Consider the following 526,308-nt stretch of genomic DNA (forward strand, 5'->3'; position numbering starts at 1 on the left):
CGATGGCGCCGGTGCGGAGGGGCCGCGAGGTGGCGCCCTGGCCGAGGACGGCGGAGAAGATGACGCCGTAGCCCGTGTCGTCGTTTGCGTTGGAGCCGATGTCGGCGGCGAGGGGCGCCTTGTCGTCGACGGGGAGGTTGGGGCAGCCGAGGACGCCGACTTTCACGTCGCCGTCGACCATGAGGGCCAGGCAGACGGCGTACTGGCCGCCGCGGAGGAAGCCCTTTGTGCCGTCAATGGGGTCAATGGCCCAGATGCGGCCGGCGGCGCCGCCCTTGCTGTTCCCTTGGTCGATGATGTCCATCATGCTCTCTGCGGAGGCGATGCCGCCGCCGAGGGAGGCTTCGGCGGCGGCGTCGTCGAGCTGGGTGGTCTTTACGAGGTCCCAGATCTGATCGCGGAGCTGGGATTCGGAGCGCAGCTGGGCGGCCTCCTCCTCGGCGACGATCTCATCGTCGGGGAAGTGGTGGCGGAGGGCGGCGATGATGAGGGCCTGGGCGCCAAAGTCGCCAATGGTGACGGGGGACTTGTCGTTCTTGTCGACGGTGCCCTTTGCCTTTTCGTGGAAGACGCGCTTGGTGAGAATGGAGGCGCGCTGGACGGCCAGCTGGGCCACCTCGAGCTCCTTTGCGTAGGATGACATGGCGGGCGGCGAGTTTTTCTTTGTTGAGGAAGACGAAGAGGAGGAGAAGAGGGTCGTGGTCGTGGTGAGAGGGAAGAAGTGGTTCGAGAGGAGGGAGAGCCGGGGAAGAGCTCGTAGAGATAGAATAGCCAGGGTCACGACGAGAACGGAGGAGATGAGGAGGAATGGCACGAAAGAAAGACGGGAGGTGGGCTCCTGTCTTGTTTTGATGTTTCCGCTTGATGGTCGGACCTTGGAGGGCATGGAACTCTGGACGTAAGATGGGAGGTCAAAGGCGGTTTGTGTGGATGCGCAATGTGGATTGTGGACAGTGGAGGAGGGGGAAAAGTTGTGTCTAAGAGGCAAAGCTCCTGAGTTCCTGGCTCACTCTATGGCTCCAGCATGTGTTTAAGATGGCGGCTGTTGCGTCATGCGATGGGCCATTGTGGACGCACAAACGAGTCAATTCGCCGGAAGACCAACTTGGAGGACTAAATGTGCCTTAGTAGGTATCCGTAGAGCTGCAGTGTCGTCCTTTTAACACCCTCCACTTATTCTTTCTGTGGATAGGGTCGGTATCTCCAACTGCTAGTGAAAAATCAGACTTGATGAAAAGATGCTCAAGTGTGGTAAGCATTTGCTTTGGACCAAGGTAGGGAGCTGCAAGTGCTCTGTCAAGGAGGGGTCGAGAATCAAGAGTCAGGACCCCTCCATCCGTGCCTGCTGCCGGTGCCGGCGCCGGTCCATGGATGCGACCGATAGCCGCAACATTGAAGTTCAGGTTGTTTTCCTTGCATTATGTAATCCAAGCTGCAGCATTTCGGGCCTCTCTAGTTTCTAGGGTACCTGGAGCGGGCTGTATTCAAATTTCTTCTAAAAGTGGCTGAATTGAGGTTCCAAGGCAAGAACCTGCCCGAAAGTCTAAGGTACAGCAGGGTCCGCCAGGGATGGTGACCCACATTAGTACCCGCTGAGCGCATCGGGAGAGCTCCAAAGAAAGGAGGACCCCGGCCTCGGATTTCGACGCTCACATTGTAAAGCTTCAATCCAAAAACTTCCCGTCGCATCGTCACCACTGCCGACACCTCAACTACCACCACCACCACATCCTCCTGCGTCATTGCTCTCTTATTCTTCGATCGGCGCCTCAAATCAACGAACAACGATCAAAACAGCCAAAATGACCACAGTCCCCCACCTCCGCTCCCTCTACCGCTCCCTCCTGCGCGAGCTCCCGCCCCGACCCGTCCTCGCCCGCGAGCGCTCGGCAATCCACAACCGCCTACGCACCAGCTTCGCCGCTGCTCCCGTCGCTGCAAAGGAAGACTCGTCCCGCGCCGCCGCCGACGCCGCAGAGGCCGAGCAGTTCGCCGCCTACCTCCGCGCCCAGCGCACCTACGTCACGCTCCTCGAGCGCTACAACCCGGGCATGAACATGGACGAGGAGGAGCGCGTGCGCTTGACGGCGCGGAGGGTCGGCATGGACCTGCCCAAGGAGTTCAGAGACCGACTGGAGAACAAATGAAGCGCTTGTTCCTACTATCGGCGATGGGGTGTGGGATCTTGTCAGAGAGCCTTTTCTGATAGAGAAGGGAGAGGTCTTCAGGATCGAGATGGATGGTTTGAAGAGATGACCGCGGTGAACGGGCCAACGGGCCGATTACGAAGCTCGGCTCTACGAAAAGATATTGAAACGGTTGTCGACTGGAAATGAGGGAGATGCGATCGAATCAGGGAAACCCTTGATGGGGGATACAAAAGCACAAGATCGCGGGACGGCACACCACGCCTCCTACCCTTGAAAGAATGAATGCCCATGTTCCCTGTATTTGTTTTAGTAATTCTGCCTTCGTTGATTGCTTGGGCGGATTGGTTTCCGGCAATCAGCGAAGGCAGGATCAAAAATCAAATACGCGGCCCATGGCCACTATTCCAAGGGTGGGAGGCGCCGTGTTTGTAAATGTCATTAACAGGCGTTGGGGTGGGAAAGTTGTTGTTGTTGTTGTTGTTGTTGTTGTACGAAAGACATTACTGTATAAAAGGGGCGCAAAGAACATCTCTCATAAAGATGGAGAGGGAACAAGATATATAAAAAAAAAAAAAAAAAACACTACGATTCACTTTGGAAATACTTTTGAAAATCCTATGCCGTTCGATATCATATCTTCGTGCCATGTCTAGCTAATTCGTGGTTCACAAAAAACTCCATACCTAGAGTTTTCTTGGAAAATATATACAAGAAGTGTGAACAAGAGTCGTCATACGCAAAGGGGTATCAACGTCTTCGTCGCCGTGAAGATATGTAAGAAAGAAAGAAAAAATCATACCCAAATCTCTGATGTCCTTCTCCCTCGTCTGTTGCAAAAGCTCATTTAGACGCTGCCGACACCGCCCTCCTCCAAGGTCTCGTCCCACCCACCCGTCTCGAGCAGATACTCCCCCAACATCTGCTTCACATTCTTGATATTCTCGCCCAGCGCACTCGTCCACTGTTCCTGCACGACGCGGACCTTTTCCTTCAAATCGTCCGTCAGCATGCGTCCCTCCCCGTCGCGAAGACGCTGCGCGCGCGCATCGCGCTCCTCGGCGGTAAACTCCCTGCCCCGCCCATCATCCATCTCGTTCTGCACGACCTTGGCTTTTGCGTGCGTGACGGCCTCCTTGACCTCGTGCAGCAGGCACAAGAGGTTCGTCTGTGACTCGATGAACTGGTACGTACTCTTCTCCGTGTGCAAGAGCAGACTGAAAAGGTACTGCAGCGGATGCCGGCGGTACGACGGGTTCTCGTCGTACTCGGCCGACGGGATCTGGATGTGAAGGGCCTCCGGGTCGGCGGGGGTGATCTTGTCGAGCAGCCTACACAGCGGCGGCGCAATGTCCCAGAATGCCGAGAGCTGCACCTCGACGCCGCGCATGACGTTGCGCTCCATGACGGCCTGGAACTCCTGCGTGCGCGCAAAGACCTCGTGCGCGAAAGCCAGCTGCCGCTTCGCGGCGTCCTCGGCAAAGAAGGCGACGGCGTTTTGGAGCTTCTCCTCGTTTCCGGCCAGGCGGTAGGGCGTGAGGACGACGTCCCGGTAACGGTTGTTGCGATCCGTGAGGACGTCAAAGATGGCGCGGTGCAGCATCTCTCGCGCCTCAAAGATCCATTTGAGGAGCGTCAGCTTCTCCAGGAGCTCGGGCTTGTCGTCACCTTCTTCCTGGGGCATGTCTGCGGCGCTGGCGACATCGTCAAAGAGGCCCCCCGCCAGCTTGTCAAAGAGGGTTGTGGCCTGGGCGATGCGGCCGGTGATGAGGTCGTTTAGGGGCATGACGACCTGGCTTTGGAACTGCTCAAACTCTGTCTTGCCCAGCTCCTTCTGCTTCTCCTTTTCGGCTGCCACCGAGTCATCTTCGATGGTCGACGCATCGGCGAATGAAATGTTTCCGGCGTTGATTTCCTGCTGTAAATTGGAGCGTAAAGCATTTCGCCTCTCAATGGATGCCTTTGCGGCTTCCTCGCGCTTCTTCGTGCTGGTGACTTGGAATCTTTCTTTTGTAGTTTCAATCTGGGAGAGGTCGCTAATCTGGCGAACGGCTACTCTAGTCTCGGTCAATTCTGGGTGGTTATTGTTGACAGCTGGATGATGACGAGGATACGGCGGCGGAAGGGTCACCAGTCGAGAGACGTCCAGGTGGGCTGGGTTTGGCGTCGTGGGCGAAGCTGAGGACCCAAGGGATTCTGACGAGTACCGGAGCGGCTGCGGTGTGACCACGGGCTCCATCTCATGCCAGCCCGTCTTTTCGGGCGGGTACTCACCCGAAGATCTCGGGTTACTGGGGCCCGCTTGCGGGCTGTCCTCCCATTGCAAGGCTTCGTGGGCTTCCTTTGGCACGCCCATGTACTTTGACTCTCTCTTGGACCTCTCGACAAATTTCCCGCCTGCGCCAGAAGAGTCTGCCTCCCACCATCTACTGGCAGGCCGACCCCGGGAGTCCCCGTCGTCGTGATTGTCACTCACACTAAGACTCAATATCGGAGAGAGCGACGGCATGTAGTTGGAAGAGTAATTTGGGTTGTTTGCCGACGGCACAATGGGCGAGCCCGGAACGTTGGCTGACGTAGGAGCGGAGCTGGACTCCCCGGGCGTCTCGCGATAGACCGAGTTCATCGATCCGCGATGGGATCGCGTAGGTTCGGATGACTGGGGCGTCCACTCAGCCTGTGAAGTTGCCGACTCCCGCCGTGTGATCATGGGGCGGAAGAGATCCCTCGTCAGATCAAAAATCTCCGAGCCCATGGCACCGATGGCAGAGGAATACCTCTCTCGCCTGATCCTGGACTCGTTGACGATGAAGTCGGCAAACATGCGAACCCGCTCGGCATCGGTGGCCGCAGTGGATTCTTGGGTAGCGAATGCCTGGAACCGCTCAATTGTTTCGCAGCAAAACTGATCTGCAGTTTGCGTGATGACAGTATGCTTTGTGGATGAGATGGATGCTGATGGAGGGCCGTCGGCGGGTGTCATTGAGCTGAATCTTGTTTGAGAGCTCGATGCCGATCGAGTCTGCGGCGGCGGTGTTGGCAGCGCCTTGGGTAAGACACTTGGCGATCCATCCATCATGGGTGTGCCCTTTGACGGATGAGGTGAAAACGGCGGTGTTGCCGCCTCAATTCGACTGCGTGACGATGACGATCCAGGTGCCCGCGGTGTAGTCGATTGTTCATCAGTCCGAGGTGTGTCGTTCGATGTCCGTCCCCCGCTTCTTGGTCCTGATCTGTTGATCGTCAACCTGCGAGAAAGTGTGTTCTCATTCGGAACAACAATGTCGTTGAGCTGGACTGGGTTGATAGTTCCATCTATCGAGTTATGCGGTCTGGTCCGGCTCTCAGCCCGGCGTTGAACGATGGTCTTGTCGTGGCGGACTGCTCTCGCCCGACTAAGACTGCCACCAGAGCTCAATGCGCCGGAATTGCTCGATTCTCCGGTCTGTGTAGAGCTCGCAGCACTAGCAGTATCGATGGTCAACTTTGGAGAGTGTCTCCGTTGCGATGAGCTCCCAGGTTCCTCGGGCTGATCAACCCAGTCCGCAGGTGTTGGAGGTACTGGTCCAAGGGCTGCGACGCCGGTTGGCGGAGGACGCCTTGTGGGCGGTGAAGCAACGGGTGTAGTCGTTCTAGGCCCGCTCTGCACGCTCTGTGACCGAGAAGACGCTGGAGGTGGGACTGGAGGTGGCGGCGGGAGGGGCATTCCTGGTTCCCATCTTGACTGAGACGCCGAACGTGAGCGAGCTGAAGTCGGTGTCTCAACTGCACTGGCGGAAGCAGCTCTTCGAGCACCGGGCGGGCCGTGTGATGAGTTCGGGTCATTGTGTTGTGGCATTGGATGTGGGATCTGGATCTGAAGAGGGGTTGGCCTTGATAATGGCATAGGCATAGGCGGCATCGGCTCCGGAGGACTTGATTCTTGGGGTTCTCTGCTCCGTCTCAGGGAATGAAAACCGAAGCGCCTTTCGCGTGAGCTTGTCCGACCTCCGGCTCCCGGTGGGGGAGGAAAAGATGTGTTTGTTGAAGGCTCTGGGGACGGCCTATGAACATTCGTGGGAGGAATCCGTGCTGCCGAAGTATTCGCCGCTGGTGAGGACTCGAAGAAACCGCTCTGTGGTCGTTGGCTTCGCGGTGGACTATACGGAGGCGGAGGTAGTGGTGATCCTATGGAGACTGGTCAGCAAAGCCGGCCAGGGCCAATGCAAGTTTTGGTCAATAGTTACCTTGCTCAGGGAACTGATGGGATTGATGGGACCTTTCGGACCCGGCAGCAGGTGAAGCTATCCATTCTTGGGGGTTATAAGGCTGTATTGCGCTTGCCGGAGTGTGAGCAGCTGAGTGTAAGTGCGATGAGGACACTGCCGACAGCGGCGTGTTGACCTGGTTGTGGTATGCACCCAAAGACTGAGTTAATAGCGGATTGAGACCCTGGCGCAACCGGGTTGGATCGCGAGGATTGTTCATTGTAAGCCAAATGGCTACCCGCTGCGCTGAGCAACTCCCGGCGACGGCAGAAACTTGAGACGGTTGGGTACTCGGAATGACACCGGAGTTGGTTCGAGGAGGTGAGGACGACTTAGACCCTCACTGGGATAAAGGAAACCTCAGCCAGCAATTTGCCGACCTCTTCGCACTTCTTCCGCTCTTTACCAGCCCATTCAGCTTGACTGATGGAAAGCCAGTCTCATGTCGAGGAACACACCGCACAACCGAGAGGACGGACAGGCAGCCGGCAGTAAGGTCGTGTCACACCTAGAAGGGGGAGGGCGCGGCTGAAGCGAAAAGGGAACAAAAGTTTGGGTGGGAGGACGCAGAAGATAAAAGAGATGGTCATGTCTAGGTCGGGTCTGCTGCAATGTGGTCAACCTCCTGCATGAGAGCTACATACATCCCACCCCACGTACAGGAGGGTACCAGGGTTGCTGGCTCGCTCTTGGCTCACGCTTGATCGCCCGCCGACAGAACTGCACCCCTGTGGCATCCCTACTCTTGGGTGGCCGAGATTCAAGACATCGGGGTGAGAAGCAGGAGGGGCATGGAAAACAGCGGGCTCTCGGGAGCACGAGGAAACGACAGGAATAGCAGCCGGGACCCGGAGCAAAAGCGCAATGGTGGATCTCAAGGCCGGGACTAAAGGCAGTTGATGCTCGGCGCTGAGTTGTTGCAACTTGCAGCAAACATAGGGACTAGCTCGTTTCCCGACTTCAGTGGAGAGCACATATGTACCTCATAGCGGGAACCGATACATGACAGGGTATTGAGCTAATTCGAAGGGGTGTCAAGGTATGGATGGGTACGAAGTACGTTCGTACATCCACGAGGGGCAGCACTTGCTTGCTTGCGGCATGGGGTTGTGAAAGCGAGCCGGACAGCAAAGTGAGGAAAGACCAGCAGCATCCCATGTGGCTGTCGCGACTGCATGACAGGTCTGCAGAGGCCGACCAAGCTAAGGTGCTACTATCCGCGTTGCTGCTGTCTCGTCTCAGGTCCGTCGCTGCAGTTCATCTCTGGCTTTCTTCTCTCTCTCTTAAGAATGATAAAATGGCGTGGTACTGCTACGACCATTGTCGGCCGGGACGGCATACTAGAAAGTAGGGAGGCATGAAGCTCAGAGTCAGGGTCGCAGTATTGAGCATTGTCGACCCGACATAGCAAGCGGACCTTATCACAGTACACCTGAGCAAGAGACAACCAACGAGAAGAGGCGAGCATGGGACATAGCATACGCAAAGCTCGTAGTGACCTGCCACGGCCCAGCAAGAGGAAGCGATGAGTGAGCATCGCGCCAGGGTCCGGTCCAAAATGGCCTGTCATTTTGATGGAGCCAAGAGAAGAGACTCGTGGAGACGTTGGTAGGCGGCCGTATCGATTGGTTGGTTTTCTGGTGGGAGGTCATTATATTCTTGGAAGCATACTTAGATCCTGGCTAGTCAAAGAGACATCTGGGGTTGTGATTGGTTGATGGCGCTGTGAAAAGAATGCGGAGGTGATTGTCGGCGCTTAAAATGCCCTTCGATTTGCTCGACAGTCTGAAAGACTTCCGTTGCTCTCCCGGCCCTACTTCCTCTCCGCGGCCGCCGCCCGCCCGACGAAGCTGGACGAGTGATTCGGTTGTTGGCTGGCAATCTTGAAGGGAAGTAGGCATTAGCGTTGAGCAAGCTTAAGTCCTAGTCAGGAGCCAGACCTCGGGGGTCTTCCTCACCGACTTATTGCTTGTTTGGAATTTTGGCCGTCTTTGGAGTTTATATCGGGTGGCTGGGCCCTGTCCTGTAATCGAACAGGGTTGAGGTACCAGATAGCTTACACGTGAATGAAGAGAACCTCCTGTGGATACGTGAAGCTGCGGGGTTGGATGCAAAGAACAGGCATGGAAGTTCTAAATATTGCTCAAGGCCCGTTTGCTGGGAACTAATATGGCCTTGCTGAGTACCCGAGAACTGGGAATCGAACTTACCGATGCCGTCGAGCATATTTTGGACTGCACGATCTTGAAAAGTGCATCGATCATTTGGTTTCTCATTACCGTGTAACGAGGCAACTTGGCAAGTATCGGCACTGCAGCAACCGGACGGTCGAGCAGGTATCATCCGTTGAGATCCCGTCCTTAGGCCTCTTCACGGTGACATCGTGTGAATGCAATGGTCAGAACGCAATCACTCAATGGCATCGCAGACTGCAGATGACCCTGCCCCAAGTAGCACGGAAATAGTAGGCCATGAGCGGACATTGGCCGCGCGGGGGCGACCACATCCGGCTTCTAGAAAATGGCCTGGAAGGCACTCAGGTCTTGCATCCGCCTGCAAGCCAGCCGTTTCATATGCCATGGTCTGATTTGAATGGAGAGCAAGTGGTGTTTGCAGTGCCGTGAGCTGGGCTTGCTTGCAGCTGTAGGTATCAAAAGCGAGACCTTATGGAATCACAGCTTTCTTTTCCCGTTCGAGGTTCCAGATGATGAAAGATGTATGTAGATGAGTCGCATTCGGATTGATGTAAAGACTTCGTGACAAATGGTTTGCCTGATGAGCCGACGTCTGCAGTCCCATGTACCGGCTCCGATATTTCTCGTCTAGTTCATCCAAGGATCTGGTACAACATGAGGAGGAAAGAAGAAAGCTGCAGTGAAGCGACGCAGTTTGCACTCTGCCCTGAAACTATAGCCAGTTGAGACAAGCAAAAAAGCAGTCGAGTAATCCGAACCGAGCATGTGGGCTCGTCTTTTTGCGGATTTGTGGTACGCAACATTGAACTGGACGAATGATGAACGTGTGCGACTGGTAAGACTGCTGAAAGAGCAGCTACGATGCCATGACAAGCACAGGCCACTCTCGGTCTACCAATTTGGTGACCTTGAACAGGCAGGTCGGGCACGAGCAAGTGGAATGGAAGGTGGGGTTCAGCCGCAACTACGGGCAAACCAATCGGCCGACGATTTACCGCCCAGCCCACCTGGCAGCGGAGAGGCCGTCAGAATTCTAGAGCTTTCTTTCAAAAGAGGTCCCGCGCTCAGATTTAATCCCATCTTCCTTTTCTTTCCATGCGCAACGCTTTCTTGGACATGACACTCCAACGCGCCAATCCGCACTGAGGTAAGGACTGACCCCAATCCCACCCCTTCTTTATCTACCCCGCGCCTTTTTCCTTTCCATCTTCTCCCAATATGATGATACACCAGCTGGCACCAGTCATAGAGTGATTTGTACTCCCTTATTGATGAAAAACGCTGCGGTCTATTGACCAACCACTGATCCGGGACAAACCGACAATTTATTTGTTTACTTCTTCAACCTACGAAACCTCGCGACGCATATACTTGTTCCTTTGCTAACCTTGCCATTGGAAATCTTTCACAGACACCCATTTCCTACCTCGCAGCCTAAATCAGAAACCGAGTCACCGCCGACAAGATGGTCCTCCACAACCCTAACAACTGGCATTGGGTCAACAAGGATGCCTCGGCCTGGGCGAGACAGTACCTTGAGGAGAGCTTGGCGAAAGTCGAGACTGCCGATAGCGGTGTCACGGCAAAGATTAGCAAGGTTGTGAGCATGGATGGCGACGTCGACGTTAGCCAGAGGAAGGGCAAGGTCATCACCATTTACGATGTTAAGCTCGTTCTAGAATACACCGGTAGGTCCATCAATGCAAGCACATGTGTTTCACATCCCGTAAAAAACTGTCGTTCAACCGACTGTCTCTGCCTGACATTGTACCATTTTTGTGAAGTCGTGTATTCTGGAGCCTCGCTAACGTAGCGCAGGCACCACTGCCGACGAGGCTGAAGTCTCCGGCACCATCACCGTTCCTGAGGTTGCCCACGACACTGAGGAGGATGAGTTTGTGGTTGGTCTCTCTCTTGTGAAATCTCTGCATCGTCAAAAGGCCACTCCGTTTTACTGAGACATTGCCTGCCTAATAGTTTGACATCGACATCTACTCCGACTCCAAGGAGAAGCAGCCTGTCAAGGACCTCGTTCGCTCCAAGCTCGTGCCGGAGCTCCGCAAGGAATTCCTCAAGCTCCCCGGAGCCTTGATCGCCGAGCACGGCAAGGACATCCAGCATGCCCCCGGATCCAACCCGTCCAGCGGCTTCTCGACCCCCAAGTACCAGGCCCAGAACACGCCGGCCAAGTCCACCACCGCCTCGACCAGCGTCAAGGGTAGCTCCGGCAAGGTCGTCAACACCATGACCCTGACCGACACCGCCGAGTTCCGCACCACGGCCGAGGAGGCCTACCAGACCTTTGTCGACCCCGCCCGCATCGCCGCCTTCACCCGCGCGCCGCCCAAGGTTTTCCAGGGTGCTATCAAGGGCGCAAAGTTTGAGCTGTTTGACGGAAACGTCACGGGCGAGTACCTCGAGCTCAGCGCCCCCAAGAAGATTGTCCAGAGCTGGCGCCTGAAGCAGTGGCCCGAGGGTCACTTCTCTAAGCTCAGCATCGAGTTTGACCAGAACGACGTCGACCACGTCACGCTGATGCGTGTCAACTGGGACGGCGTCCCTGTCGGCGAGGAGGAGGCCACGAAGCGTAACTGGCAAGAGTACTACGTCAACAGCATCAAGCGCACATTTGGGTATGTCTCCACAAGTCACATAAATCCTGCTGAGGAGATTACATTCTAACGTTCGTTGTTTCCTAGATTCGGCACCATTCTGTAAGCGCGACCACGTTTGAAGACGAGACTTTGGACACTCAGTGGCAACGTCAAGCCAAATTGTCTGCTTGAGAAGTGAAAGAACTTCCTGCAGACGACTGGCTGACATGCACAAACGGTACGGAGAGTTCTGGGGCATGCATCATTAGATCCTCAGACTGGCTTTACAAGCCCAGAGTAGCTGGGGCGTCTGAAATTCCCTTGGGTTCAGCAGCCCCAGGTACGAATTAGATGAGACACGTTGAAATGAAACAAAGACAAACGTTGAAAGAGCCTCTAAACATGCTACGTATTTTAAAATGCTATGCCTCATCCTGAGTGATGTGAATTCCATATGACACCGGACACCTCAATCACACACGTCTAAACTTGCAGTATCATTCCTTTTGGGTCGTTGCATGTTACATTAATACTACACACTACGTATACAAAACTTGTCTTACGGAAGGACGAACGCATCAGGCCTTAGGCGAATGCCTCTGTCGTCCCAGGGCCTCCACAGACGGCTGGTCTCGTTTGACGTTGAAGTCGTAATTTGACACAAAAATATCCGCCAAGTTATCCCACAGCCCCAAATCGTAAAGGTTTTCGACATCCTTCAGATTCCACACGCGCTCCCACTCGCCATCGCCAGGCCCGTGGTCCGGAGGCGGCATCCCGTCCTCGGTCCTCGTCAAGACCTGCTGCGTCTGCAGCGGCCAGCGCATCCTTTCCGGCTCGAAGCGCTTGTCCTTGACGCGGTTCGCGGGCATGCCACGCTTGAAAGCGCAGCCGTCGTCCATCTCGGCCTTCCAGTCGGACCATTTCAGCGACTCGTTGGTCGTGGTGCCGCAGTAGATGAGCCAAAAGGTGTAGCCCAATAGGCCCCAGACGAGCGGAGAGGTCATGGCCGCAAGGAGGGTGACGGCGCCCATGCCGACGTTGTCCTGCAGTGCCCAGCTCCAGATGAGGAGGTACTCTTTAATCTCCATGCCCTTTGGCGGCCACAGCGCCCATTGGGGGTAGTTTGCAGCGATCTTGTTGGAGAGGAGCGAGAAGCCGAGAAGCCCGCCGTACGAGGTCAGAACGGCGGTTGACAGGAGAAGCAGGACAAAGTAGTGCTGGTTCTTGTAGCCGACGCAGCCGTTGATGAAGATGCAGTGGTGGTCGAGTTTTGCGACGCAGCGCTTGCAGATGCTGCAGTGCTTGGAGCGGGGAGGCTTGATGAGGTTGCAGGTGCTGCATTTCTGTCCGGGGTAGAAGATTGAGTAGTCGTAAGGGTAGAGGGACATGTAGTAGGCGTGATTCTCGGCCGTGATGTAGCCTGGGTCGGCCATGACGGACAGATACAGGAACCAATAGGGGAAGAAGATTACGATGCAGCCTATGATCTTGTGCATCAGTGAAATCTGGGGCCACGCTCCCGGGAGATAGAGGTATTCCGAAACAGAGAGGATGAGCAGGAAGAAAATCTAGAATGCGTCAGTCTGGTTCAGAATTCCGTGAATCTGTAGCAAGCTTGAACACTTACGACGACAGTGGGATGTCGGTCATGCATCATGAAGTTGCCAAAGCGTATCATGGAAGTCGAAAACCTCCCTCCCGTGATGAGTTTGTCTACAGCGAGGAAGCCATTTGGAATATGGATCCACATTATTCTATGCATCGTTGCAATTGGCGTGTGTCTGCAAAGATGATGAGTTCATGTTCCTGATGGTGAGATGCCTCTGTTCTCCAGCCAGCGAACAAACATAATGACGAACCTCAGAGCCGGTAGTCGGCCAAAAAAGGCGACGAAGACGGTGAAGGAGACAGCTAGCACGAAGAGTGCCGCATTCCTGAGGGCGCCCATTATATCAAAACTAAGTGTTATGAATTCTTCCAACACATGGTCTTGAGGAAAACCGAACTTTGAGAATTCCGGCAGAGATGGCGACGTTCCACTTAGTCCTAGTTTACCAGTACTTCGGGCTGGATGTGCCGGCTGAGGCGGGTAAGGCAAACGGATGACAAGCCCACTAGGTATACGTCGCCGTGGCCGGTAGCAAGTGGAGAGGACCTGAGCCTTGAGGTGTCAGCCAACAGTAGGCACACCGTCCGCGTCAATAGACTGACTTAGCCAGCAGCAAACAAGCTGTTTAATAATTCAAGAACTTGGCGATATTTTCACAGTCATGAGCAAAATCGAGAGACCGTTCGCAGAAAATCGATAGTTTAGAGTGAGAGCATGACACTGAGGCTTACCAAAAGTATCGATGTATCGAATAAGGGAGGTCATAGCGCAATTTTGAACAGAACGTTTGCCGTTGCTATACTGTATATACTCATGTACTGCGTAAAATGCATATCTTTACGCATAGAAGCAGTTCGCACGTGAACACGCGGCATCCCTTCCATGAAAGCGCGTCTCCTTTGAGCACCTGGGTGCCTTCTACTAATACGTTAGATGCCTGCAGTGTTGGCAGTGCACTTGCGCGGGTCACGAAGACGAAGCTGCATCGCGGTCCGTGTCAACTAGAGGCAACAAGCTCATTGCAATAGACGAAGGCACTTGGTCTATTCCTGACGCCTACTCCTAACGCTCATAAAAAGGAAGGGCATTTGAGTGTGCCCTTCACACACGCCTTTCAAGGCAAAATATCGACTTGAGCAAGCGCGTGCGCCATCCCTCACTTTTGACTGGCCGCTTCATCGTACCTTCTCGGGGCATAATTGCGATTCTCGACTTGACCAAACTTCTTCAAAGCAGGCTATCTCTCTACATGTAATTGTCCGTCACGAGTTTCAATCTCAGCGACAGCAACACCTATTCCAAGGGCTGAACAAGCTTGAGTGGTTCACTCGTGCCACAAAGTCAACCTTTGAGTTTTCCCAGCTACACTTCTCATGTTCTGTTGGATATGTCCGCAGGCGGAATCACTTACGATGGAGTGCCCGGCGCCCGCGGCACTCTCTTCAAGGATCTGAAGTTCTTTGTTTCGTTTCGCGTGCCTGGCAGGGTGAAAATCCTGGACCTAATCAAGGTAGGCAATCACTTTTAGTATGCCAGGCGTTCTGGAAGCTGACTGATGCAGCAAAACGGCGGCACAATTGCGAAGTTGGAAGCCCAGGCGGATCACTACATTACCTATGATACCGGGCCTAAACCAGCTAGGTCGCTCGATTGGAAGTTTGTCAGAGATTCCGTCGACAACGGCGCGATACAAGAAACGGATAAATACGAGATGCACCAAACCCCTACAGCTTCGCGTCCTGTCGGTGGCTCTCGTTCTGCTGGCGGCTCCCGTCCTGCAGCCAAACCAGCCAATTCTGCCCTTATTAAAGGAACCCGCACACCGTTCAACGCGGCCGACGATGAGAGTCTGGCCAGGTGGGTGCTTTCTCATGCAACGAACAAAAAAAGCGGCAATGAGATCTATCAGACATTCGAGGGAATAGTGAGTTCGGTTTTCGAGGTATACCCTTCTTACTACGACTAACAGATCGTAGAACAATCGTCATACCTGGCATTCTTGGAGAGATCGATGGGTAAAGAAGCTATCTAAATTGCCTCCGGCTGAGCTTGAGAAGATGGCAGCTAATGCTCCGGATATCGTATTGCCGCCGCCACCGACAGCCGGGACTCCTTCCAAGCGATCCCAAGCTACGCGACCAGCAGTAAAGAAGGCACCTCCCCCGGCTACCCAAACAGTCTCGCAATTGCCTCCGGCGAAGGCAGAGGTGAAGGCAGCGATCAGGCCGAGCTCCGCCACCCATCAGCCAGCCGTCAAAGCGCCGTTGACTCCAGTGAAGAGAGCCAAGTTCACAGAGGCAGAGGACGACTTGTTGATACGCGAGGCGGGCAGGTTTGGCGGTACACCCGACACCAAATTTTTCAAGAAATTCTCAGAAAAGGTACGTCTGATTTTCACCGTAGTGATAATGGCTCTAGACTAAACCTGAGTAGCATTCCAGTCATTCAGAGGGTGCGTGGAAACGGCACTGGACACAGATATTGGAGCCGCGACTTCGGGAGAGCTCTAAGGAAAGCCTTGACGAGAGCGGACTCTTGCCTGAAGAATCCTCTACAGTCAACATAAAGACCCGACCGGACACAGCTCCCAGCGGCGAGCCAAGTCGGCAGATGGAACGCCCACAGGACAAGAGGCCAAACGGACCCAACAGCCAGCCCATGGAGACTTCTGAACCCAACGCCGTCTCATCTGGTGCAAGCCCCGCCAGAGATGAAATCGACGAGGCGGAACAGTCACGAGAGCCAAGAGTCGAAGAGTCCCAAGCTGTTACGAGACAGGATTTCTACGACCAACTGTGGGGCTACCGGGCCTTCCACCATATCGATACCCAAACCAATCCCGAGATCAATGATCAACCTATCGACTTGTGGCTATTATGGCAAGCTGTTGGAGACCAGTACCAGAAAGGTGCGGTCGAAACCGATTGGGCAGCAGTCGCAGATAGATTGGGCTTCCACGTTGAAAACGCTCAGTTGATACAACAATGCTTTGCAGACCACGTCGCCGGCTTCGCCGCCAGCGGTATGTTAGACGAACCTGACGTAGAATCCGAGGACGATGAGGTTTTACAGCCCGAGGATGGAGACGCCGTACCAGATGTGCCGCTGGAACCTTTACAGGTACACCAAGCGGCCACCCCCGGTGCTTCTAGAAAGAGGCAAGCAATCGTTGTCGAGACGTCTGGCTTTCCGTCGACACCAAACAGCAGGAAGAAGCGACAACGCCTAGGCCCAGACGACGAGATCCCATCGACCCCCGACGACCAGCTAGGTCTCGCAAGCTTTGGAAACCTTGGCCCTAGCCCCTCGCTCAGTGTCAAACAGTGGACGGCCAGCGAGGAGCAAATTAAGGAGGCCGCAGAGATGGACGTGGAGGAAGAAGAGCCCGAACAGGATCTAGCTGGCAAGCCCCGTCGTTTGGAGCCCGAGACACAGGACTTTGGCTTCGATGATGCATTCAACGCACCTGACAAATCGCAAGACAGTGTCGAATTCGATATTTCACCGTCGCAACAGCTTTTGGGCGAGGAAGAGTCTGTGACCCCTTTGCCCTTGTCCTTCGGGAGAAATAAAGGAAAGGTGGTCGATCGGAACCAGTCACCCACTCCTGCGCAAGTTGAAGAGTCGCCCGCCGAAGAAGGAGAAGGAGAACAGGAGGAGGAGGAAGAAGAAGGTGAGGAGGAGGAGGAGGAGGAGGAAGAAGAAGAAGAAAAGGAAGAAGCAGGTGACGCCCCGAACGATGCCACAAATCAAACCATGACCGACTCCCAAGAATCGACAGATAAGACCGTCGAGCTCCAGGACCTCATGGACCGGTTCGTCTCGTTTGGCTACCCGCGCGAAGATATCGTCCTGGCGCTGATGGCTACTTCGCTCTGCACACCGCTGGCCACAAGTCTGGTGAAGTACCTGAAGGAGCACAAGGACCTTCCCAACAATTGGCAAGGAGTATGGACGATCAACGATGACAAACGGCTGAGGCGCGTCGATGCTGCTGGCTCTGAGGGTGGCCTGGATGAGCCCAAGATCCGGAAATATTGGGATTACCTGGAGTCGAAGCACACGCGGCCCCGTATCGAGCAGAGGAGGAAGTTTCTTGCTTATTTAGATGAGACCGGCCAGGGCTCTCAATGAGCGAGCGGCCAGGATATATCTCTTCACCCGCCTACAAATGTCAGGCACGTTGATAGCGAGTAGTGTGTCACGATACCAGACTTTTTGCAATCAAAATCCTTCATCATGACCACACCTTGAGTCAAGATATCTCTGCCGTCTATATTAAATGTCCTGTGAACCGTACACTGTCGTCTTGAGAACGTTGCTTATTCCTTCACAATCGAGTACCCATAATGCCACCCTTCCTTCCTCATGTCCTCCCTCACCTTATACGCCCCTTCAGCAACATCCAACAGCCCCAAATCGACCTCGACAATCTCCATCGCCTCCTCAGCGCCCAGCTTTCCAAGCGCGCCGACAAGCGGCATCGCAACCTGACTGACGCCGCAATACCGGACCCTCGCCCCGCCCTCCTCCCGAACCTCCACCCCGCCTCCGCCCGCGGGCCCGCCCGCGTTGACGAGGACCACGGCCGCCGTGTTCTCAAACGCCCTCGTCACCATGACGTTCTCCAAGAAAACCCGCTCCGAGTCCCGGTTCACCACCTCGGTCGCGCCGTTCCCCGCCCCGTTGTCGCGCTTATACTCGTCGGCGAGCCAAAAGGCGGGACAGACAATGATCCTCGCCCCGTCGCGGATGAGCTCCCTAAACGCCTCGGGGAACGCCAGGTCCCAGCACACCAGCATGCCCGCCCTCCCCAGCGGCGTGTCAAAGGCGCCGTGCGGTTCGGGACCCTTTGTCAGGTGCGGCCTCTCGTTGTGCCACAGGTTCTTCTTCTGGTACCGCCCCAGCACGGCGCCGTCGGGCCCGATGAAATAGGCAACGTTCAAAAGGTCCAGGTCGTCTGCCCCCTCCTCGCCGTCCGGCTCCACAATGGTCCCCGGCACGATAGACACGCCTAGTTCCTTGGCCAGGGCCTGATACCGCTCAAGGTACGTCCAGGACTGCGCGCAGGCGGATACGAACTGAGGGTGGTCGGGTACCCATGATGTAAGATGGTACTCGGGCAGTACGGCGAGCGAGCAGCCCTTAGAAACGGCGGTGCGGATGTAAGTCTCTGCCTTGGCGAAGTTCTCCTCTGGCGCGACGACCTGTGATGCTCATCAGAACTCTGTCTTTTTAACCATGGGTAAGAGGCAGAAGTTCCCCCCGCCGCAGCCGCAGGGAAACCTCGTGAACCATGGCGCATGAAGAAGGAAGCGCGGGAGCTAGACTGGGCTAAGCATTTTTGATGAGGGGTAGTCCTAGACTTACTGACCTTAGGGTGCATTTGAATGAGCGCGATCTTGACCTTGTCCGCCATCGCCGCAGTCTTCGTCTCGTCTTGAGTTAATCCCGCAGCTTCAAGACGGTCGGGTGTTTGGAGACAACGGCAAACTTTGGCTAGCGGTCGGGGTCAGGCTATGAGGAAAGACAGTAATACGCCTTCATGCACTTCCCCGCAGTCAGTCTGCCTTGCACTGGGATATAGGCACACAAGATAGCAAAAGGGGAGATGAATGGATGAGAATGAACAAACTCCGGTTAAAAGTGCATAGTACCCGAATAGGCGATTTTGCTAAGTTCATATGCGAGAAATGATGTCAGAGGCAACCGTTTTCCCAGTACCAATTTCCACCGATTGCAAAGACCAAAATCCAGTAACCCATCCCGAAAAACAACAACGAAAAGCAAGAAGAAAGGTAAAAGATAGAATCACCAACGCCAGAATCAATTTCGCCCTGCCCAGATGTCATAAACGTTGTAAGTGTTTCGATGTGGAGATGTACGTCGAATGTCGCTCTTAGTTCGCGCCTCTCAAGTCGTCTTCGATCCTCGAATGTTGCGTAAATCTAGCGGCATATCTCTGGAAGTATGATTTGGGGTCGCCGTGGAAATGAAGGTCTTGTTCATGGCGCCAACAATTGGAGACATATGCCGATCAGCCTCGAGGATACCCGGCGAGAGATATTTGGCATAAGACACGACGAAGCCAGCAAGTTCGCCTATAGAGCACATAACAATCAGTATCCTTTTCCTGCAAAGTAATGTGTCATATCCATACCGAGCGCAATTAGCCCGAGGTTTCTCACGGCTGATGGTGGAAGACCGTAAGATCCCATGAGCAAAGACGCGGCTGGGCACGCCACATATGGCACCCAACTTGTCCAACCTGGTCGATGGAAAGAACCGCGAACTTCTGATGTCGACGCTGCCATATTTTCAAGTGTACCCAGCAGGTCTCCTGAAACCTGGTTCACGTGTGAAAGCTTCTCAGAGTGCGATTCGTATTTCGAAGAAATGTCGTCGGTAATGTCTAGGAGTTTTTCCAGTCCCTAGAAATATTCAGCTGCACGTTTGAGTCTTTCGGAAGACTGTCTCCACTAACCTTCTCAAGATTATCTTGCCGATCAGCTAGCTCAATTGCTCGAATATGGGATAGTTCCTATCGGATGTCAGTCCAGAAAGCATGCGGTTGGCCTTGGCTTGCTTACCAACTGGTCATGAAGGAATTTAGACGATGCTACAGCTGTTGCGAGCGCAGCCATGACCACCGCGACCTCATCGCCAGTTCGTTCTTTGAAGTCTGTCAGTGCCATCTCATGTGATGCTGCAACCTCGGCGTTGCTGCTAAGGACCGTTTTGAAGAGCACTGTCAACAGCTGCTGCAGGTTCTTGGCATCCTCGAGGCCGCCTCGCATCGCAGAATTTGATGCCTTTCCAGTCAGTTGAGTCACAGTGCTCAGGAATGACTATGGTGAGCCTACCTGTGCCATCTGCATCACGTCTTGAGAAACAAATCTGTCAAGATCTTGTAAGCTGTTTCGCAACTGGTCGATGTCTGGATTCATCTGGCGGAGCTGCTCTGTAGTCTCGGCTGCTCTCAAGTTAATTGCGTGTAGGTGGGCTTCCAGCTCTTTTTCAACTCCCTCAGAGAGTTTGGAGAGGACTTCAGTGAGACGTTGATAGAGACGAATGCTCTGTGCTACAGCAAGGTTAGAAAAGTTTTCCATGTATGTGAGATGGATGGTCACCTTTGTCATTATCTGCGCGAGCAGCTTCGCAGAATCTGAGAGCCTTATGACGGTAGCTCACCCAAGTATTCCACGCAGAGCCGGACTTGGCTAATCCCGAGAGACACGAGTCTATCTGCCGAGGTGTGACGTGAAGCTGAGCAACTTTCGAGGTCGGCAGATCAGCTAGAGAACGTTCCCTGAACGGTGCGCATCCAGACGGGATGACAAAACTGCCCCTCTCCAGATCACAGATAGCAAGACTGGCGGCATAGGAGTCCACAAAGTCACGGACTTGTCTGCCGCTGTCGGTCAGAACGGTGGCGTCGTCTTTGCCTTCCAGTAGCTGGCAATTGTTGACCAGGAGCCGGGCAGCGATTCGATGGCAGAGAGGTTCTGATTCGAGTTCTTGGAGCTCCTGCATGGCGACGGCGTAGACATTCGGCAAGCGTGATGCACCGTGAATTACAACCGATGGGTTGACCCGATACTCCTCCACAGACCTGGGGGCGTCTGCTCTCTCGACACCTCCCCAAGAGAAAGCTTCGACACCGTCGATCCATGCCCGAACCGCCAGCAATCCCAAGAGGATTGTCGGTACGCTGCACCACATTTTTTCCCCGGCGCCGCCTTGGCGCTGTTTGTCCCAGCTTGAAGTGAGTGGAGGAAAGGAAAGGACTCGGAGACGGGGACCGACAGAGTGGTGATGCAGCCAGTGGGATATTTTGAGGTGACGCCGGGACAGATGCAAGGATATGTGAGGAGGAAGGGGTGGGTGTGGAAGAAGATTGTTAGTCTCGGCCGTAAGTTGTTGGAAAAGACAAGGGAACGAAACGAGGCAACCTCCAGAATTGAGAAGGGACCTGGTGTGGGATTGAAGGTAGAAAGAGGAAGGAATGGGTACGTGGGATCTAGGATTTGGTCATCAGGAAAGTGCCTTCCTCAACCTGAGGCTTTTTGGTTTGAAAGCGGAAAGAGCCAACCACCAGTTTGTGCCTTCCCATTGACAGTGTCACCTATGAAGAGGCAAGACTATGGTTCCTTCCATTTCACCACTGTCCGTTCCTGCAGTAAGTAAGCTATCTACCTAGCTTCCTTCAGTCTCCTCCAGGAGAGATGTTCTTAAAAGATTGTTCTCGGCACAAAAAGGCCTTACAAATTTCAGTCATGGTGAGAATGTGTGGGGAGGGACGATATCATGCGTGCAATGGATGGATAGTTTGAGCTACATTAGATCCATTAGCGACCTTGGAGTGAACCTGAATTCATGCATTAAATGTCGTCTGAATACAACAATGCGCATTCTTAATGACACGACCAAAAATACTCATCTAAACGAGATGACTAGGTGAATGAGTCTGTACGAGCGAGTTGCCACCTAGGCTCAATGGTATTATACGATCGCGCAGTGGGCGACATCAAATGACTTTGGAGCAGATGTCCTGGAGAAACAATGCAAATATAAACTAGCTTATGAACAAGATCATTTGGTTCCTTCGTCATATGGAAGAAGTGGACGAACAGTGTTGAAATCTCCAGCTCTCTTCGACTTATTTAGCTGTGAGGTTGGGCAGTCAAGTCACCATTTCATAACCTCAAGTCGCCGTTAGACTTTGAGCTAACATCGAACCCGCAGCCCATGAGTAGATTTTTCCATCTTGAGTCACATCTGCTCAAGACAAGATAACCAGAGAGTGGCATACAACGGAAGGTATGGCTAGCAGTAAAACGTCGTCTCCTTAATTGGCCTGTCGAGAGAAATGCCCAGGCCAATGTGCCTTCTGAGAACATTTCTTCAAGTGTAGCCTTATCATAACCTGAGTCGTACCATGTAGTAAAACACCTATCAGACATCATCACCGATAGAGTCTATACAATAAATCATCATCCATCCGTCGTCCGAGGCGCGCGGTCTTCGATGCCACGTTCCTGACATACATCAGGGACAGTATCAAGGACGAATATAGCTCTAGAGACTAACAAGTATAGCTCATGTGTTTGACGGAAGCATACATCGGCACGCTTTGAAGTCTTTCGCCCCATTGACATCGCATTGCCTGGTGTTATCACTTGGTGCCTAAGGTAGTCAGCAACGACCCGTATACACATTGTATTCAAATCCCCCGGAAAACTAGGCACAGAGACAAGGAATTATTGCAGCTTGTAGCCCTGGAAGTCATATGCTCAAAAACTTCGAAGGCTGGAAGCTGGCTTATCCTCAGCCGACAACGAGGTCCGACATCTCGATGACTGCTCCGAACAACTGTGACCGAAAAAGACCCAGTCCGGGTGCCTACGTTCAAGACCCGAGTCCAAAGAAGCATCTTTACATGAATAACCGGCTTTCCTCTAGCGAACCTGCAGGAAGTAGTGCGTCGACCTCCCTCCACTCGGATGGATTTTCTCACTCTAGAGACTATTCGTTGCATAAGGAAGCCTGTCGTGCGCTGCCATGCATGTCTACGAATGTGCGTCTGACAAATGGTGCAAGCAAACGGCCATCCACATCAGCCCATTCGCGCAGCAGGTCGCAGTAGCGGGGTTCTTCGAGAAAACTTGAAGGGGGGAAGGGGGGTCGTCGACCGGCAAGCCACAAGCGTACCAAACATCGCGGCAACATGGACCTCCTCAGGGAAGTGTTCAAGGTTGTATCCCGAGACGCTTTCTCGCATGAAACCTGCGAGATTTGCAGAGGGACATACATACTTCCCCCTTTTCTTGCGGCTGGAAAGAAACAAAACAGAACACCGGGGTCACTTTTGACGTTTAACACCCTAAGCAGATCACATATCAAAGAGTGACAGTGCGTGATAGGGCCAGAACGGGGGGGCTTATGGTACCCCGGAGGAGTCAACAGGGATCTAGGGTCTTTAAGCATCATCAGGAGCCCAGTCCGCCCCCACCTTTTGACAACAATCTTTACTGCTCACTGCTTTGGTCCGCACATTGATCCTTTCCAGAAAGGCTCTCCTCTTCGGGGGTAAGAGAGATAGAGAGCGCGCGGTTAGTATAGGAGAGCGTCTGAGATAAAGCTCGATGTACTTACGGCCAAGGGAAGACAAAGATGCCCGTACCCTTACCCACCGCCTTTTCGTGAAACCATACCCGTAGACAATATTCGTCTGCACTCAGCCGGGTAAAGACCCCAGCAACCGACCGTTTGATAGGTAACACATTAAAGAGCCCACCAATCCCGTAGTTCTTCGCCGAAGTGACGTCGATTGCGGCCCACTGGGAACGACGGACATCGGTGGCATGCCCACAAAGAAGCTGACGAGAAGGTCCAAGTCCCGACTCCCGGTCTCCTCCCCCATCCCCCTCCCCTCCCCGTCCAAGCTGTCAAGTCACCCTGCAGAGTTCTGATATGTGATGTACCCAAGAGCTTCTGCTTTTCCCTTGCTGCCTGCATCTCGATTCGTCATTTCCAGTACCGCGGAACGCGGCAAGGCGTCCGACGGGGTCTGGACCACATGGTATTGGTTGCACATCGGAAAACGCCAAATATTCTCCTCTGCTGGGAGAGGCATATATTGACCTCCTTTTGATCTTTTTCGTCTATTTGTAGGTTGACCTTGCTGCCTTAGACCTGAGAACCAGCCTTATTGGTGTTCAGAGAAACCTACTGAACATCTCCTTCTACTCTGAACACTTTTGCTGTGTCGCTTTCTTCTCTTGATCAGACCTGCTGATTTTCAGTAGAATCTGCTGAAATCCTCCTTTCTCTCTTAACACCTTGGTTGTGTAGCTTTGTCTCCTAGTCAGAGAGTCTACTCTGCGCCCTTCCTCCGCGAATCTGATGCCTTGAAGCTCTTCCTCGAAGTGCCTTTTCCGTCTCGGCTTCCTGCTGTTATTAGACAGCCCGCGACCCCAGAGTCCGAAGCAGAGTATACGAAAAGGCAACAGATCAATCCATTCTGCTGTTATTAGACAGCCCGCAATCCCAAAGTTCGAAGCAGAATATACGAAGAGGCAAAAGAGCAATTCATCCTTATAGCCGACTCCAGAGTCACGGTATGAGGCAACAACTGTCTGAGAGAGTCAAGTCATCTCAAATACACGTCTTCTGGTTTGTATGAATGTATGAATATTTCTCTGAGCTCAAAATTACGGGCATGGAAGTGAATAGGCATTCTGACGGGCAAAAGTAGCAAGGACCATCACCCACGAGAAGCAGGAAACAAGTACCAGACCGGGGAGTCGAGAGTCAAGACCGAGGAAGATGTGCACGCTGTATGACAAGCAGTGGACCTGCGGCCATAAAGGCTTCCACAACATCGTGTATTGCAAGAACGTAGGCAAGGGCTGCAAGGGACCGAGTGCCAAACACGAGACGCTTTATGAGACCAGCGTTTGTAGTGACTGCGTCAGTCGAGCGGCTGACCCCAATCCTCAACAGCGCTGAAGAGTAAGCTCTGAGCGATTGTTGATTCAAGTCACCATTGGAACCAAGCTTGATTAGGGAGAAGAACGGTTGCATAGGGAGAGTAAATGTAGCCGATACTGGTATTTCATGGGTATTGTTGACCGTAACTAGCAACTGTTGGTAACATTCGCAACGTCATGCCAAAGTAGCTTGGCACTATGCGAAGCCTCGCTTGATCCGCCATCTAGGTAATCCTCCATCTTTTGCCCGTGTGAATTTTGCCCATCCTACGAGACTGAACATTCCCCCTTTTCTGGAATCATTACCAGCCATCCGGCTTGACACAATACCAGTTACCCTCGAAGATGTTATTCATTGAGCACCCACGGAGGCCGCCAATGGCCTGGTTCAGGCCCATGACCTCGGCTTTTGTGATGTTGTTTTTGGAGGCGATGGAGTCGCACGTCTCACCACCTGTAGCTTCGTAGAATTTGACGCATTTTGGCCACATTGGCTCGAGATGAGGGTTTGGGGTGGCGATGGGACTGGCTGGGATAGCAACGACCGAGGTTGAAACCAGGCTGAATGTGGCGATACTCGTGATAAACTTCATGGTGACCGTAAAACGAGGACGGGTTGATGACTCGGGAGGTTAGGCGAATGAGAGGATGAGTTGTGCGATTCTCTTGGAAACTATCGATAAGTTGAGAAGAGGGTATTTATACAATCCGAAAGACTGATGTCTGAGGGACGGGCACTGGTGCTCTCATTCACTATGGTGATACCAGCGACTCTGCCGCTCCTGATGCTCTTTGACCGAAGTTCGTATTGTCCAGCGCTGGCCGACAATCGAATGCAGATACGAGCATCAGAGCTTCTGCACTTGCAGCAAACTTGATTGGGGTAGCATCAAATGAACAAACTTATATGAGAGGAAACTTGTCGACTGACGACGGGACGCAAGTAGAGGTCATGGGGAACGCAAGGGAGGAAAAGCAATTAAAAGATATATTCATAGAGGTTCTAGATGTCTTTGCGCATTGTTGACTCAATGGCGCCAACGGCATTTGGGGCATCTTGTCTCGACCGTTCCACGTGCGTGCCGCCGCCACAAACGGTCCTACCACCAGTCTTCATTGTAGTTGCGGCATAACCGTTGCGCCTGTCTGTTCGAGGCAAGGTGAAGTATCTTGGCAGGGGGCGGAACAGGGCGATTGATGCGACGGCGAAGGGGAGGAGCGGAGAGTTCTCCGTAGTGTTCCTGACTTTTGAGAACTTCCGCGCCGGTCCCGCCCCGAGGAGCACGACAAGTATGGATTTGGAGAAGGCGAATCACGCTCCTGCTTCACGTCAGAGACGGGACAAAAACGTCAAAAGGGGAGGGGGGGGGCGGAAGGTGGTGGACAGTTTGACTGGACCGACACCGATTCGGGAAAGATGTCTAGGGGAATTTTTAGGGGGCCACGGGGGAGACCAAGCCAGAAGAAGCCGGACCCTAACGGAGCGGGAAGTCTATTCTGGGGCCGACGCTCGGGCCAGCTTGCAAGGCTGACAACGAGGGCGCGGTGTGGTGGGGCCGGATCGACGCATGTCCAATGAATGACCCTTGTCCTGGAGCTCGGCGCCCATCGCACGACTCCCCTCCAGCAGCCTCGTTCATCATACGATTGTCAAGATGAAGTGGTCGATTTTTGATACGCTCAGCCAGTGTGCCCCGGCCACTGGCAAATTCGATGTCAGGCCATTCCTCCCGATCCTGCATCATTCTTTCCCGCCCAATTGCCAAACCTTTGCACACTTTTCTGCCGGAGTAGTTTTTTTTGCCTACTCGGCCGCCCTGGCCCGAGTCAATTCGAGTCAATCCCCCCCTCCCTCACGGAATCCGGCGCGGGTCACTTTTCCTGTCTTTGAATATCAGCCGACTTTTGTCTTCGTCCTTCCGCCGCAGAGCTTCAGCCGCCTCCTGCGAGTCGCGATTTCCGGCCTGCTCTCCTACGAACTGCCGCCGTTTCCAACAGCACCACCACCACTATCAAATCACCTGAACCATTCAACTTTTTCTCTCCCGCCTCCGTAAACCTCCTGCAGCCTCCCACAGGTCCCTTGTTGGATACGTAAGGTGTGACCAGTCATTTTCGTCCTTGCCTCCACATATTCCTCTCCCCAACCCTCAACTCTTTTCTCGTCCTTCCCCGTGTTTGATGGATCTTGTTACTGTCCGTCCCCGTGCTTCTCGTTTGCCTCCTACGCCCTCACAAGCCTACTTGCAAAGGCCAAACAATTCTTTTAACGATTCGAACCTGTGCTGATCTTATTAAGCGAAGTCCCCGCCTTGCCTGCTGTCTGTTGCGCGAGCGACACACTCTTGACGGTACACGAACGCGAACGACCGTCTCTGCTCATCCACTGCGTCCTGCCCCGGCCTCCCTTGCCAACGCCGACCCCGACGACTGTTGCTCGCTGCTTGTCCCCATCGCCTTCACTGCCATTGGACGACTACATCGCCTTGATTGGCTACACGAGGTGGTACGACTGACCATCTTGAGTCGCCAAACTCTTTCACCGACCAAGAAGCATACGAGGTCCGGGCCTCAAGTGCTTAAGGATTATTCGGCAAGCGATCGAGCCGCTGTACATCCACTCTACATTGCATATATCGATTCCTAGATCGACGACCGCCGACGTTTCGGGGGCCGAAATGCTGGCGTTGTGATGGACCCCAACTTTCTCAAAAACCTCGACTACTTTGCTGTCCCCAACAACCAAACAACAAACTCGGCCGAGCAGACTGCCGAGTCGTCCGCCACAGGTGCTGCCAGAAATGCGCCGGACAACTCCTTGTGGGAGTCCTTAGGCGGCGACCCTGCAAACTCTGAGTCGACATCCAATGGCCCCTCGGGTTCGTTGCCTTCCTTTGCTCAGGCATCGCCTGCTAGCACGAACTATGGGCTCGGCTCCATGCCAGCTCAAATGCAGTTCAATCACGGTGGTCAACAAAGGAATCCAGGCTTACCGAGCCGCGCTGCGCCGAACCAAGATCCCCGGCGGAGAGATGGCCATGCACGGAAACGGACCAAAGTCGATTCTGAGGCTGCTGCATTGGAGTCGGTCGACTACTGGATCCAATTCGACGATGATGAGGAACAAAAGCTGGGTGGAAGCTTTGAGATCGACTTTTCAAGGCGTAGCAACCCTACTCCGAATTACCGGCCTAGGTGCGATAGCTTGAGCTAAAGACTTCTTACTGAGCATTAAAGAAAAGCTAACGTACTAACATTTGCTAGGCCCGCTGCAAACCGCCTGAATCCCATGTCGACAACACCTGGCCTAGGTGCCGGTTTATACACCAATCCTGTTTTCAAGCCAGAGGACTTCATGGATGACGCCGCCCTTGACAATGCCCTCTCTGACGATGAGGACTTTTTGGAATCAATGAACCTCGGCGACCAGCTTGGGAAGATTGATTCTCAGCCGCCTCAAGAGGTACCACCCCGGGAGGGCCTTTACTCAACACCCCTGAGCTGGGAAAAGCCTGCGCCTGGGCTAAGGATGAACCCCCTTTTTGGAATGGGGGGGATGGGTGCCATGGGTGCGCCTATGCTTGACCCGGAACAGCGACGCTTACTAGCAATAGCGCTCAACACGGGGCGATCTTCAACCAGTCTGGGGTCCGGCATGGGGTTTGGTGTCGGAGCAGACCTTGGCCCAGAGTTTGCGAGCTTGGAGAACTTCGATGCTACCATGGCGTCAGGCAGTATGAACGATCCGGCCAACGATCCCGAGCAATCGGCTCCTCACAAGGGCAAGCAAAAGGAAAAGGCCCCTATTAAGGAGGAGCCCGGGACACAAAGGCCGCAAGTGTCACGGAGCACCACCAATGCCACTGGTGTATCTGAAAAGTCGAAAGACAAGGTGAAGGCTGGCGACCGGACGGCGCATAACGACATTGAGAGGAAGTACCGTACCAATCTCAAAGACAGAATTTCGGAGCTGCGCGACGCGGTGCCGTCCCTGAGGTCAATACCTGAGGAAGGTGGCGGTGAAGATGCTGAGGTTGACAGCCAATCGCAGCGCGGCCCTAAAGTCAGCAAGGTAAGTTGGAGTATTTTCTCCTATTCGACGAGCGCGAGATCATTTACTTACACTCATCTGTAGGGCACCGTCCTCACGAAGGCGACTGAATATATACACTATCTAGAACGAAGGAACAAGGCCATTATGCGTGAGCACCAGGAACTTGCGAGGCGCCTGCAGGCCTTTGAGCAGCTCTTGAGCGCGCAGGCTCGGCAGCCCTTCCCCATGCCGAACTACAGCAGGACGCTGTTCGACCCAAGAGGTTTTTGTTAAAAGAATCTTTCCCCCTCTCATCACATGACGCATGATGATTGCGAACTGTACATATTACGTTTGTCATGGGCTGCGATTTGCCCCCCAAAATATACGATTGTAGTCAATCTACGAGGAATGAGTAGGCATGTTAAGAATAATCACAGGATGTCAGACCTGCAATGAAATGTTTTACTGCGTTCGGAATCAAACGGAGCTTTTTGTGGAATCAGAAGAAGTTATTGACCACCTAAGTGATTCATCTGGTGTCGTGCTTGGTGATGTGTCGGGTCAGATGCTTCTTGAGTTCAGTTGAACTTCGGCATGAATGAGACTCAGCTCGGAGGCCTTGGTCCTCTTAAAGTAAGGTATACCAATCAAAGGAGAAACACAGAGATCTTCGCTGTTTCCAGGGATGGTCTTCGTAGCTACCGTTGTTGCGATGCCCTGAATGGCCACGAGGGACCTCCTGAATCTTTGCTGTCTTTGTGTATCGTTGATTGTGGCTAGGCACTCTTGCACATTACCGCCCGGCAACGGAATCGCCAGTAGCGGCTTGTCCAAGAATTGATGGCTCAATGCTCAACCTCACTGTGGTCAGGCGACACTAGTTATTCCAGGCGGATGGAGAACATTCAACCTTCACTGCAATATACGGCAACCTTCCAAATGTTTCACACTGATCACCTACACCGCGATGATAATGATATCATATTCTTCTGAATCAGCCAACCAACATGGCCTTTGATCAAATCCTGCATGTAGACTCGGTGAGTCGGTTCTCACGCAATCAAGGCCAGTGCTGTGACAAGGAGCAGGCCCCACGAGGTAGGTCTATGCTGGGAACGTGCCTTGACGAACTTTTCTCTTCGACCTTTGAAGCCTCGGTGGGAAACAAGGGTTCTGATACCATCCAGTGGAGAGAATGCCGATACGAGATGTCAGCCTAGTAAGCGATTATGCAGCCAGAATATGTGTGGCCCATCTCTTGCGACTTCTCAGGTGGACGAAATGGGGCGATGCTCAACTAGCAAAAGCGGAATGGCTTCTCTTTGTGTAACGGCGCCATTCTATGGTGCCACTTTGGTATCGTTACTTTATTGTTACAGCGATGGATACACGGAGGTTTACAGGGTTTCACAAATGTTGGTACACCACACCACACAACTCGTCCGCCCTAACCCCCCTCCCTCTCTTCCCGTCCCCTTCTCTAGTCTCTCAGAGCCTCAATATCAGCAACCTCCTTAACGGCCTCTGTCGTAAGAATGAACGGCGACGTCTCATCCACGCAGATGCTATCCTCGATCCGCACGCCCATACCCCGGAAGTGCTCCGGCCAACGGTCCGTGTCCGGGACGTAGATGCCCGGCTCGATCGTCACGCAGTGGCCCTTCCTCAGAGGCGTCCGCCGCCCGTAGCCAGGTACGTCGTGCACGTCCAGCCCGACGTAGTGGCCGACGTGATGGGGGAAGAGCACGTCGACGTCGCGGGACGTGACGCCTTCGAAGCCGAGGCTTTTCAGCTGCTCGAGCAAGCCCGCGGAGGTGTGCTCGTGGATCTCGTCGAGCGAAAGGTTAGCGTCCTCGCGGCAGAGCGCGACGCTGGACCGCTGGACCGTGAGGACGGCCTCATAGAGGTCGCGTTGCGCGGGGGAGAATTTGCCGGACGCGGGCCAGGTGCGGGAGATGTCTGTGATGTAGGTGCCGTACTCACCACCCGCGTCGACGAGGAGCATTTCGTCTTGCGGGATGGTGTTGTTGTTGACGACGTAGTGGATGCAGAGGCCATTGCGGCCGCCGGCAACGACGGGGACATAGGCCGGGCCTTCGCAGCCGTCGGCGGTGAAGCGGTAGTCTAGAAAGGCGTGGAGGTCTTTTTCTCTGTTCCAGGAGCGGCGCATGGCGTCCGTGATGACGCGGCCGGAGATTTGGCCCGCGCGGCGCATGTTTGCAATCTCGGCGGGGGATTTGATGGCGCGGAGCTGGTTGATGACGGGATAGAGCGGGATCCGGACGGAGGGGAACCAGGACTTGTCCGAGTTCATGAGGCTGGCTACGAGTCTGCTGCTGCCGTTGCTGGCCGAGTTCTGCTCGCTGCCCGGCTTCGGGATGTCGGTGTAGACCCGACTCGCGCCCTTGAGGATCTCGGGGAGGCAGCGGTCGATGCGGGCAATGTCGTCGGCCTTGTCGGCGTTGAAGATATCGAGGGCGGCCTGGACGCCGTTGCGGGCGCCCATCCACTGCTCGGCGACGGGCTCCTTTGGCCTGGCGAAGAGGTGGAACTCGTAGTCGCCGTAGTCCTTGCCCGTCTTGCGGATGACGGCGACCGAGTCGCCCTCATTCCAGCCGGTGAGGTAGAGAAAGTTGGAGTCTTGGCGGTAGGGGAAGAAGACGGCGCCAGAGCGGTATTTGAGGTCTGCGGCGGCGAGAACGGCGACGGCATTGTCTGGGAGGCGCTCAGCGAGGCGGGCGCGGCGGTCATGGTATTCTTGGGCTGTTATGCCGGGTGTGACTGGAGGGCGGTATTAGTCTAAGGTATAGGTTGAGGATGCAAGATATCTTTGTTCTCATGGGCCATTCACATGAGATTCACTTGAAGTAGACAGGCAACCATGAGATTCAATTGTGTATGAGTGAGAATGGCGGGAGTTGACTTACTCTCTCCGGCCTTCAGAATGTGAGGGTGAGTCTCATGTACCGGCTGGCCGAATTGCAGATCGGCGGCAGAGACGTCGGAGTACGGCCGGAGCTGATGACCGGCGACGGCGGCGGAGGCGGAGGGTGGCAGAGGCCGCCGCCATGGTGATGCCGGGCGTAACCGCGGGACGGCACGGAGGGCGCGGCTCACCGGCCGTGAGACGTTCATGACCGGGTATTGTCACTTGTGATGTGAGTGGTGGGTGTGAGGTGAGAGAGTCAGACAAGGGAGGTTAGGTGGATGCGGAAAATGGACGGGCTCTACGGTTCGGATGAGGTCATGACCAGAGGTGCTAACCACAAGGTACGGACGGATACGGTGCAGGAGAATTTGTGAAGGTGCTCGCTCACTGCTGACTCGTCAGACTCGTCAATGGCGAGCGCAAGCGGACTTTGGGCGAGAAAGTGAGACGGGGTAACCTAGATGCTTTCCCCCCTTTTAGGTATCGTGCCACAATGATGAGTGGATGAGAATTTGCAGTGAAAATGAGAGCTTGTGTATAAGTTATTTTTATGTATTTAGTGAAGACATGCAGGCCATGTTTTGCATCTGCATGCGTATTATTATACATCCCATAGCTTATTCCGTCCAGCCACCCTGCCAATCTGTATGGACATGGTAGGATATACGCCATCTGTCTACGAAGTACATACGGATACTGCGTAGTATTATATCACAAATTTTCAAGGTTCGCTGAAGCGTGAAAAGATACTTGACAAGATGCGAGTGCCCGCCCGTCAATACATGGCTATGATGGTCACTGTCGAACACATTGCGTAGGCAAGATGCAGATGCACCGGGGGAATGGACCCCAACATGGCCCCAGAAGCAGCAAGATTTTCTTATTATTTTTCCACACTGGCAGCTCCATCCAATTTCCATCGTCTGCACGCCTGTCACCTTTATCCACCCGCAGACAGCCTGTCGCCTAGCACCCGGGTGCCTTGCCCGAGAGGTTGTTATTGTTGACGGGAGGTGGGCCTTGGGTTCTCTTACCTAAGGTAGGTAAGGTAAGGTAGAGAGGTTCACTAAAGTTGGGGACCTTACCATACCTAGGTAGGGACCATGCCCGGAATTATAGCGAGCTATGCCTGTACTACAGCGGCAGCATCCACTGTGAGCGCTGACTGGCAAGACGCGCTGGGCCAAGCAAATTTGGCCCGTTGCTGGAGAGAGGTCTGGCCCGTGCGTGTTTTTGGGCGTATCCAACTGGGATTAGCGCTGTTGTTCCCCTCCCAAACTCGTCAAGCGCGACTTGGGTCCTGCCATGGGTCCTTGGGTAAGCCCGGGGGGGGGGGCCACGGTCTGGTAAGAGTGGACGACGGGGGGGAGCCTCTCTTCCCAGTGTTCCCACCACACACACGCACACACACACAACACCAACCACTCTCTTGATTAAGAAAGCTCTTTCCTCTGCACATTCACCACACACCTCTCAGGTGCTGCCCTTCACGACGACTCCGACGACGATACCCTCCCCTCCTCCTCCTTTCTCTTCCGCTTGTGTGGATTTTTGCAACTTCTTCCAGACTCAAACTCCGTCTTCAATGTCTTGGTGAACTTGTCGACACGGTCTCTGTTGGAACGCGTGAGCGACGTGTAGTAGCCTCCCACGTCGCGTGCTTGTCCACAGAGCAGCAAACCCCCCCGCCTCTCGCAGCCACCACAATCACCACCACAGATACTCACATTCTGTCTCCTCTCTCTCATTTGCAGCGCCTCCGAACCACTCAGACCCGACCGATAGTATTCAACAGCCTTCTCACATCAAGCATATTGATTGGGCATTTTTATGGCAGCCATATCCCTATCACCGAATCCCATCCCTCCTTCGGCCATGTCCACCAGACGAACGCCTTTGTCTAGCAACCCCAATGTGGTCAATTCACCCTTGAGAGCCGCTTCTGCTCTGGCTCACGCCAAACAGAAGCGCTCTCATGCCAACATCCAACGGGAGGAGCTCTACGCCCAGCCACCTCCGTTCAAGAAGCAGGTTGTCGAAAATGTCGGCTCGCGTCAACTTCGGTCGCCCTCAAAGGTCACAAAGGCTTCCCAGCTTCCCCAGCGAGTCGGCCGTCCCATAACAAAGGAACGATCAACACACCACGATGACTCTAGTAATGTCGAGAGGATCCGCCAATGGCAGGCAGAGTACCGCGGAAGGTTTCCCAAGATGGTCTTTTACTTTGATAGTGTCCCGGAAGACCAGAGGGCCAAGCTTGCCCGTCAAGCTCAGTCTCTTGGAGCCGTATGTGCAATGCTTGCCATCCATGAATTTGTTGGCTCCATGTCCACTGACAACTTCTTGCATAGAGAGACGAGCGATTCTTTTCCAGTAGCATCACCCACATTGTGACCGCCCGACCGATACCTGCGCAGGAAGACGTGCAAGCTGCTGCACACGATGCCGAACTCGAGGAGCAGCCTCAAACCATCAACCCTTCCCTTCTCGACCGGTCTACCGACGCACGAAGACGTCTCCTGCTAGAGACGACCTCGAGGCGAGCTCAAGCTCACGATGACAGAGCCCGGAGGACGAGATCAACCCAGAGTAACGATGTACTTCACAAGGCTCGGGACATGGGAAAGAAGATTTGGTCGGTGGAAAAGTTCCAGAGGATATTGCAGTTTCTGCTGGAGCCTGACCCGCATGTCGTCGCGGCATATGGCGCCAACCGCGACTCTGCAAGAAACGTGGGGACAAAGAAGGCTACGGAGGAGCCCGGTCTGCTGCAGCTGTTGCAGCATGAGCGCCTGAACGGTCCCTCGGATGCTGTCACGAGCCGGGAAATGATCAATTTCAAGGGGCCATATATCTACATCTACGACATTGACGAGAAGCAGAAGCCTATTATGGTGCGGGAGTATCCCAAGGTCAATAACAAGTACCACGGCGAGTGGCCGCAGTTCAGAACTGTTACCGAGGGCCGATGCCCATTTGTCGAAGAGCCAGAACCCGTTGAACGGCCCAGTCGGAAACCGTCAACGCAGCAAAAGGATCCAAAGGAACACAAGGAGCGTGTCGTCAAGCCTGCGGCCGAGGAGAGCCCGTCTCTGCAGCCTCCCGAAGTGCCTGCGCCAAAGGCAGCTGTTGGCAAGCGCTCGCTTTCTGAGATGCAGGAGGGACAGAATAAATTGCGGGCTGCCATGAAGCCCATGGATGTCTTCAACCCTCCCAAGGCTGTGGTATCAAACCCGATCGATTTCGGGCGGACTCAACATGCTTTCACAGGACGGACCGGCAACGGGCGTTTCTTGGCCGGTGAGCCCGTCGCCTCTGGATTGCAGCCATCCAACGTGACTTCGGCTATCCGGTCGAACATGATCTCGTCTACTTCTGGCATCAACGGAGCCAAGGCCGGTACGAGTAAGGAGGTGCATGGTTTGCAACGCAAGGTGTTGCAGCGGGGTGCCCCCGTTCCCCAAGACGCCAGCTCCCGGCGGCTCACGGAGATGTCTCTGGAAGCGACGTCTACTAGATCTACTAGTGTTTCTCGAACCACCAGCAGGCGTATGGAGCTCATTGAGGAGGACGCCGAGAAACAGAGCTCCAAGCTCTCAAGAACCAGCTCCAAGACCCAGGCTCCGCTTGCTAAGAGCAAGCGCGACCTCAAGCCAGGCTATTGTGAGAATTGCCAGGACAAATTTAAGGACTTTGACGAGGTATGTGGAAAGTGGGACTTGAATAATAATACTGTCACGCTAACAACTCGAAGCACATTCTCACACGCAAGCATCGCAAGTTTGCCGAAAACACTGACAATTGGGCCGAGCTGGACGACCTTCTCAGCCAACTGGGCCGGGTTCCCAGATACCGATCTAAACACTCACGCGACGACGAATACACGGACGACTCCTTGTAGACCAGGCCAACCCATGGACTCCTCGTCATGTCGCCCAACACTTTGACACCGACTCTGCCCTGCTTCCCAATGTTCTTCTCGATCCCCTACTTGCCGTTGCAATGCACGGCGCATTATCATCAAAAAGCTACGGATACGTTCCACTGTTGTGGAATCAATGATACCAGTAGACTGTCCAACATGAAACCATGTTTGGTTTCCGGTCATGTTTATTTTCTCTTCACTTCGTCTTTCACTAATAGGTCGGCTCGCATTGATATCATTGCATGCACAGTGGCGTTTGGCATGGATTATCTTATACCACGACGGCTCAATTTTTCATTTTCTTTTTTGGCGCGGGCAGGGCGGCAGCACTTTGTCGGCCATCAGCATCATTATCACCAGAGGCCGTACATGCGATAGGAGGAGAAACTAGGACGGCGCGTCTTAATGAACCACGGTGTAGATATCACATTGAACAGTCTATGCTTGTGTATATTGTACGTTGAACACGAAAAGAAAACTTGCATGGTTTGGGAAAGTAGGATGCTGCGGGTGTTGTGAAGCAGCCCGAGTGTTTGTGTTATTCAGACAAGGCGTTAAGGATAATTCAAGCATTTCATACACCCCCTCGTATCCTAGATGAATGTCATCGTGCATTCCAGGTTTTGATTATGTCACTGAGTCGGTTTGGAGACGAGATATATCGAGTGTCAGCTCCTTCGAGCACGCAACGAACTAATAACTACATCAAATCTCCGGATTCCGGGGGTGCATTGACAGCCACGATCTCTGCTATGAGAAGCTATCGTGTATTCATGCTAGTCTCGTCACGAGAAAGACGCCGGGTCTGCGAACCAGCCACGCCAGCGTTCTTGCAAGCGGCCCGAGCTTGGTCTAGGTGAGGTGAGGTGAGGTAGGTGGGTAGGTAGGAACAACAGAGAGTGACTCGTCACTTTCGAGCAAGGCGATTCCTGAAATTTATCGTGTCTGAAATGAGGTGAAGAAAAGGGAATTCCTTAGTGATGTGGGTTTGTTTGTCATGCGAATTAGGTTTCGATGATGCGCAAGTTACATAGCTTTTGAACCGGACGGTTCTGTTCTCCCACGCGTTCGTTCCTCGGTTGCACGTCAGGCGAAAAGCTTCTATGCGTCTGCGTTTACTGTAGTGGACCTAGTGCTGCGCATTCCGCGTGCCGCACCGCGCGCTGGCTGCCCCACCATCCCACGGGCCTGAGGTGGGCTCTTGGGCTTTCTCAGTGGGGAGGGGACCGACTTCGTTCAGCAGGGTCCATTCATGAGAATGCTTTTCGCAAATGAGGGATATCAGCTAGTCTCTATGGCTCAGTCGGTAGAGCGTTGGTCTCATATCCATACATATGACTCTAGATCATCTAGAGATATCCAAAGGTCGCAAGTTCGAGCCTTGCTAGGGACATTGATTTTTGCTTTTTGTGTCACATCAAGTAATATTCGTCTCCTTTACTTGATTTTTGAGGGATTGACTTGGTTCGTTTGGCTGGTTGGTTATATATCGTCTTTTCTTTTTGACTCGTTGGTGTCTATGTTCTCGAAGCACGTTCTCTCACCCCGCGAAACTTCAACTAATACGCACTATACCATCCATACCTTTGATCTTTCGCAAAACACATCATTCTACAGACAAAAAGTAGTCCGTATGTAATCGTGTAACCAATCAGGATATGGATTTTTAATAGTCTAGTCGATAAGGAAGAAAAAATGGTGGTCAAATGCTTGGGGGTGGCTCGGTTTCACCTTGAGTTGAGATTAAGACGGCTGGCTCATTGCCACTTTCGAGTGCGATGTATTATACTGAAATGCACACATGGACTATCCGTCAACAATTGACAACTCATTTCAGAGCTCAGAATTCAGTGTGAAGTACTCAATAACTTTCTGCTTCTCTTTATTCAAATGGAGCTGAGTTTAGCCAAGGTCTGTCTATCCTATATATAAGCGTGACGAGCCAAAGCCACCACGAGATCTACTCCTCCCGCTTCCTCTTCAGTTTTTCTTGTCCTCGCTCATGTACCAGCGACGCCGGCAGGTATCGGTCATCAACTAGGGGTTGGCTCGGCATGTTGCGAGCCCACGCTCCGCCGTCACTGATATATCTTTCAATCTCTCCGTCATCGTGAAAAAGACAGGGCAATAGTTTCTGGACGACGGAGCCCTGACGGGTGGCCTCGTAGATCTTTGAAACGCTGGTGCCAATCGTACTAGGCTGTTCTTCTCTAAGGCCCTGGTGAAATTGGACTCCCAATTCCTGGCGCACGAGACTGTGAAGCGCTGCAGAGCCCTGGCCTAGTCCTTCAGGGTACGTGGAGTTCGAGTTGGGGTGATTGGATGGGTCGGCAACCCACGCTTCCATGGTTTGCCGGAACTCGTCTCGGACGGCCAGGACTTGCATCAACGAGACGCAGCTAGATCCATCGTGGGCTATGGAGTCCATGATGTGGGAGGCGGCTTTGGACGCAACGACGGAGCAGCGCTGGTTGTGGCTGTACTTGTTCGCCCCGTACCACCAAGCTCTGATCAGCTCGTCCAAAGCCGTGGCTGTCGTCGTTGTCTCATTCGTCTGACCCTCGCTCTTGCTGTTCTTATCTGCCAATACCAAGGAGGCCAAGTTTGTCATGGAAGTCGACAAAGATATAGAGGAGAGGAATTTCTCGTGATAGGCTCTCAAGTCGGCTGCCTGGCAGCATACAAGGAGGTGAGCGGCACACATGTGTGATAAGACATCGACGGCCTCCATGGTACGGCGGCCTGAGAGGAAAGCAAGGGAGTTGATGCCCTGGTTGTGCATCTCGGCTGACTGGACGTGTGACGAGACGGGATGCGCGAGCGCTGCCAGCTCCGACATGTAGGCACTCATATTGACGTCGATGCCCTTCATAGTATAGGACTGGTCAGGGTCTCCAAAGACCAGGTTCGGGTCGAGACCGTTGTTCGTGACCGGATTGATCAGCTCGGAGCACTGCGAAAAGAGCATGCGCCCAATCATCTGCAGTGCAGTTCTCGTCTTGTCCATGGCGGAGGTGATGGCGGTCGCTTGGAAGTTGCCCCCGGAGTACACGTCGCCTGCGGTCACATCGCCGCCAACGCCTATGTCGATGACTGGGTTATCGGACGTTGAGTTGAGCTCGGTCTGGATTTGCCTATATGCCAGTTGAAGGTCCTCAAGGTACGGGCCCATCCACTGTGGCGCGGTTCGTGTTGAGTATCTGTCCTGCCATAGACCTTGGCCTGTCCGCTTCTTACCTTCCAGACCAATCACGTACTTGGAGGACTTGAGGAAGTTGCGAATATTGTTGGCCACTTCTTGCTGTCCGTGGTGAGGTCGAATTCTGTGAATGAACCCATCAGTCCATTCGACGTTACCAAGTAGGCACTCGGATGTGAAAGCGGTAAGCCCTTGGGCGAGGACTGCGAGTTGGTTCGCTTCGTGAATTACCAACGCAGCCAAGGCAGCAGAGGGTGCAGTCCCATTGATCAGGCCCAAGCCCTCCTTTGGCTGCAGCTCAACAGGCTGTATGTCGTATCGTTTCAGTGCATCACGGGCAGACATGACTTTTCTGCTGGGGCCTGATCCAATGGTGACGGAAATGTTGGGGTCCCCGATCAGAGTCCCCGCGATGTAAGATAGGGGCATCAAGTCCCCGGATGCCGAGATGGTGCCTCGCAAAGGAATCAACGGCGTGATGTCGTGACGGAGAAGGCTGAGAAGGGTCTCGATAACCTCCAGCCTGACGGCACTATGCCCGCGGAGATTCTGGTTCGCTCTGATTACGATGGCGGCCTTCACCCAAGCCGTGGGAATGACGTGGGACTGTCCGTCTTGATCAACCTGACTGTCGGTCAGGTCAGAGGAGGCGATCATAGCGCTTTGGGTGTGTTGGAGCAGAGAAATTTGTAGTTTCTTGAGCTGTTCCGTCCGTGAGTCGGCGCTGCCGCCGAAGCCCGTGTTGACGCCGTACACGACCCAGCCGTTTTCGACATGGTGGTCGAGGACGTTGATACTCTGGCTTATTCGGTCTCGAATTAATTGGTCATCCTTCACGCGAGGAACGAGACCGTGACGCGCCACAGCAATGACGGCGGGAACGTCGAGATACAAGCCGTCTAGGTAAAAGACAGAAGCCGACCTTCCCAAGTCCTCAACAATACGCGTTTGCTTGCGCACGAGCATAGCATGTGTTGCTACCATTTTAGGGGATTTGGGCGACCCTGGGGCACGATGAGGTCAAGATCTCGAAAGGGGTTGGAAGTTCTGCAGGCAATGTAAGAAATTGAGTTTCGCTCGATTAAAAGAATGTTTGGGAGAAGAAACAATCGAAAGTGCACAAAACACGCCTTATAAATATGCTCATGACCACGATGGCAAGTAACATCTCATTTGGGATTGTGTGGCGTAGGAATAAGGAAGGTCAAGTGAATCAGAGATGACTTCTTACGGTTGTGTCACGTCTGCATGCCTCTCCGACACTAAGCAGGCCTGGAGGAGAAGTGAATTGCTATGAGTAGCCTGACTACGAGTTGGCTCCCCGCGACAGAAAGCGTTCTTGCGAATCACTCGTTCGCTCGAGTGTTGCTCACAGCATATTGTGCTCTCTGCTAGGTAAGGTAATGAGCGTGGCTTATGCGGTGAGGACGAGAGACGTCGATTCAGGGCTACGCGCCTGAGGCCGAGGGTCGTTGCATCGATTCCCTGCATCTTTCTCTCCAAGTACGGTACTCTGCGGTCATCGTGCATGCACGGTGCTAGATAGATAGCCTATTGTCCAGACCTTTTGGCCTACGAGATTATCGGATCTTGTGCTCTTAAGCGTAGTCGCCCTAAGCATCGCGGGACCATGATGAAGAGACGCTTCGAAATTTGCCTAGACAGTTCCAGGTTGTTAAATATGTAATTGATGGTGGGTGTGTAGTTGTATCTGGAGAACAGAAGGTTCTTGAGGTGCTTGACGGGAGGTGCCTGGCAAGCCCGCCCAGGGCGCACTCAAGCAGTAACCACTCACGGGGCCCCGTCGACCACCTGCCAAACCTAGCACACAATGAATGGCTAGTCTCACTCTTTCATCTCCAACCTCACCTCCTTCCTTCCTGTACTTTCTGTTCATCCGAACAACCTCTCTGTATCTGATGACTCGGCTAGCTCGACACCGCTCACGATTCTTACACTTCTAATTTTGACGCTTCTTCGACCATACATCCACTATAGATAGCAACGCAGCATCCGAAAATGACTACTCCATCGTCGCCTGGCATCCCGAGGTCAGACTCGGCGTCACCTCCGCCTGCCACCATCCCAGATCGTCCAGCCTCTCCGGAAGTGCCACTCACCATGTCCGCCTCAGCCATCCTGATAGCCCAACCTCGCGATGTAGCCTCTGCTCTGAGCAGCGCAGGCGAGTATCCCTCAGACAAAGTCGTCGTCAAATTCAAGGCTGTCGGAAGTGCACCCTCGCTCGCTCGAGGGGTGGCCAAGATCTCATCTACGCAGACTTTCCACACTGTCATCTGGTATCTGCGCAAGAGGCTCAAGCTTCAAGAAACAGACAGCGTCTTTTGTTACGTCAATGACTCTTTTGCCCCCTCTCTCGACGAGATTGTCGGAAACTTGCATAGTGTACGTTCATGAAGCAGTTATTTTACTCGTAGCAGATGCAAATGCTAACATGCTTGCAATAGTGCTTCAAAGATTCAAGCGGTCAGCTTGTGATTTCTTATGCTATGAATCCAGCCTTCGGCTGAGATTAAGTATGCTATTACATGGTATCCTATGGCTGAAAAACGATGAAAATGCCTCCGCCCTCTAGACTCCCAAACACCGGTAATGCAGCACGAAAGCGACGCAAAGCAATGATCTATTAGCCACCGAACGCGGTCAACTCCTCACAACTTTTCCAAAGCGCTGGTAAATTCGTCAAGCGCTTCCTTGGAAATGGGATAGGTGTGCTCTGGTGCAGGATACTGTCGGCTCTTCACCTCGTCCCGATAGGTCTCGATAGCACGAAGACTCTCGCTCCAGACGTCACCGTACTTCTTGACGAACTTTGGCAGGAATCGGCCAGGAGGGAAGTTTCCGGTCATGTCGACCTGCACCAAGACCTGACCGGAGCAGCCATTACCGGCGCCGATGCCAATGGTTGGGACAGAGAGCTTTTCCGTGACAAGTGCTGCGACTTCAGCGGGAACAGCCTCGATGACCATGGCGAAAGCACCGGCCTCTTGTACGGCGAGTGCATCCTCAAGAAGCCTCAGGGCCCCGTCGGAAGTCTTGCCTTGCACTCTGAAGCCGCCAAGGGCGTTCTGCCGTTGCGGTGTAAGTCCCACGTGCGCGAGAACGGGGATGCCCGCGGACGTGATCTTCTGGATTGTGGGGGCCATCTCCTTGCCACCCTCGAGCTTCACGCCTTGCACGCGGCCCTCTTTGACGAAGCGGATGGCAGTTTCCAGAGCCTGTTCCGGAGCTATTTCATAGCTGCCCATGGGCAGATCGCCAACCTGAATTTTGTATCAATACGATATTTGCAGATTAGATCTAGAGTAGACTTACAGTAAATGCGGACTTGGTGGCTCTTGCGACAGAACGGCAATGAAGCAGCATTTCTTCTACCACAACTTCACTCGTGTCTTCCATCCCAAGTGCAACCATGGCCAAGCTGTCGCCTACAAGGATAATATCCATGCCAGCATGGTCTGCAACGTGGGCACTGGGGAAGTCGTGCGCAGTCATTACTGTGATTGGCTCACGCTTCTTGTACAGACTGCGCAAAGAACCAAGTGTGACTTTCTTTCTTTGGTTTGCAGAAGTTGTACCCATGGGAGAATGCGAGCTGTGTCGCATCTGCAATGGTTGCGTAACAGCGGGATACATGGGTCGCATCAGAGACGCTGCTGTCGAGGGTCGCGTGCTTCTCAGTAGAAAAGCACACGACCTCAGACAGGTACTTCGGGTTGTATGGAGAGACATATGGGCAGACAAGTACCTTTTTGTCTTTAATAAGAAGTAAACGTATGAATGGAATATGCAAGTGCAGGAAAAAAGAGAATGCAAGAATGCAAATCTGATCGTGTTAATGCTGATGTTTTCCGTGTGGAGAAGAAAAGTTTAAGAAAAGTTTGCGTTGAAGGGCGAAGCGCAATCTTTTATTATCCAAGTCATGATGGTTTTTGCTGCGTAGAATTGAGTATCTCCAAAAAATTACCGGTGGTGTTTCGTTCCCGCCGCTTCGCTGCGCAGGTGGGCTGGGGGGTTAGAGATGAGAAAAGCGGGTCGATCTCACAAAGCTGGCCACACAGGTGCCGTGCTGGACGCTTCGCTGGGAAAGTTCCCCCCAAGGTCCAAGGAACGGTGTCCGGTCCACCTGCGACCAACCTCCGTGATTGGACAGGGCGCCGAGGCACGTTCGGTGGCCCCCTCCAGATGCCTCTCAACAATACGTACCTTTTTTCTGGGAAGGGATTAGTGAGCTGTACTGCGCTCTCTCGTCCATAGGGTGCCAGTACAACGCTGATCCTCTTTAGGGCGCGGTGCTGAGGTAAGTGAGCTAAGACCGAGGCAACTTTGCCTCGGGCCCGGCGGTTTCTGATCTCGGCCCTCCGCAAGGACGGGCATTGGGATGCCCAAGGTTTCCCTTGACCCAGATCGGCTTGGGGCAAGCTGACTAGCGAACCCGAAGCTTGGGATGATGGCGCTCGCGTGACTTGACCTTTTGGAGCATATTCTCGTTGGCTTAGCCTTAGTATGTAATGGTCAACCGACACCGCTTTCACTGCGTATAAGATGGGTCCCCGCGTAGAATTAGGTAGTGACGGGCGGCCGGTATCACGGATAGAACCCCCTCCCACAAGAGAACGGCGTCTCCTTCCTGGCTCGTGACAGCGTACAACCTTGCCCACAACTGCAGTCCATCCGATATTCGTACTTGCGTGGAACAATGGGTTGTTCCTTGTAGAAATGTCTCAAGGGTTCTCGCAAGCAGGCGGCTTCGTTGGACGGAACGGCCCTCACGGTACTGCGCTGTTATACAGCCCCAAGCACTTACATCATTCTTGCGAACTCTGCTGGTCGGAACTGCCGGTGTCTGTTGGCTGATCTGGCTCTGAATGACTAAGGTGACTTAAGTTCAGCTAGAACTGTGTACTTACAGCCTGGAGTAAGACTAGATGCCGTTACAGAATTATGAAGAATTGGCGATTGAATTCCAGGCAATTCTTCTTTGACTTTGAAAGCATCTGCGGCTTTGTATGTAGTTCTTCAATATCTGTGGAACGTTTTGCCTCTCCAACATCGACCTTCAGTTTCGACATTGTTCCTGCGAGACGATTCAGACTTGCATTGTCCCGCATTGTCTTAGTCATGTAAGAGCCCAAGGGTAGGTGGGCAGTGGGCTCTAACAGACAGTAAGGGAACCTGTGTGGCTGGCAAGATCCGCGCCTAGCCGCCTAATCCTCGGGCCCACCTTTCCTTATCGTTGCACTCATCACTCATGGTCCGGGATCGCCCACATCATCATTGCGCGTGACTTGGCGTCAGGAACCCGATCCGACCTTCTCCTCCTCTATGTAACCACCCACTGCACTCCTCACGACTCCCAAACCAACAACAAGCTACATCACGAATAGGAAAGGACCTTTTGAGACCCGGCGGCGAGAACGTATATATAGGGAAACTTCTTCGCCAACATCGACCCATCCTCCCCCGCATCCGGCTTACAACAACTCTACCTTAATCGAATAGTCGTCCGAACACCTCGTGCGCAATCGACAAGATGAGCAGCCCACGCAGAAGAATCGAGACTGATGTAAGTCTACAATGCTAGTGGAGCCTTTGTATGATAATGTGGCAGCAAGCTCACATCTCTGTCTTTTGTCTAGGTCATGAAGTAACGGCGCCCGAGTTATTCCATAACCTTTGACAGCTTGCTAACCTGACGCAGGATGTGCGATTTGCCGACCGACCACCTCTTGCTTGATATACTAACCTTTGTAGGTTGATGAGTGACTATGAGGTTACTCTGGTGAACGACAACAGTACGTTACCCCCCTAGCCCCTCCTCAGAGCTGTTGCGACTAACACTACGTCAAGTGTAAGGCTTAGACCCATTCGACGACTTCCTCCGATCCTAACCCCACCGCCCAGGCAAGAGTTCTATGTTAGATTTAAGGGACCTACCGAGAGTCAGTTCAAGCAATACCAAAGCACCATTTAGTTTTGCTTATTCTCTGCAGCTCCATTCGAAGGCGGCGTCTGGAAGGTCCATGTCGAGCTTCCTGACCAGTACCCCTATAAGTCACCGAGTATCGGCTTTGTGAATCGCATCTTCCATCCCAACATCGACGAGCTGTGAGTAGACAATATTCGACTGAGATACATATGGATGAATAAGTGGTATGGGAGAGGGAGCAAACCAGAGCAAGGGGCTGATCTGGGAAAATGAATAGGTCGGGCTCCGTCTGCCTGGATGTCATCAACCAGACTTGGTCGCCCATGTTCGACATGATCAACATCTTCGAGGTCTTCTTGCCTCAGCTTCTTCGATACCCGAACCCGACGGACCCCTTGAACGGCGAGGCGGCTGCTCTGATGATAAGAGAACCCAAGAGCTACGACGCTAAGGTTAAGGGTGCGTAGAAGCAATAGTAGGCTGGAAGGGGTCAAGATATCTTGCTAACAAGGGCCTTCAGAGTACGTCCAAAAGTACGCAAGCAAAGATGCTGCCGACGAAGCCGGCGCCGAGAGCGAAGACGATGACGACATGTCATCCGTTGGTAGCTTCGGCGACGATGACGAGGAACCCGCCGGCCGCCTTGACGATGTATGAAGTGCACTCGGGACATTTGAAGGGAACACGACTAGAGAGAGCATTCATGGAAATGGCGTCGCAGGAGACTTATATCCCCCGGGTTGTGATTGGACATTGCATTCTGGAACCCTACCCAACGTGGTCCTGCTAAAGGGCACTTAGTGATCCCTCAACAGCGACGAGCAGCGAGGCCGGGAATCTTCCATCTTTGTGTTTAAGGGACTAGGCAAGGGCATTTTTATGGGAATCAGCTTTGGAGTTTTCACATGAGATAATCGCGGATAGGATTGGGTTTGATTATGATGATGATCATGGCTCAAGAGGAGAGACGTTAGTGGCCGATGGGGACGACGTGGGCATGCACAGCATGCATACCATCCCAGGTTGGATTCCAATTTGTTCGATCAACTCGGACCAGTGACTCTAGGAGCTATCAGATAGTCAGTAACAGCCATGCAAACAGCAACAACTTCCCTCTGTAACTCCGTGTGGCGTATTTTGGATGTACCCTGAATACGATAGGATGGCGCATCTTTAATAGTTTGTGACAAACTGTAACTGGGATATGGCGGATGATAGTGTTTGGGGCTTTACTGAACCCTAATATTATGGTAATCTTCACTCAAGAACGCATACTCGAATGTGTCCATGTGAACAAGGAAAATCGTTCTGTAGTAAAACAACACTAACGCCAATTAATGTCCGGGGTATCTCTGCTCTAAATCATATCCGTTAAAACGCCGCACAACATGAAGCGCTCGTGCGCGAAATCAAAGTAAAGGAGGCTCCCTTCTCAATCCGAATCAGAATCGTAAGCCACGAGAGACTTTGAGGGAGGCAAACTCTGCTCGGGCTCTGCAGTCTTCATTGCGTCCCGCCGCTCCTCCGACACACCACTACCACCAGCCTCATCACGCTTCCTCTTCAACCCCGGGATCCTCGGCGCCGAAGACCTCTCCGCCGCCCCCTTGGTCTCGATTAGAAACGGATCTCTTGCCATGCGCGTGTTCCCCACAATCTCGGAGACGATGGTCTCCCTCCTCTTGGAAGCGAGGATCTCGGCTTTTGGTGTTCCCTTGGGCAGTAGCGCCGCCTTGCCCGTCGTCGTCGTCGTCGTCGTCGTCTTCGTAGACTTGCCGTCCTTGCTCGAAGCAGAAGGCGCAGAGGAAGACGACGACGACGCAAAAAGCGGCTTCGCAAAAGCCTTCTGCCCCGCCTCATCAACCCCGTCCCCAACGCCCCCAAACTCAACCAGCCTCGCGCGGCGCGCATCTTCCTCCGTCGCAGGCACCAGCTCGATCCCCAAACTCATCTTGTCTTTGAGGGCTTCGCCCACGGCAGCCTCCCTCTCGCGCTGGTGCCGTCCCACGCGGAACGTCGCGCGGAGGGCCTTGTTGCGCGTGTACGGGTCGTCCCAAGCTTTGTTGGCAGCGTCCTGTAACTCATCGATGCGCTCCGTCGCCTGCGCGAGGTGTTGCCGGTCTTCAATCGTTTTCTCGAGGGAGGCGAATGCATTACTTCGTAGCTTCTCGCGCTCTTCCTCCGTGAGGATGACCATCTCCCCTTCCTCTGGCACCCTCCCTTCTTCGCCTGTATCCCGCTTCTTGGCGCCCGAGACGACGACGTAGGCTGTATTCTTGGGGTCCGTGTGGATCTCGATCCAGCCGCCGCAGTCGGCGTGCTTCATGCGGAACTGCCATACCGCCGTCGAAAAGTAGGACCCGATGCGTTTCTTTTCCGCGTTGAAGCGGACGCCTTGCCCGATGATGGTGGGCTTGGGGCAGGTGGAGCACCAGATTGCAAAGGGCATCTCGAAGCGGACGACGAGGATGCCCGGTTTGGAGGCGCGGGCGCCGAGGGGGTGTTTGCGGGCGAGGCGGTTGCCTGTTGTTGTGCCTTCATGGTCGGGCGGGACGTAGCGTCCCATGTTGAAGCCTTGCATTTTGGGCGGTTGGTTCGAGGAAGGCCTCGATGGTAGGAGAATTTTGCGATGGGGATTTTGGGGGAAAGAGGAGGTTTCGTGGGAGGTTTGGCTGGTCGTGTGGTTGTGATCGATGTCAAATCCGTGATCGTGGACGCGGGGTGGTTTTTTTGGAAAGTCGCGGCGGAGATGGGTTCCGGCGGGACGGGATAGTTCCCAAGGTTGGAGGGAGGTAAAGGTGGGATTTCGGAGGTGGTGGGGATTCTGTGTTGCGCCGCTACCTTTGGAATTCTGGCGCCGGGTGTAGCGGGGCACCCGGGGGGAGAGCGGGATTATGTAATGAGGCCTACCAAGGAATACCATAGTACCTTGACAAAATGCCATCGTTGGCCTCACTTTGACTTAAACGTCGAAATCTAGGCAATACATCTTCAATTACTATAGTTTGCGAATTCTTTCCTGTAGAGAATGATCCAAAATAGCGCTCTGTGTGCCGGTTAGCCGTCCCAAGTAGGATCGCCCGCATCATCGCACGCCGTAAAGCTGCACCTCACACTCAAAGTGGTCATTACAGTGATGATTTGGGGGTCAGGACCACGCAGGCTGCAAACCGCGATATTGGCCTCTTTCTTGTTTCGAAATCTTGCCTTAGGCCGATACTTACCGATCTCACACTCAGGTATTGATAACTGAATGCTGTCGACGTAAGATGTTTGGCTTTCGTTACCAGTCGTTAAGGCGAGGCTGATGGCTACCATGTCACCATCGATTGCGTGATTCAGGTTGAGTGCGTATCTGGATACTTGAGGGGGCTGGTTCCGCTGATTGAAGCTTATGAAGTCCCATGCTTTCTCTCACCAGCTTAACGAATGCGGCTCGCGCCATTTCATTTCCATCTGTCTTCAACAGGCGTATCCAAATGTTACTAAAAGGTAAGACCGACCATCGTTTAGCCTAACCGACTAGGCGAGACATCAAGGTACCGTAACACCGTAGGCAAGCACTCAAGGTGTGTAAGCTAAAACCATCGCAAGACATCAAGGTATATATAACATCATCAAAGAAGCTTAGGAATCTATGCTAATATGTAAGGCAAGGTATGGATCGCTCAGCCTCCCAAAAACGATGCTACGACTTTCTTCCCGCTCAAAGATAATGGATGGTATATATCCCCTCGAGAGTTTTGCGCCGACACCGAGTGAATCGCGTTGGGTTCCCCTTCTCGCATCATCGATCCCGACCAAAAAGCAAAAAAGGAAAAAAAAAAAAAAAGTCCGCGTTATCATCAATATGAGGTCGTGGACGGCGGGCAACACTCTCTTCCCAACTTTCTGACACAGCCTTTGCGAGGCCCGCCGCCCATCAACCAGTGGTATCCTGCAGATCATGATGCAATCCTAAAATCCTCCAAAAGAAAAGCACCATTCTCTTGGATGGCATCTCCCGCATGGGCGAGTCTTCGTCTCTTCGTGTTGTCATTATTCTCCCTTCTACAGCTTTAGCGATGGTCCATTTATCGCCGCTGCAGTCTACAATCTTCATTCGGCCAAGCTTGCCATACCCGACGTCGGAGCGAATGTCTCGTACATCTCGTCATCGCTGCTGTCCACACTGAGGGGGCTCTGAGCGTTGCTAACGTCGGCGCTGGGCAGTCCGCTAAATCCTCCTAGACTCATGGTTGCTGGCGCGCTCTGCCCAAGAGAAAGCAAGCCATTGTTAGCAAAGCTGCTGCTAATGCTTCCAAGTCCGATATCCACCACGCTTCCGCTGCGGCTCATCGAAGGTTTCTCAGGAAGTTTCTTGAGCAGGCCGGTCGAAATATCGAGCATCGTCATGGCAAACATGGTGAGACCTTTGCCTTCGCCAGGCTTCGAGCTCACGGATAACGTCCAGCGGTATTCACCCAAGCGCCTACGGTACCAGTCGGCTTCCTCTCGTCCTGGGGAGGTCGCCCACAAAAGAGAGCCAAATGTTCCGATGAGGGCAAAGTTGGTCTTGGACGCAAAGTACCAGAAGGAACGAAGGTGCGAGGTGTTCAAACGGTTGACAAAGTCCATTGCGGAAATAAGACGAGCCTTGGCCGCGCTTCGGCAAATGTGCTGAACATAGGAATCAACAGCCGACCCGGTGGCTTCGAGCGAACGAATAATGCGGCGATGGAGTGTGATTTCGGCGGCGAAGTAAGCAAGGTGGAGGTATCCGATGCTTGACAAACGACCTGGCGGGGCAGAGATTGACGAATACGTGCTGTCCATGCGAATGGCCGCTGGCAGACTGGCATACCATTCCTTGAGCTTTAGTTGTATGGGCTTCGCCATGCCCAAAACCAGATGCGTGCCTTGTCCACCGGCGTTGGTGACGTTCTGCATGGCCTGCAATGAGTAGAAGGTATCGAGAATCTCGGCAAGAATCTGCGACAATTGTACCATTTGACCAAACAATGTGCGACCGCGTTCGATATCCAGCTTCTCCTCCACGTCCTTCTCGTCCCACTCGACATCGGGAAAGTCATGATCTGTAAGCGGTTGGACTCCCCAATTGGTGGAGAAAATGTGCGAAGGCCGCCCATGAACGAGCGAGCCCCATTTGTCCTGCATATACAAAGCCCAGGCGAGGCGTTTCCGCAATCCCTTCTCCCAAGGTGGGATCTTCCAGTGCGTACAGTCGAGGTGGAGGCCAAGTTCCTGGGCGGTGGCGACGAGCTGAGCAGTCGGGGCCCACTGGTCGCCTTCGGGTCGCTGGGAGAGAAGGAGCCCAGCCTGGATGGTGGACAGTTTCGGGCGATAAATTGCGTCGGCAAGAGTTGTCCGGATCATCCGCTCGAGGTTGGGAATGTTGGGTCGAGGGACTTGCGCGAGCTCTTCATCGTGCTCCCACCAATTAATGGCAAAGAGGTAAACAGCAGCTAGTAGACAAGGCGAAAATTCGCGGTAACTGCGCTCGTACTTTTCCAGGAAGACGGTCTTCTGAATAATCGGGAAGGCGGGGTGAACGATACGGAAGTACAAGTCTACTAGCTTGCGACCATGTGGCCGCACGAGACCCTCAATCTCCTCGATATCCTCGAGGATATGCTCGTGGCCGGGGGTGTTGGAATCTGGTAGTAGCAGGAACGTGTCATCGTCACTGACCTTGCGCAGAGTGCCGCGCGCCAGTAGACTCTCATCTTGAGGGTTGAATGGTGAGAGGTTGATGAGAGAAGGCTCGAAGTCGGTCGTCGGGCCTATGTACTGGCTGTAGCGATCATTTTGGAGACCCAGCGTCCGCTTGAGCAGAGTCGGGCCTCCGACATTCGCCATGTCTTCAAGAAAAGAGCTGCTTCCTGTGGTGCTGGAGAGGCTGGGTTGATGTTGCCTTCGCCTTCTGATATCGGCTCTAGCTGGTGAACTAATGGACCAATCACGTGTCAGAGATTAAGGTTCGTTATCAGACGTGCCCCCCTGACCGCGGCGTGCCCCCATGGCTGCCCAGGAAACATCAAACGGGCGCAAAATGCAAGCTCAAGCGGAAGCGAGCCAGCCTGACGGGGAGGGAGCAGTAGGGAGACGGACTCGCCAATGTGGTTAAGGAGGGGAGGGGGGAATAGGCGGGGAGTAGTAGTAATGTGTGAGTGAGTATTGGTAGGAGAGGGGAGTGAGAATGAAAGCACGAGAAGAGGGGAAAATTGAGCAGACTGACCTTCTTTTACCACTGTCGTCAAAGTCACCGTTCAGCTTGCGTTTCCTTGGCTGGGGGCTGTTGAGCAAGGAACAATCGGATCCGCTAGCCTGGCAAGGTATGCAGCTATCTTCGTCTTCGCTAACGATACACTTGACCCTGGACCGTTGGCAGGATTCGCATGGGCTGAGTGAACGTGTGGTATATGAGCCAACAGACTCTGCGATTTCCCGTCCAGGCATGCTGCCGCCGCGGAAAAGTTCGAGGTTCGTGAATGCCTCTTGCAGATAAGAGTTCTGGCGGCGGGGAGGTTTTGGTGCAATGGCGATGGGAGCCGTCCTGGTGACGGCACTTGGGTTGGACATGATGGATAGGTAATGCGCGGCAGTAGAGACAATGCTATGTATATACAGGCAGGGCTGGGCCGACGCAGGGGAAGCAGACGGGCGGACGGACCCGGTTCGTCAAATCGGGGTCCCGGGGCCCTTGTCTGGAGATTGGGGGAATGAAGCGGGCGTGAATTTACTCCTAGGGTTAACCGGAGATATGACAACGGTGATAGGACGATAGGCTTCGCCAAAGGCCAAGGAAGCAGACGGGAGAGGCTGGCACACTCCCGGGGACGGAAGCTGGTTCAAAGGAGCCCCACGGCGTGCAGCAGATGGGAAGGGATGCGAAGCAAGTGATGCAATGTTGCTCGTTGGCTTGATCCTGGTGCTGGTCCTAGGTCTGGGCCGCCACTCAAGATCGACGGCAGAGGAATAAGAATATCTGTGGTCGAGTTGACGTGAGATTTGAGAATTGTGTGCGTAGCACCAATGCAGGATCCGCCAAATGAGATTGGCTGGCGAGCGGTAATTCGATCTTGATGAATTCCTATGGGTGAGCCTGTGTTGTAACACGAAACAGCAGACGGGCCACCACAGGGACTGGACTGATAACGCTACGGTGCGCCGAGGCTGGTTGAGATAAGACGGGCTTGTCGGAAACCTGGGAGGCAGCAGCGGGCAAAGATCAGGTACGCCAGCAGACGGACAACGGCCGGTAGCGATTGCGAGGTTTGGCGTGAGATGAACGGGGCCCAGGATGCTTCAAGGCTAGACGAGGGTGGAACAAAGGCACGAGAAGATTGTGTTCTCAAGAGCTACCTAGCAGGAGGCTGATAGGTATCCGTCCGAGTAGTGAGGCGCGTTGTGTCGCGTGCATGCGAGGAGTACAAGATAAGGCGACAACGGGAATTAGGAACGGGATACTCTGTAGAAGGTAGGCGTTCCAAATTCCAGAGACTCGAGAAGAGGTACTTGTCTAGGTATGTGTTGAGTTTGTGTGGTTCCTCGTCAAGATCTGGGGTGGGATGTAGGAAGTCCGAGGGGGCGCGTTGCGGTCGCGGCTTCAAGTTTCTTTGGGGAAAGGCAAAGATAAGGTAGTGTGCGCCGCAGGACAGGAGTGGCCAAGGCGGAATGATTTGCGCCCGTTTTTGGTGATGGAAATGTAATGGTGGTTGTACTTTTTTGGGGGGGGTGCGGTGCGGATGCAGGGCCGGAATTGGGGCCCGGGACTGGGAAGTAATCCAAACTTGGGATTGGATGGATTGGATGAATGGGGTTTTGCTGGATTGATATCGGTGGACTCTCAAGTGACGATGGCGGCAAGGATGAGATAAGCCTTGCTTATCGGTGTCATTGGGTCCCAGAGGCGGAGGACAAAAGTATATGTAAGAGAGCAATGTCCAATGTCTCTGATGGCGCTTCAAGTATCCATTAATGGATGTGCTGGTGCACTAGGACGTCCTTGGTCTTGGATATTCGTTCTTGTCCCTGGGTTCCTTGGAGAACGTCTAGTTTGGAGGTTGGCCGTTTTGTTGGAGACGGAGAAATAATTAAATTTTATGGGGATTGGGTGGCGAGAACGATGGATGGGGTGAGCAGATGAGGAGGATGATAAAAGAGGAGAGGGAGGGAGGGAGAGAGGAAGAAGAGGGAAAAGAAGAGAGGGAAGAGAGAGTAAGAGAGAAGGAAAAGAAAAGGCCAAGGTGGTTAAGGTAAAGAGCACACCTACTCCAGTCCAGTACTACAGGTAAGGTAAAGAAATGTAAGGTATGGATGGATGGATGCGCAAGGGAAAAGAGAAGAAAAAAAAAAAAAAACCACAGTAAGAAGAAGGAGGAACCTGACAAGATGGGATGTGCAAGCTCCTTCTCCTTCTTTCTTTCTCCTCCCACCTTTACGAATACTCACTCTATTACCGGCCCAACCACGTAAAAAATGAATAACAGAATGTAGGTGAGAGAGATATGGTACCCAAACACTGACACGCCCAGGGGAGTTCAAATGCCGGGCGAAGGTTTTTTTTTTTTTTTTTTTTTTCCTTCTTGCTGTTCTTTTTTTACACTGCCGCTGCCCCTCGTACAGTGGTTCACTTTTTTTTTCGGATCAATCTTTGATCGACAGTGTTGCGGTTCCTCTAAACCCGCCAGGACAGACGGATAGAGACATACTAAAACAGAACGACGCTTGACACAGGATCTGCCGTGAGAGGAGCACAGTCAGGGTTGGCTGGAGATCCAACCAGAAAGGGTCAAAGTTCCTGACCGCCGGCGGCCTACTGTAAAGATGTGAGGCAGGCCCGGCCATAGTCTCTTACTCTACCCCTTCACTATGAATGGCACGTCTCGCGTCGGTGGAGGAAGAAGCAGGAGGGTGTATTGGAAGAGGAGGCGCGGCAGTATCTGACTGGCCGGCGGGCGTTGGTATCAATGGTCCGACTGACGGACCAAGCGGCCGAAAAAGACATCAAGAAAGAATGGTCCAAACCTTGGTTTGATGGAGTATGGGGATCAAGATGGAGACAAGAGCATGGGCAAGGACATGTCGACTGAGATGGGACGGGACGGGATGGCATGGGATGGAATGGGACGGACACCCTCCTGGCGTCCCTTTTGCCTCTAACTCTCTTACCGCACCGCAGTGCAGTCCTCTTCTGCAGCCTGGTGCCTGCTTTGCCCTCACCGACACGGAATGATGTGTAAAGCGGCAGCTGCAAATGCAATACTTGGGGAGACAGGCATAGGCATGGCTTGGCATCAAGAAAGTCTCAATGAGACGAGCAGGAGAGAGAGCGAGAGACTTTGTCCGTGTCAGTGACAAATGAAATGGGGAACTACCGGCTAACGAACCAAAGTCAAGAAACAGGGCAAAAGGGAAAAACATAAAGAGAACAGGGTAGGCCCGGGGCTGTGCCTTTCGAACATCCACGCCCAAGGTACGCGGGGGGTGTAAGTGTCAGATCAGTTGTTGAACAGAGCCAAGCTAGTGACCACCCAATTACGGAGGAATGAATTACCTTGCGGCTCGCCGGGAATCGAACGACGAGGTGCACGTCGATGCGGCGGTCGATAGTAAGATAGACAAGAGGGCGCAAAGGGTAAGAAAGTGTGGTAAGAGAAATAGACGTCGGGTGAACAATAGGAAAGTGACCAAGTGATCTATCGCTCAAAGAAGAGACCAGGGTACGGTGAAGCACTTGGAGACGTCAAGGCATGTTAGCTGAGCAGGTCTAGCCTCTACGCAGTAGGTCTAGGTGGCATATTGAACGTTTGATAGCGATTACGTTGCGTCGTACCAGGAGCATCAGTATTCTGTAGAGGCCACCGGGGATTTGAATGGGAACAGGGAGGTGTGCTCGAAGGCACGAGGCTAAAAAGGCTGCCAGGGCCGTTTTCGTTGCATTCCGCGTGAAAAGAAGAAAGGTTGACAATGGAGAATATGGAGGACTCTCCGACTCACAGACTTTGGTCATGGTGACTTTGGTGATGGGCACAGCTTGGTGGCCGGATGGGCACTTTGAAGGGGAATTCTCCACAAAAGCACATGGCAAAGTGTGCGACTTGTCGACGCTTCGGCCCAGTCTGGCACGATGACTGGGTCGTCGTTGCTGGGAATGGCATGGGGGAAGGGAAGTGATGGTGTCGATGGAGGGACGGAAAGATAAAGCACGAGACATTTGGGAGGGGAGATGGGCGCTGCCTTATCTCTGTCCATTCCGGGGCAGGCGTTCTAGAAAGATGCTACGAGACAGAAATACATAATGGCAAACGGGCAAATCACGGCTCATATATTTCATCTTGTCTTTTGGGGCCCTTGGTTTCTCAGTAAGCTTCAGCTCCGTGCTCCGTACCCGTGCCTACATTGCAAGGTGTAAGGGTACATGTTCCCAGTGACTCCCCAAAACTCCGTAAAGTAGGTAAGGAACTCCAAGGTGGTGGTTGCTGCACGATCCGAGTCGGCGGTACTCGGGCGGAACATGGGGCCCCACCATCGACTATTGCCATTCTGCAGCTCACTCGCCGCTTCTTGCCTCGACCGGCGCTTGTAGCGCAGACGTACATTCCTTCCTGCGTAGACCTGGAGACTGGAGTGAAGTACCCTAGACGTAGGGACCCACCCCTTTAGCGAAGTGGCTCCCATTACCTTATAGAAAGTCCGGTGCCGCCTGTTTCGGGACTAGCGCAACGATGCCCATAACGTAATTCTCGAATATTGCCGAGTCAGAACTCGACGACCAAGGTCTCTTTGGCCCATCGTCCCAACTTCAACCTCCTCTTCAACCAGCATCTCGCGCGCGCAAGAAACGCCCATTCACCACCTAGCTATGCGGCGCGGCACCTCAGTACTTCCCACGCCTGCACGGCGCTGACCGCAGCCAAATGTCGAGTCGCATGCAGCCCGGCTGCACGCAACTGCACAAACAACAACACCTCAGGAGACCCGCTGCTCTATCTGGAAGAGGGATAAACCTGCGACGCAACATCTACCAGGGGGACCACCATCAACAGCATCATCCCTCATCCTAGAGTCCAGAAGCTGCTAAGATATGCAGCCCATCATCAAGTTTGAGCGGGCAAAGAAGCGGATGCATCTCCTCCCACCTTGCTCTCCCACTCACCACCAAGTCATTATTAGCCTGCCGTTGTTCGGAACCATCAAAGTCAAGCCACCACGCCAACCATCAAGCGGACCAGCCCATGCCATGACACAGATTGAAATTACCACCTACAACTCAACCCACGGCCAAGAAATCGTCCAACCATGACACAACTCGCGGGCTGTCGTGTGCCGCCCCGAATCACCGCCGTTCCGCCGTTGCGCTTCAGGGTCCTTTCGACCCATCCCGCCCCTGTCATGTCATCCTTTCCCCGTTGAGACTCTTTGTCACTGTCTCCATCGATTCCAATCTCCATGCCGTCGGTCTAGACGACGTCTCCTCCCTCCGGCATGCTAGGCAGGAGGAGTCGATGCGAAGGAGCGTCCGCGCCTGTTCCGGTCGCGCCCGATGAGGAAGGGACCTTGCCAGTCCCTGAACTGAAGTGCGTCTTCTGTGTCACGGCCCCAATTTCCAAATCGGCGTCAAAGAACTTGTATACTCCAACCAAAGACCTCACAACTCACTCGCCACTCTTCAAATAAGCCAAAGTCCAGATCTGGTGGACCGTGGACCAGCCTCAGTTCCTGGTAACGCGGGGTTGCGGGGCAGTTGGTCTCCTGCGAATCATCGTCCCTGTTTCGCTGCTCATCATACCAACCATGCCAATCTCAAATGGACGTCGATTTATCCCACCCTCGGCACGAAAGAAACCACTTCTTGAGGAATCAGGGCCAGAGAAACCCACACACCACCACGCCCAAATATCATCTTGGCCCAACCCACAGCGTTTGTTCCACGGTCATCTTGCCGCCGCCAGCAGTCGGCCAAACTGACACCTCTCCAAACAAATTGCCGCTTGGGAGAGCATCTTTAACTGCAACACCCTGCTCGTGAAATGTCAAAATGCCACGTCGGCTCACCTGCCGAATAAGCGCCCCCAAAGGCCCTCGTGCTCTACCATCTTCTGACGTTCTTCGACAAATGACCTTGAAACTCAACAACTTAATTGACTCTTCTTCCCGCTTTCTCCTGCGGGAGACCCCCACGAATCCCTGCATGTCACGCCTTCCGACCGCCTCGCCTCAACAATCAGCAAGCCATGAACCTTCCCGAAAAACACATCCCTCGTTGGGGGGGGGACTTCATGTGTTGTGCGACATCGTGAACACACACAGGCACCACACACAGACACACACACCCTTAACCTAACAGAGCGAAGAACTAAACAGGGGTTCATACAATCGCCCAGCTGCTCCTTACGTCATTGAGTTCCCAATCCCGCTAGTCTCACGATGTCAGCCCGGCGGCTCTATCGCTAGCGTTTCCGGTGGCCGTCGGCTCCGACCAGGTATATATTGAATCGACAGCTGCCTATTCGACCCAAGTGGCGAATCTTGCCCGGTGAAGATATACCCGAAGTCTCTATTTCGGTCCGAGGCCACGATGGGACGGTGACACACTGACACCTCCACGTCCGCAACGGCTCGATTGCATGTGAAACGGCGTTTTGATATATCTGTATCTGATTCTTGTGATTTCTCCGCGACCCTTACAACCTGCTGCATTCATAGACTCCACATTCTTCACATGCTATGAACCGAAAAGTCCCATTACCCTGCGGAGAAGAAAACGTTAAGTTGCAGTAGTTCTGTTACTAAGACTTTACAGGTTTCTATATGCAATCTTTTGGAAACAAAAATGCTGGATCGATCGATTGGAAGAGGATGTCACGTCTGGGGATTCGCAAGCGCCGGACGATGCAACGGCGGCAAACTGGACGAGTTTCACCGCTCTCCCAAAAAGCACCAAAGCCGAACCAAACCGGTCAACTGCAACATTCGAGACAGCATGCGTCTAGTTCAACTTGGGAATTCGATTGGTCACTGATTCCTGTGATGCAACGAAAGCAGGCTGGGCATAGTTGACCGACTCTGCGCTGCCTCGAATTGTCTAGAGCTGTATCGCCCGGCCACTGCAGAGGAGGGTATGGTTCTGGGTGTTTATTGAGTGTTACCCGCCTTCCGCCCTCCACTTTCCGACATCATACTGTGATGGCATACTTGCTGATCATTATAGGTCAGAAGGTCGCGGCCCGACGATCTCGAACCGATGCAAATGACCATGGGTACGGATGTTGGGCCGTCTTTCCTACAACTCAGAGCATACCGGTTCGACATTTATCGTTTCTCGTGGATTTATCCGGTCTTTGTACCGGGTGCACTCGTCAGATCATCGCGGTGAAGGCGCACAAAACCAGTGGTACTTACTGGTCTCGCACGAGTCTTGCGTATTCTCAAGAAGCATGAGGGTTTCCTCGTAGATCGTCGCTCTATCCGTCGACGGAGCCCCGCCTGGCAGACTCATGTGAAATCCTCCAATCGTTACGAAACTCAACTTTTCATAGAACGGCAGGGCGTCCGTCGTGCTTTCAAAGAACACCGGGAGCCCCTCAGCTCTGGCGGCCTCCGTAGCGGCATGTACCAAAGCTTTCCCCGCGCCGCGGCCTCGGAAGCGGTAGTCAGTGCACAGGAACGTCAAATCTAAAAGAGCCGGGCATCGCCGCCGGGCCCGGGCCCGCCGCCGTCGGTGGTGGCCGGTGCCGGCGGGGAGAGAACGCCCATGAGATGTCAGCAACCAGAAAGTTTGGGGCTTTGAACGTTCAACGCCAACGTCGTTGGCAAAGTGGACACGGGTAACAGTTGTAACGTGGGAACCGCGATGGGAATAAAAGGGAAAACTGTGGTTCCCGCTGCGGCGCTGGCCCCGCCGTGCCGTGGAGAGATGTCACCGAAATGACATTCTGGAATTCGACAAAAGGCGATGCCGAGGGAAGAGGAAATCCGCCGAGAACTGTCTGGGATCAGCGTTTCTTGGAGGGGAGCATGCCCAGGCAGGAGAGAGACTCCGAGTCTTTGGGGTCTTCCTCGCTGTCTGATGTGTTTCCCCACCGGGCAAACCCCCCACCGGGCAAACACCGACCTCGGAGCCGACTCAGACAGCGCCAGCAAGGAAGTGTGAGGTTTGTGGATAAGGGAAATACGGCACCGGTGCTGCTAACACAGTCGGCGGAAAGCCGGGAACAGGCAACTGGGATTGGGGGGGGGGGATGCCGATACAGGTAGGTGGATGACCCCCTCGCGCGACATTTCCCGAAAATTTCACGTAATGGGAAATACCGGGATGGTGGAGTTGTGATTGAAGATGTTGGGCTAAGAACGGCGGTTGAATCATGAATGGAGCGGCAAAAGAAGACGGGGAAAAAACAAAAATAAAACTGTCAGAGAAAAAGAAAAGACCGAAAGGCAGAGAGTGGACGAGTAATGAGAACAAGATATTTGAAAGGTGTACGGAGGAGTACTCACGGAGAAAAGGCCGTGAGCCCATGGCTTCCCGACGTGCTGTTGATGCGGCGGTCGCGTAGGCGGTGAGGTATCCTCGGTTCGCTGGAGCGGGCCCCTCTTCGTCTTTGCTTTCTTCGTTGTCCTGCTCTTGCTCCGCCGCCGCCGCCGCCTCCTCCGCCTTGGAGTTTGGATGGTGTTGCTGTTTATTCCGAGGAGGCCCCTCTTTACTCCCATCATCCACCTCACCCCCCGCCGCCGCCGCCGTTGCTGGCAGCATGTTGGCCGGCTCTAAGCGTCGTGAGCCGCTGGCAGATGCGGATGCGGTGGGGGTTTTGATGGCATGACTTCGACCTTGACCTTGACCTCGACTCCGGACGATGTCCCATTTTACAAAGGAGACGACACGTCCGCGTCCACCGTTGTCGTTGATTTCGTTGTCAGTGGTGCTGTTGTCGGTGCCGGTAGCATCATCGCCCACCATGTCGTCGGAGCCGACGCGAGCCACGAGGATCCGCGGCGTGTCATGGTCATGGAGATGATGCAGGGCATCGTTCGCGAGGCGGTCGTGGAGGTCGGCGAGGGAGGCGGGCGTGGGGAATTGCAGCGGGAGTAAGGGGTTTGAGGACATTGATGAGATGTGGATGGAGGCGATTTGAGGGGTTTCGGAAGGTGTTGGGGGGGGGGGGGAGATTGTGAGGGTTGTCATTGTTGATGGGTTTGGGTTTGTGGGTTTATGAGGCTTGGTTGATGTGGTGTAGGCTGTGTGAGGTTTCGGTGAGTTTGGTGTAAGTCGATTAAAAGCTTAGAGTGAGGTGGGTGAAAGTTGAGTGGTAAGGTAGGTATGTGAGATTTGGGAGTGAGTGGCGATGATGGTTGGTTTGCGGTCATGTGATTTGTTTGTGCATTGTGCTGCGAATCCGCTGCGAGTCACATACAAGGTAGGACGTGTTCCTTTGGCATACTGGTTCATTATTCTGTCGTTGTGCTACAGGATGAGTAAGGGCTATATGAGGAACGAGGTGAGGTTGAACCTGTGAAAGGCTTGGAATGAGCGTATGCCGACGACCTGTAATTGTCTGGTTGAATAGCTGTACTTACTTATGTGCTTATCTCCTGCTCTCTGGTGAGCAGTGCCTTTTACCTCTCAACATCTCTCTTCGTGAAATGATACCATACATCATAAGAGTTGAGAAGCATGAGAATTCACTTGATGTGTTTCTGTCATTTGAAGCCTAAGTACTGTATGCCTCCTCGCTTCGAGCTTCATTGGCTGGGAATGATGATGATGGAGGGTAACTTGACTCCACAAGTGTTGCTTCTTGTGTTCAACAGCAGGCCAAGTGTGCTTCCAGAACCGAAAAGTCGTCTGGAATGAACTTTTATAAAGTCTCGGCATTGCATACAGAGATATCTGCAAAGTGTGAGCTCCTCTACGCATTCACGGCCCTAAAATAGGAAGAACAGCAAATAAAGTCATGGCAAGATTTGCATCATTCTCGTGAGAATGACAGGTAGAATCTTTTGAAGACGCGTGAAGGATCACCTCAAGTCACCTAGCACGGCGTGGTACTAGACATGAACTGTGGCCGAAGCGCTGTTCGACGCCATAGGCGAATACATCCAAGATATAGTAGCCTTACATTCGAATAAAGGCCAGACCTGATTGCCTGCGACGAGAATAGCTGGCTTCCGACAAGTTTCCGACAACTGTGCATGTCAGGTTTGCCGCTGTTGTCAATCCGTATAGGCTAAAGTACCCATTAGATATTGAAAGATATTAAATGATATTGGTTGACACGCCGAATACGTAGGCCAGTCGCTTAGCAATCAACACATTGATGGAAGCTCTTTCCGTGGGACATCACATCCAGAATCATAGCTGCCATACACTCCTCATTCCTCAGGTCATCATCCAAGTGTTGTCCATCTCTGGATGTGCAGATTCAGACAGATGATTGGAATCGCTCCCATCCCGGTCCGCATCAATGTAAACCCATCAAACCTAGACCCGTAGTCCCGCGGCCCCAAGCTCGTCATGAATCCGGCACTCTGTCGCCAATAAATTTTATCATGTCCTTCAACATATCCTTGGAATAGCAATGGTCTAGTCCATCGTAAACTTTGATCTTAACATCACAACCCATCGTTCGCAAGACTCTCGACGCCTCCTGGCCGTAACGTACTGGAACGTTATCATCCACGGTCCCATGCCCAAGAAACACGGGTGTCTCTTGAAATGATGGACCCGTCGCCAGCTCCAGTACCGTGATACCAATTTCGTCTCTTAGCATACGCAATGCTCGCTCCACCGGATCGTATTCAGGCCGATTACCCTCCCAGCTAGTAGTCGAAACGCCATCAGAGTGCTCAAAGGGATCATTATCAGAGCATTCCGGCGCCTCATCATCCTGTCCATCCAACCGATGATGTCTTTGACCCATGGCCTCGGCCATCACGCCAGCCATGGGTAACATCCCACACATACCCAGTATGCCGCCGAGTGGCGCCCCCCGCCACATCAACAGGCAAATAAGCGCCGCAGCGCAGCCTTGACTGAAGCCGCCGAGCACTACCTTGTCCGTCCCACCCACCCGAATAGCTTCGTCTTCTAGTAGAGAATGTATGAACAGAATCATCTCCTTTGCGTGGCCCAGTAGTGTCTCCTCCCAGTCACCGCTCCCGTCATACCATTGGTTGATAATGGACCGTCTGTAAATGGTTGCCCGCGACCGTGGCGCGGTCGGGAATACGAAGCGCGTGTGCGGTAGGAGATCTCGAAACGTACACGTACTGAGGTCCGGTGATGCGGTTGAGTCGCCTAGGGGAACAGACAGAAGTCCCGGTGCGAATAGTTTGGCACTGGAACCTCGGCCGTGTAGGAGGATGATGGTCTGCTGGTGCGGCTGCTTCAGCGGCGGTATGACCATGGGCGGAGGGAAAGCATGCAATGGCAATCGCGGCTCGGGAATGACGCCCTGAGATTTCTCCGAGTCTACGGCCTCGGCCATTGGTGATGTGGTGACAGGTCAAGTTATTTTGGGGCTGGGATTTGAGTGAGGGGGCAGAACGGGCGAGTTGAGATGACGTTCGGCGATGGGTCGGAAAGTATCCACCGCGACCGGAGTACTTCCCGCGACCGGCCGTCTAATGCGGCTTTGAGACGACGGAAGCCTGTCCAGCAGTTTATTCAATGATGTAACAATCGCGCATTAACATTGTTCATGTTATTTTGTCCTTTCATCTGCTGTAGACACACTTTCGTTCTCGACGAAGCAGATGTGAAGGTTACGCCGGGACAGTGGTTCCAAATGCATTGCCAACGTTTACAAAAACCTATTTTCAGGTCCGGCATAGCAACAGATACACCATAGCCTGGTGAAGGGATTTAAGGCATCTACTAGTCTCTACCAGATCTCTATGCAACCCCGTCATGGTATACTCCTAACCTTATGGCCCTCTCGAAGATATCAAGGACAACAACCAAGGAGTAAAGGTATGCCTGTGATGAGTACGGCTTATTATCGAACGTCACGTTCGTTGGGCACCTTAATAGAAGTCGTTGCCCTCTTTTCACCCAGCAGAAATACGCAGAGGCCGAGAAATAGTTACACGGAGAAATGCTTTGTCGATGGACTCGTTGCGATGCCAGCCAAACGCTGAGCACCTATAGGAACATGCAACTTGTCGTGAGGTACCTTCGTTCTCGGATATCTTAAGCAAACGAGTCCCATCGAAGTCCACAGCTTGCCTCCATGAGGTTCGATTTCATGGCTCAGTTGCCGAGTGAGAGATGGCACTCCACGGCACGTACACCGACGACGATACAGCTGGGACGCAATGGCCCTATGAGCGTCCTACATGGGCAAGCTGGCGCCATGAATCCCATGATGTCGAAGAGCACAGCACTGATCCTAGTGGAAACGATGTTGTCCGAGGTAGATTTGTTCTGTATACTTGTCAAAATGTAGGACATGGGTCCGGGCCCTGAAGGGATCTCGCTAGCGTAACCAGTGACCTTAGTAATGAAAGTTGAGGGCTATCATATCGCGGCAACATTGTTTGAAAGAATAGGGCGTAGGCAGAACTGAGATCCAATCCTTCTGTATCCATCAAAAATACTTTGATTTCAATCATCTGTCGACTCTTAGCGACCCTCGGCGTCATGATCCAATGCGTCAATGGCGAAGCAGAGTATACTGCGGTGAACACATCCTAGGTCCGATGCTTAGAGATTCCGAATCCTAGCGCTTAAAAGTATACAGCTATTCAGTTATATCGATATTGTGTGTAGGCAACCTTGCCGGCGCCCATCAACGGCTTCAAATCCTGCTTCATGTGTAGGCGAGACGTGCAGGCAGCCGCCGCTCACCCGATGAAGGAGTGTGATGAATGCGTCGAGTGTCAGCCCGTGAGACGATGCATACAGATTACTCCCATGCACCGTCAGATCTATATCACGACAGCCGGCAAGAGTCAGCACCTATAAATGACAGGCACATCTTCAGCTCTTCCTACTAGAAGCGGCACGGGAATCCTATGCGGTTTTAGTGGCCAGAGTAAGCAAAGGAATAGCAACCAATCCTCGCATAAAGATGACTGCGTTGTTTTAAATCAACATTCTGACTGACGATTCTTCTTGGTCGTTCGTTCGTGAGATTGTAATGGAGGATCGTAGGCCCAAGTCAGCACCTACACTTCGGCAGGAATGAGTAATCCGTGTAAGGGCAACATTTGGCCGAGCAACTGTGTGCAAGACCATTGGCTCCCCACCGAATTGAGCGGCACACGACCCATGGTCCAGGGTTCAGAGAGGGGATCGGTCGGAGACGCCGTGACTTCGAGAGAGAGTCGTGTCCGATGGAGAACGTTGACCGCCGTTCTTTCTCCAGTCAAGACCCGGTTGGAGCGCGTAAAGTGAATCAAAGTTCAAGAGTCATAAGGCTGAGCGAAAGACCCAAGAATGCAGCTAGACGTCAGTGGACTTTTCAGTATGCGAACCTGGGGGGGTAATTGACAGCGTCGTTCCCGCAGATAGACAACTTTTACGAGGTTTCGCTCGAGATTAGCGAAGGGGTGGCAGATGCTCCATACCAGCATGGTACACTTGATGAAGCACTTTTCCCTCTTCGGAGACGGGCGGGCAGCGGCGACACTTGTTACTGGGGGGTGTGACTGTGGACGGGATGGGGCGGCGGGCTCGGGTTTTTCGTGGAGTTAAATTTAGAGATGCTACTGGCGCTAGTGGCGCGCCTTTAACTCGTTTCTTCAGGGGTCGCCTGGATGTTTCTTTGGGAATGTTGGCCCGTTGTGCCAGACTGCCAGCCTTTGTTCCGGGATAATGGATGCGATGGTTTAGGTCTGGAGGGGAGTTTATTTTGGTTACTTTTAGATGCCGGTAGTCGTGGAAGCTGGTTCTCGAGGCTTGTAGAACTGGATCTTGCAGGATCGGCTTGGATATGTCATCGGACAAGGTACATGCGTGGCGAGGGGCTACTAGTCGTACAGAAGCGAGTTTGCGGTTGGAACCCGGGAACTGACCTTCAACCCTTCTGTTTCTGTCTGCTGTGATACCTGTCAATATACCTGACAGCATGGTCTGCAAGCCTCTGCTGCAAGCCCTGCGCCTCCTCCATGCACAATATGGAGAGGTATCAAACTGCACATAGCTCACCATGTCGATAAGCGCACTTTCAAAGGCAAGCCCTGGATAGCCTCCACGGAGACCAGCACAAAAGTCTGGTAAGATGGTGGCCCATTCGCTACGATGGAGAACGTAAAAAAACGTGGGCCCAGTGACGTTTCGGACTCGAGATCAGCCTTCCTCGCTGCTTTTCGAGCAAGGAGATGCCCAAGCTCCTTTCGATTCCATCAGCAGGCTGGAAAGGATTTACATGGAAGATCGAACGGTGTTGCGATGTGGGTTCGGAGCAACAGAGTGGTCTACCGAAAGGGCTGAGAGGTGGTTCAATGCCGGGTTGACGAGCAGAGACCACAGCCTATTGTCGATGTTGGCTCGCACAGCCACCGCCTGACAGCCTGGGAGGGTGGTTTGAGGCAACCCGGCCAGCTGGATACGAGTGCCCACTGCCCACGAAGGTAGGCCGCTGCACAGCGCGTAGAACGTGGAAGAGCCCGGGATACTCCGAGCCGTCGTTCAGTCGATGGGTGCATGCTGCCAGAACAAGCCGATCAGACGACTCCGGCTATGGAACGTTGCGGCGGCTGTGGCACGGGGCGGCCGTATCTAGCTTTGCGGCAGCGCGCTTGCCTCGACTCATTGTCGCTTCCCTTCGGTCCAGTACCGAGGCCAAAATTGAACAGCAACGCCTTTTGCGTGACCAGGGTCGGCCTCTTCACCCTTCTTTCGTGTTGTGAAATGGCGCGTGATGAGCGGTAGCCCCGTGTTGGCCTTGGCCCCTAGCCGTACAGCGGAGAATTATGAAGATCTCTGGAGTATTTTCGGGGCATCGGCACGAAGTCTGAACTCCTGAAGTGGCTAAGAGAAATTTGAATTTGCCCTTACCTCACAATAATAACACTTGCGCCGGTGGTGGAGAGACAAGGGGAGAGCTGTTAGCTGGCAAATGACAAGACAATGAGATCTCTGAAAGATGAAATGAGACTGAGAGTACCCGTATTGAACGGACAGGTATTAGAGATGACGGTGGGAAAAGGGGCGGGCTGCACTGTGACCGGGCAAAGAAACTCCTGTTCCCCCGGGCCGCCCTTTGTTTCAAACCGTCGGGCTGAAGTTCTGAAGTCAGTTCGGAGCTTCGCAAACTACAAGAAGAAGAAACCAAGGGATTCCTGGAAGGATAACTCCTGTTTCAACCTCTGGACAGCAGGTTCCGGTTCGCGATAGGTCAGAACTGGCGATGTGGCTTGGTGCTTGGAGCGCTAGGATTATGGACTCTGTAAGATAAACGGGGCGCTGTAACAGTCTACTACTGGAGTTTGGAGATCGAGTGGTCGTGGTTCGAGTGGTCGTGGTTGACCGACGGTGGCCGCGGGACTCGGTATATCTCAGGAGGTGGGATGAGGACTTTGTGAATCTGCAAGATTGATCATTGGTAGCCCCGAAATGAGCACGAAGGACAACCCAAACATCCGGAGACGCGCTGGACCAAACAGATGGTTGCGAGTCTCAAAGCCGCCGAGAGATCACATCTGCTGCTGCATTGCTGGGCGCAGCACTGCTTACTCCTTCATTATGCGCGCGCGCACATGGCCTCGTAGCGAGTGTAGATACAGGAACTTGGTGTGGTATACAGAGTCGGCAGGGTTCTTCGCGAACAACGCTTGCGAGCAGGAGATACCTAGACTCCCAGAGTGCCAAGGTCTGACAATACTGTGTATGCTGCGGTGCCAAGTTAAGGTGCACTAGGTTTTGGAGGAGGGGGATCTCCCACTGGACGAGCGAGAGTTTAACCTCGCAGCGGGAAGCTCACGGCCAAACACGGCGCCATCGTCGGGCAACGGGGCCCCGAGATTATTCTTGTCTTGCTGTGGTATTGTTGATGACAAGGGCAATTCGGGTTGCTGAGTCGAGTCGAGCGCGGGGGTTCGATCGAAGTTGGAGACCGCCAGTCCGTCACTGAGAGAGTCGAAATTTTGAGAGAAGTCGACACGGACCGGCTCACGGATGCGCCGCAGGGATCACCGCTGCTTCACCTGCTGAGTTGTTGCAGGCACCGGCCATCAGGTGGACGTACGATGGCGGCAGGCTGCAGTGACTGTCCATTTGTGCCCCGGTGTCTGGGTCTTGGAGCCCCCCTGCAGTGAACACAGACTGCAGTGCCCCTTATTTTGTCAGGCGAAGGAAGCATGAAATTGGTTGCCCTGCTGGCTTGGTACTCGATAAGACACGTCGATCAACGAGGTGAACCTGTTCGGCTTCCCTGGACAAGCGAGGAAGCAACCCTCCTCGATCTTGGTTCAATAACAGCTTGTCGAACAACAGCGGCACAACTTGTTGTCTGCTAGCGGACCCGGCGCCATGTGCCCTCTTGGAATGCTGGCGCGAGGGAACAAAGAAGGCGAGCGGCTGAGTGACAGCAGGAAGCTAAGGCAGGTTGGCTGACCCATTGCTGGACGTTGCCTCCAAGTCATCCCGAGGAATGATTCGCCTCGTGGCAGCAGCTCTTTGGAATGCGCTGGAAACGGCCCGGTCGAGTCGAAGAAGCCGGCGGCAAACACGATGTGCAACACAACGTCACTCATGGACGTGGTAGTGGCAGGCGAGGTACTGAGTGTTGACTCTTGAGGCGAGTATGATGGAGTCTGATCTATCTGGCGGAATTCCGCGCGCTTCATCACGAAGCGTAGCGAGGTGTTTCTTCGTGTTCCATGTCAATCATTGCTGATCATCCGACGTTCCAAGTGGCCGTGGCCAGGAAATTATGCTTGATTGACCGTGGGCCATGGTCCGCAATGATGTATCCGTATGATGGACATTGGACCGTATCCGTAGTGCCGTACGAGAGATATCCCTCGATGGCTCCGTACAGTATACGTACATTTGTACGTACTTCTTAGTCAGACTTGAGGTGAGGTACGTACCGAGATACATCCATGGTCCGTCGCTTCCATTGACCTGGGAGTGGCAGAGTGCCGTCCCAACTTCCCAAGTGGTGTGTGTCTCTCTCTCTCTCTCTCTCCTGCAGCCTGCTCATCCCTCAGGAACGGATGGCAGCTGCTCTACGAACCCTTGGACGCATCTCTTTTCTCTCTCTCTACACTACTACCTTCCTCCGACTTCCGTCAACTCTACCATAACCAGACTCCCGCTGGTTGGCGATGCCTTCCACCCGTAATAGACTCTAGAAGCCAATCTCTCCTCCTCTGCCTTACGGAAAGGAGATCCCGGACGGAAAAAGAAAGCAGCGCCACTTCTCCCGCTGCCTTTCTTCTTTGGGCAAAGTCATTCAATCCTTCTTCTTTCATTGGGCCATCGATGCAAGTGCAAATTAACCCTTTGCTCGTGGGAGGGACTTTGGGAACAAGCAACAGCAGCCCACTGGCCTCCCCAGTACCAGTCCACCTTGACTTCTCACTTTCAGGATCTTCAGTCCTCAGTTGCTCGCTGTTCTCTGAAGGTGTTCTTCTTTCTGGCCATGCCGCCACTCACAAGTCACCAGTCACAAGTTGCAACTCCCCATACAGTACCCTCACCAGTTGACAGTTGTGCGCGCGCACACACTCAAACAAGTTGTCCTTTGACAATAACAGCGAACGGTCCCATCACCCCCAGTCACTCTGACCTTTCCTCCAAGAGCTAAGGGACCAGGGGGTGTCGATGGTTCAGGCTCAAGAGTCAAGGCTTGGCCGATGACCACCCCTCACCCCCCTTCCCAGGACACTAGGCAAGTGCAGGGTCCTGAATAAGGTACGACGTCGTATTGATTCGCCCAGCTCGTGGAGCGTGGGCCATGGCCCATGGAGACACATCCCACCCCCGTCCCATCCAGCCCAGGGACCAAGTCACCAAGACAAGAGAGAACGAGCCATGGCGCGCCTTTGCCCTGGTCTGTCCATGGTCACCGGTGCCTAGTGCTTGGGTACCGCAGATACTTGGTCTTGGTACCTGTTGTTGGTGTGGTTGCTCATGTTCTGCCTAGTTGGCGCTGCTGGGCACTGCTGTGCCTCATCTCGTCGAGTCCAAGTAATAAAACCATCCTCCCCGTTCGTATGTTTCTACCCTCTCACCTTGTTCCTCACCTCTTCTTATTTTGCTTCCCCACGAGCTTCTACCTCTTGCCTTTTCTTAGCTTACCTGCCAGTCCCTCGTTAATCGGCATAGCTTTTCATTATTTCCACACTCACACTCCCCCTCGAGCCACTTTCCAGCTTCCAGCTCCTTTAATACTTGTCAGCAGCCTCTGATAAATATCTCGTCACCTTCGAACCTTTTCTCATCAAACTCGCTACTCGCTTCTTTCCTCGATCGACGTATACGAATTACCGGCAAAATGTTCCCCAAGATCTTCTCCGTTGCCACCGTGGCTCTCGCCGCTTCCACCATGGTCTCTGCTCAGACCTTCACCACCTGCGATCCTACCAAGAAGGGTATGTTTTCTTCCGTCCCCAGTTATTGTACTATCGTTTGGTTTTGTTGTAAAACAGCCTGGCTAACGGATCTTCAGATTGCCCTGCCGACCCTGCTCTGGGCAAGTCGGTCAGCATCGACTTCACCAAGGGCAACGATGACTCCGTCTTCCGCAAGCTTGACGGCACTGCCGTGAAGTTCGAGGATGGCGGTGCTCTCTTCGCCATCAACAAGGAGACCGATGCTCCCACCATGGCCTCCAAGAAGTACATCTTCTTCGGCAAGATTGACGTCGTCCTCAAGGCCTCCCCTGGCCAGGGTGTCGTCACCTCCGTCGTTCTTCAGTCCGACGACCTCGACGAGATCGATTGGGAGTGGGTTGGCGGTGACAACGAGCAGGTCCAGACCAACTACTTCGGCAAGGGTGACACCAGCACCTACGACCGTGGTGCCTACCACCCCGTCTCCAACCCCCTCAACGACTACCACACCTACACCATTGACTGGACCCAGGAGTCCGTCAAGTGGATCATCGACGGTGCTCTGGTTCGTGAGCTGAAGTACGCCGACGCCAAGGGTGGCGCCATGTTCCCCCAGACCCCCATGGAGGTCAAGATCGGAACCTGGGTTGCCGGCCGCAAGGACGCCCCCAAGGGCACCGTCGAGTGGGCTGGTGGTTACACCGACTTCTCCAAGGCTCCCTACAACGCCTACTACAAGTCCATTACCATCACCGACTACCAGGGCAACAAGGGTGTCAAGGGCGCCAAGGAGTACGTCTACGGCGACCGCTCCGGCAGCTGGGAGTCCATCGTCGTCAAGACCGAGGGCGGCAGCGATGACAGCTCTTCTTCCGCCTCCAAGACTGCCACCAAGACCGACTCCAAGACCACTCTGAGCACCGTCACCGCCTCCGGCTCTGCTTCCGCCACCGCCTCCAGCGAAGCCTCTGCCACCGAGGACGCTGCCTCTACCGCCACTGGCTCCAGCTCCGGCTCCGGCTCTTCCAGCGCTTCTTCCACCGGCACCGCTGCCGGCGCCTCCAGCACCCCCTCCACCGTTGCCGCCAACTCCGGCTTCATGAACAAGGCCAACCTTGCTCTTGGTGCCGCCGGCCTCTTCTTCACCTTCCTGCTGTAAGCGGGTCCGCCGGAACTCTTGAACGACCGTACATGCGCATAAAGACAACCAAAAAAAATCATGCCGCCCGGAGAGCGGATTGTACAACTTCTTCACTTTCGATCACGATCCTTATCACGACTGAGTTACGCATGTTCCTTCATGGACCTAGCGCACAGTTGGGGCCATACCCTGCGACCTAATCTGGTACTTTTAATGATCACGCTCTCCCGCGGAAATCTGTCTCCAAGAATTGGAGGAAGCTTTTCCGCGACGGCCTTGCCAATGTTTCACGCGAGAGGAGGAAAGTCGAACAATGGGAATTGCATTTCAGATGGCGGATGCCTTTTTTTTCTTGAAGCAGCTGGGTAGTGTTTGTGGAAGATGGACTATGATACCTTTAGAGAAGAGTTGAAGAGGACGCCTTGTGCCATTTTGCCGAGGTAGTCGAGACAGACAAAACGTTGACAATCAAAAACATTCAGATTTGAACACTTTTACCAGTACTTTTCGATTTACGTGATTCTCACATCATCAAAACTTACACAATAAGCTCAGGCTCGCATGAACATCGTCGAACGTAGGTGCCTTGGTAGCGCGAATTGAGCAACCAAGAAAAAACACCGCGGTTGCAATCTCGCCGTGTTTGAAGTTGAGCAACCCTGGCAGGGTCCCCCACCTGAATAAGAATTTTGACTCAAAGAGGAGAGGGGGGCCGGGGGAGGATGGATCCCAGAAATCGGATCCATTGCCGCGCTCTACCTTATTCGGTACCTAATTTCCACCTGTGCACCACGCCGCCCTCACCAAGTAAGCAAGGAGATTGAGAGAGAGAGAGAGAGAGGTCAGCACATGGCTTGTCCTTTCAATAAGGTACTAATGAGTGTGGCAATGTGTGCCTGGGCGCCGTCCGGTGCCGCACGGGTAGCCTAAAATGCCTCTGCGCGTCTCTGATGTGCTTCTAGCTTGACGGGCACCGTTGGAGCCAAGGAAAGGATTTTGTTTTTTCTTTTTGAGAGGTGGGGGAGGAAAGGAAATGGGATAAGTACCGCGCAGCAGCGTCGAAGGATTTAGGTGTCTGTGAGACTCGATCGTGGCTTGGGGTTTTGTTAATCAAACTTGCTTGAGCCCAAGGATCTTGTTGGGCGATCGTCTCTTGAGTCTGGCGTCAAATGTTATTGCGCATCGCCCTGCGGCACAATGGTCTCGGTTTTGCCAATGATATTTTGCTTGGCTACTCGCCCGGTTTTAGTGGCCTTTTTTTCAATTCAAGTCGTGCGGGAATTGTGAGATCCGTGAGGTATCCTGATGCGCTGTGGGAGCCCATGTCACGATCTTTTCTTCTTCTGCCCACCGCTTGTTGTTGTGTCTGTTGTGTATCGATACCATCGCATTGAGGCGCAGTTATGAGTCCTCGGGCTCTCTGAGCAGGAGGCTAGTCGTTTTTCATGATTTCGATACCAATATCATCGTAGCACGACACGGTTTGATGGACGACCTTTGCTGTATCCGTTCCTGTATGGCATGTCTACCACTTCCAGGCCTGGAGGACCGTGCCGTCCGAACCGCCCAATCAAAACAAAAGTTCCGTTTTGTCCGGGCCTAGAGGGGGAAAGGGGTTGACGGTGACAGGCGGTGATTTGCTCCAGGGCCCTTGTTCCTCGGTACGTGTATTGGCAAATTTTCTAATTGACTCGGCGAGGAGAGACGGAAAGCGGCCCGGGGCTTCTTTCAATATTGAACCGGGGGAGATACGGCGACGGTTGACTCGACAGGTGGTGGAGCGGAAGATGCCCGGGGGCGAAGGTCGAAGGTCGAAACCCTCATATGGACCAGAAAGTGCGACTGTTCCTCTCAAGAAGAGACCGAAGCGAAGCCACCGTGAGTAGCTTCTCTTTGTGTTTCATTTTCGTACCTAGTAAATTTGCTGACTGGGCAATGCGCTTCCCAGGATCGGTACGAAAGTATCTAGATGCCTGCCTGCCTGGGCGAAGGGTCTGACTTTTTTTTTTACCTCCCCTTTCATACAGATTCGATTACCCCCGAGATACTGAAATTATGAAGAGGATTGTGAACAAGACGTCAGGAAGCGAGACAGTTCTCAACTCATTCCAAGATGGCATCGGCAGCTGGTCTACCATGAAACCGGGCCTGCCACGCTTGATGAAGACGGTGTTGTGAAAGGACGGAAGAAAGAAATGAGCGCGCATAGCCCCATTGGTGCCTTCCGGTCGGAGGCTTGAGTGGCTTCTTGTCCTTCGGCAACGGAAGGTGGCAGGCACTCACTCCGCTTCGCCCGGCCCTTTACTCCGTTCCTGCTCCCGGAGCCTCAAAGTCGGCCGGCGCTGTGGAGTCATACGTCTCCGAGGCGATGCCGTTTCAATTGGGGTATGTGTGTGCATGAACTAAAAACGTGGGCATAGCAGCACGCAGGCTTTTCTGACATATGCAGGTACGGCGCACAATGATGTCGATATCGGGCTTGGCTAGCACCGGTCTGCCGTTGGAGGCGAGATGTAGCTTGTAGCCGGCTCATCGGGTTTCGGTGGCAAAAAGAACTTACTCGCGGGAGCCCTTCTCTTGGTCTTCGGGCGTGGGATTTCGGGCCAGCCGCACCGATCGGCCTCTGCCATGCGGATCTCGCATGACTGCTGCTACTTGGAAACCAAGCAATGGCCGGCGCGGACGTCACCACCGACGATCGCGGCGCCGGTCCCCTTCTGACGGGTTTGAGATGCACATAAAAACCACCAGCGAATTGTGGCAAGGTGGAAGTCCCACGTGGTTTTCGTGATTATTCCAAGCACATACTTCCGCGTATCTTACCTCACGATTGTGCTATTCTGAGTTGAACATGTCTGTTATTCCAAGAATGAAAACCATCTAAGTATGAAGCACAGATGCCGATCGGTTTTCACCAGGCGAGGACGGGGACCGTGGGGGTGTTTCCGAGCAGGTTCCGACACTCCGCATGGCGTGGATATGCGGTGATTGAAGAAACCCTCACCAACAAACCCACGGTCCTCAGGGAGCGAACACAACCCCACGGCGCCCGCATCTAGAACTCGGGATAAAGCATCTCGTATAGTACCCTGCTTCGCTTCGGTATCTCCCCGAACGGGAGACGCTGGATCTGGCAGCGGCTCGGAGATAGGGGGGGCGTTTCGGGCATCTGCATCGTCGTTTGTACAATCATCCGATTCCTCGACAATTGATCGGTCCCGGGGATTGTATGAATAGTTGGGGACTCAAAGGGGCAGGAAAGGTGTAGTGGGATCCCGGTGGTCGCCTTGGTAGACGGGCATGCATGATGCGGCAAGGGCGGAACACAAGATAATCAGACCGAAAAAGGGGGACTGCTATGAAAAGACATGACCAAAGGTACGGTGTGTTGCAGCCTTGAGCAGGATGCATGAAATCGGAGTTAAATTGTTTCCACATGTGTGTTTTGAGGTCTTTTATGGGAAATAGAAGTCTACGAGATAAGTCCGGCTGCGTACTAAGCAGAGTTCCATCCTGCGGCCTGCCAGCTGTACGGATACGGAGTACGATTGCCTCTGTAATTCCGTGGTCCGGAAGGGACCCTTGCCGGGCCACGTTCACGGCATGTCTAGTGACGGGGCATATTCTACCGGTACCTATCTCGTCGGTGAGGTAAAACTCCGTCTTCGCACCGGTAGTTGTCAGACTTTCAGCTCCCACCTTATCTTCACAATGACAGCCAACTAGCGTGGCGGTAGTAGAAAGATTGGCATTTAGAAATCCGAGCTAACTCATCGTCGGATGATCAATATCCTCCTGGGCCAAGATAAGAGGAAACTTGAAGATCGATACACACAACAACAGCAGCAACAAAGTTGGACTGAACCGCGGCAGCGGGCGGGTCATCGGTGACGTGCCGATGGCCCCTGCGCGGCAGACTTTGTGACTTCTCCATAAAAATGCACGTTTTCTAGAAGCTTTGACAGAAGCAAACCGAGAACGGCGAAGGCCGGTCAACCGCCGCCCAACGGGAAGAATCCGCAATTGACGTAAGGGCAAGGCTTTCGAAGGGGCCACAAAATCTCTTCAAATCCCAAACTGGAGCTCAGTCATCAATGAGATCAATGAGATGAGGCTGAACGATTCATTCAATCGTGTGGTTGCCAAGTTGGTTTCCCCAGTGGCCTTGGAAACAGGGGATGATCGATCCGGGATGGACTTGAATGGAGAACATGGTGAAGAAAACCCAGAAAAGCTTTTTTGCGCAAATCCCCTTTCAGAGTTGTCTCAAACACCAGAGAGACCTGGACTCCAATTTTTTATCGCTCTCTTCTCAGTCCCGCCCCTCAGTTGCGGTGTGAAGCCACCCAAGTGCCGGAGAATACTGGAGTCGATGACATCAAAACACAACCTTTACTCGGGAACGGCGGCCAAAAAATCCCTGTGCTCACTGCTGGATAGTGGATACATGCCTTTCTTCGTTATCTATTCGTCCTTTGAAGGGGCAGCTCCCCATCTAGCCGCCGCATCTGCATGTCTCTAGCTCTTCGTGTGTCGACATGTTGAAGTTTTGAACAGCGGAGAGAAAGAGCCCGAACCCCCAACTTTCTTCAACAGCAACATCTCGAGCTGTAAGGAGTAAGGTCGTGCCGGGTAAAGCTCAACCGCCATATAGAGAGCGAGAGATACAGAATCTGGACGGAGATGCAGATAATGAGAGAAGCCGTTCAATCTGTTGCCGTCATTCAATACCGTCCAATCCAAGCATCCATAGCCAGGGCCCCCCGGTGATCCTTGATAGTGTAATGTGTATCCGCGCAGATAGAAGGCAAAAATCACAACAACCTCCAAGATTTCTAAGCCAGATTTCCAGAGTTACCCACCTCGGCCGGCCCAGGCCCCCATATCGGCCCGGCGAATCATGACGACGCATATCGACCTTCTTTGACGTTCCGTGCTGGAAAGGTTCCGCACCACCACGGTTCCACCCCCCTTCCAAATTGTTCAAACGGCGTCTCTGCGTCTCTGCGCCTCTCTGCCTCTGGCCTTTCCTGCATCAACAGAGTCTCAGTCAACGGGGTCCTTCTTCTCACTCCCCCTTGGACCTTGCTCCATCGATCTCGAACCGCGGCACTGAGCCGCACTTAGGCCCATCTAGTTTCCAATCTATTCCCAGTTCGTTCCCGCTGTTTGACTCCACCCACGTTGCAGTTTTTTTCTCCTCTGCCCTCTAACACGTAGTACTTGCTGTGTTTTTTTGCGCAAAATTCGTTATCCAGGCTTTCCAGCCTCATGGTTCCTTGGACGACCGGCGGCGTTAGTCCCCTCTTTCGCCGATGAGTTTAGGACTTAAGTTGGTTTGCAAGATGGGGAGCTAAAGGTTTAAAAGAGGCGTGTCGTTCCCGCCTTCCGACGATATCATTCCACTCTGTACTCACAAGCTTCCCGTTCTCTTATATATAAGATTATCTCTCTTATAACAAAGCAAGAAACAACCTTTCTTCCGATACCCCTTCTTTCTATTCTTCACACCACACACAAAAATCACAATGGCCGCTACCGACTACAAGTTTGAGGGCTGGGTTGGCCTCGACGAGAAGTCCTCCGAGGGCAACATGGTCTGGCAGGAGTACGAGCCCAAGCCGTGGGAGGAGAACGACGTCGACATCCAGATCACCCACTCCGGTGTCTGCGGCTCCGACATCCACGTCCTGCGCTCCGGCTGGGGCCCCGCCCCTTACCCCGTCTGCGTCGGCCACGAGATCGTCGGTGTCGCCGTTCGCGTCGGCTCCAAGGCCGTCGGCGGCATCAAGGTCGGCGACCGCGTCGGTGTCGGCGCCCAGTCCGACTCCTGCCTCGGCCGCCAGGGCCCCTGCGAGCCCTGCGAGACCAAGAACGAGCAGTACTGCCCCAAGTCCGTCCACACCTACGGCCACTTCCACTACAACGGCGGCAAGGCCATGGGCGGCCACTCAAAGTACCACCGCTGCCCCTCCCACTTCGTCGTCAAGATCCCCGACGGCCTCGAGTCCGCCTACGCCGCGCCCATGCTGTGCGGTGGTGTGACCGTCTTCTCCCCGCTTAAGCAGCACGGCGCCGGCCCCGGCAAGACCGTCGCCATCAACGGCGTCGGCGGCCTAGGCCACATGGCCATCATGCTCGCCAAGGCCATGGGCGCCGACAAGGTCGTCGGTATCTCCCGCAAGGGCGACAAGCGCGACGAGGTCCTCAAGATGGGCGCCGACGGCTACATCGCCACCAGCGAGGAGCCCGACTGGGCCAAGACCTACGCCAACTCCTTCGACATTGTCATCTCCACCGTCTCCTCTGCCAAGGTCCCCATGCAGGACTTCCTCAACCTCGTCAAGCTCGACGGCTCCCTCGTCCAGGTCGGTCTCCCCGACGACGGCGCCTACACCATCTCCCCCGTCCCCATGGTCATGCGCCGCGTCAAGTTTACCGGCTCCCTGATCGGATCCCCTCACGAGATCCGCGAGATGTGGGAGCTCGCCGCCGAGAAGGGTGTCAAGCCCTGGATCCAGGTCCGCCCCATGAGCGAGGCGAACCAGGCCATCGTCGACCTGGAGGAGGGCAAGGCCCGCTACCGCTACGTCCTCGAGAACTAAGCGGTAGGAGATTGTGTGTTTCAAAACATGATCGAACCGTTTCTGGGGATGCTGTATATAAGATGAGGTTGATGACATGACTTGGGTGCATAGAAAGGGCATAGCGATTGGTTACATTATAGACATAGAGAGATAGACAAAAATCTCAACTCAGAAGCTAAAAGCTTCGAATTTCTTATGATCTGGTTTACTCTTGTTCGTGATTTCTCTACTTGCAAAATCATCCTGCTCCTAAAGGCAGCGTTCACTGGAAACTTAAGAGTTGGAAAGAGTTTCTCGATTAGCTCCGTTGAGAGAAGCATTTTGTAAATATTTCCGAAAGAAATTGAGACCTCCTGGTGTGTAAGCTTCGGTGTGGCTATGAATGATGTCACTCCGCCTCGGTGAAGGAGTCACCTTACATCCTGGCATGTGGAGAAGTGACATGGCCCCCCAACAACGACCATCTCAATTTAAGTCGGAGCACTTACATCTCTTCGATCAAGTCAGACGGGCTTTTCCCAACAGCGAGGCCACTGAATCTACAGTCTCCAGACTGCTGGTTTCAATGATTGGATGATTATATGCCCCTGCTGCTCTTGCTTATCCTCTTGCTTGGCCTCGGTGCCTAATGGCGAACGCCCCTACGGATAAGTAGGTAGGTTGCCTAAACGCACCGCGATATAAGCTGCCCCGAGACAGCATGACGAGAAAACATCTCACGGGACTCAGTCATATCAGCTTGACTCTCAGGAGGCTATCTGCATCCTCAAGCCTAAAACCAACTAGTTCGTAGCATCCGTTCAGAGCTTCCAAACACCCCTCACTGATCACTCCCCAATAAAGCCCTTCGCCGTCCAATCTCCTTTGAAGCCATGGCCCCCCATAACGACGTCGCCGCATTCCACGAGACACTGGCTTCAAGCAAGCGTATCCTCGCCCTCTGCGGCGCCGGTCTCTCTGCCTCCTCCGGCCTGCCGACCTTCCGCGGCGCTGGAGGACTCTGGCGAAACCACGACGCCACGGACCTAGCGACCATGAAAGCCTTCCGCCGGGACCCGGGCCTCGTGTGGCTGTTCTACGCCTACCGGAGACACATGGCTCTATCAGCGAAGCCGAACAAGGCGCACTATGCCCTCGCCGCGCTGGCGGAGAAGAATCCGGATTTCTTGTGCCTGACGCAGAATGTTGACGGTGAGAACGACTTCCACACGTTCCCTACAAAGAATAAAAAGACAGCTAAATTCTATTTTCAGGCCTCTCGCCACGGGCAGGACATAAGGAGGACCAAATCCGCCTCCTCCACGGAAGCCTCTTTGATGTCAAATGCGCCAATCCGCAATGCACTTACATCCACCACAACAACACCCAAGACCCCCTCTGCCCAGCCCTCGCCCCAGCCTCTGAAGACCTCGCAGACCCAACCAAGACCCTGCCACTTCTCGACCCCACCAAAAAGCTCCCCGCCATCGACGAAGCAGACCTGCCCCACTGCCCATCCTGCAAAACGGGCCTGCTGAGGCCAGGCGTCGTCTGGTTCGGCGAGGCCCTTGACGAGGCCATGCTCGACGGCGTCGACGCCTGGATCGAGCAAGGGAAAGTCGACCTCATGATCGTCGTCGGCACGTCGGCGCAGGTGTGGCCGGCCGCGGGATACATTCTCAAGGCGCACGCGGCCGGGGCGCGGGTGTGTACCGTCAACCCCGAGGCCGAGGATGAGGGCCAGATGGGCAAGGTGAAGAAGGGGGATTTCGCGTTCGGGAGGGACGCGGCGGAGGTGTTGCCTTTGCTTTTGGAGCCTGTTATTGGAAAGATGAGAGCGGATGGGCGGACGTATACGGAGGATTGGAAGGCTGAGTAGGAGAGACATGAATGCGGCTTTCGCTTGTTTCTTGTACTGGTTGCAGAGGATGGATCCAATGACGAAACGTTGCCAGTGGTAATAGTTCGGTTGAGCGCTCTTTGGTCTTATATGCCATCTGTCAACTAACTCTTTGAGCCATCCGACTATGCCGCAATGTACTTGAGTTAGTCTCAATGTTTTGTGACTTTATGAGTCCAAGTGAGAGCTACCGAAAGTGGCCAAAGAAAGGCCACAGGGGAGAGCCATTCCGGTAAGAAGGAGACTAGGTCCTTGGTTTTATTATTTCAAGTCCCTGAAGACATAGACTTCTCGTGACATCAGTGACTGCTTCATCATGGGAGGAGGTGGGTATGTTGCAAGTTGTGGATAGTGGCTTCAGAATCTTGGATATCTCAATAATGACACAGTAAGTGCTATAAGTTTTTGCCTGAATTTTATTGGTTAGTTGGCTCATAATGAAAAAGAGCTTCTGATTTGATGAAACTTCTACCATAGTGGCCAATTTGGTGGTACAATAAATCTCTCATCGTGAAATTGATGTGAAGAATGATGCTTCAACCACCGAAGACAAACACCGACATCCTTGACTGAGACACAGTGCCTGCTTAATTCATAAACTGTCATCCTGGAGACGTGTAGTCAAAATAGGGTACTTGAGCGGGCACAATGGCCCAACTTGCAGCTTGTCCTCGCCAGCGGCTGCCCGACAGCAACATACTAAGGTAAGCCCCCGCCAGGAACGAGAACACCATCCTTTTCCAAGGTCCCAGAAGCCCGGATTGACTGCTCTAGAGTGCCTCATACTTCACCTGGTCTCCTTCGGGAAGGTCAAGTCAACGTTCCTTGTCAAGCCCGCAGAAACATGCCGTGGGGTGTGGGGGCTCAGCGAGACAACCCCTCGGTCAGCCGTGGGATGAGTGAGTCCTGGCAGGGTGCTCCGCATATGAGCTAGGTTTCACAGTCCTCTGTAGGGGGTACGAAAGGCCTTGGTACGAAGCATGGTCTTGACAGGCTAGGTAGAAGCCAGATTTCACCAAAGGCTATGGAAAAGCTAGGGGAGTGAAACAAAGTTATGCGGCAATACTCAAATGAGGCTGACACATCTCGGAGTCGTCATCGCAGCTATATAACTGAAGTTGCGGGATACTTACACTGATAGAAGAAGAGAAGAGAGACAAGAAGCACGCCAAATCTTTGGAATTACAGGAACGCCGAGAACTTAACGGGAAGCTGTAATAGAATCGTGCGTTGGCATTTGAGAAGCAGCAAGCGGGAGCTGCCGAGAGTAAGCGCATCGTATATCAGGCATCCATATACCTCCCAAGAGAAAGGAGGGGACAACAAGAGAGCCTGGCTATCACAAAACGAGGTTCAGAGGGGCAAGGAGGAAACAAGATCTTGTCTCTTCAACGCCGTATCTTGGCGACCACTCCTTGATCGACGAGCCATTACCATAGGTCGGTTCAACTCTTGGACTCATCAAACCTGCAAGACACGTGGAGATTCTTCCCATCACTGAGTGAACATTCGCGCGGCATGTAGCGGCTTAAGGATGAGTGGTCTTCCTGGACTTCCAAGACTTCCAAGTGCACTGAAGCGATGGGAATAGCCCCTGACAACTACACGGAAATCCATATCCAACCGAGGAAAACAGTGATCGTTCTCCTCCCGCCCTATAACCTCAGGAAGTAGAATCGCAAACTGACCAAATGCGGGCGAAAGTGGTGCCAGCAATGTTGGGCTCTGTGGAAGGTCAAAATGTCAGGATCCGCACCGCATGACGTCCCGCCCCCGGATTTCCAAGCCTGCAGACGTGGCACAGGCGGCTCGCTGCTGTTCTTTATGAGGGCGATGTGGTGCCAAAACCATGATCCCATCCGTGAAAGGGTTGACTGCCGGGAGGTGTGTTGTGTAGTACGATTGAACTGTCATCTCAAGGTCTTCGATGTACATGACGGCATAAGATTTCTTGCGAAGCCGAGATAAATGCGAGAAAAACCATTGACATTTATGACGGTCCTGATTCTCCATCAATCATAACCAGGAGAGGCTGCCATATTCCAGGCCATATGATGTGAAACACGACGTCGATGATGGCACGATATCGTGCGGCTGAAGAGCAGACTGTAATCCGCGGGGAACAATATCAGATCGCTGTCAAGCAAAGTGCGGGGAAAGCTGGTCTTCTGTCTGGGAGGGGGGCTGCCCGGTGGTGGCGACGTGCCGTTATCCGACGTGATGGGCAGAGGGAGTCTAGGGGTGGGAAAAGGGGAAAGGTCGCGCGGCGCAGCTGCAACATCAGCAAGACTGCTGGCAACGACATCTGCCACACCATGTGGGCGGAGTCCTGCTCCATTTCTGGGGGGGGGGGGACATTTGGTGGTCAGCAGACACTTGCAACTATTCCCGAAGGCGCTAACGACAGATACCAGACGCTTGACCGGCGCAACTGAACGAGCGGACAAACACTGTAGAAAAATAAGACAAAATGCACTGTCGATGGTGGCATGAGAAAAAGGCCAAGACATCGGGCACAGCTACAGCTCTTCCACAAGGTCACGGGGGTCCGTACTTGCATCTGGAGGACGACCGACGCAGGAATATGGATCCATAAGCAGAATGGAATACTAGGTTCACCGTCATCTATGCGCTGATGATGACAGGACCTTGCTTTCTACAGTCCCGAGATGTGAAAATGAGTGGTGGACGAGAATGAAGTTGATGCAGAGTAAGACTGCAACAGATGTAAGACTCGGCACGCGACCAAAAGCAGGCAGGCAGAAAAACACTGCCACCGACAGATAGTTTCGATCCAAGACGGATACATGTCGTCTGAACGCACGTCGTAAATCATGAGGGCTGCCTTACCGCCTTGAGAAGCTGGTAATAGTCCATGACAAGGGGAACCCTCAAATGAGTTGGCACCTGGCTTTCCGGGGGAGCTGGCACGTTGGCTAGCGTGGGGGTTAGTGTTGTCTAATGTCTGTCGATCCGTCCAACATCCGATGGCAGCAAGGTTGTTCTCACTCATGAGTCGTCGCGCTTGGTCCTCTCACAATTCGATTTGGACGTTTGCAGGGCGCTTGAGGAAACGATGGCTTGGAAAACTATTCAGAACACATGACGAAGACAGTTTCCCAATCTGGAAACTGAACGGTGGAGCCATCTTGCAACCTCGCGGTTCCATGGTCATGTCGCAGTAAGGTATCTCAAAATCATCGACTGCATGATGGGCTAGCCTTCGTGTGTGGGCATGACTTGCAGCGGTGTATTGTGTCCGATGCTGGGCGCTCATCCCGTGCTTTGGTCTTTGCTCCCACCCCTCCGAAATGAAAGTGTCCATGAAACGTATTCGACTTGTTGACTTGGTAGATATGGGCCAGGTTGTTTTCACACTATTCATCCTCTGATCTTGAACCCTGTTCATAAGACAAGGGCTCATAAGACCTCCGCCACAAAACAGCGAATAGAATGTCCTTGACGCTCTCAATGAGGCAGATCGGAATCATTCGGTGGGGACAAGCGACGATGTTGCTCTTCATCCATGCGCGAAGATCTAGCACTGGCTGACAACGCGTGAGTCGTATGAATAATAGGGATTTGATTCGGTAGAAAGCGAGGACTGCGGCTGCTTCTCAATATCACGCGGTGAGGTTGTGGTCTAGAATGATTCCAGGACGATTCGAGTGGATGAGGCAGCTTTGATGGTTTGGGTGAACTGGAGCCAGCAGCAAATGTCTCTCCAACTACCTATTTCTCGTTCACGCTTACATGAGCAGATGCCACTGAGCGACTCACAACACAACTTCTTTCTCAACGAATCTATGGAACTTACTTGAGACCTTCGCATGCTTCATTGCCTCGCGACGTCTCTATTCAGAGCTCGGTCTGCCTGTTTCGTAACATCCGTTCTTTGCTCCTTTTATCAAACACATCTTTCATCGGAATTGGCTCGCGGAAACGCACCAAATTCTATCCTACTTCGAATCGAATCACAAGTTATCTACTGCCGAATTCGGTTGAGCCCATGAGCGCCAGTGGAGACGCCGTGTCAGCCTCCAACATCAACTCATTGACAGGACTTGAATCGAGGTAAAAACAAGACCAACACTTGAGAAGGGCCTCGTTTCACCCACCGGTGTAAGAATACCGAACCACATGGGTAACTACCGAACTACTTGCGGCTGGTCAAAAAGTCATTCACGGCTCATTTCTCACAGAATTCATCGGGAGGATGGTCCCTTGGATCTGGAGGTTATTTTTCTACCCTCCAAGACTACTTTGGTGTGAAGCTTAGCGGGATGGCAATGCCGGCTTGGAATGCTCGATTCTGCAGGTGTCCAAGGAGGCAACTTGGAGATCGAGGGCCTTTTGAAGCTAACCCCCACGTCAAGCGGCGTGATACCCCAGAAGACGTATCTGGGTTGGGGTCAGCCATCCCACCTCCATCTCTCCCACTAGCAGACGCCGGCCTCGCCTCTTGCATGGCTAAGCAGTGATCCTGCCTTCGACTCCACGCACTGTGTCGCGAAGCCCTGGTCTAGGCACTCCAGTCTCCCCGACATCCTGGTTCTTTGCTGCGTTTCTTCGTAACACTTCACTTGGCCAGGAGCGATCCTTGCTGGTCAGTTCGGAATGGCCTGCTTGCCCATGACTATCCGCATGGTGTGTCTTTTCCTTGAGTCCGAGAGTGAGAAGGACCCTGCTCGTATGCAGGAGCCGGTTCATCCGTTGGAGGGCCGTATCATTCTTTTCATCTCGAGCGACGCTGACTTACGAAACGGACGAGCCGCCACAATTACGAAGTAACCTGTGACGCCACTGGCCTGTTGCAAGACTGATATTGATATACCACCCTTTGATGGGGGTCACATCATCCCTAACGGCCTTCCTTCTTTTCCTTCCCTCCGATGATAAAAGGCCTCCTTCCCACTCCTCCCCGTCTGCCTCCGCTTGTTGAACGACCTCTAGGATCTCCATGAACCAAGATCGACACAGCATACACTATATTCAGTTCAAACCTCCTCATCTGACTTTAATTTCCCGGTTTCGATTTCCACCTCTGCCACGCTTCGTGTATCCTACGTCGTGCTTCCTGTCGTCTTACCTGAAAGAAGAACTTCTGCTACAATCTCCCACAACTGTCATGGCCCCTCACCAGGATGTCCCCTCGCCGGCGGGTAGTTTCACAGCCGGCTATAGCAGAATACCTTGCAACCCTACTACTTCTTCACAACTACACATCGGAAGTCTGACTGCGGCTGAATCAAATTCACCTCTTAGCAGCTCATACGACAGCGCATCACTTGGCGCAGATCTGCAGGAGACCCGGCCGCTTGTTCCCGGTGTCTACGTACCTACCATGTGCTTCTTCGAGTCGGGTACGGAAAACGTGGACGTCGACACTGTTGCTCGCCATGCAGTACGACTTGCTCAAGCGGGTGTGACCGGGCTGGCCACCCAGGGCTCCAACGGAGAAGCAGTCCATCTCTCACACGCCGAGCGTCAACTCGTCACGGCAAGAACACGACAGGCTCTCAACGATGCCGGGTTCTCTCACATGCCCATCATCGTCGGCTGCGGAAGCCAGAGCACACGCGAGACGATACAATACTGTACCGAGGCCTGGGCTGCTGGTGGAGACTATGCCTTGGTGCTTCCTCCGTCATACTACGCTGGCCTCTTTGCTCCGTCATCGGAAACCATCTTCGAGTACTTCCATGCGGTGGCTGATGCGTCGCCGATTCCTCTCATCATCTACAACTTTCCTGGCGCAGTGGGAGGCATGGATCTGTCCTCCGACGTCATTGTGCAGTTGTCTCAGCATCCCAACATTGTGGGTGTTAAGCTTACGTGCGGAAACACGGGCAAGTTGAACCGCGTTGCTGCCGCTACGAGAAAGCTGGCAAAGAACCCCGACTCAAAGACTCCAGAGTTTCTCGTCTTGGCAGGTTCAGCCGACTTCTCTATCCAGGCCTTGGTGGCTGGAGGGCATGGCATCCTTGCCGGCCTGGCGAACATCGCCCCCAAGGCTTGTATCAAAACCATTGAGCTCTTCCAAGAGGGGAGACATGGAGAAGCTCAAGATATGCAAGAGATCGTCTCACAAGGTGACTGGACAGCGATCCAGGGGGGTGTTGTGGGCGTGAAAGCTGGCCTCCAGGCGTGGCTAGGCTATGGTGGTGTGGCCCGGAGCCCATTGCCGAAGCCCACGGCCGAGCAGATGAAGAAGTGGAAAGAAGGCTTCCGTGAACTAGTCGTTCTCGAGAAGTCGCTATGAGATCAACTGCCTACTCTGGCACCGGTTTTCTATTCAAAACTAAACCAACACTCACTCACGAGCCACTACTTGGTCCTGAGTCGAGGGCGATGTGGATGAGAGATTACGAGCTTCCGGATTTGCATGAAGGGCTCGTTTCGTGCAGGAATTCGCCTTATTTAAGATGGTCATTGGCGTTCCACTAGGCAAGCCTGTTACGGACAGGTCTGCCTCATTTTCTATCTCGGTTGAGCGAAAAGCTGTCTTGCGGAAGGCAAATATCTATTCTCGTAGGATATGCATTCTACAATGTTTTATATCATGACCATACCGCCGTGAAATATGAGATCTGGCCACCGAGCCAACCCACTGATGTGATGAAGATTTGCCAACTGCTTGCGCCTCGTGTATTGTAATCGCCAACAGCCGCGATGCTTGTGTCCTATTCCCCAAGACCTGCCATAAAACATGAGCCATGGCACCTCAAGGGACATGTGAAGGCATGCACCACAGACGAAAATTCTTTATTAGCCGCTGAATAACCTGATATCTGCCACGTCAGAGCGCTTCGTACACCTCGTGCAGCATATAAGGCGTCTTTTCCGGAAATAAGACATCGTATTCTCCAGCCAATGCATTTCCATCTTCACAAAGCAGCGCCTCTGAAGGGCTTCTCCGAGAGCGGTGAAGAGAAAAATACAAAAGGGAGGAAGCTCAGTTACGGCATGGCTTCGCATTGTGACACCAGCCGGCATGCTGCATCTCGGAAGGACGGTACCAGAGCGCAAACGGAAACTGGTGGTTCTGTTCGTGACACAGACGGACGTTGTGGTCGACACAGATTCGTTCAGGATACAAAGCAGCGCCAAGAGGGAGACGCTTAACGACGCTCGTAGCAGAGATCATAGCAAAGCCGCAGCGACGGCAATACTGACTGCTCCATCTATGCTGTTTTCCCAATTTCATGGTACCAGCAGTCACCCGTAGCGTTTCTAGCTTCGAGAACGCGGAGCGGCCCAGGCTTTCCGCTTCAGGATGAGGTCTATCGCCAATGTTGCCCAAATGAGCAAAGACTCATCAAAAGGGAGAGGGCCTCCATAAAGCGGCCCTTGACAATGTCGTGATACAAACACGCGCCGTATCTATTTTGGTATACTATCGAAAACTTAGTCATACGATTGTTCCTGGATGCGAAAGCTCCCCCAGGGTCGTCACCAGCTGATCATGCGTCCGCCCCTTCTATTAAAGGTAGGCGGAGAAAGAGTGACATCGTCGAACATCGTCACCACGTCGCGCAACGATACGCGGCGGCAGGTGCACGAGGGTGATGAGTTTCCCACATTCTGGGTTATGATACAAGGTTGGTGACAGCACGGGATCACGGATCGGATCCGACGGCTTTTTTTCGTTTGCTTCGAAATCTGGGAAGGGGGTAACTTGACCGCTCCATGTGAGAGAGGGATAAAATCGTGGCAATATCCCAATTTTTTGAAGACAAAGCCTTTTCCTCCTTCATTTATCTCAGATTGCCTTGACGGATACTGTCTCAACACAAAATGGTTTCGACTTTGACACTTGTCATTAGCATTCTTGTGGCCGCATCATGTACTATCTCGGCGCAAGAGTACCCTGTTGTTGGAGTGACATCCGGTGTCAACTTGCGGACTGGCGAAATGCCAATAAGGAGGGACATCAATGTGATATACGAAGAAGCTGGACCGCAATGGTAAGACTAGAGAATGATGATAGACGCCATATTTCTTACACACGCCTAGGGACTTATACGTTGGAGCCCTCACGGCTATGCAGGATGCGAATGAAACCGATCCCATATCGTATTTTCAAGTCGCTGGTTTGTCACCGTAATGCCTCTCCGTCATCAGAACATTCTACTGACAGTCGCAGGCATTCATGGGCAGCCGTACATGGCCTGGTCAGGAGGGGGGCCGCAGGCCGGGGCGGATGCTGGATATTGCCCACATAACGTACGTTTTCAGAGTCTGGGGACGCAATTTCTTTTCTTCTCTCTCTCTCTCTTTTTTTTTTTTCTTTCTTGCTAATAGCCAACAAGCAAGGGCTGTTTGGTACTTGGCATCGCGGTTATCTCTCGCTTTATGAGGTTCGTGCTACCATTTCCTACACACATAGAAACTTACTTAGCATGGGAAAACTGACTATTTGTTCCAGCAAGTGCTGGTCCGCCACGCCAAGCGCATTGCGGTGTCTTACCCGGAACCTCATAAACGAGAATACGTTGAAGCTGCGGAAAGTTTGCGCGTTGCGTACTGGGACTGGGCAGCGGACTCCCAGGTACCAGCTGTGACGGCGTTGCCCACAGTTGTCATCAAGAAGCCTGTGGGAGGCGCCGTGCATACAGTGGCGGTACGCAACCCGTTCTACCGTTTTACTTATCCGAAGTCGGCTCTCGATGGCAGCTTCGGTAGCTTTGATGGAAAGAATTACACGAAGCGGTGTGTTGGAGACGGCGAAAGCTATCCCGATACAGCGAACACGAGGCTCACGGGGTACGGCTTGAAGGAAAAGGTGGTAAGTTGATGAACTCGATTCCGAAGACCAAGTTTATACTTCTTCAAGTTGGTTGTTTTTACTCATTTATCACAGTATAATGTCTTTTTGAGAGCCACCTCCTTTGATGAGATGGTCACTGCCCAGAACGAAGGCGCCAACTTTGAAGGACCTCATGGAGAAGTCCATGTCGGGGCCGCATGTGGCCAAGATCTCCTCCATCTATCAACTTCGGCATTCGAACCTCTGTTGTAAGTTATTCCCCGTCATTGTGACGCCAGGTCTGATCCGTGTCCAAAGCTGGCTTCATCATGCCAATGTAGATCGGCTCATCGCCTTCTGGCAAGCCCTTCACTTCGAAAATGCCACAATGCATTTTTCCTACACCTCATCCCAAATGTTTGCTACGCCATCTGGAACCACCGTCAACCCGCAGTACCCCTTGTGGCCCTTTACTGGGACGGGCGGTGGTCCGCTTACCAGCGAATCGGTCATGCACGTCCGCGACTGGGGGTACACGTATGCACCGATGAGGTTCTGGGACCAGACACCAGGAGACATTAAGATGGCGATCAGCAGGACGGTGAACAGTCTGTACGGCCCTCAGGAGCAGCAATCTTCTTCCACGAGGATCAGGCGGCACAAAACGAGGAGGCAGTACGTCGCCAAAGTCGAAGTCGAGAGAAGTGAACTGGGTTTGCCTTGCCAAGTGCAGCTTTTCTTGAAAGGTTCGATGGCGGGCTCTTTCACGTTACTGGATATGCCCATGCAGGGGAAAAGTTATGATGAGATCCCTCTTAACCGAGGTATAGACGCTGCTGGCCTGCGTGGTCTTTCGATAAGCGAGGTTCTTAGAGGCATTGAGGACGGGCTGGAAGTGGTCATTAGCAAGGTGAGTACAGCCATCCCAGCTACTTCCATCTCATACGACGCGCAGTGTCAAGATCATGTGAGACTGACAAACAACTTCTGGACAGCTGGATGGCACAACAATGCCGTTCAATCGCGTCCCAAGTTTGAAGATTGAAGTTGAAGACCAAGAGATCGTTCCATCGGACTCTGCGGACCAACTTCCGACGCTGGGTACTAGGCGGAGTCGGCCCGCAATGCTACGACCTCTGTCAGTTGACTACTAGATGGCTAATTTGATTGATAAGAGAGGGCTTTTTCTTGCGCACACACATATGTTCGTAATCTTCAGGTTATCGTTTCTCCATGAGTGAATGGGATGCCGGTACTTCTGCTTGTCGCTTTCGGTCCGGCGTTTGGTAATGATGTGAGGCGCATTTTGTACTTAGATAAGTGATAGTATAGTGAACACCTACAAACCCTGTCAATGGTTCGCGCTTGAGACATACTCTGCCGTTTTCTATTCATGTGCCTGACTGATCTGTCAGATGACATTGAATTTTCCGCCCGCTTGGGGTTGTATGCGACACATTTGCTCGTTTGAAGAAGCACGATGTGCACACATGCACTGCGGAACGTTGGACGTGAGAACATGTCAAAAATGAATACCTGGACACAAGAACACCAAGCCCTGGCACAACGAGACCCAAAACCAGGGCGAACGAGCGAGGTTGTGCTTAACGGCCCGAAAGGCCCGTCTGATGTGTCTTACGGGCGCTTAAGTAGACGTCAGTTGGTGAGGATGGGGATATCTTTGCACGTCGGACTAGCGGCTAGGGCTATGGCATAAAAGTTCTTGTTCATGTCAAGGGCAAGGCAAGACAATTTCTAATTGAAAACGAGAAGACTGCCGCACGAAGGCGATAATGTAACTGATAGCTACCTACACATCCTGTCCACCCATGAGCCACAGCGCGCCACAACTCGCCTGGAGCAGCATGCCACAGACGAGAAACACCTTGCCAGCCTGCCCATCGCTGCTGAACATCAAGCTCACAACCACAAAGACATTGAGCGGGATTCTGAGGACACCGTACACCTGTGCCCTGACACCGTCATCGACGACTTTCCCCTTGAGGTACCCCATCGAGGGGAAATACAACCCGACGCAAGCTTCGAACAGGCAGAAGAGCCAAAAGGTGACTTGCTCCGCGCGAGGAGCACCCGTTCCGAGAGCGAAGAATACGGCGTTGGCGGCGAACAGGACCGATAGCAGCAGCCGGGATGGCGTGGAGACGAGGGCCAGCAGGCGGGGGTACAGGAGAGAGGCGAGGAGGGTCGAGGCCATGAAGGAGGCGAAGATGATGCCGTATGGCAGTGTCTCGGGTGAGGATGAGGCCGAGACGAGAACCGGGGACCACAGTACTACAAAGAGGTACATTGAGCCTTCAAACATGGTTGAGGCGAGGCCGATTGTGAGAACGCGCTTGTCCGTCATTGTGGCCCAAAGACTAGGTTTGTTGGTGTTGGACTTTTCCGATGAAGAGGCTTGACCTGCCGAGCCATAGTTCTCGTCCTTCACACCCAATCAGTCAGAAAGTAGCAATAGTATACGATGAGATGTTGCAACGTACCCATTGACTGGCAATAACACCAGCAGCAACGACCAGCAGCCCGACACTGGCCAAAAATGGCGACTTGCGCGTCCCAGTCACGGAGACGAGCCACTCGCTCACCACACCGCTCACAATCGCGACAATGCTGTTGACAGTGCTCATCAGACCGAACGTCCGCGAGAGGTCCATGCCCTTCTCGCTCAGATGGCGGGCATGGAAATCCGTCACCATCCAGCTCTCAAAGACGCTGAACAAGAGACTCGTTCCCAAGCCGCCGAGTACGCGCCCGATGAAGAGCAATGGGACACTGGGTATCGTGGTGAGAATGCAGGAGAGCGCGTATGCGGCGCAGAAGAAGAGGCAGCTGGCCTTGCGGCCGTGGCGGTCGGCTAGTGAGCCGATGAAGTAGCCGGCCACAGCGCCGGAGACGAAGCCTGTTGTGAAGAGTGTTGGCACGAAATCTGCGGAGATTTGGTGCTCATTCTTGTAAAGAGAGTACAGAAACGGTCCCTAGTGTAGCCAGGTCAGGAGGTCCGGTCCTTAGAACTGAAGAATGAGAGGCGAGCTACCTGCAGCCAGTCTGAACCCATTACGAGGGCGTAGACGACGTAGAAGGCCCATTGAGAGCCTGTCTGCTTTGGCTTCTGCTGAGAACTTTTCTTCTCATCTTTCTTGGAGGTGTTGGATTTGTCTTGGCTTCCCGACGCGAAGAGAACGCCGCAGGCGAGGAGGAGGCCGGCGAGGTTGATTTGGTAGATGTCCAGCATCGTGGCGGATACCTAGCTTGCCAATGGGTCCTAGATTCTCAACCTTTGCACACTTGCAGACATATAGAGTGAAGAATACTGAATAGAGTATGAAATGAAGCCGGCTTCAATGTGAGATTGTGGTAAGAGGCAAGATTAAGAGCGAAAACCCCGTGAGGTGGAGTTGAAGTCGTTAAACTTCAAAGTTCCAGGTGTCCTTCTCCATCTTGCACGGGGTGATTTTCCGGGGGCTAAGCTGGAGCATGGAGTGTTTCGGGCGCACAACCTCCCAAGGGGCTCTTCCAAACGTCTCGTTTTAGTTCATTGAGTTCGTCTGATATGGATGGGCCTAGCGTTCGGACGATTGCTTCTCCCTCGTGTGGACTTATAAACTTATGTAAAGTCATTGTCATACTGCCAGTCTGACTACGTGGACTGAGTAATATTGAGCCACTTACAAAATGTAGAGAGGGACGAGAGAGAGAGAGAGAGCTGCCAGAAGCTGCGAACGAGACATGAACGGGACCTATCAGGAGTGTCGGGGCCGTGCTATCCCTGTAACTGTCACGAGCTAGGGGCCTGACAGTGTGCGGTCCCACAGGAAGATCACTCCGTAGCTTCAAACAAGATGGTTTCCAGAAACATTCTATAAACACCTCGCGCATTTCACCATCTTCCAGACCTATGAACATGAAGGTGTGTCAAAATAACCCAGCTTCACTTCAGCCTATTGTATATATTAGTCTTCGCTTTTCTGGGTTGTCTTTTGAGTTTAGCCTTCCCCTATCACTTGTCATTCTCTCCCATATCGATGCAGGTATGTGAGACTTCGGTCTCTGCCGTTCGTTAGCGCTCGACTGAATCAACTCATCGAACAAGTGCCGTCCAGTATCCCGGACGGATCCAATGATGAAGATTCTACGAAATCATCCAACGCCATGTACGGCGCTGCATTTGGCATTCAGCACGGGAAGCGAGCGGGCAAGTACCTATGCGTAGCAGGGAGAATGACAAGAAGGACAGTGTCGGTTGTACCATATCTCAGCTTTTTAGACCCCGCGAAGCCCTGCCCATATTCCGGCTTGAACCAAACGATGCAATTGAGCTAACCACTCTATGTAACGTTCATTTTATTCCCGTGATCTTCCACACGGGATCGTCGAACCTAGTACCACCTACCGCATAGAGCCTTTGTGCGGGGTCAAGAACTAAAGTTTGCTAATCAAGTCGGACGATGTTGCGGCCGGGATTGCCGTCCGGTCATCATGCATGAGGCAAGGCAATGGAAGGAAATGAAATCGAGCTCTCTGAAGGCTCAGTCGGAAATCCAAATCTCAACTTCGACACAAACGGCGTAGCTTCGGGAATGTCGTTCTAGAATTAGTTTGTCCATTTATCCCCGCGGTGCTCTCGTCGCATGTAAAACCATGCGCTTCCTTGCATCACTCATTGCCTTCGTAGAGGCGGGATATTGCCAATCTTTTGATCCCCTGGCCTTCGTGGACCCCTTGATCGGCTCTCAACGCGGCGGGAACGTCTTCGCCGGGGCGACACTACCGTACGGCCTCGCCAAGGCCGTAGCCGATGTCGACGGGGAGAAGACGGGTGGCTATTCGACCGACGGGAGCAACATCACCGGCTTCAGTATCGTCCACGACAGCGGTACCGGCGGAAACCCCAGCTTGGGCAACTTCCCGCTCTTCCCGCAGATCTGCCCCGGCGACGAGCTCAACAACTGTAGATTCCGCATCGGAGATCGGGCAACGCAGCATGACGTGAATAAGACTATCGCCGAGCCGGGCTACTTCTCTGTCGAGCTGGCGTCTGGCGTGAAGGCGGACATGACGGTATCTGAGCACGCGGCGCTCATGCGATTCAAGTTCCCGAGCGGCGGAAACGAGCACCCTCTCGTGCTGTTGGACTTGACGGATCTTTGGGCGAGTAGGCAGAATGCGTCAATCAAGGTCGACACACCCACAGGGCGAATGTTTGGAAACGGGACATTCCTGCCTAGCTTCGGTGCTGGGTCTTACGAGCTTCACTACTGCGTCGACTTCTTTGGAGCCAAGGTCTTTGATACTGGGGTATGGGTCAATAACAGAGCTGGTAACGAGCCCAAGGAGCTGTTCATCACAAGAGGTTTCAACCTGTTTTATCTCGAGGGCGGCGGCTTCGTGCGCTTTAAGGAGCTGGCCAACGACACTATTACGGCCAGGGTGGGAGTCTCGTTCAAGAGCAGTGATCAGGCATGCCGCAACGCAGAGAAGGAGATACCGGATCCGCTGAACAACTTTGACACGCTGGTGAAGACAGCAAAGGATGCCTGGAGAGAGAAACTGAGCCCCATTTCAGTCAAGGCGGCTGGCGCAACGGAAGACTTGCAAAAGAGTTTCTGGAGCGGCTTATACCGTAACATGATTTCTCCTCAGAACTATACTGGTGAGAATCCGCATTGGGATAGCGGGATCCCTTACTTTGATTCATTTTACTGGCAAGCATCCATTCCATGTCTCCAGCTCTCCTTTTCTAACCATATGCAGCATGTGGGACAGCTTTCGTGCCCAGCACCCTCTGCTTACCGTTATCGACCCGGCAGCTCAGGCGCAAATGGTAAACTCCATGCTCGACATCTACAAGCACGAAGGCTGGCTGCCAGACTGCCGCATGTCTCTCTGCAAAGGCTGGACTCAAGGAGGCTCCAACGCCGACGTCGTCATTGTTGACTCGTACGTCAAAAACTTGACCTCGATAGACTGGAAGGTGGCCCTCGCGGCCATAACAAAAGACGCCGAGGACGAGCCCTTGGAGTGGTCGTATGAGGGACGCGGCGGCCTCACAAGCTGGAAGACCCTCAACTATATCCCGTATCTAGACTTTGATCCAATTGGGTTCGGTACAAATTCACGGAGCGTGACGAGGACTTTAGAATACTCTTACAACGACTACTGCCTTGCGACTCTAGCTCAGGGACTAGGAGAGGGCCAATTACACGATAAGTACATCTCGAGAAGCATGAACTGGCAGAATCTGTGGAAAGCAGACCAGAAATCTTTGATCAATGGCACCGACACCGGATTCTCTGGCTTCTTCCAACCCAAGTACATGAATGGAACGTGGGGCTTCCAAGATCCCATAGCTTGCTCGAATCTCGCCGGGTTCTGCTCTCTGACGACAAATCCGAGCGAGACGTTCGAGGCGAGCATCTGGCAATATCAATTGTCAGTACCCTCCTACGACTAGTTACGATTGCAATCTAGCTGATATGTCTCCAGTATCGTTTCCCACTCCACGTCAACCCTCATCGATTTTATGGGCGGCGATGATGCCTTCGTCTCCCGCCTCAGTTACTTCCACGCATCGCCACTAGCCGACATCTCCAATGAACCCGTATTCTTGACTGTATATCTCTACCACTACGCCGGTCGCCCAGGCCTCTCAGCGGAACGCATCCACAAGTACATCCCCTCGGCCTTCAACTCCTCGCGTGGCGGGTTGCCAGGTAACGACGACTCGGGCGCAATGGGGGCTTTCCTTGCATTTTCCGTCATGGGCCTATTCCCGGTCGCAGGACAGAACGTGTATCTCATTACGCCGCCGTTCTTTGAGGAAGTTAGTGTTAAAAGTCCGGTTACGGGGAAGAGTGCCACCATTAAATGTGTCGGGTTCGATGCTGCGTACAAGAACATCTACGTGCAGAGTGCCAAGCTGGACGGGGAGGCGTATACCAAGAGTTGGATCGGACATGAGTTCTTCAGTCAGGGGAAGACATTGGAACTGACGCTGGGAGATAAAGAGTCTGATTGGGGGAAGAGTAAAGAGGCAAGACCGCCGAGCTATGTAGCTGTGTCGAAGACCTGACAGTAGGGGTCCGCATATGATATTCACACACGTATACTCAGATGCTCATATTTCGCAGTATGCTCGCATGGAATACAACACAATAGTCACCGAGGCCCTATATTCAATTCACTCGCAGTGGTAAGGCAAGAAGCACCGCCTGGTGTGTATATGACCTAGTGATGGAAGGTAATGCCTGGTTTCGGCAAGAGCGCGAGTTCGAATTTGGTGGTCCTACATAAGGCCACAGGCAGCTTCTTTTTGGTTTTCTTTTGGCCCCTTCTTTTGCCGGTTCCTCTTTCCTTATTCTCTGCTTCCAATTGTTCTTCTCACTGTCAATCTAGCTACCGCACACCCGTGGCGTCACACTTCCAAAGCCTCTTGACTCCAAGTCTCGTTCTTGTAGCTCACGCTGCTCTTTAGCGTACTTGCGGTCGATAAAATCAGCACTGTCGTATAGATCGACGACCTTTGGATCGACGGCGCTGCCAATCATGCGGTCCTCCTCACCGGCGAACAAGAAGAAGGTGCCGCGGGGGGGGGGGGTCATCGCAGCTCTTGTGGTGAACCACGATGTTTTCTGCGTTGGCGCAGAAGACTTTTTCGGTAGCTTTTACGTTTCGAGCGGCAAGAAGAGCGACTGCCGCGGCCCGTAGCCCGGGCAGGGTAGCATGTTGTCTTTTCATTTTGTTGTGTGATGTTTGTTGTTTTGGAGTGCTCTTACCAGGGAGAGTCAAAGGTTTATTGGCTTCTGATGTATAAAGGAGACAGCTTAGGACTCTCTTGGTGAAGATACTGAGTATGATTGACGATTTATGGCTAGAGAGACGAGTTACAAGAAGCTGAATGGTGAATGAGAGGCATTTCAAGGAAGTCACATTCACCTCCCCGTGTAATCCTCAGATATCGCCCTGATGAGGATCATATGCTCAAGTGAAGCTAAATAGCGATGGATACGCTTCCTCGGTCTTATCATTGATGTAACGCAGAGAGAGGCAATTTACTATACCTTACCTTAGCCAGGTGTGATCACACGAAATACTAAATAAACGACCAGACTGTGATCAAAATAGTGTCTTTTTTGACATGATATTCTGTCTTGAAACCCTTTTCTGTAACCTGAATTTGGTAACGGTGATCGCTTCAAGCGGACTCCATCCAGGAGTCATATGGAAAACTTCCTGTGTAACCTCAAGCCCATGCCTTCCCGTTCCGCCCGTCCAACCGGTGTCGCCTTCGCATGAACCCGTTCCCAAAAAGATGCTGCTTTCACACAATAATCAAATCGTCGTCATCGTCATCTTCAAAAGAAACCGCCTGCGGCAGGTCCATACCCAGACTCTCCCTCCCAGCCTCGCGAATTCCCTTCTCCGTCACGAATCTCGTCTTCTTCCTTACTGGCGGCTTATCGCTATTCAGCTTTTCGCCTTCCTTCATCTTGGCGAGCTTGTCCTTGAGGTTGCCGCCCCATCCAAAACCCGTCTTTACCCCTGTCGTGGCCGTCGCCGACGACGGCGCCCCGACCGAGGAGCTGGACTGTGCGCTCTGTGGTCTCTTGCGTTTGATAGGGCTGAGATGAAGGGCTAGTTCCCTATTCCTCGGCATGATGCCTAAACTCTTCATATCAGGCTTCTGTCGCGCCCCGAGTACGTTCGAAGCTGACGAGGATGACGACAAGCTTGACCCGGAAGTAGGATTACGGTTGCGGTCTGTTTGTTGCATGTACTCCTTTCCAGTGCCGGCGCCGATCTTACTCAGACGCGACATGATGCCCCTCTCGCGTTCTTGGGCAATCATCCTTCTTTTCAGATTCTCCTCCTTTTCTCTCCTGTCCATCAGTGCCTGGCCTCCGTCAATGAGTGATGCAGAACTCATTGATTTCGTAGCGAACCAATGGCTATGTGTTTCTCGGTCGTATTTCCCTGATTTTTTCTCTGGCTCCGGATTAACGAGCTGTCTCGATTTCCACTTGAACTTCTCTCCAACACCGCCAAAATCCATTGTGTTGACCTCCATGCGGCTTGCTCGCTGCTTGGAGACAGCCTCGTTGGTATGAAATTCGCAAAACTCGGTTCGTTTCTTGTTGACCCAGGAGTTGCAGAATTCACCATCTTTCTTGATGGATTTGCAAAATCCCAAATCTCGGGCCTTTCCAATCTCCATAATTGTGTCAGCATCGGAGTTGATGACTAGACTGAACTTGCCAGTGGCTTCCCGGCCAACTGGAGGAGGCATAATGGTCGGGTTCAGAATTGCCAGCACTGTGCCTTCTGTGAGCTTCCAAAATCGGGTGAATCCCGAATTGAAGAGAAAAAGCTCAAGCTCCCACTTCAGATCGCATAATGTGACGACCATGTACTTCCCTCGGTCTGATTGCTTGCCATTTTGGTCAGCCCGAGGCTTGTGAGAGCGGGGTTCTGACTTCTTTGCGACGACGGCGAAGACAACAATGTCCTGCTCTATATCTGGAAGCTGAAACTCTGGAGCCTTGACCTTCCGCAGCAAGTCGGGCAACTTGAATATCTTCTTCCCGGACAGAGTCCTTGTCAAGACTTGGTGGGGAAGAATGCGCTGCGAGAGATGAAAGCTAGAATACGGTTCGAATGCCGATGCTTCGGCCTCTGGCACGTCTGCTGGCGCGACGTTCTTCGGTCTCTGTGGTTTTTTTCCAGCCATCATCCAGTCCGGTGGAGGCTCGTAGAGACCTTGCGGGTCATCGTCATATTTGGAGGATGATGGTGCTGGAAGCGCAGGTATCGCGTCTAGCTTGCGCTGGTTGGGTTCTGCTCTGCTCATTCCACCAAGGATCTCATCTCTGGAGAAACTAGGCGCAGCTTCCTCTTGCTCGGGAATGTCGATTGCCTTTTCCTTGAACTGCTCAATCTCCTTCTGCCCAATATCAAAGGTTTCCGATCTGACCTTTTGGACTCTTTCCCTCAAGCCCTGGCGATCAACTTCTTGTGTTCTTGCTGCAGCCAGCCTCTCATTGAAGCTCAGTGGCCGTGAGATCTCTTGTTGCGCAGGAGTTCGTGACCTTTGAAGATAACCGCCGAACTGCTGCTGCCCATCTTGAGGATTTGTATTCCTGCGCAACACACTTGGTGCTCTCTTGATCTCTTTGTCGATCCCAAGCGCAACCCGGGTCGGCGATGCTTTCGGTGGTACGGGCTGAGTCTTTCGGATTGGAGACACAGGCACCTCGATGGTGGCCTGGGGTTCAGGTCGGGATAGTGCCCGGCCAACTCCAAAACCTTTCGAGGTTGGTCGCGTTTGAGTCGATGGAGCTGCTTCCGTCCTTTCTCTTGCGCTCTGCAACTTCTTCAACTTTAATCTTGCCTGAATCTCCTGTAACTTCAACTGAAGTGTCTCCTCATCCTCATCCTCCTGGTCGTCCATTTCGTCGATCAAATTCGCCGATCGTGTAGATAATGTGGAGTTCGCTCGCCCCCTCTTCAGCGGCGAAGGAGAGGGTGATCCTCGATTTTGGAGACGTCTGAGGCGCTCGCGACCGCTCGGGGTGCTAATGAGGGCTTCGTGAGGAGATCGGGGAGGCCATTGAGGCTCGTCGGGCGGGGGGGCTACGTTGATGTTATGATGTTGATCGTTTCACAATGTCCATTCATTACGAACCAGGAGGCATCTTGCCGGGGTATCACAATGGTGCAGTCGAGGGTGTAGCTGTCGTATGTCCAGTCCGCCTTCCGGAAAAGACCGCTTGATGGAGCTTTAACGCCACAAGCCCATGACCCGCCAGCCGGCCTTGTCAGCTTCGTCTGGCGCAAGACTCGAATGAAAGTCGAGACGAGGGGTCTGTGCTGGCAAATAAACAGCAAGCGGACAAAGAAAAGGAGACGATAGCGACCGATGAGAAGGGCGTGAGATGCGGCTAAAGGAGTGACGTCGAAGTTGGTGAGCCAAATGACCGCCTAAAACAAAATAAAGCAAGAGTGCGAATAAGGTAGTGCGGTAAGAATGCCTCGAAATCGTTATCGAATTGTCGCATCTGAACCTCGTCGTCACGATAAGCCTGGTCAGACTAGCCTGAGAAGAGGAGTTTGACGTGGAGTAGTGGATGGCTTTGCCATGTTACCATTGGCTGTGGTCGCGTCAAGCCCCAGACGACGCGATCCACTTTCTAATTGAACCTGGCGCGTCGTCGCGTGAAGGCACAGCACAGACAGAAAGGGTCCTATTAAGTTCCAAGTCCAAAGACGACCGATCTCAGAGGAAAGTACCAGGTATCTTCGTCCCACTCACTTTTGACTACCATCAGCTTGGCTGTTCCCATTCAACCTTCAACGCACCACCAGATCTTTCTTTACACCTCTCACACAATCGATTTTCGTTCTTTCTGGGTCAATTGGTCTGTTTTGATGCAAATCACTCCTTGAACATTATCAACCTAATTCGTATACACACACCATCTTCGTCATGGCAAGAACAAGAGCGACCAAAGCCGCACCGGCGGCAAAGACCGAGTTGAGCAATGCCTCTTCGACGGCCAAATACACGCTACCCGAAGAGTCGTCAAGTGCTCCTCAGCTGTTCATAATCCCCCATAAAGCTACCCGTGAGGCTCGCATAGTCTCTCTTCCCAACCCTCGCTACTCCAAGCCCACCCGCTACCTGCTTTGCCCGGAGACAGGCATCTATGAGTTCACAAAGGTTGCTGCGCCGAAGACCACACCAAGGAGCTGGATGATTGAGATACCCGCTGGCACGCTGGAGGAGTCAGACGTAAAGGACGAATCTCGGCTTGAAGCCCAAGTCACCAATGGCGCCGACCTTTTCGTCGCGACAGCCGTGGACCCTCTATTCCTCCTCGTTCCAGGCCTGTTTGGCACCGCGAAGCCAATAGACACGAAGCGACTGTTCCTTTCCAGCGACGACCACTTCGATGCAGTCTCGACTTCGTCTTCTCACATGTCCGAAGCTCTGCGATGCCCCAAGACGAGAGCGCTCCTCGAGTCACGCATGGAAGTTGTGTGTGATACGGTCGACGCTGGCGATGAGAAGATGTACCGGCTGAGCGAGAAGAAGCTTGTCCTTGAGATTCTGGCAAAGGCACGGTCTATGAGTTCCAAGGGGCTTCCTGCCAGCATGGACGAGAAGTTTGTCAAGAAAGTCTTGGAAGCTCCTATTCAAGTTCAGAAGTCACAAGCTGCCAAGGTGGAAGTGGCTGCGAACGAGGCGAATACGTCAACAGCCTCGAACGAATCTGGCGAATCCCAGTCATCCGTCTCAACTGTCGACAGCAAAGCCTCAGCAGCATCCAATGCTTCCACAGCAGCCACGTCTGTCGATGGACAACCATCCGAAGAAACCGTCGTTAGTGCTATCCAAGCATCCGCCGAGGTGACCAGCTTGCAACGGCTCAAGGTTGCCTTCAGCTTCATCTGCTCGAGCTATGTTGCGCCAAGCATGTCGTTGATTCTTAAGAAGCTCCTTAACGACAAGGAAACTTCGGGTGTCGACTTCTCGCCATTGGACGAATATTTGGTCCAACTCACCAAGCTTCGCGCAGAAGCTGCCTCGTCCCGCTCGATGGCTGACTACTCGAGGAAGCGCATGCTCGACGAGGAAGAGGAGGAGGCCCGCGCTGAGAAGAAGCGCAAGATGGAAGAGGAAAAGAAGAAGAAGGCCAGCCAAACGCGAGGCGTGAAGGCCTTGAGCAAGGTCAACACCACAGGTATGAAAAAGATGAGCGACTTCTTCAAGAAGAAATAGGCTAGCCGGCGGCCAACCGTTTGAATGCATTCATTGTTGGGTATCGGTACTGGTTCACAAACAAAATGTATCGTCCCCTTACTCCGTACCTCTAGCACGCCCCCGATAGCCACCGCGAACGCTCGCCGCGCCTCTGCCGATCCTCGACGTGCTAGTCGAGTAGCTGTGTCCGCGGGTCGTCGAAGAGGTGCCTCGCACACGCCCACGAGAAACTCCCCGGCCACGTGGTGCACTGCCGACTGCCGCCTGTCTCTGTCGCTCTTCGTCTTCCTCCTCTCTCTTCCGACGAGCCGCCTCGCGCCGCCTCTCCTCTTCAGCCGCCCGTCTCTCGGCAAGCTGCTGCTTCTGTAGAGTCTCTGCCTCCAGTTGTACCAAGTCGTTACTTGCACCTTGCCAGTTGGGGTTTAGAATGAGTCGCTGATTGTGTTCGGTTTGGGAGAGGATTCGGGTCCAGGTGTTGAGGAGGGTGGATGCGTTTGACACGGTGCTGCCAACAGTCTAGAGGGCGCGGGCGAGGTCAGCTGGTTTTACATCAAAGAAGCTTCTCGCAGGGCGGCGCACATTCATGTTGCCCTTGGCCTTGTCAAGGGTGCTGATTATGCCTTCAATAGCAGCATTGATGTTCCGCACTCCCTCCAATTCTTTCCGCAAAGAAGCCTCTCTGTCATAAGGGACGTTCTGGGTCTGGTTTGCGGGCGTCTTTGGTGTCTTGGGGGTCTTTGGTGTTCTAGGGGTTTCGGGCCGCTCGGAGGGAGGTGCACCTCTGCCCTCGGGGTCAGGGGATGCCCATATGTCCTCCGTGATGGAATCGTCGGTGTAGTCTGCCATGGTAGTAGGGGCACTTGGTGTTCGGTTGCAGCTACAGATAGGTTGTGGCTTTGCCTTATTTGGCGATTGTCGATCCAGACTTGGATGAGAGGACGTCCGTTTGAAGCGTGGTCTAGCTTGTCTAACCTACCGTCAGGAAGCGCGGCGCAAGATGGAGTGTGACGTTATTTGTTGATGGATCAAGACTTTTGGTTTAGAGGTGTCCGGCCGCTTGGGGGAAAATGTGGGATGCAACGAGTGAGGGGCACTCAGGAGTGGGGACACTGCGGTACTACAGGTGCGATTAGGTGTAAAATGGCCTGTGCTTTACTACAACAGCTCAAGTCATAATGGAAGTATGGACCTGGGTAGTGACAGTGCTCGCTCATTCGAGCGCTGTTGATTTTACGCGAAAATTCGCGTCTCCTGAGTAGTCGACGCGTCCCCGCTGCTGTGGTGGGGTTCGCTTAATTTGAAGAGAGAAATGAGGCTTGAGTGGTGAGGTGCAGGTGTAAAACGGGGGGGCTGGGGCTGGTGCGCTGCAAAACGCTCGGCTCACCCTCACCTCATCCCGTCCCCAGCCTCTACATTTCCCAGCCTCCAGCCTCTTCCCACGTTTTTTGAGACCATTTCCTTTTGCATCCCAACTGCCGCCCCATGATCACGAACATCATCCATCCCATTCCACACATCCACTTCTCACTTACATCACCTGTAGCCAGAGCAACCAGAGACATCACAAACTGAACCGTTTTAACCTCTGTGCAGTTGCTTAGTATTATTCGAACTCATCAGGTCGCTTCATCTCTTGATACTCTGATTGCCGGAGTCCATTAAGAGTCTTTTACCTACATCATCTTATCCCCCTCCAACATCATCACCACCTCACCTTGGCGGCAACCACAACCCGACGCTAAAAAAGAAAGAAAAAAAACGATACGCGCGCCTTCTCACCTTGATCAAAAGTTGCATGCGCAATTAAAGTCAAAGAAATCTGAATAGGAAGGAACGGTACACCACCACTAGACGACCCGGGCTGCCTGCCTGCCCTTTTCGACACAATGGCCACCGCCTTCGCAGCATCAACACCTTCACCTCCTCCTTCCATTCGCACACCACCGACACCCAGACACGGCTGGAGCGACAACTGGGAGCCTTATTCTCCTCGCAAGTCGGCACGTATTTCATCTCGTCGAGCTGCAAACCGAACTCCTTCTCCGCAACCACCAACTCACCGCACTCCTCCTCGATCAACTCGCAAGCCGATCGCACCTTCCGCCGCCGCAGCCATCATGTCGCCTGCCCCTACACCTCAAAAGAAGCGCCAACCTGCCCAAGATTCCGTTCGCCGCGCTTCTGGCTTCTTAACCGCCGACAGCTCATCGCACGCTGCGTCGTCGCTGGGTATTGACAGGATGGATCGCCAATCGAACCACACCGCCTCGACTCGTCGCAGCGGTATGCTGCCCACTCCAGCCAAGACGCCAAAGAAGGCACCTACTGAGAAGCAAACTGCGCACATCAAGTCGGTCGCGCGCAATCTATTCGCAAACGACGAGACGATGGTTACACCCAAGAAAAAGCGCACCCCGAAGAAGTATTCCGGCAATTCGTTGGAGAGCTTCACGGCCACCGAAGTAGAAGAGAAAATCGAGATCTTCACCGATTCGCAAGACCGCATTCCTGTGCCCGATTCCAGCGTGGAAAACCCGTTTTATGGCGATAGCGTCACCGTCGACAGAGAGCCACCGCGCCGCCGCAGCAAGCGCAAAGTCGCGATTCCAGGAGAAGCAGCGCAAGGCGTTGACGATGCGCTTCAGCGTGAGGACGGCATGGTGTATGTTTTGTAAGTCGACTCGCGCATCTGCAAGGGAAAGGAAAGAATTCCGCTAACCGCCATCACAGCCGTGGAAAGAAGATCTTCCGCAAGTTCGCTGAGCCCGAAGATGAAGACGACGAAGAGGGCAGCTCAAGCGAATCTTGCCTTCGTAGACCGCTCACGCGTTCTGCCATCAAGCCGCGCCTACTTTTCCCTGTCGCAGCTAAGGCCCCTGCGACAGGTATCACTCTCGAGGAAGAGGAAGCTATTACCGACATCGAAGATCACCATCTCGAGGACGACGACAACGACGAGGTTGAGGAAGCGCCAGAGACCCCGGCCGAGATCGAGGAAGAGGCTCCAGCAACTCCCAAGGCACCCAAGTTTGGCCAGACGGTCGCAACCCCACCGTCGACCAGACGCACCACCCGCTCGGGATTGAAGGCGGAAGAAGCTTCACCGATCAAACGCAAGACTCGTGCGAGTCCCTTTGACGACTGGCCGCGTGTCAAGAGCCGCCATGGAAGCAGTGCTACAAAGCGCGCGGGCGACGAGCTCGAAGCTTCTGCTCCTAAGCGAACTCGTACTTGATTTCATACTTGTACGATTAATTCATCTTTGAGTATCGATCGTTGCGCGACCCAGCGACTTGGAGTCTGGGTCATTACTTGGCTTCGATCAGGATTATGGGTGGAGGAAAGCACAATTCTCGATAGGATTTTGTGTAATGGTTACTTCACTTCACTCTCTGGACAAGGGAAAAAGTGGCTGCGGGATACCAGCGGTATCCTCAGCCAGGTGCCCTTTTTCTCACTAGGGTAGACTTTTTGTTTCACTGGGCATGGGATCAGATTTGTAAAGCCTGCGAGGAAGGATTGGGATTACGGCGTTTATTAAGCCTTCCACCAAGGGCTGAGATTGCGTGTAGGAAGGGGGCTGCGATCAGCTCTCAAAAGTCTGCAGACCAGGACAACACGAACAACAAGAACGATTTTACATAGCATCATTGCGTCTCTGAACTGCCTGTGAATTTTGAAGTGAATCTCGATCACAAACAAGTTCGTAACATTATGTACAGCTAGAGAATACTCTTGCGATGAATCGTTCACCCCGGATGGTCATGTAAGCCAAGAAAGAGCCTGACCACGTCGGTGATGTGGGAAGGCCCGACGTTGGCTGGAGGTGCCGTTCCCTTCCGAGAGCGGGCACCGGGTATCCTTCCGTGTCCAGCAGACGTCAACTTGCCCCACTATTGCAACCCCTCCATCCCACTTTGCGCTCTGAGAGTCTGTCTCGAGTTCCTTCATCCAGGAACTCACTTACTAGGTGGCAATTCATCTTCCACACCTTGAAAGTCATAGCATTTACTGGTGTTCACGACATCAAGTGACTTTTGTCTAAAGTTTCGAACTCGTGCTCAAAGAGTCTCGTGGTCATCTAGCACCTTAGTGTTAAGCCAAGACCCGCCATCCACGTCTTGCCGCGGGGCAATTTCCTCAACTCCGAAATCTTTTTGACTTTCAACTCCCTTTTCAGACCTCACCTTACCAACCAACCTTCAACTCACCTCAACTCGACTCACTTCAACAGCGCAAAGCATACGCCAGCTCTCACCATGCACATCCTCCTCACCAATGACGACGGCCCGCCATCACCTCACTCCTCCCCCTACGTCCACTCCCTCGTCCACCAGCTCCAGCAAGCCGGCCATGTCGTCTCCGTCTGCCTCCCGCACACCCAGCGCTCCTGGATCGGCAAGGCACACATGATCGGCCAGACCGTCAAGCCGCTCTACTACCGCCCCTCCACAGAGGGACTTTTCGGCACCGAGGGCACGACCACGACCCGGCCCTCTGCCAACGGCGCCGACGACGAGTGGATCCTCGTCGACGGCACCCCGGCGTCGTGCGTGCAGATCGGCCTGCACCACTTCTTCCAGGAGCGCGGGCCCGTCGACCTGGTCGTCAGCGGCCCCAACTACGGCCGCAACACGACGGCCGTGTTCGCGCTGAGCTCCGGCACGCTGGGCGGCGCCCTCGAAGCCGCGGTGTGTAAGAGTAAGGCGATTGCGCTGAGCTACGCCTTCTTCTCGCGGAACCACGACCCTGTCATCATTGAGGGCGCCGCGCGGCACTCGGTCAAGGTCATTGAGAAGTTGTACCAGCAGTGGCCTGCGGGTGACGAGGTGGACCTGTACAGCGTTAACGTACCCCTGGTCGAGGGTGTCGAGACGCACAAGACGTACTTTACGAACATGCTGCAGAACTACTGGCGCGATGGCAGCTGTTTCCAGGAGATTGAGGGCGATGCTGGCGACAAGGATGAGGAGGAGGAGAAGATTCGAGAGGGCGCGTTTGGGGAGACGTCTGCTGAGGAGCCGAAGCAAGGCGAAGAGGCAAAGGCTGGAGGTGAAGTTGCCAAGGGCCATCGACACAAACATTTCAAGTGGGCGCCGAGATTCACAGATGTCTATCAGAGCGTTGAGGAGGCTGCTCCTGGAAACGATGGATGGGCTGTCAAGGAGGGCTACACGAGGTATGTGATGCTACGACCTGATATTGATGAACTTGAAGCCTCCTTGGAAGTGCGGATGCTAACTACCCACAGTGTGACGCCCCTGAAGGCCAACTTCTGGCATGCTGCCCAGGAACTCCATCAGAAGGAGTTGATTCTGTAAGTGAGCCCTTGATATTTGAAGAGATGTAGGTGCGCTTGAGCACTGTATCAGCGAGAAAGAGATACAAAGACAGAGAGAGAGCGTGACATGGCGATGTAGCCGGGGTAGGATGTCAGGACACGTTATTACACGAATGCATGAAGCGTAAACAGCTAGAGATGAAAGAGACGACATGACATATAGAGGGACTCCTCTTGGGGGCAAGCTCGGCATGTACTCTTACTGCTCTCAGTCGCTTTTGGAGAAGACAATAAATCACAAGAGAGGCATTTTCTTACGTCTTTTCTTATCTGTAGTGACAGCCCACAAGCTGAGGCGCCCGCCGCAAAGGCTGAAGCAGAAGTCACTCGCTCGTCGACCAGACTCCCCATGCGAAGTTCCACCTTTGGTGCCCAACAGCAGTCGACCACTGACACCACGGCGACGGCGACGACTGCCGCGAACCCAAAGTTCCACGCCATCATCAACTACGAGGACCCGTACGTCCAACCGCTCATCCTCGAGGCCATGGAACGCCTCTTCCCCGGGGCATACTCTCTCCTCCCCACGCCACAGGAAACCGCCGCCGACGAAGACGCGGAAAACGCCGCGAAACTCGCAGCCAATCTCCCCTCGCCCGACACAAAGATCCTCCATATCGCGCCCTACGAGTCCCTCGACTTTGACCACGTCGCCGCGCACCCGACCACGTCCCTCGTAAACAGCTACGTCATCCGAAAAGCCCTCATCAGAAAACACTACCTGTCGTCGACGGTGGACCACTGGATCGCCAAGCACCCTTCCTCCTCCCTCAAGACGCACGTCAAGCGCGGGGAGCACTTTGAGGTGGACTACGCCGAGTTTCTCGACGACGCGCTTGTCGAGGCGTTTGATCTGCGGGAGAGCATGGACAAGAACGAAGGGATTGAAGAGGAGAGTGAAAAGGAGTGGTGGATCCTGAAGCCGGGGATGAGTGATCGCGGGCAGGGGATTCGGCTATTTAGCTCGATGGAGGAGTTGCAGGGTATTTTTGATGAGTGGGAGGAGGAGAGGCCTGACAGCGATGACGAAGACGAAGACGAAAACGAAGGAAACACTGCTGCGGCTGGTGGACGCGAAGGAGAATCTGGAGGGGGTGACTACATCACGACCTCGCACCTCCGCCACTTCGTCGCCCAGCCGTACATCCACCCGCCGCTTCTCCTGCCCTCCGACGCCCGAAAGTTCCACATCCGCACGTACGTTCTCTGCGTCGGGAGCCTCGACGTCTACGTCTACAAGCCGATGCTGGCGCTCTTCGCGGGAAAGACCTACCGCGCGCCGTGGGAGGACGCCGACCTGGACGGCCACCTGACGAATACCTGCCTACAAGGAGGAGGCGAGTCTGCCTTGCCGCCCGTGAAGCAATTCTGGGACCTCGTTTCGTCTTCCTCTGGCCTCCCCGCCGCCACAGCGGACCGCATCTTTGAGCGGATATGCGACGTCACGGGCGACGTCTTTGAAGCCGCGGCGCGGGAGATGACGATCCATTTCCAGCCGTTGGGAAACGCCTTTGAGGTGTTTGGGCTGGATTTCCTCGTCGACGAGGAGGCTAGGCCCTGGCTGCTCGAGGTGAATTCGTTCCCGGACTTCAAGCAGACGGGCGGAGACCTCATGGGCGTGGTGGCCGGGTTCTGGGAGGAGACGTTGAGGAAGGCTGTTGGTGGGTTCTTTGGTGTTGAGCCTGCTACTACAAGTGGTGATGGTGCTACTGCAGATGGAGACATGGTCCATGTTAGACGGGTTGATTTGGGCAGACGGTAAGGCGTTTTTTCCCCTCTGTTGAACACTCCGGCTTCCCTTCTTGGGATTGGACTTGAGACCGGGGCGCCGGTAGTCACGGATGGCATTTTGGAAACAAAAGGCAAGGCAGATACACAAAAAAGTAGAGAGTACCGATATACGTTACGCGCATATCAAATTCAGAAACACCAAGAATAACAAATGTCCACCACAATGCTATACCATCGGAAACATTACCAGACCATCACGCAATGTCTCGGCAGGCAGACGAGGCACTTCCCCCATTCTTCCAAGAAGAAGAAGAAAAGTTGAAGAAAAAGACCTTGGGCTAGATTTTTCAAAATTCACTACCTTAGCAGTCGTCGAGATAGAAATCATCGTGCCATGTAATCCCCGTGATGTCGCAAATTGCCAAGACGTAACGATCTCCCTCTAACGCCTTGCCAATGCTCCATGGCATGCCAAGTCTTGCGGGAACTAAGGGAAGCACAACGACTTGGCTTTATTCTTTTTTTAAAGGAAAAAACTCCTCGGCGATGGAGGCATTGCTGCATGCAAGCACAGTATCTAAACGTTTGCCAAGCGTTGCCAAGAAGGGGTAGTGCAAAGTACACACGCACAACCAAACCATGTTTTTTTTCTCGTTCTCTCTTTCTCACACAGAACGCTCCTTGGTTATTGTGTCATCGAATGTCCACTTTCACTTGAGAAGAAGTTTGGATGAGGTTTTCTTCATATGATCATCCAAATAAGCTGTAGTAAGTTGGTTTCTATAGCCGGACATTTCGGACTGTAGGCTGACCGCTTATCGCTTGCGGCCCCGCAAGCCCCATTGAGGGCGGGAAGGCAAACTGACGCCACGCCCTCTCACACTGTTACACACATACACACACAACAATTCGCGAATCCCGGACAATAGTATTGCGCGGCGCGCGCTGCGAGAACGAGCAAGTCTGGGAAGATTGTGTCGACGGGTTTGTTTCGGTGACACCAGGTTGAATTTCACCACGGGTCGTCAGACATTGTGGGTTACTACACACCACCACGTGGTTGGCTGCAGTGAAACATCTTGGGCCCGGCGAGCACAGCCTCAATGACTGGCCTGGGATATACCTACTGAACCGGGTTGCCTCTTCGATTGGCTGAGTGTCGCAAAGGGAGGCCCCAGCCGAGACTTGTTGGTTAAGGCGCGTATTCGATATGGAGAAAGTGTCAATGAACACGACGTCTTTTTTTCCCAGCTGCAGAGGCCGCCGATGGAGTTGAAAATCTGAGGTTTAGGAGAGAGCCTATGGGTCATGAGGGAGCCTCAAGTTGTCTTTGAGGGTTGAGTATCAGATCGCCACCCGCAGGCTGACCCGATGTTTCTCATTCCCTCGTTTGAATGATAGGGTATCAAGGAGTTTCTGGGTTGCAGTGGTTGCCGAGAGAGTTTCGCTCCCACGCTCCGAAGCTGCTCAGCCTCATTCGATCGACGTCTGTTGATGACGGCGCGCGAGCCGGTTGGTCGTGCAGAGATAAACTACTAAATGATACCTTGCCGCTGCGAGATATAGCGGAGAACATATTTCAGTCTAGTCCGGCAGGCGGGCGGGCGGTAGGTAGCAAAATGAGGGGGCAAGGTGGACTCTTGTGCTTCAATCTTGGCCGCTCACATTCATCGGCAGCTGTGGTTGTGGTTGTGTTGAGTTTGAAAGAGTCTAGACCTGAATCTAGCATCTAGAAAGGGTGACCAGGTCAAGCTGAATATCACAAGTTGGGAGTCTGAGAGGGGGGAACCGAGCGGGTCAGCTGGGGTCCGATGTCGTTGATGAAACTTGACAGCTTGGAAGGCCACCTCCGGCTCAGTTGGAAGACAACTACCGTAGTGGACAGGAAAGGTAGTTTGAAGTCTCTTGGGGACTCTGCTTAGCTGGCGAGTCAAGAAGCATACTGGCCCTTCGGACGACAAACGATAAGGTTTGTGTCTTCTATAGTTGACTCTTTCTTTTTTTTGAGTTGCTGGCTGATTGGACCGAATCCAAATGTGTGAACGTCCTCCATACCGCCGGCAGCTTTGCGTGGTGCGGGGCAAGATGCGGAGGTCAAGAGGCCTCGGGTCGGATGGTGGACGGTGCTAGACGGCATTGGCTGATTGTTGGATGTTGATGTTTCGTCGGCTCTCGGATGGTTGGGAGACAAGCAACCAGAGCAAAGCTGTGGTACTCCTAGGTTGACCACAGTTTGGAGCTGGCCGTGACCGCGGATTCGTCGGCTGTTTGGAAATTCTGCCCTTTTTTCAAGGCTTTGAGGCTACTGAGTCTAGGGCGGCTAGTTTCTTGGGAATCGGACTGCGGTCAGGCATCCAGAGGCTGATGTCAAAAGTTGTGAGATGAATGGGTTTGTCTTTGTTAGGCCTTCACCAGAACTGGGTTGCCGCGGCAGGACACCCACTGACGCACACTACTGTGTAGGTAGAAAGACGGCGGCAGGCATTTTTGTGGGCACTATTGCACATCTAGGCGTTCAAGCATTCCACAGGTCAAGATCGGTTTCTCAAGGGTTAGGGCCGGGAGATCAAGTACCGGAATGATGATGACAATGCAGAGAAGGAAACCCTGCTAAGCGAATCAACTCACTTTGAGTCAAGAGACCGGGCATCTGGGGCACGCCCAGAGCGGTAACCGAGAACGGGCACGAATCCAAGCTTCCAAAGTATGGCATGATATGGCATCGTGTGCCCGGGGCCAACAAGGGAAGAGAGCAGCCGACAAGGTAAGGCCGAGCATGGAGAAACAGCAGGTTTCTGGCATTCGCGGGAAGCTGGGATGTGGAGTTCCAGAAAAGGACTCAAAGACTCGAAGACGCAAAAGTCTGGACCTTCGTGGCGCTGTCTCCTTCACCCACGTCCCACGGGTGGCCCATGCCCGTCCGATTCGGCCAGGGCCCCGATGCCTCTCATGTCGGTAACGGAATTAAGTAGTGGGCACCCGCCATTCCGGTGCGAGGGGAGCACGGGATGGTAATTGGTATTCGAGGCAGAGCCAACGTGTCCAGGGCGCCAAAACAAACAAGCGGAGCAGGCCAAGATTGCGCTGGAGAACCCAACTGCAACTCTGAACTCTTGCGCCCTCTGTGGAATAGGAGAAACGTCCCATCCGGCATGAATCAGAGAACCTGCCGTCTTATTGTTCATCCTTGAACAGACGCGGCCACTGTCGTAATTTGGCAACTTTGGCCTTGGCATCATCTTGCTTATGGATGCCAAGCGGTTCGGTTCGCCTCTTGTTACTCATTGACAATGACAGCTGCTGAGGGAATTCGGGTCTGCGATGAAAATCGCGGGTGGTCGTCAATCCAGCTGGTGCTTGCTTGTTACTCCTCTGGTCTGGGCCCGTACTCCGTGCTACATTTCTTCCACTGTAGAATCATGGTCAAGAAATTGGATCCAAATACTCCGAAGGCAAGTTTGAACTGTAAAAGGTTTCGCTCGCCTAGAATTCAATGCCCACCCACTTCCCGGACTTGTGCCTCCGAAGTACGCCTGCAGCATGCATATCTCCCAATAATGATTGAGACATACTTGATAATGATGCTAGGCCTGTCTTCTGCGGGGTTGAGAGGAATTGCAGTGTTGAAGAAGAAGAAGAAGAAGCTCCAAGTAAGACCGTTCATGTAAGACGTCAGATGTGCGCGATCAACTCGGAGTAAGCCACACCATCCTTCTCGAATCTGAGGAGGGGCGTTCCATCTAACGTGAGAGCTGCGACTAGGAATCAAGTCGCTCGTCATTATGCATGATCGTCGAGTAGGAGCCTGGCTGCGGTGCCTCTTTTGGTCTTGTGCGGCGATAGTGGTGTGGCCGGCGTGCCGCCCTTCAAGGTAGACCGAGAAGAGGTGCGGAAAAAAAGGAAAAGCTGTCGCGCAAATATCCATACAATCAATGCAACTTTGCAACTTTGGAAAAGTTCGTGGAATTCCAAACGATGGAATTTAGTTGAGGCGAGCGTCGGCGCACATCTTGTGCAAACCCTGACCTTGTCCAACCTTGAGATAAGGTAAGGGACAAGCCATGCAGGTTCAAGTGCAATCCCAAAGAGCCCCATCGAGCGTTGGCATGAAAATTTGTCTTGGCGTTTTGGCATCTGTCGCTGCGTTGCCCCGCCGTTGAACTTTGAACCTCGAGCCGGTACTTTGGATTCGTAGTCACGTACGCAGTATTATAGAGACAGTACGAATAGTGTAACGTTCCTGACGTCGGTCTTGAAAGAGAGACAGACCACCTAGCGGACACCACCTCAGCCGGCGGATGGTTGATTTGTTGGTGCACTTTCTGCTGCTTGTTATTATCAAACAACCGGTCCCGACCTGCCAGACTGGGCAAGCCACCGCGCACATCCCGACGAGCCAGTTCACCGCCGTAGAACAGAACAGGATGGTCAATGTCGCCATATCTCTGTCTAGTTATTGGCGCCATTTCTGTCCATGGCAGGTCAGGCAATGTGAGTGTGAGATTTGCAAAATCCATTGCCGAGGCGCACCGCGAGGTATCCCGCAGAGTGGTCTACTGCGTAAATGGTAGATGCGGTTTGTGATGCAACGTCTATCTCATCTCTTCCGAGACGGCTTGCTGGAACGCGATGGTCCGAACTCGCTCGACAAGGCACGTCCTTGCTTTGTGGTATGCCCATGATCCCCGGTACCCCGGACCAGACCAGACAAGAGGCAAGGCACAATCATCTAGATGTGATACGGCACATGTGTGTGAAAGAAAGCGAAAGCGCTATGTTCGACGTGGATGGCCGGTATGCCTTCCGAGAACGCCTGCTTCAGCACCGCATGGAAGAGCCTTGGAAGCCACCAGACGACGGAAAAGCCGCCGTTGTGTATCAGACCAAGAGAGAGAAGATGCGGCACGGGAGAAGGGGACTTACAGAGTAATAAATTGGTCGATTATTGGAAATGTAAAAGCTTTGTACTGCAGGATGCTGTTCTGGCTGTCAATCTTGGGCCACTGCAGCCTGCCATCCCACCCGCACGTCTGGCCCGATCGAACACATTGTCGCACTGTGAGTGTTTTGGATTCGATAGGTTCCAGTTACTTTGCCAGGACCTAAGTAGACGGCCATGTTGAAGACTACCATGATGGCGGGATCAGATCTTATCGAGATGCTGGGCTTGTACGGGAGTCAATAGACGGGGTCAACTTGTGCTGCTCTGCTCTTCTAGTCGCAGATTCAGAAGACGCTAGTCTTAGGTTCATCGATGATTCAAGTTGCTTATCCGTGAGGCGACTAACAGTATCAGCCAAGGCGAGCCAGACCTCGTTTGGGATCTTCAAAAGAGAGCTTGATTCCTTCGTTGCTAGACAGATTGTTCAATAGCCGCCGGGCGTCGGGAGTCAATCTGGCGCTCAGCCTCGAGGATGGAGGTCGGTTCTTGAGGGTACGAGTGCAAGACCCATGACCAATTGATTGGTGGGACTTTGTACGAAGTACGAGGAGTGCCTACGCAGCATTCGCATGGGGTTCTACAAGAGTCGGTGCCGCAGCGGCAAAGAAACACGATGTCGAAACAAATGAAGCAGATGCGTGCTGCGTGCTCCGTAAGGATTATGGAAACGCTCCTGTCAAAGTCGAGGTAGCGCCGACGGTGGACTTGTGGAGCGAGAGGTATCCGTTGGATTTGATAAGAGGACATATGCTCATTGCTATGCAGTCGTCGCGTTGTCGTCCTGATTCATGGCCTGTTCCAAGCAAAATACCCTTGGCCAATAAGTCCACCTGGTTACGCATCATATATGGGCAGGGTAACAGTGGTAACCGCCTGGATGTTTGGAGTGTCTGTAGTAAGTTGAGGAATGAAGTTTGACAAGCTGTAAAGTCAGCAGCAAGACGAATCCAATGTCTGGGGAACGGGGGAATCGGGATATTGGAAATATAGCCGATTCGGCTGCCGTCATTTTCTCGAATCAGAATGTGAACGTCTCAAGGGACCGAACCCTTGGAAAAAGCAATGACGATGGTCTGTTCTGATGGAATGAATTTGAAGGACTTGGCTGGAAAGGGCGTCACTGCCACTGTCAGGGTGTGTACGAATATTGTGTATTCGTTAGGTACGAGTCTACTCCGTACAAAAGGAAGGATGGAAGGGAAGGAAAAAAAAAAAAAAAGGTACATTTGGCCTTGGCAGCGTACCGTGTGAAATGGGAACTTGCCCCACACGGGGCCGGGTGGATCTTCCCACCTTCTGGTGATGAGGAGAGAGCGAGCCAGGCTCCGTATGTAGTGGGAGGTAGCTTCACACAGATCGTCGGAGGTGTCGAGACATGAAGTGTACGGCGTTGATGGGCTTCTTTCTCCTGACAAGCTACTGGGACCCCTTCCAGCAACGACGGGCAAGCTAATCCGCAAACGGAGTAGCAGCGCTCCCAGTACAAAGTACACCGGCTTACCCCTGTACGGACCTTCCCTCCGTCCAATGAGGTGTACTTCTCTGCACTGCCTCCTTCTTGGCACCACATGTGGGAGATCCAAACTCTCACTCACCTTTTCTAGACCATGGCATGGCATGGCACAACCGCCGCCTCCCACTCGAAATGCTCAACACAGAGGAGACGTGACAAGGGGCAAAACCTCCTCTTCATCCCGTCCTCTCTCTGTCGTCCTGGACTTCGCTCATTTGCCCCCAAGGTCCCTCTTTCCCAGGCCGTACCGAACGGATACATCACTACCAAGACAGCCACCTGGTCTAGTCGTCGGCTTGTCTCAAGCTCTTCTTACTCCAGTCTTGGCTCCCAGTAGGTGCTTTGGATTGGGATTTGGATTGATTGAAACCAACTTCAACGTCCCATCTTCCTCCCATCGCATCATTTCCTCGCCTTTCCTCTTTTCTCTGATTGCTTGGCTGCCCATTCCTTTGCGTCCCGCAATGTAGAGTGAGAGAAGGGGATACCAAACGTTTTCCTTACCAAAAACCACTTCTACTCATCTGAGGACGTCGTGTGTATTCATTCATACACACTCGCCGATATCCACTGCCGGGACCGACGACCACGGATACCCTCATCGATATCACGCCTCGACGCGCCCTTGCGCTCCGCAAAATACAACCACAACACGCTTCCCAACCTCAACCTAGTCTTCAACATTGACGACAGGTTTTCGCTATTGTATCTTCAAAAATATAGTTTACCTCCTTAGGTTATTGTCGCTCCTTTCGCCTCCCGGCTGCCTCCTTCCTTTACCAGCACAGCCTCACGCTACCACTCCTTTCGTACACACTGGCGCACTCCATTTGCCTCGCTTCACCGTCACACAACGCCGTAACAAGGCGGCAGTGTCGAGCTTGATTGGGAATCATGGATCCGAATTCTACCCCGGAAGGTGGCCCTGCGCCGCAACGGAGGAATCGAGCGTACGTTTGCAGTCAACGGCATCCGTTGGCCTCTGAATGAATAGTTGGATATAGGACTGACTTTCTCCTCTGTAGCCCGACCATCACCATAGACCCGTCTGCCACCGGTGTCGACACCACAAGTCCTGCACCAGCCATGGCTCAGGAGACCCAACAAGACGCGTCCAACTCACCTGGTTCGCCCAAGGATGAACCAGTCAGCCCGACGACCGTACCGGAAAGCGCTGGTGCGCCGTGGTCAGCTTCCCAGGAGAAGCCACCGAAACCGAAGCTTCGTGCCGACACCTCTTTCGACGCCAAGGACAGCAGCAGGCCCCAGAGCCCGCACAATGTATCCAGTCCTGTTGCGACTTTGAGAGGCAACGACCGTGCCTTCCTGGCTGTTCCCAGCAACTTGCGCTCTCGACAGAATTCTATCGATTCCGACGACATGTCTTCACAGGGCGAGACCATTGCTGTACTGAGCCAGTCAACCGAAAAGACAATGAAACCTAGCCCCATGTCCAACGAGAAGATTATGAACGACGACAGCGCCCTGCGTCCAGACAAGGGTAGTGAAGGAGATTTCATTGCGGAGAATAACCCTTTTGCTTTTACGCCTGGCCAGCTGAACAAGATGTTCAACCCGAAAAGTTTGGGCGCATACTACGCTCTTGGAGGTTTGACTGGTATTGCAAAGGGTCTTCGTAGTGATCGCAAGGCCGGCTTGAGCTTGGATGAGGTTCACTTGGACGGTCAAGTCTCCTTCAACGACGCAACGGCTCACATTCACTCATCAGGGGACTTCAAGGAGAGCGAAACCCCGGCAACCCCCGCGAGACAAAACACTGGTCACCACGCTAAGCATGACGATGGCGGATTTTCTGACCGCAAGCGCATTTTCAAGGACAACCGGATCCCCGAGAAGAAGGGCAAGACTCTTCTTCAACTAATGTGGATTACGTACCAGGATAAGGTTCTCATGCTGTTGACAGCTGCTGCGGTAGTTTCACTCGCTATTGGCATCTACCAGACAGTGGGCTTGCCGCACGCTCCCGATGAGCCAAAGGTCGAATGGGTCGAAGGTGTTGCTATTGTGGTTGCCATCGCTATCGTTGTTATTGTGGGATCACTCAACGACTACAGTAAAGAGAGGCAATTCGCCAAGTTGAACAAGAGGAAGAAGGATCGCAACGTCAAGGTCGTCCGCTCAGGAAAGACCATCGAGCTGTCAGTACACGATATTTTGGCCGGAGATGTGATTCACCTTGAGCCGGGTGATCTGATCCCCGTCGACGGAATCTTGATCGAAGGCTTCAATGTCAAGTGTGACGAGTCTCAAGCTACGGGAGAATCGGACATTATCAAGAAGCGAAACGGCGAGGAAGTCTTCACAGCTATTCAGAACGGCGATGACCCGAAGAAACTGGATCCTTTCATTCAATCTGGCGCCAGAATCATGGAAGGCGTTGGCACTTTTATGGTTACATCTACCGGCGTCCACTCATCGTTCGGCAAGACCCTCATGGCTTTGGACGAGGACCCGGAGGTTACACCCCTACAGTCGAAGCTTAACATCATTGCCGAATACATCGCCAAGCTCGGAGGTGCTGCAGGTTTATTGCTCTTCATCGTTCTGTTCATCGAATTTCTCGTCAAGCTCCCCAAGCAACCGGCTTCCGTCACTCCAGCTCAAAAGGGACAGGATTTTATCAACATCGTCATTACCGTTGTTACTATTATCGTTGTCGCCGTACCCGAAGGACTTCCCCTGGCCGTCACGCTCGCCCTATCTTTCGCTACAAGACGCATGCTGAAGGATCAAAACCTCGTCAGGCATCTCAAGGCTTGTGAGGTTATGGGAAATGCCAACACCATTTGCTCCGACAAGACCGGCACCCTCACACAAAACAAGATGCAAGTCGTTGCTGGCACTATTGGTACTACTCATCGATTTGGCGGACTGCGTCCTGATGGATCCAACGATGGCGACGAATCTGCTCTCGATGCCTCTGCTGATATTTCCGTTGCGGAATTCGCCAAGATGCTCAGTGCACCAGTCAAAGAAATCCTCGTCAACTCAATCTCGCTCAACTCTACGGCTTTTGAAGGCGAGGTTGACGGCGAGAAAACATACGTTGGATCGAAGACGGAGACCGCGCTGCTTCTTCTGGCGCGTGATTACTTCGGCATGGGCCCTGTTGCTGAGGAACGCGAGAACGCAAAGATTCTTCAACTCATTCCCTTCGACTCTGGTCGCAAATGTATGGGAATCGTCGTTCAGCTCCCTGGAGGAGGTGCCCGAGTTTACGTCAAGGGCGCTTCCGAGATTGTTCTCGGAAAGTGCAACCAGATTTTCCGTGATCCTTCTCAGGATGCCACCCTTGTACAGATGACAGAGGTCAACTTCCAGACGGTCAACACCCTCATCAACACCTACGCTTCCCGATCACTCCGAACTATTGGCATTGCCTACAGAGACTTTGAACAGTGGCCCCCTCGCAATGCCCGTCGCGTTGATGGAGGCGAGGTCGACTTCGATTTCATGTTCCGAACTATGGCCTTTATCGGTATGGTTGGTATCCAGGATCCCTTACGCGAGGGAGTTCCGGAGGCTGTTAAGCTGTGCCAGAAGGCCGGCGTCATGGTTCGCATGGTTACTGGAGACAACAAGCTTACGGCTGAAGCCATCGCCAAGGAATGTGGCATTCTACAACCTAATGGACTTGTCATGGAGGGTCCTGAGTTCCGCAACCTCACCAAGTCTGAGCAAGAGGCCATCATCCCGCGTCTCTGCGTTCTCGCCCGCTCGAGCCCTGAGGACAAGCGCATTTTGGTGAAGCGTCTCAAGGCAAAGGGAGACATTGTCGCTGTGACTGGTGACGGAACCAACGACGCTCCTGCCCTCAAGACAGCCGACGTTGGATTTTCCATGGGAATTGCGGGTACCGAGGTTGCCAAGGAAGCTTCGTCAATTATTCTTATGGACGACAACTTCAATTCTATCGTTAAGGCTCTGAAGTGGGGTCGTGCTGTCAACGATGCCGTCAAACGATTCCTCCAGTTTCAGCTTACGGTCAACGTTACCGCCGTCATTCTCACGTTTGTCACTGCTGTGAGCAGTACTTCAGTCCTCACTGCTGTGCAGCTGCTTTGGGTCAACTTGATCATGGACACGCTCGCAGCCCTTGCCCTCGCCACTGACCCTCCCCAAGACAGCGTTCTTGACAGAAAGCCTGAAAGACGTAATGCCTCTATCATTACCACCACGATGTGGAAGATGATTCTCGGACAGGCTGTCTATCAACTCGCCATCACCTTCATGCTTTTCTACGGAAAGGAGACTGTTGTTCCTGGTCCGGAGCACATCCCTGATGATCAGATCGCCACGTTGGTTTTCAACACCTTCGTGTGGATGCAGATCTTCAACCAGTGGAAGTAAGTGTAAATCCTCTTCGTCGTCTCGAACTTGAGAAACTAACAGCTTGATAGCAACCGTCGCTTGGACAACAACTTCAACATCTTCGAGGGCTTGACAAAGAACTTGTTCTTCGTTGGCATCAGCGCCATTATGATCGGCGGACAGATCCTCATTGTTTTCTTTGGCGGAGCCGCCTTCCAGATCGCCGACGAAGGACAGACTGGAACTCAGTGGGCTATGGCCATTATCCTTGGATTGATCTCCATTCCTTTCGGCGTGGTCATCCGTCTTATCCCTGATGCTCTCATCGAGCGTTTGATCCCCGATTACCTCAAACGTCGCGCCAAGGACTCCGTTCCGGGGCTCACGGTCTCAGATGAGGAGCAGTTTGAGATGTATCCAGAGCCATTGTCCGACGTCCGTGATGAATTGGCATTCATCAAGCGCATGAAGGGTGGACGCTTGAACAACCTCAAGTTCGCAGTACAGCACCCCCGCGAAACCTTTGCTCGCTCGCGGAGCCCGTCACACTCGCGTAGCAACTCTATCAAGTCGCCCTCTACGCCAACACGAGAGGATAGCTTCGGCTCACTTGCCGCAACACCCGAGTCGCGCAAGCGCTCCCGCAGCTCGCGCAGCCGCTCCAACTCCGCCCTCGGTGCTCCTACCGTCATGGCCGGCATTGTGGCTGCTGGCATTGCCGCCAACTGGCAGCCTGCCGAACGGAGACGTCGGGATAGCGACGACTCCGACAATAATGTCAGGAGAGGGGTCTCCCGAGAGAACTCGATCAGAGAAGAACTCCGGGAGGAAACCAATACAAACGAGAAGGCCGAAGATGAGAAGACGGCCAAGCAATGAGGAGTATATTAACTGTTGCCCGGTACTGGCGACATCACTTACATATGGTCACGTGGAGTTTGTGAGCGAAAAGAAAAATTTCAGAGCGCGCAATGTATTTGTACGAGTATTTGGTTCTCATGCGCGGGGTTGTGCGACAACCGGTCATCCCGTTTGAGGAGGTTTCGTGCCCTCATTTTTTGCTTTCACATTATTATTAGACCGATGACCGTATGCAGACCGGATAGGATAACCAGAGACGAAAGCCTGAACATACTAGGGAACTCGTAATTAGTAAAAAAATATTCTTAACGACCTGGCTAGATGATTCTCAATTCGCAACCCATAGAGACATGTGAGATGAATGGTGGATACATGAGCTGTAGATGAAATACTCAGGACAGTAGACACGATGAAACAGCTGGGCAACGTCTGTAGAAAATCATGTAATGATTGGAACTAGCTGAGTAAACAATGTTTGAAGCTATTTTACTTTGACTGAATCCGTGAGAATCCACGATCCACGACGGTGATTGATCGAGGTCCCATCGCAATGCATTGAATGATTTGGCCAGTCACGTTGGAAGACATGAAGGTAATTTACTTAGGGAAGTCTTACCGTCTGACTATCTAACTTCATGCCTCTGTGTGATGGCCACAACGATGAGCATCACAATGATGAGCATCGAAGGAAGCCCCAGCCTCTCCTATCTAGCAAATTCCTGCCGGTAAAGACATGTTTGGCAGGCGGGCGAATGTTGGAAACAGTTTTTTGTGGCGGTGTCACTGATACTGGTAGGTACTTTGTACGGGATGTCATGAACATCAAGATCATCCAGAAACAAAGAGACGAGATGCTGTCCATGCCAAAACTCGGTTGGTTTACCGCCATGCAGAGAGGTAAAGAAAAAGAGCGGGGTTGATTTGACTGTGCAGTCCAGTTAAATTGAACGTGTATCACTGCCAGCTAGGCCTACTACGCCTGGACCACCACAGCCGTCAAGATACCGTCAAAGTATTTACAGCATCACGTGGGAAAGAGAGTTAGTAATAGTAGCCAAGGTGTGATAGTAGGTCTGGTTGGTAGCGGCATATAGTCAACCTATCCTGATTACATGGCCAAATTGATACTACTTGAAAAGGATGCGGTGATCCCGACAACGTCGAGCTGGCTTTCCAGGCATTTCTGTCGCTGAAGCTACCGCTTCTGGCGGTTAGCTGACCGTGCCATCCGTGATGTCCTCTTGGATGTTGGTGTCGCGGTTGCCTTTGGTCAGTTTTTGCGAGTTCTCCCTCGAGCTCAGCGCTTATATGCTCGAATCTGCCCCTTCCCCCCTGCCCGGCATTGAACTTCACCCAGATGTTCTGCGATTAATCCAAGGCAAGGCAAGGCAAGGCAAGGAACTTAACCGCCGCCATCGAGAAACGGGGAGGCAGGTAAGGTAAGGTAGATAAATGAATACGTTGAGGAGGCTCAAGTGGAAGAGAGATGGTGGTGGCCTGCTAGGCAGACACATGTAAAGGTAGAGACAAGCAAACAACCTCAGTCCCTCCCTCTCTCCCTCTGCATATCGTTGCCAAGCATCGGGCCATTCTCAGTCAGTCGTTCGTATAGCAAGTCGCGTTCTTTGGCTGCCTTGCCGGGTAGTCGCACCAGTGAGCAGGCTGCTTGGATAGCCTTGAGCTACCACCCGACTTTTGCGAGGTATTGTTCGCGGGGGCAATGCACTTTGGCGCATGTAAGACGGGGCGGGGGACAGAGTGCTTGAGTCACCACTGCTGCCTCATTCGAAGTTCAACCGGCGAGGCAACGTCAGGCATGATGCAAGTAACCTGAGTGTCTACAGCTACGTGCGAGAAAATTGACAAGTCATCATCAAAGTGCACATGTAAAGTCCTCAGTATCGTTGAACTTCTTGATGATTGCAACCCATTGATCAACTATCGAAAAAACGGAACCGTTCTGTCTGATTTTCTGTCTCTAGAGAGCATCGGACATTTGCGCGCGCGCGCGCGCGTGTAAAATAAAAGGGAAAGGCCTCTCTAGGGCCCTCTCTCTAGGTATTCTGACAAGACGAAACAAATAAAAGACACAAGGCAAATCAGACCATGCATAGGTTTTCCTTTCGTGAGAGCATCAAACGCCGTTTCCGCCATGTTCTTCCCTCCTGTTCCACCCCTCCGTTTTCGAATTTTAAGCCAACAAAAAAAGAAAAAGCAAGTAAAAATGAAAGGACTTAAAACATCGCAATCTGTGGTATCAGGAAAGAAAAGGAGAACCTCGTTGTGAGGTTTGAGGTTCTGAGTTGGGTGTATTCCTCCGTAAAGGGAACAACATGGTGACCGTTTTGGTTGCCATTTGAATAGACATTCAAAAGGCCGAGATTAGTTAGGGTGGGAGGGTTTGCGCAGACCGCAACTATGGATTCGCTGACCGAAGTGGTGCTGTGTTGTGGAGTAATAGGGAAAACCCCATTTATGCCTAACGCGCTGTGTCTGGCCAAAACGGAGAGAGGGGGGCGACGTGGCGATGGCCCGCAGCCACAATGCCCCAGGACTTGACTGGGGGAAGTGAGTGTAGGTCGTGGTACCAGGCTGTTTCGTTGACGCTTGCATTCCTGCTACCGGCAGCAGTGCAGTTCCGTCTTGTGTTTTGGGGGCTTTGTGCCGTTTCGTCGAATCAGGTACCGTGTATGGACTCTCTTCCCCCTTCTAAACCATTGACGTGTGCCGCGTGAAGCGCTCTCAGAAGCAATTGTCTGAGAGGGGAGAGGGGCGCGAGGGGGTATCTGTAGGTAGAGACAATGAGCGGACAGAAAGAAGAAAAGTGAGCAAGAGAGCGTTGGTGAGGTGGTTGAACAACTGCAAGAAGAAGTTCCAGTCTCAGACCGCGTCTCTCGACTTTCGAGGCTTTCTGGGTCCCTTGGTCGGTTTCGCCGGCTCGGACTCAGTCTCGAGCTTAGAGATTTGTTGCATAGGCGGCGGCGGCTGCTTGGGGTTGACGACCTCAAAGACGTGTCTGCTCACGCACCCGCCGTCCGGGTTCACCTTGACGACCTGGTCCTGGGGCACCATGTCGTGCTCGAGCGGCCAGCCGGCGCGGCGGCATAGCTCCGAAACGACGACGTCGCAGTCGCCCAGCAGGTCAATGTCAAAGTTGATGTGGTTGACGGCCTGGCGCGAGATGTAGATCTGAGGGATGTTGGCCGGCAGCCAGCTTACTATCTCAGACACCGGTGTCACCTTCAGACTCGTACCGATAACGATGACGAGGTCCACCTTGTCGCGGTCGTGCTCTGTCAGACGTCTGCTGAACTCATCGGGCAGCGCCTCGCCGAAGAAGGTGATGTCGGGCTTCATGACGCCCACGCTGGGGATGTCATATTCGCCGTCCGAGGTCGAGTCGTCAGAACTGAACCTGCGGCGCTTTCTCTCGGTGCCCGCCGAGCGCTTGCGCTTACTGCTGCCGTTGGGGCGAAGGTTCTGGATGCAGCGGGGGCAACGCGGGATCTTGCCAGCTTTGACATCGTCGAAGATCTCTTCGCCATCGCACTTGAATCGGCACTGGACGCAAGTGGCGGTTGCGAAAGAACCATGGCACTGGATGAGCTTTTCCTGAGAGATGCCAGCCTTGGCCTCAAGGTTGTCAATGTTCTGAGTGTAGTTGGTCAGCAGCTTGCCCTTCTTCTCAAGCATGGAGATAAAGGCATGAGTCGGTGTAAAGCGGTTTGTCGACGGCAGAATGTCCTTGGCGACGGTGTAGAAGATGGTCGGGTCATGCTTGAAGACGGAAATATCAAACACCTCTTGTGGGTCGTTGAGTCCAAGGTGCTCAAGTTGAGAATAGAGACCGCCCTTGGAGCGGAAATCGGGAATGCCGAGCGAGGTAGAGATGCCCGCACCAGTGAGGACGATGATGTTCTTGCTCCGCTGTAGCAGATCCACGGCGTCGTCCACCGTGTTGAAGCGGAACAACTTTGCGCGTTTCGACAACTCTCGGCTGATGGCCAGCGACAAGAGACTGAAGTAGGCCTCATCTTCGGCACCCTCGAGGAAGGCGGGAGGCTTGAGGCCGAAGGCCGACAGTAGCTTCTTGGCCGTGTAGCGTCCGGCGTCCACGGTTCTTCTACAGAATTCTGCGGGACCAAGCGCTCTTAATTGGTGGCGCAGGCCCATGGCCTCGTCAGGCGTGCAGCTGTCCGGATCTTTTAGGCACGAGTTAGCAATCAGGTAACAGAAGCGATCGAGGGTGAGTGAGTAATAAGAGGAACACGTAATCTCCAAAGCATAAGTAGCAAGGAACTGTCATGCTCGCCTGCATGGGTAGTGTGTGAGTGAGTGAATGAATGACTGAGATAGACCTACCATCCGATGAAAGTTTTGCATCGCCCATCTCAGCGATGGCATCCTCCAGCAGAGAGTCGGTTTCCCATGCAGATTCTTTGGCATCTCTGACGCGTTCTTCCAGTTCCTGAAGACCGACGGCGTGCTTGATGTCCTCAAGAGTTGGGTTCTCGGGGACCTCAAACTTGTCCACCTTGTACGCGGCGTTCTTGTGTTTGTTGTTATTGCGCTTCTTGACCGTGACGGCTTTTGTCGCCGCCCGTTGAGTCTTCATCTTGAGCTTCGTCTTGTTGACAACAGCTCTGTGCGGCAAGATGGGAAGGAGCGAGGGGATGACAATGTTGTTGATGAAACCTCCCTTCGTGGATAAAGGGGCGATGAGATGAAGTTTGAGAGTTGACAGAAACCAAGCAGAGTAAAGCAGGCTCACTTGGCTGGGCGTACGTGTCTGCTTGTATGGATGGGGTGCAAGACTGCCGACCACCCGACAGGTTTATTTGTGAGACAAGGCGGATAATAGCCTGGACAAAGACTGGGCTGGTATGGGCTGGGTGAAGGGGAAATGAAGAGCGGCAAGAGTTGGCTGCAGAAATGCGTAAGAGAGAGAAACGACACTTGGACCTCTTCTCTCTGTTCCGCTCTTACCAAACTGTCTCGTTCGAGTCCAGGTAGACCGATTGACAATTTGATGGATTTGTGCAAAGAGAAGAGAGAAAGTAAAAGGCCGGGTGTGTCTGTGGATGGGTAAGAAGATTTGACAAAGTTGCAGATGGTCGGGCCCTCAAGGGTGTGAGAAGGAGGGTTAAAAAAGGATGCCTTGGCTGTGAGTGAGGTTGAGTGTGGTGGCCGAGTTCCGCCTTTTTTCGCTCGAAACTTGTCGGTTATCTCCCTGGGGTGGCGTGACGAATATGACACTGAGCCCTGGTCTTTGTTGAACAAGTAGGCAGGCAGGTAAGCAGCAGATGGGTCAGTTGCAATTCTGCGTGAACAGCGGGAGGCGGCGAAGAAACCAACAAACGGCGAGGCGAGTTGGGTAGACGGCAGTAGTTAATACCAAAGTCAAGTGGATGATGGAACAAGTGGTGGGTGGACCGGAAGTTGGTTTCCCTTTGAGTCGCGTCTGATGGTAGGGAGAGACTGGGGGAGAGGGAAACTGAGTTGCAAAGTTGCGTTAGGTTGGCGAGAAACAAGCCGACCGAGAGTGAACGGAAGCGACGGCCTGGAATTGATGGACGGACTCGTTCAGATTAGGTCTCCGGTCTCCGGATAGGATGGGAAGGGGGAAAGGGAAAAAAGTGGAAGGGGGATGTGGGAAGGAAGTTGAGTGAAAAAGGCGAGCTAACGTCGTCGTCGGTTCAGGTGTAGAGGACCTCAATGACTACTTTTGGCGAGAAAAGAGGGTAAGGTAAGGTAAGGTACCAGGCAGGCCAGAGATGGCAAGAGCAAGAGGGAGAGGAGGTAAGCAATCGAAACGGAAGGAAGCTGGGCTAATGAGGGAAAAAAAATAGGCTAGCAAGTAATAGCACTCGTGTGTGTGCGTGGTCGACTGCACAGAGAAGGGGATATGAGTTCCGGAGGGAGAGAGAGAGAGAGAGAGAGAGAAAAAAACAGAGGGAAATCACGGAAGCGGGCGAACGAGACTTGGGCCCCCGGAGAGATGATCGAGTAGGCAAATCAGTGGATAAAAGGTATTCTGGTTGGAACGTAGCACCGCAAGTGAGTGAGTGAGTGAGTGAGCGACCGTCCGGTCGAGTTACATAGCAAAAGTAATTAAAAAGACAAGAAAGTACAGATACGACGAATGAACGAACGAACGAGTACGACGGCCTACGCAGTCCAGCACCAGAAAACCAAGCCAGGTAAAAACGGGAAGGGCAATCAAAAAGGCAAAAAGGTTGACCGGGGGGGATCCGTCTTAGTAGACTAAGGTACATGAAAGCATGGAAGCGTAGTTTAGCAATACTCAGCTGAGGCAGATGTAGACGCACGCGAATACAAATCCAATAATGCCATACTAACTACCTGACCATGCTTGCCCTGTAATCCGATCGGTCTTATTACAGTGTACTGCCTCCCAGGTTCCCTACGTTTCCATCAGCGCGATGAAAATGGACCATTATTTGATGGATGGATGAGATGTATTAAACTATCAGCACGGCACGCTGTCAAAGCGTGTCAAGTCGGAGGTAAGGTTAAGTTAGATACGTGAACTGGGCCAAGGCATCTTTCTCTAGCGGCGAGTAAAAAGGCAAAGAATGTGAGGAGAACCTGAACACAATTCTCAGCCAGGCACAGATAGACAGGAAAGCCACCTGAACTACTCCGAATCGTTCGCTGGATGAAAACACTCAACCCATACTTCTGAGTGAGCGCGTAGGAATAGGGAGACGGGAAGAGAGAAAGAGAAGGAGTGTGGGTGTGCGTGTGCGTGTACAGTACAATTCCGTCCAACCAAATCTAGTAACCAAACACATCTATCCATCGTTCATCCTCCTCCGTTCTCAACCGCGTACCCGTCCTCACATCAGAGAGTTTCGGAACCTGGCTCCAAATGAAACTCGGCCATCCTCTAGTGGTCTGCCGCTTATCAGCATCGATGGAAAGATTCTCTACCACCGGATCTGTCACGCTTGATGCCATCTCAGATTTCCCCTCCCTTCCCTCTCCCGTTGCGGCGAACGTCCCTTCGCTCATGTTCCTTGTTGTGATAAAATGATTGCCTTGATTACCTGGGCCTAATGTCTGACCGGGGTGGTGGTAGACTGGTGACTGGGTCCAAGACACACACACTCACACGTACATGAGTAGCAGCTCTCCAATCAGATGGATCCGTCATGCTCACCGTACCTAACTGTACCCGCCACACTTCCGAATAGTACCTCCATTGAGGGCCATCGGCGATAATCGCTGTCATCATCTTCATGGAAGAAATCGTGAAATTGCATCACCTCACAATCGTATTTTCGATTCATTAATCATCGCATCAACTCTGGAAGACTGCTCTCGTCAAGAAGAGCGTATTTGGGAGTTTTCTACTGTGTTGCTCCGTGTCATGCAGTCTCTGACTTTGCTGCGACCTTGGCTTGACTTGTTTGATCCGAGCGAGTGACGCTCCCAGGATGATTAACCCCCTTGGCGTCAAGAAATGTACTCACCCCCTTATCTAACCTTGCCGAACTCCATCACGATGGGAATCAACTCAACCGAGCGAACATCAAATGGTTCAAACCAGATACTTCACCGCCCGGTTTTCTGATCAACACCAGTCCTTTATGAAAGAAACAATCTCTCTCGTTTGATGGAACCCTCATTTCCATCAGTGATCACCAACATGACTTTACCAACTTCACTCAAAGGAAACCATCCGATACCTCTACATTCGAGGAGAATCGTGGCTCAGCCCGCCACCCCCCATCCCCAAATATGCAACGACAATCATATGCCGCAGCAATAGGTATTTTCCTTTAAGCAACCGGTAAACGAGTGTTTAGAGCCTGCGCCAATTTTAATGCCCTACTTTTCACCTCACTCGAGGAGTTCCTGTCTTTGAGGGGAGGAGGGCTCCGTCCTGCATGTGACTGACCGGCGCGGTTCGTTCGGTCGCCCACCACCTCACACCCGGCTGGTTGCGTTACCCAGAACAAACACTAATCAACCAAATCCAACCCAATGCCAGCCCAGTTTTGCCAGTCGCGCTGTACGCCTCCTTCTCATTGCTTTCTGTCGGGAGGGGGAGGGGGTAAACAGTTCCTTTATTTCAACCAGAAGCCAAACTTGGGCGGCACGGCGGTAAACCTGAATGTGTTACACTTGTCTGAAGCGATCGAGTGCCATGAGGATCTACAGACAGACATCATCGGGAACGTGATGGTGCTCCCTGTGACTGGGGTACTTTACGCGCGTATCCTTTGAGTCTCTAATGACCATATTTCTCTCATCTTCCCCCCCATCGATATGCCTTTCAAACGAGGTAAAATTACATGTCTGCTCAGACGTGACGGGCTCAACCCCAGGAAAGGACGTAGCAACAGTAAAGGATGGCGAACTATTAAGAAAGTGGTCGGCGATTCTCGAACATGGATTTGCGTAACTAAACGCCTCCGGGCGGGGACCGCAGGTGTCACTCTCTCCGCAAATCATCGCATCATGGACAAGCCTTTCCGCTCCCCATTCATGAAACATATCCGTTCCTTTCCCAAACCACACCATTCATTCAAACAAAGTGCCATAGTTTATGCTCGAATTATTACTTGTAATAAAATTCATATTCTCCGACCAAAGCGACGACTCTGGATATTGGGATATGTTTGAAAGAGTCGACCAGGCTTCATCGTATAAGCGCTATGTTCTTGGCAGACTTCACACCGGCAAATCTACCTGACCCGTTGGTTCGTCATGTGCCACGCCAATAAACCTGTTCAGTCCACGCAACTCGCAAAAATCTTGACTTTGCGGGGGGAACTCTCGGCCCACAAACACTAATTCCGTTTTTGCTTTCGGTTCTTGCTATTGCGCAATCCGTAACCCCTTGAGTCGTGATAGTTTCCTCGCCTTTAACTCATCTTCACAACACCAGAAGTTAGCGAGTCACTTTAATCCGTTGAATGTTCTTAATTGGCACATATGCATATCAACTTGGAAACATTTGGCATTTTCTCTTCGACCGATGAAGAAAATCTGGCACGGTCCCTCAACGCCCCGAATTGCGCAACTCTACAAAGTATCAACTCATGTGTGTATCATGTAAACAACTCTGGGATGCCCTGACTGCAACCAAAGCTGTGCTATTTCCAGAGAATCCCCCCTAAATCAGACTCTCGTACTTATCCAACCCGCTCTTCTGCTGGGGCTTCTGCTGTTGTTGCTGCTGCTGTTGCTGAAGGCCAGCCATGCCGTTCATGCCCATGTTACTGTTCATCATACTATTCATGCTGCCGCTAGACGCCATGCTCATACCCATACCAGGCCGCGAGCCCATGCTGTTCATACCATTCATCGGTTGTTGACTCATCATGCCCATGCCGGTGCTAGCTGCAGGTTTGCTGAAAGCGCTCAAGCCTGATTGCACAGGCGGCGTGTGACTGGGAGGCGGCGGTAGGCTAAACCCGGAAGATCCGGAAAAGCCACCCGTCGAATTACCGGCTGGCGGTGGAGGCAGAGAAAACGAAGATGACTGTGACATGCCTGGTCTCTGCCCACCGAGCGACATGTTGGACATAGGAGCGCTCATTCCACCAAAAGCAGAGCTCGGTGGTGGCGACATGGAGCTACCGGCTGAGAAGGCCGGCGTTGATGTTGACGACGACGACCACGGGTTGGAGGTTGCTGCCGATGCCGTGGACCAGTTGATGGATGAGCTGGGCTGTGCCGCTGGCTGCGACATTGGCGAAGTTGGCTGCAGAGGTTTAGAGAATTGAGTCGATGTGGGAGTCATGGTTTGGAAAGAACCCATGTCAGGCGTCACTGTCCGGAAACTAGGCTGAGGCTTAGGCGCCGGAGGTGGTGCTGTCTGGGTAGGACTCGGAGTTGACCACGCAAAGGCCGGAGTTGCTGACCTACTCCCGGGCGCTGGCGAGGTAACCCTGGCCGCTGCCGCGGGGGTTTCTTCCCAGCTAGAGAATGCATCCGAAGTTGACGTTCGTGTTGTTTTGCCCTTGACGAGACTCTCAAAATCGTCTTCTGTCGCTCCATTGGAAGCATCAAAAGAGGTCCCGCTGACGCCGCCAAAGGCCATGAAGTCTTCATTAGCCCCGGCAGTGCTGCCGTTGGTACCAGAGAGCTCTTGCAACTTCCTAGTCTGTTCGTCTTCCACTCTCTTGGATAACTTCTTGATAAGGTCCATGAAATTTTGGAACTGTTTGAGATTGAGCAAAGGTCCGAGACTCATATGCCACAAAATGGGGAGAATGTCGATCGCCACAAACTCAGCATCGGCTGCTTCACCCACAACTCGGAGAACGCCGTGGGCTGCCATCATGACCGCAGGCTCTTTCGTTTTGATGGCCTTGATCAACGGAATAATCTTCTCCTGCATCGTATATTTGTCCAGCATGCTTGAGGACGAAGTTGATTTCTTCTTTGAAGTGCCGAAAGCATCAAGGCCATCGTCTTCGGCGTCTGATGTTCCGCCACACAGGACGACGAATGCTTGGCAACCGCGCACCTTGATGGCCAAACTGCTCGTTTTGCTAAACACGGCCGCAATGACTGGGAATAGCTCATTCTTGATGGTGCTAAAGTCGAGAACTGGTAGAATAGATGGTAGGCCCCTCAGAGCCGCGTCAACAACGGCCGGTGTTGGTGCTTCGATCGCTGCGTAGACGACCGGCAAGATATCTATATACTTGTTAGTTTGTCCCGCCAGATACTTTCATGTTGTGGTGTTTCTTACCATCAGTAAATTCCTTGCCATTGCAGTTGTTGCAGATTGTTGACATGTGTTCGAGCACGACCATCAACCCAGCATCCTTGGTCGGGTCCCTCTCAGGGGCCTGATCCTTCTTCGGAGGTGGGGCAAATGTTGCTTTCAATGCTGGCCGTACTTTTTCGGCGAAGACCCTCCTCGCAGAAGGCAATAAATCAACGATTGTGAAGACATTCTGAAGAATCAATGCTATGAGATCCTTGTCTTTCATCTCTTCAAGCAATGCTGGTAATAGCTTCTTCTCCATAACAGTCTTGGGGAATGATGGCATAACCTTGACCAGTCCCCTCATGAACTGAGCCTTCTCGTTTGGAGTCTTCGCTGGGAAAGCGTCCAAGAACCTGATTGTTGAAACAAGCACGTTATTGAAGTATTCACTTTCTTGGAATTCCCTTGCTGTGAGACGCTGGGCAGGTCGACGTGTTATAAGGCGCGGCAAAACATGTTGAACCAGCTCCTTGGGTAAGGGCCGTGATGACAAGAATTGGTTGGTAGCAGACGGTACTGTGGATGACGAGGCGAATGTTCTCTTGTATGTTGATAAGCTGCCGTGAGCTTCTATGGGAGACTGATGGGGTGAGTTGTAAAGGGCCACGGCCAGGAGACCTAATGAGAACATGTCGGCAAAGTGGGTGAAGTTATTGTCAATGACAAAGTCGGGAGAAGTGTAGTCGAGGTTCAGCTGCACAAACCGAGGCAATCGAGGGTCTGGGTTGAGCACCTCTGACAGGCTGATGGGTTGAAAGGAGGTCGGCTTGTTGGATCCTTCTGACGGCGCGCAGAATGCGAGACCACTAATTTTCCAATCGGACTGTTTCGAGTCAGCAACAGTGTATAGTTATCAAGACCGCTAGGCTGCACTGACCTTGGCGTTCACGATAATGGCGTCTGGTGTCAAGTTTCCATGCACCAACCCGGCGTTTTCGTGTAAGAACTCCAGAGCTTTGCTGATCTGCAAGAGACCCTTCTGAATCTCGAGCTCGTCAATCTCCAACTCGCGCCGCCGGCGCACACCGTCCGAATCCTCGGTGACATAGCGACTGGACCGGCCGCCAACCCCACCACTCCGTTCCTGGTCGTCCTTCTCTTGCAGCAGAGCCGCCAGAGAGCCCGTGACAGCTTCCGTGACGAATTGTAGTCCACCACCTCTTGTTTCTTCCACTGGCTCAACGAGCTCGAGAACGCTCGGGTGTCTCAGCTTCGCCAAGCTGGAGGCTTCCTTTTTCAGGCGCTCGATAACCTCCTCCGTGGCTCGCTTGAAGGCGGACGCGCTCGATCTGCCGAGACTGCTGCCATGGTTGTCGAGTCCCTTCTTGTCAAACACAAATACGCTGTATGGTTTTCCTGTGGACTTTTTCTTGCAATCGTAAATTTTCCATGGGCCGGCGGACGAGGTCTGGGTTGAGGAGATGGAGTAGTTCGCGGTGATGTTGGTCGATGATATCGACTTTAGTGCCGAGGAGAACATGGCTGTGGTGTGTCTTATAACGTGGGTTGTCTATGTCGTCGTCAAGGCGGAGGGAACGGAACTTGAGGGGACTCGATCGTCATGACGGTTCGGAGGCAGATATGGGGTTTGCGCCAAATCGGGACGTTCGTCAAGTCAATCGCGCCCGCACTCAGAAGGAGGAACGTAGTCTTTGTTCACGAGCGATGTAGGTGGTGCAGGGTATCGTGGAGGGGATACTTTGTAAATGTCGAGAGAGACCTTCGATGAGGCTTTATCGAGGAAGCTACCGGAGATGCGCCGGGAGTCTGGGTGGGCTTGAAATCAACAAAAGACAATAAACGCAGGGCGCAGTGGCATAAGATTAGCAAGTTGGCCCGAAGATGATGTTCTCGTTCAGCCGCGTCGACTTCCACGTCGCTGATAGGCAAGAGCGTCTCAAGTCCAATCAAAGTGACCATCCACGCTTTTTAGCGATGATCCCACAGTTGCCAGTGCTCAGTGCCCACCCCTGCGTCTAAGGTAAGGTAAGGCTCGGCTTCAAATAAGTTGGGCACACCTTTACCTGCACTGAGCTTGGGGGCGCCCACCTTCTGGTCGCAGCTTAGGGGGAAGCATGGAAGACACTGAACCAATGGGATGGCTGACCTAAGCTACGGAGAAGTTCTTCCATTTGGGACAGCTTGGCTCCTTACATCATCCCCACCATCATGAAATCAGTACCTGAAAGGTACGTACTGCGTGCTGACCATGCTGCCATGCACTTGCTGCACTTGCTGCACCTCAGATAGCGGGACGCTTCCGGAGCCGGGACCCTGAACGACAATTTTGGATCTCTGGATCTGGCGGCGCATGGAAAGCAACGGCTTAGAAGTCCGATAACGCTCCGAGATCCTGACTCTTGCCGCACCCTACACGCCATTCTCAAATTGCGCCCTTCGCCCTACTACACTTGTCCGTCCTTTATCAAACATTGGATTGGTCAATTGGTTTCACCGTTGACCGCAATTGAGGATTTGGTATCTCGGTTTCCTTTTGAAAAAGAGTCACACTCGCTCTTCCATCTCTTGGTATTTATCTGAGCCTCTTCGTTCCTGTGTTTTAAGGTTTTGAGAAAATTCTCAACCTCCTTTTGTTTTCTCTTTCTGCTTTATACCCAACCCAAAACACCATACAGACCAATCGCCATGATGCGACAGTTCTTCCCCCGCGCCGCCGGCGCTCTCAGAGCCCCCCGCAGCTCTCCCAGGTTAGCCACCGCATGGCAATCAGCAAGACTCTACAGCGTCAAGCCCGCCGCTGCGTCCGCGGCCAAGCCTCTGGGCCTCGATGCCTCGAAACTCACCATTGAGAAGACAAAGACCCCCGGAACGCTGGGCAACCCCGAGGAGCTCGTCTTCGGCCGCAAGTTCACCGGTCAGTCAACTGCCTCCCCTCAACCCTCCTTTACTCAATGTTGCAATTGCTAACCGTTCACCGCAGACCACATGCTCACCATTGAGTGGAACCAAGAACAGGGCTGGCTCGATCCCAAGATCGTCCCCTACCAGAACCTTTCTCTCGACCCCGCGACATGCGTCTTCCACTACGCCTTTGAGTGCTTCGAGGGCATGAAGGCCTACAAGGACAAGTCCGGCCAGGTTAGGCTCTTCCGCCCCGACAAGAACATGGCCCGCCTCAACAAGTCCGCCGCCCGCATCGCCCTGCCCACCTTCGAGCCCACCTCCCTCATCGAGCTCATCTCCAAGTTTGTCAACCTCGACAAGCACTACATCCCCGACGAGCGCGGCTACTCCCTCTACCTCCGCCCGACCATGATCGGCACCCAAAAGACCCTCGGCGTCGGACCCCCCGGCTCCGCCCTGCTCTACGTCATCGCCTCCCCCGTCGGCCCCTACTACCCCACCGGCTTCAAGGCCGTCTCCCTCGAGGCCACCGACTACGCCGTCCGCGCCTGGCCCGGCGGTGTCGGTGACAAGAAGCTCGGCGCCAACTACGCCCCTTGCATCGTGCCCCAGCTCGAGGCCGCCAGCCGCGGCCACCAGCAGAACCTGTGGCTCTTTGGCGAGGAGGAGTACGTCACCGAGGTCGGCACCATGAACATGTTCGCCGCCATCAAGAACAAGGAGACTGGTCAAAAGGAGCTCGTCACCGCTCCCCTCGACGGCACCATCCTCGAGGGCGTCACGCGAGACTCCGTCCTGTCCCTCGCTCGCGAGAGACTCGTGCCCGAGGGCTGGATGGTCTCGGAGCGCAAGTACACCATGAAGGAGCTCGACGAGGCGGCCGAGGAGGGCCGCCTCATTGAGGCCTTTGGTGCCGGCACCGCTGCCATTGTCAGCCCCATCCGCACCATTGCCTGGAAGGGCAAGTCCATCAACTGCGGTCTTACCGAGGCTGAGGAGTCTGGCGAGATCACCCTGAGAATCAAGGGTTGGATGGAGGCGAGACAGTATGGTGACGAGGAGCACGAGTGGAGCTACATTGCTCCGGATGTTGCTGCATAAATTTGGTTGTCAGAACGGCATGTAGACTTGTAGATATCCAAACAGAAAGCGTTAAATATGATTATTCAAAATAGGCAGCATTTCAATTCTGATAGTGAATGGGTGTGGCATCGGCGATAACCCACCATCTTCTACAACTGATTAGGTGTGTTCCTCGGGATACATGAGTCCTTGTTGAAATGAAACCCAAAGGTTTGATAAGACTAAGTAGCTTACCAAGACGAAGTCACTTCATCAACTTCCTTAAGGTTCACTTGCTAAAGCTCCATTGGCGCTATTCGATGTCTTCCTCACGATACACAAATCAACAAGATCAAATGCCGAGTTCCAAGCTGTTGTCATGAAGCTCCGTAGCCCTATATCATGCGTCATCAAAAGCAAATCTAGTCATTGCAGAAGGCTCACGAAGATCGAAATGCCCTCACGGAGTAAGAGTAAAAAAAAGGGCGGTGAAAAAAAAGAAAGCTAGTTCAAGGGCAGGTCATATACACTTTTCCCCAGGGGAATGAAAAGAGACACCGTTGCCGTCAAAAGTTATTGGCAGCGAGCTTGCTTTCCCCTTCTGTGGAGATATTTCTTTCTCTCCCTGTTTCTCCACTCCATCCTTTCTCTAGAACATCATCTTCCATCCTCGCGGCTCGGTTTTCTTTGTATCTTCCGTTCCATTCCTTTCTAAGGTGATATGTCTCTCAAAAACCAAGCTCCAGATAAAGAAAAAAATTGATTCGGTGGTTTGTTCATGGCAAGTGGTCGCAGGAATTGGCTTTCTCCCTCTTCACTTCTCGGGGTCCGGCAGGATGCCCTCCTTTTCTAATCTCCGTCTGGCCTCCTCGAGGGCCCAGGTATCGAGTCTGTAGTGCGGGTGCGTAATGTTAGCCGCAGATCAAGCAATCCTGATATCTAAATTGCCTCATCCCACCACGAACGATGTTGAATGCACCCCGGGCCTTGCACTGGATTTCTCTCAAATGCCATTTAATGCATTCCATGTCGACGGGATCTATGCGGCGGAAAGAATGGCCACTCACGAAGTATCAGGCTTGAAAGCAAGGACAACGCCAGTGGCGATGATGCCTCCGCAGAACAGGGTGTAGAAAGGTGTCTCCCAGCCCTCCTTCTCGTACTTCTCGCCGGGCTTGACGCCCCAGAGCCAGCCGGAAGGGGGATCAAAGTCGGAACCTCCACCAGCGCGGCGGGCCGTCACGGAGAAAGCCCTCGTGGTCGGGGCGGCGGCCGCAGAGGTCTTGATGGCGCGGGCGGCGCGGATGGCCGCAGTCGATCGTATCGCCGTCATCGTCGGGTCGGGAAGAAGGGTAATTCTTTTTTTCGAGAGAGAATCGAGTGGAGGTAAGGACGTCTCGATTGACGTCTTTCCGGTGATGGGTGAGGGGCGGATGGGGGTTGCGTTCGCGGGCGCGCGGTACTTCGGCTTTTGAGTCGTTTGGTACTCACGAGTGAGGTTGCTGGATTGGAGTTGGATTCTCGGACCCATGTCGGGATGATTAGTCATCCATGATCACGTGCACGCTGCCGACTCCACCCGATCCGCTGCCGCTTCGAGCAGCTGAACCCCGGCAAGTGCTTGCCTCTTTCGTCATTCAACGGGATGATCCTGAACACTCATGTAGGCATTTGATGGCGTGAATTGGTTTCGTAGCTTTTGTTGCTCTGATCTCGAGTTGCGTCAGAACCTCTACGTTGAGATCAAGTTTCCGAATTGTTGGTACATCTCAGCGACCATCTAATTGGTGGACAGCTCTTATGCGATTTACTCAAGAACAATGATTTGCAGAATCTCGTCATACGATTTGGTAATTATGTGAAATGCAATCATTGAGTTGACCTATGATTCTCTCCTTTGTGAACCCTTCGACGTCCTGAATTTCCGTCTTGATAGTCCAACTAACGCCTAACACCTCATAATCCTGAACCCATTGCCGATACTCCAAACTGTGCGATATCCTCAATAAGCACCGTTCGTCATATCGTTAAGTATGTCCCTGAGAATGACTTTATCCTTCATAAGTACCTTCTCTCCAATTCTCGCCCGCTTAGGCCCCGTTCCAAGGTTTTCTTTCCCCAGAGCCAGCTTTGGGGCCTTTCTTGGACTGACGCCCTTTCTCGGACTGGTGTTCTTCTTCATCTTCATCGGGGACACACCGCTGGCTGTCAACTGCGTCGCCGTGTCGTCAAAAAAGTGGCTATCCAATGCGTCAGGCGGCAGGTCATATATCCAATCTTTCTCTTCCATGAGGCCGATGAACTTGCTGAGCATCTCGTCCTTTCCGCTACCCTTCAAGGTGCTCTTGCTTCCAACTACAAGTAGCTTGGTTTTGGCGCGAGTGAATGCAACGTTGATACGTCGCCAATCCTTCAAGAGCTCACCGATGCTGCAACTCTCATTACTCCGAACCAAGGAGAGAATTACGACATCCTTGTCTCGTCCTTGAAACCGATCGGCGGTATGCATCTCCACGCCAACATGCCCACGAAGGCCGTGCTTAAGCAAAGATAGTTGAGAGCGGTAATGTGTCATCACGCCGATCTCCCCGTCGGGTACACCTACTGTAAGGAGGCTCTCGACAAGTTGAACTACGATGCGTGCTTCGGCTGGGTTGACAATCCGATTGCCCTTCGCCTCTTCTCTCGTAAGGGGCTGAATGGTATCAGTATTGACAAACCTGACTCGAGCCTCGCTGTCCAGCAAGTCTCGGAGCCAGCAGCAGCTTTGGTTGATGGAAGTGCATACAGACTTCGGAGTTCCTGGTCTGAGCATCGATGCTGAATCGTAGTGAAGGCTCTTCAGCGCATTCATGTTGGGCACATCGAGTTTCTTGAACCGAAGTTCCTCAGTACCACATCGCAATCTCCCTTTGTAGATCAAAGTATTACTGAGGGTCATGATATCCTCGCACATGCGGTATTGGTGCTCCAAGTTGACCACCGAGTCCGGATGAGTGTCGGAGAGAAGTTTGAACAAACTCACATCAAGCCCGCCTTCTCGAGCCTCTTCATTTTGGACTAGAGGAGGAAGCTGATTGTGATCACCAACAAGTACAAACGTCTTCGCCATCCTGATTGGTCCCAGACAAATGGGCAGCGTGATTTGTGAGGCCTCGTCAACAATGCAGTAGTCGAAGGTGCGTTCGTTGAAAAGAGCGTGGCCAACGCCGAGACAAGTGGTGGCAACGATGGGCGTGTCGTGCCACGCCTCCTTAATCTGTTCAAAAGAGTTCATAGGTTGACCAGCCAGGATGGCAAATTGCTGGACTTCCGGGTGAACCTTGGCTGGAGCACCAAGTCTAAGAATCGGGGTTTGGTCGTTCTTCAGCTTCAGGAGAATGTTGTCAACGGCAGTGTGTGTGTAAGAAGTAAGGAGGACGCTCTTGCCCTGAGAGACCAAAGCCCGAATGATATGTGCAATTGTGGTCGTTTTTCCTGTGCCAGGCATGCCAAGAACTAGCGCATAGTCTTGTGCACTCATCACCTTCTCAATCGCTCGGTGCTGATCAACATTCAGAGATGCCCGATCGGCTACGACGTATTGCGTAGGTGCTGCCTTGAACCTCGGCGGTACCAAATCTACAACAGCGCGGCGGATCTCTCGGGACCCGAAGACGCCTTCCGCCATGGTCTGTACAAGATTGTTTCGGACTGTGGCCATGCCATTGCTGAACTCATCTTTATCAAGGCGATAGCGGATTGGTGCTTCCTTGATCTTGCCCTGGGATTGATCCGCGGTGCAGCCCTCAGGGGCGACCTCCATAATGCTAGCAAAAACCTGGTTGTCGTTTTCGTCAAAACCAGGCTGCTTGATGCGGGCGTTGTGTAAGCGCCTGTCGACGGCCACGCTGATTCTCTGCTTTCGAACAGAAGTAACGTAGCCCAAAGCGAGAGCAAAATGACCCTGTTCATCGGAAACAACTATAGGCTCTCCAACATTCAACTGCGACTCTAGGAAAGAATGGCCTGGAGTCGCAATTCGCTTCACGAAGGCGTAGTTGAATCGGTTGATCTTGGAAGTGCCTAAGTCTTCAGACGTTGAGCCCTCTTCAATAATGACGTCGGAATGGCATCTTCCCACTTTCTCTCGGTCCTTGCTGACCATTGTCCAGAGCTCTCTCTTCAGCTTCTGTGTCTCTTTCTCCTCTTTCGTCAACAGATTCTCCCATTTGAGGAAAAACTGCTGGTGCTTTGGCGTCAGGTGCTTGACGACCTCGTCGAATTGCTTGTCCATGCCGCTCGTCTCTCCATCGCCGTCGTCGGCGAGCTTGTGGTAAATGAAGCAAGACGTCTTCGCATAGCACTTTCCACACATGTTCTTGCTCCTCTTCATAGGAGGCAGCTGGACACTCCGCTCTCGAATGTGACAAGCTAGTTGATTTCGCTGCATGATCATATGGCGTAGCTCGTGTCGGATGGTGGGAATGCGCATTGTTTGTGACGTTTCCATGTAGTAGAGAATGCCATAAACAATGTTCAGGTCGTAACGATCGGAAAGCAACAGGTTATAGAGCGCAGTCTGCGCCATGTGATTGCTGTTGGCATGTTTGCCCGTTTTGACTTCGAATGGGACGGTCAGCGTTTTGGTATCCTTGCCGTCCTTCAAGGTGACTTGGACAGTAGCATCGATGTTGCCCTTCAGTCCGTACATGGGCGACCAAACATGTTCCTCGACATCGAGCAGTTTGCTGACGCACATGTTGGCTTTCTTGCCATTGCGGTCGAGGACAACAGCATCAAGCTTTTGCTACAATTAGTGACTATCAGTAGAGAGAGGAAGATATGACATACATTCGGCTGAGAGGCTACAAAAGCCGTGGCCCAGCAGCTCAACTCCGTCATCTTCGACTGGAGATGTTCCTTAGCGATGCTGGTGCTGACTTTGATCTTGTACAAGTCCTCAATGTGCTTCTCCATGACTCTGTCAATGACACCACTGAGGTACCGAAGATCCCATTGGTTCGCCATTAGGGCCTCTTGGAATATTTCGTGCAACATCGTTCCGTACACCAAGGGAGCAGTAGCCTCGCTGGTCGCTTTGACGCGGTCCTGTAATACTGCTCGGCGCATGCAACTAAATGAATCAGCCACGACGGTGGCTGATACCAACTGATCTGGGTGTAGGATCAAGATATTGTGCGAATCGTCAATGATGCATTGGCCACTGGCTGAGAATGTTCCGATAACATGCACATATGCTTTTGCGTGTGCCGGCGTCTCGAACCAATCACCTCGAAGGTGGATCGTGTGCATGGCCTTGCTACCTTCCGCTTGAATGATGAGTATCTGGCCACAGGTCAGCGATTGTTTCAGGATCAACTTGATCAACCTACCTTCTCTAATCGAGAAAGCCCGCGCTCGTCAGTGTACTCGTTTTCTAGGACATTGGTCACCAGATATCGCTGGATAGCTTTGGGCTTTTGGTTTGTCTACCTTCATCTTAGCGTTTGCTACCGTGGTAGTCGTTGATTGGGACGTACAGCTTCCGCCGGCGAGGCTTGTGGCTGCTGGACCGATTGAGTCGCAGCGAGTTCTGCCGCATCGAAGTCGAAGTCTCCTCCAAAGTCGTCTCCAAAGGCATCGTCCAAGTCGTCTTGTCTAGGGACAGGTACACTTGTTGCGCCAAGATGTGATTTTGCAGACGCTGGCAATTGGGATGCTGTCGCTACTGCGCTTTCCAGGATATCCTCGGCAGCCTCAAAAATATCATCGTCCAAGTCACCGAACTCATCGTCCAAGCCAGTGCTGCTCTGCTTGGTGGGTTGCATAGAAACAGGTGCGGGAGTAGGAGTGCTTGGCCTCGCTTCTTGTTTGGAGTTTGATAAACTGATGCTTGCTTCAAGCTCGAGTAAAGTGTCGTCATCAAAATCGTCAAAGTCCTCGAAGTCAACGTCGCCATAGTCAGACTCCGCCGAAGCCGCTTTTGTTTGCTGTTCCAGGCCGAGATCTTGGGCCACGCCGATATCAGAAGGATTTCCCGCAGGCTGGAGGTTCGGGGCTCGAGTTGTTTTCCTCGATGGTGAGAGCGATGGCGGCCTCGATGCGTTAGTCTTCCTCTTCTTAAGAGACGGGGACTCCATATCCTGGTCGATGAACGGATCGAAATCCTCCGGTGGGCTGTCTTCTTGCATGCTTCCCGTAACAGTGTCCAGCAGAGCTGTTACGAGTGAGTTCTTGGAACTATCGGTCGTCTCCCGCGTCAATGTGCTAGTAAATGAGGGCGCATCCGAGCGTTCAACTCTTCTTCTCTTTGGCCAGTTGAGACCGCAACTGATTGCCCTTCGTAGGCTGCTATCGCCTGCCTGTGCAGGTGCCGTCTTGACGTTCCGTGGTGAAGAAGAGAACATGAGATTGGCGAGCGTGGGGTTCGTAAGACCGAGTGGCGTCACATTTCCGTTGCTGCTAAGGGAGAATCGGTCCCAGAGTTCCAAGGTCGGATCTGCATGTGGCGATTTTAGTGCCTCACTCAGCTTCTTCACATTGACAGCAGGCGTGGTGGGCTTTTCGTTCTGTGCGGGGGATGATATGGGTGACGAGCTTCTGGCCCGTTTACGGCCTTTCCTATGCATCATTGGCGAAAGGGCAGCAGCGTAGTTCAGGTCGTTCTTGTCCCTCTCATTGTTCCACAGGATTCGTTCGGTTGGAGATGTTTGTGTTTTTTCTTCCTTGGGAGCGTTCGACGCCATCAGGTCGTGCCAACTCAGCTTCGTCGATGGGGTGATGGCGATATCGTCTCGGGATTGGCGAACCCAATCTTTCACTGCGGTGCCATTTTCCTGCTCGGCAGTCTCTGCCTTGACTCCAGTCTGGAATTGGAACTGATTCAGCTTGCTTTTCGTTTTGTCGGAGACGGGCGCCAAAGGTCGGGATGTTTGGGCATTCACTGGATTGCTCTTCGAACGTTGCCATGAGCGGTTCTATGACAAAGTCAGCAGACATGGCATGGAGGGGTATGTTTTCCTGTTGACCTTTGATGGGAGACCAACATGTTCCGAGTATGACTTCTTGAGAGGCATATCGGCGGGTTTGGCTTCTCGAATGCCAAAAACCAGAGATCGTGAACGTCTTCGCTAGTTCCAATCATGTCAGTGCAAGGGTGCGAAGAGGCAGTTGGGGCCCCTCGAGGAAGTGCTAGAGTGGTTGTCCCTCGACGCGCTTGGGACGCGTTCTAGCTCCACGTTTGTTTAATACGCGTCGCTGCACGTTCCCGGTGATATGTGGGGCATTTGGGAACCTGACGGTGGACGCGCAGGCCATCGCCCCTGCAACGAACAAATCCATCTCTGCTCAGATCGACTTTGCGCCTTGGGCAGGCGCAATTGAAATCACCGCGGGATGTCTTGCATTCGCATATTGTGTGGAGTGGAAGGTAATGTTCCTGTCCGTGTATTTGTACCTGAATTTTCACAGCCGTAACTACTTCGTCTCTAGTAGTACCCTGACTAACGTTCAGATACTTACTCAAGGTTCCCATTCATCCCCGTATTACATACATGTTGGATTGACTTGACAGTCAAATACCTTTGGTGCTCAAAACCTACGATCGCCAACCATATGTGAAGGTATCCTATACGCAACCACAGTGAATCAATCACATAGGCGGCTTGACCACCTTCTCTCCGTTGTATCCTGAAGGTCAATGTCTCTCACTAGATACTGCAAGCATCGACTGCATTGATGCCCCTCTCAGCTTTATTGATACAGAGCATCAGAAAAGAAGAGGAAAGCCCAATTACCAAACTTCACGATACACCGGTGACACGGAATGGCGATGCAGCGCGTGCCCCGGGGTCCCGAAGTCGACATGGAGAAACTCTCTGCCGATAGCCCGGGAAGTTCGGGGTGTTGTCCCCACTCTGCCGATGCAAGTGTGGATCCACTAGAGCTCCAACTGCCCACCTGAGAGCTCTGGCCGACTACGTCAGGACTCTCAAGAACACCAACAGGTGAGCCGCCTCTAGAAGATTGGCCATACCACACCACCACGGACCCCAGCAATCGACCTGACGCCAACTCAATCGTTCGACTCGCTCCGGCCTCTCATAGCTTCGCATCATATCTGTCAGGTCAGTTGAGACCTGGCTGTGAAGCCGATGAGATGGCGTTCCCCACCTCAAACGATGACAATGGCTTCGGCCCAGACATCGTCGGGCCTCCCGACTATCAAATCCCACCACCACAGCTCACACTCCTGCAGCGCCTTCTCTTCCGCAACCCCGATAACTACTCTAATAATGTGAAAGCGATGCTCGACACCGCCGCCGCAGGCATGGGCCGCCAACCCACCCAGGATGAGGTCAACGTCCTCAGCCAACTAGCTTACAAAGAAGCCGCAACTGCGGCATGGACTGTCCCGGTTACCGTTGCGTTAGCCGGTTTCTTGACTTGGCAAACCCGCGGCACCTACCGCTTCCCTTTCTGGCAACCCAAATTTATCAAATTCACTCCCGATGCCTTTCCAAGTGCCTCTAGGCCGCTCCTCCAGGGTCGTCTCGCGAATCGGGCATGGCACAACACGAGATTTACAGCCTACTTCCTCCTCACCAGTCTCGGCATCGCCCCTTTCGTCGCCTCATATGCTACGTCCGTGGCCATGGCATCCGCTGCTCGCGATGAGCGCCTCAATCAGTTCCGCAAGGACATGAAGCCGGAGAGGCTGGTCCAGATGACGGCCGACAAAATGCCAGTCACCGCCTTGAAGCGCCAGCGCCAGCGGACTGCGGAAGCCATCAGTCAACTTGAAAAGTCGCTGGCCGCGTTGCCCCAGTCGGATGAAAAGATTAGGGAAACAACCCCGCTTGTACAGAAAAGAATTGACGAGTATCGGAGGATATTAGCTCACATTGATGCAACCCTCGAGAGGAGAGGCGAAGGCAGCGCTGGAGATGACGGATCAGCGCAGAACAGGGACTACGAAACACTCTCTGCTTCGAGCTCTACGGGGGGTTACAGTCTACCCTCGGAACCCAACTACTCTTCTCCGACAAGCTATTCAAGAGATCCGCCATCTTCCGAAGGCCGATCAGGATGGGGCTCGGGTCAGCAGAGCTCGTCTCCCCAGCGAAGCAGCAGCAGCAGTCACAGACCCTCAGACGACTTGGACTATGACGACGCATCGCCCCTTTCACCCGCCGCGAGAGCCCAGGCATCATCTCCCTCTAGCACCGGCTCAGCGTGGGATCGCCTGCGACAAGCCTCGAGACAGCCGCCGCGAGCTTCTGGGAGTGCCAACCAGAGCCAACAGGACGAGGCTAAGGGTGCCGATTACTATGTGTATGACGCCGCTGAGAAGGAGAGGAATGCGGAGAAGGATAAGGCCCAAGCCGAGTTTGATGCGATGCTTGAGCGTGAAAGAAGAGGTAACGCGGGGCAGGGCAGTGAGCGGAATAGCCGCTGGTGATGTGTACTTCTGTTACAATGGAATGGCACATTCATTATTTGCGGTCGAGGGTGAAGATTGATTGTTGTAAGGTTATCCTCGTGTGTACCTGTATTAATATAAGTGTATTCCGGCCTGTATCATCTCCCAAGGCTCCATCAGGCAACAACTATGCCAGAGGAAGGAGGTGGTATACCATTGATCCACAGACGTCGAATTGTCACCAAGGCCCGTGGCATGGCGGGGAATGTACTCGTTTGAATGGCGCCGCTCCCGTGGGTCACGAGTTCGTGTCTCGTGAAAAATCGCTAGCATCGATACAACTGAGGAATAGTACGTAAAGAGTGAGCCGGGTGGTTTTCGTAGGGCCCCCGTGAGGGAGGCTGAGCTTTTGCATTTTCATCCCTTTTTCTATATGAATTATACATACTTTTTCTTTTTTGCCTTCTTCCTCTGATTCTTTCATTTTTTTGCAATAATACAATCCCCCTTCCGTGCGGTGGTTGAGGGGAGAAGGGGGAAGAGGGCATGGGGGATGTGGTAGGGCGGCGATGCGGAGTGATAACTGGAGATGCGTATCTAGTGAGGAGCGACTGTTTTAAACAACGGCGAAGTTACTGCGGTCAATACCATGAACCGATTGATTCTTGGTGATTACTGTATATCTGTGTGGATTTGACTGTATTCTAAACTCTGTCTGAGTGCTATGTACGGCCCGGTCATATCAAGACTATGCGGGTATTTTTCTTTCGACTATGGCTAATCCTCTTTTGCCATAACTTTTCCCTTCTCCGTGTCTTTTTACTGATCCCTTTTTCTCAACTATCAAAACTCCTCAGAAATCTTTCTTTCTATATTTCCAACCCTCAAAAAGTAAAATGCGTCGGCCGCCAAAAGCTCGGATCCCACCGATGCCACGCCGCCGTCTTGGGCGGCGTCTTACTCCACCACTCCCGGAACTGCGGCGCGCCAACCTCGTCCCCGAACCGCTGCGCAAGCCTCGGCATAAAGGTGCTCATCGACATCCCCGGCGTCAGCAACCCGTCGTCCGTCTCAGCGAAACTGAAATGCGACGCTCGCGCCCTCCAACCCCTCTTCGCCGCCGCCGCCGCCACGGACGCCGCGACCTCGTCCTGCTCCGCCTCGCCCGGGACGGTAGTAGCAAACTCAGCCACGGCGCCCGCGAGCCCGACGTAAAACGAGTCCGATGCGTCAGACGCTTTCGCCAGAGAGAAAACCCGGCTCGTCGACGACCGGGCCGCGTCCCGGAAGGGCATGATGTGGAAGCGGTAGTTGGGACGGTAGTAATCCCGCCGAGAGTACTCGTGCCAGACGCAGGCCCTCCCGCGCGGGTGATCGCAACCGACACCGCGCATGCTCAGGGAGCGGCTGCTAGTGCCCCGCAGAGGGTCCGGGAACGGCGTGCCGGACCAGCACGGCAGGGCGGCGGAGTGGTGGTAGGATTTGGACCACCGGAAATCAAATACTTTGAGGGCCTCGAGCTCGTTGCTGCCCGCGACAAAGTGGTCCGAGCCGTAGGTCAGCAGCGACGAGTGCGTCTCAAAGGGCTGGTACATGTCGCGGTAGAGGACGTCGTAGGGAGACGGGGTGCGGATGTCGAGGAGGCGGATGGTGCCGTCGTCCCAGGCGCTGAGGAGGAGGTTCGTGTGGCTTGCGCCTGTGGGGCTCGAGTTGACGGGCTGGATGGCGCGGACGGTCTGTCTCTTGTCTGTGTCGATACCGCGGGAGGCGAGGAGAGAATTGTTCTTGGAGGCGAGGTTGGGGGTGAAGCCTGAGGGGGTGACGGTGAGGTAGCGGATCGGGTCCGTGTCATTGGAGAGGGCGCAGACGATGGTGTCGTTGTTGAGGGCCTTTGCCGAGTGGATGAACTGCTTCTTGTCCCCTTGGCCTGGGACGTCAAAGGTCTGCGAATCGAGCGGGACGGTGGTGGCGGCGCCGGTCTCGTCTGCGTCCAAGGAGAAGAGACTGACGATGGCGCGGTTGCCTGCGATCACTGACGTCTGGTTCGGTAAGGTATCAATGGACCCGATAGACGTCCACGTAGTAGCCTCGAGACCTCCGGTGGGCGTAGGAATCTTAAAGGTCGAGAGGGCCTTGCCGGCGCTACCAGGGGCCGACGAGACGAGCTGCAAATCCCCATTCGCCCTGCCGACGAGGATGCCTAGCTTCCCGTTGGGCTCGGTCAGGTGAATGGCGGTGACGTCGCCCACGCCCGCATCGTAGCCGTTCGTCTTGCCCTCCATACGGAACCAGGCGTCGGACTCGCCGCGACTGTTGTGAGGCCTGAAGCGGCCCACGACGTCCTCGCCAGCGCCCCACGTGGCAAGCTCCCAGCTCTTGTCAAAGACGAGGCGAGCATCGATGACAGGGTAGAAGGGACGGCCGGCGTTAGTGAAGCCCGTGAAGTAGTTTCCGTCCCGGCGGCGGTCGTCCGTGTAGGCGGTGGTCTGGAAGGCCTTCATGTCCCATGCGCGGGCCTGGCGGGTGAGGGTGTTTGCCAGCTCATTCCATTTGGGCGGAGTCTTGCCTTGTGGCAGGGAGTGCAGGGGAAAGCAGGTCCTGACGAAGGTGCGCCAGCCGTTCTCGTTGAGGAGGGAGTGGAGATGCTTACACGACGATGCTAGGCGCGCTACGTCGCGTGCGGTACTGAGATGGGAGACGATCTCCAAGACGATGTCGTCTGGGAGTTGGTCAAACATTTTCTTCTTTGGGTTTCAAGAGTCTCTTCTGGGGACTCTGTTTATTTGGCTTGATGCTTGGTATCTGAGTGACATGGAGTGTAAGAGGGATGCCAATCGAGATATGATGAGAAGGGGATAGGCTGTGAAAGAGGGGGTTGGTGTCGAGATATCCGTACTGACGAGTGAGATGTGTATGTGATGGATGTGAAAGGTGACAAGGGAGTTGACAAAGTCTTCTAGCTAAGGTATTACCGTGTTGGCAATTTTGTGAAGCAACTTGTACAAGAAACCTAGTGCCAGACCATGTATTCTTCCTGTATAGATATATCAAAAGTCTTTCCTCAAATCCTGGGGATGGCAACAGCCGAAAGCTATTGAAAGAGATGTAAGAGATTGGTTGACGTTGAAGTTGTCAGCCAGTTCCACATACAAAGTACAAAAGAGTCACAATGACCAGGCACCGTGCAGTGGCAGCCTGGGATCAGACCCAGTTAGGATTGGTCGGCTTTGTCTATGACACAGAGGCACCCGGTAGTTGCATGTAAAGCGGCTACAGCGACCGTTAAGCTCAGGGCGTGCGTTTAGAGCTGATCCAGGTACCTTTACCACACCCCATCAACACACCTGGTCCGAGTTTATGAGACACAAAGTGACGAATGCAGATGACCCCGCTGTTAGTGCAGGTCAATGACAACTCAGACCAACTCCAAGATAACACTGGCGAGGGGAGTGATAAGCTCGACGATAACAACCACTTTGACTTCCTCTAGACTGCTGATGTGTCGGGCGTAGGGCGTACTTGTCACTCGAGGCCCAGTTGCCAAACACCTGAGTGAATGCTGCTGTTGACTTAAAATTTGGGCTTGGTCAACCTCAACACCTCGTCTCAATAGACGAAGGAGTCCAACTTCTCGACTTACACGAAAGAGCCAGAGCTGGACCGCCAAGTCGCACGGGAAACCAACTCACCCCTTGAACATATGAAGGAAAACATACCAGCAAGCTTCACTTATCAACATGGGCTTTAACCTGGTAACCGTTGCAATTGCAAGCGCAGCAGCATGGCTACTCTACACCCTCATCCTACAACCTCTCTTCCTCTCCCCCCTGTCCAAGATCCCGGCTCCACACTGGTCATGTCACATCTCCCCCCTCTGGATCTTATACACGCGGAAATCCAACCGCCAGAACCGCACCCTCCACGCAGCACACTTCAAGCTCGGTCCCGTCGTGCGCATCGGGCCCAACGAGCTCAGTGTCGACGGCTACGATGCCCTCAAGACGGTGTACCAGGGCGGCTTCGAGAAGGACCAGTGGTACTCCATCTTTAACAACTACGGGTGAGTCTACTTACCAGCGATCATGGGATATCTCAGTCACAAGAGAGGGCTTTCTGTTGCTGAACTGTTTTCATAGCGTCCCAAACATGTTCTCAACACTCTCCTCAAAACCTCACTCCCTCCGCAAACGCATGGTCTCAAACGCCTACGCCAAATCCTTCATCCACGCCTCGGAGCCAGCAAAAGCCCAAGCCCGCGCCATCCTCTTCGGCCGTCTCCTCCCCTTACTCTCCGCCTCATCATTTAGAGACGTCAAGAGCACCAGCACCAGAAACCCCGGACCCTCACCCTCACCCTCGCTCTCCCCCGGCGCCGGCATCGACGTCTTCTCCACCTTCCTCGCCTCCACAATGGACTTCATCACAGCCTACACCTTCGGCCTCCGCAACAGCACAGATTTCCTCCGCCAAAAGGCCTACAGGAACCACTGGCTGCAACTCTACCTCGCGCGCGCGAGCCACGGCTTCTGGCCGCAGGAGACCCCACGGCTGAACGCGCTCGTCACCCGGCTGGGGATGGGCTGGTGGAAGCTGTACCCGTCGTGGGTGGACGACGCCAACGCCGAGATTTGGGCTTGGAACTGGCGGCTTTGCGAGGGGGCGAGGAAGTATGTTCGTGGTCATCAGACGGAGGGAGCTGCTACTGCAGAAAAAGAAGACGGTCGAGAAGACAAAAGAGACGTGGCGGACGAACCAGTCGTCCTCTGCGCAATGGAAGCCGGCATCGAGAAAGAGCGCCGCGTAAACGGGAAAGACTCCATCCTCTACCCGACGACAATCCTCCAACAGAACGAATCCGTCGCCTCGGAAATCCTAGACCAGGTCCTAGCAGGTCAGGAGACGGCGGGAATAGCACTCACCTACCTCGCCTGGCACCTCTCCCGGTCCCCAGACCTCCAAACCTCCCTCCGCCAAGAACTCCTCACCCTCTCGCCAGATCTCAAAATGGCGCCAGTAGCAACAGACGCTACAGCTTCATTACCCGCCTCCCTCCCCGACCCAAAACATGTCGACGCCCTTCCCCTACTCCACGCAGTCACAATGGAGACCCTCCGCCTCCACGCCCCGATCCCCGGCCCGGAACCCCGCCAGACCCCACACTCGCACCCGCCCTGCCGGCTCGGCGACTTTCACGTCCCCGGCGGCGTCCGCGTCGCAGCGCTGGGGTACACCCTCCACCGCAACGCCGACGTCTTCCCGGACCCGGAGGTGTGGGATCACACCCGCTGGCTCGCGTCGTGCACCACCGAGGCGCAGCGGAGGGAGATGTTGCGGTACTTCTGGGCTTTCGGGAGCGGGGGGAGGATGTGCGTTGGGTCGAATTTTGCAATGAATGGTGAGTTTTCCCCCTTCCCCCGCGGCTATCAAATTTGTTTTCACGACAGAGAAATTTTGCTTTTACTGACTTGAACACGCTGTCTCTTCCCGTCTCTACAGAGATGAAACTCATAGTCGCAGCAATCTGGACGAATTTCACGACGCATGTGGTTGATGATACGGGTATCGAGCAGGACGATACATACACGGCGCGGCCCGTCGGCGAGCGCTTGATTCTACGGTTTGAACATGTAGAGTAAGAAAAGTGTTGGAAACGGTGGTTTAAGATCTAATGACGCAACTTTTCCGAATTGCTGGTTGATTCCGAGGGAGCACTAATGGAAAGAGGTTTTCCGAAAAAGAAAAAAGGTCCGACTTTGCCTGTCGTTGATCTCCTCAAGTCGCTTATATCGTAAATCCTGAGTAGGCAGGGCTGGTATGTTCCCGAGGCGAGTTATTCATTCTCGAGAACGCCTTGAAAAAACACTAGTATCCTTTCTCCGGACACTAAGATATTTACGAATCAACGCAGATGTGTGCCTAGCCTGAGATGAAGAGCCACCGGCCTGGAGCATAGTGTATACCTTATGTAAAGAAACCCACTGGAGGAAATGATTTATGCTTTCATCAGGCTTCAGCGAATTCATCAGGCCCGAAGTGAGAGGGACAAAATCTCAGTATCTGAGGATAAAAAATGAAGTGACGCTTGATTGAGGTATTTCTATTTCTATGCTACACGTACGTAGTAGATTAGTTCAGATCTCGAGACTCAGCACCAAGCCAACATTCCAGAGACAGCAATTCCCTCCACAGACCACAATCACAAGCACACAAACTGCATTATTATATCACACCTACGCATCTACTCACCGTTAACAACACGTCGCATCTTCCACACGGGACTCGTAGAGGTGCGCAAGGCAAGTGCCTCATCCCATGTGTCGATCATGTTGCTTTTCATATCAGGAGCTACGCTTCCTCAGTCTTATATCATTACCTTGGGAAACACTTGACAACATCACGCACCAGGCTATGTATGTGATCATCCACAAGCCGACGCGGAAGGCGAGGCTGTCCTTCCATCGGAAAGAGACAACAAACGCAGTATCAAATTGCTACCTACTCAACAAAACGCTGCAGAGCCATACGGCAAAGTTAGGGAACGTAGAAGTATAGTTGGATGACCCGAAAACCATCAAACCGAAGGAAAAAAATTACGCCAACAGAATGCCGGTCTAGTGCTGTTTTTTTTGCATCATGACACGCCAATCACTCACTCTCGTACCGGCCACTCTGCAACGTTTTATGCCGCTTCACCTCCGGTTTGCTTCACATCAACAGGTTCGATGTCAGCACCCTTCTCAAGAGTCGCCTCGACCACAGGCTCGCCGGCAGTGTTGGCCGCCAGGGTCTTAACAACCTCCTCCGGCGCCTCGGCCTCATCTTTAGCTCCCACAGGCGTAGGAGCCTCAGCCTCAGCCACTTCCGCGGTCTCTGCAGCAGGTTCCGTAGTGGCGGGCACCTCGGGCGCTTCTGTCTCGGCCGAGACGTCAGGCTTGATCTCCTTTGTCTCTGCAACTGTGCTGGCGACCTCGGGAATTGTTTCCTTCGTGGCTTCCTCTTTGGAACCGTCGTCAACTTCCAGAACACCACTGTCGCCAATGCTCCAACAGATTCTGAGAGGAGAGAACGAGAGTGTAGGACCGGACTTGGCCTCAGCGGCTGCGGGAGCTGGGCTCTTCGCCGCCGGAGCCCTACGCTGGGGGCCACGAGCACGACCTTTCCTAGCATCAGAGAGGGGCGCCTTTTCCTTCTCCTCGGCAACATCCGCCGCGGAGGGTTCTTCCTTCTTCGGTGCTGTAGGTCCCAACTGAAGACGCTTGTTCAGGTCAGATAGGAAACCAGCCTGGAGCGCTGCGATCTTGCCTCCGGCAGGTTTGCCAGGAATAGCTGGCTTCTGCTTGGGAGCAGAGTCTTGTTCCTTAGAGTCGACGCCGGAAGGAAGGGTCTTGGTAGGGCGAGCAGGAATTTGAGGTTTTGACTTCTCTGAGACAGCCGGCTTGGCCTTGTCCTCGCTTGTCGAGTTCTGCTTTCTTGGCCGCTCAGGAATGGAAGGTGGTTCCGCGGTGGCGCTCGATTGTGAGCCCTTCTTCTGCGGGCGTGCTGGGACAAATGGCTTTTCCACCGGGGACTCGTCCTTTGGCTCGGGTGTGTCCACTATAGCCTCGTGCATGGCGCTTTCTGGTGTATCCTCCCAGACATCGCGACTGGGAAACCGGTTCGCCATGGCTGGGCGGGCCTCTTCCTTGGCCTTCTGGAGGGCGGCAGGCACTGGCTTCAACTGCTTCGCATCCACCCCACGACCTTCCTGCTCTGCGAGTTCTTCTTGCCTGCGAGCAAACTCCAAGGCGGGGTTCTCTGTGGGAAGTTCGGAACGGCGTCTGGAGGAAGGTCGTTCTGATTCTGTGGGTTCCGGGGTCGAAACTTCGGCGGTGTAGTTGACGCTGTCGGGGGCGTCCTCCCAGACGTCCTTGCTTGGGAACTTGTGGCGAGGCTTCGAGCTGGCTGCCTCGGCCTCGGACTTCTTGGCCTCCGGACGCTCCTCGTCGAAGAGTGGCTCGTACTCTTCAACGTCCTCAAGTGGGGTGTGTACCAGATCAGTTTGTGACTGGTTGTTGTTGTAAATACTAGTGGGTCGACTTGTGGGACGGTTCGGCTTCTCCATCTCAAAGGCACTGCCGGAGCGCTCTGGTGGGGGCTCGACAGCGGGCTGGAGGTCGTACGGATGTACATCTCCTCCAGACTCGTCTTCGGCCAGAATTGGCGCATTGTACTTGTTCTCGTGTCCAGGGTCGTGCGACACAAAACTCCTGCGGCGGTTATGAGATTCGTCGACATGGACGGTACCGTCATCGCTTCCGGTGGCATTGTCCGGAGAAGACACAGAGACCTGAGGATGAGAATCCCTCGAAGGACTTTGAGGAGACTTGATGCGCTGAAGTTCAGGGGAGGAGATGCGAGAGGTGTACTCTGCAGAAGCCTGGTATCCCACCTCCTCGCTGGGAGTGCCAACATATGAAGCGGAGGTACCTGTTCAAATTAATAACTGTCTTTACACTTGCGATTGTGACTGCACGACTTACCCATGCCAGAACCACGACTGTGGGTCTCCTTGACAATCTTATTCAGATCCGTGCTACTCATGGCGTAGTCGTTTTGGCGGTCGTGGAGAGAAGGCTTGCAGTCCTTCTTCAGGAAATCGGGGTGCTTGTCGTACCAGGCCTTCTCAAACTTGTCGGTTGGCAAAGCTGAGCTGTGGCCATGAAGACCGTAGCTGCCAGGAGGGAGCTCATTGAAACCACGCGAGCTGTGCTTGCGGGAGTGGTTTCGCGGAGTCCCCGATCTCAGGCTCTCAGGAGGAGCGCCAGAGCCAGGAGCAGGAGACGGAGCCTGGACGTCACCCAAGTTGGGGTTCATGGGAACACGCTGGCCAATCTCGGGGATGCCATGCTCCTCATCGCCGTAGGCACTCTCTGACTTTTGAGACAGGGCACTTGAGCTTGCCTTCTTCCTGAGACTGCTGGGTCTGGTATCGTCACTGCTGGGCTTGCCAATGCCATAGGAGGCGGCCTTATCCGAATCGGTACGAGTGACTGCCATGACTCTCTGTTTGGCACTCTGAGCGGGAACAGTGGGCTTGGGAGCGTGAAGCTTGAGATCTTCCGCAGCAAAGCGAGTGTGCTCAGGAGATGAAGGTGCCTTGGGGGGTGGCTTGACAAATCCATCATTGATGGCATCGTATTCGTTGCCCTCCTCACCAACGGAAGGCATAGACACGCTACCGGGGCGGTGATGGATGGGATCGTGCGAAGAGAGGAAGCCGTTACTCGGCGAGGAACGAGTAGCCTTGGGGCTCTTGGAAAAGGGGCTCTCGTTCAATGGAGAGGGCGCATATCGATCGGGATTCGGGGAGACGGAGCGGTCGAAACGCTTGATGGGACGAGGAGGAATCTTGGGAAGAGACGAGGTGTTGGTGTTCTCCTCCTTATCCTGACTCCTGGAAGGTCGAGGAGGGATGACCGGTTGTTGTACTGATGCGGTAGACATTTTGGCTGTGTGGTTTGTTCGAATACGTTGAAATAGAAATAGAACGACTCGCAGTCGAGTTGAAGATGATCGGGGGTGCTGCTGTGTGTAGTAGTCGGGGGAGGACGAAAGCTTTCGGTCTACGCGCAACTAAGAGGGCGCAAAAAAGTAGTAGGAAGCCTGGAGAGCGCAGAAGCTGCAATTAGTACATTGATTCGAGGCGGTGTGTCAAAGCAAAGAGCAGAACGTGCTCCCTTCCCCCTTGTTCAGGCGGTTGGTGTGTATTCTGTGGCCGCCTTGTTTTCTAGTGTGGGTGGCAGCTGAAGGCGAGATAACGAGACTGGAGAAAGTGGGATAAGGTGAATTGAACAAGCAAAACAAGCCAGGCAGGGGCGGGGAGACAAGACAAGACAAGCACCGGATGGACGACCGGAAGAACGCAGACTTGCTGGGAACAGCAGGTTTGAGCTTTGACGCTCAATCTTTGTTGATAAGGTAAGTGATTTCCCGATGATAAGACGGTGTCATATCACGAGTAAGGTAAGGTACACGAGGGAGGCTTTTGAACCACAAGCAGGTAAAAGCCTCCAGAGAGCTCCATTACAGGAGACTCGCACACACCGAAAGATGGTGATAGCTGAGTCCGCCCCGGCTGAAAAGCGCAAGGTGGGCCTGCCTGCCCTGTCCTTCCCCAACACCTGCAGCAAGCAGGGCGATGGTTATGGTTTTGGTGGTGGTGTGCTGACAATGTGCAGCAAAGCATTGGACGACCACTTGGAGGAGGAAGAGGAGGGTTGTGTGGGCGGAGGAGTACGGTTACCGGTAGTAGCAGCAAACCAAGCTCAGCAAACCGGGGGAAGGGTTGTTGCCGTATGGTGCGGGAGAGGGAGGGAGGGAAATCGGGTGGGAAACCAACAATGACGAGTGCGGTCTGGCAGGGCGGAGTCCACTTACAGCAAAAGGTGAGAGATAAGAGATAAGGTGGGCTGAGGTGGTGGGAGTGAGACGAAACCTCGAGAAACTGGTTCGTGATGCTGTGTGTAATTGGTGTTATTGTAACACTCGCGAGGTGAAGAGCAAGTGGACGATGGTGAGAGAGTTGATTTGTATGCTGAGTAAACGCATTGAACAGATGATATGACGAGCAGATCCAGGGGGGCAGCAAGCAGGAGAAAGTCACCTTGACCCTTGAGCTTTTATATTCTGGCTTGACGAAACCAGCTGGTTCGGTGACGGCGCTGCTGCCCTCTCTTAGCCAGTCACGAGCGACGTATTCCATGGCACAAAAGCAGGGATGCTCGATGCCGGTGCAGCGGGAAAAGCAGAAGAACATGTACACGAGTACCTCGAGTACCTGACCGTGGAGTTGACGCTGTGCCGGCGATGCGCACCTGGTGGCACTCTTTGCATTGAAATCTGCAGGTTTGAGGGCTTGCTGTCATACAGTAAGTCTCTTGAGGGAGTTGGCACGGTGCTGAATGATCTGTTTTTGGGGAATCCACAGTACCCCGCCATTTGCCCACTAATGCATCATACGGCATGCGCTGGAGACTGAGGTGCTCACCTCGATTTTGTACTTCGCAGTGTAAGTTGCCATAATCAAAGTCAAAGTCTTTTTTCTCTCCTTCCGATGAGGTCGTGTACTTGGACGAAATGTACGAATACCTGCCTCCCATCCAGCAAGGTACCTTCTCTCCTTTTCAACGTCAGGGGACGACCTTCTTCTCAATGATACGAACGGCAAGCTAATTGTTACGGAGTACCTACCTACCTACTTACTTTATGGACCAGACAAAGCAACATCGCGTCCAGGAAGCGGCTAGCTGATATGAGCAAGAGGTGAGTTGTTCTTTTCTGTTGACTCGCTTTGTTGGCTGTTACTTTCAGACAGGAACAAGTTCAATAGACAGACCCAGGGCCAACGGGAGGAAAGTTGACCATGAAACTCTCCATCATCCCACCCCCAATCGATCGATCGAACCAAGTACCTTTCCAATCCACATCCACGTCTATTCTTATTGACGCTGCCACTCTGAGCGAGGCGTCAGAGGCTCAATTGAGTGTGACAATCCCAGCACAGCACAGCACCAATTGCAACCAAACTAGTCTAAAGACCTGATTGACATTCAACGACTCGCCAAATTCGCTGGCCGTCCACGAACCCGCTTCCAAGGATTCCGAGGCACTCAACTACAAATAGCACCAAAAGACGGGGAAGGGGAAAACACAAAAAAAGGGCACTGTGACTGTGGATTCCCTCGGCCGTCACCTGCCAGCGCCTCGACCAGATCAAACGTGCTCTGCTTCCCATTTGTGTGTGCTCGCGTCAGCGTCGAAATCTAGAATCAGCAACGCGAAACCCATCCCGTCCCGAGTCACCTGCGCCCTGGGAATGCCCGGCTGGGACACGGGGGGTTCCTTCGTTCCAGTCTTCCAACAGACACGACTTGGCGCAACGTTCTCGCACATCCGGCCATCTTGCATTCTTCTTCACCACGTTCTAATTTCAGAGTCACTCTCTGTACGACCTGGGACCACACACATCAAAATCAACAACATTGCTTCCCCTGGCTGCTCAAACGTCCAAAGGCAACAAAGACATGGCCAGCTTCCCGTCCTCTTGACAAGTCGACCCTGGACTCATCCAGCGGCGGGCAGGGCAGCCGATCCCAGGATACCCACCGTGGCCCTCGCCCATAGTGGGCGGCATCTCCACAGGGCGTCGTTTGGTCCAAGGTCGAGCCCGCCTGCGCCCCAATCGAAACTGTCCACTGAGAAAAGTTCGAAAAGTCACCCGCTGACCATGGCCACCGACCCCCCAGACGTCCAGCCTCAGGCGGGCCAGACCCGGGGCATGGGCGGTCCCGAGAGCAGGTACCTTCTCAATTTCGTCAAGTACCTTTGCCAGGAACCGGATGCGTGAACCGGGAAGAGAGGCCCAGCGAGATACCTGGACCTTACCGGATCATATTGCGTCTTTGGCTACCAGCACAACAAGTCTACAGTGCGCCTCGACTCGCCCTGAAAGCCTTTGACCTCTTCCCGCCCCCGAAAGTCCAGTATCATTGTCTTCCAAGACCAGCCCCACCATCCAGACCACGAGATGCTGCAAGCTCTGCATGGAAAGGGCACCGGCCTGCAGCTGGCCAGACGACGGTGTCTCGTCCGTTTGGATCTCGATACAACATTTCCCACACAAACACATGCCCAAGAGAAGGAGCCGTTTTGAACAACCCTGCCATTGGAGCATCGTCATCCCTCGCTGGACTCTCTCTGAGTCTCTCTGTTCAGTCTGCGGTTCCTATACTAGCTTACCCTGTATTACACCACACGGTTATTCTCTGGAATACGTACTTATCCTTCACCGCAACAACCAGCGACATGATCCATTTAATTGGATTTTCCGGCTTTTCGGACTGTGACTGCGGGCGCTTCTCCAGGACCATCAGTTGGATCTAAACGGCACCGCCTCTCGGGCTTCCATCTCTGGCAACTCGGGAGCATCTGGACGGGCGCCGGAGCGCATGCGGGCATGCTCGAGGGATTTTCTCGGGGCGGCATTTCTCAATTGCCTTGGTCCTCGCGCCATGAACAAATGCCTCTCCTACAGTTGTTTGAACATTGAGAGCCGGCTTGTGTCGGAAGCTGTCTCCGACGGCCTCTGACGGCCGCTGTCATGGTCTTGGCTCCCTCCCACCGTTCGCGCTCAGCCCGGCTCTTTTTTCCAAACGGCCAGAACGCTCCCTTTTCCGTCAGAATTACGGATGGCTTTCAACTGACGACATCCAAGTGGAGGTCATTCAGTCGCAGAGAATTGGAACCAGCGCAGACGGCTCCGTTATCTAGCAATGCACTGTCAGTATCAACCGTCAACTGGAGACGGGAAGAGCCCCATTATTTGACGATCGATCCACGAGTGTCCCTGGAAAATGCCCCATCACCTGGCTGGCTTTCTTCGGATGATGACAGTTGCTGGAACACCCTGGGCTAGAGGCGGGACCGGGAAACCGATCGTCTCAAAACAAGCTCCAAGCAAAGATGATTCCCGAGGTTTCTTCGAAAATTCGAAGGAAAAAAAAAGTTGAGCTGGCCAGGCCGAAAATCCCACTCCTTATGCCAGCTTCACCTGAGGTTCTTCTGGATAAGCAAATCCTTCCTTCATCTTGCAGGACCCTTGTGGGGAGGAAAACGGGGAAACAAATCGTCACCGTCGATCAGGATCAGAAGCTCTGTTCAGCTTTCTTGCATCTTCACTGTGCCGTTGGTTCATTCAGGGCTGGGCCACGGCTTTTTAGCAGCTACGTCTTCCTACGGCGCTCGCTGTGGCTAAATGACGCCATGGAGTGCGTTGCTGTCCTCAACGTCTTGGTCTTTACCCATTGAACCTGTTCGCAAGTTCATTGCTGTTAATACGCTGGGGAATGATATAAGGGACCTCGACTTTTGGTAAACACCCTTTGCCATAACCCAATTGCCAATTACGCCAGCTTTTTCATCTTTCGGCGTCGTACGGATGGATGCTGGTATCTCCAACAAAACGCCCTCTTCTCCAAAAAATGAAGAGTCAGAGAGTCTATACTCGATAGCACGGCGGGTATCCACAAAGCTAACCGTTCGCCATGTTAGACTCCCCGTGCAGAAAAAGATGACGAGGCATACGTCAATATCCGGGGTTTCACAGGATTCAGAAGCAGAGCAAGAAAAAAAAACCTTGAGCGTTCAACTCACTTTAGGTAGTTCGCGACTAGAACATGAGGGGCAGATTATTCCGGCCATGCCCCCCCCCCCCTCCCGCTTCATCATGAACTATCTAGCTCGTCCAATTGGGTAAACCCCCCAAACGGCGGTCATGGTTCATGGTCACGCTTCACGATGTGCGTGATGTCCCTCTGCATGAGAGGTAGCTCTTTGCCGCTTACCTTAGTTTCGAGGCCTGCGCACTATTACCCGGCTGGCTCCCCTACCCCCGCCACCGGCACCACTAGTGCCCTTTTTTTCCGATCGTCACCGTTGACTTGCTTCGCAAGCTAGCTGTGGTTCGAGCTATGGCGACTGAACAAGAACAATGCTTGGAAGCTTGCGCAACATCACTTGTCAAGCGTGAGCTGGCAAGCTTGATGCCGATCCTCTTCTGCCGTACTCCGGTCTGAAGCGGTACATGTGCATGGAGGCAGTCGGACGACTCGATTCTATTCAATGCGCACAAGAATGAACCATCAAAAGTTTTAAAAAAGGTCCGAAACAGAAAATCCAGTGCAATGAAGAAAGCTATCATAACCTCCGGAGCTTCTAAGAACCAAAAGCGCAATCCGAAGTCGTACACGCAAAGCCTGAGCTTGTCCCGGGACGCCGAGTTTCCTTTCCGAATATGCCGGTCGTTGCATATCAAAACACACCAGTCTCTGCGTTGCCCTCTGCAACCTCTCATGACACATTGCGCTTCATGCGCCAATTGGCTTATCACGGAGCCTCGATACTCGCAATTGTATACACTCCACAATCCTTTCGTCCCCCCATTTTGTTTGTGCTTCCAGGCACTGGATATCATTGATGTTGCCTATACTTGTTCAGCTGTCGTCACAGCCGCCGGCGCTCCTTCGGCCGGCGCTGCTGACTTGGGCGCCTCGTCGCCCCGACATTCTAATTGCTGATTCTTCTCCTAGACAATCATCTGGGCAACGCCCTGGCCACCAAGGGTCTTGCTGCCGACAAAGGCCTGGCCCTTGACGGCGGCGAGAAGGTAGCAGATGGCCGTCAGCGACAGGAACACACCAGCGGCGATCAGACTGCTGGTGACAATGATGGTGCTGAGGAACTGAATGACAGCCATGCCGGCGTAGGCTCCGGCGCGCATGTAGTTGGTCGAGATCTTGCGGATGAAGCCATCGAACGTGGCCGAGGTAGGGCAGATTCGGAGCAACAGAGGCACCTCAATGAAGAGGATCACCAGCGCAGAGGCCCTAAAGGTTTACGTTAGAACGGAGCTCCGGCAGCAAGCAGAGGGGGCGCAGGGAGTCTTACAAGGCGAGCGCGCAGAAGATGATGAGAAGGAGATGGATGGTGAAGATGTTGGCGATGCCCAGTGCTAAGCACAAAATCATCGACAAGACACCCAGCCTGCATTGATTCTCGAGTCAGCCATTATGCCTCCCAAAAGTGTATCGCGCCGAAACAAGCTCCCATGGAGACGATTTCCGCAATCGCAGTCTTTCATGGAAGGTATTCATCTCGGGTCGTGTCCCCGCGGACAGGCGATCGAAGGGTGATCATCGCGCGAGGGAGCGAGGGATGATGAGCTGAGCAGGGGAGCTCTTACCATTGGCCGTAAATGCCTGTGGTGACGGGTTAGCATCAAGTTCAAAGTGCGGAAGACAGCGGCTTGCGCGCAAGACCATTTCGAAAGTAAACATACTGAAGTTTCTGGTCGCGAACTCCTCCTTGAGCGTCATCTTGGCGGTATTGTGATGTGGTTTGCGGTGGTAACGTTTTTCTTTTTAGGTTGGCGTACGTGGACTTTCTGAGCTATTGTGGAGATGGTCCGAATTCCAGCTCACGGAGATGGGATCGACAGCACGGGAGCAAAGGGAGATCGGATTGTGGTAGGATCGGTGAATTGATTGTCTCTTTTGATGTGGATGTTGGCTCGTTGTCTGGTGAGGATCGAGCTTTCTGGATTGCTGTTTTGTTGGTTTTCAAGGGTTGAAGGTGGAGTGGTTGGGTGAGGTGAGGTTAAGTGAAGTGTTGTTGTCAGCTTTCCCCGGGGCGGCGCGGCCAAGAGAAGAGGAAGCGTCGTACGTAGCCTCTTTGCCGAATTTGAGGCTTGGACTTGGCCCAGCGGGCTGAGGGAGGTACGGAGTAGGTAGTTACCTACTGGTAGGTGGCAGGTCCCTGGGGGGCCCCCGTTTGGACCAGTCAGATTGGCTAACAGCTGCTGGTGTGTGGGTAGGTCCTGGCTGGGTGTGCCGGTGTGGTGCTGCAGCTTCCTTGGGACCTTGGGGCGTGAGATCTTTTGGCGCTGGGCTCGCTTTCTGGGAGGAACTTTCCAAGTTTCCAGGGGTCGCAGGCGCGCGGGCGAGCAGAGGGAGAAAACAGGGTTCTTTCTGTTTCTTGTCTGCGGGAAGGGGTCTTCTTTGGTACCTCTCTCTTTCAACAGGTGTTCAGGTTTTTCAATAGCTGGATTGAGACAAGAGAAGTATTCGACGGATTCGAATTTCCCAACGGTCAGAGACGAGACGGGGACAGGTATTGTGATTGGTTTCCCTTTCCCTATCTTGCTCTCCCTGTCTGCGAGGTGGTTGAAAGCGAGAGCAGGGGCCTTTTTGCGTAGGGATACTGTTCTCTTGCAGTTGAATGTACGGTAAGATGAGGTTGCCTGTTTTTGATCGTGCAGCCTGCCACTCTTGATAAGGTTCTCGTTTACAAGGCAACACGAGATGATCAGACTCGAGAGCCGTGTGTTTGGCTGCTGGCACTTTTTGTCCCTTTTCTCGTCTTGTTTCTTCAGCAAGTATCTGTCTTGTGCTCTCTGGTGTCCCGTGCCCGGTATCCTGTATCTGTGCTGCTGTGTTCCTGTTCAACTCTCAAAGAAGACCAGCAGAAACAGGCTAATAGCCTTGTTCCTCACTTTCTGATGCGCGCAAAGAGAAGGGCGCCCCTCGCCAGGCTATGACCCTGTGGTGGAACCAGTGAGGAAGAAATGTCACTGGTCGCTTCAGGAGAGAAGGGGGAGAGAGTGAAGAAAAAGATGGGATCGAGTGTAAGAGGTTTATGAAACAACGTCCTGACACTTTCCGGGCCCGGGGGGCACAGGAGGAGGGACCCGAAAATGCACGGCCGATCTACCGGGTGCCACTACTCCAAAGGGTTTGTCTGTGTGCTCATCCGACACCCGTACACTACTCCGTACTTGAGCAGCAACCCCGTTTTTGTTTCGTTCGGTTTTGGTCGGAGTGGTTATGTTTGGGAATGGCGCTTTGCTCAAGACGAGGTTGGTGGGTTGGATCGGATTCTTGTTTGAACTTATCGTGACGCTTTCTACTACCACCTAGACTTGGATTCTTGTGGTTGAGGTATTTTCTTTGTGATGGCTGATCGTAATTCGAGGAGAGTTTAATGATTTGGCAAACTGCAGGTTATGGTAATCAAAGTGTATTGAACAATGAGGAACTCAAACAATGGTTTTCCCCTGCGATATATCCGATGCCACCACCTACACTATCCCTTTGATGTGCTTTATACCACTTTAAGCTGTCCAGGCAGCCAAGATTTTCTCCTTAGTCGCAACGATATTTCTACGAATACGATGGACACCGTACACGCGTCGTGGAGTGGCAGAGAGAGAGATGGGGCGACATGAGCCTACGTGGATGCCGTCAAAGCCTCTCTCGGGCTCCGGCTGGGGCGGTTCACATCACCATTGCCGGTTTCTGATTCGTTCATTACTCAGGTGCCTGGAATGGTTTGATTTTGAACTCTCGATACAAATCAACTGCCTTCCGGAGCATTTGTATACTCCGGCGATACTGTAGGCTCACATAACTAGAAGCGAGAATAACACGATGGCGACTCATGATTCCCTAGTCCAGCTTTTCATCCATCACGCTTGCCCAAGCCCCTCCAATTCCTTAATCACGGCATCCCGCTTCTTCCTGTTCTCCTCGGAGGTAAGCTCCTCAACGTGATTCCCATACGTCCACCACACACCATCCCTCTCATTCTTGCCCTCGTCGGCGTCCTCCCAGTCACACATCTCGGACCACCCGATATTCGAGATGTCGAGGTTGCACCAATCCAGGTAAGCCGACGTCCACGGCGTCCGGAACTTGTTAAACCCTTCCGGGTACGTCAGCGGCTCCGCGTCCCAGTCAATGGCCCGCTGGCACAGGATCACGGTCCGGTCCTCGACGCTCTTGTCGTCGAGCACGAGGAATAGACTTAAGTTGTTGGGGCCCTGTTGCTTGCCGTACGCCGAGTCCTCTTCTTTACCCCGGGCGAGGACCGCGGCTTCAACTTCTTCGAGAGAACAGCCTTCCCATTCGTTTAGGGGCAACTCTTGCAGTGGCGGCTTTGTGGATTCTGCGTCTAGCGGGAGGGGTTCCGACTTTGATGTGACGAGGGAGAAGCAGTCCCAGGTGTCGTCTTCGCCGTACTCCCAGTCCCGGATGGTGAGGAGGAAGCGGTTGATGAGTTTGATGTCGGCGTTTTTGGCCGTGACGAAGACGAATGAGCACCGTGACATTTTGAATACGATCCTGTAGATGGTATCTTAGATGCAGTGTTACTCCTGCTAGGATGATTCTGCGCTCTTGGATGTGTCTTCTTATTTGCATCTAGGTGTCTGACATTCCTGCCCGCTTGGGTATAATCCTCTGACATCACATTTGAAGCTAAGCAGGCAGACATCAGGCAGCCAGTCAGCCCTTGGGACGAACTTGGGAGGGGAATTTGATTCTTTGCCGATCTTGTTCAGGCTGCCGGAGGGCCGTAGCCGCCACTGCCTCCCGTCAAAAACAATACCTCATGACATTGACACCTCCGGCTCACTTCATGCACATCCGGAGTCGACAGGGTCCCATCGGTCCCGGGGCCGGTGAAGCCTGACCCTCCATTCGAGGCCGAAAGCCCGGTGCACCGCAACCCTAGAACCCCGGAACGCCGGCCCAGCCAACCCGCTAAGTCCGCTTCGCTTTCGGGTGCCAAGCGCAGAATTGATGGCTCAATCCGCCCCAATTCCCTCGTATAATCTGCCGCCAAGCCTTTTACTTTTTCCATTCTTTTCACTCCAAGGATAGCTCTATTGGGAACATGATACATCAGAAAGTTACGAGAGCGAGCAGCACGGGGAAACGTGTGCCCACTGCCCACGGAGGCGCACATGTGGAGATGAACGGTTTGTGTCAGTCAGCACCACATGGACGAGCCTAGACCTAGTATCGACAATTACATCATACCGCAGAGTTCGCACATCGAAGGGTACGCCAACAGCGTGGTCTTGTTAGATTCTTGGCGCGGATGAGCCGGTGCAAAATGTAGATGAGAAATCGACAATCCTTCTGTTAATAGGCCCCTCCCCGGAGTTTTTGCCATACACTCCCAGATTCCGATATAAGCACGGCGTTAGCTCCCCGTAAGCCCGAGTCAGCCAAAAGTGTGTACGAAGTACACGAATAAAGAACCCCGCTTCGAACAAGTTCAAATTATCTCCCACAAGTGACATCTCATCTCATTGCGAGTCGACAAAGGGCCAGCTTAGAAATCTCACGACAGATACCCTACAATAAGCCCAAGGAACAAGACCACTTCTCACACACACCTTACAGCATCGCCATGGTCTTGACGGTTCTCACAGACGACCAGATCAAAACGATCCTGGCCGATCTGACGGCCGACGAGTTTGACGGGTTCAGAAAGGTCATCTCAACCGCCCTCCACGAGTACTCGACCAACACGCACAACATTGAGGATGGCACATATCACCAACCAGAGCGCGTCTCAACAGAGAATCTCAAGACGGGCGCGACAACACTGTACATGCCCTCCGTCGGTCCCCAAGGCATGGGTTGCAAAGGTATACCTCTCACATCCTTCTCAACATTCCCACCTACTCCCTTTAATTATCTGCGCAAAACTCTCAAATCACTAATAAACTCCCTATAGTCGTGACCCTCAGCTCCAGCAAAGCATCCCAAGACCCCTCAAAACCGTCCATCCAACCTACAGGCGCCGTAACCCTCCTCTCCCCAACCGGCGAACCCGTCGGCTTCCTCCACGCAAAGACCTTGACAGCCTTCCGCACCGCCCTCTCCTCAACCTGCCTCCTCGCCCGGCGCACCGCCGTAAAGACAATCACAGTCTTTGGCACAGGCCTTCAAGCCTACTGGCACGTCCGCCTCGCCCTCTTGATCCGCGGCACAACTATCAAACACGTCAACGTCATCAACCGCCGCTTCTCCGACGACGCCCGCGACTTCATGAAGCAATTCTACCGCGTGCCACCGCACATTAAAGAGCGGGAAGGCTGGTCCGAGACGACTTTTGGGATTCTGACGCCCGGGTATGGCGAGTTCAGGAGGTTGTTGAGGGAGCAGATTCGCGATGCGGACGTGGTGTACTGCTGTACGCCGTCGACGGAGGAGCTATTCGAGGCCGAGGTGCTGACGAGCCACGAGGGAAGGAGGAAGGGAAGGTTGATTGCGGCGATTGGAAGTTATACGCCGCAGATGCGGGAGCTGCCTGAGGGGTTGCTGTTGCAGGCTACCAAGCACGAGAAGCCGCATTGGCATTTTCACAAGCATGCGCCTGAAGGCGGGGTGATTGTCGTGGACACGCTGGACGGGGTGTTGAAGGAGGCGGGAGAGATTATCTCGGCTGGGTTGCAGCCTACGCAGCTTGTTGAGTAAGTTTCCTGTTCTTTTTGCTCCTGATCAAGGCCGGGGAGAACCGGTAAGAGTCATGTACGACAAGCTAATCATGTGTACAACAGGCTCGGAGAGCTGATTATGCTCCGCCGGATGCAAGACGAAGAAGACGCGGCCTCAGCCTCAGCCGACAGCGACGCGGCGAGCATCGCGGCCTCGGAGCTCGAAAAGCTCGACTTCTCGGGCACGCCGTCCATCAAGTCCGCCTTCTCAGGGTCCGACGGCGCGTCCGTATCGGAGCCGCGGTCGTCCATCAGCAAAGATTCGACAGAGACGTCTGGCAGCAGTGGTGGTAGTAGCAGCAAAGGGCCGAGCATGCTCCGACGCAGCTCGAGCCAGAGGTCGGCCGACAAGCGCAAGAAGGAGGACGCGCTGGTGAGGTGGCTCAAGGACGGGACGGTGATCTACAAGAGTGTCGGGCTGGGGCTTATGGATTTGTCGGTTGGGATGCACATGATTCAGCTTGCCAAGGAGAAGGGGATCGGGACGCAGATTGAAGGTTTTTGAGAGGACCTGGATTAGGGGGAGTTGGGTTATAGATGGTGGGAAAAGCTAGGCTTACATGATAAAAGGGGGGCCTCCTTACTGTGGTTTCATGATATCCTTTAGAATAGGTACGAAGAAATGTTTCGAACGATTTCCTTCACGATCTCCTGATGCGGACTGCTTATACATGATCAGACAATCGGCGAAGAAATATAATTTCTCATGACGTACTACCGGGAGTAAGGAGAGACAAGGACTTGGGGGTCATTCGCAGTCCAAGTACTTAGAAGGGAGCGAACAGACGAAGGTGGCACCTAAATTGATGCTTCAAAAAGGCGCCTGGTGATAAATTGGTCTTTCTGTCGAGCAGCTTGGTGGATGGGCTGCCACATCGCAACATGATGTCTCTGCGACATATCACGTATACTCGGCAGACACGCATTGCACGTAGCTCTCCAATCTCAGCATCTCCCAGAGCCCTCAAGGACGGCAATCTATGTTTCAAGTCCCCTTCCTTCTCCCTCGCCGTATTCAACCCGCAATACGAGAATAATGCAGCAGACACATGGTCAGAGTTGAGTTCATGAGTAATCTGATACTAGTCAGCGACAGCATTATCGATGAAGGAGCGTCCCGTTTCCCTACAACGAAGCTGATTCGGGCCCTGAGATGATGTTCATCAACGAAGGACGTGAACAGGCTACGCGTCTGGTCGTTGACCTTAGTAAGAGAGGCGAAGCCAGGAAATATATACTCTACGGGTCATCGTCATCTACAGATCCCCTGGCTCAAGCACACGACTTGCATACGCCTAGCCAGCCGGCTACTCTGTATAAAGAACACCTAAGCACAACAAATAATCCCTTCGCCAACCTGGACGCCTTGGACACGAAGGTCATACAAGACTGGGCCATGCGATTCCTCGCGACTATTGCGGCAAGCGGGAGCTGGCAGCGGCAGCGAGGATCTTGACCTCCTACCTAGTAAGGTAAATCTCGCTCATAAAAAGGCATAAAATAAACAACAGCAAGCTCGCCGCTAACACCCATCGACACCTTCTTCTATACTATTCAATATACAATAAGCAACCACCAAAGCCGACCCGAGATGGCTGCTGGACAACTAGGACTTTAGGAGGCTCGACATGTACAAGCAAATTCAAGATCGATGGAGCAAACATAGTCGTCACCCCTGATACCAGACCTCCGACCAGAAAGTCTTGGGAGTGTGCGTACATTACCTTCCAAGAATGCCAAAGGCATTTGGGATACGCCGAATAGGCCTAAATAAAATACGGCTGCGCCTTTTATATCGCTCTTACACAAATCACACGACACGTGGTCTACGCACGAAGGTCTAGATGAAATATTTGCATTGATTCGCATTTCCGCTACCTACACCTCCTCAATGAAACCTTCAAATCCCAAGATACGCCCTTTCCTTTGCAAAGCCTTTACATGCGGTTGGTCCTACAGGTTACTAATTCCCGAAAACGCCCTTTCCCATAGCCCATGTCCATCACTGAAAATAATCCCTCCCTCCGTCTTCCATGCAAGGCGACTGTAAAGCACATGCTGCTTCCATACTCAGAGAGGGCATGTCGCCACTGTACGCCAACTGACAACTGTCAGCTTATGAACACCAGATCATGCTGCGGGGATAAGTACCCATGCAGGAGACGATTCCCCATATTCCTTCATCCTCAACTCCAGTGTGAAAATGCGTGAGGGACATCGCTTGTCTCCTCCACTCGTCTCGACGACGAAAGTCTATCCCCAGTTTCAGCAAGAAACGCCGTCGGGTGAGATTTCCTCTAAGTGTCCGAATACGCCATGATGCAGTATACAAGGGCAAACAACCAACGAGCAGACGATGAATCTAGGACCCAAATAATTCCTTCTCTAAATCCCGGAATTCGTCAATTCATGCTGTGCGGCCATATGTCCGCTCCTCAATGAGCCGCCGACTATTGCCGACGCTCCCGTACAGCATCTCCATCAGCTTGCCCTTCTGCCGCGTCCGCACACCCTCGAGGTAGCCACCGACATCCTCGAGCCCGCGGATCTGGTCCTCGAGCGTCAGGGTGCTCGAGTTGACAGACCTAACGAGCGGGCTGACTAGCTTGCGTCGTAGGTTTTCGAGATTGGCCTTGAGGGCCATGAGCTTGCCGTTGTGCTCGACCAGGATGCTCTTGTTCCGCACTGTCTTCTCCCTCACGTTCTGCAGCAGAAGACGGTTGCGCTCGTATTTGGCCACCTCGGCGGCATTGGCGCCAAGGATACGCGTCCAGAGGGACGACAAGGAGTCGGCGTGCAGGTCGTCCTGCGCGGATGCCTCACGGACGACTGTACGCGCTAGATTGAGGAATTGGTGGTCGATAGCCTCGAAGAGAGCAAACAAGGCAAGAGAATGCTGGAGCTCCGAGTTGATAGCATCCTCGAGCACGGTGAGGAACTCGTTGAATGTGCGCTGAAGGGTGAGGCGCGTGCGCTGAGGGTTGGACATGCCAAAGATGTACCTCGACAAAGATCCAAGGCGAGTCGGGCTACCGAAGCCGTCTTCGAGAACGCCAGCTTCAGAGAGAAGGTTGTGGATGTTGTCAAAAGCAGCAGTGAAGGGCGATGACGGGAGGTGTTGGACTTGAGAGAGTTCTCTGCGCGCCCAATCCATGACTATGAGAATGCTATAACCCATGTAAGAACGAGGCGCTTCACGAGTGAGAACACATAGTGAGACTTACCCATCAATGTCGCCATCAACGTTTGCGAAGAACTTTGTCAGCTCAACAGCCAGAGTCTTCAAACTCTCACTGAGGTCATCCAGCTCCTTGACAATGATTGGCGCAGAAGTCATGTTGCTAGAGCGCACGCTCTCGCCGAGGTCCCAGACAGCGACGCCGGTTGCTTGCAGATCGCCAACCTGGGATGCGCCATTCTCAGAAAAGTAAATCAGCGGTTCGAAAGACCGCGCAATGCCCGCGACCTTGACGAGGTCGGGTACCGGCTGCTGCGTAGCGGGCTGGAAAAGGTTGCGCGTCGCAGTTATGGCAAGCACGGCGACGAGGATGGATAGGATAGTGGAAGACCACGAGTGAGTCAAGAATCGCCATTTTGAGCGGAAGAACTGAACAAGGGCCTCGATTGGTTCCGTACGCTGCTGCACTTCTGCGCGCAATGCGAATCTGATATCTATCGGCGAGGTCAGCCTGATACCCTCCCAAAGCAGTCGTGCACACATGATGAATAGGAATGGGCTTCAGGTACGGGGCCATACAATTGTCTTGATTCAATGTTCCCTCTGAAGGACTCGTTTCTTTCCACGGAATATCCTCCAACTTGATCGTCCTATCCTCCATCTTGGGCTCAGGGCTGGGCGACCGGGCCTTATCGGGACTCATGCTCCCCGTCGGCAACCTCGTGCGCATAGCTCTGCGCAGCACCGACTCGCCCTCGTCGCCATCACTATCGTACTCGGGGCTTGACTCTCTCGACTTGAAGCCGCCAAAGCCTTGGTGGTGTGCATGTCCGTGGAGCTGGGGGGAGAATGCGCCTAGCAGGTCATCACTCCGCCGCCAGAAGCCGCTGTCGCGACTCCCGTTTCCGAGGCGGCGCCAGGCCGGAGGACTGTAGCCACCGACGGAGACTGAGTTTTCGGGGTCCGGGCCCAGGTCGCTCTCCGCGTCGTCTGACCGGAAGCTCGAGTGATGCGACGGGTGCCCGAACAAGTTCACGCCCTGGGGACCCCTCCTGCCCGGTGGCGGGGTCGTCGGCTCGAAGTCGCCCAAGGAGGCGTCTAAATGATCGAGAGGATCGAACGTCGTCGAATGTTTCGTAGCCATCATCATATTCGTGCTGGTAATGTTGGGAAGAGTGGCGGTTGCTGCGACGGACGAGTGCGCCGCTGGCCTCGGGGGCGGGTGGTGCGGGTAAGGCCTTGTAAGTGGGTGGTGGTGGGAGAGGAGGCGGCTCGACTGCGGCCTCTGCGGTTTTGGTGGTTCGACTTGTGCGCTTAAAGTAGCTGACGTTGGGTAGCAGTGTCGGCTTCCACGAGATCTGAACGATGTACAGATAGACGAAGACGAAGGACAAGGTCAGTGTTGCGACGTATGTGCTTGGAGCGATGGTGATGCTCAGCAGGGAAACGTTGTTGTTGACGGTGACCAGCGACGGCATGGAAAGCATGAGGGTCAGAATAGGTTGGGCGCACACCCTTCACCGCGGTCGCCTCGGTGTTGCGACAGAGATGAACTTCTTCTGCAGGTCGACGGCTAGTACGGCGCAGAGAAGTACCTTGTTGGCTCACTTGACGTATGGCGGGAGCGCAATGCAGGAGGGGACAGTGGGATGTATAAGGCAAAGAGTTGAGAGCAAGGGAAGGAGAAGTGCCTCGGATTGATGTAACCGATCAGGGCGAGTAAGTAGTGTATAATGTAGACCAGCCCAATGTGAAACTGAACTCGATTGGGAATGATATGCGCGGGTGCGATAAGAGTAGAGGTAAGAGTATGGATGAAGAAAGGTTGAATTTGAGTATGGATCTAAGGTAAGGTAGGTAAGGTAACGGTGACAGGCCAAGTGCCTCGCAGGATCGCCTGTCTCTACCGGTATCTCTCTCTCTCCTCTCTCAGACAGGAGACAAGAGACGGGACAAGACGGGATAGGACAGATTTGGGCGGAAAGTGGGTAGAAAGAAGTAGCAGGTGACCTGATTGAGAGTGGCCGCAGTGGAGGTTTGTAAAAAGGTAAGAAGAAGCGGGAAAGATGCAGCAAGCAGATGGAGAACCTCAAGCAGCAACAGCAGCAGCATCCAATTCCTCGAGACGGAAGGGGAATGGGAGAGGAGGGGAGGGGGGTTACGCTGCCTTCCCGTTCCTCTCTTCATCTTTTCTAATGCAGCAGCGGCAACCTTCCTCCCCAGCACCTGGATCCCCAATGCCCACCCCGAACCACCTTGCGTCGTCTTTTGAACGAGTCGAAATCGAGAGGTTGGGGAGCTCAGGTACCCACTTGCCAGGTTCGAGGCCGCTGTCCAATCATTGCTTGCGTCCTGTCAAGGGAGCGGCCGGATTTCAGGCCCTGGATTGGGTGGGAGGGGCTGGAGAGGGGCCCCTACACCGAACATTGACCTGCGTGAGTACGTATCCTTCTGCTCTGTTCGCTCTGCGTTCTCCCGTGCACTCGCAGTTTGCCCTGTCTCTTGCACAAGAGCCATACCTAGATCAATAAGGTACAGTTAATGAGAAGCCGGAAACACAACTCGACGCCATACTTCCTCTCTTCCTTCGCCCTACGGATACCCGTATCTCCCTTTCTTTCCAGATACACTTCCTCCCCCTGGTCCCAAACACCCATGCGCCCCCCAGCTCAACCCGCGTCGTTCGTGTTTTAGGAAACAAGCGTGTCTGCCCCTCGGACGTTTAAGTGGTTGCATCCCTAGTCACGGGACCCCATCACCCAATGTCAAGCACGAGAATGGGAAGGCGGGGTCCTGCTTTTCCCACTGGCTTTCAGGCTATCTTGCCACTTTTGAACGTAAACAAACAAAGCCTCTCTCTTGACGTTCCCAAAAGAGTTGCGCGATCCAATCAAAGTGACTCACCGACAAGGCCTCGGGAGCATCCGATTCGACGACGACGCCAACGAGACGCGGGCAGTGTGGGCAAGGGAACCCAAGACTCGCGTACCCAGGGGAGGGGCCAACCAAAGAACTAGGTCCTCCGTGTTGTATGAAGCCGTGAAGTTGAGAAGTACCAATCACCGCATGTCCACACACAAGATATACATAGCCATATCATGATGGATCAAGGCACGAAAACCCCTACCCGGAGCGAAGCTACGCAGTACACCACACAGCACACTAGGCTTCTCGCATTATTAGACCACGCTTTATCAGAACGAACCTCAAACAAAAACCCACACTCAACCTCACCCCCCCGGTTTCCCAGGGCACAATTGCACAATTGCGTACGTACCATCGAGACCGGGCAGGCATTCTCAGGTTTACACGGGACTGGCCAGTTGGAACAAGAGGACCCAGAAAAAACGCAACTGAGCTGGCCCCAATCAGCCACTTTCACTATCTTATCACCCCGCACCAATGCCCCACTCCCACAGTCCCGTCACCGAATCAACCGTCGCCAGGCGGAACCCCCCCCCCCCCCTTCCCTGTACAGACTACAACGACGACTCCATTCCCTCGATGAGTGACTCCTTCATAGCCATGACGAACATTTGTTCGCTCCATGTCGTACTTAGTATGTTGGACTGGCATAATTCATAGAGGTACTTGCTTTCTTGCGTTTATCCACTGTCGTTCATACACAATCGCGTCGGACCGGATATCACCGGGGTCCTCATTGCTGAGCACCACCGAGTTGTTCACGTTCTTAAGCAATGTTTTTTGATAGGACTCAGATGCAGGCACCTTGATCGGACTTAAAGTTGTGGAATGGAGTATGGATTCAACCCAGTTGGTTACTGTGTCTTCTGCTAGACCGCTTTTTATGACATGATTCATCGTCAAATCCCCTAGGGAAATAAGAAACAAGTGAGACGCCTTGCGTGGTTCGTATCTAACCTGAACCGCGTTTGCTCTCTTCGTCCCATCCCCAGTTGGCAAGCTTCCTCCCACAAAGTGCCCAGGATACGTGTCTCAGGCCTGTCCAAAATGGAAGGCTTGTACGAACATGGTGAAAAGGAAAATTGTGTTGCTCATCAAGCGCTCTTGCGCCGATCCGCCTGCTCCACCTGCTCCGTCGGCTCTACCTCCTCCCTCTCATCAGCCCACGACGCTCGTCTCGCACTGAAGCGATTCCACAGCCCTGACAGCCTACGCCTTGGCGCGGGGTCCTTCTAGTCGACCTTGGCGTTGGCGAGGCTCTTGGTTCCCGGGTTGTTCAGGTCATTGACCTGCTTGAGAGGCCCTCTCTTGTACTTGCTCTTATTGCGAAGGCGCTTTCGCGCCACCATGACAGGCACCGAGCTCTTAGTGACAAGATAGTTGGAGAACGAGCCAAGAATCACACTAGTCAATGGTCAGCAGGCATTCAAACAGTGGAGTTGAATGGGGTGGATAACTAACCCCTTGAGAGCGCTACGGCCTCGGCTGCCCAGGATTACCAACGTAGGGCTGACAATATCAATCACTTCGGTAATGAGATGCTTTGGATTCTTGCAGTGAATGACCTCGACAATCACTCGCACTTGAAGTCGAGTCCTTCGCAACAGCCGCTCGACTCTTTCCTGGATATCGTTAACCGCACGACGACGTTCCTCCTCAGCGCGGCCGCGCTCCCTACTGGACGGTGCCGGCGAAGAGGAGTCGCTATTGTTCAAGGCCGAGGCTCGCGGAAGGTGAGGGAAAGGCGGGGCGCTGGTCATGTTTGGCGGCGGTGATTTGGCGCTGGACATGGCGTTAATAGCAGCTGCTTGTTCCTGATGCGCGGCACGCTCGTCGGGGACCATTATTCCCTCGGTCGAGTAAATACCAGTCTCTTCATCGACGCAGTAGATACAGATGAGAGTATCGCCGTCTCGCAGAACGGTGCCGATAGTCCATTCCAGGGCGTGTGTCGACTCCTCGCTGAGATCGGTGGCCACCAGGTATTTTCTCAACCTATGATGTTCCTCTTCGGCCGACTTCTGGATTTGATCAAACTCGCCGCGCATGATGATGCGTAGAGTTCGTGAAAACTCGGGGTTGTTGAGGGTTTCTGTCCGTGAGAAGGCAAGTCTCTGTGCGCGCTTGATGTCGTTGAGCTCCTCCTCATCGTCCGAGTTCACAGCAGACGCCATTCCCGAGCCTGGCTCGTTGTCGAACGCCGTGGTCGGGCGAATGCCTGCTTTGGATTTTGACTTCTCGCCGCCTGGCTTGGTGAGTGTGATGGAAGGTTCGTCTAACAATGACTTGTATTTGTATTGAGGTTGCTTAGAGCTGACTGCCAGGCCTGCAAATTTGTTAGCATGTTAACCTACCATTAGTACGAGTTACTTACGCTCTTCCTCGGCCGCGGCAAGTAGACTGAGCGTCTTGCGGTCACCTTTGTCGGCTGAGTTGCCGGACTTGGCCCTGCTCTCCTCATCTCGAGGTGACATCTTGCGTCCTCTCTCGTTCTCTTCATCAGAAGAACTGTGCGCGTCATCGTCGCTGCTGTCTTCAAGCTCCTCTCCATCAGGGCTGAGATAGTCCTTGGTAAGACGTCCAAGTCCGGCATCATCCGCGCTCGACTTCTTGCGTCCGGCCAGTCCGGAGAGGCCTCCGCCTGAGAATGCCAAATTCGCGTCCGATAGCTTGCGGTAGGCGGTTGAAATGTCCACCACCCGACCGTCATCAAGAATGGCAGTTCCAGGGATCTGCTGGAGCCGGCCACTGACATTGGGCGAGCGGGAGCGCATGCTCAGTCTGCCATGAGGAGACTTGGATTTGCTGGCTTGACCTCTGCTAGAGCTTCTCGCACCCATGACGGGATTGCTAGCAATAGAGCCGTGGCGGGCTCTGTCGCCGGGAAGAATGATGCCGGGGATCTCGTTGCCGCGCATGACATCGACCATGGCGCCGCCGCCCGGCTTCTTCACACCCAGCGCCTTTCCCTGTGTGTTGCGCTTCGGCATAGCAGTTCCGATATTGTTAGTAGAGATATCAGAGAATTGGTAGTCCAGTGTCGGATCCATTCGATTGATTGGGGCGCGCGGGCCAAAGCTGGGCTTTTGGGAGTGTGAATCGGAAAAGGTTCTCGGGTGAGGCGCGCGAGATTCGACTGGAGAACTGGGGCCGGCACTGGCAGCTTGCTTTGGAGCCGAGGTGTTGATATCGAGCATACTCCGAACGGGAGCCGGAGGACCGCTGATATCCAACATGCTGCGCACCGGTACGGCGTTTCCGAGGCGCGGGCTCTTTGAACCTCCATCGGCGCCGATATCCAACATACTTCGTACGGGCGAGCGAGGCGTTGTGTAGGGCGATGGCGAGCGTGCAGAGACGGGCGAGCCAGTGTTCCAGTTGGATCTGGCAGCGGTACCCTCGAGCAAGGCCAGAACATCTCTTCTCTCCTCGTCGAGCATGGCCTCCATGCTCATGGGTTGGTGCGACATCTTGAATGGGGTCGAAAGTCGGATTGCGCTCTTGGCGGGGAAGGAGCCTCGTTCAGGACTTTGCGAGCGTCGCTTTTATGGTAGAAGAGCGATGATGACTCGTTCACTTGAGGTTAATGATGATTTCGTTGATGCAAAATCGAATACGGGAGATTGGTTTGCGTCGGATATACGTGGTTGTGGTAAATCTAACGGGGGATGATCTTGCGATGTTGACGTTGGCGGTGCAAGTTGGACGGCAGAAACAGCATTGTGTAGGGGCAGTAGGGATATGGAGGTCGGCGGAGGCTCCTTAGATCATGGCTCCGTTGGGGACCAGACCAAAAGTGAAGAAGGTGCGCTGTGGGTGGAGGCCTAAATTAGCTTATGAAGCACGAGTCGAACTGCCAAGACCGGATGAAGGAGGAATAGTTAGTTGTAGTGGTAGGGGGAGGAGGAGAAGAGAAGGGTTAAAAAAAAAAGGGTGCGGTCTGGTAAGGTAAGGTAGGAGAGAAACAACAGGAGTTGAAGGAAACCTGAGGGTAAGGTAGCGCACGACACACGATTGGTGGTAGTGGAGTGAATGGAAGGGTAAGGTACTGTGTAAGGTGTAAGGTTATGGTAGCTCCTAGTCCCTTCTTTACTTACCGTACTACTTTAGCCAAGGTTACCTTACTGCGGTAGTCCCAGTCCAGCCCAAAGTTCCCCGGTGGCAGTGGCAGTGGCAGCGGCAACACAAGCGCGGGCTGGGAACGAACGAGTACGAAGTACTCCGTAGACCTAAGGTAGGTAGTGTAAGGTGAGAGAAGAAAAGGTGGGGATTGGGTTTTGCGGGTGGCAGGCACCGGAGGCACCTCTGAGAGACGGGACTTGAGTGAGATGGTTGTGGAAATGGGACGGTGGAGGATCAGAAGGGGGTCAAAGGAGAGGGGGGGGGAACGTGGATAACGTGGATGGTGGGAAGGGATCGAGGAGGGGTAGGTGCTCCGGTTTTAGCGTCGACGTCTTTGACACCAGTTGACTGTTGACGGCGCCCTCCCTCGTTTTCAACTGTGTTAGTCTGTAGCCTTTTCTTCGCCTTTGTGACCTTGGCCCGTGACTGTGTCTGTACGTAGTAGTACTCTGTACGAATCCTAAGAATGACATGCACTGAGCTTAAAGTGGTGGTGCAGACAGTGCCTGGGAAATGCAGTCATCCGATCCAGACTCGTCGTTTTCATTACGTTCTTGATGAACATGTCGCCTGTCCTTTGACTCTTCTGTCTAATTTACATGGAGTCAATTGCTGTGACAGAGACTTCCAGTTTGTGGACATGGGATGAGATTGGCAATGGAGCCATGGGCACCTTATCCAGCCCAGCCAGCCCCATTTGGGCCGTATTCCTCTGCTCTCCTTCTCCCAATCTCATTTCCCCAGAGTCTGAAGAAGATCACCCATTTCGTAGCGCCCTAGTGCTGCAGAGAGACCGAGAGGGACAGCTTCTTACTTGCTCAGCCTTTCTCATTCTCCATCTGCGTGCCGTGGGTGCTTCGTCATCACCCGTCTTGGTACCTGCCCACTCAGGAAACCCGGTGAGGTACCCCATCTCATCCCACTTCACTTATACGCAGTATTCGTACATGCCCATGCCATGTTGTGCCCTTTTCTTTACCCAGTGAATTCTTATTCCGACGAATCGTCCGAGAGCCATTGGGCTGCTGCCCCACGAAAACTCAATCGAAAGATGGGATGTCACCTCCAACTCTGCTTACGCCGCCCCAGCGCCCTCCCTTCTCCGACGTTTGTCTGCTGATTTGATGCACGACACTCCAACCCCAAGTATGCAAACCATCCAAAGAGTACATATGCTCTGTGCCCACTCAAACAGGTACGTGTACGTACCCGAGGATCACTGTGCTTTAAAACCAAAACGAAGAAAAAAGAATGGGGAAACATCTGAGGAAGATCTGAGAAACACTCACTTATATCTTGATGTTCGAACGAGATCGACAGGGCTAGTTTCAGAGCTGATTTTATCGTATGGTGTAGCTAAATTAGAAAGTGATCAAAAGGTTCACGTTACTGCCAGACAAAAGACTATTCTAAAGAATGAAGGATTCTCTGCCCGTCTGCTCACAGATCTAACCTGCTCTACACTCATTTGCGTAGCACCAAGATCAAACGAGGGAGCTGATTTGAAAGTGAATGACGCATTCCCTGCTCGCCCCCGCTGCAAATATTTGTTTTCGGTGGTTTTTCGTCCACAAACACAACCCCGTAGAAAATATTACGTCCCGCGGCCTCCGCCCTCGTCCCCGTCCAACCCGTCCTGCGCTTCGCTCTCCGTATCATCCCACAAAGGTATACTTCAGCCTCCACTCACATCTACCGGGCGGCGGGGAGGACGCAAGACGCTTCGCCGCACAGTGCTTCCGACAGTGCAACGATGACGACGCCGGCGTCCACCGCCAAGGCCGGCCGTCTTCTTGGCAGGTGATTTGTTCACCGTGGACGGCGCCGACTAGGACACCACCACTCGCAAGACTCCCCAAATTCTTTTCAGCCGCCCGCCCCGGAAAGGTAGGGCCAATACAATTCGGGCAGTAGGAAATGACCGGAGCATCCGTCCGAAGGTTTCTGGGAAAGAGAGAAGAGACAGTAAGACAAGACGTCATCTGTCCATCACGTGAAAGACCAATGTTGGAAGCTTTCTCGGGCACCGGCACGACGGTATCATGGCTTGGCCGCAGTCCAAATCGAGTACGGGGATCTTTACGGGCCCCGGAGAGCTGCAGACGCCTTCTGTTACTTTTGTTATCATCGCCTCGTTGAGGCCCCGCCTTTTAATCTTTGGGCACAGTGATGCATTAGACCTTTGGGAATAAGGTAGTGAACTATCTACAACTATATTGAGGCTGTGTTGCAGTCCATGTCTGCCGCTTTACAATGCCGGGCGTCATTCCGCAATGCAGCGGGCACAATGGCGAGCGGCCTCTCAATGCTTACCTGAGCATCGACCGAGCCATCCCGTCCTCAGCCTTTTCCGCAAGGGTCGCAGGTCTTCCTGGGAGAGCTCCAATGGGAGATGTAGCATCGTCATCACAAACCGGGCAGAATACGGTAGATGGTCTCTGGAGACTGGATTGTGACCTGGGGATGATACCGTCGGCCATCTGTGCAAAGCCGGTATAGCAATGCGATGCTCTCGCAGGATGTTCGAACAAAACCCGCCCATCCTGGCGTCCCGACGAAAAGCCTTAACGCATTCACCGCGGTAACAAGTAGTTTTGACAGAAAGGCTCCTCTCGAGCACTAACATTCGGGCGGGATGATATAGTACAATATACAGCTTTGCTACAAATCTCTCTCTTAACAACGTCTTGTTTTCCCTCCCCCTCTTCATCTTCGTACAAAACCTGCTCCCCGCACCTCCTCCCCCTTTTACATATTCTGCTTGACAGGCTTAGCGGTCAAGTTGGCACGCGTCGCCGTACCCAACTTGTGCAGCGCCAACCGCTTCTCCCACACGGACGACCGTCCCTCGGTCACGGCAATCAGCTCGTCCGCCACGCGGTGCGCAAACTGCGTCCGGCCGGACCCCTTGGACGGCTTCTTGTTGACCACGTCCAGGATCCACTGGAACGCCGCGCGCCGCCTCTGGCGGACCGCTAGGGGTGCGGGAAGCTCCAGGGGTCGACCACCACCGGCTCCGCCCGCGATGCGGCGGATCTTGATGAGGGGCGCCACGGAGTCCACGGCCAGTGTGAGGTATAGCACGGGATTGAGCGGGAGGTGCGCCGGCGGCGGGGCGCCGGGGAGGAGCGGGTATTTGGGGTTGATGATCGGGGGAGGGGAGGTTCGTAGGAAGTTGAGGACCATGGCCATATTCTAAGGAGGCGCACGCGATGTTAGCATGTTCTCTTCTCCCAATTGTCTTGACACACAGGATCTCGTCAACATGTTCCAGAGTGGGATTGACTTACTCTTTGCGCCTGGGCCTTCTTGCCATCTCGCATCATCAGGTTGGTCAACTGGTCTAGCACGGGGTGGTACCGAGACTTGAGGTGGCTATGGGGTGGCAGAGGGAGCGTAGGCAGCGGGAACTTGTAGGACCGTGACGGGGCGACCTCGGCGGCGTCCCCAGCCTGCGCGAGGAGCCCACCGCTCGCTATGATTTCGAGATCGCGCTGGCCGTTGCCGTCGGATTGTGTAGGCGGGATGGCGCCCTCGGCGTACAACATCTGCTCCTGGGCCTCCGTCAGGCCGCCCTGGAGACCGGTGCTGTGTCCCTTTGCCGCCTCTGCGAGCTCGCTCAGTGCAGCGGCAGCTTCGAGGGCCTCGTTTGTCGGCTGTAAAAGTGAATTGTCAGCATTTCCTTCTTCTTTCCGCCTCGTTTCGTCCATATAGTTTTCCTCCTCCTAGTCTCAAAAACTCCATACCTGCTGTTGTCCTGGCGCAGATTCAGGGACCTCCTGACCCTGAGGAAAAGCCGCATTCTCAGTCTTCTTCAACACCGGGATCTGACTCCGTTCGCCCTTGCGCAGCTCGTCAGAGTATCCTCGTTTCGTCGCCGCCCAGATCAGAGGTTCCTGTCGCTGGGCCAGGGGTCGGGACCGCAGCGCGAGAGCCCGGCAGGCGGTCTGTAGGCTCGGCCGCAGAGACATGGCTGCTCTGAATGTGTAGAGATCACCGAGATCGTATCGTATACCGCCGATTGAGGTGCGTCGAGCCGTCAGGGTGTCGTAGGATTTGGAAAATGTACCCTGATATTCGACTACCGATTTTCGACCCAGCGCAGCCAATCCGTGATCCACGAAAATTATTGAGTCGCGCGGATGTTGCCGCTCCACTCTCGCAGCGTCGACTGCTTACCTACACCTTTGGAGTTCAAGCTGGCCCGAGCTTCAGAGTAAAGTGGGACTTTGTAGCTCTCCCCGGAGAAGGGTAGCTCCGCTCTCCGAGAGCAACACTCGAGGCTTAGGTAAGGCAGGTACGTCCCATCTACAGGCCATATCCCAGACCAACGCCGGTCGGGGCCGTGCCGCCCACCGAGACGAACCTCACATGCCCTTACCTAAGCTAATCTCAACCCACCTCCCGCTCTTGCTCACCGAATATGCAGACCTTCTTCAATGCCACCACACCTCTTCATCAGATTCGCTGTGCTGTGTAATCCCGAACATCTTCCTCCGCAAGCCAATAGGCATTTTTTCTTCTCTATGTCAAGCACGGCATCAGCGCCAGTCACGAGACTCTCCTTCGAAGCGGCTTACAGTTCCTTCAGGATGATCAGCGAGGTCTCTTCTTGCGGCCGCCAAACCAACAACAAATCCAAATCCTTCGTTTCTTGCCCACTCCCAAATCCCACCTGAAGCCGCAACAGTGTCTTGGAAAGAGAGACCCCCCAAATTCACCCCATCCCTTGGCCGATGCCCACGGCGTCCACGTCTCGTTGACATCCCGCACTTTCACCATGTGGATTTTGATGTCTCAGTGATCAGAAAATCCCGCCCCCAAACTTTTTGCCCATCATGAAAGGGACCAAAGTTCCATGGTTCCCAATCTTTTAATGCCAATGTGCCATTTGCCAAATTCGCCCCCATGGCGGGATGGGGGAACTTGAGGGACCTACCTATCTAAGTCGCAAACGCCACCCACATGTCGAAAAGCCGCGAATTTCCTCGACAAACAGGATACCTAAAAAAGAGCGAGAGAAACATACCACTCACACACCTACACACGCCTTGACACCTAAACCCCATCTCCGAACACCTGCCTTTACCCCTCGCTGCATGTAGACCGAATAGGGAACAAATCACAATCACAATCACCCCGAAGACAGATGTGTGATTCAAACTGCCTGCCTGCCACACACCACCGCCACCAGTCACTCACTCACCCCCCTCGTGCAGATTTCCTGCAGCACGGCATTTAGCGGCTCTTTTCACTTTCTCTGCCCGTCGCGCGACATCTGTCTGCCCTCCTCTCACCACATCCCGCGGATGCGCAACGGGATTGTTATCTCTATCTCTCTCCGTGGAGTGGATGGGGGCAGACTGAGAGAGAAAAAGAGCTGTCATTCCATTGACAAGCCCCCTAGCGCAAAGACCAGCTGGTTCAGCTCCCCCACCGTTCATGAAAGCTAAGCTGGCTGGGTTCCCCCTTCCTCCCCCAAGATTCCCCTTCCGAATTTACCTTACATAGGCCAACCGTGGGCAAACACAACTTAGGTTGAGAAGACAGCTTTGCGTTGGCGTGGGATCTGCCGCAGTCCCGTTACTAGCAGACTCCCTAGCTCACTCATCTTTGTCCAGGGGTGGGAAGGGGCAGGGAGCAGCCAACACGCCCACTGTCCGCCGACACCGCAAGGACCTCCTGCATTGGTGATAGTAGATCCAAAACACCTGAGATACCTATGTCATCGTGGGGGAGAGGAGAGAGAGCGCGATAGACAGAGGTGGACAAACGAAGCCCGTTCGCCCTCTCCGTGCCAAACGGCACCCCCTTTCTCAGCGCCCGTCGTCTTGAAGAGCAACCAGCTTTGCCATCATGAAGCCACCGACATCTTTTTTGTTTGCTTGTCCTTGCGCGAGCTACAATCCCCATGTTATCACCGCAGACTATAACAACGGAGAATTAATCTCGTCGCACGTGGATTGAATGCAGCAGAGTGGTGTGGGAAGAAGTGGATACGCCCTCGACAGGAAAAAGGAAGTCTCGTCTTGTTGGTCCTCATCTCTTTTGGAAACTTCGCGAGAGGAACCAGCTCCGTTCAACGTAAATCCCTTTTCTACCTAGCTATGCCACGACAGCATCCCTTGCGCTGGTGGTTGCTTTTCCCGTCATTAACGCCGCTCCATAAAGAAAAACAAAAAAAAGGGCAAAAATGTCCAAACTGCAACCCAATTACCAACCTGGGCCCGGCTTCGCAACGCCGCCCAAAACAACAAGGAATTAAATGAGAAAGAGTCCCTCGTGACCCCGTCAACTGTCCTGCCGGCGCTGTTTCGCCAAGGTTCTGTCTCGTTTTGGAATTCCTTCTTTCAGCTCCCGTCCCTGTTCCACACGTGTGAGGAGTACAGAGAGAAGCAAGACACGCCGCCGCGTGCCCCTCCCACCGCCCCCCTGTGGATTGACGTGGTGAGAAACGAATGTTTCTTTTGCGCCATTTCTCCTCGCCCAGCTCAACACCATCTTCCTTTTCGGAGCCTCCCAATTGACCGTAGGTAGAAATGTATTCGTACGCCGATGTTCCGTGATGTCCCCTTGTGCCGTGTGGCATTTGGCCGATGTCTCCCAAACTCAACTCCAGGTGTGTATTCGTACAGTTGAACATCCGAAACAAAAGCCCAGGAAAAGTAACAGCAAGAAAAGTGCGTTGAAAGAAATCAAAAGAGACAAAAAAGTGTGACGCTAGACGATGATGCTCGAATGGATGTTTTCGCTGCAAGTTGCGGGTATCTTTGCACGTCTGTATCCGTCTTTCGTTTCGTTGTCTTCTTTACCAGCTGCCTCTGCTGTTGGCTGGCGAGCTGGGATTCGAACCGGTCAGGTAGTTGAGAGCCATTTCGGCGGCGTCTTCTTTCGCATTGTTGAGGTTCTTGCCGTCGTACCAGAATCGTGCGGAGAGGGTACGGCCGTGGACAGTTACTCGACTGGACCAAGCGGTGCGGCCGCCTAATTTAGGAGCAATCAATCAGCAAGGGAAGCATGTCGGATGAGGTGATTCCTAGCAATGAAGCTTACCACGGCGGTCAGAGACAATCTGGAAGACGGGAGGCATTATGTTGGCCTCGCGGCAAGCGTCTGTAGGGCAATTGATCAGCTTTATTGTCCATGACAGTCGACGTCCTCATAGCGAATCCCTACCTTCAAGTCGCTCTTGCCAGGTGCCTGCCTGACTACTGTATGACGAAGCAGACATGGTGGCAGTCGACGTGTATGACTTGCTGGAGTACATGCAGTGCAATTGTTTGGCCGAAGCAACAATGAGTAGCTTTATAGAGATATATTGGACGAGGGGGTCGTCGAAGCGATAGTTGTTGTAGATTCCAGTAGATGATGGATGTTGTAGGAGTCGGTTTGGGATCGTGGATGTCTCTCAAGACAAACGATTATAGAGTAGCGAAACTTTCTGGTTCTTATACTCGGGATCAGGTTGGCCGTGAAACAAATGGGTATAATCCCATTGGAGTAGAAAAGATTGTGATGTGGCAGGACGAGATTAGCTAGAAGCTGTTTCTGAAGGCAATGAAATGTTTGCACAACGAATGCAGACGGGTAAGGGATCAATTGGGCTGGTACCCTACGGCATGCTGCATCTTGGGATGGGGAGAGGTGGGAGGAGAGAAAGGAAGGGAAGATGGAGAGAAAAGGGACATGATCCAAAGAAGTAACGACACAACATCACGTCCCAATTCCATTTGGGTTTGGTACGGCAGGACCGCGTCGGTTTCCTGTGTCTTTTCTTTTTCTCCATGCCCTGGTACTTGTCTCTGACGAGCAGCAGGAGGAGTAGGACCGGCGATGGCGGCGGCGAGGAGGAGGAGAAGAGGGGTGTGCCACTTGGGTGTGAGTGCTTCTGCTTCGTCTGATGCCAGACCACAGACCAGAGACCAGACCGGACGTGGGGAGTGTGGTACTGGCTGCAGAACGTCGTGATAAACTTGGATCTCTTAGCGTCATCTTTTTGGGTTATTTCCCTTTATTTTTCCTCTCAAGTTTTTTTTTCTGCTTTCTTTTTTTCTCACACACCCCTGGGCACACACACACACACACACACACACACACACGCACGCGCACACACACACATATGCTAGTCGTTGAACCCCCCGCGTGGTCAACCGGTACATGGGTGCCGACAATCATGGTTTATGAACAGGCAGCTGGGAAATATGGGCTTGCGGGACTTGAGACAAGATGGCATGGCTCCACGGCTTGTAGGTAAGGTGAATACGCGCTACTTGTGAAGGGAGACCGGGAAATGGCCGCAGCTTTGAGCGAACAGTTGATTGGGATGTGGCTTGCCAGGCTCCCTTACCCGGCCTCCGGCGGGGTCCAAGGCCACACAGAGCTGGCGTGGAGTGCCGACCCGTCGGGGTGGAAGAGGGAAATGATTGGGAGCTTCAAAGCCGCAGAGGCAAGGGCTTGTGCAAGGCCAGCCGGGGGGTAGGGTGAAGGGGGTGGAGGATAGAAGTAGACGGATGAGTACTCCGTAGCTAGGCCGACTGGAGAGCAAAGGGGTGAAGGATGGAGGTGCAAACGGTGGGAAAAGGCAGGGTAAGAGCTGACCAGGGGCAGAACTGGAATCTCCAGCCGAGAAAGGGAGAGGAAACGAAGGTTACGGAAAGCGGATGCATACAGCCTGGATGTATACACGAAAGTGAGAGCTGTGTGTATCCGTATCCAGGTCGTGTACCTAGATGAGTGCCTGACGTGCTACACGGTACATTGGGTGGGAGAGAGAGAGGAGGTTTCGTGCAGATGTATAATCCGCGGGCGGGAGAGCGAGCAACAAATGGACGAATGAACGCCCCCAGATACGTAAAGAGCCTATTTGAAGATTGCGAGAATGGGGGTGAAAGTAGGAACAGAGCGGCGAGGCTGGAGGGCTAGAGAGAGGGCTGCGATGGCACCACGTACCATGCAGTCAACGCTTCAGCCGACCCAAGCCAAATCGCAACCAGGGCTGGGCTGGGCTGGCTAGCTGGCACTTGTTGATCGGTACATGAACCATGAGGCGTGAGCCATAAGAGAGTGGAGGGAAAAGCGATATGTACGTACGGATAGGTGAATGAGAGCAGGGGGCAAGGGTTCAACAATAATAGCATTGACATCAGCCAACAAGCCGACGATTGGGCAATCAAGCTAGGGCAAAAGTAAAAGAGCGTGACGGAGCGAAGCAGTGTGAGTGAGGTAAGGTAAGGTACCTTGGAAGTTAGCCTGAGCACCCGAGCACTGGGCAATCCGCAGTGGCATCCGGGACCAGCTCTGGAGACTGGGCGAGCGACGCCAGGACCCTCTCCGGCGGCATCGACTCCGCCAGCCGGTGAAGCGAAACGAACCGGGGGGTGGGAAATACCAAGTTGCTAAGCAGCCCGGTGGTTGGGCAAGGGGAATAGTCTCGCCTCCATACATTGCGATGAAAGGAAACTCGGTCAGCGTCGTTTGGGCCTCATCGAGACCATCCTCACGGCGATGGACTGACGTTGAAGCATGTCGGTTTATTTTGGAAAGAGAAAAAAGCAGGGGGAAGAAAAAGGGCCGTCGAGCCACGTCGATTCAAATGCGCGATGCGGCAGGAAAAGGGCGGGGAGAGGCGAGTGATGTATGTACCACCGTACTGATGCAGTTAGCAGAGGGGGGGAAAGGGGGTGGGATCGGGCAGCACTCGTTCCTCATCGTCATTTTGGGGTGGGGTGAGAAGAAGATCAGGGCAGGGCGAAGCAGGGCATTTCTGGCAGGGCGGGCCAGACCACCGATGATGATGATGATGATTATGATGATACCGATGCTGCTGGTGAGGACAATTTATGAGTTGTGAAAGACGACAGAGACAGATTGGGTTTGGTGAAGAGTGAGAGAGAGTGTCGTCGTCCAAGGCATGGCATCTGTAAGACGAGCATGTGGTTGTGAGACCTGCGTCCGTTGCTCCCCTGCTCCCCTCAACGCGCTTGTGCTGGGCTGTTTGTGAACGTGTAGCGGTAGCTTCGTGCCCTCGATGTCGCAAATGAACATGAAAAACAAAGTCATGACATCTTGTGTGCTCAGCAAAGCCAACTCCCCTCTGAGGCGAGGCAAGCAAGGTAAGGTACGTGCGGCTGTTTGGCTGGTCCCAAGCTCTCAATGGCTTTACAGGCCTCGTCAGTTCGGGTTTAGATCAGGTCCAGGGGACTTGCCGATGGTCGTGGCTGTATCCGTACATACATACTTCTTAGCAAGGTACTCCAGTCTCCAAGCTCTTCATAGTGAATGACCTAGTATCGCTTAGAAGCTAGCAATGGTGAAGGACGGGCGGGATCGTCCAGAGTGACAGGCGGCCGGCGGGTTTGGGCAACTGCAGCTCGAATGCAGCTAGAGCAGCACGTACAGCAGCTCGTAGAGGAACGGGCACCTCGCAGCTGGAGAACATGGGTGGATCACCAGTCGTGGCGGTGGTTAAGGTGGCCCATGTTGGGTCTGTGGAGGCATTGGCGGCCTTGGTGGCATCGGGGAATGGGAAGAGCCCCAGCCGAAGGGGTCCCTGGCGTCTTAGCCTGTGAGTCTAGGAACCGTCATGCTTCCCCGAAACGAAGGGAGCAGTAGGAAGGGGGGATATGGAACCGGGAAGCCGGGGAACTGGGCTTGTTGACCTGCGTATATGCGTATGTATCTCATGATGTGTTGGGTTGGAAATGTACAGTACTTGCATGGTGGTGGTGGTGATAGATAATGAAAGATAAGGCGAAGAGAGTGAGAGTGAGCCTAAGACTGAGGATGAGAGTGAACGTGAGAGTGAGAGGGTGAGGAGGCCGCATGAGAATGACGGGACGCGTGGAGACTGGACTGCCCTGAATGAGTGAGTCGAGCAAAATGAAAGGCTAAAGTGGAGCGAAACATTGTGACTTGAGAATTACAACCCCTGGTCGTTTCCCGAGCTTACCTTTGCCATCTTGGTCCTTAGCACAGAGTTAGTAGTTCCTTCATACACTACACAGTAGTCACGACTCACAAAACCTTTCCTCCAGCTCCCCCAAGACTCCTCCTCTCCACCAGGGCAGCTACCTACTGCTACGGTAAGGTAATTACCAGAGGTACTCGAGTACTCCGTACATTGGAGACTTTCATCACAAGGCGGAGTGTTGGTGAGGAAATCTTTCAAATACTACACTACTTTGTACGGATGCGCAGCGACCCAGTTGGCTAGCAACACTAGCATCCGTACTCAACAGAGCGAAGCTTTGCCGGCGGTTTTATTGTTTCGTTCGGTTTTAGTCTACGGGACGATGCCGGTGTCCTTCCGTGGAGTTATTCTGCCCTCACCGTCTTTTATGTCTTTAAACTTTTCTTTTCACTTCAGACGGCAGTCGGAAGGGATGCTACTCTAACAAAGCAGTTCAGCCTTTCCGCAAGACATTCAACAGGGTTGTCTTATCGAGACACACGCACTACCCACACGGGAGTCTGTAGGTAGCCCGTAATGCGATGCTCATGTTGTGTAATGTTGCTCAGCATGTAGGTCAGGTCCTTTGACAGAATGAGGCCGTCATCAAAGAAAGAATGACGGGGCATCTGGTAGCCCGTCAGGATACGAACGGACGACTTAGAGGAAAAGCACTGAGGCAGGAACAGACAGGGAACATCTGCGCAGCCGAAGGACGAGGTTGGCCTTGAGCTTGCAGCGACTGTGCGCTGGGACTATATCCGGATCTGTATGGAGTAGCGTACGGAGTAGATGGAACCTTTACAGCAAGGGGCAGAAGGAGAAAGAAAGGAGCGAGCAGCGAGCATCATATCCATGGCATCTCGACTGCGTATACAGTAGTGTAAACCTGGCAAGCCACGAACTTCAAGGTTCTCTCTGTGTCTCGCTCTCTCTTCTTCTCCATCTTGTTGTTCTCCCGGCCGTCAGGAGGAAGCGGCAGGCCACCATTGGCACCAGAAGACTTGGGTCAACGTCGGGCAGGCGCCAGGGCAGGGTCCAGGGTTCCAGGTTCCTTCCTCTGGTTCAAAAGTTTCTGGCCCTGTCCCGGTCGCAAGGCCCCCGTTGTTGAATTCAAAATCGACAAAAAAAATCATTTTCTTCACACATCACACCTCAGCTCTCGTCACCGCCTTACTCCGTATCCGTACACCTAAATGCGACTTCACATCCACCACCCGAACTGTTCGCGCACTCGCTAGACGGGATCCGCAGGCCGAAGACTCCCCCCTTCGGACTTTGACTTTGTTCAACATGTTTCCCTCCGTTTGTGCAACCATCGATTGTTGACGAGGGAACATTTGAGCAAACATCAAACGGCGAACGAACATTCCATCGCGCTTCAGAACGCTCCCAAGTCCAAATTGATGAGTAGATCGGTGCCGCCCCAATGTTTGCTCGCGGATCGGCGTTCGCCCTTGGCGGGACCGTGACCAGGACTAGGAATGAGGCCAGGGGGCTCCGGCGCTCGACAGCGTGCAGACGCAGACTGCAGGATGTGCGGGCGAAACCAGGGTCCATCTGGTTGAAATGTTTTCTTGACCAACCCGTCGGGACCAGTTCCAACATCCCCCGGACCTACCGCAGCCCTCTTCTGCTTCCTTTCTGATCGCGCCCCTCCCCTCATCCCTTTGCCTCCCCCTTTCTCTCTCTCCAAACACAACGGACGCTCTGATGTGAACCTATCGACTCGTCTCAGACCGAAACTCGCTCCAATGTCGACGCATGGACGCTGCGGCGGGACTCGGGAGGGAGGGGGATCATCATCCGTGTAAGTCCATTGGAGATTGAGGACTGGCCACCGGAAGACGATAACACCTACGCATACAGATCTCCGCTCCAGCTCTTGCTACCTACCTCAGCCCTTGCCGAAGCTATGGCAAGTCTCCGAGTGCGGCTTGGCCGGTAGTAGCTCCATAGCTCCCGCGCTTCCCCATGGTTGGCAGGAAATCAGCGATGAGCGGTCAGCACTGCAGCAACAATCCGTTAGCCAGCCCCATCCAACACTGGTTATTGACTGCGTTTGGTCCCGCCAACCTGGGTGTTTGTGACAACCCCCAAAAGGGCATGATGCCAGTATGCTCGCCATATCTGGGAGAATCTGTGGTCCAGTGTACAGAGTAGACACCGCTGCTTGCCACGAAGGAATTCTCGAAGGCTTCTTCCACTCTTCTCCACTGATTCGATCACCCCCGGACAAACCGGGGTTACTGCGATATTTCTTTTTCTTTCTTCCAAACGGCTCTTCCCACCCGCCGCCCGCAGACGTTCACCACCTACGTGCAGCGTTGCGACCCAAGGAGACCTGTACTCGCATAGCATGGGGCTGGTCTTTTCAATGACACCGAGACGCGGAAATGGATGGCTCTGCGAGTCTCGGTGGAGTCCGCATACCCGAGCCTCCCCGACTTGTTTGCCAACTTCATCTCCAGTCCAGATACCGATTACCAATCGATGGCCGAGGCTGGTGGCATGTTGCTGCCAAACGGAATCCTCATAGATGGCGCAACGCGGTCGATGGCCCAAACTAGCTGCATCGGTCAATCTATCGGGGGCATCCGGTTGCGTTCTCATCCTTCGCCGCCCTGCGAGGCGCCGCCAACGCAGCAACGGCAACTAAACCGTTTTGGATGCAGGAAGCCGGCGTCAAATGTACATCTCCCGCCCATGTCTCACCAAAGTTCGAATAGAGACATACGGAAGGAGGATGCCACATTTGTTTCACAGCAAAGTTGCTGCGCACAACGCAGGCTTCCTCTGGATAGAGCTACGTGTCGATGTCTCGAAAGACATTTTCCTTGGCCAAGTTTGCCACATCATTCATCAGGCGGCAGTCTGGCAGACGGTTGTCTCCATGAGACCTCATTTGAGTCCACGTGGATCGTCTCCTTGCTACCACATAGATGCCATCGCCCGACAGGATGGCCGCATGAAAGCAAGGCCTCGTCAGTGATCGCCTTCGCATGGCTAGGGAGCACGGGAGCAAGAAAGGGGTCTTTCCCTGAGTCTCGAATCGTTCGAGGCCGGTACCTGCGCGTCAAAAGTTTGAATATGACATGGTCATCTAGCGTATTGGATCTGGCGACTCGGATCAACAGTATCGTTCAGGGGAGAGGTTAAGCTTAGGCCAATGGTGAACACAAAAGGCTGTGGCTATCTCGAACTATTGGTCGTCAAGATGCAGGAAGAAGGCGTCGAACAGTCGGGCTACGAAAGGATTCCGAGTCCCGACGTCGAAATGCTCATCGAGGTCTACATTGACATTCTTAGGCACACATTAGGCGGACGAGACCGAGCGTCGATGGCAACTCCGGTAGCGTGATAATACACATTACACCGGCCCTACGAATAGGGAAGACGACATGCAGCGAAAAAAAGCAATGAGCCGTCCTGGCAACGGACCTGATGAGGTATCTCACACGAACAACATTGTGCTACTGGACAACACCGGCAGCATGGCTCGTCACCATCTGCTTCGTGGATCACAAACGAGACGTCCCGATCTTTGAACGTTTCTACGTAGCCGATGAGGCCATGTGGGATTAAGCTCGATAGCCCCTGGCAGTGTTTGTCATCCGGAAAGTTTGAGGTGGGCTTGACAGTTTCGCCGACAAACGAATGGCAACCCGAGGCTGTCATGTCGAAAATCTCCGGTTCCGCTGTAGCAGACCTTCGGTGTGTGCGAAGGACATGCCGCAGTCCGTATGGCCTATCTCGAGGGTTGCACTTGAGCTTTTACTCAAGGCAAGCTGTGTTGCCGAACCCATCATCGGTCATGGACGTCCTATTCTGCATCATGCACTCCACGTCAGACACTGTTCCTGTGATTAAATCGAGTTGCGGACGGCGACTATCAAATGCCTAATGACGTTCTTTCAGGTTGGATTCGCATCACGTAGCCTAGACGCTGTGGCACCAAAGCCTCAAAGAGCCACCAGATGCGAGAGAGATGGGGCGCTGTCGATATCTGGCACAAACATCCAATCGTCTTTGGGTGGTGTGCTTGCTGACCAACGGGCAGTCAGGTATCGAGATACCCGGGGCGTCCAGTATGCGGCCCTCGGAAGCCTTGATTATCGACCGATGGATTCCAAAATGATTGGGAGCACAATATCACAGATGACACGCCATGGGGGCTTCATGGAAGGCTGAAGCCAGAGAAAGTGAGAGTTGGATGCGCCGTGCTGCGCGTCTGTTTAGTCTGTTGGCCTGCGAAGAGTTGCCGTGCGACCCTCCTTAATGATTCAGTATGTCAAGGATGAAGATATTGTGTGCTGCGTTCTCTGTCAGAATATGAAGAAAGTGAGTGAAGCCAGACTGGCCGGTATCAGGGATGAAGCCTTCTGGTTACGGAAATAGTCCCGTGGACGGCGGAAAGATGGCGTTTGGCCATGTGAGAGAGAGGAAAGGCGCGTATGGGGTCGGCCGTGTTTCCCCATGTTCGCTCTAATCGAAAAATGGCCTGGCACCTGGAAACGCGGGGGAGAAGATTGGTGGAGGCCGAGTTACCTCGGTACGTCCCCACTGTCCCAAGGTACCGATCGGGGGGGCTGAGCAACCGTCGTCCTTTGACCGGCCAGACCGAGTCAGCCAAACTGCCGTCAGAATCACCACTCTGTCCCTTTTTATTATCACGTCTGCAATCTACACCATCTAGACTAGAAGCTTTAAAAGTTTGTTGTCTCCTTTCTCCTGTTACCTCGATTTTCTCGTCGCCCTCGTCCCTCAACCTGTTTAGTCACGTAACACAACAGTTTGGACCGAAATCGAATCGAATCGAATAGAGAAAGAAAGCGTTCCGATTGCCCAACATGCCTTTCGACACTGAGCTGACCCGGCGGTTGGGTATCAAAGGTACGTCAGAGCAGGGCTCGCGAGAAGACGCACGACACATCACATCCGCAGGCGTCACTATGGCGCGCATTTCAACCCCCTATGCCGGGTAAAGTACCAGAGAGGACAACTCATCGCTGACACGCTCTCGTCCGCCTCGCAGTACCCATCGTTCAGGGCGGCATGCAGCATGTTGGCACAGCCGACCTCGCCTCGGCCGTCTCCAACGCCGGCGCGCTGGGCATCATCACCGCCCTCATCTTCCCGACCCCAGAAGAGCTGCGTAAAGAGATCCAGCGCTGCAAGACGCTTACCAAATATCCCTTCGCCGTCAACATCACCCTTCTGCCGGCCCTCGTGCCCCCAGACTACGCCGCCTACGCCCAGGTCGTCATTGACGAGGGCATCAAGATCGTTGAGACGGCCGGCAACTCGCCGGGTCCCGTCATCAAGCAGCTCAAGGCCGCGGGCGTCACGATCCTGCACAAGTGCACGACGATCCGCCACGCGCAGAGCGCCGTCAAGCTCGGCGTCGACTTCCTCAGCATCGACGGTTTCGAGTGCGCCGGCCACGTGGGCGAGTCGGACATTACCAACTTTATCCTCCTCTCGCGTGCGCGGCAGTCGCTGAAAGTGCCGTTCATCGCGAGCGGCGGGTTCGCGGACGGCGAAGGGCTGGCGGCGGCGCTGTGCCTGGGCGCGGTGGGCGTCAACATGGGCACGCGGTTCATGTGCACGCTGGAGGCGCCGATCCACCACAAGATCAAGGAGGAGATTGTCAAGGCGCAGGAGACGGACACGGCGCTGCTGCTGCGGCGGTGGAGGAACACGACGCGGTTGTACAAGAATAAGGTCACGGAGGAGGCTATCAAGATTGAGGAGCAGAGCACGTCGGGCGAGTTTTCCGAGATTGCGCCGCTCGTGAGCGGCAAGAGGGGCAAAGAGGTTTTCGTCACAGGTGATCCGGACTATGGAGTGAGTGCATATCCCTTTTTTCCACGTCGACATGGTTTGAAGTATCGAGCTGACATTTTTCTGCTATAGGTTTGGACGGCCGGACAGGTCATTGGATTGATCCACGATATCCCGTCGGTCAAGGACTTGGTTCCTAGAATAGAGAAGGAGGCCGAGGCGGCGCTGAAGGCGAGGCTGGCGTTGATTAAGCCGGCGGCCAAGTTGTAGAGGGAGAGAGACTATACAGATATTTTGTCGAAAGAGAGAGAGACCTACACAGATATGTAGAACAATGACTTTGTACTATGATGAACCTACAACGCCACGATCTCTTTTCTTCCAGCTCGTTGATTTCTTCGATTGAAGGAGTACGTACATAGGTTGACTCGAGGCTGGGGTTTCCATGTGGCTGAAACTATCATCCTATTGGTTTGCGCTCGAGATCTTTGGATTGACTCGCGGTGCATCTTCACATGGAAAAAAAAAGAAGAAAAAAAAAGGTTGCTACCGGAGCCAAGCCAAACCAGCACGTGTTCCACCACGACGGACAAAGCACAAAAGGATGGCCATCAAGCTCATCAGCCTCACAGCTAGATATCATAAGCAGCCAGAGGTCCCGTGACGCCCTTAGAAGGCTAAGAAAGAGAATGCGAGAGAAGAATGGTGGGAGGACGGGATGGTGATCACCTGGGCTGCCGCAAAGTGCTTGTGACGCAAGCTATTGGCGTGCCAATTCCCCCGCAAGGTAAGTACCAGGGGGGAAGTACGGGGGAGGCGGGAGAACGTGGGGACCAAGGTTGCTGTCGCAGCGCGCCAACAGCCAGAAACAGCACCTGCTACCGCTTCAGTGGGGAAGAAGCGAGCATGTGAAAATGGCAGCTAGGTGAGATACGGATACCTTTCCGCACCTTCTCCAGCGAAAAGGGTGGGGTTCGGGCTCCGGAGTTTCGCAACCAATGCGGTGTGGTCGCTGGAATTTGGATGCCTCGGCCGGTTTTTTTTTTGGTTGCTGGACCTACTGGATTGCTGCTGCTAGGTACAGAAAGGTGAGGTGCGGCGCTGCATGACCCCCAGCTGACATCAGCCAGTTCTTTCGAGGTGGCCGCGGTGTACCAAGTACCCTGCTGCTCCTTCGTCAGAGACCCGTTTTTGAGAACATCCGAGGCTCATTGTCCCATCTGAGATCCGAACCAGACATACATCCTGTCCGTCACAGTTCCCCTTACACACTCTTGTATTGATATACTTGTTCCACCAACATCTCTTCTTCTCACTTTCATCTCTCCATCTGCCTGCTTCATCTATATACTCTCTCATTTCTATCTTCGAAGCTTCATATCTCTTACAATGGGTGGTGAGTAGCAACCAACACTCTGTGCGCGGCCACTTCGCCTCTTTGTACTAACCACGTTGCTCAAAATAGCCCTCGAGAGATTGACTCAGCTTGGCGGCCAGTTCTCCGCTGGCGGCAAGGACAAGATCCTCCAGAAGAATGCCGACGATGTAAGCTCCCGATCGCTGTCTGTCCAGACTATCACAGAACATGCCCCGTCTAACTGTATTTACCCGCAGGTCGTCGTCACCGCAGCCCTCCGAACTCCCTTCACCAAGGGTGGCAAGGGCGGCTTCAAGGACACCCAGGCCGCCGACCTGATAGCCGGTACCCTCAAGGCCCTCCTTGAACGCTCCAAGATCGACCCCGCTCTCGTCGAGGATATCGCCGTCGGCACCGTCCTGGCTCCCGGCGGTGGTGCCACCGAGATGCGTGCTGCTGCTCTCGTCGCCGGCTTCCCCCAGACCACTGCCGTGCGCACCCTCAACCGCCAGTGCTCCTCTGGTCTGCAGGCTTCCGTGGACATCATCAACGCGATCAAGACTGGCATGATTGAGGTCGGCATCGGCGCCGGCGTCGAGAGCATGTCAACACAATACGGGTATGTGCCCTCCTTGACCTGCGTTCTCATGTTCTCAATAACTGACTCTCTATCTAATACAGCCCCGCCGCTGTCTCCGAGTTCTCTGAGCTCCTCGAAAACACCCCCGAGGCCGCAAACTGCAAGGTCCCCATGGGCGTTCTCTCCGAGAACATGGCCCAGGACCTCGGCATCCCCCGCACCAAGCAGGACGCCTTCGCCGCCTCCTCGTACGCCAAGGCCACCAAGGCCCAGGCCGAGGGCCTCTTCGACCAGGAAATCACCCCCCTCAAAGTCAAGTGGGAGGACCCCAAGTCGGGCGAGACCAAGGAGATCACCGTCGCAAAGGACGACGGCATCCGCGCCGGCGTCACCGCCGAGTCCCTGGCCAAGATCAAGCCTGCCTTCGCAAAGGATGGCGGCATCCACGCCGGTAACGCCTCCCAGGTCTCCGACGGCGCCGCCGCCGTGCTCTTCATGAAGCGCTCGACCGCCGAGCGCCTCGGCCAGCCCATCCTCGGCAAGTTCGTTTCTGCCGCCATCGTCGGCCTGCCGCCGCTGCTCATGGGCCAGGGTCCCGCCAAGGCCATCCCCGTCGCCAACGCCAAGGCCGGCATCGCAACCGAGGATGTCGATATCTACGAGATCAACGAGGCATTCGCGTCGCAGTGCCTGTGGAGTGCCGAGCAGCTCGGCATCCCGTTCGAAAAGGTCAACCCCAAGGGCGGCGCCATCGCTTTCGGTCACCCGCTGGGCTGCACCGGCGCGAGGCAGATCTCTACGCTGCTGTACGAGCTCAAGCGGACCGGTAAGAAGATTGGCAACACGTCCATGTGTATCGGTACCGGTATGGGTATGAGCGCCGTCTGGGTTGCCGAGTAAATGGATGACATCGCGACGGGGTCTTAAAGATTGATGATGAAACTTGTATTTTAATTAGAGCATTTTTGGGCCTGGTTGTATATCAACAGAGTGGTTCGGGATTTTAGGCGTATGAAATACGATTGATCTATGAATGTCTTCCCATTCTTCCACTTCCACTTTCCTACCATGAAAAAAAAAACACCCAAGCATTTCTTCTTCACGACCAGAGTCATGCTCCAGCACGTAATGAAAAAAGAGAAAAATGAGAGCCTGTCAGACGTCCATCGATGCCCACCCCTCCCGCGCGCCCAAGGGCAAGACCGCGAACAGGGGACGAGATCATCACCGTTCTCTATACAAGCCCGAAGGCCGCCCCCCTTGCGGAGAGTTCGAGAACAACCAAGAGTTATCACTCTAGGGTATCGAGGATATCAATCATCAACCAGGGTGGGATCTGTAGCTCCTTTAGGGAACCAAGAGTAGGTCGAATACTATAGAAATGATTCTCTGAAGTATTGTCGACATGAAGAAAAAAGAAGAAGAAAAGAATCCTAAAAGTTGGGAAGGGTGGACGGTGTTTTATAGGCATCTGGACGACGAGATTTTCTGGGATGGGTGGGGCTGCATGGTGAAGAGTCTTTCTTGATGGGACGTGCCCGTGATGGATGAGTTCGAATTTTTCTTTGGGTGGGGGACGGTATGTTTATTCGATAGAGGATTATGGATTTTTGTGATGAGAGGCATCCATATCGAGAGTTCGTATTTATACATGTTTCCGGAGTCCTGCTGACTTGGGCAGCAGATATGTGGTTTTGAGGATGAATATCGGTGAAGGTTGTTAGATCCCAGCTGGAAGCTACACTGGCCATGAAGGCTCTACGTATCTGAGACTTTGAATGGCTGGGTCCCTTTAATAGCCACTGTATTAAACGCCTTAAACTTTGGCGTTTCAAACAACGACAACCTTCTCTACCTCTCGAACGTGAGCCCCAACTTCGATGGGCATCATTCAATGGGCATCTACTCCAGCGACGGCGGCTGCTCTGAAGCGTAGACCGCTTCAGGGCACTCCTTGAGCTGCTTCACCCTACTCAGTTGGTACCCAATCAGGTTTCGTGGTGTAGTTGGTTATCACGTCAGTCTAACACACTGAAGGTCTCCGGTTCAAGTCCGGGCGAAATCATTCCTTTTACTTTTGGGGAATTTTCGAGTGGTCATTCCCTCCGTGATGATCTGGGTATGTTTTTGGCTTCTTTTTATTTATCGGTGGGCGTCATTCGATGTATGGTCAAGTCTGCTCTCACTTATCAGTGACAGCCATCGTTGGTTTTGATTCACAAGGAATTGACTGCTTACCCAGTCATTCTAAGTTCATTCTTGAAAATCCACTTTATGGGCTTGACTGAAACCAAAGATTTGCCAAAGATCTATCCATCTACGGCTATATCCAATTTGTTTGTTACCATGGGAAAGTTTGCCGTTACAGGGCTACCGCTCATTTGTTAGGTTATCGTGGATTTTGATCCATCTTTTTGTCCTTGGGGTCGGAGTGAACTTACGGTGCACTTGCGATGGAACCCAGGCTCATTAACTGGGAAAGACCAAATGTCATCGCCTTGGTTGTATGCGGTGTCTATGATTGCCTCGGAATCTTTACCTTTAGGTTGCCCAATGTCGCTCTTAACTGGAGCAGTTCTTCGCACGTCTGCTACTGCTTCTGGAACTGGCCTGCTTTTAACCTGCCTGCCTATCCTGTACACAACCCCCAAACACTGCCTCCTCACCAGGAACAAAAACACTTTCGCTCGCAAAAATCCTTCATCTCATCTCCACGAATGCAGAATCCTTTCCAAAAGCTCCAAGAGAACAAAAAAGCGGAAGCAGGCAAAAGAGATGGTTCTCCCCTTCCAGAATCGAACTAGAGACCTTTCGATGACAATGTAACCATTACAGTCGAACGTGATGAACCAACTACACCAAGGGGAGATCCGAGGACTGGGTCCTCGCTCGGTGGGTTGGAGGAGTCGGGCGCGCAAGCTGACCAAGTTGCTTAGGGCTGGGCTGGCTTGCGGGAGGTGCAGGTGCGAGCCCCGCACTTGACCTGCTCTATCGGGCCTGCCAGCCACTTTTCATGGCTAGGAGGCCTGATTGAAACTGTTTGGTGTTGGGTTTCGATTTATAGATGGCTGGTAGAGAGATGTAATTCTGTATTTGTTATTTTGCGAGTCTTGTTTTGAGGATGTTGGTTGCTCGTCAATTTGTAGTGCGCTGTTTGTGAAGCTTGAATTGGAGTCACATGAATGTCGGAGGAAATGTGAAGATCTGACCCTATGCTTGTACAGGTGGGCGACATTCGGTCAACTTCTAACTCAATAATTCGTCCATCATGCACGAGGACGCTATTCTTCAATCGAAGGGCTCTCTGCACATGCCGTAGATATTCTCAGCCTCGCCACGATCCGCCTACCATTCTGGTAAGGGGCTCGTCCAGTAGTGTAACTCACCCCAGGAGAGCTTTCAGAAGGTAGTATATCAGCCCAACGTGAGTTTAAGAAGTGCAGTCAAGCTTTCCGCGATCATGTTAGCTATGGTCTACCGCTCTCTGTAATCGTTTGCTCGGCGGGTTCCCGCTAACAGCTCGACCTAAGAGGCTTTAAGAGCTAGGATAGCTATCAACATCTACAATGTTTGAACCGCAGCGTTCTTGCCACAAATGAACACCTGGTCATTACGTAGGAGCTGCCGGTGGGCCTACGTGTGACCAACATCCCTCATTTTGTCCATGACGTGAGTGTGGCTGGGACATATCTCTAGTATCCCAAGTGATTCTTCTAGGTTCTCTTTCCTCCATTGGATTGAGAACATCCCTCATATGCCTTGTGATATGGCTTCGAGGACATTCTGGAGTCATATAACTTGAACAAACAAACAGTAATTGGAATCCATGCGGGAAATCCTTTGTACACGGCGGGAAAATCTTCTTAACTTGTCGGAGATTATCACGGTCCAGGAATGTCGCCGTCTGAATACCGATGACCTTTGCCAATTCTTATCAAACTAGTCAGAAATGTAGCCTACTCTTGCATCCAATCCACGATCGGCGCTCTGTTGCGCCTTCTTCACTGAAGGAGAATCTACCCCAGCACAAATTGCCGACTTCAGTCTTAACTCTCCGAAACAACCGAGCTCCAAGATCGAGGCAAGACTGCTACCCTCTCACGAACTTCTTCGTAAACTATCCATACCGCAAGATATCCAACGCCACAGCTTCGTCAGAGGTACAACCGCATCTCCAAAGCCTCGTCGCCCATTTGTCTCAACAGTGACTAAACTCGCGCGTTGTCTGATCAAATACTCGGGTCACGCAGCCTGTCTATCTACAAGATGAAGGGAAGAAAACGTAGCTGCCTCCTCGGTATGGGTTTAAGAGCGTCTTGTGGTCTAGCTTTTGGGCACCCTGTAGCAGTGAGAGCGATTCAGAGAGGAATCAGTACAGAAATGCAGGCCGACTGGACTGCGAGGCGGAATATAAAGCTGGTTCCAAAGGGAACTTTCACCACCTGCTAGTGGACTCCTTCACCTCATGTATGTCAGCCTCGCAAGAGGACGCAAGAACATGCCATGGAAAGTTACAAGAGATTTACAGGGAGAACACCCAAAACGTGCCTACGTAGCAGTAAACAGCTCCAATGCTTGCTAATCACTCCTCGCATATATGTATGGGACCGAAAGCCACTCACTCACTGCCGTCAGCTAAAACTTGTCATTTGAAGACTAGCAAACGATTAGCCCCACCAGTCCCTTACGAGACATACCGCCACACAGGCTTGATCAGGCAAATCATTCCTAGTAGTCGACTTTGACAGGATTCCCAAGAGCCATACCTCACACTGCAAAGAAGGTCATGCCAATAGTCTAGTCTAAAACTCAACACTGACACGGACATCGAGCCCTGGGCTGTCTTACGTATTGTCACGTCAAAATGCAAATTCAAGCCCACTAACGGTCCACCTCCATGCTCCCTGATATTCTCATGAGAATCTTTGCGTTGTAATCTCCCACTCACCGTCGTCAACACGGGATGGCTTCCGCCTACACATATATCCCATGATCTCTTGAATACTTGAAGATGAACTCCGTACCTCTCAACCGTTTTTTCCTAGACGAAGCCCGGCAAAACTGAGTGAGCATCACCTCAAGTTTGACGCTCATGTTGAATACGCCAGAGTCAGGGGGACGCCACCCGCATTACCAAAGGCTGTCGTTATGGGCAACTGGACATCCTTCTAATTCTCAAGATGGAATGCCAGAGCAGCATCCAGTCCTTCACATAATCACATCTTCACAGTAAAAGGACGCCGAGTACTTATGAACTTTCTATTAGGAGATATTTCCTACCTCCTCAAACCACCATCTGCCTGTTTGCCTGAAGAAACGAGTACCGTTCTGTGTGGGGTATTGGTGCCATCGCAGGCGAGCGAAGCCAGGCAGCTCGTGCGACTCAAACATACAACCGTAAAACGCCTTCCTGGAGAACCATACTGGGTGGCAAATCACGCATCCCACCGAGCCTTTCTGGCAGATCAAGAGAACAGAAGCCACCCAAAGGAGGGATGGGCCGCCAATCTCTCTGCCTACGAAGGCAGTAGAGAAATCTATCCATACATGCAGGCCCCGAGAGGATTTGACAACAGTTCTCAGAAAGAGCTGCCGTCATAGCAAAGCATGTCGTAGAGATCCCTCTGGCGTAAAAAAATGCAGTCGATTATGCCGCCTCATTCCAAATAACTTTTCCCAATCCGTGTTGAGCAATGACCTCATGAGCGTTGTCGTTGAATGCTCACTGGTCGTAGAAAGGATGCCCGATAACAAGGGGTATGATGACATAAGGAAATCATGCTCATGACGTTGCGTGAATGTGGAGGAGATGGCTTAGGCCTTAGTCTCCTCGGTCTTCTTCTCGCCCTCCTCGCCACCCTGGGTCTTGATGTACTCCTCGTAGACGCCAAGGGCCTCGTCGACCTTGGCCTTAAGAGCGGACTCCTCCTCGATGCTGCGAAATGTTAGTGAGAGTACAGTGTACGTAGGGTTTGTTTCAACTTACAGGTTAACAAGCTCAGCGTTGTCCATCTCGAGAAGCATACCGGTGATCTTTCCGGCAAGCTCAGGCTGGATAGCCTGGATCTTGGGGAAGATGACCTCACCGAGGATCTGCTTCTGCTGGCCGGGGTTACCACCAGCGGCAGCGAGCTGCTGCTGGATGAGGCTGCCGCTGTTGAGCTCCTGGGCAGGGGCTCCACGGCCACCCTGGGGGAAGGGAGCGTTGCGGGGAGCGTTGGGGTTGGCACCACGGCCGGCGCCGGGCTGGTTACCACCCTGGCGAGCATTGGGAGGGAAGCCGGGCATGCCGGGGCCGCCGGGGATGGGCATTCCCTGGGGAACGGGACCACGGCCGCCCTGGGGACCGCCGCGACCACCGCCCATGGTAGCCTGCTGCACCTGCTGGATGGCAGCCATGAATTGGGGGTTACCAGGCTGGGGATAGGCACCTCCGGGAGGGAAGGAGCCAGGCATGCCGTAGACAGGGGGCATTTGCTGGGGAACACCGCGTCCGCCCTGCTGGGGGTACCCTCCGGGGAACTGGCCCGGACGGCCACCCTGAACGGGAGGCATGGCCATGCCGCCCTGGGGGAAGGGCATACCGCGACCACCCTGGGGGAAGACGGGCTGCTGGCCCGCGGCGTAGAAGACGGGGGGCTGCATATACTGCTGGGGCATACCAGCGGCGGCGGCGGCTTGCTGCATGCGGAGTTGGTTGCGAGCCTGGATGCTAGCCTCAAGCTGGCTCTTGCGAACATCCTTGCGCTGAGCGAGAGCGACGTACAAAGGCTTGCCGTTGACCATGCGCTGGTTCATCTCGGCAACGGCCTTGGTGGCATCGTCGGGGTTGCTGAAGCAGACGAAGCCGAAGCCCTTGGACTTACCATGGGGCTTCTTGTCCGACTTCTTCTCGCTCTTCTTCTCGCCGTCCTCCTTCTCCTCGGTCTTCTCGGCCTCGTCCTTCTCCTCGGCCTTGACCTCATCCTTCTTGTTCTCCTTGTCCGTCTCCTCGGAGGAGCCCTCGTCCTCGTTGCCAGAGTCGGTGGCGTTGTCGCGCATCACCTTGGCAGAAGTAATGGGGCCAAAGTCGGCAAACAGCTGGCGAAGCTTCTCGTCGTCAACCTCGTCGTCAAGGTTCTTGATGTACAGGTTGACACCCTGGTACTTGTTGGCCTTCTCCATGCGAGCAGCCTCGTAAGACTTGCGGAGCTCCTCCTCGCGCTCGTGCTTCTTCTGCGCTCTGCCGACGTACAGATCCTGTCCCTTAAAGTCCTTACCGTTAAGGTCGTCGACAGCCTTGGAAGCAGCCTCATGAGTAGTGAAGTTAACAAAGCCAAAGCCGCGGCTCTTGCCTTCCTGGTCGCGGGCAAGCGAGGAAGAGGTAACGTCGCCGAAGGCGGCAAAGAGGTCGCGGAACTCGTCGTCGGTGACCTCGGTGGCGATGTTCTTGACGTAGATGTTGGTGAAGTTGGCCTTCATCTCCTCGAACTTGCTCTGGCGGTCCTTCTTGGGGATGTGGTGGCCGACGTAAACCTTCTTCTCGTTCAGAAGCATGCCGTTAACGTGCTTGATAGCCTGAGAAGCAGCCTCGTCGGTCTCGTAGTGAACGAAACCGTAGCCCTTGGAGTTGCCGTTCTCATCCTGGGCAACCTTGCAGCTCAAGATGTTACCGAAAGCAGCAAAGGTGTCGTGGAGAGCCTTGTTGTCGATGGCAACATCGAGATTCTTGATGAAGACGTTGCCCTGGCCAGTCTTGCGCAGAGCAGGGTCACGCTGGGACCACATGATGCGGCAGGGGCGGCCCTTGATGAGGGTGTAGTTGAGCTCCTCGAGAGCCTTCTCGCCATCGGAGGTAGTGTTGTAGTTCACATAGGCGTAGCCGAGAGAGCGGCGGGTAACCGCATCACGGCAGACACGAATGGAAGCGACAGAACCAATCTGGGAGAACAGCTCGAAAAGCATGGCCTCGGTAACAGAGGGGTCGAGCTCGCCGACGTAAAGGGAGGCGGAGGCCTGGGGGTGAGGCGCAGCGGAGCTGGGGGTAGGGCCTGCGGTGTCGGCATTGTCGCCCTGAGCGGCAGACTCAACATTGGTGTTGATGGCGGGGGCAGCCTTGGAGTCAGAGCCGTTGAGGGAAGCGTTGCCCAGGTCGTTGGCGAGCTGATCGACAGCGCCGTTGTTGGTAGCGGTGGCCATTGTATCGGTAGTAGAATTGACTAGGGGAGAAGATACTGCAGCACCAAGTGGACGTTAGACGCAGGCTGAGATGACGGAGGAATGAGCCGCGACTTGGAAGGCGGGGTAGGAATTTGCGAGCCGTACACGTTGGTGGAAGTCGACGGTGAGGTAGAAGAGGGGGGGATATGAGGGGAGAAGGCACATACCAAGTCAAGAAATCTGACGATCGGTCGTTGGACGAGACCGAGACGATGTGGTCGGAGGGGATAAGAGTAAGAAGAGGAGAAGGCGAGCCTTGTATCGTCGAATGAGGTTATGGCGATGTGTGACGTTTGACCGACACACACGAGGGGCACTTGTTGCGAGATTGACAGGCAGGTGCGGAGGTAAAAGCAAGAAAAAGAGGCTCGGTGAACGATTCCTCTAGAATTTTCTTGCGATTGAGGAGGGGAATTCCGTTATGGAAGTTGGGAGTTTTTGATGGGGGATTTTCAAGTTTTTTTTTGAAGTTTTTTTCTGATGGAAAAAGTGAGCGAGACAGAGAACAAGTACGAAGACGTACTCCTTGCCAGACCCTCTTTAGATGTGAAGGGGGTTGTTGATAGGGTTTGGTGTGGTTGGTAACGGAGAAAAGAAGAAGAGAGAGGAGAGATTTTTCAATGAATGTGGCTTTCGCGGGATGATTTTTTTTTTTACTGGATCTGCCTACCTGCAGTGGAGGGTGGTGCCTTCCCACCACTCGATTTTGGCGCTCCTGCTGCTCATGCTGTGTCCCTCCTCGCCTTCCAGATTTTGTCGAGGGGAGGGGCAGCCCGCGCCAGGAGCAGGGCATGTGCCAGCAAAGTGGGGTACAAGTGATTCAAGTCCTGATCAAGCTGTCACTATCGCAAATAGCCGTAATGACGCACTGATATCAGATAGGGACATCAGGCCAGCGTCAACACAAGTACGAGCGTTGAAGTAGCTGGTTTAGTGGAGAAACGTCAGAAATTTATGCGACCATTTCCGATTCAACGGCGAACCCTGTGACGAAAATACAAACCAAAAAGAATGTTGCCGATCTGGAGGTGTCTGGAGCACCTGTTTGGTAGAAACAAACAGGTTCAGGCATAATGAGGAGTAATGCGACGTGCTGCCCTGACTGACCAGCCAGTCACGGCAGACAAAGCCGATGAGAATGTTATATCTGGCTGGCTATCTCTCTTTCTCTCTTTCTGCGGTGTGCGACAAAACAACGTTAGGGACATTGCTCATTTCCAAAAAAGTAAGGGCGATTTCACACCAAGAGCTTGGCTGGAAACGCGGTACCTAAAGGTGCTTGTCCGTGCCACAAATGCCCACGAAAAAAGCCGGCACTTCCATCAAATCGTTAGCTGCCGCCTTAGACACGAATCTGAGGGCCCGAAACTGAAGCACCATAACAACGTTGAAGCCCAAGACACGCGAGACCGCTTGAAGCACTCAGCCCCTCGCTCTCAGGCTGGAGTGGAATTACCAACATGCGCGCGGCGGGCTTCCTCTGCAAATCTGTACCCGTATAGCCCCAGAGTCTGTTAACCGCGGCCCATCTCCTCCCGGCCAATGCTTGGTATCCTATCAAGAGAACAGACGATTATCAGAGCCCGGATGAATGCTCGTGCAACGAGTTTGTAGTTTTGTATAGAGGTATTCATGCGCGCAGAGTCCGTTGCAATTATCATGATTTGACAAAAGTCTACTACCACATCGCGTAATTTTCCCTAAGAAAGGAACAACTCGGATGCTTTTCGCACGACTCTTCAGCTTTTCTACATCAGGGTACCTTCCTTATACGGGTTCACCTGGGCTGGCATCCTCACCGACATTTGCGCGAGTAAAGAGACGGAAATCCGAGTCAGCCGTGTCTTGAAAGCATAACACGGTCATGATAGACTTCCAGTTTCTGCGACAGCCGTATGTTGATGCTACTGAGTTTTACCACCTGTCTTTTCTTTTGTTGTGACCCTTCATCGCCAGGTCCATCCATCTCTAACGATGTCATCAGAAATGCCCACCATGATTATGGCCAACCAGCAGCAATTAGGTCAACGTCGGTTTGTGTGCTCCTCCCCGGATGCCAGGGTGCAAGGGGGCGACGCTTGGACTCAACCGCCCCCATTCTCTTATCCAAGGTAAGGTACGTACCTGACCTTGCTATCCCCAGGTCCCAGGGCCCACCACGCAAGCCAGAAAGCTCGTGCCTGCTCGCGTCACATCGGAACCTTCCACAACCTGACGCTGGGACCAGCTCCAGCTTACCTCACCAAGCCAGGCACCTCGAGAGACTACACTAAGGTAGACCCCACCACAGCCGATGCCCAAGCCTGTGAATCCCCCTCCAGTGACAATTCGATTACATAGACCCCGTCCGAACGTGCTGAAGCTTCTGGAAGTCAACCGCGCTCGCGACTTCCTCACCCTCCACCCTCGCAGCTACTTGCACCTTGCTGGTTCTGCGAATCTCTTCTTGACATGGTACAACCTTACCATTTTCACTTCTTTCACTAGGCATCGTTTCTCCGAGGAAACATGTTTCCCACCTTCACGGGCAACTCCCGACGCCCCCGGAATGTGAACCTCAGTGGCCAGAACCTCAATCCCTTTGCCGCAACATCATGGACGCCTGCCGCAGGCTCAGGAGCCTCTAAGACCGTTTCCAACGCCCAAGCCGATCGCGCACAGAGACAGCAGGACCGAGACAGGCTGAAAGCCTCCGAAAAGATCCAGAAAACATGGAGGGGCCACAGGGTTAGGAGGCGGCTTCGAGACTCTCGCCGGAACGCCTTTGATAGCCTGTACTCGAGCACCTCGGACCTTGGTACACAGCAGAGACTAGCGACGGCGTTGCCACTGCTGTTGACAACCTTCCAGACCCGACCCGACGACGTTGAACGTTTGGTGCTCTTTGCGAGAGAACTAAACACGACCAACCTCGAGTGCCTTGCCCCTAGCCACCTTCCTGCAACCAGGCTGGCACGTCTTGTTCGGATACTCGTGGATGCTCTAGGCGAACAAACAAAGAAATCGTTGGTTTCACTATCTGGACAACGCTCGATGTCGACTAACGCTGCCTCTAGTAGTAAAAGCAACGAGACCCGACTCTTTCTCAGCCTCCTAACGCACATCATAAGCGTTGCCCCCGATGCGCTTTCTAAATCATTCCGACAGTACTATACAGCTCTGACAGAAGTATGTGGAGTACCGGAGATGGAAACGGCAGCTTTGGAGGCGACTTCGAAAGCTCTCCTCGTGCCGCTCCAAGCTGCATCCGCTGACGAGTATCTGGTGGCCGCTTACGAGGCATTTGCGCTGTTCTTCTTAACTCGTCATGACCTGTATCTTGTCGAGGAGCACTCGAAAGTGATATCTGAAAACCTCGAATCCGATCGACTCGCCTCAGCCATCAAAAGACTCTATAGCGACGGACGGATACGCGGTGTTGAACGGGAAGCCCAACTTTGGCTTCTTGCACATTTTGTTGGCTTATACCAAAGGGCTGGACCGAAGAATCAGGGGCTTAAGCACCTAGACGCATTGCATATACAACTTTCGAGCTTGTCCACAGAAATCAGCTTGAGGCTATCTGTTCGAGCAGCCGATCCGGCCTCGACGAATGTGGATTCTAGCAACCCTGATGAGTCGTTGATCCGCCCTTTGCCTGCATACATCACCAATCAGCTCACATCTCTGGTCAACCGAGATGGAATATCAGCGCTCTTGGCTGAGCTCACTACGTAAGTGAATCCCTTTCCTACCCGGAAGCTCGCTCACATTTCCCAGTAATTTTGGTTCTCAATCCTCGAGTCACGAGTTCCAAAGCGCAAGCTTGCTGTCTGGGTACATCCTCACTCTTCTCCGTTGTTTCCCAAGTCAGGGCGACGATATCCGTATGCGCCTCTTCCTAGGAGATGTTAGCACGGGTTTGGGAAGTTTGCCGACAATCCAGTTCCTTTGGCAGGCTATGAGCCAGACCACCATTTACAAGCAGATTTTGCAGAACTCGGCATCGGTACAAGCCCTGCTGCGAGACTACTTGTCAAAGTCGTCAAAGTCGAGTGACTCACATGAGCAAGAATGGAGACTAGTCCTTCTTTTCCTCGAGCTCTACATCTTTATTCTACGTTTGAGCGACGACGAAGACTTCTTCAGTGGTATCTTCCCTGATATAATCAAAACCGAGGGGCCAACGTCTCGTCTGCGAGCATGCGGACTTTCTCTCAACGAGGTGAAGAACTTGACCATTGTACTGAAGCACCTAGCTTTCACGCTACATTACAACGCTGCGGACATTCTACAAGGCATCCAACATTCCGAGCCGATCTCGATGACGCAACTTGAGTCGTACTTTGGAAGCGGTAGCAGTACCGCTAAAACTTCGAAGGAGGCCCGAAGTCAAGATTCAAGAGCCAACGCGGCCGACACTAGACTTGACCTCGGTAGCCTGCGTAGTATCGTGACCACGGCATTGCGACTTTTGTACGAACGAGATTCCCGACGGCCATTTTTGCCCCGGGACCACTGGCTCATGACATCGAAATTTGATATGGAGGGGTTTGTCAGTGCTGTTGTCGCTGAACAAGAACGACAGAACGAAGTCTCCGACTCTAGTGACGACGAAGACGGCGAGGTTGATGAAGATGCGAACCTGGGAGGGCTGCACAGCGGCATTATTCACACCGTGGCCGGACAGCGAGTATCACGACATGCGCAAATCGAGAAGCTCCGGGCTCAACAACGCAAAGCACAGAGGGATCGTCTACTCGCCGTGATCGGGCCGAAGCTGGAGATACTGAGACACATGCCATTTGTCATTCCATTCGATACCCGTGTCCAGATTTTCCGCCAATTCGTCTATCTTGACAAACACAAGCGGAGGGAGGGCATGGATGCTGATCAGTGGAGAATGACGATGCTGCACAATCCTCTGCGTTCCCCCGGACGCAGTCCAGCTGGGCGACATCATGGCAAAATCAGACGAGGCCAGGTGTTTAAGGATGCCTTTGAGCAATTCTATGAGCTTGGAGAAGGCCTCAAAGAACCTATACAGATCCAATTTGTCGACCAATTCGATACGGTCGAAGCTGGCATTGATGGTGGCGGAGTTACGAAAGAGTTCCTCACAAGCGTCACGACAGAAGCGTTCGGGCCAAGGGATGGCATTTCGCTTTTCACGGCCAACAGCAAGGGGCTCTTATACCCCAACCCGACTGCAATGGACGAGCTCAGGCAGGTGTTGAAACGAGCTGGAGTTCCAGAACGCTCAGCCGAATGGCAAGACCAAGTTCAGAGCCTACTCCGCCAGTTCGAGTTTCTCGGCCGGATTGTAGGCAAGTGCATGTACGAAGGAATTCTGGTCGACATTGCATTTGCTGGCTTCTTTCTCTTGAAATGGATCTCGGGCCAGACTGGAGAGAACAGCTACCGGGGCAATGTGAACGACCTAAGGGACCTCGATGAGGAGTTGTACCAGGGCATGTTACGCCTCAAGAACCACAACGGGAATGTTGCGGATTGGGCATTGGACTTCACGCTTAATGATCAGGTGTCTTTGCCAGGGGAACCTGTTCGCACTGTCACGCGGAATCTGATCCCAAATGGTGAGAATGTTACCGTTACCAACGATAACCGCCTCCTCTACATTTCCTACGTTGCCCGTCACCGCCTCGTTGCCCAACCTGCACAGCAAACGGCCGCCTTCCTTCGAGGTCTTCGCTCAATCATTGCCCCTGCGTGGCTTTCAATGTTCAACCAAAACGAGTTGCAGCGTCTCGTGGGAGGCGACAGCTCCGAAATCGATATTGAAGATCTGCGTCAGAACACGGTCTACTCAGGCTTGTACGAGATTGGAGACGACGGACTGGAGCACCCCACGGTACAGCTGTTCTGGAAAGTCATGGCCAATTTCTCCGACCGGGAACGGCGAGACGTGCTCAAGTACGTTACGAGTACGCCCCGCGCACCATTGCTAGGCTTCTCACAGCTGAGCCCGCGGTTCAGTATCAGGGATGGAGGAGAGGATCAGGAGAGACTGCCCAGTACCAGCACGTGTGTCAACTTATTGAAGCTGCCGCGCTACAAGGACCAAGAGACTCTCAGACAGAAGCTGCTCTATGCGGTTTCTTCGGGAGCTGGCTTCGATCTCAGCTGAGCGAGCGGTTGCCTTTAAGAGTGTGGCTGGGCGGGCATTCATGACGTTATGAAGTCAAGATAGAGCAGATCGCTAGTGTTCGAAAATGCAAATGTATTATTCCAATGCTCTGCGAAAAGATACGTAGAGTTGTGACCGAAGCGTAGAGTCTTTGGTCTATGGATGCGATGTCAACCCTTGATGATCACTCTCTTTGCATATCTACTATACTAGCTAGAATGTGTTCGTATATCTAGCGGCCTTGCTATGTAGGGGCAACATTGCCAGCGGTCGTTCCCCCAAACAACATGTATAGAACATCATCGGTACTATATGACACATGCAGCAGCATGTCGACCGCATTACTGATAACTCCTCTCAAGCAGATGCGGCTTTCTCTCTCTCAGATCCAGCATCATCTGTCCAAAGAGACCATTGGCCCACGCGAACCTGCGGATACCCGTTAGCAAATAATTACCAGTCAAATATCAATATCAGGGGGAAGGGAGTGCAAGTGCAGCATGTACTACGACTCCTGCAAAAAAAAAAAAAACAAGACGTACCAAGATCGAGTCCACTTGGAAGCGTCGTGGCTATTCACAGACTCGTGGATGAGGCCGAGACGATCCGTGGAGGCGACGAGCTGGCGCAGACCGCCGGCAATCTCGTCGTCGTCGTCCGAGGTCATGAGCTGGGCGATGAGGGCCATGGGCCAGGCGTTGCCGGGGCCGATGTGGGGGCCGCCGGTGGCGTTGAGGACGGGACCGCGCATCTGGTAGGGGTTCGAGGTGGAGAGGACGAAGCGGCGGGTATTTTGATAGATTGGGTCCGAGGCGGAGAGGTAGCCGTAGTGAGGGGCGGAGAGGAGGGAGGGGATGTTGGCGTCGTCCTGGGATTTATGGGTTAGATGACAAGGAGGCGGATGGACGGAAAGGGGTGTTAGTGAGGCTGGGAAGAAGGGGAGGGACTGACCATAATGTTGTAGCTACCGAAGCCGTCGACTTCGTACGAGTAAATCTCGCCAAACTTCGGGTGCGTCGTCTTTCCGTGCGCCTCGATGCCCTCGCGAACGACTTTAGCCGACTCCCTCATGCGCTCGGCGAGGCTGGCGTCGATGCCGTCCATGATCTCGGCGCACGAGTCGAGGTAGCGCGCGAACATCATGTTGGCCGGGACGAAGAGCTGGTAGATGCAGCTGTCGTCGCTGGGGCGGAAGAAGCTACGGACCATTCCCGTGCCGGCCTGGGTCGGGGCGCCGTTGCCGCTGTTCGACAAGGTCTCGGAGGCGGAGACGGCGCGGCGCTCAAAGAGGGCCGGGGAGGGGTTGAGGGTGCCGTCTGCGGCGTAGGTTCCTGTGCGGAGGGCGTCTGTGGTGTTGAGGAGGACGGCGACGGCTTTTGACCAGTTGAAGCGGGCGAAGAAGTCCTTGTCGGCTGTGGCAGCGTGGTAGTCGTGGGAGAGCTGGAGGAAGGCGGCGAGGGAGTCTAGCTCGTATCTTGATGTGCCGTGTTAGTTGGACGGAGTCTCGAGGGTCTGAGGAACAAGACAGAGGAGGTGGAGGGGGGGATCTACGTACTTGCATTCGAAGAAGGAGTAAGTCGGGTACTGTGGGTAGATGTGGTCTGACGCGCCGCCGGCCTCGTTGTCTGCTGGAGCTATTTCGGATTCCTCTGGCGGTTGGAAGGCATTGCAGTGAGGCGCGAAGCGGACGTAGCGAGCTTGGAGGTTGATTGCGCCGCGGTACAGAGCCGCGAGAGAACCTGCCGAGGAGTTGCGTGTAAGTAGAGAGCGGTAGCTCTGCAGCTGGTTACTGCTATCCCGGAGCCATTCCGCGTTGATGTCACCCGTGATGATGAAGCTGAGCTCCTCGTCTGCGTTGTCTTCGGCAGCACCGGTCCAAGCGACGGTAGTGTCAAGAGTATTCGGGAATGTGTTCTCAAAGAGACGATAGAGGTCCGGATCTTTCACGAGAGCCTTCATCTCGGTGATGGTCTTCTCGACCTCGGGATAACTGGCCGTGCGGCATTCTGGCGGGGGACGCTGGTAGGCGAGCTTATGGACGCCTTCTGAGAAGGGTTCGTGAAGCGTTGCCGCGTAGTCGGTGAAGTGAGGACAGTCGGGTCTGAGATTAGCTGCCGCCAGGCCGGCGAAGGCGAGGCCGTATAAGAGGGCCATGATGACTATGGAAAGGTGTTTTTCCAACGAGGTTGCGGTCACGACCGCCGGACGTCGCGATACCTGGCCCTCGGCGGACAGGGCATCATTATAAAAATAAAAAAAAACAGCCGGAGAGGGGTTGGTCAAGTGCCTGTCCGGGTCCTCATGTTCCTCTGATCCCAAGGATGGACTTTAGTTCGCGTGACCTTGGATGATGAGCGGGGGAAGTGATCAAGATGCGGGGGAGGAAACGTTGTATATGGAGACTAATAAGAGAACGTTGTCGTATTGCAGGAGGAAATGATGTCGTTTTGCTTGTTAGTGTGCCCACCGCAAGTCTGCCAGTACGCCAAAGTGGGGGACGAGAAGGGGAAAAAGACCAGGACGAAGAAGATATTCCGGGTGAAGTGGGTAGGTTGAAGAATAAACCCAACGCGCAAGTTTGTGGAAGAGAGTCCACGGGCTCCCACGACGTTTTAGCATCGGGCAGCCCAGACTGTCGACGAAGCTCAGGCCATGAGTTGCGTTTTGAATGCGCCAACGAGCTTCAAGAGAGCAGCGGGAATAGATAGGCATAGTCCGTATGGGCTGGCTCTCAAACGCTGATGGGACCCTAACGCTTCTTGACAGACAAGGGTTGTCCCCGACTCAAGCTTCCAGAATAGCCGGTGGGAGAGGTCAAGAATGAATCGAGGCAGTTGGAGCCAGGATGGCAGGATGGAGGAGCAGGGTTCTCCGCCTTCATGCAGCAGCTGGATCTCCAGCTACGAAGCGGTAACGTTAGCCCAACGGCAGCCACTCGGCGCCGTGCATTGTGGTGGTGGTGAGCAGGTATCCTCCGATGAAGGAAGACGCAGTATGCATTGAATGGGATGGATGGGTGGAGGAGGTAGGTCCACTGCGCTGTCGGACCGGATTGTTCGAGCAAAAGTCGCTCCGAAGACGTGTTCCAGAAGCTTTCTGTTGATGTATCTGGGGTCGTAGTACCGAGCTACCATCAGAATGTGCTCGTGGTGGAGCTGAGCGCGGAGAGAGTCCGCTTGGACTTTCCATTGGAAACCAGAGCCAAGTCGGGATGATCTATGCTCGACTTCTGAGGTAGTCGCAGGATATGTGACAAGGCTAGCAAACCGAGAGACTTGGCGCGATAACGGACCTGACCGTTACAGAATCTCGGACTGATACGTCTTGGACCACGAAGCGTCAGTGTGAGAATGAAGGCATGCCAATGAAGAGAGTAGAGGAAGAAGATGATGATCAAAAGAAACGGTGCGTTGTGGAAGGGGCCAACTCGGAGCACGTGGCTCTTTGTCTTGGAGACGGAGTCACAGAGTGTTGTACACTATGGGAAGTATTTCTGGCGGCGTTTCTGTGAAAAATGGCTTATGGACGGCTGACTCGGCGACTCGGCACAAATTGCACTAACATTTAACCTTATTTGTGACGACCGGGTTGGTAATTCAAGCACCTCGGAGCAAGGTTACTGCAATGCGGCCACCATCACTCTTCAGGCTCTGCAGCTGCACTACCTTGGCCCGTCAGCCCGTCAGACCTGCTTGATTTGGCGTCGCTTCATCCTGCAGACACGACATGGTACGCTATTCGGGCCAGATTTCAACACCTCCATGGCCTATTTCCCCCTCAGCCCTAGCCGTACTTGGACTTTGGAGCAGAGATTCCGCTGTCCAAATGGGCGCCAAGCTTGTATCCCTAGGTAGTACTCCGTAGGTATCGCCATCTCGGAAAAGGGCCGGCCAGCTGCATATGATCCATCATGTCAATTGGTGGCCCAGCTGCTCTACTGCGTATGGCGTCGACAAGGTTACCGTTTTGGGCTGGTGGCTCCAGAGCGAGACACTTCAGGAGGCGTAGAGACATGGAGTAACACGGTATTTGTAGGGGAAGAAAAAAAATAGAACCCTTGTTTGTCCCCATCCATCCATCCCGTCGGGGCGAATTGCTACAGACTATAGTACGACTTGGAGGGCTTCTTAAACAAGGACTGCCTGCCCACATCTCTCGCAACATGTGTCCTGTTACCCCTTCCGCGGCATGTGCCTTGAAGCTTCGAACCTAACCGTTGGAATCTCATCATTATCGTTCGCACTTGCTGCATGAATCCGCTTTGAACCAAAGGGACGGAGCGAAAGCACGAGCTGCCGAGACTTGCCTGACTTCTGACTTCAGCTGAAGTTGAAATTGTTGTCCATTTCGTCGGTCGTCGCTTTCCGAACCGAGTTGCACGCACACCAAGGAATGCTATCCACCCCTACCAAGCTCCAACTAGCTATCCGTACCTACGTCAGGCCAAACCAGAGACACTCAATTATCCCCTTAGTCTACCTTTGGGAGCCCTCTCCACTAAGTTTGCAGCTCTGACTTCTTCGCCATCAACTTTCAACCTCCACCACTTTTATCAACAATTACAATCCTTTCGGTGTGGTGTGATCCGGGCAGTCCTCACAGACATGCACTAACTCATCGCCAGGTTTTTGTCGAGATCACATCCCCATGACCGCATAAGCAGATCAATCACTTCGGCGAGCTAGTCTTCGTCCGGCCCTGGAGGCATTCTGATGGGCAGAAGTTCTGTTCAGCTATTTCAACTCTGGATTTGAGGGCATCTGGTGGCTACTGGTCATTACTCGGGCGGCGACCTTTGACCTCAGTCTAAGATGGCCCTCCTCGTCCCAGCCATCGGTCTTTCCCGACCTGTTCGACTGGCGGTATTTGCTACTGTTGTCATCTGTCTAGTCCTATGGTGGCCTCTCTCGGGAACACGAGGCTTCATCAACCTAATCAGCACCAAGTCCGATTTCAGAGCACAGCGAGCCGTACTGAGATATGTCGATCCATTAATCGGAACTACCAACGGAGGTCGGTCAGGTTGTCCAATGTGCTCTGGTATATATCTGACTAAACCTCAGGTCATGTGTTTCCTGGCGCATCGCTACCATATGGTAAGTGATACAGCACCTTTAGTCGCGACCCATATCTTTCTCTGACCTTTTCATTAGGAATGGCCAAAGCCTGTGCAGACACGGACTCTAGAGCCGAGAATGCGGCTGGCTGGGTATCTGACAACTCCAAAATTACCGGCTTCTCTCATTTACATGACTCTGGTAAGCCATCGCAAAATCTGCTCATCTAATCACCATGCTGATGACCCTTGAACAGGAACCGGAGGTGTAAGAATCACTCATTTCACCGGTCCAGCTCTATGCTGTCTTACTTACGTTTCGAACAGTCACCTTCTCTAGGCAATTTCCCTCTGTTCCCTCATCCAGGGTGCCCGAATGATGATTACATGGCCTGCAACTTCACAACAGAATCACGAAGCCTCTGGCGTGTAAATGACTCTGTCGTGGCCCGTCCAGGCTACTTTGCGGTCAATATTTCCAACAATGTTGGCGCCGAGATGACGGCAGGGGAACGGACAACTCTCTTCCGCTTCAACTTCTCACCAAACGACACCGTATCTTACGAAAACGCAGCGGACCTCAACGTGGTTGAAGTCGTGAGTAGTCCGTTGATCCTCATTGACCTCACGGACATTGCCCAGAGCAGATCGAGCGGAGGCATTCAAGTGTACGAGTCTGGCCGTGTCGTTGGCGACGGCACCTTCAGACCCTCTTTCGGTCAGGGCAGCTATAGGGCATTCTTCTGCGCCGATTTCCAGGGCGCTCCTATTCGAAAATCCGGCGTTTTCGAGGGGGACAACCCGCGCGTGACAGACAAATATCTAGCCGAGTTCACGCGTGGCATTCACAACCCTACCGGTGCCGCTGGCGCATGGCTACAGTTTGAGCGTCCCACGAACAACCAGATCCTTGCCAGAGTCGGCCTGTCTTTTATCTCTGTCAACAAAGCCTGCGAGAATGCCGAGAGGGATATCCCCAAATTCGACTTTGACGGCACTGTGCGTGCTGCGGAATCAACTTGGGCTGAAAAGCTCTCAACGGTGGATGTCAGCACGGAAGGCGTCAGTGAAGACATGAAGACCGTATTCTGGTCGGGTCTGTACCGAAGCCTGCTGTCACCGCAGAACTATACTGGCGAGAACCCGTTATGGGAATCGTCCGAACCGTACTTTGACTCGTTCTACTGCATCTGGGATTCGTTCCGAGCGCAGCATCCACTCCTAACCATCATAGACCCAGAAGCTCAGACGCAGATGGTACGAACACTGCTAGATATCTTCAGATTTGTTGGAAAACTTCCAGACTGCAGAATGTCCTTTTGCAAGGGGTTTAGCCAAGGAGGCTCGAACGCGGACATCGTGATCGCAGATGCATACTTGAAGAACATGACCAACGGGGTTGATTGGAAGACCGCATACGAGGCCGTGGTCTCTGATGCCGAAGGTATGTGATTGGGATTCCTACAACGAAGCAGCCTTTAACATGAGTTCTTCAGTGGCACCGCAGCACTATGGCGTCGAAGGCCGCGGTAATCTGCAAAGCTGGTTTGGCTTGGGATATATCGCACAGGACCATATGGACAAAGTATCGACCGGTCCACACAGCAGGTCTATCTCTCGGACCGTCGAGTACGCCTACGACGATTTTTGCATCGCCGAGATGGCCCAGGGACTCGGCCACAAGCAAGATTTTGAGAAGTACATGCAGCGCAGCGCAAACTGGCAGAACCTTTGGAATCCGGCCCAAGAGGACATTATCCAAGACAAGGACAAGAAGGAGATCGAGAGGACGAAGTACACAGGATTCCTGATGCCGAAGTTGATGAATGGCTCGTTTACGTACCAGAACACGCGTGTCTGCTCACCCAATACCGAACAGCATCTCTGCTACTTCGACACTGCCCAGGCGACATACGAGGGCTCACCCTGGCTGTACTCGTTCTTCGCACCGCAAGACATGGCAACTTTGATCAAGCTGATGGGAGGTCGGGATGCGTTTGTCGACAGGCTCGAATACTACCACAGCGGCAACATTGTCTACATGGGCAACGAACAGGCGTTCCTTACGGTGTTCCAATTCCATTATGCGGGTAGACCCGGCCTCAGCTCGCGCACAACACGAAGCTACATTCCTTCGCAGTTCAACGCCACGATCAACGGCATCCCTGGCAATGATGACTGTGCAATGGGTGCTTTCAGTGCGCTTGCCATGATGGGGTTCTTCCCCGTCGCGGGGCAGGACGTGTACCTCGTCATCCCGCCATTCTTCCCCGAGGTGCGGCTTAAGAGCCGGGGTCCTAAGCCCGCTGTTATCCGAAAGGTCGCAAAGGATGACAAAGAACTTGCCGAGGGTATCTACATTCAGAGCGCCACTCTGAACGGAAAACCGTACACGAAGAATTGGATAAACCACGAGTTCTTCTACCATGGCGGTGTGTTGGAGCTGACCGTCGGCACGAAGGAGAGTGATTGGGGCACCAGAGAGGAAGATGTGCCTCCCAGCTATGCAGCGACACCAAAGACCATAGCGCCAACTCGAACCCAAGGTTGAAAAGGTAGCGCTTGAAGGTGTATAAAAAGAGTAACAGCGTCAATAGCGTCATGTAAAACATGGCATGACTACCCCCAGTAATTATATAGAATTGCACAGAGTAAATGCGCCCACAAATGTCTTGTTCCCAATTTCTCAGTAACACCTCATTCTGTCTTCGGCCAAAATGAAGACTACGCCGACGGCATCAGCTCCCCCTGCAGCCGAAACGACATCGGAGGGACCCAGCTCACATTTGAAATTTGCAGGCGGTGATTGGACGGTTATAGCTCGGCGCCCCAGACGTTAAACTCTTTGCAGCGTCCGACGGTTACTCGACTTGCCTGGAGTCACTCGGCTTCTCCCGGCCATTGATACGCAGGTACCTTTCAGCTGTAAAAAGAGCATCCAAGGATACCGAGAGTCTACCTGGCTGTTGAGCTACAGATGGCTGCGTTGCCCAAGTACTGACCGAGTCCAAACACCACCGACCGGTTTCTCTCGGCTATCACCACCCACAGGAAACCACAGGGCCCGAGCTGGTGGGCGGCAAGTACAAGCATTTTGACCACCCCTCGCATTACGTATTAGAGACGGGGGAGGGAACGAAGCTCGTCAAGATCCCCCAGTGTCATTGAAAAGGATCCGCCGCCGTTTTTTTCTTGTTTCTCCAGGTTTCGCTGCTAGACTTTGAACCGCACCACCGCCCAATTGACGAACCACAAGGTGACTTGGTCCAGTGAGAGAAACACCAATTGCGCCCGCGTCACTAGCTTTCCCTCGGCTTCCCTCTCTCAAAGCGCACGAGGGAACGCAGCGAACCTAGGTACGCTCACGCCGACCTGGACGTTCCTTGCGGTAGTCCGGTTCACTAGAAAGGGACAATCCCAATCTACGACACGATCACGTACAGCATACACATACGCTCGCGCACATATTTCCGTAGACAAGATGAATACCTCGGCGTCACCTCTCGCGAGGAGTCTTCAGCGCAGCACGCGCAACCTCTCAAGGTGTCGATTCCGGGCTACACGTCCCGCTCAAGCAGGACTCGCCACCACGGCTACCACCAGCTCAACAACCCAGTCAAGAAGCACGACTGGCAGGATACCTTCTACACGGGGCTCTGCTGGCGTCGCAATCTTCAGGCCTCTTGGCGCACGCACTTTCACGACGAGTAGGACACGACGAAGCAATGAGGACGACGAATTTGATCCGGCAACGATTGAGCGTGAAGCAGATGAGGTCGATGTTGTCATTGTAGGCGGCGGTACGGAACCAGTCTACTCCCCACGCCCTCGTGCTATGTATCTTGTGTGTCTAGATCCCAATTGAGCTGACAATGCCTTCAACGCTCCAGGCCCCGCCGGTCTCAGCGCCGCGATCCGACTCAAGCAGCTCGCCAACGAAGCCGGCAACGAAGACTTCCGCGTCCTCCTACTCGAAAAGGCCGGCGAGATGGGCGCCCACATTCTCTCGGGCGCCGTCATCCAGCCCACGGCCATTGACGAGCTCATCCCGGACTGGTTGTCCGAGGACAACCCGGACCGCTTCGAGTACGCCACGCCCGCCGGCGGCGACCGCATGCGCTTCCTCACAAAGTCGGCCTCGATCCCCCTCCCGACCCCGCCGCAGATGCACAACGACGGGAACTACATTGTCTCGCTCAACCAGTTTACAAAGTGGCTGGGCGACCGCGCCGAGGAGCTCGGCGTTGAGGTGTACCCCGGGTTCGCCGCGTCGGAGGTGCTCTACAACGAGGTTGACGGCAGCGTTAAGGGCGTCGCGACAAACGATCTCGGTATCGGCCGCGACGGGAAGCCAAAGGACGCCTTTGAGCGCGGCATGGAGTTCCACGCGCGCTGCACGCTCTTCGCCGAGGGGTGCCACGGCAGCCTGAGCAAGCAGATCATTAAGAAGTTTGACCTGCGCCGCGACAGCCAGCACCAGACGTACGCGCTGGGAATCAAGGAGGTGTGGGAGGTGCAGCCGGAAAAGTTCCAAAAGGGGTCCATCACGCACTCCATGGGCTACCCGCTGTCCAAGGACCTGTACGGCGGCGGCTGGATGTACCATTTTGGGGATAACCTGGTCAGCATCGGCCTCGTCGTCGCGCTCGACTACGAGAACCCCTGGGTCTCGCCCTACGGCGAGTTCCAGAAGATGAAGCACCACCCCATGTACAAGGAGGTCCTCGAGGGCGGCAAGTGCCTCACGTACGGCGCGCGTGCGCTGATTGAGGGCGGGTTCCAGTCGATCCCCAAATGCGCGTTCCCCGGCGGCGCGCTGATTGGCGACTCGGCTGGATTCGTGAACCTGCCCAAGATCAAGGGTACGCACAATGCCATGAAGTCGGGCATGCTCGCCGCCGAGGCCGCCTTTAACGCACTCTCCTCGTCGTCCAGCAGCAGCGCGGTAGCGGAGGAGGGGGAGGGAGAGGACGCCGAGGAGAAGCCGCGCGACACCGTCTTCTTGTACGACTACGAAGACAAGCTTCGTGAATCCTCCATCTGGAAAGAACTCAAAGAAGTCCGCAACTTCCGCCCCTCATTCCACACCCCGCTGGGCCTGTACGGAGGCATCGCCTACTCCGGCCTCGAGGCGTACGTCCTGAAAGGTCGCGTCCCCTGGACGCTGAAGCACAAGACGCCGGACCACGCGGCGACGGGCAGCGCGGACAAGTTCCCCAAGATTGAGTACGCCAAGCCGGACGGCAAGATCTCGTTCGACATCCTCACGAGCGTCAGCCGCACGGGCACGAACCACGAGGAGGACCAGCCGGTGCACCTGCAGGTCAAGGACTGGGAGAAGCACACGCGGGAGACGTGGCCCAAGTTCAAGGGCGTCGAGAACCGGTTCTGTCCGGCTGGCGTGTATGAGTATGTTGAGGACGAGACCAAGGAGCTTGGGGTGCGGTTCCAGATTAACGCGCAAAAGTACGTTTTCCTCCCCTTTATTGCTCTGCTACCACGAAAGGACGTTTGACTGACTCTATTGTCTACAGCTGCATCCACTGCAAGACGTGCGACATCAAGGCGCCGAACCAGGATATTAATTGGCAGGTCCCGCAGGGCGGCGAGGGTCCCAAGTACTACATGTCATGAGACGATTTTTGTATATCCGTCAGCATCATGGTTGGGAGTATCTACTACCGGACAAAAAAGGCTGTCATCTGTGTGGTCAAAGACCGTCATATCTTTTTTTATCAGATCAACCAAGGACTATCTACCGGTCGAGCAGGGATCTATTCATACGATAGTACTCAAGACAGCGGAGGAGATACGAGATATGCAAGGGGTGGCTGAGAGTATGGGCTTTGAACGTATAGAAGCCTCTTCCCGAATACAATACCGGTGTCAATGGGGTGTTGTGTTACTGGTATAGGGAGCATGCTGTATTTGCAGTCGGAATATCCGGTCCACTATGAGTACAAGGCAAAATATCATGACAAAGAAAATTTGGAGGTTTGCCATGTGATTTCGCAAAGACCGTCTAGCAATCCAAACCACCAGCATTAGCAGCAGCAACAGCAACAGCAATTGACTACGCAGTACGGATATCCTTATCGGTCCGCATCGGTAAAGAAGGATTGCAACGGTACCCTTACTTCACCAAGTTCAGTTTGTATTGAATGACGACACGCGAGTGTTCCCGTCTGGGCTGGCAAGCTAGCCCCGACTTGGAGCGTGTGTGTGCGCGCGTGCCGAGTGTGTGGCATATCAGACGAATGCCCAACACGTCCTTGCCTGCATTGACGGAGAGAAGTTCTGGAAAGACAAAGGGGCGCGATAAAGGCAAGGGGTCCCGACTGTCGCGACGTCGTTCCCGTCGGCTCGTGATTGATGATGGATGGTATGGTATGGATGAAGATAATATGTACTTGCGTACCCATACGTGAAGAGCGGAAAGGTGGAGGGATGGGCCATTGCTGAATCAAGTCGACACTCACATCGCGCGCGAGAGAGAGAGAGAGAGAGAGTCCCTGCAGGAAAATAACATTTCTTCCAGGTCGTGCTCAAGTTGCGACTGTGCGTAGTGGTACCCGATCGGAGGTAGACCCCGACTCGGGCGGAATGCGGGAATGGGGGGGGGGAGGTGGGAAGGGGGTGGAAGGGAACGACATCGGAGACAACCAAGGGTGTGATGCGAACTTGCGAGACACTTGTGGTTCATGAACTCCATGCGTTGGGCGAGGCTGGAACGGGGAGGAGGGGAGCCCAAGACTTGTCTACGGGACACATTGCAAGATCTCGAGAATGCGGGCTCAGTGCCCGTCTCAGTGGCTGGAGTATGTCCTTTCAAGTTGGACAAGCGTTATTTTGAATCTTTATTTTGATCTCGGTCTGATGGCGTGCTTTGCGTGCCAGTTGATTGAGTCGTGTAGCTTCTTTGGGGGTTGTTTGGTTTCTTACGTTTAGTTGGGAACTCTAGGTCAGTTGCTACCGCTGCCGCTGCCCAAAGCGAGGAGAATTTGCAGTGCGATGGGCAGCCAAACCTTGGGCGTCGCGATGGAGGCAGAAATAGGATACGAAGTAGGTGCGGATAGTGATACAGCGTGACAGAGTCTCAGGGAGTGGTGGTGCCAAGTTCGAGGGTGAGGGTGAGGGTAAGCCACCTCCATGTTCCAACGAGGCTGTCGGACTTACATAGTATGAGTTTGATGTTTGAAGTTGCATGAGTCGCAGCACCGATGGAGCTTTGGCAGGGCCCGCAAGGCCGAGATGCGGCCTTAAAACCGTATAGAAAAGCAAGCACCTGGCAAGCAGCGCCAGCAAGCAGCAGCTGTAAGCACGAGGTCGGGGTGTGAAAGAAAAAGGAAAAAACTTGGCCTGAGGTTTTGGAGCAATGGGGCTCACACATGCATGAGTCGCGAGGGCAAAGCCGAAGACGTGGACAAAGTACCTCGACTTGGGGATGGATCCAGAGGTACTTCCGAGTGCACGGACCATTGCCCCAGTCTCGCGAGAGCCCTGGTACCCGATACCTTGTTGTAAGATTGCAATAAAATTTGCATCTGTATTATTGCTGCAAGCGCCCTTTCTCTGCATCCATGGCGAAGCAACGCCCAGCCATGCTTGGGCTAGGGCGACGTCAAGCGGACACAAAAGGTCGAGTTGAAGAGGTGCTGGCGGTTGTTGAGCGAACTTACACGATGTTCATGTCTCTTGGGGGGAAAGGCAAGCCGCCAAAGGACCATCTTGGCTGGGTGTAGACAGAGTTTTCCATCGGGCGAAAGTTCGGGTTCCATAGAGATAGAGTCCCCAGTGGTGGGCCGCGGCGTGGCAAGGCTCGCGTACCCAGTACCTTTACGCGCCAGTCCTGTTGCGGGGGCCTGGGGGCCTGGGGGCCTGGTGGGAGGAGTGGGAGGCGAGCGAGCGACAAACACGCACCATTGATCAGACTGGCAGACCCAGCCCTTTTTCTCAATGCTTTTCCCCAGTCTCCCGTCTCCCGTCTCCCTCCTTGCCAATGGCTGACCACTGGCCGATTGGAGCCGCCGGTCTGAAGTCAATGACTCACACTTCGCAAGCCGTCTGTTTGCTGCCACGGCCCATAAATTCCTGCCAACAGGCCGCGAATGCCCGAAAGCAGTGCAGGCGCCATGAAAAATAGCTGCCGTTTTCGCGTTCCTGCCTGGTGGTCATGACGGTCCCTTTTGTTCCTTGTTGTTCGGTCCCCGCGTTTGTGTGTCGTGTCCTCGCGTCCGGGCGACATGCCAACAACGTGATCTGGTGACCCTTCTGACAGGTTTGACGGCGAGGCCGTTCACTCCTGTTGCTGTTCTTGCCGCTGCCGCCGCTTTGCACTGACAGAGCTCGTGTCGGAGGTGATCGTCAGTGAGGCCATCAAAGTAGGGGGCAGGCTCAGCGTTTCAGAGCGCTAGCGTGTGGTTGGAGACTGAGTGAAGAGGGTTGGAAGAAGGAGAGAAAACCCTTGGGTTGCTGGGACGAGAGGATTGGAAAAAATCATAAAAAGGGGGGAGGGGAGGGGGGGCAAGTCAGAAAGGGGTGAGGAAGGAAGGGGGGCCCAGTCGGTGTCAATCCAGGCCAACACCCCCCAGTGGTTGGGCTCTGCCACTCTGGATCTCCTGGAGTCGTGGTGGGTGTGCTGCAGCTGCCAAAGAGAATGACTGACGCGGCGCTGAGGAGCCTGTTGGTGCCTGCCTGGTTCATGTTGCTGGGCTTGCCTGGGACATATCGGTATCCGTACGGGGAGTACTCTGACTATGGCTAGACAGACGGACGGGTCTGGCAGACTGGCGTGACTGGGAAGGAGGAAGAAGCGAGCGGAATGTCGGAATGGGTCGGCAGGTCGTGGGTTACGGGTAGCGTTTGTGGTAGCGGCACCCGTACGAGGTAGCGCCGCCAGTGGGATTTTGCATTTGGTTGGCGTCCAGATGGTCTTGACACGGCCCACGGCCTATTACCCGGCTGGATTTTGGGAGGGTTTTGGGCTGAGCTGTCGCGGGATGCAGAGCGGTGCGGCATCCGTAGTCCGTACTGCGTGGTATGAGCAAATGAAGACGCGCCATTCGTTCCGAGTCCTCTGTTTGAGCCCATGGTTGGAGCGAATGAAATCGTCGTCATTCTTCTGTCAGATGTGGTTGGTTTCGCCGTCATGTCAGTCTTTTTGCTGTTGCTGCTGAGTGCTGACCCGTCGCGTCGTGAGGCCGTGGCGAGTAGTGATGAAAAGAGTGTCGCATTCTGACAGGTGTGTGAAAGCTATGTTCGTGGTTGGGGAAGCGGTAGATCAAGGTCGCAGTTTGTCCACAGGTCCGAAATGAAAGCGAGGAAGAAAAAAGAGCTTGCGATCGGAGTGGATGATCACGCCGGGTTGCGTCGACGGAAGAACGAGGGAGGACCGACTGGAAAAAGTGTGGCCATCAGGGATGGGCCAGGAAGGTAAGCGAGTCGAGTCACAGCTGGCAGGGGGGGCAACGATGGCCAAAAAAGAAAAGGAAAAAAGATAAAATAGAAGGGCAAGAAAGCAGGCTCCGGGGCAACAGATTACAAGACAAAAAAAAGAGAGGATGGCAGAAGATGGCAGAAGATGGCAGATGATGATGACATGGGATCCATCAGGAAGGGCATCTCAGCCTCTGTGGTAAAGGGACGTCCAAGAGCTGGTCAGTGGCAGGTTTGGCAGCTGTGAGAAGGGCGCGCCAGAGGCAAGTGAGAGGCAAAGCAACGCAAGGAGAGGCAAATGATTCAATCAAGAAAGACTGGAAGGCGTGGAACTGGGAAGGTAAGCACTGGCCAGAATGCATTGTCGCAAAGAAAAAAAGAAAAAAGAAGAGCGACTTGGGTGAAAATCAATGGATTTCACAATGCAAAGTAGAGAGACCTTGGACGCGGTGCTGCGATACTTCAGGGGCTGGGGTGGTCACGGCAGGGGTACATGGGGACAAGAAGGAGATAAAATGAAGATTTTCCGAGATGCTGATTGGGTGCAGGCCCTTAGCGTGGCCGCTAAGCACGAGCAATGTCAAGCAGGACCAACCGCCACGGCGCACTGGCTGCCTGGGGCCCCTGGGTTGTGTGGCAGGGGGGTGTCGTTGAGGCGACTGCTCAGGTAGGCCATGGCCAAAATTATAAAGAGGCAGGCCTCCCTCCAACCCGCTTGTTTCGAAATTCTTGCGCGGAAGCTCCGACCGACGGCCTTGCGTAGTCATCCATTCACGTTCGGCCTTTCTAATTTTCCTTCTCCACCCCCACTCAATCCATCCCCAATCCTCCAATCACGACTCAGAGATACGATTTCGCGTCGTCATCGTCATCGCAGCATCACAAGTCCGATATCCACGATAGACACATCTGCTGTCATCAACCTACCCTCTACTTCCTCGCGATCCTTCTGGACAACAAAGCTCGCTGTCGCGATTCTTGTGTCCACATCTCGGAAGTCGACTTTTACTCTCTCTTCCTCTCCCTATTAACCAACCGACGAACCCGTCAACCCTCAGAACCTCCAGGCGGAATACCTTCTTAACTGAAAGTGTCCCCCCCGGATCTCGTACTCTGAGACGAGAAAAGAACTGGAATACGTTCCTTTCGAGACATCTTCGTCAAACTTCCCGCGCGAGCCCCTTCCGACGACGCACAAGGTCGAGAACGAGTCCGCTGCACTCTGTAGACATCGCACGCGCCGTCGCCGAATAGAGACACCGTGCTTTGAACTGTGACGAGGTATCCAGAGACGTCGAGTTGATTGCTGGTATCTGGGTCATTCGCGACATCACCGAAGCGACGCCTACGAAATCCACGACCTTCTCGTCGACCTACCTCACTTGATCCATTTGCCTCCCGTACCCGCCGCTGTCACAAGCTCGGCACTGATCGCAAAAAAGTCGCATCGCAAGATACTCGCGCATACCTACCTACCTACTGTCCAGCAGATATTGTAGGGGAGACATTTATTTGTTCATCTCCATCGACTGGTATGCCCTCCTTCCTCTTCCTTCCTCTCCTATCATGGTTGGCGTGCCTTCCTCCATGTGCCTACCCATTTCTGTCGTGTCTTTCCATCTACCACAGAGCGGTGGGGTGTGGCTGGCGCTTGTGATTGGCCCCCCAACCTCCGAACATAAATAATCCCGCCTCTTTCACTTCACCAAAACTTCCCATCAACACAATATCGCCGAGCTTGATCCACTTTCACATCGTTACATTATCACTTGACATTCGCCAATCTTGGAGCAGCGTTTCGTACCCTTATCATTACTACAATCGCTTCGAGAAACGAGACTAATTCGCAAGGCTTCAGATCTGCTCTTGCCCTCGGTTTCAGGTCATCATCCATCTACCGCAATCATGGAGGCGATTCAGACCCATCCCACGAGTGCGGCGCAGGCCAAGGCTTTCACCGCGCCTGGCTCCCTCTCATTCCCCGGCGGCGCTCACGAGCTTCCTCCCCAGGCGAACGGCGATAAGGCGGCCGTCAATGGACAAATCCCTGTGCCCAACGGCCAGCAGCCTGCAAATGGTACCGGGGTGACGCCCGCGACACCTGCTGCGACGCCGGCCGCGACACAGGGTGGCAGTGGCTTGACTCCTACGTTGCAGTATGTATATCACGAGTGATCTTTTTTTTTGCTCAATGAGGCTTATCTCGCCTACTCAAGGAACATCGTTGCCACGGTAAACTTGGATTGCCGCCTGGACCTCAAGACGATTGCCCTGCATGCGAGAAACGCAGAGTACAACCCTAAGGTGAGATGAGACAACTCTTGATTCAAGTCACACTGTCGCTGACTCTTCATCCATAGCGTTTCGCTGCCGTCATCATGCGTATTCGTGAGCCCAAGACCACTGCCCTGATCTTCGCTTCCGGCAAGATGGTCGTCACCGGTGCCAAGTCTGAGGATGACTCGAAGCTTGCATCCCGCAAGTACGCCCGTATCATCCAGAAGCTTGGCTTCAACGCCAAGTTCACGGACTTCAAGATTCAGAATATTGTCGGCTCTTGCGATATCAAGTTCCCCATTCGCTTGGAGGGTCTCGCTTCGCGCCATCACAACTTCAGTTCTTACGAGCCTGAACTGTTCCCTGGTCTCATCTACCGCATGATCAAGCCCAAGATTGTGCTTCTCATCTTCGTCAGCGGTAAGATCGTCCTTACCGGTGCCAAGGTGCGCGAGGAGATTTACCAGGCCTTCGAGATGATCTATCCCGTGCTTCAGGGTAAGTACCTTTCCACCACTTCGAGCCTTTATCCACTAACTCTTCTCCAGATTTCCGCAAGGTCTAAACAGACCCTTGAACACAAGGATAGGTCATCGACCCAGTCGATGTACTACTATCACCACACACATCAAAACCGACATTGTACGACTAGACAACCTTTTTTCACGATACCACGAATTCTTTTTCGCACACAATCCAAAAAAAATCGAGCGTCCGTCACCTGGCAACAAGGCCGTGACCCAAGTCATTGACACTCGTCCTGCTTCACTTTTTTCTGCTGCATTGCATTGGCGTTGGTACAGGAGGTAACCTGGGCCGGAAGTTTCCGGTCGGGTGGTTGATTGAAATGAAAAGAATAAGATTTCTCATTCCGCGGCACTACATAGACTGCTCGTGGCACCGTCGACGGCAGATGCGCAGGTCGACTTTCGCCGTTCTTTAATGGACTCGACTTAGATGCATGGGGGTCTCAGACCGAATGGGGGATGAATAACGGGGATGGGACGGAGTTGAAGTTGCCACCTGGACAGTAGGTCGGGAGGGACTGTTGGTGGAAGGTGGGAAACCGGTTTTGCAATGAACGTTGCCTAGTTTTAAGGCGACATGACCGATCACTCAAGTCTTACTCTACGTTTAGTCTGCGAGTTTGATTCGAGTGGACAAGTCGGCATTATTTTTTAGTACAATGCCATCACCCGGTTTCTATTCCAATTCTTGTGCCTGTCCTGTGAGGGTGACTAGTAACCACTGCATCTACTGATTACTCTGACATGTGCTCATTGCGTATAACAATCTTGAGACTAACAGCTACTTCAACGCATGTTTTGTCCCCTGCAGCATTCGACACAAGTTCAAGACTATACATTTTCAACAGCTCTATCTCCACGGTTGCTACATGGTATCTACCTACCTACATTCAGCATGTACCTACATCGATATGAGTATATACCCGGATGGGTGGATGTTATGTTTCTCGCGTCTACAACTTTGCTTGCTCCTGCTTCAGCAAGAGACCAGGGATACCTCCTCGGCTCCCGTCCTCCGTCATGATGTGCTCGTACAGGTCCGTCACGTCCGCCTTGCTCTTGACCTCCCTCCACCGCCACTTTTCGCTAAACACCTCGTCGCCGCGGCCCTCGAGCACGTTTACGATTTCGCGACCGAGCACGGGCAAGAACTTGAAGCCGTGGCCGCTGCCGCCGGTGGCGACGAAGAGGTTGCGGGCGGTGGGGTGGTGGCAGACGAGGAAGTCGCCCGTCTGGGTGTCGGTGTACCAGCACAGGCGGGTGTGGACAAAGGGGCGGTCGTGGATGGCGGGGATGGGGACGATGGTGCGGACTGCTTTGCGGAGGGCGGCGACGCCTTCGGCGGGGAATTTGAGGTTCGCGTCGGTGAGGTGGGTTGCGGGGAGGGAGACTGTTGACTTTGTCGAGGGCGGGGTTGAGGGCGATGGGTGTGGGATGGCGGTCGGGTTGAGGTAGCCGAAGGCGTGGCGGGCGACTTTGAGTTGCAGGCCCGAAGGGGGGATCATGAAGAGGCCGGTGCTGAAGTTGAGGGTGACGGGCATCTTGCGGAGGACCTCGAGCTCGGACGGGGTGATGTCGATGTAGCCCACGGCCTGGCCCGTGGCGATGGCCTGGCCGGAGAGGTCTACGAGGGCGCCCGTCCAGGCGCCGGCTGCGACGATGACGAGGTCGGCAGAGAGGACGGAGCCGTCTTGGAGGGTTGCGCCTGTGACGGTCGACTTGTCGAGTGTGTAGTTTAGGCGGGTCGCGACGCCCGAGACGAAGGTGACGCGGTTGAGGGCCACGACTTTGCGCGCGAGGTAGGACATTGATGCGCCGGCGTCGGCCCAGCCCGCGAGCGGGTTGATGTAGCCCCATGTGCCGGGGGCCTCGGGGGTGCCGAGGTAGTCCTTGATAGCTGTGGGCGTGGGCAGCTCCTTGATGATCTTGTCGCCGTCCTTGCCTGCCAGGGAGACGACGTTGTTGTAGCTTTCGCGGACGTATTCGAGAGACGTCTTCTTGGCCTTTTGCTTGGCGTCGGCGTTGGTCTTTGCCGCTGAAGCGGAGGAGGAGGAAAAGTACGAGGTCGAGGCCGTGGCGACGGGGTCAGCGACGAGGCAGAGGCCGGACTGGCTGTAGCGGCCCTCCGCGCCGAGGTCAGAAGGGTGGGAGGTCTTGCGCCATTCTGTCTGGGCCTCGGCGGCGAGGGTCGCGTAGGCTGGGTCGGCGTAGTCTGCGCGGATGATGCGGGAGGAGTCGACGGAAGCGGCGTCCTCGCTGGGGCCGGGGATCGGAGAGCGGTCGAGGACTGTGATCTTTGTGGAGGCGTAGCGTGGGCGCTGGGCGAGCTCGTAGGCTGTGGTCAGGCCGAAGACGCCGGAGCCGATGATCAGGATGGAGGAGGGCGCTGGCTCTGTCGCCGCCGCCGCCGCCGCCGCCGGGTCGGAGGGCATCTTGTGTCTCGTCTGTTGTTGGTGTCTGTGGGAGAGGCTATGTCGTGAACGGAGTTTCGTATGCTATCGGAGCGGGTACCCGGCGCGGGAGCGGGAGGCAGGGAGGTCACAAGGGGTAAGGTAGAGGTACTTTTGAAAACTTTTGAAGCCAAAGGGGCAAGAGAGAAACATTACCTTAAAAAATGCGACGGACAGGATAGGACGAAGAAATAATAGTGCGGGTCGATCTCTGAGAGTGGAAATTGGCGGTGCGGAAAGCTCACCGCACGCGGCCACACGTACGAGGGAAGGGCGTTATCGGAGGTCAAATTTTTTTTCCCTTTCCTCTGCTGGGGAGTCTGGGCTAGGTCATCGAATGGGTGGGAGGTCGGTAGCGTCTCCCGACTCCCGGGGGTAAGGTAGGTCTCGCGTCGACTTGCTCGCTGGAAATGGCGTCGGCGGGGTCATTCCATCGGTGTATCGTAAGTTTTTCCTCACCCCCGGACGAGGGACAGACCTGGTAGTTTGTTGGAGTGCGGGCTGGCTTGGCGGGGGCGCCGACCGGTGTCTTTTTTCTCCCATTTTCTGCCTTCCCCTGCGACCAGGAGTAGGAGGGGGGAAGTCTGGAGGGGTCATCATGTAAGGTCAATGGCGTTGGTGGGGGTTCCACCAGTTGGGAATAGTCGGGATCGGTAAGGTTGGTTTGCAGGTCGGCCGACACTTGCATGAAGGGAAAGGTTTGGCGATGGGTTAGGTGTTGCGGCAGTGCGATACGGACGTGGTCGCGTGGTTTTTGAACCCGGACAGGCTTGGCTTTTCCGATGTAGGCGGCGGGTGGGTGAATGTGTCGGTTCTCTTCTCACTCAAGAGGAAAACGGCAATTGACGATGGTGAGCATAGCAGAGCTTTGATGTTCCTCGACTCCCACTCGGCGATGAGCGATGGTTGATGGGAGATAATCGACGTCATCCTGGGAGGCAATGTAATGGCGGGAAATGAAATCAGTGCGCTGGGCTTGCCGGGTTGAGCTCAAATAGCCGCCATGGTCCCCCAACTCGGATGAAAAACTGCCTTTTGCCCTGTGTTTTGCGTCCACGAGTGCAGGCTGGCGCCCTCGCCCCCTTAGCCCCGTTCAGGCCCGATAAATGTCATCCAACAATATCAGGCCCAATGGTCTAGAGGTATGATTCGCCCTTCGGGTATAAAAACCCTTCAGCACAGCTTGAATGGGCGAGGCCCCGCGTTCGAATCGCGGTTGGGCCCCTGATAACTTTTGCCATTTCAATATTTTTGCCATCTAAACGATAATCATTGATCCATGACGATTTGAGGTATCAGACGTCGATTAATTACGAAGGTGATGAAATAGAGAGAATGGAGCCAAGGAGAACGGTAGGCAAGTAGCAGAAACCAGGCAATCCAACCAAGCCTTGATTGAGCTGTGCCATGCCAAACAGAGAGGTCCAATGTTCCACTATTGGCTGTTATGCATCGCCTGAGCACGCACAGCAAGCACAGCAGCAGGTCCAGTCAGATATCACATCACCACAAGGCTGACTTAATCATGACCGTTGGGCTTCTAAACAAGGGAACGTTGATGCAACCTGGACCATGGCCAGCCCAGCCCAGCCCACCATTCCTTACCTCACGGCTCTTTGTACCAAGACCGTATGAATCCTATTGCTCTTCCCACCGCCCACACCGTGCGGGGTTCGTGGTCACATCCCCGCTTTCAGCTGTCCCACGCTGTCTTCCCTGTCTCAAACCACCTCTCACTCACCCAAATCTTCCTTCACAAACAAAATCCCGTCACCCAAAAGCAGACAACCACATATAAAAAAAAATGGTGAGATTCGGATCGCCAGTCTTGTATGAGAGACTATCAATGAGCTGCAGCTAACATGCGTTTGACAGGCTGCACAGTTGACCCAAGAGCAAAGGGCGCAGTACAAGGAGGTGTTTGACCTCTTCGTAAGTTCTCACTCACCCCTCCGAGCTCTCTCCGTCACTTGGGCTGCCTCAATGCCCCTCACTCCCCCTTTCCACCTTTCCCATCAGGCTGGCGGCGCATTGTGTACAGCTTGGGCAACAAATTCCTCAAACCTCAAATCAAGCATCTTTACTAACGACTTGTCTGCGCGAAATAGGACAAGGATGGGACAGGTTAGTTTTATAGACTCCCATGAACCCTTTATGTTTTTGGTTTGCTTCGCCTCTTTCTATCGGCAAACTGGGGGGTCATTGAAACTCGACTCGAACCCTCTTTCGCAGGATGAGCGCGGGAAGAGGGGAGCTGGTTCAGACCCCTTTTTTTCCATCTCATCTTGCGCTTTTCATTTTATACCCTTTTTGTTTTATATGCGATACCTCTACTACTTCTTTTCCATCCCATCAACGGAAATTGACATTGTCCCTGCAGGTGACATCACTGCCCAGGAGCTTGGCGAGGTGATGAGGTCCCTGGGCCTCAACCCCAGCGACACCGAGTTGAACGACATGGTCAACGAGGTCGACGCCGACAACAACGGCACCATTGACTTCAATGGTGAGGTTTTCCTCAAGATGCTCCTCTGGGACATGTTATGCTGACGAGACTTTGCTCTCCAGAGTTCCTCAACTTGATGGCGCAAAAGGTGCAGGTCGGCGACGCCGAGGAGGAGCTCAAGAACGCATTCAAGGTGTTTGACCGCGACGGCAGCGGCACCATCTCGGCCGAGGAGCTGCGCCACGTTCTCACCTCGCTCGGTGAGAACATGACTGCGGCGGAGATTGACGAGATGATCCAAATGGCCGACAAGGATGGCGATGGGTCAATTGACTGTAAGAGGCCTCCCATTTTTCCCCTCTCTACCTCAACATTGGGTAACGTGGTGGTGATGCTAACTTTGTTTACTTGCAGACGATGAGTTCGCCTCGATCATGATGAGAGAGTAAAGAAAAGGAGGACAAAAAGGGGGGCTTGTGGGTTTCTTGGCGGTGATATCCATCGTTCAGTATTTTTTTTCTTTGGGTTTCTGGTCCGGTTATGTGGGTAGAGCGAAATCTGCCTAGTTTCTCTTTGGACCTCTGGGTTGGTCTCAATATCACGACACTCTCACGATGTGGGATCTTGAAATGATCGACAACAAACAGCTGTCCCCTTTTGGTTCTTGTGATCAGTTTCCCTTCAGGGTTGGCACGCCCAGTGGTCTTGTCATCGGGCGAAGAAAGTCTTTTCAGGTGGCTACTGTGAGGCCGTGCTGATACCGCGCCACCATGTTAACTGGATTCAAGGCTGTTGTTGACCACTGACCTTGACATTACTTGTGTTTGGCTTATAATTCACGGAGAATGTCCAAGAAGGATCATGACGCTCATTTTCTGTGCAAAATACCAGGGCACAGATGTTGGCGGTCTGATCTCGGCTCGGGACTCTCGCAAAGCAAAGCAACGGCTACTGGCAGAGGAGACTGTCCGAGAACGAATGTCCATCTTTCTCTTGCTATTCCATGCCCGAGGCATCCAGGTAGCCAACCCCGGCCGGCAAGGAGTATAAGTATCGGCCTTGCGTCCTCTTCTAGTCGAAAGTCTCAGACAGACAATATTGCCAGAGGATTAAGGGTTATGTTATACCCAGTTCGAAGTCCAGTTTGGTGAAGAGCCAGCCGAACTATATTGCCAGAGGAGGACAAACAACTTCTGTTTGTGTCTGTCCAAAACTTCCGTGTACTGAAATGTCGTTGCTGGGGGATATGCTTGTTATTCGCGGTTATCTCACGCTGGAGTATTCTCGGGCGTATCATCGGTGGGTACCGAAGAAATGGTGTTGACGCTCAATGAGTGTCTGTACGAAAAAATGTTCAAATGCCATGAGAGTGTGAGAAAAGGATATGGTAAGGGGCGTCGGCAAGTTAGGTTCTTCCATTCGAAGCTCCAAGTCAAAAAGGGCAAAATGTCAGCCTCACCTCTGGCTCTGAGGCATCACAAAACACCAGGCCCAAAGGGTTGCCCGTCCACACCGCCCTGCTTCGCACCTTCCCATCCACACATCGTTCACGAGAAGAAGCCTTATCACCCCCCTCAATCCCATTCCTATCACCAGCACAGCAGGCGCCCCCTAGGTCGGGGGTCAGGTCAAACTGTGGCGTGGGTGGTGGAATGGTTTCATGGTCAACAACTTTCGCCAACCAGCCTACTCGACGACAGGCTCAGCGCAGACGAGTTTCCGAGTTCGAGTCCCATCATTAGCACCAGAGATTTAGCCCCGAGTTCGGCACCGGAGGGGGGGTGGGGCTGAACTCTTTTGTCTTTTTAAATATTTTGACATTTAGTCATTGCAGAAAGAGAGGGTGTCTTGCCCACCCTCAAATACATTCGCACAAATATCACTGCCTCCCTTGAGAAATGATGGAGATAGGGCAATAGGCGATATGTTATCGGCTATAGTTTTGGTCATACTGCATCACGTGAGTCCTTGCTCCTATTTCTGTAGCTGCTGGCTTCGCCTCGCTACGCCGGGAGCTTAAGGGACCTGATCGACTGTAGCAGGGAGTTAGTCTTCATTATCTATCAGAAGGTTTTCATCCCAAGGCGAATACCCCACCGAAGATGAGAGGAAGAGCTAAAGTAGATATCGAGGGAGACTGGGGAGGAGCAATTAGATCAGCGACGTCCAATATAAAAGCATCCGTTAGATGATTGGAATTGGTTCTAGAGAGAAAAAATTACGCTTTGATAACGACTGAATAGAAATTCATCTAGCCTCCCAGAATGACTGTTTGGAACATGTGCCTGACTTTGGCAGTTTCCAATATTTGGCGACTCCCCATGCGAGAAACAGTACTTTTCAACAACCTCCAGGCAGTTGTATACTACCATTGCGGCTCTGCTTTGATAGGAATCACCACATCAAGATGTCTTGGTTGATCCCAAAAGGAAGCGGCGTGCGGTGGTTCGGTTCTCCATGACCAGACGGCCTGATCTTGATGAATCAGAAACCCCATATCCATCCCGTTTATATCCTTCACTTCCACGACAAGTTTAGCCCTCCATTTAGGGTTGGGAGAATCGTCTTGGAATCTAATCTGTCCCTCCCAATTCCCCCAAGGATTCTTGTTGCGCTCTTTTCCCATCCTGAAAATTCACTCCAATGAGTGACCAAGATGCGATATTGGAGGCGGAAGAAGTCAAAGATGCTGTAAATGAATTGGAGAAATCAACTATCGAAGAGAACGGTTCGTTGAACAAATCCTTGCCGCCACTGCGTGAATTCATCAATGGTGTCTACCCGCGGTAAGAAATATTCCCTGCTTGGGGGTGTCGGTCCGCGTTCAAAAGTTGTGTGGTACATTAATCTCATCCATTCGGTGCGAGCTATGAGCTCGAATGGACGGGTGGGACCTCCATGCCCTTCTTCCTGGACGTGTTGGGAAAGAACATCGGTCGAGTTGGCTGCGTCCATGTTGTTGAGATGTATAGCAGCGTCCATCTTAGTAAGGTGAGATGTGTTGAAGAGTCTCTTTGCCGGATACAGTGCTGCCGCAGGTATAGAGTAAGATGTGTCAGGAGAGGCCTACTGATATCGGTTAGTATCTTTGTCGTTCTCAGCAATTTGGAGCAGGTCTTATCTGGGATGGAGAAGGTGATGTGGTGACATATCAAAAGTCGGGCTGTGTCGCTCTTCTTTGTACCCGAGAGACATCTCCGTATGCAACAGCCTAGATTGGGCGCGCACTTTTCCGTGACTTCTATACCTTTTCTTCGTGGCTTGAAGCATCTGCTGAAGCTGTGAACTTAATAACACATCGCATCGTACCAGCAAGTAGACCCCAGGGTGAAGTACACACAAGGTGCGAAGTTAGGAAAGTGTGGCTTGAGATTCGTCAAGCCACATCAGCAAGTGGCAGTATCTAAGACAGTGCGAGGATTCCAACGTGTTTCTTCTCAACACAGTGCATACCGCGACAGCTCCGCGGGCGCACTTACAGAGCACTGCGTCGGACTTCTTCTACAACTTCACGAATGCCGTCAACTGCGATGCACGATCGCGCACCTCCCGATCTCGGAAGATTCCCACTCAAACCGACTATGCGATAAGAAGTTCCACAGCTATACCGGTAGCGATGTCATCGGCGAAAGACCTTGTCGAATTTCCCGACGTGGAGGCGAAGCTCCAGAAACCATCCAAGCAATCCGCGTTCGAGAAACAGAGAGCCGAAGCCGAAGCTAAAAAGGCCCGCGAGGCTGCCGAGACCGCCGCAGTTTACCAGGACTTTGTCAAGAGTTTTGATCACGATGATGACGACGACCCGAGAACCGGCCGGTTTGGCTCAATGCCTTCACAAAGACCCCAGCCCAAGGTCCCTGGGTTTGGCGGCGCTCCGTTGGGCGCACCTGCACCATCTAGGCGACACTTTGGCGCATCCAATCCCAAGAGCGGCCCAGGTAGTCTAGGTCCTACTCCGAGCTTCAAGAGCGGTCCGGGAAGCTTGGGACCTCCGCCTGGCTCGCTTGGAAGGAAGAGGGGTTTCGACGCATACCGACAGGAGAGGGACAGAGATGGCCGGCTCGGGTTCGAGGAAAGGGAGGAACCGAGTTCGGTCGTCAAGGTTTTCCACAACAGTGACGACGAGGACGAAGCCAAATCAGACTCGAGAGCCGAGGAAGTCGCAGTGGCTAGGCCCACGTTGCGTCTTTCTCAGTTGCCGCCTGGAACATCGCCTGCCTTCATCAAATCACTGATTCCGACAAGTCTTAATGTCGAACACGTTAAGATTCTACCACCTATGGGACCTCCGGGCACGGAGAAGAAATGCGCCGTGGCCATTGTCACACTATCGCCAGACACGCCGGCAACAGAACTGGATGCAGTCGTGAGCTCGCTGCAAAATCGCTACCTGGGTTACGGCTGTTACTTGTCATTGCACCGGCACCTATCCTCAACAGTAGCAACCGCGACAACATCGACACTGGGTGGCACATCTGCCGGATCGCAGCCTTTTGGTGCCAAGCCTGTGTCGCAGCCGACGGCACCCGGTAACGCGACAACACAGCATGCCTTCCATCGCGGCTTTGCGCCGCCAACCTCGTATGGCCCAAATATAGGTGGATCAATTAACCGGAGCAGTATCCTTCACGTGGCTGTCAAGCCTCCAAACGATGTAAAGATGGTACACCTCATCAACAGGACCATCGAGTCGGTTCTCGAGCATGGCGTGGAATTTGAGGCGTTGCTCATGAGCCGCCCCGAGGTTCAACGGGAGGAGAAATGGGCTTGGATTTGGGACGCTCGCAGCGAAGGAGGTATCTGGTACCGATGGCGGTTATGGGAGATCGTCACGGGAGCGTCTGCTCGGAGCAATAAGGGACGGTATCTACCACTTTTCGACGGCAGCCATGCCTGGAAAGCTCCAGAGAAAGGTCTACCGTTCGAGTTCGTCACAGAACTTGACGAGTTCGTATCCGACTCGGAGTATAACTCCTCAGATGACGAGGACTTTGACGGGGAGAATCGCGAGAACCAGGCTCAGGGGCCTGAAGCAGAGGCTACCTTCCTGAATCCCCTCGACAAAGCAAAGCTTACCCATCTCTTATCTCGTTTGCCCACAACTTTATCCAAGATTCGAAAAGGAGATGTCGCCCGAGTTACAGCGTTCGCGCTGACGCACGCAAGCCGGGGTGCCAAAGAGGTCGTCGACATGATTGTCTCGAACGTCGAGAAGCCCTTTGCACTAACGACGGCCAACCCAGAGTTTCAGTCGAATGGCAAAGAGAAGGGAAGACAAAGGGACGACTCAGAGCCGCCTGAAGCTGAGCCGGAAGAGAAAGCCGAGAAGGAGGGCCCTGACACCAGCGGCGCAAGCCTTGTGGGCCTATATGTTGTCAGCGACGTGCTATCCGCCTCCTCTAGTAGCGGTATTCAGCGCGCTTGGCGGTATCGACAGATCTTCGAAGGAGCACTCAAAGAGCGCAATATTTTTGAGGGTCTGGGGCTGATGGCTGAGAAGCTAAACTGGGGCCGATTACGGGCTGAGAAGTGGAAACGAAGCGTTGGTCTAGTCCTGAGCCTCTGGGAAGGTTGGTGTGTCTTTCCGACGGAGAGTCAGGAGTTATTTGCCAAAACTTTCGAAAACCCGCCATCTTCAAAGTCACAAGAGCAAATTGAAGATGACGCAGCCAAGAAGGGTAGATGGAAGGTGGTTGAGAAGACCTCGCTGCCGGCCGCTGATGTTGCCACAACGAGCACCCTTTCTCAGAGAGCGCCAGAGCCAACAGCTGACAAGGAGGAGGAGGAGGATGTCGAAGGCGAGCCAATGGACGAGGAAGATGTTGCCGGAGAACCCATGGAAGAAGACGATGTCATGGGCGAACCAATGAGCGAGGAGGATGTGGAGGGTGAGCCCATGGTGGATGATGATGTCGAGGGGGAGCCGATGGAAGAGGACGCAACCGAAACGGCAAAGGATCAGTCACCGTCAGGCAAGGCCAGCAGCAAGGTAGAAGGAACGGCAGAGGCCGCGAAGACTGACGACGCCCCCACTGTCGGACGTTTGCAATTATCAACCCAGCCGAAGGGACAGCCTCGGAAAAGGATGAGAGCAGTGGACATGTTTGCTAACTCTGGGGATTCGGATGAGGGAAACTAAGCGCGCGTGGCGGACGCAGGCGCTGGTTCTGGAAGTAGGCCAAGACGACACCAGGGGCGAGACGGCGGGCTTGGACGATTGATAAAAAGTGCTCACCCTATGAAGATCCAGGGTTTATCTGAAGAATAGTATTGCAAACGCATGTGTCTTGACTGGGCCGTGAGCGGGACGGGGTATATGTGGAAGGGGAATATGGCAGCCGTCCTGCAGAAGGACGACGGGGCGGCCGTCCAAGTTTGGGCTGCCCGATGCCGCTTAGAGAGAGCGTGGCATGGCAATGCATAAAGGGCGATGGGCAGACAAGTCCATACGGATGGATATATGAAAGGGACGAGATATGACGGCACAATAAGTGAAGCGTCGGGTTGGCGGGTTGGCGGGTTCATCATGGCGTGGAGGTGACGGCAGTAATTGACACTGCAAGACATATCTATGAGAGCCGGCCATGTATTACAGGTCTCTCTTTCTCGCTTTTAGCACAATATATCCAGCCCTGCGCCAAAAGTTGCGGCGGAGAAGGACGAGAGAAGCCGTCTTGATGCCAACAACACAGGCGAACCTCCAATGCCGGCGAAATGCGGTTACATCACAAAATGTCCCACCACGGGGTACCTTTTTTCGGAGCGCTACTCCTGCACAGCCATGGATACGCATTCTTCGTATGAAGTGGTCTCTTGTTGGTAGGCTCAAAGTCGATAGAGAGAGGAGAGGGAGGGGTGGTGCCAGGTCGTTCGCAACAACCGGCCGTCTCGTTGTGAATTTTTGGTGGTGCTGCCCGGATCCGGCCAATCAAAACTTGCTCACTTCCCTTGCCTCTCGAGCCTCTGACGGTGGAGTATGTAGTCGGTGTTTTTTTTTTTTTTTTCTTAACTTGCTCGCTCCCACCCTCCTTACGGTGACTGCGGTGTTCCTCACCTTTCTCCCACGCTCGAATTTCCTGATGTAGAGAGCCTGGCCGTGGGAGTACGCATTCTTTTATGGGTTGATTTGTAGGTCCCTCGGAATGCTTGGGCTCTGGGAAATCTGTGGCGCGATATCCGTGCGGGTTTGTCGTTGGTGTGTAGACGACTAACACGGGGAGGATAACGGGCCAACTCAGGCTGGTGAGGCTGGGCCGACCGCGGACTCGGCACCGACTCGCGGGAGTGAGGGGAGCAGGCCCGTCAGACGGTCAGCGGTAATATTTGAGTAAGTGGGATGGAAAGTGCGTGTGTGGTCGCACAGGATCTCGAAGTCTGGACCCTTGACTTTGATCTTACAGATCCTCTGATGATGGAGCGAACATGTCAAGATGCAAGAATGGCATGAAGAAGAAATATGACCCAGAGGGCCTGCTTTCAGGCTTCTCATATACTGTGCAAAGAAACTGGATACGGAGAGTAAGGAAACGGGGAGTCGGTACTAAACGGCGATCCAGAGTTAGCTTCTTATCGAGGGCAGCGTATCCCGGCAGAGAAGAAAGAGCACGCGGCTTATTCGAATAGCCGGAGCTTTGTCTTGCTAGTCCGCCACATCTCTCTCACGTCTTTCTTTCTGATCCCTTTTCCGATGCGATGCGACATGTCTTGTGCTGGTAGGTGTTATATGTACCTTAGCATCGTACTGTGAGGGAGATAGACGCTCGGGACGCTTCTGCGGCGAACGCCATGTCGACGTGGGAAGCGCGCCGCCTCCAGGCCGTAGATTACGGGCTTGAGGTAAAGTCCCAACCGCGCCCGGCTTACCATTCTAAGTAGACGCAGCAAAGGCGAGTGGTGCTGCTGGGTTGGCCCTGCTATTGTGTCGGGTTACGTGCCTTAGAGTTGGTTAGAAAGTTGCCGTCAAAAAAAGCTTGCCCCGAAGAGAAAGTGAGGGAGGCAGACAGAGAGACAGGACCATCCAGAGTCATCCCATGTCCAATTCTTATGAGGCATTGAGGTAGGCATTGAGGGACCATGGACATGACTGGGGCTCTGATTGTAAGACGAGGTTGAGGTGGCATAGCCGGAAAGGGCATCTGTGTATGGACTTGTCCCTTGGGCCTAGGTATACGGACAGACATGGCATGCTGTCTGTGATGAGAGCTGCAGACAGACCCCTCTTCCCGCCCGGGCTTACATCACGGATTCCGACGTAAGCATATCTCACTGGGCACTGAGAATTCGGTATCTGTATTCGTACCCTCAATGAATGATCTTTGTAATCCATGTGTCGAGTATCCGAGCAAGGCAGAAAGTGAACCAGGCGGCGGACAGCGAGCGAGGCATGTACCTTAGTAAACCCCCGCACGTGGGGCTGTTTCGATGCGCTACCGGGATACCGTCCCTCACCTGGCTCGCTCACCCCCCTCCCGCCCGCCGCGCCCCATCCATTGCCTAGCAAATGCCCACCACCGCTGTTGCTCGTGCTTTTCTCGGTCCATCGCTGCTGGGGCTTGGAACTGGAACTCACCTCACAGGCTCACACTGGGCTGGACTAGACGATGCCAAGGACCAAGGTAGGACATCGAGCATAGGGGCCGCTAGTGCTGGTCAGGGACCCAAGACTACCCGAGGGGAGGCAAGTGCCTAGGTTTGGGTTGGGAATTGTTTTCTTGCTGAATTCGGATCGGGGGAAGGAGTGAGGAGCAGAGAGGAAAGAAGGGACCTGCCTCGACTGCCTCAAATCAAGTTATAACCACGTTACGTACCTAAACTCGACTCAAGCAGGTGCTGCTGGTGTTGTTCCTTCCTCAGTCGCAGTGGGCTATCCATACAGGCCAAACCCCGTCTCCCCCGACGCCGACGTCCTGTCCACCTCAAACGGTCCACTGGGCCGTTTCCTGTTTCCATGGACCGTCGCTGTTTCTGCCCTCTCTGCTACTGCTAATCCGCCTTTGTGGCTTTGTCTTCCCTGACCACCACCACCACCTCATCCCTCCACCACGCACTACACACTACGGATACCTTACCTTACGTACCAGGGCAGCTAAGGTAAAGGTAGCAACGATTCCACTGCTTTGCCGACCCGGCGCTTCTCTCTGATCTCCGAGTCCTGTCTACTTCCATTTCATTCAATACCCAGAAACCCGCCCTTACGACCCCCCGGCCTTTGCGCGCAGCTTTAAACCTCTTCACGCTCGAAACGCCACTCGTTTCTCTTGCCAATCCCCAGCTCTTCCAATCCCGCATTCCTCACCTCGACATCGTTACCGGATTGCTTTGCGCTGGAAGCCTCGACGACCCATCTTACCGCCCACGCCCGCTCACCCATCACATGGCCTTTCTCGTCCGTTGAGCCGATTTCACCCATCGTTGCCGGATACATAGCTTGCTTGCTTGCGTCGTGAACAAGCTCACCAGAGAGACCGACCCGCAGCGACCGCGACCCAAGCGACGACCAGAACCGACACTCGACGACCGCCGCCGCCGCACCTTGAGAGCTGGCTCCCGCCTTCATGTTCCACGCCGCTGCTCACTCCCACCGTCCGAGGTCTATTGGGGCCGAAGCCTGAGCGAGCGACATTCATCGCAGCTTTTACTCTTGCAATTACCTTTCTTGAGAAAACTGTAGTCTCTACCGCAACTTGGGTAATCGCCAAAATTTACACCCGCCCTCACGGTACCACAGCAACCTTGAGAGCCACCCCCACCACAGCCCACCATGCCGCTCATCAACGGCCAGAAGATGGCTTGGTAAGTCGCAACGTCCTCTTTCTTGCGTCCCTGTCCTCCTTCATTTCACATTTTCCTCGCTGTGTCTATCTTCGCCGTTTCACGACTTGCGATGTCTCCGAGCACTGATGGAATTCCGCGTCCCACTTTCCGCTGGACCCTGAGCTGACCATTTCACCCTCCGCTGTCCAGCGAGCCATGCATCCGTGGTCATCGCTCCACCAAATGCACCCATGCGAATGAACGCTTGATGGTCCCCGTCCGAAAGCCCGGCAGACCATTGAGCACATGTCCTCACCCGCCCTCCCGCGGTTGCGGCTGTGGTAGTGTAACGGCCGCCATCCCGAGAAAGCAGAAATGCGGCTGCGGCTCCAGCAACGCCGGAACCCCCGCAGAATCCCCCAGTGTCATCAAGGCAGAATCGCCGGCGAGCGATGTCCCGCCAATGTCTCCGACCAAGGCATCCGCCGCCTCCTTTCGTATACAGAAGTCTGCCCCCAAGGCGGCCAGTCGCAAGCAGTCGTTCGACCCCGTGAACCTCGAGAGGATGGATGCCACCAATATCAACATATTGCCGCCATACGACATGGCCCAAGCGAATCACATGCCACACGCCAATGGTGGCGTACCGGGCATGCCCACACCGAGAAATGGGATGGAGTACGGCGGTATGACCATGATGGGCGGCGTTAACGGCGGTTTCCACCAACCCATCATGTATCCAATGTTCCCACAGCAGATGCCTGCGCCCATGTTCCCCCCGGGAGCCGCCATGTCGATGCCTCAGCCAAATACCGTACCATCAGCCGTCAACACCTCGCAGACTGCGACAACGCCTACTACGATGGCAGCAGCGTCGAATGGGGGATCTTGCTGCTCAGGAAAGACAAATGGGACGCCAAAGCCTGCCCCTCCGCCGTCGCTGAAGAGCACCAGCACGGGTGGCTCATGTTGCTCAGGGCCCAGCAAAGCCGAGGGGAACTCAACACAGCCTTCTAGTGTTAGCTCGAGCCCCAAGACGCAGCCAAAGCCTAAGACGGGCGGTTGTTGCTCTAGCAAGGCGCCTGCGATAGACACAAACGTACATCATATGCCCAACGGTCATATGTCGCCGTCGAGCGCCATAGCCATGTCGCCTTTCCAGACACCTACCGCAATGCCCCAGGGCATGTTCAACTCATACTTCCAACCCACGATTTTCACATACCCGCCACAATACGGATCTTGGATGTCACCGCTACAGCCTGCACAGTGGAAGCAGCAGATGGAGGCGCAGCAGTATGGTCAATCAATCCCGCAGCCGGCCGCGTACGGCATGCCGAACTCGCTGTTCACCTCAGATGGTACAACTCCGATGATGCCCGAATCAACATCACACATGTGTAGCTGTGGCGACGGCTGCCAGTGTGTGGGCTGCGCGGCTCACCCTTACAACGATGCGACGCAAGACTACGTGCGATCTGCATACACCAGTATGTTGGACGACTCTTATGGAATGACGAATGGTACGAATGGCACGAACGGCACGAATGGACACTTGGAGACGGCAACGACCAACGGGACTGGCGCCCGCGGAATGGACGTACACACCAATGGCGAAAACGGTGGTTCTCCTGCTGGGCCGCAAACACCTTCCGATGGAGCCTCAGTATTGAGTGAAGAGCAGGCACTGTCGGCGAACGACTTCTTCTTCGTGACTTATCCGTTCAATGGTGACGGGTGCGCTGGGGAGACGTCGTCATGTCCATGCGGCGACGATTGTCAGTGCCTCGGCTGCTCGATACACAATAATTCGCCCATACCCGACTCAGGATGAGGTGGGTTCGGGTGTGTCGAGCTGGGGTCCGCAAAAGATTAGGTTTTGCGGAATGTTTTACCCTCGACGATGGATACGAAGGAGTCTTTTGGAAGGTCGGCATTGTTCAGCCGTTTTCGACTTGCATACGCGGTGTTTGGAACGATACCCTCTACTGGCTGCATCATAGTACTGATAGAATACGTACTTGTTCATAGAACGTCTGACGATCCGGTGATTGACTTCGAAACAGAAACTATTCAACCTTTACCTTGGTTACCTTGCACAGTGAAGCCAAGAATGAGCTGGGAACCATAAATCTTGGGCCGAGACAGCTGTAATTGACAGTCGATAATGCCCGGGCTTAAGTGCCGTGAACCAAACATTAATTTCGGAGTTGTTGTAGGCAGGAGAGGGGAATTCGGCACGGTGTGTGCTGCCTTCCGGCGCCGAAGTTGGGGTACCCACTGCTCCGGTCCCCAGGGCAGCCACGCCGCGAGACCAGGGGAGTGAGTCTCCAACTTTTTTCTTACCGTCAGGACACACGGACGTTGACTTGTCGTACAACAACATCACCGCAAAGGACCAACCTTCCACCTACCTTACCTTACATTGATATCCAGCGCCATCGTATCCTCACCTCTCAAGGCTGGCGCTTGTGCATTACCTGCAGTCGCAAAAATCGCTTTCGTCACCCGACTCCGTTCGGCATCCTCCGAATATTGCCACCCCCTTCCTTTGGGTGCGCAGGCCAATTCGGCTGATCGGCTTCATAGTCGCGGCAGATTCTCGACGCCTGAAACTGTGGTCAAACAAAGAGACGGCCACGATTCAACGTCGATAAGAGATCCTTACCCCACACACCCATCACTTTCTCAAGTTCTTCTCTTGGAGAGGAGTTGTCATCCTTGCCAAAAGGTATCTGACGTGCGACCTTGCTTGTCACATTTTTTTTTTTGGGAACGAACCCCAAGAAAGTGAGAGGAAAAAAAAAGCTTGTTTCGCGAGGTTTTCTCGAGAAGGACGTGTCGCAAACAGGCAAGGAGGGGTCTTGTCACCTTGTATGTATCTAACGAGGGACCTTATCGTGGATCTTTCATCTTAATCTCATCCCAACTTGGCGCATCCTTGTTCGGAAGCGTAACTCACTCGTTTGAACGTCCACTCGTCCTCTGAACTATGGCCGGAGACGACGAGCGCTCGGGTGAGCGGAGGGGTGAGGAGCGGAGATACGGACGGGCCAGCTCTCGGTCGAGGTCGAGGTCGCGGTCGCCGAGACGGCACCGGGATGATGTGAGGCGGAGGTCGCCCGTTGGCGAGGTCGGTTCGCGTCGGGAACGGAGGGCGAGATCTCCCCGCGGAGACGACGGCAGGTGCCGCGACCGCGATGACCCGGAGGATCGAGATTCGAGACACAGACATCGGCGTCATCACCATCATCGTCGGCACCGGGATGGTCCGCGTGACGCTGCCGGCGGCAGCACTGCTTCGAAAGAAAAGAAGGCGGCTGCGGCGGTGTCGTTGCCATATGAGGCGCGCCAGCTGGGCAAGTCGGAGATGGAGGTGTTTCGGCCGCTGTTGGCGTATTACCTCGACCTGCAGAAGCAAAAGGACATTCGCGAGATGGACGAACGGGAAGTGAGGGGTCGGTGGAAGAGCTTCGTGGGGAAGTGGAACCGAGGGGAGCTGTCGCAGGGGTGGTATGATCCCGAGATGTTTGTCTCTGCCAAGGAGAGGGCTCTTGAGGTTGGGATTGAGGGGCTTCCTTCGCGGGGGTCTGATGGTAGGGGGCGAGAGGAGGTGGTGGAGAGGAGCGAGGAGAGGGATTATGGCAGGGAGAGGACTGATGATGAGGATGATGGGGATCGCAATGATGCGGATGCCGATGACGACGACGATGATGATCTCGGACCAAGGTTGCCCCCCACCTCGCGCGGCACCGGCCAGCGCTCCGGCCCCGGAATTCCCAACATGGCAGACCTGTCCCTGCAGCGCGAGACCCTCGCCGAGGAAGCGGCGCGCGACCGCTCGGCGCGGGCGTCGGACCTCCGACATGCGCGCAAGGAGGACAGGAAGCTTCAGCGGGAGAGGCTGGACGACGTGGCCCCCCGCGCGGAGGCGGGGACGCGGGAGAGGCAGCTCGAGAAGAGGGCGGCGGTCAACGAGAAGATGAAGGAGTTTCGGGAGAAGGGGTTAGGTGGCGGGGATGCTGTGGCGGAGGTGGGCGAGCAGGAGCTCATGGGGGGCGGGGATAGTTTTGCCGAGTTGAAGGCGATGAAGGCGCGGGAGGAGAGGAAGAAGACGGAGCGGGAGGTTAGGAGGGAGGAGATTGCGAGGGCGAGGGCTGCTGAGCGGGAGGAGAGGGTTAGGGAGTATCGGGAGCGGGAGGAGGGGGTTATGAAGGGGTTGAGGGAGCTGGCGAAGCAGAGGTTTGGGTGAGGTGATGGGAGAGATATGATGGTGTCAAGGGGCAAGATGTCATTATGCCCTGGGTGTTAGTTCTAGGTAGCTTGTCAAGATGGTATATAAATCCGTTCGTTCGTGGTATCAGGACGAACGCGCTTAATAATTCTTCGTCTTGACTTTTTTGGGAGATGGCTCAGCGGTCATAGCCGGGCTGAGCTTCAGGTGAGAGGCCACGATTCACTAGAGGGGATGGTAAGGTATGACGAGATGATGTTTCGACAACTAGGTTCGCTGGCTTGTCACGTCCGTCTTGCTCTTTTAGAGCGTTGTGTAATAAATACGTGCGAGTTACTAGGCTGAGAGAGGGAGAGAGAGAGAGAGATGATGATGTCGGTAAGCTAAGACTATATCTATTAGCTTATTATATTCATCCCACTTATCTGAATAGTACGTGACGAATACGTGCGGGTCGCTAGGTCGTGGACGGGAGTTGTTGTGATCTAGTGAATGCGAAGTTCTTAGGGGGATATGGGTTTAGTAATAGGAGTGTCTTAGTATGCCCGTGCTTGATTCCCGTGCTTGATTCCCGTGACATGATCATGAAAATTCTTGGGCTCGAACATCTTGGACAAATATGTGTGTCCTTTGAATTGATACACCTGGACGAATGTGGTGTTTTTTTTTTTTTTTGGAAGGCTGACTGGCTATTTTCATGGTCCGTCCAAGATAAAGAGTACGTATCCATGCTGGACTGCAAATAAATGAAAGGGGCGTGATTGATTGAGACATGGCCGGTGGACAATAGACTGCTAGAATTGCAAAGAGTATGCATTATAGGTAGACGTCTTGATAATAATGTTATGTACCCCCGCCTGTTCCTTTAACAAGAAGACCGTTTACATTTAAAACTTAGAAATCTTTGGTTAACACATAGCATGTAATCTGTTAAGAGTAGCTAGAATATTGTTGAACTGGTAGTTCTAGAAGGGTAGTGGCCTCGAAAGCCTTGGGTTCTAAGAGGGCCAGCAGAGATGCTTTATGGAAGAACTCACGGCCCATTTCCTACTATAATAATACTCACCAGCTCGCCGTACTAGCTCGTCACGCTCGTCTGCACGATGTGTGACGAATACGTCCGAGTCGCTGGATAATGGGCGTTGGCAGGGGTGTTCTTTGGCTCTGGTCTTTTTCAATGGTATCAGGGGGGTGAGAGGGAGTGAATCAGACAAACCGACAGTATACGTCAACTTCGACCCCAGCAGCATCACCAGTCTCACTGCCTCTCCTGCTCCTGCCCCTGCCCCGGCCCATTGCCTCTGCCTGAGAGTCGCTCAATGCCGCTGGCGTGAATCCTTTTATAAGACAGTTAGACGGGATCGTGTTAGAGGAAGCAGATTCTCGTCTGAACCCCTCGCTCCCAGACCGAATCTTCCTAAATCCGCGCATGTGATAAGATAGCGCTGTTCTAGGGACTTCAGGAAGAATAGTAGATAGTATTGTAGTAACGAGCAGTTAAATGTGCGGTTTTGAAGCGCAGTCTCCTCCTGTTTGATGAAGTGAGTGAGTGGCGGGAGTGGTGCGGCTTGACGTCGTAAGTTGCCTTTCTTTGAACCAGAAGCAAGCTTTGCTGGAACAAGACTTCTTCCAAAGCCGCTCACTTTCTGATTCAGGGGAACAAAAAGCTTCATCAGCGGCTTGTATCCTTTTGTGGCTGATAGGCTCCTTATGTACCGGGTAGGAGGGGGGCAAAGTCCATGAAGGATATCTCTCAGACAAATTGAAATCGATGGGAATATGATAGAGACATACAGAAATATGAAATCAAAGTTCGAAAGATTCGACTTTGGACTTACGAGAACCAATTGCCAACATCATGGAAGTAAGGGCCTACTGCTTGTACTCCCAATATGCTCTGCTGGGTGTCCTTTAACTCTGTAGTTCAGACAATCTACTCACTCTCGATGTACCTTAGATGAGGTGCCAGCGCCTGCCTCACACTGTGTTTGAGACTGCCAATACTACACCTCCTCATGGGAAATCGAGGACTGTCTCGCACTGTACCCACTTCTACTTCGTCGCAGGAAAAAAAAAAGAAGACGTCAAAAAAATTGCGACTCATTTGCGATTGACCCCTCCACACCCCGCATTCATCCAAGTATGTTGATCTCACCTTCACTTTTTCCCAGCCGTAACTGACGCTCCAGGCAGACTCAGCAAGTGAAGGCATTCTCACACAGAGAAGCTCATCACATCATTCCCGAAATCGCACAGCGAGACAACTTAGACAGCTCTCTCACTCGGATCTGCCCCTCTTCACTCAGGGTATCAAGAGTCAACCCCTCAGTCCCTGACCCAGGGATACACCAACACCTACTTCACCAGCAACACAACACACTCATCACAATGAGCCCAGTAAGCGACGTTGCCGACGGCGACACAGGCGACCTCTTCGCCGACCCAGAAGACTACTACCCGCCCACCCCGCCACCCACCTCGCAAACCCACACACTCGCCTCGGGCCGCGTCCTGACGCTTCACCTCGTCGGCTACTCGCCCACCGAAGCGCACCACCTCTGGAACGGAAGCCGCGTCGTCTCGGACTATTTTGAGGCGGACCCGTCACGCGTCAAGGACAAGACGGTGCTGGAGCTCGGCGCGGGTGCTGGCCTGCCGAGTTTGACGGCGGGTATCTTGGGCGCGAAGCGCGTTGTCGTGTCGGATTTCCCGGACGCGGATATCGTCATGACGATGCAGAAGAATGTGGACGAGGCGGGGGATCTGGAGGGGGTTGTGGTGCCCAAGGGGTATGTCTGGGGCGCGGACGTAAAGCCTTTGTTGGCGGAGATTGCTTCTTCGGCCGAGGGGGAAGAGAAGGAGAAGAAGTTTGACGTGCTGGTGTTGGCGGATCTGCTGTTCCGGCACTCTGAGCACGGGAAGCTTGCCGACACGATCTGGGAGGCGCTGGCGAAGAAGGAAGGGAGCGTGGCGTATGTGTTCTTCACGTCGTACCGGCCGTGGCTGAGGCACAAGGATCTGGCCTTTTTCGATGTCGTGAGGGAGAGGGGGTTACTTGTCGAGCAAGTGTTTGAGAAGAAGATGGAGAAGCCGCTGTTTGATGGGGACCCGGGTGATTTGGAGATTCAGAAGACGGTGAGCGGGTTTGAGGTGCGGTGGCCGAAGGAGCTGCTGGAGGAGGGTAAGGCATGAGGGGTGTTGAACATGTTGGAAATGTTGAATGAGGGACGAGAACTGTTTGATGGATTGCGGTTTGGGATCTCTGAGCCATGGGCAAGTGGTTTTCTACGAGAAATGAGCATGAAGGAAGAGAATTGGTGGGCATATCTGGACTGGGATAAACAAAAGGAATGGGGTACAAATGAAAAGGACACCAAAGATATTCTCCATTAGAGATGAGATAAAGAAGACATTCAAATGAAGCATTCAAAGAAAGAAAAAAGGAAAAAAAAAAAAAGAAAGGAATGGAGGGGGAAGACTGACCTTATAATCCACGCCCCTGCCCAGATTCGAACAGCGCGCCCCTCAGGCCAGCACGGCTTCATTGGAGTATTTATTTTAGCTTCTCTGCGTCAGAGTTCAAACCACGCTGTCAATCCCGGTCAATCCGGATGGGTGCTGGTGATAGGAACGAAGTTGAGGAGATATGAGTAGCCTCCTTCGAGGAAAGACGGGAAGGAGGCAATTCGTAGGTGGGAAGGTACGGGTCGGGCTGCAAGACTTTGCACAGGGAAAGCATCTGCCACCTGCCTCCTTCCCACTTTCCTCGTAGACGGCAGCTAAAAGGGGACCCTGACGAGCATGGTCTATGAGTTACTTTTACTATTGCGGAGATTTTGATATCATTGCGCTGAAATCGACGCTATGAAAGGATTAAGTCTGGAAAGGGGGTTCTCCCACGTCCAGCGTCCCTGAGCTGGCCATCTCTACCTTTGAGACTATGAGGCAACCAAACAACTTCGCGAAACTTCGAATCTTATATGATTTAAGTTGATTTAAGCTGATCCATTCATGTAAATTGTTCTTGCTAGCTTCGGCGGTCAAGATCTGGCATCGAGATGTTTACCTGCGCCGCTCTCTTGCCAGAGGCGTAGCATTAATATTCGATCCATCTATTGCCGATTGCCTTTACTTTTGGCTTGATAGTAGCAGATGTGACGAAGCGCTTGTCTAAGACAGACCAGTCTCACATCCAATCCATATGGTTCGGTTCGACAAGACAGCTAGTCTTATAACAGCGCCAAGATCAACAGAAGTTGCCGCTCAAATCTGACAGACACAGTCAGGCCACTCTCTACCCATTAGTTTCAGTAATTCTCGACCTCCAAATCCCTAATGACTGGCAAATCAAATAAGGTACTAGTAGCGAGACCGAAGACCTAGACTGCCAGCCAGTTAAGAAGAGGCTACGAAGGGACACTTGACGAGCCAAAATCAGAATATGCACATCGACATGAGCTCAGACGACGACAGCCAAGCTTTCGTTCGAACTGTGAATACTGTTCTCCGAGTTTGAGAGAGTCATTGAGAACATTTGATGGACAAATCTAAATCCTGTAGACTCCCTGTTCTGTGTCAGCACTCACCTAAGTTACTTTTCCTCTTGGATTTAAACGCCAAAGAGTACCACTACCGAGCGTCTGCCCAATAATCTCTCAGATGACAAGGAATACCGCTCATCGCAACTGAGCCGGAGCTGGCCGCTGACTTCAACACCAACACGAATCCTCCGTCATGCTTCGCCTCAAGAGGGAGGTCCATCCTATGGGTCCTGGCAGCGAATCCCGAGACGTGGTATGGGGCTCCAAATAGCCTTGCAGCTTGTCGTTGTCAGTTTGGGAGGACTCCGATGTAATTTACAGTAGCCAGACGCTGTAGACATCGTTAAACCCCAGGCAACAGTCAATATATCCCGGGCCTTTTGGGAGGATTTAACAGGGACGGGGCTACTCGTCCTGTGTTTTCCCTTCTAGACCTGGACGTATTAGCTCTGAATATGTAGGCGAGGCTGAGGGGAAACACCCAAGGCCTAGGATTTTGATACGGAACACGATCCTGATGATTCTATAGTACATAGTATAAAGCATGAGGAATGGTCTCGGTTGCCTCTGACCTTTTCTTCGCATCTACAAAGGATGCGAATGACAGACCCTTGGGCCTTGGCATACGATGACGGTCTGGATTTGAAATGGATTCCGAGAGAAGCCTCTTAGTTTTACATCCGCTGTTAGAATCATGGAAGGGTGCCTGATAATATCTCGTGGTTCATCTTCACGGGTAAGATAATAGGGTCGAAAGGTCACTACGGCGCTAATATTTCGACGATGAGTGACAGGGTTCATGTCAGACTGCCCATTGATCCAACCAATTATCAAGGTAGCTCAAGGACTCGCTAACCTCATGAATTATGAAGACTGCAGAGCCTACGGATACCCGCCATCACTACTATAATCGTAGTCACAGTTATCCCTCCACGGAACAAGCACGAATTCAGGCTATACCGTGAGCGTTGATAACGTGTCATACATCGACAAACCACCGCTGCAGAGCAATCTAAGCACCGGCCTTGGCGTTGGAGAAAGCCATGTGACGACGGAACGCCCGCCGATTATCGGGATCTCGAACAGTCATGATGGAGGGGTCCATCCAGCGCGCAAAGCTTCGCTGATGGGACCGGTCGTGAGGGTTGCGTCTCCCGGCACTTACGGGCAGGTCGGGTGTGTTTAAACATTTCGGGAGTCCAAGCGAACGGGTCAGCCAAGACGAACCATGGTCTCAGGGAGCCCCGAGCTTGAACCTTTGATCACTGCGCTCTACCATTTGGACAGCTCAATGTTTACATCCGTAATTGTTGCGAGAGATGTTTAATGGGACTTCTGGAGTTTTGCTCGCTCTAAGCTTTTTTCGAGCGAGCCTATTCAGACGTCGGCCTTTGTTCCGCGTCCGCGAGTATGTGGTCCGCTGTCTCACGCGTCGAATCCCAATATCGATTTGGTTAGCCATGTAGCTTCCCGGATCAGAACGGGAAGACCTTGAGATAGGCTGTGGGTGGCAGGGGAGTGCTTATACAAGAGTCTAGCAGAGTTCTTGATGGAAAACCTTGATCCGCCGGCAAGTTGGATAGCAGCTTCGGGCGCGATAGAGTCCCAAGGAGGCCAAAGGGGGAGCTCCCGGCCGGAGTGGACACGAATTCGGAATGGAGGGGACGCAAGAAGAAGATGGAACTTAGCTGGTTTTGACACATTGGCGCCGAGGTTTTCCTCCCCCGCCGGACGTTGAGGAACCTTTGGTTGGGGGTCGTGGATGCCGGGGGATTACAGAGCGACGTGGGGTGGGCGAAGAGAAGTAAGGCAGGGGATGTCGAGCAGGAGAGTTTCGAGTACATACGGATACAGGGTTACTGTGCGTTTTACTCTATACAGATAGCCTATAGAGGTAGCAGGTATTAGCATGAAGCACAGGTTGAAGACAAAGTCTTTGTCCGCCGATCTGGAGATGGAGGGCGATGAGATCGTCCTGGTCGAAGCTGCTGTTGTGCAAAACTGAGGAGCGATGGGAAACATTGAAATGGGGAAGGACAATCCGGCGACTGTGGGGCGGCTGTCGAGAGCATGGAGGCAGGAGCATGGGGCATAGAGAGCACAGACCTTGTCACCAGCGCTTACCCCACACTTTGCACCTTCCAGGGCAGGTTGAACGGGGAAGGCAGGCACCTCAGACTCAGAGCAGGTGCGTTCGCTGCACTTGCCCGCTGCAACTTCTTCCATGAATTGCCATGAATTGGTATTACTAAGGCAAGAAAGTTAGGCGACTTTGAAGTGCAAGCTGCCTGAGGTGACTCCTGTATACTCTGTACTCCTTCCTGCCTATATGTCGTGCCTGCTTCTCCTCCGCATTGAGGTGGATGCCCCCCCCAATTGGCATTGGAGCTTGGTTCCCATCCCGAGAACTTGCCCGTTCCCACCTCCCACACCTCCCACACCACCCTCTTCCCTCTCCCGCCATTTCACCACACCTCACGCACAACAAAACTGGAACCATCCACCGGCTTCCCTCTGCCTACTGCGAGCTGCAGCCATCGGGAAATTTGTCAACTGCAAGGTAGCTTGGAGATGGGATGTCACGTTCATGGAAGGGTCTCCAATACGAATGGGTCCCCGAAAATTCGACGCAATTTCCCGCCAGCCAGAAGGCCCCCTTCGAAATCGAGAGGAAGAGACCTGGACGAAGAAAAAAGAAGAGAGGGGCCTGAGCCTGATCAAGTGAGCCAGCGGAGTATCGGCCGGATGCTTGCCGGGCGTACCTCAGAAAAGAGAAACAATATTTCATGTAAACGACGAGGAGCATGAGGAAACTGGCGGATATACCCTTCCACTGCCCCAAGGCCAGAATGGTCTGACAGGGTTCAGCATGATGTATCGACTCAGCACACACTAATGGACGGAAGCATAGCCAGACATGCCTGCCACAGATATGGCTTGTCGTTCTTGGGGTAATTATCAGAGGCAATGTATCTTTTCCCTGTTCTGTTCTTGTCTCCCCCTTCTAACCTTTGATACTTTTGCGTTGCAGTTGCACCGAGACACCCGACTGCGACTTTTGTGCCCGCTTCTCTCGTCGCTCGCTACCTAGTCTCAACGGGCAGATGAACCTACGTGGTACGGTGTTAGGCCACCAAGTCACACGCCATGTAACGGTCCTGTGGCTGATTTGTTATTATATGAACTTATTTTGCCTCTACAGTTTTTGGAGCTTGTTCGGGAGATTTTGCGTTTCCCTAACCCCCTCTCTCCTCCGGCAAGCTCCCGTCCTTTGCAGTGCCCGTCTTAGACTCTCCGCATTTGGAGACATGGAGCTGGGTAGCTTTTTGCTGGGAGGGAGGTGAAGTAGCTGCCCAAACCCCAAGGTCCATCGTGCAGGGATGGTGGCCGTTGCTCTGGAGTCCCAGCTTCAGATTCAGATTCCTCCCAAGCTCATGACACACAGCAACTGGGGGTGGGGGGTTGGGTTGAGCTAGGCCACACAGGAACGCACCGGCCCAGAAGCCGCAAACCGAGCTTTGCCTCGTCTCGCCTCGCCCGATTCTACAACGGCAGGAATGTGAAGCTGATCAGGGCCGAGAGCGCCGGGGGTTTCGAAATGGACAAGATCGATCATCTCTTCTCATTACCCTGGCACTCCTGGCACGCCGCACGCCTGACTTCTGCACGTAGACTACGGAAACTTGGCCTTGGGCAGACGGCATCGTGTGGTTTCTCCAAAAAAGAGGACGAATGAGTGGTTCATTGGCAATGTGGCCGTCTCATCTAGGGCTCCCTGTCACGGTTGACCGCTATTGCGAAGCTGCCATTGGCGCGTCTTGAGACCAGCAGTGTCCCCGGTGTGTATTCCGACGCCTAATGGAGAAGTACCCGTGATCCCCTCCCGGCGTCAGTGCAGCAAAAGACAGCTTGCACGGACACGTTGACGCAGAGCCTAAGGAAAAGCATGGCTTGCTTGTGTGCGAACTAGCCTGGCTGGGTACTCAGATGCAGAAGAGGCAGAGGAATACCGATGTGGGAGTGCAAAGAAGACAAGAGCCAATCAGTTGGTGATGGTCTGGAATGAAGAGAAACAGTCGTGGTAGCCCAACAGCAAGCGGCAACGACGACAGGCAGATTAGAGTAGAAGCTTGTTGAGATGAGACGAGATTCCGACATTTATTTTTTGCTTTGGTTTGCGTCTTGGGATCTCGCTCTCGCCAATGGATCCACGGTGCAGATGCAGATATAGCACACACGACAGCAGATGACGGAAGTGCCTTAGAGTTATCCGTAGGTATCTGCTTGACTGGATTGCTTGGCTGGATCATCGGCCTCCAATGGCCCTTGCCGACGAGGGATGATTTCATGGCTGAGCTCCCATTGGCCCTGGCTGTGAAGCTCCCCGCCCTGCTTCCCCCACCACATGCAACCATCTTTTAGGGTGGTTGAACAGGGCAGTCCTTGGTTGAAGCTTGGCCCAGGCCGCTACTTGACTAGGTCATCCGAGGAAGGTCTCTTGTTGGGTGAATGCCACGCAAAAAGCTACTTCACACATGTCAACCTCAAAGTTCTCTTTTTCCAGTTGAGCCTACGGATACCTGACTACACTACGGATGCTCCAGGCCACCCAGAGTGAGGTGAGTCTCAGAGTCTCAATGCTGCTGCTCCAAATCATCCCGTCGCCCAAGAATCCTGCGACTCTTCTCAATTCTCGATCAAGATAGACCGTCATACTCAGTCAGTTACACATACCTTGCCAGCCTTGGCTCTTTCTTCTGTCCTTCTTTCCATCTACTGACTACTGATGCAAAGTTTTTCTGCCGGCTCCGGGATTGATATCTAGGGACATCCGAACGGAGGTATGGAAGGCAAGCAAGCAAGGTACCTTTGGAGATTGGAGAGATTGGGAAGGGCAGCGGGGTTTGGCTGAGGTAAGCTACCTTGTTATTGGCCGGGGAAGGTGGGATGGATGCTCGTAGGTACGTAGATACTTGGGTACGTAATGACCTAGGTAAGGTAGGTAGGTAGGTACTCCGTACTGTAAGAGCACCTACCGGGAAAGAGTGGCAGCGGCAGCGGCAGCGGCAGTAGCAGCAGCGCGAAGCAGGAGCAAGGCACCTACGTACCTACCTTACCTTGGTGCTTCTCCAATGCGGAGAGAGAGGAGACAACCCCAGACCCCAGATTCTTGCCTGGATTTCCCCCATTCAACGGAAGCCAATTCTTTCTCTCCTCATCACTCTCTCCACCTTTTCCCACCCATTACCACCACCCGGCCACCACCTCACCACCACCACCTCACCTCACCTAACCTCACTCACGGGCAACCTCACATCACACCTCTCACACAATACACTTCACTTCCATCACTCGTCAGGCACCTCACTCAGACACTCGCGCACGCATACGCATACGGACACACACACGCGCGCACACTCAGACTCAGACTCAAACTCACACTTTGGACACGCGGGCGCACTATACTCCCTCCCTGCTTCTACCTACCGCATTACCACCGCGGCTTTCTGCCTCCTCATCGCATCACGTTTCTCAATTCCTCCTTCTCCTCCGCTTTCTTCACACCTACCACCTCACCTACCTTACCCGCCTCCTCCTCACGCAAAGGGCCGCCATCATCAAACTACGTTACCAGCTCCATCTCCGAATCGTCCCCCCCCCCCCCCATTGGCACACGCGCCGGTCCCGTACACACGACATATCAAGCATTAATGTTGCATGCGAAAGCATCCCTTCTCCATTAATCTTCCGCGGCACTCCGTTAGATCAGACCTTCCATTGTCGCTACCACCTCAAGCTGAACAGCTGGCACACCAGCCAGCTCTTCTACCGACCGCCTCTCACGCGACATCTCTCGACTTCCAAAATTTCCCCTCCCGATACACGTAGTATCTCCATCTATACATCAGACTCGCCGCCTCGAGTACCGGTACCACAAAGCTTTGTAGTAACGCCGATCATATCCTCTTGCCTATCCAAACATCCAGCATTATCTTCTTGTCGCACGCGCGCCGCAGACAGCCGGCAACTCCGTGTTTCCCCTCTTCCGCATCCCAACCTAAACTCCTCAGCTTCCAAGCTACCTACCTTAGCTTACCGAGACAAATCCAGCCTCTCTTTTCCGCGCTTCTGTCTCTGCACACGTTAACGTCAACGTCGGCTCCTCTCTTTCTCATCGGCTACTGGAGAAAGGCACACCGCGGCTCCCCAGCGTTTCCCTTTGTGTCGCTGCTGCTGCCCTCCGTCCCGCCTGTTCGACTTCTGCCGGGCTTTGCTACTCGCGTCTCTCCTCATCCTCCTCCTCTTTGTCACTGCTGCTCTCCTCTCCCGAGAGTCTCCTCATCTCCATCAATTCCCCGCCTTTTGCTCTCCCACCCCCTCCCTGCCAATTCACTTCGACCTCGCTCCCATTTTATCCAAGGTTGTTGTTGTTGTTTGAGCCGAGTAACTACGACTTAGTTCACGCTCAATCTTCGCATGCATGCTTGTTTGTGTCCTCAGCCCAACGCACAAACATCCATACGCATTGCCGCAACATCCCACTGCACACACATCTCCTTCATACTCGACCTCGCTCTGCCTGTATCCTTTGTGTCACTCGTGGTGCCGTGACACCAGTACTTCCCTTCTTCCCCAACTTTTCTCCTCGCGCCCAATTTTCCTCGCAACTTGCCCGCCCTACCTATTACCACTGCGGCCGGGACATCCCACTCCGAATCCCAACTCCTCACTTCGTTCACGCGTCTCCCGCATGCTTTGCGGTACCGGTTGATTCGAGTTGCAAACGCCGGCCGCCACCGCCCGTGGACGCTTACGCCTACCAAGAGGCATCTGAGACTCGCTCACGCCAGGCTTGCATGGAAAGAGACGAAAACGGGGGGTTAGCAGAGGACCGTTGTCAAAATAATTCTCTGTTGCTGCTCTTCACGAGAGCCTGAAAGCCGTCCCTTCAACAATCATCTTCATATCGATACATACACCGCACCCCGCAAAGTATCCCTTTCAAGCCCAACTCTGCTTGCTCCGCCTACCTTACCTCCTCCATTTCCCCCACTTTCTCGTGCTGTGTGACCTCGGTGGTCCTCGAGCCATCCTATTACCTAGCCGAGCACACAGTACGCTTCTTTTCCCCCTTTACCTGTCCCTACTTTGGGTAGCGTTTGCACAAAATGATGCCACTCCAATCCATAGAGGGGCAGCCTCATGGAGGCTCTGGCATAGCTGGGGAAAACGGTGAGGCCCGGCAGCAAAAGCCCAAGACGTTGCCGTGCAAGTATTGCAGCAAGCGCTTCAGGTAAGTCGGCTCCCCCTCTTCCTTGCTCCTTGGTCTTGGTGCAAGGCCCCCAACTCTCCTCTCTCGATGATTGATTGCCCTACCTTACCTTGGCTTTGGCTTTCTCGCTGTACCTTCGGCTAGCTTACATTGCTTTTGCATTCTAGGCGTGTGGAGCATGTCCAAAGACACGAAAGGACACACACCAAAGAGAAGCCCTTTGCCTGCGGCTGGGCTCGCTGTGGTAAAACGTTCGGACGACGGTGAGTTCTATCAACCTTGCCCCTGGCCATTCGTCATTTCACCCATCCTGCGGCCTGCCTGAGTACACTTACCTCACCACATCGACACCATATGCTGTCACCTTCCACACACACCACACCACCCAGCTTTACCTTGCTTTACTTTGATTTATCCCCAAGACCTTCCCCCGTCCCAAGACCCCGACTTTCGACTCCACCTCTTCCCTGTTCTTGATGCTCAACTGCAACACGGCCGACTCCCCCTCCCAACTCTGACGAAGGAATATGCTTATATGGACATCAGTGATCTCCTTGTCCGCCATGAGAAGCTCGTTCACCTCAACGAGGGCAGCAAGGAGAATAATCGGCCAAGAAAGACCTCATCCAGCACACACAATCCGCCATCTTCCTCCGACAGCCATGTCGAACATGAAATGTTGGGCGTCCAGCGCCCACCTCAGCCCCAGTATCACCAGGAGTCAATAACGGCTGTGGCATCCACCATGGCCCCAGATCCTCGCATGCCAGGTCCGGCCCGTGCCGCTGCCTGCAACCTCGATCTACTCTCTGATGCGGCTCTGGCCAGCGAAGTGAACCCCATGCAGCAGCCTATGATGGCCGAGATGGGACGTCCGCCTTCCGATCATACGAGGATCAAGTCCTATGATGAGTCGATGGGGTATCCCGAACGGCCACGCGAGGACCAGAACATGCTGGCGCCGGGATACGTTCCCCAGCCCCAAGCAGCACCTTACGATGACTATCACATTTTCCTCGACGACTTTGCACCTTCTTCGCACTACTTGCCACCTCCGTTCGAGTCTGATCAGCAAATGGGGGGACTGTGGCCCCGCGGCGACATGCATCACCGTGGCCCGTCCAAGCCGTCATCACAGTTTCCGTCACGGTTCCCTTCGGTCCAGCCGGATGGTCGGGAGGGTATGGAAGGTGGTCCAAGGAGCCACGAAGAGTCAATGAGAGCACCCCTCCGTATCTCTGCCGTCGATCACACAGTCATCAAGAACCGACTGGAAGAGTTCTCATCGGTCATTCCAAATGACTTTGTCTTTCCTTTTAGACATACACTCACTCGATTCCTCGAGGGGTACATCAGCGGTTTCCACGAGTATCTCCCGTTCCTGCATATTCCAACATTGACGCCCGCTGAGATGGCCCCGGAGCTGCTTCTGGCTATCTTGGCTGTTGGTGCACAGTACCGATTCGAGAGCCACCGGGGTCACGCGCTGTGGTATGCTGCAAAGGCTGTTGCGCTCGAGCAGATCCGAAGAAGACATAGTCATGAGGTTCATGCTCTTCTACCGACACCCGCTGCGTACAGCCCACACTCGACTCGGCCTTCCCCCAGCTCTGGCTTTAGGCATACCTTTGCCTCGGCACAGCAGGATCGCCCGATGACACAAGACACTCATCGCGAGCCTTTGTAAGTGTATCTCCCATCTTTGCTCTGCTTGCCAGCTCTAACGTTGCCTCACAGCTCGCCAAACACACCGCAAGCTCGTCTTGAGACCACACAGGCTGTCCTGCTGCTCTTCGCAGTCGGGCTTTGGGGAGCGAAAGCAATCTTGCATGAGGCTCTATCTCTTCAGAGTCACCTTGCTATGCTCGTTCGCGAAGAGGGATTGATAGCCGAGTCTAGCCCGGCCGTTGCACCGGATTGGGAGACTTGGATTCGACTTGAGGGAGCTACGCGCACGAAGCTCATAGCTTACTGCTTCTTCAACCTGTGCAGTATTGCATACAATATGCCACCTCTTATCCTCACTTCGGAGCTTGGTCTATTTTTGCCCTACCCGTCCAGGTTGTGGAGGGCTGAGTCGGCATGGCAGTGGCAGGAAGACAGGCAAAACTATCCTTCTGTCGAAATCACCGTCCACGACGCCTTCTCCAGAGTCCTGACGACTTCACCACAGGGCTTGCCTCCCCACATGTCGTCCCTCGGAAACTATGTCCTCATCCACGCATTGCTCCAGCACATTTACCTGCTAAAGCAAACTTCATTCGCACTCAGCTCGCCGTTTGGACCACAGAGGGGATTAAAGCCGGAAGATGTGGAAGAGGTCACTGCAGCACTACGTATATGGCAGGTGAGCTTCGAACACCGACACCAATTGAGGGCGGCCGACGCGGGGCATGTGGGCAATAGCGACTCGTTCCCGGGCGGCCCGGTAGCGTTCAACTCTACCGCCCTCCTGCGCTTGGCATATATCCGTCTATACACCGAGATCCCGCCCAATCGATCCCTCGAAACCAGAGATCACATGCTGGTCGCTTCGTCGTTGAGCAACATGCCCCTACTTGTCCGTACGTTGAGGTTGCATAGAGCCGTGTTCCAGGCCATTCATGCTTTGTCTATGTTGGTCAAGGCCGGCGTCAACTACGTTGCAAGGACCAAGAGCCTGGAATGGAGCATTCAGCATTCCTGTAAGTACCTGTTCTCCTCAAGCACCGCTTGTTCTAGCTAACCCCGTTTCTTTGTAGTGTGCAACTTCGAATGCGCCATTCTCTTGTCTAAATGGCTCCTTACTCTCGCATCGATCGGACCGAATGACCCCCCTGCGACCCCCGAAGAAAAGAATCTCCTACAATCGGTCAGGAGAATGCTGGACGAGACGGAATTTGCTGTGCCCATCGATCCATCCCTGGGTGGGCCTACCGCCGGCCAACCTGCCAACAACGAAGTTTCTGCGAACGACAGCACAAGGTTGAGACAGCTAGCTGCAGCGGTCATCAGGCTATGGGCAGAGACGTTCAAGGGCTCGCACATTTTCGACATGGTCAGGGTGATGGGATCAAGCCTGGATGGGTATGCTGATTTGGTCGAGAAGCCCCGCGACAGAACACCCCTGGGACGCATTGCCCACGACCCGAATCTCGGATGAAGTGGACAGAGCCCAGATAACAGAGCGCTTGGTCGAGGTCGTTGCACTGCATGACTTTTACGGTTTTCGGCGGGGGCAGCGGCATCACTGAGGATTGATGTCGGTCGACCTCTCAACGCCAAGACATGATTTCTCCCGATGCGGTTGTTTGCAGGGCATGGGATTCCCTGTTGCGTGCGTGTTTCTCCGTGTTCGAAGACCGCAACATGGCGGCGTAGTCGCTAGGCGCATTCTTCTGGGATTAGGAGAAGTTCCCAAAGGCCAAATGCGTTGAATTGAACTGCAGAAGTGGACGGATCGAGCAGTGGCAGCGTGTCATTAGTCTGCCCTCACATGTTGGAGAGGGGAGAGAGTGCGCGACCCCTGGTCGGGATTTCGGGGCGTCGAACCGGCGGCGGAGTACCGACAGACGGGGACCGGCCAGACGATGGGGGAAATGGGAGGGGAAAAAATACTTTGGCTTGGCGTTCCAATGTTACGTGCCTTGACGCAGTATGGAAGGTGTCGGAGAATTAGTTGCACTGCGTTTTTTTTGTTTTTTTGGTTTTCACCTTGCTTTTTATTTTTGTTCTGCGTGTACATTGTTTGGTGGGCTCATCGGCTCGTCGGATGGGTGGCGCGGCTCGGCCGGTTTGATCTAGCTATTTCCATGTCGCCTTTGTCGTATTTTACCTTAGTCTGGCTTGATCTTGAGGGGTTATGAAGTACGGACGAGAGATGTGTTCCTGACGGGCTTGTGGGGCGTTGATAGGCTGCTGGATGAATAATGAAATGTTCATATCTGATGTTGTCGTTGACGCGTTCTCCCGTGTGAACTGCGATGGTTCGTTCTATTTAGCTACCTACAAGTCGGTTTCCCTTTCCCGTTCTCATTCGCGCTGTCCGCATCGACCGTTGCGGTTTCACATCAGATGTTGTGCTTCCTAGGGGCAAGATGTATTGATTACTACTTCAAACGCTATTCCATCAAATGCTAGAAGGCGTCGTTGCATCCGCCACCAGTCTTTCTCTAACTTTTCACTTTATTTCTAGACTATTCATAGGCGGATATGAGGGAAGTAGGGTCGGATAAATACACAGCTGGTTATTCCTCTGTAGGAAAGTACGTCCATATGTATTGACGCCTTCTAGCAGATCATGAGAAAATAATTCGTTGGTGCTTCTCACGACATATGAGTAAAGTCGGAGTTACGGGTCGGATAATAGAACACACGACAATATCCATGGTACTATCCCGGTGGGAACGAAGACTTAAATAATGTTGGCAAGACACTTCGAACAAGATAATAAATCTTTACATTGAAATTCGGTGCAACCTACGTAAAGAACTGTTTCCATTGAGGGGGTCGGTATATCTTTTCAAGACCATCGACTTTGTTGATCATCATTTCAAGTTGTATGTTTATATTTTTTGTTGTTGGCATACTTGTTTGAGGGTCTCGTGGAGAGAAAGAAATAGTCCTAATTATTGTTTAGTATAGTCTTCTATCGATGCTACGAAAGCTCTGACCGAGGACACTTGATCTTTATTCGATTTTTCCATAGCTCTGATGATCTTGGTATTATGACGCTCGTGTAGTTTGCGACTAGCCTCTTCTTTTCAGCACATGGCGAAATGGAGAGGCGTTTCTGGATTTTGCGCGTGATGCTGCTGTCTAAGAATGCGATGTTGCTGTCCGAGAAAAGGCGCGTATTGGGATCGTAACCGGTGTCAACGGAACGCGCATCGGGGTGAAGAGGTGTGGGATCTACCCAATTTTTATCAGCTGTGATCACTAGATGAATACTTTGATGAGGAAGCAAACCATTGAAGTATTCATGATGCTGGTGAAGATTGATTCTGTTTTTGGGAGACAGATGTGTTCGAGTGAAGAGGGATTACGTAGGTTGTAGGGGGGATGGATGTCTTGTTTGTCAGAAGGAAAATGCGCAAGAAGCGTAAGTAGTGGATGTATACAATCTGCATGGTAAACGCCTGCCAATTGCCCATCGTGGCACGTACGGTGGCCGCCTTTGCCCGAAAAGTGCCTTGTCCCCGCAAACTATACTTCTCAAGGTGACTCAAGCCTGTCCAAGCAGCCTGCTCACAATCATATCCGTGTCTCCCTTGCCTATCTTGTGATTTGTTGGCGGAATTTTTGTCTTCCATCCTTGGTTGCTTAGTCGTTGTTGGGTATTGTCATCCGTCGAAGCATTAGGTACTAATACGTACCGAGAACATGCGAGGCAGAAAAAAGATAGAGAGGATGTTACGGATAGCAACAGGAGGACTAAGAGGAATACAAGAAAAAGAATCTATAATAATAGTAGGTCTTGTTAAGATATTATAATAAAAAGGGCTGACTTTATGTACCTGTACATAGTATTCATTATTTTACACATCACTGGTTCCAAAAGTAGTTAAATAGAAACCAAATTTCCTATATTGATTTCTTTTGCCTAGCTATAGCAGTCTGCATAAATAGCATAAGAAAATAGTAAGAGTCCCCGTAAAACCACCCCCACCAGAGAGGGCTCCGTTAAACTTGCCAAGTGCGTGGTGGCGTGTAGTACGTATGAGCCACCGGATTCTGAATGCTAGAGGAGACTCGGTGATCTTTGGAAAAAAGCGAGAGGAGAGTTGGGGACTCAATGAGTCTATTTTCTATATAAAGGAGGAATAGGTACTAAGGTTGCGATATTAAGCCGATTCAAGCTTGGGTATCGTTTGCTTCTTCCTGGAAACCAAGCAAGGATCAGAATTCCAAGCCACAATCACTTGGTAGCCTCTAATTCCTCCCGTTGCTGTGGACCATCACAGAGAGTACTGGAAGAAATACGATGTGACCATCATGTTTCGTGGAGCGCTCCGTGGAACGTTCCAAAATTCCGAAGATGGGGACGATTTCTCTAGCAGCGGACGGAGCTGAGGTTATCGTTGAAGTTCGAGGGGACGGTGTTCTGGAGGCCTCTGGTGGTCCAGGAGGCGCCGCCGCAGCTGCCGTCACTAGTAGGTTGAACAAGATGTGTTAGAAACAGACTCTTGATGATAGTTTAGGGGGTTCGTAGATGAAACGGCTCGTTTTTCTTTTTGCTCCGTTCTTTGAAGAAGAGGAAGCATGGTTGTAGGCAGTAGTCAACTCACGTGTAGAAGGTGCAGGTGGCACTACCAGTGTCAACAGAGCTGACGACGTCGTTCATGCTTCCGGGGAAGTTGGCTAGAATCGGTTGTTAGCTTCACGTTCGAAGGCAGAAAAATGATTCCTGAAGGCTGTAGAGGTCTGAGGATTCGAGAGGGTGAGAAACGTACTGCAGCTGCCGACGTCCATGGTGACGCAGTTGCCGAGGGTCTGGTCCTTGCAGATGCGGATGGTGGCGGCGTTGGTGAGGCCGAGGAGGGCGATAGCCATGACGGTGAAGGACTTCATTTTGAGGTTGCGGGGTTGAGACTGGTAAGTCTGGAAGATTGTGAAGATTGTGAAGATGGTTTGTAATGAAGAGTGTTGTGATGAGGTGAGAAGCTGATGCTGATGAAAGGGAAATAGAGGAGGAGGTGGGATGAATGAAGGGTTTTATAGTTGATTCTGTATCGTTCTTCTCCTGATTACTAGACGGTGATGCATTGTAGAACTAGGATCTCGACCAAAGTACCCTACTTTATTGCCTCTGGATGTCGAGACGTGGCTGAATACATCGCGGGACTAGGGCCTCGAACCAAAGCGCTTGATTTCGTTGTCTTTGTGTCATCCTCCGACTCCTTCTCTCCTGGTATCAAAGACATGAATACATCTTGAGACTAGGATCTTGGACTAAAGTACCCAAATTCGTTGTCTCCGGATGTCAAGACACGATCGTGGGACTAGGGTATCGATCAAAAGAACCCAGCTTTGTGTCTCTATTCATCAACATTCTCCTATCTCGGGTCGCCACCTTGATTGTTCATTACCTGGATATCCCATCTCCCTGTAAATCTAAATACCGAAGGCTCCTTTTCGATGGGCCTCTTGATGAGCAGTTGAAGATCATCGCACAGGACTCACGGTAGCCTTGACTAGGGAGCTACTATACAGCCAATGTTAATACCGAGAGCACTGAATGTTGCCTTCTGAGTGATCCTATTGCAACATCGGAAGAGACCCAGGGAGCCACGGCCGGGGCAGTCTTATGCCGCCAAGGATGATACCTAGCGGCTAAGAGCGGCTAGGATATTGAGATGATCCTCTTGTATCAAAAGGGACTTAGGAGAGCCTAGAATGTTGCCTTCCGGATGATCCTATTGCAACATCGTAAGAAACTCAAGGGAGCCGCGGCTGGTGTACTTCTATACAACCAATGATGACACTTAGAGCCATGGGTATTGAGATGATTCTCGTGCAACATTGAAAGGGACTTCAGGGAGCCTTGGCGGGAACAATTCTATACCACCAATGATGATATCCAAAGACCTGGAAATTCGCCTCCTAGACGAATCTCTTACCAAGTTGGGAGAGACTATCGTGAGACCTTGTACACAGCCCCGAACCAGAAGTCAGCGTGGGTCTGTCGGCCGCAGTTCGAGTAGCAAAATTGCCCTGTCAATACATGAGATATCATCGTGAGATGTACGGGACTTCGGTTGAAGGATCTATTAATCCGCAGATTTCATCTTGCTGAAAACATCGGGACCGTTGAGATCAATACCCGGTTAGGAAATGATTCTATCAACCATGTCGGTTCGACCCATTAGGAAGGTTGGGAACACGGAACTTGGCTGCTCCTTTATGGGGCGGTGTGAGACTTCTGTCCACCGAGCGCTGCGGCTCCTTTACTTCTCTATACTCTTCAAGATTAAGCTCTACTACGGTTAGAATCCTTCGCTTTTTATTAATGAGCGGAGACTTTCCGGCGACTTTGAGCAGCTAGGATATTAAAGAGGCTAGGATATTTAAACGGCATGGCCCGGCGGGTGTGGCTGGCGGCCGCTCCCTACCATATCCACAAAGCCGCGTTTGGCGGGGCAGTCTGACTTTTTTGTGTGGTTTTTGGGACTTTGGAATCGGATCGACATTTAACTCTACTTCAACCTGCAGCCAGGCGGACCAGGCCCTATGCCGGTCTAGACTAGTCGGCTTACTTGTCTCAATTTACTATATCCTTGAGTTACGTGTGTGAGGTCCAGTTTGTAGGGATCGGCAGACTTAGCTTCCGGATCCCGTCGGGTTAGGCAGCGGCTTAGAGCAGCATGTCTGGCTGTGATTGAGCAACTTAGTTTCACTTCTTGAATTGGATCTAAGGGAACAAGAATTTCGTCACAATGAATGCAGTCACCGTCAATCGAGACTCAACCCCCGCACAAGGGTACCAGCGGCGGCAGGAGATGTTCAGAGGTACGAGGACGAGGATCAAAAGATGCGTCTTCATCTGAAAGAGACTATGCAAAACAAAAAGGTAACATCGTGTAGAGGGGATTGACGGCAGAGACGAAAAGCTAGCGGCGATGAGAGACAAAGTACTTCAACCTAAGCACTAGTCCTGAGACAGAACGAATCCTATTACTCAGCCCAGGCCTTGGTAAGAAGCTCTTCAATGCCTATGGGGCGGATATCTGGGTACTTTGCGTTCAGGCGGTTACCCCCGGGCACCAGGATCCTGCCTTCGACGCCCATCAAACCGAAAAGAGCGATCATCGCCTGCGTCTCCTCCATTGTCGCCGGTCCTGCGCCGTAGCCCGCCGACCAGACGGTTGCCTGGCCGTTTCTTAATTTCTCTTCTCCGTCATAGACGACGTCAAACTTGGCTCCTGGCGAGAAAATAGGCCATGTTAGCGTCACCTGGTGACCCTGGTAGCATTTTTGCCTCAAAGTTCCAAAACAAAATCGTACGTACCCGTGAGTTTCTCTGCGATTGCCAGGATCTCGTTGAACGTGGTGTCTGAGCCGCTGATGACGCTGACGTCGGGCCAGTCGGCGTCGTCGAGCATGCGGACGACGAAGCGGGCCACGTCTACCGAGTAGGTCAGGGTCATGGGCTCGTTGCCTGTTCCGGGGATCGCGGCGCGGCGGTTCGCGATGTCGATGGCCCAGGTGTGAGGGGTGAGGTTGCTTGGGGTGTGCGGCATGCCAAAGTAGTCCATGAACCACCCGTTGATCACGCGAGTGTACATGAGGCCAGTCTTTCTAAGAGCAGCGACTGCGTCCAGCCAGGCCCCGAACATCGCCGCGTTCGTGTCGCTGGTTAAGTGTCAGTAGGTTCTGCAGCACCTAAGAGGGGAAGGCGTCTCGGGATGGAAGGAATCTCCGTACTCTGGAGACAACCAGACTCCGAACTCGCTGGGGACGAATCGATGGGTCGACTTGGCCTTGTCGGCTGCGGCGATGAGGTTGAGCTGCGACTGGGCGGCCTCTGGGCCCACGAAACCAATCGTGGAGATGACTGTCTCGACATTATGCTCCTCGAGCAGCAGAGACAGCGCCTCGATATTGCCGTAGTCAGCAAGCACAATCTTTGCTCCGCCTGAGGCGGGTGTGGTAGGAGCCTAGATGGCTTGGTTAGAAGGGGTTCAAGCGTGTTTGCAGGTGGCTGCGGCTGTGGCATTTACCTTGCGACTAAGTAAGATCACCTCGTGCTTCTTGCTAAGCTTTACCTGTTCAACGATGGTCTTGCCGACACCGCCCGTGCCTCCGGCGACTGCGACTACAACCATGATGGATGTGATGGTGATTTAAGAGTTGTAGAAATTGGCCTGTGTGTTATTGAAGTTGTCAAGTACGATGGATAACAGCTGGATCCTTTAGCACAAGACCAGATCCAGCACGTTTGTACTTATAGTCGATCATGAAGCGGCTTGTTGTCTCAAAACATAAAGCAATCTTGGAGTTTTGGAGGCCTTCGCAGAGACCCGCCCCTGTGCGGATTTTCCAAGAATGCATTGACTTCAGGCTGAGGGGAAGCGGATCTCATATCGGGACACGTGTAGCAAGTATTCGGCAGGTTGAAGATTTCTGTCTCTATCGAAAGAGTGAACCCCGGAAGAAGCCGTCGTGTAGTGCTGAGATTGCCATTTCCAACGTCGCGGCAGACTTCCATGTTGCGGACTTCTGGCGCAGTGACATGTTCAAATTGCGGAGTTTTGCCCCGATGGTGACTCGTGCGTGTGATCTTGGTATTTAAAGTTGTCGGAATTCGGGCCCCGCGGCCCCCTCGACGATAGAATGGCTATGTTCCAACGAATTGCAATGGTCTACTATCTTGTGCTGCCAAGCCTTGTTTGAACGACATCCTCTGCACTCCTGCTTGGTTTCGTTGTGCGAGTCGCATAGCATCATTCTACTTCGCTCGCAATACCAAAATCACATATTATCATTCCCATTGAGGGAGCAGACGACTGCGTAGATGATGGCGGTCTTGAGGCATTCTCACGACAAGTTTTACCAGCAGATCATCAATCAGGGTATGCAAGGGTGATGAGCCAAGTCCCTCCTCGTGGGAGCGGTATCATGGGAGCAGTATGTTGCCACATTCACAGAATCTCACTCATAAGGTTTGAGAATGAGATAAAGATGTACCTCTTCATACGAACTTCATGCGAGTCCGCTGAAGCACAAGCCTGAAAGTGCCGTGGTTTCGTTGCATGACGTTTGGAGTTTACGCTTAAACTCCCAGCGAAAATTTTTCCCGCTCAAGAGGCATGCTTTTGAAGGTTGCAGGCATCAGCGGACAATGAAACCTAGTGTGAGCGGCACCGGGCCATTCGAAGAACAGGAAGCCGGTCGGTCGTTTGATTCTATCCGGACGGCAGACGTTCGAAGTCCGGCCCCGCCTCCGCGGAATGCGCGCGGCGCTGATAGACGATAAGCACACGTGCAAGATCATGTGATGGCGCGTTCAGCCTGCGTCTGGATCCCGGCGCGTCCGTCGCCATGCCCCCGGCGGTCGCCCACTCGATGACGCACGACACCTTTCTGGCTTTCGATACCGAATTTCTGGTTTTGAGACCCAATCATTTTGCATGCGCACAACGACCAACTGCAGAACGGCCCGACCTTGAAAGATATCAATTGACTTTCTTTGGGCTAAACCCGCAGAGAAGTAATTCGACACAATGCCCGCTCGTAAGCGTGCTGCGTCGCCGGCCGCTGAGGATGAGCCTCGCCGGCGGTCGCGGCGTGTGTCAAGCACTCCCAAGAAGAGCATGTATTTTGAGGGTGACGACGATGATGATGACTTTGATGGAAATGCGAAGGTTGAGAGTGACAGTGATGAGGTGCAGAGCGAAGGTAATGGTCAAGAAGAGGAGGAGGAGGAGCAACCCAAGAAGCGTGGACGTGGGCGGCCAAAGGGTTCAGTCGCTAAACCTAAAGCCAAGCCACAGCCCGCGCCCCGCAGGCCAAAGGCAGTGAAGAGGCAAAAGATTGAGAAGGTTGAGGATGAGTATCAGGATGAGCAACCTGAAGAGGATGAAGACGAAGAGGAAGACGACGAGGAAGATTACGAGAGTAGGGTCACTATCATTCCGCATGAGAAGCTTCGAGGTCTCGATGGGCAGGACTACTCTGACGATACCGTTCATAAAAACACTCTGTTGTTCTTGAAGGACCTGAGAGCTCACAATCAGAGATCGTGGCTGAAGAGTAGGCTCCACAAGGAAACCCTCTTGATGTATTACGGATGCTGATCTAGCGCAGGCCACGACGGCGAGTATAGACGCTCCCTAAAAGACTGGAACACCTTTGTCGAAACTATCACGCCAAAGATCACCGAAGTGGATTTTACCATCCCAGAATTACCGGCCAAGGACCTCGTCTTTCGCATCCACCGCGACATTCGCTTCAGCAAGGATCCGACCCCTTACAAGGTACCTGCCATTCTTCATCGCTCTTAGTCTGCTTGAACTTCAATGGGAGAATTGTACTAAGGATCTCAAACGCACAGGCGCACTTCTCTGCGGCATGGTCTAGGACGGGTAAGAAGGGTCCTTACGCCTGTTACTATATCCACCTTCAGCCAGGCTCTTGCTTCGTGGGCGGTGGACTGTGGTGTCCCGAGGCGTCGCATTTGCAGAAGCTGAGAGAGAGTATCGATGAGCGGCCGCGTCGGTGGCGCAGGGTCTTGAATGATGAAAGGTTCAAGAGGACTTTCTTGCCCAAATCGTTGCAGAAGGGGGGCGAGGAAGCCGCGTTGAAGGGTTTTGCTGAGACGAATATGGGGAACGCTCTGAAGACCAAGCCCAAGGTATGTCTCCAAATAATCCTCGGTCCTGTAATTCATGATGGGCAAAGAGAAGATCACGGTCATTGCGGAACTGCACTAAGCCACGCTTTCGTAGGGCTACCTGGTCGACCACCGTGATATCGAGCTGTTGAAGTTGCGCAACTTTACCATTAGTAAGAAGGTTGATGACAAGGTGTTTACCGAGGACGACGCCCAAGAGCAGATTTGTGAGATCATTGCCGCGATGCACCCATTCGTAAGTAGCCGACTGGCTGTCGTTTGGATGATGGATGTGCTGACACATGGTGTAGATTACCTTCTTGAACAGTATTGTTATGCCCGATTTCAATGCAGACGACGACGATGATGATGATAGCGACGAAGACGAAGAGGGCGAGAATGGCGACGCGAATGACGATGCTCAAGAAAACGGCGATGCAGAGGAGACAGGGGATGAAGACGAGGAAGAAGGCAAGGACTGGAGCACGCACAAGTTCTGATATTTGGTTGGGATGGAACACCCTCTCTTCCGTCTGGCACACCACGTCTACTCGAAGGATATTGCTATTGTTCAAGCTGGCGCGAAGCCATTGATTGGAACCAAAGACAGCCCAATGGGAACGAGTTCTAGCTGGATGATGAAAGATGATGGCATTTCGTATTGATAGTTTACCACATGCGGAAGTACTTGTAGGATATGGAACTGGCGCAGGGCACTCCTGTGTGCTCTTTGCTGGCGCCGGCACCCACAAGAAGGATTGCACTGAATGTGACACTCCCTTGTTCGTCCTATAGATCCTTGAACCTTTGATCGTGAAGTTTACTCGAGTGCTTAGCCCGACTTGGAAGATCCGTTCATCCTATGTATACAAAGGGGGACGGTATCCCTTTGTTGCCTGAAGTATAACCATCGATCAAAACACTCGATGAAAGGATATGTCCTCTGGATCTGTTGCTGGTATGTGCCGAGGAAACGATGATGGTTGTTTGACACAGCTTTCAAGTCTTCAACCTTTCAATCTAACAGCATCTCTGAAAATGCATCGAGTCTTTCACACCATGTAGGGAGCACAATAAGCCATCAGCTTAGATCTAGAGAGTCGTAAAGACTTGACCAAGCTTCTGTTTCCTGAGTATATGGTTTCGAAAGGTCCTCGTCCGAGGCTACTTAACCAGAGGGATCGAAGCCACCAGACAGAATCTACTCGTCTTCAACCACAACGTCAGCAACTTCATTCGAACATTGTTAACTTCACCGAGCCATTTTCTGACTCGCCACTCTAGTGTTTGGATTCCACCCCACCTACCAACTTTCCTCAAACTTTTCATCATCATGACTTTGCGTGTCATCAACGCTGTTGTCGACTTTTGCAAGTGGGCTACTGCAAAGCGGCCAGACGACTCCGACCGTCGGTACAAGTATGGAGATTGCCACAACACAAGATGTCATTGGTCCATGGACTACAGCAAGGATAAGTGTCACTGCTTTGACCCTGTTGAGGAGGCCCCGAAGGATGTCGCTGAGGATGCTGTTGAGAACGCAGAGAAGTAGACAGTAAGTTTGAGAGATGGGTGCTACCGAATCAAATGTTTGTGTTTCTTTGATTGACTATCAAATTTGCATTGGTATGGAATTGTATCAAAGGGTCTGCGATTGAAAATTCCTAGATAAATGAACAAAGATGTCATTACTTCATAGCTTAGTTGAGGTATGCTATGAGTTAAGTGAGCCTGAATGAGCAATCGGACCCATATTTTGAGACTAGGGCCTAAGATTTTTCTCGTAAGACTGATTATTATAGGATACTGCCTGACTCAATCCCGTTCAATCCGGGAAGCAATACCTTTGAAGTGCATTCACAGGCCGCCATGGCCGCGTTCTTGTGGGTAACAGGTGCCATGCCTGGACTCGGGGCTTCAACCCATTGAACAGTGACCAAAATTCCGATTAAGTTCTGGAACAGCCTTGAGAAGCTGAGAAAAACAGTTGTGAGCTCTCGCAAAGACCGATAAACCTCTAGTCGTCAACGAGGTTCAAAGCATCTTTCGGGCAATGTGGGATCACATGACATGTTGTTTCGGCCACTCACTGCGATTGGCCAAGCCGGATCACGGCGCCGAGCAGTGCCGGTGGTCTTCAGGGGAGTGAGAACTCCACAGGGTTGAAGCTGGTTGGCCCAGGAGAAGTGGCTCGTGCTTCCAGCGTTTGTGCGAGCTTTGTTTCGTCAGATGTCCTGACGGGACATCCCAAAGCTCACTGTTCAGAGAGGTCCAGCCAGCAGTACCTTAGGCAAGGTACCTTGAACTCGGGTCATCTTCTCCAACCATGTGCTTTGCCGGACCCGAAACTTTGACGGGAAGGACTCCAGAAGTCAAGTGAGAATTCTTCAATGTTTGAGTCAATTTGTTCTTCTCCTTTATTTGCCGGCATGCTGCATAATACCTGTGTTCAAGTCCAGTTTTCAGGGTCGGTTCCACGGGCTCTTGAGTGAAACTACGTCAGCGGGGCCCAGCCCACCCAAGGTACGCTCACGCGCACCCGGAGAGTACGTACCGGAGACACCCCGCGAAGCTAAGCTTGGAGGGCGCCCTCCTTGCCCCACCAAGACTGCCTCGTCCGTTCCTCACTCACTCACTTCATGCACATTCCATCCCGAGCCCGACCCGGAGCCCGATCTTGACGACGGACTACATATCTCTATCATTCGCATCGTTCTCGACAATCCGAATAGCCTTACTAGCGACGATCGCTTAGCTCCGTGTTCCCGCATCTGTCACCCTTATCTTTGAACTCCCAGGCGGACCACCCTCCGTTAGCTAGCGGCAACCTCAGCTCTTGACCCCTCCTCCGGCCAGCCACCTAGGTTGAGCCGCGCCATCACAAATACATACCAGTTCTTGCTTGCTCAACGACTGCTCGTTTCGAATTCGAGATACCTCACTGCATTGCACGCCGAGCATCATGTTCTCTCAGGTACGAGCGACCCCTCATCTTCCTATGCTCCGCAATATCGGGTGGTTACGGCCGCGCGGGAGCTTTCGGTCAGGCTAGATGGATCGATGGTGGATGCTCAAGAGCTATGTTTCCATGTCATGGCGCCTACTCAGAACCGTTCGAAAGCTTCACGTAGCCTCGAAAGAGCTATGCTAACTGTAGAATACACCGGAACTGACACCAAGGACAGAAGAAACCATATTCCGCCGTCACGGTGAGCGTTGAGACGCTGACCGCCGAGACATACGATGAAGATGACATGAGTGGCATCCCCGACCTTGTAGAAGTCATCAAGCTGCAAGCTTCGGGTCCCGTAGAGGCTGCCCGCGCCATTCGCAAGAAGCTCAAGTACGGCAACGTCCATCGCCAGCTCAGAGCTTTGACCATCCTGGACGGCTTGATCCAAAACGCTGGCCCACGGTTCCAACGAGCTTTCGCCGACGAGCCCCTGTTGGAACGATTGAGGGTCTGCGGAACCTCTGATCTCTCTGATCCCGACGTCAGAAAGAAGTGTACCGAGTTGTTCCGCAGCTGGGCTCAGTACAAGAGCACGCCAGGCTTGGAGCGTATTGCGAAACTGCACCAGGTACGGCCGACGTTCTTACTCGCCGATGCCAACTAATTCCTTTTAGGAACTACCCAAGCGCAAGGTCGCTGTGACCCAGGAGCGATCCAAAGCTGTGCGAGAGACTGAGAATCCTTTCGGGGAGGAGGAAGAGGACAAGCCTCCTTCGCCCACCACCCGTGCTGGCGAGTCATCCAGGCCTCAGCAAACGCCGTACCTACCTTACGGTAACACATCCAATGTCACCAACTCGTTCAGCCACTCCAAATCCTCTTCCCATTCCGGCGGCTCCTTCTTCGGATCGTCAAAGGATAAGAAGAAGAAGGATAAGGACAAGAAGAGCAAGCGCAAGCCATTTAACCTGGAACTGGAAAAGGACGCAATGAAGAGCGCGATTGCTGAGAGTTCCATCGCCACAACCAACCTGACCAACCACCTGCAGAGCATCAACCGTGAGAGAGAACGGATTTCTGATAACGCCCAAGCTGTCCAGCAATTCGAAAGCTGCAAACAGCTTAGGCGAAAGATCCTTCGTTATGTAAGTCTCGTTCGTGCCTCACCGTTCAATGTTTTTCTCTGACTAGTTGCCTTAGATCCACCACATCGAATCCGAGGAGTGGCTCGGCAGTCTCCTCCGCGCGAACGACGAGCTTGTCACGGCGCTCATGACTTTTGAGCAGCTCGACCGCTCGATTGACGCCGATAGTGACTCTGACGATGAACTTGCCGAGCAAGCTCACATGTATCGAAGTAAGCCTCCACGTACCCCAACCACTTCTCGAGAGCACTACTAATACACTGACAGTGGTGACGGAAAAGGCCAAGCAATCCATGTCCCCACCTCCGCCTGACGTCTCTGGTCTGAGCATCGGCAACACGCCTTCCCCCCGTCCGCCTGCTCCACCCCGTCCGGTCCCGATGGCGAGGCGTTCCCCGCCCGCACCGACTCCTGCTCCGGCGAAGCCCCCAAGACCTCCTGTCCAAAAGGTCGTTGAGCCTGAGTCGGAGGAGGAGGAAGACGACGACGACCCGTTTGCCGACAAGAACGCCCTGGAAACGCCCGCGACCGAAAGAGCGGAGCCGAGATGGTGATACTTAACCGCTATAACCTAAATCCATCATACTTTTTCCATCTTCTTTGTACTTTCCCCCGTCTCATTCAAGGATATCCTGTCGCGTTGAGGGATTGAATATGTGGTCGAAAGATCGCATCAGGTGCAAGTTGAAAACCTCAAGTCATCTAGCAAAGCGCCCCGTTTAGACATTTCATTGATGAATGATTCAAGAGCATACATGACATCTACTATTTCGGTGCTATTAATATTGCGCACCACTATAGAGTACAGGACGTTCCCCTTTCCGGTCTTCCGAAATCGGTCACCGACTTCCCGCCGTTGGTACCGTCTCGGCCTCAGCTCCCCTTTGGGAACCGCGCCCGGGCCCCCAACGCCCCCGCCGAGCGCCATTCCGGGAGCTATCGCCCGACGTGCCCCCGCCGGAGATGCTACGATCCCGCCATCCCCTCGGCGGCATGTGTTCAATATTTGAATCCTGTCAAAGCTCCCCCTCGCGGAAGAGCTCTCTTCGATGTCCAATGGGATCCTCCCTCGCGGGGCACGGGTTTCCTCTCGCAAGCTCGGCCGAAGCTCTTGCTACTGCATCTCGTGGATAAGACGCAAAACAAAGTTGTGACCCCGCGGTTCGATGTGACGTAAAATCAGGGCCCCGACGTTGCACCGCGGTGGGATTTATTGAATCCGTTTCGATTATCGATAAGCTCGGGCTACATTTTGGTAACGTCTTCCGTGACTCGCGCTACGGCATGTGGAGCGGAGGGCCCGATGGTAACGCGTGCGGATGGTGCATCGAAAGTGAGATGTGACATGGAATAAGATGAGAAGGTTCCCTTTTCGGGAGGCCCTGTAAGAAGAATTCCCGTGAGGCCATCGCGACTCACGAGGGATGTTCCTGCATGTCATTTACAAGGATGGCGGAGAGAATGGTGGCAGTGATTCTAATCCCGCACGCTCAACCCGCCATCGCCGACCCGGGGGCAGCAAGAATGACCGTCAGACCTCCTCCGTCTAAGACATCTATATGAGCGAGCTCTTCTCCTCCAATGCCATGATCTTGTCTCTTCAGCCTCCAGCAAGCGTAGGTATCTCACTCATTCCTCCCCCAAAGTCCGCCAAGATGCTTGCCCTCCTCGCCCTGGCCGTAGCCATGGTCACCGGCGCCCGCGCCGCGGCCAACACAACCACCACGCTCACCCCCGTCCTGCGGCCCGAGTGCAACAAGACGGACCCGACCAACCTCGTCCCGTCCAACGACATCACCCTCAACTACGGCGCCGCCGATGACGTGAGCCTCGTCAGCGTCGTCCTGGCCATGAAGTACCCCTCGGTCGTCCTCGAGGAGGTCGCGTCCATTGCGAGCGTCGAGTGCACCGAGGATGCGAGTATCACTGTCACCTTCAACGCGACGGCCGCCTTTGAACAGACGTCTCAGCAGTGGCAGGCGCTCGACGACTTTGTCATGGTCACGAATCACCTGGGTAACTGCGATGCTGAGAACGAGCGCGGCTTCTTCTTGGTTGATACCATTACCTGGGACGCCGAGACTCTTCAGGTTGTTGCGAATGCTCACAAGAGCGATGTTGCCAACACGGCTAGTGAGTCTATACCTTATAACCTTACAGAAAGAGAGGTGCTAACCACCTTCACCAGCCTCGACGGAGATCTCCTTCTCCAACGTCCCTGTTCAGAATCCCGCCAGCAAGCGTGACATCAAGTGGGACGACGGCGGCGTACATATCACAAACACGCTCGCCCTCCCCGCCGACACGAACCTCTTCACCTACGACCCGTACCTCTCCGTCACCGCCGACGAGGCCTCCCTTACGTCCAACATGACCTTCTCCGGCACGCTAAAGTACAGCATCATCCCTCTCAAGGTGGAACAGCTCGCCCTCGACATCGACACCACCTTTGACGCGGTCCTCGGTCTCACCGTCGACGTCAAGGCGCCGTACTCTGGCAACTTTACCTACGACCCTGAAGACCTAGGCTATGTAAGTCTTTCTTCCTTTAAATTTTACGTTAAGTCCCTTGGTCCTCCAACTAACATCCGAATCCAGAACTTCGTCGACATCCCCGGCATCATCAAACTCGGCCCCGCAATCGGCTTCGCCATCGGCGTCGAACTCGAAGCCGACGCGAAAGCATCCATCACCACGGACCTAGGCCTCTCCTTCCCCGACGCGAAACTCCACCTCGACCTCGTCGACGCCGCATCCTCCTCCGCCACGGGCTGGGACCCCGTCTGGACCGCGCGCGCCAACATTTCCGAAAAGGCCGCCGTCGGCGTGAATCCCTACGTCGACCTGGGCGTCGAGCTCGTGTTTGAGATCCTCGGCGGCGCCATCGATCTCAGCTCGGGGGTGACGTCGCGCTCTAAGCTGGTGAATGACTTTGTGCTTTCTGCGAGCCAGGGGGTGAATGGGACGGGTGTCAGTGTTGGTCAGGATAATACCGGGTGTAAGGAGGGGCTTTCGGTCAAGAGTGATTTCTTCTTCAGTGTCGTTGGGTTTGCGACGCAGTGGTGGTCGCAGGAGCTTTATAGTGTTGAGGTGCCTGTCGCGGATGAGTGTTATACTTGGTTGTGAGTTGTGGTTTATGAAAGTCGATGATGCGGCTGCCAAGGTTATGGGACTAATGATATAGGGATTAATGAATGTCATGATGATCTCACACCGCGTCGTTATTTTAGAAAAGGAGTCGATTAGTCGTCAAGTGTCAACCCAACACAGCCCCTTGTGCCCGGGAAAGACGTCAAATGGGCTTTCCTAGGGTACTGCGACCGAATACAGATGATAGTAGATCTGAAGCGGTGTTCAGGCCTTGTCTGCTGCCCAATTCCTTCAGATTTTCATCTGAACAAGAGGAATACCATCTTTCTAGCAGGTTCTGTTTGCCCCATACGCTGAGCAATATTAGAACAAGTTGTAGTTCCTATAGCTCTAACTTTGAGTAGATTTACAAGCTTACCTTGGCTCTGTTTCTGGAAAGGAATTATTGTTGCTACACACAATCTGCAACCTGGACTAGTCTATTAAATCAACTATATAATGCTTTCTTGATAGTAAATTCAAATATTTCTTCCTTTCGATTGAGCCAACTTACCTAGCCTGTGACGAGCAAGCTTACGAACGGTAAGGCAGGGACGGCAGTCTTTCTCTTACGGCCTACGGGCTAACGGGCTGGGATATGACTTCAGGAAAAAGCTTTGAGAAACAGATACATACACCTCAGCCTAGAGATAGGTTAGACCTTATGTGAGTTTCTCTATGCTTCAACGATAACCCCGGAAGAAGTCTCAAGTCACAATATCAAAAGTGCCTTCTCAAAGAAGCGATTCATACATACTTCTATCAGCGATGGTTTTGGAGTAATGATCCCTTGCAGTGGCCCGGTGGATGGAACCGTCCTTGAAAAGATTCCCTTGGGTCCTCCTGTGATCTTTCCATGACGGCCCTTCCTCGATTAGACTCAAAGCCCATATCAGCGATCACTCGCCATAGTGAAGTAGTTAAGCCCCATTTGGTTCTTTTGATATTTCATCATTGTCACAGACGATATGAAGCGACGATTCGTTCCACCCCAATCGCCAACCTATCTCGCATAACAATGACTTTGTCCATCACAACACTTCCTGGAGAGCCTCCTGGACCACCTCGGTCCGCCATCACCCTTGGCATTAGGGATTGGGCCGAGGCACCAAGAAAGGATGAGTATGGAGGGTGAGTGAGGGGTATGAGTATGGCTGCGGCACATTATGGCCCACGCCATCTTCACTGTTCATCCGAGCCTCACCAGGTTAAAGGCCATCTCTGTGAAGAATCCGTCCCCCGAAGATCGAGCTCATAGGGAATGATCCTCGGTCTCGAGGTAGTTTTCGCTTATTGAGTCCCAGTCATATTCCATCACTCGACGTGGCAAACGCAGTCAAGGATTTCAGCTTGTGACAAGATCATACACCATGAGACCACTTTCGAAACTGTGCCCAGTGAGGCCTCATCAAGGTGAAGCCCCTTCAGTAAGTCGCTTTCCAAAACGTGAATTACGTGCCTCTCAACGTCCGCCCTGACAACCCGCTGTAAGCAGAACATGACACGGCCCGATATCCATGTAGGCTATTTTGCCTTTTCTTCAGGGACTCATCAGCCCTTGTCTCCGGAGATGCAGTTCGGCATATCGTCATGAGATCACAAAAAGCAATCTCAAGATACGTACCGTGTATGATATAGCCCAACGGAGCAACTCTTCCACACTTCGTAGCTTTATCGAGCGGACTGGGTGGCGAGTATGATGTTTCATGGGTGCATACATCCATCTATTGCATGCACTGTTGATCCATGCACCTTATTTGGAGTGGGAGCACATGTAGCTTTCGCGAAAGCTGCTCACCGCTGGCTTTCTTACAGCTCTTCATGGCGGAAGGCATAGGATATTGGTGACTTACACGGTGAACGCATTCATCTTGTCTTATGCTCTGCAACCTAGAACAAGCTGGGTCCCAAGATGAATAAAGCTACCTCGACAAGCAAGGTCAGCTCCGGATACAAAATCTGAAGTGTACATCTATTTTCCCCATTCTGCTTCAGCAATGCGGCGGTGAGGAAGGCCGCGTTTATCCGCCGCGTTTAGCCTAAAACACGCGAGCTCCCTATCTGGCATCTACCGGTGAAGAAATGCTGCACGCGACCCCCTTGCCAACGTGGTCTTTCTGATCTACTGGAGGTTGATTCGCGATAACATCTCCTTCAGAACTATTCCTCATGTCAAGGAGCCGAATCCCTGGGAAAGATGGGGTTAGCTGAAATGCCATCACTTCAGTCATGATGGATAGCACTGCCATTCGGAATTGCTACGCCATAGGTGCGGTACTATTCCTCTCAAACGATATGATGTTCTTCGGTGAGAGGAAAGCTCGTCATATGCTCCGTACAATGCCCATAGCTATACCAGGGCAGCGCGCTTGAAGAATTTGGGGAACATGGACCTTTGCCCCATAGTATCAGCTCTACGAAGAATGTTCAAGCGGCTTCAACAACCACTTGGTGTATATTTAACAGAATTGAAGTTGGAGACGTCCTTTCTCCGGGTTCAATAATTGTGTTCTTGCAAAGAACACAAGCCGCGAAGACCCCGTCCTAGGGCAAATTCGGATATCAACCAGTCAAGGATATCAAGAAAGAAGTTTTCTCTTCCCTCAAAGAACCGTAGAGGCAGTTGGCCCGAAGTCCCGGGCCCGAAATTGCTGAGAACGAGTCACCTGGCACGCAAATGTTCACCGGGTTACGACATCCCTGGCATCTCGGTCAGCCACAAGCGATGCTCAGCGGAAGGATTTCCCAACAGAGTCACATCCCGCTCTCTTCAACCTTGGCTTAGCAGTCTGACCTGCTAGAATACCGGACCGAATAACGGCTGAACAAAGTCGCGCATCCTCTACCCTCAAACAAGCCGTTACGCGTGGCTGTCTTGATCCGTGAAGGAGCGCCTTGTGACTGCTGATCCGAAGCCAGAATCCGCAGTTCGTAATGAACGGAAACCAGGAAGAACTTGAACGGGCTGTCCCACAGTGTCCGAGACCCCACGTCGGCCGTACGGCCCCTCTCTCGCTGAAATATCATCCCGGTTTCCTCCCTGTCACTCACGGACAATCCAGCTCGCGCCCGGCAGCACAAGGCCGGGGGCGGGGGAGAACCAACTGACCTCTCGCGTCACGACATCCCGTGCGACGGTACCCAGGAATAGACAAGATCTGACCCAATCGTGTTACGCCTTGCATACATCCTCAATTCTTTTTTTCCCAATCCTCACCTTTGTTCGTCTCACCTCTCTCTCCACGGGACATGCCTGGGCCCGCCCCCCGCGCAGTGCGAGGGTGAGCCGAGGATCGTGTCACCCACCATCCCGTACCTCAGCTCAAGGCCTGCATACAAGACTGAAGCACTATTACCACACATGGCAACACCATGGGTCCTGCTGAACGACCCCGTCCGAGGCTGTCCTCCGTGGCACCGCGTCTCCTAGCTTCGGCTCGGGTTGCGGCCTCCGCTGGCTGCGAGATTTGTCGGGCCGCGCGATCGCTAAGCCCGGCTCGTGGCATTGGTCTACACCCTGTTGTACTCTGAGGCGAGGAGGCGCCAATCTCGTATATGATGTGATGACATGAACCCTTCGGTGGCCTGCCTCGAATCCCTTGTGGCTTGATCCGACGACCCCGAGACCCCCAGGATGGTCTGTCTGACAGCACACCACGAGCCTTTCTCTTGGGACACGCATGTATTCTGAAACCTTTGACTTTTCTGCGATGGAAAGATAACGCGAAGGGTGTCGTGAAAGGCCGATTTCTGGAACGAGCCGGCGAGACAGCAAATTTGACTTCATCGCACAAACTTTTGCACATGACCTTCACAACAGATTCTTGCGCACCCTCAAGGGACCTTTGGTTGTTCTTTTAAGACTCTGAGGATAGGCACAGGATACTGTTTAATGCTTATGTCGGCCAAGATGCCTCACCGTGGTACCCATTCCGAGTTCGATATGGTTGTAGCTGTGCTCCTTGTGCTTCTAAATAGTCACTCGAGGCTGAAGAGATCGCCTGTGTAAACTCGTGTTGAAATTTGTCCCCTCCTTGGATCGGAAACGGAACAATAGTATTCATGCCATGTTTCCCAAAGCTACACAGAGACAGCGGGCTCTTTTGAAGCCGAACGGCTGCCTGCATCCACCGCTCAGGTCCAAGGTCCAGACTCGTGTTGGTTTGAATCATCTTGGTCTATCATTTGGCAGCAGATGCCCAACGGAGGCATGCCCGGAATCGAGGAGGTCATCACTGACTGAGATTACCATCGCCACACGGTACCCTGAGATCTTGTATGCACGCCAGCTTATCTTTCATCGAAGGCACATAAGTAAGAAAAACCTGAGGATATCGAACTATGCTCATGCTTTGCACCTTGCGGGTACTTTCGATCGGGGTCCCATTATGGCACTGTTGGAATAGGGAATGAGGAACGAATTGGGGTTTACTTGTATCGAGGTCTGTAGTAAGCTCATCAAACCACCTAGAGATCGAGTACGATTACCATCATTGGGGAGCTGAACTGTGAGTTCATGTAGCGGCTTGAATCAGGCTTCCACATAAGCGGAAGCTCAAAAAGCAGACTGAAAAGACAGTCTCGGGCTACATCAGCCTGGTAGCGTTTGTCTTTAGCTATCTCTACCCAAGTAAGTGATGGGACCACCTGGTGATGCTACTCTGGTTCATCATAGGTAGGCGGAGAGTTTAACGGCAGCCTGATTAACGGCAGCCTGATTAACGGCAGCCTGATTCCTTCCTTCTTGTCGTGTATGTCGTCTAGTACCTACCTACATGGACGAGCGATATGCCAGTTGTGAAGACCTACTTCCATCAGCAGGATGGCCTGCATGTAGGGAGTTTGCAGTGCCCATTCCGGCGGTCTTCAGACACCCTTAACCATAGAGTGTAGACCTTAATGCAGAGAGGTAGTATCCGTAAGCCACCCGACATTGCAGTTCTTCAACGAGGATACGCCGGCGGGAGCGAACGTGGGAACGATCTCTTTGCATCTTCACGTAATGGAAGCTTCCCGCAATCCACACGCGGACACCACGGCTCCCTCCGAATCCTGCTGTTATGGAAATCAACTTCGCCGCCAGCCTACTTCATTCTAACCCTCACCGATGTTGCAGACAGAGTTCCCCACAAACTCACCGAGAGTGATGTCGTCAGCCCACGTCTGACCACCAGTCTCTCTTTCAAGACCCGGTTGTCAGCATCTTCGAAGTTTCCCCAGCCAGGCTCCCAGATAAGTACGCAAAAGATGCAATATCACGCCACATAAGGGTCGCTTGAGCATCTCGGCCCGCAATCTATCGGCGTCAGCAAGATCCACGCCACTCCCGCTCGCCACGGAAGATCCTACCGCGAGATACGCAAAAGCTAGAAGAGCGAAAGGTCCGAACCTGCCGCGTGGGGGATAGAGTTCATGAAAGACATCTCCAACGGCCGTAGGTATTACACCCTGAGCACGACACCAATCATCTCGTGATGCTCGCACTTGCGTCGACAGAGCAAAGCCGAAAGCCTCACGAAGGAAGTGATGATAGTCGCCTAGTCTGTCCGAAATAAGACCCCATTCAGTAATTGCGCTGCATATTTGCGCACCTGACAATCAAAACCGAGGTTCCTTTGCTCAGCCGCGGCGTCAAACGGCCAACACATCAATCACACCCAACCTGACAAAAGCCATCATTTTTTTTGGAGGGAAGGTTTCAATGTCACGCTGTGCTGACGGTCATTTCCCACATCACCCACGACCGCGGCCCGTCCCCAGCCCTACTAAAAACCCCCAAATCTCTCCGTAAGCCCGCGATTTCCGCCGACCACGGAAAGTAGAATGAGTCCAGCATGAAGGCTCCTGGAGATTGACTGAGACCACTGAGGGGGGCTTGGTGACTCAGCTGAGGCCCTCCCGTCCGCCGCCGCTGAGGATGCGTGGGGGCTGACTTCAGTGTTGCTGCTGTCTCGGCCTGGCTTGCGCGCCGCCGCAGACCTGCAGCGAACATCCCGAGGCACAGGAAGCTGTTCAGAATGACAATGGCGAGCTTCTTCGCATATGAGACTGACACGCAAGGCGAAGCAGAGAGCGACTTGCTGACCTAACGTGCGACTCGTGATGGTACCCTCATGGTCAAGCCTCAAGCGACGATGGCGGTAAGTCGCTAAGTCATACGCCTTCCGTCCGATGTAGTTCCTGCAGTAGGCCGCGAACCGGCGGTCTGAGATTCTTCACCGCATCTCCGGTCCCTGACTCTCTCCCGCAGTGAAAGAGCGCGGCGCGGGGCATATCGCCGGCTAGATACACATGACTCCCCCTCCGCCTCAGCGTTTGTGTCTATCCATCATTCTCACCCAACAACGAGTGAAAGGTCCAGGCACCATACCTCCGTCAGCAGAGTCAAAATCACGGAGAGAAATAGTCATTAGCCTAGCTGGAGACGATGGTAGTGCCACAGGCGCTTCGTTTCCCCCGCCTTTCGAGGGGAATCGACCCTTTGCCGACAACCGTTGGAGGGATACAAGCGTGCGGCATGGGGGGAAGAAGGGGCGCTAGATGCTGAAAGCAGGCACATCTGATCTGGTGGTGTGAGGATAAAGATTTGGCATATGCTTTTTTGCCTCGCAATACTTTGGCCGACCTTCCCATTACGGCATTCGTTTCCTTGGCCACTCCGCGATGGCGCTGGTCAGCAGCACCTGGACGGACAATGTGGATGGCCAGAGGCGGCAAAAAAGTATCGTTGTTGTGTAAACATCATTTTCACCGAGGTGTCATTCTCTGACTGCGCCGTTTGCGATCAGTACATGCAATTTGAATTTTCATTGTGTACCGCGTGACTCAATTTTGCAGTCATCCTTGGCCGAACAGATTCGCAAAGAAGAAACGGACAAGAATAACAAACGATGCACCCAAAGTACCCCATACAGAAAGGACATGTAGACGGAAATAGTTTCGAAAGATGGCCCTGGAGCCTTTCCGTTACCAAAGGTAGATTGTAACCTCGCGCTGTCAAACAAACATACATGAGGGAGACGGAGACGCGGGTACGCGGGTGTGTGTGTGTGTGTGTGTGCCCCTGCGGCAGCGCTTCAGACCATGGGACAAGCGCCGCCCCCGAGGACGGGAATTCAGCAGAGATATTTCGGGTGATGCGTAGGGCGGCACAACCATTGAACCATACTTGGGGTGAGAAAGAGACCATTGAGTCGCAGCAATGCGATGCTGAAGCCTAGAGCTGCAGCACAATGACGGCGGTCGAGAGGCTCAGCAGGGCAATGTCCAATGACAGTATGGAGACAAATGCTTGCTGACTCTGCCTCATCGATGCCACCCACCCTCATCCATCCGGTCCTTCACATTGTATTTGGGCTGAGGAGGAGGGGAAGTATTCTTCAACATGTCCTTCAGGAGTTGCAAGGGGTCCATTCGAAACAGCATTACCAGAGGGTGAATGAGCCCGGGGGGCCACACCTGTTGGAACAAAATGGAAGACAGCGAAATCTGGGGTTGCAACCGTCGACCCCAGGTTACAGGGAATCTTTTCCGAACGCAAACGGATTTGTTCCCGCAAATCTTGGAGTCATGGGAACAAACAACGGATCAATGTCTGCAACTAGCCTCCGAGACAAGGAAAATCAGGATAAAATAAGAGGATTAAACAAATCTGGGACCAAGAAAAAATAACAATGAGAATATTAAATAAAATATCCAAGTCTATTAACGTATGTATTTCCAAAGTGACGGTCTCATCTCCAACCTCTGGACCACGATCCGTTTTGATACCCACCTAGATGTTTCCCGAATTCAAGGATCACGGTTTTTGGTTCACCGTATCTCACAAGTTGCCAATGCCTTGAAGTCGAAGTATCGGAATCCACACTCCTGGCCTTGATGGTCACATTTCCACTCTTCTCGCTGCTGGAACCTGGCCGAATGACCAAATGAGGAAGCCGACGAAGCTGCGAGAAAGATTGGACTGCCGGGCATAAGCCGAACCGACGACGACGCCACCATCTCCATTCAATGTTCCGCATGAGGCGATATTCCGGGGAACCTTCGTGGAGGTCCCACGTACGGTATCTGCAAGCCTCGCAGAATGCGGAGAGAGAATGAGGGGGCTTGGCAAAGAGCTCCAAAGTATCTACGTAGTACGACGATTGTGGACCTAACTCGGTATTCTGTCCGCCGAGCGTGCGCCAGCTAGGTAGCTAGTTCGGGAATCGGCTTCAGATTCGCCATCTCTGACCAGAATCAGAGTCAAAAGGTGTTTGGGCGCGTGAGAAGCGTGAGAAACAAGAAATGTGAAAACGTTCATCCGGGGGGGCATTGAAGGGTGGGACGAATGGAAAACGTGAGCGTAAAAGCTAACGAGATCAGATGAGAAGAAGAACCGGAGCGCGGTGGACTAGGACAGACCCTGAATCGTGCTCAGGTTGTGGTGTACATCACTACACCCTTGATTTTTTCCAAAATCTCCTCTTACGGCAAGGTGATTGTAATAGTACGTAAGAAGTTGGTGACCAAAAAGTTGGTTCTTCCTGGGATGGTGATGGGAACGAAAATCAGGGTCTTGACTCTACACTTTAAAAGCCAAAGTTGGCAAAACCCTCTCATGCGACGGTTCCAGTTCCTTGGTTCGGAAGTGGGATGAGTCGTACCAGAAACGGAACGCAAAAGAATACGCTGAAGAAGACGTCAGTTGGAGAATTGGCAAATCGAGGGTTTCCTTGGTCTGTGAATGGTTACAATGCGAAAGCGACCTCGTCCGTTACAACTTTACGGAGGGTGTTCCGAAGCGCTTCTCATGCTATGCCCGCCATCTCCCACCCCTCTTCCCCTCCGCGACTCCAGGGACGGGGTCTGATACTCCGCCCTCCGTGTCACGATGCAGCCTGGCGGACGCCATCTGGCATCTTGTCTCTTTGCTGGGCCAGGTGGGCTCTACACTAGTAACCTAACCCCTCTCGTCGGATTTTCCTGGACGCAGAAATTTCGCAGAGCATCGTGACTTTGCCGGGAGAATCACCACCCCCTCGACTGCTCTGTGGCGGGCAAACGTCCCATTCGTGTGCCAAGGTGTATGTATGTGACAGAGAGTCCCAACCATGTGGATAGGCTACACTAGACAAAATGGAACTCGGTGCGACTGCGGTGGTGATGGCTAACGGAGCGGGCCCCGAAAGAAAAAAAGGAAGAAGAAAAAGTTCCAGGTTCTCCTCCTCCTTCCTGGCATCAGAGACAAATCCACTATTGTGTAGAAAAATGCCAAAGACCTTGCCCATTTCCCCCTCTTTCGCGAAACCTGAATTCGTCCCGTTTGATATCCCACCCCATGTCGCTCGTCTCGTGTCTCCAGGCGCAACAAGGAGGAGAAGATACTTCGGTACGGGAGCGTGACAGCCCTAGGTGTTTGCGTAATAAACGTCCTCTCAAAGGCTGGAATCACTTCGGTCTGCAGGGACCTGCTATCCCCGCTGCCAGGGAGCGGTTCCTCTCGTGATGACCAGGTTCCACCTTGGTCGGGTTTGCTCGGGGCGACGAAAAAAACCGCTTTATTCCCCCCCCATCTCAGGCGTCAAGACATCGTGGAGCTCCATCGCTCGTTGGGCTGCCACGAGGGGGACAAAGAGCTGTAGCCTGTAGGAGATACTCCGCGGTAATCTCCGCTTTTTGCGGTACGAAGTTGGAGTTTACTTGACTGTCAATGAAGAGCCCTCAGATTTTTCGAGTATGCGATGAATGGCCAACTTGGCTCGTGCTGCTGATGCCTCCCCCTCACCTCCCGTCTCCGTAGCTGAACAACCGTCGCAAACCTTCGTGGGACTTCGCTCAAGGCGAGCCGGGGGGGGGGGGCATGGGAGGATGCGATGTGATCAGATCACTGGTGGGGCTCTGCAATTCGTGTTGGACATAGTCTTACAGAAATACTAGCCAGGCAAGCCTGTGGACTTTTCCAAAGACTAGCCTAGCAAACCAGGTTGGAGAAAACTTCAAGAGACAGCCTAGCCGTGTGGCAGTCTAATTCTCCAGGACAGTTCATCGTCCACACCAGTCCGGCAACCCGGTGCGGGTCATCGTGAAAAAGGGTCCAGTCCTGTCAAGCAGAAGTGTCGGTCAGGGCAACAATTCAATAACCATCAGCCGACTTTGTGAGTGGTTGTAGTGTAGTGTACCACTTGAGCCACCATCCCGGGACCAAGTCAGGACCCTTCTTGCATCGAACGTCTCTTCTGAAGGTTGGGTAGCGCAGCAGATAGCGTGGTGACAGTCAATAGGCGGCTGGACCTCTCGAGGAGAGAAACAGGCGAAGCCATGTGGCCAGACAAATTTACCCGAGCAATTTAGCCACGGGTGCCGACTGGTGGAGGATTCTCTTTCTGCCGCATGATTTGAGCAACAAGGCTGCAGAAAATGTCACGCTGCTTACCACTCCGGAACCGCCGCGCCCCCGGCCGCCGCCAACTGGGCCACCGGCGCAGGTGAAAGCTCCGGAGGGTGATTTCCTGAGGAGGTTTGGCGCTTGTTCATAGCCATGCCTTTCGGTCAAACATCCAGACGTCTCGCCAGCGCCATCGCTTTCTCGAGGCTAGAACTTCGACGTGAAGGCTCAATGTCTCGCTTCACCTCACAGATCTGACTTTTTCCCGAGGAGGACCCCAAATGATCCTCCCCGGACGATCTCTCCACGTTCATCGCCGCCCCATTCAGGGACCACCGCTGATCATGCGCCTTGCGCAACATTGTCCCCAGAAAATGGACATGCGATCTGAAAGACCGCGCGCACATCACTTGTTGCCCACCGAAACACGTGAAGATGATTACCGACTTTGGTGAATCCTCTCATCTGGAGTGAACGAGGTCATCTGCTGTAGCGTTTCTCGGTCCCCGTGGGCCGGCGAGAGCCCCTCCTTCCGTCGATTCTGTCCACCAGCCCCAGTAAAGACGAAGATCCGAACTTTGATAGCCTTGTTGCCTCGCTCGAAACGATGCCAGTCGCGGGGTTCAGAGGCACGAGAGGGGGCTGGGCGTAAGCGGGTTTTGCCACCATCGTGCAAGAATCCGATCCTCCGTCCGGGGACACAACGGCCATTTTGTGGGTTCCCCGGTGGCCTCGCTCGCAACTTGCAATGGCCGGTGTTTCCTGAACAGTTAGGTAGTATCACGTGAAGAGACGGACATGCCAGTAGCTGCTACCGGTAATCGCGCGTTCATGGACGTGGGAGGGGAAAGAATTGGAGAATGCTCCGTACGCTCGCGATGCCTCGACTCCCGCTCTAATATTCCGTGCTATCCGCAGACGTTGATACAAGCATTCTCGTGTTACTCAAATACACGAAAGGGGAAGTGGATAAGGGCGCAATGCGAAACTAGGCTTTCGGTGAGTCTAGACTCTAGAAGCAGCCAAAGGGCCTTTGAGCAAGCGCCGAGGATACAAGACGGCTTATCAACTCGATGAGTGGAGGTCCGTCACTCTGGAGGAGAAAGGGAGCAAAAAGGCATAGGAGACGTGGTCAGGAATGCTGGCCTCGCCCGTATCGCAAAATAGTTCCTGGACCCCGAATAGACGAGGCCAGAACAGCCGGCCTCCTTAGCTATCGGGCTGGAATTGACCACCGCGGCTGTAGCAAGCACGGGCAGGGCAATATCACACCTTTTCCTTCCTCCTCTCCTACTCCTCCGTACGAACACACTTGCCTGATTCGGTCTCAGCACCGACTCGGCCGCCGTGTCCTTGTCGTGAACAGGGACTGCTTTACGCTCCCGGGCGATGCCCCGCGACCGAACGACGCGCCGGTCTCTTGCGTGCTTGGACCCCCCCCCCTTCCTCCGCGAAAGTCTGTCGTGGTTGGTGCGCTACAGAACGTTTTGTTTGGAGACTTTCAGTGTAGACAAGGCTGCCTGCGTAGACCACGGGTCTATTTGCCCATCTAGACCTTTTTGCTTGTCATGCGCTGCCGCGAGCGCGCATGACAGAAGCCGACATGACAGATTTTTCCAACATGAAAGGTCGCTCTGCAGCAATGCTGACAGGCAAAAGCCGCGTGTGTCTTTGCGCGCGATGCGATGGTAGGAAGAGCCGGGCAGCAATCGGTACGTTAGGAGATATCTGATGGTCTGAAGGCGAGCAGCTCGCATTCAGTTCATCTCGCGGGATGAACGAACATAGATAACTGAGGATGCCTGAAGGCTGCTGGTGTGTGGCCAGCGCTCGAGTGAAGGTGACAGGGGTCACGGTGAGTCTAGTCTCTCGGTCTCTCCCCCGCGGCTCTCCCATCGGACTTCCAGGTCCTCGTTGTCTCGAAGGCAGAGACAACGCCCGTGTCTCTCTTTTACCCCCTCCGTCATACCGGCCTACGGATCAACGGCCGTCGGATCCAGCGACGGGATTCTACTGGCTAGAGGAGAACTAAACCACATGTAAATGCCATCAGGTTACCCCAGTTCGATGAGAACCCCCGAACAGGCATCCGGCGCCGCCCTTGAGAGATCTCTCGATAGTGGAGAATTGGAGGTCACTAGCTGGTGTGTGCATTCTCAATGTCCCCTTACTGGCTCAGGTTGCGAACGAACCTCCAACGTAGTTGTGTCTGACTCTTTTCTTGCCCGTCCGGCAGGCGATGGTTGTGGATGGATATGATTGACCCTCCATCTCAGGCATGGATCCTCCGAGTCCCGCGGCCCAGGTGCTGTTTTCGATTTTGGGTATTATTTTTGTTACGGGTTTGCGTGGGAATATGACAGCCGCAGAAAAACTCTTTCCAAAATGTGATAAATGACAGCTGACCAGATCCACGGCGTCCATCGGTACCCTCGCGCATCGCGGGAACATCGGTAACAGAGTCTGTAAATCGTGGGTATCCATCCGTAGGGGTTGACGAAGAGATTCGCAGAGATGCTGCCGGCGCATAGGCAGCCGGCCGAATCTAGAACGGCCAAAATACCTGCCTACCTGTCCACCACCCCTCCCCAAACTGCCAAAGTACGAAACATCCCTTCCCAACGACGCAAGAGGCGTTCCTGACACTACCCTCCAAAGCAAACCTGACAGAGAACCCCTGCGAATGAGGGGGGAAAGAAATAGGCAGACAGGAGATTTGCTCATGCCTCTTCCGGCCGAATGTGACCCCAAGCTTGTCTCAAAAACACAGATTCGATGTGTGTGGTGGTGTGCGTGATGTGCGTGCCGCTTCGCCAGGCCTGCCACGCCCTGGCAGGCCTTCCCGTCCGGGGAAGCGTTCCGGCCGAGGTGAAGGAGGTCCGGATGAGTGGGTGAGGAATGCGCGGATGCTTGGGCTGGGAGACCTACTAGGTAAAAAGGAAGAAGAAGAAATGTTTGGCCATACCACTCCATCCAGCCAGTACCGTGCTTTCGCAGCCCTTTTTGCCCATGTTCGTCTCATATCACTTTACACGCCCCTCATGAAGGGGCTCAGCTGGGGTCACTCGGTGAGATTCGTGTTCATGCTTATTATGTGGTCAACATTCCCAGCTTGGAGTATTTGACAGATAATTATTTTTCAAATATTAGATTTAATAGACTCAGACTAACGATTTGTCTTGTGACGCAGAATAAAATAAAATAATATTTGGGTCTCCGTTTTTCATTTTAGTCAACGGAATTCCTGTCGGTGAACCCGTGATATTCAATTGACGTTATAGTTTAACGACAATGACACATGTGGCATTCATGAGGCTTCTCGATCTGGGTCTATTGACGTTTGACACTTTGCCATTGTTGATGCAATGAATCGCTGTACCTTACAGAAATGCGGGCAAACATACGGATACATGTTCAAGCTACCACCAGAGTACTGCAGATCATCAGCTCGGGAACCACTCGGTGTTCTCTTATTACCCCAACTATTTGCATCATCGATGAACGCCGTGGCCACTTCAAGATCCGTTCCCAAGAGCTGGTCTCTCGCCAATCTGGCAGTCTCTCAAAGTCTCGACCTCCCATGGTACAAGCGTCTACGTAATTGCGGCAGGCAAAGTGCAACCGAGCTTCGTCACGAGTCTTTCTTGACGAGTCTTCATGTCGATTAGCCACCTATGATACGAGTACATCGCTCAATAGGAAAGACTCTTACAATGATAATAATTCATGAAGCAACTAGTGTGGCAGCCATCGAGATGCCTTGATAGACATAATTTCATTGGCCGTAAGTTACGCAGTAATTAGACGTACCTGGACGGGAAGCGACACTGATCTCCCCGTACCTACTAGCGCCAGAAACCATTATTGGTGTGCCTCAAACTTCAACCCCCCCAGTTGTGTTTGCGATCGCCAACACATCGTGGTGAACCACAGGAAACGATGCTTCTCAAACGACTCAGCAACGTGTACAACATAGCAACAGTAGCAAATTATTGAGACGTCTATCGACGACTAATCCCTAGATGCAAACGCTAAAAGTTTGAGCAGTGCTGCCTCCATGGTTCACTAATATCCCCCTCGGGAGGTGACAACTGATAGAAGAAGGGACTAACTCTAGCTGCATCAAATCACCGTCCATCAATGACACTTCAGCTGCTGTTCTACAACACCCCAAACAAGCCCTTTCATGCCTCCCAAAGTCAAGATATTCAGTCTCGAGTCACGATATGTAAGTCCTCCAGAGTCAGATCTGGATCCAACGGCGTGAAAGATGAATTTCCCTGCAACCCCTGGCTAGATATTCATTCACAGTGAGCGATTGGTCGGGTGGCGCTAATCCAGCAATGGTTGATGATACTATAAAGTTTGGTGGCTTGCAGGGTGGCCAAGCCCGCCGACAATCACCATCACCGCCACATTTCCCTAGCTTCAACGATTCATCCTCATTGACAGGTGTCGACTATACATGTAAACCGTACACGCAGACTTCTTCTCTATAGCTCGACGGCTTGCAGTACGTCTACATGCCTCTCCAGAGGCGTGATAGGCCGGATCAAGACTCCGGGCCGCAGATCATTTCCCGCCGCGCCGAGGGCCGCAAGGGAAAAGAAGCCAGTGCCACGTTCGAACTCAAGAACCCGCAGACTCAGCTACAAAGTGCAAGACATTCAGAGAAAAAAAGTAAGTAAAATCTCGGCTGAACGAGGCTCAAAGTTTTTGGTCCTGCTTTTTTTTTTTTTTTTTTTTTTTTTCTCCTTTTTTTTTGGACATGCTGATCACCAGGCACATTTGCCATCCAACCGTTCATTCCTAATCCAGACGCCACGACTCTGACGTGAGAGGGGAAGACCGAGTTACACAAGACAGGGCTCGGATTTTCCGCCTTGCCTGCTACGCCTGCCTGCCAGCCCGACTCTGGGGGGCCGAGTGAAGCCGTGGCGGGGCGTTGCGCATCTCAGCCCTCCCGTAGATGGCTTGTTTATTCCGCCCTTTCGTGGGCTGAACATGAATCAAGCAGAGGCTGCGGAGGAGTGAGGCCCGCCGCCATCCGATCAATATCGGACTTCTCGTCTTCTCCTCCCCTTCTTCCCCTCCGTACACGCCGCCCGCACATTCGAGACAGTAGGCTTAGGTCTGGTGACATATATCTCACTTGTTGCATCAGTGACATGTCGGGCTTCACAACGTTGCGGGGAGGTCTTAAGCCGCAAAGCGGCGACATATGCCGTTGAGGAAGAAATTCCACTCAACCTTCACCGGCGATAGGTATCTATACATTTGAATTTTATTCCTTTCTTCTTATTATTATTTTATCTAAATAATTAGCACAAGTCAAACGGAATAAAAGTAGTAAATGCCAGCAGTCCAGCCCCAGGTTATAGAAGGCTTCCCAATGACAAGATCAAACTGGAAACAAAGCAAATCTGTAACTTACACCGCTCCCCGCCATGGCGGACGCCGACGTGGCCGTCACTGCGACCCGCGCGTCATATTCTCATATGTCCGCCCGCTTGCCTGCCGCCGGACGTTGACGCGCCCCCCCTCTCCGTCCGTCCCCTTACCTCCTCCCCGGTTCCCGCTGCTGCAGGAAAACGAACCTGCGCGCGCGCGTTGCTGGCTTCGATCTTCCGCCACTACTGTATAAGGTACGGATAACATCTGTAACTGGTTTCCCCTACCTTACATGTACCGTGCAGGAAAACCTTGCATGGAATATCGTATCGTATCGCATCGCGTCAAACGTATTGCATTGGATCTCAATAGATCGTGCTATAGAAATAGATATGCATGCGCCCTCACCGCTCTCCCACACCCCAGACCTGCGGGAAGGATTGTCATCATGCTTCAGCCTTCACCGTTCCCCGTCCCGTTTGATTCCAAGGGTGAGAAGAGATTGATGCCGATTTCAGCTGTGCAAGTTACCCTGTTCAGGATATCGCACATTACGTCCGTAGAACTTGCCCGCCGAACCATTCATATCCAAGATAAGCCATGCTGCTACTGCACCAAGCCGTGCTCTATTGCCATTGAAGAATCATCATCACCGATTTGCCCGTAAGATTTCTCGATCAATGGTATTCACAGATACAGTCGACTATTGTTTATCAACCGCCTGAATGACAATCAACCCAAACGATGTCCAACCGGGACGATGAAGCCTACTACCGCGGAGAAGACTCCCCGGTTCCCCATGTCTTGGCTTTCCTCCAGCGTGGCAGTTGTCTGATAAAAAGCAAACAAACATGGCTGGAAGTCTGGAACTGGGGTTTGAGCGTATGCTCTGGCCGGACATCGAGTGAATGGCAACGTCACCTGCGCCAATACAGCATCCCCCAAACACAACTGTCGTGGCTTGTCTGTTGCTCAAGAGGAGTTCAAGCATGTCGTCTGTCGGAAAGCTACTGGGGATTATCCACAACAACACAGGCCCAGAGATAGCGACACGAAGCCATTCGCGAATCCAAAACCAATACGTCCCACACCACTCACAAACACAACTTGCGCCCCTTGATCTCAACCACCAACGTCGCAACCCCAGAAGAACGGTTGACTCAAAATAAGAAACGACGCACTCCTACACAACAAGTTGCAACGGTCTCCGGTCTGCCGTCACGCGCATAACGTCCGTACCGCGGACGCGGACCCAGCTGCACCTCATCGAATTTTACCCTGCTTTGCATGCCCTGCTCATGCCCAATGCCCCAAAGAAAAGCCGTTCGCCGTTTGGAGTTATTCCCCTCCAACATCGCTGCAATCCTATCCCCAAAGAATGCTCCAAGCCCCCGTCCAAACTCCCCTCTCTCTCAAAATAACCACTTCCTCCAATGACATCCCACACAAACCGCAAAGACACATCCCAAGAAGGGAAAAAAGCCAATGCCCAAGACCCCCTTGTCATCCGGGGAAGCTCGCCAGTCTCTCCGCGGGTGGAGACAAACTCAGGCCTGTCCCGCGCGACTCGCCGTCACAAATGACGAGATGGGTAGGTCAGCTGAGCATTCCCGAAACAAAATCTGACAGCATGGGGATGGGCGGAACCGTGAACGCGCCTATACGCAGGACGCAATCACCAACTCTATCCCGTTTCGCTCTATCCATCTGCGCACATGGAGTCTACTAGTCGTTAAGCTTCTCTCATCGGGAGCTGTCATAACCCACGACGAAAGAATGAGTAAAGATCGTCACTTTATCAAAATGCAAGGTCATACGCCGTTGCCGTTGCCATTACCGTTGCCGCATGCCGCCGCCGCCGCCGCCGCCGCCGCTTCAGGTGCCGCCTTTCCCTTTCCCGTCCTCCCTGCGCGCCAAACGCCGAACGGGGCTATGGACATTGAAAGCTACGTCTGCCTCCTGCTGAAAGATCGTCGGTAAAGTGCCAGAGCAACCCCGGATCGTCGGGAAACGGGGCCACCCCGTTGAACGACGTGAATGCATCTGTGAGGTATCCGTAGTGGCTATTCAGCTTTGCATGCATTCTCTGAAACTGATTTCCAGATTTATCATGATTTGATGGCCCCCTTTGAAAACCTAAAATGCTAGCAGAGGAGAAAATGAGGCAGGATCTTGTGAATTGTGATAGAAACAAGTCATGTCTTTTTTTGCCCGCGTCAAACGCCGATTTAAATGCGATATGAACTTCCAAGCCGGCGGGACGTCGTTATCCGCAAGTTGACCTATCTAAACTTGACCAACCAAATAACGCAAAAAATGAGGAACGATGGTAAACGACGACAGAAAAGCAAAGTCTGATACAATTTTGCAAATAGTAATAATAATAATAGTAGTAGCTTACAATAACGCAGTAATTCACGCTCCCCACGTGTTATCCCCTCTCCGTCCTCACTGGACCAAACAATTCCATACCACTGCTCAACACCTCTGATACGCAAAACAACACGGCGCTCAGGCATAGCAAGTCGATACTTGGTCGACCGCCCCCTCCCCTTACTGAGGACCAAGGTAAGGTGATCGACATAACCACGGCCAGGGCGATATCAGCTCCCCCATTTCTCAGCGATTAGTATCCTTGCCAATCTGTGAACAATCCCTCGGTGTCGAGAGAAGCCTAGTAAACCCGCACACCCCGTAGCTTGGACTATTGCATGAAACGCGGGACATGTTGAATTTGGATATCCCACGTCTTGAGGGCTGAAGCATTTTGATTAATAACAATTAAAAAAAAAAAGATGAGCGGCGGCAATTATCAAAAAATTGACCGACTCGAGACTGTCTCCCCCCACGCGCAAGACCACTCAGAGCTGGGAAAACGACCCATCATTCCCATGATACATCATCCCCTTGCCCACCAGATTTTCGCATCTCCGGCTTACACCACACAACCCAGTTCTCACCAAGCCAGAAACCTTCTCGAAGAAAGCAAAGAAGCCCCCCCCCCCCCCCGATATCCATAACCCAAGATAAGAAGCCTCACTTCTCTCAAACCCCTTCTCCATCGTCACGTAGCATCCTCGTACACCGCACCCCGTACCCCGTACACCGCCTAGATTACCTCTCCGGCCGGTAGACCTGCATGTGTGTGCGCCTTTGCGTGTCCGCGCCTGTTTGCAAATCTCCTACGTACAACAGTGACTTTAGCCAGCCCCGTGTGGTTACATGCAAACCAACAACCCACCCGACAACCCAGGGGTCCCGAAAGAAGTTGGTGTGCAGCCTATATGCTACAGCCTACCACGACGGTACCAATGCCATCCTGCCAATGCCATATGGCTCCAAGGTATCCGTACCAAGCTGTTGCGCGTGGGGGGCACGCAAACCCCGGAGCCGGAAGTAGTTTGCACACACTCTGTCTCTCTTTCTCTCTGCACTGAGAGCATTGGGAGGGGACTCAGGGAGGGAAGGGCACTTTGTCCAACCGCGCGTGGGGGGGCTCGCCATCCCCCATGCCTTTTCGGACGGAAGAGTCGCCGGCCCGCGAGCCGCCGCTGGGCTTTTCCATCGCGCATTCCGTTCTGCGCATCTGACCGCCGCCTTCAGTCACGTAGTACAGCCCGTGGGAAACATACTACGATCCTCATCAAGCAAAGTGAACGACTGAACGCAACAAACAGAAACGAGATGCAAGTCTCAGCATAAGGTGACACCAAGTCCGGTGTACGGATAAAGATTTCAAAGCAAAACAAACACGCAAACGTCCCCGTCGACTCGGAAATCGATAAGATCGTGATGTTTCAAACGCCCTCCAAGCCGCGATAGCAGTCGACTCGCAATACACCAAGCATTTCTCGAAATCCGCGAACTACCTACATCCCGCGCATCCCAAGCCCGATAATTGCAACAAAGCCTACTCCGTACCGACCGCGAATCGAGTCAGCTTCGCCTTGGCCCAAACGAATAGTTGCCTCGCTATCTCGGCGCCAAAAACGGACCTTGCGCTCGCTCCCCAAATCTTTGCTTTTTCGGACATCACCAGCTGATCCGGCCGCGGGCGGCCTAGGAATTTCCGCAATTCCTTTCCTGAGCCTGAGTTGCTTCACAGACAGATTTTCACACAAGTTTCGGGGCCCAGCGCGCCGGAAGCGGCCCCGTCCGCCGCCGACTGAGAAGGGCTCCCGCCCCCCACATTGCTTTCCCGTTGTGGAAGCCCGATTGACAAACCAACCCCCTGCATCGCGTCCGGGATGGCGGAGGCACACACACCATTTCTCTCCTTCTCTGCTATTTGGTCCCGTTCCCTCTCTCTCGCCCTTACGTACTTGTATCTATATGCGCAGATGCTGGCGATGATGTTATCAATCACCCTGTGGCTTCCCACCATCTCTGGAGCTGGAGGCGCGCCGTAGGGATCGCTAGGCACAAACTCTATGCTCCAGATACTCCCGAGGCCAAGGTTCCAATCTCTCGGCCGATGCGACGTATCATTTCGCAGTAGCCGACAAGGCGTGCGCAAACAGCGACCTAGTGGAAATAGACGAAGAAAGGAGAATCAGATATGTGAGGTCAAAAGTCAAGTGTGAACCCGGGACCCGGCCATTTTCGTCTCATCATGGGTGTCGTCGTCCAGTCCCCTGGGAACCTTTGAGAGAAGAAGAGAGTGAGAGACAGAGAGAGTCAGAGGGCCATGTCGCAATTGTCGTCGTTGGAGATGCCTTGTTGGACCCGTTTGCCCAAAGAACCACACCCTTCCCCTTCCCCTCTCCAATCTCCAACTCCCACACCTTCTCACCCTTCACAGGCATTCTCCTCACCTGGGCGGAACCTGGGTGGCCTGGTGTGCTTGTGTGCGGCGAAGCGAAGAAGTACCGCAAGCCAGGCCGAGGTGTGCGGGTTTTCCTGAAGCGCCCAACCAACCACATTAGCAGTGGACCATGAGTGGTGGAGTGTCTACGCCGTCCCCGGTTCTTGGGATTTTTGTATGATTTATCGCCTTCCCAATCCCTCTACCGGTGACCAGGTGTAGCAAAGTCAATTTGATTGGGATGCATCAGTTGGCCTTCCAGAACCGGGCCGCTTCCCCCCCCCCCCTTCCACCTCCGGCCGAGGCCAACTTCAGGTGAATGCTCCGTCCTTTCGTGAATGATGGCATGGGGTCATGGCCCATGGGATATCGGTTTTCACCCATCCCCCCGTCGGCCTGCCTGTCGCAACAACTCGCAACACCATGGGTATAGTCGCAGCCGAGGGAGGGAAAGGGAGGAGAACCAACAGTCCAGTTAGTTTAACGACACTCCTGACAATCCCACGATACCAATAATCCGGGTTGTTGGAACCAAGCCGTCTCATCTTTTTTGGCCATGTCTATTTCGTACGAAGTACACTATCCCGTACGGATATGCCCCCCGGCTCGAGGGCGCAACTTGCACCGAACAATTGTTCGTCGCGCCATCGGTCTTTCGATGGAATGCTCACCGGGTACCCAGTTCGAGTATGGCTTGCGCCGTGCTCTTCATCTTAGAACCCATGCACACCGGCACCCGGGAGTTTGGGAAAGAATCAAAGTGATTAATTCCTCGTGAAAGCTTCTCCCCCAGCACCAACGGCGCCGTTGGCTTCGGCGTCGCGTGTTGTCGTATGCGCAAGCGATATCTTTACAAGGCCAGGACAATATCGTGTTTCTCCTGCCTCGTATGATCGTCACCATACTCGCGTCTTCTCACAACCATGTTACTCGCGGGTTTTCGTTTTGTCTCTCGGTCCGTTGTCGGGGGTGAGTTGGAGCAGGATCGTAGGGCCTGTCCATTTCCCATTAGCTTCGCACGACGTATGACTACCGCGGCCTCGGGACTGCTAGATGGTCGCGGAAGCGATATCGTGGTCCCCCGGAGACCGTTTTCTGCGAAGCGAACACCAAGGTGACGGTGCTCACGACAAGCGACCCCTGGCAGATGATAATGTACTCTGCCATTGTCAATTTGGGCTTGACGAGGGCGGAGCTCTCCCCATCGACGATGGCGCCGAAACCCCGTATCAAAGTGCCTTGTACATCGGGCTTCAACATTCAAGCATACAGCGAGATAGGCAAGTCAGAATCCTCCAGTCACCCTGGGTCAAGGGTGAACAGATGACCACGGAGAGTAGGGGTATTGACCGCTCCGCCAACCGTGACGGACGGACGGGTGCTCCCACAGAACTAGCATCCCGCGCTGATGGTCGCCGTGATGCCAGACGTGGCGCGGCTTCAGAGTGAGGGAAATGAGGGAAAAAGTGGCAGTGGCTTCAGCCCCCCGAGCTGCGGTGTTTGCTTCATGGTAATGAGGCGTGGGTGCCGGCGTTGGCTTGACCTTGGGCTTCCAGAGGCAACCCGTCACTTGACCAAACCGTTGTCAAGCAAGGTTCCAATCGAACGACAAACGTTGCTTTTTGCGTAGAGTTGAAAATGTGAGTTGTCAAACAAGCGGCGGTCATTGCGCGATGAGTAAACCACATGGACCATGAGCAAAGCCTGAAAGCCTGAAACTCTGAATCGTAGGGCTTTTGTTGATGTCCAGTGGCAGAAAAACGAACTGCGAGGTGGTGACGAGTGACCACCAACACGGTGAGATGAACGCCAGTCTCCAGCAACTGCATTGGAGGAAAGGTGACGTTTCAAGGGTCCAATTGCAGCCTATCCGAAGTTCCCCCAGGTGCTGTGACGAGGCACTTTTTGGGGCCTGGTGACCAGTTTACCCATGCCGGGGCTTGAGAGTTTGGGAACGAATGTCTCGCCTGGTTCAGGAACCAAAAAGCCTCGAAGGCTTAACGAAGGTCTGGCACGCTGCTTGTGTCGGTCCCTCAGGATCGATCAGTCTCAACCATACCTTCTGACATCGACTGCATACGTCTTGCCCTTCTTCTTCTTGACCTCTGAGTTGGCATAAGTGTCTCTCGTGAGCAAGAAGAACAACTCATTCCGGGGCGCGGGAGAGCCCACAAAGCGCCCATCTAGCTGTTGTTCCCCTCCGACCCCCCTGTCCAGCCCGTTGATGAATACTGGATCCCATGACATTTTGGCAACCAACCGCGGGGTAAGTAATGAGACGATGAGCAAGCAAGGCGGTTGTGTTCATCATCGATGCCAGGTTCCAAGTTACTGCTTGGCTGATGTGCATGTCTGTAGATAGGATGCCTCCTTGCGATCAACATTGGGGATGACTGTTACTATCGCGTCCCTTGTCATTACTGACGCCTCACGAGGGCTGAGCTTCGTGGGCGGACAGCGGGCAGGCGGCAGACAGGCGACAAGCGGCAGGATTTGTTGATGACCTAAGTGATGGACATCATCACGAGGTCGATTTGGGGCGAGCGCAGACGCGCTGCCGCAACCAGTCAAGCAGCAAAGTCGCAAGCCAGCAAGGGGGTCAGAGCATGTCACATCGCCGTGTCAGCGCTGAAGGACGGGCCGTCGCCGATTCGTCCGCAACCAAATTTGGCGACGACGAATTGACCTTGTCGCCGTCGCGAGTCCGGGCCCAAGCAAACTGCTATGGTGCCAGCTCACTATAGAGCAGTCGACACTATCGAGGGCTATGCAGCCGCCATGAGAGATAGTCTCGTGGACACGGACGGGCACTGCGAGTTGCCGAAAGATGTTCTCCCTTCAATCTTGCGCCTATACTTGTCTTTCCGCGTAGCAGACCGGATTTCGTCCCGAAGAGTGTCGCGGCTGTGGTATCCGTAGGTTTGGAGATGCTCGAAGCGGAAGAGGAGCTGCGACAAGTCTGTCCCCGTGGTGACAATGCCATGGCAATCCAATTAACGGGCACTGTATTTGCAGCGACACCTGCGACTCGTGATCCGGGCTTCAGGGACGGGAACAAATGCTGGGGAAATTGGAACGTTCGGAACCAGGGCATCTGCTTGGTGGCCCCAGTTGGGTGAACGTCAAGACTCAATTGGGGGGTTTCCGAGGAAGCGATTGGCGGTCGTCCCGACGGAAGGGTTGGGCAACCTAAGCCTCGAAGCAGAGATTGAGAAAGCGTCGGTTTGGGTTGGTCCGAAGTCACGGGCACAGCAGAGAACCAGGCGAACCAGTCGAGTTGAGCGTTTCTTCTGGTGGTCTCGTTGTGCGTTGTCACCTCCGTTGTGCCGTTCTCAGCTCAAGGAGTCAGTCCGTCAGGGACCCTTTCTCTCTGGCAGGACAAGTGTTTTCCCCCTCCAGTGCCTCCCCAGGTTCGGAGAAGAGCAGCGAGGCCGCAGGGCAGATGAGCAGCTGGACAGGGACCGACAGGGACAGGGCGTTGATGGACGTTGCCTTCACGGTTCGCGCTGGACGGCGATCCGTTTCGGCGGGAAGAGGCACGGCGGCTCGTGACCACTAACCAGACGGAAATCGCTGTAAATGGCAGCGAGCTGTCGAGGCTGCATTCGTTCTAGGCCGTCGCGGTCTGTGAGGGTGCCAGAAGGGGAACAGTGCCGGTAGGACGGTAGATCCAGGAGGCACGCCAGGCCTCTTTGGGTAGCAGATCTTTGGCTTATCCCCTTTGGGTAGTGTACGGGTGTTTCGGTCAGGTACCGAATGACGGTTGACGGAAAAAGCGCGACGGAGGAGCGGACGGGGGTAGAGATGTGGACTCTGTGGAGGAGTCTTTGGAGGTCGAGACGAGGCCGATGGAGACTTTTCGATGGAAAACGTGGAGATGAGGCGCGGCGCATATTCGGCCAGACGACTTAGCCACTGAGAACTGGTGACAGAAACCCCGTATTCCGCACAGCAAGGTCTCCGTTTTTTTCCTTTGAACGTACGTACGAAGATTCTGTGCCCCCGAGATCCAGAACCGTGACGGAGACGCGATAGGGAGACTGAATTGGCATGTTCCTTACGGAGTAGTCTGGTCTGGATTGGCCGAGGTGCTGACGGTGACAAAACAAACGACGGACGGACGGGATGCAATGCGGCAATCCAATGGGCCTGGATTGGCAATGCCGCGACGAAGACGGCCAGAAGCCTCCCGTCACATGACCCAAACGGTCCCGTGGGCGAGGCGTCCGTGGAGCTGAACGTGGATCCCAACGGACTGAGCTGGGCTAGGCCCCAGGTCCCAATTGAAGGTTTTCGTTCCTGGAGTTGGAAGACGTGGAGGGATGGAACGGAGAGGGGGAGAGCAGACAGCTGACCGTCGACGTTTGCCGCCTCGACGGACTGGAGTACTGCCTAAAGAAGCTTAGTGAGTCGAGGCTCGAGCTACACCAAAAGAGGAAGTATACTAGGTCACCCGCGCTTCCAAAATTGCGCGTTGGGTTGCCGCATGGGGTTCAGCGCAATTGCCCTATGATGCCCCTTTAGGCTTGGTTCATGAAGAGAATAAGGGAGCTGATGTCTCTCTGGGTACTGCGGTAGGAACGGAGTACATCAGAGCAAGAGTCAAGACAACTCACGTTCCTGGGCCCCCCTCTCGAACTCCGGGGGAGCCACCACGCCTTGCCCCGTCCAGGCAGTGTACCGAACTTCCCCGAACGACAAGTTTCTGGACCTCGTCAACCCCTTTCCCTTGGGCCCTTGGGGTGCCCTTTGTACGTATCCCAGTGTCGTTGCCCGTCCCAGAAGGTCTCCTGCGCACCCGTGACTGCCTTGCCGTCGTCTTGCGCTTGCTGGTACTGCTGTTCCGCGCTCTCTCCGTTCTGGTTCTGTGGTCTCGTGGAGTCTTGCGTCTGTACATTCCGCTACGTACCGAGATACCGCCGCAAAGAGACGTTCAGAACCCCTGACACCCTGACATTGCTTGGGATGGAACACACTGACATGACTGACTTGACTGAGTTGAGTCTTCCTTTCTGCTCTAGACCTGATTCTGAATCACGCACTCGCTGGGAAGAAGAGGCCCAGCGTCGTCACAAGCTGAAAGGAGCAGAAGAGAAGAACAGAAGACCAGGAGAACGTATCCGTCCCTCAAGCCAGGGCGAATAGATGGATACAACCTGGACTGCACAATGAGGCAAGATCAGTCAGTCAAAAGCTTGAGCATACGCAGAATACTATCCGTATATCCGCACGAATACCTACCTGGTAACTGTGAAGAGAGAAGAACGGGCTCCCTGTGATGCTCTTCATGGGAGGGTCATTCCCCTCTGGAAAAGAGAAAAGCCACCGACCGGCGGTACCTGAATACCTCAGTGACCCAAGGCCTCAGGTCCCAAGGTCAGGTCTCTCTCAATTTTTTTTATGAACAGTACGTACCTCTCCACACCCAAATCTCACTCACACCCCCACACCTCAGTACCCACACCCTCTTCTTTCCCTTCCTCTCCTTCTTGCCTTCTTCTTTTTTCCCTCTTACCAGGTGGTGGTGCCCCATGCCGGGGGCCCCTGCTCGCTCCTCCCTCCCCTCTTGTCTTCTTGTCCCATGCTGAGGGAGGTGCGAGGAAATACTTTGCTCACCGCGACTCACCCCCATGCCAACATCAACATATCCCACGCCCCCCCCCCCCGATCCTAAGGTACTCCCACCCCTTTCACCCACACCCCCGGTCCCAACACCCCCAATTCCCCATCTCTTCCCATTGCCCATCGCACATTACATCTACCTATACTTACTTACATGCATCCCACTCCGCTGCCATCTAATCCACATCTTTCAACTCTCTCTGGCCAAACCCGAGGTGACGATAATTATTAACATCCGTCTTCCCCCAGACTTTCCACCCTCCTCTTCTTCTCTTACTTCATTGCTCCACCAGAAGCACATCTCGACCCTCGACTCGACACCTCTCCGCATATCCAGAGCCAGCATTCTCCGGATTCCCTCCCGTAAACGCCATCATATTAAAGCATTCCTGTCTTCGCCCTTCCGCACATCGACGCCTGCATCAGCACTTTCAGCGGCATCATTTCCCCGACGTACGACATCATCGACCGCCACTCGCAAAACCACGACATCCGACCCCAAATCTGATCTCGACAACATCCATCTCCCTTCGCTCCAGGTGCCGAATCTGCCCTACTCTACCCAGTTCACATACACCCTCAACGCTGGGTGTCTCTTCCATCTCAACCACCACCATATTTCCGGAACCGACGACTGCCAGCTGCTCGAATCGAGCAGAACATCTCGGCGCAATGCCTTACCCTCTCGATACGCACGTCCTGACAGTGGACACCAATGTCATCAACAAGGTCGATACCTCAAATCCTCAGAACCTATACAGCATGTGGACTGGTAAGCACCTCGCACCTAGCTGCTCCATGCAAGGAGCTTGCGCATTTTGCGCCTACTAACACATCTCCAGTCTTTGCCAAGTGTGCAGAGTCTGTTGAGCAGGGCCGTAGGTTAGAGAACCTCAGCTGGCGATTGTGGAACCGTGAAACGTTCTGCTGCACCGAGGAGGAACAAGCCTCCATTACCGCCACCAGCTTGCCCAGAGAGATCCCCCAAGCCAGCAGAATACAAGATATCCCTCAATTATCCGGCAGTGTCGAGTCAGAAAACGACGACGAGGCAGTCGACTTCACTTCATTGTCCGCCCCCTAGAGATCCGTCCTAGAATCCAAAGACAGGACTCTTGCGCGAGCAACCGCAGCCGTGGCAAGGAACGCCACATCACTTCCGGCGACTTCGAGAAGATGGTCGTCTCCATTATCAAGGAAAACGAGCCCTTGTCCGCACCTCTCCCGCAAATGACCTCCCCTTACATGCCTCCCATGAAGGAGACTCCCGACCTGGCCCCCGCCTCCCCCGTCTACGAGCACTCTGGATCTACCACAACCGAGTCGCCTTGCAAGTCATCGGAAGAAGAGCACTCTCAAGAGCCGACCTCACCTGAAATCACTTCTCGCACCACCGTGGTCCGCGGCTTCTCTCCATCCCAGATTCCCAGAGCCATCCCTGCTTCTCCCAAGGTTATCTCTCCCGCCGCCATCCCCGAGCCGAGATCATCGCCCGCTGCCAAGCCCATCCTGTCCAAGAAGCAACCCATGTTCTCCATTGGCGAGTCTTGCTCCTCAAGTGAACAAGGCCACAGCATCGAGAACCTCAGACCCATTCCCGCTCCTGTCCAGAAGCGCAAGATGTTCCAGGTCGGCGGCTCCTCCGAGGAGGACAGCTCTCTCAAGAGTGCCCTCGCCTCCCAACCCGGCTCCCTGCTCACCGGTCAGAAGAAGACGACTTCCTTCGCCGACCACGTCTCGACCCGCATGATCAACGACGACAACTCTGCTATTGCCGACGATTCAGAGACCGACTACGTTGACGAGAGCGCCATTGATGATGACGACGACTCTTCCGACTGGGAAGACTCCATCGAGGACAGCAACAAGTCTAGCATCGATGAGAAGACCTTCTTCCAGCGCGTCGACTCCAAGGTCAACTTGACTTCGCGCCGTTCCCTGATCACGCTCATGATGACTGAGCAGAACGACCGCTCCAGTAAGCTTGGCAACATTGCCTCCCAGTCCACTTCGGCACTCCCTTGGTCGCGCACTAGCCACCCGGCTCCTCCCACCTTGGCCGTCTCCCCCAACGACTCTGATGACGCCCCTCTCATGATGAAGCGCGGCAATCGCTCTTCTCCCCTGAAGCCCATCAACGAGGTGCCTCGCTCGGCTGCCCAGCCTATCCACGCCACGGCCAGCCACAGCCACCTCCAAGCTGCTCTGTCTCCCCGGACTACCCGTCGTAACATGCTTGCGACTGAGTTGACCGAGTCTCTTCGCCGTAACCTTCTCTGGGAGCGCCAGCAAAAGTCGTCCACGGCCAATGCCGTCCTCAAGAGACGTCACACCTCCCATGACGTTGCCAACCTCAAGCAGTACCCCGAGAAGGTTTGCCTCAAGAACGGTGACGCCCCCGTCAACCCCCAGTATTTCTCCAAGGACACGGACAACTTCGGAGGCTACCACTCCAAGGGATGGTAAATCGCTATTACATTACCACACTACACACAACACAACACACACTTATCACGATATCCGACGAGCGTGTGGCCTATGAGCCCGCTCGAGCACAGCTATTTCTGGTTGCTTTTACACTGCATTGCGCGCGGCGGCATCGCATCGGCTCTGCCATTCATCATAGTACCATAATCATGGACGCGCATAGTTGGGACTATTCAGTTCCATGATACGACACGGGTGTATCCATTGGGCCTCGGGAGTGGGCCTTCTGGACCTGATTCTAATTTTCACACATTTGCACGGCGTCTCTTCATCATACGATACCATGGTCTGTTTTGTTTTCGCAACATACCACCTTCATGTTTTATCAATGGGTCTGGGTCTCTGCATTTACATGGTTGTTTGAAAGTTTTGTACTGAAGGAGAGGTGGATTGTACTCTATGGACAGGACCAACCGGAGGGGAAAACACATCTACAGAAGGCATTGCCCGAAGGCGACTTCAACAGCAGGACCTGACACTGACTGGGGCATGCTGATGACAAGACATGGGAGGGAGAAGAAAAACCGGGTGGTGGAAGACCAAAAGTGGGGATCTCCCGCGAGAACGGCCGAAAGGGCTGAAGAGGTTGAAAAAGCTGGTTTGAAAAGCAAAAAGCGCACGAGAAGGTCGGCGCAGATGGACCACAAAAGCAAGATCATTGCGACGAAGCCAAAAAAATCCCAAAATCGTCAAAAGAGTTTAGCAAAAACACGAATAAAAGTTGGCCATTCAATCAAACATGCGTCTTGTCACAGTGACACTACAATTCATTCATGCTTTCAATTCAATGTGCCTTGTGACGCTCAGTACAGGTGTTACCTGGCCTGGACTTGCGCGACCGCGAGCAGATGACTCGCTGCTGCTACTGTTGACTGATGGCGGAAGCGCAGACGAAAAGCCCATGCGCTCACCGCTGGCCGGCACGCTAGAGCTGCGCTCCATCACGAGCCCGTTTGTCGGTGTTGTGCATTATCAGTCTATCTACGGAGTACTAAGAGATGGGTAGACAGGCACAGGACAGACAGACCGACCGCATGGGCTCGGCCATTGCTGACATGGGGACTGGAGTTCCAAGGCGACGGCGGGTTACGCTAGGGCAGGGTGGGGGGGGGGGGACTCGAAGGGGAGAGCGAGGAAGAGAGTCGCATTGAGAATGGGCTGGGTTTGCAATCCAAGAAAGAGTGCGTGTAAGTGTAGTTGCTTTGGCATTTTGCGACTGCGGAGAGAGGGATGGATGGATTCGTGGACATGTGAAAGTGGCCGGTATCGTTTTGATTTCGATACCAGAGTACGGATGAGGCCCGGATTGCATTGTGTGTTTCTTGGGCGGGAGGTAAGGGGGGAGGGGGGGTTTACTGCCACATGCGCGGGTTGAGTCACCTTTGCGCATTTTGGGTAAATTTGATTCACTCTTGAACGTCTCGATCTTTGGCCTGTGATTGTCATTGAGGTTTTTGTACCCTCTCCCCTTCCGGTCCAGGTTGGTGAGGAAGCACAGGTCTTTGCCGAGCTGGAGTGTTTGCCGAGGGATAGAATGGATGACTCCTTCTGCTCTTTCCCCTGAGAGTTTTGTTCATCTGTTGTTTGTTTAGATCTTGTTTCCGATCATGTGTGTGATTTTGATTGCCGTGGTTAGATTATGATGGGGGAGAGCGGGGGAATAAGTGTATGGATGGATGGATAGATGGGGGTCGATAAAGTTTGAGGCTGTCAGGTGAGGAGTCAATCTTGTGGTTGTGGGAAAAGCCAAATGGTCTTCCCAGAGGTACGGACACACACAGTCAGTCGTACACACACGCACACACACGCCCATCGGCAGTCCAGTACGGGATACAGAATTCTTGGAGGAAATAAACATTTGGGACACAAATGTAGACGCGTAAACGCCTGGTCTAACCTCTACGCTGCGCGGGTGCCCGGATCGTAAAAGACTTTTTTTCGTCGAGGGTGCATTGGCATTTGTGGGATACCGACGACCTTGTGACACTTTCGTTATCGGATGGAATCTTGTTCCTGTTGGTATTTTGCGACCCGGGGAAAGATTGCGACATTGAAAGTCTGATTTCTTTCTTTGGTTGTGGCGTGGACCGCCAATCCGGGGAAATAGGCTGCGATACTTTTGGCTTACCTTCTGCTATTTCTTCACAAGAGTATCTGGTTCATCTAGGTACGCATTTCCTTACTATTGACGCCGTTCCTTGATTCCTCGAGGATTGAGGAAAAGAGATTGGGGGATTGGCGCGTGGCTTGCTCACCCGGCATTCCGCGGAATTCGAGGAGGGGCGCCGCCGCCGCACAAGGGGGTAAGGCGCTAGATCTGCTGACAGGCTTTATTTATCGTCTTTTCCTCAGTTCGTAGACTCACTCCTCAACGAGAGGCTTCATGGCTTGACTCTGCGGTGCCCGGGCACCGCTGTGCGTTTTTTGTGTGTCTTCGTTCGTCCGTTTCTCTTGACTTGGGCATCCGTACCACCGGCACATTGCCGCTTCTCTCTATACTGCGGCGTACGTTGTGTCGCGGCTCCTGTCTGCCCTGTCGGGGAGGCGCATTGCCTTCAATGTCTTTGGCTAAAATATCGTGGCGTTTTGTCCTTTGCGAGTGAGAGAGGGGGGAGCGGCCGGCCGCAGGGAGGCGTTTAATTCAGTTTTCCTTTTCGTTATTCTCTGGTGATACATCTGGTTTGAGATTGCGGGGGAAGCAAAGGATAACAAAGGCTTGCGGTTGCATTGATTCTTTGGGGAAGAGGCTTGTGTCACGAGAAACGCGTTTTTCGATTGTTGATGGAAATGAGGCAGGTGTCTAAGTACACTGTAAAAGTGTAGAGACATTGAATGGCAGAAAGCAGATGCCGAAAGGTTCAACACTGAGGATGCTGAACAGAGCATGAGCCCAGACCACTGCATATCTCGTCGTCCCAGCGAAAAAAGGGTCAGAGTTGCTGCGTCCTTGATGTCAGACATCCGAGGGGGACGACTGGTGTATCTTCCGCTGACATGTGCAAAAGCCTGTGCTGAAGCTATCTAGAGAGCAGGCGGGCCTTGCAGCGGTCACCTTGAGCAAACTTACCGTGCACCAATCGAGGAAATAACAATACACAATTAACTCGCTGACTGCTGATACGATGGTGATTGTCGATATCACGCACGCCGAACTCTCCCGATACGAGTTTTCCATCATTCAATTGAGTCGAATTTCAATAGCGTAGAAGAAACGCCAATTAGAAAACAAGAAGCGTCTTTTTCGATGCTACTCTGCCGGTTGGCGCATCATTATGCGCATTGGCGTGCTTTTGAGCGGTCTTGACACTACTGCAGCTGCGTCGCAGTGTTTTCGCGGTCAACTTCGCTGGAATTATTATCGATAGGTGAAGTGCACCGCTCTAGAATTGAGATAGTCCCAAAAGTGGTCAAAGTGGTCTCGGTCGCGTTCTATTCAAAGATGCCACGCGAGCATGATGCGGCTGGTAGCATGAATCGTTAGGTTAATCGTGTTTGCTCCGCATCCACCCACCTCCCCGCCACGTCTACATCTACAAATTCCGGCAGTGCTTATGTGGGCAGATGTATACTGGCTGGAAAAATCAGGCAATTACAGTCTTTCGGGATTTGAGGACTGGAGTAGGAGGCTAAGTTTCCCCGGTTCTTTTCTTGGAAAGGGTCTGGTGTGGTTCTGCCCCCGGTTCTTTTACGCAAGAAAGGAGAGATCTTGTTGCTTTGTAATTCTGGAGAATAGGAGGTTGGAGGGCATTGTAAGGTGTGCGCGTAAGTACCCCCGAGTCCGTCACTGCCACTGGACTCGGCGCCTTTGTGGAGAAAAAAGGACGAGAGAGCGCGTTTCGTTGAGGCGGTTCGGCGAGTGCGCGCGCTGGCCCGCGACGTAACGAGTTCCAATGAGGCTCTGGGCTCTATGGGTTCACTGGTTCACGTCCACCACATCCTCCGTCCCATCCCCTCTCCCTGCGTGAGAAATTTGGAGAAGAAGGCGTATGGGATGGGGTCGGCAATGGGTGGATTTCGTGGGTGCTAACTTAGCACACCGTGGAGGGTTTCCAGATCCAATTGGCAATTGTCAGGACGGCTCCAAGAAACTCCACATTCTCTCCTCTTCCCTTTTTCGGTTTTCAGAATAGTCTAGGATGTCCAGGTTCTTCGTTGAAGACATTCTCGTGGTGGTTGGGATTCTGGGCCCGGCATCTAGACTGTCCGAGATGAGTATCAAGCGTCGAGAGAAGCAAAAAGTAGGCCCGAGGTAGTTTCGAGATTTGGGAAAATGCAGTAGGGCTAAAAAGCATGCCATCCTTTTTTGTTATTCTCTTGACACATGGCAGACACGCAGGGGAAGACATTGAATGCCACCCTCAATCGGAAAACTGTATTCGGGGGGCAGATGTGACTGTCCCGGATTCGATTAACCTTTGTCAACGTTCCGAACTATGTGGCCGTGCTTGATGCCGTTGGTTGTAACTGAGCCCGCCGCCCAGTTGCCGATAATGGCAACCGGAAAGATATGACGAGTTCCATCTAACCTGTCTCTGCTTGGCATAGCCGCGACTCCGGATGTGAACTCTATAACGCAGCCCATTTAAGATGTCTAAGCAGGATACTATCAATCCGATAATGCCAAGCCCCTTCTTCCGATGTCGAGATTCGGTTCCCCGCTTCAGATCTGGCACGTCAAAGGAAGAGACTGCCGACTGCCGATGGATGCATGTGAGCTAAGAGTGATGTTGGGTGTTGAGGCTTTTGGCAACAATGCAACAGAATGGTTGGTGAGACAAGAGTGCGGAATCTCGTCCGCATCGGAACCACCTCCGGAACATCAATCATCTGGGCCAGTCCATTGGATCTGACTGGATTACTAACACTGGTGCGATACGGAGACGTGACAGCCAAGAAAGAAACGGTACTCCGTAGTAGATGCCTTATTCCATGAGGATTCAAGCGAATTAAAAGAAAAAAAAGTGGTTTTCCCCCCCTATACAACCTATGTCCACAACTCGTGTAGAGGGGTGACGAAAATATTTGGGTTCCAACTCGGTGATGGAGTAATGGAAAGGGATGGGGCGGATTGAAGGCTCTTGGCCATTTGCCAAAGACAACCATGCGGCTCACATAACAAGTGTCGGCAGACTGACGAATACAAGCTTGTAATTCGTAGTTCACACTGTAGTCAAAGTTTCGATGCACTCAATTGGATCAGGTGCAGCGAACTCTCCAACATGCTCAGCTTGCAAAGCAAAGAGTCTGGACTGTGGGTGCAACTCCATAATAAGGCCGCGGGTGGGATCGGGGTCTTCCCGGTGCCATCTTGGCTTGGTTGCTGACTGTTCAAACGTTGCCTTTTTTTTTTTTTTCTCTCTCTCAACATTTTATTCGAATTCTTTTTTATTCTTTTTTTTGTTACTTGCTCCCGAGAACCATCTCCACCTCGAAAAAGAGGGGCCGGCTCACAAAGGGCTTCAGGGTTATGGCATCTTTGGGATGAAGTGGTGTAATTGGACACAATGATTGGCTCTATTGGTCCTCACACCCCCGGACTCGGGGGCCAGAAGCACGTGGTGGGATCTGGGGGACCGTGCGTGTGGCTTTTTGCGCGCGGCTGGTCTTTCCATACAATCACGTGACTACGTAAGCTGGCGGAGGCTCCACTTGAGGCTGTGGTGGCTTCGCGGGGCCCGCGGCCTCGCCGTTTGGCCGAGGTTTTGGAGATAGACACTCCAGGACGGAACGTACCTAAGCTAAGCCCCAGCTCCTCGGTGTGGGGCGCAAGCGGCACGTGAGAGGGTGTGGCTGTGACGAGTCCTCTCCTCCCTCTCAAATTGGCCAAGACAAGGACGTCCCGTTCAGTTCAGTGCGCGGAACAGGTCCATGGGTAGTTCGCGGGGAAATGTCCGCACCGCGGTTCGGGGGAGGCGTACCTCGGACGGGGCGGGATCTTGGTTGCCTCTCCGGCGATGGAGAAACGGGCGGTATACCCGGTTGCCTCCTTGATAGCCCGCGTAATTGTTCAGGTGACCGTATGACGATGGGAAAGGACCCTGACAACTGTGGCCGAACTTCGCCTCGTGCCTCATGCCGCCAGGCAGGGCGTGTGTCGCTGTAAGGTTAAGGTAATCAATCGTCGGGATATGCCCGAGGGAGCAAGACAGATTGAGTGAAGGCGTGTAGCGGGATATGCGGAATGCCCTGTATGCTGTAGCTGAACGGACGGGGGGTCACGATGCACCGGATCGTGGCCTCCCCCTCCTTCGGGGATGCGGAACCGTGATGGACAGTCACAGATTCTGCAGGGACTTCGAGTACTTTGCATCCGCACGTAGCCGCGGGAGGGCCACGATGCCTCGTCAGTCACCGGTGACGGTCTACCTGAGCCTTTGAGGGGAGACTTACACCCCAGGCCCCGTTTACCCCTCCACGACCTTGTTGGCGGGGCAGAGAGGGCGACAATGGTGAGGGGCAGACGAAGCTGTCACTTTTTGCTTCCTTCTGGGCCAGCTCAATGCTCGACCCTCTCTCCCCGTTACTGTGCGTATGACTGTTCTTCTCAAGCCATTGTTGATGCCCAAGCTTCAGGCTTGACTTTCCACCCCTCCCTAGGAAACGAAGCATTTTGGTTTGTGTCAATTCTCGAAATAGAGAATAGGCCAAAATTAGTGTTAAAAAGGCCCTGAACCCCCTCACTCTTCGCACAACCCCACCAAAGAGAAGCAATTCCAGAAGAACACGTCAGATTACTAACGACAAGGGCACACGATGACTCTTCACCTCTAGACTTGGTCAAGGGTACAAAAAGGCTAAAGAACATACGCAGTATATGCGCAGAAGGAACCACCCCGCATCGTTATACTGCACGTAATAAGTTTTTCCCTCTTGGACGGATTCTGCATCCCTGGTGGAGGTATTGCACTTGGCCAGGCCACGAGATGCCCTTTTCTTCAATAGCCGAAGGGCAAGGTCGGTATATACACCCTCGAGATAGACCCTATAACTCTTCACCGCTCTGCCCGACGACGGGGATGTTTGATTACGGTTAAGGCTGTTTCCGAACACTTTAGCTCCAGCTGCCGCGCAGGGGCGGGGAAAGGATAGAGGGTGTGTAAACCGCTTCTTTTCTTTGCGCATTGCCCGCGTGGAGTTGCATATTATGTTGAATGGCTCTATTGCCCTCTCCCTTATTACTGTGTATTATTTAGCGGCGGGAGAAAAGAGGGAGGTGGTGAGTTGTCCAGCATCGGTGGTCTGCCTGCCTTAGTTCGAGTTTGAGACTTAGGCGAGAAGTCGCAATTGCAACAGTAGGGTCGAGGTTCTGCGTGGTGGTTGTACAGATTTACCACCCGCGTGATTCACACTCTACCGTTTCGAAACCGAGAACGAATTGGTGACATGAATTGGTTTGCAATTGAGCATCTCTGGAATCTCGATATCAAGATACGCTTGGTGGAAAGGCAACATGCAAGGGGGGGCATCTGGTTTGAGCGAGTGGTATCGAGTAGTTCAGAACCAGTTGATTAATTTGGTGATACGACAGCTAGAACTCAATTGGTGGCTGACGACTGCCACACCTTCGTTCAAGCAGTCACACCAACCAGACACGCAAGACCCGCTGCCGGGTCCGGGACTCGCTCCCGCGACGAGGCGCCGTTGACGAGATAGCCTTGGTAGCTTCAGAGCCAGCTCAAAGCCCAAGGCGAGGCAGTCGAGGATGGGGGGGGGGGGAGGCGATGCAGAAGTAGAGCAAGCTATCGGGTGTTGCAGGACACCACTACGGATACGTCCTTAGAGGGAAAAGGCACAACAACAACATAAATCACGCCTTTGCTACCCCCATCCCCTCTTGGTGTTGTACCTCGTTCTCTCTTTGTGTGTGTGGTGTATAGATGGCCCCTCACCACCCAAAATGCGATTGGAAAAAGACGAGAGAAACTCCACACCTCTCTTGTTGTCGTGGCAGTCAGCCGAGCGGTACAGCTTGCCTCACCGACTTTTGACGTGCATCTCGGATCTTCTTTTTCTTCTCACTGCGAACCCCCACTCGTCTTCCCCCCCCCCCCTGGTTGTATCGTTGCAGCATGTTCTGCATCCAGATGCAGACTGCCTAATTCGAATTCCTCATAGGGTGTGCGTGTGTGTAGTTTCCCTGCTGTCGATTGCTTCTCCAGAGCTTGAAACGGTTCAGAAAACAGGGACATGCTCAGTTCCTCAAGCGCTAAACAATATAATAATAGTATTTGTTATTCATGGGTAGCATTTTGTTATTTTTCTTCATATTTTCCTAGCCTCATGATTTCCATTTCCACAATTGGGGTTCGACAGACGTCAAAACGGAGTCAATTGTGGTTTCAACCTTGAGATGGAGATTCCTCATCCCGTAATGATAGACAACCCTGACGGCAAACAGAATTAATCCCTAGGTGGGGGGGCATGACGTTATCGTCTACCCCGGATCCGGCATCTAGACTCCAGTTCGGACCCCAGAACCACACCCCCAATCAGTCCATTATGAGCCTCTGAGACCTCACGAAAGTCGCTATTTTCTTGTTTTTCCTCCTCAAAGGCACCGGGGGTTTGACTCGTCCGTCTGTTCCAGGCATCCCGTCGGCCAAACGTTGAAGTCTGGAACTGGGACGCAGACCCCATCGACAAGGCTGACTTGGAAGTTGACGAAATCGTGGAGCTCGGGTGACCAAATTTTCCCCAGATTTGATCAGAGTTTGTGTCTTGAACCCCATGGTCCCTTAATTCCCCACCCCCAAAAAGACGTCAGTGACGTTCGCCCAGTTCCAATTTCGCACCAAGAACATACGGGGAATCCGTGTCAGATTCCCTGACTTCGATCACCATCTGACTGGATACGGTCTTCTCATCGATCAAGTCAGATCCCATAGATCCCATGATCTGATAATTCCTGCTATCCACAGTCCATTTTTCGAACTGATTTTCCGTTGGGGGTGTGGTCATTTGGGGGAATGGAAGTTGGTGAGGATCTATCCCAATACTGGCGCGACACCAAGCCTGTCATCGCCGATGGGGAAAAAAGGCTTGATGTCATACAACCCCGTCACTATTGGAGCGTCTACCCGTCTCTCTACCAACACCCTCCTCGGGACAAAAACGAAATCCAAGACATTGATTCTGTACGGCAGACGGGGAGCTCCCGTTACGCGTTGCCGGCCGGGTCCATGTCTCTTCCCCCCTTGCTCTGGCGTGGTCAATATGTTTCTTGCAATGCTTTCACGCCTTCGTCTTCTAGCATACGCTTCAGTGGTGATGCTCGCCAGTCATAGCCTGGCGTATTCCTAAAATTGTCAGCAACAACGACTCAGGATTAACGGTACATCTGGTACTTTGTCAGGATACTTCTAGCCATGTTGTAACGGTGCAGCGCGGCTATTACTTGGAATTATTACTTTTTTCTTTTCTTTTTCATTTTCCGAATAAAACGGCCATCCGGGCTTCTATCCGCCTTTGGTTTCGAGTTTTCATGACAGCTACCCCGATGACTAGATACCCAAGCACCCCAAAATGTCAAACGGCAAAGGGAGTGTGGCCAGGTGCTAGGGAAGTCCGAAGCGCAGGAAGCACTGACCGACCGTCACCGAGCTGTGTGCTGATGCTTTCAAGGCTTCGAGGGGGAAAAGGACATAACCTTATTTTCTCTGATCCCAACTTTGCAGTTTGGTGCAGTGTAACAAGACCAGCTGCAGGGTCCTGTTCCAGCTCCAGTAGACAGCGAGCCCAGCCAAGCCAAACGCCTCCCCAGAGTCCATGATACACAATTCACGACTTCCAAGCGATGAGAGTTTTGGAAAATCTGCTCAGGACGGACTGAAGCCAATGTTGGAACATCGCGGCCGCAATCGAACATTTCTCTAACTTTCAATGCTTTGGTATTTGGTAGTTCAAAATCTAAGCAAACACGCTCCTCTCATTCGTTCGTCATGATCTTCATTATTCGCGACAATGCTCGCCGCATCGCCTCTCCCAACCGTTCGCCCTAAACGGTGTTTTTTCCCGCTTGTCAACACTACCCTGCCTTCAGACAGAAGCGCGAACGGAAAAAGAACAAGTGATCTGACAGGGCTGCCGGAGGGCGTCATCCTATCTCCTCTCTCTCTCTTTCCCAACCCTCTTCATTCTCTTTTTTTCTTAACCCGAATAATAATCAAAAGTGATAGACTTTGGATGAGATCTTCGATGATTTCTTTCAGACTTTCCACCGTCGGTCCTTTCACGGCACCATCTCGTGGAAAAACGAAAGTATTTGGGCGACCGCACTGGCTCACGCCCAATCCGGGCCACACCTTGCTCGGTATACCTCGGGGTTCTCTCCCCTTCATGGTGTAGCGCGTTCCCGAAGCTTTCGGACCCGGCCTCGCCAAGGGGGGAAGGAGGGGGATTCGTCGTTATCCTTCTCACCCTCCTTTACGCCAGCTGTCACCTCCCACTACCACACCTACTGTTAACCCGTTTTATTGCCTTTTATTATTATTTTGTTATTTCATTTTCTTACTGACCCATACCCTTTGCCCTTTTCCATCTCCAACCTCCAACACCCCGCCGGAGACTAGCCCCCCCGCCGGAGAGCAGACCACGCCCCCCCTTCTCTCCCCTCCCCAACCAACCAAGGCCACCTACCTACACGCTCCCTCCAATTCACCGGCTTCCCTTCCCCGGCCCCTCGTCCGGCCCCTCTTCGTAGCTTTCCGGGACTCATTTCCTGGGACGGAAGGCCTTCCCACCCACCTTCTAGAACAATTCCATCACCAGATCGTTGCACACCAACACATGTTGGGCGGCAACCCAAAGCTTTGCGCTTGCTACCAATTAGTGTAAGCATCACCGACGACTAGAGATTGCGGTGTTTGTGAGGTAGGTGTACGTAGTTGCGGCCCTAACACTACCGCAGTAAGAAGCCAAGCTTCCAAGCGGGCCCATCATCCCGAACGCAGAAAGCGTCGTGCTGTGCTGTCGAGGGGAAAGTCATTTTGGAAAGACATTTAAACTTTCACGATCCTTGGTTGGCGTCGGCTCTTCACCCTCGACTCGACGTAGGCTCGCCGTTGCCCGAAACCGGTTGTCTCGTAGGATTCCAGTAGTATGGCTGGGAGAGGTCGTATCCACGACAGGACCTGTCATTTATCCTCCCAATCCCTCGGATTCAATTTACCCATGGCTTTCTCTGGTGAAAGTTGACAACCACGCGCGAGGGGGCCGGCAATGGGTCACCTACTGCAAAGTAAATTAGCCCTCCGAAATCCCACGAGTTGCTGGCTAGCTAGCCGTGTAAACGAACCGACGAATAGAAGCCTGTCAGAAGGCTCAACTTGTCTCACTTTCCAGACGCATCAAGTCACGCCGACCCCTGATGCCGTACACCATCACCATCGAGACGATGTTGGTCGACGCGGGCGCGCGCGCGCAACCTTCATTTCATTTTTTTTTTGCTCAGTAATACGGAACTTCCGTCGGTGTTTGAGCGACACAACGACGGAACAACAGTGCAAGGGAAGATACTGAACGTTTCGCAATGACAGAAACAGTCCCGTATGCGCCGCATGTGGGAGCGTCGAAGGGAGCATGTGAAAAGCACTGGCCATTGGCAATGGACGCAGAGAGGAAGTGAAATAGCCAGCATAATGTCATCGGTCGAGTCTCGTTATTCGGGGACGATGGCGTTCATCCAATCCTGTGCGGGTCAATTGAACAATGGCCTGGATTTTGGCTTGCGAATTCCGAGCAATGACACCCCCAGAGAGGAAGGGGAGGGGTTGATTGAGATCCATGACTAGAGGCATCGTTTCATTGCAGCGGGGGAGACAAGCGTGAACTTTGTTATTTGCCTGCTTTGTGACTGTCCATCCTACATTTTGAGAGCTTCTCCCCTCCCCATGCTAGGCTAAGTGAAGATCAGGGACGGGACACATCATCCCAAGAAACACGAACCACGTCACCGGCGTTTAATTGCGCCTCGAGAGCTGGTGGTGTGAAGACGGGGAAATAACAACTCGGAGGAAACCTATTTACTCTAGAGAGGTGTGCATTCAGAAAGGAAAGAAACAAGCCGCTTGCCAGTCGGTAGTGAAAGATTGCCGAGTCAGAAATGGGTTGAAATCTCACGGCAGGCAAGCTCAAAACTTGGTTGGAAGCTTGAAGGGTGTGATGGCCATGAGACCGCAAAAGCAGCAAGAGTGAGAGAGATGGTGGCCCTCCATGTCCCGCGCCGGTAGAGTGCTTCTCCGCGAGATCCACGTGTCAAGCTTCCTTCCGCCCTCTAGTCCAACTCCAGCTCATCAAGAACCTTTCCGCCGAAACGCTCTCACCGAGGATGAGAGGGACACACCCCAACGCCGCCATCGTCATCCGGTCATTTGCACTCCGTTGCCCCGGGACAGCGTTCCCCGGACGTTGAATTATTCTGATGACCCTGCAGCGGAATGCCGGGGTACACTGGCGACGTGAACAAACCGTTCGAGTCAGAAGATCTAGACCGTTAGGATCTACCGACTATTACAACTTATCCGTCCTTACTTGGCAATATAGATGCAGGTCCCGTGTGCACACGGTTAGTGACGACAAGACAAGGAAACGCGGATTTCCTTCGCGGGCTTGACGTTAGACACGTCTCCAACCCACGCCACATTACTCGTCGATATTCCGGGGAGCCAACGTTTAGTTTTCCGAGCTTCTCTAACCCGTCAATTCCGCTTCTAAGCTCCGTTTTCGACAATGCGCGGATCGAATTCTCATCAGTCCATCTTGTATTCTGCCGCTATTCCACTCTCTCGGACGACTTGGCTTCTAGGATGAGAGAGAGGAACTAAACAGGAACCCTGTCCCATCACACCGAGAAGACCACCACCCATTTCGGGAATTTCAGCGTTCGGGCTGAACCCTCAGCCTGATGTTGCTTATTACCCCAGGCTTTCTTAGACGCCCCGGCATCCGAGACAAATGAAACCATCTTCTTCGGCAGTGAGGCGCGGCAGTAAGGAGCGGCAATGAGGTCTCGTCGGCACCGTCAAGAAGTGCTAGACGTGCTGTAAGGCCAGTCATGGTCTGCCGTTGCTAACTTGATGCGGCATAGAGATCGCTCGAAGAAACACAGTCCTCTGCTATCTGCGTTTGGAGTTTCAAAGATCCAAATGGCGCCTCTGTTCCTGGTTGGCTCGCGTGGATTTGGTATGGATGCTGAACTGAGTTCTGGCAGTGATCACGCGAGCGCTCTTTGCTTGCCACTGATGTCGCTGTATTTCAGAGGCATGGTCATTGCTAGGATGGTGTTGCTAAGAAGGAGGGATTTCGGATGGATGTTTGTCGTCGAGATGCTGACGACTAAAAAAAGACAACCTTTGGGTGCAAACGATTGCAGACATGATATCGACTTTCCAGCACATGTTGTAGACCCCGAGCTCATATGGTGTGAGTTACGTTACCACTGATCAAAAGCTTATAGATTTAGCAATGATAATTGACGCTTAATGCCTTAGATAATGATGCGTGGATTGAAAATGGCCGAAATGTACTGCAAGATGGAAAGCCAGGCATCCCCGAATGGCAGGTGCCGTCTCTCTCCCGGCTGTGGGGCAAAGACCCGGGACAGGTCCGGATGGCCGGTCTCCACCCGGCATGACGTCCGCAACTTCCTCCGGGTTCAAAGGCATGATACAGAGGAATATAGTGGTGCCGTATATAAGTGGAAATCGAAATTTAAGCACGCGTATGATATGAACTATATTCTTTCCTTGTCTCGAGGCTGGCGGACAATGGGATATCGAGCGGGAATCTTCGCAACCTTTGCTCATTGCAAAGACTTGGGGCCTTACAGACTTGATTCGGTACATGGGAATTGCGCTTGCGGCTTGACTGGCATTCAGACACTGAACTAATTATGTGGTCCCCAAGTCGAACATATGTTTCTCGTCTATCTTTTTCTTCTTCTTTTTAAATCAATTGTTGAGTCGAGATGCTGGACAGATGAGCCTTGCTTCCAGCCTTGGTATTGCCCCTGTCATGGTGGAGCTGTAGCCTACACGCTCTTCTTGGTGTTCCCATCAATGCCGTTCCCCGTCAATGAAAGTAGCAAGTCTGACATTCCAGATGGAGCTTCGTGGGTTACTCAGACCTCGATCATTTGATCCTACGGCAATATGCGTACAAATCACCGAGAGGCCACCCAAAGCTCAAAGGTCGCGGCCGAACCAATTTCGTAGGCGGCTCATGTGGTCGCTCCCGCAATGCCGGCGACGCCGGCAGCTCCATAAGCGAGGCAGGACAGGCTGGGGCCCGGTGAGCAGGTGACTGAGCTCGAGACCCAGGCCTGGCCATCGCCGAGAGCTTGGGCCCGGCTTGGAAAGCTACGTCACCGCCGAACCACCTATCGTCGATGCTGTCTGCTATAGCATATGGCCCAAGGTAACCGGAGAGCTACATTGAGTTCCCCGGCTGGGATATTGTTTGCAATGAAGACAACCCACATTGATGCCAATTACGATATTCCAGATGAAAGCGGTAAAGTGCTCGTCAAAGAATGCTTAGTTTCCCCTCGTGAGAAAGTCACAGCTCCCAGCCAGCAATGCCGAAGCCACCACCTGGGAGCGAAATGCACCTCGGCACCTGACGCGGACAAGCTCTAATGCGCGGTGCCAGCTGCCAGCGCCCAGGCCGCCGATCCTTGGTGCCCTCGTGACGGTCAACGCCAGGCAGGCAGTCAAGGGCAAGGGGCAGGGGAGATGGGACAGAGTGCCAAAGGCATGGCTTCAGAAGTCCAGTCTGGGGGAGAGTGAGGGGGTGAGGAGTGAGTAGCCGCGGAACCTACAACCCTGAAGTGAGCCACGCGACATGTGCGCATCAGGCCTTTGACAATCCTGCTAAACGTTGATCCGTTGTGAACGTTGTCCGTAGGTAGGTTACACCGTTACAGGCTTATCCGTACTCCCTACAGCATGTCTTTCCAACCGTGCCAGAGCGTGCTTTCGGGGCATCGATAGGGTGACATTCCTGACGAACATCTCACGCCACAAAACAGCAGGCCATTTGCCAATGCTGCGTCGCGCTCGTTGATGAAGCAGAGTCTTGGAGATCACTGTCTCTCGCTAGGTAGTTCATCAGAGTCTCAATGTCACTTCGTAATCGCAGTCGACTCCTCGCCGTGTCTTACTACCCCCAAGGTGCTGCTCCCCCCCGACCGATAGCAATATCCGACATTGAAAGACATGAAACCTCCCCTCTTTCATCCCATGTTAGCCATCTAGGGGGCGGCCAGCCTCGCCGTACAGAGTTTACAGGCCTCGTCACTTGACCGGTTCCCTTTCGCCGAAAACGACCTTTGGCCCGTCCACTGTCCAGTCTTCTCCCTCTCTCCATGGGGAAGAGCAGAAGAGCCAGGGATGGGTGTGTCTGGGGGAAGGGAAGATGGAGAAGACAAAGAGAGGAACACGCTGCTACGCTGCTCCAGGCGTCAGTCTTCGCCCGGCCGGCTGGGGCAGGTCGATGCGGCGCTCGACCACAGAGAAAACGGCGCCCTAGGGTATGGATGGATGGAATCATGGATGGCAGCGACGTCTGGTGTGTTGGACGCCTGAGTAGGAGAGAAGAGTGGCGTGGACGCAGCATCAACGCTTTGATGAACGCGGAACCCTTCTCTGTCAAAGCAGAACGTCGCTGGGCCTCCGGATGACAATCCGAACTGGTGGGTGTCTGCCCTTCAACCACATAGTCCTCTTACAAGAGTCATAAGGGTGTATTCCAGGCGTCCAGCGCTGCACCGTTGCCACGTCTGTTTGGTTGTCGGTCTGATCTCTGATCTCGGGGCCCCGGGGAACGGCGGGTCGACTTCCAGGTCCCGTCCCTTTTCACCATTTTCCGCATATCTGTACGGATTGTGACCTTGCGTTTGGATGTACCTATTCGTCTTTGCTTGACCCTTGCTTTTTTATTTTCTTATTTCCCTTCGACTATTTGTATTCGTCCGTTTCCATGTTGCCCTCCGTTATCTTGGCATCACTTTCAGCAACGTCATTCTGCAAAGTTGTGGTTTCCGTTCGTTCCCCTGGCAGAATTCCGGTAGTTCGGTCCACATACTCAGCCAAGTGCGCCGCAAAGTGACACAGCAGTGTTCTCCATACGCGCGCTCTTGTTGGTGGAATCTCCATTTGCTGCAGAAACCCCAGACATCTTCATCGTCATCACATCGAAGCTACAAACCCCCGATGCTGTCAGTGACTGCGAATTAAGTTATGCGAAACTGAGCGACAAGCCAAAACGGATAACGGACGGAAGAGCTGCGAGTCAAAAGACGGTCCGTCCTCAAGGACGTGCGAGCAAACGGAGATCAAAATAATAAAATAATCGAATAAATAAAAATACATTGGAGGCAATACTCCAAAATTCGAAAATATTCCAACAACGGCTTCCAGAACACCGCGCACGTCCTCTCTCATTTCAACAAGGGGTCGGCCTGTCACAGAAACCTCTTCCCATCCCCCCCAGAGAGAGCCAATCTCCCTGCCACGTTTTTTATTTTCTCCCCTTCTGAGCGCTCTCTACTGAAGCGGAGAATCTCCGCGGTAGAGACAGAGACCAGAGACAAGGCCGAACCACCCTCCTCCTTGTTTGACGGCCCCAGCATCGTGGTAGCGACCACACCGGGTACGGAACCGCGTCCCGGAGCCAGGCTCATCCCAGTTCCTGATTGCGAGCCAGCTCCATGACTCGCAGATTGCCGTCGGCGAAGACTTGAACTTGGAGAGCCGCCCCCCTCGTGAACCAGTGAATGACGGAACTTTGGTCTCCCATTGGGGAAGTCAGTACCGGCCGGCCCTTCTTTTGTAACCTCTATTTAACTACATGTACGTAAACGTATCGTCTTTGTAGGTTGCAGATGCTGCTTTAGGTGGTTGCGCTCAGATGGGAAGAAGCCATGCCAAATAATACGGGGTTGCGGCTTATGAGTCGGCCGGAGCGACCCTCGAAGAACGTACCTGCCTGCCGCCGTCCATCGCCACAGCGTGGCAGGCTGTGAGGCGATCCAGATAGTTCTCTTGCCATGGCTTTAGAGTAGAGCTGGTCTGGAAGCCTGGAAGGCATATCGAGGGAGCGTGCACCGACGACGCACTGATTCCGAAAGATGTGAACATGACTCTCTCCCCTCCAGGCTCTTCGCGTCTTACACTCCAAGAAACTTCGGGGGCCAGAAGACTTGCGCGGCCCGCTGTGGTCGCCCAGGGAAGGGGGTGCCAGACTTTGGGACGATCGGAGGGGCTTTTATGGAGTATGGACACGGGGGCTTGGGCTCTTTCTTTCAAACCGTGGCTATTGCGTAAGGCCTCACCGAGATTCTGGACATGGGGGCATTATTTCATTTTTTTTTCTTAACTGTGATGTTCACGATGTTTTCGATTCGATGAACGGTGGGGGGAATTCGCAGAGTTTTTGGCTCACATTCAAATTTTGATAGTGGAGTTTTTGGAGTTGAATGACAGGTCGAAATAGCACGAACATGTCGGATCCGTACCTTGCATGGAAACTACGGCGTTACGACGGCAAAATTAGGCACCTTCCGAGACCTCCGTACCTTGCGTGGGTTCATGTTCCTTTCGGAGCCTCTCCGATGCGTACGGGGGGGGTTTGACTGACCATACGCGGCTCTGGAATTTGTCACCAATGGCAGCAGCACCACTGTTGAAAGAGGAAAACTCTTCGAATCGAGCGGGTGCCGCTTCCCGTTCGGAATGTGAGGTGTGAAGTGCGGATAGCTGAGTCTACTTTCGGGATTCGGGAGTAGCATTGAGACTACATCATCAAGTTCACGCCACTCTCATGTACACAAAGCCATCAAGACCGCGCTGCCTACCTTCAGTATCATATGGTTCCTAGCAGCTTTGCCTAATACTACAAGTCGGAGAAAGGATCGGTAGCACTGCGGCTCCTTTGCGGGCTAGGGAAAGGGCACATGGCACGACTTGTCCAGGCCCATCGTTCGCCCCAATCCTAGTGCATTTACGACTACAATATGGGGATGCGCTTGGGGTTGACCGTCCCGGTCACGAGTTCATAAGGTGTGGAGGAGGCAAAGAAAGAATTCGGCCGATTTCACAGCGAGAAGGGGTTTAGTCTGGACTCTGAAGACGAGTGTTGTCGGGCAGTCCTTGTTTGACTGACTCCTTTCCTCCCAAGAAACTGGGATTGTTTTTATCGAGCCCGAGTAGAAGACAGGGGGATGCTGTTCGTCGGGCGTCGAAAATGGTAGGGGGAGAGGGGTGCGCCGTTATTCTTTGCGGAGAGAAGAGTGATAACGGTTTTGGGTTCTTGAAATGGCACACTTGTCAGCCTCAAAAATAAACACAATGTACGAATAATTCGTAAAAGTAGCCACATGATATGGGTGCAACCCCCAGGACCGGCAGGCAATTGTGATCCTTGAATGCTTTGCCAAACTTTGGTCAAGCATGGCCCCCCTCTTCCCCGTATCCGTTGCTGTGGTAGAAGCGAGCTGTCATGCCCATCTTCAGCGGCTCTTGCAAGTCTTTTGTGGGGTAATTTTACCAGAAGGTGTCGGGTCATAGCCGCCGTCCCGAGGATATTCATCGGGTCATTCATTCACTGCGTCGCTTTGGATCTTTCTAGGCTGAATGAAGACTGCCGGCTTTTTGTGTTAATTTCCGGGACGAGAGGGTAGAATTAGCTTGTGCAAGCCAGTATTACGAAGAGCGTTGTAAGCTAGTAAGAAAAGCATCAATATTCAGTTGTTGCGATCCAATGACAGCAGTGAGAGAAGCAGACCACACGCAGGACGTACGTCCTGCGTAGACTGAAAGGCAGAGCCTCAGCCATCACGAATCATCACGTGTGAAAATCACACCAGACTAGAAAACAGAGGGAAGCTGGAGCCACCGGTCCAGACCCCGGGGCCCTCGCCGCATGAAGCACCTCCTCCTCGTCGAACGCGTACCTGCATGCGCATGACGAAAGTCGCGCGATACAAAAAGGGTGGAGGGCGGAGGTGGAGGAGGGGGGGCTCTGCGGTGGAGTCATGTTTCCCGTCGTCCCAAGTTGAGAGCATCACAGGATATACGTAAGACCCGGGAAAATACGGGTTGCTGGCAGCGCATAGAGTTGGGGGGATTCAGCGAGTCACCTACAACTTACTTTGAATCCCAAGTTATCCCAACCGAGAGTTCGTCGGTGTATGGCTCGTAGAAATCTCGCATTAATAGATTCGGATGAGAGGCCCGGCTTGGAGGAGGTTGGGAATCGTGATCTGAAGGAAGATTCAGAGAGGGAAGAGGGATGTTGAGCGAGGTCATGGGGGTCCCCGAACGAATGCTCTGTATTCGGGACGGACTTGACCTTATTTTGGCTCTCATACGGGTACGTCTTTCTCATACTATAGAGGTTGCATAGGACCCTGCGGGCTCTGGTTGCTGATTCATGACACAGGAAGCTTGGGGCAACTTCACATGTCGAAAATTAACAGCTTCCTTCTCTGCTTCTCATACTGCACAACTTGCGACGTTGACTGTTTGTCTGGGGAGTCAGGAAAGGCATTTCACATGCAATCACTTGACGCGGACAAGTCAACTCGATGACGGCATTATTGGGCCTTTATAACCTTGGAATATTGATGAAGCAGGTTTTAGGCATTCGACTCATGATATTGATTGCCGGAAGAAGACTCAAGCGGCGAGTTGCAGGTCTGGAGTGTGTATGCTTCATATCGCGACACGATCGGCTTGAGTCGCGCGTATGAAGGGGCGTATGGTCCTGAGCCTCTGAGGTGACTTGGTGAATCTGGGGTACGGGGAAGAAAACCCAGGGCAAGCAGCCAAGCGCACCAGGACAAATTCGTTGCTTACGGTAACACAAGCACGGCAATGACTTATTGATGCCACCCGATACAGCTAAGAGCAGGTCAGACAAGCTAGCGGTAGGTAGTGAAAAGCCAAAATGTTGAAATTTGAGACGGCCTCAAGGTCATTGAGTTTCTTCGCCATGATTGCCAATGAGATACTCAACGATGAGACCGTTGCCAAGAATCCGGGGAGGCGTTTCCGGTCAACGTGACTGAGCCGCACGGCATAGCGGCCAGAACATCCGCCGTCCGCGCCGTCCAACCAAGACACACACGACTACCTAGTTGGACAGTTCGCGCCATCCCACGAGAGAAGAAAGGGAGTTGGAGGGTGGTTCTCGGAGAGGCTGCCGACGTAAGCCGGAGTGCGCACCAATCTTACACGCGCCGGAATCCCGGGGCAGCTAGCCCGGAGGACCTGGTGATGCGCCGGGAGAACGTCAGAGCGTCACACCGGTGCTGATTTCTTCCCTTCGCCCAGATGAAGTAGAAGAATGTCTCGCGTGGCTTGTAAAGTATGTGGTGACGATATTGGATCCCATTCGCCATCAGGCGTTCGCGCTATTGTAGCTCCTGTGACCGGTGCTATTTCGACGCTAGGAGAAGAACTCCCCGGTGGTAAGGCGGACTAGTCGTTCAATCTAGACTCGAGTCCAAATCTTTCTATTCATCTTGATCTTCACCGCATGGTGCTAAAGAGTTCCTGCTAGCGTGAAGCAAGTTGGCCATAGGATGAAAACTACTAGCTAGGAGAACATGGGCAAAGCTCCCCGGAGCTGTTGGAAGCTAAGAGGCGAGCTATCAAATATCTATTGCCCTCAGGCGCGAGCTTCCGGTGCAGACGGCGCCGAAAGTCAAAATGCGAACTCACGAACTAGAACGTCTCACTAAGGATGCTGATGACGAACGTTGGAGCCCCATTGCTTCAGGGAGAGACATGCGACACAAAGGGGACGTTTTCAAGGCTCATCGGTTTGGTAGTGTCACCATTGACCATCGCCAACCGTGAAGATCACTTTGAGGCTTGTTGACCGAGATGGAGTCACTTGTTATATCCGCACCTTGCTCACCGGTGAGCGGTCTACTGTAATGTCATCCCACAATACTTCCCCGCAAAATCTCACACCCAGCCGAGCCTTTCACGTCGCGCAAGTTCTCTCTCTCCCTACCGAACTTGCATGGCGCGTCCTTCCACATTTGCCTTCCTAGTCTATTCCTGCAAGGAGCACAAGGGGTCATCACAGGGGGGCGGGGACATTGCAGAAGGATTCAGGGTATCACATCTGATCTGATCTTTCCTTCTCCCCCTCTCCCCGGGGCCGGTCTCGTGCGAGAAAAGGATGCAGAGGAACAGAGGAAGATATGCCCAAACAGAGAAGCACGGGCCCGAGCTCCGGAAGCGGTGTTAGTGCGAGCTGTAGTCCGTCGATCCAGCGGGTTGGGTTCTCCGGGGACGTCCTCCCGGTGGCCCCCGGCGAGCCGGTGAACTTTACCCCGGGGCAAATGCACGATTCTGATTCGTGGGCTTTCTTCAGCACCATGGATGGAGGGGCATGGGAATTGTGCTTTCGGCTTCACTTTTCGCTTAGCGACTTTTAGGAACGTGGCTTTTTCTCCTCCTCTCTCAAAATGTCTTTCTACGTTTTGTTCTCGACGTAAGACATGGGGGTTTTCAACAGGATGCAGGATGGGGTTTTGATGCAAGGTAGGGGGGTAGAAGAGAACTAATTTGGCTGGTGCGGATGGGTGGGTGCGGAGACGATGGTGGCGTTGGGATGTTCTTCAAGAGGGTGTATAGAATCGGGGAGATACCTTGAGTGAGCTGGGGTACGACAATTAGAATATTGCAATATTTTAATTCCAATATTTTATCAACAATCCTTTAGGAAATTCTTATTTTGTTTTCCATTCTCTTATTTTCCTACCCCTGATATACTTTGAAAAAAACAGTGATGTTCCATTTCCAATACATTCCCCCAGCAAATCCGTCACAAGTCACCTCAGCCCCCTCAAACAAAGATGTGATGGTGGTAAGAAGCGCTTACCTCCCAACCAACCGCGCCACCATTCACAACTCTCAGCCCTCTGTCCCATTCGCTGTGCCCATTTTACCCCAATCATAACTCGTACATCAACACTCATGTGACGGATTACGACAAGAATAACGTCCAATCGCAACGGAGATAAATCAAGAATGGTTCCCATCACATCTTTTGCCCAGCCACACACAACTCACACATAAGCGACCTCTATTGCACAATTGGATTTGTGCATAGCGAATGTTATCCGCCCGTGTGCCGCCCATGGGGTGTAGTCGTCGGATCGGCGCTTGCGTGGGGTTTCCGGAGGGCTGGCGGCAGTTGAGATGTTCATCACCGTTACGCTTTTGGTGGTCATGAGGGTGTGCGGGAGCTGCCTTTGATGTTTGATGGGGGTACTATTGGCGTTTGAGGATTTGGTGTTTCTTAGTCTGATTTCTTTCTTCGTATTGGCGAGGCGACTTTATGATCAACATGGGGGAAAGTATCTAGACATCTCAAACATGGAAGGGCGGTTCCAAGTGTAGGAAAGTGGATTGAGACCCTGCTTGTATGTACCTGCTCTTTTGAACGACAAAAGAAGTACAGTTGAAAATTCGTGATTTGCACAAGAGGCCGATGAATAGTCCGATATTGATATCTGGGGGTGGAAAAGGCAAAAAAAAACAACAGGAGCCGACCGAGGTTCGAACGCAGGAGTCCTGAAGAGTACGGAGCATCACGTACTAGTCAGCACTTCACGGCTTTCACCCCTCGGTCACCAGGCCCGATACTTGTTGTTAGGAAAGAGGGCACCGGACATCTCATAAGGCCTGCGTGTTCTGGTACCACGATGTTTATTCAGTGATGGAAAGTGCGTATTCCTTTCAGGAAGCTGAAGAATCCCACCACCACTACCCATCGTCTATCCACCTTAATCCTTCTTCGCAGCAGCAGCCGCACCACCACCAACCCTCTTGAACTTCCTCGGGTCCTTACGACTCATCAACTTACGGTCTCGCGTACCCTTACCGCCCTCCCAGAACCCCTTACCCTTCCGCCCAATGACGCTCCGGCCGCAGAACCCGCACGCCTCGGGTGAATACCGCTGCTCGCGACTGCACCAACCGCACACCATCCGGTTCGCCCACTCGTTGACGTGGTTTTCCGCCTCGTCGTGGCACCGATCGCACGGGTGCACCTTGGCGCAGCATGAGAACCGGAACCAGCGGTAGCTCTTGCGGTAGTGCGCGCAGGCGCCGCGGTCCGGGAGCGGGGTGCCCGCGTGGAGACCGAGTTTCTCGGCCTTCTTCACGGGTCCCGTCGTCGGGGCCGCGAGCCCTCCCGCGGAGAGCGCCAAGAACTTGACGGTGGGGATCTTGAATGTGAATTTGCCGTGACAGGTGCGGCAGACGTTTGTGACGGCGTCGCCGCGGACGGCGACGAGCCCTTGGCTTGCGGTGGAGCATTTGGCGCAGACGGGGATGAAGGTGCTGGGGAGCATGTCGGAGACGGTGCAGCCCGTGAGGTCGACGAAGCCGGCGCGGGTCGAGTTTGCGTGGACGAGCGTCTGGCGGAACTGCGCTGCTAGACCGGCGGCGCACTTGCGGCAGGCTGAGGTCTGGGGAACCTCGTGCTTGAGGCCGGTGATCTCGTTGATGGTCTTGCAGCGCGAGCATTTCACGCTCAGGTTGAGGATGGAGACCTGGAAGAGCTCGATACTGTGGAGCTCAATGGTCGGGAAGGAGATGGATGTGCCCCTTTCCGGGGTGAGGCCGGAGGAGAGGCCGGGTGGTTCTGCGTCGAGGTCGGCGCCGCCTTCGTCCGAGTCGTCATCTGAGTCGTAGCTGTCTGATGAATCTGTGTTGTCTTCAGCGGCGCCGGGACGGCTCCATTCCGGCGGGCGCGGGATGACTTTGATGTGGCCGCGGTCATCATCATCCATAGCCGATGCCTTTGCCTTGGAATCCTTTTCAGGTTCCTGCGTCAACACGGGCTGAGCAACAGCAGCAGGATTGGGCGGCGCCGCTGCCTGCTTTGCTAAGACGTGCATATTCTGAGCCAAATAGTTCAGATGGCTCGTGAGAGTCATCTGCTTCTGCTCCGCTGCCTTCTGTACGTAGAGCTCCTCCAAGGGCTCGGCATCTTGCGAGTCACACTCGTTGAGCTGAATACGCAGCGGTTGCAGCGGGTATAGCAGCGGCACAATAAGATGGACCGTCTTGACGCCTTGCAATCCGGGAGAGAGCTCAGCGCGACGGCGAGGCTCCAAAGGGAGCGTGTAGACGATGCCGTCCGGTGAGCGGCGATATAAAGACAGCCGTCCCATGCGTGTCTCCAACTGCCGCGTCTCCTGTGCGCGGCGGGCTTTGGCAGCCGCCATTTCCTCCTTGGTGAAGTACTCTTCAGGAGTGTAGTGCCTCACAGGCGGCGCCGGTGCAGGGGATGGTGCCTGTGTGATCTGCGTCGCCGGGCCCGGGATGGCCGCGATGGCGGCGGCCTCGAGGTGGCGGGTATCCTTCACGCCCTCGTCCTTGTAGGTGACCAACTTCACGGTAGCTACCTCCTGCTCGGACAGGAACTTTTCCAGGTTCTTGTCCAGGGCGTAGGTGAGGGCGAGAAGTGTAGCGCCTCGACGTTCCTCGACGAGCCTCTCCCACCCCCGCTCAATGTTGATGCAGAAGCCGCGCGGGATATCGCTATTCCGCACGTGCAGGACAGGGACAGCATCGGGGTAATCCTCCGGCACGCGGAGGTCGCACTGCAAGTGCTCCAACTCAAAGGGAAAGTCCGGATCCGAAGGCTTGATGCGGAAGACCAGAGATGTGGTGGTGCCGTCTGCGGCGGTGGATTCGCGGGGCGAGTAGCGCTTGCGCAGCTGCTCGAGCTGGTAGCCGCGGGGATCCTTCGACTGAGCCTCCGGAACGGGTTTAGGGACCACGCGGTCGGTGCGAGGCCTGGGAACGGCCTGCTGGTGGGTGTTGCCGCCTTGTTTTGTGAGGGAAATCATGGTTGGGCGTGGTGTAAGGAATTGGAAATGCTCAACGTTGGAAATTGTGGATGAGCTGAACGAGATGAAATGCAGAAAGAACAGGGAGAAATGGGTGAACTGCGGGTTGAGCAGTGCTTGTCCGTCTCTTGATGAGCTACCTTAGCTGGCAAAGGCGAGTATTAAAGGTTGCTGTCGAAGAGAAGCCGTTCGGGACGATGTCGGAGCGAAGAGGCTGTATTTGACAATTCCGCGTGTAGTCAGTCGGGTGGCGATGATTGACGATGAGCCCAGGTGGGTTTGGCCCCGGACCGGATGTAGTGGAATCTCCGAGTCGCTTCCCAGTCTGCAGGTACGACAGGGTGCTGAGACTTTCAGCGGCGTTGCGTTATGCTGCGATTAGTCGACGTGACTCATAATGGGGCACCAACTTGTCCACGCTAACAAATATCCCCTGGAGGAGCCGGCAAACGTGTTAGTGCACGGTCTTGTTTCTGCTGCCTGTCACCAATCACCTGCAGACGAGATGCATCGACGCCGGTCGACTCATCTTCGATAGTGGAAAACCAGTCATGAAAGAATATGCACGATTCAAATTAAAGCTCCAGGGGCGCTAGAGAAGTTTGCCATGCCGCAGAAAATCAATTGTTTGCACCTTGTTCGTCAAGTGGCTCTGACTACTAAGTGTACCCGCCATGTCTGGCAATGCTGATGCCTCAAGTCGGGTGTAGGATATGCTCGCATTCAATGGTGAATATACCCTGATTGATGAGCCGAATTGCGGAGACTTCCGGAATACAGCGAGGAAAGAAATGCCCATGATACTCTTTCTGTGATATATCTCTAGAAAATGTCGCGCTCGCTAGGAGACATCCTCGCCCGGGTGGCTCCTTCATCGGACTTCTTTTTGCCTTGAATTATGTTCTTCTAATAGACAGACAATCTCAGCCCACTTAGAAGACATGTTGAAACCAGCTAGAATGATTCAGGGGTCATTAATTAACGCGGGCAGATTTCGGGTTCGCCGATGAAAGATACTTTGACATCCGAATCTCCCGTCGACCGGACTTGAAGTGGACCCGTCCGGCCCCGGGTATCCACTGAACTGTCGGAGAGACGGGCCTGATTAGCATCGGGATACTTACACGGTAAACCTGCTACAGCAAGACGAGCAAACAAACTGCAGGATTTTCGCCCAAACCCTTTTACTCAACAGTGACGCGATTCCTAGTAGCCGTCTATTCAAAACAATACACACTCTGCCAAGTACCTTAGTAGATACCTTATCCCGCAAATTGCCGCGTCTTGCGAATGCTTAGAAACGAGGCCGGCCGGCGAGGCGGTGACGGTCTCATCGCAACTGGATCCTTCTGAAAGGTGTCGGAAACGGCGAGGATGAACAAGCTGACCGTTCAAACCACATCGATACATTGAATAACCGTTACATTCTCGACAGCAATTTTGAATAAGGTATTAAATATTGAATATTAAAAAAGAGAAATATATGAAGAATACAAACGGGAGGCCTGGGGTCCACCTTACGCACCGCCGTGTAACAGCCCTCCTGTCCAAGTCTCGACAAAGTGGGAGATTCAGGTTCACTTGCTCCAACTCAGGTGTCAATTTTGACAATTCTGGGCATCATCGCCAGTATTCGTGATCAAAATGATCAAAGTATGACTGAACAAAGCATACCCCCGTGGTAGAGCTTGCTGGCAGGAAAAATGACAGCTGCACAGGAAGGATGACACCCCGCATGACAATCGGATATGCGTGAGCTGGCGTGTCTCAACAACGTGATGCCGAGCACAAACACACCTACTGGTCAAGAGAATGGAGGGGGCGGTAAAGAGAATAATGTCACCGAAGACAGCCCCCGCCGCGGGGAAACCAACACAAGTGGTGCTCAATCGCTGCCCAACAAGACGCAGGAATATCGAGCCCTGGTTCTTGGTATGTCACAGGGGGCCGAACTTCGAGGTTCGCGGTATTTGGGGGCATTTTGTAACGGTGACAATGGCCCTTCCTGCGAACGTGACAAGCTATGGCCGGCTCCAAGCCACACCGACAATCCGGCAGCGGGTGCGGCGATTTGCCGCCTCACCTGGCCTCGCATCTTGTCCGCATATGCGGGCACCAAATGACCCCCCGGTATGGGAGTGCCGCTGCTGCTGTCGTAACCAGGAAACGTGGAGGGTTCAGGCGTGAGGGGCTATCAGCAGCCTTCCGTATCACTGCTGCCTTTGGGCGGCAAAACGACGCATCTAGAATTGAGACGATCGCGGTTACTGCATCGAAAGGAGGGGAGGAAAGAGGGGGATTAGTTGCACGTTTGGCCGGCATTGCTGGGAGGTACGGCAGACGCCACCGTCACGTGTAACGCAACGGCGAAGTTGATCTCGAAAACTTGGGAGGCGAGTTTCGTACCGTAGATGAACGTCCCAGAACGGTAGGCTATCGGTCTAGCCGGGGCGAAAGAGAAAGCGGTCGCAGAGAAGCCATCAGCCTACCAGCAATTGTGGTGTGAAACACTGCGGTTTGGGCGGGCATGCATTTCGTATCGAGAGAAAGAGAGATCGAATGCCCGTTGGCCCGGGGAAGTGCGACGGATGCAGCAATGCGGTGGTTCCATGTAAAGAGCAGAAGCTTGGTGAGCTTCAAAGGGACATGAAATAAGAGTAGCGAAACGTTGCAAGGTTGGAGACGGGCGAGTGGACGAGACGCGACCGCTCTCTAAACGGGGGCACCCGTGATGACGGTACGGACAGCGGTTGACAGGCTGTCAACGGCGTTTTGCGATATCTAGCAATTCGGTCAAGGGAGAATTTGGTCCTCTGCATCTAGTGTCTGTTGAACCCCCGTGCTCAGTGCTCACCTTGTCCTGGCAGCAGACCGGCGCGACGGGAAGGCATGGGAGAGGATTCGCCGGGAGCTGCAGCGGGTGGTGGTGTAGTGCCCGACCGGAAATGCAGCCCGGCCGCCACCATCATCAATCGTGTTGAGGACTTTGTGTACCAAAGAGCAAGGTATTCAATTAGATGCGGTACGGTACGTACGGGGGCGCCTCGGGAAGGCTGCGTGCGTGGGATGTGACAGCTGTTCCCTCATCTCGATGTCGATGAGATACGACCAGGACGTCTGCGAAAGCTTGGGAGGCCAATTTGGCGATAGTAGAGGCCGGAGACAGCGCGGCCTGCCTCATCAGCCGATTAATCGAGCAGATGTCAAGGCTTGTTTCCGTCGGATGGTGGTGGTGAGTTTATCTCTAGGGGCGCTTTGGATGACGATTCCTTGAGGATGCTGCTGGTAAACATGGTAAACAGAGCCCTGGCGACTGCGACTGCAACGCTGAGAAGTAAGGGAGAGATGCCAGCGCATCAGCAAGAGGGCCTGGTGACCATGGTGTATATGCAAGTCCAAGTCAGCCTTCCGAGCGGTGAGGGGACGGGAGTTGGGAGCCCAAGCCTGGGATGCGCATGGGGGTGTGAAGGAAACAAAGGTGAAAGGTGAAGAAGGGAAAGGGTGGGATGGAAGAAAGACGGACGCGCTGGCGGATTAGCACTCCTTTTGGGTGAGGCTACGGTGGCGGACCGTCGGCGCTACCATTTTAGCAGCTGTGCCTGTAGTTGGTCCCGTTGCTGTCATCTGGGGAAAACGGTGGGGCTCAGTTCAAGATGGTGGTGTGTTTGTCCATATGTGCGTGGGTGTGCGAGTTGGTGATATGCCAGAAATTGAGCTGAAGATAATCAATATCTTTATTGACCTTTTCTTCTGCTTATCTTGATTTAATCATAAATTGATTTAATTATTTTTTCCGCTCCAATTTTATTCCTCCCCCCCAGCCCCTGGTCATATGTCTCTGCTTGCATCAACCAGATCTGATGCGTCCATATCTGATCCCAAGATGTTGGGTAAATGTACGATGCGCCGGGTTTGCAGCCCTTTCTGCCACACTCACTTTCATGTTATCTCTTCCATGCCTATGATTGCAAGTTCTCATGAATCACGGTGAAATTTCCAGTCTTTGGGTTGTGCCAGCAATGATAGGCTCTGGTTATAGGTCAAGGCCCCGTCAATGGTAGTCTCACTCGTAATTTGTCTTTTCATAGATACGCAAGCATCCAGGGTCTGGTTCGCAAGCGAGACAGTCTCTCCAAACCCAGCGCTAAATGTACATGAACTCCAAGAAAACAGGACAACAAAAAATGAGAATTAAAAACAAAATAACCGGCGTTTCTTGCCCATGTTGCCCAGTCTCGCCAGGCTCATGGCTACCAGGATGACAGATTGACACTTGTTGATGGCACCTCATGCAAGACAGTCCATGTGTTCATCAAGGCCTTGACTGACTGGTTGAAATCCGTATTTAAGGTCACCTCCAAGGATCCCAAAGGAGCCTTTGTTGAACGTTTACTCGCTGGACGTGACTCAACATTAAAAAGGTTCCCAAAGGCAAAAATATTCAAAGGTCAAATACGGCAAGTCGAGTCGAGTCGAGTTAGGTTGTGTCCGATTCCAAAGGTAGCTTCTTTGCCCCCCCCCCCCCACGAGTACCTTACCTCCCAAATACAATCCTCGGCATCCTCAATCTATGGCTGCAGCTGAATTCTGCCTGGGCTTACAACGAGTGACGGTTCCATTGCATCTCTCGCAACCTCGATTTTGGGACCTTGGAGGATGCACCGCCTCGAGTCGCACTGCACCAGCCCCCCATGCGAAGTAACGAGGGAGTGGCTGATCCCCCGCCCCGTCAGATCCGGGAGGAATTGAGAGTTTGCCAGTGGTCAAAAATACGGGTTGCGCGTGCAATGAGAAGTCCGGACGTTGCGGTATCGCATCATTTGGATATTCAGTGAGCGCCTCACTCACATGGCAAGCCATAGATGAAAGAGCGCCAGCATGTGTCATCTCACCCCGTGCCTGAGGTGACTAACAAGCTGGCAGACATGTGCAGCATTGAACCTTGGGGAGCAAACGCAGCTTAAGCATGTCTCTTGCGGGATCTTAGCTTTCGACAATATTATTCCATCATTATTTTAATGATATTATTTGAAAACACCGGATGATTTTTAATTTTTATTTTCAGCAACGGCTAATCGATCCTATACCTGGGCGGACCTTCGTTTCTACACTTTGAATTCTCGCACACGGGCATCCTTCAACACCACCCACACACCCCTCCACTTGTAGGTTGTTAGCACTCATTAGCCCTTGACACCTTGAACGCCAGCGCAGCGCTTCCCGGAACCACATGGCCCAACTTCCGCGGGAGCTAACTTTCAAACGCGCCAACCACACAGAACCCTTCGCTCCTTTGCGCTCTCACCTGACTGAGGGACTGACATCACCGTCGACGGTCTACCCGCCATCCGCCAAACGCTCTCCCATTGCTTGCCATCGTCCGAGCCGCCGAGGCATCTTTCTTCCCCCATCTTCACTGTTGTTTATGCCCCGGCGCCGCGGCTGCTCGGTCTCAGACTTGAATAGAGACAGGTTCGTGGCGCTGAGACAGGCCGCCAACCCGACAGCGCGCGAGACCCATGCGGCTTTCATGAGGGTTTGCTTCCCAAATGGGGCACATGCTCGTTCTGACGTAGTCTGTTTGGGACCCTTTGGGAGCACTCTCATCGAAACCAAGGCGGCGGCATCGTACCTGATTGACAAAATCGAGATAATCGACCGCATGGCAGCGACGATCTCTGTCTTGTTGCTTTCGGACGGGTAGAGCTCCTGACTTGCTCGGGGATGCGGGTTGATGTCACTTCCGACCCGTGCCTCCGCTGCGCGGACCGAGCCACGGGTTGCGAATAGCTTCGTGACTTGCCTCGGCGCGCTCTCCTCTCGGTGAAGGGCCACAGTCTGTCCTCGGCAAGATATCTTGTGATGCATACGTGATATGGTAGTCCATATCATACTATCGCCAGTCTTTATCAAAAGAGGTTTCTGGGGGTGTGTCGTTAGCCCGGTGGAGGAGGAGACCCTTCAACGTCGTTGTCTTGTCTGTGTCTCAGTGTTGCCGTGCCAGCGGCGGCATCGACATCACTGGCTGTAGCTGCACATGTCGAAAACTCACCAGAGAGTTTGGACCAGCTGCACATGTTCAAGTTGACAACGGTTTATGTTCCTGAGTTTGCGAAGAACAATCTCGTTCTATTGAGTAGACTGTTCGGGGTAAAGCAGGTGTCAGCGGTTCAGTGCAAGAGACATCGGCGAACAGGCAAAATATGGTAGTTGGATCTGGATCCTGTTGCATTCATCGGCCATCGGGGATCATATGCCAAGCGAGAGCTGTTTAGCAGATGAGCAAGATACCCGTCATTGTGGAAGGACGAGACTACCGGTCTTCTGTGGCTTTTGATGACAACGACAAGGGCGGCTAGGCTACTGATTGAGAGCCGGTGTATATGGTGACAGCTTCTCAGAAGATGGGTGCCTTCGTATAGGCGAGCCCAAGACGCGATCAAATGGATCCCTCATCTGATCAAGTTGCACGGCGAAGGCATCGTGAAGTGACAAGGAGCACTACCTGGCTATGTATGGTGGTGTTTTCAGTTGCAAATGTCATGGTTCTGGATTATTCCCGGAAGGACACATTGCCCTAGGAACTGCATGAAGATTTGACCACGCTCCAGTTCTTTCCTCTTGCTACCTTCTATCAGTTCCGAGGAAAGAAGTGAGGATGATAAAAGGGAGGCGCAGATGGTCTTGCTCCTTCCTGTCACCAACTCCTTCACCTGGTCAAGGGCACTCGCTCCTGCCCTGCATCGCAGTCACTGCCTGAACCAAAGGCCTTACCTAAGTACCGGTTGAGGTACCTCTTGTGAAGGAAGGAGCCCGCCTTCCGTCCTAGAAGCAATACATATTTCCATGAACTTCCATTGCCTGATCGAAGCTTTTCCATCCCTCCTTCCATCGTGCTCTTCTCCCTCATAGCACTGCCATTTACTACCGAGCCGCCAGAACGTCGATTGTTTAGACTTTCGCTCTCTGTACGTCATTGTAGCTCCAGGTTGAAGACTTTTGTAAATCGCGGAAGAAGTAGGTTGGTAGCATTTCCTCATGTCTTCTTACCTAACAAAAGACTGACACCTTCGAAGTGCCACATAACATAGACTAGACCTCCACGATGCAACATGTCGCCAGTGCTTTCGAGCCCACCAACGTTCCAAAACGACCCCTGACGCCGAGCTCATCTGTTGCAATTTCTTCTCCGTTGAAGCGGTTGGCTGTCAATGCCTCTGTAGGACCGAACATCTTCGACCATGAGAGCCTACCTCAGATGCCCTTTGAGCACAGATTTCCAGCGAACTTCGACACGACTGCAAGGCAGCAGTACTCTTCCGCGGACATCCCACAGTCTCCGCAGACCCCGCCAAGCCCAACAGATGACGTCGAGATACCCGAGACACCACCAACCTCGTCATTGCAAACAACCACGCATGTTTCTGTGGCAGATCCCGATGCGCCAGACTTCTGGATGGAATACGTAGATCTAGACAACGTAGGAGGCGAGGGGTTCGTGCCTGTGGAGAAAACTTCCGGTGAAAACCACGATGCCGCATCTGAGACCTTGTCTAAGGTAGACGAAGATTCCAGTAAGCCATTTCCAGAGCTCAGCGTCGATCGCCTTGCCCAATCGTCGTCAAAGAGCGAAGAAGCTGTCGAAGATGACTATGGTCTCGAAGACTTTGACGAAGAAGAGATGGCCCAGCTTCTGGAAGATACTAAGGACAAGCCTCCGTTCTTCCCTCTGTCAAGCATCATACAGAAGATAGACTGCGATTCGAGATCAGCCTCAAGCTTCGACTCCAAATTGCAGTTTTCCGAGTCTGATATGAACACGAGCGAAGCTTCACATACCGATCTGACTGAGCCTGATCTTCTGGATGATAATATCGACTGGGATCTTGTGTCAAGATGCGCAGCAACTGCGGCTGGCGCCTCTCCGGATTCGGAGGCTAGAATGAGCATCAGAGAAAACACCAAAGAATCATTGAAAGAGCATTCGAGCCCGGCACCCTTAGTCAGACCTCCTTTCCCCGACAAAATGCGAGACCGCTCTGTAGTCGTTGGACTCTCTTCGACGATTATGATGCGCACTTGCTTCAGAATTGGAGAGCTCCTCAATACGCAAGCTCAATGTAGCCGGGAGAAGCAGGATGTTTTCTTTGAGCTTTTCGCGCGGGTCGTCTACTCCAACCGGGAGAACGTTGCCAGAGTACAACATGTACAGCTGCGAGATCTTTTTACCGATCGGCAGCCATTTCTCAGCGGCGTATTCAGGGGCTGGAAGAGTGGTGGGCCTGTGGATGATCAGAGCAAGGTATTCCTAGGACCCAACGAAAAGAACAAGCTGTGTCGATGTCTTTGCAAGGTATCAGAAGACAGAAAAGCTGCAATCGGTCGCTCAGCAACGCTCTTGTCGATCAGAGAGACAACTTGGGATGAGGTTCAGTGGGCTATGAGAATTGTTGCAAGGGATGCAACCTCAGACGAGAACATCGATATCGAGGGAAAGAAGTCCTCTGTCATCTGAATGACACAATCTGCTGATGCGGAAGAATTTAGGGAGAAGATTCGCGGCATGTCATGAGAGCTGGCTTGATGTCGACAAGGAACTGGGGATGATCATAGCTTTGAGTGACCAGGAGGAAAGTTCCTGAAGGAGGTCATATAGAAGACAGAGCGCAACATTATTAATGTAATCTCCTCACATCAGATTATTTACTTGCAAGTCTTCCTGCTGCAATGCGCTTTCTGATAGAAGCAGCCAGACTAGTTAGCTCCCGAACCACGTCCCATCACCATCACCACTTGTCCCTCCCTTGAGGAACTCCATCCACGCGTCGTCGCCCATGACGACGTCCGCCGCTTCTAAGGGAGGCACATTAGGCCACATCATAGAGAAATCGCTGTTGATCTGGGTCTGAGGGCTTTCATCAATGGGTTCAGGAGCCGAGGGTTGTGTCGCATTGGCCTCGTAGCTAGGAGACGTGATGGTGTCTACCTGAGCCGCCACGGATGGTGCTACGGGCAGCGCAATATCATTGCTATCCAGAAACCTGCCGCAGAGGTCAATGATGACTTGATAGCATCGAGATGAACTGGAGTTCACAGGGGCGAGGGCGGCTATACAGCGTGTTGTGGTCGTGATTTGTTCCTGCCAGTCTCGGGCGTTGGGGGATGCTGGATCGTTGCGGAGGCAAATGCAGGGTATAAGGGCTGCTTGGAACAGGAAGTATCTAGAGGTTGAAGATGGCGAGTAAGTTGAAGAGGCCCAAAAAGGAGACCGATCTGGGTGTTGTGACTTACAAGGCATACCAGGCACCGAGACGGTTGTGCTCGTTCCGTTGCCAGAACTCGCCGATGCTGGTGATGGTTGCCTTGGCCTCTGCCAGACACCTTTCGAAAGCGCGGACATTATGTGGCGAGTCATCTGGTCGTCGTTCGCGGGCTTGTAGGGCTCGGCGGATGACGAAAGGGCGGTACATTATGATGCGGAGGTTTCTGTACCGCCAGTTCATGACGGCGTGGGCGAGAGCGTACTTTGGCGGCACGCGGCTGATGGAGGAGAAGTAGGACGGGACGCTTGCTAGCCATGGCTCAAGTAGATCTTCGTCGAGTCGTAGCATCTCGTCTGGGGAGGGGAGAGGCTTTGAGATTACCCTTGTGTAAATTGGCGTTGTGGCGATGTGGAAGCTTGCTTGGGTTCGGACGGCTGTGTAGGGGGTTATGCCGTCTGTTTCTTGAGGGTATGATTTTGAGATGGCGGTTAATGACTACAAGGGAAGTTAGTGAAAGCTAGCGAAATCCAAACCAGCAGGAGAAGTGACCTTGTCGTCGACGTTTAATGGCAACGAGACCTCGACGCCTTCGTACGGCCAGACGGACGGCCTGCTAAACGTGATGGTCGCTCCAACATCGAACACACACAATGACCACCACACCCGCCGTCGAATCTCCATATTTAAAGGCGAGATATTCCACCCTTGGAACTCCTTGTGCAGACCCAGCCCCATGGCCATGCGCACGGCCAGGCCGAGGTAGTTGTACCCAGAGTTCGGCTTGTCCCGCTTCTGCTGGTAGTTGGAGATGAGGGTGAGCGCCTGGACGAGCGTCAGGTTACCCACCTCGAGGAAGTTGAAGGACAGGATCGAGCGGGCCTGCGCAAAGAGCGAGGTGTCGAGGTTGTCGAGGTTCGCGGCCGTGGTGTAGACGCCGATGGCGGCGACGGTGTAGGCCAGGACGAGCCAGCAGTCGCCGCTGGGGCGGAGGATGACGCCGGCGTACTGCGCTCTGAAGGTGGCTTCGTGGATGATGGGGTAGCTTACGTGGTAGAGGCGGAAGTAGGCGTCTATCATTGCGTCTGTGATGTGTCTGTTGGGATCTGGCTGCTGCGCGATGAGTGGATTTTGTAAGTGGTTGATGATGTGTTGCTGCTGCTGGGGCCCTACGCCTATGCCTGGTCTTGAGGAGGAGGATTGGGCTCTTCGTCTTGGTTTTGATGGTTCCAGGAGACGGAGGAGGGCTGCACCGGAGGCGACGCCGAGGTAGCCTGACTCCCTTTCGCTCACGGCAAGCGAGGCCATGCCGTCTGCGATGGGGTCTGCGATCACTTCACCATTCAAGTCGGCTTCTAAGATGGCCTCGGGTGATGCCGAGTAGTTTGTAAGGGTCTCTTGCTCGTCCCATTCGAAGTCGTCTGTGGGATGAGCCTCGAGGAGGTTGAGGTCTCTGTGCGATGTGTCATTGTAAGGTCTATGTTGAGCAGTTCTTGGAGCCCGTGGGGGTTCGGATCTCATGTTGGAGGACGGTGGGACTGTAGACGGGACATGACTTTGAGGTAGTGGTGATGGCTGGAATGGTTGTGACGGCTCAGGATGGACAGCTTCGATTTGCGGAAGCGCTTCGGGGCCTTGGGCCGTTAGGGCCGTCAGAGGAGCCCGTATTGCAGCCGCATCTAACGGCGCCGGTGTGTCTAGCTTTAAGAAGTCAAAGGCCTCTTCATCACTTCTCGGCGCCGGTGTTTCTAGGTTTCTTGGACTAGGTAGCACGGATCCCGATCTCAGCTGGGCCGGCATCAGCGCTCTCATCTGTGTTATGATCGCCTCGGCCCGCTCCAATCTCTCTTCTACTTCCGTGAGGTGTCTACATAAGTACGTTATGTCAGCGTGGAACTCCCTTTGCAGGTAACGCTTGTGCGCTAGGGGCGGCGGATGATTATACATACTTCCTTGTCAACGGGGTGCGGGCGTGTTTCTCATACAGGCAGTGCCGGCGGTACTTTACGCACAAGTTGCATGTCGGAATGGCCCGGTTGCACTTGGCTTTCCGCCTCCGGCACTCCTTGCATGCTTGATCAGCGGACGGGAAGGCCATGCTGAGGGAGTCAAGGTTGCTCGGCTGAGGGGGTGCCGGCTCATTGTCACCCGTCATACCTGAGGACGACATCTTCCATAAGGTAAGAGGATGGTAAAGGCTCTCCTTCCGGGCTTTCTGGAGTGCTTAGTAAAGCGTGAAAGTGGTCTCTGGGTTCAGATCGCGATCCAAGCCGGGGAGCCGTAATTGTTCGGGACGATTGAACAGGGGCCGGTTGGGAAGACTCAGGGCGAGTATAGTCCGTATCTGAGGACGTCATGACATAACATGTAGGAACAGGCGAAGAATTGAGGAAGTGTTGGTCTGGCGTGCATGGGGTGAGATGAGGTTGGCCTCCAACTGCAATGAGCTCCAAGTGAAACCCCGCCCTTTCTTCTCCGCACGCTTGCGCTGCGGTGATCCACAGCACCATCTGATCGCGATCAGGGGGCAATGCAATCCTTGCACGGACGAGCTCCGTCCGGTGTTAGTCGGCTGTTGAGAATGGCTGACAGAACTGTCATTCGGGACGGTTTGCGGAACGCGTGTTCTATGCGCCTAGCCTACACTCAGTCGATCTAATGGAGAGAAGTAGACCTCTAAATTATGGAGGAAACTAACTTCCTAACGCCGGAGCGAACGAGCAAATTTAATGACAGCTTATTGGCGTGATTCTTAAAGGTCTTGAGATCTATTCCATGAATGGCAATCAAATTGACAGGTCTCTTTATGCCTCAACGAGTATTGACCTGTTCGCTTTTGAAATCAAATTTACAAATGCGATGTCTTTCGCTTGATCATTATTCAGAGCTATCCGCGCCCCATAGGCCACATGTGCATGTAAGGTGAACGTAGACTATGCCTCCTCCTTGTGTACAATATCGTGGAGTCCGCCTTTGGCAAGTATTTTCTCTTCCTTCGACTCAGAGGCATCCTCGAAGTTTTCCACTGCCTGGGGCCCGTCGAAAATCACCGCAATCTCTTCCAGGCTGTGCCCCTTGGTCTCTGGGAACAAGACCCACGTAACAACGAAGAATACTACTAAAAAGCAACAGAAGACAATGTAATAACGCCACCCAATGTTCTGTAGACCGATGGGATTGACAAATGCCGCGATGATCAGTGAACCGTAGATTGCGAACAGCTCAACTGCAATGCCTTTGGAACGTAGAGAGTACGGAAAGATTTCGGTCGGATATCCCATCAGGAGTGGGGTGTAAGCGATGTCGTAGTGGAAGTAGAAGGTAAAGAGGCAGACGACAACAACAATTCCGGCGGATTTGGACCCGGTATCTGTGTTGACAGCTGAGCAGGCTGTCCAGACAATGTAGCTCACCAGCATGCCTGCCCCTGACCAAAGGAATAGAGTCCGACGGCCGAGCCGGTCGACGAGGAAGGCAGCGCTTAAAGCGGCAGCGAAATTGAAGATCTGAAGGAGACCGTTGATCAAGGTTTGTGTGAAGGTGTCCGTGATGCCGACGGTGTTGAGCACAAGTGTAAGATAGTACGAGACTACGCCAATGCCATTCCACCTACGGAATAACACATCAGCAAAACAGTATTTTGAAAAATTCTACTGAAAGGCACTTACTGGGCAAAAGCTCCCACACAAACTGCAATCAGCGTCCTCTTGCGATTGCCAGGCGTAGACACCAGCGCCATCCAGCCCGTCGTCTCTGCAGACTTTTCTTGCTGGATTGTCTGGACAATTTCGGCCACTTCACGGCGGACGAGGGGCGTGTGGCCTTCGGATGGGACATAAATCCCTGAATGATACTTTGCGAGAATTGCGGCTGCTTCTGTAGTTCTTTCTCGTGCTACCAGCCATCTGGGCGACTCTGGGACCCACGCATAGAAGCACAGCTGCACCAGTGGGAAGCCGGCTTGAAGGATAGAGGGTACTCGCCATGCCCACTCGCTTTGGTAGTCTTGGCAGCCAAAAGTGGTCCAGGAGGCCAAGATCGCACCTATCAAGGTTTGGATAAGTTGTCGGAAGTCATCTGAACCTGGGGGTTTCACGTACCAAGATAATACATAGTCCAATAAGCTGAAGTGTACTTTCCACGATGCGTCGGGTCTTTTCGTCATCCGTCAGTGCAAGGTTCTTCATCTTATCTTGTTCCGGGTGCTTACAGGCTAATTCAGCAATGAGCATCGGACTCGGATGAACGACAAACATGCCGCCGAAGCCGACGACTAGCCGCGAGATGATGAACATGGGTAGGTTGATTGAGGTGGACTGGATTATTGTGGCGACGATGATGAGGATAATGCCAGACAGGAGAACGGGCTTCCTGCCGAAGCGATCCGCCAGATATCCCACAATAGGCAGGGCTAGGACGGATCCGATGGATTGCGCTGCGTTCACAACTCCCAGCCTTACGCCGGCCGGATGTCCAAAGTATTCTCGCCATTGTTGAAGGGATTGGAGGCCGTTCATCAAGGAGCCTACATGCAATGTAAAGATGTGGTATTAGCAGCTGTTGAGTACACCGAAAGGAGGGATTTGAGAATTTTCTTCGCGCTTACCATCGTAACCTGCAACTGAAGAGGACAGTAGAGGAATCAAAAGTAGCAGATTCAATCTGAGCAAATGCGGCTGTTGAAACCAGTATCTGTCTGTCTTTGGAAGAACTTCAGCCAAGGCGGCGCCGACAATCTGCTCGTCCTTCATGGTGGCTTATTTCCGAGGTCGCTTTTGCAACATTGACTAGCACCGAGATATCTTGAGGGACGATGTGTGGACAGGATATGGCAGGGCAACAACAAGTTGATGATAGCTCGCGACGGGACCCGCAAGAGCTTTATACATGCACCTGGACGAAGGAAGCCCATGGGGCCTGGTGATCAACTTGTCGCGGAGCATTTCGTACGCAAACAAGATAGTTCCCAAGCAGCCGGAACCTATGAATACCGTGTCCGGCAATCCTTCGCATGCTCGTTTACCCCACATAACGTGGTAAATGGGTCGTTGAAAATACGGGGAGATTCGCCCATGGGGTAATCGACTGTTGCATCACTCAAGCTGTGCTGCATCGCATCCATAATGTCACGCGAGTCATGCTTGTACGTCGCATTACGAGCAAGCTGGCGTGCGGTTGGTAAAGTGTGGGGATGACGGACGACTGTCACCCTGCACTAGCGGGATGTCAAGGAGTTAGTGGACGAAGAGTGACAAGCGCTATTGGTGAGTTGCGGCACTGTTGCCAAGTCCAAGTTCGGACAGCTTTGCCCGGTAATGACGCGCCGCCGTCGTAGGTAAGGAATTCTGGCGAGGGTGGATGGGGGCCGCCAGCCGGGATCTCTCGATCATGGGGCGATAACGAGCTTGAACCGGGTTGCAAGATGCTTGCAGCTTCAAGAATAGCAGATTTAGGAAAATATCAAGGATTTGTTTGGTCGGATTTCGGCTCGATAGCCTCGGACTTGTCGAAGCCGCTATCTTCTCGATTGTGACATCTAATTTGGCTATGGAGATGAAGTATTGCGTCAACCAACCCCCATTGAGAAATCATAGTCAATGTCAATGTGAATCAAAGTGAAGGACGTGATGAGTAGAAGGCCGATAGCGATATATTGAGAGAAGGTCATCAAATATAAGATCAAAGAAAACAATACGTAAAAGAAAGTCGTTTGTGTGGTTGACTTAGCATATAGCCTTGACCCCAAAAACGGAATGTGTGCTACTTACCAACTGATTCTATCCCCTCAAGTGCAAGATAGTGCGAGTACGTCCGTCTCTAGTATTATTCTAGTTTCACTTCCTTTCGAGATTGTTCATAGGCGAGTTCAAGGGGAAAAGAGTCATTTTCATATAAGTCGGTATCACCCCTAATCGGAAGGTTCAACGACAGAAGCCTATGGTAGTCACAGTAGCTGAAGTTTTCGTTAATGAGACTCAATGTATTAAGCTATCTTGGATCATCGTGCCGTGTAACCACCATCCACGATGAAATCAGCCCCAGTTGTGTAGGAACTAGCATCACTCGCTAGGTAGAGGTAAACGCCCTTCAACTCCCTCGGGTCAGCATCTCTGCGCAGCGGTGTCAAACTAAACCACTCTTCCTTCATCTCAAAGGGACAATCACCCGAGATGACGGTATCGATGTAACCAGGAGACACCGAGTTGATGCGTCCTCCCCACTTGGCCCACTCAACGGCTAAAGACCGCGCCAGGTGAATCTAGAAGTCTTCAGTGTCAGCCAAAATGCCTTCATCGGGTGCTCTCAAGAACATGGTATGATCTTACTGTTCCTGCCTTGCATGCATTGTAGCAGCTCTGCTCTTGCGGTACGTTCGCAGCGTGACCACTCATGGATGCAGTGATGATGCCCACGCCCCGCTTCTGCTCGCGGAACACGAGCCCAGCCGCCCTCATGCAATAGTACGCGCCGTCAAAGTCGACTGCACGCACGCGATCCCAGTCCTCAACCTTGTCGTCAAGGCCCCCGGCTTTGGACGGGATCCCGGCGTTGGCAATCATGACATCCAGACGGCCAAAGTCCTTGACCGCTTCCGCCACTGCTGCCTCGACGGCAGGATAGCTGGTGACATCGACTTGATAAGCCTTTGTCTTGACTCCAAATTCCTTTGCAATGGTTGAGGCAATGGATACAGCGGCTTTAGAGCTGTTGTACCAAATGGCGATCTGTAGATGGTGTCCGTGTTAGCCATATGTGTACCAGACTGAAGGGTAGATGAGGTTCGGAATACGTTGGCACCGGCTTCGGCGAGGCCCCTGGCGATCTCTGATCCTATGCCGCCTGCTCCACCAGTGATGATTACCGTTCTTTCATCTAGGCGGAACTGTTTGAAGACGCTATCCTCGATAGGCGGGTTGGGGGCTCTGATGGACTTTTTCGTCCCATTTATGGAGCCGTTTGTTGCCATGTTACTTGACTGATGGGTGGATAGAAGCAGAGGTTGATCGGAAGAAAGGATGATTAGAAGTTCTGATACCGTTAGTGACAGAATTCCTTCAGCTTAAGCCGTCCATGAAAGATGTTCAAATACCTGGCTCCTATCGCAGCCTTTTCGTTCATTTCCTCTTGGTCGTCAAGAAGTAGCTACTATGCGGGCTTAGAAAAGTTAGTGTCGCCTTCGGCAAGGTTCTCCGGGTACTAGGGGAGAAAAATTGCCGGGTTTCTGTCACCCTTAACTCCAGTTGGCTGGTCCAGCTTGTCGCGAGAATTCGGTTTCAGATGCTCCTCAATTGGGTAACTCTTCTATGCTGTCGATCAATACGTCGTATCTACCCTGACTGTGCCTGTCAACGAATTCTCCATTGACCATGTCATTACTCTCTGCCCTGAAAAGAGCTCTTTCCATATTGTCTTCAATACCAGCTGCAATATGCCGCACCGCAACTCGACTCCGTGCCAGTGTGGGCTCAACTCTCACAAGCCACCGTTCATCTACCAGATCTGTAATCTGGTTCCAGGGCTCTTGGTCCACGAGCAAGTAATTCCCCTCAACAATGCAAACTTGAACATCCGCCTCTACCGTAAAGCCGTCGGGAACCGGATTCTTGACCTTGTGATCAAAGGTTGGTGCAAGGACGGGTCGCAGGCCTGCTGAAGCCCGCAACTGCCGGACGAGGTCGACGATGGCTTGGCCGTCAAAGGTCCATGGGGCCCCGCGGCGGGCGATTGCTTCCGCCGCGTTAGGAAGCGCCCGGAGACTTTCAAGGGGTAGATGAAAGCCGTCCGCAGATAGAACAATGGAATTTGGGTGGGGTTCCGCGGAGGTGTTGATGGCGGAGACGACTTTCTGGGCAATGGTTGTCTTCCCGGAGCCCGGTGGCCCTGCGAGAGCGATGATGAGGCGGGGGTGCGCATTAGAGGTGTCGAATGATGTGCGCTTCTTCTCAGCCCATCTAGAGATGATACGCTGAACAAGGGTATAGTATGTAGACTCCATGCTTGTGCAGAACACGATGTGCAGTCTGTAGACGCTGCTAAGTCGGGGGAATGTTGACTTCCCGGACACAACGAGCCTAGAAAATAATGACCTCTATCAGTAGAGTCCAGAACTTGGACTAAACTTTCAGCAAAAAAAAGTCTCTGAAGTAGGCAGAGTACTTCTGATAATCTGGACTCTACCTGTTCAGCGCTCAATGCTCATCGGACTACTGTCGCCCGAATTCGATTCACTGTCCGGCCCCGCACGGCGGTCCCACCCCGTCCTCGACGTCACGGCCATGGCCCATGCTTCACCTTCGCACACATTAAGGTGGTCGCCAGACTGAACACTAAAAGATGGTTGAAGAATTCTAGATCATTGAAGGTTATATCGGTCTCACGTATCTAATCCTTGCAAGTAATCAACCCGAAATGTCCGAAATTGTATGTACCTCTTAACTGACCTCGCCCCCTTCATCTCGCTGATACCCTGCACAGAACCCTGCTTTCGTGCTTCATTCTGTCAAGAACGTCTCATTCGAGAACCGCAATGTTCCAGCACTTCGCGATGAACGCGACGTCCGAGTTCACATCGAGCAGACAGGTATCTGCGGAAGCGATGTCCACTACTGGCAACGAGGCCGCATTGGTGACTTCATCCTAGAATCGCCCATCGTTCTAGGCCATGAAAGCTCGGGAACCATTGTTGAGGTCGGAAGCAAGGTCAAGAATGTCAAAGTTGGCGACCGCGTAGCCATAGAGCCAGGTGTTCCGTGTCGGCAGTGAGCTTCTTCCCAATCCTCAGCGCAGGCAAGTAACCGCTTCTAACAATTTCCATAGCTGCGATTACTGTCGTTCAGGTTCATACAACTTATGCGCAGATACAGTCTTTGCGGCAACGCCTCCTTGGGACGGCACGCTGCAGAAGTATTACATTGTCGCCAGTGATTACACTTACCCGATCCCGGAGCACATGTCTTCTGAAGACGGGGCGTTGGTAGAGCCAGTTGCAGTCGCTGTCCAAATTTGCAAAGTGGCGGAGCTGAAAGGCGGCCAGACAGTCCTCGTATTTGGCTGCGGACCCATTGGTGTTTTGTGTCAGGCTGTTGCCAAGGCGTATGGGGCAGCAAAGGTCATTGGCGTTGACGTATCTGAGTCTCGCGCCCAATTTGCGAAGGAGTTCGCTGCCGACGATGTCTACGTCTCGAAGAAGCTTCCTGACACTCCTGAGGATCCTGTTGATGCTGCTCGCGCCATTGGGGAGAAAATTGTGCGAGATTATGCTCTCGGGGAAGGGGCTGATGTTGTTCTGGAGTGCACTGGCGCGGAGCAGTGTATCCAGGCTGGCGTCTTCGCCGCGAAGAAGGGCGGGACTTTTGTTCAAGCTGGTATGGGGAAAGAGGTCCGTTCTCCAATGCATGACTACCAGATATTCGAACACGCTTTGCTGATATGAAACTAGAACATCGTATTTCCCATTACGACAGCTTGTATCCGAGCTTTGACTATCAAAGGGTCAATCCGATACCAGACAGGATGCTATCCTGAGGCTGTTAGTCTCGTTGCCAGTGGAAAGGTTCATCCAAGGAAGTTGATCACGCATCGCTACAAATTTGAGGAAGCTCTTGAGGCGTTCGAGGTTGTGAGGCAGGCCAAAGAGAACACTCTCAAAGTAGTCATAGAAGGTGTACCCAAATGAATCGATCTTCTATTGAGATAGCAACGAAAATATAGATCGAGTATTCACGTCAAACGCTCTAGAGCCTACTGCGTTTTGGGTGATATATAAGATTCGAAAGAATGGATCCAGTCCTCATATCACTGTCACTGCTAAAACTTTTGCACACACTACAAAATCCTACGTCAGCGATGAACGAGGGCATGAGGTGACCAGTGAACAATTCTCATATTCTACTGCCCTTTACCACCAGTCTATCCGGAAAACTATCTGAGAAAGTTTCTCATACCTCGTACTACCTACTCCAAGCAATGCGGACAGACTCCCCTCTTCCTACAGATCGGTGGTCACTTGTCATGTACTAACCTCAGTAGGTTCTCAGCTACCCTCCTTTAGGTGGAGGGGCGGCCGGGGTCACAGGCGCCCGGAGTGCAGCATCTTCCCCGCAACGAAATGGCCCCTCCCGCTGTGGAAGCCTGTCGACCGTCGGCCTCATTCGCCGGTAGACTCAAAGGGCTTTCAAGTCTCTAGTTCCCATAGCTTTTTCGGTACAAATCTCCTGGATGTAGCTTCTAGCTGGCCAACGAACAATAGCCAGGCCATCACATTACATTTCCATCCTTGCCATCAACCCACCAAACTGTATCTCGGTTCCTTAGTCGCAACCAGGAATCCAAAATGGTTCTTCCAAGCCATCCGAACCCGGCAGCGCCCGTCATCGCGCATTTTGACCTGTCCGGCAAGACAGCCGTGGTCACCGGCGGAACCCGAGGCATCGGCTTAGAAGTCGCCCGCGGACTCGCTGAGGCCGGCGCCAAGGTCGCAATCACATACACCAGCACCGACCCCGCAGAAGCCGATGCCACGGCCGCCAAACTATCTGAATCAGGCAACGGTGTGCTTGTCAAGGCGTACAAATGCAACGTCCGCAACAGGGCGGAAGTGGAATCCGTCATTGAGACGGCGACAAAGGAAGTTGGAGGGGGCAAGCTCGATGTTGTCGTGGCTAATGCCGGAATCGCGGACCACATCCCCGCCATCGAATACCCAGAGGATAAGTTCCGTGATATGCTGGACGTCAATTTTCACGGGGCTTTCTGGACTGCGCAAGCTGCCGCCAAGGTCTTTGAAAGGCAGTTGAAGGGTGGGAGTGATGGCCGAGGAAGCATCATCTTCACGGCTTCGGTTTCCGCCATCTTGGTGAACGTTCCGCAGAAGCAGGCGGCGTATAATGCTAGTAAGGCAGCCGTGGTGCACTTGGCCAAGTCGTTGTCTGTCGAGTGGGTTGACTTTGCGAGAGTGAACTGCGTGTCGCCTGGTTTCATTGCAACGGACAGTAAGTTCAATCTCGATGCCTTGAGTCTATGGAGTGACGAAAATCTGACTTTAATAGTGCTTTCGGTGCATCCCGAGGAGTGGAGGAAGAAGTGGTTCTCCATGATTCCAGGTGGTCGACTCTGCGAGCCTGCGGAACTGAAAGGATCGTATGTATATCTTGCCAGTGGTGCGAGTAGTTACATGACAGGTATTTCCCCTTGATTTCATATCATTCTGTCAAATTAACTAACAGAACTAGGCGCAAATATGGTTATTGATGGCGGATACACTTTGCCGTAGGCTTTAGATGAGCTAGAGAAGTAAGCCACTTACTTGAACAATTTTCATAACTCAAAACACTCCATTCCGGGATCTTATACTACTCGGAAGAGGTCGAAACATTCTATGTTAATCCACCGTCTTCACATGAAAGTGAATAAATTACCACGGCTTACACAACCGAGCCATCTTATGACCTGGTGTCTATCTTTAGTCTCGTAATACGGTAAGCCTTCTGGAAATGTGTTGATCATGAGATTGGTTATCGGAGTTCCGCCCTTCTCTCCTGCAAAAGAGACACTGAGCGTAGGACCAAGTGGTTTTCCGACATTACGACACGTCGTAAAGCGCTCCAAGACAGTATTAGAGCGGGCCGAGCAAGTCAAAATGCCGTCCCGAAAGAGGGCCCGCACCCTGACCCGCCGAGGCCCGGGTCGTCCGGAAGGCCCACGATGGGTACCCTTGGTGTTGAATGTGGATCGTACCCTCACCCCACGCACAAACTGGAATCCATGAGCTTCAATCCGCCCGATTAATCTTCATCGACCGCATCAATTGCCCGGCTAGCTCAATCGGTAGAGCGTGAGACTCTTAATCTCAAGGTTGTGGGTTCGACCCGTAAGCATTGGATGCCCATCCTGAATATCACCGGATATATAGTTAACAGTAACCAGCCACGTCGGGCTCAATTCCCGTCAGCGATTGAACTAGCAATCATCCTTTTTTGCTGTTTCTTCCTCTACCAAACTCTGTCATCTTCGAAGTAAAGCGAGTAGGCTTGGATAAAGCCGGCTAAATTGAACCTCACTGATGTTGGCTGTCCTTTTTGGTGATACTCATCCTCAATCACCACAGACCATCCCCTCCTCCATGGCTTTGGCCTCATCATTGAGGAACCCAATAAGACTCGCTTACCTCCAAGAAATTGTTCAAACTTCGCCATGGCTGCAGGGTTCCCCTCCATGTCATAAGTTTTGCCTAGCCCAGCTAAGAAAAGGTGCCACGCGACGCCTTTCTCCAAAATACCAAGCATCTTGGCACAACTTGGCATCGCGGCGGTTGACGCTCCGGCCCTTGCAGAAACGCAGAAAGCGGGAGCCATCTCAGCCTAGCGAGATCCTGCGCCGAGAAAACGATCGTCCCGAGGGGTTGCAGTATCGCGGGTTGAGCCTAAATGCCACGTTTGTTTCGCAAAGGAAGGCGGCAGCGGCAACTATCTCGATTGGTCGGTTATAATGGTGGTGGCGAGGCTCCCATTGCTTGGCTGACATAAAACTTTCCTTAAGATCATGTTGTTTCGAGGACAGCCTTTTCCCTCTGGTTTTCATCTGTTCTGTCTTTGTGATCACGATGGGGTTGTCTTCGCTTATCATTTGGCCTTGCAGTTGCCTTTTGGTGGTTACGACTACTGTTTCGTCAACTCCTCTCAACAATAATGTCGATACCCAATGCTCTTGGCTCGTTCCTAGTCCACTGATCAGTGCCAAGTTTGAACAACAATGCCCATTGAGGCATAGTTCGGAGAAGGTTGTCCGGGTCACAGAATGGCACCCATGGACGCAAGAGCCGGTATGTGTCGGTCCAAAGACAAACAAGACACTACAACACTGCGCTTTCATCAAAGAAGACTTTCGGGGGAACAAAGGTCTTCTCATCATCACAAGCCCAGAGGTTGCAGCCGGCGATGTCAGTCTCGTTGAGGATAACGACTCCCAACGGGCCAATGTTCAACCTTCACTTGAGTCGGCCGACCCACTCCCCTTCGAAGTTGAGACAATACCGGATAAAGGTTTAGGAGCCGTCGCAAACATCCGCATTAGCGCAGGAGAGGTCATCTTGAGGGAGCATCCTGTCATTATGAGATTGGCGCAAGTATCTGAGTCGATTAGCTGGATGCAGGCTCTTTGGGTGCTGGAAGAGGGCTTCATTCGGCTGCCGATAGAGGATCAGCAAAGGGTATTCGATCTCTCTAGGAGCACAGGGGGCCATGTCCTGGAAGATATTATCCGAACAAATACATTTGGCGCAAGTTTCAATAACGTTGCCCATTTTGGACTGTTTCCAGATGTCGCGGTAGGTGGCTAGTCCCTAGCACCTTGTGCCAGCTTCACTGACATCAAGCAGAGAATTAACCATGCTTGTAAGCCAAAGTACGCCTGCACTCATCTTAAACTCCAGACGACTTAAAGATGGAACGCTCACCGAAAGCTAGTGCAATCACCCGCTTCTCGCCCCGGACGTTGGAGCTAGAAGTTGTGGCGTACAAAGACATTCTACCGGGCGAGGAACTAAGTATCAGTTGTGAGAACCTTGAATCCGTCCCGCGCAGCCAGCCGAACACGACTAATGCCAGGTACAGACTCGATGCTAAACATGCTGCACCAAGACCGGCAAAACGCCCTCCAAGAATGGGGGTTCAACTGCACCTGCGCGCTCTGTAGCTCCCCTCCCGAAGTGCTGGCCATCTCCGATGCCTACCGTAGACGGCTGCAGGAGATCTTCTCAGAACTCGAGGACCCGGTCCTCGCAGGCTCGTCATCTTTAGTGGCGGAGCTGGTCGACGAGCTTGAGGATATCATGGTGAGAGAAGGGTTGACAGCGCAGGCGGGTGAGTTCTACGGCATAGTTGCTGGGGTATACCGCAACATGGGGGAGAAAGAGTTAAGTAAGAAGTATGCAGAGCTGGCGGTGGAGAAGCTGGTGCAGTTTGCGGGGTACGACGACGACAGGACGGTAAGGGCAAGGGAAGTTCTTTTGGAATTTGGGGGAACGCAACTCGGCACGGGGTAAAGGGTCTCGTTGGGGAAACGTTGGGGGCGGCGCGGTAGCATCACTCAAACGAGCACGCAGTTCACGGATCAAAGGGGTATAAGTGGCGTGCGTTTTCTAGAACCAGGGTCCTCAACTCGGAGGGGGTGATTCGTTTATCCCACCCCCGTCATAGCCCATGGGGAAGGAAGGAGAAACATGGCATGGCACTTTGCCTGGTCCGGGGAAGCGAGCAGGTTGGCAGGTTGCGGAGAATTTTGTGGTGGAGGATTACTCCGGCAGCGCGGGTTGCTTGACAGATTGACACGTTTTAGATCGGCTATACGGCATTTTCATTGACGAGATAGCGGCCGCGGGCCGGGGGTAATGGTTCATGTCATGTTTCGATTAGGTTGCGGGAGGATGTGCTCGCTGCAGCATCCTTCTGGGGGATGTTGATGTCTAGATAAAAGAGGAAAAATATCATCAGACGATTTGAATGAGAAGTGTAGATGCGGGTCATTGGAGTTGAGGCTCTAGCTGGAGTCCATCTTGGCGATGCCAAGTGGCTTGGAACGACGGTTGCCAAGGTTTCTTGGCGTTCTTTTACGAACGTCGACTTTCATCGGATGCTCAAAGGGATGCGATGTTCTGTTTCAGAAGAACATAACTAACCAACTAAGGAGAAAGGATACCGAAACTTGGCGGTTGTGCACGAATTACTATGTGCTGCGACCAAAGACATTGGTTGTTCATCAAAACTGATCATCAAACAAACAAGATGGCAATTGAGTCGAGACTTGGGTCTTCAGATGACAGACGATACTACTGTTTGACATACAAATTCAAAGTCTGTTCAGCGAGAGTCACAGAGTGGGAGCGGTATTTAGTTGGCTAGTATCAGCAAGCATCCCCTGCCCGCCCAAGTTCAATTGCAATACACCAAGCAAATTTCGGAAACGACATCTACGCACTGATTATCACGTTCAGATCTCACTCACACAGCAGCAGCCATAGATCCAACGGAAGAAAGAAGCGAAAGACTATCAGGACCAGTCATGTGCATCCAGTGGATCGCCTCCGCAAACTGCATCAGCGCCGTGAGCGGGAATACTCCGCGTGACGGATGCAATGGTGCCCACGTCGCGGTGGTACGCCGCGAAGTCTGCTCATCGGCCCGCGGGCAGTGCTTGTGCTTCTTCGGCTCGTGTAAGAACATCGTGACGTTGTCCGCCGAGGACCAGGAAACCGTTAACGCCCCGTGCGAGGTTTGTGGCGTGGACGGGGACCCGGAGCAGATGATGCTGCTGAGAACATTTAACGACGCTTTTGCCGCTGAGTGGGTGGTCGCCTTTGGAGAGAGCCATTATACCACGTGCACGAAGGGTATGTGGAGGTCGTTGGTCAAAAGATGAGTAAGTCGTGAGTCGTGTCGGCCGTGGGTCAGTAATCTTTCACGGATTTCCAGGGGAGTGGCACGTCGCGGAGAAAGGGCGAGACTTTGGCGCCAAGGATGGAGTGTTACATGACCGATGGCCCATGGGAGCGGTCACAAAGAATCTGCGCGGGGAGAGCGTACAAATCAGGTTTCTGGTACCGTTGGTAAGTGCCACTATTAGTGTTGCAACCGTCGATCAGTCGGACTCGCTCTCTATTCTGCCCTCCGAAGCCGGTGTGAGTTTTGACGAAGGATCTTCAGTTCTTGACCAAGATGGAAATTTTCTCAGGTAAAGGATTTGACCAACATCATTCAGAAAGTTAAAAATCTTCTTGTTGGCATGCTGCCGCGTGAAATAATCGTATGAGGTCTAATTTACCAAGACGCGAAATCCCCGTAAACCTGTAGGTTGCATGCTTGATCCTGGGTGGCTGGGAGATGCCTGTTGGACTTCCTCCGCTTCCTTCGCCATGTGACGACCCTGACGGGTGGACTCCGTCCGCGTCGGCGGTGACAAGAAGCCCCGTGTTATTGAGAAATGTGCCATTTAAGATCATGGTGTGCGTCTGTGTCCTGTGTTGCCTGTTCCTTTCTTGGTGTGTGTGGAAGCGTCAAGACCTCACGCGAGCTGTAAGTTGAGCGCTTAGATATTCCAACTCCAGTTTTCCCCATACCGTCCCCATTGAAGGAAGCTTTCTCCGTGGGGTCTTTGGGGTTGAAAGGAGGCCCATGATCCATCAAGGGGACCTGGGGTTGATACCAAGACCGTACCCTAAAATGGGGTTGGGAAACTTGGAATCTGGCCGAGATACCCTGGCGCTGTCGCCGCATCTTCCCCAAAGCTCACGAATCACTAGGTGTATCAAAGTATCACGGCGCAGATTATCGTGCCTCTGGTTGGCCAAGGACGGACATGTAAGCTTATTCTACGGGGTTAAGGTCACTACGAGATCCATCTTGTTTGGCCAAAGTGAGGGGAGGAGACAAAAGAATGGGCACCGAGCCGAGGGAGATGAGAAAGAAAGAGAGCGAGAATCACTGTGAGACCGAGCAGGGAGGCGAATATTGTCGGTCGAGCCCCGATGGGCCAGACCTTGTCGGAGGCTAAGTTGACTAACAGCTGTTCTGCTGAATGGCTGAATTGGCCAGTCTCCGGCCGAGCTCTGGCTCTGGCGGCGCTTTGCATCTTTTCACGTCTAGGTATCAATAAACCGGAGCAGACCGGGGTGCGATGACTCGATTCTACAATGGCCTTGAGGCTCGCGGGCGCATGCCGTCCTCGCCCTCACGGAAGATGGCCGAGCGGCAGTTGCTGGCCCCGTCGACTTAAGCCCGAAACGGTCCATTCAGGATCCACCGGCCGGCGGCGAGCTGCGAGCTTGCGGAGTGCGAACATGTCGGGTATCCAGTTCTTTACGCAAGGCAGCTTGCGTTAGCACTTTAGCCAGCGACGAAACAAGCACTTTGAGATATGGGGATGGGGGGAAATCTTGCGTGTTTTTGTTGGGTTCCACGCGCGCAAACGGCCTGTTGGACATGGATCATGGGCCGATGATGGGGCTTTTGCGAGTGGTTTGTCTTGGATTTCATCTCCCCCCTCCTCTTCGCGGTAGGCTTTGCCGCCTCTGCGTAGACCGTGCCACCATACTCCAGTCTTATTCTCCATCTTCTTGGTCCCTCTTCCTCCTGGAGCTCATCCGTTTGTCAGCAAGACTAGCAAGCATCGGCCGTCGACGAGTCATATCGCAGCCATTTTTTCTAGATATCTTTGAGGAGGGTTGCAATGCCAGAACGGCGCGTTGCGGGGAAATGGTTGCTCATCTGGACCATCTCATCTTCTCCAAACCCCAAAGCGCGGAGAATGCGGAGCCAACTCCTATATCAGCCAGGGGTGGCACAATAGTGCCCGCTCACACTCACACACACATACACATACACACAGAACAACGCAGTCATCGCACACAGACTCACCCACAGTCTAGGTAGGTAGTCGCGTAGTGTACTACTGCAGTCTGTCTCACAGTGAGAGCCAAGGACACGCGAGCAGTCAGCCGGACCGCAACTTTGGATGCCGTTGAGTAAGGTACTTTAGTAAACCCTGCCGCCAGGCCCGACTTGGCCAGCTCTTCAGGTTCCTTCTTGGCAGAGCCCAGACGCCCAGCCGGGGGAGACATCACGTCACTTGGCGCTGGCTGATCGCCCTTGGTGGAAAGTCTTGGTTCCAATCCAGCGACGCGGGACAGCAGCCTGCCGGCGCAAACAAGACTTGAGGCGTATTTCTTGTCCCGACCACCACCATCAACGTTCGCGCACGCCGTCGGGGCGCCATGGAACGAGCGGCGTTGCTCCGTCTGACGATTTGGCTAATGATAGAGCAGTTCACGAAAACTTACTGCATGGAATGGCATGTAGGTGTGTTGCATTACGGAAACTTGCGGGAGCCTCTTGATCCCAACGCGTCGGTTGAGGCAAGTATAGGCTGCCTCGCTAGTCCAACGTATGTCGAAATTTGAAAGCGAACGAGGGCGGCATGAAGACCGTGCTGCCCATAGCCACGGTCATCCTTGAGCTAAACCAACCAGTCATCCGATGTCAAACAGTGGTTATCCTCGTATTTTGAGGGGCAGGTGAACGCTTATGAAATTTGAGTTTTGTATCAGAGCGTTTTTCCGTTGATTCACTTTTTTTCTTGGTCCCTGTTTTCCTGCTTTTCCGTCAGCTTTCACTTACATCAATTCGACTCGGCGGTTCTTCGCTGTGATTCAGATTGTGATATCTCGTCCCAGCAATGAGTAATTCATCAACACATTTTCCTTCCTTTTTCAGCATGCCGAAGATCCGAGAGGATAACGTGTACTCTGCCATTGCATTATCAAAGTGGATAGTTAGATAGGTCCTATGCGGTGACACAGTTACAGGTGTGCCCGAGAAAAACTACGAAGGTGGACGAAGGTCACAGTCAAGATGGACAATAGACAGCGGCTCTCGTGAGTACGAGCTGGAAAAGACCGACGGAGATCTGGCCGGCACTATCCTCGTCGCCTTTCCATCTTCCTTCTTCCCGCCTTCTCGCCCTCCTGGGCTACCCAGTCTTCCTATGCTCTTAGTCTCCCTAGTCTTCCCCAACCTACCCCAAACCCGCCCCCGGCGCGCGGTTGGCATGGCCGGATTTGGGCAAGCTGCCGCCCACTTCACGACCTTGTTCGACCGCCGCCGCTCGCCAGGTCTCCTCCCCACGCATCTCCATGTTCATCCCCATACTGGTACCCCCCATCTCAAGCCACCCTTGCTTAGTTTCGTAACAAGGATACTATCCGTTCATTCCTTCCCCTCGTAAATTTTTCACGATGGTGGAACGGAAGTTGAGCGATTGGCCAGTCGTCGGAGCCCATCCACCCCGGCATCCTCTACCCTTCTTTTCCCACGGGGTCGCATTGGCCGCTGGCTGTCATCTCTCTCTGGGGCGGGGACGGGGGAGATGGGTTGGGTTGGTCCACGCGAAGATGGGATCTAGTGTGATGTAGAACGAGGGAGGTATGGATCTACGTGTGCCCTCCTCCTCCATCTCCCCTCAGATCTAGGTATTAATATGAGCCGCTCCTTTTCCTTTCTCACGTCTCTTGTTCCCCAACCGTCGTGTTCATACCCTCAAGCCCACGAACCTCTTCCCAGCCCTTCCTTGTCCATCTCGAATACCTCGTGTGAACAAATCAGATACTGTCAAAATGGCAGGCGGCGGTGTCAAAAAGCCCATCAACATCTTCAAGTTGGGCGACCTCGGTGAACCCGAGGGCGTCTTCAACTGGCGACTATGGTTCGCAGTCATCTCCTTCGGCCTCATGGGCGCGGCCCGTGGTGTCGATGAGGGTCTCATCTCTGGCGCCTTCGGCTCCAAGGATTTCCAAAAGTTCATTCACTACGATCAATACAGCGCTGCTGAGAAGACCAACATCAAGGCCAACGTCTCTGCCATGGTTCAGCTCGGTTCCGTCGCTGGTGCTCTCTTGTAAGCTTGGCTGCACATTCCCTCTTCAAAGTCTGCTCACAGAGCTCCTTCTAACCACTTATACCACGTACAGTGCCTTCGTCATTTGCGATAAGATCGGCCGTATCTGGGCTACCCGTCAACTCTGCGTCATCTGGATCATCGGTATTGCCATCTTCATGGCCAACAACGGACACCTCGGCGCCGTCTATGCTGGTCGTTTCATCGCCGGTCTCGGTGTCGGCCAGACACCCGTCGTCGGCCCCGTCTACCTCGCCGAGATCGCCCCGGCCTCCGTCCGTGGTCTCTGCACCTGTGTCTTCACCGGTTTCGTCTACCTTGGTATCGTGCTCGCCTACTTCACAAACTACGGCTGCCAGATTCACCTCGGTGACACCACCCACAACCGCTGGCTCGTGCCAACCTCCCTGCACATCATGTTCGCCGGCATCATCTTCATCTTGACCTTCTTCCAGTTCGAGTCCCCCCGCTTCCTCGTTAAGCAGGGCAAGATTGAGGAGGCCACCGAGACCATGGCTCACCTCCGTCACCTCCCCGTCGACCACGAGTACGTCACCCGTGAGATCTATGCCATTCAGCACTCTCACCAGGAGGAGCTCGAGGCTACCAAGGGCACGACCTGGTACGGCAAGGTCAAGGAGCTCTTCCTCGTTCCCAGCAACTTGTACCGTCTCTACCTCACCACCATGGTCCAGTTCCTCTCCCAATGGTCCGGCGCCGGCTCCATCACCCTCTACGCTCCCGATCTCTTCAAGATCCTCGGTATCGAGGGTCAGAACGAGTCCCTTCTTATCACCGCCGTCTTCGGTGTCGTCAAGCTCGTCGCTGCTGTCGGTTGTGCGCTGTTCCTGGTCGATGTCATTGGTCGCAAGCGCGCTCTGCTCACGGGTATCACCCTGCAAGCCATTGCTATGGTCTACATTGCTTCCTTCCTCACCCACGTCCCCAAGCTCGGTGTCGACGAGTCCTTTGAGCTCCCCTCCAACCTGGTCGGCGTCAGCAAGGGCGCCATCGCCATGATCTACGTCTCCGGCTTCGGTTGGGCCCTCGGCTGGAACTCCATGCAGTACCTCCTCACCGCTGAGCTGTTCCCCCTCCGTGTCCGCGCCCTCGCCACCTCGTGGGCTATGACTCTTCACTTTGCCAACCAGTATGGCAACTCCCGCGCCGTTCCCAACATGCTGGCTTCCACCTCCGTCGGCGGAATCTCGCCCATGGGTACCTTTTGGTCGTTCGCCGCCATCACTCTCATTGGTGGTGCCTGGGTTTGGTTCTTTGTTCCTGAGACTTCTGGTCGTGCTCTTGAGGATATGGACCGCCTCTTCGAGCTTCCCTGGTACAGAATTGGTCTCCACGGTAACGCTGATGCCGAGGCGAGGGATGTTGTCTACAATGAGAAGCAGGAGGCTGCTGAGGGTGTCCAGGGAATGTCTGAGCACGCCGAGAAGAAGCCTGCTCAGGTCTAGAACAGCATGTGTATGGAAGAAGCCTGAAAGGTTTCTGATGGTTGAAAAGGGTATCTAATGAATGCAATATACCCAATAATGACATGATTACAAATTTATTCTTTCGTGGTTTACCACTCGAATCATTATTTTCTTCTTTGGCGATACTGCATCTTGTTCTGACCAATGACGTGTTCGCAGCTCATCACATGGTGTGGCTCATATTGAATGAGCGCTTAGGACTCTCAAAGTTGACCCCTACTGATTTCACTCCACGGATAAGCTCTTGCATGTTTGATCTGGGGCACGGATATATGCAGATTGATTGATATCTTGATTAGATCCAGGGACGCTCCTTGTCTTATCTCAACCTCTGACGGTTAACGCTTGAACCTTCGGATGGTGTTGTGGAGGGATTGAAGTAAAGTAAGGTGGGCACACACTCAGATTCTTGAGCCCGTCGCTGAGCGGATGATCTGTTGAATGAATCAATCAGGACGTCTTCCAAATCGCAGACGCACACTACAGGTGGCTGAGTCCAAAAAGAAATCTTATCTTGCCTAAGGTGACACGACGAGCACAACAGGCTGGCTGTTGAAACAAACATAAAGTACATATCGGAGTGTAGCTCCGAGTTCGTTTCAACCCGCTATTGGGCATGGATGTCCCCCACGTGCTTTCGGATTTCTCGCATTAGATACGACGTGCTATTCGGCGAATCTGGACCCAAGTCCGGCGATCTGATCTCGATGTCCGCGGCCACGGAGCATTTACGGCATTGCACGGTAATAAGACCCAGCGGATTGCGCTCTCGAAGACCAGCCTCAATAGGTTAGCATTGTCTCTCTCGATGAGCCACAGGGACCGAAATGCTGCCCATCGAGATGATATGCAAAAAGCGTTTTTTGTTGTCCGAGGAGCTACTGACGAGATTGACAACCATGGCCTCCCAGCCACGCTGCGCCTGTGGCGCAATTATCGTCCTCGACGCAGCCATAGCCATGCACGAAAGCGACCTGTTTTCTTTCAACAGTGAACGCCAGACCAAGAACGCCCCCATTGGCGTCGACAGCCGTCCCCTACTCGCCCAAGCTGGAGCGCCCATAAGCCCTTTGCCCACCCTTTACCACATAAGCCGATCTCGAGTGATCGACTTTGCCGCTGATGTGGTTTTTTGTTGACCGGCTTCTGGGTCTGGATTCCGTGGGCATCATCGAAAAGATAGTAGACGCTAGTATCATTTCCGTCGATTATGTAGAATCGTATAATACCCGGGAATCCCACGCTGCTACGCATGCGATGTGGGATACCGACAATACAGGTTTCAGAGTGCCTAATCAAAGACCATTGAGTTCTCTGGTGCAAACCAAGAGGGAAACCCTTGAAGTGCACCATGAAGGCTTCTTTCCTCTTTTTGCTCTTGATTGGGCTAGCAGGGTTGGCGTCAGCCGCCTCAATTGCTGATGCTCCTCAGTGCGCTGTGAGCAGTTTCCCACGAGCTTCCTACGAGTTTCTTAGGGCCTTGGTGTGTGACCATACTAACATTCTTTCTCGAGATATCCTGCGCTCTTTCGGCTCTTCCCCAGTCATCTTGTACCATCTCGAATCAAACATGTCTTTGTGTCGATCCGACTTTCAACAGGCTTGTTGGCGACTGCGTCAAAGATGCATGCACCATAAAAGAAGCATTGGGTAAGTATGTCGAATTCACCATTCGACACACGCGATCGTGTGCCGGAGTATCGGTACTGATGCAATGATCTAGCTGTTACAAACTTGACATGGTCGTCATGCGGGTTTCCCCTCACTGATCGAACGAGCACGGCACGATACACGACAATATTCTTGTTCATACTGCCGGTGGTTTTCATGGCAATGCGTTTGTCGGCTAGGCTTTTGCGTCTCGCACCTTGGGGCGCGGAAGATACCACAATATGTATCGCATTTGTATGCACGCCAACCGAATGCTCCACATCCAAAGATACAGCTTTAACACGGATATAGGCGTTTTTGATACCTTTTCCACCGATCATCTTCGCCAGTAAGTTCCTCCGGTTAGATTTGAGATACTTTGGCTAACAACTTTGAATAGTGATGCGATATGGCTTAGGACGGGATATCTGGACACTGCAGCCGTATGAGATTACAATGTTTCTGAAAGTAAGAATCTCGCTCAACCTCTAGGATTCTATCTGACAAGTCAACCCAAGCTTCTATTCGTTCTCCAACTCTTTTACATCTCAGGACTGGCAGTCATAAAGGCATCGGTGATATACTTGTACATACGAGTCTTCAACATTCAAGGCTTCAGAACCCTTCTCTGGTGCACACAGATATTCAATTTTCTTCTCGGGGGAGGCTACATCTTGCTTAGCCTCGTACAATGCCAGCCATTCCAGCACTATTGGAACGGCTGGGATGGCGAGCAAGATGGCCACTGCGCAGATCTCAACACAATCGGCTTGACCCACGTCGCATTCAACATTGCGCTCGATGTCTGGATGCTGATTCTACCTGCGACGCAACTGTACAAGCTTAACATGGAGCTGAAGAAGAAAATCGGCGTAATGGCGATGTTCAGCGTAGGCATTTTGTAAGTCTCTTCTTCGAGTAACGTTCTCAGCACTGTTATGCTCCAGTCTAACATCAGAATAGCCTTACTTCAGTCAGCATTGTACGCATTAAAAGTCTTCTGGTCTTTGCTACAAGCTTTAACATCACCGGTATGTTGCACAAGTGTCCTACGATGAAACCCCAAAACTGACCCAAATATGTAGCCGAGTGCCTTTGGGGCATTATTTGGTCCTATGTAGAGCTCTGCGTGGGGATCTTTGTTGCCTGCATGCCTGCTGCCCGACAGCTTGCGTGGAGGTTTTTCCCTAAACTTGTCACTTATACCCGGGAATCACTCACGGGGTCAAGTAAATCGAAGCGTGAGGTGCAGAACGAGGAACTAACTCCCATCGCCAAGGGCAGACAGTCCTCGAAGTCGGGTACTTTATCCTCAAACATTACGCAATCGAATGCCGGGTCTGTCATGGATCCTAATACACCTCGGAGCGCAACCTTTGGTCATCCACAATCAGATGATGCCATTCTGCTCCATGAAGGGAAGGAAAGAGTTAATGTCATCAGGTGATCGGGGTTTAGGGACTTGTAATCATTAGGGCTATTCTTCATTGCGTGTTGTTAGACTTGATGCTAATTTGAACACCAATCATACTTGAGATGTCTTTCCACAATCAAGGCAGTTTTGAAAGGTAGTACATTCGTGTAAGTGTTGTTCACTGACCGGGATAATCATGAAGAGATCACTGGCAAGTGCCTTGTCAACCTTTTGTTCAATCAACTTATCAAACCAAACCGAGTGTCTCAACTACAAAGCTGCAGTCACTGCACAATCGCATTGGAAATCCAGGTGACCTCCGGTCTTCAACATCATTTATGATTTAGACTTAATCTTCAATTAAAGAATCGCGGGCTGAAGACGGATGTGACTACTTGGCCACTTTATGCGCTCATATTACGGGAGTCTCATTATTGTTCATGTTATTCAATCGCGTGCTGTTCTCGGATACGAAGGTACAATGTGGGATGCGTCCATAGAAACATTTTACGCAGTATTCGTTTTGCTACTACAAAGTCACCAGCTGAATATGTACCATGTCTCTACACCGTGTGCTTGAAGCATACGTCGTTTAGATACGTTTACGTCTTTTTTGTTTGCATCGCGCCACCAACCTCGGACATGCGGGCCTGAGCTTGTGGGTAGAAGGCATATTGTCCAACCTCTGTGGAGACTTCGGTTCCGGGTTCGCTATGTGCTCATCTCGGAACTCAACCCATTGAAGACTCAGTCAGAATACTAGTAGTAGTAATAGCCTCTGCACAACATAGCCTGAAGGTGGAAGGATCTCTGAAAAGCCAAACTGTTGTCACCAAGAGATCTGGTGCTACCACGGTCCACGGTTACTAGTGACATAACGCAAACGAATACGTCGTATTCCGGAAGGTCGTCAAAGCCTTATACGACAATGCGTCGGCAGCTCGACCGCGTGACTCATGTCAAACTTTTGAACTTGACCGCACTGATTGTAACGTGCTCAGTCTAGCCACATTCGATGGTGAAGGTTTCCTGCTGGTGTTCCCCATCGATATCATAATCAATCTATTGTAATTGACGGACAACGCTGGCGTCACTTCCCTGCAATCCCCAAAGGACACATTGGTTTCCTTGTGTCAATTCATTCTCATTAACGCATTGCTGATTGGCTTGCCATTATCTGAGCTTGATGTACGCTAACTCAACCACATCATTATCTCGCGTGCTAAACACATCAGGCATCGCGGTACCGTCCCCTGCTTCGCAGCGTCAAAATTTGTCTCTGGCTCAAATCATGTTGGTAACCGGCTTCTTCGACTATCAAAACGAAAGCATTCCTTCAATTCTTAGTGCCCGTGGTTTCCATGAGATTGTCTCGACTGCCTGGACCGCCTCGAGTCTGCAGACGCAACCGAATGGTATGAGGCAAGAGATTGGAGACAGCCTTTACCACAGTTGTTATGGTCCTGCTTGTAGTGATTTTTGTTGTGGTTAATCACATCCTGCCTGGTGTTGTGCTCTCCCCTCGACGCCCTCGAAGACCTCTGAACTCCATAGTCGTGACCATTGTTATGATGATCGTAACCGTTGCCGTTGGTATGGTAATTATTGCCATGGTAATCATTGTGATGGATATCATTATAGTTGGTAGGATGATGGTCTTTGGGATAGTAGGTATTAGTCCTGATGGTCCTATCGTCGTAATGCCCGTTGTTATGGTTATAGCCATTGCCATTCACATGATAGTCCTTGGGGTGCCAGTTGTTGTACTTATCATCCTGGTGGTTGTAGTTATGATAGTCCTTCTCCCGAGCGATTCTCGAATCCTTGGATTCCACGGAACGGTACGATGCCAGAGAATGTTTGCAGCCCGAGCCGCAATTGTGGTTGTCCTGCTTGACGAGGTTGTCCCTATACTTCCAGTCATCCGCGGGTGTGTTGTGTTCGCCCCTCGAAGCGCGGGAAGATCTTTGGACTCCATAGTTGTAGTCATGGTGGTCGTAGTTGTTGCTGTGGTAGTCCGTGCTTCGGTCATAGTATGGCCTGTGTTCTCTGGACACCTTGGAACGGTAAGAGTTGATGGAGCGATGGCAATCAATGCCGCAGTTGTTGGCGTCGAGCTTGGCTAGGTTGTCTCTGTACTTCCAGTCGTCTGCGGCGGTGACGCCTCCAGAGTGGTAGTCTGGGTCAGTCCATGCAGCCTTAGCTTCGCTTCTTGCTTGGATATGAGGCTCGTCTCTGGCGTGGATTTCAGGTTCCATGTCGACGTGGTCTAGCGCAGCTTCATCTCTCGCCTTGACCTGAGACTTTTCACTGAGTTGGACCTCGGATTCCAAGTCATAGTTCTCGAGTGCAGCCTCGTCTCTGGCTTTGATCTGAGGCTCTTCTCGGGCTGCAATCTCTGGCTCGATATCGATTTCTTCGAGACCGGCCTCATCCCTGGCTTGGAGTCGAGGGGCGTCTTGCGATTGGGTCTGTGGCTCCAGGTCCCAGACATTAACCGCGGCCTCGTCTCTGGCTTGGATCTCTGGCTTTTGCTCCCAGTCAGAAACATCAACGATGTTCTCGCCGCGAGCCTCGATATTGGGCTCCGCATCGACAGCTTCAGCGACAGGGTCAGCTCTGAAGACATGGACTGGGGGGTGAATGAGGCTGGGGAGCACCGCGACGGGTACTGCGGTTACACCGGCCGTTAGTATGGCCAAAGTGATGGTGGCGAGGAGGCGCATGTTATAGATGTTGCGGGAAAGAGTAGTAAGATATAATTTGATCGCTAATGTTGTCAAAAGGGTGATTGATAAAAAGAGATGAGAGAAAGCCTCATTAACCGGCCAAGATTCAGTCAAGTTGACTTATGATATGGGCATTATAGCCAAGTAGAAGAAGATATTGCCTGGTATTTATACTTGTCACTGGTAGACACCAGTGAGTATTAAGGGACGACTACTCGCTTAGAACTCCCGAAAAGAAATACGAATAAGACTACCCGAGCCAACCTCTGCACCTCGGCGTCGATATCCCATGATCACTATCCTTCTCCGTCGGCCTCCTTCGGGATATGAGATGAGCCGCTTAGAGAAGCTAGCGTAATCGTTGACTCAACTTTTGAGGTTGATGGCGGCGAGCTTGAAATTAAGCTAACATGGTGGATTTCGTCTTTGACTTTTTCGAACGGCAATATCATGGGTACAGTCATGCCGCATATGAAAACTCAAGGATTGTCGGATACCAGGACGAGAGTCTGGTTAAGCCCAGGTCTAGATGCGGCCTAGAGTTAAGGGGTAATCCAGGAACCAGCTTGGTCATTGCCAGCAAGAAGCTTCGGGTCTACGCAAGCGTCGTGTGTAATTAAGGCCAGTCTGCATGCTGCGCAAGACAACAAGCTTACTTGGTAGTGAAGTGGAGGACAGTATCCGACTTCACCCCTCTTTCTAGTGGTGGACTTGAAGTCAAAGTTGCCGTTTTTGCGCAGGAGTCGGTCTAGTTGAGGAGATATTCACGCGAACAAGGGAACGTAGTGTGAAGTTTAGAACATGCCATTCGGATAGCTCCATGATTGGTACAATTCTTGTAATCTCCTGGGCCTAGTGCAAAGAATTTATCTTCGGCATGGAATAAACATTAGTTTATGATCCTAGCGCGCAGACTTTTCAGGCACCTTTTCATTGTAGTTGGGAATATATCGAGTATCATCGATTCATGCGAAACGATCAACCGTCAACTTTCCAATTCGGTTTGAAAACCATGCAAAATTTTACAGCATAGAAAGACGAGCTTAAAGAAGATTTTGCTTGTAAGCTGTAGAAAAAGCCGCACCGTAAACGTAAACGCGTCCGTCTCCACCAGCTCATCTAAGTGATCCGAAGTACGCTGTTTCATATCGCATGTCGTTCGTCAATGACATTTCCATGTGGTTGAGTTGACATTCTTGAGCCAGGGTTCCAGGGTGACGTTTCCTTCTGCAGATCATTGTCCCGGCACGGCGAAAGCTTTCCTACACGTGGGTGTGTAAGTGCGGGATTGTGTGTGGCAGCCTCAACTGGTTGCTAGTGGCCCCAGAGGCTCGGTGTCCGAAGATGTAGACTGCGAAGATCCTGTTCCGAGCCGTACGGAGTGGTGCACAAGGCTTGCGTTCCGAGTCCTCCTCATGAAGCAACTCCACAATACTGGGAAATCGTGCTCATTGCCTTCATCTATCAGACCGCTAGGGTATTCCAGCCAGAATGGAGACTGTGTGATAGGAACCCAAGATGCTCGACCAAGGTGCTCCAGGATGGTAGCTCTAACTCAAGAGAGCTTATCCAGGGCGTCAGCACGGATAGTGTCGATCATAATTGACGTTGCCGGGCTCACAGACGCTGGAATTGGACATCTCGGCTCGAACAGTGCGGGTGTAAGTCGGGCGTAAGAGGCCACAGCACTTGGCTCTTCCTTCGGACGGTCTCGCCAGCTACTCAACGGAGCTACCCCGCGTTGCCCCTCTTTCCCAAAGAAGTTCAGGAAAAGTCTAAGGAAGGTTCCGCCGACGACGAGGGGCTGCACGTGATGCCGGTGGGAATTGCCTGCCACGGCCCAAGACATGGAATATCCGCCTCGGCGTCGCTTTCGTTATGGCCATGGGATAGGCATTCCCAGCATCATATGATAGTCGATGGAGGACAGATTTTGGAAGCGAGATAGTCCCTGTGAGGCTCAAGGAGTTAAGAGCGCAGTCTTCCAATCGCGGCGGCTCGGACAATGAAATCGGGTAAGCTGTTGAGGGGCTGCATGTACCTAGATCAAACCTTGATTCAACGGTGTGCCATGGACATGGGGAGCAGTGAGACGCGTGTACGATTGTCGGTCCTTACTCATGTTGAAAGTTATGGTCGGGAAACTTGACTTGACTGAGATGCTGGACCGAGATGGCGGCGCCGTGGTAGGTGAGCGCGGGAGGTGGAATGCAGTCGCATTGCAGACATCTCCCGAGATCGAACATCTTTTCTGCCAAGAACCACTTACATGGGCTTTATGGGCCTCTAGCTCCAAGCTGTCAACGCCAAGGGGTAAGCATTCATAGCGCCAAGATGGTCTTCTTAACGCCAAGTCACTCAGCCAAAGTAGCTGCGCACTTCAAGGACTACAAATGCTCAGGTCATGCCCCCAGAGGCCACCTCTTTCTTTCCCATGGGGATTCCTCAACTGCAACCACGTCTAGGCTGACTTGAAGATCTTCCTCGCTCTACAGCAACAAGCTTCAACGACCTTACTCAGCGCAGAGAAAGATCATCTCAACATAGGCGCAAGCAGCCTTGTATTGCCAGCCGGCGCTCCGAACTTTGTCTGTTCTCGATCAAATCTTACTCTGCCGCGCTTCGAAAGTTTTCATTTAGTCCTCGGTTCAAGAGGCGGCACCATGGTCGACTCAACTGACCTCCAATGCGCTGGCTGGCGGGCGCCCGAAGAGAGTCTTTCCGAGCAGCCCAACCTCGGACGGGAAGTAAATGCGAGTATTCGAGAGAGGAATCTTAGTAGCGAGACGCATTCTAGCATCATCAACCACCACCACTTGGAGCGGAACATCCGGAACGATCACCTTCTTTTCGTCCCATGTCTCACGGCCGTGGTCCATAGAACCTGCTCGAGCTGTCATGGGGTCAAAGCCATTACGCAGCCCGCCCGACTGACCCCTCATGATCGTCTACGCCCTAGGTAATGCACCTCGGATTCTGCTCCGGCTCAGGCTCATTGATCCCAATTCTAGGGGCAAGTGAGAGTCAATTCACGCTTGCTCCCTATCATCGGCCTGTCTGCATAGCAGCCTCTGGAACTTTCCGTAGAAGCTGCCAGGAAGGAGTTGGAAGCCTCCCGAAATCAGGTTTTCGTACAACTCTTTCTTGGGCGGTGATGCTTGATCTACATGGCCAAGCTCTTGACGTCACATTCAAGAGGTATTAGACTTGGTACGTCTGCGGGACGGGTGGCCGTTTACTCTTGCGGCATAGAAAACAGACCATACATCTACAACGCCGCAAAGCAGAAGAAAAAGATTAACAAATATTCGGACAGAGTTGATCTGTAATCATAGTTCACCGGATGTATACAAGACGAATCTTGCTTGAAGTTCCAATTCCTTAGAAACAATTGTAAGGAAAAGAAGAAGAAACAGAGAAGGCGCAAAAGAAAGAAAGAAAAAGAAATTGCCTCATGTCAAGGCGGGATTTAACCGCTATAACTCCCCGAGGTGGGCTCGAACCACCAACCTCCAGATTAACAGTCTGACGCGCTAGCCAATTGTGCCATCGGGGATATGAGATATGATTGGATGGTGATTCGGGCGCATTTAGCGGGTTAGTAAGAGAATTCAATTTCGTCTCCGCGTTTTGCCCCAGGCCCCTGCCCAGCTCCGACCCCAGATCCAATCACCAAAGTGGTCGCGATACAGGTGGCTTGTGTTGGAAGGGAAAGAGGAAAAGAAGGAGCGAACCTTTGGCATGGCCGAGGATGCGCGTGCCTTAGACAATCAGAATGCCTCACGGAATAGTCCGGAGTACGGCGATCTAAGATGCACGAGAAGTGACGCTTCGCACCAAACTCCCCCATTGGGAATAAGCTTTCTTGATGAACAATTATTGGTTGGTTTGTCAAACCCACTCATCTCATCGGTCTTGGTGATTCCCCCTTGGATGGAGGCGCAAAAGGATTTTGAAGTAGCTATATCGATGAGAGATCGATTTTGATTACATTTCTTACTTTTATTCGTCATGACGTAGGAAAAGATATGAAGACTGCTCCCGACTGGTCGACCATGGAGCGCACAAGGCTTCATGTCACCATCAACCATGATATTTCTCTCGAGGTGTCTCTGAGACAACGCCCAATTCGATATGACTCTCATCTTCACGATTGCAATTACCAGACCTTCACTTTAGCACAGATGACCCTATTTCTTTCGTCCGGCAGTCACAATCGACGAATGTAGCAACGAGAACCTCTGCATCTGCCAAGACCCTTCGTGCAGGTACGCCACCAATTTTCCACCACTGGCGTCGATTCCCCTCATCCCAAGCTCAACCCCGCGTAGGTCATCACGCATCATGTCTTCGGGTTAACATCGCCCGTAGGCGATCATTCAAAATACACTTCAAGAAGGCGACCTCACCCTCATCGCCATTGAAGTTGACTTTGCATCAATCCATTTGGCCCATCCTTTCTCTCTCCCTCGCAATTATGTCACTCTCCGACCACGCGCAAAAGCTCACCAGCACGCTCGAGCAAGCTAAGCTCGTCCCCGGCTCGGCGGCGGTACTGATTCCAGAAGGTTTCCAACCGACGACCAAGCTCAAGGTCTCGTTCGCGGATAAGGCCGTCGACGCGGGCAACTTCTTCCGCGCGGGCGAGTGCAAGCTTGCGCCCAGCATCTCGTTCGCGGCCGAGGAGGGAGCCGAGTCGGGTACCTCGTACACGCTCTTCCTGACGGACCCGGACGCGCCCACACCGGACAACCCGCAGTTTGCGTTCTGGCGCCATTGGGTTCTGCCCGGTCTGCAGCCGCTCAGTGGGGGTGCAGTCGTCGCGCAGACGAAGCCGGCATTGACTGACTTTCTCGGACCCGGACCCAAGGATGAGTGAGTAGACAGACCCGCTCCGCGCGACTTCACCCAGCCATGATCCCAATGACTTGGGTAGCCTTCAGAAGTGACCTTGCTGATTCTGATTCCCCCTTAGCTCAAAGCCGCACAGGTACCTCTTCCTGCTCTACCGGGAACCTCAAGGACTGGATCTCAAGAAGGAGGATGTTGGCGGAGAGGAATTTGTGCAAAGGCGTTCATGGAAGCCTGCTGAATTTGCCCACAAGAATGGCCTGAAGCTCGTTGGAGTGAACTGGATGACCTGCGCTGGCGATGGCTGGACGGAGTGAGGCACAATGGCCGGATTGTGAGGCTGATGCAGACAGGAGACCCAACGCCATGGCAATTTGAGTCAGCGAAGGGTCACTGCAAGACTGTACCGTCCTTCAAGCTGCCTGGATCGAAGCTTCACGCCACCGGCTGCTCTAATTGCGGTTCTCGACCCTCGCTGGTGGTCTGAGACGCGGCATTGAGCCTCCATGTACGGCGAGATTCGGCGGCATCGTCATCGAGAATCATCGTGAAGCTGGTCCTATAGTCTAGTTGCTTAGGACGTCGGATTCTGATTGAAATATAATCATATCCTTCCGTAGGCCCAGGTTCGAATCCTGGTAGGACCTGAATCTTTTGCTCTGAACTGATATCTTTCCTTTTGCTGCTTAAACCGATATTGGGACTGAAGTCGAAGTTGTATGATGCATTTGTTAGAAGTTGTAGATGTTCAGTGTTAGAGTTTGGTGTTTCTTAATATGCCGTCCGTAACAGAAACCATGTCTTGCGTGCATGCCTAGATTGTAGTGGTCTGTGCCTGAGCCACGGTACTCCGGGACCCCTAACTGGCCTCTGCGATCTGAATTCCAGTGAGCGCGTCCCTGAATCGACGCTAATTATTTGCCATTCACCCGCCAAATATGTGGCCCGAATTGAATTTCGGACCACTTAACTAGTACTCCAAGACGCGTCTCCTCGTCGCGTTCCCCAAACATCACCATGATCCAACGTCGCCTAGTCCGTCGACAAAGCTCACTCGCAGCAGCGAAGAAGATCTTGGCGCAAGCCGACAGCGATCCAGACGTCGAAAACAAGAAGTCAGCGTCTAGACCACGTTCGGTAGCCAACAAAAAGTCTACACCTGTTTCACCACCGGCATCCAAGGACGCGTCGGAAGAAGATTTCAATCCAACTCTTCAAGAAGATGACGGCGACGATGTGAAGGACGTCATTGAGCCGCCGCCAAAGAGGCGCAAGGTTGAGAAGAATCCCAAGGCTCGAAAAGCAGACACTGCGAAACTCCATGCGCGTCTCTTCGGTCCACCGCAGCAACAGCCGGGGACGCAAGATGCCTGCTGCTTCGGTCCACCGCAGCAACAGCCGGGGACGCAAGATGCCTGCTGCTCGCCCGCCGCATCAAGAACGCACGCCACCTCCTACCATCGCCCTCTCCTCCTAGACGGTCAACCAGGCCGACTCGGGCGCGATGCTCTCCTCGGCTGGTTCGACTCCATCAGCACAACCCGCGGCATGCCCTGGCGCAAGCCCTGGATCGATCCTGCAGAAACCTCGCCAAACGACGCCGCCGACCTCCGCAGCGCCCTCGAAAAGCGCGCCTACGAAGTCTGGATCAGCGAGATCATGCTCCAGCAGACCCGCGTCGCCGTAGTAATCGACTACTGGAACAGATGGATGGCCCGCTGGCCCACGATTCAGGACCTCGCGGCCGCTGAGCCTGAAGATGTGCTGAGCGCCTGGCGCGGGCTGGGCTACTACAGCCGTGCCACGAGGATTCACGAGGCTGCGAAGCTGGTCGTCGCAGACCCGACCTGGCGGGGCCTGATGCCCTCCGATACAGCCGAGCTTGAGGCCAAGGTCCCAGGCGTGGGGCGGTACACGGCCGGTGCCGTCGCTGCAATTGTGTTTGGCGAGGCCGCGCCCATGGTTGATGGGAATGTGCTCCGCGTGCTGAGCAGACAGTTGGGGCTTTATGGGAATGCTAAGACGGATAAGGCTGTTATTGATTTGCTCTGGGCAGCTGCAGATGCGCTCGTCAAGGCGGTTGCAAGAGACGGAACCGACGAAGATGGCGCTGAGCTTGCTGAGAATGCGCCGCTGAGTGACCGTCCTGGACGATGGGGACAGGCCTTGATGGAACTCGGGAGCACCGTCTGCACACCGAAGCCAAACTGCGGCGAGTGTCCCGTCACCTCCACATGCCGTGCGTACGCAGAGGGTCTCCAAATAGCAGCCAAGAAGTCGAGGAAAGCGGCTGAAAAGGTCGAGGATATCGAGGACCTGTGCCCAGTTTGCGAACCTTTTGAAGAAGCCACAGGCGAGACCACCCCCTCTGAGGAAGATTCCGAAGCTGAGTCGCTCAAGCGGAAGCCGGCAAAGGGGGCTAAGAAAGGCGTAAAGACACAACCGGGGCCAAAGCAGGCGACATTATCCGCCTTTTTCACCTCGAAGACGGCAAAGAAGAAGGAGGAAGCGCAGCCTAGGGTTGCCCAAATTGATGCAAGAACACTAGAAATCATCGCGGAACACGCTCGAAAGTTCCCCCTCAAGGTGGTCAAGAAGGCAGTTAGAGAGGAAGAGGCCCTGGTCTGCGCAGTCCGGCGTAGCGACGACGGTCGATTCCTAATACACAGGCGTCCGGAGAAGGGACTCCTCGCCGGGCTGTGGGAGTTGCCCAGCCACACGCTGCCGTCTACCAGCGGCAACACCGCGACGTCGCGGAAGAAGGACGCTCAGGGATATATCTCGGGACTCATCGGCGGTGGTGGAGACAAGAAGTGGAGGCTGAAACATGCTGGGGAGCTGGGCAGCGTGCCGTGGCTTTTTTCTCACCTGAAGCTTACGATGCATGTGCATCTCTTCGAGGTAGATGGCTCTGAAGACCTCGTCTCGTCGCACGCGCGACATCGATGGGCTACGGTTGAGGAGATTGATGAAGAGTCTATGGGGACGGGGATGCGCAAGTCCTGGGCTTTGGTGAGGGAGAGGTACGAGTAGTGTAAATATGAATGGATTGGCCCGCGTTATGCGTCGGCAACCATGTAAACAGCACAAATTTCCAAATGGGCCATTAAACCTTACCCTGTTTGAAGGTACTTCATCTTAGGTAACTTCGATTTGGGGAATCGTATGAGATGTAACTCTGCTTAGTTGCACTTATGGAACTGCGGGCTTCCAGTGCGTAACAATTCCGTCCCTACAAACACTGTACCTGAGTGTCACCAACCTTCTTAAGCGAGAACCAAGGAACATTTCCTACTTCGTGCCTCATTGTTTGTCTTAGTGATTGATTTGATGGAGACGACAGTGAACGAACGTGAGAACCTGGGCTCGGCGGCCTTTGGCTTTTGCATCCCTCGGCACGGCATTGGTCAATAAAATCAGTACTGCTTTGTAGATTGCTGCTCAGTTCCTTGTTGACTACACTAGAGGCCACTCGGCAGTCCTCATTGAGTGCGAGCGAACCGGTGCCGTAGAATGTAGAAATATGTGATATCGCACGTATATGTACTTTTGCATAAAGATATTCCAGTGGTCCAACCATCCTTGAGGAATTATTAACCCTATCTCACCTAATCCTGAGACATAATTCACGGCTTATCTTGGCCTCCTAATAACAACCATGGCGACATGAATATAGACCAATCAAGTTCAGGTCATACAGTTAGTATATGAATTCCACTGAAATATATGCTCTCAGAGACTACATGGAATCAATAACCTCACGGCAGCTTACAAGTGGGCAACGACATCTCCATGCGCTACTGATTGTTGAAACCCAGGAAACCCCGCAGAGACCTCTTCATCAACAAACTTCAGATAGGGCCGCAGCCCGCCAAAGAAGAAGTTAGTGTTGGTCTTCTTCCCGGGAATGTTCTGGCTCAAAATCCAACTGGGAGTCTTGGCGAATAGAGATCCCTTCAGCATGCTGTTACACAGCTCTACCCAGTCCGACTCGGCTTGCCTCTTGGCCTCCATGATCATCCGCCTCCTTTGGCTACGTGTAAAAACCGCTTCCTTGCCCAAGATTCCGGCCTCCTCACCTTCTGCTGGCTCTGCATCCGAGTGCGAGCCTTCGGCGTGCTGAATAATCGACATGATGAAGTCGACCTCTAACTCCACGACCGGAGGGAAATTTGCGAAAGGGCTCTGCGGCCCAGAGATGAGAAACATGTTGGGGAAGCCAGCGCAAGCAACGGCGCCGAAGGTCGTAGCTCCATTACCCCAGTGGTCTTTCAACGTGCCATTTCGACCCGTCACATGGATCCTCGTGTAGCTACCGTCGACCGCCTCGAATCCCGTAGCGAAAATGAGCACATCAATGTCGTGGACGGTCCCATCGGCTAGCTCAATCCCTTGAGGAACCAGACGTCTGATGCCGTTCGCCTGAAGGTCCATCACGTCAACGTTATCGCGATTAAAGATCTGATAATATCCAAAGTCGCAGAGCGGTCGTCTCGCATAAGCCTCCCGCGGTTTCAAAATGTGCGCCTTGCGAGGGTCTTTGACGATCTCGTCGATTTTGCCGCGTATGAAATCGCAGGCCGCTTCATTGGCTTCTTCGTCGGTGACGATGTCGCCAAAGGCGCTGAACATGAAGCGGAACCCGTTGCCCTGAGACCATACTTCCTCAAAGGCCTGTTTCTCTCTTCGGGCGTCGCGTCGGTCGCCTTGCGCGTCACTTCTGGGACGCCGAACCCGACACTCGAGGACCAGACGTTGTCCCAGATCTTATCGTAGTCCGCATTGATATTTTGTCGATAGCTAGGGTCGACTGGCCCCTGGCCGCTGGGCACCGAGTATTGTGCCCGTCGTTGGAAGAGAGTGAGGTGACCCACGATGGGCGCAATTGCCGTCATGACTTGGACGCCGGTGGAACCGCTACCGATTATGCCGACTCTCTTTTCCCTTAGCTCGATGGTATCATCCCACTTTCCTGTATGACACGTGGTGCCCTGGTAATCTTTCAAGCCGGGAATATCTGGATAATTCGCCTTGGAAAGTACGCCAAGCGAGTTGACGAGGTATCGGGCATGATACACGGTTCTTTCGGAGCTGGTCCCTGTCGAGGAGCACTCGATCCGCCAGCGATGTAGACTGTCGTTTCACGTCGCTGACTGCATCTGACAGTTGAAAGTCATGTACTTTCGCAAGGCGTGCTTCGCTACAACATGTTCGAGATATTTCAGGATCTCGGACTGGTAGACGTAATGGTGCGACCAGGGGTACGTTTGCAGGTCGTCCTTATCCCAGGAGTAACGATACAGATAGCTTTCTGTATCGCTCATGGCGCCGGGATATCTGTTCCAGTACCATGTGCCTCCGACGTCGCTGGCCATTTCGACGGTTTGGACCTTCATGCGCGGTTGCATACGGGTTAGTCGGTATGTTGCGTAAATGCCGCCGAATCCTGCCCCCACGACGAGGGCATTGACCTCGATAGGCTGAGCCATAATAATCATACTACGGGATGTTGTCGTCAGAATTCCGCTTCACATAGAGATGAAGTGATGGCGTGTGTGATATGGATTGTATTTTCACAGGTTGGTGGGATTTATATCTCGCCATGGTAGTAAATCAGGGGCTGGGCGGGGTTTACGACAGTTATGGAAGATGTCATCCGCAGGCCCAGAAGCCTCTGGATGGACACATCAGATCACCTTGAACGGTAGCATGAATGTAACCGCAGCTTTCTCGAAAAGGCAGAATCGTCTAGTGGACGTTAGTGTGATGTTCATCTGGAAAGATGCACTCATGCATTTCGATACCACCAGCGAATCGGATTCCGTCTGGAGAACTATCTGCGGAGAACGGCCCGAACAACTCTCCACACTAAATGCGCCGAGCAAGACATTGACGTGCCAGTCACCGAGGCATTCGATATTTCGTGTTTGAGAGCCAAGTCACCAATGCATCAACGGATTTCCAAGTTGAGCCACGTACAGCGGGCGGGGTAGATACGTGGCCCGATGCGCCCTGATTTTCTCATAACGATGATGAGCTTGAAGAAGCATTCCAACAACCAGTCCATTACGGGAATGCGACATCCAATGAGCCTAGTCTCTTTATCCCCTGACAGCACAAGCCGGTACCTTGATTTTCTCGATACTTAATACCACACGAGGTTATTACCGATTGGTCAATGTCAGATTGATATCATTTTACTCAAAGTCGACCTTGAGGAGATCTGCCTTGAGAGCCTTCGTGATTTTTGTTTTTCCAGTAGCTTCTTCAGTCACCAATATCTCCATATTGACAACCTACCGCTCAACATCATGGTGGAACGTTGGCCTAGCAACGCCAGCCACTGGTATAGTTTGAACGTCGAGTCTTTAGGCTTGAGACAACACTCAATGTGAACTACTAGCTGGCCGGAGCTATTGAAGTTTGGCTTTTCAAGATCCCATGGTTCACCACCGCTGATTATTGCGTATCTTCCCTGCGCAGTTGCGGCAAAGTGAAGTTGATGATCATCAGGTACTCCAGTCAATGAACTCTACTTGTTATCACGTATCTATCTCTCATTCTAACTCTCAGAGCCAAATCCCCGTTAGCGAGCCCTGAACCTTCATGTAAGGACAGAGCTAGTCTGGTCAGGTTTCGTCTACTGTCAGGCCTTTGATAGGTGAGTTCTAAGGTTCATGGTATCTAACCATGGACAAAAAGATTGCAAAATATGATCGTCGAAGTCGTGAGCACAAGAAAATCAAAAGGATTGGGCCCTAACCAGGATTCGAACCTGGGACCTCTCCCAGATGGTTGTATCCGAAGATGCACCCTAAGGGAGAATCATACCGCTAGACCATCAGGGCGACTGAGGGCGGAGTGGTGAACTCGATGTGTTGGCGAGGCCGGGAAAGGATTTTTGATCAGTTCACGATGTGTGGGGTGGAGTTTTGACATGGATGGCGAGGGTAGACAGAAAGAAAGTGGGGCTGAAAGGGCTCACCACACCGAGTCACCGAGGCTGAGTCTGACCGGCGAGGACTTAGCAAGAACGGCCAGTTGAGCCTAGGAAACTAGCAGATCTAGCAGCTTGACGGAGCTTTAGCCTTTTGCTCGCCCTGTAGCCTACATGTAGAAAAGTTGATTTGTTCCATTCAAATCAGAATGGAACTTGAAATCTGTTCGGTGGAAAAAGTAGTCGTACCGGCGCGGAAAATCAAAACGCTCGACATGAGACAACTGCAATCAACAGCCAAATGCTCAGTCGTCTCTTAAACCGTCACTCCTTGGGACTACGAGGCTATTTGCGCGTTTTTGCAGACATTTCAGTGACTTAGGCAAGCTCTCTCTCCATCGTGGAAGATGTTGAGCAGTTCGACCTTCGATACTTGCAACTATCCTTCAAGTCTCTTCATCATGTTGTGACCCTTTTTCAGTTGACAGCTTCGGCTTGGCCTCAATTACACTTACGACTTGGTGCATCAACTTGAGATGAACAGGGTGGATCTTTCACGCTCGAGAAGCCCGACATTAAATTGAGAAGGTTACAAGTCGGGCCGTAAATTTACTTTAACTCATTTTGCATGAGCGTCTATGCTCGATCGATTCGGAATTTTCGCCAAGGCAGCAGTACATCCAATTTCACTGTGACAATTCCTGTCGTTGATGAAGCACCAAGCCCGTCGAAAGCACGCACACGGTCAACTTTGACACCTTTATGACGAGACTCACCCACGTGTTGACTAGAAAACGACGTCTCGGGTCGTCCCTTGTAAGAGCCATATCGTGACTCGTCGCGTTCTTAGTTACCATGGATACCCCGGCAGAAGCCAGCGGAAACGCTCTAAATGAAGTGAAATCCAGTTTCGTCATACTTGATTGATGTTGTAATATCTGTGTTCATGCCACATCAACTTCATTGCCTCTTCCGCCAGTAGCACCGGCCTTCTAGAGCATGTACTACGTAAGGTCCTATTTTTGACTATTTTTGAGACCACAGCGAGGTGGAAACAGACGAAGCAGAGCGCTATAGTCTTTTCCCAGCAAAGGAAATGCGATTTACTACTGTATCCAATTTCAGTCTGTGTTCACAGTTCGATTGGGAGGAGGCTAACGAGAGGTTGCCGAAAGGTCAAGATGCCAAATGACGCAAGATGCGCGAAGTCCGGTTTACCTCATGAGCGTGAGTGCTGAGCGAACCATAGTGTCATCTGTTAATGATGGGGGCGGAAACGAGTTCCCACGTTGCGGCCTGCCGCACGGCTGCGTAGAGTGAACTCAAATCTTGTTTCTGTTATTGTGACCGAGCGTCGATAGTAACATGGGACCTTCAAACTCAATATTGAGCCAAGAGTACACATTCCTAACTTTTGGACGTTTCTTCAAGAAGAAAGAAGAAATCGAAGCCACCTTGTGGAAGAGAACAACGCTCACAGTTTGCCGTTTAGAGATTTCGAAGTCCATCAGAAGAGGTCTTCAACTGTCTTTTTATGGAGTACTGTAGGCAGGAACATGACACTAGAGTCTTTTCAGTTTTCACACGTGAGTCTCGCCAGGTCAGCTGATGAAAAATGTTTTGGTTTGAGTTGAACCATGCTGCTCGGCATGGAGTGAGCCAACTCGGATGTCAGGTCCTGAGAAACGTACAGTTGCACCGCAATGTCGATGGAACCTGGGTCAACGTTCTTCTAAGATAGGACGACCTCGAATGTGATGCCTATGATTTTCCGCCAATTGCCAGCGATTACAGATAAAAGTGTATTTACCACAAACTCAATGTGCGAAGTTCGAGAGGTTCGCGCCGCTAATACACCAATGAGCTCACATTGGCCCTTGATTCCTTCACATGTACACTCTCAGTGGTAGAAATTCTACATGCTTGGAAGCAGAGTACAGCTTGCTCAAGTTTCTCTGCAAGAAGTTCAACAACTTCCAAATATGCGGTGAAGGAAAGCTTGGCCAGCCGGTGACGAGGGCTGACGTTGTCAAGCTACCGCCAATTGCTAGTTTGCTTACTTGTTGCATTGAACCCAGACTTTAGAGGATTACCCAATTATCACAAGGTCAACGAAACGCCACCAAATGATCCAATTTTCACGCGCTTGGAGGCTTGACTGCTATTGAAAAACGGTCTGCGGACAAACATCAAAAGTCCAGAGGAGGTTCGGCCATTACTTCGGTTCATTTAGACCGAGTGGATGTCGCCACGCCGGCACTTCTAGCAAGTCCCCAATTGCTGATGAAGAGATGTACCGAGCCATGTAATGGATATTAGGGGGAGGGACAAAGCATATGCACGTTGAAATTCCCCTTGCAGCGGCAGTGGTCCGGCGGTAACACCTGTCTGATGGAGTAGGTAACGCTTTGCTAACGGGCGGCTTCCTCCGGTTGCAAGCACCACAGCGCCCGCCGTCGAACAAGGTTGTGGAGATGTCTGTCATATGAGTGGACGCTGCCTGGTCTTGTGGGGAGTTGGGAGTCAGAAACCGACCAGAGGCTTGGAATGATGGTCGCTTGGGATACCTTGGCGGGGCTTCTACTAGGACTATCGGAGGCGGACTGATAGACCGCAATTTCTGTAACGTCTTGTCCACAACGCGAGATGGCTGTGAAGTAAAAGGAGAACAAATTGATGGATCTCTGGATCAATCAGTAGAGAGACGCAAGGAAAGCATACCCATCATCCCCATCCTCGCGCGATCTCTCGCCATCATCTTTACAAACCGCCGAGTATTTGCAGACATTGTATGCGGATGAAAAGTTCCTGCTTGACAGGGAGAATCTCAAGGTGGCACGGATTACGCTGGGGGTATCTGTGTATTTGCATAGTAATACGGGCCTTGGCAAGGGTTCTGATCTCGGCGCCATGGGTATGATGTGTCCAGGGCAATGGAGCAAACAAATTGGATATCGCGGACGGAATCGTTTTCCGAAGAGCTAGATTAGTTTGCAATCATTACCGACGCTTAGTGTGCAAAGCTGGGGTTCTGCTCATTCCCGTATACTTAATTCAAAGGCGGGATGAGGGGATGTAGAACCTCAGTTTATACACTCCGGATGACCCGAGTCAGCGCTCCGAATCAAGTGCAGTAATTGCACTTCGCAAGCACAAAAGCCGCCTAAACAACATTATTCTCTTGATTGTTGACACATCTGGACTTTCAAGATTGAGACGAAGGTTGTTAGGTAAGCGGAGATGGAATCAACTATTGTACCCAGAACGGCCCCGAGGCATTAATAGGAGGCATTATTGGCCTGCAAAGTACGAGTTCTGCCCTTGGAAGTTCTCCCATGGGCAAATCGCCACGGATTCGTCCGAACCCAATGATCGCCCTGACGGCATCCCGTCCATCCAGAAAGAGTGCGTTCCTCGCATGTTGTATCTGCGGATGTAACTCTGTGCCTGAGGGTCAGGCGTAATGTTGTAATCGCGACATCCCAGCCCACATGCGGCAAGGCAATCTGTACGATGCTTGATCATGGGTGTAAGCAAGTCTGGAAAAGATAGCATAAGTTGGCCTATAGTCAACAGACCCCTGTCTTAAGATCTTGCCATTTATGAGAGGTGGCTGGGTGAGGTAGTAGTCCAGTGCGTAAAGGCGCTTACTGCTGCTTCACAATGAAGATCAGGGGTCAGCCTAGGTCGTTCACCTGAAAAGAGAGAATGCAGATAGATTGCGAACTAGACACAACCTCCCCTCATTATACGAGGAAAGGGAGATGATGCACTATCCAAGGAAAACTGGCACGTCTGTCTGGCGCGGCTGGCAAGAGTCTCCAACATAGAGCTTTGTGTTTTATATCTCAGAGTGGAGTTTTTGACACACGGGAGCGCAGAGCATGAAGCAAGAGAAAGAAGCGGGAGAAGAATACCACTCACACAACGTTGATCTCAATGTGGCCCCGACATCCGGATTGGCCCCTCCAGAGTCTCGTGGGCGGTCAATTTGAATGTCGAAAGTCTTGCGAGCCTTGATGGGCAATGTTGATTGCTGTCAGCCCAGGGGGTCTGTTGGTCCAGCCCGGCTTTGGTACTTTGGCAATTCCTGACCGATGCTTATTGTCCCGTAATCCCTTTTGGGGCGCAATCTCGGGGTGGGCTTCTCACACAAAGACATTATCCACCCATGGGCCATGACCCCCTCAGCTAACAATTCTGGCCAGACTGTGGCCGGGCGACTCCGACCCCCACAAACGGCCGAGCGGCGAGTCGGAGTGCCCCTTATGACCGATTGTGGTTCCTGGGGAGGCCTCCCGGCTCAGTCCGTACGGAAGCCGATGAATCTCTAAACTCGGCTCCCAGTGTGAGCATCGCGGAAACAGAAGAGAGTTCATCGAGAAACACCAAAAAGTCAAAAAACCACAGAGGTTTGGCTGGTCTCTCGAGCAGAACAAAGCTCTTCACGACTGAGTTGTCTCGATTGGACCGGGAACCTCGGCCAGCGCAGCCCAAATGTGCGCCGATCTATGGGTGCCAGAATGTCTTGGCACACTCTATTGAAAAGTCTTGGCGACTCCTTTCCAGAATTTTCTTGGCACACATCACAACCCATCACGTTTCTGGAGTGAGTGCCGGGGGCACACACGACCATCCAACAGAACTTGAGTCGTTTTCGCATTGGTGGAATTAGGTCCATGACTAGAAGAACTGGGCCTCGCCAGATCACGCCCCCTTGCCAACCTGCCGGGCTCATCTGCTATGATGCCCACCCTCATGGGTCAATATTTAGTGTTAAGGTGACAATGTTGAGAGCATCCGATCTCCGCTCCCATCTTCGCCTATTCGTGCCTAGGCCACGGGTTATCCGCATTCCCAGGTAGTTCGGCAAACAAGCGGATTTTCACTCACACACCGCCAGAGCACAAAAACCGGTATCCGTTGTTTAACCATGTCTCGATGCAACGGGAATCGGAGCCTCGTCCGACAGGGCAGGCCCAAAAGCGATGGCAACGGTGACATTGAGAGCCTCCTTTGGCCATTTTCGGATCCCGATGGTGCTGTTTCCGGCCTGCAAGTCGCATCCCACCCGCAATGCCAGACGCAGGCGCGTTGGTGATATATTGTTAGAATTGGAGATCATTTGACTCTATCGCGATTGTCGCATTATGTCTGGCGGGGTCTGTCTCGGGTTGTTTGCAATTTAGACATGTCGCAAAAGACTACCGAACTGATTCAGCAGCTTTGGACTTTGATCCACCAGTGACGGAAGTTGAACTTTGACAGTGGCATGCCGCATGTTGGATCTGGTTCAGATGAGCGCTGTCTCAGCGGCAACGTGCTTCTGCCGCCCCCCTTGCTGCTAGCGCACAGCCTGCATTGCGCTGGTCCAGCTTTTTCTCTCTGCTTCGGCTCCAGCGATACCCCGGAAAGCTGATTAAGGTCAATAAGCTTGAACAGGGGTGGTGGACATGTGTCCATGGGAGCAGATTTTGCGGTCAAGGGGGGACTGGGCTGCGCCGTGCACTGACAATATGCTGCCAGTAGCTGGGGGAAATTCGAGAGAGATAATAATATCAGGCTTGCCACGGGTTAAAAGTACCATCCTGGGTTAGCCGGGACCCTCATTGTGCGGCAGAGAAAATCAGACTTCGCGGGATCACGCTCCACCCCAAAACACGTCAGACAGATTTTCCCTAAACCTTCGAGAGGTTATTCGATAAACGGCTCAACCATGGCTGCAAGGAGCCAAGAACTCATAGGCAACTACCGTAGTACCGATGTCTTGGGTATCAGCTCTCGCTAGAATACAAACAGAAACCAGCTAGAATAGTGAGGACACTACCGCCACCCATTGCCACTTTTTTGAGTCTCTCTCCTCCGACGCCAGTCCGTGAGGCCGGGAATTACTCAGGACCGTGGTAACGGGTCTTATCTAAATAGACGTTGGTTCCATCTCGAAAAGGCCCCAGTTCATCTCCCTTCGATATACAACCGAAACCAGGGTACGGACCAATGGGAGCTGTTCCCGCGCGCTAGCGACGGAAACATTGCGGATTCTGGCCGACAGTCTGCTTTTTGCGTCTTTCTGCTCACGGCATAAGCTCCGAGAGCGAGACACGGTTTCTGTCAACAGAGTGCTGCCCAGCACTGCAGAAATCCCCCAAATCTCTGACTTCCCATCCGTAGTTTTCCCAAAGAGGACGTTACTGTGGATCCTAACTCCATCTTTTTGAACATGGTCTAATCTTTCAACTCACATACTAACCTTGTGACAGCCCCTGACTTGTTTCATGGTTAACCAGGAAGACAGCGCCACATTTTAGACAAATACGAAATGCGAGCCTACTCTGGGTAAGCGTAAGTCCCGGGTCTGCGAGGCAAAGAGTGAAATTCCAACTTGCTCAGGTTCCCCATCTCCAACACATACTCAGCACGGTCATGGATCACCCCCTGAGCCCATAGCCGTGGACAAATTGTTGACGGGAATGCCTCCATGTCATGCTGTGTACCTCCTTAGACACCGGGCAGTCTTTCTGCCCCCTCAGACGTTGAAACAGCTTGTCGCTGCGCTGATGACTGCGGCTCGCCGAGGCGCCCGAACCACTTTCTGATATCGGGGTGGATCATACGGACAGGGAAGGAAGGCTCTGCCCGAAATGAATCGACAGACTCCTCGCTAACTACCCGTCCTTGTCGATTCAGGCAGAGGCGAAAAGGAAGAAGGGGGCCTTGTCCCTTCCATCCCATTCTCGTGAGCTCAGGTCGGGGGGGGGGGGTGTAGCTCGTCCACGAACCAGGACACAAACTAGCCACTCGCCAACACTCCCGTGAGCTCCATCGTGGGCCAGACTGCGGGCTGTGAACTTTTGGACCTCGTCGCCTCAGTTCACCCCCAGCCCTGGGCAAAAGCTTGTGTATCCGTGTCACTGTGAGCTGTTCAACCTGCCAAGGTTCCACTATCTAAGGTCTTGGCAGCGTGAATGAGATGCAGGATCAGGATGACTGCTGCGGGGAGGGGAGAGTATGTGGTTGAGGAGCTTCGAGGAGAGCAGAATTTCCCAGAATCTGCCCAAGATCTAAAGATATAAGAAGGTTGCAAGCTCCCGTCCGTCAAACCTTCTTTTCTTTTATTCCTCATCACCTTCATCAGCATCTTCCGCTACAGTCTCTCTTTACCAATCCAACTACTCACATTCTTTAGCCCTGGTGGTTATTCATTCGTTGTCAACACTTCCAAACTACTTCCAACTCTACGTGTTTTCTTAAACCAACCACCACATTCAAAATGAAGTTCTCCGCTGTCCTCGCTGCCCTTTCGGCCTCTGCCGTCATCGCCGCCCCCGGCGCCGAGTCCTCCCCCAACAACTTCGGTGCCATCGAGAAGCGCGCCTCCTTCCCCATCCCCGCCTCCAAGGGCACCGTCACCTACAAGGCCGCTCAGTCCGTCAAGGGCACCTTCGATGGTGGCATGAAGACCTACGGCCGTGGCGTCAAGTGCACTGGCCAGGCTGAGGGTGGCGACAAGGACGCCGTCTTCCTCCTCGAGAACGGCGCTACCCTCAAGAACGCCATCATCGGTGCCGACCAGATCGAGGGTGTCCACTGCAAGGGCTCCTGCACCATCAACAACGTCTGGTGGACCGCCGTCTGCGAGGACGCTCTCTCCCTCAAGGGTGACGGCAACGCCTCCATCATTGGTGGTGGTGCCCGCGGAGCCGAGGACAAGGTCATCCAGCACAACGGTCTCGGCACCGTCACCATTGACGGCTTCACCGTCGTCGACTTCGGCAAGCTCTACCGCTCCTGCGGTAACTGCAAGACCATGGGCAAGCGCACCGTCGTTGTCAAGAACGTCAAAGCCTACAACGGCAAGATGCTCACCGGCATCAACTCCAACAAGGGTGACACCTCCACCATCACCGGCACCTGCGCCACCTCCGTCAAGGAGATCTGCACCGAGTTCCAGGGCACCACCCCCGGCAACGAGCCCAAGAAGATTGGCAGTGGCCCGTCCAGCGCCTGCAAGTACTCCACCCTCAAGGCCTGCTAAATGGCTCGCTCCTGAGCTGTTTGCTGTTCTTGAATTCCGATCTTGGTCGCCGACACAGCTTGCTGTAGCGGCAACGGTGCTGCTCTTGCCGCACTCGGTCTCTGAGAGACTGCTAGTGAACTTTGTTTTTGGTTAAAGAACTTAGGAAGGAAGAAACCACCTTTTCTTTTCTGTGGTGTGTAAGCTGATGCGCATCACTTGGCCCCTTGGCCATTCTCTGTATATATGGACATGGGGAGCATGTACCTACAATATAATCCTCATGACTTGACTCAACTACTTTCCCTTCTCCCATCGTGAATCCCAATCGACTAAGTGACAGTGGTGAGCATAATTACTCCGTCTTGATTTCTCCGCGCGTCTACATCAACATCTGAATGGTTGCAAATTCTTATTGCGTTATCTCCGCTCTATACATCTTCGTCGACAGCCATAGCGACCTCATTAGTGTCTCTTCGCCTGGGAGTCGGCGATCGTTCTCTAACAACTGGGAGAGCAGCAGATACTCGGTCAAAATAAGTTGTCGAGCGCAATAATCGGCAGTAGCCCGACTTCACAGCCTACCGGACACAGTCGTCCAGCATTATCTGCACCATCACAGGAGAATGCTCACTTTCACCCTCTTCATCTACCACGTCCTCCCTTGTATTCGTCACATAAATCTCTTTCTACAAGAATCTGGAACACGGAATGCTGGAAGAAAAGAACAACCAGTATATGAATCCTAAAATTGTCAGCGAGAAGTGAGTAAGTGGCGTGAATTGTTGCATGTCGATGCGATGAAGTCTTCATAACATGAAGTCAAAGAGTGGGGCGCTTGGATCACCAAAAAGCGCATCCACCGAGCAGACTGAACCTTAAAAAAAGCGTCGATCCGATAGATCGGATCTGTCAAATGCAGGTCATCGCAAGTGGCATCCACCGGCGCCAACAAGGGGAGTTTGTTTCCTCCCGCAAAATGGCGTGGAACCTTAATGCTAAGAATGTTCGTCAACGGCTATCACGGCATCGCGCAGACGGAAGCACGGCACCACGGCATCGCGGCACACACAACCGAGGCCAAGCTGGGGGTCCTTAGTCTTACGCGTCAACTTCGAGCCAAGTCTGGTCTAAACATCCTGGCAAGTCTCCAGAATTTCTAAAGCAGCAGTTCTCATTGAGATTTTATCTTAAATAGCCAACCTCGCCCTCATCAGGCCTGGTTTTGGAAACGACGAACGACCGGCCCACCATAAAAACACCATCGTATCATTCTCAAGAACAGCGACGCCTTCACAAGGCACCGTATGCACCTCCACCTGGACTCCCTATGACCGAGCTGTTAGCAAGCCGATAATCCCGACATCGATGAACCACACTCACTGATGATGATCCGATCTCCCTTCTTCATCTCGCAACTGTTCTTCCCGCCGAGGTTGATCTCCCGTGTCCCGTACTCGTCATGCCGAACCCACACGTTCTCGCCGAGAGCTCCAGGTTCGCCTCCAGCTAGACCGTAAGGAGGAACCGTCCGCCTCTCACTGAGCACACTGACGTGCAAGTCTCGACGAAACTCGATCTCGCGGATGCAACCGTCTCCTCCGTTATACTTGCCTCGGCCGCCTGACCCACGTCGAATACCGAATTCGCGGAGAATACACGGGTATCGACGCTCCAGGGACTCCGGGTCCGTGATTCTAGTGTTGGTCATGTGGACGTGTACGCCAGATTGGCCTTCCCAGCTCGGTCCTGCACCGGCACCGCCCGCGATGGTCTTGTTTCGATGGGAGTTAGCATACGGAGACTAATATGATGCGCGAGAGAGGATCGATGACTTACCTCGTAGTATCCGAACCCAGGCTTTGCTTTCCCATCGACCATCTCACCTCCATACCCAAAAGTCAAGTTATTACACGTTCCCTGGCTAGCCGCTGCAGCTTGGAAGGCTCTCAACACCACATCCGTTACTCTCTGTGACGTTTCGACATTCCCACCGACTGTAGCAGCACCCAAGGAAGGTGATATAATCGTCCCAGAGGGTATGATGACGTTGATGGGTGCCAAGCAACCCTGGTTCAACGGAATGTCCTCCTTGACTAGCGAACGCAAGACATAGATGATGGCGCTAAAGGTAATGGCGCGGGGTGCGTTGAGGTTACCGTACATCTCCCGACTGGTCCCTGTGAAATTAAAGACGGCAGAGCCCTCTTCGCGATTGATGCGGATCTTGAGCTTGAGCTTCGATCCATCGTCCATCTGGTCCTCGGCCTCGAGTGGGAGACCACCGAACTGGTCGTGGACTTGGCGGAGAAGGTTTCGGACCACCTTCTCGGCGTTGTCCTGGATTCCGAGCATGTATTTCTGTTGTTGACCGTCAATGATACGCTGCTCCAACCATGGAAATCTACTGTAGATGGACTGCACTTACCTGAACCGTAGGTAGACCGTATTCCTTGATGGAGTCCTGAATGAGTCTGATGCCCTTCTGATTGGCAGCTATCTGTGCCTTCAGATCGCTCACGTTGTCATTCCACGTCCTTGTTCCAGAAGAACCAGGGTACGACGCCGGCTTCTTTAGCATGATCTCAGCAAGACCTTCCTCGTCGAATCTACCCCCGTCCACCAGCTTGAAGGACAGGAACGAAGCTCCCTCCTGCCAGATCTCCTTGGAATGCGGCGGCATGGAACCAGCAGAGATGCCGCCAATGTCAGCATGGTGAGCTCGAGAAGCTGTCCAAAAGAGGACCTCGTTGGTGTTTTCATCGATCACTGGTGAGATTACCGTCATGTCAGGGAGGTGAGATCCGCCGGCGGCCGGGTGGTTGGAGACTAATACATCTCCAGGTCGAAGGGAATTACCCCAGCGCTCGGCCTGGTATGCCACCGCATAGCTCATGGCGCCTAAGTGACACGGGATATGCGGCGCGTTGGCCACCAGACCACCTGTGGGAGAGAATATGGCGCAAGAGTAGTCCAGCCTCTCCTTGATGTTGACGGAGACCGAAGTCATCTGCAGTGACCTGCCCATCTGCTCCGCTATGCTCATGAACCGGTGACCGAATACTGATAGCTGAATTGGGTCGACCTCAGCCGTCTCGACTGGAAGACCGACGGAGCCTTGCGAAACTGAATCCTTGTCGAGAAGTAGGTGACGGGGAAGTACCGTCGCAGTCCAAGACGGCTGGATCATAATGGTCTGAGTCTGGTCCAGGATGATTGCCGGACCAACGACCCGCTCACCCGGCGCAAGATTTCCGAACTTGAAGAGGTCGACCTCATGCCACTTGCCACTCGTGTACAGCTTCGTAGTGCTGATCTTCTTGTCACTCTCTACCAGCTTCGTCTTAACAGACTTCAGAGCTTGCGATACGCTGGTCACGTTGGAGTCGGGTGTCTTTCCAAGCGCGCGGACTCGAATATCCTCCACCAGGATGTCGCGGTCCAAAACGAAGCCGAACTCCTCCTCATGGTGCTCGACAAATTCACGAGTGAAATCCCATGACTCCTCGGGCTTCCGGATCATGAGCGAGCTGTTGGTTCCCTTGTACCGAAGGTTGAGGAACAGCTCGTGCTCGATCTGTTCATCTGAGAACCCCTGGGCGACCAGTGTCGCGGTAGCTTCGTCCGTCAAAATCTTGAACTCCTCTGCCAGCTGCTTATCGGAGAGGTCAAAAAGCTCAGCCGCCTTGGGACGCTGGATCTCATGCGTCAAATCAGCCAGCGCCATGCCGTACGCTGATAAAATGGACGATAGCCGGTGAATGACGACGCGCTCTACGCCCAGCGCTCCAGCAACGTCACACGCATGTTGCCCGCCAGCGCCTCCGAAAGTGGCTAGAACATGATCTGACGTGCGAATGCCTCTGCCTTCTGTGAGCGAGCGTATCGGTCTGCTCATGCTCTCGTTGGCGACGCGGAGGAAGCCGCTGGCGACCTCTTCCGGCGTGAACGACTTTCCCTCTTCGGCGTTGATCTTCTCGGTGAGAATGTGGAAAGCTGCGGCCGCTGCGTCGTAGTCTAAGGGTTCGTTTTCCTTTGGTCCGAAGATGGAAGGGAAGTATTCGGGACGTAGACGACCCAGGAAGAGGTTTGCGTCGGTGACCGTAAGGGGCCCGCCTTTGCGGTAGCATACAGGTCCTGGATGGGCGCCGGCAGACTGTCAGTTGACGTCAGTTTACAACACGAAAGAGCTGCTTAGATGCTGTGATAACTCACGTCTGGTCCGATCGCAAACAGCCCATTTTTCCAATGCAGAATCGAGCCGCCACCAGCAGCAACAGTATTGATGTCCAACTGTGGTGTCTGCAACGTGACCTCAGCTGTCTCCGTTTCGAATACATGATCATATGTACCCGAAAAGCGACTGACGTCCGTCGAAGTACCGCCCATATCGAAACCAATCACCGGCATCTTGCTCTCGGAGTCATAACAAGACTTGCCGAAACCAATAACGCCGCCAGCGGGGCCGGATAGAATGGCGCGCAGACCAGAGAAGTTCTGCCAGAGACAGAGCCCGCCGTCGCTTTGCATGAAGAGGAGCTTGCCCGCGATGGCGTCTAGGCCGCCTTTAAACCCGCTGCCAAAGTCGCGGACGTAGCGGCGGATAAGAGGGGAGAGATATGCGTCGGCATTTGCGGAGTTTCCTCGGGATACCATCTTGATCTGGAAGGATGTGAGCTTATGCAGCAGTGTATCAGAGAAGGAGGTTTGGTCTTACCGTCGGCTGCAGTTCAGAAGACACGGAAACGTCGAAACCCATAGATCGCGCAAGCTCCGCTACCTCATCCTCATGATTGGGATAGAGATAGGAGTGGATGAAGCAAACCGCAACACTCTTGAACCCCTCAGCCTTCAAGTCCTTCAACTGACTTGCCACAACCTCTAACTCAGGCTTCTTGAGAACTCGAACCGGCTCGCCCGTCAACCCCTTCACGAGCTCGGGATCGCTTTCAATATCAATAGGCTGTTTCTCCGGATTCTCCAAAAACTCCTCCATCGTCACGCGCTCGTCAATCTCGACAACCTTCTCATACAGGCTCTGCAACTTATGGATACTCAAATCAAAAATGTGCGGCCGGGCCTGGTTGCCGATTACGAGTAAATCTCGGAAGCCCTTCGTTGTCAGGAACGCTACGCGCTCGCCTTGTCGTTCCAGTAGGGCGTTCGTCGCCACAGTCGTTCCCATACGAACTGATTCAACGTCGCAGATGTCGAGGGGCTCATCGCGGGATACTGGAGCCCCTCTATAATGTGCCAGGACGCGTCGAATACCTTCGGTCGGTGCATCTTTGTAGTTTCTCGGGTCTACTGAAAGAAGTTTGAATACCATCTCTGGCTCATCAGAGCCGGGCATGTAAGCGTGCACATCCGTGAAGGTGCCACCGCGATCTGGTGAGAAATTGTGAGCAAAAGACTGTCAAGACACTGGCCGAAAGTATGTCCACTGAAGACGTCAACTTACCTATCGCGATTCTAATCTTCTTTCTACTTGAACCGAGCGAGCCCATTGTGAACAACGATGAAATACAGGTAATTGAAAGACAGAAATGTTAGGGTATGTTGGATCGGTAAACGCTGAACCAATCGAGCTAGACACTTGGACGCTTGAGCTCAATGAAGTTATAAAGCATTCTCCATCTCTCCTACGTAGGAGTCCATCCCCGATCTAATCAGTACGTTGCATGTCCCCCGCATTGTTCCCCGAATCGCACCATCCGATCTCACACACGCAGCTTATCAGAGCTGCCGCATTCCCGGGCTCGGCACCGGAGACGAACCCCGAAGCCTCCGAAACCTCCTCCGAAGTGGGGCTGAGTATCGCAACCTGGGGGATCAGCGGCTCGGCTTGCTGGCCCGAGATAACTACGACTTCATGAACCTAAGAATCATGCTTCCTAAGTTCGTTGATGTGCATCTAATCAAGGGCTGTTACACGTCCATAACTTGGTGGCTGGCTGATCTTAAGTTATGGCATCGAACCAGTCAGCCTGCCGCACCCCATGCCTCTTCTATGAGGTAGTATCTATCGTCATATCAAATTGATATCTCGTTGCGGGATAACAGGTGATATCACAGAGCAGAGGAGTCTGGGAGAAGAGATTCCCTCTGCGGGAGGACCACAGATGTGAGGTCTGGATCTAGGTACTAGAACGCGACCACCTGTCAAGGCTTGGAAAATCCAACGACTGGGGGGTCATGTAGCTGTCTAATGAACCGGCTGGAGGGTAGTCATTGATAACGACGGCTTCGCGACCCGCGCTGTGTGCCAGGAACGAACGTTAACCTCGGATGCCAACCCGCTCCTACTCGATCATCAACGCACGTTGTCTGCACATTACGCTCTTCAATCGCCAATGACATCGGTTGTCGAGGAGAGATCCCATCTGCCAAGGTGATTGTCATGTATCTGAGACCCTGTCATAGTGGCGGGTTCTTCTGGTTTTGGGCCGAATTGCGGAATGAAAATGCGAGCAACTTATCTGATCTTCAGATACCGGTATGGGAAGGCGATTAGGAAGATGATGCCGCATTACTGAATACCAGATGAACCCATAATCTGTAGATGGGCACGATATGGGATTGACTGCATAAACTCTAGGCATGAACTCAATGATATTCTAGTCAAGTTTCTCACAAGTTGTACATGAAATCATTTTTCCACATTTGAGGACTACGATACTTTGCTCTTTCGAAATGTCTGAAATTCAAATCTTAGAGGAAACCAAGAACAACACCAGACACGATGTCAACAATCATGATATAAGCGTCGGTACTTCAACCGATATCCAAATCGATCGTGCCAAAGAAGCCAAAGTCGTGAGAAAGCTAGACCTGTATATCACGCCCGTACTCTTCATCGTCTATCTCTCATGTTTCATTGACAGAGCCAACATCGGTAGGTATCTCATAAGTTCCTTCGAGCCTCTCCATCATCTTACTGAAAACCCTATTTCTGCCATCCGCTCCTTAGTCCCAATCGGAATCCTAACCGCGACGCAGGAAATGTGAAAGTCGCCGGCATGCCTGAAGAAATCGGCGCCACAAACCAGCAATACTCAACAGCCGTCTCCCTCTTCTTCGTAACATACGTGCCAGTCGAGGTCCCAGCCGTGCTCCTCGTCAAACGTTTCGAACCCCGCTTCGTTCTCCCAGCACTCTGCGTAATCTGGTCTGTCACGACAGTGGCCAACGGCCTCATTCGCAATGTCGGTGGCCTCTATGCGTACCGTCTAGTCCTCGGCGCCTGCGAAGGCGGTCTATTCCCTTCTCTTAACATGTACCTCACTATGGTATATAAACGAGACGAGATCGCAAAGCGCACGTCCTACCTCGTCTCGTGCACGGCATTATCCGGTGCCTTTGGGGGCCTGTTGGCGTACGAGTTGTTGCAAATGGACGGCGTTGGTGGATACGCTGGCTGGGAATGGGTGTATCTTATCGAGGATGCGTTTAGTGTCACATGCGCCTTTGCTGTATGGTTCGGATTGCCTAGTGATGTCCGCAAAGCGTACTTCCTCAGTGAGGAGGAGCGAGTGATCATGGACATGCGGCATCAGGAGAGGATGGACTACATGGGCAGCGACGAGCTGGATTGGAACGAAGTGAAGCTCGCTGTCTTGGATTCAAAGACTTGGCTCAGGTACGTGTTGCTCGAAGATTCCAACGAGAGGGAGAAGCTACTGACATCTACGCCCCCAGCGCATGGACTCAATTTTGCCAAAATATTCTGACAAACGGATTCGGCACTTTTCTGCCCTCCATTTTGCACGCTATGGGCCATGGCACGCTGGCTAGCAACTATCTGACCATACCCGTGTATTGCCTTGGCGCGCTGGCATTCTTCACTTTTGCGTTTCTGTCAGACAAGTATGGATAGTGCGGCACGGTGAGTTGACCCGGAATCGACCAATTCCTTAACAGAGTAGCTGATGATTCAAGTTTCTTTTCGCGACCAACCTTGTGGGCGCAGTAGGCTATGCGGTATTGATTGGTGTCAGCAACAATGCTGTCAAATACTTTGCCTGCTTCGTCTGCACTATCGCAGTGTACAACGGCACAGGGCTGAATCTGGCCTGGCTCAACGTCAATACAGCGCCACAATATCGACGTGCCACGGTCATTGGTATTCAACAGACAATCGACAATTCAGCTGGTGCTGTGGCAGGCCAGATATACAGAAGTTCGCCGTATCTTCTTGGGAATAGTTTCTCGCTCGGAGCCATATTCGTGGCAGAATGTCTGATCGTCATTCACTGGCTATTCCTCAGACGCCTAGACAAATAGAAGGAGGCTATTCTTGCCGGGGCCGGGCCAGACATGCGAAAGAAGCGAACAGGCGACCGAGACGTTGAATTCAGGTACCGTCTTTGACCATGGCAGCTAGCTCTCTATCCTTAAATACACTGGTGTGAGGTGTTGTTGAGGTTAGACACAGAGTCGTAAATTATGGTAGATATTCGTGGCGTCGGCTGGAACTTACATTGAACTTGCGTCGATGTCTCGTCGACTCGAGCCGCCGGCAGATTCGCGTTGGCTGAAATTGTTCTGAAGTAGATCTGAGACATCAAAGCCAGTATTTCGCCCACACTTCGTGTTCTTCCTTTGTTCCTCTGAAGGCGAACTCAAGTTCGGTGATGTCTTGGAACCCCTCCTTCACTTTTGGTTCCTTGAAGCGGGATTTGAAACCGTTGAAAGCCATCCTAGGCAGTGCCGTTCTTGACTCGGGGTTAAGCTGTCCTGCATGAGCTACAGTCATATATGTGCAGTAATTTGGACTTACAGATTCATTCATAGATCGTACAGCATCATTGTGTTCGCAGATATGAAGAGGCGTCTTGAACCAAACACATCTGATCGGCACGTCGTGTTTCGCTGCAAGCTGGACCCAGACAGCTCTCGTATCGGGATCAGGATTTGTGTTGTCTGACTGAGTTAGTACTTGGAAATGGCCGAAGGATTGGTGCGAGAGCTGACCTATTGCTATAGATTGCCCCCCACTGAGTAGATCTTTCGCGGCTTGCACGCACTTGTCTCGACTGCCAATAAATTAGTATTTGCAGGACTTGATCATGTTGAGCTGAACTGACGTCTTCAAAGTGTCTTGGTTGATGCGCTCATAACCCAATGGCTTTAGGTACTGCCAGAAGAACGTACTCTTCCCAGCACCTGGCGGACCGCAGGAGAGAACAATATCTTGCTTATTTTTCTTCTCAAACAGAGCACTCGGTGTCTCTGAAGTGGGATCCTCCGGGTATGGGAAATGGACGATGTCGAATTCTCGGACAAAGTCCCGAGGCTTCTCGTCGAGAAAAAATTCTTCTGGTGTCTTATATGTGATTCCAATGTTGTGGGCGAGATTTCGGTCGGAGCAGCTGAAGTCTTTGGAGAATTTTGATGCCGCAATGCGACCGCCAGCGTCACCAACGAAGATGCTCCCCTCCAGGTCGACGTCGTCAGTGAGGTCATAATCAGCGCAAAGTTCCTTCCACATCCCCGGCCTCGGTTTTCTGTATATGTCTTTCTCTGTGGCTGCATATATAGTGGTCGGGATGTTGAGCTGTGTCAAGACGGCATTGACCTTTTGCTTGAATGCCGAGGCTCTATCTTTTGTCGATTTCGGCGTTTTCGCTTTCGGATCGGCGTGGAGAACAATACCGGCTTGATTGGACAAAACCACAATACGATATCTATCGAGATTAGCTGATGTCTATTAATCTCAGGGCCAAGTGCTGATGGTGTACCCTTCGTTGTTGTACATGTCCCGCAGCTTGCCAGGGACAGAAGCATGCCACCATTTCCAGTCCTCAGCAGCGTCGGCATGTTTCTTGCCCGAAGCTGTTGTGATCAGAGTCGAGTCCTAGACGGGTATTCGTCAATTTTAACGGTTTGGCATGTGTGAAGCTGCAAGATTCGTCATACCAGGTCAAAAGCAGCGACCTTCCTCCTCTTCTCTGGCTCGGCCGTGGGCTCCTCTGGTTCGTAGCGGCCAACGAGTAGTGTCGCAGGGGTGTCGTTGTTCGGTGCGCGTTCGGTCCATATTGTGCGGTCTTTTGGCTTCTGAGAAGTAGGCTTGAAGAAGTTGGCAACTGCGTTTTCTATAGAAGGTCAGATGTCAAGGGTGGTCGATGATGTAGGCAAAGAAGAGCTTACTCGTTGTGCCGCTCTGAACTTTCCGTTTGACCGCCGGTGGAGAAATTGATTCTCTTTGCTTCCGCTTGGTGGTAGACGAACTTGAGGATGACATTATCGAAGTAAAGTGAATCGTTCTTTTGCTGAGCAATTGGCAAAGTATTCCGCTGTTGACCCTCAAGAGCGACGTTCGCATGTCGATGATCGTAGCTCAGAGCTTGGAAGGAAGCATCGAGCTTTGGTGGGGCACGGCCACTTTACCGGCAGAAAGCGCGACGACGCCCACGCGCCTGAGTGACGGGCGGACACGTGACCCAGAATGCGCGGCAGGTACGTATCGGTGGAGCGATTTCACGGGACCTTCACATTCACCTCGATGAGACGCCTTTCATGAATCTCTCTCATTCTTACGCCCTCACTGCCCTAGTCCTTCCCCAAACTTGCCCTTATCATCGCCAAATTCGTCGATCAAGATGTACGAGCTCTTTCTCACGACGCTCGTCGACGACGACGATATCCAGGCGGCATGCTCCGTCCTCGGCGGTCTCTGCGCCATGCCGGCCTGGCAGAGTCTCCATCGCGTCCTTTACTTCAAGGGCCCAGGCAAACCCGGCGGAATCTCGAACCAAAGTTCGATCATCAAAACCCCGCGCAAGGACATCCAGATGCTGTGGAAAGACCTGCATCAGCAACTGAGCCGTCAATCTTACATCCTCCAGGCCCGATATGAGGTCTTCAAGGATAAGGACTTCGGCCCGACCGCTCCGGAAGTGGACTTCAATGCGCGCGCCGGTACCCTCCGATGGACCGATTTCCCTGATCCTCCCCAGGTCCGCTCATCGGTCACTCAGCGCAAGAAGACTGAAATTTGGGATCAAAGGAACTTGTTGTCTGTGATGAAGGACAACAACTACCAGTTAGTTTTGGTCATCCGTTATTGCTGATAGGGATCTGACAATATGCAGGTTCAAAAGCGAGGCTATTGAGGAGACCTATCAGTTCTTCCGAGAAGATGTGGAATTTTGCCTCTCGAGACACTACATTCTCCAGATGAACGGTGACAATGGTCCTCTCACTCAAACAGCTACATGGGACACCATGTCACCGGCGGATCCCGGGCAGCGTTGGATGTTTCTGATTAAGGTTCATGTTCATCAAGACAACAAGCCTGATGAGATTCTCAAGGCGCACGAGCAGTTGGCCAATATTCGACGTGAGCTCGAGGGCGTCTTCGAGTTCAAGATGTTTGACCGACGTATACACGATACCCGCGTTGCGGTTGAGATGCGAAATGCGCCTGCACCACTGCCTCAAGTCATGACCATCACAGACCAGCGGTAAAAGATAGCTATCGTACCGAATTTGTGGATCATGGCCATATCCCTGATCCATGTTTTATAGCACATATTCATCAGTTGGCAAAACGAGTGATGAATATAAACACACAGTCAAGGTCGAGCACCATCGCTGGTCGTTGGAACTGTACTCGCCAATGCTTCGGCCTCTAGGCGCCTGCCGAGCATCCATGTCGCGTTGGACGCCGTCAGGTCTGTCAATAGCTTGAGAAGCTTAGACTAGAGGTTCGAAGACTGCGGCTTAGGAATCCAGCAAAGAGGTTCAGAGTCAACCCGTGGATGCTCATGAGGTTGCCCCGAATCGGGCCAGAGAAGAAGCTTACCCTCATCGAGTGCATTATCATGGAATTCTGCTCTCACAATGGCGAGCTTCTTGCAAAAGAAGACACGCAGCAATCAGAAAGAATTGCAGAGTGCAAAAGTTGAGAAAAGGACATTGGGAGTGGACGGGGCAGGAAGACAGTACTCGGATATTCGGCACGAGTACGAAATGAAGTTGGGATACCTTGATAGGGAATCCACAGGTTCCAGAAGATTTCTTCAGTCAAATGAGGTGGGCCAATATGTGTCGTCAAGAATAGCCTAGGACCACAAGCTACCTTAAATCAGAGATGGCATCAAGCTTATTTTTTGACTGATGCATGCTGTCTTTAAACCGGCAAAACAGTGCCGTTCGTGTTTCTGCCGTTCATAAATTGACGTCTTCTGATTCTTCTGGCCCAGCTCAACGACAATGGGGTTGAAAACATTGCCCAATTGGTTAGTAATTGCTTTTGGTCAACTTTTTCTAGCTTGAGTGTCCGTGAGTAGAGAAGAACCAGAAAGAGTAATAGATAGCGCAGCAGGAACACCAGAGTTGAGGGTAGTTTACAAAGTGTCATTGATCTTGGAGTAATCTCAGACAAAACCACAATTATGCGAGACGATCAAAGAAATCGCTCTCAGACTTTTAGAACTTTGGACCTCACTACAGGATATGACGTACGATATTCTCACTTGCCGCCAGATGCATGGTCGAAAATATTGGCCTTATTTCTTTTCAGAGCGGCACGATATGGCCAAGACTTTTCTATGCTGCCGTAGCCCGTTCCCCCCTTTGCTCGTTGACGGTTGGCGCCATCATCCATGGACCATGCATGGCCCAGGCGCTAGAACTGGCGGCCCTGGTTTCGAAATGATTAAACGTGCAGCGGTCAACGGTGCGGTGCGCTAAAAGGGTAACCCCCCATCGAAAAATTCAGTCGTCCCCGAACTGGCCCCCAAGATCTAGGCTCGTTTCACTCGGAGATGATTTCCCGCCTAAAGGCTCGGGGGACCACCGTATACTCTCCACATACGGCCATTGATAAGTTGGGAACCGAGGTGTTGAGGGGGAATATTGATCCAAACTTGTATTTTGGCGAAGCAATAGAGACGGGTTGGCATCTACAATAGGCGCTCATATACGGCTGGAGCTGGTCGAGAGCGTCAGTGCGGCATACGAATTGAGTCAATCAATAACCGCATAGGGAACTGTCAGAGCCAGCATATTGACTCGAGAGCGGCTGTGTTCTGCATCGTTCTCCTCGCCCTCCGACTTCAGAAGTTCAGAAGGACCAAAAATCATCTCTACCCGTAACGCACGTGTCCGCCAGTGGTACAGGCTTCGACCACTGAAGACGGGCTTGCAGGGCTCATCCAGGGTTGGACCACTTTGGGTGACACAATCCATCGAGCCCCAGGACCGTCGCTCGCCCCTGGGTAGGATGACGATCGCGGATCACTCCTTTGCCCAATCGGAATCATTCAAGACGAGGGTTGATTTGCGCCAAACGGTCCAGCACCACGGAGACACGCGAGTACCAAGGAAAGTATATGTTAGTGATTCTCCGTCGATCTCGCGGGTGAGAGCTAAGTTTCAATCTATTCAACGTCGCCTACAAAACTCTAGTGAGACTTTTGCTGCTGACCCATATTGCATTGTACGAGAGTTCCACCGAATTCTGCCTGCGTTCGTTTATACCAGTAAACTCACCTGTTTCTATGAGTCCTGAAAGGGAAGAAGGCACAGTAAGCACTTTTGCTGTGGTCTTATCTTGGCCAAACTGAGTAGCGCCAGGGGCCACATGCTGTTTGTGTTTCAGGTTCGGACGGCCAGCCGCGAAGGGGGATCAAAAACCGGGGGTCAGCACTGGTTGCCAACACGCCAGTGGTCGAACACTTGGATCCGACTCCAGGGACATCGATGTCCTCCAAGGGGTTAAATTAAGCTTGGGGTCAAGTTGGGACGACTGAAGCGAGGGATGCCCGCCTTGGGAACCTGTCCAGCCGAATAAGCAAAGGCGAATTCGTACAGAAGCCGCACCAACTAGCTGCAAGTTGATGAACCCTGGTTGACAAACCCGAACTGGGCGCGTCACCCGCGCAGCCGAAGCTGCAAGGCACACATCCCGCAATTTAGACACAACAGCGGGCATCCCCACAACGTTAACCCCTTTCAAGATTATTGCTCCAATGAACGATCGGTGACACCCTTGGGCATGCCCGGGACTGCTTCTTTACGGCGGGAAAGCGATGCTGCAGCCTGTGTGCCCATTCAGTTCCTGACGAACCCTTGCGGTATAGAGATTAAACGCTTCCCTTCGAGGTATCAAATCCCTGGTTGTTAGTTGAACCGATGAGGCGGCGTCGTGGGCCAGTGGGACGGGATTGCGGACCCCCTTTCCAGAATTTAGGCTTGGCAGCTCTAAACTGGCCTGACCATGTCCGGTTGGTGGGGAGGAGGAAGACCGAGGACGATGTTGGTGGTTGAAGACGGGAGGGGAGGGGGATAGAGGGGGAGTGATGCGAGCCAGAGAGGCCATACATATACCATCTCGGTCTCCTCGTTTCTCGAGAAGAGAGTTTGTTTTGTCTCTTCAACAGTTTCAGTCACTCATCTGTCCACTCTTTACTTTCAGTCCTTCTCTACAGCTCGACGCCGGCGTCATTTCACTCACTTCTCACCTTTGTGTGCACTTCTTCTAACGCCCGGAAATCACCTTCTTTTCTCAAAACAACAACCAAACCAAAATCACCGTCAAGATGAAGTCTGTCGCTGCTCTCGCCCTTACCGCCTCCATGGCCAACATGGTTGCCGGCCACGCTATCTTCCAGCAACTCTGGGTCAACGGTGTTGACCAGGAGTCCAGCTGTGTCCGCATGCCCGTAAGTCGACTTACACAGACTCTTTGCCACAATTGTAACGTCTGAGACTAACATGAACATGATAGGCTTCCAACTCCCCCGTCCAGGACCCCACGTCCAACGACATGCGCTGCAACGCCAACTCCGCTGCTGCCACCACCACCTGCGGCGTCAAGGCCGGCGACACCATCACCGTCGAGATGCACCAGCACAACACCCGTGCCTGCTCTGAGGAAGCTATTGGAGGTGCCCACCACGGCCCCGTCATGGTCTACCTGAGCTCCGTCGCCGATGCCGCCACCGCCGATGGCTCCAGCTCTTTCTTCAAGATCTTCGAGTCTGGCTACTTCGCCAACAACAACACCTGGGGTAACGACCTGATCAATGAGGGCTGCGGCAAGCAGAACGTTGTCATTCCCTCCGACATCGCCCCTGGTGACTACCTTCTCCGTGCCGAGACCGTCGCCCTCCACGCCGCCGGCTCCGAGAACGGTGCCCAGTACTACATGAGGTATGTACAACCTTCTTTTCACTCATCGCCGCCTTCAAATCAAGAGATTAACAGTGAATTAGTTGCTACCAGCTCAAGGTTGAAGGAACTGGCACTGCTAAGCCCGAGGGTGTCGTCTTCCCTGGTGCGTACAAGGCCACCGACCCTGGTCTGTTGATCAACATCTACAACACCATCACCTCGTAAGTACACCCATTATCACCCATCACCAGTAGGAACACGATGAAACTGACCACCAAAAAGCTACGTCATCCCTGGCCCTGCTGTCTACGAGGGTGGTGGCTCTTCCGGCTCTGCCCCGGCCTCCTCCGCTCCCGCTGCCTCCGCCCCGGCCGCCACCAGCGCCGCTGCCGCTTCTTCTTCGGCTCCCGCTGCTGCCGCCCCCACTACCCTCGTCACTAGCGCCGCTGCCGCCTCGGCCACCCCCACCGCTGCTGCCCCCGCTACCACCTCTTCCGCCGCTGCTGCCTCTACCTCCGCTGCTGCCGCCCCTGCGCCCAGCAGCCCCTCCGGCTGCAAGCGCCGCCGCGCCCGCAAGGCCCGCCGCTCTGCCAAGTACTAGAGTGTACTAGGTCTGAATCTAGACGCCGTGGAAAGGCGATAGATGGTTGTTTATAGAGGAGACGTATCTTTCCGGTACATATTAGAAGTTCTTTGTATATAGTATACCGCGTAATTCTGCGATTTACGCCCTTTTCGAGTGGCACAATACAACAAGACTTTTCCTTGTTCAAAAAAGTTCCAATTCCTTGGTTGTTCACATGCTTAGAATACCGCTCAAAGTGAGGCGTGCTGAAATGCTGACGAGTATTGCAACTATGCTAACATAAGATCATTAGAGCGAATATTTAGTCTTCCAACTCAAAAGTAGGGCAGCAACTGGTACTGAAGCCAAATAGAATCAATGGGAACGGAGAGATGGCTAGCCCATCTAGCTCAAATAAAGTTGTTTCAATCCACAGAGAGAAGAGAAGATAAAGGGTGGTGGTCTGAGTGTTCTTTCATCTGCGTACGTACTTATGCTAATATACAAAAACAGGACTCGCTCGCAAACTCCAACAAACTAAGCAAACAATATCAAAGCCGCTCCAAGTTGCCATGCAAATGTCTTTCAGCGCCGATGTCTAGATCAAAGCAAGACCAGTATGAAGAGAAAATAAAAAGTCGCCAACTATAGATGGCAAGAAACAAAGGACCTAAGTGCTGTAAACAGCAACGTACTTGACCTCCATCCGAGAGTCCTTCCCGCCGACAGTCTGGGTATTGGGCGTCTTGGTACCAGCCTTAGCATCAGGGAACTCGCCACCGATAGCAACGTTGAGCAGGATCATCTTGGGGGTCTGAGCAAGGTTCTTCCACACAGCCTCATCGCCAATCTCCTGGCCCGTGATGGTCTTGGTCACCTTGTCGTTGAGGTACCACACGAGCTTCTCGGTTGCGAAACCGCCACCGGCAGAACGATCAACCTCGCAGGCAATCTTGACAAACTCGCCGCGCGGGAACTCGGCGCTGGAGCTGAGACCTGTCTTCTCGTTGCATGGACCGCCGTCGATGACACCGCAGTGAGCCGTCTGGAACACCGTGCCGACGCCGTTAGAGACCTCGAGCATGTCGATCTCGCCGACGCTAGGCCACGAGGTGACGTTCGTGCGGAAGGCGGAGCCCATGGACCAGAAGGCTGGCCAGATACCGGACTGCGTCGCCGGGTTTGAGGCCGGAATCATGATGCTTGCCTCCATGCGCAGCTTGCCCTTAGCCGGGCAGGTGAAGTCCGAAGCGGCATTGGTCTCGATGCGAGACGAGGTCCACGCCTCGCCGGTCTTGATGGGCGTGATGGTCAACGTGCCGCTCTCCGAGATGGCAATGTTCTTGGTGTCCTTGGTGTAGGTCTGGATCTCCTGGGTGCCCCAGTTGGTGGCGCCACCGGGGTAGCCAGTGCCGACGTCAAAGGTCCACTTTGACGAGTCGGGTAGGGCGCCGGCCTTTTGCGTCGAAAAGTCGTCCTCGAAGACGATCTTTGCGTAGCCGGCGGGGAGGGTCGGCCCGCCGCCCGTGCTGTTGCCTCCCTTGCCTGGGGTCGTGCTGGCGGCAGGCTTGAGGGCGTTGTTGATCGGGGTAGCGACACCAGACTCCTGAGGAAATGAAGGGACGGCTCCGGAGGGTGCGAAGCCTGGCTTGCTGCCATCCGGAGACGGGAAGCCGCCGGGGTAACCTCCCTTGGGAGGGAACGGCGCCGGGGATGACCAGCCCGCGCTGAAGAGAAGAGGAAGAAGAGACAAAACCTGCTTAGTCGTCATGGTGGTGAGCTTCGTCGAGAAGGACTGGGATAAGGAATGGGAGAAAGGAACGAGAAAAAGATAGAGGTAAGATGGAAAAGAAGAATGGCGCTTGCGCTTGATGTCCAGCAGATCGGATGATGATCTAGAAAATTCCCTTTCGATGAGATGAGATCTCAATCTTCTTTATATTTTCCGTGAAGTCATATTAGGAAGTCATTATAACCTTCGCTTAGAAGGTTCGTCCTGTACAGATCACAATCTCTATTCCAAGTCTAAGTGACAGCACGCTACTACGAGTGGATTAGGACAAGGAAGACACTATTTTGAGCATCCAATTGCACCATAGTCATGAGGTTTCCCCATCTTAGCAAACCGGTGTTAAGATAGAGTCGCTTACCAAGTAGATGGCTTTTTGGGGGCTGTCATCCCATCATTCGCTGCCGCTACTGGCGGCCGGGTGGGACCCGGAGGGGCCTTGAGTCTTGACGTGAACTATTCCGGGGCACCGGCGCGCCGGCCGGCATCAGAAAAGAGCCTTGCCAGCACACGTTTTCTTAGCGACTCCTGATCCGGAACTCATCTCGGTCCAATAAGGGGTCTCGTTTTCGCAACAGCTTGGTATTTGGCTGACAATTAACACTATTTTGTTTATAGCCAATGACTCGGCACTATCGTTACTCTCCCGCTGTCGTTCATGCGTTACCGACTGGACCCCGGATCGGCCAGGCACAATCTGGAACTTAATGTCGGTGCTAAGACGATGGATCTCCACTCAACCCACCATCAATGTCAAACAGTCCATTCTATTTCCAACCGACGAACCGGCCCCTAGACGTTTGAATTTACTTCTCACAGGCACAGCACCAAAAATGGATGTTCCTGGCGCAGTACGTCGAGACTGAGTTATCCGCGCGCGCCAAGGTGATACTCACGGGGATTGAATCGGACGCAACGCTGCGCTTAACTTGCCGTGACTGACTGACAGCTCACTCTGCACGCGACAACCTGGTTGAGAGGCCTAGATTCTGTGGTTCGTCGTCGGTGATTTTTCCTGTTTCTCATATTCTCCGTTAAAGTTCATCAAGGATGGAGGGTTCGGCTGCAGCTTTTTTGGACCTACAACTGCTGTGCACAATATACCCCAGACTTGGACAGCTTGCTGACCTCATGCGTACCAAGCAAATTGTTAACTAAGATGTTTCCTGTGTCTATTTTGACTATTGGGCGATGCCGTGATAGTGTCAACTATTTCGGAACTTACACTCGCCACGTGAAATCTTCTTAGGTTCGCGCATATAGGCTTTTGCTCGGCCAAACATACTTCGAGAGGAACTTTGCCCTTAATTTCCACGTACACAGCCAACCTTTCTCGCTTTTCTCACTGCAGTGGTTAACTCCCCGCGATAACAAGCTCGCTTTACCTACCAATTGCTTACTTCGTGGTGATTCCTGGATCTTGGCGATCGGCAGCAGGACATCTTCTATCTTCCTCCCATGGGAGAGACTAGCCTAGGCTGGTGCCGTTCCACTGCCAGCCGTAGCTCGACCAGACCAGAAAATTACTCAGGAAATCGCCTTCAGGCGAGGCGTGTCCGCGATCGTAGCCAAAATTTACGTGACGGGGCTGGGGGCCCTGGGTTTGGGATAGGCAGGGCTAGATGCCTTTTTGAGGATCGCGGAGGCATCGGATTCTTCATACAGACCTCGTAGCCTTAGAATGGAACCTCGATCAGAACCAGCTTAACCTTCAATCTTTAGGCATCGGACAGGCCACAATCTCATCTCAAGCTTTCTTTTTGCGAGTTCTGAGTCCACAATCGTTTGTCGCAAGCATGAAGGCTGGTCACCCAGCGAAATGTGGGAGATACTAGAATCGTTCAGGGTGTTATTTGCAGACATCTGTGATTAGAGGCTGCAGATAGTATCGCAAAATCCAAAGCCCACAGCCGACACAGGACCTTTGGCCAACCACGGACGATGAATCGCAATTTGCAACTACCCAAAACCACATGCAAGTTTCCCTGCAGAGACGAATTCTGAAAGTAATCGAGGTCAGGGCCAATTCTACTATTGGATAGGTTTTCGGCAAGGAGTTAAGGGAATTGAAGAGGATTTCGACCTCCTTGTCTCATTGAATATAGACCCCAGAGAAACAAATTATGCGCTTCAAGAGCCATCCCGCCTATCTTACAATGACATGAACCATTCAGCAGCAGACTACCTCCATACATTTCCTGCCACGCTTATTCTGAATCTGAACAGCTGGATCGACAGGTAGGTAGCTCAGGCGGACAAGGCTTCCGGCCATTATCCTATCACCTTGTGGTGACTCATCCATAGACATTGAGGTGTGCCGATCTTTGCAGAAAGATAAGGCTGCAGGTGTATGCATGTATTCGGAAATACATCTAGCTGAGCGCTGAAGTCAGATCAATCGGTCAGATATTTGCCAAGTTCCAATTATATCTATCTACCTAATACATCACCAATCGGACGAATGTGAACATGTAGAAGCCTTGCCTAGACCCAGCCACAGCGCGAGAACACAGCATACCGACATGAGTTGGTTGCACCAAACAGATCGCAGGGCGCTCGAGACATGCGAAACCCAACCACCGCTCAAGCTGCTGTCTTACTCTCAGGTCGGTTCGGTGAATTTGTCCTGTAAGGCTGTAGCCTGCATATGCCTTCATTCTGGAGTAATTGGTGGTTCGCGTCCTCTGCGCCTCCACACCCTACCCACATCGGAAAGTCTTGATTCTTCCCATTCCATTTGTATCTGAAGTATAAGATGTGGCTCTTTTCCCAGGTTGAGAACTAGTACTTAATAACTTCGGGTGCGATTGCCGCAAAAGGGAATTGCCTTACGATTGACCAGCCTTTGGGTCCCGTCCAGTCTACATGGCGTCTACGAGAAGTCAAGCTGAGGGACTGTCTCAGGGACCTACTCGTACAGGTAGCCCTGCGCCAGATGTCTCGTCAACACATGAAAATGGAACGAGCAGTAAGTATCTCAGAGAACACAGAACCAACTTTTACAGGCAATGAAATCAGAAAAGTCTAATTAAAATTCATCTCCAGAGGAAATCACGGCCAGTGATCCTGCATCGATGCCAACAATACCAAAGCGGGATAAGTTGGATTATCGACCGTTCATTCTTTCCAATATAGCTCTTTTCAGCTCAATCACCATAAACTGTGGTATCTTGGCAGGTCTCATCGTCTTTGAAAACGGACTTACTTCGTCGTCAGTACGCCAGCCTACTATGCCTTGCTAGCTTCACTCATCCTAATCGGAACTTGTACGGTAACCCATTTGGAGACCATGCTTCTCAACCTCTTTCGAATGACGCCGTTCATTCTATGTGCACGAAAACAAGGCGCTACTGCGGGCCAAACAATTCTTCGAAGCTACTTCCCGTCACCAAGCTTTCGAGATGCATGGGAGACTAAGAACTGGCTTCTAATGCTCGCCTACACCATCTACTACCCAAGCTACTCCGTCATCGGTTTCAAATCGGCTCTGCTGTATGAGAGCTGGGACGATACAGACATCCGTCTACATGTAAATGACTGGGCGTGTTATACGTTGATTGCCTTCTACAGCGTTATTCAGCTGTATCTCATAATCGTTTTTGTATATCTCTGGCGACACAAGACCGGGCTACAATGGGACCCGGTTTCAATAGCAGACATATTGGTTTTGTTTAGGCACTCCAATGTTCTCAAATACTTCGAGGGATCATCCATAGCACAAAGGCAGTCAATGTTCGAAAATTTGGAAAAGATTCCTATGTATCTGAAGTATTGGAAAGCAGAAAATGGCAAATATTGGCATGGCTTTGGCACAGACGACATAGGTAAGTTGTGAAGGGGTTTTGATATTTCTTGAATCTTCATGACGGTTACAAGATACTAATTCAACCCCACAGAGTCGGAAGATATTTCGCCAAACGTAAGGGCCGACAGTTCGAATCCAATTGGCGAACCCGGGATTGCCCAGTCTCCAGTTGAGCTGCGGGACTTAACACAAAGTGGCTCAAGTCATCCAGACCAATCCCCAGATGCTTCTTCTCACCTTTCGGGTCAGTGTATTCCAGTCAAACCGAACGGAGCAAGAAATTACTGACTGATGTGCGTTCAGGTTCTCCAGGCGATAGCAAGACTTCACCGGTCTCTATGGACACTCTGGCCTTGATACGCTATAATTCTGCTTGGGCAGTTGCCAACCCAATGTCCGTCTACTGTCACTTTTTTCTGGCCTTTTCGCTCATGATTCTTTTCACTGTCGGCATCAGCATTACTCCGTCCATCACACCAGATAGAGGTTACTGTTGGGCACCGCAAAATTTATCCCGTAATTGGGCCAACTTCCTGTTGGACGTTATTCTTACCACTGCCGTTAGCTTCTTGTCTGATTTTTGGGCCGCCTTATCCCTCTTTGTGGTCCACACCGAACCTCTGGCACGCATGGCAAGACCCTCGGAATCAGGAGAGCCAGCAAAATACACCCTGCTTCTCAACTACACTTCCTCATTCCTACCTATCAGGATATACAACGCATTCACGAATAAGCATTGGAAGCTTGTGCGAATCATGTTTTGGGAGCTCCTCCAACGCTTATTCCCCACACTGATCGGAACCAGCATTATTGTTTATTCTAGAGTCAACAGTGACAGGTGTGTGGTCTGCTTTTCAATGCCGCTATTCATCGTCGTTATAGTTGGACTAGCATCTTGTGCCGGACTCATATTTTTCGAGCTACTTCTGGCATCAGTCTTTCGTCGCACTCCGAGGGACTACCTCTCCATCGCAGACATCGTGTCTTGGTCCTCAACCAGTCAGCTTCTACATCGTGAAGCAGACAGCAAGAAATCTGACAAATTGAACTACGATATCGATGATCCACTAGACGTGGATGTTCATGGAGAGAAAGGCAAGAGATGGTATATGCAGAGCCGACTGGAGTTGCAGCTGAAGCAGTATCGTCTCGGGTACGCCAAGGTTCCCGGTCAGGAGTACTATGCTTTCGGCATCACAGATGAGATCCCGGAAAAGTTACCAGAGGTGCGGCCAACCAGGCTTGCACGCAAGCTGGAGTTGAAACAACAGCCGACCGAAGAGAGCGGTCATCCCTCGAAGCTTGACATTGTCACGCGCAATCGATTCAAGACGTTCGAAAGACTCTTATTAGAATCTGAGGATACGACGGTCTCATATGACAACGGTGAGGTATTCCAACACCAGATTCAAAATGAGCCAGAACGAACAGAAGAGAACCCGTAAGGGTGTAATTTAGTGCGAGTACCATTGATGGCAGGTGGTTAAGACCATGCGAATTTGTCAACGTTGTCGCGTTTGGCCATTGACTGTAAACTCAACTGAGTATGTGACAGATTATAGATTGATTTCTCTCGATTCCTTTGATGAAATTGGTGTAGATCGGTTTGTAGAAGCCATAGAACTTTGATGTCATTGTGCATCACATTTGCATCTTGGCTCGCCTGATTATGTTGGATGCACTGAGTGTCTCGAAACTGCCTACAAGCACCTGCAGTTCTTATGTCCGAACCAACGAGTAGACTTTGCATGCCAACATGCCTACTTATATTTGTAATATGCAATGCATGTGACCGAACGCCACACGCACGCTTAGCCAATGGCGATCCGATATTCAAATGAAGGTGAGAATAGGAGCAGGTTCATGAACCTAGCCACAACCAATTGAGGCTGTACAGGCTAGGAGCCTGCTGATGACGGACGCCTTTTCACTGAGGCGAAGCGAATGATGGTGTGAAGACGTGAAAGCAGGCTCTATTGCCTTCCATACTCATTTTCATCATACCACCGTGTTCATTCTCCTCTTTTCACTTGGGAGCAGCAGAGCACGAACGGATTTTGGGCGAAATGGCAGAAGGGGCTGCAGCTTTTGCCATTGCCGGCAACGTTCTACAATTCGTCGAATTTGCAACAAAATTCAGTAACAAATGTCTCGAAATTCATCGTGCTGGCGGGAGCGCTCCTGGCGACTTGCAGAGTCTTCGCTATCTTGTGGACAGCCAGCAGAATTTTTTGCAGCGACTGCGGGTGTCCGATTCAGAGCATTCAAAGATATTGCTGGAGCATGTAGAGGTCGCAAACGTTGCAGAAGCGTGTCACAAGAGGTTTGCAGACATTTCAAAGTCTCTGAATCAAATCGGCATAACAGGCGGCAAAACGGTGCGAAGTGTCGTTCTCAACGCTTTCAAGGCAACATGGAATCAGGACAAGATCGAGGCTCTCAGAAACGAGGTTGCATCGTTCAGTCAGAGCTTGAACACGTCGCTCCTCCACTCTTTAAGGTACGAGCTAAACCACTCCCTTGGCTATAGTAGGGCGTTGCGACCAATCCCAATGAACCCCGATGATGGAAGATGACCGTGCGATCTAGCATGGTCTCGATGTGCGGCGCATAGCTAATTATTTATCATTCAGAGAGTACGCTGCCAAGTCAGAAGAGCAGCAGATTGCTATATTGGAAAAGCTTGACATCATTCAGGACAACACTGGAACTTTGACAAGCACCTCTATCGTTGAAGGACAGGAAGCCTCATGGAATGCACCCGGGGATGCTGTCATAGCCTTCATCGTCCGCTCTCTTGACGCAGAACCTGAAGACCGCGAAAAGAGCGCCATGGAATTGCGACACGGCATACTCCAGCGTATCCTCCTCAATACAACCAGCAGGGTGAATCATGGCGAAGAGGTGGGCCCTCCGTCAATTAACCTACCTCGAGATCGCGAGAAACAACTTCAGGCCACGATATTGGCAAGTTTTGTTTACGATGTCATGGATGACCGGCATTCGAGGATCATTGATGCTCACGAGGAAACATTCCGCTGGATATTCGAGCATCCCAAAGAGGATCCAGGAAAGTGGTCCGACTTCAAAGATTGGCTCAAGTCCGATGAGCAGCTTTATTGGATCACAGGGAAAGCGGGTTCAGGAAAATCTACCCTGATGAAGTTTATCTGCAGCTCAGCCCCGGAAAGTCGTCCAGATAACACGATTGATCCTGACGAATCATCCGACAACCAGTTTGAGCGATGCCGTCACGACCTGCTGGACTGGGCTGGAAGTAGACCCCTGATAATCGCGTCATTTTACTTTTGGGCATCCGGGAACGAGTTGGAGGCCTCGCCGAAGGGTCTCTACATGTCACTCATATTTCAAATCCTTCAACATTGCCCAGAAATGATACCCCGTGTGGCACCTCTTTGGTGGGAAGCAATGTCGTTGTTTGACGACAAGCCCTCACAAATGACAGAAGCTGAGTTAGAAGCAATGATACGACTTGTTATCATCGAAGCTCAGAAAGAGCGAAATATTTGTTTATTCATCGACGGCCTTGACGAATTTTCGGGCAAGCCACAGAAACTTATTGATTTAATCAAATTCATCTTGGAATGCCCAAACGTCAAGGTGTGCGTCTCCAGTCGTCCTTGGGTTGTCTTTGAAGATGCTTTCCAGCACGATCCCAGTCTGAAGCTCGAAGATTTGACCTACAAGGATATCAAAGGCTTCATTGCCAAGAACTTTGCTGAGGATCCGGGATTTGCTAGACTGGCAAGAAGGGAACCGGAATACGCAAGTCTGCTAGAAAGTCGCATCGCAACCAAGGCCGCTGGAGTTTTCTTATGGGTCAGCATGGTAGTCAGGTCTCTTTTGTCCGGCATGGGAAACGACGACAGAGTTTCCGACATGCAAAGAAGACTTGATCAGTTACCGCAGGAGTTGGAGACTCTTTACAGCACGATGCTCGAATCTCTGGAAGGGTTCTACTTCGAACACGCAGCGCAGTACTTTCTTCTCCTGGAAGCGTGGAAGACATCGCCGCCTGCTGTGTTGTTTGACTTTGCCGACGAGGAAGTTGGATACCCCATCAGTCTCCGCGTGAGAGAGTGCTCCCAGGATGAGATCCGCGAGCGAGCCGAGACGGCTCGTCGCAGAATTAACAGTCGTTGTCGAGGGCTGCTTGAGGTGACATCCCCATCGACAGTCACCAAAGGTGTCGAGGGTTTCGGAACAGTACAATATCTCCACAAGACTGTGAGGGACTATATCCTGAAACCAGCTATAGACACAAGAATCAAAGCCGCCAGGCCGAATTTCGACAGTCACCTTCGTATATGCTCTGCATACTTGTCCGCCTTCAAGACCGTTGTGATCCAGGATAGACACAGGTCCGTTCCTGGCAAATCCTTTTCTGGCAAACCGCATCCTGGCAAATCTTCTGTTGACACTGACACAGAATGCGACGAAGAACTGGAGCGAAACATGAGCAATTTTGCTGCGTGTTGTCTGCAAGCGGCATCCAAGGTCAAGAAAGAAAACACGACTATAATGGTTGACTTGCTTGACTCTCTACGCGAGTCATCTGCACGGATGATCGGTGACGATGAGAAGAGGCAAGCACGCTTCTACCGTTCGGTATCCCGCTCAGAAGGTCTCGGCAACTGGTACAACACGAAAGCGGGACCCAGCTTCCTTTCGCTTGCTGTGCGGCTTGGTGCGGTGAACTATGTCGAGAATAAGGTATCTACAGGATGTTTAGTACCTCGGGCTTCCTTTGAGTCGATCAAAAAGTTCGAAATGTCCCCAGCACTCCGATTGAGACAACTCATTGGCGATACAAGTAGAAGTGACGCGACACACGTGTCCAACGACGAGCGACATTTGTCTTGGCCATTACTTGTAGACGCACTTCACCATATTCCACCGAGACTTGATATGGTCAGGCTCTGTCTAGAAAAGGGGGCCGATCCGAACTTCCAGCTCCACGGAAATGGATCGACTATCTGGACAGAGTGGATTGCAGATATGATTTTACGCATTGCTGTCGTGAAAGAAAAAGGTTCAATTCTAGAAATCACACGAGAAAGAATGAAGGACTGTTTGACGCCACGGTGGGATGCTACGCAGCTGCTGATTGAACATGGAGCGCGTGTGGACTCACATGCTCTATCACTTGCAAGGGCGAGATGGGCCTATTTGAAAACGCAACTCAGCGACAGGGAGGCAAAGAGGTTTGGTGAAATGCTAGTTCGCAAAACACAGGACAGAAGTTACGATTCGACCCATGCTCAAGCAGCTATGCTGATTACTTGACGGGAAGGGGGATAATTTACAATGTATTTAGGCCGTGGGAAGGTGTTGATATACACGTCAGCAGAGCAAACTTTTCGGCCGGTACAAAGCTGAATAATTGATATTGAAATGCGTATATGTATATGGAGGGAGGAAGTTGGTAGTTAATGCCTCCGACTCCTCCATTGGGTGTAAGTAGGTAGAACCTAAGTCCCTTTGTACCGGTCCGACCACCTGCCGCACCCCCCTTTCCTAGGTACCCTCAATACTCCAACAGAAAGATTCTATAGGTAGTGGTCATCAACGCCTTCTTATTCTGTCATCTGTCTGGAGAATCTTCCTCCCTACCTGTAGCGCCGGTAATTGACCTTCCAACCCCACCTCATCCGAACACGCCCCACATCCAACCTCCGTGACCCGATCCCCATCATCAACCACCGCGGCCCGGACCGAACTTCAGTCGGGACCCACCCATATCCGCAAACCAGGAAAAACAATCTCATCGCAAAGATCTTCTCCATCAAGATTCCATCTGACATCCGGAAGACCTCTCCAACCGACCCGGCATCAACCCCTCACCATAAATAGCATCCCATCTACTATCCCCTCCCGAGGGAATCGAATGATTCTCCGTCATTCCAAAAGCCACTGGTGCATGGCGTCCCGGCAATACACCTGCCCGTCCCCGTTGCCACATCACGCCCGCAACCCCCCCCCCCCCCTTCTCCCTCCCCCTCCCTCATGAGCTCGGATTTAGCCTCGTCTTCATCGGTCATTTTCACATTTGACATCTGTCACATTTTCCCACCATGCCTACCCGCACCCGAACCCTCAGCTCAACTCCAACGACCAAAGCCAAGACCCCCCCATCCCCGTTGGCCACGTCCTGTTCCGAAGTTGAAACCTGAGTAGTCACATTTCGAAATCCCGCCGGAAGAGAAGCTCAGTCGGAAAACTCAGAGAGACACCCATCCATCCTGCTCGCTTCTCACCTCCGAACCCTCCGTACGGCGAGCTGCTTGCATCCCCTCCTCCTCCCCGGAAGACATCTCACCCAAACGATCTCCCCATCTTTGCTATCATGTTTCATCAGCCGCAGAGAACCCTACCAACGCAAGCCATCGACGCCTCCCGCTCGCCTGCACCTACCCTCTCCAAACGAGCACAGGCATGCCAAACCCCGAAGAAGCTCTCATCTCACAGTCACACTAACCGCATATCAAGTCTCTAGAGTGACCAAGTACACCAACCGTCAGAGAAAAATTCCGTCACTCCTGGCCGGACGATTGGGGCACGCTGGCTCCCGCCGGACTTGAAGCTGCGCCACCACACTCTTCACCAGCAGTTATCCCCTACTAAGGGAAGATACCGAAGAAACAAGCACAACAGCCAGGCCGAGTATCTACCTTGCGCAGTTGGATGAAGCAGACAGCAAAAGTGCAAAATGAGGCAACCCGCAGTATGATCTGCAAAGTGCCGCCTTCACTTCCTCAGCCATCCTCACCTCCCCCAACCAACCCCATCTCACCTCCAAAGCCAGACATCAAGTGTCTCCCCATCTCCAAAACATCCAGCCTTCCACTCTCTTTCCAGCGAAAGTCACGGCGACCTGCATCTGAAACACGTGGCGTCAAACGCCCACAACCTTCTCCCACTCCAATACCCCCCTTCCCGTCGAGTCCAGGCCCAGCCCCAGACTGAATCCAGTCCCCCAGAGCCGCCTCGACATACCTACCGTGCGTTTCCCCGGTCCCTATCTCCGATGTAATCATCGCCGTGGCGAGTTTGCAAGCATGCAACATGGTAATCTATTCATCCCTCATCATGCAATGCACGACGCGCACCTGTCATCCGCAAATATAGACAATCAACCCACTCTCCCAATACACCAAAACACACGCCAAAAGCTGACGGCTGCCGAAGCGATACCGATAAGCAGTAGACACCAATAACACATACCACTTATCACGCACGTAGTACTCGCGCGGGGGAACCGGCAAGACTAGCAGGCTACCTTAGCTACCTACCTCCCCCGGGCGATGGACCGCTTGCCGCGGGGTAGGCAGACCCCCGGCGATCGACAGCATTACATCCGTCGCGGTCGCGACGCGCTGGACAGAGGTACGAAGCGAGGGGTCGGGTTGTAGCTTGGGGGACCTTAGAGTAGGGGAGGGGAGGAGGGGACGTCGTGGTTCCCCAGTATGCCCAGCAGCTGACGAAATGGGACAAGCTGACTTCTGCGCTCTACGAGGCACACCTCGTTGGGGCTTCATACGAGGCATACATCACAAAGGTGGCGTGAATCAAGACGCAAACACGAGCGCGGGAGCTTAGGACGGGTTATAGGTATTCAAGTAGGTTTATTTTCAGCCATCATGTGATGGCAGTCTATCCACCACCTTATACCGGTCGCTCGCAGCTCGAAGCTGGAGGCTTGAAACTGCGACCAGAAAGACGGTCGCAGCAGGGCTCGCCAATGTGGTAGAGTCCAAATCAAAGAAACAAGTCTGTACAAGATGGCTGGGCTCGGTCCTACCGCAGCGCCGAGCTTTGCGCCTGTGAAACGCCCAAGTAAATCCAACAAAACAGGCTGCCACTTTATCCCGTGGGCCTAGGTCTGCAACTCCGGTGCGGTTTTCCCCCAAGTCTAAGATTTTTCTCCTCCCTTTTGAACACTCCTCCCATTGGCTCCATATGTTTCTTCCGTAAGAAAGAAAGTATCTACAGGCCTTGCAGCGCCGCCATGGGCGCTTGCTATTTTAAACAATAAGAGTACTAAATAATAAACATAAACAATAAGATTTGTGGTGGGTGAACCCAAAAAGAAGACACGGTAAAAGGAAAGGTTGGTTCGTAAGATGTCGTAAGACGTGGCCTAGTCGAGGCGTGGTGGTAGAATGAGCGACGATAGTCGGGTATCTTGTGTGAAGAATGTTCGAAAGAAAAAAAGATGGTGATGTCCGACGTGAACCACACGCTATCATCACCGTTACTTCGGGGTCGTTAATCGTAACAGTAGGTTTTCTAGCCGCCAAATCCGTGTTTGAAGTGACGAGGCAGATAAAATATGTGAAGGGGCTGTGTCTGACCAAAGGCTGCATTCATCATCTGCGAATGCCAACCTTCTCGGCCAAGTTACGCCAGAAACGGCCTCCCTTGCGCTCCTCGCTCCTGGAGCGAATCATTTTCGTGTCGCGCTCCATAGGCCCGACAATATCTTCATCGCCACGCTCAGGGAACTTGCCCTCGGCATCAACAAGTCGAGGGATCGCGGTGGGGAGGCCGTCTTCGAGGCGACGCCATTGCATACTAGCAAAGGCATCGTCTTGGGTAGGTCTGCGCAGTATGGCAGAGCCGCCACTGCTGGCGCGAACGCGACCACGACTGCGGCTGCGGGAGCTTCCTGGGCGTTGGCTGCTTGACTTGTTGGCAGCCGCAATGCGCTCCATCGTCTGCTCGTGGAAAGTTCGCCAATTTTTCTCAGTCTCGGCCCACTTTGCCTCAGTGAGCGCATAGATTTTGGAAGTCTCGCTATAGTTTTCGCCGGTTCGCACAAGGTGCTTGGTGTAGCTGACACGAGCGGCTTCCCAGTCGGCTCGCAAGAGCCGGAGAGTGTCCATGTCAGCCTCCACCGGTTGGTAGGGTTGCGGAGTAATGGTGAAGTTGGCATGCCCAAGGCGATCCGACCACTCGTCGTGGTCCTGAACAATAGAGGGGAACCCAATAGGCAGCTCTTGGCTCGATTGAACGTGTCGGAAAGAAGAAACTGACGGCTTCGCGCTCAGCGAGGGCGTCGAAATCTGAGCAATCGGCTGAGGGGAGGGGATTTCCAATGAGAGCGTTGAAGGATCCACGCTGGGGGATTGAAGAGGACTGGGATGAGGGACTTCTGTTGGTGGGCTGTTCATCAAGAGGGGAGGAAGTAGAGGGGTTGCGGCGAGGGCCCGGTCACGCTCGATGCTTTCTCTCTCATTGTTGGCCTTTTCAATGTCGATGGGAGCCGGAGAATCAACACTTTCGCTACTTTCCCAGAAGGAAGTGGCGGGAGTAGGGACCGAGTATTCGTTGAGCCTATCGAGTAACTGCCGTGTAGGGCCAGACAAGGAGGAAGACCGACTTGATGATGCCGCGCGAGAAATAGGATGAGCGTTCTCAAACGTCAACTCGGTAGTAGGCGAAGCAGTCAACTGTGCCCGCTTTGTAGACTTCCATCGCGAGAGCTGTGGAAACCGTGACCCCAAACGTGTAGCCAAGCCGGAGAAGGGAGATTCGGTTCCACTCCTCTTTGTATCCAACGTGGATGTAAAATCGCCATCACTGGAAAATCCAAGGTCATAGTCGATATCGAAACCGGCAGGGTACACGCTGTTGAGCGTCTCAGAGCTCTCGTGGTGGATGCATGGCTCGTCGCCTATTTGGTCATATTAGTGTCGAGCTAGTCAACAGAAGCAGAAGCCGACTTACACAAGCAGTTGTACAAATCGAACGGCTCAGCCAAGATAGTGTTTTCGTCAAGTTCGTCTCTCTCCAACGGTTCCTCTTGCACATCAGGAAGTGGCCTCTTGGAAGACTTCGTGTGGATAGTTGATGTTGGCGACGATGGGCTTTCATTGACGCAGGTGGGCGGGAGGTCAAGTGATGAAGATGAACTGGAGTAGCGTAGATGTCCCCTTGTTGAGAAGGTAGGTGTAACGGGTGATGCAACGTCGGAAGACGAAGAATTTGTCGTATAGTAAACGTACTGTCGGTCCATTTCGCTTTCTGTGAACTCGGGCTGTTGCTCTTCGAATTTGCGACGCTCTTCGACAAGCTGAGGTAGCAGCAATGGTTTCAACCTGGGAGACATGGTGTCTGCCCCAATGTTTTGTAGGATTTAGCAACGTTAGTTACTGTTGCGTCAGATGTTCAGGTTGGATGTTCGGGGCTTGTGTCGTTTGGTTATATCTTGACAGGCGTGGTGGGGTAGCCAGACGTTGGATTGAACAGAGAGAAGCTGCTGCTGCTGCTGCTGCTGCGGTGATGATGAGATGAAGCAAATGTGTTGTGCCAGGTTCTTATCCGATGTCATTCCAAGTACACATGCGTTTAGTATCCGATTTCAAGTCGTGTAAGGTTGCCGTTATTGTCGCGAAGTGGGTGCGTTGGGGTTTGGTCTGGTGTAAGTACTCTTTGGGTACTTGGTTGTTGTCGACGCCACTCAGATGGTTCCTGTCAGCCGGATCTTCCCACTCCACATTCTCGTGAACCTGTACTGGCTGCTTATGTTGTCTCTCTTTCCCCCAGCCGACAACAGCGACGTGGCGTTTTGCTGTTGCGAACTCTTTTATTTTTCTCCCCTCGGAGGCGGTGATTGTTGTCGTGACTGAGTGAGTGACGGCAGTGTAGAAGCCCTGGAGGAATGCCCTGGTTTTCTCCAATGAAGTGAAATCAGATGTTCGAGCCGGCCGTTTGTCAAGGGCGGTAAGTTGTCCCACGTGTACGAAACTGGTGCAGGGTACCTCGGCCTGTCTGGCGGTGGTTGGGCGTGAGTGTGCTGGTACTGGGGGTCCAGCAGGAATTTGGTTATGCGTGCGTTGTTGTTTCCTCAGTGCAGATGCCTCCTCTTCCAATCAAATGGGGGTGACGATGGACCCAATGCGACACTTGACTTGATAGCTCCGGGTCTTGCTGCAGGGCGCACACGTGAGGGGATGACAGCGTCGTTGAAGGGTCGCGGGGAATGGGGGTTCGTAACGCAAAGGTCCAGACGCAAGGTGAGGCGGTCGTCGATATATGAGGCCGTGGAGGTGTTGCTGGGTTAGACAACGGAAGAAGCCTATAGTCTAAGAGAGGATCGAACGACTGGCGACGGGTGCTAGCTTATGGCTTGCGACGAGTGACTATGCTTCTACGGGAGAAGAGATGACGGACGGGAAACAAGTCGAGACAAGACCAGACCAGACGGCGATGGGTTCCCAGCCAGGTGATATTTCCCACAAGGAGGGTGGGAGAAGAAAATGTTTGGACAGGACAGACGGGTGGCAGTCGGCAAGGAAGACAAGGTTGAGAGGCAAGGTTGTGGGCGTGGGTCCGGACGGAGGGGGTGTGTGCGAGTTTTTTTTAGTTTTTTTTTGCAGCGACGGCAACGAAGAAGACGAAGACTTTCAAGACCGAGCGAACTGCGTGGGCGAAGTGGGTGAGGAAAGTGGAGACGAGGTACCCAGAAGGAGCAACCGGAGCAGGGGGTGTGAGGATGACCGTGGCCGGGAGCTAGGATGCAAAGGCTTGGTGGGAAACTCAAGCTTACCTTCCTTGTCTTAGCTAGAAACCAAACCTAAGATCCAAGCTAACTTTTCTGTGTGCTTACCTTTTGTGTTTTTCTTTGGAGGGCAGGAGGGCAACTGGAGTCTGGTCTGGATGGGAAGGGGGAAAAAAACAATAACATTGGTTACCTGAGGGCGGTACGTACTATTTTTCACCTGACCTGACGAAATGGGAAACCTGCAGCAGACACCGATTGGGAAGGAAGTAAAGACAGCGAAGGATACGTACCCATCTCTCAAAGCCTTCCTTCTTCCCTGCGTCCTGGGCCTTTTTACCCTGATCCCGGCCGGAAGAGGAGGTACCTAAATACGTAGGTACATGGAAGCATGGTGAGGTCAGGCAAGAAAGGGAAGGAACGAACTGGTGCCATGTGCGATGGATGGGAGGAAGGCAGGAAGGAAGGCCGGCCAGACCTTCTTGCCTTCCATGTCTTCCTCTCCTTCCGTGTAATTCTAGATAAAAGGTACATTGCTGGACTTGGTGGTGGAGGGAAAGAGGATCCTATTGTCTATCAAGTCGGTAGGCAGCTCCCATTAAGCCAGTCGAGAATGGCAGGAGCAGAGTCGGTTGACGAGGTTGACAAAGAATAGGAACGGAGGAGGGGAGGTGTCCGCATGTCCTGTCGGTTTACCTTAGTCATTTTGGCTGCACCTCTGATGGGAGTCATCGTTGCACACATTTTTCCCTCATCCCCCAGCTAAACCCCACGATGGACGGCGGATACTCCAACTCCTCCATTCTCCCGTGTACAAGTACACAACTCATCATCAGGACACTTACGATTTTTTTTTTTTTTTACCGACACCGACTGAAAACACTCTTCCGCTTTTCTTGCATCTTGCCTCTGCCCCCCAAGACGGGTCTGTGGGACGGGGATGCATGGAAACTGCTGCAACAGGGCGCCTCTGTCGTTTCGTGCTATTCTTTCTTTTCTTGTCTTTCTTTGTCTCTCTTTTTTCTGACTCTATCGGCACAGCCAACCCCCGTCTCTTTCAAAGTCACTTCCCACACGGTCAAGCCTCGAGGCAAAAGAAGAAACAAGGGCCCTTTCCATTAGGAGTCCGCCTTCCGGTTCCCTCTGTCAACAACAAGCTCGCCCGCAGCCTAACTACGGAGTACCTACGCAATGCCTACCCAGCGACCCGTTCTACGCCAGATGCAGCTTAACCTCATCCCCTGGTCCGTGTGTCGCCGTCGACTAGGCCCCAGGCTCAGTGTGGAGGAGGATAGTGGAGGAGCTCCCTCAAGCGTCTTCATGCCATTTTCTCTGCCTCTCTGCCTCCGCCTCTGCTGATGGGTCGATTGGTTGACGCGGCGGTCAGAGATCTCTGCCTCAAAGACGGCCCAAGCCTTTCGGGATTCAGGGTTTTGCGCTGTGCCCTATACCGGAGCCACGTTCCCATGTTGCATGTTCGTTTGCGGCTCGCGGCTTGCCCTCGGCTTTCGACGTTGGTGGAGATTTCCTTTGGAATGGGGAAAATACATCTCCGACCCGATACCAGCTTGGGTATACGGAGTACCTATTGAAAGGCGTTTTCAACGAGTTTCCCAATAACTACAGCAGAACTATCGGATGGAGTCATGCTCTAATGGCACCAGTCGTCCGTCTACGCCGGTGACACCCCCTACGGCTGCACCCCGTTCCGATATTCGAGACACCGGCGATACAGAGCAAGACAGTACGGCTGATGTGACTCTCGTGTTTCCACGGCAGTTGGTTTGCTTAGTCCACTGCCTAGAGAGACTGAACCTGACTCTGCGACGAGAGGGAGGCGGTCCTCAAACCACTTAAGCTGCGTCACTGCTATGCCAACGACACGGAAGAACGCGGTGCGCAAAGCTAGCCCGCTAGCTTGGCAAAGGTAGTTCATCGGGGTTTTGTGGTGTTGTCAGTCCACCAACCCACAATACCATCGGTGACATTCTGCTGACACCAAAGATACGTGCCTTGGACTCCAGAGATTTTGACCGCCGATTCTGCCATTAACATGGGCAATTAACGCTGCCGATTGCCTGATGGCACCTCGTGTAGTTACCAGGCGCAGTGCAGAACCAGGATGGTGTCATTGGCGAGGGTTTTCCGTCTTCTCCGAGCTATTCTACAGCCAACTCTTATGCAGTGGACGTCACAGAGCAGACCTTGCAGCAGCCAACCGTCGGTCGAATTCCCAGTATGTATACGGAGTACTTCGGCCTTCCTCTGCAGTCTTAGCAGCCTCCGCACACCAGTTGAGCGGCTGCCAGTCCATCGACAGAAACGTTGCTGCAGCGGAGCGACGGACACCAATGGACATGCGTCAGTCAATGGCTGAACAGACAGGGAGCGGGGCAGGGTTCAGGGCTTCTCCCCGCCCATAGTCTGCCCGCCAAACCTGGCTTTCGCGTTCTTCATTGCTGGGAATGTCGGAGCCTCAATGCTCATCATTGGGTTAACTTTGAGGCATCCAGCTGTGGCCTGTAAGTCTTCGGTCACCTACGCAGTTGGTTAACTTCTACGGATCTTATTCCTCCAGACGTTTCTCAACGCCTCTTTCGTCGCCCCCTCTTCTCTCCTCGCGATCCGCATTTCCTCGTCCGGCAGATATCACAGCAATTCGAACCATGGATACGTATCAAACCTCGCTTCTGCATCCACCTGTTGTCGGTGACGGCATGCCCTCTTGCCGCTTCGGCCTAGGGTCCGCCGTCTCTTTTGCCCTGCTTTGGCACTGCCTCTGGTGTTCCGAGAACGCTAACCCCGATTCGGTTTCGTTTCCATCGCCATCAGGGATCATAGCTCGGCCTCCTCACCTACCCTCCCCTTGTCTGTCGGTTCGGCCAGGGTACCAGGCTCCGGTCCAACGTTATCCTCTGTCTTGACCGGGGCTACAGAAACGGTCAAGCGTCCTTGCACCAGTTCCCCTCATCCCTGGTACGGGTTGTGCTCCCCGTTGGCCGGAGGAGGGCTCGCGGGAGACGCTTGCAAGTCGCCAGCCACTGACAGCTGGATGGACAATGGCCGACATGCACCGCGGTTGAACCAAAGAGATGTCCACTATTTCACGGCACGCTCTGCTGGGACAGCTATGGAGTACGTTCTGGGCCTTCTCAATCTCTCCACCCAGGCGGATCCTGCTTTGCCGATTTTGGGTCCGGCTCCAAGAGCCCGGTGGACCTGACACTGAACGTTGACGGGGACACTTGAGCATGGCTCCGGCGGATCTGCATAAATCGGCTGGATTCGTCCGCTGCATTATGCATGCACAATGATCTGGCTATTACGAGGTCGACCGTCGCCGACCGGTCCCGCCCTTCAACGTCCGTCACTTCGAAATCTATGTTCCCAGTCGTGCCATATCACTCGCCTACGAGCCGATAATTCTCTAATGTACACGGACAAGACATCACCCAATACTATGCCGTCCGAAAGTTCAGGCAAACAAGGGACGAGAGCCTGAGCCTTGAACAGGCTCCCACTCGATTGTGTATGGTACCCCGCGCAGCGCAAACCGTTCGACGCCCAAACCCACTAAGTTGTCCCCGTAGCCTTCAGCAGTCCTCGCTGCAGATACAGTTTGCCCGATTGGCTTTTTCACATTGGCTATCTCTATTCTCCAAGATTTTCGCTTACTTGGAGGTCGATTGTCGAGTTGTTCCCAGCTTTTCGGTCGCTTGATTGGGTTCGTTGTCCACAGGGGCCAGGGCTTGATGTACTTCCCCCAGCGAGAGGTTCGTAACTCCACTGCGCAGCGACCAAGAGCTCGGTATGGATACACCACTGAAGCGCCGGAAACTGCGGACCTCGGAGCACAACAAAGAATAACGCGGATAAGATTTGCTAGTGCTTGTCACCAAGTATGGTTTGGGGCATTGGCCTATTGGGTATCAATCAGTGCAGTCATCGACTCCTTCAGCGACGTCGGACAGTGTGGTGCAGTTTTTTACAATGCAGAAAACCTGAAGAGGTCAACTTATCAAAATCAAGGCCAGTCGATGTGCCAGTATCTCGACTCCATACTCCGTACTCCATACTCTCTTCTGAGCGAGCATCGCCGACGGCAAAGCTTTTGGAGGATCCCGGCGGCCCCTCAGCCCGTTTTCGGCATATCAGGTCCATGCTCCAGTCACGACTCACGATTCACCCGCCTCTCGTTAGGGTGCCTTCATCCCCTCAACCTTGCGAGCGGGTATGTTCCAGGTCGGCGGGTAACGCAACGCTGTGGCGCGGGGAGCGATGTAGCTGCCTCCTTCCTGCTAAGGAATAGTGACCAGCCCCCAGAAGATGGGTGTTGATGGAATGGCATGGAACGATACGATGGAATTTGAGGGCCATATCTTTGAGCAACGCCGCAGCAGTCGCAGCTAAGCCGTGATGCAAGAGTCAGGTTGCTCACGACATGGCCCTAGGCCAAGCAACAATCTTGAGTGGAAGATCTGATTTTTGTGCACCTACGAAGCCCTGAAGAGCCAGCTTCGTGGTCATTGACAGAACATCAAGACCTCGTCAATGTGCATGTCATTCCATGCCAGTCGCCATTCTTGAGACCACCCTCAAGGCCTTCGGATTTTGAAAGGTCTTGCGTACTCGGAAGCTTTGAGTATAGGTATTTCAACCTCAACCCAACGCTTTGGGTTCCAAGGAGCCTGTGCCATTTTGAAGCAGTGCAGCCCACAGCGGAGACCAACTGACAAGTCTGACATGGATCTGATCGACGGGTGAGAATCTCGATGAGTTGCCAGGACCTGAGCGAGGAATGACGATTGTCGAGTATGGCCAAGAACTAAACTCCAGCTTCTGGTGGTCCACAACGGCGCAATTGGCGAATGACGTGCTGCGCCCTGGTCCGATATTACAACATCCTCTCAAAGCCAGGGCCACCCATCGTAACCTCACGAGGCCTGCCAAATCCCCATATGGTTTACGGGATACCGAGGGTTGAAACTATCCGTGGACAGGTCATAGCAGCGACTGTCACTACGATGGTTTCCTGTTATTACGACACGGGCAGATCCCCACTCAGGTCAATGCACCACAACAAACAATTGAACTCACGCCCATCGGCTGCCTAGGTAAACACTGTTTGCTTTGCAGTGGTTGTCATAACAGAGCAGTCACACATCAATACGCAGAGGACATCAGGAGACAATAGCTGAACTGCGACAAGAGGATGCTCTTCAGTACGCGGGGCGGTATCTTGCCCATTCATCCGGCCAGGCATATCAGCTTGCTGGATCCCTTCCCATTCTGATGCAGCGCCATGGTTACCGTTGGCTTGGGTCCTTCAAGCGCTGAGTTTCGTTGGTCGAACATTGTCCTATGGTCATCCGCACGCAGTGTTCGCTGGTTTTCCAAGTTCCAACCCCGGAAAATCTACCCCCCAGCAATTTTCTGCCTGCAAATTCGATCTTGACGACTAAGGCAACTTTTTTCTTAAGGAAAATGAAAGGCTGGGGAATGTTGACGTCTTCTCCACGAGCCGCCGACTTATCAACGCTGCCGCCCAGCTGAAGTCGCAAAGAGAAGCGCATTGCCAGTTGCCAGGCTGCCTCTTGACTTGATTCAGCCAGCGCCTCGTGTATAGGTATTGCCTGTCAAGCGTCGCTGCTACAGGGAGGCTTGATGGCGCGAGACCATTGTCGCAAGTTCAGAACATTGTAGCGAAACGCTGGTAACCTCACTCGGGGCAACGAAGCGCCTCCTTTGAGGCTGGCGGAATGGATGGAACTTGGTGACTGACTCTGCTTCTACCAGGCGGATTCCTGGATCCTGTCCAGTCAAACGCTTGGGGCTCATTTTGTCGTACACACGCCTGCTGCCGGGGCGGGGTAGCAAAAGAGGGACGAACGTACTCTCCCTGTCTTTCGCCGCTAGGTATAGTACTGCCCCGAAGTCCTGGAAGCGCCTCGACCAGTCTGCCAGTTCGTCTGGGCAACGGACAAGGGCCAGCCATGTTCCCGGAGTCGCGCGATCATCTCCTTTTACCTTGCCTCGTTGAGATGTGTCGAGCCAGGCATTCGTTGACTCGCAGCTTGTCGATCCCTTCCTGTTCCTGGCTGAAGGACGTTAAAGGCACGGGTACACACTTAATCGAATACTCCGTGGACGACTACCTATACGTATTGGTTTGAGGCTCCCGACGGCTCCAAGATTCAACGAGCAGCCTGCGAAAAGGCGGGCCGGCTTTGTGTTGGCCGTTTGGACAAGGCCTACACTGAATCAGCTTGCCGGCATCACGGTCACATTGTGCTTTCACCATGGCCAGACTCAGCCAGCATCCAGAGTCATTTTGCATCCACCACTTTCCGCATATCCATGTACAGAAGCATCTTCTCCTTGGACATCGACATCGACATCTCAGCCCTCTCTTTGACAGCTGCACCTTGCTCCGAAATTGCACTGCCCTTCGTCAGCGCTGCATGTGTTGTCTTAAGAAAAGAAAAGGAATGCTACGGATACAGCCCACTAACATTACGCTGCGACCATGAAGCAAAGATCACGACGCGGAGCCCCTCTCAAGTCTCAACTCGCAGGTCTGAGCTTCGATACCACGTGTGTCGGGCATTCTCCACCAACATTCTAACAAGGATCCTCCACTCTGGCCAACTTCTAAATTTTGAATTTTCAGCAACGACTCGAATGCAACCTCGTTTTCTGGCCGCCCCATCATTGCTTCTTCTCGGATGATAGCACCACATGCGGCTTTCAGCATCGTCATCTAGCTTGGAAGCAAACTCTGTTCCACGTCTCGCAAAGATGTCGAGGTCTAGGGGCCAGTCTCACTATCAGGTGGCTCCACAAGTGACAACGCTGGTCGGTTCGCCCTTCCTATCCCGCCTCCCGTCTTGTGACTCCAGTCTCGAGGATAGATGCCACTGCACCGGCACGACATCAAAGCCGTATGGCATAAGGGCGAACCACTGCGAAGCTTAGACGAGAGCACAGTTGTCCCTAAGAACCGCCAATGCATTCGTAACGTCTTACTTTTCCTGCAGGCTTTCCCCCTCACTATACGGAGAGAGCTCCCACATCCCTCTCGCCTGGTTCAGCCCGTTAACGGCCGCAACATCCAGTTGTCACTGAGAGGTTGGCTGATAACCGCGAGAGTTTGAAACGAAACTTTTTCTTCTCCTTCTAGGTTGTATGACTCCAGTCTGCCAATTTCTCGCTTGACCTTCTTGCGTAAAAGTCCGTCTCTACAACCGAAGTCTTCCTACGTAGCTAATTGTCTCATACTCACTATCCACCTGGCTTCCGTGCCGCCTGGGAATGTTTGCCGTCATCAACTGAAGGGATGTGGCTTTGAGCATGCTAGCCGACCTGCATGTACGGCGGGTTTTGCGAGAAACCCCCCCGGCATGATGAGAACGTTTTTCTTTCTACTGCGCCGTAGTACATCGGATGCTTTCGTCTCTCAACTCACTTCATCTAGGCCTGCCGGTGGAATCTCAAGGTGGGGCCACAGATCCTTCCTCACTGCAGCGGAACAGGCTTGTTCGCTTATTGCATGCTCGACACTCTTGCCTGGTACTGCTGATTTGACCTAACACTACGCCGCTGAGCTCAAGCCCTTGGTTCACTCAGCAAACGGCGTACGACGAGGGACGCCGGCCAGCCCCGGTGGAACCCAGATAGGGACCTGGCACGCCCAACAATTGCCTCCTCAGATCTGACGACATCTTGTTGGCTAATCGATCTAATGATATATGATTATATCATGATCACGATGGATGGAGTGCTCTTTTGCGGGTCAGCGAGCCCACCCTGCTATTTCCGTTGGCTCCCGTGCCTTTTGCCTGACATCGAGCAAAATGTGTAGCGAAGACGAGAGCTTTCACCAACGGTCTTCGGCCTAGCTATTCGCCCCTCCTGAAGCCGGCAAGCGGCGTAAATCCCGTGGGCGCTTGACCCAATAGCCCTCAAGGCTGCGCCGTCGACCGGAGACGGGACAGCTTCGAGAAATTTGGGGCCGGTCAGAACATGGCCGACCGAGGCACCTGGGGTTCGACACCCTCACGAGAGCACAGCCATTGATTATACCCAAAGCCTGCATCTAACTGGTGCAGCCTTGTCTACGGAAGAGGGTGTGCAGCGTCACAATCTCTGCAGTCTGCACCTATTGAGTCGATATTCCCAAGCCCGCCGGTACGGTACCTGGATTGGAGATGAGGTTTTTTCCCTCTTGGTCTTGCGTCCCTTGCATTAGTCGTGCCCTGATGGAGGGTTGGATTGGCAGTCCATTCGCCGATGCTGACTTGCCAAATGCAGAGGGGACGGAAGCGAGAGGGGAAGACACGGGTGGCCGGTGACGGGCATGACGGATACCATCCGGTGCCTGGGCTCTCGCCTTAGGGCTCCGGTAGAAGCGCGCGTGGAAGCCTCACCTTGCAGCAGGGCCGCCTAATTCTATTCTCTGTCAGTACGGTTGCATCGAGGAAGCCCACCCCGTCAGCGACAGGAAGAAGGATCCATCATCTAACAGTCTCTTCGCTGTTGCCACTTCACATGTGAACTGAAAAAAAGTTGCACACATCCATGTCAGGGAACGATGCCGGCTGACCGGGTGGGGGGCCGATGTGTCTGAATTTCTGACGGGGGATTATGACCGAGCAGGAGGCCGATGCGGAGGCTCGAGTGAGTTTTCTTTGGCCTTTTGAGTTGAGCCGACGTGGAAGACCGGTGCCTTTGGACCGGCCTGGACTCGGCCAAACAGGAGGAAGAAGAAGAAGAAATGGGAATAGGTACTTCCATTGTGACAGTTGGCCATCAGCGGTTTGGAAAAAATCTGCATGCGTCAAGACTTTTCGCGAAGTTCGAAGTCATCGGTCGGTGGCAAGCCATAGACCCATCAAGCCAAGGTCGGCACTCGAATCTCAACAGAAAAGGGCAGAAAAAAGAGATCAGAAATTTCACTCTCCGGTCCCGACGGAATTCAAAGTCGGATGATACAGTGGCGTTAGGTTACTTCTATGGTTGGGATGAAAGAGGGTAGCTGGCGAGGGGCGTGGCGTCCTTACCTGTAAGCCATCCGTTGAAGCGGCTTACAATTCTCTCGGAACCAGGTTGTCGACACCTGGATAAAGTTGATGTCGCGTGCGCCACCTCCTCTATTTGGTAATGATGATGGTTCATGGGTCTTCTAAGACTCCCAACAGTTAACGCCGGCAGATACGAGGGTAAAAACGGCGAACAGTTCTACAAGGTGGACGATTAATACGTTCAATGACAAGTCGTCTTCAAGGATGAATGGATGGCCTTTGAGCAGTTCAGATCAAACAGGCCGCCGCCTAGACAGAAGGCAACAAAGTCCCCGGCTTTCCTACCGAAGAGCTCGGTGCGCTTCCGGGCGGTTTCGCCTTTCATTCCAGGCCATCCATCGTCATGGTGAGGCGTGTGGCAAAGAATGGGGTGTTTCTTTTGGGCCTCCGTCGCACGATGCCACGAGGCGTTGCGGGAGACATCGGCGCCAACAGTTGGTGTCACGATTGCGTGTGTGCACGGGCGAGTGTCCTCAAAGCGGAAACATGGATGGATTTCGATGTGACCGCAAATAGTTGTCAAAATCTTCAGAGGAACATTCCTGCGACAATGACTCAGATTCCAAGGATCCCTGATATTGGGGTTGGTGGCGGCGATGCCTAGGAAACACTTCATGGCGCTTTGGAGGGCTGAAAAGTCAATTGAGAGAGAGGAATGAAAAGCCAATTCCCGCTTTGGAGCCATGGAAGAGTCTCTCTTCTTTGCGTTTTTCCGTTCAAAGGAATGGCGCTGCAGCAACAAAGTCAATCAATAATACCTTACTCAACAGGGCCAGCAAGCCCAGAAACCGACATTGAAGCCCAGCCTAGCCAATAGAAGAGGAAAGTGACAGCAGCTTACGCGCGAAAAGGCGAATGGCCGAGTTTTGCGCGTAAGGACTCTGTCTGCCCTCTGTTTGACTTACACCGAGGCGCATGTAGAGCAAAAGATTCGATGCTAATTCCGAATAGCCACCCGTACCTTACAGACTGCGCCCTCGTGGCAGCTTGGACTGGCGCAAACGCGCACGCTCACTCGGGGAATTTTCTTTTTATCATTACCTATTCTTTCGGGACCGAGGAATGCTGCGGGCTGATGCAAAGGTTCGGCGCCACCAATGTCTGAGACCCGTGATCGCCCGTCAACCCGCGATAAGAAGAAAGCCGCAGGCTACTTCCTACTCTACTACGTCTTACCATGGGGATGATGTGCTTTTCGCTGCGAGACATTCGAAACCCCCGGAATCGATCGATGTGATCTCGGGGAAAGGGGGACGACGGCGCACTGATGGGGAATATCGAGCGACAAACTTAGGTTGCGGAAACCTCGAGCTGGGTTCACTTTTTGGTCCCGCCTAGGCAGATCGAGAGAATGCAACCAACTGGTAAGGCTCGGGTGAGGTCTCTATTGCAACTTCACCTCAGGCCAAACCGGTGAAGGGCAATCCGTTGGTGACGACACCAACGTCTTGTAGCTGGCACCCTTCGAGACGCGACGTCGTGGCCGTTGGCGGTAGTCCACGGACGCGGGAAAGGATTTGCCCAACGGCATGTCAGGCACAATGCAGTGCATTGCTACTCTGCTGCTCAACAACTGTCGGGAATGAGGGTGATCCTTCGACACGATGCCACGGCTGCTGCTGTTGGTGATGTTGCCGCCGCTGCCATCACATCACATCCCGTCACTGACCAGGTACCCTCGCTCCCCCATTGGACCACGTGTGGCCAGCAGCGATGCCACGTCCGATTTGTGCCTCGGATGCAGCATCGCAGGACAGGGCTCTTTTGTCTTTTTTGGGTTCAGGCACGAGCAGGACCCTGCGAAGTGCGAGCTGAACTCTGCGCTCTCCCCCGTCACGGTGGGAAGAGACGAAATAATCTTATGTTCTGCAGACGGCATCTGTTCGTTGGGGTGACCGTTCGTCTCTCCTTCGTAGGGGAAAAGGATGGGATGGAGGGGGTGTAGACGTTGGTGTTGGGTGTTCTCGATTGATGCGGGTGGGATGCGCTCGGTCAGCGTGGTTGGTGCCGCGGTTCGCGGAGGTGGGATTCCGGGGAAGACGGGCTGGTTTCAGAGCCGAGAAACTTTTTGCGCTTTGCTCTTACAGAGTCGAGAACTCCCAACCGCGACGCGGGCGACGACGCGTATGGTGTGGTGAGCTTACACACTTTGTGTGTGTGTGTTTTCATGGTTCTTTGGGTTGTCACTAACATCGTACACGAGATTTTGCAACGGTCTAGCTTTTTTGTTCCTTTCACGCGGCGACGCGTACGAAGTTCTACCGAGGCATGATCGGCTGCGACTAGTCGACTGGATGTGGGAGAACCTCAATGCGCGCGAATCATCAGGGAATGGATTGGAGGCATTGCCCTCCGAGGCAGACGGCATACATTCAGGCCCGGTTGCTATTTGGCTTTCTGGATGTCCGAGTATGTGTGGCGTCGCGTCATTCGCCCGGCCAACGGGAGGCAAACCGCGGGATGGGACGGGGCGCGCAATCGGTGACGAGATGTGATTGATGGGTGGTGTGCCCCGGGACGGGCGGGAAGGGCGAGAGGGCGGGCGTTTGATGGGCCAAGCTTGATCGCTGAGCAACTGAGCCTTGGTGAGTCCTGGAGGTCGGCTCTTTGTCTTTTGAGATTGACATTGACACGATCATTGCTCTTGGGGATGATTATCTCTCGAGAAGGGAAGCTTGGTTCCAGAGAGCGAGGAAAAGCGATGCCGGATTCTGCAATAGACGCGACGGGGAGATAGGGTCGGTATGCCACGCTGCAACAGACCCGGCGGATGCGGACGGCGGATGTGGATGCGGGATGGACGGTAGTCCCGCGGTGGTGGGTCGCGCGGTCCATGTGGTTGCAGGAGGAAGGATTTGCGGTCCCGGCGGTGCGGGCGCGGTATTGTTGTATTGTGGTTATGACTGAGTCTGTCCGTTACAGCATAATTATCCCAGAAAAGAGGAACAGGAAGAAGAAGAAGAAGAGGTCTATGCTGAGCTGTTTGCTCAAGCGCAAGCGCGACATCGGAGGTGACATGTCGAATCGCGCGGCACATGCACGAAATACTGCGAGACACTGGGCAAAGGGCACAAGCCTCGAGGCAGCACACCAGAGATGGCAGCACAGAGGATGAGGTCTAGACCTGGCCGAGCGCAGATGTCTCTTCCTTCTCGCTCTTTGTGCTGGAGAACGTTTTGACTGCCCTTTCTTGGTCCCTTTTTAATCCCGTTTGGTGCCCACAGTTACTTACCTTAGTTGGGCTGCAGGTTGAAAGACTGATAAGGGTTTTCGCGGGTTGAGGATTGAGGGTCGAGAGGACCTATGCGCCTGTCTGTCGCTGTCTGAGCATGAGCGTGAGCAGTATTTTACCCTTGGTCTGAGGGTTTGGCAGGTTTAGGGGCAGAGATTCCGCGGATGCCGGGTCCGAAGGTTAGGGATGTTGGGGGGTAGGCGGAGCAGTGGCATCTTTGAAGATGAGGGATACGTGAGGGTTTGGGTGTTCTTTGAGACCGAGGCGCCTTGCTCGGATGGGATGTGATGTAGGAGGCTTTCTCGGACGTCCCCTCCAGGCTTCGCCCATAATGTGTATAGCCGTTGCTCGTTACGGACTGCGTTGTGTACTCCGCGCCACGGGAGGGTTTCTCAGCAACTGACGGGGCTGCGAGGGTGGTGTTGAAGGGATTCGGTCTGGTGATCACGGACGATTGAGGTGATTCGGAGACGAGTGTCTTGCCTGTGGGAGATTTTCGAACGTGGCTTGGCTGGCGCGACGTACGGCAAGGCTGCGTGGTGCGCCTCTGGGATTCGCGAGGCGGACTATTCTAGGTAGACGTTTTACGGGTTTGAGGAGCTAGCTAGCTAGCACAAGGAATTCGAGGCAAGGTAAGGTGAGGTAAGGTAAGGTGAAAGAAATAGAGCAGAGGGCGACTTGAGTCTGGTGGCTTTTTGGGGGGATCGTAGGCAGCAGCGCCGAAAGCGGGGTCGTTTGGCCCCTCGCCAAGTATCGTCTCAACCTCTTCGTGAATCGCTTCGTACCTTGAACAATGGGGAAAGCATTTACCTCGTTTCGAAATATTGGTATGTCTTTTGTGACTCATTCTACGGCACAGCAAAGCCGGTGAACGTGAGACCTTGAGGACGATGTCTATAAGGCAACTCACCGCATCTCCCACCAGCGACGTGGAATCTTGACCGTCCACCTTACAAACTCACATAACCATGGCACCCCGAAAACAACCCAAAACATGCCAACACACATCCATCATCGTCGACGCCTCAAACTACGGCCGCACGAGGGCAGGGTTCCTCCGCGTACCCGTTGAGAAACGCGTCGCGGCGACGACGAGGTCTGGGAGGGTTTTGCCGGTCGCGGAGGCCGGTACCTCCAACTCCAACTCCAATCTCGGCCCGGGCCCTGGCCCCGCCCGACCCGGAGCGGCAGCTGACAACACCTCCGCACCACTCCCGCTCGACCCATCCACTTTTCCCGGCCCGCTTGTCCTCCCCGACGACGACCTCGCGCTGGAACCGCGGTATCCGCCGCAAAGTTTGAGGGCGTGGGCTGCGGGGGAGTGGAGGAATAGGATTACGGCGGGGAGGAAGACGTTGTATGTTGCTGATTTCCCGGGGGTGGATGTGCAAGGGGGTGTTGGGTTTATGAGGGAGTGGGAGGTTCCTGAGCTTTCTGGGGAGTCGTCAATAGGTGCTGAGGAGAAGCAGCCGAGAGTCGAGGATGTTGTTTCGTACTTTGAGGCGTTTTATCATCCCCTTCCGGTGAAGGTTCTACCTACTGCGTTTCGGTTCGTCGGGTGGGATGATGAGGGCGTTCCTCGCGGGAAGGCAAAGGAGAAGAAGGCCTTTATGATTGGCCTCGCAACTGGGTCTTCCGTCGTCGGAATTCGATGCCGTCCGTCCCCTGACGGCTTAGCGAAATACCAACTCAACCTTAACGACCTCCTCGACGCGCTTTCAGGGGTTCTACCGGGCGACGCGTACGCTGCGTGTATGCTCATCGTGCAGGATCTGTATGAAGACGAAGATGATGATTTCTGTTGCGGGCGGGCGTTTGGGGGGAGTAGGATTTGTACGGTCAGTTCGTTTCGGTATCGGCCGGCGATGGATGGGGTTATGGGGGTTGAGAGGGGGCATGGGTGGCCTGCGAGTCATTGTGGACGGTTTGTGACGGAGGCGTGTGAGTGGTGGGAGGAGCAGGAGGAGATGGAGAGGGAGAGGGAAAACGGGATGGAGGTGGATGGAAGGGGGAGGAAAGGAAAGGGGAAGGGGAAGAAGGATGGTGGTGAAGAGGTTCTTGTTGATTTGAGGAAGATGAAGGGGACGGCTATGGGTGCTGCTATTTCTGCTTCGAGGAATGTTCTTGTTCCGAGGGAGGTGTCGCGGAATAAGAAGCTGGCGGAGGAGGACCTGTACGGTATGTGGCTTTCACGCGTTGCGAGGACGGCGGTTCATGAGGTTGGTCATTGTCTTGGGATGGATCACTGCGTTTACTACGCTTGCGTCATGCAGGGTACGGGAGGGTTAGGTGAGGACTCGAGACAGCCGCCGTACTTTTGCCCTGTTTGTGAGGCCAAGTTCATCTGGGGTTTGGGGGAGATGGGGGTCGTTGAGGGGGGAAGGGGAGGAAGGTGGATGGAGGGGAGGATGAGGGATGTTGAGAGGGAGAGGATGGAGGTTATGAGGGCGTTTTGCGAGAGGTGGAAAGGGGTTGGGATGTTTGCTGGATTTGGGGGGTGGTTGGAGGCTCGGTTAGAGAGTGATTTTGGGGGAGGCGAGGCGGATGTGTCAACACGTGTCTCGAAGGAAGTACAGGAGGTGGAGGTTATCGTGATTGATTCGGATTAGGGTTTTGCGGGGGTCAACGAAGGGTTGTGACTGTAGTAGAAAAGAAGTCTTTTATCTTATTAAACGTTACAGCTATGAGATGGAATGTTCCATCAACTGCTAGATAGCGAAAATACATACATATTTACTTTCCCAAGAGATATGTCTATCCGGCCCTATTTCCTTCATATTCGCCCACGAATAATCAGACACAAAATGAAAGTTCGAGAAACACTAGAGACGGCTATAATGACAGTGATAGCAATTGGTGAGATAGCCAAGACAGTAGTGACGACTGGGTAGCTTGTAGGTAGCACAAGCGAAAAGAAGAGGCAGTGTCACCTCGCCTTTGGTCGCCTGGGAAGTATGCCTCACTTTCAGAATGGAGGCTGCGATTGGTCAGATTCACACCGAGAATAGCAACTCGCAGCAACCTCGCCGCTCCAGCTCTTGCCATCATTGGCCCGGTCAAGACGTATCCTGCAGGCAGAATCGTCTGCCAGAGAGAGCCTTCTTCCAACGAAATTTTGCTTTTCTCTCGGGGGCGCTCTTGCCGGTTACCCCTCAATTTTGGTCTCTTCACCTTGTTTCTCGACAACGCTTGGTACGGCGACGAGGCATCTCAACACGCCTGACGGATGCGCGCTTTGAGGCCCCAGACGCAATTGCACTGTTGCAGAAGTTGGCAGCATCTTCCTTCCTTCCTTCCTACTTGTTGCCTTTGCCACCCTGACACTACGGAAATATGACCCCACTCGAGATCATCGGCCTCGTCAGTGCCATCATCACATTCATCGACTTCGCGGCCGAAAATGTTGCGGTGGCACGAGAGATTGGGCTGACGGGTTCTGCGACGTTCAAAGACAATGCTGATCTGGAGCGTCGGGTCAAACTCGTCGAGGAACACGTCACAGGCCTCAATGCTAGGACAATCGGTGCGGCCAGGGATACTGATGAAGCTCATCTGCTGGACCTTATTGATGAGTACAAGAGACTCACGGTCCAGCTAATGACCCTCCTGGCTGGGCTCAAGTTAGCCAAGAAGCGATACATTCTATGCAAAATGATCAAGGACTTCCGGAAGAAGGACGAAAAGGAGACACTCCAGAAAGGATTGAATGATTGTAGATCCAGGATCCATTTACAGCTTACTCAATTAACGAGGTAAAATTACTCGAGTTGAGCAAAAAGAAAGTGAACAGGCACGCCTGCTAACATTTCTCCTTTCTCTTAGATCGGAACTGAGTGGCCGTCTCGGTGAAATTTCAGCCCAAGGTCACGTCAGCGCTATTGAGATGCAGCAGTTGGGCGCAAACATCAAGGAACTGCAATCCAACGTCGAGCTGTGGAAGCACGTCCCTGGTTTGGTAGAAAGTGTCCACGATATCCTGTCCCGTTCGAAGGAGGCTGTTGAAGGCGCTGCTCAGCGCCTCATTTTGGAGAAGCTTTATGTCGGCGACATGACGAGGAGGTTCGATGAGATTGAACGCGCCCACGAAAAGACATTCTCCTGGCTTTTGGGCCTCAATACGTCATCCATAGGCGAGGCCGATCCAAGTTATGCGTCCACGTTCCGTCACAGCGATGGATCAGGTTATAAACCTCAGATATCCCTGAAGCGAACCGTTAAAGAGCTTCAAGCACAAAAGTGTCTCGTAAACTGGTTGGCTCATGGTGGAGGTATCTTCCATATCTCTGGCAAACCTGGCGCAGGAAAATCGACACTTATGAAGTACCTCTGCCAAAGCACTGCTACGCAATCCTACCTCAATGACTGGGCTGGAGAAAAGAGGCTAATTTCGGCAAACTTCTTCTTCTGGAAGCTTGGGTCCACAGCTCAAAAATCACTGGACGGACTGCTTCGGGCACTTTCATACTCTGTTCTGGAGCAAGCCCCGGTCTTGCTCGAGACTGTATTCCCAAATCAGTGGATAAACGCTACACAAGGAAGAGCGTTTTCAATCCAGAGCTCTGAGATCGAGTCGGCCTTCTCCCGTCTGTTGCAACAAACGGCGTTCTTTTCCTCACACAAGATTGCAATCTTCATCGACGGCCTGGATGAGTTCGATGGAGACCATGACAACATGATAAAGATGCTTCGTAGTTGGGCTGAGAGTCTCTCAGAAGATATCAAACTGTGTGTTTCCAGCCGCGAATGGGAGGTCTTTCGAAAGAGGCTAGTAAATTGCCCTGGAATTCTCCTTCAGGATATCACGAGCCGAGACATCGCAGCCTACGTCAACAGCGAATTGTGCGACAACGAAGAATTCAGGTCCTATTATTTGGAAAACCCAAACGTCGAAAAGCTCATCGATCTGATCAAGGACAAAGCCAAAGGCGTGTTCCTCTGGGTAAAGATTACCTTGAGAGGTCTCAAATGGGGATTTCTTTCCGGGGAGCGACTGGAAGATCTCAGAGCAAGACTCGAAGCTTTGCCTGCAGGCCTGGGAAATCTCTTCGCGTCAATTCTAGCATCCATCAGGAGTGGGATTCATACCAATAAATTAGACAGAATGAGGGCGATGCGAATGCTTCTGCTTGTAGCGGAGCAAACTCGCGGTGGCTTGCATGCTTTACCCCTGCTGCTCGCAGAACTTACGTTCTTGGACGATTATGAGAAAGATCCCAACTTCGTTTTCAGCTTTCCGACCGCAAACGGCGCCAATAGTGCTCGGGTCTCAAGACAAGATAGAGCCAGGCGGTCAGTCTACCAACGTTGCATGGGCCTTCTTGAGGTACAACTTTCTGAACACGATTCTCGACCGCGCTTGATGAGGGGCGTTTGTGACTTTAGTGATGGTCAGGCCAAACAAATCACATCAAGGGAAGAAAATAAGTACAAGATAAGCGAAAATCTCAATACTGAAATCGAGAACAGCCTGCAGAACGGTACTGCACGAATTCATCAAGAGGAGAATTCCGAGATCATCGATGAGGGCGACGCCATTTTTCTGCATACTCATGCGTGGTACTACGACAATCACAGGATTAATCATGAACATCCTTCTACTGAGCGGGTTGTATGCACACATCGATCTGTGGTTGAGTTCTTGTTGCAGCCGCACATCAAAAGTCTCATCGACGCTGAAGCCCAATCTTTTGACTGGGCTGATTTCCGACTTCAGGCTTTCTTAGCATCTTTGAAACTCTTCGATCCCTGCAAGGGATTCGTCAAGAAAGGTTTGGGGCATGTACTGAAACACTTTGTTGAGAATTGCTTTCATTTTCGCGGGCTGGCCCAAGGTCGGCTACTGACTTCCTGCGAAGAACTGATCCGCACTCTGGAAGTTCAAACACCGACTCCAAGTATTGGGTCAGAAGCAAGATTTACAAATTGGTTTCGATTCGATCCATCCGAACTAGTTTACGCTACAGAAACGGATGGAAGCATCGGTCTCGCTGTTCACATCGATCCTATTGCATACTCATGGCCTATCAACTTGGATGGTGGCTTTTACCAATTGGGACGCCGAAGCAAACGGGAAATGTATCACAACGTGCTCTTAGACTTCTGTCTATATGAGATCTCTCATTTTTATCTCGCTAGAGACGTGAAAAAGAGATCATATGAGTTAAGAACTTGCGAGTATATCTCCAAATGTTTCGAAGCGGGGGCAGATCCCAATGGAGCATCCTTGCTAAAATATGGCTGGGGAGCTAGATTTACTTGCTGGCAGACATGGATAATTACATCTATCAAAGGAAGGTCTTGGGGGTCTTCACCGTCTTCTATAAAGCTTTTCCTACTTCACGGTGCGGATCCTAACATCTGGGTTCATTGCAACAACAAAACAGTATCTCTTTGGTGGGCTGGAGCAACTGTGTGGTATGGAGTCATTGGCAGTCTTGCTGGTCGTGACATGGGCAAGTTTCGGTCCCAAGTCAGTCATATCGGAGCAGGAAGCGGAAAAGCAGGCGTCGATCTGCTTCTGGGCGAGTTTCTACCCTTGTGGTTCCCAGATGGCGCCGAGCTACGAGAACTGTGCCAAAGAAGTCAAGAATCAAGACCCACCGTGATGCCACCTTGCTTCACCAATACTGATGTGGTTTGGCATTACTGAATTTATTCCACTCTATGAGATTCTGGTCAATGATCCTCGCGCATATGATTCGAAAGAAGGCTTTGATTTCACGTATGATCGACTCTATAATTCACTACTCGTCACTGTCTATGTCGGAATCTGAAAAGGGTTTCTGACCTTGACTACCTTTGCATAGCCGAAGTCAAAAAGTTTGTTAGTGGTGTGAACTATGAGGGCAGTAGTCCGACCGAAGCACTTTCATAGACTGTGGAATAAAAAAAATGAAGCTTTCTTCATGCTGCGTGATCTTGTTTTTTGGTTTAATGGTTGCGTACTTACTTGAGGTACAAGTCAGGATCCCCGGAAATCACAAACGCCTCGAAACATGATTACGGACAGCTTGTATTTTACACTTCACGAATGAGGCTGAGAAAGACGAGCCATGGAATTCCTATCAATGCCATGCAATCAATTCCAATTTATTCTGAGCTTAAGCGATTCCGCCCAAGTCGATAAAGTAACAGTGGGTACTGCACTCTTGCGATATGTCACTCCAACCCCCAGCATGCTTCTCCTCAAAAGCAACCCCAACGGGAAATACTACTCAGACATCTCCGAGATACCTGGAGGAAAGGTCGACGCAGCGAACTCAACTATCTGCGACGCTGTCGTACGCAAAATTTCGAAGAGACGCAAATGAAGGTGTTGGACGTCACCACCCCGTTGTCTCGCATATGATACACCACGAAGAGGCTTGAGAGAACGCCGATAGGGCAAGAGAAGATCGTGAAGCACCAAGCTCTCCGGCTGAGCTACGTCGTTACTGTCGAAGGAATTGAGTTTCAAGTTGAGAAGAAGGAGCACTCGATGGGGATTTGGGCCACCCGCGACAGTCTCGATCATACCCCCGTCACCTCGGAAGCGAGGAAGTTGGTGTTGGAAGCTCTGGATATTGCGGAGGGCCGGTGAACTACATCTGCATGAGGAGAAGGGCAACTGGCCACTAGACAAAACGCTCAATCTAGGAGTGTTTGAAGGCGAGCTTCAGGTAATTTGCAGCAAAGGGCGTGCAGTTTTCATAACAAACAAGACGTCGTACCTCAAGATCTTGGACTTGAACAAGCATTATGAGTCCACTTCCCAGTCATTAATACACGAATCTATGTTGCCGACGGTACTGCTTCTTAGCAAACCATCGACAAAGATTCCTCGACGTGCTTCCACTCCTTCACATCGGGCTGCCATCTAAACATCCTGCCTGACACATCCCCTTCGCGACTGAAGCGCACCTCGCGTCTCGACATGCGCGACCACTGCTCAACGTCGTCTCCCTCGGCCGTATTCTCATCCTCAATTGCTACGTTTTTCAGTGCGACGCTGTGAAAAGCCCTGCTGTCCCAAAGCCCATCTCGACGGTGGTACTTGCCTAGCAGCTCCGTCGCCTCTCGTCTCACACTGTCCTCTCGGCATCGACAGGCGACGATTAACAACGGTAGGGTTGGACCATTGTCCATGCTGAAGGTCTCGGTGCATCCGCCGCAGTTTTGTTGCGCCGACAGAACGATACGGCTAAGCTGGACCATTTCGCGGAACGACGGCGTCAGCATGATCATCACCCTGATATCCTTGTAGCTCAGACTTGAGACATCGGTCCAGAGAGTGAGGTACTGCACGCGCAAGTTACAGGCGTCCACGTAGGCGTGAAAATCGCGTTCCTGATTCGCCCGCAGGGTGTCGTAGACACCTTGAAAGGCATTCTGCCAACGTCGTAGATGGCCAAGGAACTCAGGGAGCACAGTGGCCAGCTCATCCAGGTGACTCGGAGATAGAGCTGGCCGTACGTAGCTTCCCACCAGCATCTCTTTTGAAAGTCCGTCGACAAACATTTCCGTGTAGATGGGACATCTATGACACGTGTAATGCTGCACGACCCTCCACCAACGCCGTGCCATGTGGATATCTGTGAAGACGATTGGCATCTCCTCGACTGCGTAGGTGCGCTTGCTGCCCCGACAACACCAACTAATTTGCGAAGCATCCTTGGAGTGCAGCACATTGTGCGACCAAGCCTGCATCGTCAGACCCTGAAACACCCACGCAGCATCGTCGCACACTGCGCGGATGGAGTCCGTCACGGGACTGTCCTCGACCATAGAGCGCTGGTTGAAATATGTCTCCATCATCTTGTAAGCATGATTCACATGCGACAGCGCAGCGTTGCGGTCGCCATGGAGACACTCGAATGTGACGAAAAGCACACAGCAGACGATGGCCCAGAGCATGTTCTCGCTTGACGGTTGAGAGCTGCGAACAAGCTTGATCGCGCGGCCATATTGCTGGAGAGCGAACTCGTAGTGCGGTCCATTATCATGGAGTTCCTTCCGGCTTCGCCTGATGAGTGATGGAACCAGCGCGCGAGCCATCCCAGCCATGGCAAGGGCGGCGTGTTTGATTGCTGGCTCACGGCGTGCAAGCTGCGGGACAACGCGGACCATGATGTCGTTGGGAAAGAGGTAAATGTTAGCCACGAGATGCTGCCAAAAGTCAAAGTAGACCTTCTCCTGCGGGTTGCTGAAGAACGCGGATTCATAGCCGGGTTCCCTGAGTACAGCGGCAGGCCAAACCCGCCAAGTTCCCTTTGAGATGATCGGGCGTGGTTGTGTTTGTCGATCTGGTTGCTTCTGCTGGAACTCATTGCCTTCACATACGCCAGGCCCTCGAGGCGACTTGGTGCATTTCAGACAAAAGGGGCGAGTTTCATCGCATTTGATGTGTCGCCGTCTAAAAGTCCAGGGTCAGTATCGAACAGGACATGTAGCCAAAACGGTACAGCAACTTACTTGCACGTAATGCAACCCGACCGCACTTTGCCTGCACAACTTCGCTTAACTCGTGGTCGCTTCCCTAAAGAAAATGTGGCCATCTGGGGAGACATTCCCTGGATTCTGCAGTCCCATGTCAGACTAGAACGACGGTACGTTGGCACATGCGGCGTACCTCTTCTTCCCGCGTCTCACGGTCGGCAGCGGGGCAAGCCCATCGACCAGGTCCAAACTCGACGACATCGAGTCGGAGCTCGATGCAGCGGACTTTGGTTGCGAATGTAAAGTATTCATTTCGAGAAAAACATGTAAGATTGGAACTTGTGTAAGCTTCCATGGAGGGGAAACCGTTTTAAACCAACTGCCAATTACCGCTGCCTGCTGGATATCACTCCGAAGTTCCGGCTATCGTCTAGGATTTGGCCGACTAGCGCTGTAGGGCAGAATCCTTCGAAGGATCACCGGTCAACCCCCAAGCTCCCGTCTCAAAATCTCACCTAGGACAGGGGCTCTAGTATATCCCACTTGGCCGATATTGGACGACCAACGAACCTAAAGAGGAGAACTTTCTAAAGGATGGCTTACATGTGCCCGCAACAGAACGAATTTGCCATCACCGTGCCGAGTGGCCTAAACTCATTGCGACCAAGGGATGCCCAAAACAGCACATGGCAGTTCGGCTGGCCAATCATACCATTCAGCGCCGTCTTTGAAACTTTCTCAGCCACAAAGGATCTCCCAGTTTGACGGAGCGAATCTTCCCATTGAAAGGGAGAATGTCGTGACTGCTGCAGAAGCTAGGTATTCCAGATCGTGACGGAAGGATTACAACCAATCACTGTTCTCGACCGTTCGGCTCCAGCCGCCTTTGAGTTTACGACATCGGATATCTTATTGCCATCACTCATCAACACATATCTGGGAAAGATGGAGGATAGGTTAATGATCAATCGAGGCGATCAGAGTTCTAGTATCCTTGAATATTCAATAGGCATTACAATGCAACCATAGCCAAACCTGTAGATGGCAAGGGGATGTGACGGAACCGCCGACACTTCCTTGACATCTCCGCTCTACTTCGACATTGTTTCTAGATGCGAGGTTTCCCCAGGAACCGAAGATATCGGAAACGCACGCACTCAATTTCTATTGATAAGTCGTGTCGAAATCTGATGGCGAAGAAAACAAAGGGAGCCTCTGCGCCGCTGAGAAGGCGGATCCATGGAGCTCGGTTTCGTCTGCAACTCGCCTGTTTGAGACGAGCGAACTCAGAATGATGTCAAGAGAACTCAAAAGGCTCAAGGAAAAATCCTACCCCACACACGAGCATGAAACAATTAAGAAGACATTTCAATCAAAATAAAAATTCCAATTGCACTGAGCCTGACTTCAAAACCTCGACGCTATTCCCGAAGTATTCTTCCTCATGAGATCGACCAGCAGGTTCAGAAGAGACTATGCATAGCCAAAAGATGCACCTAGAGGTTCGGCGATGTACCGAGAACGACATCCCCCGCGTCTTCGAGATAGTCTCCTTGGCATTCGCCAACGACCACAAATTCGTCGATGCAGTTTTCCCTGAGCACAGCACCTCCGAAGGCCGCAAGTTGGGTAGCGAGCGTATGCTCGCCATGTTTCATGGGGATCCTTACAGCATCTTCCTGAAGTGCATCGACACGAACACTGGCCAGATTGTTGCGGCTGCAAAGTGGAACGTCTACAAGGGCGGCCCTCTCCCGCCGCCGCCTGAGCTTGGTGGTGACTACTGGAAGAACGATGAGGAGAAGAGATTTGCACAAGCTATCTTTCGTGGCTTTCTTGCGCCGAGACAACGAGCTATCGAGGAGAGTGGCGCAAGATTGGTTGGTACGTTGTAGAAGCTCATACGTCACCTGATTTACTTGAACCACTGAAGCTAATCTTTGGTTCACTTCCGCGAGCTATAGCACTTGATATGTTGATGTGTGATCCTGAGTTCCAAGGCCAGGGAGCGGGGAGACTATTAGTAAGAGCCGGCCTTGCTATTGCTGATGAGATGGGTGTCGATGTAAGTTGAGACTTAGCTTTCTTGTGTTATCTCATCAAGAAAAGACTGGAGACTGATTTTGTGATACAGGCGGTCGTAGAGGGTTCGGATCGAGGCAGAAGACTTTACGCGTCGGAGGGCTTTGATGGCCCTCATTATGTTTGTCCCGTACCTGAAGAGTTCGCCACACGACGGAAACAGACGTACTGGTGGATGAGGCGACCCAAGACTAGTATCTAAGAGAGTTGCATGAGTTCCAAGCTTCATGTGTTCTCATTCATCATTGTTAGTTGTTGTGGCGAAGACCTTTGGCGAAGCTCGGGATGATCTAAGGACTATAAGCGCCAACCTTGTGCCACGAGTAGCAATGTGCCGATGTCTTAATGCCGCTTCAAATTTCAACAACCCACCCACGTGCGTTTCAGAGCTACAGTTACATCGAATTGCTCTGTGCCGGCGTTCCTGAACATTATCTATGTGAGCGACAGTGTCGGCTCACCCTCACATTACAATCTATCAGTTATTTGCAGCGGATACTGTTGCTAGACTAAGTACATCCACTCACACTGTATGCCTGACGCGGTTGTCTTATCAATATTGCGACTGGGCTACCCCGTGCATTCTGCTTGTGGCCCAACGAGTGTCGATCATAGTCAAGTATGTGAGTGCTATTGGGTAGGTGCACTTCGTCACTCGCCGTAAGCTGCATCGATGCGAGGGTAACATGCACAGAGGCGGGGTTGGCAGAGCCTGCTTCTGGGAACGAAATCCGGGAATATGTGTTGAGTTCTCCCCCGTCCTCTTTGGTTCGATGCATCCATTGTCGTTTATCTTCTGTTCAAGAGTCAAAAGTCCTCCACGCTCTCATCGTTGCTGCTACATAACGTATCATTCTGTTTTCAAAGGTTTGCGAGATTCTCAATCTGTTCTCTTGAAGGTCTTTCGAGGATATTTGATAAGGCAGCAGGGACCGAGAACAGAGAAATATACGCTTCTTACCACCTGTCATCAGCATGGCTTTCGACCTTGAGGAGGCAAAGACTCACCTCAGAGAACACGGATGGGTTTGTGTCCCGTCGGTTCTCACAACAGAAGAGGCTACCGGCGTACTTGACCGGCTATGGAATGCAAAAGCAGCGGCTGAAGCTCGTGGCGAGGACACATACCTGTCGTTCCTAGATCCCAACCCCAGCAACGTGCGGGTGTTTTACTTGCTCGAGCTCGACAAGATCTTCCGAGAGCTCATTTCGCACCCGACTGCCATCTCCATGGTCAAGGCTGTGCTGGGCGAGAACTTCCTCATCAGCAACTTCACTGCGAACATTGCCCGACCCGGATCGCAGAGTATGGCCTTACATTCGGATCAGAGTATTGTCTTTCCCGATCCGTGGCAGAACGTCTGGGCGCTCAACGTTATCTGGTGTCTGACAGATGTCAACAAAGAGAACGGTGCAACCCAATACATACCCGGGTCGAACAAGTGGGCTTATCGCAAGGAGGTGCCCGATAATGCACCAGAGATGCTGGTCCCTTTTGAAGGTAAAGCCGGCGATATTATTGTCATGGACGGTCGTGTGTGGCACACCTCTGGTAGCAACACCACCGAGGATCAGGACCGGGCACTTCTGTTTGGATATTACACTGCGCCATTTATGCGTCAACAGGTCAACTGGACAGCCAAACTTCCCAAGGAAGTCCAGGATACCTGTAATGAGGAACTGAAGGAGTGGCTTGGCCTCAATCCTGTAGGAAATATTGGCATGACGGGAGATCTGAGGTATATGTCGGTGCAGTACCCTGAAGATAAGAAGAAGGCACGCGAGACGGTTGCGGCTGGTTGACTCCGTGAGTCCAGCCGGTTTAGCTTTTATTCCATATCTGTCATGCCGGCCATAGTAGCTATTTCAATTCATCTTCGCCAAGACAAACATGCCTTGGTAGAACGATGCTTGCCGAAATTTCATGACATATTAATACAAAGAAGTATACTGCATTATCGCCGCTACATCGACAATTACTCGGTTATCATTTCGTTGTCTTTGTTACGCATTGTGATTCCCTAAATGCTACATTAGTGGACGAACCATGGTCTTTAATATTCGTCTCCCGGGTAATAAGCGTAACATGTTTTGAATTGGAGCATTTGAGGTACCACAAGACTTCTGGTCTTAGGTGCTACATCAGGATCAATGGCATAAATGCATACAATGTCTGCATGTCCTTGGTGATAGATACATCATGGCCACATCACACTGAATCACTTATGTGTTATCTAGCATAGATTTGAATCCCTTGTTACCACCCTTCAGTCTATTCACCTAAGGCTTCAGGGAAACAGGAATGTGTAAAAGAGGACAGAACCGCCAACTTCGTTTTCAATTGTCCGTAACATATGCTATTTTAACTGCACTCAGCGAGGCAATTCTGAGACTACAGTAAGACCGCACTACCATCTTTGTCCATCACCAACCGTCACACACTCCAAGATGCAATTCAGAAACGTTCTCTTCCACACTGCAATGTTCGCAATCAGCGTAGGATGTTCTCTTCCTTCATTCCAAATTTCCGTTTACTGACGTGAACCAGGCTTCTGCTCTCCCCAGTCAAAACCAAGTCTCGGAACTTCAAGCCCCTATTGATGGATTCGACATCGTTATCACGCAGTGGGAGGTCCAGGCCAGCCCTGGAGGCGCGAAGTTGATTCTTTCCGGAACGGTCGAGCAGGTTCTTGCGGAGCTCCAGGTTATCAACCCCAATTACGCGGAAGACTTTGACCTCGACTTCGAGCTTCCCTCTCCTGCTGTTCACAAGCGCAACGACTTTGACAACGCCGCTTTCGCGTGCAACGTCACCAATGCTATGGCTGATCAGATTATCATCGTCAAGGGTGCCAAGCACCTCAGAGGCGTCAAGTGAAAGCCTCATCAACCACCTGGACCTAAACATGCGCTCTTGTGAGCTGCAGCTGGAAATCTGCAATATGGTGGTGTAATCATGTAGGCAAATAAGAAATATCATCTTCAAAAGGCCACTTGAAGCTAACTTTATGCAGGCACAGACTTCTCGCGAGCTTGATTCCTTCGCTCTGATTGCTGACGGTACGGATCATATCATTCAAGTCTGCAAGACCAATGGCGAGTGGATTGATGGTCAAACGTGGCACAAAGGTAACTGGAGTGTCATCGTTGGCCGCGCCAACTGCTAAGTCGAGTGAGCCAAAGTGTCTGCTGAGAAAATACGAGATTCAGCAATACACTGACAGAATGAAAGGGATTGGGGGTAAGTCAAGGTCATAAGCCAGGATGTCCAGAGCACTCCTTCTTCAGTTTAGAAACGTTCTACCAGTGATTGGAATCCTTGTTTCAGTCGTTAGTACTCTTTCATTCTCTTTTCGAAGATCTGTGAACATGAACGAGCTATGATCTGGGAGCTCGGTTACTTCTAGCGTAGTCCGCACCGTTTAACCTTTCTAGGGACAGTCTGCGAAGCAATTTTATCGACCCAGCATCTCCAGAAAACGGTATATTGGTTTCGACCAAAATGCAATCTCTGACCATACTCTTCTTTTCGAGGTAACACGCTGGTACAGATTTTCTGGATGTTGTGATAAATATTTGCCCTAGTCGATGTCGTCGCACCGGTCTAAGCATTGTAGTGGAACCCCGGTTTGGCTCCAATGAGGCTCTGAGCCTACGTTTGGCATCCCTTGAATCGGCATTTGAACTTGGATCGACAGCATTGGAGTTCCAGACCTATGAAGACTTACAATAGCAGTGATTATGAGCTGCCGGACCGAGTCGATGAAAAAAGACTGTCGTCATGAGGCTTCTAGCATGTAGTGTATGTCTCCCAATCCGGCAAGCTATTCGCTCAACGAAGCCAAGGGGGAAGCTAGCTCACTCTGAGCGCCACCGGTTGTCACACCCGGGACTTTATCTCCTGACTTAGCGCGATTATTTCGGCGCCTACCGAGACGTTGGTGGGGATTTCATAGACGTCATTCACCTATGCATCCTCTCCAGATATTGAACAATTGGGATTGTGCGCCCGGAGGTCCAGCTGCGGTTTGGCTACGTTGGCTGCAGCAGTAAGAGCTCTGACGCGGGGAAGATTGAGGCAATCCGAGCGTCATCAGTTGTCTTCGTGAGTATATAAGCAGAAGTAGAGTACAATTATCAACAATTGCAGTACCATTTTAACTTGCAATCGAGGCAATAAAATCTAAAAACAGCAAGTCTAGTCATAACAACCGACACTACCCGTCAAAATGAGCTACCCAGAGAAGTTTACTGGCTTCTGCACCGCAGGGCCTAGCTCGTGGAACAAATTCACCAAAGAAACTCTCACACCAAAACCCTTTGAAGATCACGACATTGACGTGCAGATCGAATGCTGTGGTGTCTGCGGGTCTGATGTTCACACTATCACTGGCGGCTGGGGCGAGTACGAGGGTCCCCTGTGCGTCGGCCACGAGGTATGTCTTGTTTCCCCAGATCTTAGTCTCGAAATGTGAGATTGATGGCCATCAAGGTTGTTGGCAAGGCTGTTGCTGTGGGGAAGAACGTGAAGGAGATCAAGGTGGGCGACAGAGTTGGTGTGGGTGCTCAGGTCTGGGCATGCCTCAAGTGCGAGCAGTGCAAGAACCAGAATGAGAACTACTGCCCTCACTTGGTTGGTAAGTTTACTGTTTGCAGCAGACTTTTTGACCCAGCGCTGACATCGTCTGTCAGACACATACAACGCCAAGTACGAGGATGGAAGCCAAGCACATGGCGGCTTCGCCAGTCACATTCGCGCGCACGAGTACTTCACCTTCAAGATTCCCGATGCGATAAAATCGGAGAATGCTGGTCCACTGATGTGTGCCGGTCTCACCACATACTCACCTCTGGTACGGGGTGGTGTCGGCCCGGGGTCCGTCGTCGCTATCGTCGGTATCGGCGGACTCGGCCACCTCGGTCTGCAGTGGGCCAAGGCACTCGGAGCGGAAGTCTACGCTGTTACCCACTCGCCGGACAAGGCCGAAGACTGCAAGAAGCTGGGTGCCAAGGAAGTCATTGATACCAACAAGAAGGACTGGGCTAAGCCTTATGCCTTCAAGTTCGACTTCATGCTCAACTGCTCCGACATGACCAACGAATTTGACCTACAGACCTACCTGTCCACTCTCAAGGTTGGTGGCCATTTCCACATGGTTGGCTTGCCAGACAAGCCTTTGCCTCAGTTCCCCGCAGGCCTCTTCGCCAGCAACTCTGCCAAGATGTCCGGTAGCCATATCGGAAACAACCAGGAGATGAACGCCCTGCTAAAATTGGCCGCCGAGAAGGGTATTGCACCCTGGGTTGAGACCATTGACATTTCGGAGGCAGGATGCAAGGAGGCTGTTGAGAGAGTGAAGGCGAACAAAGTTCACTACCGCTTTACCCTTGTCGGACACCAGAAGGCATTCGGTACTGCTTGAGGTTTTAGAGAAAGAGAATAGAGAACACGTGAATAGAACCATCAAATGACCCCTTGTTCACAAACTGGTTGATTGGACCTGTCCAGAAGTTGAACTAGCCTGCTTCGACAATCTACTTGGCCAGTACAGAGGTGGAAGAAAGTCCCACTTACTGGTGGGTGTCGTTGAGTGTGATGGTGCTGACTTACCCCGCTCCCTAACTTCCTTATGCGGCTTGCTGATAACTCAATTGGTAACATACCTCGAGGTACTGCAGGGCGACTGATGGCAATACTCGAAATCCTCGGTCTTGGGGATTGAATGATCGGTTCGTAGGATTTTTAGAGGATTTCACTGAAGCTGACGTTGCGCCCATTTTGGGTGAGTCTAGATCCAAGGTAATGGGTCGGTGGGGTGGGAATTCTGACAAAATACTGGATCTCAGATTAAAGCTGACTGCTGGCTGATGTGAGACAAGGTCGGGTTAGAGTTTGACCGCATCTGTGATATATCCACGTCAACTCCTGGGCTCTTCCTTGATTCATCTGCTTCAAAAACGCCAAGTGTAGTAGCCAACAGCCCAGCTGAGAGACACATATCCCACACACCCAACCCAGCGTAAATCATCCACAATGGTGTCCGAAATCCACGTTATTTCCAAGCACGACCTCTCCAAACATGAGACCGTTGCAGTTGATCTGCCCCTGCCGCAGCTGGGCGCCTCTTCTATTCGCGTCTGCACATCCCTCATCGGGATCACGAGCAACAATCTCTCGTATGCGAAGCTGGGCGACATGCTGCAATGGTGGAACACTTGGCCCGTACCTTTGGATGCGCCGGCACCGTACAACGACCGGGCCGAATGGGGCATCGTTCCGGCGTGGGGCTTTGCGCGGGTGCTCGAGTCCAACATCGAGGCTATCCCGGCCAAGAGCCTGCTTTATGGGTACTGGCCCACGTCGTCTCATCCGGTTGACTTGTCCCTCGTTCCGAGCGAACCAAAGGGTCATTTCCATGAGGTCAGCGAACACAGGCAGGGACTTGGGAACATTTACAATCGCTACAACCTCGTCGACGAGTCTGCTCAGTCGGAAGAGTACCGAGCATGGTTTGCCAACGTCTCTCCCATTTGGAATTGCGGTTACGTCATGAACCGCTTCACCTTCGCTACGGAATTCAAGCCGGTTCATCCTCTAGGCGCAGGAGCCGGAGAGTGGACCGAAAAGGATGCGGACCTGAGCTCAGCTGTGGTGGTCAGTCTCTCAGCGTCGAGCCGTACGGGCAGGTCATTTTCGTGGAACCTGGCTAGAGACAGAAAGTCGGATGGCGGTCCTTTTGCTCTCCTCCAAGCCACCTCTACGCCAGAATCTTTGAGAGCCATCCCAAAGGCAGCGTTCGAGATCAAGACGGTCAACTACTCCGAGCTCGCCGCACAAGATACGATTGACTGGATTGTCAAACTACAACCAAAACGCGTGGTTGTAGCTGACTTTGGAGGCCGTCCGAAAGAGACAGAGGAGTTCCGCGAGGCCATCAAATCAACGCTCCCAGATTCAACTACGTTCACCAACATCCAAGTTGGAGGAGAGCCAAAGATTACGGCACCAGAGGAGGCCCTCAAGTCGATGGCGATATTCGAGAAGTGGGGACTTGTTCAGCTCAACACGACAGGTATTGTAGATGCTGGCATTGCTGTGGAGGGTGCAGGTAAATACTTTGACGGCGCTGAATCAACGTTCCAAAGGTTCCTGGAGGAGGAGAGCGTAGCAGACCTTGAGCTCGTCTGGGGAAGTGATGTGGGAGGTACAAACGGAATTGAAAAGGCATGGAAAAACATCATCCAGGGGACTTTGTCGCCCCAAAACGCATGGGTTTACAGATTGGAGTAGGGTATTATATGCCAACAGTTCTAGAACAAAAACAGTCTTGCTGGTAGCTGAGTCAATAATTCCATGATAGTTTTTGGACAATGCAGGGTGCTCGGAAGCAGAGCCGGATTTCTGATTCACTCCTATGGCTATGAATTCAAAACTCCGATGTATCCCGGCAAAATCAAATAATGCAGAACCTTGAGTACTAGTCCGAGGTGGTGATTAAACTTCTGAGTCTCAGACGACTGTTCCAGACGAACCCTCCACACAACTGAACTGAAAGCGACGCAGAGGCTTAGCCCGGCATCACCGTTCGTAGGAGCTGTTCAAGGAAATTTCATGTTATGTTGCGGCTAGATTCAGTGCGTGGCATGATCAATATTTCAGCTGAAGTCTTCATTCAGCATTTTCTACTCTCATCCATGGATTCCCTCGTTTTGCTCCTTAGTTCTAGACTTTACCGGTCGTTTGGTATCACAAGACTATTCTGGGCAACTATACCCAAGCATAGCTGATACAATAGCAGGCAGAGACTACACGATTTCACCAAGTCCCTGAGCCAGGATGCCTGGCCAGGTTGACAGATATATGAGCATTTCGACTCCAGAAAATAAACATATAAAGCGAGTGAACAGCTGCCATCCGAACAGAAGGAATCTTTTTGACCATCAGACAGATGCTCATCCAGTCCTTCCAAAGTCTTTCAACTTGCTTTCCTACTGTCTCATCTTTGTTGCTTCCACACGTTCTCAAGTATTTGTCTTTTTCATAAGTCCTCTTGACCAAGACCATGAAGTCTCTCGCCGTTCTTGCAGCACTCATGGCCATTACCTCGGCTGCTGTACCTCGCTTGGTAAGTCTTCATAATCAATACGGTTAAAATTTCGTGTCTGACTAACACATTTTAGCTGGATGGTGATGGAGGTGATCTGTTCAAACGTCAAGATAACTGCAGAACCGCTGATAGTAAGTCTTCAAATTACATAATCAGCTGTCTGCTTTCGTTTCCCAGCCAGTTTTCTAACCAGTGTAGACTTCTGCAACGACAACGACCCCTTCTTCACGAGATGTTGCGATGGTCTGAAATGTATTGTTGAGAATGATCCATCAATCGGCAGAACGAAGGTGTGCCGGTAGAAAGAATTTGGTATTGACACCAGGGTTTCCACTGCCAAGTGCAAAGGGAAATATTAGGGTGCATGTTGAAGGCATAGCGGTCCTCATCTGGATATAGGACAATCAAAGTGGTAAACGAATTTTGCTGTTTGGCTAATAGCTCCGAACTTGTATTGAATGGCAATCATTCGTGAAGAAACACATGGCTTTTTGATTTAACTCCGGCTCTTAGTTATACAAGTTATTATCTTGAAAGCACAATGCCCATCGCCAGAAGGCTCAGAACGTTTTCGCGTGCTCCTCGATCGGCACAAGATCCCCCCTTCCCTTGAAGTTTTCGACAATATCCGCCTGCTCGGACAACATGAACCTATCTGTCTGGTTTCCGAATCTCGAGAGGACTCTCCATCTCGCAAAGTCTCCCGGGTTGCGCTTATCACCATGCGCTGCCTGAGGGTTTTCCCAGTGCCCTCTCGAGAATGAGATAAGAGTCGAAATCTTCTGCTTGGGGATGTCGTACACCAAGGAGCATACCGTCCCCGTCTCTTCCAACCAGTTCACCTGCCACAGTTCGCCGGGCCGGATGCATTGATAAGTCGCCGTCTGGTAGTTTATGCGGCCGTTCATGGGCCCACCGTGGATGGCATAGACAACACGGTCCTCAGAGAAGAACCACATTTCGTACCTCCACTTTTCCGGGTTGCCCTCTGCGTCTTCGGCATCATAGTCATAGATGAGATGCGTATCCCGGATATCCTTATCGAACGTTGAATCCAGTGGCGTGTTTGTCTGGAAGCGGGGAAGGGCCTTCTCGGGGGCTCTATTTGAAAGAAACATGACTCGTGCTTGTGAGAGAGATGACGTTGAATTGGTGAAGATGTAGTTCGTGTAGAGTAATGAGTTCCGATGGGAAAAGGTGAGCTAGAAAAAGTCTAGAATATCTACTTGATCAATGTCCGAAGCAACGACTGGAAAAGAGGTAGTAGTCCGAATTGATGTTTTATGTTGCGGATGTCCGTGGAGAAGGGGTTGTTCGTGGTGTGACGGATGTGGTCTGCCTCGGCGGGTCTGTGTGGTGACATGTTTGACTCTTAGAAGACTATTACATCATAAGCCGAACTTTCCGGCTTCGTCAAGCTCTTGCACCAAGAAAAGCTAGGACGGAGCTAGTTGCGTTCCACGAGGCACTAAATCCGGCTCTGGTGAATCAGGTTCCTGGCTCATTGTGAAAGTGAGTTGCGGGCTCAACTTTTGGCTTGGCAATTGGATATATTTCGCGTTCTACATTAAACGAAAATCCTCTCCCGCCAACTCCTCCTCAGTTAATCCATCAAGTGCTTCACCGTCCATCTGTCCCAACACAAACGCTTCTCCTACAAGCTCGTAGTACGAAGGTTGGTCTCCGCGCCCTCTCTCACTCCAGAAGGGACGAAGAACACAGGGTACAGAGCATCCATACAGGATGCACACGACATCGTCGACTTTTGAATCCTGAGGAGCTATGCCGACCAACTTCCGATTGTTCTTATCTTCAGGGGCAGCCTCGCATTCGATATACTTCCTGTTCCAACAGACAGCCTGCACTCTTTTTAGATAGTCTGCTTTGAGGTTCGTCGCAGCTTCGTCTTGTTGGAGGATCGCATTCGTGTCAATATTTCCGGCCCCGGTATCGGACACAAGACAGGTCATACAAGCTCTGTGATACCAAGCCGGCGGCGCCTTTCCATCCGCATCCCGGTCTGCCACGAGCGTTCTCCAGACAGTGTCTGCGACGCCTTGTAGCTCTGTTCTCGGGTCATGCCCCAAGCTCCGCAGAACTTGCCTTGGAATGATACCTTCGTACATTGGATGAGTATCCGAGACGACTCCAATGCACAGCCCTCTGATAGTGATCGTAAGGTTCATGTCTGATGTTATCCGTCTCGCGCGGAGGACCTTTCGACCAGCCACGGGTCGTTGTCGGGACGGCGCAATGGGGTCTGCTTTATCAGTCTCCTCGCCAGTGTTCTCAGCTGAAGGTTGGTCAAGCTGTTTTGGGAGTGCATTGTCTCTGCCGAAGGAGATTGTTGGTGGAAGTCCATGAGATGCGTTGTAGCAACGGGTCTCCGGCACACCCACAAAACTGTCTCCTGTTCTTCGTCCGCCGAAGCCTTCAGTTTGCGAGCCGTAAGCAGATTCATGTACTGTTTTGATCCATGATGGAAGCTCCACGAGCCTTGGGTAATGCTCATCCAAAACCTGCTTGAGCTCAGGGAGCGCCCAGTGACGGCAAAGAATATCCAGGGATCCGCTGTCCTCTATGCACCACTTGATAAAATTAGTGTACACTTGGAGCAAGTCAATACTGTAGTCTGGTTCGGGCGGAGGGTTTCTCTCTTGCATGCTTTGTCGAAGTTGTTGCACACTGTTGCTTGATGGCAGTTTACATGTCTCCTTGGCAAGGTTGAGGAGCGTGTATATAGTATCTCTAGGATCAGACGTTTCGAATGTAGACAACGATGAGATGAGACTCTCGAGTCCTTGCCGGGGAGCATATATATTTCCGTCGACCTGTCGTTGGAATGTGTTGGACAGAACGTCGACCAGAATCCGGGCACCAAGTGGCTTCATATCCTTAATTCCTTCCAGCGACTTCTCTAGTTTCGGATCCCGCTTGATGTCTTTGAGGATGCTGTCGAATCGGAGTGCAAAAATGCTAACAGCATCTGAAAAGTCCCTCCAATTGACCTTCTTTGAGCCGCAGCGCACCTCGGCACTCTTTGCTAAAGCAAGTTCTTGAATGATCCATCGCCGAGAGAACCATCGACGTCGCATGAGATGCAGAAGCTCCGACCAATTTGTCGCGTACCTTTCTTTGAATTTCTCTCCCGTGTCGTCTTGGAGTATGAAGCTGATGAAGTCCATTGCTCTGTCAGTCTTGCCGTGCTCATCTGCAGGGCCTAGCCAAATGGCGACATTGGCTGCGGTTGAGTATATTTGACCCATGATCGCGACCTGGTCCTGCTTCTCCTTGTTGTCTTTTTGATTGATACAAATACGGTCTACCCAGATAGCCACCTCTTTGTCCGGCTGTCGAAATTCCTGGAGAAAAGCGTACAAATTCGGTTTCACACTCAACCGCTTCATCTTTCGGTTGAACTGAGTCGCGACTTCTGAAAAATCGTGCATTACCGGTACAACTAGCGGCTCGTTATCCTGAAGCATATCGACGAGAACGATCTTGTTCTCGTCTCCGCCGCCCCAGTTGTATGAAAGAGCTGTGAACTTGAAATCCTCGGGGTTTTCCACGATCTCTTGGATTGGGAATGACTTCAACTCGATAATGACTTCTGCAAATCGGTTGGGATTCCGTTTAAGTAACATGAGACGAATTTCTCCCTGCTCTATTGGGCAATCTTTGTAGTCGTATCGCTTTTCGTATAAGTTGGCTGCCCTAAGTAGCTGCTGCCCCTTCGTCAACTGGTCTTTCCGTGTGTGCGGGCCGTCAATGAACCCTGTTTGTTGTCTTTTTGCTGGGGTGGCAGGCGTGGGCTCCACTGTCTCAAAGCCTCGTTTCCTGGATGTGCTGGTGCCATTAGGAAGCTTTCTAGCAGAGGCGATTTGCCTTTGACCGTTGTGGTATTGCATGGCTTCTTCTCGTACTGAACCTGCCTCAGACATCGGCTCTGGGGACTCGAAGCGTTCGAGCGACATTTCCTGTATGCCTCAAGCGATTGAGGATATATGTACGTGAGAAATTTGATTTTCTTTTTGGAGAAGGAGGCAACAAATCAAGGCTGAATGTTGGACGAGGTAAAGCCCGACCACAACAAAGTCGAATTACGAGTGGGCGGTAAATGGCTGCAGCCAAAGTGGAATGCCGGGAAAAGTGTACAAAGCACTTGAGTGGCCAGGAGGGCGGAGTAAAACGAGGCACCGCCCTTGATATAAAAGAGTCAGAGGGGCTGGGGTCTCGGAATCTACGCCTCTTGCTGGCCAATTTCCATCTTGCGCACGCGATGATTTAGCGCATTATGCTGGCAGCATTGCAGATACCGGGCTGTGAAGGTCTTGCATGTAGCTGAAAGATCCTTTACACCCATGACAAGGGGCGGTCGATAGTTGGAAGCCGATGTGGCAAGTGGCAGTGTGCCATTAGGACTCAGAGTCCGAGAGGTCTATCCAATGAGTCCTTCGAAAGGCAGGGAATCTATTCCCAGATTGAGTGCCTCAGCGCCATTGAGGTGGGCGCTTTGCAAGGTAGACTGATCCTGGAATGCCAGCCTGCTTCCACATCGGCAATTCTTATCGCTTTCCCTATCGTTGCGACATCTCAAAGAAGACAGAGCTCAGTTGGAGGTCAGCCGGGGGTTTTCCACTTCACATGCAAGAATAGCGGCTGAACAGTCAGGATTCAAGTCTTTTGATCACCCTGGAATACCCGTTTTGTTGGTAAACATACCTATCGTTGGCCACGCTGCATCCCGCCTCGCTCTACATGTACCCTCGCCCCCCGGTCGACTCCTGTGTAAGGGGGAGAATTGCTTTTACCGCGGACGCACCCCGGGAAAGGACTCTACGTTCTTCCGGTAAGGTCTTGCATGGCCAACATGACATGCATGTGATGAAGTGCAGCTTGTTGGACGTTGGTGCATGTATTTTCATATTGGATGGTGAGCTTGGCTCGTCATAGGTCTGCCTGCTCCTTTGTGTAACATTGAACCACAGGTCCACAGCCTCCCAGGGTAGAAGCGAACCGCCACGCAGGCTTCTAGCTGGGCTCCCATCGGTGTGCCATCCAAATTGAGCCCGTCATGAACAGTCCCCTCCTCAGCTGTCTCGGGAAACGGTGCTGCGATCACCATGGAAGTCCTTCGTCAAGCATAAACAGCTCTATTGCCTATTACCATGTCGACAAAGTTGCTGCTATTTACTGACTTGGTTTCACTACAGCTTAGAACTCGCTTCTGAAGTCGTGATCAATCGATGCTGTTCAAATGGACCCCTTGAGTATCAGTATGGGCGTTCTGGCCGCGCTGCAGGTTGCTTCCTCAATTCTTTCCTTCTGTTACGACGTGCGATCAGGGATGAAGAAGATTCCTTGGTCATTGATACAGATAATCGAGGAAGTCCGCGACGTTCGAAACCTCATTGAAGCAGTTCAGTCAGTCCTCGATCAGGGAAACTTGGTTGAATCCCCAGTACCAGACCACGGCGATACGTCACTCGAGCTATCCGCGAAAATACAGCCTGCGCTTGCGACTTGCTTATCTCAACTCCAGGCACTCGAAGCTCAAATTAAGCCCGAGCTAATCGCAAATCTCTTAGACTCAAAGACAAAGGCTTTATTGAACTCGATGACGTGGAAGCTAAAGCTCAACGACACGAAAGAGTCCATTGCCAACTTGCAGCGCTGCAAAGAAGGCTTGCAACTAGCCATAACTTCTCACAACGCGTCAGTTCAAGCTTCTGCCCAAATTCATGAGATTTTTCCTGACTGAAGTCATGTTTATTCAGAGTAACACTGCGCAATGTTGAGCGACTGACCATCTCGCTTGACTACAAGATGAATGACTCTCGGGAGCAGCTTGAACGTATAGATAGCAATCTGAGCACAGCAATACTAGGTACAAGGGAACAGGTTAGATAGAGGCGACATTCTGTCATGTATTCTGACAACTTGCAGACGAGCAACAGAAGGCAGTGGTTGACTGGCTTTCTCCCCTGAGACCTCGCCAAGCTCACGATAGAGCTCTAAAGTCCCACCAAAATGGGACTTCGGATTGGCTCCTCGCTGGCCAAGAGTTTCAGGAGTGGTTGAAAGGCGAAGTCAACTTGCTGTGGCTGACTGGACCCCGTGAGTATAACCTTCTATGGTTGATTCACATGACTACAGCAATTCTAACGAGATGCTTTAGCCGGTTGTGGGAAAACGGTCATGATGTAAGTAATAGTATACATCTGGGACCACGATTCTCAGTGACTGATAACCTAGACAGAGGCCAGACCATTGACTCAGTTGCCGCGCTGGAGCAACAAGACTCTCTTTTCGCCTTTGCCTACTGTGACTTTCGTAACCCTGATACACAGATCTCGACCAATGTATTAGGAACAATGCTAGCACAGCTGTGCGCTCAACTGCATGACTTCCCCAAAGATTTATCGAGCGCACATAAGGCCAGCATGGAGCAAAACTTCGGGTCTCCTCTGACAATCGAGCTGCTAAGTGGCGCCATCGCGTCTATCGCTGCAATAAAGAGGGTTTACCTCTTCGTTGATGCCGTTGATGAAGTCTCGGATTGCAAGGCAATAGCGGAGCACTTGGTCAGCTTACTCGATCCCACAACAGCGATAAAGATCTTTGCGACAAGCCGCAACGACGTACAGATTCAACGGACATTTTCTAGCGCCCGCCGCATCTCCATGGAAGAGCACCTATCAGAGACTGACGAAGACATACAGCGATACGTCAGTTCACGACTCGAATCCGACGCTGACCTGAGTTGGCTATCTTCACGGTTAAGAGAGACCATTCAGAAATCACTCTTATCAAGGTCCTGTGGGATGTAAGTGGATTACCAGCACCAAATTTCGCTTTGCTGAATACTCCTATCAGATTCCAATGGGCAGCATGCCAGCTCGACTCTTTGAGTCAGTGTAGAACCATTCGCGACATCAAGAAGTCTCTGGGAAAGCTTCCAAATGGGTTAGATGAGACTTATGGCCGATCCCTACTGAGAGTGCCGCCCTCAGACGTCCCTCTCATCCAGAAGACCTTGACTTGGCTTGCGTTCTCACCGGTACCTATCACTCTACATGAGCTATGGGAAGCACTGGCAATCGAGAAAGGGAATGATGTCATTGACGACGAATCACGCCTTCGAAGTCCGCAAGACATCTTGGTGATTGGAAAAAGCCTCATCACCGTCTCAACTGATGGTCATGTGATGCTTTCTCATCTCTCAGTTCGAGACTATCTCGTCTCTGCTGAGATAGTCGAAGTCCCGGAAACCGCAAGGTTCTCCCTTCGTTCAGGTTCAAGCCATCAAGAGCTAGCTCAGGAGTGCCTTACCTATCTTTTGCTATCGCCCTTTTCTGATGGTCCCTCTCGTACGCAGAAGGAGTACCTGTCTCGACTCAAGCAGTTCCCGCTCCTCAAGTACGCGACCAAACACTGGTTCTATCATGCTCGCAACGCAGACTACAGTGAAGAAACCCAGGAATTGGCCATGCGGCTCTTCTCGGAATCTGGTCGGCAAAACTTCATGTCTTGGGTCCAGGTCTTCAACGCAGACGCCTCATTCAAGTGGGACGTGTATCCGCGACACGCTACATCACTCTACTATGCTTCATCTTTAGGTCTAGATGAGGTAGTGGAGTCTTTGCTTCAGTCAGCAACGCCTGAAATGATCAATGCTCCGGGCAGCCGCTTTGGAGGAACGGCCCTTCATGCCGCAGCCATAAGAGAGCACATCACGGTCATCAAACGCCTCATCCTTGCGGGCGCTGAGCCAGGCAAGCAGGACTTCAACGGTGTATCGCCGTTACCTAGCGCTGCGAGTCAGGGCAGTCTTGATGTGGTCAAGGTGTTGTTGAGGAACGGGGCTCCGATCAATGTGAAGGACGGAATGGATGGAACTACTCCACTTGAATGGGCACGTTTAAGTGGCCATGAAGATGCCGCGAACCTTCTCCTTGAAGGCTTGGAAGAGTGCTCGTCGTCGCTTCCTTCTTCACTTGGATCACCTTCTAGTACACAGGGGTCTCGGACAACCGAAGTTTCACATAGAACCGAAGAACCGCAGGTGGGGATCTGGCAGCCCGGCGTAGGGTTCTTTCCTGACTACTACGAAAAGCGCTCTGGACTAGAGTCTTCGCTTGTCCTGAGTATAAGCATTGGAGAAGAGACATCGCAAGTCGATGGCGAGTTTCTACAGTCTCTAGAGAAGACTGAGAAACCAAATCCAGTTTGGTAAGGAGGAGATGTTGAACTCAACCAAGATACTTTTAGCCTGTAGAGGTTTAGATACGGGTCGCACTTAAGCCTGCTGTCAATACTGGAGCCTGGTGTTGCCTTTGTATTTCAGCCAAAGTCCAGATCTTATGACTCTGTAATTTGTTGCCGTCATAAGTAAAAGTTTCCTAAGAAACGTTTCACACTCTCTCAACAGTCGTACTGAGGCTCTTCATCATGTCTTGCGTTGAGCGAAGATGGTTCAGGATCTGAAATCGATATCAACACCCAACCCAGATTTATTCACCCCTAAGCGCTGCGAACTACTGGTAATGTTTCATCCCCCGTCTATGCCCTACGGTAGTCGTTGTATTCTATTCCATCAGGTATACGTGAGAGCTGTCTCGGGAAGAATCGTATCGTATTAGCGACTAGTGTTCGGATCTAGAACTCAAGTAGCCTGGCCGCCACATCGGTTTTTCAAGAGAATTCTGGCAGCGCTGAAGAGTCCAATCACACTTGTAGATTTGGTAGAAGCGCGTATCTTCATGCTAGGTGCTCTCATTAGTAAATTCCATAAGTTTGGGACCCAAGATAAGTCGATACCTGTTCTAGTATCATGTGCTTTCTCATTGCATTTGTTAAAAGAGACGGTCTGCCTATCCCCACGTCGACCCAAACCAGACCGGCCGTGACGAGTTCCGAAGAATTCTTCGGCGCCGAATCTTACGTTTCCGTCGCCAAAGGTATCTTCGTAGTCTAAATTCGACGATGAGAGTTGCTAGACATGATCTAAGCATGGTTGATCTCGTCCGCGACAACGGATTTCGTTATTCTGTTACGAGGGAGGTCTCTGACTATTTGTGAGGCTTAGCTACCTTAAGCAAGTAGGTATGAAGTACCTCAAGCAGGATTTACCATATACAGTATGCTTTCACCGGTTACTTTGTGGGAGAGTGTGGTGCTGAAGATCATTGTGAGCCTAAGTTGGGCAAGTGTGCCGCGGGTTTTCAGTAAGAGTATCCTTTTTGTAGCTCAACTTCCAAATTCTATCTCCGTTCTTTTAGTACATAATAAAACCTCCAAAAGTCTGGGAGAGTTCATTCTCGTTAACTCGGTCCAGCTTTCGGAGTTACCTAGAGTATCTAAGACAACAACATCAAAGACACCTTGACAGTCATACGTTGTCGCGTTCAGGTTTACAAAGGCATTGTTGTAACAGGGGAACAGAACAGGTAGGAGAAGCAACAGTCCAGACCAGGCACCGAGATCACCTTCGCCACCTTGACTCGGCATGCCGATGCCGCGGACCTTGTTCTTTGTGATTCGATGACAAGCTGCGATACAAGGGCGGCCGTCTGGGACCCCTTTGTCCACGTTGTCTCGTCGTATTGTGACCTCGATAAGCGCCTTTGTTTTGGACGAACCAATTCTCAAGGTTAGAGGCCCTTGTCTGAGCAAGTCACAATTCGAGGTTCTGTGGTGTTCTTTCCTCAAAGCAGGGGGTCTGCGTCAGAATTCGTTGGCATATATCGAGAGAAAACTGCTGCCTCCTTCCGATCTGGAGACAGTTGGCTGTAAATCACTCACATCACATTACGAGAAAGCCACACATTCACTGCAAGGAACCCAAATCCACGATCAACAACCAACCCAAGAGATACTCGTCCAAGGTACCCAACCCCATCTTCCACCAAAGAATTTACAGAAACCACAGAAAAGCCCAGCCATGTGCATGAAAGTCTTCGCCCTCCAACGCTGCCTCAGCCCCGAAAACGGCGGCTGCGGCAGCTACTTTGCAGACTACCTCGAGCAGCGCGAATGCAACCACATGGCCTTCCCCGGCCTCCCGCAACACAACTGCCGCGCCGTCTGGGCCGGCTTCGAAGACGAGCGCAGCTCCAAAGCCATCCACCGCGACGAGTACGCCAAGCGCGCCCACAAGCTCTGCGCGGACTGCCGCGTCCGGCACCGGCTCACCTACCTCGACAGCGAGGCGCAGGCGGAACGTCGGGGCGAGTACTCGGATCGTATGAAGACGATCATCGAGGATCTGACGCGGCGCGCGGATCTGGGACAGATGGAGTTTATGAACCGGGTGTACCGCGATATGTGGGATGCTGCGCTGGGGTATGTTCAGGGGATGGCGAAGACGACGGATGGGGTGTGGGATGGGATTGAGGCAGCGCTACGACGGCACTTTGGGGATAACGGGATGGAGATGATCGTGGTCGGACACCTGGTCCAGGACTTGAAGAGTGCGAAGAAGGAGCTGCTTGAGCAAGTGATGACTTCGACAAGGGAGATGGCCACGGCGCTGGTTGGACCGAATATGGATTTCCAGCAGGATCTGGAAGCTGGTGGGTTTAGGAACGAAGGGTACATCAATGAGGAGTGGAAGTTGCAGAGGAAAACGGCTGTTGATGCTTCGAGGGCGAAAGCCGAAGCTGGGGACCTCGAAAGTGACGACGAGATGGGGCGAGACTATGGTTTGTCTGGACCGGTTGGACAGGTATATAAGCAGGCCTAAGTCCCCAAGGTGAGTGTAAATAGAATCCTCAGTGACGGGCTTACCTCTATAGCTCGACAAAACTTTGCCTTCAAGAGAGAACTGTGATGCTCAGAGCTGTTGCTTTCAGTTGATGATATCCTGATCACCACATTTCAAGATGTGATCTGACAATGTACCAAGCCATTTTGATCATGTGCTTTTGAGTAGGCCCAAGTCTATCGGCTAGGTTTTCGTTGAACAGGACCATTCAACGCTCCGGATCTGGACCGGAGCGCCCCGCCTGGAGCATGCCCGCTCGGTGGGGCCAGCGGATCTCGACTCAGGGCCACCCAATCGCTGCTGGTACATGAGCCCTCAGTTCGTGCCGGCTAGCATGGATCCTGGACTCTCTTCAGGTTCATCCACTGGCGTTGTGGCAGAGTGGTCTAATGCGCAAGACTAGAAATCTTGTTCCTTCGGGAGCGTCTGTTCGAATCAGGCCAACGTCGACGTTTTGCTTTTGCCGCGATGGCGTTCGTCTGTTATGGCTGTTTGCTATCTTTTTGCATGCCAACGGTCAGTCAGAATGTCAGTATCCGTAACTGCAGACACGAATAGGGTCTGTGGACATAACGTGACAAGCAAGCATGTGCCAGAGATCAACATCCCGCAATCGCACGGCGTTGAGCCGCCCGCCTCGTGTTCTAAGGGAGCTAGCTCAATGCGTTGACCTGGCACATTCCACATCGCCCCAGGTTCCAAAGCTCCAACGCCAGATGCGGGCCGCCGCGTGCGTGCCGTTTATGGCATGTATCGCATGTCGTTGTCGTTGCCGTTGTCGTCGCGTCGAGTCCGCTGTGTAACGAGTCGGAGCAATTGTTGTCTCGTCTCATCAGGGACCAGGTGAGGGTGAGGGGCCAACGGCGATCATAGGGATGTGGGCAGCCATCTGCCTGGCTGATTTCGTCTTCCGTTCATCCTTCCATTTGTCCCGTTGGGACGAGACGATTCAGTCGCGAAGGATGGGATGATGGGATGATCTGCGCTAGGCACTGCGGCGTTGGATAAGTGGCGATTAGTACTGGATACTCAGGTTCCCAAAGCTAGAGAATGAGAATGACATTTGCTTCACGGCGAGGTTTGCATTAGTTGTGCAGAATTCAATGGCATGTGCTTGTGCTATGCAAGTGTTCGTACTTACATAAGCCCAACCTTGTACTCATTGTTAGGTAAGCCACGTGCCTCGGCCAGCAGCCATGTGGGATGACATAATCACATAATCTATGTACACTGGTGTCTCTCGCTCCGCGTCAGAAGGATGGTGGGGGTCGGAGAAAACGGGGCCATTAGCACAGGCGGATGGATCTCTGGATTCTGGAATGGGTGTGCTTCATTTCGCCTTGCGTCTGCCATGATCCAATCAGACGCACTCGGAGGGTTTCTGATGTGCTGTGGATGTCGTGTGGATGTCGATACCTATGTGGGATGGTTGCCCAGAGTCCAGACGAGACGAGACAAGACAGAGAAAGGGAGGAATGGAGAGAGGACACAAGTAGAGACGAAGACGAAGACGAGGCAGGGAGTCGAAGATGAGCCGTCACTTCCGAGGCTGATGCAGTCGGAAGCTCTTTCTGGTACGGATACCTTGGCTCAATATTGATTTCCGGGCAGGCATCCGTATTGATGGAGGGGAGGACTGGACCCTTTCTTGCCCTTACCCGATGGCCTGCAGCAACCCTGGTGCGCTTTTCCAAGATCCATCGAGGATGACATGATGCCGATGAATGACATTGACACGGCTAGCCTGCAGCAGTGGGTGCGCCAGGCCGAGCGGTGACTCTATTCTTTCTGTCTGTCCTCTCGCCCTGCTGGAAATCCTTGGAATTGGGGTCCCGAGTCCTTGATCCTGGATGTTGGGTAACAATGATTATTAGTGTTTGCAAAAAGCCGCACGGCCCAGGAGACGAGGCCGAGTCCTGGAGTCCTGGTGGCAGCAGCCAAGGCCTTGGACTGTGAGTGTCTGAGCATTCGCCTTGTCTGCCACTGCGTTTTCAGCTGTTCCTTGGTATGATGTTCTGTGACTTGAGAAGCTCGGCACGACGATAATCACTTGAACCAGAGTAGTGATCAGAAGGGGATATGCAACGTCCAAACGAATCAGGCCGTAGACGGACGGAAAGAGACAGAGATAGAGGCCTGACTGGCATGGCATGGACAAGGTTCTCCCACGCATCCGCCAAAAGCAGCTGGGAGTAATACCACCTCACATACTAAGAACCGGGCAAGGTATGCGACAAGAGCAGAAAAGAAGTGGTGACAGCTAACGGCATCCAGCACTTCTTCGTGCCTGTCCGACCTGCTTACAGATGCTCTACAATTACCTCTATTCGTTATCTGCTGCCTTTTTCCCTTCCACCTCTTTTTTTCTTTCTCACCCCGTCATCCTGAACCCGATCCTGCCATTCTCACCACTGCTTTCCTCCCACATCTCTCCCCCGCTATACCTTGCTATCTTTACAAGGTATTCGTCCATTCATTACTCCTTCCAGGCAGGCGTATGACTCGAGTTTTTCTTCTTCCAATATCCTCCGTCTAATGCCCAGCAAGCACCGTTACCAATAGCTTGCATCGAATCTCCAAGACATCCCTCCACCACCACCACCGCCAACCAACACTCACAACGCTCGCGCCTGCACACACGCACCCGACGCCGACGCAAACTGACGCTGATACACCATCGCATCCGAGCCAGGACAGACGAACTATGACTGCGCCTCTGTCTGCAAGGAGGTGAATGCGTCTCACTCAAGAGGCTGAAGACTGACACCGTCAACGTCGTCTAGTCACCTGTGCCAACACTACTCGTACCGAGTTTTGGGGACTATATTGGACTTGGAGGACTGGAGTCGCGAGCTCGATCCAGCTTCCCTTCGCTCGTTATCCGCCGACCTGTTTCCGTAATTGCTTCCTCCTCTGCGACCCCCCGCCACCCCTGCGCCGGTGGTTCGGATCACCACTCGCGCCTGAATCACCCATCCATCCAGTAGCTCGTCCGTCCCGAAACCACGACGATGTTTTCCCATTTACGAATCCACCGGAGGGGACAGTCAAATCCCACTTCGCCAAACCCCGAACAGCCCTCGGCCACGGCTCCCTGGGATCCCTCGCTTCCCCAGCAGCATTCTCCCTTCATTCAAGATGCCGCCTTAAGCCCAGACAATCGACCCCAGGCTTCGACAACGAATTCCTCACTGCCTCCCACCCTGCCGCCCATTCCCCGCGTCACCTCTTCCAGCTCCGAATCACCATCCCCGCTCGAGCGACCGACTGTCGATACCAAGATCAGGGTGACGCCAGAGCCCAACACGCAGAAACCCCAGCCGCCCGTACCTCCACCGGTGCGCTCACCGTACAACGCAGACTCTGGCTTCCTCGGTGGCGTTGCCTTGCGCAAATACCAACGCGAACAGCAAGAGCAACAACAACAGCTCAAGAAGCAACAAATGGCGGCGAAATCACCGGATCTGGTCGCGTCTCCGGTTCTTCAAGGCAGCCACGAAAGTCAATTCACAAGGTCGAAGCCCGCACCCCCGCCGATAAACACCGCCCCTCCGACGAGACCCCCACCGCAACCCACGAGTGCCTCAAAACATGCCGGCTCCTTTGCGACCCCGACCGAGTTGCATCACCAGGGCAATACCCAGAGCTCGCCCCAAGCTCAGTCCTACGCTACCACCGGACGACGCCCTGCAGGAACGAGACTGTCGAGCGAGCCCATCCGCATGGCAAACCATGCCTCCGACGCCCCCAAGGGCAGGAAAGGCCTGCCTTTTCTGAAAAATCCAATGTCAACACTCCTTGCACGGAGAAAGACAAGCCAAAACGCTCCAGACTTGACGCCTCTCCCGCTGGGAGGAAACCCGTCATACGATCCTCGCATCCGGGGAACAAGAGTTCACGACTTTAGCGCTCCACGTGCTCGACGTAGCCTCCCCAATAATGAGGGCCCCAGCCTTGCCGCAGCGCCAACCCCCGGGACGAAAGCACAACCGCCGATACCTGAAGAGATGTCAGATTTGGGTCAGACGTCGTCTAGGGAGAGCGCAGCACCAACACAAGCGTTTCAACATGGAAGGAATACAAGCAGTGCTTCTGAATCTGGCCGGTCGGGCTCCGTCAGCGTCATATCACAGCCGGCTGTTGAATCCGGAAGCGGGTCGGTCAAGACAAGAAGCAGCTTGAACTTGGAGTCAAAACCTCTTCCCGACGTGCCGCCCAAAGACAATACGGCACCATCGTCAAGTTCGGCCTCAATAGTCTCCAAGAAACCCTCAATCAGTGCATCCTCGATCTTATCCAAGAAAACACCGTCCACAAGAGCAAATCCTTCAAGACATGCCTCCGTGTCTGGGCAGGATGTTCTTTCCTCTGTGCCCCGCCGGTTGAAGAGTACGTCCTCAAGATTCAGCTTCGACATGGTTGGCGCGGCAAAGCAGGAGAAGCTGCTGGAAGAACGACATCGTCAACGCGAACTCGAGAGGAAGACTTCCGACCCTGAGCCTAGCGGGCCTCGTGATTCTAGGTTCGATGACTTTGACGAAGACTTTGACTACGATGCGATGATGGAGGACGACGGGCTCGAAGAGCCGATTCCGATGAGCAACGATTTTGGAGACGACTATGGATACGAGGAGGATTTTGACGCTGGCGGCACAGATCCTCTGGGTCTTGACGACGGTGAAGACTTTGATGCGGCTGGAACCGACCCCTTTGCACTTGATCCGGTACCAGAAGTTGAGATCGAATTCGATGAGGATGCTGCAAACGACCCCGACAACGATCAAGAGAACTTTGCTGGTTTTGTCTTTCAAAGATCAGGCCCTCCCTCGGCCTTGACCAGTCCACACAGCGCCGGTCTGTTAGCGACACCGAGGGATGCAGACGGCAAGGTGATTGGATTCGCAATCTCGAGAGACACGCCAGATCTGAACCAGCTTTTGAGTCCGGGCTTTGCTCTCGACCAGAATTTGTCACCCAGCACGACTGATCCAGCTGCCGGACTTCCGATCGAGGGCTTGAATATTCACGACACGGCACAGCAAAATGAGGACGAAACATTGCGCGAGCCAACCCAGTCTTTATCGCCCGCTCCACTATCAGTCCCTAAGAAGGACGATCTCTATTTTGACAATGGTCTTCTCGATGAGTTGGAATTTGCCGGAGAAGGGGACGGTTCTTACTTTGACGAGTCCATCTTTGATCTGGACGATACAGACAAGTATGGCCGTCCTATCCCGGGCGCCTTTGCCAGGGCTCAAGCTGCCAGGGCTGCAATGACCGGTGGCGCCACCCAGCCTGAGAATAACGTGCAAGAAACCGATATCAAGGTGGGCGAAAGTCAAGATGCCAGCGTCGAACAAGGCAACGCCCCTGAGAATGTCAAGAGGATCTCCGACAGCACATCACGACTGTCCGCGCATTCCAATGTATCGCAATCTACGGCCCACACCTCTCTTAGCGTCGGTATGCCGGCTCCTTCTGTCGACGAGTCAAAACGAGCCAGCGACATCCTGGCTCAAGGCCAGGAATCCTCTGCGATGACCTCTAGCTTCTCAGCGACAGGCCAGGATAAGGTGGATGCTTATCAAACCGCTCTGGCGGCAGCAGCGTTCGAAGCCGCTGCCAATGGCAGATTCCGACGAGACTCGTCACCCCCTCCGAGCGAGCTAATGTCGCCCGGTGGCGAGTTTTCGGATGACCTTCCACAGCATGAGAACATGGACGACTACGATGATTACGACGACACTGGTTTTCGCGAAGACCTGAACGACTACGATGTCGACTATGACGACTTCATCGCGGAGGCGAACGCTAGTGCCCTTGCCAACGACTCTGACGGTTGGTATGGTCAGGAGTTTGGGTTCTACTCAGCTCCTGTCGAAGGAGGTGGGCGCCACAGTAGAGACAGCTCCAACGGATCGGATGAGAAGCCTTTCGAATATGCCAACGGCGGCTTCTTTGGGCCGTCGGGAGTATCTCGAAGCAAGTCCGGGAGGATAGTATCTCGGGAGCCCAACCTCACGCCCATCACGGAGAGATCCGAGTACTCGAATCGTAACTCGATCATGAGTCTCGCGGTCCCGGCCGGTATCGGTTCCGGTCCATCAAGTCTACAGAGCCCCGGCCTGGCCCAACTTGCCATGATGGCTGATGGCGACGATAATATGAGCCTTTCAGCGCTGATGCGGCTTCGTTCCAGGGCTTGGGGTGGATCACAGGCCAGCCTGGTGTCGAGCCGTGAGGGTTCACCAAGATCGGAGAGGGGTGAAGGTGGAAGCTCTCCATGGGGCCCCGGACCTCACAATATGCTGGGCATTCACGGTCATGGCCGCAAGAACTCGGCATTCTCTATTCGCAGCCGCGACATGGATTCTTCGGATGCAGGCAGCACGTCGGGCTCCCCTACTCTCACCATGTCCATGCCCACTCTAGGGTCACCGCCTCCGCCTCTGCCGCCACTGAACCAAAGTCCTGCGGTGGTGATGAACTCTCCTCACTTCACACACAGTGCGGCATTTGACCCGGTTCCAGAGTCTGACGAGATGGATGAGTTATCAATTTCTAACACCATCTCCCACTCTGGCTTGTGGATGAAGAGCCCAGACACGGCCATGCATCCGAACCTCGTGCCCCGGATTGACCCGACGCCTCAACCTCAGCGAGGGCCCGGCATGGGTCACAAGCACAAGGGATCAGCGGACAGTATATCATATATTAAAGAAGAGGAGAGTGGCGAGACCAGATGGGTTCTCGAGCGGCGCTTTACCGCCGACAGCGGGGAGATTGAAGTACAGCGGGAATTCGTCGGCAATGGCCAGATTTAGGATACACGGCCTCCAGAATCAGCAATTCTTGGTCTAGGCGAGAAGACTGCACCCGACATTACCAAAAGATACCATCCAAAAGCGACGGCGTAATTGTTTTGAACACAAGATACCTGGAAGTAAGGTAGAATATGAAGATTAGGAACGTAATGATGGCATACCCTGTATAGAGTAACTGGCCCAAGCCGCAGGCATTTTTGAATGCAGTGTAGTGCCATGCACGAGGCTAATGCCCGGCAGTCGAGTTGGAAATAGGATGACCAGAATAATTAATACCATTCACTTGCCACCGGCATGTAACTTGATCAAACTCCTGTGAAGCCTTCGAGATTGCGTGCGGCTAATGTGGGCATAAACAAGGCACCTGGCCATAATCTCTCGAGGTTCACGATAGTCAGTCATACGTATGCCAGGTCACAAGTATTCCGATCTCATGTATTTGATCCCAAGTTCCTACCAAACCCAAAGAATCTCATCCTATGTCCTTGATCTCATGGTGTAATAGAGTCATATTGGGTTAGAGACGTCTCGTTATTTCATCCTTACTTTTTCTCGTAGGAAATCGCCAATCGGCTCGCAAAATCATAATCATTTTCCAGATGAAGGCGATTTTTATGTACGTCAATTTCAACAACAAAGTATTTACAAGAATCGAGCGTCAACTCTCAAATACTTTCCCCTTATCCGTTCGTTCGAACCATCGTCTCATTCCATCATATCTTCACCCACAGCATCAGTCGTCAACCCCCTACCTCTCACCCCCTCCAACATCTCACGCCACCCCTTCATCCCAGACTTACTTGGACGGCTCGCCATAGGCATAACTAAACGCAACAGGCGTCCCAAAGTTAGGCGACCCATTGCTATGCGTCCCGAGCATCTGCACCATAGTATACCGACTATCATCGCACGCGCCTGCACTGTTAGCAGTAGCATGATACGCAATCCACGTCTGGTCCCCCTTCGGACTCGCAAAGAAACTATTATGCCCCGTTCCATAATGCCCGTTCCCACTACTCAACACGCACCCATTCCCCTTCGTCCACGCCGCGGGGTCCGTCGGCGCCCTGCTCCCGTCCCAGGTCAACAAGCCCAGACAATACGACGCGGACCAGCAGTACGAAGCCGAATACGCGAGGTAGGTTTTCCCGCCAAAGTAGAGCGCTGCGGGCCCTTCGTTGACGGGGTGGGAGACGCGTTCCCAGGATTGCGTGGGCTGGGAGATGAGGGCGACGGAGCCGCTGGTGGAGACGTAGTCTGTGTTGAGCTTTTGGATGCAGATGGATTGATAGGTTGCGCCGTGGAAGCAGGAGAAGACGAGGTATTCGCCCAGGGAGGGGGTGCGGAGGACGGAGGCGTCGATGGCCCATTCGTCGGGGCCGATGCGGCCTACGTAGGTGTAGGCGTCCCAGGGGGTCGTGCCGCCTGTTGTATGTTAGTGACGGAGCTCTCGTGATACCCTCTGAGCTAGCAACGAGAAGGAGAGAGAGGGTAGAGAGGGTGGTTTGTAGAGTCAGGTGGACGTACCCCTCAGAACATGCATCCTCTGATTATCCAAATTCGCGCTCCCGCCGGCCGTGAAGTAGATATACCACCGGTTCCCCAACCAATGGACCTCGGGCGCCCAGACGTTGCAGCATCGCGAGGCGTCGCCGGAGGAGTAGACGACTTTCTTGGCGGCGGTCTTGAGGCCCTCAATGGTGGTGGAGCGGGCGATTTCGACGGTGGACCAGGTCGTGGAGAGGAGGTAGTAGTAGCCGTCGCCCGAGTAGGTTAGGAACGGGTCGGAGCCGCCGGGGCGGCGGATGGGGTTTGTGAAGGCTGTGACGAGGGGTGCCGTTGCGAGTGCGAGGAGGGAGGTTAGGGTTGAGAGGAGACGCATTTTGGGCGTGATGGCGGGTGGACTTGGAGTCCTTATTCTGTGGAGGATGAGGTTCGAGGACGAGCCGGTGGGAGGACTTTATGAAGGAGGGAGTGGATGGGGAGATTTATATCGATTGTCGAAGGTTGTCGTTCATGGAGGCGTGAAGGGAGGGGTAGGGCATCGCCGTGTAAGTCATCTTCCGAGACCATCGTACATGCCGCATGTAGGGACAGCCATTCTCCGTGTAAGCGAACCCATCAGATCAGACGCGCCAGGAGCTACGGCCCTCCCCTCCAATTTCGGATTCATCCTTCTTGGAAACCCTCTCATAGTATGGACATGCTGGAGGGACAGAGACAGCCAGACGACTCGGCGTTGTCTTCAAAGTGGACCGTTGACCTGCCGTTCACGGTCTGCCCGGCGAAAGAGAAACCAGCCATTCTGCCAAGATTCGAGACCGCAATATCGGAGGAGGTGGGGGATTGGTGGGATTAGCGGACGTTGCCCCTGCCGGAGCGGGGGTCCGGGGGACACCCCACAATGGAGACCACGCGCCGGGCATGGTCCTTGGATGATGGTAATCATGGAACTGAGGATTGTGAATGTGAACATGCGAGTCTATTCTGGCTGGCTGATCCTGCTGTGACTGTATCGGCATTCTCAGAAACCTGGTATCGAAGCGAGCTAGAACATACGAAAACGTGCTCACGTAAAGCTGATCCCGTGAGCTGCATGTGAACTGCTGTACTTCGCCATGCGGGTGCGTTCCTGGAGCCGACGGACGTTGAAGCTTAATTCTCCGGGGTTGCCGTCGTGGGTTTAAGCTTACCAGGGGGTGGTCATCAGCTCGCGTGTCGGGCTTGGGATTCCCGGTGAGTCGGGATGGCAGAGACGCAGACGTGAGAATGTCTGAATATGATTGGAGCGCTTCATATCAGTGCCATCCATCTTCGGTCCCTCCCAGAATAAGGTGTTCCTGAAAGCTCCAGCCCGCCAGTCATGTGAAAGATTGCATATAGTGCCGTCTTGGAAGTTTGGGTTCAGGTGGCCTTGGCAGAGAATATCCATCAATGCCCGTTGAAGGAGTTGAAAGATCGTGATCCGGGAGCTATGATACGGTCGCTACCGAGGGCGAAGGGAACATAAGCTGCCGTGAAACATCGATGTTGGTCGAGTCACGGGGGAGTTGGGCGGCAGATGGAAAGGGCTCTATCGCGAATCACGTATCAACCCCTCGAACTAAGGGTTTCTGAATATAAAGGCGGAGAAAGGCACTTTTCAGTTTTCTTTGCCCAAGCACCCGCAGTCAACCCACTTGCCCGTCGCAATAATCGGCCGTCAGACTTAGAAACATGCCATTGACTTGTTCTAGGCTAGTTGTTTAGCTATCCCCAAATTTCAAAACAGCTCTTCGTCACAAGTGAGATCTCATGTGTCTCGGTGTATTCTATTTGCAATACACGTCGAGGGGTGATGGAGAAGGTAAGGTAATTTAAGGTGTCTATATTGATGGTGGGGTCTGTAAATATTAAACCAGAGACCTTCTGAGATGGCTGATGAAGCAGTTACTCGCCTCGTCGAGTCTGTCCCTTGACCAGACATGCTGCCTGCAGTTGTCTCCCGACTGATCCCTCTGAGACGATACTTCTCTCAGGCTTGAAAACTAGGCGCAAATCAAGAGCTCGCTTATATGGCGGCTTGGCTGGCTGATGCGAATAGCTCTTGTGCCCGGGCGCAGACGGAGGGACCAGCAGCCAGGCACGTATCTCGTACTTAGGCCTGTCGCGCGTACCAAGTAGACTTTCCTTTTGGGAAGATGTACATAAGAGTAAGAATTCGAGCTTGGAAACGGAAGCCCAGCATCGAATGGGTCTTCTGCAAGTTCGATCTGAGGCAGGTACCGAAAGCAAGACAGGTAAGTTCCGTGGAAATAAAATCATCGACCGTCACTTAACATCAACACATCCCTACCTACCTAATTTAACGGTACTCTACATGTATTATAGGAGGAATATACCTCAATAGATAATTAGTAAGAGGAAGGGCTTTTACTCAGATCGAATTAACGATAATGGCCGCAGTACCTTAGTGACAATGATAGGGAACTCTAGCTGGAAATGAGTTGGATTCTTGAGCTGCTGATGAATCGTAGAATCAAACCATAAGTTGATATAAGGGTTCAAACTTCATGACCACAGAGTTGAGAGCCCGCCCACGGGCATACCATTATGTCATACATCCGGTACCTCGAGACCTGTCCAGGCACCTCTGAGCTTCCGCAACGGCAAACCTCGGCCCCATCCGCCTCCGCCACCGGAAGCCCAAAGCCATGGATGGGATGGCCCATTGGGAAACCCAAGGGTGCAGCTGCCAGCAAGGGTCCAAACAAAAAACGCCTCCCGCGCTGCTGCGCTGCACTGCGCTCCGACCAACCCGCGTCAATGACATTGTGACATTTTTCTTTTACCGAGCATTTTCGCCATCGTCCCGAAATCGTCCATCCCCAATCCCGCACTCTTCACATCACCACCACTACCACCGACGACGAATCTACACCTCACCTCCACCAACCCAAACTCCCACAATTCAAATCTAGTGGATAAAAACCCAAGTCGACCAAAACACCCAAAATGTCTCGCCTCCTCCGCCTCCGCCCCCTCCTCAACCTCTCAAAGCCCTCAATCCCAGCCCGCCTCTCCTCAACCTCAGCCTTCTCCCGCGGTCCCGCGCCCCCGCGCCTCCCAGCAGACCAACAAGCCGAGTTCGAGCGTCTCCAGCGCCAGGCCTCCGTCTCCAGCGCCTTCCAACACCTCGTCGAAGAGCAATCCGAACCTCCTGCCGACGCCTCCTCTACCGTCGCAACCGAAACTACCACAACAGCGACCACAACAGCAACCGCGCCCGAACCTACGGCTACCGCAACAACGACCCCCACAATCGCAGCAACGGACGAAGACACAATGCACCCAAACTACGTCCGCGGCGCCCCCGCAGAGTTCGAGGGCGACGTCAACCCGCGCACCGGCGAGGTCGGCGGGCCCAAGCGGGAGCCGCTTCGTTGGGGGTCTGGCGGTGATTGGAGCTACAACGGTCGCGTGACGGATTTCTAGATGCCCGTGAACGATATTCTCATCTTCTGGAAGTTGGGGGCGCTTCTGAGGGAGAGAGAGAGAGAGAGAGAGAGAGAGAGAGAGAGAGAGAGAGAGAGAGAGAGAGAGAGAGTTGATCTCGACAAGGACGAATACTCTCGACACTTTGCAAAGTGAGGCAAGATGTCATCAGGGTCTGCTTGTCAACAAGACTTGAATGAAGACCTCTCGCAGTTGTATCATCAGTGTAGAGTAACTAGTCGCCATAATCACATCAAGATACCATCTCATGATTTCGTACTACTTCAAGTATTCAAAAAGTATTGGGTATTATAACCAGCGCTACTCCTACAAACTACTCCAACTTTGTCATCCGCTGCCCAATGCTCATATGCTATTCGTCTCCAGATCAAGCCGTGATAGATATCTCAAGCAGCCGGAACGTCAGAGACCTTGGCGACAGCATTATCCATATCCATCTTGTCGTCATCGGTCGCCGAAGCGCCATTGGTGATGGCCCCGTTCGCCTTGCGAGCCGCACTTTGAGGATTCTCGCCGTCGATTCTGTTTTCCTTGTCTCCATCGCTCGGCGCTCTTTCTTCCTTGTATTCACCAGGGGCGCGCGCACCCTGGTTCCTCTTCCACCAGGTGCCGGAGACGATCTCGCCTCGAATCTTGCTCAGGCGAAGCTTCTCGCGCTCCAGCTCAGCCCCATTAAGGCCTCGGCTGGCCGAGTGCATCTCTCCCATGGCCTTGCGCATTCGCTCTCGGCGGCCTTTGCCACGGAGACGGTTTTGCGTACCGGCACCATTCGTGACCCAACGAATACCCGTAATCATGTAGCTGATGCCGTCATGGACCGACTGTCGACCGTTGTATCGTCCGCCGAATTCTCGCGACTGAATGCCGAAACGGGTAGTGCTACCGTATTTATCCAGTCGTGGGAGGACCACGAGGCTCACATGCATATCACGATCGACGGGCACAGTGACGGGGCCTGTCCTTGGTGGCTTGTCGAGGTATGTGGCCGAGTTGGCCTCCAACCGAGCCTTCTCCTCCTTGTCCTTTTCCTTGCTGCGTCTTTTCGTTGCAGGAACTTCTTTTTCGGGGGCATTGATACCGCGATCGAGGTCCAACATTGCCACGTCCACATCATCAGCCCATTCGCCCCGAATCCATCCGCCGTGAATGCAGGCAGCAACGACATCTGAGTCGTCCGTGTACACGTCTGTGCCCCATAATGCTCTGCGAGCCGTGATCTCTTCCCTCGCCGCCGAGGTCAGGTGCACCTTGGGTACCTTCACCGTGAGTGTGCAGTTCTCCTTGTCCTTGATGACATTCCATGGAAGTGGCATGGGGGTCGAGGAGAATCCGCGGCCTGATGGAACATTTGGCAATTGTCTCGCGGGGCTGAGCTTGGGTTCATAGAGCACATCGCCTAGATGAGTTCGCGGCAAGTGAGCAACAGATTCGACCACCGCCTTTGAGGTTACAATCGTCTTCGGCTTGGGAGGCAGAACATTCGTCGGGCTCTGCACGGCCTGCTTTACGGGTGCCTCCTTCATGTGTGTATGCTGATGCGCTGGTCGAGGAGCATGGTGGTGATGAGCAGCCGGTAAGTCCTTCGCCAGTCCTGTCGGGGATGGGATGGGAGTGCTTCCCTTGACGTTCTTGAAAGGCGTGCCGCCACTGGGAGTAGGGGTGGGGGCGTTGGCGTGATCGACAGCATGATGACCATGGTGGTGATGGTGATGATGGCTGTCGTCGTTAGTCGTTGTAGAAAGACCAGAGGGAACCGGGACGTACTGATGGTGATGGTGTTGATGAGTCTTCGGGCGCTTTGCTCGACCAACAGGCGTCAGTCGTCCCGTGCTCTCCTCGTCACCCTTAGTGTCATCTTCTTTCAACTTTCTTCGCCTGCCCTTGGGTTTGGGCGCTGTTGTGTCTGGTCCAGACTCGTGCGCTGGGCCGTCTGTTTCGTCGCGTCTTGCAAGACTCGCGTTTGTGTATGGTGATGGAGTTACTGTGTTGACAGGGCTGCCAGTAAGGGTGACTCCGCTTCCTATTCCCGAGAACATCTTACCGAACTCGCTCTTGATGCTAAGTTGTCCTGGTGGTCCTGGCTGTCGTGATTGCGCTCCTTGGACAGCCTGAGGCAATGGTGACACTCGTCCTTTCCGATTAATCTCCTGCACCGCCAACAAATTTCTTTGATTATTGTTTGGATGCTCTTCAGCAGGTCGGTTGCGAGGCGAGTCGTACATCGGCGGGCCATGAGGCGTACTGTATGCGACTGATGGAGGAGGCGGGCCTTCCTCGACAAGACGGCGATGTTGCGGAGGCGGTTGCGCTTGGGGGTGTAGGTGGTTTATCCGTCGCTCGGGGGAGTCAAAAGGCTGCTGCTGCTGCTGTGGTTGTTGTAGCTGCAGGTGCGATTGACCAGGCTGACCGGGCTGCCCTGGTGGCCCAGGCTGGCCTGGAGGGGGCTGCTGAGCATGATTGGGAGGGGGATACCGATCGTTGGGAGGTGGCTGTTGCTGGAATTGAGGAGCTGGAGCGGGATGACCCTGAGCCTGAGGTGGGTAGCCAGGCGCAGAGGTCGGAGGGTATTCGTGATGCCTTGGATGTAATCCAGCGGGATCGTACGGTACCCTGGACTGATCGAAAGGCGGCTGCTGTCTTGGTGGCCAAGGGCCCTGTTCACGTTGCTGCTCCGGGGGCCGAGTAAATGACGGAGGCTGTCCTCTCTGAACTTCCTGGGGCCGATATTCGCCCTGGTGCACAGGAGGTCCTCGGCCGCCGTCGCCGCCCGAATATGCTCTGTCTCTGCGCTCTCTTTCCCTCGCCTGCTCTCTTTCCCTGAATTCGATTTCATCCCGGCGGTCCCTTTCTGCGCGGTAACGGTCATCAAAGGTCATGGGCTTCAGACCGGGTCTCTCTGGGTTGTACTCCATTGAGCCTCTAGATATCTCCTCCCGCCTCGGATACATCTCTTCCGGTCCATTATTTCGACCCATATCAGCAGGCCTCGGCGGTATGTTCTGGAACGACTTTGGCTGGCTCGTGGGCCTCGGCGGAGGACCTTGGGGCATTCGGCTCGATTCTCTACCATCTTGAGCTGAAGGGCCGCGCTGGTGGTAGCTCTGTTGGGGCGTGCCGTACCGCTGCATCTCGGGCGTGGTCGAATACGCACCCTGTGGTGATGCAGCAGCGCTACCCCTCGGATCATACGGGCGCTGATGGTCTGGTGTCTGAGGTCTTCTGAAAGGCTGGTAGTCGGAAGATGCAGAGTGCATTCTCGGGGAAGCCTGCATCGTCGGCGCGAACGTCGGCCCAGAAGGCGCCGAGGTCGCAGGCGCAGGAAAATGCGAAGGCGGTGGCTGCGAGTCTCTTTGCGCTGCCGGAGGACCGCCCAACATGGAGGATATTGACATTGAACTACCGGTGCTCCCCGTTCTTTGTATTGAGTGTAGCGAAGGTAGCTCGCGTCCTCCCGGGAATGAAGTTGGATGGCCAACATTCAAAGGCGGAGCTCTTGGCACAGGCAAGCCATAGTGCCCCATCTGATGCGATCCTGGAGGAGGTGGGTTCCCGGGCTGAGGAGGAGAGCCCGGAGGAGGCATATTACGATTCATCGGCGGGCCGCCAGGTAATGAGGATGCACTCGGGTGTCGAGAGTGGCCCGAAGGAGGAGGAGGACCCGAGTTGGGCTCTTGTGGGAACGATCTGGGGCCCGACGAGTAGTATGGATTTTCTGAGGAGCGTCGCTGATGCTCGGCATATGGAGGATTATTCGCAGGCGGATGGGAGACGGGTGGGAATGGCGACTGGTTCGGTGTCGATGTCGCTGTCGTGTTCGACGATGGAGGAAACGGTGAGCGGCTGTACTGCGAAGCAGCGTTGCGCGAGAAGGGCAGCTGTGGCGGCTGTCTTGGATCCATCGCGCCGAGTTTTTAGCTCAAAGCCCACAGAGTGGATTGCACATAGGTATCGGAGGGTGCGTCAGCGCGACGGCGACTAGGGTGCGGTGGATGCTATCGCAAAAGCAGAATCGTGTGCGGGTGCCGAAGATGATCGCTTGATAGGCAAAGGTATCGTTCGGTGATGATCGCGGTGGTGACGATTCGGCAGGGCGACTGTTGGAAAATCAAGAGCGTGGTGTTGTGGGAGGGTAAGGTTGAGGGTGAGAGGTAAGGCGAGGTGAGGTGTGTGAAGCAAGGTAGGGAAGTAGGAGGGAATGGCCGAGGAGCAGAGGAAGATCGCGACACACTGTTGTGTTACACGGACGCAGAATTATTTTGGATTCCCCTGGCCGGATCCTGTTTCGGTGGAGCTGGGCTGGCCGGCTGCTGGCATTGAACAGCTTGTGCCTGTGCTCACTCTCGTTTTTTTCCCTCTCTTTCTTTTCCTTGGCCCTCGCCTCTTTTTTTTGCAGTACCTCGGGGGCCAGGGGGTGTGAAGGTCCAGGTGGAGGTGATGGTGGACTGGCGACAGGGTCCCGGTTCTTGTTGGTGTGGGTGGGTTGAGGAGATGGTGGTGTCTTGTCTTGTCTCTTTCGGGGATGGGGGGAGACTCAAGAGAGAGAGGTCAAAGTCAAGGTCAAGGTGACAGGGTGGCTCACCCTTGATCACTGCGACCTGCAGGTGGTTAGAGGTCAAGCTGGAGACGCGGCTAGGTCCGTAAGTCGAGTTCGACACTTCGACCTGCTGCTGGTGCTGCAGGTGCTGCTTGGAGACTTATCCGTACCTCAGGTTGGGGGACTTGGGGGACTTGGGACCGTGAGCTGGTGACCTTGGGGCCGGCGCTGGCAAATGGGCGCAAATCAGCCGGAACGCGACAGGGATGCCGGGGGAGGTTCGTTCGCGCTAGTGAGACAGGTGGCCCCCCGTTGATGGGAAACGATGATGTCGATGCGCCGCGCCCGGGGAACGAAGTACGTATGGATGTTGTTTTCCCTGCCGCAAGCCGGTGGGCTCCTTTGTCGAGTGACAGATTTGACGTGATGAGTTGGTGAGTTTGCTTTGTCCGTGGATGCTGAAGTTGAGTCGAAAAGCTTTTACCGCGCCAGACTCGAGGAAATGTGGTGATGGCTTCACGTGACTATGCGGTCGAGAAGGTGAGTACCTTAACCGGCTACGTACTTTCCCTCGAGTTGATTTGGATGGAAGGAAAGAACCAACAGCGTAAGGTAGGCTTGAGAAAGGAAAGAAGGGCCTGGGTAGGTAGATACGAATTCAGATGTGTGTTCCTTCCTGGACCGTTCCTTCCTGTCGAAGCTGCAGGGAACCCAAGCTGACAAGGTATCTTGCGCCTCACAACGAACGCAGAAGCTCCAGGACTTGACTGAACGGCGCGCAAGGCGTGGAGGAGTTGGAGAGCAGCAAGGAGACGATGGGGGAAAACGAGGGGGGGGACGAAGATGCGCAAGGGGACATGGACGATCCAAGGGGCCTATCCGTGCCATGGCACACTATGGCAAGGTAAGGTCAGGTAAGCTTATGCAGGAAGAGACGGTCCGCAGAGTCTTAGTGCGACTGTCCGTTGGCAATAGTACTGCCGTCAAAGATCAAAGCATCTGATCGAGGAACACGGGAACAGGAACGAGGGCGGGGAAGAAGAGAGCGTTGACAGCCGACAGCGCATCGCCGCATGCCAGAAACGAGGGGCGCACGGCAGCTCTGCAAAGCATTTCTTATGAATGGGCTGTCACATCGCCACTCTAGTCTCCAGGTAGGTAGTTCTCGGGCAGGCAAGGAACGAGTGGGTTTGTTCGCCGTGCTCGAGTCGTAAGAGAGGAAGGGAGGGGAAAGCAAGGCAAGCCACCAAACAGATGCAGAATGCACAATGCAGAGAGTTGCATGCGGGATGCCCCAACTTCCAAGCACCTCTGGAAAAACTGGCGGTGGACAGACTGGTATGGCCTCAAGGCGCGGGGCTCCCCAGGACGAGTCGCGCGAGAGTGGGCGGGAAGGGCTGTGTCTTCCTTTGTTTCTGGCTGAGATTTAAGGTAGCTTTTTGGCGTGATGCTACGTACACGACCATGCTCATGCATCTTAAAAGTACATTTATGGTACTGGGTATCCGTACACGGAGAGAGAGTCAGGTATCTGTAAGGTATGGTATGGCATCCTCACCCGCAGCAAGGGGAATGGAGGCAAAGGTTGGGGTAATTAAGGTGGCGTGCCTTGCGTATTGTCTTGGGTGTTGCGCGCCGTGTCTGCGTGGCTCTTGTCACCTCGACTTTTTCATCCGAGACTCGAGAGGGTGTCGCGTTTGATGCTGTGGCCATAACATGACCATGATGGCAACTGTTGCTGACGGCAGATGTAAGCAGTCACGCAGTATGATGGTTTGACAAAGTTCACCTGGCAAGTCGTGATATCCTATCCCATCCAGGTACACCGAATGTCAACAATATACCCAATGAACAAGCTATGGCTAGATCCTGACAAGCTCAAGAATGTTTCATATCAGATTGCTGAAGAAGATGAGGTACCTTACATTCTATCTGTAAGATGGAGCTGTTGAGCCTTGTTCCTATGTGTGATCTGACTATTCTATATGAACTCACATTCTCTGCTTCATTCACAATAACAGACGGGCCAGTGAATGCGCAGAGACAAAAAAAAAAAAAAAAAAAAAAAAAAAAAAAGAAACACTGAGGCAATTCACTCGAATGCTTTCAGCAGCAAAGCCAATATGTATGACAATGACAGACTTGAGTGACAGACTGACGAGACGAAGACGGGAAAGCTGCCGGTACGTATCACCCGCCGCCCGCCGCCTTTCCCCTCCGCTCCTGGAAGCCACCCTGGACCCCCATTCCCTTTCTTCCCCCAGGTCAGCCCCCAGCCAATGATGACGCATCAAATGACCGGATCACCCAGTTTTGTGTTTTTTTTTCTGTGCCTGGGGCCCTGGGGGGAAAGTTGGGAAGGACCCGCCCACTGCCATGAAGAGCTTCGAGGTGCAGGAGCGCAGCAGCGGCAGGACGGACGGCGCTCAGTGTCGCATGGACCCGGACCTGGCCCGACAGTCTTGGAAACCAGAAGCTTTTTTCGCTTTTCTCAATGGAATGAGGAGAAACTTGAAGGGGCCCACCTGGCACCGACAACGGGACGATGGTGCTGGTGCACAGTCAGCGCCAACTGTAACTGGGACGGGAGGCCATGTCACTTCCGTCCCTCGAGCACTTCAATGCTTCAACGAGCCCTAGGCTCTTCTGTTCTTGAGAGAACTTGATAAGGAAGTTACGTAAGGTATGCAGAGGCACCAAGGAAAGGAAAGTTGACACGATCAGGTCGGGCGCGTCAGGGTGGCCAGGGGCTCCTTCCGTCAAGCAGGGTTCAGGTCCCCCCAACCACCCGGCCTCTCCTCCCCCGTCCATGGATCACCGCTGGGCCTTGGTGTTGGGCTGAGAAGGAAAGCGGGGGCAGGCAAGGCCGATGAAGCAGGTGCGTCAACAGGACGACTGGTTGCCATCATGATAATAAAGTACCTCAGACTCATGACTTGCCTTTGACTACCATTGCATTCGTCGTGTTGCTTCCAGCAGAGAAGCACCAAGAAGAGAAAAAGCTACATCTTATTTTCTCGAATGCAAAGTCCGGGGGAAGAGGTTGAGAGAGTGAATTGACACGCAAGACTGTGCGCCCTCCTCGTCTCGAAATTGCAGGTGTATCCCGTGAGGAAGCTTGGGCATGGAAGCACAGCAAAACAGAAGGAACGGCGTGGACCGTAGCAGCTCTTTCCGTCACCCTTCCCCTTCCATTGGAAGGTCCCCACAAACAGCTCCTTCCCCAAACTCGCTCCCAAGATCCCGTGCCTACCCTGCGACAGCGACCCGCCCAAGGCACGCACTTTCCTCAAGTGCGCCAACGACAAATTCGAGGGAAAAGCTCTTTTGCGACCTGACTTTCTTACCTCATCCATTGACCATTCCAAGAAAGTTGCTGAAAGCTTCTCGATCAACTCCACCCTGGCAATCTAATTTTGCCGACAATCGGCCAGTCATTCCTCTAACCGCGGCAACTTGTCTTCGTCCTGTGCGTATTCGTCGGACATCAGGCACATCCCACTGCTCGGGGCAACAGCGTCCGGCGAGAGCCGAAGACAGAAAAAACAAAATCTCACTGCACTACATCGCGAGATCCCACAGGGCCCACCGGCAGCTATCCGCGCTCCTTGCAAAAGAACAATACAAGAAAAGTAGGTCAACATCCAGCAAACCCTGACCGCAACAAAGATGCAGGGGATTCGAACAGAACCCCCGGCCGCCAGAGGGCGGTGAAGAGGCAAAGACAGCCATAGCTTCTCCCAACGCCCTTCACCGATGGCTCATCCCGACGCCTACCCGCCGTGGATGCATAGACCCCGAGTGCTCTATCCACAACCTCACCTAGACCCTTGAGAGCAAGCAAGGCAAGCCAACGCGCTTGGAGATCCCGGACCAACGATAAGCCTCAATCAAGGAAGGGATGGGATGTCTGGTTACCTTGCGGTCAAACGTTGTGATATTTCGCCGTAAACTCGGCACCGGGTTTGCAAATGCACATTGTCAGCGTGTCTTTCACCCTCCATCAGCCAGTCGCTCATCAGCGTCCAACTCCTTGCGCCATTCGCTATCGCTCCCGCCCCCATATGTCATCCTTGCATCACATCACCAACTCGGGAGGCCAAAAGGTGCCTGGCTGATAGCGGTTCGCCGAATCATCCCATAAGATCGACCACGTCGACTATCGCCCGCTGTTCCGTCACCCGTGTATGGCTGGATTCCCCTCGTCTTATGTGCGACACGACACTCCATCTGGTTCGTCACGCAACACCGCATCCTCCCGCTTTCTGCCAATTGCGGCGTCAGAGACTCTTCAAGCTGCAGACTGACAGCTCAACGCATGACGCCGGGATTGACAGGGGGCCACTTGCCGGCTGCAACCACTTCCGCCATTGTATGTCGCTGCTAGACGATAACACCAATCATACGGCGGGACTACTTCGCATCGGTTGCTTCAGCTCGGTTTTGCCTAGTCAAAGGCACTGAGTGGTCTGCATTGGCAACTTTCGACCCTCCAAGCACCTCTGGTAAGACCCTGCTTCATGGGCATGGAGGGTCACCTCATTTCACCGATTTGACATGCTTCCACCATAGCTTCACGCCAGACGGGACAGATCTTGAGCAGAGAAGCTGTAGACTTTACTGGACGACCTAACATACGAATCTCCACGTCACGTCTTCCCAACCCTTCCGCCGTGAAACTTTGATATTCTCGGCTGCTCGATCACCCGCCGGTCGTCTCGTCGCTCCACCCAAGGGCGGAGCTTCCGCCGCAGGAACCTTGACGCCATCCACGTCGAACCCGAGCGCTAACGCGCTGACGAACCCGAGGGTCTCCGTCTGGGCAAAGTGCCGGCCGGGACACAGATAGCGGCCGCCGCCGAACGGGATCAATGCCCCACGTCTCCGTTTCTCATCCCGGGGATCAATGTCAAGGAATCGCTCCGGCTTGAAAGAGGCAGCATCGTCGCCCCAAATCTCTGGCATAAAGTGCGTGACGCTTGCCGACCATTGCATATTGGTGCCCTTCTTCAACAGATATTGACGACCATCCGTGTCTTCCAGTGTCGCGTCCTTCATAATACGTCGGTTTCCTATCTGCGCACTGTGGAGCCTCAGAACTTCGCGGAAGCAAGCGCCGAGGAAAGGACAGTCTGCTTCCAGGCTTTTGGCGTTAATTGTCACATCTCGTCCCGTCTCGCTCTTGCTTTCCACGACCACCCGTATAACTTCCTGCCGGACACGGTCAACGTACTCTGGCCTGGAGAAAACCTCGGCAAATGTCCAGAACAGGTTCGACGCCGTATTCAAAGTTGCAGCAAAGGGTATCAGAAACTCAGTCTGGGAGAGGTCTTCGGAGGGCATCCCCAGCTCGCGTAGATACCGAGCTCGGTCTTGAAGAATCTTTGCCACATCCGAGTTCTCATCTTTTCGTGCCTGGTAAAAAGGTCGGATAAGATCACTCATCCTCTTTCGGGCAGCGATAGCTTTGGGGGCAACCAAATTCGGTGCAACCTTCATCACCAAGAGCCCTGCACCTTTCTCAAACGTCCTGCCTAATGTCAGTGAATGCCACGCCACTCAGTGTGCACTCTCTTCTCACCAAAGATCTTCAAGCATCTTGGCGTCCCACATATTGTCCTTTCCGTACAGAGCAGTCGCAGTGGCCATGGTCAAGATGCCCTTGATCCATTCGAATCCGTCGGGCTCTTCGAGTGGGTTTATGGGATTTATTGCGTTCAACATCCCTGCCAAGTATTTCAGAGCAGCATGGTTCATCTTTTGGAGCGCGTCCTGGCGTAGATTTGCCGCCATGGTTTTCTCGATCTGGTGCAAGATTCCCGGTTGCATAAGAGTGTCTATGTGATGCTTCGGAAGATCAAGCACAGCCGACGAGGCCTCGATCTGGAAAGGCTCGAATGAGATGTCCCCATGGCACATAGCCGCTGCGATCAGAGAGGGCGAGTTTGCCAAGTACATCTTGCCATGTAACATCGGTAGTGTGCAAATCGGCAATCTGTTTTCCTTGCTTCACGCTCCAGTCAGCAGAAGATTGTACACTGGTTCAGACGAACGAATACATACTATAATCTGGCGTAGAAGCCGCCGGATTCTCTGATGAAAGAGATGATGTGGCCGAACACTGGCAGTCTCGGACGGAGCACCGGAGGTTCACGAGGATCGAAGGTCGGAAACATGAGCTTCTTCAGCATGAACGCCGGTACCAGCAGCAATGCCGCTGTGACTACCATCACCGAATAACTTCGACCTACCGACTCCATACTATAAGCGCTAAAGTCTGCCATTTTTCGAGGAGATCAATCAGAGCGACACAACCCGCAATATTGAAAAATAAATGTCAGAGCTACCAACAAGCTTTGATCAAGGGTACGGCGCGATTATATGAGGAATCCCCTCCCTCATATTGCTAGGGGTGTTCGAAATTCGTTGTACACGCGTGTAGTCAGCGCTAAGAACGCCTCTCAGGGCAATCGTGTCAGGAAAGGCGCTCGCCTATCATATGGCCGGTGGATTTTCTTATTCAAGCCACCGAATGACGGCCGATATCGTATTGGATCTCGAGAAAAGCTGTGAAAGAAGGGCTTCGTCATGCTTTGACCGGCGGATCATCTTATCGACCGCTTATTTCTCGTGATATCTTGAACTTTACCAGCGTTTGAATCTTCGTGAAGTCACGCTATCAGCAAATATCTCATCGCATCGGCTACCTCAGATGGCAAACTTCTGCACTCACGTGGAAACGTCCCAATCAGTGCCTGATTCACACTCATCTACGAGGAAAGTCTCCGCCTGAAGGCACAAGACATGCGGCTGAAAAGAACGGCCCTGGCGACAGAATCCTCCAGTCTAGCCTATTCTGATGGTGACAGGCGATGACTGCGTCCAGGCACAAGCGTGACAGCTCCCTCACTCTTTGACATGCCCTGAGCCTGGGTCTGTGATCGACGCATGGTGCCTTAAGGCTAGGTTTCTGCCGAACGACTTGCGCCCCTGTGGGCCTTCATTCCGGCCGTTGTCTGACCTGCTCATTTCAAAGGAGTTTGAGATCACTGACAGCATACGACATCCAGATCGAGCTGCCCCAAACGCCATCCGAACCCCTGGCAACTTTTGCCCATGCTTTACGCCAATGATGAGCCAGCTAGTTTCTATAGACGGCTTTGAAGCGGGCACATTTGTCATTGAGAACTCTCTCTTGTTCGAGATCACGCAACACCAACGCCTTACGGCCATCCCAGCTACCACATGTATGGTTCGTGAGGTATATCCCAGGCAAACGGCCGGGATTACTTTCCTAGTCCATCAGTCTGGCTACTACCGCGGGTGGTTGCATCCAAACGCACTGCACGAGAGTTCAGGGCTACACCTGCAGCTTTGCCTTCTACGCACTAGCCAGCCAATGTACGGCCGCGGCATCAGCGTTGCAAAGCCAACGGGGTATCCAAGTGCTACGATTTCACGTCAATGCATACCATCTTAGCTTATGACTATGGTGCGAAACGTCTTTGGATTTGTTTCAAACTTAGATGGCACTGTCGAGCTCGTCTATGACGATCGATCCACAAGATGAAGGCGTGGATTAAACTCCGGTATTCACAACGGCCAACTTCAATTCGAGGAATGTTCGTCTCTGGGCAGAGGCGGATGTCTAATCCGCCACAACATGAGATTATCTTCCGAGGGATATCCCTATGGACCCTCGATACATGTGTAGCTTCATCTTTCGACGTCTTCTTCTCTGCATCCTGGTTCTTCATGGGCCATGGAACCTTGAGACCTGGGCTAGGACTTAACCGGCCAACCATTCGAGATTGTCGAGGCGCCACGGCACATGAAGACAGAGAACGATTGCGGTAGGTAGTGTTGAGCAGAAGACACCGCACCGAGCGAGCTACGCACCATCGTGAAGCCCAAGAAACCTCGCACTGGCAGCTGTCTTTTCCCACCTGGGGCGAACGGATTGCCAATTCAGAGCGGCAAGCCGCATGTTGGTATCGGATCCCTGCATGACAACAGCCCTCTGATGCTTACACTGCCCGCCGTTCGGTCAGCTCCAGCCTCTCACGCATGGCTACTCGGGTTTCTGTCACCCCGATGTCACAGCGGGGGACGTGCGGCGTTGAAGTTGAGTTTGCGTCAGGACAGCCATGCATCCCTGACAAGGTCAAGCATCTCCCCAAGTTCTGACGTTTCGCATATTGAACTGAACGGATTGTTTTAAAAACAAGTAGTCAGCCCGTCGAGGGTTGACCTTCCGCGCCACCTCCTCCGCCCGCCTATTCACCGGGACAAAATTTATCAGCGTCCGATCCGAACCAGAGGAGTTGCAAAGAGCAGAACGTCTGCAAACGAGCTTGTGTACCGATAGAATGCCGAAGGGCTCAAGGCAGTATCACGGAAAGACGAAGAACGGGTGCCGACAGTGCAAGAAGCGTCGTGTCAAGGTACGGAATGATCCTATTTACGGAGAGGCGGGTAGGCATGGACAAGACATGGCCCGCCAATATCGGGATAGACTGGTGACGTGCATGTCGGAGTCCCGGTTTATTGGGTTCTTCCTTCAGCCAGTGACGATGTTGGTTAGCCGAGCAAGACATGATCGCCGTCTAGGTCCCCCAATACTACGCTGTACTATCTTAGAGAGCTTTTATGTTGCTGACTTGACATTGGGTTCTAGTGCGACTGCGTCGGTCCCGTATGCGCCAACTGTCGCCGTCGCCAAGAACACTGCAGCTATCTCGGGCTGCTGGCAGACGCCCTTAACCGCGAAAATGGAGAGAAGGCTAGCGATACCCTGAGTATGGTCCGCCGTGCCGCCACGGTTGCGGCACACGCATCTTCACGAGATGCCCTCAGCGCTTCATTACCTGCCGAGAAGCTTCGCGCCGATGAGGCCGAGCTCAAGCACCACTTCCTGAACGAGGCTTGGTTCACCTTTTCGTTACAGACCGATCCTCGGAAGTGTGACGTGTGGTCGAGATGGGTGCCCCAGCTGGCGTCACGCAACGTGTTCATCCACCAAAGCATGCTCTCCATCGCGGCTCTACACCTATGCTACCTCGAACCGCCAAACGCGAAGCGATACTATTCGATGGCTTGCCAACACGCCATACAAGCGAGCAACTATTTCCGGCTCGCTGTTCCTCAGGTCACAGAGGAGAACTGGCTGGCTACCTTTGTGTTTTCCATGTGCAATGGTATTTTTGGGTACTACCGACCGTTTGCCGACGAGAAGGTGATGGGACAGGTCAGCACGTTTGAGCCTTGCAAAGCTCTCACAGTAATGCGGGTAGCGGCCAGATTCTCAGACACGGTCACGCCGCACGTCTTCAAGAGTCCTATACGGGACAAGCTAGCACAAGTCGACATAAAAGTATGGCGCGACAGCAGCGACATATTGCTACGACCAACCATACAGAAGAAAGCCAAGTTTGTTGAGTTCCTATGCCTGGGTCCCGAAACGACGGGGATACCAGTCGAAGACATCAAGATATACCTCGGTGCCCTCGGCGCACTCAAGTCCTGGATTATGTCTCTCCCTGGACGGCCGAGGATATGGAAGCACTTTATCATCTGGCCGTCGCTGGTGTCGGAGCAATACCTCTCGCTTCTGAGGCTGAAGGAACCCGTGGCGCTCATGATCTTTGTCCTCTGGATCGAAGTCATGTTCCTCGCGCCGCGGCGATGGTACCTCATGCCCTGGTACGATCGTGGGCATGCCAGCGCGATAGCGGAACTCAGCAAGCAGGGTGACACACCCGCCCGCCGGTTCTGGGATGTTCTGCAGTCGGAGGACAGTCAGTCTGATACCACGGGCGAGGATTCCGAGGGCAGTGTTGGGTGGGCAAGTAGTCCGTCCATTGCTAGAAGCGACGACGTCGGGGGGCGAAGAGGCGGGATTGTGTTGTTGTCGACCGGCGAGGAGTATGTTGGACAGGATAAAGGGTGTGGTGGTGGTAGTAGCGGGTATATGAGCATTCCGGCTTTGGCGCAAAAGGCGAGCTAATAATGGCACGACAGTAAGGGCCCTCAGGTTCCTGAATTGCCAGGTGCCTGATACGTTTTGCAGCGGAAGGAATGCAAACATAACCTGGTCTCGAGACCAGAACGGTGGAACATTACACGACCACGATGACATCTCGGATTTGGCCTGTGTTTGTGGCCCCAGTGACACTGCCCTCAAGCTGCGAAAGGTCGCGATATTTGTTATCACGACCTGGCTGGGGTACTGATCTGACGTACCGACCGACATTTACCCAGCTACTTTTGGCCCGTTGTCCCATCGATGATCGACTAGGACGCATGACGGACGTGGCGGTCGTATACTCATCAGCACCAAGCATGTCAAGCCTGCTCTGCTCTAGCAATCAAGTTAAAACAAACCGTACACTAGATTCTATTGTTTAACTGAATGCCATCACTTCAATGCCCTACACTGGTGTACATAGTTGTCTCTCATCAATGGCAGAAATATGGTGTCTGCCAACCACATGCATCACCATACCAATCGTAGGTACACCATCTCAGACGCCTAACCCAAGTAAAGGACTCGCTGTCTGGTAGGACCAATCCTACATCGGCGGTTAAGCCCAAGCTCAGCAAGCACTCACAGGCAGCCCATTCCAAACGACGCGTACCTATATAGACTTGGAGGATGTGAGCAAGTTTTCTTTTCACATGTTCCTTTCATCACGTTACCACGCACCATTGCCGTACTTTCTTGGTGCGCGAATTTCCGTACATTCTGTACAGAGTAGGTACCTTTTACGTTTGCCATTGCCTTGGGTGTTAAGGTACGCGGGCGCGCCAATGCCTCTAACAGCAACTCCGCGTGAAGTAAAGGAACGCCCGCCCCACCCCGCCCGTGTCTTGCCGTTGGGCTGGGCTCGCTAGAGGGAGTGGGGTGACGGCATGCAGGCGGGAGGTTTCGTCCGGCCTCGGCGGGCGGTGGTTGGAAACCTTGGTTTTGGCCTGATGATCTCTTTTTGATACTGCTGTAAATGTGGACGAGTGCTGCACAAGTATGAATTTCAGAGACATGCTTGAGTTCGTCAATTCATCAATTCGAAGCTGGAATTCTCGGTAGTTTCTGGATCGGTCGGCGGGAGTTAACGGCTCGGGAGGGGATGGGATGGAGGGGCAAGGTACCGATCCCGGAGGCGGGTGCCATCGGCTTTCGGGAACGACTCCGCCGGTGGTGTTCAACGACACATAGTTCAGACCCCCGTGGAACCCCACCCGCTTCCATTACTTCACTCCTCATAGGATGTAGGAAGGTACAGAGGCGACAGAATGTGTTCCAAGAGACTGTCCTCGCGGTGATCGTCGAGGCGAGACGCGAGGTACGTCTAGGGCATGGTCTGTTTACTGCATGAAGGCTGTTGGGACAGTATTGGCCGATCCCGCCCCTAAGAAGGCTGTACGAGGGCAAGCGGGCGGAAGCATGAAGGGGGAAAAGAGCTCAGGATTGCGCATGAATGATGTCTTTTACCCCGCAGGCGATAGGCCAAAGTTTGTGCTGCGCAGTTTCTTATCAATTGTCTATATAATATGCTCACTTCTCGGCCATCCTCTTCAATGTTGCTTTTCGCACTCCTGCAACCAAGTTTCATCGACCAGCTTCAATACGCACACACAAACAGTAGGCCCAATTCCGTGTAACCGAACGCATACAGACTGACACCCTCACAGGAGGCACTTCGCCGTACAATCTTCACAAGTATGTGAACACTCTTGAGCGCAAATGCATGAGCCGGTGCCCACCTGAGCGCAGACGTCGCTGCCATCACTTTTCCCATGATGAGCTAGCGAACGATGTCAACGGTGTGGCTGAGAATATACGGCCTTGAACTTGATCTGGATAATACCAGCGAAAGGATCATGCACCCTAACACAAGCAGATTACACCAAGAACAACACACTCGAGAAGTTCTTTCGAACCCAATAACAATAAAGACAAAATGGCTCCCCCCGCTGCAATCTCCCCCGTCCGCGACTACGCCGTCCCCGTGATGGCCAATAAGTCCAAGCCCTCTACCCCCGTCCCCACCATGGCTGCCAACGCTTCTACCAAGGTGGAGGACATGTTTGGCAAGTGGGACTCTTTCAAGTTTGCTCCCATCCGCGAGTCTCAGGTCTCGCGCGCCATGACGCGCCGCTACTTCTCCGACCTCGATACCTACGCCGAATCCGACGTCGTCATCGTCGGCGCCGGGTCTTGCGGCCTCTCCACGGCCTACGTCCTCGCCAAAGCCCGTCCGGACCTCAAGATCGCCATCGTTGAGGCCGGCGTCGCGCCCGGTGGTGGTGCGTGGCTGGGCGGACAGCTGTTCTCCGCCATGGTGATGCGCAAGCCTGCCGAAGTCTTTCTGGACGAGGTCGGTGTGCCGTACGAGGATGAGGGCGACTTTGTCGTCGTCAAGCACGCCGCGCTGTTCACGTCTACCGTCATGAGCAAGGTGCTACAGTTTTCCAACGTCAAGCTCTTCAACGCCACCACGGTCGAGGACCTGATTACCCGCAAGAACGAGGACGGTAGTCTGCGGGTCGCGGGTGTCGTTACCAACTGGACTCTTGTCTCGATGCACCACGACGACCAGTCCTGCATGGACCCCAACACCATCAACGCGCCGCTCGTGGTGTCGACTACCGGCCACGACGGTCCGTTTGGTGCGTTCTGCGTCAAGAGGCTTGTGAGCATGAAACAGATTGAGCAGCTTGGCGGCATGCGCGGGCTGGATATGCAAAGTGCCGAGGACGCGATCGTCAAAGGGACGAGGGAGATTGTGCCGGGGTTGATTGTGGGCGGAATGGAGTTGAGTGAGGTTGACGGCGCCAACCGCATGGGTGAGTTATCTTCTTATACACACTTGGTCTGATGAGACATTGGTTGCTGTTTGCTAATATCTTTGGGTGGTTTTTTAGGTCCAACTTTCGGTGCCATGGCTCTCTCTGGAGTCAAAGCTGCTGAGGAGGCTCTTGCCATCATCGATGCCCGCAAGAAGCAAAACGAGCTCTAGGCTGGGGCAGTTTGATGTGTGGAGGATGCCTACTTTCTTTCATCCGAAAATTGGGATAACAGTCGCTCGCTGCTTTCCAGATTAGGTAGGTTTGGGTTGAGATGACACGAGATTGGATACTTTGTCATGATTTGAGATCAAGTACACAAGATACAAACATTCATGATTTGAATAAAGTCACTCTTTTGATGCCATGTTTGGAGGTATGCCAGTGAAGTGACTGTTGGGACAGGCTTGGCTGTTGTATGTCACTGGTTTTCAGAAACATGTGGTTTCTCAGGTAGTCGGGGAGGGGCACCTTGCTGGCCGACCTCGACCCATACCATAGACCGTAATCCGTAGTCCAAAGGGTCGGACTACTGTGTCGAACCCCAAACATAAACAGCCCTCTTTACTCCCTCACAATACCACGTAATTCCCGAACGCAATTAGCATCTACCGAAGCTCAAACCAGAGACAGCTCTCCCATACTCCCTCACGATACCTCATAATTCCTAACAAATCATACACTATGGAGACGAACAAGAAAGCTACGATGTCTAGGGGTCAATACAACGAGTTCATGGACTTCTTTCTCGATGCTTGGGAGAACGCCAGAAAACAGCACAATACTTGTGAAAAAGGGGTCACTTCCGCAGTTACACTTGTAACGAATTGGATCGAAGCCCGAGCCTCGGAAGGAATCGAGGCCTTATTGAAAAATATGACGAAGGAAGCGCACGTCAGTTGTAGTCGGGCGCACTACGGACTACGCGCCCTTAAGGACTTCACGGGGAAGCAGGCACTGTATCGCGGCCTCATCATGGAACTCAGGCAGCTCCTTAGAGACCACTACACTATGCAATATCTCCACTTTCGCGCCAATGACCTGCCAACACTCTACGCCAAGTTCGGCGTGGAAAGAAGCACACCGCGGAAGATTGAGAACGCACAGCGTCGACAGGGTTGGTCTGGTGGCCAGTCAGTTTCCAACTGGTCCAGCCTGATCCGTGAGATTGACTGAGAGCGTGATCGCACCGCCGAGTGGAATAAGCGCTACGCAATATACGACGAGCCGGTGTATTCTCGAGAGCGTGCCGAACGTCCGCCAAAGCCGATAACACCCTTCTCAAAGGTGGCGCGAAGAATTTTCTGTCTTTGCCACGAGAATATGGGCGAGGAAGATGACTGGGAGTGCCTTTTGGGCATTATACGCGAACAGACGTCAGAGCCGAGGGACTATAATACGTACACGAGTTTGATTTGGTGGGCTCAGTGGACTCAACTTGCCAAGCGGATAGAGCACGACGATAGGTTCCTGCATGGACGCTTGAGCAGGCCGGGCGATGCAAGACTATGGCTTCTGGTGGAGCAAGGGATCGAAGATATGAGCCTCAACACATTCGCAGAGAATGCTCGGGTGCATCCCCTGTTGAATCGTTGGCTGGTTAGACCGACAGACGCAGCTCGTGGCATGACATATTTCGCCGTCGCGAAGGGGTGTACATCACTTAGTAGACGCGAAGAGGTATGGATTTCTTAGTAGATTATCTCCATTGAAGGCGAGGGCGCGACACGGTCATAAGGGGGACGTTGGGGATTATTCAAACACATACTAGTAGGATTAGCATTCATTTGGAAATCAAAGGTCACTGGAGCTCCTATCCTTGCATTAAAAATCACTGTCTCGTACATCAAATTTAATCCTTGACCGAAATGTATTATTTGTTCTAGCTTGATTGTTTAAGGTAAACAAAGTGAGGATCCCGACAAAACCAATCACTAAATCAACTGATCGTAAAATTCAAAGACCGTTTTGCATTATTGTTCGACAGCAAAGAATCTGAATCTTGATCCTGTGTAAGGCGGCCTTTCTTTGGCTTTCCCTTCCTTTGAATCAAAGGACGCAGTCCTTGACAAAGTCAACGCTTGCAGAAGCTGCAAGTATCTTTGTCCTGGACATGAAGGAGAGGATACAACGAGTTTAAAGATATACACCACTTCTCTCGCATAAATACAAATCGTTTCGTCATCCGTCCAGAGCTTTCCCTGTCCAGATCTTCTAGTCACATCACTTGACCAATTCTCCAGCAGCATCGCCGTCGACTTTCTGACCTCCAGTTGAGCTTTCCAGCCGAGCTAAGACTACTATCATCTCTAAGCGCCATATAACCATCTAACCTGCAGCACAGAGCACTGAATTGCGATCACCATCCCACTCCTTCTCAACAAGATTTCCAATCATCATGTGTCTTATCCTTCAGCCTAACTCCCAGTGCAAGGTGTGTCTTCAGTTCACCCGACACACAGACGTCAACCAGTTCTGCGCCAACACCGTAACCATCGCCAGCGGCACCAACTGGTCCAATATTTCACCGTCTATCCTAGGCTCCTGCGGCTCCCTCAAGTTGACGAGGGTGCAACGCCTTGCTGATTTCGTCTGCGAAGACTGCCGCTGGTCGGCAGAGCAGGCAGCCAAGGACTTTTACGGATTCCTCTATCCGTCACCGCACAAGTACTTTGGCGACTCGGCCCACGGCTTCGCTGAAGAGTTCTTGAGCCGTCCGAGTGCGCCTCATCCCGGTAAGCACCGTCCGTTTATTCAGAACAACAAGGGCAAGTCCTACAGCTTGCCTCTTTTGGTCATGACGGCATTCCCAGGATTTCCGATCCCAGCCGGGCTGGGTTCGCCCCAGTCTGAGGCGTCGTCTGAGACGTCGGTTACCACGACGCACTTAAACCACTGCTCAACTCTGGAACCGCCGGCGAGATCTAAGTATGAGTTCCATTCTTCATCAAGTGTGTATTCATGTACTAGTGAGTCAAGTGATGAAGACAGCCGGGATGATAATCAGGACGATAACCAGAACGACAGCCGATGCCTTCGATGGGCGAACTCGGTAGATCTTATGAACAGCAAACAACAGCCACCACCTTTGAACGTGCTAGTCGATAAGACCCAGAACCTTCCTGAGAACCCCAACTCCGTCAAGCAACTTCGTATCATATCATCCTGGGGCGCGAGAGCCGTCAACAACCCCGAAGAAGACCCCTGGTGGCTACCCGAGTTCTGGGGTTCCGTACAGGACCTCACGGACGATCTCGTCGAGTATCTTAGCAAAGCTGAGCTTGTTAGCACCTTCCACGGCCACAACATCTACGTCTCTCGAAACGAAAACGATACAGGTACCTGGGACGAGAGCCTCACCGTCATTTTTGTGACGCCTGGAGGAACGAGAGCCCGCATCATGACTGGGGACGTGTACCAGCAGGGCGTAAGCCTGGCGGGCCTCCGCATGATCGATCGCGCTCGGTACCAGCACATCTCCAAGAACGAGCAGAAGCACATGGGAAAGGCGGGACTCGCCTGCATCTTCTACCCGTGTAGAGTCGCGAGATGTCCGCTCTCTCACAAGCAGGATCAGCATCAGCCGTGGCCTTCAAGCGGAGAGAGCTTGCTTGCTGGCTTGGCAAGGGGATACCGGATGCGTAAGAATTGGAAGTCGTGGCCTAGTATTCCTGCCTCTGTGACGCCGACCCCGACTCCTCGCCAATATTCGTCCCCGTCCCCTGTTCGTGGTCGGTCGCGTGCTGTTGATGGAGTACTCTCCCGCCGTCGACCGGCCCCGCTGGATTTGACAAAGACGAAGGAAGTGAGATTCACTGGTGCAGCAGATATTACTGAATCGACTTGGTCCCGTGGAGATGCGACGTTTCATCCGAGCAGTCTTCAGACAACAATGTCAGATGAAGAGGAGGAGGAGGGTCCCCTCACAACGCCTGACTGGTTCGAGCCTCTCATGGAAACACCACTCAAGGTAAAAGGCGATATGATGATTGGGTACGAGGGTAGAGCAGGTAGAGTCCGACCCTAAAACCACGACTTTAACCCGGCCAGCGAGAGCAATGGATCGCCGCCACCCCGTCTCCGTTCCAAGGCCAGTCAACAGCAGATTCCGCAGACTGGTGGTGCTTCTATCTTTGGACAAGTATATAACGCCAGAAGGGCTGCGGCGGCCGCGGCTGCTGCGACTGATACATCAAGTGACAACACCTCCAACCTGCGTCGCCCTACCTATACTTTGAATCAACTATGGATTTATGGCCTCTATGAGGATTATACTGACATCTATGATCCTTCATCCCGATAGGTAAGTGATTGGAGACCTCTTACTGATTTGTGTGGAGTATGAGCTGCAAAGGTATGGGCGTCAAGGACAACGTTTACATAGGGAAGTTCATTGATTTCTTCATTTGGACTAAATTGCTGCATGAATCAATAGAACACTCATTTTGAATATCACACTACTGGGCCCTTTGATTGACTGGTTCTGACACCGGTTTAGACTAATGAAGCTGTATAGGGTCCCGAGCCATAAATTGGCTCTGGCATGGTTCCGGATCAAGGCTGGGCAATATCCTGCTTTCTCTAACCCTCCCATTCCCCAAGAGCGAAAATATTCTCTTCGTACTTATCGATGACGCAAGTAGATATTTGTTTGATTGCCGAGACGAAAGAAGGTGTGTACGTGGTTCCTAAGATATTAGATGTTTAGCAGGTTTACATCTCCGTCCCTCGACCACTACGTACCATTCTTCAACACGAATATTCGCAACGATACCGTTACGAGCTGTTTCCATACGGAAAATCGGAAATGTGACAGAGAAAATTCCGTTTCGTGTGAAAAAAGACACTTTTCCCCAGGTTCACAACCTCTTCTTGCTCGTACACTTGAGTGGGCCGAATTTGTTCCTGGTAGCCTCCCACCACACGGCCTGAATCATGCCATCGTTGCAAATCCCCACCGTCCCAAAGCGCCAGGTCATGATGCCCTCCCACTTGTTCTCGCAGCCGGCGTCCGGGTTCGGGGTGCATATCGGGAATTTCTTGAGGTTGTCCCAGAGACCGCCGCAGATGTCAGGGATCGCGTCGACGTCGGGGACCATGGCATGGATCATCCACTTGCGATTGAGGTTAAACATCTTGAAGTAGTTGCCAGTGCAGGTGGGTGAACCTTGCTTCAATACTTGCACCTCTTGTCCCAGCACGCTGGTGACAGAGAGGGCAAGGGCGAGGGCGGCTGTTGTAGAGAACTTCATGTTTGATGGCGTTGTCGCAAGTCTTGTGGATGAATGCGGTATGTCGTCTTCAGCTGGTTGTGTCTAAAATGTGGTGTTTAGTTTTTCTTTTGTCCTGGATGGTATACGAAAGAGAAGATAAAAAGCTGACCGCCGTCCTGATACCTGTGTCAATAAGTCTATCCAGAGAGGTACCATTCCAAAATCGAGTATGGACCATAGCTGGCTTTCTCCTCATCTTGGATCAACCAAAGAGAACCCTTCACCACGAACCTTGTTATTGACTCACCTCCATCCCTCGACTGACCTTGATGGTACATCTCACATGCTCATTCGTTATATAAATGCATCGCGGCGTTCTTCTTTATGCCTGGAGTTTGCCTAAATTTTCCTCTCTGATCACCAAGCTTACGACGGCGTGCGGCGCAAAACCCTTTGACATTCAAGTTCAGATGATATTTATATATTGAGTGGGGAAAAAAAGAAAACGTTTCAAGAACTATACAACTATATACCCATACTATATTTTGCAGGAAGCAAATGTGAAAACCATCGTTCTATCTAATTCTCCACCATAGCCCATGTATGACATGACAAAACTTAAAGTCTCAGAATAGTGAGGAAAGACATACTCACCTCATCTGTTTCGCGTTTTCTCTGCGCAGACACGCCTGTAACGCTTGCCAGCTCTTCAGGAGCAGCTCCTAGTCTCAAACAACGGAACTGTCAACCCAGGATGAAAAAAATGCAAAAGATTGGGCCCTAACCAGGATTCGAACCTGGGACCTCTCCCAGATAGGTGTATCCGAAGATGTACCCTAAGGGAGAATCATACCGCTAGACCATCAGGGCTGCTGAGTCACTGAGAACTCGTGGTGTGATGTTACGGATTCCGGGACAGGGTCCTATGGAGGCGAGGAGCTGCCCTGGCGGGAAAATTGACCATCGTAAGAGTGGTGCTGTGGCGGTGGTGGCTGATGCTTGAGGGCGGGTGGGTTTTGTGCGCGTCCAGAGGCCTGGTGCATATGACTCTCTCTGGTCAGGGTCGACGTAGACGTTTACTCTCGTGAAAGCAGCGCTTTCTTGACTCGGGACTCATGGGTGCCGTGGCAGCATCAACTGCCAATTCGCGCTTCGTTGAAGCGTGGTCCCGTGCTTGACGGCGGTGACACCAGATTCGTGTGCATGTCAAGTGCATTGGGCACCGCCTCGCCCCCTTTCCCAGGGGAAGACAATGTTGAATGCTCTTTCTGTTGATCTGGCAGATCAGTCGACAAGTCAGATCGAATCTCGGTCGAGGCCTCGACGGCATGTTCAAAGCTGTCCCAAAGAGTGAATGATCTTCAGGAACAATTGTTACAGGCACATTCCACCTGCCTCCCTGGGCAACCACCCGGGCCAAGCACCAAAGGGAAACAATAAAAAGGGAAGACTATTCTTAGAGGCAAACAACCCAGGTCCCTCCGGGTAATGCCACATGGGCGCGCACTTGGTCCGGGTGCGGCTCCCCTTCTCTGGCGCCGTCCGGACTCTACTGCGTACACAGCCGCAAGCCAAGCTCCCAGGAGGAAGATCGACTCGTCCGAACTTGTTGTTGTCTTTCGCGGTAAACAGCAATAAGCTCCGACCCCCCCAGGGCTCTTCAAGAAACACTGTTTTCACGGGCGCCCCCCCGCACATGTCTGTATGCTCTCAGTGCCCTGAGTGCCTGATTAACAACTGGTCCTGCAGTAGCGGAAGCAGTCGGCCTACAGGCCACCGCTGGACCTGCGGTAGCTCCATCTGCCCTCAGTCCTGACGAGGCCTATGACGCGTTCGGGATTGCCACTTGCCCACTGGCCTCTGCTGCCAGCACTGCCCCAGTGGAGAAACGGAACGGAGGGAATCGCAGATTCGCACTGCGCAGAAAAGACTCTTCCTTGGTATCAGTCCGAGAGGTGAGGGAGAAGGGGGGAGGGATCTTGGACAGCGACCAGGTTGCGTAGTGATTATGTTCCCACATGGTGGACCGGGTCGCCGTATCCGTTACGCTGAGCGGCCTGAACGGGCTTTCGCTGGGTTTAGCTGGGAAGATCCAGACCCCATCGGTTCCTGGCACTCCCACTTTCAAGCACCCCGGCGGCGTACGGGCCGTTGTACGGCAGCGGCACTGGGATCGGAACATGGAAGAAGGAAAAATGGGACGACGTGAGTACGAAGTCTCTAATGAGCTGTGTTGCACTGCCGAGGAAACATCCTGTGAATATTGGAAGGGCAATAAGGTAAGCGAAGGGAGGTGAAGGGGAAGGACTCAGGGAGAGATGGGATGATGCTCCATTGGCACAATGCATAGCAAAACCCAGCCAGGCGCCTCAGTGAACTTGCCTCTTATCCTGATGTTACCCCTCCTGAACGGTATGTATCCGTACGGGCAATCTCCAATTCCTCACTTCACAGATGCTGTAATGTTGTCCCCATCAGGCTGTCTCCATCGGATGATATTGACGATTGTGTGCGTTTATGCTGCATTTCGATGCTCCCGGTTATCGAGTCGTCAACCCTCTTCCGAGAGGCTTGCAGATAAGACCAGAAGACAACTGAGGGGTTTTCGGTTGCCGAACTTTGCATGCTGACAGCAGGTTGAAGGACGAATAGAACGTCGATGAAGGGGTATTGCGACTATAGGGCTTGGATATGTAACGTCATGGAAGGCAAGCAGTGACGACTCTCTTTGAAGTTCGGGGGCGTCAACTCGCCTGTTCACGAACATTTGGGTGAGAGATTTAACTTTATGCACTCGGGTGCCTCCACCGGATCTCCACCAGGTGAAGTCTCTGCTTCGGTCGGAGTCATGGAGAGAAATTGAGAAAAGCAAGAAAGCAGAAGCTGGAGTTGGTACCGTTCTAGACTTCTTATCACGTCTAGAAGTGTTCGAGAAACCTGAATCCGGTACAGCGGACAATAAAATACTGCAGGCAAGCAAGGCAAAACTTTGTGTGATTCTGCAGGTCGGTTGTGGGCATGTGGACGGGCAGCGTCGATCTTCCCGTCATAGCTTGTGCTTCTCTTGAGTGTCCCGTCGTGCAAAGTTGGACTCTCGTGGTACTTTGTGGGTGCCCTGTTTGTGGTCCACCGACCAAGTCCAAGATTTCGTGTTCCGGTTCCAGGTCGAGGTCCAGGTTCCAGGCCCAGGCGCTGGAGCTAAGTTCACTGTTCCTGGCATTTGCGGCAAGCCTCATCCCCTCTCTCACGCAGCCAGAACCTAACGTGCGGGTGTGCCTGGGCGGCGCGCTTTTCCTGCCGGCATTTGTTGGTGTGGGATCCATGGGGGCGTACGGAAGAGGAGGGAACTTTCACTCGACTCGAGAAAGACACTGATGCGTTGTCCAACAGCAACGGGATGTTTTCATCCCAATGTGTGTGTGATGTGGCTTTTTGGCGGTGAATATCCGCATCACCCCAAGATGAGATGGAAATACTTTTGATGACGATCCATCAAACCAAACAAACCCAAGCTTTAGTATCTCATCTTCCCAGTCGATAATCACCCATTGGCAGGTCCGCCGTGTAACGGTCTAGTGATGCTTGGCTTCTGGTTGGCTTGTGAATGGAATGTTACTGCGACCTTGGGGAGGGATTTGCTTGGACTCGAACCTGGGACCAAGCTTTGGCTGGCCGTGGCCCTTTTGGAATTGGCGTGCGGTGAAATTACCTTCCCCACCCCCTTTTCCCGCATCACCGTCCAATCCTGTCCTGGCGCCGGCGGTGCACCATGATCCATCCATGATCCATTTCCCTCCACCATCCGACTTACCCATGTCTCCCTACTGGTTCCTGGCTCCCACACGTCCAGAGGGAGGTGTGTGCATGTCTGCCAGCTGTGCTCTGCGCCTGAGTTGGCAGAGCCAAGCTGGCAAGCAGCGAGAGAAACAGAGATTGTTCCTGGCCCGGCCTGTCTGGCCCTGGAACCAGCGATGCCCCTCTCCACATCGCCTAGCCCTCTCGGTCATCACTTCTGGGCCTTTACCCGTTTTGGTGTCTGTTCCTGGCTAAGCAGGGTTGTTGACGGGTTGTGATGGGCTGTTGATGGTGGATGATAGAGCAGAACGCGACGTCTTGGTGACGACGCCCCTGTCACCACACCAAGTTCCCCCAGCTTGACCATGTCTCTTGCTAACACGCCTCGCAGAAGGGCGCTTCGAATGAGATTATTTCCATCCCTTCAAAATGGCTCTCATCTCCCTCCCTTTTCTGGCACATCCCGGTTTCTGGTCTTTTGACACCATCACTCTCTCTTCAAAACCATCGTCCAAATCCGCGAGTTATCTTGATAACCCGCTGTCACTCTTTTCCGGACGGGTCTAGCAAATAAACACAACTTTTAGCATTCTTAACCACCAACGAGTTTTACGAATCTCTCCACGATCTCCGATAGTTCAAGATGCACTTCACTTCTGCCGTCGTCCTTGCGGCCGCCTTCGCCGGCGTGTCTGCCCACCCTTCTGCCCACAACCACCAGAAGTTCCACGAGCGCCGCAGCGCTGACGCCGTCGAGGAGCGCGACCTAACCTTCATCAAGAACATCCTCCCCTCCACGACCCCCTCTTCCACCTCTGCCGCCCCCTCCGCTACCTCCTCTGCTTCCGCCGGCGGTGTCTACACCCCCTTCTGCAGCGGCTCCAAGAGCAAGCGCGCCACCATCGCCGAGATCGCCTACTCTGGCAACACCGGCACTGAGGACGACTGGGGCTGCAACATGCAGATCATCAACGACGCCAGCGTCTCCCTCTACAACTACACTTCCACCTTCACCGCGAGCGATGCCGACTACTCTTGCTCGTGCTTCAACAAGATCGGCCCCAAGGGTCTGATCGACGGCTGCTGGTTCGCCGCAATCACCTTCACCGTCAAGGAGGGTCAGTCCAAGAACGTCGCCTTCGACGCCGACTCCCAGGGCTCCTGCGCTTGCGGCACCGGCACCACGGTCCCCAAGACCCCCATCGGCCAGTTGGCTGGTACCTGGCTCGAGTTCGACTGGGCCTCCACCCCCAACGGCGGCAACTCCGGTGCCGACGCCTCCGTCCTCGTCGCCGGCTCCCAGAGCATGTCTTACTACGGCATGAAGGTCGCCGCCAACGGCAAGACCTGCTCCTGGGTCAAGTCTGACGGCACCAACGAGGGCGCCTACATGCCCGGCATGGAGGCTGAGGATGGCATCGGCTGCAAGGGCTACTACAAGGGCCACCTGGACGTCACCCTCGGCGACAAGTTCTCCACGTAAGAAAGGTTCATCCTTTTCTTCCGTCTGGTTCCAGTCTTCTTCCCTTGCCTGGGGTGAGTTTTTCGTCGGGGAAAGGGGGTCATCTCACACAACCCACTCAAAAAACCTCGCCACGATGACGAAGCCCAGTAATGGATGTTTTCCTTAATCTTCAGAGCTTCTTGACGGCGCATGGGATACCTCTTTTCTTTCGGGGCACATAGTTTGGATGGTGCGGCCTATTTGCCATTGCCCCTTGTGCCCACCTCCAGTTTTTTCTGCTTTGGACATTTGTGCAGATTTCTCGGGATATGGGAAAAAGCGTTAACGAACAAGACGGTTAGTTTAAAGGGACGCCTTGTTCAACGGAACGGTTACATAAATCTAGTCCCCCTACCTACCCACACATATACCTAGTGTCTGCTGCTTAATGCGACATCAAAAAACTCATCCTTTAAAACCTACTTAAGCTTGCCTCCCCATCTGTGCTCTGCGTTTGTGTATCGTTCATCCCGTCATTCGTCTTAAACTTGATTAGCAGTGGGCTTGCCGTGTCTAGTAAGGCACAGCTGGGAATCAAGCTTCAGAACTGTTTCATCCACGACACGGGATGTCGGCAATGCTTGTAGGACCCGATCGATTCACTCTTATCATCACTTGAGTAATTATTTGGGCACCCCTCACATTTAATGACCAACCGGAAGCAGCTTCCCATACCAGTATGGCTCTCAAGTCCATGAATCTAATGCTGATGTATGCACGACATCTGGCATGCTTCTTGAGTGTTTTGCATTCCATTCTTTCTACCCCGCTGTCCGCAACAGCAAAGAAAATAACCCCACCCCTTGTATTCAGTGACAGTCACAGTCACATGCAGCTTTCAACCCAACGAGAAGCGTTTTCTTTGCCAAGGAACTCATCTGCAGACATCGAAGCTCTCATCGACGGTAGCTAGAGTGGTTGTGACCATTGAGGCTTCCTTCCACGTTCTGGGATTGTCATCAGCGACAGAAACCATTGTCACCTCCATGGCGGTGTTATTGGCGGACTCTTGAGAAACATGTTATTGATACCGAGTATTGATTTCGCAACAAACTCACTTCTAGGACTCTTCTCGTGGCTGTTGTAAGTGATTTTTGAGTGCAATTCCCGTGGCTGACGATCTAAGAATGAGTCTTCTCTTTCCCATCCGTAGCCGCCATGATTTCACGCACGTGCCCCACTTTGGTTCCGTGGTGGTGCCACACTGGACGACTTTTGCCGCTGAGTCAAATTCGGATTCAACATCATCTCAGCCACTTTTGTTATTCAACAACTCTTACTCATTACCACTGGCACGACGAACGGCATTGCATGGCGCTACAGCTTTCGTAATGAATGAACTACCAATTCAGCCCTCGGGCATCTTCTGGCAAGACGACTTCATCACAGCCGAGCATGAGGAAAAGTTAATACACATTTTTCGCAACGAGCTCTCATGGCCAGATCGATCCGGGCGACTGTCTCTTCATTACGGCTATACCTTTGACTACAAAACATTCGGCGTGGACCCCAACATTCCTTTCAACCCTTTTCCGGACTGGCTGGAGCCGTTGATTCCCATACGCGAGGGCAGACCACCGGACCAAGTTTGTCTGCAACACTACCCACCAGGCGCCGGTATCCCGCCCCATGTCGATACTCATTCCGCATATGATCAGTTATATGCGCTGTCTCTGGGATCGCCAGTCATGATGCAGTTCGCATTGCCTCCAGACGAAGGCGAGGAAGGAAGGATAGTGGAGGTAGACCTTACGCCGAGGAGCATGTTACAGATGTCGGGAGACTCGAGGCTACATTGGAAGCATGGCATCAGGAAGCGAAAGACGGACACGTTGCCTGATGGAACGGTGCGGAAGAGGGGAGATCGGTGGAGTATCACGTATCGGTGGATCAGGGAGCCGGCTAATTGCGGCTGTGGGAACGCGAAGCTCTGTGACACAGCGCAAAGGGAATTAGGCATTGAGAAGGAATACCGCTGGAAGAAAGGCGATGAGGATATCGCAGCGGCCGAGGAAGAGAAGACAGAAACCAAAGCTTCATGAAACGATTGGAACTCTATCTTCATTCGTTTTCTATGCAGAATCCTCCCCTTATACACTAAGGCTCTACTAAAGTCGTGGCAGAAACGCTCCGAGACATGAGCTGAGGTTAACAAGTATGGAAGCTCATGGCTTGACAGCATAGAACCTGCGGTAAACATCATCAACTCTCTCCAGATAGTACGTCCCGGGAGCCATGACCTCGATGTTTCCGGCAGGCTCATAGCCTTTGGCGCCATACGCCTTCAATCTGAGAGAGCAGGCCTTCGAATCGGTGGTGAGTGACAGTTCGCAACAGCATTAGATCAGGATTATTCTCACCTCTTCATACTGCTGAGGCGTACAAATCTCACGTTGCTTGAGACGCTTCATGAGATCAATCTTCTGGACCATCTCGCTGAGATCTCCCGTAATTTTGAGCGCATAGAGAGTGCTGGCGATACCGCTGCCATACTAATCCCACGTCTCTTGTCAACAGAGTCCTCACACATGGATAATACAAGACTTACACTGAACATGCCGATAGTCTTCCCGACACTGTCTCTTAGATCGATGTTGCTGATCAAGCTGATGAGAGAACAGTACAGACTAGCCGTGTACATGTTGCCGCATAGAGTGGGAGCGGCAATGCATGGCTCGACTCTCGCTCTGAAGAGATCCTTGGACTGGTTGACAAAGATCTTTTCAAGTTCTTTGCTCTTCAGAGACTCCTCGTAGCTGAGCCCGCGGAGCTCTTCAGACAACGTCGCCTCCCACCTGCTCTTGTCGCTGTCCAGTCGGAAGTCGTTGTAGAGCAGTCGTCCGTACGATTTGCTTACAATCTTGCAGTTAGGGGTGTGGAATGCCATGTAGTCGAATATGTTCAACAGATTGTTAGTATCAGTTTTCGGCCCAAGCCCGTTCGTGCGTTGGTTTGCTGCATCCACCTTCTCACGGAGACGTTGGTAGCAACCATCCAGCGCCGACATGTACGACCGAAGCGACTCATGTCCATTGACCAGAGGGAACTCTGCCTTGAGATCAGGCTTGTAGAAGTCGTAAGCATGGGTCATGAAGGTTCCCTTGAGCGCCGGCTCCATCGAAAGCAGCGCATCAGGGCCCACGAGCATAGCAACACAACCGGCACCGCCCGTGGGCCGAGAGGCGGGCTCGTTGTACAAAGCAATATCGGACGCCACAACGATAGCGTTGCGGCCGTCCCACGATCGGGACTCGACCCAGTTGACGGCGTTGAATAAGGCGCTCGTGCCACCGTAGCATGCGTTAATGGTGTCGATGCCCTCCAGGCTGGTGTTCCCAGCAGGCTCGAAGAGCTGGGTCAGCACTGTCTTGACAGACTTGGCTTTATCGATCAAGGACTCTGTGCCAACTTCGAGGCGACCGATCGAGTTGGGGTCGATATTATACTTTCGCATGAGCGAAGATACAGCAGTGAGAGCCATGGAAGATGCATCTAAGCTGGTCAGTAGCTATCGCTGATATGGAAGACGCCAGGCCAGACCACAGAACCCTGCCGCAGTTAGAGTACCTCGGACGGGGAGTAACTTACCCTCACGGTCGTTGCAGAAGTTCATGTATTTGAGGCCCAAGCCAATGGTGTATTTACCCGCCGAGACGCCTTGGTGCTGCTCGAAGAGAGACTGATCCAAGCACTGGAGTGATTGCCATCAGCTGTAATAGGTAATATAGGAAATTGTAGAAAGAGATGCGCACCTGTCCAGGGACGTAAATTTCCATGGCTTGGATGCCAACATTCTCAGGGTATGCCATCGCGAATACCGAAACTTGTTGCTCCCAAACAGAGAGTGTAGATGTAAATGAATGGAGATATTCAAAGTATGAGATTCAAATGATAGATGCAGTACTGTGTTGATATGATAACAAGACTTGTCACTTTAAACCTCGGGCACTTGAACAGTTGAGGTCGTAGATTTCATATATACACAGATTGGACTACACTGACAGGAGCATGATGTTGAGCTGAACCCGATTTCGGCATCTCGAAAGCCTGAAGCACAGCCCCTGAAATGATCTGGAGTGTCGAGATCGATATCATCCGATTGTTTCCCCATGACCAGCTGAATGTCTAGTTCGACAGCCTTCTCTGTCATCCAACTCAGCCTTCTCGATAAGATGAATGGTGGCTTCTTCTGCGAAAATAAGCTTGTTCTGGAAACACAAGTCTTAGCGCACCCTGACAAGCTGAAGCCATCGGTTGATACTTGTGTTCTACCACCTAGAGTCCGTTCAACTGTCCGCTATCCCACCAACTCAAGTGGATAGAGAGACCAGCAAAGATGCCGATTCGTTCATTGTTTTCGTTTTTTGATCCTTCGGAACTGCTTGTGAACTGAACCTGTCATTTCATGGATCCTATGCCATGTTTCAGCATGGGTATTTCTGATGGTTGTGAAAACCGTTGGGAACTTTTGCTCAGGAACCAGTCAGCCGGACCAATCCGCAGTCCGTGGTGCCTTTTACTACGGATGCATCCGTCACCCCACATCATAGGTAGTCTTTCTGCGCCTCCACGGATTGAACAGCTACCCCATTGCCAAGCTTTCCGCGAGAGCCGTGCCGTTATGACGCGAAATGTCAGACTTCTCCCTGGCACAATCGAGATGCAAAGGCTTGCAGGGCGTGGTTCATGGCATTCGTGTCTACGCGTCGAGCGTGGCTTAGCAAATAGATAAGCGAGAAAAACAGGGGAAACAAAAGTACTCACAAGGCCACACCCACTGCCCCAACAACACTCGGTAGTGAAACAGGGCTCGGGAAACTAGATCCGAACGGTCTCCATCGAACGAGATGCACTGCTCATCTAGCTCCTTCAGAATGTCTTGAAACAAGTGGTCGATGGCTTCCAAGCTTTCTTTCTCTCCCTCTAGCACAGAGGCAGAAGGTGGTAATGTGAGACTTTGCCGAAGACTCAGCCACCATGAGATAATCAGCGCTAAGCGGAGAAGGACGAACATGTCACTCATCAGCTGCTCAACTCTTGAGATGACGATCCGGAACATGATTGCTTACCAGTCTCGTATGCGACCATTGGACCAAGCCCACCGAATTCGAATGCCGCCTTCCGCTGCCTATGAGCGGCGCCTGTTACGGTATCCGCCAACCAAGAAGTTGCAGCGTACTTGATGACAACCAGAATCTTCTTATCAGTTGGAATATTGGGGACTGCCAGATGACATTCAGGTTCTTTAGCAATTCTCTTCAAAATCTGGAGTTCCTGTCCCATATACAGATGATGGTGGGCAGAGTTGAGCAGAGACAGACAGTCCGACATCAAGGGATCGCTCTTTATGCTATGCGTGCCTTCAGCGTGAGGGTGACTGCGCCATAGAGTCTCCCATGCTTGAAGGCTCCTCTCCATCTTTGCACAGTACTCACGGTCAAGGATGGGGGCCATTTCAGGAGAGTACCGTTCTCTGGCACAAATGTTGGCTACGAGAGCACCGATCAACGTGAGGAGTCCGAACGAGCTCATGGGTACCGCGGGGAACTCGCCAGTGAAGACTCGTCTCGAGGTTTCGACGAGATTCACTGGCTTGTATGCCTGCCATTCTTTGTTATGGGCCCATTCTTTGGCTGACGGTGCTCGCCAGAGGCTGTCGTTTGAGGGTACGATCATTTCAGCTGTAACTTGAGGCGCTGCGATACATGTTGATTCAGGGTCGAGGAGCGATATGGCAGCGTTCAGAATGCAAGTCCAGCTTGCGAGTCTGTGTATAGAAATGCGGGTAGTTAGATGTCGTATTGCATCGATGGAGTACCAGATGCTCACTGTCACTGACCTGCTTAGCGTCTCAATGAAGATCCAGTCCTTCCAGTCCGACTCCTGAGCTGACTGGACCCCGCGAACTTGAATTTCTACCGCGCGCAATAACTTCAAAGTATCAGTACGAGGTGACTATTAGAGTATCCCAGAGCCGTATCAAAAGCGCCTAACTTACATCTGTCACAAGCGAGAATTGTCGTTGCGCTTGTCGCGTATACCTGGAGTTAGCTGAAAAGGCTCCGAATTGAATACATAAAAGGGCAGTCTGTATCGGCCACAATTCTGAAATAGAGCTCTGCAAGAGATCTTGCTCGTACTGGGGACAGAATCAGAACCTAGCACTGACAGACAAAAGACGCAAACGTTGAGGTACGCACCTGAGCTAGGAGATGGCAGGAAGCTTCATAGGCCTTAGAGGCAGGACCATGCTCTGATACAATACAGCCACCGATGGCCAGCATCGCCAAAAGCAAAGATGCTGCAAGATGGCGTGGCAACCAGTTAGCTAGGTCTCTTTCCTGACTGCTGGCTGTGTTGCCTACCTGGAGTAGCCGAAATAATGAAGGTCGAGCGATGCACTATGGGCGTATGTATGTCAAAGTGCTCGAAGTACGCATTGATCCAACGTAAAATCTGACTGTGACTTAGACAGCCAGTGTCTGAGGTACTGATTGTATTGCCCTTTGCCTTGGCGAAAGCGTTGTTGACTGCAATAGCATCGTCGTCGGAGCATCTGAAAAGATGCGGTGTGTCACGGGAAGGTCGGTATTGAGGTAGGCTCTCGGGAGCGTCGAAGAATAGTGAGACTGGTACCACATGCCGACTTGGGTCTAAGAGGATGCATGTGTCTTCAGAAGGGGGTGAGATGACGGTGTTGGCATTAAAGTCAAACATCAAGTCTGTGACGCCCCTCATGTCGAAATCGCCCGGGTTGATCTCAGATATGAATGTGTCCCCAAGCATCAAAAAGTCGGGGATATCGACATGCTGTTCTCCTGAGCCAGGATTGTTCTCAGATGTAGTGGATTCGGGGTTATCTAGAGAGGCTGTTTGGTTGAGTCGATCTATCTCGTTAACTTGCTGAGCGGAGATGGTGGTATCCGGAGCAACATGAGCCTTGCTTATGGCAAGACCCTGATCCGCGTTCGATAGAGGCGAGCTCAACTCGGATTCGGCGGTATCTTCATCTCCTGATTGGCGAACTACGATGGCATCATGACTAGAACCACCGGACTGAGACACAGCCAGATGCACAATGCTGATCTCATCTGTTTGGCTCCGAATAACATCAGAATTCTCCGCAGCAATCAGACCTTTACTTTGTTGCTGATTGTGATCAACTGGCCGACAGTTGGCTTCCAGCCTGAGAATCCCCTGTAAGTTCTTATGGCCGGGACTTGAATGCACTTCATTCCTGACTTACATCAAAGCATCGTCTACGGTCACTTGAGAATCGTTTTCTGTTGAGGTCTGGATGCGGCTCTCTTCATGTTGCAACCTCGGCGAACCTTGAGGAGGTTTCCCTGGGCACTTCTTTTGATGTCGACGCAGGACATCCGTTCTGCCAAAACTAGCACCGCAGGGGGGACATTTGAATGGCTTCCGATTCTCATCTAGTCCCGAGCGTTAGCTGAACGACGCGACGGATGAGTTGACCAGTCCACCTTACGTGATGCAACGTGTCGTATCAGATGCTCCGCCCTGATAAATGTTTTCTGGCAATAGGTGCACGTATGTGGACGCGGACGTCCCGGCTGTGCTTGGCCATCTTCACTTGCTTCATGTTTAGAGTGTATTAGCAGACAGCTCTTACGTCACCAAAAGAGGCGGACCGGTGCTCACAGCTTCTTACTCCCCGCCTAAAGGCCGACTTCTTCGTCTCTCGTGGAGACGCCCGGGCGGTGTCTCGTTGGCGACTCATTTCCGCTAACACAGCTTCTGTCCCGTCTCTTCTGTCGTCCTCATCTCTCCTCCCAGATGCAAATGTAAGTAGGGATGTTACTGGCGAATCAGAAAAGATGGAAGTTGTCTTCATCGCTTTCGGCAACTGAAGGAACGGACATGGAGTTTGCGGGGATCCGTGACGCTAGGACTTGCTGTAGGTAGGCGGTGCTGATTCAGGCCTGACTCAACAGGTGTATCCGTACGGATAGATGGGGCGCTTTCTGAAGGGCTGCTGTTCTTGCATTGCAAGATGCCTAGGAAACTACTTGTCGCTAATGTCTCGGCTTTGCAGCAGTGTGTTTGCGCGGGTTGGCCGGAAGTTGGCCGGAAGTCAGTCACCGCTAATCCCTCCAGCCTTGGTACTTGGGTCAAGTCGAAATCTGAGACTGTTGATGAGGAGATCTTTTACTCATTTACTCATCTTAGCAGTCAATCTTGACGCGAATAAAATTTCCATGGCATCATATGATCAGAGCACGAGTTAGTGTGACATAGATAATTGATTCAATGCCTTGTTTGCGACGACTACATACAAGTACATTAAGTCTAGTCCGCTCTGTCAACAACTGCTAACGTTAAGCCTCTGCTTGATAATCTCTGACACCTCATCCCACTTCTCATCGACCAATCTTTCGGCATCATTTTTCCAAAGATAGAGATTCTGCATCATGGTTGCGTTGATATCAAATTCCTCCTTGAAACCATTGCTGTCCTCATCGTGCAAGTTGTGCCATATTTCTCTCTGCTTGATCCCAGTCGCCTGTGCTTCAGCAACGTAGTCGTGTCGGATTTCGAAGTAGGTGTGCAGGGCCAAGGGGATATTGCCTGCGCATTTTGAGAGACATTTGGCTATGGTGGCTCCGTCTTCGATGGCTTGGCTTGCACCTTGAGTCGAAGTGGGAAGAAAGGGGTGTGCAGCATCTCCCATCAACGTAACTAGTGCGGAGTCTGCGACCCATTTGTCGAGGCAAGGGCGGTACACGAGCTTCCAGTCAATGACTGAAGGCATCTTTTCCCACACTCTTCTGACAGCAGGATCCCATCCTTCTAAACATGCCAGTACATCTTCTTTGGTGGCCTCTTTAGTCCAACTCTCCGCGACGTCGCCGACGTCTTTGTGAGTCAAGACCGCATTGATCTCTTTCCCACCCTGCAGAGTGCTAATGAACCCATGCGAGTCTTTGGCCAGAAACAATCGGATTGTATCCCCATCGCTGAGGAATTTGCGGGTCAAAGGGTCATCGCGAAGAAGGTCACCGCTCATGAACGACCGGTAGATGGCGTATCCGCTTGCTTGAGGTTTATCTTCATAACCCAGCACAGTCGCGCGTCCCTTGCTTCTGACGCCGTCCGCGATGATGACGACATCTGACTGAATTTTTTCTCCTGAGGAAAGGGTTATGCTAGGTTGACTGGGATCGTAGACTTCGACTCGCTCGCCAAGCCGGATTTTGACACCCTGTTCAAGAGCGAAGTCCTTCATGATGAGGTGGAAGTCGCCCCTGTGACCGATGATTTGGCGGCACCCGTAATTCTCCACGGATTTGCCAATCTGGTCGTCGATACCAAGGACTTTGTCGGAAGAATCGAAGTTATAGATGCGCATCTCGGTACTTTGACTTGCAATTGGCTCCATCTTGTAACCGACCCCCCAACGATAAAGAAGCCTTGCCGAATTTGAACCAAATCCGATACTATCCCCAAGCCGTAGGAATTCTTTCAGTTGATCAACTATCAAGACATTATAGCCTTGACGACGACACGCGATGCCGCATGCTAGACCTCCAAGGCCTGCGCCAACAATCGTGACTTTCAAGGGATGAGCCATGAGGAAGGAGTTTAGGGGAATTGATACTGACGGAAAGGGGTCAAACACAAAGAAGCGATGAGATCTGATGTCGAATTTAGCTCCAGAGTGGTCCTTCGATGTTGCTTTAAACCATCTTCAAACAAGCCATTCGAAGTTGTTGACTTACATGCCTTGTGGGGTAGCCGTTCTACCCCACAAGGCATTGGTTTGCCCCCTCCACATGCACAGGAAGTCTTTGGGTACATGAATAGATGGCGTCGTCGGCCTGATGAAAGAGCATTCGAGTTTCCTTGCTATAGTAAATATCCCAACTCACCTGGTTCCGGAAGACCCTGTACATCAATCATGTCCTTCCTCCAAAACCTTCTTCAATCTCTGCGGGACAACATTGCTGTTCTCGAACATGAGGTCCAACAACACGACTTAGGAACCCCCCAAGTGTGGGACTCAAAAGCTTCTACAAAGTTTGACGACCCCGAGCATTTGATCTCTTGGCAAGCATTTGAGGCTATTGAGAAGATCCGCGTAGACGTTCGCGCTCTCGATGCAGCAGTTACACCCAACCACATCAAGCTGCTTGAGATGGGTTTGCAACCAGCGCGGACGAGTGCACTCAATGTGGCAGTGTCCCTTGGTATCACCGATGCGATCAAAGATCTTGGGGGTGATGCGAAGCTTGAGGATTTAGCTCGCCGACTGAATGTCAATGAGCAGAAACTAGGTACATAAGCAGCCTGTCCTACGCCGCTTCTAACGTCCAAAGTCCACTAATCATCATTCCAGGAAGGGTCTTGAGGACATTGACTACTGAGTATATCTACCAAGAAAAGAAGCCAGATGTTTTCAGCAATACGCGACATAGTAAGACTCTCGAAAAGGAAGGCAGTGCTGCTCAATTCCTGTCCCTCTTGTAAGCTCCAATCACGGCCCTGGGTGTCCATTATCAGTGATCTAACAAGCGAAGAGCGGACGAGGGCTTGAGGAGCTCTGCAGGTCTGCTGTCTCATATGACAGACACCAAGACCAAAGACTCTTATCTGGCCACAGATGCTCCTTTTTGTTCTACAGTGGCACAGAATGGCGAAACATTCTTCGAACATATTGGCCATCCCGAGAACGCCAGGGCTGCGCTTAAGGTGGTCAAGGGTGTTGTACCATGGCTGAATGTGAGTGTGCCCCAGTATACATGCCATCAAATCTGACTTAGGCTTATTGATACGTCCGTTATAGAGGACAACTAGGCCAGCGCTTCTCAATGACTACCCCTGGCATAAAAAGCCCAAAGCTCGAGTTGTGGATGTTGGGTGCGGACCAGGTGACAGCGGATTTGACATCATGAGGCATAATCCGGAGCTTCATTGGACCTTTCAGGACCTTCAGCCCGCCATCGAGAGCCTGAAGACTGTGAGTTGCACGTGGCTTAGAACTTAAGCCTGTATTGACGTCTCAAGCAGAATCTGCCCGAGGATATTGCACAAAGAGCTGCCGAAGGGAAAGTCGAATGTGTCGTACAGGACTACTTCGAAGACAATGTAGCTGAGGGTGACATATGGTATCTCAGAGGAGTTCTGTGAGTAGTATCTGAACATGGTATGAGCCGCACCGCTATAGCGTTCTGACAACTCTTAGACGTGAGTATGATGACGAAGACGCTATCAAGATACTTACCAAAGTTGCGAACTCTATGAGAAAAACTCCAGGCTCACGAATGGTGATCAACGAGATCTGGAACTCAAGTCCACTCATCGTCAGCAATCATGATGCGGCCCCGTCTACTCTGACACCTCGCCAGCAGTCAAGGCTTCCGGACCTTGCCAACTTGATGATATGGAATACTTTGTTCTTCTTCGGCGGTAAGGAGAGATCGGTGCCAGACCTCGAGTTGATTCTTGGGAAAGCAGGTTTGAGAATCAGCCGGTTCTTCCAATTTCGCACAATCACTACCATGGTAGAGTGCTCGCTAGTCTAGAGGGTATGATTGCACGCTCATACCTCAGCAGCAGTAGGATATCATCCGATAGTTTTAGTGTACGTATAAACAAATTGAGACTTGTAAAGCCCCTATTTCTATCTCTATCTTGCCTATACTCTGTATAAGTACCATTCAACAAGATTCTAAGATAATCTTGAGTAAGTGGCTCCTGCATTCATAGCTTCAGATTGCAAGATGAAATGCATGAGCTTGAATACAACGACAATCTTGCCGATGTCCACTAACCAAATTAGCGCGGAGTGCTTGTAGCGTTGTCATTCAAAAGCTTCCATCAATATTTTGAAACTCAAGAAAGATTAAAAAAAAATTGAAAAGAAATCAGATGAAATAGAAGAGTTAGACTTGGGTATTATGCTAGATTGAGTCTGCTGATTCTACAGTTTTGGGTTGCATCATTGGCACATATCCCGCCATCGACGTAGGAACTCTAATGGCTGATTAATGCCAAAGATGCAAGGTAACCCGTCGGCTACATAATCAGGCCAAAGCGATGGACCTTCCCAGAATAAAGGCTCCTACTAAGTTGTTCAAAGCTTAGACCATGTGCTTACTCGAGTTGATCTTGGAACGATTTATGCGAGACTAGAACTTGAGATCTTTGAACCAGTGACCCTTGCGTGGGGTAATTACTTTGGTCCTTCCAGATGTCCGGGCTTGATTCCATATCTGTGCTAGAGACATGCAGACGCGATGCGCGCAGACCGGCTGAAGTTAGTAAATAGGATGGATCTACATCTTTGACTCAAGCTCCATTGAAGACACAGCATACTCCGTCGTTATGCCCTTCCTATCCTTAAGGTTCTTTCTTCGGCTCTTAGAACGATTCCTTCGCCGCGGTGGCTCCATGGTATTCATAATCAAAGCCGGTCATAAAGCAAATGACTCGGTCGTCATTGATCAGCTACCTAACTTAGGTAGGTAAACTAGGATCCCAATGCACAGCTGTCCTCAACATCTCGATCCCGGTTCTTCTGCCTCTGGGTAAGATCTGGTCTCCTCGGGCCCAATTTCGATGCCGAAGCCCCTCCCAACTTCCGAGTCTCTCGAAATCGTCTCCCCCACTGAGTGGAGAAATCCTGTACCCAAAAGATATCGAGCGGACTATGCCGACGGTCATCTTCTCCAGGCCCCCTACCCCCGCGCGACCTCTGGCTCGATCAATATGTCTCGTATTAACTACCCCACTGTGGACATGAAATAAGCTTTCTGGTGCCATTTGCTTGCTCCACGCCGAATCAACCGGGTCCATGCTACTGAGACGTCAACGTCGGTCCGTCGGTATAGCATGCAACAGACCCATGATGGGGGTGTAATCAGGGCAGATAAATCGCTCGCACTTTGTAAAATCCTTCACGAATAAGCTTTTCACATGCATTTCGTTGCAGAATGGAACATGGTTACTGTCTTATGAACGGAGTTTTCCCGCCACATAGTGTCCCAGAACCCCCTCGACGTCGTTAAGCTGGTGGTGATTGCTGGGACTGGGGTACTTTGCAAGTTCTTCCTGTCCTAGTCTCCCCGAGCTGTTGAATGCAACATAGCCGGTGGGAGCGTTGATTCTTGCAGTCTCTCAGACAAAGTCTTTTTTCCGTGATAACCGCTCCCAGGGACTCAAGGGGTTGGCCAAGTTCCGCAAGACACAGACTAGTTGATTCTTCAACTCTTACGCACCTTCAATGCAACCACTCAATGTTATTCAATCTCCGTCGTCTCTAGATCGTAGGTTTCCCGTAGATCGATGCCTTGAACTCAGTTGTTCCAAAAAGCAATCGCTTGAACGCATTTCTTACTATCTCAAGCCCCGCTACTCCGTTCCAGAGAGACCAAACGTGAAATACTTTCCAATCTGAATGCCAAAAGTCATGCGTTGTGAACGTTTCGTCGTAAGAGTCTGGTGACCTGTACTCAGTTCCTCGGCTTGAGAACAACTTTCCAGTGACCAGTAGCAAACTGCATGGTGATGTACTGGCGGAAGTCTATGTCTTGACCCGGAACTTCGAGCACATCAAATCTTTGTAGGAGATTGGCGGCAACCATTCTCATCTCGGCCCACGCAAAACTTTGTCGCCTCCATTAGCACAGTCGCCGGACAATAACGGAATGCTCTGCAGCTTAGCTTACTTGATACCAATGCACGAATGCTTGCCTCCAGAAAAGGGGTAGTACGCGTCCATACTAGAGGCTTTGTTAGATTCCTTACCAAGACTGTGTACTCGGGAGGGAAGCAATGAGACGTACTCAGGTGCGGGTGCCCCGTCTCGCTTGTCATTCGATAGCCACCTCTCGGGCCAAAACCGTTCTGCCTGGGGCCAGAAAGCCTCGTTGCGGTGTAGATCGCGGTACGAAGCCGAGACTACAGTGTGAGGCGGCAGATCATAGCCACAGAGGTTGATCCACTGGTTGCCAGTGCGGCGGCCCATCTCCGATGCAATGGGATGCAAGCGAAGGTTCTCCTTGATGCAGGCCTCGAGATACTCGTATTCCTCCTCGTTGCGAACCGATTTGCTAGTCACAATCTCGTCGTTGAAGCCCTTGGACGGGAGAGAGGCAAACAACTTGGCGCGGACGTCGGGGTTACGGGCAAGCTCAAGGAAGAGGCAGCCGATGGTGCCGGATGTTGTCTCGGAACCGGCAAGGAGGATCTCGGCCATTTGGTCGACAATATCGCGGGCAGACATGCTGGTGCCAGTGTCTGGCTTTTTGCCCTCTTCGATGAGGTGCTGGAGGAGGTCTCGGCGCTCGACGTCCGAGGTGCGCTTGCGTCGTTGGACCACGGCGTCAATTGCTGTGATCATCTCGGCGGGCCAGTCGAATTGTAGGTCGATTCCCAGGGCTCGGAAGAATTTCTTGACGTATACAGTCTTTGCACAAGTTAGCTTTTAAGAGAACGAGATATTCCATTTGCAATTCAGGATCGACTTACCTGGTATCGCTTGCTGAGACCATCAAAAATGGAGCGGGGGATAGACTTCCAGATTTTCTCGTCGACTCCATCTTCGATTAAGCTGTCGGGGTTGGTCTGTCCAAACCCCTTGCCGAATGAACACTCTCCCATACTGTTACCCAAGTAAGAAGATGCGCAAGAGAAACCGAGATGTATGCGGAATTATTGGCTTACATGTCAAGGGCCACGTTATGAAGGTCGTCCATCAAGTCGACTTCGATACCCTTCTTTGCATGGTATACCGGATCCTCGTTGATCTGCGTCTGGTACTTGTTCAGGACATCGCGAACAGTGCTCTTGAAGAACATCTCAAGGTTATCAATGTAGTTGACCGTAAACGCCGGAGACAAGAATCGCTTAAGGCGCCTGTGCGGCTCTTGACGACTTTTTCCAAAGGCGTTGGGTTAGGCTCATGTTGCAAGTGCATATTGCGGGCAGAAAATAGGGAACGACTTACATCTCGCCAAACAGTCCGGGACTGAACTTGTCTCTGGAGATTTCGGCATACATGGCAACTTTGGGAAGGTCCGTCTTGACCAAAATCTGCTTCATGGCCTCTTTGTCGGAGATCCAGACCTGTCGAGGACCGAGTCGGACAATTGTCCCATACTTGTTGTGGCTTTTCTCTACCAACTTCCAGATGGTACCGGTTGAGAAGAGATAGCGTAGATGCAATGTCGTGAGAGGAGCATACCACGGCCCAGGGAGTTTCCTCAGAGGAGACTTGAGAGCCTTGATCTTCTGTTTGAGTTGAAGACCGCCGAGGACTACAACTAAGAAGTAGATGGCGAGTATGTAAGCCGACGCCATATTGTCGCCGTTGTTGATCGACTTGATCAGGGCAAGATACTAGCAATGCTTTGTCACAAATGAATGACTGATGAATGATGAGATGACAGGTTTGAGACAACAAGAGAACAGAAGTACATAACAGTCTTTCACAGGAAGCGGACAATGATCTTCTATCACATGAGACCTGGAGCCATCTCCTCGGGATGATATAAGACGAACACACACAAGTCTGTGAGAGCTCTTTCGTAATCCAGACCCCCTGCTCGCTCCGGTGCGTCCTGCTGAGAAGTTGCGCAAGCCAGCCCAGACCGGAGACTACGTACGGTACGTGGCTGGACTTGCACAATAGTCGAAAGCTCCTTTGACTCGCACGACTCAGTTCAAATGTACATGTAGCCATCGCCAGCCTGCGAGGCTGTCGTGAATATGCTGCGCGCACTGTTTCAAGCTGTGTAAACTCTATTATATTAACTCACGCGATGGGAGCCCAGGGAGCTGGGCTTGCTGCGCTTTCCTCTCGGTCTGGGAACAAGCAAGTTCGCCAACGTGGCACCCAAGAGACGACGCAAGCGCGAATCGGATGGTCCAGAGTGGTATACTCCCATTGACTGGGCTACTCCTTGGCGGAAATTCGCGTGTCATGCAAGCTAAGCGGGAACATGGAGATAGGTTGCACTCGATCCCCAAATCTGATGTGCTTGGTGTAAACTCTGTTCGAGTGTAATCCCACATTACTCATTTTGAGTTATCTCGCGGTATCTCGCGGTACTTCCCTTCCTATTCAGGAAACTATTTGACAAGGTCGCCTATTTCCCAAAGTACTCATCAGCTTTAACGCGTCTGTCATCACTAGAACCTTAAATATGAATGCCTCACATTATGGTGAACGACCAGACTGTGCCTTGTTCACGGTGGAGATGCAGTTTCAAAAGAGTTCTGAGCCTTGGCCCTGCCATTTGGTCTAGAACTTTTGGTCTATTCCCCCTTGCCTCTAAACTCCATACGCGCTTCCGCTCTATCAAGCTTTGACTCTGCGGTCTTTGAGTCTAAAAATGTCTATGTCCTCTATGTCTCTTTATGTCCGTCTAAAGAAAACGGTGTTGTATTTTGTACAGCAATTACCCTCTATTTGGCCCATCTCATGGCGCCGGGGCAGTTAGGGTCGTTCTCGACGTACTTGAGAGTGCCGAAAACGGACCAGAGCTGGCCGAGGAAGCTGCGGCCATCGTGGTTGTACAGGTCACCAAGAACAGGCTTGATGGCCTCAGTAGCCTCGTCAGCCTTGTAGAAAGGAATGCGACTGGAATCTGTTAGCGCTGGCTTGAGAAATTCTTCATGGGAGGTCAAGCTTACGGGAACAGGTGATGAACGACGTGCTTCTCAATGATGCCGTGGAAGAGGTGCTTGCCGATGAAGCCGAACTCACGGTCGACGGTGGCAATGGCACCCTTGACGAAAGTCCAGCCCTCCTCGGTGTAGTGGTGGACCTCAGGGTGGTTGTGGTGGAGGTAAGTGATGGCAACTAAGGGGTTTATTAGCACCATGATAAACACATTTGCTTGTGAAACTCAAAGGCCAAGCTTCAAGGATCATAAGTGAGGGGGAAGGGGGTGCGTACCGAGCCAGTGGTGGACCCAGAAGTAGGGGACCGCGTAGAGGAGGGCGACGGTGGAGACGTCGAGGATGGTGGAAGCATAGTACAGGGCGGAGAAGGTGATGGCCAGGCCAATATCAGAGATGGCAATGAAGATGGCCTCATTGGGACGGAAGACGGCACTGGTGGGGCCGAAGTGGCTGACGCCCAACCAACGTCCGAGACCGTTGACCTCACGCTGCAAGCTACCCTTGCCGGCGGTGGCATTGAAGAAGAGGTACGCCTGCCATCCGAAAAGCTGGTGGGTGAGCAGATTGATGGCCTGGGCAATGGGCGTGTCCTCGAAGAGCTCGTGAAGGTCGATGCTACCGAACAAGGGCTTCTTGGAGGGCTTGGGAGCAGTAGCAGGAACGAAGGCCATGTCCTTCTTCATGTGACCGGTGAAGCGGTGGTGGCGGTGGTGAGAGAACTTCCATGAGAAGTAGGGGACGAGAAGGAAGGAGTGAAGAGCCCATCCGGTGATGTTGTTCACCTTGTCGCTCTTGGAGAAGGCACCGTGGCCGCACTCATGGCCGAGAATCCAGACACCGGTGCAGATGAGACCCTGGACGAAGCCGTAGACCATCCAGGCGGTGGCGCGCAGGATGGGGTCCTGGATGCCGGGGATGTAGGTGAGAGCAGCCCAAACCAGGCCAGCGACCATGGTGAGATCGCGGACGACATAGTAGTAGGAAGTCACGAGCGAAGGCTCGAAGCAGTGAGCCGGAATGGCATCTCTGATGGTCTGAATATCAGGGAAGACAGGCTCGTTGGTCTTCTATGAGGAGGGTCAGTGATCAATGATCGGTCATCGAGATCGATGGCGGCGCATCGGAAGGTGTTTGCCGACTAACCTTCTGGGGCTTCTCGACCACCACGGTAGACGAGGTACGTTGGGTCGCCATTGTGTGTGATAAGGTGCAAACCAGGTTTGTTCGGGATCACCTCACTATTGCTCAATGGATATAATATGAGATGAACGAAAGGGAAAGAACGATACGCTCTCAGGGCCGCACCGTATTATGGATGAGTAAAGGAAAGGAACCAGAGGGAAGCTGAAGCTAAGAGGACTGGGGAAAAGGGTGAAATTTTCTCAGGTGCCCGAGGTTAGGGAAAAGACAAAAAGGTTTCCCAGTCAGACTTCACAAGGGACACGGGTAGCAGACCGCCAACGAGAGAGACGTGTCTCCTTGACCCTTTTTTTAGGAGCGGCAGCATTAAAGGTGGGTCGTTACCCACGGTGAGAGACGATCCATGGAATAGGGGTCCAAACAGTCTGGACTGCTTTTTTTTTCTCGGTTTCCCCCCCTTCCCTTGGCAAGTTGTCTTTGCCTTGCCTTGCCCACATGCATTGGGGGGGTTAGGCTCAGCGGCAGAAAATTTCATCTTACTGCTGCCAAAAGTCGCGTGTTTGGAATTGCTCGAGACCGCCTCGAGACGTGACTCGCCACCGGGTCTAACCTTGTGGCTTGCCCCAAAGCATCGCAGAGCCTCGGGCTGGGCATATTCCGCAGCATATTCCATGACTCGATGATGACAGCCACACGTCGAGCACAAAGCAAAAACCAGTACCGTAGCTGTTGAAGAATGTCTCGGTGTCTCCCTTCGCAAACGTGGCCTCGCGGCCGAAGCGCCAGTTCTAGGAGATCTTCTTCGGTACCATAAGGTGAAACAATCAAAGAGGCAGCCAGCAGTCCCGGGCGGTGAACGCGTATCTGGGGACTCGGGAGGTAGGTGTTGAGAAACGCGGATCTAATCTGCTGCAAGATCCTAGCACGTTCAAGAAGAGGCTTCGTCGCTTAAACAGAACTAAACGCAATCTGGCCTAGTCATGGAAGATTTCCAAGGGTCCGGTTCCACGTGCGGATAACAGAAGTCTTGGAAAAACCCACACAAAGGTTCTCAACCCCAACACTTTTGCACCCCTTGCTCTCTGCTTCGGAGTGGGAAATGACACCCACTGTGTGTGTTTGAGCTTGAATCTCGTTTAACGTGGAGTTCCAAGGCAGAGAAAGACGGTGGTAGCACAAAACAGGACCCTGGGAACTCCATTTGTTGACAGAGTGGCATTTCGACAAACTCCATTGGCCAAACGGTGGTGTCTTTGGCTTCAGGAACCTCTCCATCTTCTCCAATCCCTCTCCCCTCATTGCCCAGATTCAGAGACCGCCCCCAAGCTGTTCAAAACATGGGACCGTGCGGTAACGTCGCGTCCCACTCGGGGCTTTACGGAAAGAGGGGGGAGGATTGCGGGAGAAAGGGACGCACAAGTTATTCATTTCCCTTTGACCTTTGACATGTGCCAATGCGCCTCCTTTTGAGCTTCCCGAACGAGTTCGACCGGCTCCGTGGCTGAGCCATCCATGATGTCTCTCGCACTGCCAGCCACCATCTGCTATCTTTGTCAATCTGACGAGGCCGGGCCTGAGCGCAAGGTTAGGGTTAGCGGGAGCCTCGGCGCACGTCCTGTTCAGATTGCGAGACTTCGCACCGTTGAACGGAAGCAGTCAAAAGCTTAATTGGCTTCGTTGTGGATTCTGGAAATGAGCAGAGGTTACGAGGATCCGAATCCGGGGCAACCCTTCCCCTCTGGTTGTCTTGTCTTTGGTGCAAGTAGTACCCATTGACAATTGTCAGCCTGGCAACTCTTGCCTCATCCAGAACCGTCGCAACTCCCTGCATTTCGAAACTTTATATGCTGTACGCATACATTGCAGAACTCTTGTGAATTGCGCAAGAGCGAGTTCCGGCGGCGAGGATCTAGGAAGTAAGATATCCCGACGGTTTGTGTGTGCCGTTATCCGCTTGCAAGTGAGATTCGTGTTTACGTTGTAGTGATGAGGGAGAGCTTGATGATTATTGTGGCATGACCGAGGGCCATACTTCATCTCTGAGTACTTAATCGAAGCCCGGAGTTGAAGTTGAAATCGCAGCATCCCAGATTTTAGATGCACTGACTACACCAACAACATGACGGTTTCCAAGGACGACAGCAACAAGTCCAGACGTCTCACAGACTTCATCAGATTCGTAAAATTGAATTCTCCTTATTACGCCCAGTCCTGGAAGCTGTGTAAGACTCTTGAAGATGCGTCGGTGTCTCTGAGTGAGCTGCCCGTCGTAGACCATGAGTCTTTCTGGGCATCAAACACATGTCGGAACAGTAAGGTTGTGACATCAAAACAAAAAGATGGCATTGTTTTCAAGACTGGAGGCAAGTTGATCCTACTCCTCCTCCCCTTCGCATACGCTGCCCTTCATGACGGTATGACCAAGTTGAAATACACGCATATTGACATATTGACATTGCTCCATTCAGGAACAACCACACACCCCAAAGTGTCGTTCTACAACCAGAAGGAACTCCATGGTCTCTCGACACAACTAGCAGAGAGCTTGGGACGCTGCGGGGTTGGCGAGGGAGACATGGTCGCCAATTTATTCTACGCCGGCGACCTCTACGGAAGCTTCTTGTTGCACGTCCTCTCTGTCTATCATCTTCCGAGCGGTGCAATCCAGCTTCCCGTAGCTGGGCACGTTTCATTGGAGTCTATGGAAAGACAGATCGTCGAGTTCGAAGCAACGGTCGTCCTCGCCACGGTGACTACCATCTCGCAACTCTCAGAGCGCATCCTCAGCAGTGGCAAGACCCACCCATATGTCCGCCTGCTGCTTTTCTCAGGGGAAGCATTCTACGATGACCAGGCCGGGCTGCTGAAAGCTGCCTTCCCGAATGCAGCTATCAGATCAGTCGTCTACGGATCTATGGACTGTGGAATCATCGGCTTACCACCGAAGCAAGAGCACTACACAAACGACCCCAGGCTTCACCAAGTCAACGACCCAAACATTATCGTGGAGATCATCACTGAAGACGGTGAGGTCACTACCACTCCAGGAGAGGCTGGCAGCCTGCTTGTGACGAATCTAGAGCGCCACCTCATGCCCATCGTTCGCTACCCGTCTGGAGACCGGGCCGCGTGGGTTGACCCAGCTCTAGGCCTTTTCCGTGTCCTCGACAGGGACCGCACGGCCATCCGCCTCGGCCCCGTTTCCGTCGATTTTGTGGACCTCCGACGGATAGTGACCACGGTTCTGGAAGGCCGACCAGTCGGGCGCTTGCAAGCTATCGTTACCCGAGAAGACAGAAAAGACCTATTGACTCTGAATGTTGCATTTACACCGGCGACAGATGAGGAGAGTTCACAGCTGCAGGCGGAGCTGAGGGACGAGCTGGGCGTGGTGCGTCCTATGTTTCGGGAACACGTCGAGAAGGACCTCATCAACCCGTTAAGGATTAAGTTTATCACCATGCAGGAACTCGCTGTCAACCCAAGGAGTGGGAAGATTGTCGAAGTACAGGATCTTCGGTCGACCACTATTTAGTTGTATATTTAGCATTCTACTACAATCATACGACTTGCGAATCCGCGAAGAGAATACTTGACATTGTTGCATCAAAGTCTGAAAGAAGTTGTAGGCACCCCCTTGCCGCGTGAGGGGATTTGAAAGACCACGAATTAAACGAGTCGCTGGCTCTCCACAACCAAATAACTGGGATTGTCAATGAAACAAGCTTTCGTTCTCGCTACGATGCACTGGTCGTAAATCACGTTAGGCAAGCTCTCTTGATTGGGGCTGATAGACGCCTGGTACGGAGCCGGATCCAGGTCCTCGGACTTTTGTAAGGACCCCGTGGGTTGTCTCTCGGAGGCCAAGACCGATGCCCCTTGTTGTCTCCCCCGGACGAACTGACCAACACCTCTTGAGCTAAAGCGGAGACCAGGCGGAACCGGCCAGATTGAGCAATCGCCGTTGGATTTTGCGCTCTTGACTCGCGCCAACTTGATCGCATCGCATTGAACTAGTCACGTCTGATACAAACTTCACTCGAAAGTGCTTCCCTGCAAACGCAAAGTTAACAGCGTAACAATGCTTTGGTTGCAACTTCTTGTTCCCCGCGCGATGTCTACCGTCCGCTATTTCATCAAAAAGCGTTCCCAAGCGCTCTCAAGGACCAGCTCTAATTCGATTACGAGACTCATGCTCCTCGCACACGAATCTCCAATCACTAGCAACGATCTCCACAAATCGAATGTGTAACAGAACTGGTAACGAAATCGCAACATGCCCGATATAACCGCCAAAGAATCAAGGCAGGCCGGCCCCGGCAAGGAACACATGGCGACAGGCGTACTCGCTCCGTACTACCCCGATCCCTCTTTCTTTCCTTCTCTGTTCGAGTTGCCATCTAACACGGGCTTCAGGTGGGGCGAACCAGCGTGGTTCCATGCTCTGCAGAGTCCCTACTACAATGACTCTCACCGGCGGTTCCAGACGTACGTACGAGACTTTGTCGACACCCACTTGCTTCCCTACGCGCAGGAATGGGAGGCAACCGGGGAAGCCCCTCTGTCAGCGAGGTTGAAGTTTGCCAAGTCCGGTCTTGCTTTCCTCGATGTTCCAAAGGAGTACCGACCCAAGGAGCTCATGACTGTTGCGGGTATCCCGTTCGACAAGTTGGATGTCTTCCACGAGCTGATTCTCATGGACGAGATGGCCCGCATCCCCAGTGGGGTGCCCCTCGCTCTGGCGGGGGCGTCGAATGTGGGCGCGCCGCCCATCGTTGCTGCGGGCACCGAGGAGCAGAAGAGACGATGGCTTCCTGGGCTCTTCACTTGGGAGACTAGCTTCTGTCTTGCCATCACGGAGCCGACGGCCGGCAGTGATGTGAGCGCCATCCGGGCTACTGCGGAGAAAGCTCCCGATGGCAGGCACTACGTCGTCAACGGCCGCAAGAAGTGGGTTACGGGAGCACCCTGGGCAACCCACATGACCACTGCTGTCCGAATGGGCGAGCCAGGGCGAAGCGGTATTTCGCTGCTGGTCGTGCCTTTGAACTCCCCTGGTGTCTCCATCAGGAAAATCCACAACTCCGGGCACAACGCTGGTGGTTCCTCGTGGGTTATGTTGGAAGACGTGAAGGTGCCGACTGATCACTTGCTGGGCAAAGAGAACGGCGCGTTTCCTATCATCATGCGAAACTTCAACAAGGAGCGCTTCATCCTCACAGTGGATTGCAACAGACAAGCCCGGATATGTCTTTCGGAGGCACTGCAGCACGCACACGATCGAGAGACATTTGGAAAACCTCTCGCTTCGAATCAGATCATACGGCATAAGCTGACGACGCTTGCGCGCGAGGTTGAGGGCCACTGGGCATGGTTGGAGCAGATTGCGTATCACGTCTACATTCATGGCTGGCAGACAAAGGACGTCGCGAGCAGGATTGCGTTGGCAAAGATCCAAGGTGGCAGGATCGTAGAGAAGGCCGTCAGGGAGAGCCAGCAGATACACGGTGGAATGGGCTACGAAAGGGGAGTGACCATGACGGAGCAGATCTCTCGGGACCTTCGTTTGAAAGTCATCGGTGGTGGGAGTGAGGAGATTCTGAGTGACCTCGCGTGGCGCGAGGAGCACAAACGAGCTTCCGATCGAGGCGCGAAACTCTGAGAAGCTTTTGATGGCTTGGATATCAGATTACAATAAGCTTAAAACACACTTCCTGTAGCCCTGAACCGTCTTGATTGCATGATGTGGTATGTATGACTGGCGTGCTTGTCTAGAACGGGAACCTGTACTGACGCTTCTGCTTCCGAGATCCGCGAAGGTTCATTACGTGGTTGTGTGGCATAGTTGTGCTGCGAGTCATGGATGCTGCTACTCAGACCATCATACGTAGTGTTCGAGAATGAGACTAGAGCCGAGACGTCCACGTGTCGTCCGATATATCGACAAGTGCCCGTTGATGGAGTGCAGAAAAAATGCTCAAGGTTGCACGCCTCAAATACTAGCTAGTTCTAGACAAGGTGCATTCAGCTTAACCGCAAGAACTCGATAGGGCCCTCCAACCCCTGCGCTAGTTTCCCCTCAAGTTACACTACCTCGGGTGTCCCATCTCGCGAGACCCACCGCGACAGTCCGAACCCGAGGTCCCGGAACCGGACCCCTCACACTCACTCATCACTTGCAATCCTGCCATCAACGTCTTGAGTTCAGCTTAATGACCCAATTATCAACTCGCCCACCATGACTGATAACGAGGTCAAGTCACATCCTGATTACAAGCACTTCGCATCCATCCCATGGTGTGCAAAACTCCTCAGCCAATCCGACACTTCGTCCCACGTGGTGCAAGTCTCTCAAAACAGAACTGTCCTCCCCACAAGGGAGAACACATACGTCGGCGGAACTCTCAACACACCAGACACCATCAAAGCTTGGTTGATCATACATCCCAAGCCTCAAGGTCCCGATTGGAAGGTTGATGAGTTGTGTTCTCTCATCACCTTTGACCATGGCATGATTGGATTTCCCGAAACGGCTCACGGAGGCGTAGTTGCCTTGATAATGGACGAAGTTACGGGCATTCACATTGTGGCTCAGAGGCCGACAGGGGCAGAGCCTAACAAAGACTTCAGAACGGGTTACTTGAACACATCATTTCGGAAGCCTGTCCCTGCGCCGGGAACGGTGCTAGTGAGATCGAGGATAGCCAGGGTTGAGGGCCGGAAGCATTTCGTTGCGGCGCAACTAGAGGATGAGAATGGTGAAGTGCTTGCAACTGCGGAAGTCTTGTATATCTCAATTAAGAACAAATTGTGAGTCGTAAGGCTTTGTATACTTATATGATTCAACAAACATGAGGTTTTGGGGGGTAGGGGGGGGGGGGGTAGCATGAAGATATAGAAATTACATTATCGTCCGAACAATGCAGAAGAGCTCCGAGGTATGACTTGAGCTGGCATGAAACTAAGCGCTGGCTAGACTTGGAAATTACATCAAGATAGTATTCTTAGGTGTGAATAAAGTAATACAGCATTTAGTCAACATGAAAATGGGTGTTGGCTTATTGTTACGCGAGTGAACCATTGAGCACAAGGGTTGGCATTGACCAAGTTGACGGCCGGAAGTTGTCCCCGCCAATTTGTGTATGAGAGTGCAGGCGTAGATTTGACGGGGCATTGCCGAATCGAAGTTTAGTATTTTAGTTTTCTTGACACCTGGCACTTTAGAGGTGTAAACATTTTCAAGTATGCTAGAGTCTAAAGAAGTCACGCATGCCATTGCTCAAAATGGTCGTTAACGTAGTAGTATTCGAAGACTGAAGGTGTACAGTGAAGCCGGTATTCAGTAGGTTGAGCCTAGACTTGAGCGGCGTAGGAAGATACGTATGCCTAAGTCAACTAGAAGCGCACCATGGAATGACTTGCTACATTCGTTTCAACAGGAAAAAGAATAACGAGATGACGTATTGCTTTTGTTGTAGTGAGACCAGTGGTTGTTGGCTCTCTACTCAACTTTATAGCGTGGTGTGGGGGTAATCCGAGCTGAATCGACGTAGGCCCCCCATTGGCCGATATGTTGGACCAGGTGGCGAACCGGAACAGTCCGTACCACGACAAGCGGACCGATGCATCCCCACGATCAGCCCAGAATCTTCTAAGCTAGGTTTTAGTCGAGTCTTCAGATGCTGTACAGGTTTTACGCTGATAAATCCCGTACAGGCTTATAAATGTCGTGAGTTCACTAGAGATTCCTAGCTGCTAGCCAACCCGGATGTATTTGAATATAAAGCGCGATTGTCTTGAGATTCCAGGCCAAATCTGAGCAACACTAAACATTTACGTTGGCTGTATCTTTCTTCTATTACATCACATCTCACATATCCAATTGGTCTTAGCCACTCCATCTGCAACCGTCATGTCTCTGCCTTACCAGAAAGTCCTGTTAGTCGGAGCGACCTCGGGAATCGGTGCAGCTCTAGCGGACAAACTTGTCGAGAATGGCACCTTCGTCATCGCTGCCGGTAGAAGAAAGGAGAACCTCGACAAGTTCGTTGCGAAGCACGGCGCGAGCAAGGCCGCGGCAGCTGTTGTGGATATCCTCAAATTGGAGTCGGTATGTTGAGGCTCTTGCCGTTCATGACGGTCTTGTAAAGGATGAGACTAACGAATTGTCTAAAGATTCCGGAATTTGCTGCGTCCATAATCAACGAGCATCCTGATCTCGATTGTGTACTCCTAAACGCCGGAGTTCAGCGAGGTATCGATTTCACCAAGCCTGAAAACATCAGTTTGGACATCGTTTACGATGAGCTCCTCGCGAATTACCTCTCCCACGTCCACCTGACCAAGGCCTTCCTCCCCCATCTCTCAAAGCAAGACAAGCAGACCGCCTTGCTTTACACAACTTCTCAGCTCGGCCTCATCCCGATGAAGCGGTGCCCCAACTACAGCGGTTCCAAGGCTGCCATGCACGGCTTTATTCTCGCACTCAGATCCCAGCTCAAGGATGCGTCTTCAAAGGTCAAGATCGTCGAAGTTTACCCACCCGCAGTGCAGACGGAACTGCACGATGCCAAGAACCAGCCGGACTTGAAGAACGGCCATGCTATTGGCATGCCGGTAGACCAATTCGCCGACGAAGTCTACCAGAGATGGGTCAATGGAGAGGATCAGATCCCGGTCGGAACCGCGAAGCCAATGTTTGATGCATTTGAGAACAAGAGACAAAGTTATTATGAGAGCTTTAACGCCGAGATGGACAAGGTGCTGGTAGATTTCACTGTTTGAGTGTTGGGTCAATAGATCTTTGGGAAGCGTGAAGGAATACGATAAAAAGAAAAATAAACAAGTAGGTAAGTATGTATCGAATCTCCTTCAATCCAAGAGGAAGCAGTCTCATTGCTCAATTTCTGGCTACCTCCCTACCTACTGAACGAAACTATCCTACTCTGAGTGGACGTTTCTGTGATATCATGTGGGACATCGGGATTAGCAGAGTGAGCAGTGATCCCATCAAGTCTTGATCTAGAGTTCTGAATGACGTGCTGTGCAAGCAAGCGGAGAATAGGTAGAATAGGTTGCCGGTCAACTTACAAGTTCAAGTCATGATGACAATAGCGATTTGATAAAAGTAGGAGCAAGAATTCTCATTGAGTAGCAAATCAGTTCGTCCCCCACCTGCCAACGTAGTTGCAATTAGATGGTGGTAAGCGCAATGGCGAGGTGGCATTGGATCGCCGAAATATGCCGGCTTTGACAGCACCGTCTTACCGAACAAAATATGGGCCCATCCCGATCGCGCTCCGTCAAGAGGTGAGCCCCTCGGCTGGTCGGCCGCTGGTCCGTGCTTAATTCCGTCAATCGCCACTTTCTTCCTTTCGTTGACATCACGAAACAAGACTAATTCCTAACAACCTCGCGACTATAGCTTGACACTCTCAACCATGTTCTCTCCCCCGACGTCCACCGAGGACTGGGATCTTGAATATGGCGACTAGGCTTTCACAAACACCGCTGGCCTGGGGACGCCGTCTACCCTCACGTTGGCGCACTGAACCACTCGCAGCGAGATGTCGACTTTACACATCCGACCGATCC

The 526,308-nt window shown here is 52.9% G+C and overlaps 160 protein-coding genes and 10 non-coding genes across 170 annotated transcripts in view; 95 read left to right on the forward strand and 75 right to left on the reverse strand.

Annotated features, from left to right (window-relative positions):
• BDZ83DRAFT_549328 (uncharacterized protein) lies at window positions 1-643 on the reverse strand (the record flags this gene model as incomplete). The annotated part of the gene is made up of 1 exon (XM_060503475.1): window positions 1-643. A coding segment is annotated over one exon (643 nt), but the record flags the coding sequence as incomplete, so codon positions are not given.
• An 821-nt stretch (window positions 644-1,464) lies between these two features.
• Window positions 1,465-2,640, forward strand: BDZ83DRAFT_608948 (uncharacterized protein). The gene has a single exon (XM_060507504.1). The coding sequence runs from the start codon at window positions 1,803-1,805 to the stop codon at window positions 2,145-2,147; it is 345 nt and encodes a 114-aa protein (XP_060368424.1). The 5' UTR covers window positions 1,465-1,802; the 3' UTR covers window positions 2,148-2,640.
• A 354-nt stretch (window positions 2,641-2,994) lies between these two features.
• On the reverse strand, window positions 2,995-6,614 carry BDZ83DRAFT_570352 (uncharacterized protein; the record flags this gene model as incomplete). Its single annotated transcript, XM_060504294.1, has 2 exons — window positions 2,995-6,314; window positions 6,374-6,614. The coding sequence occupies 2 exons, from the start codon at window positions 6,612-6,614 to the stop codon at window positions 2,995-2,997; spliced, it is 3,561 nt and encodes a 1,186-aa protein (XP_060368425.1).
• A 993-nt stretch (window positions 6,615-7,607) lies between these two features.
• Window positions 7,608-7,964, reverse strand: BDZ83DRAFT_648644 (uncharacterized protein; the record flags this gene model as incomplete). The annotated part of the gene is made up of 1 exon (XM_060510199.1): window positions 7,608-7,964. The coding sequence occupies one exon, from the start codon at window positions 7,962-7,964 to the stop codon at window positions 7,608-7,610; it is 357 nt and encodes a 118-aa protein (XP_060368426.1).
• Window positions 7,965-10,054: 2,090 nt separating this feature from the next.
• BDZ83DRAFT_749094 (activator of Hsp90 ATPase) lies at window positions 10,055-11,307 on the forward strand (the record flags this gene model as incomplete). Its single annotated transcript, XM_060513718.1, has 4 exons — window positions 10,055-10,277; window positions 10,408-10,490; window positions 10,567-11,222; window positions 11,289-11,307. The coding sequence occupies 4 exons, from the start codon at window positions 10,055-10,057 to the stop codon at window positions 11,305-11,307; spliced, it is 981 nt and encodes a 326-aa protein (XP_060368427.1).
• A 294-nt stretch (window positions 11,308-11,601) lies between these two features.
• Window positions 11,602-13,163, reverse strand: BDZ83DRAFT_125559 (DHHC zinc finger protein). Its single transcript, XM_060501179.1, has 2 exons — window positions 12,814-13,163; window positions 11,602-12,754 (listed from the first exon to the last, which is right to left on the reverse strand). Exons 1-2 carry the CDS (start codon window positions 12,946-12,948, stop codon window positions 11,762-11,764), a joined length of 1,128 nt encoding a protein of 375 aa, XP_060368428.1. The 5' UTR covers window positions 12,949-13,163; the 3' UTR covers window positions 11,602-11,761.
• A 537-nt stretch (window positions 13,164-13,700) lies between these two features.
• On the forward strand, window positions 13,701-17,040 carry BDZ83DRAFT_789631 (TRF2-interacting telomeric protein/Rap1 C terminal domain-containing protein). The gene is made up of 4 exons (XM_060515698.1): window positions 13,701-14,305; window positions 14,357-14,719; window positions 14,772-15,176; window positions 15,229-17,040. Exons 1-4 carry the CDS (start codon window positions 14,183-14,185, stop codon window positions 16,927-16,929), a joined length of 2,592 nt encoding a protein of 863 aa, XP_060368429.1. The 5' UTR covers window positions 13,701-14,182; the 3' UTR covers window positions 16,930-17,040.
• Window position 17,041: 1 nt separating this feature from the next.
• BDZ83DRAFT_608981 (carbon-nitrogen hydrolase) lies at window positions 17,042-18,416 on the reverse strand. The gene is made up of 2 exons (XM_060507505.1): window positions 18,170-18,416; window positions 17,042-18,002 (listed from the first exon to the last, which is right to left on the reverse strand). Exons 1-2 carry the CDS (start codon window positions 18,212-18,214, stop codon window positions 17,118-17,120), a joined length of 930 nt encoding a protein of 309 aa, XP_060368430.1. The 5' UTR covers window positions 18,215-18,416; the 3' UTR covers window positions 17,042-17,117.
• Window positions 18,417-18,914: 498 nt separating this feature from the next.
• On the reverse strand, window positions 18,915-20,517 carry BDZ83DRAFT_570402 (nuclear membrane fusion protein Kar5; the record flags this gene model as incomplete). The annotated part of the gene is made up of 4 exons (XM_060504300.1): window positions 18,915-19,226; window positions 19,386-19,607; window positions 19,659-19,876; window positions 19,926-20,517. 4 exons carry the CDS (start codon window positions 20,515-20,517, stop codon window positions 18,915-18,917), a joined length of 1,344 nt encoding a protein of 447 aa, XP_060368431.1.
• Window positions 20,518-23,671: 3,154 nt separating this feature from the next.
• On the reverse strand, window positions 23,672-24,880 carry BDZ83DRAFT_749099 (uncharacterized protein; the record flags this gene model as incomplete). Its single annotated transcript, XM_060513719.1, has 2 exons — window positions 23,672-23,745; window positions 24,625-24,880. 2 exons carry the CDS (start codon window positions 24,878-24,880, stop codon window positions 23,672-23,674), a joined length of 330 nt encoding a protein of 109 aa, XP_060368432.1.
• A 1,945-nt stretch (window positions 24,881-26,825) lies between these two features.
• On the forward strand, window positions 26,826-28,766 carry BDZ83DRAFT_125676 (helix-loop-helix DNA-binding domain-containing protein). The gene is made up of 4 exons (XM_060501180.1): window positions 26,826-27,482; window positions 27,552-27,856; window positions 27,902-28,359; window positions 28,423-28,766. Exons 1-4 carry the CDS (start codon window positions 26,980-26,982, stop codon window positions 28,612-28,614), a joined length of 1,458 nt encoding a protein of 485 aa, XP_060368433.1. The 5' UTR covers window positions 26,826-26,979; the 3' UTR covers window positions 28,615-28,766.
• Window positions 28,767-29,803: 1,037 nt separating this feature from the next.
• BDZ83DRAFT_570412 (metallopeptidase family M24) lies at window positions 29,804-31,458 on the reverse strand (the record flags this gene model as incomplete). The annotated part of the gene is made up of 2 exons (XM_060504303.1): window positions 29,804-31,104; window positions 31,251-31,458. 2 exons carry the CDS (start codon window positions 31,456-31,458, stop codon window positions 29,804-29,806), a joined length of 1,509 nt encoding a protein of 502 aa, XP_060368434.1.
• Window positions 31,459-33,127: 1,669 nt separating this feature from the next.
• Window positions 33,128-35,153, forward strand: BDZ83DRAFT_749102 (Dfp1/Him1; the record flags this gene model as incomplete). Its single annotated transcript, XM_060513720.1, has 3 exons — window positions 33,128-33,538; window positions 33,604-34,953; window positions 35,007-35,153. The coding sequence occupies 3 exons, from the start codon at window positions 33,128-33,130 to the stop codon at window positions 35,151-35,153; spliced, it is 1,908 nt and encodes a 635-aa protein (XP_060368435.1).
• A 133-nt stretch (window positions 35,154-35,286) lies between these two features.
• On the forward strand, window positions 35,287-35,724 carry BDZ83DRAFT_125806 (uncharacterized protein). The gene has a single exon (XM_060501181.1). The coding sequence runs from the start codon at window positions 35,420-35,422 to the stop codon at window positions 35,639-35,641; it is 222 nt and encodes a 73-aa protein (XP_060368436.1). The 5' UTR covers window positions 35,287-35,419; the 3' UTR covers window positions 35,642-35,724.
• A 741-nt stretch (window positions 35,725-36,465) lies between these two features.
• Window positions 36,466-36,570, forward strand: BDZ83DRAFT_t68. The gene has a single exon. It is a non-coding gene; the product is annotated as a tRNA-Met (tRNA).
• A 419-nt stretch (window positions 36,571-36,989) lies between these two features.
• Window positions 36,990-39,411, reverse strand: BDZ83DRAFT_609032 (phenylalanine ammonia-lyase). The gene has a single exon (XM_060507506.1). The coding sequence runs from the start codon at window positions 39,358-39,360 to the stop codon at window positions 37,138-37,140; it is 2,223 nt and encodes a 740-aa protein (XP_060368437.1). The 5' UTR covers window positions 39,361-39,411; the 3' UTR covers window positions 36,990-37,137.
• Window positions 39,412-40,395: 984 nt separating this feature from the next.
• BDZ83DRAFT_717007 (ubiquitin-like autophagy protein Apg12) lies at window positions 40,396-40,907 on the forward strand (the record flags this gene model as incomplete). Its single annotated transcript, XM_060511902.1, has 2 exons — window positions 40,396-40,782; window positions 40,845-40,907. The coding sequence occupies 2 exons, from the start codon at window positions 40,396-40,398 to the stop codon at window positions 40,905-40,907; spliced, it is 450 nt and encodes a 149-aa protein (XP_060368438.1).
• A 141-nt stretch (window positions 40,908-41,048) lies between these two features.
• Window positions 41,049-42,129, reverse strand: BDZ83DRAFT_648654 (3-methyl-2-oxobutanoate hydroxymethyltransferase; the record flags this gene model as incomplete). The annotated part of the gene is made up of 2 exons (XM_060510200.1): window positions 41,049-41,660; window positions 41,713-42,129. The coding sequence occupies 2 exons, from the start codon at window positions 42,127-42,129 to the stop codon at window positions 41,049-41,051; spliced, it is 1,029 nt and encodes a 342-aa protein (XP_060368439.1).
• A 1,801-nt stretch (window positions 42,130-43,930) lies between these two features.
• Window positions 43,931-44,983, forward strand: BDZ83DRAFT_717009 (ubiquitin-conjugating enzyme; the record flags this gene model as incomplete). The annotated part of the gene is made up of 7 exons (XM_060511903.1): window positions 43,931-43,963; window positions 44,037-44,044; window positions 44,152-44,192; window positions 44,307-44,339; window positions 44,391-44,505; window positions 44,604-44,785; window positions 44,847-44,983. 7 exons carry the CDS (start codon window positions 43,931-43,933, stop codon window positions 44,981-44,983), a joined length of 549 nt encoding a protein of 182 aa, XP_060368440.1.
• A 775-nt stretch (window positions 44,984-45,758) lies between these two features.
• On the reverse strand, window positions 45,759-46,907 carry BDZ83DRAFT_570606 (CWC16 protein; the record flags this gene model as incomplete). The annotated part of the gene is made up of 2 exons (XM_060504324.1): window positions 45,759-46,110; window positions 46,144-46,907. The coding sequence occupies 2 exons, from the start codon at window positions 46,905-46,907 to the stop codon at window positions 45,759-45,761; spliced, it is 1,116 nt and encodes a 371-aa protein (XP_060368441.1).
• A 1,517-nt stretch (window positions 46,908-48,424) lies between these two features.
• Window positions 48,425-50,908, reverse strand: BDZ83DRAFT_570385 (fungal-specific transcription factor domain-containing protein; the record flags this gene model as incomplete). Its single annotated transcript, XM_060504298.1, has 2 exons — window positions 48,425-50,249; window positions 50,565-50,908. The coding sequence occupies 2 exons, from the start codon at window positions 50,906-50,908 to the stop codon at window positions 48,425-48,427; spliced, it is 2,169 nt and encodes a 722-aa protein (XP_060368442.1).
• A 2,275-nt stretch (window positions 50,909-53,183) lies between these two features.
• BDZ83DRAFT_125906 (uncharacterized protein) lies at window positions 53,184-53,925 on the reverse strand. The gene has a single exon (XM_060501182.1). It carries the CDS (start codon window positions 53,750-53,752, stop codon window positions 53,336-53,338), a length of 417 nt encoding a protein of 138 aa, XP_060368443.1. The 5' UTR covers window positions 53,753-53,925; the 3' UTR covers window positions 53,184-53,335.
• Window positions 53,926-57,363: 3,438 nt separating this feature from the next.
• BDZ83DRAFT_126303 (uncharacterized protein) lies at window positions 57,364-59,683 on the reverse strand. The gene is made up of 2 exons (XM_060501183.1): window positions 58,829-59,683; window positions 57,364-58,006 (listed from the first exon to the last, which is right to left on the reverse strand). The coding sequence occupies exons 1-2, from the start codon at window positions 59,511-59,513 to the stop codon at window positions 57,696-57,698; spliced, it is 996 nt and encodes a 331-aa protein (XP_060368444.1). The 5' UTR covers window positions 59,514-59,683; the 3' UTR covers window positions 57,364-57,695.
• Window positions 59,684-60,605: 922 nt separating this feature from the next.
• BDZ83DRAFT_609070 (Alpha/Beta hydrolase protein) lies at window positions 60,606-61,869 on the reverse strand. The gene has a single exon (XM_060507507.1). It carries the CDS (start codon window positions 61,813-61,815, stop codon window positions 60,841-60,843), a length of 975 nt encoding a protein of 324 aa, XP_060368445.1. The 5' UTR covers window positions 61,816-61,869; the 3' UTR covers window positions 60,606-60,840.
• Window positions 61,870-64,300: 2,431 nt separating this feature from the next.
• On the reverse strand, window positions 64,301-66,548 carry BDZ83DRAFT_648660 (uncharacterized protein; the record flags this gene model as incomplete). Its single annotated transcript, XM_060510201.1, has 7 exons — window positions 64,301-64,378; window positions 64,479-64,566; window positions 64,699-64,911; window positions 65,110-65,224; window positions 65,753-65,925; window positions 66,237-66,401; window positions 66,520-66,548. 7 exons carry the CDS (start codon window positions 66,546-66,548, stop codon window positions 64,301-64,303), a joined length of 861 nt encoding a protein of 286 aa, XP_060368446.1.
• Window positions 66,549-68,114: 1,566 nt separating this feature from the next.
• On the forward strand, window positions 68,115-68,943 carry BDZ83DRAFT_126407 (uncharacterized protein). Its single transcript, XM_060501186.1, has one exon. The coding sequence runs from the start codon at window positions 68,243-68,245 to the stop codon at window positions 68,687-68,689; it is 447 nt and encodes a 148-aa protein (XP_060368447.1). The 5' UTR covers window positions 68,115-68,242; the 3' UTR covers window positions 68,690-68,943.
• BDZ83DRAFT_570335 (concanavalin A-like lectin/glucanase domain-containing protein) lies at window positions 68,776-69,992 on the forward strand (the record flags this gene model as incomplete). Its single annotated transcript, XM_060504291.1, has 2 exons — window positions 68,776-68,872; window positions 68,950-69,992. 2 exons carry the CDS (start codon window positions 68,776-68,778, stop codon window positions 69,990-69,992), a joined length of 1,140 nt encoding a protein of 379 aa, XP_060368448.1.
• Window positions 69,993-75,165: 5,173 nt separating this feature from the next.
• BDZ83DRAFT_126453 (zinc-binding dehydrogenase) lies at window positions 75,166-76,637 on the forward strand. Its single transcript, XM_060501187.1, has 2 exons — window positions 75,166-75,383; window positions 75,443-76,637. The coding sequence occupies exon 2, from the start codon at window positions 75,503-75,505 to the stop codon at window positions 76,577-76,579; it is 1,077 nt and encodes a 358-aa protein (XP_060368449.1). The 5' UTR covers window positions 75,166-75,383; window positions 75,443-75,502; the 3' UTR covers window positions 76,580-76,637.
• Window positions 76,638-77,433: 796 nt separating this feature from the next.
• BDZ83DRAFT_570599 (Sir2 family protein) lies at window positions 77,434-78,419 on the forward strand (the record flags this gene model as incomplete). The annotated part of the gene is made up of 2 exons (XM_060504323.1): window positions 77,434-77,752; window positions 77,815-78,419. The coding sequence occupies 2 exons, from the start codon at window positions 77,434-77,436 to the stop codon at window positions 78,417-78,419; spliced, it is 924 nt and encodes a 307-aa protein (XP_060368450.1).
• Window positions 78,420-83,089: 4,670 nt separating this feature from the next.
• BDZ83DRAFT_609086 (dihydrodipicolinate synthetase) lies at window positions 83,090-84,994 on the forward strand. The gene has a single exon (XM_060507508.1). It carries the CDS (start codon window positions 83,401-83,403, stop codon window positions 84,700-84,702), a length of 1,302 nt encoding a protein of 433 aa, XP_060368451.1. The 5' UTR covers window positions 83,090-83,400; the 3' UTR covers window positions 84,703-84,994.
• Window positions 84,995-86,237: 1,243 nt separating this feature from the next.
• Window positions 86,238-88,343, forward strand: BDZ83DRAFT_570334 (uncharacterized protein; the record flags this gene model as incomplete). Its single annotated transcript, XM_060504290.1, has 8 exons — window positions 86,238-86,407; window positions 86,457-86,533; window positions 86,587-86,666; window positions 86,753-86,800; window positions 86,869-87,228; window positions 87,304-87,458; window positions 87,508-88,099; window positions 88,185-88,343. The coding sequence occupies 8 exons, from the start codon at window positions 86,238-86,240 to the stop codon at window positions 88,341-88,343; spliced, it is 1,641 nt and encodes a 546-aa protein (XP_060368452.1).
• Window positions 88,055-88,802, reverse strand: BDZ83DRAFT_609088 (uncharacterized protein; the record flags this gene model as incomplete). The annotated part of the gene is made up of 3 exons (XM_060507509.1): window positions 88,390-88,802; window positions 88,136-88,316; window positions 88,055-88,078 (listed from the first exon to the last, which is right to left on the reverse strand). A coding segment is annotated over exon 1 (301 nt), but the record flags the coding sequence as incomplete, so codon positions are not given.
• A 97-nt stretch (window positions 88,803-88,899) lies between these two features.
• BDZ83DRAFT_609090 (major facilitator superfamily transporter) lies at window positions 88,900-90,898 on the reverse strand. The gene is made up of 3 exons (XM_060507510.1): window positions 90,242-90,898; window positions 89,691-90,182; window positions 88,900-89,632 (listed from the first exon to the last, which is right to left on the reverse strand). The coding sequence occupies exons 1-3, from the start codon at window positions 90,437-90,439 to the stop codon at window positions 89,000-89,002; spliced, it is 1,323 nt and encodes a 440-aa protein (XP_060368454.1). The 5' UTR covers window positions 90,440-90,898; the 3' UTR covers window positions 88,900-88,999.
• Window positions 90,899-91,631: 733 nt separating this feature from the next.
• BDZ83DRAFT_126510 (family 92 glycosyl hydrolase) lies at window positions 91,632-94,368 on the forward strand. The gene is made up of 3 exons (XM_060501188.1): window positions 91,632-92,909; window positions 92,959-93,636; window positions 93,691-94,368. The coding sequence occupies exons 1-3, from the start codon at window positions 91,846-91,848 to the stop codon at window positions 94,274-94,276; spliced, it is 2,328 nt and encodes a 775-aa protein (XP_060368455.1). The 5' UTR covers window positions 91,632-91,845; the 3' UTR covers window positions 94,277-94,368.
• Window positions 94,369-95,243: 875 nt separating this feature from the next.
• BDZ83DRAFT_609094 (primase zinc finger protein) lies at window positions 95,244-98,302 on the reverse strand. The gene is made up of 2 exons (XM_060507511.1): window positions 97,886-98,302; window positions 95,244-97,833 (listed from the first exon to the last, which is right to left on the reverse strand). The coding sequence occupies exons 1-2, from the start codon at window positions 97,893-97,895 to the stop codon at window positions 95,525-95,527; spliced, it is 2,319 nt and encodes a 772-aa protein (XP_060368456.1). The 5' UTR covers window positions 97,896-98,302; the 3' UTR covers window positions 95,244-95,524.
• Window positions 98,303-98,686: 384 nt separating this feature from the next.
• On the forward strand, window positions 98,687-99,982 carry BDZ83DRAFT_570390 (ribonuclease H2, subunit B; the record flags this gene model as incomplete). Its single annotated transcript, XM_060504299.1, has 1 exon — window positions 98,687-99,982. The coding sequence occupies one exon, from the start codon at window positions 98,687-98,689 to the stop codon at window positions 99,980-99,982; it is 1,296 nt and encodes a 431-aa protein (XP_060368457.1).
• Window positions 99,983-100,060: 78 nt separating this feature from the next.
• BDZ83DRAFT_749120 (DASH complex subunit Duo1-domain-containing protein) lies at window positions 100,061-100,810 on the reverse strand (the record flags this gene model as incomplete). The annotated part of the gene is made up of 2 exons (XM_060513721.1): window positions 100,061-100,480; window positions 100,544-100,810. 2 exons carry the CDS (start codon window positions 100,808-100,810, stop codon window positions 100,061-100,063), a joined length of 687 nt encoding a protein of 228 aa, XP_060368458.1.
• A 590-nt stretch (window positions 100,811-101,400) lies between these two features.
• BDZ83DRAFT_609098 (uncharacterized protein) lies at window positions 101,401-103,636 on the forward strand. The gene is made up of 2 exons (XM_060507512.1): window positions 101,401-102,635; window positions 102,695-103,636. Exons 1-2 carry the CDS (start codon window positions 101,851-101,853, stop codon window positions 103,197-103,199), a joined length of 1,290 nt encoding a protein of 429 aa, XP_060368459.1. The 5' UTR covers window positions 101,401-101,850; the 3' UTR covers window positions 103,200-103,636.
• Window positions 103,637-104,223: 587 nt separating this feature from the next.
• On the forward strand, window positions 104,224-107,067 carry BDZ83DRAFT_717024 (5'/3'-nucleotidase sure; the record flags this gene model as incomplete). Its single annotated transcript, XM_060511904.1, has 3 exons — window positions 104,224-105,143; window positions 105,216-105,281; window positions 105,582-107,067. 3 exons carry the CDS (start codon window positions 104,224-104,226, stop codon window positions 107,065-107,067), a joined length of 2,472 nt encoding a protein of 823 aa, XP_060368460.1.
• Window positions 107,068-114,385: 7,318 nt separating this feature from the next.
• On the forward strand, window positions 114,386-118,702 carry BDZ83DRAFT_749123 (calcium-translocating P-type ATPase; the record flags this gene model as incomplete). Its single annotated transcript, XM_060513722.1, has 3 exons — window positions 114,386-114,441; window positions 114,517-117,858; window positions 117,913-118,702. 3 exons carry the CDS (start codon window positions 114,386-114,388, stop codon window positions 118,700-118,702), a joined length of 4,188 nt encoding a protein of 1,395 aa, XP_060368461.1.
• Window positions 118,703-121,430: 2,728 nt separating this feature from the next.
• On the reverse strand, window positions 121,431-123,443 carry BDZ83DRAFT_126586 (Sir2 family protein). Its single transcript, XM_060501189.1, has 2 exons — window positions 123,047-123,443; window positions 121,431-122,886 (listed from the first exon to the last, which is right to left on the reverse strand). Exons 1-2 carry the CDS (start codon window positions 123,297-123,299, stop codon window positions 121,565-121,567), a joined length of 1,575 nt encoding a protein of 524 aa, XP_060368462.1. The 5' UTR covers window positions 123,300-123,443; the 3' UTR covers window positions 121,431-121,564.
• Window positions 123,444-127,829: 4,386 nt separating this feature from the next.
• Window positions 127,830-130,917, reverse strand: BDZ83DRAFT_570325 (kinase-like domain-containing protein; the record flags this gene model as incomplete). The annotated part of the gene is made up of 3 exons (XM_060504289.1): window positions 127,830-129,361; window positions 129,417-130,260; window positions 130,315-130,917. The coding sequence occupies 3 exons, from the start codon at window positions 130,915-130,917 to the stop codon at window positions 127,830-127,832; spliced, it is 2,979 nt and encodes a 992-aa protein (XP_060368463.1).
• Window positions 130,918-131,705: 788 nt separating this feature from the next.
• On the forward strand, window positions 131,706-133,457 carry BDZ83DRAFT_609112 (branched-chain amino acid aminotransferase). Its single transcript, XM_060507513.1, has 2 exons — window positions 131,706-132,312; window positions 132,379-133,457. Exons 1-2 carry the CDS (start codon window positions 132,084-132,086, stop codon window positions 133,401-133,403), a joined length of 1,254 nt encoding a protein of 417 aa, XP_060368464.1. The 5' UTR covers window positions 131,706-132,083; the 3' UTR covers window positions 133,404-133,457.
• A 721-nt stretch (window positions 133,458-134,178) lies between these two features.
• Window positions 134,179-134,697, reverse strand: BDZ83DRAFT_648678 (NADH:ubiquinone oxidoreductase 11.6kD subunit; the record flags this gene model as incomplete). Its single annotated transcript, XM_060510202.1, has 2 exons — window positions 134,179-134,254; window positions 134,432-134,697. 2 exons carry the CDS (start codon window positions 134,695-134,697, stop codon window positions 134,179-134,181), a joined length of 342 nt encoding a protein of 113 aa, XP_060368465.1.
• Window positions 134,698-138,856: 4,159 nt separating this feature from the next.
• BDZ83DRAFT_570407 (uncharacterized protein) lies at window positions 138,857-140,422 on the reverse strand (the record flags this gene model as incomplete). The annotated part of the gene is made up of 2 exons (XM_060504301.1): window positions 138,857-140,323; window positions 140,375-140,422. 2 exons carry the CDS (start codon window positions 140,420-140,422, stop codon window positions 138,857-138,859), a joined length of 1,515 nt encoding a protein of 504 aa, XP_060368466.1.
• A 1,082-nt stretch (window positions 140,423-141,504) lies between these two features.
• Window positions 141,505-142,806, forward strand: BDZ83DRAFT_749129 (uncharacterized protein; the record flags this gene model as incomplete). Its single annotated transcript, XM_060513723.1, has 1 exon — window positions 141,505-142,806. The coding sequence occupies one exon, from the start codon at window positions 141,505-141,507 to the stop codon at window positions 142,804-142,806; it is 1,302 nt and encodes a 433-aa protein (XP_060368467.1).
• Window positions 142,807-143,155: 349 nt separating this feature from the next.
• BDZ83DRAFT_609121 (uncharacterized protein) lies at window positions 143,156-145,934 on the reverse strand. Its single transcript, XM_060507514.1, has one exon. It carries the CDS (start codon window positions 145,503-145,505, stop codon window positions 143,652-143,654), a length of 1,854 nt encoding a protein of 617 aa, XP_060368468.1. The 5' UTR covers window positions 145,506-145,934; the 3' UTR covers window positions 143,156-143,651.
• A 570-nt stretch (window positions 145,935-146,504) lies between these two features.
• On the forward strand, window positions 146,505-148,403 carry BDZ83DRAFT_749131 (cytochrome P450; the record flags this gene model as incomplete). The annotated part of the gene is made up of 3 exons (XM_060513724.1): window positions 146,505-146,827; window positions 146,904-148,162; window positions 148,264-148,403. 3 exons carry the CDS (start codon window positions 146,505-146,507, stop codon window positions 148,401-148,403), a joined length of 1,722 nt encoding a protein of 573 aa, XP_060368469.1.
• Window positions 148,404-148,997: 594 nt separating this feature from the next.
• On the reverse strand, window positions 148,998-152,504 carry BDZ83DRAFT_126921 (altered inheritance of mitochondria protein 21). The gene is made up of 4 exons (XM_060501190.1): window positions 151,287-152,504; window positions 149,453-151,233; window positions 149,170-149,277; window positions 148,998-149,112 (listed from the first exon to the last, which is right to left on the reverse strand). The coding sequence occupies exons 1-3, from the start codon at window positions 152,248-152,250 to the stop codon at window positions 149,263-149,265; spliced, it is 2,760 nt and encodes a 919-aa protein (XP_060368470.1). The 5' UTR covers window positions 152,251-152,504; the 3' UTR covers window positions 148,998-149,112; window positions 149,170-149,262.
• Window positions 152,505-152,650: 146 nt separating this feature from the next.
• Window positions 152,651-154,348, forward strand: BDZ83DRAFT_648684 (uncharacterized protein; the record flags this gene model as incomplete). The annotated part of the gene is made up of 5 exons (XM_060510203.1): window positions 152,651-152,724; window positions 152,814-153,039; window positions 153,485-153,674; window positions 153,734-153,814; window positions 154,140-154,348. 5 exons carry the CDS (start codon window positions 152,651-152,653, stop codon window positions 154,346-154,348), a joined length of 780 nt encoding a protein of 259 aa, XP_060368471.1.
• A 54-nt stretch (window positions 154,349-154,402) lies between these two features.
• On the forward strand, window positions 154,403-155,194 carry BDZ83DRAFT_609129 (uncharacterized protein). The gene has a single exon (XM_060507515.1). It carries the CDS (start codon window positions 154,622-154,624, stop codon window positions 155,150-155,152), a length of 531 nt encoding a protein of 176 aa, XP_060368472.1. The 5' UTR covers window positions 154,403-154,621; the 3' UTR covers window positions 155,153-155,194.
• A 2,694-nt stretch (window positions 155,195-157,888) lies between these two features.
• On the reverse strand, window positions 157,889-158,330 carry BDZ83DRAFT_570553 (golgi apparatus membrane protein TVP18; the record flags this gene model as incomplete). Its single annotated transcript, XM_060504314.1, has 2 exons — window positions 157,889-158,189; window positions 158,251-158,330. The coding sequence occupies 2 exons, from the start codon at window positions 158,328-158,330 to the stop codon at window positions 157,889-157,891; spliced, it is 381 nt and encodes a 126-aa protein (XP_060368473.1).
• Window positions 158,331-160,825: 2,495 nt separating this feature from the next.
• On the reverse strand, window positions 160,826-161,467 carry BDZ83DRAFT_648686 (uncharacterized protein; the record flags this gene model as incomplete). The annotated part of the gene is made up of 1 exon (XM_060510204.1): window positions 160,826-161,467. The coding sequence occupies one exon, from the start codon at window positions 161,465-161,467 to the stop codon at window positions 160,826-160,828; it is 642 nt and encodes a 213-aa protein (XP_060368474.1).
• A 1,088-nt stretch (window positions 161,468-162,555) lies between these two features.
• On the forward strand, window positions 162,556-164,153 carry BDZ83DRAFT_570337 (UbiD family decarboxylase; the record flags this gene model as incomplete). Its single annotated transcript, XM_060504292.1, has 3 exons — window positions 162,556-162,796; window positions 162,886-163,624; window positions 163,712-164,153. 3 exons carry the CDS (start codon window positions 162,556-162,558, stop codon window positions 164,151-164,153), a joined length of 1,422 nt encoding a protein of 473 aa, XP_060368475.1.
• A 1,902-nt stretch (window positions 164,154-166,055) lies between these two features.
• BDZ83DRAFT_570512 (uncharacterized protein) lies at window positions 166,056-167,970 on the reverse strand (the record flags this gene model as incomplete). Its single annotated transcript, XM_060504311.1, has 3 exons — window positions 166,056-166,815; window positions 166,873-167,345; window positions 167,368-167,970. 3 exons carry the CDS (start codon window positions 167,968-167,970, stop codon window positions 166,056-166,058), a joined length of 1,836 nt encoding a protein of 611 aa, XP_060368476.1.
• Window positions 167,971-169,885: 1,915 nt separating this feature from the next.
• On the reverse strand, window positions 169,886-170,292 carry BDZ83DRAFT_609141 (uncharacterized protein). The gene has a single exon (XM_060507516.1). The coding sequence runs from the start codon at window positions 170,104-170,106 to the stop codon at window positions 169,933-169,935; it is 174 nt and encodes a 57-aa protein (XP_060368477.1). The 5' UTR covers window positions 170,107-170,292; the 3' UTR covers window positions 169,886-169,932.
• Window positions 170,293-170,983: 691 nt separating this feature from the next.
• Window positions 170,984-173,221, reverse strand: BDZ83DRAFT_570488 (universal stress protein family; the record flags this gene model as incomplete). Its single annotated transcript, XM_060504308.1, has 4 exons — window positions 170,984-171,155; window positions 171,213-172,077; window positions 172,126-172,170; window positions 172,261-173,221. 4 exons carry the CDS (start codon window positions 173,219-173,221, stop codon window positions 170,984-170,986), a joined length of 2,043 nt encoding a protein of 680 aa, XP_060368478.1.
• Window positions 173,222-174,891: 1,670 nt separating this feature from the next.
• On the forward strand, window positions 174,892-175,710 carry BDZ83DRAFT_127235 (uncharacterized protein). The gene has a single exon (XM_060501191.1). The coding sequence runs from the start codon at window positions 174,998-175,000 to the stop codon at window positions 175,628-175,630; it is 633 nt and encodes a 210-aa protein (XP_060368479.1). The 5' UTR covers window positions 174,892-174,997; the 3' UTR covers window positions 175,631-175,710.
• A 911-nt stretch (window positions 175,711-176,621) lies between these two features.
• Window positions 176,622-177,844, reverse strand: BDZ83DRAFT_570464 (ribosomal protein S7 domain-containing protein; the record flags this gene model as incomplete). Its single annotated transcript, XM_060504306.1, has 3 exons — window positions 176,622-177,068; window positions 177,164-177,529; window positions 177,620-177,844. The coding sequence occupies 3 exons, from the start codon at window positions 177,842-177,844 to the stop codon at window positions 176,622-176,624; spliced, it is 1,038 nt and encodes a 345-aa protein (XP_060368480.1).
• A 2,034-nt stretch (window positions 177,845-179,878) lies between these two features.
• Window positions 179,879-180,917, reverse strand: BDZ83DRAFT_127248 (uncharacterized protein). Its single transcript, XM_060501192.1, has one exon. The coding sequence runs from the start codon at window positions 180,514-180,516 to the stop codon at window positions 179,971-179,973; it is 546 nt and encodes a 181-aa protein (XP_060368481.1). The 5' UTR covers window positions 180,517-180,917; the 3' UTR covers window positions 179,879-179,970.
• On the reverse strand, window positions 180,682-181,104 carry BDZ83DRAFT_749139 (uncharacterized protein; the record flags this gene model as incomplete). Its single annotated transcript, XM_060513725.1, has 3 exons — window positions 180,682-180,857; window positions 180,927-180,986; window positions 181,050-181,104. 3 exons carry the CDS (start codon window positions 181,102-181,104, stop codon window positions 180,682-180,684), a joined length of 291 nt encoding a protein of 96 aa, XP_060368482.1.
• An 837-nt stretch (window positions 181,105-181,941) lies between these two features.
• On the reverse strand, window positions 181,942-183,185 carry BDZ83DRAFT_609154 (uncharacterized protein). Its single transcript, XM_060507517.1, has one exon. The coding sequence runs from the start codon at window positions 183,014-183,016 to the stop codon at window positions 182,792-182,794; it is 225 nt and encodes a 74-aa protein (XP_060368483.1). The 5' UTR covers window positions 183,017-183,185; the 3' UTR covers window positions 181,942-182,791.
• Window positions 183,186-184,221: 1,036 nt separating this feature from the next.
• On the forward strand, window positions 184,222-184,661 carry BDZ83DRAFT_609156 (uncharacterized protein). Its single transcript, XM_060507518.1, has one exon. It carries the CDS (start codon window positions 184,248-184,250, stop codon window positions 184,482-184,484), a length of 237 nt encoding a protein of 78 aa, XP_060368484.1. The 5' UTR covers window positions 184,222-184,247; the 3' UTR covers window positions 184,485-184,661.
• A 5,010-nt stretch (window positions 184,662-189,671) lies between these two features.
• On the forward strand, window positions 189,672-190,875 carry BDZ83DRAFT_749140 (2-nitropropane dioxygenase; the record flags this gene model as incomplete). Its single annotated transcript, XM_060513726.1, has 3 exons — window positions 189,672-189,714; window positions 189,857-190,668; window positions 190,738-190,875. 3 exons carry the CDS (start codon window positions 189,672-189,674, stop codon window positions 190,873-190,875), a joined length of 993 nt encoding a protein of 330 aa, XP_060368485.1.
• On the forward strand, window positions 190,684-191,477 carry BDZ83DRAFT_609173 (uncharacterized protein). Its single transcript, XM_060507519.1, has one exon. The coding sequence runs from the start codon at window positions 191,051-191,053 to the stop codon at window positions 191,267-191,269; it is 219 nt and encodes a 72-aa protein (XP_060368486.1). The 5' UTR covers window positions 190,684-191,050; the 3' UTR covers window positions 191,270-191,477.
• A 191-nt stretch (window positions 191,478-191,668) lies between these two features.
• On the forward strand, window positions 191,669-193,577 carry BDZ83DRAFT_127319 (acetyl-CoA acetyltransferase). Its single transcript, XM_060501193.1, has 4 exons — window positions 191,669-192,001; window positions 192,071-192,150; window positions 192,220-192,581; window positions 192,644-193,577. The coding sequence occupies exons 1-4, from the start codon at window positions 191,995-191,997 to the stop codon at window positions 193,440-193,442; spliced, it is 1,248 nt and encodes a 415-aa protein (XP_060368487.1). The 5' UTR covers window positions 191,669-191,994; the 3' UTR covers window positions 193,443-193,577.
• A 956-nt stretch (window positions 193,578-194,533) lies between these two features.
• Window positions 194,534-194,607, forward strand: BDZ83DRAFT_t69. The gene has a single exon. It is a non-coding gene; the product is annotated as a tRNA-Val (tRNA).
• A 715-nt stretch (window positions 194,608-195,322) lies between these two features.
• BDZ83DRAFT_t77 lies at window positions 195,323-195,410 on the reverse strand. The gene has a single exon. It is a non-coding gene; the product is annotated as a tRNA-Tyr (tRNA).
• A 2,946-nt stretch (window positions 195,411-198,356) lies between these two features.
• On the reverse strand, window positions 198,357-200,720 carry BDZ83DRAFT_648696 (uncharacterized protein; the record flags this gene model as incomplete). Its single annotated transcript, XM_060510205.1, has 2 exons — window positions 198,357-198,477; window positions 198,529-200,720. The coding sequence occupies 2 exons, from the start codon at window positions 200,718-200,720 to the stop codon at window positions 198,357-198,359; spliced, it is 2,313 nt and encodes a 770-aa protein (XP_060368488.1).
• A 1,727-nt stretch (window positions 200,721-202,447) lies between these two features.
• On the forward strand, window positions 202,448-203,119 carry BDZ83DRAFT_127741 (uncharacterized protein). Its single transcript, XM_060501195.1, has one exon. It carries the CDS (start codon window positions 202,637-202,639, stop codon window positions 203,012-203,014), a length of 378 nt encoding a protein of 125 aa, XP_060368489.1. The 5' UTR covers window positions 202,448-202,636; the 3' UTR covers window positions 203,015-203,119.
• Window positions 203,120-203,249: 130 nt separating this feature from the next.
• Window positions 203,250-206,868, forward strand: BDZ83DRAFT_717043 (HECT-domain-containing protein; the record flags this gene model as incomplete). The annotated part of the gene is made up of 3 exons (XM_060511905.1): window positions 203,250-203,746; window positions 203,801-204,454; window positions 204,501-206,868. The coding sequence occupies 3 exons, from the start codon at window positions 203,250-203,252 to the stop codon at window positions 206,866-206,868; spliced, it is 3,519 nt and encodes a 1,172-aa protein (XP_060368490.1).
• Window positions 206,869-206,984: 116 nt separating this feature from the next.
• On the reverse strand, window positions 206,985-209,131 carry BDZ83DRAFT_127737 (uncharacterized protein). Its single transcript, XM_060501194.1, has 4 exons — window positions 208,424-209,131; window positions 207,820-208,342; window positions 207,411-207,736; window positions 206,985-207,297 (listed from the first exon to the last, which is right to left on the reverse strand). The coding sequence occupies exons 1-4, from the start codon at window positions 209,020-209,022 to the stop codon at window positions 207,210-207,212; spliced, it is 1,536 nt and encodes a 511-aa protein (XP_060368491.1). The 5' UTR covers window positions 209,023-209,131; the 3' UTR covers window positions 206,985-207,209.
• A 2,548-nt stretch (window positions 209,132-211,679) lies between these two features.
• On the forward strand, window positions 211,680-214,475 carry BDZ83DRAFT_570463 (family 92 glycosyl hydrolase; the record flags this gene model as incomplete). The annotated part of the gene is made up of 6 exons (XM_060504305.1): window positions 211,680-211,881; window positions 211,932-211,964; window positions 212,022-212,126; window positions 212,182-212,192; window positions 212,252-213,368; window positions 213,421-214,475. 6 exons carry the CDS (start codon window positions 211,680-211,682, stop codon window positions 214,473-214,475), a joined length of 2,523 nt encoding a protein of 840 aa, XP_060368492.1.
• Window positions 214,476-215,405: 930 nt separating this feature from the next.
• On the forward strand, window positions 215,406-217,558 carry BDZ83DRAFT_570590 (electron transfer flavoprotein-ubiquinone oxidoreductase; the record flags this gene model as incomplete). The annotated part of the gene is made up of 3 exons (XM_060504321.1): window positions 215,406-215,724; window positions 215,815-217,390; window positions 217,459-217,558. 3 exons carry the CDS (start codon window positions 215,406-215,408, stop codon window positions 217,556-217,558), a joined length of 1,995 nt encoding a protein of 664 aa, XP_060368493.1.
• Window positions 217,559-218,886: 1,328 nt separating this feature from the next.
• BDZ83DRAFT_648701 (uncharacterized protein) lies at window positions 218,887-219,680 on the reverse strand (the record flags this gene model as incomplete). The annotated part of the gene is given in 3 exon segments (XM_060510206.1): window positions 218,887-219,087; window positions 219,101-219,209; window positions 219,604-219,680. The coding sequence occupies 3 exon segments, from the start codon at window positions 219,678-219,680 to the stop codon at window positions 218,887-218,889; spliced, it is 387 nt and encodes a 128-aa protein (XP_060368494.1).
• Window positions 219,681-223,264: 3,584 nt separating this feature from the next.
• BDZ83DRAFT_648702 (transcription factor) lies at window positions 223,265-224,201 on the forward strand (the record flags this gene model as incomplete). The annotated part of the gene is made up of 4 exons (XM_060510207.1): window positions 223,265-223,515; window positions 223,576-223,663; window positions 223,720-224,134; window positions 224,185-224,201. 4 exons carry the CDS (start codon window positions 223,265-223,267, stop codon window positions 224,199-224,201), a joined length of 771 nt encoding a protein of 256 aa, XP_060368495.1.
• Window positions 224,202-225,116: 915 nt separating this feature from the next.
• On the reverse strand, window positions 225,117-226,595 carry BDZ83DRAFT_749148 (FAD dependent oxidoreductase; the record flags this gene model as incomplete). The annotated part of the gene is made up of 1 exon (XM_060513727.1): window positions 225,117-226,595. The coding sequence occupies one exon, from the start codon at window positions 226,593-226,595 to the stop codon at window positions 225,117-225,119; it is 1,479 nt and encodes a 492-aa protein (XP_060368496.1).
• Window positions 226,596-227,738: 1,143 nt separating this feature from the next.
• On the forward strand, window positions 227,739-227,837 carry BDZ83DRAFT_t70. Its single transcript has one exon. It is a non-coding gene; the product is annotated as a tRNA-Pro (tRNA).
• A 580-nt stretch (window positions 227,838-228,417) lies between these two features.
• BDZ83DRAFT_648704 (calmodulin) lies at window positions 228,418-229,508 on the forward strand (the record flags this gene model as incomplete). The annotated part of the gene is made up of 6 exons (XM_060510208.1): window positions 228,418-228,420; window positions 228,489-228,545; window positions 228,722-228,737; window positions 228,994-229,119; window positions 229,182-229,394; window positions 229,474-229,508. The coding sequence occupies 6 exons, from the start codon at window positions 228,418-228,420 to the stop codon at window positions 229,506-229,508; spliced, it is 450 nt and encodes a 149-aa protein (XP_060368497.1).
• A 2,194-nt stretch (window positions 229,509-231,702) lies between these two features.
• On the forward strand, window positions 231,703-235,198 carry BDZ83DRAFT_648705 (uncharacterized protein; the record flags this gene model as incomplete). Its single annotated transcript, XM_060510209.1, has 3 exons — window positions 231,703-231,845; window positions 232,143-232,194; window positions 232,541-235,198. 3 exons carry the CDS (start codon window positions 231,703-231,705, stop codon window positions 235,196-235,198), a joined length of 2,853 nt encoding a protein of 950 aa, XP_060368498.1.
• A 1,020-nt stretch (window positions 235,199-236,218) lies between these two features.
• Window positions 236,219-237,012, reverse strand: BDZ83DRAFT_128249 (uncharacterized protein). Its single transcript, XM_060501196.1, has 2 exons — window positions 236,923-237,012; window positions 236,219-236,599 (listed from the first exon to the last, which is right to left on the reverse strand). The coding sequence occupies exons 1-2, from the start codon at window positions 236,923-236,925 to the stop codon at window positions 236,294-236,296; spliced, it is 309 nt and encodes a 102-aa protein (XP_060368499.1). The 5' UTR covers window positions 236,926-237,012; the 3' UTR covers window positions 236,219-236,293.
• A 547-nt stretch (window positions 237,013-237,559) lies between these two features.
• BDZ83DRAFT_648706 (uncharacterized protein) lies at window positions 237,560-238,073 on the forward strand (the record flags this gene model as incomplete). The annotated part of the gene is made up of 2 exons (XM_060510210.1): window positions 237,560-237,674; window positions 237,886-238,073. The coding sequence occupies 2 exons, from the start codon at window positions 237,560-237,562 to the stop codon at window positions 238,071-238,073; spliced, it is 303 nt and encodes a 100-aa protein (XP_060368500.1).
• Window positions 238,074-238,855: 782 nt separating this feature from the next.
• BDZ83DRAFT_609250 (uncharacterized protein) lies at window positions 238,856-240,892 on the forward strand. Its single transcript, XM_060507520.1, has one exon. The coding sequence runs from the start codon at window positions 239,081-239,083 to the stop codon at window positions 240,644-240,646; it is 1,566 nt and encodes a 521-aa protein (XP_060368501.1). The 5' UTR covers window positions 238,856-239,080; the 3' UTR covers window positions 240,647-240,892.
• Window positions 240,893-241,804: 912 nt separating this feature from the next.
• On the forward strand, window positions 241,805-243,064 carry BDZ83DRAFT_570556 (uncharacterized protein; the record flags this gene model as incomplete). Its single annotated transcript, XM_060504315.1, has 1 exon — window positions 241,805-243,064. The coding sequence occupies one exon, from the start codon at window positions 241,805-241,807 to the stop codon at window positions 243,062-243,064; it is 1,260 nt and encodes a 419-aa protein (XP_060368502.1).
• Window positions 243,065-245,149: 2,085 nt separating this feature from the next.
• BDZ83DRAFT_609255 (nicotinamide N-methyltransferase) lies at window positions 245,150-246,540 on the forward strand. The gene is made up of 2 exons (XM_060507521.1): window positions 245,150-245,186; window positions 245,240-246,540. Exon 2 carries the CDS (start codon window positions 245,435-245,437, stop codon window positions 246,236-246,238), a length of 804 nt encoding a protein of 267 aa, XP_060368503.1. The 5' UTR covers window positions 245,150-245,186; window positions 245,240-245,434; the 3' UTR covers window positions 246,239-246,540.
• Window positions 246,541-254,558: 8,018 nt separating this feature from the next.
• BDZ83DRAFT_128312 (uncharacterized protein) lies at window positions 254,559-258,216 on the forward strand. The gene is made up of 5 exons (XM_060501197.1): window positions 254,559-254,881; window positions 255,028-255,123; window positions 255,407-256,543; window positions 256,598-257,544; window positions 257,602-258,216. The coding sequence occupies exons 1-5, from the start codon at window positions 254,757-254,759 to the stop codon at window positions 258,000-258,002; spliced, it is 2,706 nt and encodes a 901-aa protein (XP_060368504.1). The 5' UTR covers window positions 254,559-254,756; the 3' UTR covers window positions 258,003-258,216.
• Window positions 258,217-260,891: 2,675 nt separating this feature from the next.
• Window positions 260,892-261,409, reverse strand: BDZ83DRAFT_749155 (uncharacterized protein; the record flags this gene model as incomplete). Its single annotated transcript, XM_060513728.1, has 3 exons — window positions 260,892-260,988; window positions 261,127-261,199; window positions 261,292-261,409. 3 exons carry the CDS (start codon window positions 261,407-261,409, stop codon window positions 260,892-260,894), a joined length of 288 nt encoding a protein of 95 aa, XP_060368505.1.
• Window positions 261,410-263,328: 1,919 nt separating this feature from the next.
• BDZ83DRAFT_738800 (uncharacterized protein) lies at window positions 263,329-265,068 on the reverse strand. Its single transcript, XM_060513029.1, has 4 exons — window positions 264,559-265,068; window positions 264,263-264,495; window positions 263,847-264,190; window positions 263,329-263,760 (listed from the first exon to the last, which is right to left on the reverse strand). Exons 1-4 carry the CDS (start codon window positions 264,661-264,663, stop codon window positions 263,513-263,515), a joined length of 930 nt encoding a protein of 309 aa, XP_060368506.1. The 5' UTR covers window positions 264,664-265,068; the 3' UTR covers window positions 263,329-263,512.
• An 839-nt stretch (window positions 265,069-265,907) lies between these two features.
• BDZ83DRAFT_609272 (uncharacterized protein) lies at window positions 265,908-267,960 on the forward strand. The gene is made up of 5 exons (XM_060507522.1): window positions 265,908-266,590; window positions 266,645-266,814; window positions 266,892-267,191; window positions 267,286-267,426; window positions 267,482-267,960. The coding sequence occupies exons 1-5, from the start codon at window positions 266,062-266,064 to the stop codon at window positions 267,668-267,670; spliced, it is 1,329 nt and encodes a 442-aa protein (XP_060368507.1). The 5' UTR covers window positions 265,908-266,061; the 3' UTR covers window positions 267,671-267,960.
• Window positions 267,961-270,132: 2,172 nt separating this feature from the next.
• Window positions 270,133-271,822, forward strand: BDZ83DRAFT_717059 (VHS domain-containing protein; the record flags this gene model as incomplete). The annotated part of the gene is made up of 5 exons (XM_060511906.1): window positions 270,133-270,144; window positions 270,356-270,751; window positions 270,798-271,268; window positions 271,324-271,480; window positions 271,536-271,822. The coding sequence occupies 5 exons, from the start codon at window positions 270,133-270,135 to the stop codon at window positions 271,820-271,822; spliced, it is 1,323 nt and encodes a 440-aa protein (XP_060368508.1).
• Window positions 271,823-272,953: 1,131 nt separating this feature from the next.
• Window positions 272,954-274,394, forward strand: BDZ83DRAFT_570366 (uncharacterized protein; the record flags this gene model as incomplete). The annotated part of the gene is made up of 3 exons (XM_060504295.1): window positions 272,954-273,401; window positions 273,457-273,800; window positions 273,867-274,394. The coding sequence occupies 3 exons, from the start codon at window positions 272,954-272,956 to the stop codon at window positions 274,392-274,394; spliced, it is 1,320 nt and encodes a 439-aa protein (XP_060368509.1).
• Window positions 274,395-286,817: 12,423 nt separating this feature from the next.
• Window positions 286,818-287,724, reverse strand: BDZ83DRAFT_609296 (uncharacterized protein). The gene has a single exon (XM_060507523.1). The coding sequence runs from the start codon at window positions 287,485-287,487 to the stop codon at window positions 286,939-286,941; it is 549 nt and encodes a 182-aa protein (XP_060368510.1). The 5' UTR covers window positions 287,488-287,724; the 3' UTR covers window positions 286,818-286,938.
• Window positions 287,725-288,949: 1,225 nt separating this feature from the next.
• On the forward strand, window positions 288,950-290,821 carry BDZ83DRAFT_648718 (uncharacterized protein; the record flags this gene model as incomplete). The annotated part of the gene is made up of 3 exons (XM_060510211.1): window positions 288,950-288,991; window positions 289,263-289,443; window positions 290,460-290,821. The coding sequence occupies 3 exons, from the start codon at window positions 288,950-288,952 to the stop codon at window positions 290,819-290,821; spliced, it is 585 nt and encodes a 194-aa protein (XP_060368511.1).
• Window positions 290,822-301,252: 10,431 nt separating this feature from the next.
• BDZ83DRAFT_749162 (uncharacterized protein) lies at window positions 301,253-303,046 on the forward strand (the record flags this gene model as incomplete). The annotated part of the gene is made up of 3 exons (XM_060513729.1): window positions 301,253-301,352; window positions 301,423-301,651; window positions 301,714-303,046. 3 exons carry the CDS (start codon window positions 301,253-301,255, stop codon window positions 303,044-303,046), a joined length of 1,662 nt encoding a protein of 553 aa, XP_060368512.1.
• A 176-nt stretch (window positions 303,047-303,222) lies between these two features.
• BDZ83DRAFT_128666 (uncharacterized protein) lies at window positions 303,223-304,122 on the forward strand. Its single transcript, XM_060501198.1, has 3 exons — window positions 303,223-303,350; window positions 303,420-304,022; window positions 304,074-304,122. The coding sequence occupies exon 2, from the start codon at window positions 303,467-303,469 to the stop codon at window positions 303,917-303,919; it is 453 nt and encodes a 150-aa protein (XP_060368513.1). The 5' UTR covers window positions 303,223-303,350; window positions 303,420-303,466; the 3' UTR covers window positions 303,920-304,022; window positions 304,074-304,122.
• A 15,619-nt stretch (window positions 304,123-319,741) lies between these two features.
• On the reverse strand, window positions 319,742-320,930 carry BDZ83DRAFT_648721 (uncharacterized protein; the record flags this gene model as incomplete). The annotated part of the gene is made up of 4 exons (XM_060510212.1): window positions 319,742-319,900; window positions 320,047-320,403; window positions 320,707-320,826; window positions 320,919-320,930. The coding sequence occupies 4 exons, from the start codon at window positions 320,928-320,930 to the stop codon at window positions 319,742-319,744; spliced, it is 648 nt and encodes a 215-aa protein (XP_060368514.1).
• Window positions 320,931-325,629: 4,699 nt separating this feature from the next.
• Window positions 325,630-328,239, reverse strand: BDZ83DRAFT_609332 (uncharacterized protein). Its single transcript, XM_060507524.1, has one exon. It carries the CDS (start codon window positions 327,942-327,944, stop codon window positions 325,869-325,871), a length of 2,076 nt encoding a protein of 691 aa, XP_060368515.1. The 5' UTR covers window positions 327,945-328,239; the 3' UTR covers window positions 325,630-325,868.
• Window positions 328,240-335,400: 7,161 nt separating this feature from the next.
• Window positions 335,401-336,459, forward strand: BDZ83DRAFT_570492 (uncharacterized protein; the record flags this gene model as incomplete). Its single annotated transcript, XM_060504309.1, has 1 exon — window positions 335,401-336,459. The coding sequence occupies one exon, from the start codon at window positions 335,401-335,403 to the stop codon at window positions 336,457-336,459; it is 1,059 nt and encodes a 352-aa protein (XP_060368516.1).
• Window positions 336,460-336,702: 243 nt separating this feature from the next.
• BDZ83DRAFT_570338 (fungal-specific transcription factor domain-containing protein) lies at window positions 336,703-339,302 on the reverse strand (the record flags this gene model as incomplete). The annotated part of the gene is made up of 4 exons (XM_060504293.1): window positions 336,703-337,165; window positions 337,236-337,702; window positions 337,757-339,071; window positions 339,154-339,302. 4 exons carry the CDS (start codon window positions 339,300-339,302, stop codon window positions 336,703-336,705), a joined length of 2,394 nt encoding a protein of 797 aa, XP_060368517.1.
• Window positions 339,303-340,029: 727 nt separating this feature from the next.
• On the reverse strand, window positions 340,030-342,069 carry BDZ83DRAFT_728062 (hexose transporter). The gene is made up of 5 exons (XM_060512796.1): window positions 341,811-342,069; window positions 341,415-341,729; window positions 341,305-341,358; window positions 340,873-341,248; window positions 340,030-340,813 (listed from the first exon to the last, which is right to left on the reverse strand). The coding sequence occupies exons 1-5, from the start codon at window positions 341,953-341,955 to the stop codon at window positions 340,138-340,140; spliced, it is 1,566 nt and encodes a 521-aa protein (XP_060368518.1). The 5' UTR covers window positions 341,956-342,069; the 3' UTR covers window positions 340,030-340,137.
• Window positions 342,070-343,202: 1,133 nt separating this feature from the next.
• BDZ83DRAFT_648727 (short chain dehydrogenase) lies at window positions 343,203-344,171 on the reverse strand (the record flags this gene model as incomplete). Its single annotated transcript, XM_060510213.1, has 3 exons — window positions 343,203-343,463; window positions 343,531-343,929; window positions 343,995-344,171. The coding sequence occupies 3 exons, from the start codon at window positions 344,169-344,171 to the stop codon at window positions 343,203-343,205; spliced, it is 837 nt and encodes a 278-aa protein (XP_060368519.1).
• Window positions 344,172-344,489: 318 nt separating this feature from the next.
• BDZ83DRAFT_570367 (phosphoribulokinase/uridine kinase) lies at window positions 344,490-345,200 on the reverse strand (the record flags this gene model as incomplete). Its single annotated transcript, XM_060504296.1, has 1 exon — window positions 344,490-345,200. One exon carries the CDS (start codon window positions 345,198-345,200, stop codon window positions 344,490-344,492), a length of 711 nt encoding a protein of 236 aa, XP_060368520.1.
• Window positions 345,201-345,530: 330 nt separating this feature from the next.
• On the forward strand, window positions 345,531-346,996 carry BDZ83DRAFT_738811 (chaperonin 10-like protein). Its single transcript, XM_060513030.1, has 4 exons — window positions 345,531-345,625; window positions 345,680-345,963; window positions 346,022-346,583; window positions 346,644-346,996. The coding sequence occupies exons 1-4, from the start codon at window positions 345,614-345,616 to the stop codon at window positions 346,878-346,880; spliced, it is 1,095 nt and encodes a 364-aa protein (XP_060368521.1). The 5' UTR covers window positions 345,531-345,613; the 3' UTR covers window positions 346,881-346,996.
• Window positions 346,997-347,382: 386 nt separating this feature from the next.
• On the forward strand, window positions 347,383-348,591 carry BDZ83DRAFT_692929 (short chain dehydrogenase reductase). Its single transcript, XM_060511328.1, has 3 exons — window positions 347,383-348,195; window positions 348,253-348,384; window positions 348,436-348,591. The coding sequence occupies exons 1-3, from the start codon at window positions 347,538-347,540 to the stop codon at window positions 348,474-348,476; spliced, it is 831 nt and encodes a 276-aa protein (XP_060368522.1). The 5' UTR covers window positions 347,383-347,537; the 3' UTR covers window positions 348,477-348,591.
• Window positions 348,592-349,017: 426 nt separating this feature from the next.
• On the forward strand, window positions 349,018-349,080 carry BDZ83DRAFT_t71. The gene has a single exon. It is a non-coding gene; the product is annotated as a tRNA-Lys (tRNA).
• A 919-nt stretch (window positions 349,081-349,999) lies between these two features.
• On the forward strand, window positions 350,000-351,245 carry BDZ83DRAFT_749171 (uncharacterized protein; the record flags this gene model as incomplete). Its single annotated transcript, XM_060513730.1, has 5 exons — window positions 350,000-350,024; window positions 350,080-350,528; window positions 350,580-350,605; window positions 350,668-350,756; window positions 350,815-351,245. 5 exons carry the CDS (start codon window positions 350,000-350,002, stop codon window positions 351,243-351,245), a joined length of 1,020 nt encoding a protein of 339 aa, XP_060368523.1.
• Window positions 351,246-354,298: 3,053 nt separating this feature from the next.
• On the reverse strand, window positions 354,299-355,064 carry BDZ83DRAFT_728066 (uncharacterized protein; the record flags this gene model as incomplete). The annotated part of the gene is made up of 3 exons (XM_060512797.1): window positions 354,299-354,517; window positions 354,613-355,004; window positions 355,035-355,064. 3 exons carry the CDS (start codon window positions 355,062-355,064, stop codon window positions 354,400-354,402), a joined length of 540 nt encoding a protein of 179 aa, XP_060368524.1. The 3' UTR covers window positions 354,299-354,399.
• Window positions 355,065-356,366: 1,302 nt separating this feature from the next.
• On the forward strand, window positions 356,367-358,113 carry BDZ83DRAFT_717068 (general substrate transporter; the record flags this gene model as incomplete). Its single annotated transcript, XM_060511907.1, has 2 exons — window positions 356,367-356,647; window positions 356,721-358,113. 2 exons carry the CDS (start codon window positions 356,367-356,369, stop codon window positions 358,111-358,113), a joined length of 1,674 nt encoding a protein of 557 aa, XP_060368525.1.
• Window positions 358,114-359,400: 1,287 nt separating this feature from the next.
• On the forward strand, window positions 359,401-361,527 carry BDZ83DRAFT_609359 (uncharacterized protein). The gene is made up of 8 exons (XM_060507525.1): window positions 359,401-359,572; window positions 359,649-359,784; window positions 359,858-360,039; window positions 360,097-360,133; window positions 360,185-360,252; window positions 360,303-360,685; window positions 360,748-360,815; window positions 360,870-361,527. The coding sequence occupies exons 1-8, from the start codon at window positions 359,486-359,488 to the stop codon at window positions 361,229-361,231; spliced, it is 1,323 nt and encodes a 440-aa protein (XP_060368526.1). The 5' UTR covers window positions 359,401-359,485; the 3' UTR covers window positions 361,232-361,527.
• Window positions 361,528-362,541: 1,014 nt separating this feature from the next.
• Window positions 362,542-363,924, reverse strand: BDZ83DRAFT_749174 (uncharacterized protein; the record flags this gene model as incomplete). Its single annotated transcript, XM_060513731.1, has 1 exon — window positions 362,542-363,924. The coding sequence occupies one exon, from the start codon at window positions 363,922-363,924 to the stop codon at window positions 362,542-362,544; it is 1,383 nt and encodes a 460-aa protein (XP_060368527.1).
• Window positions 363,925-367,409: 3,485 nt separating this feature from the next.
• On the reverse strand, window positions 367,410-367,483 carry BDZ83DRAFT_t76. The gene has a single exon. It is a non-coding gene; the product is annotated as a tRNA-Asn (tRNA).
• Window positions 367,484-368,404: 921 nt separating this feature from the next.
• BDZ83DRAFT_570560 (phosphatidylethanolamine-binding protein) lies at window positions 368,405-369,095 on the forward strand (the record flags this gene model as incomplete). The annotated part of the gene is made up of 2 exons (XM_060504318.1): window positions 368,405-368,802; window positions 368,903-369,095. The coding sequence occupies 2 exons, from the start codon at window positions 368,405-368,407 to the stop codon at window positions 369,093-369,095; spliced, it is 591 nt and encodes a 196-aa protein (XP_060368528.1).
• A 238-nt stretch (window positions 369,096-369,333) lies between these two features.
• Window positions 369,334-369,425, forward strand: BDZ83DRAFT_t72. Its single transcript has one exon. It is a non-coding gene; the product is annotated as a tRNA-Gln (tRNA).
• A 339-nt stretch (window positions 369,426-369,764) lies between these two features.
• BDZ83DRAFT_609367 (DNA glycosylase) lies at window positions 369,765-371,995 on the forward strand (the record flags this gene model as incomplete). The annotated part of the gene is made up of 1 exon (XM_060507526.1): window positions 369,765-371,995. A coding segment is annotated over exon 1 (1,898 nt), but the record flags the coding sequence as incomplete, so codon positions are not given.
• Window positions 371,996-372,468: 473 nt separating this feature from the next.
• On the reverse strand, window positions 372,469-374,267 carry BDZ83DRAFT_738817 (uncharacterized protein; the record flags this gene model as incomplete). Its single annotated transcript, XM_060513031.1, is given in 3 exon segments — window positions 372,469-373,452; window positions 373,497-373,911; window positions 373,924-374,267. The coding sequence occupies 3 exon segments, from the start codon at window positions 374,265-374,267 to the stop codon at window positions 372,547-372,549; spliced, it is 1,665 nt and encodes a 554-aa protein (XP_060368530.1). The 3' UTR covers window positions 372,469-372,546.
• A 1,265-nt stretch (window positions 374,268-375,532) lies between these two features.
• Window positions 375,533-375,626, reverse strand: BDZ83DRAFT_t75. The gene has a single exon. It is a non-coding gene; the product is annotated as a tRNA-Pro (tRNA).
• A 7,359-nt stretch (window positions 375,627-382,985) lies between these two features.
• Window positions 382,986-383,750, forward strand: BDZ83DRAFT_570559 (pectate lyase E; the record flags this gene model as incomplete). The annotated part of the gene is made up of 1 exon (XM_060504317.1): window positions 382,986-383,750. One exon carries the CDS (start codon window positions 382,986-382,988, stop codon window positions 383,748-383,750), a length of 765 nt encoding a protein of 254 aa, XP_060368531.1.
• Window positions 383,751-384,925: 1,175 nt separating this feature from the next.
• On the reverse strand, window positions 384,926-389,387 carry BDZ83DRAFT_738819 (hydantoinase B/oxoprolinase; the record flags this gene model as incomplete). Its single annotated transcript, XM_060513032.1, has 6 exons — window positions 384,926-385,503; window positions 385,569-386,090; window positions 386,158-387,885; window positions 387,945-388,391; window positions 388,447-389,142; window positions 389,376-389,387. The coding sequence occupies 6 exons, from the start codon at window positions 389,385-389,387 to the stop codon at window positions 385,072-385,074; spliced, it is 3,837 nt and encodes a 1,278-aa protein (XP_060368532.1). The 3' UTR covers window positions 384,926-385,071.
• Window positions 389,388-390,422: 1,035 nt separating this feature from the next.
• Window positions 390,423-392,099, forward strand: BDZ83DRAFT_717075 (major facilitator superfamily domain-containing protein; the record flags this gene model as incomplete). The annotated part of the gene is given in 6 exon segments (XM_060511908.1): window positions 390,423-390,624; window positions 390,729-391,368; window positions 391,428-391,595; window position 391,650; window positions 391,668-391,973; window positions 392,013-392,099. 6 exon segments carry the CDS (start codon window positions 390,423-390,425, stop codon window positions 392,097-392,099), a joined length of 1,404 nt encoding a protein of 467 aa, XP_060368533.1.
• A 193-nt stretch (window positions 392,100-392,292) lies between these two features.
• Window positions 392,293-393,972, reverse strand: BDZ83DRAFT_749181 (polynucleotide kinase 3 phosphatase; the record flags this gene model as incomplete). Its single annotated transcript, XM_060513732.1, has 7 exons — window positions 392,293-392,460; window positions 392,509-392,651; window positions 392,703-392,764; window positions 392,816-393,415; window positions 393,470-393,585; window positions 393,648-393,823; window positions 393,879-393,972. 7 exons carry the CDS (start codon window positions 393,970-393,972, stop codon window positions 392,293-392,295), a joined length of 1,359 nt encoding a protein of 452 aa, XP_060368534.1.
• Window positions 393,973-394,176: 204 nt separating this feature from the next.
• BDZ83DRAFT_648741 (mediator complex, subunit Med18) lies at window positions 394,177-395,365 on the forward strand (the record flags this gene model as incomplete). The annotated part of the gene is made up of 4 exons (XM_060510214.1): window positions 394,177-394,187; window positions 394,285-394,773; window positions 394,805-395,194; window positions 395,311-395,365. 4 exons carry the CDS (start codon window positions 394,177-394,179, stop codon window positions 395,363-395,365), a joined length of 945 nt encoding a protein of 314 aa, XP_060368535.1.
• Window positions 395,366-398,275: 2,910 nt separating this feature from the next.
• BDZ83DRAFT_570558 (glycosyl hydrolase family 61-domain-containing protein) lies at window positions 398,276-399,450 on the forward strand (the record flags this gene model as incomplete). Its single annotated transcript, XM_060504316.1, has 4 exons — window positions 398,276-398,398; window positions 398,464-398,888; window positions 398,951-399,070; window positions 399,132-399,450. The coding sequence occupies 4 exons, from the start codon at window positions 398,276-398,278 to the stop codon at window positions 399,448-399,450; spliced, it is 987 nt and encodes a 328-aa protein (XP_060368536.1).
• Window positions 399,451-400,084: 634 nt separating this feature from the next.
• Window positions 400,085-401,185, reverse strand: BDZ83DRAFT_570596 (endo-1,3-beta-glucanase; the record flags this gene model as incomplete). Its single annotated transcript, XM_060504322.1, has 1 exon — window positions 400,085-401,185. One exon carries the CDS (start codon window positions 401,183-401,185, stop codon window positions 400,085-400,087), a length of 1,101 nt encoding a protein of 366 aa, XP_060368537.1.
• A 3,147-nt stretch (window positions 401,186-404,332) lies between these two features.
• On the forward strand, window positions 404,333-406,259 carry BDZ83DRAFT_129041 (uncharacterized protein). Its single transcript, XM_060501199.1, has 4 exons — window positions 404,333-405,027; window positions 405,100-405,252; window positions 405,321-405,846; window positions 405,945-406,259. The coding sequence occupies exons 1-4, from the start codon at window positions 404,493-404,495 to the stop codon at window positions 406,024-406,026; spliced, it is 1,296 nt and encodes a 431-aa protein (XP_060368538.1). The 5' UTR covers window positions 404,333-404,492; the 3' UTR covers window positions 406,027-406,259.
• Window positions 406,260-407,074: 815 nt separating this feature from the next.
• Window positions 407,075-408,374, forward strand: BDZ83DRAFT_553173 (uncharacterized protein; the record flags this gene model as incomplete). Its single annotated transcript, XM_060503503.1, has 2 exons — window positions 407,075-407,508; window positions 407,642-408,374. Coding segments are annotated over 2 exons (1,167 nt in total), but the record flags the coding sequence as incomplete, so codon positions are not given.
• Window positions 408,375-408,437: 63 nt separating this feature from the next.
• BDZ83DRAFT_551855 (uncharacterized protein) lies at window positions 408,438-409,301 on the forward strand (the record flags this gene model as incomplete). The annotated part of the gene is made up of 1 exon (XM_060503496.1): window positions 408,438-409,301. A coding segment is annotated over one exon (864 nt), but the record flags the coding sequence as incomplete, so codon positions are not given.
• A 5,165-nt stretch (window positions 409,302-414,466) lies between these two features.
• Window positions 414,467-415,248, reverse strand: BDZ83DRAFT_129061 (uncharacterized protein). The gene has a single exon (XM_060501200.1). It carries the CDS (start codon window positions 415,138-415,140, stop codon window positions 414,730-414,732), a length of 411 nt encoding a protein of 136 aa, XP_060368541.1. The 5' UTR covers window positions 415,141-415,248; the 3' UTR covers window positions 414,467-414,729.
• Window positions 415,249-417,716: 2,468 nt separating this feature from the next.
• On the reverse strand, window positions 417,717-420,693 carry BDZ83DRAFT_648746 (uncharacterized protein; the record flags this gene model as incomplete). Its single annotated transcript, XM_060510215.1, has 6 exons — window positions 417,717-417,977; window positions 418,097-418,117; window positions 418,509-418,574; window positions 419,392-419,462; window positions 420,208-420,414; window positions 420,522-420,693. 6 exons carry the CDS (start codon window positions 420,691-420,693, stop codon window positions 417,717-417,719), a joined length of 798 nt encoding a protein of 265 aa, XP_060368542.1.
• Window positions 420,694-425,793: 5,100 nt separating this feature from the next.
• BDZ83DRAFT_648747 (uncharacterized protein) lies at window positions 425,794-426,297 on the reverse strand (the record flags this gene model as incomplete). Its single annotated transcript, XM_060510216.1, has 1 exon — window positions 425,794-426,297. One exon carries the CDS (start codon window positions 426,295-426,297, stop codon window positions 425,794-425,796), a length of 504 nt encoding a protein of 167 aa, XP_060368543.1.
• Window positions 426,298-429,812: 3,515 nt separating this feature from the next.
• BDZ83DRAFT_570574 (uncharacterized protein) lies at window positions 429,813-431,453 on the forward strand (the record flags this gene model as incomplete). Its single annotated transcript, XM_060504319.1, has 2 exons — window positions 429,813-431,210; window positions 431,268-431,453. The coding sequence occupies 2 exons, from the start codon at window positions 429,813-429,815 to the stop codon at window positions 431,451-431,453; spliced, it is 1,584 nt and encodes a 527-aa protein (XP_060368544.1).
• Window positions 431,454-431,979: 526 nt separating this feature from the next.
• On the forward strand, window positions 431,980-435,741 carry BDZ83DRAFT_609398 (uncharacterized protein). Its single transcript, XM_060507527.1, has 2 exons — window positions 431,980-432,596; window positions 432,667-435,741. Exons 1-2 carry the CDS (start codon window positions 432,178-432,180, stop codon window positions 435,491-435,493), a joined length of 3,246 nt encoding a protein of 1,081 aa, XP_060368545.1. The 5' UTR covers window positions 431,980-432,177; the 3' UTR covers window positions 435,494-435,741.
• An 897-nt stretch (window positions 435,742-436,638) lies between these two features.
• On the reverse strand, window positions 436,639-438,519 carry BDZ83DRAFT_749191 (uncharacterized protein; the record flags this gene model as incomplete). Its single annotated transcript, XM_060513733.1, has 3 exons — window positions 436,639-438,235; window positions 438,295-438,399; window positions 438,452-438,519. The coding sequence occupies 3 exons, from the start codon at window positions 438,517-438,519 to the stop codon at window positions 436,639-436,641; spliced, it is 1,770 nt and encodes a 589-aa protein (XP_060368546.1).
• Window positions 438,520-439,748: 1,229 nt separating this feature from the next.
• Window positions 439,749-440,542, forward strand: BDZ83DRAFT_749192 (uncharacterized protein; the record flags this gene model as incomplete). The annotated part of the gene is made up of 3 exons (XM_060513734.1): window positions 439,749-440,142; window positions 440,223-440,323; window positions 440,393-440,542. The coding sequence occupies 3 exons, from the start codon at window positions 439,749-439,751 to the stop codon at window positions 440,540-440,542; spliced, it is 645 nt and encodes a 214-aa protein (XP_060368547.1).
• Window positions 440,543-441,323: 781 nt separating this feature from the next.
• BDZ83DRAFT_609405 (uncharacterized protein) lies at window positions 441,324-442,269 on the forward strand. The gene has a single exon (XM_060507528.1). The coding sequence runs from the start codon at window positions 441,571-441,573 to the stop codon at window positions 442,141-442,143; it is 573 nt and encodes a 190-aa protein (XP_060368548.1). The 5' UTR covers window positions 441,324-441,570; the 3' UTR covers window positions 442,144-442,269.
• Window positions 442,270-442,788: 519 nt separating this feature from the next.
• Window positions 442,789-443,507, forward strand: BDZ83DRAFT_717086 (uncharacterized protein; the record flags this gene model as incomplete). Its single annotated transcript, XM_060511909.1, has 3 exons — window positions 442,789-442,836; window positions 442,889-443,214; window positions 443,330-443,507. The coding sequence occupies 3 exons, from the start codon at window positions 442,789-442,791 to the stop codon at window positions 443,505-443,507; spliced, it is 552 nt and encodes a 183-aa protein (XP_060368549.1).
• An 842-nt stretch (window positions 443,508-444,349) lies between these two features.
• Window positions 444,350-446,011, forward strand: BDZ83DRAFT_664776 (alcohol dehydrogenase GroES-like domain-containing protein). Its single transcript, XM_060511082.1, has 3 exons — window positions 444,350-444,776; window positions 444,833-444,977; window positions 445,033-446,011. The coding sequence occupies exons 1-3, from the start codon at window positions 444,570-444,572 to the stop codon at window positions 445,761-445,763; spliced, it is 1,083 nt and encodes a 360-aa protein (XP_060368550.1). The 5' UTR covers window positions 444,350-444,569; the 3' UTR covers window positions 445,764-446,011.
• A 223-nt stretch (window positions 446,012-446,234) lies between these two features.
• BDZ83DRAFT_609408 (uncharacterized protein) lies at window positions 446,235-447,807 on the forward strand. The gene has a single exon (XM_060507529.1). The coding sequence runs from the start codon at window positions 446,375-446,377 to the stop codon at window positions 447,629-447,631; it is 1,257 nt and encodes a 418-aa protein (XP_060368551.1). The 5' UTR covers window positions 446,235-446,374; the 3' UTR covers window positions 447,632-447,807.
• A 554-nt stretch (window positions 447,808-448,361) lies between these two features.
• On the forward strand, window positions 448,362-448,787 carry BDZ83DRAFT_609409 (uncharacterized protein). Its single transcript, XM_060507530.1, has 2 exons — window positions 448,362-448,466; window positions 448,522-448,787. Exons 1-2 carry the CDS (start codon window positions 448,404-448,406, stop codon window positions 448,708-448,710), a joined length of 252 nt encoding a protein of 83 aa, XP_060368552.1. The 5' UTR covers window positions 448,362-448,403; the 3' UTR covers window positions 448,711-448,787.
• On the reverse strand, window positions 448,771-449,767 carry BDZ83DRAFT_609410 (Calycin-like protein). The gene has a single exon (XM_060507531.1). The coding sequence runs from the start codon at window positions 449,564-449,566 to the stop codon at window positions 449,009-449,011; it is 558 nt and encodes a 185-aa protein (XP_060368553.1). The 5' UTR covers window positions 449,567-449,767; the 3' UTR covers window positions 448,771-449,008.
• A 243-nt stretch (window positions 449,768-450,010) lies between these two features.
• Window positions 450,011-452,356, reverse strand: BDZ83DRAFT_570433 (heterokaryon incompatibility protein-domain-containing protein; the record flags this gene model as incomplete). The annotated part of the gene is made up of 2 exons (XM_060504304.1): window positions 450,011-450,611; window positions 450,696-452,356. The coding sequence occupies 2 exons, from the start codon at window positions 452,354-452,356 to the stop codon at window positions 450,011-450,013; spliced, it is 2,262 nt and encodes a 753-aa protein (XP_060368554.1).
• A 1,125-nt stretch (window positions 452,357-453,481) lies between these two features.
• Window positions 453,482-456,866, forward strand: BDZ83DRAFT_609413 (uncharacterized protein). Its single transcript, XM_060507532.1, has 6 exons — window positions 453,482-454,163; window positions 454,226-454,335; window positions 454,395-454,565; window positions 454,627-454,651; window positions 454,708-455,274; window positions 455,325-456,866. Exons 1-6 carry the CDS (start codon window positions 453,706-453,708, stop codon window positions 456,682-456,684), a joined length of 2,691 nt encoding a protein of 896 aa, XP_060368555.1. The 5' UTR covers window positions 453,482-453,705; the 3' UTR covers window positions 456,685-456,866.
• Window positions 456,867-458,113: 1,247 nt separating this feature from the next.
• Window positions 458,114-459,496, forward strand: BDZ83DRAFT_129340 (uncharacterized protein). The gene has a single exon (XM_060501201.1). It carries the CDS (start codon window positions 458,392-458,394, stop codon window positions 459,190-459,192), a length of 801 nt encoding a protein of 266 aa, XP_060368556.1. The 5' UTR covers window positions 458,114-458,391; the 3' UTR covers window positions 459,193-459,496.
• An 84-nt stretch (window positions 459,497-459,580) lies between these two features.
• Window positions 459,581-459,662, forward strand: BDZ83DRAFT_t73. Its single transcript has one exon. It is a non-coding gene; the product is annotated as a tRNA-Ser (tRNA).
• A 2,562-nt stretch (window positions 459,663-462,224) lies between these two features.
• BDZ83DRAFT_648759 (uncharacterized protein) lies at window positions 462,225-466,037 on the forward strand (the record flags this gene model as incomplete). The annotated part of the gene is made up of 1 exon (XM_060510217.1): window positions 462,225-466,037. The coding sequence occupies one exon, from the start codon at window positions 462,225-462,227 to the stop codon at window positions 466,035-466,037; it is 3,813 nt and encodes a 1,270-aa protein (XP_060368557.1).
• Window positions 466,038-466,833: 796 nt separating this feature from the next.
• Window positions 466,834-468,008, reverse strand: BDZ83DRAFT_692981 (family 43 glycosyl hydrolase; the record flags this gene model as incomplete). Its single annotated transcript, XM_060511329.1, has 2 exons — window positions 467,565-468,008; window positions 466,834-467,462 (listed from the first exon to the last, which is right to left on the reverse strand). Exons 1-2 carry the CDS (start codon window positions 467,917-467,919, stop codon window positions 466,834-466,836), a joined length of 984 nt encoding a protein of 327 aa, XP_060368558.1. The 5' UTR covers window positions 467,920-468,008.
• A 2,616-nt stretch (window positions 468,009-470,624) lies between these two features.
• BDZ83DRAFT_534996 (uncharacterized protein) lies at window positions 470,625-471,011 on the forward strand (the record flags this gene model as incomplete). The annotated part of the gene is made up of 2 exons (XM_060503345.1): window positions 470,625-470,714; window positions 470,898-471,011. Coding segments are annotated over 2 exons (204 nt in total), but the record flags the coding sequence as incomplete, so codon positions are not given.
• A 407-nt stretch (window positions 471,012-471,418) lies between these two features.
• On the reverse strand, window positions 471,419-474,931 carry BDZ83DRAFT_570506 (histone deacetylation protein Rxt3-domain-containing protein; the record flags this gene model as incomplete). Its single annotated transcript, XM_060504310.1, has 2 exons — window positions 471,419-472,748; window positions 472,797-474,931. 2 exons carry the CDS (start codon window positions 474,929-474,931, stop codon window positions 471,419-471,421), a joined length of 3,465 nt encoding a protein of 1,154 aa, XP_060368560.1.
• A 3,634-nt stretch (window positions 474,932-478,565) lies between these two features.
• BDZ83DRAFT_129429 (uncharacterized protein) lies at window positions 478,566-479,500 on the forward strand. Its single transcript, XM_060501202.1, has one exon. The coding sequence runs from the start codon at window positions 478,691-478,693 to the stop codon at window positions 479,222-479,224; it is 534 nt and encodes a 177-aa protein (XP_060368561.1). The 5' UTR covers window positions 478,566-478,690; the 3' UTR covers window positions 479,225-479,500.
• A 695-nt stretch (window positions 479,501-480,195) lies between these two features.
• On the reverse strand, window positions 480,196-481,796 carry BDZ83DRAFT_570411 (prostacyclin synthase; the record flags this gene model as incomplete). The annotated part of the gene is made up of 3 exons (XM_060504302.1): window positions 480,196-481,096; window positions 481,148-481,573; window positions 481,630-481,796. The coding sequence occupies 3 exons, from the start codon at window positions 481,794-481,796 to the stop codon at window positions 480,196-480,198; spliced, it is 1,494 nt and encodes a 497-aa protein (XP_060368562.1).
• Window positions 481,797-483,491: 1,695 nt separating this feature from the next.
• On the forward strand, window positions 483,492-485,908 carry BDZ83DRAFT_129954 (uncharacterized protein). The gene is made up of 2 exons (XM_060501203.1): window positions 483,492-484,010; window positions 484,244-485,908. Exons 1-2 carry the CDS (start codon window positions 483,936-483,938, stop codon window positions 485,570-485,572), a joined length of 1,404 nt encoding a protein of 467 aa, XP_060368563.1. The 5' UTR covers window positions 483,492-483,935; the 3' UTR covers window positions 485,573-485,908.
• A 1,618-nt stretch (window positions 485,909-487,526) lies between these two features.
• On the forward strand, window positions 487,527-488,585 carry BDZ83DRAFT_570538 (Thi4 family protein; the record flags this gene model as incomplete). Its single annotated transcript, XM_060504313.1, has 2 exons — window positions 487,527-488,412; window positions 488,491-488,585. The coding sequence occupies 2 exons, from the start codon at window positions 487,527-487,529 to the stop codon at window positions 488,583-488,585; spliced, it is 981 nt and encodes a 326-aa protein (XP_060368564.1).
• A 535-nt stretch (window positions 488,586-489,120) lies between these two features.
• On the forward strand, window positions 489,121-489,588 carry BDZ83DRAFT_749209 (uncharacterized protein; the record flags this gene model as incomplete). The annotated part of the gene is made up of 1 exon (XM_060513735.1): window positions 489,121-489,588. One exon carries the CDS (start codon window positions 489,121-489,123, stop codon window positions 489,586-489,588), a length of 468 nt encoding a protein of 155 aa, XP_060368565.1.
• A 1,554-nt stretch (window positions 489,589-491,142) lies between these two features.
• On the forward strand, window positions 491,143-492,505 carry BDZ83DRAFT_609448 (uncharacterized protein). Its single transcript, XM_060507533.1, has 2 exons — window positions 491,143-491,687; window positions 491,932-492,505. Exons 1-2 carry the CDS (start codon window positions 491,210-491,212, stop codon window positions 492,093-492,095), a joined length of 642 nt encoding a protein of 213 aa, XP_060368566.1. The 5' UTR covers window positions 491,143-491,209; the 3' UTR covers window positions 492,096-492,505.
• A 282-nt stretch (window positions 492,506-492,787) lies between these two features.
• Window positions 492,788-493,886, reverse strand: BDZ83DRAFT_609452 (uncharacterized protein). Its single transcript, XM_060507534.1, has 3 exons — window positions 493,795-493,886; window positions 493,156-493,727; window positions 492,788-493,100 (listed from the first exon to the last, which is right to left on the reverse strand). Exons 1-2 carry the CDS (start codon window positions 493,879-493,881, stop codon window positions 493,272-493,274), a joined length of 543 nt encoding a protein of 180 aa, XP_060368567.1. The 5' UTR covers window positions 493,882-493,886; the 3' UTR covers window positions 492,788-493,100; window positions 493,156-493,271.
• A 515-nt stretch (window positions 493,887-494,401) lies between these two features.
• BDZ83DRAFT_t74 lies at window positions 494,402-494,495 on the reverse strand. Its single transcript has one exon. It is a non-coding gene; the product is annotated as a tRNA-Pro (tRNA).
• A 1,148-nt stretch (window positions 494,496-495,643) lies between these two features.
• BDZ83DRAFT_648768 (uncharacterized protein) lies at window positions 495,644-496,488 on the forward strand (the record flags this gene model as incomplete). Its single annotated transcript, XM_060510218.1, has 3 exons — window positions 495,644-495,904; window positions 495,976-496,037; window positions 496,404-496,488. The coding sequence occupies 3 exons, from the start codon at window positions 495,644-495,646 to the stop codon at window positions 496,486-496,488; spliced, it is 408 nt and encodes a 135-aa protein (XP_060368568.1).
• A 1,381-nt stretch (window positions 496,489-497,869) lies between these two features.
• Window positions 497,870-498,988, forward strand: BDZ83DRAFT_130129 (uncharacterized protein). Its single transcript, XM_060501204.1, has one exon. The coding sequence runs from the start codon at window positions 498,064-498,066 to the stop codon at window positions 498,901-498,903; it is 840 nt and encodes a 279-aa protein (XP_060368569.1). The 5' UTR covers window positions 497,870-498,063; the 3' UTR covers window positions 498,904-498,988.
• Window positions 498,989-500,255: 1,267 nt separating this feature from the next.
• BDZ83DRAFT_717097 (2OG-Fe(II) oxygenase) lies at window positions 500,256-500,966 on the forward strand (the record flags this gene model as incomplete). Its single annotated transcript, XM_060511910.1, has 1 exon — window positions 500,256-500,966. One exon carries the CDS (start codon window positions 500,256-500,258, stop codon window positions 500,964-500,966), a length of 711 nt encoding a protein of 236 aa, XP_060368570.1.
• A 123-nt stretch (window positions 500,967-501,089) lies between these two features.
• BDZ83DRAFT_570467 (hydroxymethylglutaryl-CoA synthase) lies at window positions 501,090-502,733 on the reverse strand (the record flags this gene model as incomplete). Its single annotated transcript, XM_060504307.1, has 5 exons — window positions 501,090-501,227; window positions 501,285-501,416; window positions 501,473-502,416; window positions 502,513-502,615; window positions 502,677-502,733. 5 exons carry the CDS (start codon window positions 502,731-502,733, stop codon window positions 501,090-501,092), a joined length of 1,374 nt encoding a protein of 457 aa, XP_060368571.1.
• Window positions 502,734-503,402: 669 nt separating this feature from the next.
• On the reverse strand, window positions 503,403-504,843 carry BDZ83DRAFT_130405 (uncharacterized protein). Its single transcript, XM_060501206.1, has 4 exons — window positions 504,764-504,843; window positions 503,994-504,691; window positions 503,689-503,916; window positions 503,403-503,623 (listed from the first exon to the last, which is right to left on the reverse strand). The coding sequence occupies exons 2-4, from the start codon at window positions 504,598-504,600 to the stop codon at window positions 503,559-503,561; spliced, it is 900 nt and encodes a 299-aa protein (XP_060368572.1). The 5' UTR covers window positions 504,601-504,691; window positions 504,764-504,843; the 3' UTR covers window positions 503,403-503,558.
• Window positions 504,844-504,971: 128 nt separating this feature from the next.
• Window positions 504,972-506,964, reverse strand: BDZ83DRAFT_130425 (uncharacterized protein). The gene is made up of 5 exons (XM_060501207.1): window positions 506,590-506,964; window positions 506,417-506,524; window positions 506,171-506,360; window positions 505,125-506,110; window positions 504,972-505,063 (listed from the first exon to the last, which is right to left on the reverse strand). Exons 1-4 carry the CDS (start codon window positions 506,780-506,782, stop codon window positions 505,249-505,251), a joined length of 1,353 nt encoding a protein of 450 aa, XP_060368573.1. The 5' UTR covers window positions 506,783-506,964; the 3' UTR covers window positions 504,972-505,063; window positions 505,125-505,248.
• A 286-nt stretch (window positions 506,965-507,250) lies between these two features.
• Window positions 507,251-508,576, reverse strand: BDZ83DRAFT_693003 (uncharacterized protein; the record flags this gene model as incomplete). The annotated part of the gene is made up of 1 exon (XM_060511330.1): window positions 507,251-508,576. Exon 1 carries the CDS (start codon window positions 508,517-508,519, stop codon window positions 507,251-507,253), a length of 1,269 nt encoding a protein of 422 aa, XP_060368574.1. The 5' UTR covers window positions 508,520-508,576.
• Window positions 508,577-508,846: 270 nt separating this feature from the next.
• Window positions 508,847-510,470, forward strand: BDZ83DRAFT_749215 (S-adenosyl-L-methionine-dependent methyltransferase; the record flags this gene model as incomplete). The annotated part of the gene is made up of 6 exons (XM_060513736.1): window positions 508,847-509,222; window positions 509,285-509,411; window positions 509,466-509,667; window positions 509,732-509,905; window positions 509,956-510,071; window positions 510,131-510,470. 6 exons carry the CDS (start codon window positions 508,847-508,849, stop codon window positions 510,468-510,470), a joined length of 1,335 nt encoding a protein of 444 aa, XP_060368575.1.
• Window positions 510,471-511,940: 1,470 nt separating this feature from the next.
• On the reverse strand, window positions 511,941-514,248 carry BDZ83DRAFT_693004 (cytochrome P450; the record flags this gene model as incomplete). The annotated part of the gene is made up of 6 exons (XM_060511331.1): window positions 511,941-512,553; window positions 512,616-512,669; window positions 512,733-513,355; window positions 513,418-513,550; window positions 513,613-513,822; window positions 513,896-514,248. 6 exons carry the CDS (start codon window positions 514,246-514,248, stop codon window positions 512,400-512,402), a joined length of 1,527 nt encoding a protein of 508 aa, XP_060368576.1. The 3' UTR covers window positions 511,941-512,399.
• A 941-nt stretch (window positions 514,249-515,189) lies between these two features.
• BDZ83DRAFT_130599 (fatty acid desaturase) lies at window positions 515,190-516,869 on the reverse strand. The gene is made up of 4 exons (XM_060501208.1): window positions 516,718-516,869; window positions 515,849-516,638; window positions 515,584-515,752; window positions 515,190-515,530 (listed from the first exon to the last, which is right to left on the reverse strand). The coding sequence occupies exons 1-4, from the start codon at window positions 516,766-516,768 to the stop codon at window positions 515,356-515,358; spliced, it is 1,185 nt and encodes a 394-aa protein (XP_060368577.1). The 5' UTR covers window positions 516,769-516,869; the 3' UTR covers window positions 515,190-515,355.
• Window positions 516,870-518,833: 1,964 nt separating this feature from the next.
• Window positions 518,834-520,249, forward strand: BDZ83DRAFT_738840 (AMP-dependent synthetase/ligase; the record flags this gene model as incomplete). The annotated part of the gene is made up of 2 exons (XM_060513033.1): window positions 518,834-519,077; window positions 519,183-520,249. 2 exons carry the CDS (start codon window positions 518,834-518,836, stop codon window positions 520,247-520,249), a joined length of 1,311 nt encoding a protein of 436 aa, XP_060368578.1.
• A 678-nt stretch (window positions 520,250-520,927) lies between these two features.
• BDZ83DRAFT_693011 (acyl-CoA dehydrogenase domain-containing protein) lies at window positions 520,928-522,376 on the forward strand (the record flags this gene model as incomplete). Its single annotated transcript, XM_060511332.1, has 2 exons — window positions 520,928-521,067; window positions 521,131-522,376. The coding sequence occupies exons 1-2, from the start codon at window positions 520,991-520,993 to the stop codon at window positions 522,374-522,376; spliced, it is 1,323 nt and encodes a 440-aa protein (XP_060368579.1). The 5' UTR covers window positions 520,928-520,990.
• Window positions 522,377-522,887: 511 nt separating this feature from the next.
• BDZ83DRAFT_609493 (thioesterase superfamily protein) lies at window positions 522,888-523,570 on the forward strand. The gene has a single exon (XM_060507535.1). It carries the CDS (start codon window positions 522,953-522,955, stop codon window positions 523,526-523,528), a length of 576 nt encoding a protein of 191 aa, XP_060368580.1. The 5' UTR covers window positions 522,888-522,952; the 3' UTR covers window positions 523,529-523,570.
• Window positions 523,571-524,626: 1,056 nt separating this feature from the next.
• On the forward strand, window positions 524,627-525,498 carry BDZ83DRAFT_570578 (uncharacterized protein; the record flags this gene model as incomplete). Its single annotated transcript, XM_060504320.1, has 2 exons — window positions 524,627-524,824; window positions 524,890-525,498. 2 exons carry the CDS (start codon window positions 524,627-524,629, stop codon window positions 525,496-525,498), a joined length of 807 nt encoding a protein of 268 aa, XP_060368581.1.
• A 699-nt stretch (window positions 525,499-526,197) lies between these two features.
• The window catches only part of BDZ83DRAFT_570525 (uncharacterized protein), a gene marked incomplete at both ends in the record, with an annotated part of 1,554 nt that continues 1,443 nt past the window's right edge, over window positions 526,198-526,308 (forward strand). The window contains one exon of the mRNA XM_060504312.1: window positions 526,198-526,308. This exon is cut by the window's right edge and continues 1,443 nt beyond it. Within this exon, the coding sequence (XP_060368582.1) occupies window positions 526,198-526,308 (111 nt within the window).

Source organism: Colletotrichum acutatum (genome assembly GCF_030867785.1).
Source record: "Colletotrichum acutatum strain CBS 112980 chromosome Unknown BDZ83scaffold_17, whole genome shotgun sequence".
Classification (NCBI taxonomy): Eukaryota; Fungi; Ascomycota; class Sordariomycetes; order Glomerellales; family Glomerellaceae; genus Colletotrichum; species Colletotrichum acutatum.

Excerpts from the sequence above, each read along its gene's own strand:
- BDZ83DRAFT_608948 (XM_060507504.1), top strand. The coding sequence starts at position 1,803 with ATGACCACAGTCCCCCACCTCCGCTCCCTCTACCGCTCCCTCCTGCGC.
- BDZ83DRAFT_125559 (XM_060501179.1), bottom strand. The coding sequence starts at position 12,948 with ATGCATAGAATAATGTGGATCCATATTCCAAATGGCTTCCTCGCTGTA. Across the intron at positions 12,755-12,813 it reads ACCGACATCCCACTGTCGTC|ATTTTCTTCCTGCTCATCCT; the intron begins GTAAGTGTTCAA and ends GACGCATTCTAG.
- BDZ83DRAFT_789631 (XM_060515698.1), top strand. The coding sequence starts at position 14,183 with ATGTCCGCAGGCGGAATCACTTACGATGGAGTGCCCGGCGCCCGCGGC. Across the intron at positions 14,306-14,356 it reads AAATCCTGGACCTAATCAAG|CAAAACGGCGGCACAATTGC; the intron begins GTAGGCAATCAC and ends TGACTGATGCAG. Across the intron at positions 15,177-15,228 it reads TCAAGAAATTCTCAGAAAAG|CATTCCAGTCATTCAGAGGG; the intron begins GTACGTCTGATT and ends AAACCTGAGTAG.
- BDZ83DRAFT_608981 (XM_060507505.1), bottom strand. The coding sequence starts at position 18,214 with ATGGCGGACAAGGTCAAGATCGCGCTCATTCAAATGCACCCTAAG. Across the intron at positions 18,003-18,169 it reads TCATTCAAATGCACCCTAAG|GTCGTCGCGCCAGAGGAGAA; the intron begins GTCAGTAAGTCT and ends TGAGCATCACAG.
- BDZ83DRAFT_125676 (XM_060501180.1), top strand. The coding sequence starts at position 26,980 with ATGGACCCCAACTTTCTCAAAAACCTCGACTACTTTGCTGTCCCCAAC. Across the intron at positions 27,483-27,551 it reads ACTCCGAATTACCGGCCTAG|GCCCGCTGCAAACCGCCTGA; the intron begins GTGCGATAGCTT and ends AACATTTGCTAG. Across the intron at positions 27,857-27,901 it reads GGGGGGGATGGGTGCCATGG|CGCTCAACACGGGGCGATCT; the intron begins GTGCGCCTATGC and ends TACTAGCAATAG.
- BDZ83DRAFT_125806 (XM_060501181.1), top strand. The coding sequence starts at position 35,420 with ATGCACAGTGGCGTTTGGCATGGATTATCTTATACCACGACGGCTCAA.
- BDZ83DRAFT_609032 (XM_060507506.1), bottom strand. The coding sequence starts at position 39,360 with ATGGTAGCAACACATGCTATGCTCGTGCGCAAGCAAACGCGTATTGTT.
- BDZ83DRAFT_125906 (XM_060501182.1), bottom strand. The coding sequence starts at position 53,752 with ATGTTTTTCCCTTTTGCCCTGTTTCTTGACTTTGGTTCGTTAGCCGGT.
- BDZ83DRAFT_126303 (XM_060501183.1), bottom strand. The coding sequence starts at position 59,513 with ATGACAACCCTCACAATCTCCCCCCCCCCCCCAACACCTTCCGAAACC. Across the intron at positions 58,007-58,828 it reads GGGCTCACGGCCTTTTCTCC|ATTTGACGTTCCTGTGCACT; the intron begins GTGAGTACTCCT and ends CGGCTCTTTTAG.
- BDZ83DRAFT_609070 (XM_060507507.1), bottom strand. The coding sequence starts at position 61,815 with ATGGCCGAGGCCGTAGACTCGGAGAAATCTCAGGGCGTCATTCCCGAG.
- BDZ83DRAFT_126407 (XM_060501186.1), top strand. The coding sequence starts at position 68,243 with ATGGAGACACATCCCACCCCCGTCCCATCCAGCCCAGGGACCAAGTCA.
- BDZ83DRAFT_126453 (XM_060501187.1), top strand. The coding sequence starts at position 75,503 with ATGGCCGCTACCGACTACAAGTTTGAGGGCTGGGTTGGCCTCGACGAG.
- BDZ83DRAFT_609086 (XM_060507508.1), top strand. The coding sequence starts at position 83,401 with ATGAACCAAGATCGACACAGCATACACTATATTCAGTTCAAACCTCCT.
- BDZ83DRAFT_609090 (XM_060507510.1), bottom strand. The coding sequence starts at position 90,439 with ATGCTGGACATCTACCAAATCAACCTCGCCGGCCTCCTCCTCGCCTGC. Across the intron at positions 90,183-90,241 it reads TGGGTTCAGACTGGCTGCAG|GGACCGTTTCTGTACTCTCT; the intron begins GTAGCTCGCCTC and ends TGGCTACACTAG. Across the intron at positions 89,633-89,690 it reads GTGTTATTGCCAGTCAATGG|GACGAGAACTATGGCTCGGC; the intron begins GTACGTTGCAAC and ends TTGGGTGTGAAG.
- BDZ83DRAFT_126510 (XM_060501188.1), top strand. The coding sequence starts at position 91,846 with ATGCGCTTCCTTGCATCACTCATTGCCTTCGTAGAGGCGGGATATTGC. Across the intron at positions 92,910-92,958 it reads TACTTTGATTCATTTTACTG|CATGTGGGACAGCTTTCGTG; the intron begins GCAAGCATCCAT and ends AACCATATGCAG. Across the intron at positions 93,637-93,690 it reads AGCATCTGGCAATATCAATT|TATCGTTTCCCACTCCACGT; the intron begins GTCAGTACCCTC and ends ATATGTCTCCAG.
- BDZ83DRAFT_609098 (XM_060507512.1), top strand. The coding sequence starts at position 101,851 with ATGGCCACCGCCTTCGCAGCATCAACACCTTCACCTCCTCCTTCCATT. Across the intron at positions 102,636-102,694 it reads GACGGCATGGTGTATGTTTT|CCGTGGAAAGAAGATCTTCC; the intron begins GTAAGTCGACTC and ends CCGCCATCACAG.
- BDZ83DRAFT_126586 (XM_060501189.1), bottom strand. The coding sequence starts at position 123,299 with ATGAAGACTCAACGGGCGGCGACAAAAGCCGTCACGGTCAAGAAGCGC. Across the intron at positions 122,887-123,046 it reads TGCAAAACTTTCATCGGATG|ATCCGGACAGCTGCACGCCT; the intron begins GTAGGTCTATCT and ends CGTGCCTAAAAG.
- BDZ83DRAFT_609112 (XM_060507513.1), top strand. The coding sequence starts at position 132,084 with ATGATGCGACAGTTCTTCCCCCGCGCCGCCGGCGCTCTCAGAGCCCCC. Across the intron at positions 132,313-132,378 it reads CTTCGGCCGCAAGTTCACCG|ACCACATGCTCACCATTGAG; the intron begins GTCAGTCAACTG and ends CGTTCACCGCAG.
- BDZ83DRAFT_609121 (XM_060507514.1), bottom strand. The coding sequence starts at position 145,505 with ATGTTTGACCAACTCCCAGACGACATCGTCTTGGAGATCGTCTCCCAT.
- BDZ83DRAFT_126921 (XM_060501190.1), bottom strand. The coding sequence starts at position 152,250 with ATGTCTACCGCATCAGTACAACAACCGGTCATCCCTCCTCGACCTTCC. Across the intron at positions 151,234-151,286 it reads CAGTCGTGGTTCTGGCATGG|GTACCTCCGCTTCATATGTT; the intron begins GTAAGTCGTGCA and ends TAATTTGAACAG.
- BDZ83DRAFT_609129 (XM_060507515.1), top strand. The coding sequence starts at position 154,622 with ATGCCCGGCTGGGACACGGGGGGTTCCTTCGTTCCAGTCTTCCAACAG.
- BDZ83DRAFT_609141 (XM_060507516.1), bottom strand. The coding sequence starts at position 170,106 with ATGGTACGTACGCAATTGTGCAATTGTGCCCTGGGAAACCGGGGGGGT.
- BDZ83DRAFT_127235 (XM_060501191.1), top strand. The coding sequence starts at position 174,998 with ATGCACGACACTCCAACCCCAAGTATGCAAACCATCCAAAGAGTACAT.
- BDZ83DRAFT_127248 (XM_060501192.1), bottom strand. The coding sequence starts at position 180,516 with ATGTTCAACTGTACGAATACACACCTGGAGTTGAGTTTGGGAGACATC.
- BDZ83DRAFT_609154 (XM_060507517.1), bottom strand. The coding sequence starts at position 183,016 with ATGTCAATGCTATTATTGTTGAACCCTTGCCCCCTGCTCTCATTCACC.
- BDZ83DRAFT_609156 (XM_060507518.1), top strand. The coding sequence starts at position 184,248 with ATGCAGCTAGAGCAGCACGTACAGCAGCTCGTAGAGGAACGGGCACCT.
- BDZ83DRAFT_609173 (XM_060507519.1), top strand. The coding sequence starts at position 191,051 with ATGTGGCTGAAACTATCATCCTATTGGTTTGCGCTCGAGATCTTTGGA.
- BDZ83DRAFT_127319 (XM_060501193.1), top strand. Across the intron at positions 192,151-192,219 it reads TCCAGAAGAATGCCGACGAT|GTCGTCGTCACCGCAGCCCT; the intron begins GTAAGCTCCCGA and ends ATTTACCCGCAG. Across the intron at positions 192,582-192,643 it reads AGCATGTCAACACAATACGG|CCCCGCCGCTGTCTCCGAGT; the intron begins GTATGTGCCCTC and ends TATCTAATACAG.
- BDZ83DRAFT_127741 (XM_060501195.1), top strand. The coding sequence starts at position 202,637 with ATGTTGATGCTACTGAGTTTTACCACCTGTCTTTTCTTTTGTTGTGAC.
- BDZ83DRAFT_127737 (XM_060501194.1), bottom strand. The coding sequence starts at position 209,022 with ATGGCCCTCTTATACGGCCTCGCCTTCGCCGGCCTGGCGGCAGCTAAT. Across the intron at positions 207,737-207,819 it reads TCGGTAGCTACAACATTATG|GACGACGCCAACATCCCCTC; the intron begins GTCAGTCCCTCC and ends CATAAATCCCAG. Across the intron at positions 207,298-207,410 it reads TCCAAGTGGACTCGATCTTG|GTTCGCGTGGGCCAATGGTC; the intron begins GTACGTCTTGTT and ends GGGTATCCGCAG.
- BDZ83DRAFT_609250 (XM_060507520.1), top strand. The coding sequence starts at position 239,081 with ATGGTCCCCGTCCGAAAGCCCGGCAGACCATTGAGCACATGTCCTCAC.
- BDZ83DRAFT_609255 (XM_060507521.1), top strand. The coding sequence starts at position 245,435 with ATGAGCCCAGTAAGCGACGTTGCCGACGGCGACACAGGCGACCTCTTC.
- BDZ83DRAFT_128312 (XM_060501197.1), top strand. The coding sequence starts at position 254,757 with ATGATGCCACTCCAATCCATAGAGGGGCAGCCTCATGGAGGCTCTGGC. Across the intron at positions 254,882-255,027 it reads TATTGCAGCAAGCGCTTCAG|GCGTGTGGAGCATGTCCAAA; the intron begins GTAAGTCGGCTC and ends TTTGCATTCTAG. Across the intron at positions 257,545-257,601 it reads ATGGAGCATTCAGCATTCCT|TGTGCAACTTCGAATGCGCC; the intron begins GTAAGTACCTGT and ends GTTTCTTTGTAG.
- BDZ83DRAFT_738800 (XM_060513029.1), bottom strand. The coding sequence starts at position 264,663 with ATGGTTGTAGTCGCAGTCGCCGGAGGCACGGGCGGTGTCGGCAAGACC. Across the intron at positions 264,496-264,558 it reads TGATCTTACTTAGTCGCAAG|GCTCCTACCACACCCGCCTC; the intron begins GTAAATGCCACA and ends CAAGCCATCTAG. Across the intron at positions 264,191-264,262 it reads GGAGTCTGGTTGTCTCCAGA|CGACACGAACGCGGCGATGT; the intron begins GTACGGAGATTC and ends ACACTTAACCAG.
- BDZ83DRAFT_609272 (XM_060507522.1), top strand. The coding sequence starts at position 266,062 with ATGCCCGCTCGTAAGCGTGCTGCGTCGCCGGCCGCTGAGGATGAGCCT. Across the intron at positions 266,591-266,644 it reads TCAGAGATCGTGGCTGAAGA|GCCACGACGGCGAGTATAGA; the intron begins GTAGGCTCCACA and ends GATCTAGCGCAG. Across the intron at positions 267,192-267,285 it reads CTCTGAAGACCAAGCCCAAG|GGCTACCTGGTCGACCACCG; the intron begins GTATGTCTCCAA and ends ACGCTTTCGTAG.
- BDZ83DRAFT_609296 (XM_060507523.1), bottom strand. The coding sequence starts at position 287,487 with ATGAGCAAATCTCCTGTCTGCCTATTTCTTTCCCCCCTCATTCGCAGG.
- BDZ83DRAFT_128666 (XM_060501198.1), top strand. The coding sequence starts at position 303,467 with ATGGACAGGACCAACCGGAGGGGAAAACACATCTACAGAAGGCATTGC.
- BDZ83DRAFT_609332 (XM_060507524.1), bottom strand. The coding sequence starts at position 327,944 with ATGATTTCCCTCACAAAACAAGGCGGCAACACCCACCAGCAGGCCGTT.
- BDZ83DRAFT_728062 (XM_060512796.1), bottom strand. The coding sequence starts at position 341,955 with ATGAAGGACGAGCAGATTGTCGGCGCCGCCTTGGCTGAAGTTCTTCCA. Across the intron at positions 341,359-341,414 it reads GCTCATTGCTGAATTAGCCT|ACCCGACGCATCGTGGAAAG; the intron begins GTAAGCACCCGG and ends GATGACGAAAAG. Across the intron at positions 340,814-340,872 it reads TGTGTGGGAGCTTTTGCCCA|GTGGAATGGCATTGGCGTAG; the intron begins GTAAGTGCCTTT and ends GTTATTCCGTAG.
- BDZ83DRAFT_738811 (XM_060513030.1), top strand. Across the intron at positions 345,964-346,021 it reads CCAGGTGTTCCGTGTCGGCA|CTGCGATTACTGTCGTTCAG; the intron begins GTGAGCTTCTTC and ends CAATTTCCATAG. Across the intron at positions 346,584-346,643 it reads AAGCTGGTATGGGGAAAGAG|AACATCGTATTTCCCATTAC; the intron begins GTCCGTTCTCCA and ends ATATGAAACTAG.
- BDZ83DRAFT_692929 (XM_060511328.1), top strand. The coding sequence starts at position 347,538 with ATGGTTCTTCCAAGCCATCCGAACCCGGCAGCGCCCGTCATCGCGCAT. Across the intron at positions 348,196-348,252 it reads TGGTTTCATTGCAACGGACA|TGCTTTCGGTGCATCCCGAG; the intron begins GTAAGTTCAATC and ends TGACTTTAATAG. Across the intron at positions 348,385-348,435 it reads TGCGAGTAGTTACATGACAG|GCGCAAATATGGTTATTGAT; the intron begins GTATTTCCCCTT and ends TAACAGAACTAG.
- BDZ83DRAFT_609359 (XM_060507525.1), top strand. The coding sequence starts at position 359,486 with ATGAAGGCTTCTTTCCTCTTTTTGCTCTTGATTGGGCTAGCAGGGTTG. Across the intron at positions 360,253-360,302 it reads AGATTACAATGTTTCTGAAA|CTTCTATTCGTTCTCCAACT; the intron begins GTAAGAATCTCG and ends AGTCAACCCAAG. Across the intron at positions 360,816-360,869 it reads TACAAGCTTTAACATCACCG|CCGAGTGCCTTTGGGGCATT; the intron begins GTATGTTGCACA and ends CCAAATATGTAG.
- BDZ83DRAFT_129041 (XM_060501199.1), top strand. The coding sequence starts at position 404,493 with ATGCTTCTCAACCTCTTTCGAATGACGCCGTTCATTCTATGTGCACGA. Across the intron at positions 405,028-405,099 it reads CTTTGGCACAGACGACATAG|AGTCGGAAGATATTTCGCCA; the intron begins GTAAGTTGTGAA and ends TCAACCCCACAG. Across the intron at positions 405,847-405,944 it reads TCTAGAGTCAACAGTGACAG|TCTTTCGTCGCACTCCGAGG; the intron begins GTGTGTGGTCTG and ends TTCTGGCATCAG.
- BDZ83DRAFT_129061 (XM_060501200.1), bottom strand. The coding sequence starts at position 415,140 with ATGTCTCCCAGGTTGAAACCATTGCTGCTACCTCAGCTTGTCGAAGAG.
- BDZ83DRAFT_609398 (XM_060507527.1), top strand. The coding sequence starts at position 432,178 with ATGACCCCACTCGAGATCATCGGCCTCGTCAGTGCCATCATCACATTC. Across the intron at positions 432,597-432,666 it reads CAGCTTACTCAATTAACGAG|ATCGGAACTGAGTGGCCGTC; the intron begins GTAAAATTACTC and ends CCTTTCTCTTAG.
- BDZ83DRAFT_609405 (XM_060507528.1), top strand. The coding sequence starts at position 441,571 with ATGGTCAAGGCTGTGCTGGGCGAGAACTTCCTCATCAGCAACTTCACT.
- BDZ83DRAFT_664776 (XM_060511082.1), top strand. The coding sequence starts at position 444,570 with ATGAGCTACCCAGAGAAGTTTACTGGCTTCTGCACCGCAGGGCCTAGC. Across the intron at positions 444,777-444,832 it reads CCCTGTGCGTCGGCCACGAG|GTTGTTGGCAAGGCTGTTGC; the intron begins GTATGTCTTGTT and ends ATGGCCATCAAG. Across the intron at positions 444,978-445,032 it reads CTACTGCCCTCACTTGGTTG|ACACATACAACGCCAAGTAC; the intron begins GTAAGTTTACTG and ends ATCGTCTGTCAG.
- BDZ83DRAFT_609408 (XM_060507529.1), top strand. The coding sequence starts at position 446,375 with ATGGTGTCCGAAATCCACGTTATTTCCAAGCACGACCTCTCCAAACAT.
- BDZ83DRAFT_609409 (XM_060507530.1), top strand. The coding sequence starts at position 448,404 with ATGAAGTCTCTCGCCGTTCTTGCAGCACTCATGGCCATTACCTCGGCT. Across the intron at positions 448,467-448,521 it reads CGGCTGCTGTACCTCGCTTG|CTGGATGGTGATGGAGGTGA; the intron begins GTAAGTCTTCAT and ends AACACATTTTAG.
- BDZ83DRAFT_609410 (XM_060507531.1), bottom strand. The coding sequence starts at position 449,566 with ATGTTTCTTTCAAATAGAGCCCCCGAGAAGGCCCTTCCCCGCTTCCAG.
- BDZ83DRAFT_609413 (XM_060507532.1), top strand. The coding sequence starts at position 453,706 with ATGGACCCCTTGAGTATCAGTATGGGCGTTCTGGCCGCGCTGCAGGTT. Across the intron at positions 454,164-454,225 it reads GCCATAACTTCTCACAACGC|AGTAACACTGCGCAATGTTG; the intron begins GTCAGTTCAAGC and ends ATGTTTATTCAG. Across the intron at positions 454,566-454,626 it reads GCTGTGGCTGACTGGACCCC|CCGGTTGTGGGAAAACGGTC; the intron begins GTGAGTATAACC and ends GAGATGCTTTAG.
- BDZ83DRAFT_129340 (XM_060501201.1), top strand. The coding sequence starts at position 458,392 with ATGTGCATGAAAGTCTTCGCCCTCCAACGCTGCCTCAGCCCCGAAAAC.
- BDZ83DRAFT_129429 (XM_060501202.1), top strand. The coding sequence starts at position 478,691 with ATGGAAGCACAGCAAAACAGAAGGAACGGCGTGGACCGTAGCAGCTCT.
- BDZ83DRAFT_129954 (XM_060501203.1), top strand. The coding sequence starts at position 483,936 with ATGCCGAAGGGCTCAAGGCAGTATCACGGAAAGACGAAGAACGGGTGC. Across the intron at positions 484,011-484,243 it reads GCAAGAAGCGTCGTGTCAAG|TGCGACTGCGTCGGTCCCGT; the intron begins GTACGGAATGAT and ends ATTGGGTTCTAG.
- BDZ83DRAFT_609448 (XM_060507533.1), top strand. The coding sequence starts at position 491,210 with ATGACGGCATTCCCAGGATTTCCGATCCCAGCCGGGCTGGGTTCGCCC. Across the intron at positions 491,688-491,931 it reads CGTCGAGTATCTTAGCAAAG|CTGCATCTTCTACCCGTGTA; the intron begins CTGAGCTTGTTA and ends GGCGGGACTCGC.
- BDZ83DRAFT_609452 (XM_060507534.1), bottom strand. The coding sequence starts at position 493,881 with ATGAGGAGAAAGCCAGCTATGGTCCATACTCGATTTTGGAATGGTACC. Across the intron at positions 493,728-493,794 it reads ACACAGGTATCAGGACGGCG|ACACAACCAGCTGAAGACGA; the intron begins GTCAGCTTTTTA and ends ACCACATTTTAG.
- BDZ83DRAFT_130129 (XM_060501204.1), top strand. The coding sequence starts at position 498,064 with ATGCACTTCACTTCTGCCGTCGTCCTTGCGGCCGCCTTCGCCGGCGTG.
- BDZ83DRAFT_130405 (XM_060501206.1), bottom strand. The coding sequence starts at position 504,600 with ATGATCGTACCCTCAAACGACAGCCTCTGGCGAGCACCGTCAGCCAAA. Across the intron at positions 503,917-503,993 it reads AATGGTCGCATACGAGACTG|CGCTGATTATCTCATGGTGG; the intron begins GTAAGCAATCAT and ends TTCTCCGCTTAG. Across the intron at positions 503,624-503,688 it reads GGGGCAGTGGGTGTGGCCTT|ACACGAATGCCATGAACCAC; the intron begins GTGAGTACTTTT and ends CTCGACGCGTAG.
- BDZ83DRAFT_130425 (XM_060501207.1), bottom strand. The coding sequence starts at position 506,782 with ATGAAGACAACTTCCATCTTTTCTGATTCGCCAGTAACATCCCTACTT. Across the intron at positions 506,361-506,416 it reads GATACGACACGTTGCATCAC|ATGAGAATCGGAAGCCATTC; the intron begins GTAAGGTGGACT and ends GCTCGGGACTAG. Across the intron at positions 506,111-506,170 it reads ACCGTAGACGATGCTTTGAT|GCTGGAAGCCAACTGTCGGC; the intron begins GTAAGTCAGGAA and ends GGGGATTCTCAG.
- BDZ83DRAFT_130599 (XM_060501208.1), bottom strand. The coding sequence starts at position 516,768 with ATGGCGACCCAACGTACCTCGTCTACCGTGGTGGTCGAGAAGCCCCAG. Across the intron at positions 516,639-516,717 it reads TGGTCGAGAAGCCCCAGAAG|ACCAACGAGCCTGTCTTCCC; the intron begins GTTAGTCGGCAA and ends TCCTCATAGAAG. Across the intron at positions 515,531-515,583 it reads GTCGTTCATCACCTGTTCCC|TCGCATTCCTTTCTACAAGG; the intron begins GTAAGCTTGACC and ends AACAGATTCCAG.
- BDZ83DRAFT_609493 (XM_060507535.1), top strand. The coding sequence starts at position 522,953 with ATGACTGATAACGAGGTCAAGTCACATCCTGATTACAAGCACTTCGCA.